Raw genomic sequence first — 462294 nt, forward strand, 5'->3', positions numbered from 1 at the left:
GGAACGAAGACGCAGGTGACGGCGGAAGCATTATGGCGACGACCCCCCGTGCGGGAGAGATGAAGGAAACAGGCATGACAAAGGCAGATACATTGGCCACAGGGCCCAGCTACCGGGAAGTAGTTTTGAGGGAGGGAGGGAGCAAACCAGCAGCCGTGACTCACGCTAGTCACCTAGTCAGCAGCCAGGTGCAGGTTTCAGAAGGAATGTCTGAACAGGTCATCATCGCCGGTGACTCAAATTTAGTCCGATGCGCAGCGGCAATCAAAGAAAGGGTGAAAGGCGACAAGAGAGTTGCGATAGGGACGTTCCCAGGACAAACGCTGGGGACAGTAATGAGTCAAGCGGGTGAACAACTCGCAGCTAAAGCTAACAATCGTAACCTTGTTGTAATTGCGGGAGGGTTAAATGACGTCCTGAAAAAAGAATCGTCAGGACTAGCGACGACCTTGGCGAAAGGGGTGGATGACATGCGCACCGTGTCCCCCCCCCAGGTGCAAATTGTAGTATGCACAGTACCGGAAGTACCAGTACGCAACGTCAACCTGCAAAGAGCGGTTGTCGACGCAAACAAAGAGATATGGCGAATTAGTCGAGAGAAGGGTTTCGAGGTAGTGGATTTAAACAGGGAAGTGCACAGGTGGGGTGGATTCCAAAGAGACAAGATTCATTTCGATAAGAAGCTTGGACACGAGGTGGGCTGGCGACTGGCAGGACGCGCAGTAGCTTTTTTGGGGGGCTCACGGGCCCTTCGGAGTCCGGGGTAGCTCGTAACAGGGAAAACAACCAGGAGGACGCCTTGACAGGTAGAATTGCGAAAAACCAGAAAAAAGGTAAAAGAAAAAGGAAAAAGGCGCGTGTTGCAATTAGTTACATAAACATGCAGGGTGGCAGAAAGAAGGCAAAATGGTTAGAGATTGAGGAGCAGTTAAACAAAGAACAGATAGGCGTGTATGCGGTTACAGAAACACACCTTAGAGACTTGGAAGAGCCACCACATATTAAAAATTATGTTTGGGAAGGGTGTAACAGGACCATATCGGAAAGGAAAGGTGGGGGTGTAGGAATGCTAATTCACCGCGGAGCCAAATGGGTTAGAGTGAAACAGACGTGTTCAGAGCACCTCTGGGTTCTGGGCACAGTAGGTGGAAAGGAAACGTGGCTAGGGGTAGCCTACTTGTGGACGGGGAATAACTGCAGAGAAAAGAATCAGGAGATAGTGGATTGCATGAGTGCGGATATTAAGGAATTTGGTAATGGGGCCGAAATCATCCTTCTAGGGGACATGAATGCCCACATACATGACCTTGACGGATATTCAGACACCAATGGGAAGTTATTACTAGATCTTTGCGAGCAACATAGTCTGGAGATAGTTAACACGGGGCCTAAATGTGACGGCCAGATCACATGGGAAGTCGGAAACAAGCAATCAAGTATTGATTATTGTCTCATGACTGAAGGAATTTACCACAAACTGACAGAAATGAGGATAGACGAGGAAGGCATTAACAGCTTGGGTAGTGGTCATAAACGAATAACATTACAAATGGGATACGAAACTGAAAATATGAGCATGGAATCAAAGTCTGGCAGCTCGTATTTAAATGACAAACAAATAATAAATATAGCCGCAAGAGTCGAGGAAGAAGTAGGCGAAATACCAGGCAAGGACTGGGAGTATAGTGAGCTGTTACATCTAATGACGAAGGAGATAGGGAAAGAGAAGAAAACTGTTTGCTGGAAAGGAAAAAGGAAGCCAAAAAGTTGGTGGAACAAGGAAATCCGGGAGGCGATCGAGAAGCGACGCGAAGCATCACGGGAGCATAGAAAGGCAAAAAAGGAGAAGCGGCCGCAGGACGAAGTCAAAAAAATATGGGAAATATATTTAGAGAAAAAATCCCTTGTACAGAAATTGGTAGAGGCAAAAATTAAAGGTGAAAGTGAACGCTGGATGACAGAGATACACGAAAAAAAGGAGGCCGCGCCTAGGATTTTTTGGAGCCACATAAAGGCGCTAGGTAGGAAGTCTGTCACAACGCAACAACATATTCTAGATGAAGGAGGAAATCAATTGGAAGGGTACGAAGCGCTAGGTTACATCCAAAAGGTAACAGCCGATTCGTTTCAAAAGAGCGTCCAGGGGATCTCCCCGGTGAGTAAAAGTGTGGCGGAGAAAGCAACAGAGGAAGAGCTAGTACTTGATAATTTCAACTGGAAAAAGGCCGAAGGAAAAATTCCAAAGCGCACTGCCGCGGGTTTAGATGGGATTCCCGTTAGCCTCATTAACGAACTAGGACATAACACTAAAGAAGCATTGTTAAAAGCAGTAGAAAAAAGCTTAAAGGACGGACAAATACCGGACAGTTGGCGACAAAGTAGAATGAACTTAATCTATAAAGGCAAGGGAGAAAAGGACAAGATTCGCTCGTATACACCACTAACCATTACATCGGTACTATACAGGATGGCGATGCAAGCAGTAAAAATGAAAATAGAAACATGGGCCGAACATAACGATATTTTGGGAGAACTTCAGAACGGATTTCGAGTCGACAGGCGGTTAGACGATAACCTGTTTGTTCTCACTCAGTGTATAGAAATATCTAAAATAGAGAATAGGCCCTTGTACGTGGCTTTTCTAGACATCACTGGGGCATACGACAACGTTAATCAGGAAATTTTGTGGGATATATTGAAAGGAATGGGCATGGGCGACGACTGTATACAGCTTTTGAGGGAGATATACCGAGAAAATACAGTTTGCATAGAGTGGGAAGGAATGCGTAGCAAAGAGAACGTTGAGGTTAGCAGGGGTCTGAGACAGGGATGTCCTTTGTCCCCGCTGTTATTCATGCTGTACATGGTGAGTATGGAAAAAGCGCTAGAAGGTAGCAACATTGGTTTTAATCTGTCACACAAACAGGGCGGCATGATGATTGAGCAGAAGCTTCCAGGTTTATTTTATGCGGACGATATCGTCTTATTTGCGGACAGTCGAGATGATATACAGCAGCTGGCGAATATATGCGGAAGGGAAGGTGAAGCTCTTGGACTAGGATTCATTGTAACGAAGTGTGGATTGATGGTATTCAATGATCCCTGTGATCAGACGGTGTCCATACAAGGCCAAGAAATACCGAGGGTAAGTGAATACAAGTACCTGGGAGTATGGGTAAATGAGAGTGATAGATACATGGAGGTACAGGAAAAAGCCTCGGCAGCAAAAGGAAAGAGGAATGCGGCAATAATGAAGCACAGAGCGTTGTGGGGATACAATAGGTATGAGGTGCTTCGAGGTCTGTGGAAGGGTGTAATGGTTCCAGGGCTTACTTTTGGGAACTCAGTGGTGTGCATGAGGGCAGAGGTGCAATCGGGAATGGATGTAAATCAAAGGACTGTGGGATGCCTCGCGTTGGGTGCTCACGGGAAGACGACAAACGAGGCTGTAAAGGGCGATATGGGGTGGGCAGGTTTTGAGGCGAGGGAAGCGCAGAGCAAAATAAGGTTCGAAGAAAGGCTAAGAAATATGAAGGAGAGTAGATGGGCAGAGAAGGTGTTCCGTTATTTGTATAGGAAGAGCGTGGACACACAGTGGAGAAAAAGAACTAGAAGACTCACTAGTAAGTATACGGCTGGTATTGTAAGCCATATGTCAACAAAGAGCGTTAAGGGAAAAGTCAGGGAGGCGGAGAGGATTTACTGGATGGCAGCTATGGAGAAAAAACCGGCTTTGAGTAACTACCGAAAGGGCAAAAATGAAATAAGGAGGGAGGCATTTTACGATAATTCAAGGGGAAGCGCTTTACTGTTTGAAGCGAGATCGGGTTGCCTTAGAATGCGTAGTTATAAAGCAAGATTCAGTAAAGAAGAAGAACAATGCACATGCTGCGGGAAAGATAAGGAAACGGCGGAGCATGTTCTGATTGAATGTGGAGATATCCACCCAGGTGTACGTTTGGGCACGAGCCTACAGGAAGCCTTGGGTTTTAGGGACAACAATGGAAAGCTGAACACACCCGCGATTGAAATAAGTAAGAGACGGTTAGAGTATTGGTGGCAGAAAATTAGAGAGAAAGGACAAAAATAAATATTGGAAAAATAAAATATGGACAGTGTGCCGTAAATGGCAGAGAACTTAAGCTGAAAATTTACCTTTTTTTCCATTAAGATAGAATTTATCGAAGTAGAGGCATTAGGCCAACATAAAAAAAAAAGTTTTTTTTTTTTTTTTTTTTTTTTTTTGTTGAGCTTGGTGGCATACTTGTCACCACCCCGTTATAAAGGGAACGCTCATAGCATCCATCCATCCATGTAGCGAGCGTTGGCACTGGGGCAGTTGCTGCCTGTTTAGAGTGGCGGTTGGTGTGCGCGAGTTTTGTTACTTTGAGAACTCGTAGCGCTTTGCATCCTCAATCCCCTAGGTTCTTCGGCGAACAGTGATGTGGCCTGACAAGCAGTGACCCTCAGACGAGGTTAAAATGCTTCCGCGGCGGCAAAACCACTGTTTTGCGCCAGGCTGTCGTACAGGTTACGTCCACGTGAAGGGCAGCAAGAAGCCGTCTTTGTTCGGCGTTCCGAAGGATACAGCCCCGAAGAAGCAATGGGAAAGAAATTTGCATCGAACGTACAAATCCCTGGACGGCACATCTGCCGTGTGTGACCTTCATTTTCAACCGAAGTATGTGCTATGGGACTACGTGCATATAATCTACGTGACTGGACTGCGTGTGACTATAACCATTGTGCTAGAAATGCTTTCTTATTTGACAGGGAAAGTAGCATTTAAATACATATCGACATCAAAGACCAGTCAAGACCCATTAGAAAATATATTTGGTATTATACGTCAGTCATCCAGCAGCAACGACCACCCCACGCCAACTCAGTTTTTGCTAATCATTACTTGTCTGTCATTGTATGGTCTCGTGAAAACAGTTAGCCAGGGGATTTGTGACCAAGGCGAGCTAGCTTCATTGCTGGAGATCAATGCTGTTACTGGCACACTGCTACAAGACGATTCCGTTGGCAGTGCAAGCACTGTGAATGAGCCTATAGTGCCAGCACCTATTGACCACAACAAGCATATTGCTAGTAGGTGTTCCAGGCTGACCTTTTATGTTGCTGGCTATATTGCGCGAAAGTGTGTCATTAAAACAAACTGCGAAGTTTGCATAACACTACTCACGATGCCAGCTCAAGGAGAAGATTTTCAGCTCACTCGTCTAACCACCTTTCGTGACAAGGGTGGACTGTTGTATCCATCTAGCCACCTGTACAGTTTTGTGAGCAAGCTATAAAACATGTTTACGGAGTGCTTTTCTTGACACAAGTTGCACTCGGACAGCATTTCGGATGTATTGACAATCGTGAAAAAAAAGTTTTCCCAAGAAGTTGGGTGCGCACAACATGCTCCTGGCCTCTCAAAAGACGTAATCAGCTTTTATATTGTTACACGGTTTTGTGAAAGGCATTAATTCTGATAGAACCGAGAAGCGGAAAAAGGCAAAGCATCTAAAGTTGAGCCGCTGCTCCTGAAGAAGAAATATCCAGTAAGCAACTGTGCCCAATATATATCTGATGAATAAATTTTCATGTACTTGTGTCCAGTACTTGGGGAGAGTGGCTTCCTGTTTTTCTTATCTGTGGATTTTTACAGTCTTTGCATAGGAATATTCAGTGCAGAAATAGCCAAATTACAGAGCCAAGATTATGAAGATCTGCAGAAAAAATGAGCAACTGAAAATTATTAAATGCTGTGAAATGTATAACATTAAGAGCTCGTGGTCAACTCCCGAGTGTGTGCCAAGGTCAGCATCGCTAATAATTTCACACGCTTGTAAAAGACGTGCGTGACGAAAGTAGGGCCCGAGAAATGCAAAGAATCCAGTTTACAATTGATAGCCGCGCAACGTAAGCTTTGAAAAGTTCACCATCGCTGCGTATCACTTGTAAGAGAATTTAAATGCATCTCATGTTTGCACAGCATCCCTTGCATGCAGTTTAATCGCGCGAGTTACGCCGACAGAGTTCATGAAAAGAATGTTTTCTACAGCTTTTTTCGCACGAGTACTGACGGTATTCGGTGTGTTTCATTTAACATCAAATAAAGAGCTAACAGTTTAGCTGCATACACCATGCTACAGTGTTCTAGATGGTTACCTACGCGCACATGTATGCCAACGGCATACGCACCTAGCTCTACGCTAGTTTTCTTTCTTTATTTTTATTGTCTTAGCGACATCAGCATTACCATTTACACTGCCTAAATTCGCGCGCATTTTTGTCCAGTGCATGGGATAACAGCGCACAAAAAGCATGATTTCAGTTGCGCACCAACGCCTCCGTTAAGTCGCTGGTAGCGCCACCACACGTGTGACATACTCTGCGTCAAGCAGGGGAACCCAGCAAGCCCACTACCCTATTTTAGCTCACTTTACCGAAGCTGTCGCGTGAATGAGGTTTGCCTGCGCTAGCGACTGATCGCGCGAAGACGATCTACGTCGCGTCGCTGTCGCGTGCATTTTCGCGCTTATGTGGTTTGGCCTTTAAACCTTTTTGTGCACAGCCGAGCGAAGTTGGCAGCGCATGACAGGGCGTCTGGCCACATTGATCTTACGTGCTCGCTCTGCTATGGTGGCTAGAATTGGGAGGTGACGCCAGCGCCCGCATATTCGCCGAGCGCGCGCAATCCTCGTTTTCAAGCGCCGCCGCGACGGCCACCACGGCGCTCCTGTCGGCATAGTGATGCGGGCGAAGCGCGCGCTCCGCGCTCTCTCGTCGACTCGCCGCTGGGTTCGCTGGTTCGCCTCTGGAAGCGTGTCTGGGTGTGTGCAGTTTTCCGCGTTGATGTCTCGCTTATGGCAAAATGTATTTAGTTGCTGACATGACAGTGTGAGTGCCGACCTTAGGATGAACTCCAGCACTACGAAAGCGAGGCAACGCCACTGCTTTGCTCCTGGCTACACGAGCGGCTATGTGTCATCGAGGGAGCAAGGTCAGCGTGCTTCTCTTTTCTCTGTTCCCAAAGACCCTGCCCTCTTCGAAGCCTGGCAACGAGCCGTACCCCGTGCCGACAAGTCGTTGGACGTGAAGTCGGCGCTATGTGAGCTTCATTTCGACGAGCAGTTTATTGAGCGTTTTTACACGCATGTGATAAACGGCGAAACTGTTCAGATTCCCCGAGGGAAACCGGTGCTGAAATCTGACGCGGTGCCAACCATATTCCCAAATGTTCCTGCGTATCTTTCAAAGAAAGTGCCGAAGAAAAGGACGTCAAGAACATCCACTTGCGGCCTACCATCGAAAATTCGGCGTCAGGAACCAAGCACGTCTGCTTGCGAGGAGACAGCTGGCTCGTACAGCACAGAAAGCGACAGTAACCAAATACCTGTTCCGAATGTGCCCGCAATTCCCGACGTCCGCAAGTGTGGTCTTCCCAGCGCTTACTGGGCTCGACATCTAATTGCTGGAGCCGACAACGCCACGGTGTTTACAGTTTGCGCACTAGATGGTGACAAGTTGACTATTGACAAGTATGTGCTAATGACATCAGATGAAAACAAACTTCAAGCGACAGCTTTTGTGCAAGCCACAAAAATAAAGACCCTTGACATTACCGACATCGAAATGGCAGAAGAGTTGCTTCGCGACGTCGACTCCATGATACCATGCAGAGGGTTTGGTAAAACTGGTGAATTTGGAGTGAATTTAAAGTACAAGGAGAAGACTTTTGATGGCAGAACCTTCAGCCCATCTTGCCATGGGGTTGCTCCAACGCCAGAAAAATCCTGCCCACAATGCAAGCACCTCAGAAGACTACTCCTGAATCGTGAGTCCTACAGGCGAAGAAAAGGCAAAAATGTGGCCCAGTCCCAAAAGCTTTCATACAGGCTTAAGCTGCGAACAGCGCAAGCGAAAAGGAGTCGCCTGAGTGTCCTGCAGGCTAAATCACTCATCAAACAAATGAAAGAAAAGAATGCACGGAATGATTCTACAGCATTTGAAGAAGCGGTGAAGGCCCTACCCATTAAGCAGCAGCAACAAGTCAAGGCGTGCTTTGCTGCGGCTAAAAGAAAATCCACGAAAGGGATGAAGTATGAAAGTGAATGGGCTCTAGAGTGCCTTATTATGTCCATGAAAAGCCCACGCCTCTATGAGCATATACGCAAAAACAACATCATGGCGTTGCCTTCTCGAACATCACTACGTCTATATCTCAAGCGTTACAGGAGTGGATTCGGCCTGAGCGAAAAAGTGTTTGCTGCTGTGGCGGAAAAAACAAAATCTATGGACTTTTTCCAGCGCCATGGTGGGCTGTTAATTGATGAGATTAAGCTATCTGAACACTTGAGCTTGGGAACCGATGGCACCATCGAAGGTTTTGTGGACCTTGGGAAGTTCACACCAGAGAGTGAGTGCTCCGTAGCATGTGACCATGGCCTTGTAGTATTGTTCGTGCCTTTTACACGCACGTGGCACCAGATTATTGGTGTGTTCGCATCACGCAGCAATGTGAAGTCCGAGACGTTAGGCAAAATAATCCTCGAAGCAGTAGTCATGAGCGAAAACGCCGGTCTGCACGTAGACTTTATCACCACTGATGGAGCTGCGTGGAACAGAAGCATGTGGCACTCATTCGGCATACACGGCAGGAAAGAAAACACAGTATGTAGAAGGCAGCACCCTACAGACCCAGAACGTTTTCTGCACTTCATCTCGGACTTCCCACACCTTCTTAAATGTGTGAGGAACACCTTTGTTCGAACGGGCGTGAAACTGCCAGAAGGCCATGCCAGTGTTGACCCTATTGACTGTGCCCGGAAGCTTGATGAACAGCATGACACGACTCTCAAAGCCATGCCACATATTAGCAAATCGGTTGTGCATCCCAATGGCTTTGAGAAAATGAGGGTAAATTATGCAGTGCGGCTTTACAGTGATGAAGTCCTCAGAGGCCTTTTCTTGTACAATGCAACCATCGAAGAAAAGCATGGGAGCACAGCGGCGACAGTCAGCTTTGTGGAAAGAATGAGAAGGCTCATTGAGGCCATGACTTCAAGGTGCAGTTCGGGTGCACTTAAGCCTGGAGGGATGCACGAGAAGTGCATTCAAAACTTCTTGACTTACCTGGACGATTGGGAAACAGCTGCTGGCTCCGGAGGTTTCCTAAGCCGCAGTACAGCCGAGGGGCTTCGTGTTACCTTATCAAGCACGCTACACCTTCTCCGCTACCTGACGATGAAGTTGAACTTCAGCTATATGATGACATGCCGCTTGAGTCAGGACCCCCTGGAGAGGCTGTTTGGAATCGTCCGACAAATGTCTGGATGCAATGATCATCCGACTGCCTCCCAGTTCCTAATCTCGGTCAACACTTTGAGCTTCCAGAATTTGGCAAAACCACCGAAAGGAAGCAATGTGTCCTCAGGACTGCTGAGAAGTCTGCTGGGAGCTGACAACGGAAAGGACCTCACTCCTCGGAGGAAATTAGACGAGCTTCTTGACGTAGGAAACCTTGCCGAAGCACATGAAGTGCTCAATGAATACGGCCACGGCACCGAGCATGCAGACATGGTCGTGCAAAGCAGCGATGCCAGACGCATATTCTACATGGCTGGATATGTGGCAAGAAAAAGCGTTGCAAGCACCAAATGTGCAGAGTGCAGCCAGCAGCTCCTACAAGGCGAGAACGATCCATCTCCAGCTGCAGCATCCCTCACGGCTGCTGTTGACCGAGGAGGCCTGCTGTACCCATCAGTCAAGCTCAATGAACTCGTGACCACTCTCGAGAACACTTTTACCCACTGCTTCAGTGTTACAGAAGTCAAACCTGACAGCATCATGGACTTGGTTTCCTTCTTGCAGTTAAGAAAGCTTACACTTGTTGGCTGCCCTGACCACAGTATGTCCCTCACAAACAAAATTATCAAGTTTTATGTTCTTACTAGGCTCCACTTTCATGTGAAAGCCCAGAACAGCAAACGAAACGCTAAGCAGGAAAGAATGAAATTGCTGAAGCTTAGACGCGTGCTCTGAGTTTGATATTGTAACTTTAAGCTCTATTGATTTTTTTTTTGCCGAGTGGAAAGTGATTGTATGCCTCTTATTACTTAGTGCCAAGCGATGCGCTGTCTGTGTGCAATGTTTCAATGTTTTTAACTACTCCCGAGCGTATGTAAATGTGCGTATTTTTTCATTTTATTTTATTTTACCCTGTATTCCATGATGTGCAATAGATCTTCCTAATAATATGATGTGCAATAAATATTTGTTTTATTTTCCTCGCCCAGAACTTTGGTAATATTTTTTTTTAAAAAAACGCCGTCGCCTTGCACTCCAAAACACTGCAGGGATATGCGAACGAAAGCTTTAATTTGCGCAGATTCAACGTCACAGAAGTCTTGCAGCGGCAGCCAATTTCTTTTAATGCTTGAAATGGCGTTCTATCAGCCATCGTCACAGTGAGTTATCTGAATCGCCAATTTATCTGAATCATGCTTCAGCAACAGCATCTTTGAAAGGTCCGCGCGCTCAAGGCGCGCGCGCGTAACTAGCATCACCATTCCGCCGACAGCGCCACCGCTGCGCTGCTCGAAACGAAGGAGCGGCTCCGAGCTCCCGTTGGCGTCACCTCCCAATTCTAGCCACCATAGCTCTGCTGGCTCTTGTGGCTGTAGGCTAGTTGCATTTTGTTACCGCTCACGCTGTTTTTTCTTTCTCTTGTGCTGTGCGAGCATGGTTGGGTAAACTACGCAATATGCCTGGATGCTGCTGTGCACCGGAGTGCAACTCTAACTATGCTCATGGACCTAAAACGCGCGTCTATCGGTTTCCGATGGACGCCGACCAAAGAACCGCATGGACGAAAGCGATCCCTCGCAAGGATTTTGCGCCCACAAAGTACACTGTGGTAAGTGCGTTCTTTCACTTGTCGCAGGTGCCTACGCATGTGTAAACTCACTCAGCTATGCAACTAAAAACCTTTCAATTTTCATTATTTGTGAGCTATGCCTTCGGGGCACTTGCAGCATATTTTACGAAGGACATGAGACACGCAGTATTAGTAATCGTGCTGTTTGCCTAATTTTTGTTTTCGCGCGACCAGTCTTGACAAACAGGCACTTTCCTCGCAATCTCACGCCTAGCTGATGGTCTGAGTCGCTCTAAACGGACTGCAGCGCCTGATCAAATCCTATGAGAGTTAGATTTAATAAACAGCGCTCGCATGTTGGGCCGCCTAACAAGGCATTGCTACTATGATAATGCCCAATAATACAGCCACATTTTCTGATATGTAGTTGATGAATGTCCACTAACTTTTTCTTGCTTGATTTTTGTGCTATAAGCTCTGTTTCGTCTTTCTTTTTTTTTCCAGGTGTGTGAGAGCACTTTCATACAAGTGATTTTGTAACCACGTCGACCTATCAAGATGAGAAAGCCGGACGAGTACTTGAAGTTCCTCTCCAGCTGAGACGACTCAAGTCTGGTGCTATCCCAAGCCTATTTCCAAACTGCCCTTCGTATCTTTCTCGTCCCGCTACTGTTGTCCGGGAAGGCCCTGAAGAGAAGCGGCTTCGTCTAGAAGGAGAATCGCTACAGAAGGCAATAAGGCAGTCCGCTGAAGCTCACGAAGAAGAGAAGAAAAAGAATAACATCAGTACTTTTGAAGACTTGCTCACCGCTCTGACAAGTTTCCAGACAAACACCTTCTGGACAAAACTTGTTACTCACGACAAAGTCCTCTTCCTAAACTTCCATTCTCAAGAAGCTCCAACTGTGCGTTTTTCTGTGACAGTGTCAGCTGATTTGATTGTGAAAGTGTTCATTGGTGACGTGCAGCTTAACAAGCTTGGGACCCTCGTGCTTCCTGTTTATTTGTGTGATCTGCGGGAAATCGACAAGGTCCTTATTGCTGTGCAAAGTTTGGCAGGAAACTTCTCCGACAGTGAAGAACGCTTGCAGATTGTCATGAAGAAGACAGTGGAAACACTGGATGAACTAGCGTCACAAAGTTTCCCACATGAGTGGCAAGTGGAAGTTGTCAAGTTCGTAAAACAGCAAGTCGGCATTTTACTGAGCAGAGAGAGAGAGAGAGATAAAGATGCAAGGAAAGGCAGGGAGAGCAGAACTTCGAGATACCCTGTGGACTTGCTAGTATTTGCTAGCCTTGTGTTCACAATATCTCCACATGCGTACAGATTTATTAGGTCCACATCAAAGTTGAAACTTCCACATCCCGACACAATTAGACGTGTTTGTGGGTCATACCATGTGAACCCATGCTCTGAGCAACAAGATGCTTTATTTCTGTCGTATGCAAAGAGGCTGGCCGTAGGAATGGATGACCATAAAAAAACTGTGACGCTTGTCATGGACGAAATTCATCTGCAGCCCTACATTGACTACAAAGGTGGTGGTCTAGTAGGAATGGCTAGAAACAGTCAAAACGCAGCAAAAACTGCATATGTGTTTATGATTCAAAGCCTCCTGTCGTCAAGCGAAGACGTAGTGCACATCCTTCTAGTGGCGAAAATAGATGCAATACAGCCGCATCAATTTCTGCGTGAGCTCATTAATGGGCTGGAGGCAACAGGCTTTCGAGTAATTGCGGTTGTTTCAGACAACAACTCCATCAATGGGAAGGCAATGTCATTTTTTTCAGAGCCACGATAGGTTGATACGGTCTACAAGCATCCATCAGACCAATCAAGACCACTGTTTTTTATTTTAGATTCTGTTCATGTTTTAAAATGCATGCGAAACAATTGGCTTAACCACCGTAACAGTGGTAAATGTATGTTTTTTCCAGACATCGATGGACTACCTGACAAGCCGTGCGTGCTAACAGCTTCATTCAACACGCTGCTAGAGCTCCATGAGAGAGAAAGAAATGAGCTTGTACAACTTGCTCCAACATTGTCTTTGAAGGCACTGAAACCTTCGAACTTAGAGTGACAAAACATGAAACTTGTTCTCAAGGTGTTCAACAGTTTCACAATCGCAGCTCTCAACAGCGCACAAGCAGCAGAACTGCAGCATGGTGGGCTGGGACCCAGCATGCCAAAAGCACGGCCGATTTCATCAGCACTGTCGTAATGTGGTAGCGCATAGTGAATTTTAAGACGCCGGATAAAGGGAGGCACCTTCGAGATGACTTACAAGAGCCTATAAAGGTAGTTTGTTGCCCCCAAGTCGAGTTTTTGAACAAAATAGTCAGTTGGCTCGGCTACTGGAAAAGCCTCAAGCATGACACTGGTCATTTCAGTCATGAAACGCACAATGCATTGTGTCACACGTCTCTTGCTCTTGTTCAGGTGACAAGCTACTGCCTTGAAAAGCTTGAATTCAGGTACGTCTTACTGAGAAAATTCCAGTCGGACTGCCTTGAAGACAGGTTTGGCAGGTACCGACAGTTAAATGGCGCACAGTACCATATCTTCATACGGCAGATGTATGAAGCGGAGCACAAATTGAGGCTGCAGAAGGTCCTCGAGCTGCCAGAGAGTGATGAGATTCCTCTATGTGCCTCCACTGATGAATTTCGTGATACTTTAAAGCAATTCCAGATTGTAGTTGGAGAAGAGGACATTGCTGCAAAGCAGCACACACTTCCAGCTACAACTTATGTCGCTGGTTATTGCACACATGCTGCACTCAAGAAGCTTAAATGTGCATTCTGTAAAGAGAATCTAGTTGTTGAGAGTAGGACTCTTACAATTGAGGCAGACGAGCTCATAACGAGTATCACAAAAGGTGGACTTAAGTTTCCCCAAGCCATCGTTGTGAACGCCGTACTGATGATGAATATTGTTCTCGAGAAACTGACAAGTGAAAAACACGCAGTCAAATTTTATGCCTGTGAAAAGCAGAAAGAACTGCTTGTTTCAATGACAACACTCTTCCTTGAGTGGATGAAGACTGATGTTTGTGACAATGGCCAAACGCCACATGTAGTGATGGGGTACATACTTAGTGCAGCTGCCAACACTTTGTTAAACAACCTTTGCAAACAACAAAACAACAAGCTGTCTGAGGCCAAAGCAGCTAAACGGAAACTGAAGCCACTCCAGGCGTAATCTCTCGCACATGACTGATGATGTGTCCTTTGTGTTTATAAAGCCAAACCGTTTCAGCTCCCAGTTTCAACACCATCTACAAGGACATTTTGAAAATGTTAAAAGCTTTATCTCCACAATTTTTTAAAGTATTGTCACATTTTTCCTTTTGCTCTGAACATTGCCTTTCTTTTGGCTCTTGAGCTGTTATGTGGAAGAATCATTTGAAGATTCAAATAGATCATATCTAACCCATTTCGTGTGTGTTCAATTACATCTGAAAATAAGTCAACTAAGTGTTGAAAAGATTTTACAGGTAATGTCATGTTTGCTTTATTTTACTTTTTATAAAAATATCGTGTGTGAAAAACTTCGCATAAATCCTCGTTCAATAGTTATATTTCATTGTTGGTTTGTTTTTAAAAGCATTTTATATAATAAAACATGCAGTCTTGTTTTGACACAAATCTTCTAGTCCATTGAAATGCAAAATAGACCCTCCAATGCTTTCAAAAACTTTACATAAACCAACGAGTCTGATAACGCGCCTTACTTCAGTATAATCATAACTCACACAGGCACACTTCCTTACGTGTGGTATCAGGGTGTCTACCAACCTGGAAAACCTGGAAAAGTCGGGGAATTTGAACACGCCTGGAAAAGTCAGGGAATTTCTGAAAAATCCGGCCAGGTCATGGAAACTGACTGTAGTCTTTCAGATCGTCACGAAAATATTCATTAGCATTAATCAAAGCTTTAAATATCGCTCCTTAAACCACACAGAACAGCTAAGCAGAAGCATAGTTAAAAAAAAGCAGTGCATAGCTGGCGCTTCTACTTTCCGAGTACAACGTTACTCACGCGCATAAAATTGTGCATGTTTGTCTTGGCCGCGATCTCGGCTCGGCTTGAGGTTTTTCTGGTTAGGCTGGAAGTGCCATCAGCAGAGGGCAAGGTGCACAGAATATGCGAGTTGTAATTATTTTTTTACTGAAATGTGTAGTTTACAGGTGCGTAAATTGGACTGGGATACAAAAACAGTAGTAGAGCAAATATGGTAATCCAGATCGGATCCAATCCAATCCACATATCAAGATGCCTGGGCTGCAGCTATATTGGGGAGCGTCTATTTGCACCTCAACAGCTCGGGGTCACGTGACCCTAGTTGCAACGTCACGTATGACGTCATTGGTTAAAGCGATCGGCTTCAACTGGCTATGTCTTATTGTGACTACGTCTTGTTAAGCGACTCTAAGGTTGCTAAGGTTACGTGATAAAAAAAAAAAAAGAGGAAAGGCTTGTTTTGTTGTCATGGTTCGCGAATCCTCCAGCGTGGTTGTGTGCCTATAGTTTCTAGGATCTACTCTACTCTACTACGCGTGGTCGTCATCCACGCTGCGTAGTTCGTTGGCGGCTTGATTATGGCAGATGAAGCAATCGTACGATCGCATCTCCTGGACTTTGAGAGTGGCGAACACAACTGGCGTGGATACGTGAAGACCGATCAAGAACTGGAGCACCTAGAAAGAGCCCTTCTCGGCCTAGGAGTGTCATTCAAGGTGACATCCTCCAGGAAACATGCCGAAGAAAACCTACATAAGGCAGGAAAGCGTAAGTATATAAGCGTTGATTATTAAAATCTAAGGGCATTTCTGCTTTTTTTGTGATTGTTTAGCCATTTTCACGAGTATTACTAAGCGCGGTGATATGTACATGTACCTTACACAGTTCTGTTAGGATAAGAAGTCTGAGTTTTCTTCAATAAAACTAGTTGTTAGAAAGCGCTTGTCCGGTGTGTATCTCTTCTTTGTCCCTGTGTTTTCTTGCGCGCTTCTCAAGGATAAAATCTGCGTTCCTTTGCGAACCCCATAGTTCACTATACCTCTGGGATTGACGCGCGTGCACCATTAGACAAAAGGGAGTGTCTAGCGTCACAGGTTCAACGCAGGCAGCGTCTGCTAGAGGTGCACGCCTCACGAATCAACTGCCACAAAAGCGTTTAGAATCTGTTGAGTACGAGTGGAGTTAGGTTTGTCACACTCTGTAGGCACTTCCTCTCTTATTACGTCTCCACAAGCACGCTGGAAGCTAAGCAGGGGAATTTCGCACAGGAAAAAGAAGTTATGTCATGCGCATGTGAGCGCTTTCTTTTCTTCGAGCACATGGTTACCTTCAGTATGATAGTGAGCAAGCGCACGGGCATATCGCGTTGCCTGTGGCAGCTTCTGTGACTGCTCGATGCTCAAACCAGCCAGTAGCTGTGGACTTGGGTTTATTGTATGGTCATATGGGCTTGTGGCATCATTTGTCGAGAGAAGAACGAGCGGTTTCTAGCCGACTTTGAGAACGAATTGTAAATTCCATGCCGTGTGCTGCACTATAATGCTTGGTTTACATGTTCTCGGGAGCACCGACTACCAGTTGGCAGCGTTTTCTGACTATGCCCGAAATGCGTTGCAGGGCCCAACTTTAGGGTTGGATGAAGCCAATTTTCGCTGTAATACATAATCTTGAAGGCCACGTTTTGGAGCAGTTTCTCTACTTGTAGCATAGCTGTAGCAATTACTGCAGTGTTCCCAGTACTATGTAGTAATGAGCTAAATTCACTGTTCACTGAGAAATGGCATTTTTGTGATATTAGTCTGTCTGAATGTTCCACTATTAGTGCTCTTGTACATAGTGCACTCAACAGTTAATGACGTTCCTTGGTGGTACAACCTACGAGTTCGTAGGGCATTCGTCTTTATTGCCAGAGCTAAAATAGAAGCAGACTGCATTCAAAGCACTATGTCTGTGCTGATCAAGCATGTTAACAACACCTTGCATTATATTATAATGAATGCTACACAGTAAAATTTGTAAAGCAATAAAAAAAATTGTGTTCAATGTTTCTGCAGTGAAGCTTATGTTCTCCATCAACCGGGGAGCTGTGCCTCTGAACTTGCAGCTGCCCTTCAGAATACTATCATTGACTGACAAAGGGTGCCTGTATGGAAAAGACAAGCACTCACACAAAGGTCAATCAGAGGACTCTGTAAGTAAATGAATTAAGATTGTTGTGTACAAATGAGACTACTGTTGAATGCTTATAAAAGTGATTTCAGCCAGCATTATAAGTTTCTTTCGACCACAGTGATTTCGCTGAAAGATATTTTTATGTACATCATTTTATCACTATTGAATGTGTGGGATCTTTGGCACTTGCCACCAGCCTGTTCCTGACCAGCTGTCCCCTGGTCCTCCCTGCTGTGGTCTCGTTCCTGCCTTCGGCCCTGCAGCCACCTCCACCCTGCCTAATCCACCTGACAGCCTCTAAAGTCGCCTCGGCGGCTGGTTCGCCCACTCAAGCTTTGGCCCAGGCCCGAGCGTGGTCGCTCCGGCTTCCGTTCCTGGCTGTCTGCTGTTCCGGCCTGCCGTTCCTGTGAGGCCCCCATCCCAGCGACTTTCGGCAGTTGGCTGCCACACGCAACTTGCAGCCACGCCTCGTACGTTCCCGGCTGCCAACCTCTCCAGACCGGCGAACTTCAAGCAGGCTAGCTGCCCGCCCTTGTTGTGCAGTCTTCCCCGTTACTCCTGGGCTGTGGACCTTCTCCCGGCAGTGGGCTCTCCCTGGTGGTGGAACTTTTGGTGGGACGTTAAGTGTGACCATGGCCGACCTATGGACTCGTATCTTCGGGAAGACGACATCCCCCTTTTGGACTTTGCCCCGTTTGCCAGTCCCCTTGCGGCTGAGCTGACCTTGCCACTTGGCCTCGGACAGCCTCTTTCACAGGCTGGCCTCGGTCTTTAGGAGGGGGGAATGTGAGAATCGAGCGCGCCGTCCCCTTTGGCGCCTCGTTCCCCAGCTAGCGTGTGTGTTGGCCCCGCGCGGCCCGAGCGCCGGGAACCGCTGCTAATCGGCAGTATGGCGACCACGGTGGTGGCGCCAGGCCTCTTTGTCTGGTGCGAGCCATGTGTCGGCTTCCCGGCGCGCGGCACACGTCCGGGCATGTCTGGACAAGCCACCGCGCTAGCTTACGTCACTGTGCAACGCCTGTCCTCATTGGCCGCCAGTGACAACCCCCTTCCCCCTGAGCTCGCTTCTGTCTGGCGCGGGCTTGCCCGCGTCAGATGCTCTCAGGCCCGCACGAGAGGTTGACGCGCTGCTCTGGCAGGCGGCTTCTCGTTCGTGCACTCGACTGCTGCCCCTTTGTGTAATAGTCGTAGCGACACTGGCAAGCGTACATGATCGGTCTTGGGAGTTACCCTGACGGCCCGCAAACCCATGATTGTCGCACTGTGCTGCATCTTGGGTTAATAAACCCGTGTTTGTTGACAACCTGCCTCGAGTGCCTTTTCTGCGCCGTGTTGGAGAGTCGACGAACCCAGCTGCAGCGTCTTTGTTCGCTGCGGCAGTGGAGAACGTCGCGTCTCTGCCCGGTCGCCTCCTAGGTTAAGCGTCGTGCAAACCTATCTCCACACACTTAAGGAACAAAGGACACAGTACATCACAGTGCAAACCAAGAAATAGGCATTTATTTGCACCTTTTACACAGCAAGCCCGCTAGCGGAGTTATACAAATAATAGCATGTCAGTGTAACACGCTGTAGAATCGACAATGTTTGACTCACCATGCCCAGTTAAGCAGCGAGTAAAGTTTAACCCTGCAAGAAAGCCAAGCATATGCAGTTTGGGGTCATGTATCACAAATAGAGGTGTATTCGGGTCAATGGAAAGGAGCCTGTGGAGCTCCTTATGACATGCAATGCGCTCCAAAGAACAAAAAAGAGGCATTCATTCCTTTGGGCCCTACGTGTCCTCACTATCAGGTAGCACCACTGTGGGGGAGCTGGCTGACAAGGCATGTAAACGCTATCAGGGAACGAGAGCATCCCTACATCCCCCAGCAAAGCACACACTGTGTATGTGCTCTGTGAACAGGAGGCAGTTCATGTGGCGTAAATGTCATTATAGCATGTCCGTGCACTGGCGACACCACCCCTTGTTGATATCACTGGCATTTGGTGCTTGTCAAGCCCTGTATCCACACCTAGACAGGTGGCTTGTCTGCAGACTCAATGACAAAACACCAGGTCAAGACTGCTCAAAGGCAATGCAGTAGTGCTGTCTGCATCAACGTGCCTTGCCGCCAAGACGGCCAGAACAGCTGGCTCCTGTTGCAGCTGCCAAGGGTTGCGTGCTTTCATGTGGGCACTTTTATTGTGTTACCGTACATGCACACAATAGCACATATATTAAAAAAAGTGTCTTCCTGGTACGATGTGCAGGTGATATTCCCAGCACCCCAAAAATTGGTAGTGTTGTGTATTGAAAAGGTAACATGCAGAGCAGTAATGAAGGGCACTAGAGGTGCAACATGTAACATCAAACATGTCAAGAAATTTTTTTAGTGCAAGTTAGAAGTTTGTAGAATCCCTCTGTCCTGCCGGGCACCCTACATTGGACAGAAGAGCAGGTGCCTCAACAAAAGGCTTCAGGAACACAAGAATTTATGCAGTAGAATTTAAATCGACGGAAATCTTGCTCAGCACTGCTCTGCCTGTAAGTGTAACCCGAATTTCAGAGACAACTATTTTGGTATACAGCAAGGACAAAATTAAAAGAACAATTGTAGAAACATCTTGTATGCTGCTGGAGAGGCTAACCGCATGCATGAGCTTTCCGTCCACAGCACTTACAGACAGGCAAGTGGCATTTCTAGGAAAACAAAGATAATTTTAAATGCTGCACATGTTTCACCTTGATTTTGATAAGGCATTTTTTAAATGTTAATTTCCAAGAGATAAATGCAATTTTTTTTTTTCTCTTAGCATTCATGTTTGCTTATTCGCAGTTTGCCCACAGCGCCCTCTTTTGAATTTCAAGTCTTTGCCCTCCCCTTTTTGGTGTTTTTGTTTCATTAAATCAATTGTTAGAGATACACTTTTTGTGTCTCATTCCTGTCGGCACTCTAACTTTGCGGCACTGCCTTTATCTTCCACTATGTTGCAACTAGCCCCTACACAAGCTCTTCTGAATCCGAATCTTGATTTTCGTGCTCCAAAAGCAACATTTTGCTGCTACAAAAACTGCTTCAAATTCTATTTTGGCTATTGCACCCCTGCACATGTTCAGATTATGAGAAACTAGTAAAAACTAGTTTGGTATTTCAAGAAAGCCAATGTATGCAAAAAAGCTGGCAAACAATTTCTTCAGTTAATTGAACAGTGGAACATTTTATACTGCATTATATCATGTTTACCCTCAAGCATAAAAAACAAGTTGCTCCCTACTGCCATCTAATAAAACGCTACAATGAATAGCTTTTGTATTTTTTTAATGCTCATTGCATGGCTTCCACTCAGATGGCAGACAATGGAGGCCAACCTGATGTGGACTGGACAGCAGAGACGTTCAAGAAAAAAAGAGTGAAACTCCAAAGCACAAAGAAGAAGGGATGCACAGCAACTATGCACATTAAGAAGGTTGAGGTGTTCCCAGACTTTGAGGTATGAATATCCATTAAATGGCGGCCATTCCATCTACATTATCTAGTTTTCTGTTCAATGCATTCAATGTGCATGCTGTTCAACTAAAGAGCTTCATAAATATTCTAACCCAAGATGTAGTATAATAAGCCTCTGTTTCAAGTGTTTCACCATACTTGTCACACCTTCGTATTGCATCTTGCGGTAAATGGTGCAAAAGCAGGACTCGGAATAGCACAAAAGCACTGCCCTCATGTTTTGTTATATTCTCAGCTCTCATATATAGCACTCTTTGCCAACACAAGACCTATTCATGGTGGGTTACGGCCGACATATATCTACCTCGTGGAGATCATTCAGGCTTGTGCACAATGTCCTAGCGACTATATTAACGCGACAGCGTTAGAGAGCTCGTTTCGCATAAATCCCGTCGCCGACGTCGGTAACAGCGTCGCCTGTGAGCGAGAAATCGAGAAAGGTGCAAATAAAATAAACAATAAAAATCTTCGGTCCCATTGAAGATCGAACCCGGGGCCATTTGCGTAGCAAGCAGGCGTCCTACCACAAAGCCACGATGTTACTTGTAACTGCTTTGGAAAAAAACACTACATAAATGTCATGTAGTGGAAGGAGTCTCCTTAACGCATTTTGTTTGGCAGGTGTCGCGACGAAAATGAGCCCATTCGGCAATTTGTAGGCGCATTGGCGAGGCCATCAAACTACGTTTTTTGCGCGACGCCATGCTTCGAAAAAAGCCGGGATAGTGTAGCCATCGCCGCTAAAAACACAGACGAACTTCCAAAGAGCTCCAAAAATGGACAACTATGTCCATCTAGCGGAAAACATATCAAGCCAACGCCTCCTTTCTAGAGGAGGCATTGATCAAGCAAACAGTAAAAATTAGATAATGTGCTGCCATCTGCGAGGCATTGTGAGAAATATGTCTTGACTAGCACAGGGAAGTGCTTTAGATCGAAAACTTGTACCATTACTATAGATACATCGCGCGCGCGTCTATGTGCGTGTGTGTGTAACAACACACATTAATAAGTATGCACTTAGTGGTTGAAGTGCGCACTAGGGGCCAGATTTCGCTGTTGCGTTCAACTCTTAAAGGCGAAGCTTAAAGGTCCCCCAATTTTTTCGGCATGCTTGTGATCACTAGTGAATTAGGTGCAGCAATAACACTTCACAATGCTAGCTGTATTTCACTATGTTAACAGCGGTGACATTACTGTAAAGTCTGCATACCTTATGGTAGTGCTACATATTTGCCAAGAAAAGTGCCTTTGAAAAAATTCTTAACATGTTTGCGTAACTTGTTCTCTTGATCGCCCTCAGATTGCAGTGCAAGGATGTACGAAGAACCGGATCACCATGCTGAAGTCTGCTGCATTGACTAACTTGTCACAACAACTTAATGGAGACAATCCACCAAGGTCAGAAATGCGACTTTACGTCACAATAACAAAGATGTCATGCCACACAGAACATGACTTTGGCAACTTCATGAAGTATGGACAGACGGTGGACCACAGTATTATTGAAAGAATTAATGACCTCGTTCAGGAAGGCATTACGTCTGTGCATGAAGTGAAGACATGCCTTCGCTACTATGTACAGGACGTGCTCTTCAATGGCAAGGAAAAACCTGATCTAGATTGCAGAGCATTTTACCCGACATCCAAAGACATCCGCAACCATATTCAGGAATCTTTGAGGCAAGGGCGCTGTAGCAATCTGGATCAGGAGAATGTTGCAATGCTGGTATCTGCACTGGAGAGAGAAGAACCAACATCAAAGGTGCTCTTCCGGCCATATTGCTACACAAGTGAAGCAAAAACGACAATCCCCGAGGCCGACGATGACCAGATTAATGTAGAGGAGACCTTGGCAAAACAATGCGACAGGACCTTGCTGTTCTGCTATCAGTCTCGCTTCATGGCAGAACTACTAAAGCAGTATGGCAACAATGTGACATGCCTTGATGCCACAAACAAGACAACAGGTTACAGCTTGCCACTGTTTTTCCTTGTTGTAAAAACACCCACGAATTACATGGTGGCAGGTGTTTTTGTGGTGCAGTACGAAACAAGTGCGTGCATCAGTGAGGCACTCAGTGTGTTTAAAAGCTGGGATCCTGAGTACTTGCCTAAGTATTTCATGGTGGACTTTTGCCAGGCTGAAATAAGTGCGATTTCTGAAGTCTTCCCACAGAGTGAAGTCATGTTGTGCAACTTTCACCGTGAACAGGCTTGGGAGAGGTGGGTGAAAAAGAAGGAAAATGATGTCCCTCCAGACCAAAAAGATGCCCTGCTTGGTCTCTTTCGCAAAATAGCCAATTCAAGCAGCAGGGAGGAATTTGACGAGGCCTACAAATGTCTGAAGAACTCAGTTTTTTTTGAGGAACGACAAAGTAGCTAGCTACTTTGAAACGCAGTGGATGCCAGCAGCCAAGATGTGGGTTCAATACCACAGAATGAAGTTTGGTGTCGTCGTTACAACAAACAACGGAACAGAGACACAGAACCGCATCCTCAAGGAGCATTACCTGAGGTGGAGTCACGGGAGAAGGAGCCTTTCGAGCCTTATTACAGTAGTGGTGAAAAAGTTTCTTCCAGAGAGACAAAGCGTCTTTATTCAGCAGAATGTAGAAAGATCGGCAATGTACCGCAAGTACCATGAATATGTGCCAAAGTACCTGCATAACAGACCTCCAAAAGTAATAAGGCATATCATGGCTCGTATCAACACAGCCTTAGACGATGAGCCTGAAGATGTTGCTGTATTTACTGAACCTGGCGTTTTTTCTGTGAAGTCAAGCAATCCAGGCTTGCTACACACGGTAAACTTCCATACACCACAGTGTACCTGCCAGGATTTTCTTCGACATAAATTGCCATGCAAGCACTTCTGTGCAATTTTTCGGTTTTTCAAAGAATGGTCATTTGAACAGCTCCCAAGAGAATACATTGAAGGCCCAATGCTAAGTTTGCACAGCAACATTCTCAGCACACCAGAAAGTGGGTGCATTTTACCGGCACTCTCTACTGAAGGCACAGATGACAACATTTTGCAGGTGCCCTCAGAAGAGGAATGTGTTGCTGAACTGCCAAAGAAAATCCGGGAAACTAGCAAGTTATCCAGGAGAATGATCACAGACACAGCCCACAAAATTACAAGTGTTGTCATCTACTGCAAAGATGAAAGAAAGAGAAAGGAGGCACATGAGCTGATGCTTCAAGCATACAACATTCTGAGAAGTGGGTGTGAGAGTTCCAAGTAGTGGCTTAGTCATTCGTGGATCTCCGACAAAGGGTTGCTCTGGCCAGGCAAGCACTACACAACAAGCAAAATGAATCCGCCTAAAAGCACTCCAGCATGCAAGACGCCATGCGGAGAGCTGGAAAACAAGAGGCAGAGTAGGCAAGCAAGCCAGCGAACTTAGAGCAACATTTAACGTTGCACCATAAACGTCTGATGCTCGCGCGTGCGCCCCTTCATCGAGGGATAATAATATCTGAGGTTTTACATCCCAAAACCATGATATGATTAGGAGAGGCGTCGTAGAGGAGGGCTGCGGAAATTTCAACCATCTGGTATTCTTTAACATGCAATGACATCACACAGCACTGTCCTCTACCATTTAGCCTCCATCAAAATGCGACCGCTGCAGTCGGGATCGAACCCGCGACCTTCGGGTCAACAGCCGAGCACCATAACCACTGCTTCACCGCGATGGACCCTTCGTCGAGGGAAGGACGACTTGTTGGAAAAGAAACTTCCCATGGCTGGCTTTGGGTAATCGGCACCTCCGGGACTTTCTCACAGCTGCAACAAATGGAATGTGTTGGGGGAGTGCACCTACGGTAGAGATGCACAAGCCAGGGAAGAATTTTTGGCTGCTTTGGCAGTTGTCTTTGAACCAGTGAAGAGTGTGGTCATCGGTGTCACAAGTAGGCAGCGAGTGTGGAGTGTCCTGTGCAACGAATAGAGTTGACTGTCCCGTCGGGAATCCTCGTCTACAGAAGCTGGCAAGAGAGTCGAGCGGCGGGCACCACGTCGATTCGTCTACGAGTACTGTAAGCTGGCATGGTTAAAAACAGCGCGAAGTAGACACGGACAAGAATTCACACAGGCAGCGCGGTCCTGTGTCAATTCTTGTCCGCGTCTACTTCGCGCTATTTTTAACTATAGATACGTACCAACTGGCTCGTATTCACACTCTTTTAAGCTGGCATGGTCTGTGAGGAACCTTTTATTGAAATTTTAACAGCAGAGCTGTTCGAGCTATCCACAAAACAGTGCTTGTCGATCAAAAACATTGCCTCGCTATGATGTCAACTAGCATAGCCATGGCAACCAGGCCATCTGCACATCGCCCACAACCTTCACGAAGCTGTGCGCACCTGCCTTGATACTAAGCATGACCGTTCCTGCGCACTGACTTGTCACCACATTGTACCAGCAGGAGCCATGTCGTCATCATGTGCTGAATCTTTGCTTTCGCCATGGGTAGACGTAAATAAATCAACTTCGGAAGAAGAAGCCACATATAAAGAATGACAACGTGCCGCGAAGTGGGAATATGTTCAGACATCAAGCCGAAGAGGCTGCTACCAAGTTTCGCCATTAAGCGGAAGAGCCAAGGTGTGCTGCTTGGCAAAGGGAATACATACAGAAACCCTTGCGAGTACGTGCCCGGCCTGCATGTGGATGAGAGCTTCTATGGCAGGGTCCAGCAGAGTACTGATTCAGCGGATAACTGGTTTCGTCAAGAGTTTCTGAGCACGGAATTTGGGCACGCCTGTCACATCTGCAAAAACCTAGCAAAAACCTTCTAAAAACTTGAGAATCGACCAGCTTCACTGTCTTTTAAGTGTTTTATTTTTTGTTGCTATTTTATTTAGCCAACTTTGCATTTGAGTTGCACGAGAAGCTCTGCAGTATAAGCACAGTGTTTCTTTCTCTGCATTTATTTTCAAGTCAATCCTCTATTTTATTAACCTACCCCGTTGTCTGTATTTTGTATCTGTAGTTATTCAGTGTGGTTTCTGGTGCCATTCTTTCTTTCATTGCACATATTTTTGTTTCCTCTTAGTTAACTGTGTGTCTCTTGCCATTGCCCTCTTTCTAATTAAACAGTTGCTTGTTCCTTATATCACATATCTCTGTATTCTCAATGAATCTGTCAGTCATCCTGAACATCACAACACACCCCACACAGGTCGACTGGTCAACGAAAATTTGAAATGTACCACTTCAAGACCTTTCAAGCATTGCAGGGCCAAGCCTGAAGTTGAAGCGTGTGAGTCTGCCAAGACGCTGTTGCTTGAGCAGCGGGGTCTGACCGAAGTGTGTTAAAGTGTACAGTGCATAAGTGTCATGTCAGAACTCATTATAAACTATGGTATTGTATAATAGGTGGCAGAGTGTTACGAGACTTGAACATAATGCATTACATTAGATATCTGGCAGTTCTTATTTTAGTACTTTTCTTCACTTGGAAACAATCAACATAGTTCAGTTGAGGGGCTAGTTGGTACTGAAATAAAGCCATGCAGGGGATAGAACACAAGAAGGAGTAGACAGGATTGCACTTGTCATGTCTACTTCTACTTGTGTTCTGTCCTCTATGCACCTTTATTTCAGTTTAAAGTTTGCTAATATTTAATTACATATAAGTTAGTTTATAGATGAAAATGTAAAACACACGTCTGCTTTGAGCATTTCAATTGAGCGGGAACTACAGTAAGTGCCCAGTCATGCCATACCGAACTCAAGCTTCAAGATACAGGTTGAGAAACAATGTGACAAACTGCAAGTAAAAACATACCCCTAAAGTCGCCTTGAATTCCAAGGTAATGCCTGCCAAGTATTTACTGGTAAGCACTATACCTCCTCGTGCATGTTGTCATTAAAGAAGCTATAGCTTTGCAGCCTCATGCCAATATTGTGGCTCAGGAACTACATATGGTACGATACGAGCACTGACGTACAAGAAAGTAGTGCTTCCTGAACTGACACTGTGTACTGCAACTATTCATGTGCGTTGGCAAGTTCATAGAATATTGCAGTTGTTCAAGTGCGGCAAGTAGTACAAGATTGTGCACATCAATCAGTGAACTATGATGCAATGTACGTAGACTACACTATAAAGAAAAAAAAAAGACGCTAGGATGCGGGCCAAATTCACTTACGGTCTCCTGCTTCTTCCCTTAGTTTGCTACATTGCGCCACGGTACCCTGTTCTCTTTTGCACCTCTTCATACCGCCTGGCCACTCCACCAAAGAGTAATATTTGTTTGGGTTTAAAGCCCCAAGAGCAGATAAGATTACGAGGGACGTCGTAGTGGAGGGCTGCGGTAATTTCGACCACCTGGGGGTTCTTTACCATGCACCTAAATCTCGGCACACGGGTCTCAAACAAATATTTGCTTCCATCGAAAATGCTACCGCCGCGGATTCCGTCCCGCGACCTTCGGATCGCCAGCCGAGCGCCATAACCACTAGATCACCTAAGCAGGGACCAGAGCGAGTGCTCGTCTCACTGGCGAGTCAGGTGTGTTGCCGTGCGGATACGTAACGTAGTACAGTACAGGTCACTAGTGAGCACATTTGTCTAAAACACCGAAAAGGCACGCTCCGGACTGCGCTGACGGCATTTTCTGATTACAACTGGTTAGAAAGAGCCCAAATTCTTGCATGCAAAGCCGCTAAGGTTTAATGCTTGAGTGAGGGCTGTCAACTAGTTATCGGTATACATGGCGCCAGAGAGTGTTGGTGCGTGCCATTCCGGCATTCTAGACAAGTTTCAGTTCACGACCAGTTCACAGTACGCGACCAGCTCTCGTTAATATTGTGTCTAACAAAGAAAAACGAGCCCTTATAATTTCCACTTGACCTCTGTAGGTTGCACATGAAATTTAACAGTCGACTGCTCACTGGTTCTTCAGAAAATGAGAATCAGCTATCTGTGTAACGACGCGAAGCTCAACCGAATGGTCATCGGGAGGACTTCGGGCTGTACACCTGTAGACTTCAGTAAATTCCTTCGATGTAGAGCATATGGCGCTAACAGCGGTAGCAGCAAATGCCGGCAAACATACCTGTTCCTATCGCGTGCCCTAGCCTTCGTAGCGCCACACAACTAGGGAGCCTACATGACCGGCAGTTCATGTAGGCTCCCTACACGCAACCTGTGACACAACACACTTGGCACTCTCCCCGACAGCACTAAGTTCATGAGCGGCACAGTGGAGTGACTTCGATAACGCGGGCTTCCTTGGTCGAGCTCTTTAATCCAGGGCACGCAGCGTGGAAGTGTGGATGACGGTCACATGATAACTGGAACTCGTGCACACGAACCGTGATGACAACAAAACGCGCCTTCCTTATTTTTTTTTATCAAGTGACCTCGGAGTCGCTTGACAAGACGTAGTCACAATAAGACGTAGCCAGTTGAAGCCGATCGTTTTAACCAATGACGTCATATGTGACGTTGCAACTTGGGTCACGTGACCCCGAGCTGCTGAGGTGCAAATAGACTCTCCCGCTATATTGCCATTCTTCTTGTGATGCCGTGAGCATGACCTACTACACTCCTGACCTGTTCAGATAGCGGGGTTCCTATGGGAGCGCGTGTCCCCGCTCTCGTTCAATCGCTCGCCGTAGGTGGCGCTACCTATAACCTGTTCGTCTGCTACTGTGCGGCCGGCAGGAGGGCGACGGACTGATACCATGCGTCTGCTTCTGTGACAAACTGCCTATACGTGTGATTGTTTTTTGCTGAAAAGGCTAACGTGTGCTATGTGTTACATTTTAGTAGTTAGGCTATACTGGTTGATTGACTTCTAAAGCTGTATATTTGCGTAGAAATGTCTTGCTGCATGGTTGTTTTTGCCATTCCAGCCTAAAAAAACTTCAATTTAGTATTCATAAAGCTTTTGACTAATAATGTACTCATTGGTAATAGAATATCAAACTGATTTTAGGTTGTTTAGGACGCGTCAGGTGAAACGCAGTGCCCCTGTTGAGCACTTACCTTGGACACTCGCCCTGGACAGGTGTTACACTTGTAGTCAATTGATAGAAGAGAATAATGCACATACGCCCACGGACGCATATCAAGGAGAGACACAGGAATTGAAGCTTTAACTCTTACTGTGACCTACACAACAAAAATTGTGCGTCAAATTTCGCTACGGGAGTTTGTCTGCTGGAACGGGGAGCGCTGGCCGATGCGCGTTTCTATGATTTTATATGTCCGTGCGATGAGACGATATGGTAAAGGCAGTGATGTGCCTATCGAGGGCAACACATTGCGACCCCAATAAAGTTTTTATCGTCATCATTATCATCATCTTGTCGAGCATAGTTAATAATAATAATAATAATAATAATAATAATAATAATAATAATAATAATAATAATAATAATAATAATAATAATGTTTTATTTTTCATCAATAGTTTGATGAAGGACAGCGGCAGGTAAAAGCTGCTCTTCGAAAGAGGCAGCTTGACATAGGCCCACAGACGCCTTTAGCACGACAGCACTGGCAAACAGTTAGCAATGTTATCTAAGCAACAATTACAAAAATATCAAGTTCAAATTCTAAAAATAAAAATAGCAACCATGATAACAATGTAGCAACTGCAAAGAAATCTTGAAAACTATACATGTGTATATCGTGCAATTGAGTTCGGGTACAGAGTAAGAAATCTATGCCAGCTTTCACATATTTATCAATTAACGTAGAAACTGTGTAGAACAACCTATCTGTGGAGTAGTTTGTTCTCGAAGTTTTTATTTTCCATGTTTCTTTATGTCATGTTTCGAACAAATTATTTGGCTGCAGTTTCGAGAGGTCGTACAAATAATGTCGACTTTCTTGAAATTGACGCCTGACCACCAATGCTAACTTAAAATCGTAGAGACGATGTAGGGGTGGTATTCCAGCCTGTTGAAACAATTCACTTCTGCGAGCATCATACGACCAGTAAAAAATTATTCTAATATACGTCTTTTGCATCAGGTACAGTTTTTGTAAGCGCGTGTTAGTCGTAGTCCTTCATACCAAGAAACAATAAGCAAGATGCCAACAGAACAGTCATTTATAAAGTAAGAATTTTACCTTGTATAGTAGAACAGTTTTGCCACTGTACACCGTGCCCTCTACGCGAGATAACTGACCCAGCACACTGTAAATGCGATCGTTTCAAAGCATATTGCTCGAAAATGTAACTCCAAGAATTTTTATACAATTTACTAACTCAATAATAGTATCGCCATACTTGAAATGTATGTTTTCATTAACAGACTTATTTTTAGGGCGGAATAGTACCGCCTTTGTTGTACTAGTGGTTATGTTTGATTGATAGCGCCCAAGGGCGACACCCGCAGTTGGGGCGCGTACACATGCTGAAAATGTGCCATTATACTCGTTTGTCAATGAAAAGCAGATCCCTCAAAGTGATATCAAGGTTTCTGCTAAAAGAATTTGGCGAGTGTATGCGTGTGATTCGAGCAATGTTACAGCACTTCAAAATGAAACAAAACACATTTGTCGCTTTACTTATGCGTGCCACAATATGCCAGTTAAAGCTGATGTTTCAAACAAAGTTTCTGCACTTTCGAAGAATATCCTACTTGCTGGCACACAGTGACGGCTTGTGTCTGCAATAAAGAAAAACATATGTACGCGTACAGAGCTGCGTGCATTTGGGTCATAGTTCAATAAAATGTGCTAGCAAGGTTCTGGGCGCGTACATGATACAATGGAGGCATGCAACTAAACTTTTAAAATCTTGCGAGATTTTGGCTTTTCGGCTATTCTCTTTCTCTTTCCTTCTTTGGCTGTTTTGTCCCGCACGTAGTTTGAGAAGAAAGGACGGCTAAATTTTTGCAACACTAGCCGCGCCATGGCTTCTCGGTGCTCGCTAGTAGCGCCTTTATGGCTGAAAAGAGGGTTCAAGGCCACTGCAGGTAGCACAGTTTGCACAAAAAGTGCCATCGGCCTCTTTTTGGAAATGGCCAATGGCGCAAATGCTTCCGCGGCCCTTTCTAGAGTGCTCACAAAGGAAAGAAATGAGATCGTTGGGTATGAAAGCCCTCCCCTGTCTAAATTAAATATCACAGCAGTAGCTGGTCCAGATGAGCTGGGAGCCTTGATTTTGCCGATGCAGTCGTCGCAAGTAATGCAATCCTCAGCTGCTTTCACCAGGAAGCCCGCTATAAGGCCAAGCGTGCTGGCCCTTATGCCTGGCTGTGGGGCACCTGTGGGAAGGTAGAAATGAAAAGTGTGCAAGAATTTTATCAGTATATAGATAAGCATGCATGATTAAACCGACACGTGTCCGTATACAAAATATGAGAAATATATATATATATATATATATATATATATATATATATATATATATATATATATATATATGGATGTTAATGCGCTTTCAGATAACAACTGTTGCCCCACCGCGGTGGTCTAGTGGCTAAGGTACTCGGCTGCTGACCCGCAGGTCGCGGGACCGAATCCCGGCTTCGGCGGCTGCACTTTCGATGGAGGTGAAAATGCCGTAGGCCCGCGTTCTCAGATTTGGGCGCACGTTAAAGAACCCCAGGTGGTCGAAATTTCTGGAGCCCTTCACTACGGTGTCTCTCATAATAATATGGTGGTTTTGGAACGTTAAACCCCACATATCATCAAGATAACTGTTCATTCAGCCGACGTTTGCGTCGGGAGAGCCCCGTCTTTTTCAAGGTATAATAATATTTACACATTTTCCGCGTCGATTTATAGCTTGTCACGACAGGAGGGAAGAAGTCCGGAGAATAGTATAAACAACAACATAAAAAAAACTGAGGGAGAAACGTTTAAAAATAAAAAAAAATCTAGGAGAAGAAGCAAGAGAAAGACGACGGGATTAGGAAGGGACAGCATCTCAAGAGAGTAAGGCGAACGCAAACGAGCCATGCCATCATCTGTGTGCCAGTTATGACAGCGATTCAAAACCGCCGAAAATTTCTTCCCCGATTGCGGGAAAGGGACGTCGGTTAGTCGAGTTGTGTGGGCGCCTGGTGAAAGCATGTTATATTTTTAAATGTAAGCCATAGTACCTGCTTGTACCATGGACTTATCGTTACATACATACACAGTATAACTGATTGAGAAGCATGTTTTCATCTACATCGTGCACTGACGCAAACGCTGCCTCACGCGGCTTGCATGTAACACAGTAAGCAGCGCAGAGTTTATAATATATGCATAATATCGTATAGTGGGGAATTGTTGGACGGTGTGTAATAATTTTTAAATAATGTAAATCATTCCATTACACGGAATCAACGAGATATGAAAAGCGCACCACGGCAAGTCTGCAGGGCTTCTAGATGTGGCCGCATCGTCTGGGTTATAGTAGCAGATGTCGATGCCGCGCACTCGCCTGACGACCCTTGATTCTGGTTTACTAGCGAGTGCATTTCCAGAGGTTGTCCGGCTTGCTTTACTGCTGTGGAGCACGACGCCTGCCTTGCACTGGGCGATCCAAGAGGAGACGTTGTTTGCTCTGTACTGCCGCTTGGTGATGAGTGCATCATTCCCATCACGAGGACTTTCTGCAGTGATGAAAGCGCAGCACGGGCGTCTGTCTGATCGTTGCTTCCTTGAAGCTGTCTGATGGTGGAAAAAAGTGCTTCGACAGGGTCACTGGAGAATTTGGCAGTCAACACGTATAGGAAACCTGAACGGATGAGAAATTGTGTGCACTGTACTGTGGACATTGTGGTCAGTTGGAGAGCTTCGTATGTTTCAAGAGATATGAATGCCCTCTTATGTGGTGCCGCGGCTTTCCATGCTGCGAAAAAGGGCAGAAATTCCTGCTCCAGCCATATCAACCTGAAAATAAAGCAGTTTATTGTAGAAAATATGAAACCTAGCGGGATAAATGGAATGTACCTGTCATCATCTGGGGAACTGAACGGCATCCTGTTTTGGTCCCGGCTTACTACGTGGAAGGTTGTATTTCTTATGTTGTGTATGGTGAACCATTTAAATATCATTTCCATCAGCTCGATGGTTGGCAGGCAGTCTTCAAACCCGAAAATGCCAAATCTGCGGCCGTATTGTAAGAGGTATCGTAAGGCCGATGTCACCTAGAAACCAAGGAGACGCGACATATTAAAAATGATCGGAATTATTTAGAGAGAGGTTTCTAAGCTTGGACGTTCGTATACAGCAAGTGAGACGAGTTACAAGTGGCACTGCAGTCATCAATAACGTGCACTTTTAAGTGAGTTTGTGTTAGTGAACATATATTTATAGAAGCTCTAATGATACGTAATTATTGTGTGGTAAGCAATACGCGCAGGTACATTCGTTAAGAAAGGGAAATTGTATGTTCAGATAACCATGCGCTGTTAGCAGCAGCAGTAGCAGCAGCTCATGTGCATGTTTTTATGTGACCATACTGATAAATATGTTAGCAGTTATATACGTATTGAATTACATTTTCACCATTTGCTTCCGTTTGGGTTCTACAAACAAATAAACCAGAAACTAACATGAATATTCACGTATCGTTTGCGGTGAATTACTATTAAAAGGCAGTTTTTGTACTGCTTCATTTGAACGAAAAGCTGCAAAATTTTTTCTGCTTCTGCATGAACATTCACTTGACGTAATATGATGTAAAATGAGTTGTGGCGTAATATTAGCGCATAAAAGTTTGCCCGAGCGCGCCAAAGAATTTGAGAAGTATAAACGTCACTACTGATAGAAAACTGCGAGCATGATTCTAGCTCAATTAGATGTATTTTTTTGTGTAATACAGGTTGCAGGAAGCATACATAATTTACAGCTAACGAAAAGGCATTTCCTGCATGACCTGTGTGCGTCACGCATTGTGATGTCTACAAGGAATACAGAGAATCTGGGAGTGTGTGACACTAACGCTAAATGGGTTTACACCTTTTCTTATACATGCCTGTGGAGAGAACACTTCAACGGCCCTCTTCACGCTTAATTTCTCGAAGTTCGTCGGGTAAACGTGCTTCTGCGTAAGGTTCCGAACAAGCTTGAACGACGACTGTTTTTCTGTTATGTCCAGCAACTTTCTCAAATACGTGGGGCTGTAGTAATGCCCATTGTTGAACAGAACGCGTTTGGTGGACAACATCTGGTTGCGGAGATTTTTCAGGATGTGGCAGTGGTCAAAAGAAAGGAAGAGCCTCCGATTCATATCCATTGGATGTCTGCAACAACAACAAAAAAAAATGAATAAATAAATTGGAGAAAGGCGGCGTTTGCGGTGTGAATAATTAGTTGCATATACGGTTTTCTGTTTTTTACCAAAGTAATGTAAATGTTAGCCATTCGAAGGACGTGTGCGTTGTTAATTATTACCTTATTATAAAATTTCTCCACTCATGCCATGATCCTGCAGGTCTGTGTGTGTGTTTTATTGAGATTACCTACACCTTAAATCTTCCGAAACTTTAAGTATACTCACCCATTCATACAGTCGCATGCAGGTGCGCATACATTACGCAAACGCGTAACGTCAATTGATTTGTAAAGACGGGCTATTTACAGCGATTGTACTGTTGATAGCAATCTTGTTATGGACACGGCTTTCTTATATGGCAGCGCTGATTAAAAAAAAAGAAGGGGGGGGGGGCTCTGATGCTGATACAGGCTTTTTTTTTTGTGCGACCAAGTCTTTTGTTTTTTTTTTCACTCAAACACGGCATGCATGCGCGTGCATACATTGATTGATAGATATGTGGGGTTTAACGTCCCAAAACCACCATATGATTTTGAGAGACGCCGTAGTGGAGGGCTCCGGAAATTTCGACCACCTGGGGTTCTTTAACGTGCACCCAAATCTGAGAACGCGGGCCTACAACATTTCCGCCTCCATCGGAAAAGCAGCAGCCGCAGCTGGGATTCGATCCATGCATACATTGAGGGCACACTGCGAATACATATAAAAAAATATTTACACTAGGCATTGCGCACAGCTTAATGCGAGCTGAGAGCAAAAATATATACTTAGCAACTTACGGCACAACTGGCATCATACGACCATTCCCTAACATGGTGAACATCTTTTTGTTCGAAGCGTGGTTGTCAGCTACAAGTCGGACCACTTGGAATCCTGCTTCTTCGATGGACTTAATTACTTCAAGTGTTAGTTGATGCAGGTGGTCTCCTTTTACTGACTGCGTGAAATAATATCCCACGGGTAGCCTGAAAAAGATAAAAATTAGCAGTATTCTGTAGCGTCGGTGTCAGCTGGGCTTAAAATCTCACTCCGTTGGAGAGAGGAGGAGAGCCAATTGCTCATCTCGAGTGCTTGTCAAATAAGTGCACAATGCTAAAGTTGACTTGCCGGGGGAAAGGGGGGGGGGAGCCCTCCTTAAAAAATAGAAGACGACTCCCCCTGCCCCTCCCCAGACTTTCAGCCCTGGTCGCGGAATAGCACATCATTGGTTAATTAAAGACAACGTTTTCTTTTTATATCTATAGGTGGGGTTAGTCTTTCAGTCACAGCGAAACGTATAGTGATAGACAAAGTGATGATTCACTTACGTGTAGTGCGTTGATAAGCCTACAAATACAAAGGCGAGAAGGTGTGTGGCCAGCTCGTTCTGAATGCCCACTTCTTTTTCTAGGCCTCCCATTTCGACTAGGCCATGGACTTTGTCTCCTTTTTTTTCGTACGTCAGTGCTTGCTTTAAAGACATTTCATCCACAATCAAAGAGCCCATTTTTTCCTAACAAAAAAAATGGGGGGGGGGGAATTCACTGTTAACAGACATGCGTTATATATCGGCGGAGACAGTTAATTATATAAATAACCTTCTTTGTTGTTCCGTACATGACCCATAATTTAACAGAAATGATTAGGGTTTAGAGCAAACATAGCGCACTGCCGTATACTCTTAAACAATACATCTTACGTTCGAGTAATCCTTGCCACAGGTCTGGTCCCTGTTTATTCACTTTAAATCACTTTTCATTCGGCTATACTAGCATGTATTTTGATCAGTCAAACACTGCCGCGTGCGCTGCTTCCTTCGTTATTCGCGTGCATATTGTAAATAATTCTGATCGAAGTAACGTACCCGTTCGGACAAGTGTGTGCTTTCCGTGTGCAGCCTTTGCTTCATTAGCGACGAAACAACTGCTCCAGTACAGTAGCCAATGTAACGCTTCAGTGTCATGCGACTTGGAAGGGTGAGGCACCCAGACCTCCGCAACATTTCGTACCCGCAGGGTGATTTAGCTTGCCACATTATGGCCTGCCTGATGGTCACCTCTTTCCAACGGTGATTTTTCTCACGCAGGCATTGCAATTGCTCCTTCAAAAATTCAGCCTTCTTGTCGTTCTCGTCCAGCATTTCCTGATGATGAAAGGGCAGTTGAAATGCGTAAATCACGCGCAAGATAACATACTGGAAGAAAGCGGAAGTGCAGGGGAGAATGGAAGCTTGACCCGCTGAAACATCGTAGAGCAGGGAATGCCGGCGCATCCAACAATTCGACATTTACGTACTGGACTTGCCCTTGTCAAGACAAGTTTAGATGTTGTGGGAGAGTGAGCAAACGTTCACACACACGCTACTAAAGGAGGCTGTTGCTGTCCTGACAAAGAATAGTGCACCTGATTGTCGAAACCTTGCATTTGGCATCATTCCTTATTCAATAATTCATAATCGCGAGAAAAGATATGCGTTTACTCTTAAGACAATAATAGATGTTTCATGTCACCACGTGGACATTCAATTGCAGCTATGCTACATTAATGAATTGCGCAACTTCAGACTTGCGTCATGTTCAGTAACCGGCCACCGACTCACACATACGGACTAGCGGAAACTGTTCACTTACACTTTCCAAACCATTCCTTCCTTTTTGAATGCAATGCTGCTCGCTCAAGTTTATAAGGCAGACATCACATGTGCGTCAAGCGTGGCTTCCTGTACGAGCATAAACCGATCGGCCCATAGCACCAACACAACACAGCTTGCAAATTACTGTCTTTCCAGTTGTCAGTCCAATGTCCCTAATTGTTTGCGACGACAGAAATTTGAACTCGTTGTTCGCAGGATAAAGGAATAAACTCGGGGTGCGCCAATCACGCAAGGGGGTACACACCGACCTTCGTATCTTAAACACTTGCTCATGTGCGCGCTTACCCACCAACCTTCTTTTATTCCGTGTCCTTATGTCAGGCCTACACCTTCGTATGACCAGAAAGATTGCCAGCATCGGCGTACACTAAAATGTCACGTAAATTTATATGAAGAAGAAAATCTATAAACAGAGTTTCTCTCGAGCAGACATCATGACAGCGGACTTGTCATCCTTAAGGCTATAATTGTATTTCAGTCTTTCAGAAAACAAGCCTGCTTGTCGAAACGCCGCCTCGAAACAACTTTGCTAAAACTACTGATTAAGCGAGTTGGTTCATGATTATTTTCAGTGTTTGTGTGTGTGTAAACAGCGATTAAAGAATGGGAACAACCCCTGTTCACAGGTTTTTTACTGCAAGCTTCCATCCTCCCCTTTCTGACGTTTCTTACAAAAAAGTATAGGGACACTAAGTTAATAGACTGATAAATGAGTACCTGATAATTCTCTATCGTTCCTGTTCCGATCATACGACTATTAGAACAGAAAAAATTAAGACTAGGTTTAATGTTCTGAGTTTGGCGAACAATCTTCGACACGTGCACGTCGCTTTATGTTGCGTCGCTCCTTGTGTACTTGGCCGCATTGGCTGAGAACATTTCTTTGAAACTTGCTACTTCAGACCTTGCATCTACTAACACAGCAGTCTTAGACATTACCTGAGGCCGTCAAAGTATGACGTCACTGCTAGCCGATGCGCGAGAACTTAAGGGTAGCATCGCCACCTTTACAATCTCTTATAGTTTCGAGAATTCCTTCGCTCACCGGACGTCCTCTCGTAGTACGGGTGATGTTGATAGAATTGACTTACTCCTAAATTGTTATTATGTTCAGAGTCATTTAAAATTAAGTGCGAATATAAAAGGATTAATATAACATTCGTCCACTGACGTAACTGCGTACCTGCAGCGTTAGAGCGCCATTCGCCTCGGCGAGGGCTTTCATCTCGAAAAAATCTTTCTTTAGCTTCTCTAGCTGTGAATGCAAATTACTGTTCATTTCTTTCAGCCTGCTGCACTTCCGCCGCAACGTCTTAGTTGCCGCGACCAGGGAGCGCATCTTCTTCAAACCGATCGACGTTTGCGACGTCATGGAGCGCCGCACTGGCCTCTTCTGGTGTTCCCCTTGTATAACTGAACTACAGTCCTCCATGTTGTCCTGACTTGATGGAAAATGCAACCACTCGGCCTCTTGTGCAGTTTCAATTGGGTTTTCAGAACTATATACTTCCCCAGGCTCCGCTGATGCTCGCTCTTCTTGAGAAGAATCTGCGTTGGACGTTCCCCTGTTAAGCCGAAAAAATAGCGAAGCATGACAGATATATTGTCCCGCTAAACGCATAAGGGAATACTGCTAACATTATTCTTATCCGTTGTTGTGTTAGACTTCAAGTTTTACTTACAGTATTTTTACTTGTATGGGTGCCAGCGTTGTTTCCCCCTGCGTTCGTTTTAGCCGCTTTTTCCGCGGCATTGGATCTTGCCCACGTGGATCAGGAGAAGCGGGAAATAAGGAAGGCACGGCTGTGGGCTTCAACATCTTCCTTTTCGTCACTGTTCTGTAATCTTCAGCGGTAAAATGCAGGCTGCATACCTTCGACCGGTCGCTGGGCTCCCAGCGATGCTTTCCTGAACCTTCATCAAAGGTAAAGGCGTATACGCATGGCTAGCAAGATTGCAAAATAACAGTCCATAACACCTTTTTTGTAATTAATTTTTCCAAAATGTAACAAGCCAAATGGGGAGGTTAAGAAAAAGCATAGCCACGATTTTATTCTGGGGAAGTACCTGTATACCCATTTAGTGCATTTTCATATTTTCTCGCAGCCTTTGTAAATGTCTTTTTAGATGACTACATTCGTCGATTGATGTTTAGTGATGGTACGTGGTCGAGTCCAGTGGCATACTTGAAGCCCTTTATTCGAAGAGCTCATTGGCTATACAAGGTTTCATAACAAAGCTGAATTTCCTAATGGCTGCTCAGTAACGAAGCGCGACCCAATACGACAGAGCCGAAACCGAGGCGCACTTGAGCGCCTTGGTCTTGGTTTAGAGCGCAAACCTCTAACCTGTACAATGACTCCGCCGTTGACGACGATGACTTCAGTGGTTTTTGTTCTTTTGCATTCTCCAAAACGAATCTTTGTCATGCATGATGTAATCTCAGATGCAGCACGCACATAAATAGAGTATCTGTCGCTGATTATTCCAGGTTCCTCATTTCGGTTTCACCGGCTGGGTCTCTTAACCCTCACAGAGCCGATGGGCTCATTGCACGAAGGACTTCAATTATGTCATTATACCCGACCGCCTGCCAGCCCTATATAGAGTGAACAGTTAATCGCCACATTTCGTTACCGGCGTAACGTTTCTAATTACCTTAAGTAAGCTTATACAGAAACGAACAAAGCTGTATGGGAAGATAGAGGTTTGAGATGAGAAATACATTTGACCAAATTCGGTCGCTAACTTCAGTGACACCCAGTGTTCAAGAGTTGTCCATCGCTAAACACACACACACACACACACACACACACACACACACACACACACACACACACACACAGAGAGACAAACTGTGGAGGCAGCACGTAAATATTTCATATCATTAATTTTTTTATGGATTTCGGCGGCATTTGTTGAGGCAGCCTTCGGGAAGGGTGCTCGAACCCCTCGCAACCCACCGCTACGCATTTTTACATAATTTACAGATTTCGTATATTTACTTTTTTCTTGTGTGCTATATTTAAATTTCTTGGCACTATTTGTGGAGCCTGCCATATTAGCCGCGGTACTTTAAAAAAGCTTTCATGTTTTTTAGCTCAGTGAATTAGCATAACACACGGAAATAAAGTTTACTAAAGCACCCTGGTGCTTCTTGCTAGCTTGCAACTCGTTCTGAATTGAAACGACTCTCAAAAACACAAGACTCACCTTTTCTTCCAATTGCCTCGATCCATTCTTCCCGTATGTCTGTGGCAGGAAACTCGTGAAAACTTACTTTACTTTGTTTGCCTTGTTCCGATTTGCAATATGGCACGCAGCAATACACCATACTTACATTTGAGGTGTCAGCTCATCTAAAAAAAAAAAACTGCACGCGGCCACTATTAGAGCTGACTACTGCAGCTATCTGCCGTCTGCAAGTTTCTGCACACGACCTACTGTGTTTCTGCGTATCTTCTGCAATTTGTGTATGCGTATCGTCTGGAACCATCGTGATTCAGTGTGAACAATGAATGCCTAACAATAGTTTTTTTATCTCGTTGGACTACGTTTTCATTCAAGAAATATTTTCATAATAAATTTTCCTTCATTTGTAGAAAAGTTCCCGTCTGCTTGCCACTGTGACCCTTTGTGTGCTTTTTTTACGGTTCTATTTCTGCTTCAAACGTCCACACGAATGCAGCCAACTCTGACGAGGAATCATATCGCTTTATTTGCCATATTTTACACATTCATACACAATTCATGCACAATAAGAACGATTTGCACTGCCACAGCGATGGCTGAAGCAGACGACAGCGAACAGGTGCTGCCTAGCGCCACGCCGCTCGTAGGTGACGGCCCTAGCGGCAGAAGGTATGAACTAGAACGTGGGCGCTGGAAGAGGTGCTCTCTGGGCAGGTCAGGAGTGTAGTAGGTCATGGCCGTGAGCATGCAGTGAGTTGCTATGCCTCTTGCGAAGAAGTGTTCGTTTAACCCTGATTGGGTGAACGCGGAAATATCCGAGCACGCCTCATGGATTAGAGCAGTGCCGAACGATACAAGTAAGGCTCACTGTGCAGCATGCCAGAAGACTTTCTCGCTTAGCAATATGGGCATCGTTGCTGTCTCCAGTCACGCTGTGAGCAAGAAACACCTAACTGCTGTGAGCATTGTGCAAAGTGCTTCCCAGACAAACATCCGCGCGTTTTTCGGTGCTGGACCCAACTTGCCGTGTTCCATGACTGCTACGACTACGAGTGAATGTGTATCGACTGTGCCAAGCACGAGTGCTGAAAGCGTGCCTGCTAAACCGGTGGCCGTCGCGCCTGACGGGAAGGCATCCTTAAATGGGTTTCTGGTCAAAAAATGTGTCACGAAAGCAGAAGTTGTTTGGTGTCTGAACACTATAGCGACCCATGGATCGTTTCGTTCAGCAGCAGCGTCAGTGGCGCTTTTTCCCATCATGTTCCCCACGTGCGACGTCGCGAAGAAGTTGCAACTTGGTAAGGACAAAGTTGGCTATACAATTTGTTACGGTATAGCCCCGTACTTCCGAAACAGGCTGCTATCAAAGCTGCATAGTGTCCCACACGTGGTCGTGGCTTTTGACGAGTCCCTGAACAAAATTGCTCAGAAAGAGCAAATGGACGTTTTGATCAGGTTTTGGGACCCAGCTGACGACGTTGTCAAAACCCGCTACCTGACGTCCTGTTTTTTAGGACACACTCGCGCAGAAGATTTAGCTGCCGCTTTCAAAAAGGCCACTGAGAACATTGAGCCGGCAAAAATACTTCAACTTTCGATGGATGGTCCAAACGTCAATTTGAAGTTGTTGAAGTCGTTGAAGCAAGAGTTTTCTGCGTCTGATGGAAATCAAAATATTGTGGACATTGGAAGCTGCTGACTGCACGTTGTGAGTGGTGCATTTAAAACAGGCCACAATGTGACAAAGTGGAACACAGTAGTGTTTCTTATAAGCTTGTACAATTTGTTCAAAAACGTCCCTGCACGCCGAGCCGACTATGTCAATTTCACAGGGAGCATACTGTTTCCGCTAAAGTTTTGCTCAGTGCGCTGGCTGGAAAATGGCAAGGCTCTTGCTAGGGCACTGCAAGTCCTCCCAAATGTGGTCAAATATGTTGAGCATGTCAAGAAAGAAAAGAAACTTCCAGCGTGTGGCAGCTATGCTCATGTCGAGACGGCTGTGAAAGACGAGATGCTGCCAGTAAAGCTGGCCTTTATGCTTTCAGTTTCAGAAGAATTGGAGCCATTTTTGGCTGAGTTTCAGACAGAAAAGCCGATGCTACCTTTTCTTGCAACAGCACTGGACGGCCTGTTGCGGTCACTGCTGGGACGAATCATGCTAAAGGAAAAGCTGGATGCTGCAGGCACATTTTCAAAACTGATAAAAATTGATCTGGAGAACCCAAACAACATCGTATAGCTGCCTTTGACATAGGCCTTGCCGCCAAAAGTGAGTTGCAAAAGATCACTAAACCATCTCACACTGCGGTGGTAAGTGTCAAAAAAGAATGCATCTTATTTATTAAGGCCTGTTCAGCAAAGATAATCGAAAGATCACCTCTGAAATACAAGCTGACAAGGGGGGCCAGTTGCTTAAACCCAGCAGTTTGTGCCGCTTCTGTGGAAGCTGGCCAGAAGCAGCAAAACATTGCACTTGAAGTACTTAATAGAGCATGGGTGCCTTACAGGCCTACAAGGAGAGAGAGCAAGTAGATCATATGTACAAGTGTGCTCGAACAGCACTGCACAAGTGCGTTTGCGAAAATTTGATCGTGCAAGAGAGCGCTTGGAGAAGCTGTGGGTGGAACTCTGTGCAAGTTCTCATGAAGAGCTACTGCCGTTTGTGAAGATTGTGCTGTGCCTTTCACATGGAAATTCTTCCGTGGAGCGGGGATTTTCAGTGAACAAGGAATGTCTTGTGGAAAATATGAAAGAGGAGTCACTTGTAGCACAAAGGTTAGTGTACGATGAGGTGTCTGCAGCAGGTGGTGTTGCAGAAGTTGACGTAACAGACAAGATGATAGACATGGTTCGAAGTTCCAACATCAAATGGAAGGAAGACCTGGAGAGGAAAAAGAAGGAACGGTTGGACGTATTAGATGCTGAAAGGAAAAAGAAGAGGACTGCGGCTCTTGTGAAAGAACTTGAATCAAAGAAGCAAAAACTGATGGAAGACGCACAGCTTCAGGTCTCCATGCTGCAGCAAGAGATTGAATCCTTGAAACAGTGAAGGCATTGCCGATGCAAGTAAACAAGCTTTTCTGTTTGTCGAGGGACAATTATTGTGTCTTTGAATATTTTATTTATTGTAAAAAATGCTTTCAGACAAGGGAATGCAATAAAGCAGCATGGTTTCCATTTTATATGAGCGCCTCATAATTTCTTTTTACCGCTCAGGAGTTTGTTTTCCAGTGCGCAGTTTCTTCCAAGCAGACGTACTGGTCATGGAATTTGCTTGAAATCGTCATGGAAAACCTGGAAAAGTCAGGGAATTTGGAAAAATGTAATTGGTAGACACTCTGGGTATTATAGCCAATAGACTTATTTTCGTTTCCCGTTACCACTGCTCTGCTGCTAGGTGTGAACTTCTCCATTGCACGATGAGCTCATCACAAGGTTCTGCTACAATTGTAAATATAGGTGTAAATATCAAAAACATTTCGGGGTCTATACCATTTACACCTGTTGCTAACAAAAATTCCTTCTAGGCAGGCCCGTAGCCAAAAATTAATTTCCGCGTGGTGGGGCACCTGTTGAAGTCCCTGACAAACCCCTATTTTCACTATTTATTCTCAGTAAAACAGCCCCCTCCATCCGGATTTCGTGGGGGGGGGGGGGGGGGAAGGGGTCCTCCTAACCCCTGCCCACGGGCCTGCTTCTAGGTGTAAATCTCTGAGAAAAAAAAAATGCTACAAGTGCAACTGGGCCGCGAAACGACAAAACGCGAACGTGTGCCGGTCATTTGAGTGAAGCCCGCTTCCAGGCAGATCTCACACTGATGACGTCATGTAGGCTTGCGGAGGCCTGAAAAAAGTCTAGGTGGTGTTGGCCCCGCTCGCTGACTAACTGGTTGGACCGTTGCAACACCGCCACTCGACAAATGTCCAGCCGGAGTACCTGGCGCTTCTTTCGCGCCTTGATTGATCCGACCCAAACTCGAACAGAGACACAAAGCATCTGCAACGAGCATTTCACAGCTTCGACGGAGACACAGCCAAATTGGCATGTAAACTCCGAGACCAATATGTATGCACACAGCAGGACTCCCGAGGGCCGGCGTACTCGTATGCAGGTACCGAGAACGCGGAGCTGGATCAACTGTTCCAGTTACACAACCTGAAGGCAGCCCTAGCAAAATTGAGGCGAGGAACGACGCCGGGAAGGGATAAAATTACCGTGAAATTACTTGCCAATATCTTCCTGACTCGGCCTACACCATACTCCTTGCCTACATCAATTCCATTTGGATCGGGAGAACAAGCCTATCAATTGAGTGGAAGACCGCCCTGGTCACCTTCATACCCAAAGCAGGCAAAGCCATTAACACGGACAACCTCCGCCCCATCTCCCTTACTTCTTGTGTGGAAAGATTAATGGAGACGATGGTGCGGGACAGGTTGTCCGCGTTCCTGGAGACCAAAAATGCATTTGCAGACACCATGTTCGGGTCCCGCCCACACCGGTCCGCACAGGATGTCTTCCTTCAGCTCGACCATGAGATCCTCGATCCAGTCAAATATCCCCTGAATGACAAAGTTGTGCTCGCTTTGGATCTGAAGGGGGCCTCTGATAACGTGACCCACGAAATTGTTCTAACACATCTCTCACAGGTGGATTGCGGCCAAAACACTTTCAACTATAATAAACAATTTCTCACTGACCAACAATCATACATTCGGATTCAGGACATTGAACACGGCCCTTACCGATTAGGCACGAGAGGGACTCCGCAGGGAGTGGTCCTCTTGCCCCTCCTATTCAACGTGGCAATAATGAGACTCCCCGCTCAGCTGGCAAAAGTCGAAGGCATACAGCATGCGCTGTATGCCAACAACATCACCATATGGGCGTCACACGGCTCGGCAGGAGACATGGAGGCAAGCCTGCAGCAAGCGGCGGACATCGTGGATGACTATGCCCGTCGCTGCGGCCTTCAGTGCTCCCCGTCCAAATCGCAATTCCATCACCAATGTGCACCACAAAAATCGACCTCTTTCTTCACAGCAAACCCATACCCGAACGCGATGAGATTAGAGTACTAGGGCTTTTTATACACAAAAATCGCAGAGCAGACACAACATTGGTCAAATTGCATAAGGTGGGGGACCGGGTGGGCCGGATGGTCCGCCAGGTTTCCAACAAGCATGAGGGGTTACGATGCAGATGCCTTGCGGCTGGCGCATGCATTCGTAACCGGTCGAGTCCTGTACTCGGCTCCATACCTCCACCTACGCAAATCCGACAAGAATGCACTCGAAGTCATTCTCCGCAAAATCTGCAAGCGCGCCCTCGACCTTCCTGTCAGCACCTCTAACCAGCGGCTTTTGGGCTTGGGAATGGTGAACACCTTCAAGGAGCTGAGAGAGGCATACTTGACAAACCAATATACTAGACTCTCTAAAACACCGTCGGGTCGCCGCCTCCTTGCCCGGCTACACATCAATCATTCAATACACACGGAAGAGCGCGTACGGATTTTAGAAGTTTGGCGATACTCCTTGCATGTGCGCCCTCTTCCGGCTAACATGACCCGAGACGACTACAGTGGCCGACGCCTCGCGCGGGCGGAAGCCTTGGCTCGACACTACGGCCATAAATTCGGAGTATTCTATGTGGACGCCTCCGGCCCGCAGCACTGTGGTAGGTACACGGCTGTGGTCGTCCACGAAAACACGTTGTAAACGGACTCATATTCCGTGCACATAACATTACGCACGCGGAGGAGATCGCCATCGCACTAGCCGCCGCAGATCAGGACTTGAGGGTCATCATCACCGACTCAAGGGGTGCCTGTCGCAATATTGAACAGGGATACATTCTGTACCTTGCTTATAAAATTTTGCAGAACAGCAGCTACCTAGGTGCCCCCGCGCACCGAACGATCATATGGGCTCCGGCTCACACGGGCCTCGATGGTAATGAGACGGCCGACGCCGCCGCCAGCGCGCTCACTCTCCGGACATCATCCTCGTCCCCTACCGATCCGGAACTCGAGCCCAATCCCGCCTACACCTTTAAGGAGGTCACACAATTTTATCAATCCGGCCATAACGTCTATCCGAAACCCTGTAAGGGCCTCACGAAGGCGGACGAGCGAATCCTCCTGCGCCTTTATACCAAAACTCTATTGTGCCCGGCAATCACAAAACACTTTGACCCCGCTTGCACGGGTAAGTGCCCGCACTGTGAGGAAAATTCCTGACATTTTCCACATTGTGTGGGCATGCCAAAAAACCCCAAACCTTACCCCACTACCCAAACCTTCGTGGGAGGACTGGGACGCAGCCCTGCTCGGCTGCTCTGACCTGACGACCCAACGGGCCTTGGTCGAGCGTGCCCGGGCCGCGGCCAACGCCAATGGGCTTCCGTAAGAGGGAGCCCACCTTGGGTTTGTACGGGGCGGCCCCTTAAGGACCGTTCCCACCCTCCCGGTAAATAACATCTGTAAATAAATGTTTTTCAACAGCAGCAGCCTTGTACTTATCTTCAGACGCGGAAAACAAGTTCTCGTGAAGATGTTTTGCCCAAGACTGTGCATATCTTTTTGGTGGTTATGAAAAACAGCTGGCACATCATTTTCTTGTATCATTCGACATGTGGTCACTAAACTGCTTGCTGCCATACTCGCAAGGAAGTTCATTAGGAGGACATAGTGAAGGCAAGGGCGCTGGAAACACCTTGTTAAAATGGGTGGAGCCTCGATGATGTTTTCAACTGTTTTCATTAGGACAGACACAAAAATTACAAAGCATTTTCGGGGATTCGTTGCCACACCACATTTAACGTAAAGTAAACGGAAGCGCTTACTGTAGCTACGAACTATCGCGCTCAGAATTTTCAAGGTCGCAAGCGATCAGTAATCTAGTCGTCTGAAATGTGTCAGATTATGAGGAGTCTGCCCTGCTCTGGCTACCTCTAGCCACGCAACTAGACGCAGTGTGAGAGCAACGCAGCAAAAGATATTGGAAAATATCAGCACAAAAGCCAGCGCGAAAGCTCATTCGCCCGCCCTCCGCGCTCAGGTGCGACACCGGAGCGGCCACAGCGCTGAGGGGCACAGTTCGGAGCGCCACTGGCGGCGCGTTTTAAAAGCAGAGCATTGCTGTGGCAGGGCTGGCGGCGTTGTTCGCTCACCTAAGTATTCTTCCATCGTGCTTCTGAGCAATGCAAAGACATTTGGATTTCTTCCCTTTTGGACTTTATCTCAAGCCGGATGCCTGCTGCAGTTTCCAAGACACTTCGCCGTCAAGCACAACAATTGGCTATTCGAGATAACATGCTTTACTGCCGAAACTACAGCTCGATCAGTTGTAAGTGGTTGCTCGTCATTCCCCGACATCTCCGCTCTGACATCTGCACTACGTTCCCCGTTGATCCGCACTGTGGCCACGCCGGTGTGTTAAAAACATACACTCGCTTGCAGCTGCGATATTACTTGCACGGCATGTACCATTTCGTTCACTGTTACGTAACGTCTTGCCTTACGTGCCAGCGACGCAAGATGCCCGCTCAACATACCACGGGTGCCTTGCAGCTGTGCAGCTGTTGCCATGTGCAACACGAGCTTTCGATCGTGCCGGAATCGACCTTTACAGTCCGCTTCCCTACACTCCGAGTAGCGACCGCTGGGTCATTGTCGCTATGGACCACTTAACGCGGTACGCTGAAACTGCTACGTTACTTTCAGCTACTGCAAAAGACGTTGCATTTTTTATACTGCAAAACCTGGTTTTAAAGCATAGAGCACCTCGGGAGTTACTAAGCGACATCTGCCATGTTTTTCTCTTTGATGCCATCAAAGCGTTGTTGAGCGAGTGTCGCATCACACAGCGTACTACGACAGCCTATCACCTGCACACTAATGGGACGATAGAGTGTTTTAATCATACACTTGAAGATATGCTGGCCATGTACGCTTTATCGGACCCGTCGAATAGGGATAGCATACTGCCTTTTGTGACATATGCCTACAACAGTGCAACGCAAAGCACCACTAGATTTTTGCCTTTATTCCTTTTTTATGGACGCGAGCCATCATCAACAATGGCTACTATTCTTCTTTATTGACCGGACCCTTTAGAGTTGACAACTGTTTCACGAGCAGCAGCACAGGCTGAAGAATGCCGGAAGCTTGCTTGTGCGTTCATGTCACATGACCAGAGGCGCAAAAAACATCGCCAAGACACGTCAGCCACGCCTATGAGCTTTGCTCCTAACTCACTAGTGTGGCTATGGACTCCTTCTACTCCTCCGAGACTCTCCCACAAGCTTTCCTCCTAGTACCATGGTCCCTATCAAGTTGTACGCCAAACATCCCCTGTCAACTACTTTGTCGAGCCGCTGGACGCATCTCTGGACAAGCGTCGTCGGGGACACAAAATCGTACACGTCTCTCGGCTCAAGCCGTACCACGATTCTTCTGTGTACACTTGTCCTTAGGTCGCCAGGCTGGCTCCCTCTTCGCCCCGGGGGTGATGGTAACGAGTGCAAGGGACAGGAAGCTCGTGTAGAGAAAGAAAAAGAAGACTCTCTATGATCGCAGGCTTGCATTCAGTTAGCCCTTGCGCTAAATAAATCTCTCGTTCGCCAAGTGAACTCCTGCTTGTTCAACACCCCGTTACAGTCCCAAAAGTGTGCACTTTCCAAGGAGCCGATTCTCGGGAAACAAGAATCCTGGCATAAGGACACCTGTTCCAGTAAGAGAAATGAGGTGTGGCGATAAACCCCATCCCCCCTCACAGTTTCTCGTGACCATTCAGGGGGGGGGGGAAAGGCCGGGGTCTGCTTTCGCTTTTAACGACCAGTGAGGTGGCCTACGGCCAGCGGGTGCCAGCATGTGGCGTGAAGACGTCCGGTGTTTGATACCCATACATCTTGAGCAGAGTACGCGAGGCGGTTGCCGCGAAGGACAGCATATACCATCTGGCATTAATGACATGGGCCCACTAATGAACCAGCTGCACCCAGGTAGCATGAGCAGAGCAACCGAGTGGCGCCACCATCGTGTGCGTTCGCACAGTTTGTGGAACGTCTTTTGTGGGCCGTTCCTTTCGGCTCTCTTTCTCGGGCCGGGAGCTCAAATGCTTGAATAAGAGAGCTAGAGGAGAGGACAGCAATAAATATGTTTAGGCCGTCCAATAAACGAACTGAATTGTTTTGGTTGGCCGTGAGAAGAACTGGGAGGGGAAACCTAGGGGCGCCTGACTCCTCACGGGCGTCCTGGTCACAACAAACAGTGCTCTGCACTATCGGCTCTGCTGAGGCAAGATGCGACGGGGCCAACGATGAAGAGTCTTGTAAATTTGTACATAAGGTCCTGTACATAAGGTCGAGTTGTTGCAACGTATCGAAAGGCGCTGGTCTCCATCCCTGACAAGCAGCAGCAGCCACGACAAGACAAGACGGACACCACGCAACCAACCTTCCACTCCCTTCGGTAGCAACAGTAGCTACACAGCTGAGAAAACTCTGCTCTAGACACAGAGAGAGTGGGCAGAAAGTTGAGCTTTACTGGCGCAGTCAGACAAGATCAAGATGACGACAAGGAATGCTCTGCGTACCAAGGAGTTCGTCGTGTTGCGGACGACACGCAAGATGAAAGCCAAGACATCAGTTAGTGCAATGAAGAAGCAAGCCACGGTCCAGTAGTGATGCAGCTGCGCCATTTGCGCCAATTTGCTACAATTATATCTACCTGTGCCTTGCTGCGGCAGTGTTGTTTCGTTTGCACCAAACTGCACGAAAGAACGTGACTTTAGCGGATGTTCATTATCCAGATGGCAACAAGTGAATTATTTTCCAGGTTTGCAACCGTGTACCATGTGCTTTGCTTGGATTGCTTGGCCCGTAAGTGTTCTCTGTGGTCCACGTCGTTTGGGCGTTTTCTGTAGGTTCTCATGCTCACAGCCTGTCATTGCGTGAGTGCCATGTGCTTGTGAAGAATCAGTCAGCGAATGTTTGTCATCCCCCACTGTTAAGATGGACAAAAGTAAGTCGTTTTCTTTTTAAATTTCCTGCCATTTCTTAAAAGCGCCCATGAAGTATTTTAGTTGAAGGCTTAGGCGATCGCATAGTGCTGCTGGCACATATTACTGGCTGCACTTTGCTATTGAATCAGCACAGAAGTTGCAACTTGCCTATAGTTCTTTCAAATTCTTGCTACTGATGGTTTTCGTGTTCGGAGTGTCCAAAAGCTGTACGTAGGCTTAGGAAGGTGCGCTGTGCTTTGTTTCGTGGTGCAGAATATCCGCATTTGGAATGCACGATCACTCGTACGGTGTGTAGCAGTCCCACCTGCTGCATGCTACCATTTGGAACACATAATAGTGCAAAACGAACGAGTGAGTGACGCGGAAGACACTACTAATTTCTGCAGGCGGGGCGCTTTTGTTGACGTTAGCGGATCACTAGATGGGCCGTATGCGCTTCCGGCCCGTCACAGATCGGGCGCCCCACCGTGCAAGCTGCTTGTGACATAGTTGAAAAAGAGTAATTGAGCGTCGGCCATGTCAACAAAAAGCAGGCCAATAAGCGCCGTAATATTACACCATTGGCGGCCGCCGATCAATGGGACGCCGATATTCGTGAGAAGCCGTTCCCATTCAGCTTTTTTTTTTCAACATTTGATTTGAAAAAAATGATTGGTCGTTCTGTGCTCTGATCTTCGTGCGCCACGGCAGAGGAAAGCAAACCTCCAACATACATTAGTGCTTTATGCTGCCATGCCAGGGCGATGCGATTGTCTGAGGCCATCAGATCCACGCGGCATCCGCACGGCAACTTCCCGTAAATTGGTCGCGAGTTTTAGGTGTGAATAGTCAACAAACTGGCATCCCAACTCACGCCATATGTGGAGGCTGTACGCAAAATGCTTGCGCAAATATTTGGTTTTAGCGTCTTAAAGTTGGTATTATGATCTGCCAATGAACTAAAATTGGCACTGTGTCAGGGGCTACCCGAAAAAAATATATCTAGTAATTGTGTGTTCTTGCCATTAGGGTGCCTTTGTCATACGAAAATTTAATGTCATACAGTCCATTTCTCTCACGTTTTCAGATCGCAAGACCAAGTTCAACGCCTCTGTACTCCACGGGGTGGACTCCAATAATGATCCGATCAGTCGGTGGTGCAAGAGTGGAACCCGAAGTATAGATGCATTTTGTATTCTCTGCAACTGCACCATTTCTTGCGCGCTGCATGGAGCAGTAGCAGTGAAGCGTCATGCAGGAATGAAGAAACATATTGATGCACCTGCTAGACACAGGGACGGGAATCTTCTTCCACCCAAATAGCTGCAAGGCACACTGGACTTCTCTAATGGATCTGCTAATACATCACTTGAGCACCACGTCAGCAAGGCAGAAACTAGTTTTGCTTTGTCTGTTGTGGCCAAGGGAATTCCTTTTTCTTGGGGAGACACAGAAACTTTGATTTAACGCTGCATGTTCCCCGACAGTGACATTGGCAAAAAGTTTAGTTGCGGCAGAATAAAGTTGGCCCGCACTGTATCAGATGGACTGGGTCCCTACTTCAAAGGACAAGTGGTGACTGAGGTGTGCCAGCCAAATGTCTATTTTTTCATTATGATTAATGAAACGCCAAGGCCAGAGCTAAGGGTACAGCAACTAGATGTGCTGGTACGTTATTTTTCCAGCAGCCAACAGGAAGTTGTTGTTGAACATGTTCAGTCGTTTGATCTCAGGCATGCAACCGCTTAAATAATTGTTGGCTGTATAGAAGAAGCAATAGCAGATCTGCCAAAGCAAGGACTTGTTTGCTTTTTCAGGGATAGCCCTAATGTTATGAAGAGTATAAGAAACAAACTTCAGAAACATGTGGCACCAAGTTTGATCGACATTGGCAACTGCAATCTTACAGGGTTCATAATGCATTTGTCAGAGGCCTGGATGCATTTGGCTTAGATGTAGAAAAAGTAGTGAGAAATATCTGCTACTACTTCAAAGGTGCTGTCCGTGCTGAAGCACTCAAAGAATGCCAGGAGACTTTGGAAATCTCTTGTCATGTATTTATACGCCACGTTTCTAATCGCTGGCTGATGCTACAACATTCACTTTGCTGAGTTGAGGGACAGTTTCAAGTGCTTTGCACCTATTTTCTTAAAGAGCAATTAATTTCGTCAATGACCTGACACCCAAAGCCTACACACCAAGCTAGTGTCAGCATTTTCTGAGAAACAACGTTTGGCCAAAGTGTTGTTCCTAAAGATCTGTGTGCAGCTTTTCAGTGAATTTCAGCTGCTCTTCCAAAAGCAAGAGCCCCTCTTGCACATACTTCACGTCGAACTTATTGGTCTTGTCCAACGAGTCCTCAGTCGGTTTTTTTCGTCATGAAGCCTTTGAAGACAAGAGCGCTGAACAACTGAAAATGCTAGAAGTGATGTATGCATCCCTTTGGAAATTGAGGCCGTGAGTTGGTACAGATACCGAGAAATTAATACTTGAAGGGGACCACGGTGTAAGATACAAACACTTTAGATGGGGCACTCGCGAGATGTGATCGACTAGATAGAGTAACAGCGAGGCGCGCTCGTCGGACAACTTCCGGCAGCGTGCCTGTCGGCGAGTAGACACAACTTGAAGACAGAAAGAAGCACAGCTATAACAACTGGACCATTGCGGGAAATTCCAATTACATGGCACAGGAGTGTTGTTCGTGCCAAAGAGTGAAAATCGATTGCTGTTGTCTGCAAGCATGACGGGGGCTTCGTTCACGTGGAAAGCTCGACCAACATGCCTATCTACGAAACGCATGCCAATATTTGAAGTGGTTCTCGCACGTCCTATGAACTTAATACTGTTGGGTGTTATGGATTCGGACACAACTGACATGCCTTTCGAAAATTTTTATCAAGTAGTTCTTTATTTAAAGGCAAAGTTTTCATGCATTCGCTGATGGTAGGTGGGGACCTCATATTGGCAAGCTGCATCTGCGAAGCGCGCAAATGGCATGGGGGGGCACACATTCTTTTGATAACGAGCAAAGCAGAACTTAAATAAAACCACATGACTGCTCGTAAAAAGGGAAGCAACTACTAGACACCTTGACCGATTTGTTGACGTACATTACATAAATACCGTTCGGTGTTGCGCCCAATTCTATTTTCGCGGCTCTAATGACAACTATATGGCGAAAAGTTCACGACCATGTGATTACCCGCTGGGAAACAACTTTACGGGAGACTCAGCACATATCTTCTCGCTGATTTTACCATCCCTTCTTACAGTGCATGGAAAGAGCATTACAGTACTTTTTTTTTTTTTGCATCAAAAAATCTGCGGACCTTTTTACGAATGCCACTGGAAACTTGCTCTCAAAAAGCAGTGAATTTACAGCGTAATGCGGTAAAAAAAAAGCTCACTACACTTGTAACAGAAAAACACTATTTATTGCACGTATCATTGTGTTGCATATACATAAAACAAATGTTCGTGCAGCAAAAACTATTCATTCACATTCACGATGAATCATCTCATATGTGAGGTGTTTGCTGCAGACTGAATCCTTTGTGCTTGAGTACATGCTTTGAGGCTTTCGGGATGAGAAGGAACATTGGATAATATTACATATTCTTGCAACGTTGGGTAACTTGACCTGGAACCCCTAACGAAGCACTTTCTTCCCATATTCACTCACTATGTGAACGGAACAAGTTAAGTTCGCAAACTAGAATGATAAAACGCCACTTATTACTTCATAAAACGTGCCAAAGGCACGCTAGCGACTAAAGCAGCCAAATGACTTGTTCTTTGCGAGTTAAAAACGAGACGTTTTTAGAACACCGGCATTGCCACCAGCCTCACCAGTTGCTATAGCACCGGAGTGCGAAAATTTTTTTCTATCTTTAAGTTACGCTGGCATGCCGATAGGTGCGCTGCCAGCAGCGGTCCGACGGACGCGAGTCTCTGTTACTTTATCTGGTCGGTCACGTTCCATAAGAAAGCCCTGAAGTATCCCCACCTAAAATGTTTGTATCTTACAGCATGAGTGGGACTCTGGGAGAAGAAGTGGTTTCATCTTGGAGCACGTGCTTCTTACTTGGCCTGTGCCAAAGATCTTCTTTAGAAGCTTCCACTCGACAATAGAGTTCGTCAATGTGCTAGCCTCCTCAATTTTCAGTCAACAAATGTTGAATCGGAAGTGCGAGCACTGAAGTACCTTGTGTCTCAGCTTCCACAAGTAATCAAGCATGAAGAAGTTTTGTCACAACTTGCAGTCAACAAATGTTGAATCGGAAGTGCGAACTCTGAATCACCTTGTGTCTCAGCTTTGAATCGGAAGTGCGAGCACTGAAGCACCTTGTGTCTCAGCTTCCACAGGTAATCAAACATGAAGTTTTGTCAGCAATTGTTGAGTGGCATATGTTGAAATGCAACTCCAACAGTTGAAGGTGAAAGAATTGATGCTCGTTGGGCCGAAATATTTGAACTGAAGTCTGCTTCAGTGTTTGCTGAAGTCTGCTTCTTGTCAAGTGTCTGCTGTGCCTACCACATGGCAATGCAGACTGCAAGCGAGGATTTAGCGAAAATAAACGCTTGTATGAAAACCACTACTCATTATGCATTGCAAGCATTAACACGCTGCGCGAGACAAAGACATACCTTCGCAGGCATGATGGAGATGCCACTAAAAGTGCCCTTGTCTACAGAGCTTCTGCAAAGTGTAAGGAAATCTAGAGCCCGATACACAGAGAGAACTGCAAGTGCACAGCAGTCAGAAAGCAGGAAAGGGCCTGGGGACCAAGACACTAGTGCCGATGTCGACGAAAAGCGACTCCGTAAGAACTTGGAAGAAAAGGTCACCTCATGTAGGGCATTGCTGAAACGAGCAGAAGACATCATTTCTTCTGGTCTGCATTCTAACAGCCTGGAACACGTTCAAGCTGGGCAAACTTTATTAGCTGAAGGCAACTCCACTTTAAGCCAAATACTCTCACAGCTGGAAGAACTGAGCAAGAAGGTGAGCAAGAGGAGGTAAATGCTGCAACATGTACATTTTTCTTCTGTAAATAAAAGAAAGTTCAAAACTCGCCTTGCAGTTTGGTTTTTGGGAATTTTCGTCGTAACTTTTTGTCTACTTTAATAAACTAATGCTACACTTGCACTACCTTCATTTTCAGTAGTGCATTAAATCTGATAAACTGTTCCATTTCTTGGTGGTTTTTATCATTTGCTTGTATGTGACACCTTAATTAATAGTAGAGAATTATGACAAATACGGCTTTATAGAACTGTGGTTGCCATCACAGCGTTGTGATGAGAGACATGTTTTTGTGTAATTAGTTGCTGCTCCAAAAGAGCATTTTCTCTGCTCCAAACATCTCTCCAAAAGTTGAAGTGGCTGGATTACCACTCCACCGAGCTGAGGAGGCTGTGGTGCGGCAGCCATTGACCCGATGAAGTCAGCTGTCAGACCAATTCATCGGTCCGGCGACAACCAAGGGGGCATCGGGCGATGTCGAGCGTCTGACGGCGGGCAAGACAAGAGAGCAGCGAGCAGCAGCTTCACAAGTGGTGAGTCCTCTGGTGTTCTTACATCTCAGGGGTGCCGCTGCCTTTCTAGAGTTTTAAGGGGTCCTATAGACACGAGGTTTGCGCACTTAAACCCGGACAGGTGAGCGCAGGCCATGAGTCGTGAGTCGAGAGCGACATGGCAAACTCAGAAGAGGGTAGTGCACCGGAGGGCCAGAGAGATGCCCAAACTAGAGTTCCTCTCAAAGGAAACCTTTGAGGCCTTCAGGATCACGACATCGTCGACTGTACTTTGCTCTAAACACCTTTTTGGGCTTGGGTTGAAGTTTGTTTTTTAGTGACGATGTTGAACCTTTATTTTCAACTATACGGCAGGTCAACGGGTCCAATGACCAAACGGATGCCTATTCAGCTCTGTCATCTCTCCAAAATCTTTTAGTCACAAGCTGCATCTATTCATCCCCAAGCGGCAACGTGGGCAGTGTCATAGGCTCCATCGGGGAGAGGCTACAATTGACCCTCGGCCTCTATAGGCAGTAACAGCTGAGAAAGACATCAAGAAGCTTGTGCTTCCTCACATGGCTGCACAGTAGCGCTGCATGAGTATGTTTGCATCATTTTACTATTGATCTATCTTCACCACTCATGCAGGTTTCACTACTAAAACTTGCATGTCATGAAGATAATACAGAAGTGAATTCAGTAGTTGCAGGAAGGGAACTTACATGCAGCTGCACGACATTGAGAACATAACTGTGGCAACACATATGAGGTGAAAAGTTGGAGAATAATAGGACATGATTACTAGTGAAAAAAAAGAGACGTAGATGAGAAGAAGGAACACGGGACAACGCTATACTTGAGCTTCTTCTCATCTACGTCTTCTTTTTTCACTAGTTAAGTGATAAGTACGGCATATCAAGTCTTTTGACCTTGCAGTTTTTAAGTCAACTCAGGGGGCACTGCTCAACACATTGACAAATTAGTGAAGTTTGTATGCTGCAATTTCTGAACGTTTTACAACTTGCTATTGAATCGATCACTTCAATAGTGCCGTTATTTACTATCCTTTTTTAATGCTTTCAGGCCCCCTACACAAAGTTTGCGAACCAGCACTTTGGCACTTATTGCTGAATTCCTTGTGAGGGCTGTCCAGGACAACATCTGCTGGGAAGGCTGCCTGCGCAGGATACAGTCACTTAAGACCAGCTCTACCACTGCTGCACTGATTGCAGGAGTGGACAGAGGGAGACTTTCCTATCCCACTTTGCCATTTGTTGGGTTTCTGAGCCTACGTGAGAGTACAGCAGCTAGAGTGGCTCCTGTCCTTGTGAAAGGTCCAAAACCATTGCAGGCAGAAGTTTGCCGAAATAGTGATTCCTGCAGCAGTAAAGAACCCTTGTGAGAACCTTGTGTTTGACTGCGATATCAATGACAGCATGTTACACAAAGCAGCCGTCATGAATTCAATTATTCTGAAATTTATGAGGCCTTTCCTGGCTAATTTTGCAAATAATTGAATCGAGGCACATGCCAAAAGGAAGCTCTTGAACAAGAAACCATTGTCAAAGAAGGTTTTGAAAGTTTAAGGAAATAATTCGATTGTGCACACAGAATGAAACAGCAATTTCGGGCTAAATAATGCACATGCTTTCATTCACACAGTTTTTCGTTGGAGTCGTGTCGGCCTTATTCGGACTCAAACGTGTAGGTCACAGCCAACATTGTCTTAACAGGCCATATTCATCAAAACATGACAAGTTATCTTGTTATCTTATTTATTGCTGAATCAACTTTGGCCTAACTTATGTCTCAAGAACTGGCATCTCAAATGCTTAACCGTAAGCTAGCTTGTAATTGCTTTTATTTTAATTTTCAGTGCAATTAATTTCGGTGAAATATGAGAATAACAGGTTGCTTTGACCTTGTATTGCTTATAAAGTGTTTGCTTGGTGACTTTTATATTATGATTGTGCTTACTTTTATAATTTATTCAGATTTATTAGCTTCATCTAATTTTTCACATAAGTACTAGTAATTATCCATGTAGCTCATCTTGACTTTTGTTGAATGACCATTCATTTGCTTAATTATGTTTCTGGTAGTAAGTGATTATTGCATGTGCAATACATTTAATAATAAATATTATTTATCAAATGCTCAAAGGTGTAGTGCCACCAAATTTGTGGCTTGCAGGTTCTTTGCTGCAAGCTTTCCTTATAGATCCAGGGAGCATGATATGCATACCAAGATTAATGTATTCTCGTTAAATATTTTATTATCACCTTATTTATGTGGACAACTTCGGTTTCTGGGCGCCAAGTTGGGCAGTGCCGTTGTTATATAGAAGGCTTGGTCACATGACCACAATGTTAACTTGAATGTGCCTGCCAAATACAGGAGTTTCAGTGTATGCTGAATGAAATAAACTGATTTAACTTCCTGATACACTTCCTGACAAGCGCCTTGATGTTCTTGGTCTTGGTCCCAAGTTTCGTTTCGAGCCGTCACTCAAGCGGGTGGACAAGTTGGTGTTAGCACGGTCCATTTCCAGGCAAGTGGCGGAAGAGGAGCGACCCAGGTACATTTCGGAGTGTGTGGATGCCATTGTTAAGACTGAAACGAATGCACAGAGTAGGGACAGAGTTCGCCCAATTTGTAAGTTTTTGGCAGATAACAAACTACAACTTCTTGTAGCTGACAAGGAAGGTTTCTTTGTTGTTATGGATAGGGAACCTTTTCGGAGAGGACCGTGAAAGCACTCGACAAGAACTTTGTGCCTGCACATTGCAAGAGTTCAAAAGTAAAGAAAAATGCTTGTTCTTTGCTCTTGGACATGAATTTTGAGCGGTTAGCTTCCGAGGTCAAATCTGCTAAGCGATCTGAACTTGATATATTTTTTTCGGTCAAAACACACAAGCCAGAAATGCCTCTCAGAGCGATTGTGTCCGAAAGAGACACGTGGCAAAGTGTTGTTTCGAGATACCTGCAAAGCTGTTTAGAAACTCCTGCTATCCCGGATCCTTATCGCGTCAGTAATTCTGAAGAGGTGGTACAGTTTCTGAGCTCCGATAGTTCTAGCAAATGTAGGGCTTTCAGTATAGACATTGAGGACTTGTACTATTCGATACCTCAAGATGAGCTGATGGCAAGTGTTCAAAGCTGCATCGTGCAAGATAATGATGAATTGTCTTTCAGCCTGAAGTGTGGAACTTCTATATCCAGTTTTCTAGAGTTACTTAGCTTCTACCTGAAGTCAACTTTTGTGGCTTGGAGTGGCAATCTTTTAGTCCAAAGATCAGGGATATGCATAGGCTCTTCAGTAGCTCCGATTTTAAGCGAAATTTTTCTCGGAAAAATTGATGTAGCACTTCAAAATTATTTTTCAGGACTCCCGGTTCGCGTATTCAGATACGTCGACGATTTTCTTGTGTTCACTACGTCCTCAGATTTTATGCGAGATGTTGTGAATATTTCCAAGATTTTTAAAGAAACAGGCAAGACACTAAACTTTTCTTTTGAATTGCCGCGTCTAAATCAACTGCAATTTCTAGATCTTAACTTGGTCTTCGAACCCCAGCATGTTTGCTGGTATTATTGTCCCAGATCTGTAAAGCCTATACTCAATTACAGGTCGAGCCACTCTAAGCTGGTGAAGAGAGGTATCGTTACTACGAGTTTGGGTTTTGCTCTAAAAAAGTCCTGTCAACACAGAATGAAAATGAGTTTTCATAGTTAAGTAAAGAAACTAGTACAAGCAGGGTATCCTAATGATGTCATCACGCCCGTTTGTAATAAAATGATTAAGAAACTTAAATTTGAAGGGAACCACTCGGGGTGTCATGAAGAGAGTAGAAAAGGTAGGAGGATATCAGTGATTCCTTATCTTCATAAGACTTCACATGAACTTAAGCAACTAGCTAATAGATATAAAGTCGATGTGCTTTTCTCAGCCAAAGGCAAACTCCAGTCTATTTGTTCACGCATGTGCAGAGAGTTTCCGCAATGTCGCATGAAACACAGCAAAAAGTTTGTGGACTGCGCAATGGGCGTTGTTTACATGACTCCTTTTAGCTGTGGTAAAGTGTATATCGGTCAGTCGGGAAGATGTGTCAATGTTCGTCTCAGAGAGCACGATTTCTCTTTGAAATCTTTGGGTGCATCGCATCTCGCGGCTCATTGCAGAGAGTGCGGTTGTTATCCTCTCTTTCAGGAAACTGAAGTGGTTTTTCTGTCTAAAAATAAATTAGCTCGTGAGTTGACAGAAAAAACTTTTCACATAAGAAAAAGAGGGGAACAATGCAACAGCCAGCCTTCGGTTTTGCTGCACGATAAAGAGTTTGTTTTTCTAGATTATGTTCCGAGATAATCTGTCTTCTTTTACCATGTGTTCTCGATGTGCCACGAATGTACTTTTTGCCTGCACACGCATGCGTCGTGTTTTTCAATTGTCTGTATATATTGTTACGCCACGTATGTGCCGGACGAAGAAGGAAAAAGAAGCAAGGGGTGTGGAAGAAGAAGATCATCATCATCATCTGCCTGCGCCGATACGGCTCGTCCCTCGAACCGTGTATCAATAAACCCCCAGACGCCTACTGAGGTCGTAACAGAGTGGTGGAAGGTGCTGGGTATAGGAACCAACGACGGGACCGCTACCCCTCGGATTTCGCCGGAGTCGTCGCCTCGCCGGCCTGCCTCCTTCTTTGGCCATCATGCCTGACGAAACAGAAGCTCGGGAACCAGTCCCCAGCAGTTCTTGGCCGTATCACAGAGAGCCACGAACCTTCTCCGGGAGGGCCAATGACGACGTGGACTCATGGCTCAAACATTTCAAGCGAGTAAGCAACTGCAACAAATGGGATGCTGCCTCCCAACTGTCACGCGTTGTTTTCTACCTCACTGATGTTGCCCTCGTTTGGTATGAGAACCATGAAGATATTCTGACAACATGGGAACGCTTTGTTGAAGAAATCAAGAAGTGTTTCGGCAACTCAGCTGCAAAAAAGAAGCTTGCCGAGCAGAGTCTTGCACAGAGGGCCCAGCTATCCGGTGAGACCTGCACCGTGTATACTGAAGAGATTTTGAGGCTGTGTAGGGAAGTCGATTCCAGCATGTCGGAAGAGGACAAGGTGGGGCATTTGCTGAAGGGAATTGCAGAAGATGTTTACAACTTCCTTATTAGCAGGGAAAGCCTGACTTCAGTGTCTGACGTTGTACGGCACTGCCGCACGTTTGAAACCCTGAAGCAGCGCAGAATAGCGCCTAAGTTTGGTCGTCTGGCAAATGTCACCTCAGTAGCCAGCATAGAAGCGGCCTCAACTGGTGACCTTTCGGCAACCATCCGCCAAATTGTTCGGGAAGAGTTACTCAGACATGGCGAAATGACACGTGAACGGGCAGCTGCCACGTCTCCATCCTATTTCCCGCAGGACACCACTGCCCCACAGCTTACAGTTTATGAACATCCATCCGTCAACGCAACGGAGGTTGCAGGGCCTCGGCGTATTCAGCAGTCAAGTCCGGTTTTTTACGAGCGATCACAGTACCCTCAACGTTTCCGTTCCGTACGCCCATACCACCCACCGACAACTGATTTCATTGAATCTCGGGCTTACGCGAACGCTCGCAGACGTGAACACTTCGAAGAACGGCGACGACCTCGTCCTGCGCCTGTGTGCTACAACTGTGGTCTGACTGGTCACATATCGAGGTATTGCGATCGTTCGCGCATACCACGCTATGATCAGTGGACAAGCTTGACCGATAAACCTGCTGTCCCACCTTTTCAAGGACACTGGCCCACCGACTCAAGACCCGGCAGCAGCTTCTGGCACGGACACTGGCGCAACAACTCCCCTGCCTCTGATCGAAGTGTGACGCCACCTCCTGCGCCTCGATCCCACCGGTCTCCATCGCCACGGCGCCGCCCATCGTCACCACATCAGGAAAACTAAACAGTGCGGCCGATGGGGGTGAGGTCGCTGGTGACTTGCTGCAAAACGAAATACCCCCGTCTGTGTTGATGTTCAAGAACAAGGTAGAAGTTTTTGTTGATGGTGTGTGTACGATGGCTTTGGTGGATACTGGTGCTACAGTTTCGATTATGAGTGCTGCTTTTAAACACCGTTTAGGACAAAAGGTGATGTTTTTGTGGGAGAAGGCAACAACATTCTGTGGCGTTGGTGGTAACTCGCTGTGTCCCATTGGTGTCTGTACCGCAGAAGTGTGCTTGGGTGATCAAGTGTTTGTCACAGAGTTTACGATTCTTCCAAGGAGCACACACGACATAATCCTGGGGATTGACTTCCTTCGAATGTGTGGCGCCACTGTTGATTGTAGAAATGGAGAGGTGTACATATGTGATGCTGCCCCTGGAGAACTATTAGAGAATTCAGACAGGGAGCACGGTGCGCTCCGGGTCAGTGAAGATAGCATTGTGCCGGCATTCTCTGCAGTCTGTGTTCCTGTATACTCTTCACGCATTGAAAACAGTGACAGTGCGTTCGACGCATTAGTGGAGCCCTTTCATCTCAGTTGCATTAAGAAGAACACATTGGTGCCGCATTGCATAGTGTCACTCGTTCAAGGACGCACAGGACTATGGGCGGTAAACTGTTCAGCTGAGTCGGTGGTTCTACCAGGAGGACTGAAGCTTGCCAAGTTCAAAACATACTCACCGATGGCAGTGGCTGCCCTCAGTGATGCTCCAGGTGGGGCCTCAGCCAATACTTCTACGGCCGATTCAAAACTTTTACCTATGATCGACAAGTCACTTACTACTGACAAACGCCGCATGCTTCTGGACGTTTTGTCGAAATACGTGGCGATTTTCGATTTTTCCCATGACCATGCGCCCTCGATTCCCGCGTCTCGGATTCTCCACAGGATAAACACGGGAACAGCACAGCCCATCCGCCAGAAACCCTACCGAGTGTCGCCGTCTGAGCGCAAGATAATTGATGAACAAGTGCGTGATATGCTGCAGAAGGGTGTCATTCGAGAATCATCGAGTCCTTGGGCGGCTCCCGTGATTCTAGTCAAAAAGAAGGATGGTACCTGGAGATTCTGTGTGGACTATCGCCGTCTAAACTCCGTCACAAAGAGAGATGTCTACCCTCTCCCACGCATTGATGACGCTCTAGACTGCCTCCATTCAGCATCCTACTTTTCGTCCATAGACTTACGCTCAGGCTATTGGCAAATACCTGTGCATTCAATGGACAAAGAAAAGACGGCTTTCGTTACTCCGGATGGACTATATGAATTTAACGTGATGCCTTTTGGTCTATGTAACGCGCCCGCTACATTTGAAAGATTCATGGACACCATTCTGCGCGGCCTGAAGTGGAACATCTGTATGTGTTATCTTGACGACGTTGTTATCTTCGGGCGTACATTCAGTGAACATAACGAAAGGGTAGAGCTGGTTTTGAAATGTATTCGAAATGCTGGCTTGGTTCTTAATGCAAAGAAGTGTCATTTCGGAGCTCGACAAACACTGGTGCTGGGACATCTCGTCAACAAGGATGGCATCAGGCCCGACCCGAATAAGACGGCGGCTGTTAGAGCTTTTAAACCACCTGGCTCAGTGAAGGAGCTTCGGAGCTTCTTGGGCCTCTGCTCTTACTTTCGCCGATTTATTCCCGCCTTTGCAGAAGTTGCCTTTCCACTGACCTGTCTTCTCCGCCAAGGTGCTAGTTTTGAATGGACTCCTGATTGTGAAACTTCTTTCAACCAACTGAAGTTCTTGCTCACGTCGCAGCCTATCCTGCGGCACTTCGATCCTTCTGCGGCGACTGAAGTTCACACCGACGCAAGCGGCATTGGCATAGGTGCAGTCCTCATACAGCGATGTAATCAAGTGGAACACGTAATCGCATATGCCAGTCGTACTTTAAGTAAGCCGGAACGCAATTACACTGTGACCGAACAAGAATGCCTTGCACTCGTCTTCGCTGTGCAGCGATTCCGCTCATACCTATACGGTCGTCCTTTCCAAGTAGTTACGGATCATCATTCTTTGTGCTGGCTTATCAACCTTCGGGATCCGTCAGGCCGTCTAGCACGCTGGGCCCTCCGGCTGCAAGAGTACAACTTCACGGTATCGTACAAGAGCGGCAGGAAACACGCGGACGCAGACTGCCTTTCAAGGATGCCAGTTGATGCTACAGTTTGCGACGCTGACGATTTCGATCATCTGATTGCGTCCGTAGCACCAGCGTTCCCGGATAAGGCCACCTTTGAAACTGAGCAGCGGAAGGACGTGAGTTTGAATCCGTTATTCGTGATCGCACAAGCATCCACTCCGGAAAGCCGCTTTTGCGTCCGTGATGGTCTACTGTACAAGAAATCCATCTCCGGCACCGGTTCCCGCTTCCTGCTGGTGGTTCCAGAGGCACTACGGTCATCTGTTTTGTACGCCATGCATGATGACGCCACTTCAGGTCACCTCGGAACGACGCGCACTCTTCATCGTACCCAGGAACGCTTCTACTGGCCACGTATGCGCCAGTCAGTTGAGTTGTACGTGGCCAGTTGTGCGCAATGCCAGGCGCACAAATCTCTCTCAGCAGCTCCGGCCGGACATCTACAACCTGTGACGCCTCCCAGTTCTCCGTTCGAACAAATTGGCATTGACCTGGTGGGCCCTTTTCCGCGTTCATCGAAAGGCAACAGATGGATTGTGGTATGTGCTGACCATCTTACTCGGTACTGCGAGACTGCTGCCCTGCCATCCGCGACTGCTGGTCAAGTGTCGTCCTTCCTTCTCCATTCTATCATACTGCGTCATGGGCCCCCTCGCGTCATCATAAGTGACCGTGGACGTCAATTCACGGCAGACGTTATCGAACAACTTCTCCGTATGTGTGGCTCAGAGCTCAGACACTCGACGCCTTATCACCCGCAGACGAATGGTCTCGTCGAGCGAACAATTCGAACACTGGTGAATATGCTTTCTATGTACGTTGCTTCGAACCACAAGAACTGGGACGATGTCTTGCCGTTCGTCACATACGCGTTTAATACTTCCCAACATGAGACCACCGGCTACAGCCCGTTCTTCCTCCTCTATGTTCGACCCCCCCGTTATACTCTGGATACAATATTTTCCTTCTCTGATCGGGACCAATCAGAAATCTCCCTAGCAGAAACTCTTTGTCTCGCCGAAGAAGCTCGTCGTCTTGCTCGTTTACGTACAATAGCCTCGCAAGACAGATCGAAAGTTCGTTATGACAGCAAGCACCGGCAGGCCACATATATTCCGGGAGATCTCGTGTTGGTGTGGAAGCCTTTACGCAAACGTGGCTTGTGCCAAAAACTGCTCGCGCACTACATCGGACCTTTTGTTATCCTTGACCGCCTGAGCGCAGTCGACTACCGCATCGCACGTCTTACAGCTAGCGGGAGACGTTCCAGAAAGACAGAGGTCACGCATGTCGCTCGCCTGAAGCCTTTCAGTCAACGCGACACTGCATGAAACGCGCGGCGCGCTTTGTCTGCGAGGGGGGAAATGTTACGCCACGTATGTGCCGGACGAAGAAGGAAAAAGAAGCAAGGGGTGTGGAAGAAGAAGATCATCATCATCATCTGCCTGCGCCGATACGGCTCGTCCCTCGAACCGTGTATCAATAAACCCCCAGACGCCTACTGAGGTCGTAACAATATATTCTGCCCTTTCCAATAAACAGTTTAGTTGCGAGAAAGCGCTTGTCCTGTCTTCCTGTCTGTTTTTCATGCGCTTTAACCGATAGTTATACCATGCATATCCAACTAGCCCAACTTTCGATTCTGTTGTAACTGATTTAAATTGTGAAATTGCTTCTTGATTCTGCTTCTTGCAGTGGGAAAGCTCACACAGCTACCGCCAATATATTCTGAGCAATCCACTTTTGTATCTTCAGCACCAAGCATGGAATTTATGAACTTGTGTAGTAGTGAAATATATATGAGACTTGTATAGTGAATTGCCAGGGTGAATGTGTAAACAGCATTTAAATTTCGTTCTTCCGAATCATTGCCCAACAGGCCTTCAGTATGAATTATGTGCATGTCAACCAAAAAATTTGGAAACACAGCCTTTGATCCGAAACAGTGCATGCATAGTAGGTATTGCTGTGTAGGTTAACATAGTATTGTAAACTGTAACATGTTGGCAGATATAAAATTTCGAGAAACAAGAAAGTGATATTGGAAAGTGGATAGTCGTACTACATAAAGTGATAAGAAGAGCATAACTGAAAATTTTGTTGAAGCGCACTAAAAAACGAACGGACAGAAGAGGCTGACAAGGACAGCGCTTGCGCAAGCGCTGTCCTTGTCCGCCTCTTCTGTCCGTTCGGTATTGCTGTGTAGGTTAACATAGTATTGTAAACTGTAACATGTTGGCAGATATAAAATTTCGAGAAACAAGAAAGTGATATTGGAAAGTGGATAGTCGTACTACATAAAGTGATAAGAAGAGCATAACTGAAAATTTTGTTGAAGCGCACTAAAAAACGAACGGACAGAAGAGGCTGACAAGGACAGCGCTTGCGCAAGCGCTGTCCTTGTCAGCCTTTGTTCGCCGATTTTCTAGTGTGCTTCAACAAAATTTTCAATCATGAACATAATCCAACTGGCCCAACTTGCCGTCTTGCTGATAAGAAGAGCAGCTGATTAAGTTGGGTTTGTCTCGTAATGCCTTCACATGAAGCATATATTCAAGACGGTGTACCAGCAGTCATGAGAAAGCGTGGTGGCCCCGCCGATCCTAGATATGTGGTAATTCCATTGAAGGTGCATCGACGTTTCAACTGACTGTAACCGCGATGACTAACTTTAGATGGTGGACGTTTTAAAAATACTATTGGCCCTACGTTGCTAAAACTATGACATGTGCAAGGGCAGCACGTTTACTTCGCCTGAAGTTCGCTTGACCCTGATGGTTACAATTACCGCTCCTGACACTTCCTTCACATCTGGACAATGTGGAAATGGTGTGTCTGGAAACTGAAGTTCATTTATTTATTTATTTATTCCAGCAGCAATGAATTGAAGTTCTTGCAGCAGCAATGAATTGGTCCTGAAGACATAGGCGACAGCGTGGGTGCAGCAGGGAAGAGTGCCCTGCGGAAACTCCTGTTTCAAGATGTGCTACCAACCCCTGAATTACTTTTCCACAGCTGATGGGAGGCTCCGCGAAGCGAAGTTAGAAATGTAACGGCTGCATTCCTCACTTCATTTTTAGTATAATATTTGTTTTTGTGGCCAATGTATTCACGACCGTCTGTTGGCCGTCTGACAGAAAGTCGGATGGTCAACATCGATTCCACTCGACTCCTGTGTTCATTATGACCAGCGTATTGCCTCGAGATATTAAACACCGTGAATCAGTCAGCGCAGGCAATAAAAGCAGAAAAACACACACACACACATGAACGCGCGCACCAGTGCGTGGGGACTGCGCCGTGCACTGGTGCGCTCAGTGTAAAGGACGGCGCATCGTCTGCTATGGGGGTAAGTTCTGGTGGCACCTGGTAGCACTTTCGATCCCTACATATCAATTTTCAGGCCCATGCACCACCGTAGAGAAGCACGCCGGCGAGCAGGTCGGACGCCGGTGAGCAGGTCGGAAGTTTATAAAGAAGGTTGTGCAGCCGGCCGCTCGCAAAAGCGAACTGCCGGTCAAGCCACTACTGGTTTGTAGTAGTCACATGATGTTTCCAAAGCCGGTTATGGCGTGATAAACTCAAAATATGCCGACAAATAAATGTCCCCGCGGAAACTGCGGCCAGCCGCTCACAGAAGCAAACAGCCGGTATGATCAACTTGTGTCGTCAGTGTTGCGCTTTCGGTGGCGGTTACAGTGTACTAGTTATGCCGCAAATAAATCAAAACTACTGGCAAATAGCTACACCTCTGTAAACTACTGACACCCTTCACTTGACGACCACTCGCGAAAAGAAACTCCAACAGATGCCCGTGCCGTGCGGCAAAGCGCGTTTTGCTACACGAAGTGGGCATTAGCCATGTGACTGCAGCCGGCTGATGACGAAACACTCCCGACCAAGTTCCCCACACACAGTTCTGCCGGCTGCTGGGCAATTATCTACTCCCGGAAAGGATACACAATGATAATATTTTCCCCTAAAGTGTGAGGAACACATGCGTCTTATGCTCACAATGCTTCCACTAATACGACTGAAGTGCACGTCTAACGTTGGTTCGATACTCGCCCGAATTTCTCACTTGCACAGAACGCTCTCCCACTAAAAACTACAGAGAACCAAACAACAACATCTCTGCAAGTCTCCTTTATTGCGTGATCTCACAGCAAAAGGTCACGTGTTGGGCCGACTTTGATGGCTTAAAAACGGGTTGGCTTGCCAAGGCTGGGTGCGTGACGTCATGCTCCTTCCCATGTTTTTCCTTACTCCATGGGCAAAACCAATTCAACATAGCCATTTGAGCGTGTGCTCGTACCAAAGAGAAAACTTCCTCTTGTTTTTTGAGTGCCTTCATGATAATATCAATGCAGAAAAAACGGCATACAACATGGTCAACTGTAGCATACTGACCATGCTCTCAGGCAAAGTATGAGAAAACGAAGAGTAAGGCTCATTATGAGAGATCGGCACAAACAACGCTTGATTACAAGCTCACTACTAAGATAACAAAAGAAAATTATTTCAAGGGACTTAATGAAAGGTTGAAAACCAATCCTAAGGCTTTTTGGAAGTATTTAAAGGGGTGTGGACCAAGTGATCTGGGCATTCCAGAAATCATTTGCAATAGCCAAATCGTAACGAACGACGAAGAAGGCAACATATCTAAATGACTTCTTTCATTCAGCATTTCTTCCAGCGAAACCCGACTATAACGACAGTTGCTAGCAATGTGTTGCCTATAACGCAGGTGGAACTCAGCGTGCCTGGTGTAAAAAAAGTTCTTGGAGCAATTGGATGAAACCAAGGCAGTTGGCCCTGACGGTATTTCCGCATGTTAGAGCACTGCGCTGCGACCATTTGCCTTTATCTTTTTTCGTTATCTTTACACAGTCGCTTCGTGCTAGTGAATCGCCTTACGACTGGAAGATAGCCCATGTTGTGCCAATTCATAAAGGGGGTTCGAAAAAAGATGTGTAGAGTTATAGGCCCGTGTCCCTGACATGTATTGTATGCAAATTAATGGAGCATATAATTTACTCAGCCATCATGAGTCACCTCACCAAAAACAATATTCTAATTAAAGTACAGCATGGTTTCCGCAAGGGCTTGTCCTGCACTACACAACTTGTAGACTTCTATCATGATTTAGGGAGTGAAATTGATGCTGAGGGCCAGATAGACTGTTTGTTTTTATATTTTGAAAAGCTTTCGACACGGTTACGCATTCGATTCTTGTTTACAAACTATGGCAAATAGGTATACATAGAGGTGTTGTCAAATAATTAGATTGAAAATTTCTTATCGGAGCACAGGCATTGTGTTCCTGTTAATGGCGAAAAATCGAGTTACGTAAACGTCACTTCAGGAGTCCGTCAGGGCTCTGTATTGGGACTTATATTATTTTTGATATACATAAATGATATAAATTTGGGTATTACGTCCTCCTCCTTGCGACTGTTCGCAGATGACTGCGTGGTGTACCGAAGTATATCTTACGACGAAGATGCGACAGCGTTACAGGGAGACTTCAACAGAATATATGATTGGTGTAAACAGTGGAACATGTGTTTAAGGGAACTGCGGGTCGAAAAACAGCGATTTTTTTCGAAAAAGTCAATTTTCTGTTTTGTTTTGTTTTGTATTCCTCCAAGCCTTCTGCTTAATATATTGAAAAATAAAAGCTGAGAATCAACTAGAAGTTATCGAAAAATACAATTAAAGCACTCGCGGTAGCTCACTAAAGTCTGAAGTTACCCGATTTTCGCGCGCGAGGAACTTCGCTCTGTTGCATCGCCGGCTCTTGAAATTTCGCGGGCATGTACGCCTAAACCTCCCTTCCAAAAGCCCACTTCGGCAGCGTAGCATTCTGCTGAAGATACAACGAAAAAAATCATTTCCCCACTGCATTCCAGCGTGGCGTGTGGGCCCTTCAAATCACGTGGCATGATTCGAGCGCTGCCATTGATTGCGAGTATTCCGGCACACATCCGAGCGCGAGGGCTCTTTCTTTGTTCTCCTGCTTTCGCCGAGACGAGACGGCGGAAACTACCACACGAGTTACTTTTTCTCTGCCATGGTGCCCATGGATTCCGGCGAAAAACGTAACTTCTGTTCACGTAAGTTTATGACGAGGCACCAGTTCAAAGGAAGGCGCGCCAAACGCAAGCGTAAAGTTCCGGCGACAGGTAGTTCGCCTGCTGCTAGGCCTAGCCCTGGCAACGACGAAGCACCCAATTTGGATTCTCCGACCTTTATCTATAGCGTTGATGACTTCATCAGTGCTCCAGAGAGAAAAATGAAGATGTTCAACGACGAAAGCAAGCATCAAGGTGAGAGCGGCAGTGCATTTATTTGCGAGGTGGACTTGGTGCAGAACCCCGTCAGCGGCGCAGTATGCCCCAACTGCGGACGGTGCGAGTTGTCTGTTCGAGAATTGGCAGATAAACGAAAAAGACTGGCATTGCTTTTAGAACTTTACTGCCGAAATGGCGCATGTGCCACAACTGTAGTTTCATCAGTGTACACGTCAAGCCGCGTGTCTGCGTCATGCATTGAAAGGGAGGATACATTCGCCAGCGGCAGCGCACGAGACAGCTTCGCCGTGAATGTAAAGTCAGTGGGCCCACCGCGTGCGATCGGCGTCGGACACGATCAGCTTGCACGGTTTTGCATGATCCTTGGCGTTACAAAACCAATGCATCTTAAGACATTCACGGCCATTGCCAAAAAAGTGCACGCAGCCGCCATGAAAGCTGTCGCTGAAAACCTCGCACGAGCAAGACAGCTGACTGCCGTCGATGGCGGATCGTCAGATGTAGCTGTTATGTTTGACGAAACAAGGCAAAAAAGAGGCCACAAAAGCCATAATGGTGTGGGTATGGCCACTTCCCTTGCCACAGGGCTGTGTTTAGACATTGAGGTGCTGTCGAACTATTGCCTCAGCTGCAGCAGGCACAAGGCACTGGAGGATAGAGAAGAACTTTGGCAAGCATTTCACACACCCGGGTGTGAAAAAAACACAACTTGTTTAGCACACGCAATGGAAACCGAGGCTGCAGTACGTATATGGAAAAGAACAGACTCCTACAGCACACCTTTGCAGTTCACACCGTTCGTTCCTGATGGGGACAGCAAAGCATATACTGCCGTGTCAGAACTGAATCTGTATGAAGGTGTTCCTGTGTTAAAGAAGGACTGCACTAATCATGTAGCCAAAAGACTTGGTACAGCTCTCCCAAAATTGAAGATGCCAAGAGGGCAGAAGCTGAAGGACACAACAATTCACAAGCTGCAGGGCTATTCTCAAGTCGCAATCACAAGTGATCGAGGCAGTGTTTGCAACACGTATTGTGCTATCTGGGCATCCCACTTCCATTCTTGCTCGAAAGATGGTGCCAACAGTCAAAAGTTTTGCCCAGACGGAGACGTGTCTTGGTGCAAGCACAAGTGAGCACAAGCACTGGGTGAGCCAGCACCACCCCACACTCCCATCCTGACTCCTTCCCAAGGCAAGGCAATGCTGCCAATCTACAAAAGGCTGACAGAAGAAAAGCTGCTTCAATGTTACGCGAAAGGGCAGACACAGAATGCAGCTGAATCGCTCAACAGCAAAATATGGCTGTTGTGCCCAAAAGCAAAATTTGCGACAAGAACCGTGGTTGAAACAGCGACAGCAATCGCCGTCCTTTGGTTCAACCAAGGGCACTCTGGGTTTCAAGAGGTGCTTCAGGAACTTGGAATTCTCCCGTCTAAGGAATTGCTTTCTTTAAGCAAGGATGCCAACAAGAGGTGCGTTTTCAGCATGACGGCAAAGGTCAGAGCTGAAGCAAGGGCCCATCGCCCCAGTGCCGCCTGGACGCGGCAGCTCGCAGGGACTGTGAGGGCCCAACATATGGTGCTGGATCCTTCTAAAACAGTGAACTCTTTCCAGAGAGCCTTGGTGGCATTCTATGTGAATTACGTGCAGATCGGTTGAAGAGTACAGAATTAAACATGTTTTTCAACTTTCAAACCTATTTTTTCAGTTCCTTGTTTTTTTGGCATTTTTATAGTTTGTGCACTAAAACTTGTACGCTTTATGAAGTCAGATTGCAATGAAACTTGGCATGCTTAATGTTTAACATGTCCTGAATTCAAATAAACAATTTTAAGAGATCTCCAAAGCTTGGTCGGCTAGATATTTTTAAAAGCTTGTTCTTTGAGCATGGTAAAACTAAAACTCGGCATTAGAATTTTTTTTCTAGGCCTGCACACATATGTTACACAATGTTTCCTTGCTTTATTGAATACCTCAAACCATTAAGAGGAACATTTGCAATTTTTCAGAGCTTTCTTGTGTTTACTCTTATTGCCTAAGCTTGAACAAAAATGCATTGTTTTCACAAATGCATTGTCTATGATAAATTAACTAAATGGGCTATCAAGAAAATGAAAGCATATTTGAAAAAAGGAGCTCAAACTGTATAAACAGTGAAAGTTTCATTAAGCTGTCACAAATATTTGTAGAAAAATTTTTTCGAGGAGCATCTCCCCTTAAACACGAAAAAGTTCATCCATATGTGTTTTACTAGAAAGAAAAAACCAATGACAAATAACTATTTTATAAATAAGGAGGTTCTTACCACAGTTAATGTCTCTCAGTAGCTAGGTGTTATGTTTTCTGCTGACTGCTCATGGAATAAGCACATCAGTGAGACAGTTGGTAAGGCTGGACAAGCGCTGAACTTTGTTCAACGAGACCTAAGATGTTGCGAAGTTGAATCAAAACGGAATGCATTTACTATATGTGTTAGACCTATATTAGAGTACGCCTACGAACTATGGGAACGATCGGAAGCCAGTCTCATTTCTCAAATAGGAGGTATCCAAACAGAGGAGCTCGGTACATACTGGGCAGGTATTGTATAATGGACAGTGTCACAATGATGAAAAAAGAATTGAATTTGGCATTGTTGTCTTCACGAAGACAACAAGATAGGCATAAACAAAGATAATTATTTAAATACACCTTTTTATGTTTCTATGCGTAATGATCACAAACACAAAATCCATGAATACCGGCCGAGGACGTGCATGTTTGCGAATTCTTTTTTTCCGAAGTGTATAGCCGAAGGGAACAAGCTCTCTGAAGAACAAGTATGCTGTGTAAATGAAGACCTATTTGTATCTCTGTTGTAAACCCCTCTGCTGTAACTCCCAAGGGCGATGCGAGGTAACTCTTGAATAAAGAAAAAAAAAAAGTGAAGTCTTTTTTCTCTTGTTCTTCGAATACCTTGATGATTATTTCAACACAGGCTAAACCACATATAGTATAATAGCCAACTGTAATGCAACATTGCACATGTAGTCATGTCCACCTTTCGTGCCATGCTGATCTCACACTCTCTGGAGTGTGCGTGAGGAATAGGTACTGGTGTCATAATTTGGTGTGTACAGGTATTTTACATAATGTGGAAATAGTCATTATAGCACTTTACAAGTGCTTTTTCATTCAGTGCTCTGTGCCTGGTCCAATACGTATAGAGCTACAGCACAGCAAATGTTAAAGAAAAAGCAAAGGTGTGGGATGCATAAGAAAACAAAAGCTTTTTTGTAAAGTACATATGTGGCACATTCACGCAGCTGCAGTACCAGAAATATTGCATTCCAAACAATTTGCACCTGACTATATTTATTCAATCTCTGCTACCATATGCGAACTGAGCAGCAAATACAATTGCTACATAAGAGTAAAGAAGTTGATTTACTTGTTTGCAGCCTGCTTTCACGGGATAGATTTTGAAATATGAAGCGCTCATATGGTGCTGCACTATCCGATTACATCAGGAGGAAGCTGTGAAGTTACTAGTAAAAGTGTGCATTAAAGATAAGATCGCAATCAAAATAGTTGGAGAATGCTTCGCTTTGTTACAGGAACATCTGGAAAGTATTGCATCAACAGAAGATGAGCAGAGTGTCGAGAAGCACACAAAATCTATGCTGCAAGAAATGAAAAGTGCGACACCATCTGTGGATAAAATCATTGACTCAATGACCCGGACATTTAATGCTCAGCAATACTGGGTCACAGATTCAGGTCCATCGATGTAGGAAACACAGCAACAGTATTAGGCGCTTGAAAAACCTGAGCTGGCAAGTTTCAGATGCTGTGTGCATATCGCAGTATCAAAACTACTATACTTTCCTGCATCTGTTATTTCAGATCTTTCACGAGTTCAAATTGCTCGGTGGGACGCCATCAATGGAAACTCCTGTGGATGCAGCACAGTAGCATATTGACACAATATTAAACTTGATGAAGAAGATGGAGTCAATAACTTCCCAGCTCGTTGGAATGGCCGAAGGAACCAGTGAGGATGCCAAAAAATGTACCAACACAAGGGCCTTTCCAGCACTTTAGAGAGTATTTCAGGTGTATGTAACACATATTTATATTGCAGTGCTGACAACGTTTGCCTTCCTCAAGGTTCTTCCCCCCATCGTGAAAGATAAGTCATCATCATTCCTCAAACACACAATCTCTCATTGTCAAAGCTCTATAATAATTTCTACAGTTCTCTAGTTTGTAATGCCATAACGTGATGTGGTCTCATTAAAATTGTTTACGGAGGCCTATGTTTCCCATAAGGGCTGCAGCTGCCACATGGGAAGATTGAAGTGTACTAGTTCTGCAGCTTTTTTTTTTTTTCCCCTTTCAAGAATCTTTTAAGGGTGAAAGAGCATCTTTGCACTTTCTGGAGTCATAACAAAGCTAAAGTATTGTATGCACAATACTTTTTTATTACCTTGGTTATTTCGTAATTCTATAAAATACTGCTTACTTGTTTTTGAATTGTGCATGTGATTTGAACGTGCCGCCCATCTCTAGAGCACGAAGCTTAACTATATACAGAAAATCGTCTAAAAGACATGACAGCAGGTTCACACAGCCATGTGCATTTTATAAAGCATCTAACTTGAGCTTCTTGTTTCCCATGCTTCGAATGAACTGTATATTCTGGCTGTGGGTAGTGAATTATCTCACTGTGCTAATATTCATGAAGTCTTTGTTTGTATTTAGTCCACTTTGAATACATTTTTTTTTACAATACTGCCGGACTATCGCCCTTAAGCAACAGTCCAGCTCCATTACCTTGGTTATTGTATAGTTCTAAAAAATACTGCTGACTTGTTCTTGAATTGTGCCTGAAATTGCGCCTTGAATTATGCCTTGAATTGTGCCTATATTAACTAAACGAGAGGTGGCGACCTACTAGTACTATATACATCAGAAACGCACGACCCACGGGTCAGGAGCTTCGCCCCTAAAACATTTTGCTGGACATATTATTTGTGACTATGTACACGTTATCGGCAGTAACAAGGTGTGAATCCCCTATAGGAAAGGCCTGCTCTCGCTGCAGATGCGGTGCCAACGCTGTTACCAGACGTGCCGGCGTATATTTCTAAAGTGCTTGTAAGACAAGACCGAAGAGAAAGTGCCACAGTGTTCCTTCATCCGAATCAGTGAAAAAAGTGAGATTGTCTTGCCCCAATGAGCATGAAGAGAGCTTGGTCGAAGACCAAAATTCTGACCCGAAGGCGAAGCCTGTCGAAAATGACGAAGCAAATTACGTGTATCAGGTGACGTGCAGACCCTAGCCGACTGCCTTAGTGTTTGTTTCTTCTATGTCTTTATAGCATTTTTGAATTTGCATATTCACTCCTGTTGTCCTGACATTATGCGAGAATTCAGTGATTATGTAAAATTTGCTTGAAATATATGTTTTCCACTACCTTTTAAATGTTCATGGTTTTTAAAATGCAATAAGTGGGAAGTAAACTGCCTTTTGACATATTTTACTAGTGACAATTACTTGTGCTTCCTTGAAAGCTATCTCTATTTGATATTTTTGATATTTTCTTTGGTTTGTTCACATCCACAGGAGAAAAGCTCTGATATTTAGTTTGGCAAACTAAATGAATTTTTAATGAAGTGTTGTTAAGATGAATAAGTGGTGTAGCAAAGAGTTTTAAGCGTTAAATGCGGTAGCGGCGTTGGAACGCGTGTGCGCGTGCATGCACACACTCACACACACACTATTGTCTCTCCAATCACTAGCCAGCCTTCGCTTCTCAGTGTTGACCTAAGTTGGGCCACAAGAAAAGCCACAGCACAAATGCCCTCTGGTTCTTAGCTTCAGTTTCATCTATCTCAAACTTTTGCTTACGGCCAAAAACACCGCCACCGACGCCGGAGTTTCCGCGAAAGGAATTCTTCAGCACTACCGAATTAAAATTATTTTATTTGTCATATCATTACACACTTTTTGATCATTTGGAACAGCATGTCCTTTCATAAGTACTATAATATTTATTAATATTAATATTAATAATATTATTACTATTATACTATAATACTATTAATATTATTATTATTCCAAAATCGGGCGGACAAATGAAATATACGCAGTACTTTTTAGGACAGCAGGGAAGGATCTCAGATTTCGTTGAATGAAATTTAGGGCTCTGGCAGCTTTTGCAACTACATGCAACTACATGGCAGCTTTTGCAATTCCATGAACAGTCGCTTGTAAGTGTTACACCCAAGTATTTATACATTGATTTATGATCAATGACGTCATTGTTCAAAAAGTAACGCGCTTCATCCTTTTTCTTTTTTTTAGTAAAAGACATGTGCACACATTTTTCACATTAAGTTGCATTTTCCACTTATCACACCATTGCACAATTTGGGTAAGGTCAGCCTGCAATTCGATGCGATCCTGTTCATTTTTTATTTTTCTGTACAGAACTGAGTCGTCAGCGAGTAAACGTATTCGAGAAGTAATGCCATCAGGAATATCATTAATGTAAACTAAAAACAGTAGCGGCCCTAAAATGGACCCTTGAGGGACACCCAATGTTACTTCCACCGTAGAAGAAGTAGTACCATTGAGAATGACACACTGTCGACGCTGTGATAGATAACAGGCTATCCAATTCAGTACTTTCTTATTAATATTTGCCCTTTCGAGATTGCGAAGAAGCAAGGGATGGCACACGGTGTCAAACGCCTTTCTGAAATCTAAGAAAACACAGTCTGTTTGACCGTTGTCATCAACCTCGGACACTAAATCATGGTAGAACTCAATCAGCTGTGTTGTGCAAGACAGGCCCCTGCGGAAACCATGTTAATCATCAACTAATAATTTATGTTGAACTAAGTGTTTCATTATGTCTTTATAGAAAATGTGCTCTAGTATTTTGCAGGGAATACATGTTAATGAAATAGGTCTATAATTGTTGGCCTCTTTTTTGGAACCACCCTTGTGAATGGGAACCACGAAAGCCATTTTCCAGTCCTCAGGTAGAACCCCAGTGGAGAGAGATTTTTTGTATATTAGGTAAAGACAAGATGCTATTGGCCAGGCACAACGCTTCAACACGCGTGGAGAAATACCATCTGGACCAGGGGCCTTGGTTTCGTCTATATTTTTTAAAAGAGATTCGATACCACTCACACAGAGTTCAACCGGTGGCATTAATGGCTGAGTTCCCAGAGGTGGCTCTGCCAGCGTAGATAATTTCGCAAAATCCGTTTGAGGTAAAAATACAGAGTGAAAGAAATCATTAAGACACGACGCTTTATCAATGTCGCTGGACAAGATCTGACCATCATGGAAAATTTAGTTTACTGCGGTTGAATCAGCTCCACAGTTTCTTACGTATCTCCAAAAATGCTTTGGGTTCGTTTTTATACTTTCGTTTAGTCGATTGAAGTATTGATCCTTTGCGCTACGTACTTTAGATTTATATTCATTAGTTATCTCGACCAACTTGGTGTACTGATAACTACTATGGGTTCTTTTATATGCCTTGTATACTCGTCGTCTTTTCCTTATTAATCTAAAAATCGCTGGTGTCACCCATAGCTTCTTGCACTTTTTGAGTTTAACCGCGTTTGTACTTGGCCCATACTTTTCCGTTAGCTCTACGACTTTTGCTTTAAATAGAGACTACAGTTGTAAAACATCGGCGCTCTCGCAATGACAATCGAAAACAGGCAAATGAGCAAATAATTCCTGAGAAATAGCAGAGTACATTGCTGAAAATTACAAGATGAAAAGCCTTTGGCAGTGCTGAAACGACCACCAGGCAGCTATATGGTGTTCACGCACGGCACATCAGGAGAAAAAAAAAAACATTTTTGCATTGCACTGCGTTGTACCGGTTTCACCGCACCACCACCTTGTGGTATATCATGGTAGCCACTGCCGGGCCTCCAGCAGTGTCACCTTTTTTAACCTCGCAAGAAGCACCCCGCTCTTGCCACTACAAAACCTTCTATAACACTGTAGTAGAGTGCCTCAGAGAGTTTCCTAAAATTAAGTAGAGGGGGTCTGGCACTGCGATTGTTGAGCAACCATGGCCCTTATGGTGGGGTGGCTAGAATTAGGAGAAGTGAAAACCGGCCGCTCCAAGCTGACCCGCATTCGCGATCCTGCAGCGGTGGTGCTGTAGACGGAGGCGCTGCTAGCTCTCTCGGTGCACCGCTCGGGCATCAGCAGGATTCTTTCCTTCCTTGGGGGGAGGGGGGTAAAGCTGCACTGCATCGCGACTGGGGGAGGGGGGAAGCGCTCGTGTAGCACCCTGTTGATGTGTGTGGCCTGGTGGGTTTGAGGGGGGGGGGGGCAAGAGCTCTTGATACATGCACCTCCCCCTCTGCCAAACCCCTTGCACTGGCGCCTGTCATTGCTATATTTTCACCGCTAAAAGAGCTTCTAGGTCATAAACAACTTTATGAATTCACAATGCACTTATGCTACACTGGATAACATTTAACGGCATCAGTGCGAACCTTTAGGGCATTTAACAAGCCAGACACAAATAGAGCGTCAATTTATGCGTGCTTGTTGGTGCGTACCGAGCAGTCGGAAAAACAGAGCTGATCTTGTCGCTTCTATATGTCCAACGCTACCTCTATTTATTTTTTTTTTTTTTTCAGAAAAATAAGACATAACTCAACCGTCCACAATAAAACCATTCTTCGGTGAAGCGTTATTTCGAATGAGCCACTGTTACCATGTTTGGTGAAGGCAATATCGTCTTCAATTTCATAATAATTATTCACACCATTACGGAGCAAAAAGAAAGCTTCTTCAAGTGGGACATAACATGATTTCAAAAGTTTTCTAGCATTCTAGCATTATCACGCGATAAGCTTTGGTAAACTGTATGGCCTCTCATACTATTAAATGTACAGGAGGGATATCACATTTGGACGTGTCATTTACCTTCGTCGTCCAATCACGTCACATACTACCAAATTTGGTACATGTGAAGCTATCGAAACGGCCGCGAGCACACTAAAGGCACCCCGCAATGGTTACTGGCGCAGCGATTGGCCCAGCCATCAGCACCACGGTGTCGGTTCCGCGTAGTGGCGAGGCGGCCAACGAGCCATTTCTACCGTGCATGGCGTGAGTTTGTCGTGCTGTTAGAAGCATGTTGCTGGCTTTGTATTGCGCATTTAGGGGGATTAAAAACATCGTTGCCCGTTTTCAACCACCAGCGCTTGAAAAGGGACGCGCGCAGTACGACAACGACCATGTGTATGGTGTTAAAAAAGTGAACACCGACATCGCAGCGAAGTGCTTGTCACAGCAAAGCAGGCATGCTTACGACGTTGACCTATAAGTAAGCTGAAAAATAATTATCTTATTCCACTTAAGCGCAGAAATACAACCATATACATTTCTCGATCAGCTGTTACTTGTTTTATTACTAAAAGCTTGCCTAATATTTGCTGTGTTGGAAAAGATAAGCGAGAACTGAATAAAGCAATGACACATGCCTTCGTTGAATCTCTTTGGGGCTATTTTCCTACGTAAAACCAGTGACATGTGTCTCTGCCCGTCAATTTATATCTACTGTCCTACTTATAAGCGAACTTGCACCTCGGGTTAGACGGGCATTGCCACGCTCATGTTGGTAGCCCGCTCACGATGCATCCGCGTGTTGCTGTACCAGCAAACGTCCTGCCTGAAGATCACCTCACTTTTTTTGTTTTTGCGTTGTTACTTTTTTTTTTTTTCTTGCAAAGGTGTCAAGCACGCCCCTAGAAATTCTCAGGAACAATTGTACGTGCCGTTACGGCGCCCTGAGCAACTCTAAACACTGCGCAGCGGTGGCACTCTACATAAACATACACGAGGACGCTTCGTGTATGACCGGCTCGCAGACGTAGGGAAAGCTATTGAGGAAGCCCCAGCACGACGACTAAGTGCCACGGCGAGAGCTTCTTGGAGGTAGGGTACTTACACTTGCTGTTATAAGAAATTTATTTATAATGTTTGGTCATTTTAAGGTAGTTTGTTTCGTACGTGCTCAGAGTTTTTATATGTCTACAGTCTACACATGAGGAGAAATATCTAAATCTTTCACTAGTGCATAACTGCACGCCATGTTGATCACTACTTACACACAGTATATAGGCCTTTTTCGTCTAGAAAATTGCAATTAAACCATGCCTTAAATTTTTTTTTCACTTACAAAAGGCTGGTCACTTATGAAGCAAGCTCTCATCATTTTTACTATGCGATCGAGATGAAAAACAAAGCAGCCTTTTTCCTTCTGCTTCTCTCTAAATCTACTCCTGCACAAATTCAAAAACAGTCTTCCTGTGATTATTGTCATGCCCTGTGCGGTTTCCTGACCCCATGTTTACAGACAACAACAATCCCTTTCTGGGAAGTAAGCAGCCTACAGAACAACCACCATCATACATCATCAAGCACTTTGAGGGCATTGAATCTCCTTTGACTGCGGATATTAAGGAGATGGCGAGGAGTGAGGAGAAAATTAGGCATGATAAAATTATTTGTGGCCTTTCTGAAGAGACCAGGAGATCACTGCTGCGTGAAAAGCTCAGCGCCCTTATTCCGCTGTCTCACAAACCCCTTCACATGTTGCAACTGTCGGGTACTTTCCCCAAGCTAACCATGGCCCCACGAGACCACCTGAATGACCGTACTCCAGAGGGAAGAGCTTTTTACAAAACTTCTGTGGCATGCGAGTCGGTTCACGACTTTTGCATTCTCAATGCTGGCCAGTCGAGTTGTCCGAGGTAACAACGGTTCTGAAACCATGGCATAGGAATACTGCTGACGTCGTTGTTTTTATTATGTTTATATTGTTTATGTATCTATGCATATGGTACAAGGAACGAAAAGTGCGAATCAGCACTGGAGCACATACCATCTTACGCACACGCAGAGGCCCCAAAGATGTACTGCACAGCATTCTGAAGTCCAGTTTTTTTTCGTCTGAGGCTACGATGTATGATAAGTCTCAAGATTCGTGGATCCAGGCAGTATGAATTACTTATGTGTTTTATAGAAATATGTATGGAGCCGGTGGCTAGGAAGAACTTTGAGCAGCAGCATGGTGTGACAGTGACAGGGGTAAGCAGTTCCCTTATGTTTCATTTTGAGTGCTCTGTAAAGCCTACCTTGCAATACAAAAAAAATCTTAACAGAAAAGTTGAGTCATTCTGTGACAAGTGTCCCAGCCTTGGTGCATGCACATCACACATTTTCCTGTTAACATTTGTCCCTTTTTGTTTTGCCACACTGAGTATTATGGCAAAATATATCTGTTCCAAAAATATTTTCATGACTGTGTCACCCTCTCAAAGTTCACTTTATTTTACTAACCTGTTCACAATGAGAAAATGTAGAAATTAATTTTTTGTATTGAGCTTTGAAACTGTGCTTGTTCTGCTACAGAGGTTCTATTTAGTTGTCCAATTGAATAATTCCAATTTTTTTTTGTGCCTAAGTGCCAGTTCTGCATTTTCTAAAACAATGGAAATCTTTAAGTTCATGATTGAGTGAAATTTAACATTTAAGGTAGGCCTGTTTCTTGATCCCAGCTATCATGGCTTTGTGGATGCCCCAACGGGATCTTTTCCCTCTTTGGCGAGACGTGTTTGCTGGAGATCAAGCGCCCCTACCAATGCAAGGACAAGGGGATTTTTGATGATTCGGGGAACAGCATTGTGGAATATGTGCATCATATTCATGGAAATGCCACACTAAAGAAGTCACACAGGTATTACACGCAGGTCCAGATTTTGATGTACCTGATAAATGCAAAGCTCTGCTATTTTTTTTTATATTTGGGCAAACAAAACGTGAGCATCCCTGTTATTAGGAATGATGCCTTTTTGCAAAAAGCTATACAACACTTGAGCAATTGTACTTTGAATGGATTTTGCCTCAACTTTTGAAGCGGCAAAGCTTGTAATAAACCTCTACCGGGGTACGTCACAGCGTGATGTCGCCGGTGCACGTGCAAGGCGGCGGTTGGCAAAACACTCCCACCGGTGGCTGAGTGGGGTGCAGTCGCTCGGTGCTTGAGGCGGGAGTAAAAACTGATGCACATATAATTATTGTTCACAGCATGAGAATTCAGCAACTACCTGTTGAACCTCAAAAGCTGTTGAGCAGGAGCTGTTGGCCGCCTCTTGTAGAAAAGAGGAAATATTGTAGGAAGGTAACCAGGATGATGCTCGATGGAGCTTTTTTCGCTGTTGACGAAATGCCTGGCATATCCTGGTATTCTCGTTCGATTGCCAAGATGAGAGGTCATCGGCACTAAAACATTGAATTGAGAGCAATCAGCTGGCACTCAATAACGCGAAAACAAAACGTGTGCAAGTGTGCGCGAGCGAAACGCAAACATCCGAATACACGACAAGTGCTATAACAATCAGCTGACAATAACAGGAAAACAAAAAACGTGTGCCCCAGAGAAGCGGAAATTTGTTAATACGCCACGTATTATGCGGTGCACTCCAGACTTATTTCTGTCGTACTAAGCGTGAGAAAGCGTCGGCATTAATGAGCCCGTTCCAGCAGTCTAGTCATCAGCCTTGTGCACAAAGGAGCGGCAAGGCACGTTGACAAATTGATGTGTGAAAAAGTGCGCCGTGCGTCCAAGCTCTTACGACGTTAGGTTTCACGAGTGACAACCACTGTGTGTGTTTTAACACACACTTGTGAGAAGTTGTAACTTTGTCATGCATTGCACAAATGCTTCCCGTTATTGTTTTTGCTCTGATGTTGTGCAACGAAAATTCACAAGGGCGACACTTACTTGACGCGCCGAACAACGACGATCCACTTCTGCCGCCGGGCTGCTTCCCACGGTCTCGATGGGAAGCGATACATTATGACGCCGACATCCCCTTCTTTATTGTGGCAATCTTTAACACAGCAGTATCTGCGTTTGTTCTTATTTTTTTCCACCTATGACGACGAAGTTGTCAGGTTGCAGTATATCCATTCCGCTTGTTCTCAATAGACACAACAATGGAATGGCGTGAAGGGCTGCCTCGTGGTTTCTTATCACCGCTGCTAGGCGGAGCGACGTGTATGAGCAAACTGCATTGCCGGGTGCCTATGAGAATAGCATTTATAGTGTTTTACATTACATGCATGTCATGATTATCATGTTTGGATGTGTCATTTATCTTCGTCGTCCGTTCACGTCACTCAATACCGAATATGGTATATGTGAAGATAGCGAAAGGATTGTGAGTGCACCATGAGCACATGGCGTGTAATCATGTGTTACATGACATGCATGTGATGATTTCCACATTAGGGTCTGTCAGTTATGTTCGTGTCATACCATAACACTTTTGCAATATGTCATGTGAACAAAACCAACGCAAGAGCACCAAGACCATGACATGTGAATCATGATATTCATGACATACATTTCCTGATTTTCATATTGTCACGAGCAAAACAAGACCTGCAGCCAGGAGTTCACTTGAACCCGAGCAACGAAGATGTTCTCTTCTTCTTCGCAGCCCAAAAACGCGTATGAGCCACAGTGGCTCCTTCACCAATGGTGGCATTACCCCCTCTCCCAAGAAGCATCGTCTCGATGCTGTACATGAAGGCAAAAAAGAAAAGAAAATTAGATGAAAATTAGCATGCGAGCAAAACGAATGGCGTCAGGCGGAATGAAGTAGTTGGTTGTGGGGACAAAAGTTAAATGAAAAATAAGAAAAATGTAAGAAAAAGACGAAACAAAAAGAAAGACGCGAAGTTACCAATAAAGTCAGTCACTCACTGGCGATTCACAGCACGAAAAGTATGGTTTGAGACGTGAAACGTGAATGACTTCAGTTTGCGGGGTGAAACGGGAACGTCTCAAATTGCATTGTGGGAGAACCTCGTAAGTGACGTCGCTGAGACGTCGTACAACCTCGTAAGGGCGGAAGTAGCGGCGAAGAAGCTTTTCTGAACGTCCATGCTGTCGGATAGGGGTCCACACCGAGACTTCATCACCTGGCTTAAAGTTAACTTTACGGTGGCGAAGATTGTAGCGGCGCGCGTCTGCGGTTTGGTGACGTTGAATACGATGACGAGCAAGTTGACGGGCCTCTTCTGCGCACTGCGCGAATTTGGCGGCATCCGTGTGGTATATTCCTAAGTTATCGGGCAGGAGCATGATGTCGAGCATTGTCGTGACGTCGCGACCGTGGACTAAGCGAAAAGGTGTGAAACAGATACTTTCTTGAACAGCAGTGTTATATGCAAAAGTTACGTAAGGAAGTATGGCGTCCCAGTTCTTGTGATCGATGTCCACATAAATTGACAGCATGTCTGCAATTGTCTTATTGAGTCGTTCAGTCAGCCCATTTGCTTGCGGGTGGTAAGCCGTTGTTTTACGATGTTCCGTGCCACCTAATCGCAAGACTTCCTGCAGCATCTCTGCGGTGAAAGCTGTCCCACGATCAGTTATTACGACAGCTGGAGCACCGTGACGTAAGACGATGTTGTTAACGAAAAATTGGGCGACATCTGCTGCGGTGGCTTTTGGAAGTGCCTTGGTTTCACAGTAGCATGTTAAGCAGTCTGTAGCGACCACAATCCACCGGTTTCCAGACGAAAACGTGGGGAATGACCCCAGCAAGTCCATGCCAATCTGATGAAAGGGCGCCTTTGGTGGGCCAATCGGGTGCAGTAGTCCCGCTGGTCGTAAAGGTGGAATCTTACGTCGCTGACAGTCGCGACATGTGCGAACGTAGTGCTTCACAGTCTTTGCGAGACGTGGCCAGTAGTAAGAACATTGAATCCGTAGCAGCGTGCGCATATAGCCGAGGTGTCCGGATAATGGCTCATCATGACACGCACGTAAACTGTCACCACGAAGCGTAGTTGGCACAACAAGCAGATACATAGCTTGAGTAGGATGAAAGTTCTTTTTATAAAGCACTCTATCACGGAAACAAAAGAAGGATAGTGAGCATGCAAAGCTTCGAGGAAGTTGGGAATTGCGTCCTTCCAGGTAGTCGATGAGCGGGATGAGCTCCGAGTCGTGACGCTGTTGCTCAGCTAAGCGGGTTGCTGATATGGAAAAAAGAAAAGTGTCGTCTTCAAGGTCAATGTTGGCATTTTCGACCGGTGCACGTGAGAGACAGCCAGCGTCGGTATGTTTCCGCCCAGATTTGTGGACGATGGTGACATCGAAATCTTGTAGCCGGAGGCTCCATCGTGCTAGACAACCTGAGGGACCTTTCAGATTCGCGAGCCAACAAAGGGAATGGTGGTCGCTAACTACACTGAATGGGCGGAACTTTGTTATGGCCCAGACAACAGCGAGGCATTCTTTTTCGGTTGCAGAATAGTTTTTCTCCGCTGGGAATAACGTTCTGCTCGCATAAGCGATCACGTGCTCTACGCCATTATGCCACTGAACTAATACCGCTCTTAGTACAACCTTGCTGGCGTCAGTGTGTAATTCTGTGTCAGCGCTTTCGTCAAAATGACCTAGTACAGGCGGAGCCTGGAGGAGGTTTCGGAGGGTATCGAACGCATGGCACTGATCGGGACCCCAAACAAACGAGACACCGTCGTTTGTAAGCTTGTTGAAGGGTTCAGCAATCTTCGAGAAGTTTTTGACAAAGCGCCTGTAATACCCACAGAGCCCCAGAAATCGGCGTAGGTCGTGCTTATTTGTGGGCACGGGAAAGGCGGCAACGGCGCGCGTTTTCTCAGGATCTGGGCGGATGCCGGCATGGCTCACAACGTGACCAAGGAACTTCAGTTCTTCATATCCAAAATGACATTTGTTGGGTTTGAGAGACAACCCCGCTGTTCTGATTGCCTGAAGAACTGCATGAAGGCGTTGGACGTGTTGTTCAAACGTGTCTGCAAAGACCACGACGTCATCAAGGTAAACAAGACATGATTGCCATTTGAGCCCCGTGAGAACCGTATCCATCATTCATTGAAAAGTAACTGGCGCTGAGCATAGACCGAAAGGCAACACTTTAAACTCGTACAGGCCGTCGGGAGTGATAAATGCCGTCTTTTCGCGGTCGCGCTCGTCCACTGCGATTTGCCAGTAGCCGCTACGCAAATCCATGGAGGAAAAATATTCAGCGTTGCGTACACAGTTCAATAAATCATCTATCCGGGGTAGAGGATGAACGTCTTTTTTGGTGACCTTGTTCAGTTTACGGTAATCAACGCAAAAATGCAACGTACCGTCCTTCTTCTTTACTAGCACAACTGACGAAGCCCAGGGACTGGTCGATGGCTGAATGACGTCGTCCTGAAGCATCTGCTGGACTTGGTCACGTATAGCATCTTGCTCTTTTTGCGACACCCTATAGGCATGTTGTTGGATGGGTCTCTCAGTAGGTTCCATGATGATACGATGTTGAGCAAGTGGTGTCTGTTTAACCTTTGACGTAGTGGCAGAGCAGTCTTGAAATGAGCTGAGTATACGCAAAAGGCTTTCTCGTTGAGCCGAAGGTAGTCTCTCGTTTACGTCGAGAGTGCTCACGAAGGCCTCGTCAGGGTGGCCATTCGATGAAAATAAAGCTAACGTAGACGGACCATCGACATCGGCAAGTTCTTCACAATATGCAATGGCAGTGTGTCTCGTTAGGTGGCGATATTCCTCGCTGAAGTTCGTGACCAGCAGATGAGCATGCCTATTGATAGGCTGAGTGATACCTCGGGCAACACAGATTTGTCGTGAAATAAGGAGAGACAAATTGGCCTCTGCAATTACCGCGTCAGACACGCCCGGTCCCAATTCTACTTTGTCAAAGAGGCTGCTTCGAGGTGGGAGAGTCAGAGAATCGTCGGTAACACGGAGTGCTCTTTTCCGGAATTGCGTACTGTCAGTTGCAGCACAAAAAGGATCCTTGAACAACACAAGTAATTCACGGAGGTCGATGACGGCGCCGTATTCACGAAGGAAGTCCACTCCTAGAATGACTGGCCGAGAGCACACGCGCAATACAAGGAAAGACCCCGCAAATGTCGACGTACGTATTCGAATGCGTGCCGTGCACATACCGGTAGGCGTCACCAGATGGCCACCTGCCATGCGCAACTGGTGTCCTTGCCATGGCGTGGTAACCTTCCTCAGTTCAGATGTCAGTGTGGCGCTCGTTACGAAATAGTCTGCACCGGTGTCGACGAGGGCGTTAACAGCATGCTTGTCGACGAAGACGGCAATTTCGGCAGAAACAACAATCTTTTTGCTGTCAGAGAACACTGCAAAACCGGAATCGTCCTCGTCCGGTCATTGCGTCGAAGGAGGGTCTTTTACAGTTCGCCAGGCCGCGACTTCACTCCCAGAAGTTGCCGTTCCTAGTTTTCCCTGCGGGGACTTGGTGACCAGCTCCTGAAAGAAGCAGAAGACGATGAGGGCAAACTGGGTGACGTAGACCGGCGAGGCGATGGTGGTCTCGACTGATGGGGCTGAACAGTCGAAGGAGTACGTTGGCCCGTGAGATAGGCTTCAATTTCCCGGGGGCGCTCACCGTAGCACGGGCATCGAGCATCAGGGTGGAAGCCGCGGAGACCTAGTTGCCGGTATTTACAGTTCCGATATATGTGACCCGCTTCGCCATAGTGATAGTAGAGCGGACGGTTATCCGAGGGGCGCCACGTGCTCGCCTTGCTACCACTTTGTCTTGAGATAGACGGCAGATAGGTGGGTGGGCTCGAAAACCTTGAGCCGATAGGCGGGCTCGAAGCAGTGTCGTGGAATGGCTGCATAGCCTGGTACCTTGGCCGCATAGTGGTATCTGTAGCCGGTGGCGCAAGGGATCGCAATGCCGCTGCCTATGTCAGGACTGGGGCCTCGGGAATCGGCGGTGCGATTGGGGCCAGGGGTGTGACGGCCTGCCGGACTTCTTGTCTGATTACATCCGCGAGGACTGACACAGGTGGATGGGATCCCACTGCCTGAAGCTGTCGCAATTCGTCCCAAACGATACTTCGAATGAAGTCTGCGAGGGCCTGTCTCTCGCTGTCAGAGCCGATAGAGCATGTGGTGGCCGGGATCTGGTGTTCGTATTGTGACGACCGCTGCTGCAGCATACGTTCCATCGTGGCTGCCTCACTGATGAACTGAGCGACTGTCGTCGGTGGATTGCGCACGAGCCCAGTGAAAAGCTGTTCTTTTACTCCGCGCATCAAATGCCGCACCTTCTTTTCCTCGGGCATAGCAGGGTCCGCGCGCTTGAAGAGCCGAAGCATGTCCTGGACAAACATGCATACACGTTCGTTCGCCCGTTGGTTTCTGCAGAATATGGCTTGTTCGGCCCTCTCCTTCCTCTCGGTGTTGCAATAGGCGTCACGGAGCTGTCAGCTAAACTCTTGCCATGTTGCAAAGGAGCCCTCGTGGTTCTTGTACCACATCTTCGCAGAATCCTCCACGTAGAAGTAAACTCGCTGTAGCTTGCGAACATCATCCTATTCGTTGATACTGGCAACCCGATCAAAGTGGTCGAGCCAGTCATCAACATCCTCGAAGATGTCTCCATGGAATGGCTTTGGTGTCTGTTGCACGTGAAAAACGTGGGCGAGAAGAGAACCATGGGCATCGCTGGTTTGGACCGCCTGGCTTGTCATCGCAGTTGCCATCTTTCTGGGTGTCGAATCCAAGGGACCAAATTCAGGAGGTAACCCACGCAGGCGGCGGCTGATTCTTGCTTTGGGAGATGTAGCTGTCTCCACGATGGCCGCCACAGCCGAAGTACACGTACCCAGCGTCTCCACCAGTAATGTCACGAGCAAAACAAGACCTGCAGCCAGGAGTTCACTTGAACCAGAGCAACGAAGATGTTCTCTTCTTCTTCGCAGTCCAAAAACGCGTATGAGCCACAGTGGCTCGTTCATCAATGGTGGCAATATTATGACTAGTCACTTTTTCTCGCTATACAGTCATGTTATGCCATACCAATTTTGCTATAGATCCTATTATGGAAATGGCCAGATCTAAACCTCGTAGACGGCTAGACAGACAGACACAGAAAGACACATACACACGGACAGACAGACGAATATAGATAGATAAGCCAAAGTCGCCGAAGTTCACTCAGAAATGCTTTGCATTTAAAAAGGTGAGCCAAAGGGCTTTTACGTAAGTTGAGTGATTATTTGCTCTCCGGAAACACAAAGTTGTCCATTGCGCCACATTCGTTGGCATCTAGCTGTCGTGACAGGAATTCGCTATTGTTGATTTTCGCCTATTCAGTCCTCTGTATTGTTTCAAAATGTGCAAACAATGCTATTCGGGAGCCTGCTTTTGTTGAAATAATTATTATTTTGCAAGCTTACTTTTTTTGTGAAATTCTGAATTTTCAGTACCATTGAGATTATCAAGACGAATTGTCTTACAAACGTTGTTGTAGCAAGTTACAAGAGTATGTACCACACCTCTGTGCTGCATTAAGTGAAGATTTAGGCATTTGGAGATTGAACGACCAATTGATCAGTTGATACTGAAAGGCTACATTTCATAAGGATAGCACTGATGTACAGATCAAGTTTTATGCTGTGTACCAACTGTTCGTTAGTACGAGGCCCACCTGGTTGCTGCGCTAATAAATTGTCTCCGACAATTCTGATGTATGCCACACCAAGTCAGTACCTGATTGAATTACGGTGCCTTATGCACAGCTGAGGTGTTTTGATACTTGTCACCCGTTTATAGACGCTTTTTCCTTTTTGTTTCCTTTCCTCTCCATTCCTCTTTGTCTCTATTTTTGCTCTATCTCTTTCCTCCTCCCCAAAAAGTAAGCTGGCATTCTGCCCCTCCAGCTGGTAATTGCTAGCTTGCTCTCTGCCTCTTTTGTTCATGCATTTGTGTATCTGTACATGCAAATCAAACGAATAAGTAAATAGGCTTAGCAAACTTACATCACAAACGAGTGTGTGTGCTGAGTGAAACAAATACTACATTCGTGTAAGCTGAGTTTCTTGCGCTTCAAGCATGTTGTGGTAGTATGAAGCGCCTGGCAGCTTTCTGTTCAAGTACAGTTCTGCAATCAAATAGGACTCGGTAGAGATTTAAGCACTTCACTGTGTAAGTTGGTAATTTGAATAATGCTTATAGCAGTGATTCATTTTGTCCTAACACGTGAGGATGCCTAGTATGTTAGCGTTTTTATCAATGAAATATACATTTTGTATTTAAGAAATCGTAGCACATTTGCCCAGATACCTTGCGAGAAAATGTACTATCTGGAACAGCATGAGAAGACGGGAATTCAGCTGACAAAGATTAAGCACAACAAGCCCCCGACAACGAAACAGTCCTTTTTGACAACACCCTTCAAAGATGACAGCATGAATGCTTTCAACGCTGACTTGTGTGAGGCTCTAGTGGCTGCAAATGTTTCTTGAACCAAAATTGAAAATCCTGTGCCGAAACAATTCTTACATAAATATTGCGAGCAAAACGTCTTATCGGAGTCAACGCTGCGGAAGAACCACCTCCGGCTTTTGTATGAAGAAACAATAGATAGATTCAGAGAGGAGATCGGCAACTCCTGCATTTGGACTTCCGTAGACGAAACAACAGACGTCAAGGGCGCTTTGTCGCTCATTTTCTAGCTGAGAAGCTCGCAGCTGATGAAAATTGTGTGTTTGAATGTTTGGAGAGAACAAATGGGGAGTCAATAGCATACTCTAAAAACAAATCCCTGAAGGTTCTGTATCCTGTATGGGTCGATGACGCCAAGAATCTGCTGCTGTCCACAGATGCCGCAGCCTACATGCACAAGGCTGCTAATCTCCTGAAGACCTTCTGCCCCCAGATGGTGCATGTCACATGCCTAGTAAATGCACTACATGTGTTTGTGAAGAACTACGAAGCACTTCCTTGACATCAACGAGCTTAGTGCTTCAGTCAAGATTGTGTTCCTATTGGTAAGACATTGTCTGAAATTTTACATGTAGTTGACGCAGCCACAGACTCCACAGTGTCACTGAAAAACCGTCACTGGGTCCAAAAAACATGGCTGCACTGCCGGAAGAAATTGTCACCCAGCTGAAGTCTATCAAGCAGCTGCCGTGGGTTCAACAGCTTCTAAGCTCCAAACTGATGCCTCGATTCGCTTTAGATTCATGTGCTTAAGCTTCAACAGCACTGTATTCGGATCGATTCAGTACCGTTTTTGAAAGCCACACTCAAATAATCGTTGTTATAAGCTTAGCGTGTGGGGGTGGTCACTTTGCCAATCTCAGAGGGCATATATCGCACATTTGTAAGTTTTTTCTAATGCTCTATAGGTGGAACCACCTGTGCAAGCGCCAGCTTGAGGACACGCTATTTGGTCCGATGTTTTTTTTTTTTTTCGAATACAGGGGCCGAAATCAAGAAAAACTGCTGCATGACTTCTGAATGCGCTGCAGACTTGTGCACACTTTCTGTTAACGAATGCAAATTCTTACGCTGCGCAAGCTCACCGCTAGCAGCGCTTGTCAGTAATTGTCACCCCCCGCAAATCTATGGTGCGGCTGCCCTGGGCTCTACAGCTTGTAAGCTCCAAACTGATGCCTCGATTTGCATTAGATTCATGTGCTTAAGCTTCGACGCACTGTATTTGGATCGATTCAGTGCTGTTTTTGAAAGACACACTCAAATAATCGTTGTTATAGGCTTAGCATGTGGGGATGGGCACTTCGCCGATCTCGAAGGGCATATACTGCACATCTGTAAGTTTGTTTTTTTTTAATCCTCAATAGGCGGCACCACCTGTCAAAGCGCCAGCTTGAGGACACACTATTTGGTTTGATGCTTTTTTTTTTTTTCGAATACAGGGGCCACAATCAAGAAAATCTGCTGCATGACTTCTGACCTCAATGTGCTGCAGACTCGTTCACAACTTCTGTTAATGAATGCAAATTCTTACGCTGCGCAAGCTCACCACTAGCAGTTCTTGCTGCTTGCAGATGACAGGATGCGGAATGATACGCTTAAGATGTGCTCGCCCTCTTAATTGGTCGAGAAGGACCGCAGCTTCCACAGTGCTGCACGGAACTACTGAAAACAGAGTATAGGCGTCATGATTCAGGATACCAGCTTTGGTAAGCAAACGGTTTTGGGGCCCAGCAAGACTGGTGTCTGCTGGCCCTTTGAGGTAGATAAAGCAGCAGCCGCTGCTTCCATCAAGGGGGCAGAGACAGTCACACCCAGACCACTCTGAGTGGAACTGGAAGACATCTGAGGCCTCTGTGATGCTTCCCCGACTGCATAACATCGGCATACCTTCGTCTGAACAAGCAAAGGAGTCGCTTTCGTGCTTCAAAGAATGCAATTTTTTTTCTACAGTCAAGAAAATGACTTCCTCTTCTTTTTTCCAGCATGGGCAGGAGCGCACGTCGGCCGGATGTTCTCCTTTGAAGTTTACACAGCGTGGTATAAGCGCACAGTTTTGAGAGGAATGGTTGTGGGCGCTGCATTTGGCACATGTTTCCTTGCCTTTGCATGAGTCTGAAACGTGTTCTATCTTTGGCACTTGAAACATAGTCTGTGGTTACGTATGTTTGATCATCCTTGGATACCACACCCCTACTTGTGTTTAGTGACCTATGGACTGAAGTTTGTAACATGTGTATCACAGATAATCGTGAGTGCTTGCAACTTTTACACGTTTTTTTTTTTTTTTAGTTCTAGGAGTAGATCCTCACTACACAGTTTGGAGGCTTTGTAGCTCGGGCCGATTTTTCCTTGAGGCCCCTCGCCACTAGGGATGGAGACAGTTTTCTAGTGCCTGTCGTTTCAAATACATCATGTAAGGTTTGGCGAAACTTGGTGTACTATTATGCAACGAGAAATGAGATGTCAATTCAAAACGGTTCCTCTTGGAGGCCGATAAAAAAACAAAGGAAGCTTGAGATGCTACAAAAGTGTAACTTCGGCGACAGTGCCAACCACTCACCACGGAGCCCAACAAGGAGGCATGACAAGACAGTGAAGAAAGTTCGTACGATGCCAGTCGTATGCCACCACTATAACTTAATATGGTTCACCTAAGGTTGGATTACCACGCAAAGTTAACCCTTTTTGCTGACAAAGAATAAAATTGAGAGAACATGACAAAGATTTCTGAGAAAGAAGAGACATAAAAAGGCAACTGCCAATTTTTAGGGTTAACGTCTACGGGAAGCTGGGGCTAAAGGGGTGTGTTACTGCTGCTGCAGGGGGCCTTAACGGTCCAATCACCTGGCGATGGGTCAACCCCATAGGATCCCCTTTTCTTTGACGCAACTAAGCCACTCACGGCTAGGCATGGGATGGAATCGAAACCCCCACCGTTAGCTCGTGTCCCTGGTGTCGCTACAGACCTAACAACTGCATGCACAGACACTCCTGGGAGCAGAAAATTTTGGTGAACTTCAATTTAAGCATGAAGCAAGTATTAGTGGTGCAAGAGCACTTCACGATCTGCCGCATGTATGGCTCATTTGCACGTTCAGTGAGTTCAATGAATCCACACTTCTGAAAAACAAAGCTATGTTTATAAATTTTTCATTGTGCTCACTTTTAGCCCCTTGTATTCCCGAGGTAACAAATGATGCCATAGGAATAATGGCACAATGAGTCTCATGTGTGTCACTAAGCCTCCAAATATTTTTGCATAGTATGACACATTGAAGTTTCAAATAGTACATAACAGATAGTACTACCTATACTAGGGACAGTGCAGCAAAGGAAAGAAAATGGACTTCGTTCACAATGACCTTCATGTGCTCTGTACTTTCAGATTTCTTCTATTTTCACTCAGTATATGTGTCAATTATTTTACTTTGATAGCTCTCACATGACAAAGGAATGCATAGGGAGTATTGCTATGCAACTTTTTAGAAAAGCAGCGAGCAGAAGTGAATATTTTCCTTTTCATACACACACGTCGCCATCAAGAATGTGAGGTTCTAAATTTTCCGTTATGATATTGTGTGTGCAGTAAAAAGTTCTGAAATGCAGCTTGCAGAATTCAAGTTATATATTCAAGTGTATATGTGGTAGTTTATCGTCCACCTGACGGAAAAACAGAAGCGTTTTTTCAATTTCTCAAAAATTTGCTTACGTATGCGTGCACAAACAAGTTGCACATCATCGTAGGGGGCGACTGCAACATAAACCTTTTACAGCAAACTGAAACCTCTGGTAACTTCCAACTACTACTTGATTCCTTTGCGTGTGCTAATATTATTACTGAACCTACACGTGTCACTTCAGATACTGAAAGTCCTATCGACTTACTTATTACAAATGACATAAGTGATTCAACCGTATCTGGAACTGTTATTGCCGATATTAGTGATCACTACCCTATATACATGTTTCAAAATCGCAACGAGTATCTAAATCGTGCAAAAGTATAAACTCCAGAATCATACAAAATACAGGAAATTAGTAACAAAACATTAGACACTTTTAGGCGTGAAATTGCGCAGATTTGTTGGGATCCTGTGTATAAATCAGTTAACGCTAATGAGGCGTACGAAATATTCATGTGCCTGTTAAGAAAAGCTTACCATAAGTGTTTTAAATATGAAACTGTCGAAACCCTAAAGAAAGGTCGGAAACAATGGATGACGCGAGAATGTCTGGAAATGATTGAAGAAGAAAAATCTACTGTACGCGAAATTCGTGAAAACAAGACACCATAACGATCTTTCGGAATTCAAGCGGTATAGAAATTTTGTAACAAAGCACCTGAGAAAACTAAGGATGCGTACTATGAAGCTCTCTTTCAGAGGGTTAGCACTCGTGGGGACGTGCTTTGGCGAGAAATAAATAAGTTAGAAGTTGCTCTCGAGACAACGCACCTGAGTTAAACATAGATAACAAGATAGTAAAAGGTCAAGAACTTGCTAATAAATTTAACGTGTACTTCGCTACGCTGGTGTCCTCTGATTTATCAAACCCTTCTCGTGCCTGTAATAATGATTACAGGGACTTTCTAGGTGTGCCAAACATGAGCACTGCATATTTTTTACACAACTCCTGAAGAAGTATTGTCTGTATTTACGTCACTAAAAAACACTACTGCTCGGGACATAGATGACCTACAAATTAAGCCTCTTAAAGCAGCACTTGATCTTTTGTTACCTGTTCTTACCCATCTGTTTAATATCTGCTTATCTACGGGAGTTTTCCCAGAAAGAATGAAGCATGCGAGAGTTAGTGTCTTATACAAATCTGGTGACCGAAATATCTTTTCTAATTATCGTCCGATCTCCATACTTCCTGTTATATCTAAAGGGCTAGAGAAAATCATATATCAACGTGTCATGCCGTTTTGTGAAAAGTACTCTATATTATCACCGCATCAATTTGGCTTCCGACGGGGCATGTCCACGGAACTGGCTCTCCTCACACAAAAAGAACTCATACTTAACTCATTTGAAAAGAAACTGTTAACACTGGGTGTTTTTATTGACTATTCCAATAGCGTTCGATAGAATCGACCACGAAGTACTCTATGCAAAATTGCGTCATTATGGTATTCGGGGAACCCCACTTGACTTTCTGAAATCTTATTTATCACAAGATATCACAAGATTTATTTATCACAGGAGACGACGACGAAGTGATTCTGGCGTAGAACACTGCTGTCACTATCTGTAATTTTTCAAAGTTTTTCTGCGACTCTGTGGAAGACACCGTTCCAGTGACTGCGGCGATGGACGTGGATTCGCCTGGGCTTCCACCGCAACCATCGACGTCGTCCGCAGCTACCACGAGAAAGCGTATGGGCCACCCGAGTGATGCCGACAGCGAAGACACGCTGATCTACTCTACGGCCAGCGACGAAAGCTCCGATGAAGGCCACTTCGTGCCTGTGACAAGGCGGCAGCGAAAAAGAAGACTAGTGATGCCGTCTCCAACAACAAGTAAGAATGTGACGACGACGCGAGAACCCACGATATACACAATTCTGTTTGTGCCAGTCGATGCGGCTCATAGTCTCAACCGGCTCAATCGTCAAATCACGTCTAGGTTTCTTGAGGAACTCGCCCAGGGAGAGATCGCGGACGTAAGGATCAACGGCCGTAAGAACATCCTCGTCGTAGACGTCACTCACCGAAGCACATTGGAAGTGCTGAGCAACATCAAGATGTTGGATAACATCAAAGTTCACTCATATATACCTGACGGCCGCGACTCTACGGCAGGCGTCATTTACGACGTCGACATTTTTATCAGCGAAAGTGACTTTGCTGCGCTCATCAAATCGGTGTCTGCAGAACTTACAATACTGCAAGCTCGTCGCCTTGGCAAATCACGCTGCGTGAAGCTCGTGTTCAAGGGTGACAGCCTTCCGTCGCAAGTCAAGGTCGGCCATTTTCGACACACAGTGCGACCCTTTGTACCGAAGCCCCTTCAATGCCGAAAATGTTATAGATTGGGACATGTCAGTGCTGTTAGTACAAACCTGGCTGTGTGCTCGCTATGCTCAGAATCACATAGCGCAGACGCTTGCCAGACAGAACTTCGAAAATGTCGAAACTGTCGTGGCCCTCACGAAGCATCGTCAAAAGATTGCCCAATCATGAAAAAGGAAATGCAAGTGTTGAGGCAAATGGTCCGGGATGGCTCAACTCACAGGGAGGCCGCTGCCCAAGTACGACGCCGGCGGTCTCGTCGCGGGAGGCCCCTGAGGAGACCCAGTGCTGAAGCAAGGACTGAACCTCACCAAACGACCGCCGGCATACCACCTCAAGCGTCCAGACACGCCGACAACAAATCCTCCAAGCAAGACAAGAGCATCACTGGCTCGCCTGAAGCATGGCCAGCGCTGCCAACGATAGACCCACCGTTTGAGCCACTGCATCGCTCGTCTACAATCACTTCGGAACGAGAATGCGGCCATAGTCGCGACAAAGAAATCGTAGCCATGGTAAAGACCCTTATGAATACCATTCGTATGCTCCTCACTAGCATTGACAGTCCGGCTGCAAAGAGTGCACTTCAGTTAGTAGATGCGCTGAAGCCGGTGCTATCAAGTCTGGAAAAGCACCGTGGCTCCGCCCCTGCAAGCCTTTCGTAAAGAGGTCAACGGAGCTTCAATAGTTCAGTGGAATACGCGAGGCCTCAAGCCCCGCACTTCTGATATCCGACAATATGTGTTTAAAAACCAGTTTCCAATTATTGTTATCTGTGAGCCAAGCCTGCACAATACAGTACGACTATCCAGGTACGAAGCCTTCAAGTCCGCTACCTGCAACGAACAGAGTAAAGTCATTGTATATATCAGATGCGACCTTACCTATATCGAGCACCGAGTAGCACCTCACGATGACAACCAGTATGTCTGCTTGGCAGTTAAACGTAGAGACCTCAATTTCACGCTTGTAGGCGCATATATATCACCTTCAAACCGTTTTAAACCTGAAAGACTACGTGCACTGTTAACAGCCACACCTGGACCATAGATCATCACCGGAGATTTCAACGCTCACCACCCACTATGGGGAAGTCAGAAGACAGACAGTCGTGGAAGACAAGTATTCTCCTTTGCTCTGGAGCAGCAGCTGCTTTGTGTAAACAACGGAAGCCCAACTTTTCTACGGGGAACGACATACATCAGCTGCCTTGACTTGACATTTGTGTCACGAAGCCTAAATGGAAAGGTCAAGTGGTTCGCAGACTATGAAACTCATGGAAGCGACCACATACCAACTTATTTGAAGATCAAGGGCCTGGAAAAATCGCCAAACTACGACACTTCGACTCGCATCGACTGGACAAAGTTCAGGTCACTGACGGAAAAAGGTGTCAAGAAAATAAAGCGCCTCCTCTTAACACCCTCGAGGATATGATTAGAGGTGCTACTCAAGAAGCGACCTATCATATTCAACATACTTCCGAATATTGTCAACATCAAGCGGAATTGGAACGGCTCAGAGCGATCCGTCGTCGCGCAGAAAGAAGATATAGGCGCACTAAGTCCATTCACGACTTGAGGGAGGCAAGGCGCCTACAGAAAAAAATTCAGCGTCGAATCATTTCACTTCAATCCTTTCGCTGGAAATATCTGTGCGAATCTTTGGATCCACACAAGCCTTTGACGCAGACATGGAGGATTGTCCGTGGCCTACGAACATCGCCACATCAACATCGCCCTTTCAAGTGTCTTTCTCTCCACCAAGGCCGCACCGAAAATGAGGTAGCATAAGATTTCTGCATAAAAGTTGCCGGTCATGCATCCGCATGTATCACGCGCCACCTAGACAACGCTCCAGTTTCCAGATATTCAAGAATGGACGCCTTTTTCTCTCTAGAGGAACTACAAGCGGCCTTGACGGCATGCAAACTATCTTCATCGCCTGGTCCGGATGGGATCACGTACATGGCTCTTTGCAACCTCGGAGAAGCAGCTCGACGGGCCCTTCTATTCGTGTACAACGACTCGTGGAGCAGTGGATTTATCCCTCATTCATGAAAATCCAGCCGCCTTGTCCCTGTGCTTAAACCAAGTAAATCTCCTCTGCACTTGACCTCTTATCGCCCCATCGCGCTTACCAGCTGTTTCGGGAAAGTGATGGAGAGGATGATTTTGACTTGCCTAGAGTGGTACCTGGAGCGGCATGAAGTATACCCTCATGCCATGACAGACTTTCGGCGTTGGCGGTCTGCAATTGATAACGTTATAGACCTGGTCTCATCTGTTCAGCATCAAAAAAGACTGAAACGTTTATCTGCGGCGTTGTTCTTGTATGTGAAAGGTGCATACGATAACGTATCACATGAAACCATTCTGGATGTTATGGAAAATGTTGGATTAGGGGGTCGGGTTTACCAATGGATCCACAGCTATCTGAAAGGCAGAACTTTCTTTGTACAGACGGAGAATGGCACAACAACGCACCATTGCAACCGTCGAGGTGTGCCTCAAGGCGGTGTTCTTAGCCCCACACTTTTCAATCTAGCGCTACTCGGCCTGGTTGACGCACTTCCAGAATCTGTCCATCTATCAATATATGCAGACGACATCTGCATCTGGGCGTCAGGCGTAACATGCCTTCATTTACGTGCCCGGCTTCAGAAAGCGGCTACAATAGCGACAAAGTACCTGGAAGAACGGGGACTAGAGCTGTCATCAGAGAAATGCTCGCTTATAGCATTCACGCATAAGGCTATGAGCCCATATGTTATTAAAATCAACGGACACACGATCAACTACGTGAAAACCCACCGATTCCTCGGAGTCATAGTTGATCGCGACCTCTCCTAGAGCCCTCACATCGCCCACATGAAAACTAAACTCACCATGATCACCCACGTACTGAGCTTTCTTGGTGAAAAAACGTGGGGTGCATCGGTACGAGCAATGCTCCAACTCTACACTGTTATGTTCCTCGGTTATATGCGATACAGCTTACCCGTGCTTTGCGGGATCCGAAGAACAAACTTGCGCGTCCTCCAGTCGATCCAAGCCCAAGCCCTGAGAATATGCCTTGGTCTCCCGAGATGCGCGTTTACAGCAGCGACAGTCATCATTGCGCGTGATTATCCAGTCAACGCATACATCTGCGTAGACGCTTTGAGAATGCACATAAGACATTTCGCTCGGCTTCCGTCTCATCACCTCGCCTCACTTCGAACTTCCAGGCCCCACTCAACGTTCAGCGCAACTGTAGCTCAGCATTGCGCAGTGCTTCCATTGCACTTCACGCATGCAGCACAGCCGCCGATACCATTATGGTGCCTACACCCACTCAAAGCCCTTCTTATAATTCCTGGCATCCAAAATAAGAAAATGTCGTCGCATCTAGCCCTGAAACAGGCTACATTACTTTTCCTGCAAGAGAAGCACAACGGACGCCTTCACATTTACACGGACGGCTCGGTGTCTTCAGTTAGCTCTGCAGGGGCGGTGGTTATTCCCGCAAGGCACATCACAATTAAATTCCTGACATCGCATTTGACGTCGTCGACAGCTGCAGAACTCGCAGCCATACGTGCAGCTCTGGAGTTTATAGCGAAAGAACCTTCAGGAATTCGGTCTATCTTCTCGGACTCGAAGGCATCTCTTCAATGTCTCATGTCACCCTTTCGCCATGGACCTAATGAACAGTTAGAAGCTGAAATAAGGCTTCTTCATCACCAAGCAATCGAAAAACAGCACAGCATAGTGTATCAGTGGATACCAGGTCATTGCGGTATATATGGCAATGACCGCACAGATGAGGCCGCTAGATCTGCACACGATGGTACCCAATACACAGTCAACCCGTTCTCAAGAACCGACGCAGCTACGAGACTTCGTTCGCTTGCACGTGACCTCACACTGGTACAGTGGAACTCAACAGACTTCACAAACGCGCTGCTGCATAACTTGGATCCCGATCTGCAGCTTCGTCTTCCCCCCAAGGATATCTCGAGCTGAGGAGACTTTTCTATGCTGCCTGTGGCTTGGAGTGGCCTTCACGAACGCATACTTTTATCTCATTGGGATGGCCAGCTCTCCTACATGCACTTACTGCAGTTGCGAAGAAACCATCGCGCACCTTCTGTGTGAGTGCACCCATTTCAACGTGCAAAGACAAGAACTCACTGCAGCTCTCGATAGACTAGACGATCGGCCTTTGTCGGAACAAAGGATTCTGGGTCATTGGCCGAGCCCATCCTCAGCCCAGAAGGCTTTGAAAGCTTTGCTGCGCTTTTTGCGGACAACTGGCCTCAGAGACAGACTTTAGTGTCTTATACTCTTTGATGTTGCCTTTCCTCTGTCGCAATTTTTTTTGTAATTTTCCCTCTCTTTGCAACATTTCTTTTTAACATCTTTCATTCTCCTCACCCCTTTCCCCACCACAGGATAACCAGCCGGTCTAAGAACAGGCTAACCTCCCTGTCTTTTCGCTTAAACTTTCTTCCTCCTCTTTATTTATCACAAAGAAAGCAATCTGTAGTTATAAATGACAGCCAATCCTCCCTACTAACCATAACGTCAGGTGTACCTCAGGGCAGCATATCAGGGCCCCTGCTGTTTAATATTTATATAAACGACATAACAAGTGTCAGCAAATATGTGGACTTCATAATTTATGCAGATGACACTAGTATATTTTTTCATGGTAATGATTGAGATAAGCTTGCAGACTCAGCCAACAACATTCTTAACGACAGCTTCATATGGAGTACTGCAAATCATTTATTGATGAACACAAAAAAATCCAAAGCTGTGGTATTCGCACCGGTTCAGAAGGCTGTCTGTCGTGGTTTGGATATATATCTCGGGCCCAAAAAAATTGAGGTTGTCAAAGAAGTTTCATCATTAGGAGTAATTTTTAATGAAAATCTTAATTGGGACGAACACATTAATAAAGTAACTAGAAATATAGCTAGGGCGTGTGGTGCTCTCTCTAAATTTCGACAGATACTTCCAGCAAACATTAAACTTTTACTCTATAATACGTTGTTTTCATCTCACATAAACTATTGTACTCTAGTGTGGGCAGATACATCTAAAGCAAATCAGAACAAAATATTTTTACTGCAGAAAAAAGCAATTCCTCATATTGCAAACGTACCATACGACGCACATACAAGTCATTTATTCAGAGCATATAAGATTTTACCTATCGATCACATACACAGCTTCAACCTTATTATGAAATACAAACAAAGCTTGCTATCAAACAACGCTTGTTTTCTTAAACTGTGTAACCTCAGAAAAATACACAATCCTATTATGACATTCCGAAAAGGCCTTCCTGGTTCATTCCTTATTCGCGAACTAATCACGGTTTGAGAAGACTTGAACACTGTATTCCAGCTTGTTTTAACGTGTTTGAAAATAAAAACATCGACATCTTTAATATACATAAAAAACAACTTAAGAACCTTCTCATCCAAAATGGCGGTGTGTAGTTTAGCTTCTTCTAGTTGTCCGCCTACAATACTATATGTAAAAGAAACACCCTATATTAGTGCTCGTGTGTAACATGGCATCCAATGATGTTTGCTTTCTTTGACACTTTTTTTTCGTTGCTTTTTTTACGAGTAAAACATGCAACATTTCACTCGTCAGTGTTTCCCTTGTGCATTAAAACTTGTGCTTTCCACATACCCAGTGTTACAAACGTTGTATAATCATTTTTTAATACTTTGGTAGCCGTTTAATAACGTGTGCATTGTTTCATGATTGACCGCACGCTGTTTTCTTTTGTTTTTTTGTTGTTTTTCTCTCTTTGTGGTTTGCTTATTTTATGTAAACCTGAAACTGATGTAATTTTGATGCATTTTCTAATTTCTTGAAGTTTTGAAAATCGACGTCAGATTGTTTTTTCATGTTTTGTGCTCTGCGGATTTTTGTAATGCCAAGTAAAAAGGGGTAGGGCCTCGTCAAGCTGCTAACATAGCAGCTTTTTGCTCTTATCCTTGCGTTGTTTTTTTTTTTTCGCAACTCTGTGAAGAAAATGCTCAGTAAAAAACTGAAACTGAAACTGAAAGTTAGAGATCAGCTTTGGCATTACGGAGACTGAAAAGTTGAGAAAATCCCTCCTCCAAGATAGGTATATTCTTCTGTTCTATATTTAGCACTTTCACATAAAAAGTTGTGATTAAATATTTGCTGCTTCACCTGGGTGCATCACTGGATAAAAATGGTTAAAGTAACCGACAACCAAGTTTTGTCCTACCCATTTTCTGTAGCGCAATAGATAGCTTACCAGTGAGAGTCTAATTTTGGAATGTTAACATGAAAAACAATGCGAACATTTATAATAAAAAATTTTCAATCAAAACACGCTGCAAAAAGTTGGAGGTATGCGCGAGAGCACAGTGGTCTTCTGCACATGGCTGAACCTTGTTACACTATCGACATGAAGACAGCGCTGCTTTGCAGTGTGCAATTTCTTTTACCTCATGATGAGCACAGAGTATAACGGCGATGGATAATATACATACTCTAATATTTAAAGCCTCCATAATCCAGCTGCACGGCTGCTCCGCTAGGCTGCATGGTATAGTGATTTTTCGTGGCTTTTACCCACAATTTAAAAAAAAAAGTCTGATTCAGATTGAGATAAAGATGCATGAATCTGCCACTATAGTTTCCACAAAGACTAAATAAAATGTCGTGGTAGCGATTGTGTGTTCATATAAAGCGGAGAGATATTTTAGCAGAATGTGTGTTGATTTGTGGGGTTTAACGTCCCCAAACCACCATATGGTTATGAGAGACGCCGTAGTGGAGGGCTCCGGAAATTTCGACCACCTGGGGTTCTTTAACGTGCACCCAAATCTGAGCACACGGGCCTACAACATTTCCGCCTTCATCGGAAATGCAGCCGCCGCAGCCGGGATTCGATCCCGCGACCTGCGTGTCAGCAGCCGAGTACCTTAGCCACTAGACCACCGCGGCGGGGCGCAGAATGTGTGTAGTTTGTGGGGTCTCGGCGCGGCGAACGTGCGCATCGCCACGCCACGCTCTTGGAGTGAACGGACACAACAGACGCGGTAGGTACAAAGCACACAACATACATACATTTATTAACTAATTTAGACGACGATATCATCCGCCGAATGATACACCAATTTCATTAACACGCTACCATACAAACAACATAACGCAGTGACACCCTAAACACACAATAACATGATGAACACACTAACACACCCAACACACTAACACATACCCAAGGCGGCGTCGCCAACGCCTGACTTTCCACGTGGGACCCCGGCGCGAAGCCCGCGGTGCCGAGCACCGGGGGACCCACGCTACAGACAACCGTTCGCGGCAGCCGCCACGCGCAGAAGAGGCTCGCTCAACGCTCGCCCACCGCCAAGGCCTCCCTTCCGCCAGGGGCCACCGCCGGCGCTACCACTCTACCAACAGTGGTACTCAAAGCGAACACAACGCCATCTATCGCCCGGTGGTGGTCACCCCCGAAATAAAGCCTTGGGGCAAGACACGTGCGCCACGCGGCGCAGACAACTTTACAGGGGGGGGGGGGGGGTGTCAGCACTCCCACATTCCCCCAAACTTAAATCAAACCATATCCCGAAATCAAAAATTAGCTACACAAGCTTTAACAAAAAAATGATATCGCACGACCATAATGTCCTTGCACCACTACACCGCCGCTGGTCGACACTGCTGCACTGTCCGGCTAGACTTCACCTCAGTACCGGCCCTGCAACAGCAACGTAGTCGTCGGCGCGACGATCCGTCGCTAGCGCCGACACGTCTTCCAGTTCCGACCAGCACTCGCGAGGGCGCCGGACTGCAGGCAGTTGCGCAGGTCCCAGGCATCTCCATCGCCCGACCTCACGACCGCATTCCTGGCCAGCGAAGCTGACGATGTGCGGGGCAGCCAGCTGTGGATGACATTCCTCCCACTGAATGCATCAATAACAACAAAAAAACTTGAAAGAAAACAATCGAGCAGGTCCTCGGGAAGGGAGCTTCGAGCTTTTCGTCCACGTGGTACGTTGGTCAGTACTGCTAGCTAATACATTGGTGGCGGCCGAGACGCCCATCAAAATAAAACAAAAATCACTTTTCCTAACTCGTGCTCACAAGAAAAAAAGTGAGGGAAGCAGAGCGCAACACCTGAACGCCAGGATCCACCTAGTTGTGCCACGTGCGACAGGCGGCTGCGCAGAGTTTTAGGCCTAATGAGTCGCTCGGCAACAACCGGCATCCAGCCAGCACCCAGCCTAGGTGAAGAAGAGGCAGCCGCGAGGAGACGTCCACTCTGTGAGGTGGCCCTATCGCTCGCCGCACACAGCAGCTTACCGAGCGATCGGCGTCCACCGCCCCGGGCGGTGTCACGACGCCTCGGCGTCGAGCCGCAATACCAGACAGCAACGACGCCCGGCTCCCTGAGCCCAAAGTTATAGAAGAAGCTATTTACAGAAAATCGGACCACCCACGAGGCTTTCGTACTCACTCGCTTCGGGCCTGGCCTACAAACCACGTGCTCTAGGCCTTGCTCACCCCAGGATGCGGACCGCATGGCTCTCGTCCTAATTAAACGTACTCACTCGCTTCGGGCCTGGCCTACAAACCACGTGCTCTAGGCCTTGCTCACCCCAGGATGCGGACCGCATGGCTCTCGTCCTAACTAAACAACGTTTTTGAAAACTAACAACAACAAAAAATAACACTTGCGAGCAAAAAATAAATAAATAGAAAGTCAACCTGCCGACAAATTTAAACACGTTACAAAACCAATCTCCTCGCTTCTCAACAAAGCACACCACCGACGCTAGCAAAGAAGTCCCCCATAGGCCTACTCTACTCCGGCTCTAACAAAATCCCTGTATTGAACCGCAAAAACTGTCGTCCGATACTCCAAGAGCTCCACGTTGGGCAGCCAGCGTGGGGTCTCACCTCAACACCACGCTCTTGGTGCGAACAGACACAGTGGACACGGTCGGTACACCCGAATGATACACCAATTTCATTAACACGCTACCATACAAACAACACAACGCAGTGACACCCTAAACACACAATAACATGATAAACACACACTAACACACCCAACACACTAACACATACCCAAAGCGGCGTCGCCAACGCCTGACTTTCCACGTGGGACCCCGGCACGAAGCCCGCGGTGCCGAGCACCGGGGGACCCACGCTACAGACAATCGTTCGTGGCAGCCGCCATGCGCTGAAGAGGCTCGCTCAACGCTCCCCCACCGCCATGGCCTCCCTTCCGCCAGGGGCCACTGCCGGCGGTACCACTCTACCAACAGTGGTACTCAAAGCGAACACAACGCCATCTATCGCCCGGTGGTGGTCACCACCGAAATAAAACCTTGGGGCGAGACACGTGCGCCACGCGGCGCAGACAAATTTACAGGGGAGGGGGGGGGGGTCAGCACACCCACAAGTTATAGAGTATTGGCTTTTTTATGCTGTGCAGTAGCTTGACACAAGCTACTGGCCTCGTTTCTCGAACGTAAGACGTCAAATCATGAATCGCCACCACCCTTGATCACGAATACTTGCAGCAGAAGCCACATGCCTCTGCCGAAAGCGCATTTTGCTGCTGAGCCGCTTTGCACAACATGAAGCTGCGATGACACAGTGCATGGTGTTGTGGCTTAATGGGGACGCATGCTCGAGCAATATTCCGTCAGCGAATAATCCCTGGTGCGTGGTTTTGCCTTTGGTGGCCCCAAGATCAAGCTGCCCATGATTTGACGAGCCGGCAGTGCAAAAGGTTGCGATATACACCATCAAACATCAGTCTATGGTGCAGTTTCGCACAGTTTATATAACCTTTATCTAGATGGTGCAGCAAATCCAACTTGCTGCACTTTGCTGCAGCCGTGGAATCCCTGTGTCCGGAATTTCACCACACTGCACTGACACACGAATGCCAGGACAAGCGTGCTCACTTCACCACAGGAACAGTGCACATGAAGCAAGAGGAGTTTTTCCGCATGACCAAGCCTTCCGTGTCTATGAGTGAGAGGAATCCACTTTCTTGGAAGATGTCGGCTCGCGCCTCTTCGGTTTCATTTATTTTGTTACAATCTGTATCATTTATTTATTATAATATTATGCTATGACTCAGTTTTCCTTTCACTGCATCTCACAAGTTTTTTTGCAAAAGCTTCTTTCAAACATCGGGCTGGTTTTTGCCTGCCCTCTTAATAATTTTCTTCATGTTTATAAGGCCTACAAACCAAGGAACACAAACTAGTCTGAAACATTGCCCTTCTAAATTAACTGCAACAATTTTATTTCACATGCTGATTATTGGTTGCGCTCAGAGCGCTGTATGCTTGAATATGAGAGAAAACATGCGGATACTAGCTTCTGTTGCGTAAATAAGAACAAATTTACATAAAAAAAGAAAGAGTAGGTACAATACCTGCGGTGGCCGACCTCATTCGTAATCCATACACCACATACCTATGAAATAAGTACAAGCGCAAGGCGATGTCTGCCATGCAGAAAAGCTATTTATTCCGTGTACCAGGTGATGGATGGATGGATTAATATGTCTGTACCCTTTAGATTCGGTGGTGGCTAACGCCACCTAGCCATAATAATTAGTGAAAAAAAACTACATTTACCTTTTTCTTTCCTTTAAATAGTTAAGTTAAGGATTCGCACCTTGCAGTGAAGGATTTAATTTTCACTTGTGCCTTGACTTTAGCCACCAATCAGATAACCTCCTTCTAGTTAATTCTACCCACTTAAAGTCTATTTTGCCCTCCCTGTCCCTAAACCCCAGTGCTTTGAAAAACTCTGCGCCATCATTCTGAACCATAGGGTGAAGCCCTTTACAGAACATTGTCAAGTGTTCGGTAGTTTCCTCCTCCTCTCTACACGCACTGCATACCGTGTCTACCCCTTCGTATTTGACCTGATAAGTTTTGATTCGCAATACTTTCGTCCTGGAGTCAAACAGTAGGGAACTAGCTCGAGTATTATCATAGATTTTTGCCTTGGCGATTTCCTGCTTAAAGGAGCACTGACATCAAACTTCAAGATCGAGACGTGCCCATCATTCGATCGCTTGGTATGCACAGATCTTCTTCACCAAATTTGAACGGCATTTGTCGCGTGGAAGTTATTTTAATTCGATGTCAAACAGTGTAAAAAAGCTAAGGAGAAAAAACAAAAAATAGTCTGCCCTGCGACATTGACACTAGTGCTACGTGTTCGGTGTGATACATTCCACAAATACCATCCTGAGTGACCATGCCCTTGTAACGATGACTTGTACGATCCGAGTTTTCTTATCGTGGCACCGAAGCACAGAAACCCACTCGCTCGTCGCGTCTGATTTTCGTCGCACTGGTTTGAATGATTCCGTGAAATTATCAAGATAAAAACCATTTTTAAAGGAACGGCAAAAGAAAAGAGCATGATTAAACGGGTGCTTGTCAGTCAGCATGTCGGGGAATCGTTGCGAGTAGCAGGTGAGTTGCAGTCGCCTAGTTCGAATCATGGAAAAAGTGCAATGGGGGTGTCTTTTTATATCATGTATGTGTTACACATCAACACGACCACAAGCTATCAAAAGTGGAAGAGCGTATAGTCAGATACCATTGCTAACAAGTAACACGCAGGTATCGTTGAATTTCAGTTCATTTGTAGACTTTGCGTCCACCTAAAAGTGGCAATACCGTGTTAACCGTGAGAGGCTGGATAGATGGGGCCACCTGGAGGCGCAAAAAAGAGCCTGGCAAGCAGGAAACGTATTTTATTTCTCCGCTGATGCTCATTCGCAATAGCTATATTGCAGTGACCCCTCTGCGTATACCTGAATGCTTTGCATGCCAAAACACGCCAATATAGCTTACCGAGACACACGAGAGGACATGACTAAAGCGTGCATCCTCGAACACCTCTGCAGTGCTACTTGGAACAGCGCCCATTTCGGAATCACTGTTCTGCAAAAGATTGATCGAAACAAAAATACTTCCGGACATCGCGAATCGCGGGGATTCCAAGCTAGAGACTACCGTGTTGAACCTGAGTCGACACTTTGTACGGCGACAACAACAATGCAGGTGACAAGCCATGACTGAACGTGTCCGCCTAGCAGACGAAATGTTTGCGGATCAGCTGAGCCTGACGTCACTCTTTTCTGTGGAGAAGTGGTCAGCTGTGGTGTGAACTGGAGGTGACCGCGAGGTAGCGCCACTGCTGGTGCTCCCAGCGCTGAAAATGGCAGGACAGCCGGCCGATTTGAATAGTGCTGGATACCAGTGATACAAATCAATAAAAGTGATAGTTATTCATCTCTCAGTTGCGTTTTAGGTCGTGAATCGCTGCTATGGGGTCTATAGGTACTCGCTGACTCAAAAATCTTGGCATGAGTAAATTTGATATCAGTGCTTTTTTCAAAGTTCGATAAATCTCCAGTGCCAACTTCTTAATCATGCCTATTCTCCACATGTCGGTCTTCGTTTCCTTCACCTTGTTCTTAACCAATAGTTCTTTTTGGTTTGGCCCCCTGCTGTTTTCGAAGCATTTACCTGTCAATTTTCAGGTTCCATCTCTCGATTTTTTATTGACATCCCTAGTGTACAAATAGCTGAAAGCCTTCCTAGCCCAACACTTCTCCCCCATTTCTCTCAATCGCTCCTAAAATTTTATCTTGCTGCTAGCTTCTTTGCCTTAGAATGATGTCAATCCCATATCACCTTGTACTCCCTAATTTGGTGTATTCCCGTGAGCTCCTAAAACGAGCCTACCTATTCCACATTACCTAATTTCCAATCTTGCTTGAGCTTGAACAGGGTGTCTAACGATTGGCTTCTTCACAATTCCCTGACTTTTCCGGGTTTTCCATAACGATTTCAAGCAAATTCAATGACCGTTACGTCTGCTTCCTCGGGACCCTGGGCCTTGAGTGGTAAAAAAAAATCAGGCGCTCCAAAAAAATAAGTAAATAAATGTACCACAAATGCTCAGAATGTTATGAACACATGCAGTAAATATGAAAAATATGTATATCTGGCCAAAATGCAACCTCTGAGTCAGTAAGCAAGTTGGCTGTTAATTGTTTAAAAGAACCAGAAAGCAAATACATGAATTAAAATTAACCGCAGCTAAACAATCGAAGGAGCCAACGACTGCCTTGCAATGTAGCCAAAGCTGCTAAAGAACGTAGAAGTCGCACCATTTCACGACATCTGTGTAAAAGTAGGACGCCGAAGCCCGACCAGTTTCACCACTGGAATATATTTTAGTTCACTATAATGGTTACAGCCTGGGCCCCTTAGGATGTGGATTGGATTACATCGACCTGTATTTACTGACTTTACTGTTTCAAATGTGGATTCGATTGGATCTGATGTAACATGGATTGCTGTATTTACAAGTGATTTCAATCCCCATTTAAATTCACGCCTCCAATATATACTTTTCAGCAAGAAAAAGACAAAAGAAAAAAAACTACTACTCGCGTATTCTGTGTACCTTGCCTTGACGAGTATGGTGCATTCAGACGATGGACCAGATCCGGATTTGTCGTGAATACGGATGGCTAATCCACGGATGATCTGCCTGCAGGCACAACCACACGACAGATGGTGTTCTAGGAGAAAACAGCCAGATTATCCTCGACTGCGGATTCGGCGCTCACCTGTGCCCGCTGGCAGCAGACCGGTTCGAGAGTATTCGACAACACGGATGCCGACAGGAACCGACGCTTGGCTGCGATGGCTGTCTCGTTTTGCGAAATGGACGAGGAGTGTTATTCTTTTAGGAGAAAATGGAGTTGCTGGCAGAATGTTCTTACAACTACATTATTCCCCCATGTGTGGCACTTCTGAACGCGTCCCCCGTCCTTTTTTTTTTTTACAAGTGGCACGTCGCCGGTTGCAGAAGTTAAAATGTTTCACCCCCATGGCAGCTAAGAACCTCGCGTGTGAAACGACGGCGGCGACATTTCCGGAACCACCGAAAGTGATTTCTCTCGTATTTGATCACCTAAGAACAAAGCCCCCGGAAACCAAGTAAACCATGCTAAAGTGTAGGTGATGCCGACTGGTCATGCAGCTACCCGCGAGCCATGGAGGAAATGCTGCGAGCAGAGAAAAAGTGTATTGGTTGCCAGAAACCCCGAGCTAATTCGCTGAAGTATCGCCTTTCTCACGCCAGAATCCCTATGTGAGAGACAGGTTGGGGGTCATCCGTCCGCGAGCCGCGCAGAAGAGGGGAATCGCTGATGTGAGGTCACGTGATGCGCCGTCCGTCCCGCCACATACGGATTCGGTCCGTTGTCTAAATGCACCAGTAACGACAACGTTGCAAAAACAGAGCCATACTGCAAAATTTGTTCTTTTTTTTTTCCCAACGAGCACACATATGCTTGTATTTTATGCTTGTGGGCTCTGATACTTGAAGTGCAAGGAAAGCCCTCGGACGGCTGCAATGAAAGCTGGGAACAGCGTTTAATGTGCCACAGTTTGAATATGTGGTGGCAAGAAAGAATCTGTCAAGGTGCAACAGCTTCCTTAATTCTATAGATTAATCCCGAATGTTGGCACATTACCTTGATTTGTGTACTCTACAGTGGACATGACGCTGAAAAATAATTGCAGGTTTATTTACACAATCACACAAAACTGAAATGAAAAATTTTATTTGAAAGTTACCCAAGTGCTACCCTTGAAACATGAGCTATTAGCAATAAGTGTGTAGCTGAGGACGTTTGCTGTTATAATTGATTGATATGATTGATATGTGGGGTTTAACGTCCCAAAACCACCATATGATTATGAAAGACGCCGTAGTGGAGGGCTCCGGAAATTTCGACCACCTGGGGTTCTTTAACAAGCACCCAAATCTGAGCACACGGGCCTACACCATTTCCGCCTCCTTCGGAAATGTAGCCGCCGCAGCCGGGATTCGAACCCGCGACCTGCGGATGAGCAGCCGAGTACCTTAGCCACTAGAGACGTTTGCTGTTGTATTACCAATAATAATAAGAATAATAAGAATATCATTATTCTTATTAAAAGACATGAGTAGCCCGGGAAGCTTTTGCTGATGGCAGTTCTTGCCTAAACAAAGAAGATGGCCTTCAAGCAGAGCCAAAATCGTGGCATAGACAAACATGGTTAAATAAACAGACGTGGGTAAAGTTGTGGTTCACATGCCAGATATGCCATGTGATATATAGAAGCAACAGACATCAAAATAGTGGATGTACCAACATGAAAGCTAAGGAATGCTTCAATGTGAAGGACAAGCTACCGAGCAGAAATTTCCTTGGTCTTTTTACGCTGCCACAATTTGACAACCAGTACACCGGTGAAACTGGTACTTCAAGAAAAGAGTCATTGCCAACCAATACTTTCATGTATAAATGCCCCAATTCCACCCCCCTTATTGCTGCCTTCTGTTCTATCGCAATATTCCCACACATAGTCTGGATTGCAAGATGGTTGCTCCATGTCTCGAAGATGTGTTTGAACAACTACATATACCATCAGCTCCTCCTGCCTTAACTGCTCTTCTGTCTGTTCTCACAATAAAGGGCCACTCACAAGACTCCAAAAATACAAAAAAAAGAGTGCAATATTCTTTCCTAATATTTCTAGTCCTTGGCGCACTACTGTGACATTGACAGTAGTTCCCGTGACATCTACAGCGTACACGATCTCAATTCATTGATATTGTGAGGAACCGGTTTATTCGGCCAGGCTCCAGCTAAATCACGCGGATGATGATATTTTCAGATGAAGAAGATGTACAGGTGATGATGATTACAAAGAGAATAAAGAGTCATTCGCTTGTCGCGCTCACACTAATTCCCCCGCGCGGTGAAAGCGGCCGCCTGGTCGCTTGACAGTATTATGAAATGCGTCGCGCATAAGGCTTTAAACGAGATACGTGCACTATCTCTGTTCCTCGGCAACGATGATCAGGACTAGCGCTAAGAGGAGAAACGTAATTGACAGGAGATGTCCGTTCGACCACCGTGTATGGCCCAATGAAGCTATTGATGAATTTGTCGCATAGGCCAGGGACGCGTAGTGGAGTCCATAGAAGAACTTCGTCACCAGGGGAAAAACTCGCAACACGGCGAGACGAGTCGTAGCGAGATTTCCGAGTGTCTTGAGAGAGGCCGGTGTTAACACGGGCCTGGTGACGGCAGTGTGCGAGACGAGATAGGAATTCTTCAGAGAAAGGAGCCGTCGAGGGTGCAGGGGCCGAAAGGAAAGAGACATCCAGAGAAAAACTCGTCGAGCGACCATAGACGAGAAAAAATGGAGAAAAGCCGGTAGTGCGTTGAGCAGCCGTATTATAGGCGAATGTCACGAAGGGTAGAATTGCATCCAAGTTCGTGTGGTTGGGGTGAATGTACATGACGATCATGTCCGATAGGGTACGATGAAACCGTTCAGTCAATCCGTTGGTCTGCGGGTGGTAGCTAGAAGTGGTCTTGTGAACAGTGTTCAAGGCACGCAAAACTTGCTCGACAATGGAAGATAGGAAGACTTTGCCACGATAACTGAGGAGAATGCGTGGAGCTCCACGACGCAAAAAGATGTGGCGAAGAAAGAAATCGGCGATCTCAGGGGCAGTACCAGATGGTATAGAAGTTCATCGTGAACTTTCTTACAGCGCAACACCAGAAAAAATACAGGACAGGGAAGGAGTAGAACAGAAAGAAAAGACGGCGCCGTCTTTTCTTTCTGTTCTACTCCTTCCCTGTCCTGTATTTTTTCTGGTGTTGCGCTGTAAGAAAGTTTACGATGGATCCTAACCAACTGGCCCGACTTACCGTCTTACTACGGTATAGAAGTTGTTTCTGCGTAGCGGGTAAGGTGGTCGACTGCCGTGACAATCCAGCGATTCCCATTGGATAATATAGGAAGAGGGCCATACAAGTCGATTCCAACGACTTCGAAAGGTGAAGCGAGACAAGGAAGAGGTTGCATTAGGCCAGCCGGAGCAGTTGTCGGTCGTTTTCGCCGTTGGCAACGGACACAGGAGGCGACGTACTTAGCGACGGCTGAAGAGAGGCCAGGCCAAAAACGACGACTTCGTATTTTGTCGTAAGTCTTGTGGTAGCCTAGATGAGCAGCGGTTGGATCATCATGAAAGGCTTCCAGAACTTCACGTTGCAGAGAACGTGGGATGACGGGTACCCACTTGTTGCCATCGATGTGGTAAATGTAGCGACATAAAGCATCACCGACAAGCTTAAATTGTTTAAGTTGTCGACGGAGTCTGGCGTTTGGAGGAGTAGTAGAGCCGGTCAAGCGGTCAACAATGGTGCGGCAGTATGGGTCGACACGTTGTTGTGAAACAAGGACGGATAGGGTGGCAGGTGATGAACTTAGCGCTGCGATTGGAGAGGTGCTGTCGTTTCGAAGTATCGATGGTGAATTGCTTCCGCTGGGCAAAGGACAGCGCGATAGAGCATCAGCATCTTGATGTTTCTTCCCAGATCTGTAGGCGACATCGAAATCATACTCCTGCAAGCGAAGCGCCCAGCGACCAAGGCGACCCGATAAGTTTTTCAGCGATGAAAGCCAGCATAGGGCGTTATGGTCGGTCACGACGGTAAAATGACGGCCGTGAAGATATGGTCGGAATCTTTGCACTGCCCAAACAACAGCAAGGCACTCCTGCTCGGTGATAGTGTAGTTCTTTTCTGGAGCGGTAAGAGCACGACTTGCGTAAGCAACGAGGCGTTCGCGTGAGTTTTTGTCACGCTGCAAGAGCACCGCACCAAGACCATGACTACTCGCGTCGGTGTGAAGGATGGTGGGTGCGGTGGAATCGAAGTGGCACAGTACAGGATCCGACGTGAGGGCTTGCTTCAATGCCGTGAAAGCGCTTTCGCAGTCTTCGGACCAAATGAAGGGGACGTTCTTTGCCAGGAGTTGATGGAGTGGAGACGCAAGTTCCGCGAAACCACGTATGAAGCGCCGGAAGTAAGAAGATAACCCAAGAAAGCTGCGCAGGTCCCTTTGACGTAGTGGACGAGGAAAATCGAGGACAGCGGCAGGCTTCTCGGGGTCGGGCCGAATTCCTTCTTTGCCGACAAGGTGGCCGAGAACCTTGATTGTCTTGCTAGCAAAGGTACATTTCTTGGTGTTAAGCTGTAGACCGGCTTTTGCAAGGCATGTGAGGACTTCGTCAAGACGTAGATGCTGCGAGAACATGGATGAAAACACTACTATGTCATCGAGATAGCACAGACATGTTTTCCATTGCAAACCACGCAATACGCCGTCTATCATGCATTCGAAGGTGGCGGGCGCATTACAGAGTCCAAAAGGCATCACATTAAACTCGTACAACCCATCTGGCGTTGAAAAGGCGGTCTTCTCTTTATCAGACTCCGACATTGGTATCTGCCAGTAGCCTGACCTAAGGACGAGGCTGGAAAAATACTCTGCGCCCTGTAATGAATCCTGTGCATCGTCGATCCGAGGGAGGGGATAAACATCCTTGCGCATTACTTTGTTTAGCGCACGGTAATCGACGCAGAAACGCACTGTCCCATCTTTCTTTTGAACAAGAACAACTGGGGATGACCAGGAACTCGAGAAAGGACGTATGATGTTGCGTCGTAGCATGTCTGAGGCGTTTTCCTCGATGATCTTGCGTTCTGCCTGAGACACGCGATATGGACGCAGATGTACAATATAAGAGCCGTCAGTCTGGATGCTGTGAGTAGCGGTGGTAGTCATGCTGAGGGCGGGCGAGTTCACGTCAAATAGAGAACGGTGTCTATTTAACAGGGCGAGCAAATCTTCAGTTTGATCAGGTGTCAAGTCATTGCTTATTGTTGCCGACACAGGTGTGGCAGAGGCATTGAATGGCAATGATTGCGACTTCGGAACATTGTTGTGGTTGTTGTTCGGAAGAGTAACAATCACAACAGGCTCACTGTGGACCGCGCAAGATACTGTTGAGCCACAGGGGAGCAGTACACACTCGGGCGTTTGATTTATGGCGGTTAGGTACGTACACCCATCGAAGAAGCGAATAAGCCCCGGTGTGATCACAATGCCCCAACGTAGGGTATGACCTTAAGGGAGAATTAGTACGTCGTCATCCACAATGTCGGTGCAATTAACACTTATAATTTCTTCGATGTATGGCCGAAGTACATAATCTGACTTGGTGACAAGGCGGATGCGTCCATCTTGTTCATGCGGAGAAGAGTCAGTGGCATTTAGATGCAGGAGGCACTGATGACATGATATGAAAGCGGACGCAGAAGACAAGAAATCCCACCCAAGAATGAAAGCGTGGGTGCACTCACGAAATACCGCGAAAACAATGTGATGACGAATGCCTTCTATGCAGACACGAACGGTACACTGTGCAAGTGGACGAATGAGAGCGTTGGTCGCCGCACGTAGAGGTGGGCCGCCATAAGGTGTGGTGACTTTTCGAAGGCGGGAACAAAAATCAGCACGAATAATCGAAACGACAGCGCCAGTGTCTACAAGAGCTTCAACACGTACACCTTCTACAAACACTACTATCAAATTCGATGGCCGCTCTGGAGGAATTGTTAGCTGTCGAAGAGATGCAGTTTCCCCTCCTGAAACTGCATTGGGGAGTTTTCCGCGTGGGCATTCGTGGAATGGGAGGCGGGCCGTAGAGGCCACACTGAACGGCGACGTGGCGAAGGCGACCTGCGGCGAGACGTACGGGAATTCCCAGGCATGTCCGTATGGTAAGTAGGTGACGGTGAACGGTAATAGGACGATCGGGAGGGTGGCCGTAAGTAGTTCATGGTCGGACGGAAGCTTCGATGTTCTTCGGGAGCGTAGCCGCGTTGCTCGTCTTGTTGGCGCCTTTGACAAAACCGAGCGATATGTCCTCGATAGCCACAGTAGTAACAGATTGGTCGAGGTGGGCGCTGAGGTGCGTAGTAAGGTGGTGCACGCGCTGGCGGTAATAACGAAGCCACAGGCGTATGGTCTGCTGTTGTAGGCACAGAAGCGGTGGATGCGGCAGAGAGCGCGGCAACTTCGGCGTACGTGCGCGTCTAGCGCACGCAGGGACTGTTGAAACACGTCGCACGCGATGCGGAGGCGATCTCTTGTTTAATCAGGTCTCGCAAGCTATCTTTTTCAGGAGGTGAAGTAACTCCCGCAGCACAGGAAGAGCAGCACCCGTGCAGCTCTTCACGAACGATGTCGCGAATAAGCGCACGCAAGTCGAGGGTTGCAGGCAAAGGAACGTCGGTGGCATCGTAGCAAAGGCGAAGAGACTGAAGCTCGTCAAGTCGCTGACAGATGGTTATCACGTCCTGGGTGGTGACAGGATTTTGCGTGGCGAGGGCGTTAAAGGCGACGGTGTTAATGCCTTTAATAATGTGGCGTATTTGGTCGTTTTGAGACATGCCGGTGTTAACGCGCTTGCACAGTGCAAGGACATCCTAAATATAAGAGGTGTAAGATTCACCCGGCAGCTGCGTGCGTTGAGCGAGTTTCTTCTTTGCTGCCTCAGTGCGAACTGCAGGGGCACCAAATATCTGACGAATTTGCTACTCGAAAGTGTCCCAGTCGGGAAGATCCGGGTGGTGGTTCCAGAACCAAGTTTTTGCAACATCGGACAAGTAAAATGGTACGCTGCGCAACTTCTGTGGATTGTCCCACCTGTTCAAATCGCAGACGAGGTCGTAGTTCTTGATCCAGTCTTCGACACCATCGCCTCGGAGACCGTAAAACACAGGTGGATCACGCAGGCGAGTGTTGTTGGGCGGAACGGGTGGCGGTGGCTGCAGTAAGACGGCGACGTTGGATGGGCCAGAGTTTTCTTGGGCCACCATGGGAGGGGGTTGTATGCGACGACCCGAGCGGAGCTCCAGCGAGAACGGGCGAGAGGTACTGGGATCGATACCCAGCATCTCCACCACTTGTAAGGAACCGGTTTATTCGGCCAGGCTCGAGCTAAATCACGCGGATGATGATATTTTCAGATGAAGAAGATGTACAGGTGATGATGATTACAAAGAGAATAAAGAGTCATTCGCTTGTCGCGCTCACAATATACGTGAAATATCACATTTGCTTTGCCATGCAGCTGCCCATACGTTCTTCCTTCTTTCACATGAATATCGTGCACAATCAATCAATCAAACTTTATTCTTTGTGTTTACAACTGCACAAGCGGCGATAACAGCTTGCAGCCGAGAAGCGCGAAATTCCGATAGGCCCTAGAGCTTAGTGCTAATGTTGTTCACATACATTCAAGAACTAAGGGGTGAGGAGAATGCATCATGTGTATGAACCGTCTACCACTTAAAAGAATAGCCTTGAGGGGCAAACCTCATATACATAGAAATGCACGCGACGCGATGTAGATCACCTTCGCGCAAGCGCTCGCTTGCATGCGCAAATTGCAAACCCGGCGAGTCATCACTGTTGCTGGCATGAGAGCGTCTTCCCGTAACAAAAGTGGCGCGTTGTTAGACCGTTAAACTGGCTCATTCAAGAGCTGCTATTGGAATTTCACCCTTGTAATGCATATGCTATTTCTATTTTCTTTCCCCCATTCTTTTTAGGACATTCAAACGAGACTGCAGCTTCAATATCTACGTTGCTGCAGAGAACGAAGGAAAATTCCTGGAAGGGAAGTCACTCGACTTGACACACAATCATCCCGTTGACCAGGAACTCTTTCGGCATTTACCACGACAGATAAGGTTGGCACCAGAGCTTCAAAGCAAGGCTCGTGAGTTGATGAAAATGAAGGCCAACAAGATGATGGTGAGAGAACAAATGAGGAAGGAGAGTGGTAGGGCTGTTCTTTTCAAGGACTTGTCGAATATTGCAGCCAAAGATAAACTGTTGCAACCAAGGAATGATTTGCTCGAAGTTCTATGCGTGCTCCCAGAGAAGCACAACGCAACAGTTCATTTGCTTACAGATGAAAACGGTGAGCTCCAGGCTGTCTACTTTCAGGATGACGTAATGAAGAAATCATTTCTGTGCTGGCCTGAAGTCATCTTCATCGACGCTACATACAAGTTGTTAGAGACAAGAATGTCATGTTTTCTTGTCATCATTGAAAATGGTAATGAAAAGAGTGAAATTGTTGCTGTTGGATTGTTTTCGATTGAGGATGCTGACAAGCTTCACTGGTTTTTTGGAGAGTTTAAAGATTTGAATCTCAGTTGGAACTGAATGAGGGTTACCATGGTGGACAAAGATGTGAAGGAACGACCTGTGATAAGAGGACTATTTCCATCCTCGGCACTCCGTATATGTGCTTTTCATGCTCTGCAAGCATTCCACAGAAGTAAGCGTGCAGAAATCGGGAATTACAAAAAGTGAACAAGAGACTGCTCTGGACATATTGCAGCACATGATCTATGCAAAAATGACGATTATGATAAGCTTTTTGCCTTGCTGCAGCAATCAGCAGCAAAGGGAGTAGTAGAATATTTCACTACAAACTGGAATGCCATTCATGCAGAATGGACAATCTGATCAAAGTGGTCGTGCGGAAACTTCTTCAACTCCACTAACAACTGGGCAGAGTGCTTGAACTCTAAGCTATAGGAGATTGTAAAGCGCCTTAGTTCTCTGGAATTGTTTGTTGAGCGATTCTTTGCCTTGATCAACACTCAGTGAAATGAGAAAGCTGACAAAGCAGCTGTTATGCTGCAAAAGAAGATAGTAATACCGAATGGCAATGAAGCAGCCAAATTGTACGCCACCCTGCTGACTCCCTATGCATTTCGTAATTTAAATGAAAAGCTACAAGCTTCCATGACTGCGACGGAAAAAATCAACTCTGCTATTACTGATGGCAAGATTTGTAAAACAGAAGATTGTTCATGTGCCTTAAGAAAATCAATGCTGTTGCCCTGCCGACACAATTTTGTTATAGGAACGGCATTCAACATACCCAAGTACGATAAAGGGCTATGTGCTGAACGCTGGTTTTTAGATACTTACGTAGCCAATATCCAGCTAAGAAAGAGTGATATGTGCAATGACGTAGAGCATGTGCAAGTAAGCACTCGCAGCAATGAAAAAAAAAATTGTCAGCACATCAAAAGTTCAAAAAAGCAGCTGGCGTTGCATCGAAGCTTGCAAGTATGGCATCGGAATGCTCCACGGAAATGTTCAAAGAGAGGCTGTCTTTCTAGAGACAATTCTCGACCATTGGAGAAATGGCTAAGTTCATGTTGCTGCACATGATCCTGCACATCACTTGACAGCTGCAGTTGCAGCTGAAAGTGCAAACTCGCAAGGTTTTCAGGGGTCTGTAATGAATGTACAGAGCAATGCTGATCAGAATTTACTGTGCAGAGCCTCGGAAGAGGCGAAACATCACCAGGAGCTCTCGAAAGCAAGCACTAAAGTCAGCGAGCATTCAAGCAGCCAACACTGCAATAGACAAGATGAAGCCAGCACAGATAAGAATTCTTTGTCGCAGCCCTCTGACCTTCAAAATATCAAAGTGCCAGTTGCTATGAGAAAATGTGGTGATCCTAAAGGTCATGTGCTAACAATTATTGGCCTTCCAAAAAAACGCAAGAGAACAGCAAGTCTGGGACCATCCTCTGAGCTTACAATGAGAGAAAAAAAAGCTAGCCGTGCTCAGTTGGCTGGTGGGGAAGCGGCGAGCATCAGATGCTATCAAAGGCAAACTACTTGATGAAGAATCTGTGGAAGCAAGGCCTGAAGACATACACAATCGCATTCGAGATGAAATGGTCGACATTAACCTAGTGCGGCGTTTTTTCACTGATGGTGCTTGGAAAGCTGTGCTAATGGTCATTAGCGTAAAAAAATGAGGAGTGGAAGTGAACAAAATGCAAAACAAAACTAGATTACCATGATGCAGTATCGTGTGACTGGTGCTTATTATGGTACCACCTTCTATGTGTTGGTGTAAAACAGAAGCCCAAGACAAATCTGTGAAAATGTGGCTCGTGTACGGCCACTGCTACAGCGCAGTAGCACGTTGCCTTTGTGAAAAAAGCAGCAGCTCCATATACAGGGTGTCCCACATAACTTGAGCCAAGAATTCAAAAGTGAAAGACACTTAGGAGGCGAATTGAACCAAACGCATACTACTTGCACTAGCCTGTAGGCACTCAGGCTATTTTTTATTTCTCCCCATACAAATAAATTATTAATTCTTAATTACCTATTTTTAATTATAGGCTGGAAACTCAAAACACGAACACTGAAATGTAGAGCACTTTCAGAAATTACCGACTAAATTGTTTCATGTAGGTTACGTTTCACGCTGTTATTGTTTCCACGTCGTAAAGAAAGCCCGTGAAATGTGAAAAGGAGCCGCGTGACGGACTGCGAGCACACTGCTATAGTGCTGCTATAGGCTTTCTTTACAACACAGAAAAAATAACAGCGCTAGATGTATCATATTGGAAGCAATTTAGTCTGTGGTTTCTGAAAGTGCTCTACATCTCAGTGTTCATATTTTGTGATTCCAGCCCATAAATATTAAAATAATTCAGAATTGTTATTTAATCAGAATGGGGAGAAAAAAACTAGCCTGAGTACCTACAGGCTAGTGCGAGTAGTACGCGTTTGGTGCAATTCGCCACTGAAATGTCTTTCATTTTCAAATTCTTGGCTTAAGTTATGTGGGACACCCTGTATAGTTTAATAGAATTTGGGGATTGTGCAATAAAATATTTTTCTACGCTTTTCTATTTTCTAATCTCGCGCTGGTACCGGGCAACGATTCTGGGCCAACGGGATTGCGGAAAACAGGGACGTGCCTGCCACGTACAACGAAATAACAAAACAATTTTATCTCGCGTAAAGACTGTATCCACTCCCTCATCCAAAACTTAATAGGCCACAGGCCCTTACGCTCAGGCTACTGCAGACCGACTCGTACCATAACCTGTGATCCCTTTACGCTATTTATCCTGGAGTGTTCCCCAACGACGCCTGCCCCGCATGTGGGGATGTATCCACGCTGGCGCACAGGCTCTGGAAGTGCAAGGCTATGTACACTAACCCCGACACTACATCGGTCAGGCGGGAGGGGGCCCTACGCAGCTCCCTCCTAGCCGACCAACTTTGGGCCGTCCAGCAGGCCCGCGGAGCGACCAATAGGCTTGGCCTAACGGTCCCGACGTGAGAGTCTCCCACTGCGCACTGACGCGTGCCTTGCAGGACCACAATAAAGTTTTGCAACCAACCAACCAACCTACAATATTGGCTGGCCGTTACGGGCAAAGTTGGAATTACATATAAGCTGGCTTACGTGCTCCTGTAGAAATTAAATTAACAGTGCTCTAAACTGTAAAAAAAAAAGGTAGTAGTACTTGCTAACTTTGGGGTAGTAATGGTTTGCCACATATGTTGCAATTCAGGTAGTACGTGCAGTTAGCAATGTTAGGGGTTGCTACCTTTGCTTTTATTAATGGCATTTAGTAACTGTTCCTACCCTAGCCATTACTAATTACTACCACAGGTAGCATCTTCTAGAGGTCTATGAAAAATAAAAGTAGTAACCGATATTAACCTGTTCATTTTGCCACATCATTTCACCATTGATAACACTGGTCAATTTATGTCTCATTACTGTGCAACTTCGGGTAATTTTGCGTGGTGTCACCATGAACGCGAAGATTGCATGACCGTAAGAAGTACACTAATGCTACAGTACTAAGTAAACGACTCGTGCGGTCTATATAGCCCCTACTTTAGGATGCATGTCTGGCACAGGTCAGCACTTGTGTTTCAGGATGAATTATAAAAAATGCCAGCCTAGAGCACTATACCATGTGTTTGGGTCAGCCGTGCTTATAAAAAATTATGTCGTATCTATTTAATATAAAAGTGCCACAAGAAAGTTATATCTACAGCATTCGAAACTAGGTATCGACTCATTAACACAGTCTCAGTGCAATTTAATGGTTCACTGTGCTAATATATCGGCTGTTAGAAAGTAATAGTTTCTGGGATTTTATGTGCCAAAATCACAATATTATTATGAGAAACGCTGTAGTGAGGAATTCTGCATTAATTTTGACCATCTGGTTAATTTCTATCGGCCTGTCATACTAGTTTATTATAATTGTGTATTACAATGCGTGCAGCACTTGCTTATGATTCCTTAACTTGAACCTCTTCATTGTGATAATAGCTGAATGATGCTTAGATATCTCTGTTGTGCAACTTTTTTTTTTATCCAGGGATATCTAATGCATCCTTTTTCCGTTTAAAGATGAGCCCCGCCATGGTGGTCTAGTGAAGGTACTCGGCTGCTGACCCGCAGGTCGCGGGTTGGAATCCCGGCTGCGGCGGCTGCATTTCCAATGGAGGCGGAAATGTAGGCCCGTGTACTCAGATTTGGTTGCACGGTAAAGAATCCCAGGTGGTCGAAATTTCCGGAGCCCTCCACTACGGCGTCTCTCATAATCATATGGTGGTTTGGGGACGTTAAACCCCACATATCAGTCCGTTTAAAGATGAAACATTGAGACGATTTGTCTCATAAATTAATACAATATGTGTTACTTATTATTTTAATTTGCATACTTCATGGCCAAGTTGCAAAAATTTATAAGCAGCTTCAGTTACTACCCATTTCATTCCAATTACTGGGTACTAATACCCGTGCCACACGGGCAGAGAAAATGACATTTGGTGGCGAAGGCCTTCAGTTTCCGAATGACATTCGTTTCGCCGGCGCTGCTACACGTCCAAAGCGAATGACATTTGACTTGATGATGTCGATCACAGCACCTTCCAAGTGAGCATTGAGTGAATAGCAATAAAAAAAATTAAGAAGCATTTACAAGCTTCATACACATCAGATAATCATCAAATAAAGAAATAAGCGTATTACGCGGTCCTAAGTTTTAGTTTCTTGCTTTGTTTTACAACGTTGCAGCCGACCGTAGCAACCTAAGCCAACACTAGTCAGATCCACAGCGTAGATAGACAAGCGTTTCATTATCAATGCTCTATTTTCTTCGTATAACGTTCAAAGCATCTTTTTAAGACTTTAGTGCAAATAAAAGACGGGAAATTTCATTTTTAGCTCAATATAATTTGTTTTATATACTTTCAGGTAAATCGCACTTCGCGAGCTGTGTCGTCGAGAGTAGGCATTTCTCAGTCAACTGAGTTCTGGCGAAGGCAGTTGGCGGCGAATGGCATTCGAATGGCATTCGGATGAATGCCATTTTGTTCGCCCGTGTGGCACCGCGCGAATGGCAATAAATCTGAAGGCATTCGGGGGTAAATGCCATTTTTTCTGCCCGTGTGGCACGGGTATAATGCAGGTAGTAAGCAAGTAGTAAAAAGTTGGTAACGGTTGCAGCTAGCAACTGTTTACTAGCGTAGGTAGTAAAAAGGTTGCAAAAGGTTAGTAATGCTTCAAGAAAAGCAGTAAACTCTGCAGTTACTACTTATTTGCTTGCAGTCTCTACCTTTTTACTAACCTTTTTAACAGTGTATGGGGAGTTCATGTTCGGCTGCCGTTAGAATGCTGACAAATTTTCCGCTGCCGGGAGAACTTTCGGAAATTCTCCTGGTTTAGAATAATACAAAAGGATTTGTCCCGGCAGTCACTCACCTGACATATGAGAGCCAACGGTAAGCAACTGCCGGGGGAAATTTCTTTGAATAATTCTCCCAGCAACCGCAATAATTGTTCAAAAAAATTTCACCCGGCAGTCGCCTCCCATTGGCTTTTATAAGTCAGGTTACTAACTGCCAGAAGAAATTTTTTTCAATATTTCTTCCGGTTGCCGGGAGAATAATACAAAAAAATTCTCCCGGCAGTTAGTCATGTGACATATGAGAGCCAATGGCAGGCGACTGCCGGGAGAAATTTTTTTGAACAATTATCCCGGTTGCCGGGAGAATCGACACACCCCAAAATATAGCTAGCACCTACCCTAGAAGCCACAACAGTCCTTCCGATGGCAATTTAGCCCCGAGAATGATCAAATTTCTCAACAACGATTAGCTAAACTTTGCACCTTCCACAAGTGGGCCAAATGAAATCAATAATCCCGATCCCAATCAGGCTCAATTGCGATCGAAAATAGGCCGCGCTACAACGACGTTTAGAACAGTATCAAATATGTAGTGCACGAAAAAGTTAAGCATACAAGTCAATGTTCTAATGCCGTTGTTCTCACCGCACGTTCTTCTCGTCCAGGCGCTGTGTGCTGCAGTTCGACGAAATGGTCGAAAGACGCCAGCACGTAGGCTCACCAAGTTCAAGCCGAGCTGTTCACCGCAAACACAGACACAGACCACTGGCAAAAAGTGCGCTGATCACACAATTTAGAGGCACCGTCTTTGAGAACTGTCAAGGCGTTGCTGTCAAATACGAGACGTGCAAACATTGCCGCGCGCGAAAACAAACGTGCACAGCCGGCAGCCCAACATGCACGTGCAGCTGCAGCAACCAGGTGCAACAAACAAAACCTGCTACAGACCAGGGTTGCCAGATCAAACAATGGATCGATGGATGGTTGAATCAACGCCTCCTCTAGGAAGATGCCTGCCGCATGAGAAAAAAAACTGCGCCCACACCATTTTCCTCCTTCATTTTGAAAACGAATGGATGGGTGGATAGATATGGCTGTACCCTTTAGATCGGGCGGTGGCTAGCGCCACCAAGCTGTAATACCTAATGAATCAAAAACTATATTTATTTTTTTTTCTTAAAAAGTGAGTTTGAGGATTCGTACTTTGCAGTGAAGAGTTTAATTTTCACTCGTGCCTTGACTTTAGCCACCAATCAGATAACCTCATTCTAGTTAAGTCTACCCGCTTAAAGTTTATTTTGCCCTCCCGGTCCCTAAACCACAGTGCTTTGAAAAACTCTGCGCCATCATCCTGAACTATAGGGTGAAGCCCTTTACAGAACATTATCAAGTGTTCGGCAGTTTCTTCTTCCTCTCCACACGCACTGCATACTGTGTCTACCCCTTCGTATTTGGCCCGATATGTCTTGGTTCGCAGTACTCCCGTCCTGGCCTCAAACAGTAGAGAACTACCCCGAGTATTATCATAGATCCTTTCCTTGGCACTTTCCTGCTTAAAAGTTCGATAAATCTCTAGTGCGGACTTCTTAATCATGCCCATTCTCCACATGTCAGTCTCCGTTTCCTTCAATTTCTTCTTAACCGATAGTTCTTTTTGGTTTGGCCACCTGCTGTTTTCTAAGTATTTACCAGTCAACTTCCTGGTTCGCTTCCTCCATTTTGTATCGACATTCTTCATGTACAAGTAGCTGAAAACCTTCCTATCCCAACGCTCTTCCCCCATTTCTCTCAATCGCTTCTCAAATTTTATCTTGCTGCTAGCTTCCCTGCCCTCAAATTATGTCCATCCCATATCACCTTGTACTCCCTGATTTGGTGTATTCCCGTGAGCTCCTAAAGCAAGCCTACCTATTCCACGTTGCTTAATTTCTAATCTTGCTTGAACTTCTGAGCTCATGCACAAGACCGCACTGCCGAACGTCAGCCCAGGAACCATGACCCCTTTCCATATTCCTCTCACAACATCATACCTATTGTAATTCCACAGTGCCCTATTTTTCATGACTGCTGCATTCCTGTTACCTTTAGTCGTGACGTATATTTCGTGTTCCGTCAGATACTCGGTCCCATTGCTTATCCATACGCCCTGATATTTGTATTTATCTGTTATCTCTAGCGTGACCTCCTGTATTCTAAGCTCACTACCTTCGTTGTCATTGAAAATCATGACTGCTGATTTTTCCTTACTGAATCTAAAATCTAACCTATCTCCCTCATTATCGCAGATGTCCATCAATCTCTGCAAATCTTGCTTGTTGTTGGCCATTAGCACTATATCATCTGCGTACATTAATGCTGGTAGTGCCTGATCAATAAGTTTTCCTTGTTTGACTAAAGAGAGGTTGAAGCCCAGTCCACTTCCCTCTAATTTTGCCTCTAATCCTTGTAGGTACATCATGAATAATAAGGGTGACAAGGGGCACCCCTGCCTAAGCCCCCGTTTTACCTCTGCAGGCTTGGATACCTGTTTTTCCCACTTTATAACTACCTTGTTACCTTTATAGATACCCTTTAAAAGATTAGTGACTACATGTTCCACGCCTAGTGTGTCCAGCATTTCCCACAATTCCTCTTGAACCACGCTATTGTACGCTCCCTTGATATCCAAAAATGCTAGCCACAGGGGCCTGTGTTCCTTTTCTGCTATTTCGATGCACTGCGTCAGTGAGAACAGATTGTCTTCCAACCTCCTGTGTTTCCGAAACCCATTCTGCAGTTCCCCAAGCACCCCCTCATCCTCTATCCACGCCTGCAGTCTTTCCTTTATAATCTGCATCGCCAGCCTGTAGACCACTGATGTCACTGTTATAGGACGGTAGTTGTTTATGTCAGCTTTGTCCCCCTTTCCTTTATAGATCATGCTCATCCTGCTAAGTTTCCATCCATCAGGAACTTCACCATCGATTATTATTGTACTCACTGCCTCTCTCAAAGCCTGCTTAGACTTCGGACCTAATGTCTTTATCAGCCTAATTGGAATGCCATCTGGGCCTGTTGATGTACTACTAGGAACCCTTTTCTCAGCCCTTTCCCACTCTTGTTGTGAAATGGAGCCATTGCACCACTTGATTCGTCCTTGTCTATTGTGGTGCATAAAGTACTTCTTTGTTGAAAATTTTCTGTCACCCTTGTTCTTATATATTCAATAGCTTCGTCCCCTTCTAGCCTAGCACCTTGGGCTGTAGTTATAAAACTCTGCTCTAGGCTCGTCTCATTTCTTAGGGAGTTTAGATGGTTCCAAAATTTCGCAGCTGCCTTTCTATCTTTTTTATGTACTTCTGCCAGCCACTGAGCTCCCTTCCTTCTAATCTTTTCATTGATCAGAAGGGATGCATCCCTTCTACAGCTTAGAAAGGTTGCCCATTTTCTTTCAACATCATCTGTCGGCTCACCCCGCTGCTCAGCATGTCGGTGTTCCCTAGAGGCTTCCTAACGTTTTGCTACGGCTCTCTTAACTTCCTCATCCCACCAACTTTTGGGTTTGTGTCTTCTTTTCCGAGGTGACTTGTCACGCGTCTTAGCAAGCTCTAGCTCAAAGAGTCTAATTAGATTCGTGTATGTCCACACTGTCTTATTATCCTCCGTAATTACTTTCTCAATTTGTTTAGTGTCTATTTCAATTTGCCTTTCTGAATAAAAAATTTCCTGTAGTTGCTCATCTTGTCTCTTTGCCACTTTCACTGCTCTTCCAAAACTTAGCTTGATACGTTTGTGATCGCTACCCAGACTTCTGGAGCCACCTTCATCTATGTGCATTTCCCTGAGCTTATCATACATCCTATGTGACATCAGTGCATAATCTATCGTCGACTGAAGTCTTCCTACCTCCCATGTTATTTGTCCTTCACACTTCTCGGGACTGTTGCAAATGATCAAATCAAGCCTTTCACACATATCCATGATCATTTTGCCTGTCGGGTCGGTATACCCATCTATATCTTCTATGTGCGCATTCATGTCTCCTAGTATAATTATCTCGCACTCTCTTCCTAACTCCTGAATGTCCTTTGATATACACTCTGCTATTGCCTGGTTTTCCTCTCTGGCCTTTGCTCCCGTCCACAAGTACACGAAACCAAGGAGTGCCATTTGACCTGCTACTTTCCCTTTTAGCCATAAATGTTCCTTGCACTCCTGCTTGACCCTTTGCCAGTCTGTACATTTATGAATTAATGCCCCAATACCAGCCCCCTTTCTGCTGCCTTCTGTTCTATTACAATATTCCCACGCGTAGTCCGGATTGTTCGGAGGTTGTTCCATGTCCCTGAGATGTATTTCTACAAAACCGTATACCATCGGCCTCTCTTCCCCTAGCTGTCCTTCTATCTCTTCCCACTTCAACCTGTTCCTACCACCCTGCATGTTAATATACCCTATGTCTGAATTGGCTCGGCGCTCGTGGTCTATTTATACCCCGGACTCTACCTATCTTAGATATTGGTGCCACTTTGGAATCGTATCTGTCCATACCACCTGTCGAAGAGTCTCCCTGGTTGTTTTCCTCGTTACTAGCTATCCTGCACCCCGAAGGGCTCACTTGCCCCCCAAAAAAGCTACTGCGCGTCCTGCAAGTCGCCAACCCACCTCATGACCTAGCCGCCCATCGAAGTGAATTCTGTCTCGTTGAAACCCCCCCCCCCCACCTTCACCTCTCTGTTTATTTCCACCACCTCAAAGCCTTTCTTTCGACTCATCCGCCAGATCTCTTGGTTTGCGTTGACCACCGCTCTTTGCAGGTTGCTATCACGCACCGGTTCCTCCGGTATCGTGCATATCACTACCTGTACCTTAGGAGAAGTGGCGCGCATGTCATCGATGCCTTTCGCCAGTGTGGCTGCTAGTCCTGCTGCATCTTCATTTAGGACATCGTTTAAACCGCCTGAAATTATCACGAGGTTTCGTCTATCAGCTGTCGTTTTGAGCTTTGCGCTCACTTGCTTCATAACTGCTTCCAGCTTGCGTCCTGGGAACGCCCCTACTGCAACCCTCTTGTCACCTCTTACCCTCTCTTCGATGGCTTCTGTGCATCGATTTAAATTTGAGTCCCCGGCGATTATCACATGCTGTGACTTTTCCGCTGGAGCGTTCTGCACCCGGGGGCTACTTGCACCTGTGACGCCGGCTGCTTTGTTCCCTCCCTGCGCCACCACTACCTCGGTGAAGCTGGGCCTTGGGACAGTTGAACCGGCTAAACCTGTTTTTTCCAAACTTGCTTGCTTTTCCTTCTCCACCATTCTTGTTGCCGGTTCCCTACTGTTCTCTCGGTAGGTCGCTTCTTTGTTCAGCTTTGCTAGCACTTCCTCGGCGGACTTCAGTCTTTCTCCCATTGCCCTCGTTTTCTCTTACTCTGTCGCCAACGCAGTCTCGAGCTCTGCGATTCTCATCAGCAGTTCACTCTGGACAACCATCATTTTCTCCATTTTTTTCTCGACCTTAAATTGCCTACACTTCGCGTCAGCCTCTTCTCCATCCGCTTCTACGCATGGGTCCACTTTCAAACCCACTCCACATCCTGAACACTTTACAGTCTTTTTAACCATGCCTTTCTGACACCAATTGTCCCTATACTCGATAATTACTAAACTCGAGCCCTGCACTTCGAAAAAAAAAAGAAAGTCCAAGCTCTACTACAAAAATTTGCGTGTTCAATGTACGTGCACCTCCCCCACGGGGTGGCAAAAGAAAAAACAACAACAACAAAAACTTCAAACACACACACCCGCACTAACTAATAAATACCTGGTGACTGGCCCCCGAAAAAGCCATACCATAAAATAAGTGCTACGAAGATTTCAACCGCTGCCTTATAATTATAAAGACAAGCTCAAAACATGCAAACACTTATCTGCGCAGTTGATCCGGAGCGCTCAAAAAACACGTCCATCCACCTTGACAGCCTGAACTGAAAATGTTTTCGGTCGCTAACGTCACCTGTGGCGGACGGTGCAACAATGCAACACTTTGCATAGCCTCCGAAACAGTAGTGCACAACTGCAGGTCTCGAACAATTCTCGACTGACGCGCCCCTATGGGCCGCAGATGAAAAACGCTTAGTTGGTACCGCCCGTCGCCGTGATGATGGATGAATGGATGGATAGATATGGCTGTACCCTTTAAACTGGGCGGTGGCTAGCGCCACCAAGCCGTAATACTTATTGAACCAAACACTAGATTTTTTTTCCTTTAAATATTCAGGTTGAGGATTCGTACTTTGCAGTGAAGGCTTCAATTTTCACTCGTGCTTTGGCTTTAGCCACCAATCAGATAACCTCCTTCTAGTTAATTCTACCCACTTAAAGTCTATTTTGCCCTCCCTGTCCGTAAATAACAGTGCTTTGAAAAACTCTGGCCCCGCCGCGGTGGTCTAGTGGCTAAGGAACTCGGCTGCTGACCCGCAGGTCAGCCGTTGTTACTAACACAGTGGAACTGCAGAGGTCTCAAGAACCACAAGAAGCGGGCTCATTTCCGCCTCTATCTTGAGACCTTTGAGTTCCCCGTTGCCGTGGTTGCCCTTCAGGAACCCGGCACGGACGTCAAACTCACAAATTACACTACATTTCAACACAAACCGGGGACATGTATGCTTGTTCACAAGCAATATACCGCTCAGGAAGTCACACTCCCCACAACACCGCCTTTCCCATACACAATGGTGTCGGTGCGGCCTATAAGGCTATCTGACCCACCTGTTCATTTTTTAAACATTTACTGTCCCCCAAAGCTTAAGAACGTCACGTTCAGCGCAACTTTCACACAAGCTATGCAGGTGGCAGGAAGGGACCCCCTCCTGATCGTCGGCGACTTCAATGCCCCAAGCAGGCTATGGGGTTACCCACGAGAGGACACGCGTGGAAGGAAGCTTGCGGAACTTCTTTCTACTCTTGGACTCACCCTCCACACTGATCCCGCCAGCCCAACACGTATAGGCAACTCTGCTCAACGAGATACTTGCCCGGACCTCACAATTACACGCAACATACGCCATGCCGAATGGCTGAACACACAGGACACTCTCGGTAGTGATCATTGTGTATTGAACACAACCGTGTACATGCGTCCCTTAAAACGCCCACTTACACAAGCTCATATCCCAGACTGGACAACTTTCCGCACCACTCTACCTATTGTAGACCCTCTCCAGTCGGGATACGACACCTGGTCTAAATCAGTGACGTCTACACTGAAACAACACGAACGGCTGATACAGCTCACGGAAACTCAAACGGACGTGGACAACCACCTCCTCCATCTTTGGCAGGCCCGCCGCAGCCTCACCAAACGATGGAAGAAACAGACACATAACAGACGCCTCAAGAAACGCAACCTAGAACTCACGGAGCAAGCTGCGGAATATGCTGCTCAGCTAGCCGACACTAACTGGGTGGACAGGTGCAACACGGCTGCACGCCTGATGTCTGGTCGCAACGCGTGGCGCCTGTTTCGCGCTCTCATCGATCCAACACAAACACGCACGGAAACTCAACGTCACTTACATAAAGTCATGCAAAACTTTACAGGAACGACAACACAGCTGGCAAACACGCTCAGGGACCGATACCTGTGCACCACCAAGGACCCCCGGACGGCCGCATACTCTTACGCAGGCAAAAAGAACACGCAGTTGGACACCCCGTTCCAGCTCCACGACCTCCAGGCGGCCTTACGCAAGATGAAGCGTGGCACTGCACCAGGGCGTGACCAGGTTACGGTCAAACTGTTGGACAATCTTCCCGACGCAGCCTACGCCACGCTCCTCAAATACATCAACAGCATTTGGGACGGAGAAACTCCTCTCCCTCTTGAATGGAAATCAGCTCTCGTGACCTTCATCCCGAAGGCAGGTAAACCTATTGACGTGGAGAACCTTCGCCCAATCTCCCTCACGTCTTGTGTCGGCAAGCTGATGGAAACGATGGTGCGCGACAGACTATCCAAGTTTCTAGAAACACAGCACGCTTTTGCGGACACCATGTTTGGATTCTGCCCTCAGAAGTCAGCCCAGAATATACTTCTACAGCTCCACCATGACATATTAGATCCTGTTGAATGCCCCCACAATGACAAGGTAGTCCTGGCCTTGGATCTTAAAGGGGCATTCGACAACGTGAAGCGTGAGGTAATCCTTGACCACCTCAGTCAGACCAACTGTGGTTATAAAACATTCAATTATGTTAGACAGTTTCTTACAGACCGTCAAGCCTACATACACATACAAGATGAGGAACATGGGCCTTACGTCATCGGCTCGAGGGGAACTCCTCAAGGCGCGGTCCTCTCCCCCCTCCTATTTAATATAGCCATGCTTCATCTTCCCCCCAAATTGGCTTCTCTACCAGGGATACATCACGCTCTTTACGCGGATGATATCACGATCTGGGCCACGCAAGGTAACCTGGGTCACATGGAGTCATGCCTGCAAGCAGCAGCGACTGTAGTCGACGACTACGCAACCTACTGCGGACTCCAGTGTGCCCCGGCTAAGTCAGAATTTGTGCACGTACGTCCCTCCCCTCAGGACACAACTCAGCTCCATATCAGTCTTCCCTCGGGACCGATCCGTGAGGCCAAGGAGATCCGCGTCCTTGGCCTCTTCATACACCACCAACGCAAGGCCGACACCACAATAGCCAAACTTCGCACGGTGGGAGACCAGGTGTGCCGTATGGTCCGCCGGGTCTCCAACAAGCGGGGCGGATTACGAAGCAGGGATGCAATGCGGCTTGCCCATGCTTTCGTAACGAGTAGAATACTCTACTCGACTCCCTACTTGCACCTACGCAAACACGAGGATGATCAACTCGAGGTCATCCACCGTAAAGTTATCAAGCGGGCTCTCGACCTCCCTATCACCACGTCCAACCAGAAACTTTTGGCCCTAGGCGTGGTGAATACCTACCGGGAACTTCGAGAAGCCCACCTCGTTAACCAATACACGCGCCTTGCACAGACCCATTCTGGTCGCCGACTCTTGGACCGAATACACATCAAACATGATTACTATACTGAGGAAAGGGCGAGAGTGCCAGAACCTTGGAGACGCGCCCTCCGGGTCCAACCCCTTCCCCGCAACATGTCCAAAGAAAACCACAGTGGTCGCCGCTAGGCGCGCGCGGAAGCGTTGCAGCGACACTTTGGTCAAGAGGAACACGTGTGCTACGTGTACGTTGCCGGCCCGCACCATGGGGGGTGGTATACGGCCGCAGTCATACACAACGCAAACACCGTAAACGGGCTCACTTTCAAAGCCTACAGCGCAACACACGCGGCGGAGATTGCCATCGCTCTGGCTCTCACCTATCCCTCTTCTAAACATATCATCACTGACTCACGAGGGGCCTGTCGGAACTATCAGCTAGGGTGGGCTTCACCGCTTGCTCAGCGCATACTGGAACCTAGCTGCCGACACGTTAATTCAACTCTGCGAAATCTGGTTTGGGCACCTGGTCACCAAGGACTCAGGGGTAACGAACAAGCCGATCAGGCCGCCCGCGCACTCTCTTCCCGGGCTATCTCCCTGTCTTTGGAAGCCTACTCGCAATCAGACAATTCGACCCTTTCATTCAAAGATATTACCAATTACTACAAGGAGGAGCACCGGAGCTATCCAGACCCTTGTAAGGGACTTCATCGCGCTGACGAGCGCCTCATTTTAAAACTGTTTACCAATACTCTACTGGGCCCGGCGGTGCTAAAACATTTCAATTCATCCTTTGATGGCACGTGCCAGTTCTGTGGTGAGGTGGCTGACGCCTTCCACATCGTCTGGGCGTGGATGGCACGTGCCAGTTCTGTGGTGAGGTGGCTGACACCTTCCACATCGTCTGGGCGTGCCAGTCTAATCCATCTATCCCCCCCAACCCCAATCCCACGAGGGAGGACTGGGAGGCGGCCCTGCTCGGCTGTCAAGACCTGAAGGCCCAAGAGGCTCTGGTTCAACGGGCGTGGGCGGCGTTGCTTGCCAATGGAGCCCCGGAATGGGGGTTCCACCTAGTGCTGTGAGGGTAGGAGGCCAATAAGGCCCCAACCCAATCACCTCTCTGTAACCATTTACTGGTTATTAAATGTTTTCACCACCACCACCACCACCGACCCGCAGGTCGCGGGATCAAATCTCGGCGGCTGCGTTTCCGATGGAGGCGGAAACATTGTAGGCCCGTGTGCTCAGATTTCGGCGCACGTTAAAGAACCCCAGGTGGTCAAAATTTCCGGAGCCCTCCACTTCGGCGTCTCTCATAATCATGTGGTGGTTTTGGGACGTTAAACACCACATATCAATCATCAATCAATCATTTGAAAAACTCTGCGCCATCATCCTGAACTATAGGGTGAAGCCCTTTACAGAACATTATCAAGTGTTCGGCAGTTTCTTCTTCCTCTCCACACGCACTGCATACTGTGTCTACCCCTTCGTATTTGGCCCGATATGTCTTGGTTCGCAGTACTCCCGTCCTGGCCTCAAACAGTAGAGAACTACCCCGAGTATTATCATAGATCATTTCTTTGGCAATTTCCTGCTTAAAAGTTCGATAGATCTCTAGTGCGGACTTCTTAATCATGCCGATTCTCCGCCTATCGGTCTCAGCTTCCTTCACCTTCTTCTTAACCGACAATTCTTTTTAGTTTGGCCCCCTGCTGTTTTCTAAGTACTTACCAGTCAGTTTTCTGGTTCGCTTTCTCGCGGAAATGTTGTAGGCCCGTGTGCTCAGATTTGGGTGCACGTTAAAGAACCCCAGGTGGTCGAAATTTCCGGAGCCCTCCACTACGGCATCTCTCATAATCAAATGGTGGTTTTGGGACGTTAAACCCCACAAATCAAATTGGTTCGCTTCCTCCATGTTGTATCGAAATTCTTCATGCACATGTAGCTGAATAACTTCCTAGCCCAACGCTCCCCCCCCCCCCCACTTCTCTGAATCGCCTCTCAAATTTTATCTTCCTGCTAGCTTCCCTGCCCTCAAATGATGTCTATCCCATCTCACCTTCTACTGCCTGATTTGGTGTATTCCCGTGAGCTCCTAAGGCAAGCCTACCTATTCCATGTTGCTTAATTTCTAATCTTGCTTGAACTTATGATCTCGTGCACAAGACCGCATTGCCGAACGTCAGACCAGGAACCATGACCCCTTTCCATATTTCTCTCACAACATCATACCTATTGTAATTCCGCAGTTTTTCATTACCGCTGCATTCCTGTTACCTTTAGTCGTCACGTATATTTCGTGTTCCCTTAGGTACTCGGCCCCATTGCTTATCAGTACACCCATATATTTGTATTTATTGTATTTATATGTTATCTCTCATTCCTTAATAATGAAAAGAACCAAATTCTAGGTTGCATTTATCGCTCACCATCGTTGTCCCTTTGTGAATTATGCGCTGTCTCAGTGAAGTTTTATCTAACCTAACTTTTGAAGATAAGAACGTAGTAATTGTAGGTGATGTGAATATTAAGTTGCTTGACACGGACAGTACTTTTTATGCAAATAACCCTGATTGTTTCACTGGATTTGGCTTTGAATCGCTGTTGAGTGTCAAACTAGAGTAGCATCTCACGGTACCGGTACAATCATGGATCACGCGTTTTCCAACTTGGCCTCACCACCCTGCGGGGGGGTTGTTGACACCGATATCACCGATCATTTTCCTATCTTCCTCACATTCGAGAACATAACCCACACACGCAATATTAGCTATTCTACATCTGTATATAGTTCAGATTCCTTTGTTGAGGCTATCAGTACAACTTACTGGGTGCCTGTTATGTCTATTTCAGACCGAGATGCAGCCTTGCGAGCATTTTGCTCGTCATTTCTATCGGCATTTCGACCAACACGCGTACTGTCCAATGTAGAAAAAAAATACAAGTATCCACACAACCCATGGATGACCAATGATCTTCTAAAAAGTTTAAGGAAGAAAGAAAACATGTATAAAAAAAGAAGCGTCCGCCCTTTCATTTTTTTCATTTATTGAATACTGCAGACCAAGAACTGGTCCAAGCAGGACAGGTACAAGAGGCAAGATATAAAAAAAACACATGTGAAAAAATAAGAATATACCACGAGAAATGGAATCGAAACACCAACTAATAGAACACGTAAAAGATAACACGGCAAAAATGTTACATTTTATGGATACATAACATAAAATTAACATTGCGTAGATTAACTCTAAGCAACAGAAAATTGGCTAAGATCAGTTAGACAGTTCCACTCTGATACAGTACGCGGAAAAAAGGAAAATCGGAACGCGTTGGTTTTAGCAAAAAACGGGGTTAAAGAATGGGCGTGATGATGACGTGTATGCCTAGTGGACAGAGGAGATACATATGCACGCGGGTCAAGGGCTAACTTATAATTAACAAGAAGATACAAAAGGTTAAGGCGGTTCCTTTTTCGCCGTAATTCAAGTGTTTCAATGTTGTTAGCAGTCATAAGTTCAGTCGGTGTGTCCGTAGTTTTAAACTTTGAATAAACAAACCTAACAGCCTTTCTTTGCACTGCTTCTAGATTTTGATGTTAGATTTAGTAAAGGGGTCCCAACAACACAAAAATATTCTAGTTTTGGTCTTATGTACGTAAAGTAGCTAAGTAGTTTTATGTTAGAAGGAGAATTTCTAAGCTTATGTTTTAGAAAACACAGCTTACGGAAGGCAGCAGAACATACGTTGTCTATGTGGAAGTTCCAAGAGAGTTCATTAGTTATTGTTACGCCTAGATATTTGAAGTTGTTAACCTGTTGTAGTGATGATGAGCCAAGGTTATAAGTAAAATGTAGAGGTGTTTTTGAACGAGTTCTAGAATGATAAACAGTTGTTTGTGCGTTGAGTGCCATACCATTGTCATTACACCAGTTTAGTATGTTATTAAGACTCAAGTTCAAGTTCTGCTGACCACTAGAACAGGTAACTTGACGAAATAGCACACAATCATCCGTGAACAGTCTGATTTGAGTTTCTGGTAGTACTGTGTTTACAATGTGTTTACATAAATTAAAAATAATAGCGGCCCCAGAACGCTGCCCTGTGGCACGCCGGATGTTACAGGAAGAGAGCTCGAATTGTTCCCATCTACTGAAACAAACTGTGAACGTTCTGTTAAATAGTGTTGTATCCAGGCAATGAAAATGTCGGGTAGATTGATGTCCTTTAGTTTTGTAAGTAGTTTGTGATGAATAACTTTATCAAATGCCTCACTAAAATCAAGGAATATGACGTCCATTTGTCCATTTTTATCCAGAGTTTCTGCAAATGAATGAACCACTGAGACTAACTGAGTTATGGTTGAATAGCCTTTTCTAAAGCCATGCTGAAAACTATTTAGTATAGAGTATTGTTCGGGGAATTCCACAATGCGCTTAGATATTACATGTTCAAGCATTTTACATATTGGTGATGTTAATGAGATGGGACGGTAGTTTTCTACAAGTAAATGGTTTCCTTTCATAAACACAGGAACAATACGAGCCTTCTTCCAATCACTGGGTAGTTTTGCACTCAACAGCGAACATCGAAAGATCACAGTGACAAAATGAGCAATACTCTCTGCATAACGGCGAAGAAAAACATTAGGAATATTGTCTGGACCACAAGATGATTTAGTGTTCAACTTCAATATCATTGCAACAACACCAGAATATGATACAAAGTCCACTTCATTAGGCTGAAACACTCTTTGCTGAGGCGTATTAAGACTCGTCTCAGCAAACACGTACGCTGTGGAAAAATTTGTTGAAATGTTCCGCAATGAGCTTCAGATCTGTAACTGTATTACCATCGACTAATATATGTGATACCTGCTTCTTACTATCGCTCAGGAAGTTCCAAAACTTCGTAGGATAGTTTTTTGAAAAGTTTGGCAGTGTTGTTTTAAAGTAAAAATCCTTTGATTCATGCAAAGCACGTGCCAATTTTATTTTAAGTTCTTGAATAATAGCTGATTGGGGATTACTCTTTTTGAGCCGTTTTAGTTTGCGTTTTAGATGGATGATTTTGCGCGTAATCCATGGGGTGCTTTTAGCAATCTTTTTAGATTTGGTTGGTACGAATTGGCTTATACAGTGATTGCACATTCCAGTGGATTGGTTCCATAGCGCATCAACATCACCCTCATTTTCAATAAAGTCATCATAACAACTTCTCATGTACTGCACAATAGACGCATCATCAGATCTTGCATAATCCTGGAAGCTTCGTGTAGTTGTACGTTTGTGACCGACTGAGTTGATTAAGGGAATGGTAACACTTACAAGATGATGGTCAGACACGCCACTTTCAATTAGAACTGTATATTCATAAATATCGCGGCTTAGGAACGCTAAGTCCAATATTGCACTGGACGAACCTTGTTCTCGAGTAGGCTGCCTAACCACTTGAACGAGGTCGTGAGTAAGCATGATGTCAAAGACTATGCTGGCATTCTTGTTCGATTTGCGGCTTGTCTGAAGGAGTTCCCAATCAACATTCGGTAAGTTGAAATCCCCGATAAGTGAGTGAGTGAAACAACTTTATTCGGTCCACAATAGACGCGAGTAAACTCAGCGTCACCTGGCTAGGCCCACTCGGGGACCATCAGGTTAAACCTGACGGCCCTCGCGCGGGCCCTCTGGACGGCCAGGATTTGAGAGGCCTGGTCCTGGGCCTTAATGAGTCGCTTCATTTCCTCTTGGGTGAAAGGGGGACCGGCAGAGGCGCAGCCCCACAGTACATGCTCGAAGTCCGCATAACCACCACACAGGGGGCAGTCCGGGCTTGGAAACCGTTCAGGGTACATTGTGTGCAGGGCCGCAGGGCTTGGGTAAGTGTTTGTTTGTAGCAGTCGGAGAGTAACAGCTTGGGCCCTGCATAGCGAGGAGTGTGGTAGAGGCAGCAGTCTTCTTGACAGATAGTGGTGCTTGCATATCTCGTTGTACGAGCAGAGAGGCTCAGGTCGCCCAGGAGATGACGCGTTACCCGGCACACGGTACGTCAAACCTCGTGCAGCCGAGTGCGCCTCCTCGTTGGGATTGAGCGAGGCACCCTCAATGGTTCCAAGGTGCGCAGGAAACCAGACCAATGAGTGATTTTTGAGGTCTTTGACTTTTTGAATAATCTGTAGGACCTGGGGAGCCACCATGCCCATCTGGAAGGCCTTGATAGCGGCCTTGGAGTCTGAATAAATTGTGTCATGTACACCGTCCGTCAATGCAAGAGCAATGGCAACCTGCTCTGCAACGCTGGAACTAGAAGTGCGGATGGTAGCGCAGCTGATGACTCTGCAATGACAGTCGACGACCACTGAGGAGAAGGCTTCTTCTTGAATGTACGAAGCAGCATCGACGAAGCAGGCTCGATCCTTGTCCAAGCGGGCACTGGCGAGCAGAGATTTACCCCTGGCTCGTCTTCGTGCTTCGTTGTAGGTTGGATGCATATTGCGCGGCATCCGCGCAATCTGGATCTTGGATCTTACGTCGTTGGGCAGCTTCACAGCGTCAGGACCGACAACCGTGGGGTTTCGTCCCAGCATGCCGAGTATGGCTCTACCCGCTGGGGTGCCAGACAGTCTGACAAACTGTGCAAACTCTTGGGCTTCGACAATTTCTTCGAACGTGTTGTGGATTCCCAACTTCAGGAGGTCTTCCGTGTGCGTTCGAACGGGAATGCCAAGGGCCAGCTTGAAGACTCTTCTGATTAGGGCATTGATTTTGTTGCGCTCCGACACGAGCCAGTTGTGCATAGCCGCCGAATAAGCGAGGTGGCATAGCACGAATGCGTGGATAATCCGAAATCCCCGATAAAAAATTTTTTTTACTCTGATATTGTGTCATATGTTCTTGCAATTTCAGCAAATATTCAGGAGCAGCGTCTGGTGGTCTGTAACACGCGTATAGAACAAAGCATTGATCCCAACAACTTATTTTGATCCACAAACACTCGAGGTCAATGACATCCGCTAAAACAATGGCTTGTATTGAAGGCTTGACAAGGATTATTCGTCCGGTCCTTACGAAAGACACTGTAACTCGTGGGAAAAACTAAATCATCACTTATTTCATTTCGTAACCAGGTTTCGGTGAATACAGTAATGTGCGGGTCGTATTCGAGTAGTGTGGCCTCAATAGAATCTTTTTTGTTTACAATACTTCGTGCGTTTATATTTAGGATTCGCAAGTTCTTTGCCTTCGGTTTCTTAGGTTTGCGGGTATTCTGATCTACTTGACGAGATAAATGAATGCGTTTAACGGATGTGGAAGGGCCCTCGTTATCACCCCTCAATCTCAATTCTTGCTTTGCTTCTGCGTGTAGCCTCCGGTATTCGGGCGGTTCATGCCCGCATTGCCGTTTTTTCGCAACGGAACTTTATCATTCAAATGATAATTCCAGACGTAAGGCACGTTGTTTATGTATAGTTTATCGAGCGCTAGTGAAACCTTTACTCTTTTGTCACGGTTCTGCTTCGCACTAGCCCACAATTTCCTTCGGCCGTCGTGAATTCTTTGGGAAAAATCTTCACCAATGGAATAGTCCGTGTCCTTGAGTTTAAAGCCTCTTTTTAGTATTCCATATTTACTTCTTGAATCTAACAGTTTAAGAATGACAGGTCTCGTCGAGTCATGTCGTTTCTTGCCTAGTCGTTGTATACGCTCGATTTGTACGCGCTCAATTTCAAGGATATCCTGAAAAATACCTTTATTTACTGCAGTTTCAAGTGCGGTGTTAGTTTCATCTTCTTTTTCTGGAAGTCCATAAACGATCAAGTTGGAGCGTGTGCTACGGTTTTCCATGTCGTCTATTTTTGATTCAAGTACTTTAATAGTGTTTTCCATGTAGTTAATTTGCTCTTGAAACAATGCTACTCTTTGTTCGAGAGCGGAAATCGAATCTAATTTCCTTTCAATGTCTGGAAGACGCGTTTTCTTGATTTTTTTAATCTCTGATGCAATTTCCTTAATGTGTTCAGCAATTTGCGCTGTGTCTGGGCCCGGATTTTCTTCTATATCACCTCCAAGCAACATCAATTTCCACGCCGAGTAAGTGAGTGCATTTAACATATCACACAGCTGAGGGCACGGCAGCATCAAAAGAAAACGGTTATCGGAACGAAAGCATTTACCGTAATGCCCTCTTACCTGCGCAATCAAGACAAGCGGGTTTTGAGTGATCCGCATGTTTTCGATACCGCCGTGCCCTGTGGCCGTAAAGTAAGCTGGCAGCCCTTTTATAGCCGGCCAGCACGGTGTCGCTGCCTGTGGTGGTGCTGCGCAGCGCTCCATGCGCGGTGACGTAGAGCGATGATCCAGTCGTTCCCATGGCGGCCAGTTGATTGATTGATTGATTGATTGATTTGTGGGGTTTAACGTCCCAAAACCACCATATGATTATGAGAGACGCCGTAGTGGAGGGCTCCGGAAATTTTGACCACCTAGGGTTCTTTAACGTGCACCCAAATCTGAGTACACGGGCCTACAACATTTCCGCCTCCATCGGAAATGCAGCCGCCACAGCCTGGATTTGATCCCGCGAACGGCGGCCAGTTCAGATCGTGAAGCACGCACCGAGGCTGTCCATCAAGGTGAAGCACGCTGGTAGCAGCCATGAGCGGTTCCGAGCACCATGACACTGGATCCTGCTGAAGGCTAAGGATCTGCGCAATCAAGACAAGCGGGTTTTGAGTGATCCGCATGTTTTCGATGCCGCCGTGCCCTGTCAATATATGCGTCTTGCGTCTTGCTAAGCGATACAAGTCTTATTGCAGTCTATTAAATACTTTGCTCAAGCAAGCGAAAAAAGGTACTACGAAAATGAATTCGACAAGAATAGGACTAACCCCAAAAGGCAATGGCAGCTGCTCAACTCCTTCCTTAACAAGTCCTCTGCTAATGTCCCTCTAACCAATATCGACTACAATGGATCCACCTTCTCTGAACCCAAAGAAATTGCCAATGCCTTCTCAGAATACTTTTCTTCCGTCTATACTAACCACCGCCCCCACGCGCAGTCGTTTACTTCTCTGGGACGTACCACGCAGTCATTCTTTCTTTTCCCAACAACACCACAGGAAGTCTTTTCCACTATTGCTAATTTTAAGAATACAGGGCCTGAGTTAGATTGCATTTGTCGAAGGCATTTGAAACTGGTTGCACCTTTAGTTTCCGATAAGCTGTGTCATATTAACAACCTTATGTTTAAACAGGGTATATTTCCTTCATTCTTAAAAAAAGCTAAAGTAATTTCAGTTTTTTAAAAAAGGCGATAAGCAAGCAGTTTCTAACTACCGTCCAGTTTCAATTCTTTCCTGCCTCAGCAAACTAGTCGAAAAATTGTTTGTTAAACATCTGAATGGATATTTAATTAAATTTAAGTTGCTTAAATACAGCCAATGTGGTTTCCGTCCAGTACACTCTAACAGCAGCCAGCTCCACACAGAAGTGGCTTTTGCGCCTCACAGAAGTGACGTCACTTGAAAAATTATTACCTAAAGCTAGTGAAATGTGTAAATTATTCGTGTGTAATGCGTTACACCTACAAAAATGTTACTAAGCAGGTGGTTAACGAGTCAATTAGCCTAGATTTGCTATTACAAGTATTTTAAATACAGGGGGCGCTGCACCTGCGAAAGGTAAACACTGCGAGATGGTAGCCGCCTGCGATGTGTTAGGTGGTGAAAACTCCGATGAAATCGTGGCCATGGCCTAGGCCACTCCCAAGGAGGACTGGACTGTCGTCGCTGCTTCATGTGATTGCTGGATGCTTAGTTGAACCTGGTGGTTGGAGCTAGCGCGGCCGTCCACCACGCCGCAGCTTCATCTGAGTGTGTGCGCCATAAAGTTTCTCAGTATGATGTGCGGATTACAGTTGTTGGACGTACTTCATTTTCTAGATTACAATGCCAAGCGTGGTGCTGCCAAAGGTGAAAGTGTTCTTGCTGCCGAGTTTTGCTTGTCGCGAAGGACAAGGTCGACAATTAAATAAATGCTTTCGCACAGTTCACGTGCGACTGACCGGACGCACATGCATGAAACCCCGGTATGTCGGCGAAGTGTCATACGGTGGATGGAAACAACTTTATTGTAATGTTCTTACGAAGCCTGTGATCTACGAAGGCCAGAGCTACTGCATTGCCGTCTGTTTTGTCAAGTGCGAACACGTACGGCCGTTCTCGTCCGTTGGGACGTGAATGCTCCCGTGCTGTCACAGGCCGCGCGTGTTATTGAGCAGGGCAGACAAGCTGTTTTGTAGTTAGATGGGCTAACGCCGTCGGCACTTGCCCTTGGGAATTGTTTATCAGGTGCTGATCGCCTAGAACATTGCGGTGACACGTCAGTATTTTCAAAGAAAGCGTCCTGCTGGTTACCTCGTCATGTGATGGTACACTGAGCGACATAAGAAAAGTTGCCCGAGACTACGTGGCAGTGCACCTTTCTGTCATCAAAACTTTTATAAACCATGGAAATCAACATTCTTGACACTTGTGCCGAAGAAACCAATGCATCCAGCTGCATCCGAGTTTTTTGTGTCTTTTTGCGTCTCGCCGATTAAGAGCACTAATTCGCAAAACACTTTATCATAATAAATGTAGTCAATTCTGCAAGAGTCATCGAAGATCCAATAGTAAAGGGCCTGTGGACGGGAACACCACCAGCAGCAAGTCGGGCTGATGAGGAGGCGCAGATGTTAAAACAATACATGCGTGAACAAAAAAAAAAAGAGAAAGTATCGATAACTGCAACGGGACTTCAACCACCCACCTCACCAGTTGATATGTTGCTTTAACCAACTACGCCACAGCTGCCGATCAGTTTGACATTGCAAACAAGCCGGTTTTGTATTGTTGTCACGCTAAACCTAACTAACATTTTAGTTCACTTTTTCGTTTGGACGTAATTTTAACTGCTTTTATCGTTATGTCTAGACACACCGCTAGACACTCCAGACTATTCAAACAAAGCGCCTGACCATAAAATGCATGACGTCACTTCTGTGCAGCGCAGCAGTCGTTTCTGTGGGGGGGGGGGGGGGGGGGGGGCTCGTGCGCCGCGCGGCGCAGCAGTCTCTGCTATTCACAAAATACTTTATCACAATTAATATAGCCAATTCTGCGAGAGTCATCAAACATCTAATATTAAAGGGCCTATGGATAGGGCCACCACCAGCAGCAAGTCAGGCTGACGGGAGATTGATGAGGGGGCAGAAATGTTGAAACAATACATGCGTGAACAAAAAAAAAAAGAGAGAAAGTAACAAAGACTGCAACGGGGCTTGAACCACCGCACCACCCTCACCAGTTCTTTATGTGCTGCTCTAACCATCTACGCCACAGCTGCCTTTTTTTCTTTATTTCCAGTTAAACTTCACAAACGGGTTGCTAAGATAACAATATTACTATACACAATGAACAATACAAAAAAATTAAAAATAACTAAGACCGTCCAGAATTACTATAACAAATTACGTCCTAGAATTCTTTAATGGTCAGTAGGGCTTCTGCCCTTTCTACTCATAAGAGTACACATTCATTTGTTCTTACTACCTCGAGAAATCTTGAGATACTTTCTTTAAAATACTTTCTTGCTGGCCTCGTGTCAAGGTCACAGTGAAATCCAGCCATTCTAGAGCGGCATATACTCTGTGCAAGGCCGCGTCATCATGATAAAATCGAAAGGTAATCCATCCTCATTCTCTATTGCCAAATACCTGATCCCATGAGGGTCTAACGGGAACTCTTTTTTTAATAGTCCTTTGTAATGCGTCCCAAAAGTAAACTCGTTCCCAACAGTGCAGGAAAACGTGGTCAATAGTTAACGGTTTCTTACAGATCAGACAGTGAGATCCCAAAGCATATAAAACCCATGCTCCTCTAGGAAGGTTCTTACAGGAAGTGTTAGTGTGTAATTTAAAAAAAAAAGAACGTTTTTGCACTTGCAGCTGCCGGCTTTTTTTAACTCGTTTAAGTACATTCTGACCCTTGCGAGCTGTATATAGTGCTTTGTACAGTGGGATGGGGAGCATAGTGTCACATAAATTACTGTACAGTTTTTTTTTCTTTCCTATAGACCACAGGTAGTCAGTTGAAAAACCAACACACAAAAACCGCACGCTGGCCACAACTTCCTTCATGTATGCTTGCACAGCCCCTGTGGTAACCTGAGTGCTCACAACAAACTCAGGCAAGAGTCTACTTTCTCTTGTTTGACACACTGTTAGTAGGAAAGGATCTCTTGTCTCGCGAAAAAAAAAAGCCTATTTACTAACTGCTTGATAAACAGATGTACAAGCCCGAGGCCTCCACAATTCACCCACCTAAACAAATTCGTGCGACTGCGCCTTTCCCAGTGAGACCACCACACAAATATTGCAAATACCAGATGTAATTTTTGCACATTGACTCGGGAACTGAACAGCACTTGCATCAAATACCATAGCTTAGGCGCAAAAAAACCAGTTGCAAGTAGCCCTAGCGAACATGAACAGATAAGTTGCATTCCACCTATTCGCTTTTTCTTTAATTTGTTTCGTTCGCTGTGTCCAATATTCAACAGTACTTTTGTATGACTCGAGCTGTACTGCGAAATATTTAACTGGCGTTCTTGTCCATTTAATGGCTGCAAAAAATTCTGGCTTTGAAGGCCAACATTCATGCCAAAAGCCGAGGCATTTACCCCAGTTTATGTGGCTTCCAGTAACTTCAGCGAAATATTTTGAGACTCTGATTGATTCTTGAATACCTTCTTAGGAAGTGCAACAAATCGCAACATCATCAGCGTATGCGAGTAGTTTGACCTCTAAGGATTGTACTCCTAATTCATTAATGATGTCATTCTGCAATATCGACTGACACAATGTTTCAATATAGATGCAAAACAACAGTGGCCTATCAGGGCAACCTTGACGCACTGAGCGCTCGATTCTAATGGGGGGACCTAATGTCTTGTTGATAATTAGTCTCGTACTACCATTTCGATATGCTATGTCTACACCGTCAATGATTATCTTACCAACATTAATGTGCTTCGATACTGCAAAAAAAGAGCGTAGAGAACGCAATCAAACGTTTTCTCCTGATGCAGCTGGAGTATGGCCACATGAGCTTGACTGATGTCAACACATTCGAGCAAGAACCGCATTTATGAACATTTGTTACTATGAATCGATCTTCGATTCCACACGTTTCGTGTGGACCGACGATATCTTTTATTACTGACTGAAGTCTAGCTGACAAAATTTTCATTAATATTTTGTAGTCTACGTTTGTCAGTGCGATTGGCGTGTACGCTGTGATGTGCCTGAGCTTTTCAACCTCGTCTGTCTTCGGAATCAGAACAGTACGTGGTTCACCAAAGGACAGTGGTAATTTCTTTTCCTTGTATGCCTTGTTAAAAATGCCTCCAAGTATTGGAGACAATTCACTTTTAAAACATTTGTACCACTTGGCACAAAGGCCATCTGATCCTGCAGATTTCCCGGCATTTAACTTATCAATCGCCCGTTCAACTTCAGCTGCAGATGTAGATAATTCCAAAGCGCTTTTAACTTCCTGACTGACTTGTGACATGCGTCCTAAATATTTTTTTATGGGCGAAGCTCCTTATAGCGCCACTTGTTCGTCACTCGTAGTCGTAGTAGTGTGTAACCAGTCTTGCATTTTGACCTTCAAGGTGGTGCTGGTGGGAGATTTCTTCTGTGCGTTGTTGAACAATAAAAAAATTCGCAGCGCGCGCGTTAACTAAAAGCCGAATTCTTCTGTCTTTCACTCCCGCTCTCACTCCCCAAGAAAGGGTTGCTACATTATAATCGCTGGGCGTAACCTCCTAGGTTCTAGAAAAGTTTAGCGAGCGTTGGGCCGCAGTACCATGAATACAGTGAACTACTATATACCATGAACTCGAGGTGGTTAAAGGTGGGAAGTAGACACGAAGCGCAAGCCGTAAGAAAGTGTGCGTGTGCCTCCTCTCGTTCAGTCCTTGGTATGTCCGCTGGATGGCGGTGCTTCTATATGAGGAATATATGATGAAAAGATGCGAGATGGTGGTACTTGGAGTGTTGAATAGGTGGACGAACAGACACACAGAGAATAGGTGGACGCACGGACGCCTGCACAGATGGATGGACGCATGAACGGACGCAGGAGCGGATGTATGGACGAACGCAGGGACGGACGCACAGATGGATGTGCGGAAGCACGAACAGATGCACGCACGGACTGGCAGATGGACGCACGAGTGGCCACGCAGACGCACGCATGGACGGACGGATGCTTCGCCCCACTCTCCATCATTCACTCCGTGGATATACTGCCATTTCTTTTAATATTTCTGGCTTTAGCTGTCTACACGCAGAAAATTTTTTCAAAATGACTTGAAAATACGGTTAAAATGCTGTCGGTATCGGTTACTTCGTCACCATGTTTCTCTATTTTTTCGATATGATTCCGTCGAGCGTTCGCTTTTTCCACCCCTAAGGCTTTTTTGATTGGCGTCTCTCCAGCCGCTAAAGCCTCAGCTCTAGCACGGACGAGTGCACCGCGGTAGCGTTCCTCGTCATGCAGTGTAAGTTTCTGCCTAATATTGCGTATGTCAATTTTATATTCTCCCGGTTGTTTGCACTCCAAGTCAATTAGTCTTTACAAGGTCACTCGGAGTTCTCTTTCTTTCTTTTTCTTTTTGTAACTCAATGCGCAAAAACGATCAATAGCTTTAATTTTTATTCGATGCTTGTACTCTTCCCATTGTTCTGCAAGTTTTGCTTCATCATCCATTTTTATTTCATTGATGCAAATTATTACCTGATCTAAAAAATATTTGTCAGCGATCAAAGTGGAACTCATCTTCCACAGCTCCCACGAAAAAGTTCCACCTTTCGTTTTCTCTCCCATATCACATTTAACTAAACAATGATCACTGAAGTGTATTCGGTAGACAGCATATGTCTTGCAGAGGGCTATTAATTCAAGCGACATGTAAATGCGATCAAGACGTGCATGGCTATTCCCCTGAAAATGTGTGAAACGCGCTTCCTGCGTTCTCTCCATACAGCTGCCCACGTCTTCGAACTCGAATACACTAACTATACCGGTCAGAGTATTGCTTGAATCCTCCCGGAATTAAACGACGAAGCGCGTTTAGAATCATAGGACAAGGGAAGGGACAGAAGGGAGCGCTTACTTCCAACAAAATTTTATTTTGAGGAGCGTACATATATATGCTCACGAAATTCGATTACAACAGACAAACAGATGAAAAATACTCTATTGCCATGCGCTAAACACTTATGATCTCAAAAACGACAATTCTTTTTCACAAAGACCGAGAGAAGGATTGCTGACGCAGTTCAGCCCTAATCTACTAATCCCGGAATTGTACACCCTAAGACCGATGTCATCGAGAGGATTCTACCGAGCCCCTTTTGACTTGGTAGGCCCATTTTTCACCCTTTTTAAAGAATTTTCTTCGACCGGGCATCCGCCCGTGCCGACGGAACGGCATCTCGCCGGAGGTGACGGTGGTGGACGGGGAAGTTATTTCCCAAGAAGACGCTAACGCGCCTGGGTGGCAGACTGCTTTAGGCAAGAATAAGCGTTCTCCCCGACAACGGGCGTCTGCTTCTTCTCAAAGTGAAGGAACGGCTGGCCATCACACGGCCACCGCGCATGGCATCGTTCAGCGTCTTGTAGCCGCATCGAGGCTTCCCCGATTGCCGAGGAGCCATATTCTAGTCATAGTCCGACCGAAAGGAGGCCTGGATCTCAAGAAGGTTAGCCTGATTCGTCTAGCCCAAGCCCAGGAGACGGCAGCAAAACTGTCCCCGGAAGAAACACTGGAGAATATCGTCTGCCCGAACATAACCCAGAATATCGTTGTGGTCTCTACGCCAGCGTGCCGCAACGCGGGTGCCTACGCGGCGCTGCGACTCATCCGCCTTGGCTCGATTGAGTATCACGTTTCGGCCTACACGGCCGCTTCTGACGATACCTGCGAAGATACCATCCGAGGCGTCGACGTGGACATCGATGAGCGACAGTTGGCGGCAATGATCGTCAACAAGCGCAACCCTAAAGCTATGGAGGTGCATCGCATCAAGGAAATGACTACCGTCATCGTTCTCTTCAGTGGTCTCAAGGTACCCAACTATGTTAAGTGTGGTTCGAGAATGCTACGGTGTACTTTGTACAGGAGACAGACTAATGTTTGTTATGGATGTGGAGCTCTCGGACATCGTGCCGACGGAAAAGTTTACCGTGGCTGTGCTGTCAACGATCCCGCGAACGATCACCAATGCCAACCGACATGTGCCATGTGCGAGGGGGGGGGGGCACATCTAACGGCCTACAAGTCCTGCCAGCATCGATTCCAAGTCCCCTACTTGGTAAGGCGACGAAGACGGCGTAGAAAGGCCGCCAAGAAACGCAGGCAGCACCAAGAGGGTCTGACGTCACGGGATTCGAGCGTGGCACCAACCTCGAGGATGCGCTCTCCCTCGCCAGCTGTTAAGAAGAGTCGCAGCCGCTCAAGAGTACGCTCTCGCTCAAAGAGGCGCGCCCACTCCAAGAGACGCTTCGAAGAAGCTCCCAAGACCTGGGCGGATCGTGACAAGCCAAGCCAGGCGCAGCAGCCAGCACAGGTAACGCACGCGGCACTGCCTGAGCAAAAAGAAGACCCTAAGATTGCATTCTTACTTCAAGAAAATGCTAGCTTAAAAGCGCAGCTTCAGCAGATGAGGGTTGAGCTTGAAGCTCTCAAAAATACAGCACAGGCCCCGGTGCGGTCTTCATCAGTAGAGCCGCGGCCGGCTAAGAGAAAGATAGGTGCGGAAGGAGAGGTAGTGGCGGCTTCCGACTTGGACGTCTTGGGAGCAATAAAATATTTACAGAATGCGGTAGCACGGCAGGCGGAATTCTTTGACCTCGTAGCATGTAAAGTTGCCATGATCGAAAGCAGACTCGCTCCAGGCGGGAACTCTTGACACCTGTTTCACTTGTTCCCTCTGCGCGCCCCGGTACGCCAATGGATCAGGCCCTGTCGATATGGACGTGGCGTTAAGTCGGCAAACCCGTAGCAGCAGCCATGGCTCCCAACGCAACTGAGTTCGTCATTTGACAGTGGAACTGCGCGGGGTTGAGGAAGCGTAAGGCCTCCCTCCAGCAGTATATTGCTTCATTGGCAGTTCAGTCGCATGTGGTTGCTTTACAAGAAACCATTGACGCGGTGGTTGCCTTTCCCGGCTATCGATCTATATCGTTTAGGGGGGGAGTGTCAACGTGGTCTGGCTGTCTTGGTTTCGAACAAATGTGTGTTTTTAGAGCACACGCTTGCGCTTGGCAACTGTACTTTGGAGGCCCAGCTGGTTGAAATTATTCCGAATAATTGCCTTAAGTGCAGCATATTCGTACTGAATGTTTACAGCATCCCTCGAAATCACAAGCAGGTGTTCTCCTCGGTGGTCGCAAAGGCGGCTGCCCTTGCAGGCAAGTCACCACTCGTAGCTATCGGTGACTTTAACGCACCTCACCCAGCCTGGGGATATCCAAAGACCACTGTTAAACGGAAAAACCTTGTTAAAGCTATGACGGACTGTTCCTTGGAGCTGGTCACGTACCCTCAGTTCCCAACTCGGTTGGGCAATTCCATTTCATGAGACACCACTCCGGATCTAGCATTCATTAGAAATGTGGGGAAAGTTCAGTGGGTTAACTTGCAGAAAAGCCTGAGAAGTGATCATTTCATTCTCGCAGTCACGCAGGAAACCCGGGTGGCTCCACCTAAACAGTACAGGGTGACGGACTGGGACGAGTTCAGGAAGTGCCGGAAAGCTGATGAGACCGAATATGCCCCGTTAGAGGAACCCTTTGCTCGACTCACGGAGGATTAGCTCCTCACCACCAAGACTGTCCAAACCGACTTACAGGTGGATACAATGGACTCGCGTCTTGCACATTTATTGGAGGCTAAAAAAACCACTGGTTGAGAGATGGCGCACACAAAAGCTAAATAGGAGGCTGCGCAAATGCATAGCTCCTCTCTATAAAAATATTAAAGAATATTGTCAGGAACTTTCTAGGCAGCAGTGGAACGAGGTTTGCTCAAAAGTAGAGGGGAAGATGCGCACCGGAGGTAAATAGAACCTGTTGAAGGTACCACTTGATCAGACAAACTCCAAAAGCAATCAGAGGTTGGCAATGGAGCGCTTAGTTCAAACAGAGCGGAGCAGTGGAGTCACTGACACCACTTTACTCAACGATTTGGCAGAGCAATACTTTCCGCTTGGCCCTTCCGGGGACTGGGATTACCCGGTTTACCAGGGAAGGCCGCTAGAGGAAATCGACTCGCCCTTTACGAACCTTATATCGAAGAGGTGCTTCATGCGCTTAATAGCCGCTCAGCCCCTGGTCCAGACGACATTACAAACAGATTGCTGCGCAATCTCGACGGAAAGTCAATCGCTAAGTTAACCAAGGAGGTCAATATCCTCTGGGCAGAAGGTCACGTACCTAAGGCCTGGCGTACCGCCTCGGTAATACTCATTCCCAAGCCGGGCAAGGTACTCGCCATGGAGAACCTTCGTCCCATTTCCCTCACATCTTGCATGGGGAAGGTGATGGAGCATGCGGTACACAACAAAGTATCTCGGTATATTGAGGATAAAGAGCTCTTTCCGTAGAACATGGCAGGTTTCCGGCCGGGTCTCTACCCAGGATGTGATGCTGCTGATTAAGAGGCAAATTATCGATCGACAAACCCGAGATGTTCGAGGAATATTGGCCCTTGATCTCGCCAAGGCCTTCGATACGATTTCACATCAGTTTATACTGGAGCAGGTAGAGCACATGGGATTAGGTCCCAAGTTCCACGCCTATGTTCGCGCCTTCCTCAGGGACCGCAAAGCCACCATAAAGATTGGCGAATTAAAATCGGAGGCCTTCACCCTGGGTGCGAGGGGCACACCGCAGGGAGCGGTAATTTCACCCCTTTTGTTCAACATAGCCATGAAAGGCCTCTCGGAACGCCTCTCCACTGTAGCCAATACCAACCATGCCTAATATGCCGACGACATTACAGTCTGGTGCATCGGTGGTTCGGATGCTGAAGTGGAGCAGGCGCTCCAATCTACTTTGTCAATCACTGAACGTTTTCTGCAGGGTACAGGGCTCCAGCTATCCACCTCTGAATCGGAGTTGCTTCTATATCGACCAGTTCGACCCGGAAGAAGGAACGAGTCACCGCTTGATCAGGTGCAGATTACTATAACCACACGGGATGGACAGTCGATTACAAGAATCAATTGTATGCGGGTGCTAGGCTTCTTTCTTGAATCTAACGGCAGAAATTCACAGATTTGGGCTTGCATCACCTCCAAAACGGAGAATATGCTCAGACTAACATTGAGGGTTTCAAGCCGCAGGGGGGGGGGGCTGTGGGAGAGCAATCTCCTTCGGCTCTTCCATTCATTCCTGATGAACCACATTAATTACACGGCATCCTCGCTAAATTTGTCTAAACGCAGAGAGGATAAACTCGACACTTTATTGCGTAAAATCATCAAAAGGGTACCAGTCCTACACATGAGCACCAGCACGGACCGGCTCATGAGTTTGGGCATGCACAACACCCTCACGGAGGTGACCGAGGCACAAACACTAGCCTAGGTCGCGCGACTCTTCTCCACGAAAGCTGGGCAGCGTCTCCTACAGTCGCTGGGATATCATACGGCAGGGAAGGAACAGAAGATCTTCTTATCACAAACAATGAAGGGCACGTACGAGGTGGCACCCTTCCCGCGTAACATTCATCCACAGTACAATGTTGGCCGGTGAAAGGCACGGGCCAAGTCTCTCCTTGATTTCGTGGCTAAGTCCACGGGCAGTGTAGCTTTCGTCCATGTGGTGCAGTACGGCCTCTCCGATTGTTTTGCAGCGGTGGTCGTTGATCATCGCGGTCGCGTACTCAACTCAGCTTCCGTGAGGAAAGCGTCTGCCTCCGTAGCAGAGCAGGTAGCGATAGCCTTGGCGATGATGGACCCTTCGCGTCCAGAGATATTTACTGATTCTAGGGCTGCCGCCTGGGCCTTTGCCTCGGGGGTAATCTCTAGGAAGGCTGCCGCTATTCTAAATTCCAGGGGTGTGGTAGGCCACCACACAATTACTTGGTTTCCGGCCAACATGGGCCCAGAGGTGCATTGCACTCTTCCCAACGCCAATGAACTTGCCCATAACCGTGTGCGAGAAATCACGTGCCGCGGCGGTCCGGGTGAGTACGGAGGTGGGTTCGCGGATAACTTTAAAGATCCACTTGGCACCTTTAACGAAGTGACGCCCCATTATCAGTTGTCTAGGTGGAGGTACTCGCTTCCGCATTCCAAGCTCACTCGGCCACAGTCGTCGGTTCTTCGGATGCTACAGGCAGGTTCATTCCCATCTCGTAGCACATTCAGCCACTTTGCTGATGGCATAACTCCAGGATGCCCTAGTTGTGAGGCACATAACTGCACACTCGCTCACATGCTCTCGCAGTGCCCGGCGTTACATGGCGCAAAGTTCAGTACAGAAGAAGACTGAGAGAGGGCTCTTGAAAGCCTCGAACTCTCAGTCCAATACTCGGCAGTCCAGGAGGCCTGCGAATGGGTGGAGAGCCAGGGTCTTCCAGTCCCGGCGTGGACGCGGCCAGGAACTGCGGCGGACACCTCTTAGGGGGGTGTCTGACCAGTTCTTCAGGACCAAATAAAGTTGATTTCACTCACTCACTAACTATGCCCGCTGGCGTCGCACTACTTTTATCGTAAATGGCGCGTCCGTTTGAGTGATCTCGCCCGTTCAGGACGCAGTTAAAATCACCAAGTAATAAAGATTTACTTACCAAAGTGAAGTACTGTTTTAGACTTAAAAAAAAGAGTGATCGCTCCTCGCAAAGTGTTGGTGCATGAATACACACAATACGCCACTGACATTCATTTATTTTTATTTTTTTATTTATGAATACTGCAACCCTAACATAGGGTTTTGGCAGGGTGGATATACTTTTGATAAATTTACAAATCGGCAAACAAATAAACAGGTAAGGCATTTACACACTTTCAGAACAAAAAAAAGAACAGTGGTTTGTAATAAACCGTCATAAGAACATATAGAGAAATGAGTGCTACATTCAAGATGATCACGAGTGGAGAATGGTTACAGTGATTGAAATAAACAACAGGAGCACATGTTATAGAATTTAGACACTCACTGCTAGAGCTGCGCAGCAAAAAAGGTTCAAAGATGGCTGGGAAACAACTTCGTTACTAAGGTTATTCCATTCGGTAATTGTCCTAGGGAAGAATGAATACTTGAATGTGTTATTACGGGTGGAAAATGGGGTTATTTTAAAGGCATGCCTCTGCCTTGTGATATATCCTGTGGACAAATGAAGTATATGTGATAAGTCTAACTTAAAATAACCTTTAACCAACTGAAAGAAAAATTTCAATCTCAATACTTTATTTCTTTGTGTAGGTGTTTGGAGGTTAGCTTTTGCTAATAAACAAGTGATTGAAGTACGACCAAAATTGTTATAAATAAATCTAACAGATCTCTTTTGAATTTTTTCCATTTCGCTGATATTTTTTTCTGGTGTAAGGGTACCAAATTATGGATGCATAATCTAAAGTAGGCTGAACAATTGCATTAAATGCAACAAGGTGAACGGCGGGAGTGGAGTGCTTAGCTCGCCTAAGATAAAATAATTTGTAATTGCACGAGCTTATTACAGTGTTAACATGTCTCGTCCAGTTAAGGTCATTCGAAATTAAAAGACCAAGGTACTTGTAGTGTTGTACCTCCTGCAAAAAAACATTATTGGCTGAATATGCAAAATGAAGAGTGTTACGTTTGTGAGAAATTTTCATGAAAACGGTCTTTTTAAAATTAACTGACATCTGTCATTTATCGCACCAACGAATGACCTTTTGAAATGCATCGTTTAAATGAATTTTTGATCAGTATGGTTTTCTATTTCCGAGTACAGGATGCAATCATCCGCATATAACTTAACTTTTACAGGTATATCATGTGCTATATCATTTATAAACAATAAAAAGAGGAGGGGTCCGGGCACAGAGCCTTGGGGAACACCCGAGTCAACCAGTACTGTACGATAACCATGGTCATTGAAAAAGACGTACTGTTTTCGATTCGAAAGATAACCGGAAATCCAATTCAGAAGCTGAGTATTCTTGAGAATTAACTCTAATTTGAAGAGTAATTTATTGTGAGAGACCGTATCGAAAGCTTTAGCAAAATCTATAAAAATTGCATCTACCTGCTTTCCAGAATTTATAGATAGTGTGAAATCATGAACTGTAATTACCAGCTGAGTACAAGTAGAAACTTCTTTCCTGAATCCGTGTTGTGAACCTTACAAAATATTGTGCTTATCTAGGAATTATGAAATATGCTTATGTATTATATGCTCAAGTAGTTTACAGGAAGTTGAAATTAATGAGATAGGCCGATAGTTAATAACAGAATGGGGATTTCCACTCTTATGTAGGGGCTTGACTTTAGCAGTTACCCAGTCATCCGGAACTTGACCATCTTTCAGAGATTTAGAAAAAAAGAATTGTTAGGTACATTGAAACCCATTGTGCATAGCGTTTTAAGAACTCATTCGGTACTCCTTCAGGACCTGAAGATTTTTTAACATCAAGTTTCAAAAGTAAATTAAAAACTCCCTCTTCACTTATGACAATATCCGATAGGGGTGGGCCTGTCACATCAAATGTTTCCAGGACTCCATTATCCTTCGTAAAAACAGACTTAAAATGATCATTGAAAGCATTAGAAATAACAGAGGAATCACTAGTTTCCGCACCGTCAATTTCAAAAGCATCAGTAGTCACAGGATTAGGTGAAATTAAGCTCCAGAACCTCTCGGGAGACGAAGACATGAGACTCGGGAGTTGTTGGCCATAATAGCGTTCCTTGTCAGACAATACATTTGCGTTTAGTTGAGGAGCCAGTTCAGAAATTCTTTGTTGGAGGATACCTACGTCTCTAGAGTACCGCCTCGGATTTTTTATACGTTTGAGCCGTCTTCGCAACTGCAACGTTTCCCGAGAAATCCAGGGGTTCTTTCCTTTTGATTTTTTTACAATGCGTGGAACAAATCTTTCAATACACACATTTATAAGGTCCTTGAAACGCTTCCACAAATAATGAATATCAGCAGTGCAAGTCGAAAAAGAATCAAATTCAAATGATAGTAAGTCCAATATTGAAGTATCATCTGCACGTGAAACGTTTGGGAACGAGACCCTCTTGCAATTTTTCTTTAAAACAACATCAGAAAGCGTAAGTATCACAGCCTGATGATCAGATATTCCTGGGAGAACAGAGCAGCTAGCTTGAGCAGAGATTGAGCCACTAATGAAAAAGAGATCTAGAATTGAACAAGAGTTTGCCTGTATTCGAGTGAATTCATCAACGACTTGCATCAAGTCAAAAGAAAACGCTATATCGAACATTCTTTTACCAATTTTATAGTTATGTTGTAGCAAAGAGAAAGATGGCCAGTTAAAATGCGGCAAATAAAAATCTCCAGCTAGAATTATCCGATCCTCAGGCTTCACGTGCGCGACAAGGTAATTGTGTAATTCATCCAGAACATCCATGGAGGAATCGGGTAGACGATAAATAGCCCCAGTAACATACCTGGTCTTTCCGTAATACGCTTTGAAAAATATGCCCTCGACAATATGTATGTCACGCATTTTTGTAATTTGCAATGACTGTCTGAACAGGATCGCCACCCCACCGCCTCTACTCCCACGGTCATTCCGGTACACACGGTAGCCCCGAGGAACAAATTCACTATCAAGTATGTTAACGTGCAACCATGTTTCGGTTAGGATAGCAATATGGGGACTATAGGCCAGGAGGGTTCCTTCTAAATCTGTGGTTTTGCTAATAACACTTCTACAGTTTAGATTTAGTATTTTCAGCGACTGAAAACTGCACATGCTCCGTCATTTTCCATTCTTCCTTAGCTTAACAGTGCATTTTTCGCTTCATCCCAACTAAACAAGTTCCCATCCACACTCAGTCGATTGTAGAGAAGCTTTACTTTAGCACTGTTCTCTCTCTATTTTTCCGAACTTTTCCACAGATTTCTGCGTACTTCACGAACCCTGTATGAAAAATCCTCAGAAAAGGACAATACCAAGCCCTTTAACTTGTGCGTAACTTTCAAAACAGACATCTTCTCACGATAATCAATAAACTTTAGAATAACTGGTCTGTCTTTGTTTTCAATTATGCGGCCAAGCCTGCGGCATCTTTCAACAGTAATTGCCCTTTTACCTAGTTTATTCTCGAGGATTTCATTGACGCTATCCTGGAGTATCTGAGGTGTTTCCCTAGGGGGTTCTTTTAGGCCATAAATGATTAAGTTTTTTCTACGGCTCCAATTTTCAAAATCATCAACTTTGTCTTCAAGGGATGTTAGTATTTGTTGCATTTGAGTCATAGAATCTTCAATTTCTTTCACTTGTTTAGGCAATGAAGAAAATTTATTCATGTGACGCTCAATGGCATCAACTCGTTCTGCTAGCGTGCCAAAATTTTCTCCTAAATCTTTCTGATTGGCCTGTGCTTAGTCAATAGCTGTTTTCATTGTTTTTTGGCCAGCGATTAGCTCAGATAGCATTTCCTTTTCCGTAAGAGGACCAGGATTAGCCTCAACATCACCGCAAACCAACGAATCAAGAGGTATAGGTGCAACAAAAGCAAAAAGAAGCTTTAGACACAGTGGGCAAGGCAGCAGTAGCAGGAAACGGTTATCATTACGATAACATGGAGCAGGAAAGTAGCTACTAATCTGTATCGCAAGGCAAAGCGGATTACTGAGCATGCTGCCTTCTCTGCTGCTGACAAGCCCACTGCCGTGGAATGAGCCTGCCCGTAGATTTAAAGGCTCCGAAGTGATCACGGGAACCGACGTCACTCGGCGATCATTCCACGTGGACGCTATGATGAAAGGGGGCGTTGTTTCCTCGATCCAGCAGCGGTCGTCCCCGGGTGATGAAAACCTTGCCAGCCAGACGAGGTGACGTCATCGTCCCAAGCCAGCCCCGGGAAGACGGTGCACACCGTAGGACATTCACGTAGAAGAAGCGCCAAGACCTGTATCGCAAGGCAAAGCGGATTACTGAGCGTGCTGCCTTCTCTGCTGCTGACAAGCCCACTAAATACAATAAATACAAAATAAAATTAAATATTAAATACAAAATCACAGGAAACCAATCTACCAGACGGCAAGAGAAGGTATCTTGCACTACCGGACCCGGTAACTTATTAATGAACAAAACAGCCTGCAGACGTGCCTATTGCTTGACTTACGATTGCATAGTAACGCGCCGTACACCTCAGCACCATGCCCCGGGTCTCTTCCTCACCGTCCACTTTGGTTTTTTGTACAGATAGCACATACAGATCATGATCCACGAGCAGCCTGTAGACTTGGCTTTGTTTCCGCTTGGCGGCAAGACCTCGAACATTTAACATTGCCACTCTTAGTTTCGTTGCAAAAGCCATGCCTACACAGTGAAGAGTTTAGCCCGGGGCATGATGCTTACCTTCAGCGTCTAGCATAGAGCTAGACATCCTCGGAGCCTCCAGGTGGACCCGTGCCACTGGAGGACAAAGGTGGCCAGTGTTTGTTCAAAATCAGGATGGGACGCAGCCTTGAGCTGCTGTGTCGGAACAATGTCGCCTTCGCAGCTGGCCCCTCTTCATGCTTTTGACTGGACACCTCACGCCGTCCTGCTGACTGTTCGTGGAGTCTTTTGCTTGGCGCCCCACCACTGGTACTCTCGGTCGACACTGGAAGTTCGGTTAATTCCACCGGCTCAGGCTCCTTCGATGGGGTGCTTGTGTAGCCTTCCTCGGTTTGGCCGGCTGGTTCTTGAGTAACCTCCCCAGATGCTATGTGTGCTTGTACTGTTGTTCCATCACCATCAGTCGTTGTGGCTGTGCCTGTTGAAGCATCTGGGTCACCTGCCCCTTTCGCCGGGTCTTCAGCCTCGGTCGCGTCCATCACTAAGGGCCAAACCTCATAAGTGCGAAAATGCACGCGACAGCGACGAGCGATGCGACGTAGATCGTCTTCGCGCGATCAGTCGCTAGCGCAGGCAAACCTCATTCACGCGACGGCTTCTGCGAGCGAACTCCACTGTTGCTGGCATGAGGCCGTCTACTCGCACCAAAAAAACCGCATAGTGAGCGGTATGCAATTTAAAAATAAGATATATTGTTGTGTAATGGAACGGCAAGTGTTTATGAGTGCCCTGCAGCACTTTTTATATGCACACGCGTAATAAACATTGCGTTATTTCTTGTTGCGCATACGTCACTCGGGCAGGGTCACGTGCACCTATGTAGTCTGTCTTTTCCGGTTTTTTTGCTATTGGCTGCTTGAGCCCAGCACTTCCGGGCGATGAGCGACGGTTTCCAAATCTGGAGAACCAAGCGATCGCGCGAAAACGAGCACGCGACACGTCGCGCGAACGCCCTGTTTCGTCGCTCATAGCATCGCTCGTCGCTGTCGCGTGCATTTTCGCGCTTAAGAGGTTTGCTCTTAACTCCGCTGTGTCTTCACCTTCAGCAGATCCGATAGCCGATGCGTATACGCGTACGCATGCACTCATCTTCGCTGTGGCCAAACCACCGACAACGCGAGCATTGGGGTACTTACACTCTCTTCTGGCGTGGCCGGTACCTAGGCAGCGCAGACACTGCATTGACCGACCAGGCGCAACCACAAGTGCCAGTTCGCCAGCCACCCTGATTTGATGCGGGAGATCTTCAACCTTCACGCCACTCTTGATCTTAAGAAGCACAGACCATGTGGTTGACCCCTTGTCGCTGACTCCTCGAACGCACCAATGCTCCCGGTTGACTTGTACGACCTTCCCAAAAGCCGCCAATGCCGTTCGCACGTCTTTATCGTTGACGCCATACAGCAGCCAATGAAGACGCAGTCGCAGCTGCTGATCCTGGGGGTCTACGATGATGCAGCGTCGCCCGTTGACTTTCAGCTTCTTAACGTGCAGCAAGCGTTTCGTAGCGTCCGCGTTGTTCATGGTGACTGCCCAGGCACGATTTATTTGGTAGGCCTCCAGTGCCAACACCTCCGGCAGCAGTCCCGTAGGGCCAAGCGCGTCTCGGAAATCTTCTACTCTATATGGTCTGCCACGCACATCACCGTGCAAAAACGCAGTGTTTCGCGTGACTTGTCCCTTGGGCAGTGGTGGCAAAATAATCTCGTATCCTGCGTCTTGGTCTTCGGTCATCCTGTTACCGCGGCTAGTATGTGCCGCAAACACCGCGCCTAGGGAGCACATGATCTTTGCGTCCGACGCGCGTGAGTGCCGACGAAAGAATGACACCACAGATGCCAATCGGTTTTGAATGGCACACAAGTCGGTTTTGTATCGTTGTCACGCTGGACCAAACTAACATTTTTAAGTGCGAATTCTTTTTATAAGCGACCCTGAATCCGCCGTCCGCGGTGCGCCTCCTCCTCTCCCCTAGCAACGCCGCAAGGAGCGGAGAGGAGTGTCTGTAGCAACGGCGCAGCGACGTCACACACCACGTGATTGCGCGCGCTCCGCCCTCCGCTCCATGGGTGCGCACGGCCACGCAGCCACGACTTGCTCGAGATCGGCAAGTCATCATAGGTATGGATCCATAGCAGGCTACAACCTTGACTGCGATACCTCCAACAACGAGTACAACGCAATCGAATGCGAGCATTGCGGGCGTCGTTGAAGATGTTGCGCCGGTTGAAGACAAGGCAGCGCGGCGAAGGGCCCGTGATGCCGAGCGCAAGCAGGCGAAGTGGGCTGAACACATCATTAGAGTGTGAATTTACTCTCACATATACGCGTAAACCCACCAAAATTTCCCGAGAGGGTCTAATGGTTCCTGGGAATCGCAATGCGATCACACGGGGTAGTTTACGTTAACTCACTGGTGAATGCCATCGGATTTTAACTTTACTCCCCCTCATAGCATCACCCCGTGCATACGCACTTAACCATGTTCACCCTCGGAGAAATGCTTGGTAGTTTTCGTTTACTTTTACGTTTGGACGTAACTTGAACGGCTTTTATCGTTACGTCTAGACGTACCGCTAGACAGTCCCGACTATTCAAATGAAGCGCTTAACCGGGAAATGTGCATAACGTCACTTCCGTGAGGCGCAGCAGCCGTTTATGTGAGGGGGTGGCTCGTGCGCCGCGCGGTGGAGCAGTCTCTGCCGGGTGATTCCACAAGAGATCGACACGGGTCCAAAAGTTGATATTTTAGATTTCATTGAGTATTTGATATTTCGTGCACCTCTCACCAGGTAGCCCGAAAGTCAACTTCGTTTTATGATTAACGGTATAACTTACGAGAAAAAAATATCAAACTTCACTAACAGGGAGGCACTACTTTCGTCACCTGTCATTTTCGAAAATTGCAGATGCTATTAAAAGACAAATATTTTTGTTTCAAGGAAGATATTTTTTACCTAAAATGCATGTCTAATGTAGAATGAATTAATACGGTTTCAAGGTTGCAGACATTAAGAAAATAGTTTTAAAAAATGCCTAATGTTGCGACAGTTTAAAATAAGTTTGGTATTCCCCATTTTTTGCTCCGAAAGTAATGCAAGCAGCGCTTTCAAACTTGACACGTTTGAAGGATATAGTGTGTTCATTAGGTACATAAATTATTGCTGCCGTAGGGCAAATGAGAATTTTTATATATTGCCTCAAAATTCTCATACTGGCAAAGGTGTACTCCACTGGAATTTAAGTATTAGAAAAACCCATCTTCGATTTTTCTTAAAATCTCGGAAATAGACAACCAAAGGCCATCATACAGTAATATAGAAAAACATGTTGCATTTTGTTTTTAGCGACAATATTTGTGGTACAAATCAGAGCTTTTCGAGAATGCGCTGATAAGTAGAGAAATCTAGAAATCGGAACGGAAAAGCGGCAATGAGCTTCAAACGTGAGTAAACGTGACCGCATTTGGTGAAGAAAGGCTGCTTTAGCAGATAGGAGTAACTATTTTGAACACGATATTCTACAGTATCTGAATTCACTCTTATACGTAGAGCACTGAGACTTCTAATATGTGGTGCTTCTCCATTACTGACACACAGATAGAGCTGCTGTGAGGGTCATGTGTTTGCAACACGTTGGGTAAGAGAATTGAATGTTGAATGAGTTCATAATGATTCATAACAAATTTTTATCATTTGGGGCACGAAGACTGCCGCATTAGACTAAAGAACACGCTTTAGGGCAAGTTGTCATCCATCGTCTGCTCTACAGATGAATTGCTGTCCGCCGCCTCTCGGAGGCAATGCTTCAGATTATATGACTCAAAGTAGGGACAAAGATTACGCCTCCTGTAATTTTATCGACAAAAACATTGTGAAATTCACTTTAACGTACTATACTTCAGTTTTGCACTCGCACTGCGGATACTTGCGCACGCTGTTTTACGTCTGCTCTCAATAAAGGTGAGAGACACAGGAACAGACGACAGATCACTTTCATTCTGCTGGTTTCACGCATAGTTGCATTGCCAGTAATTTGAGCCTCAAGGAGCGTGGCGATGGCTGACCACTTCAGCCGGGATAGAATGTTTTGTTCAGATTACCTCATGTTGCATAAAAAGTAAATACCTTATCAAAGAAACTTCCGCAAGGTTGAAGACATCGGCCTGTTTGCCCTCCAGAAGCTTTTTCCGAAAGCTGCCCGCAATGGACATAACAACGACCACGTCTGCCAGAACTGCTTCAGACGCCTCAGTGATATGCTGTCTTCTTCTAATGGCTTCTCAGCTCAAACAGCTGATGAGTTTTTGCCGGAAGAAGAAAAAGGCAGAAGTCAAGAGCGGTGCGTAAACACGCCTGAAGCATTGTCACATATGCGACTGGAGCAGCTGCATGCACAAAATAGCAAAGTTCATGCAGAGCCAAGACAACTTAGCAGCAATTATACAGTAACCGTGAAATGCCACCGTAACGTGTGTAACCGCCACTTTAAACCATCAGATCTAAATCAGTGTGTGTGCCCAGTGGTTCAAGAACTTCAAGCAAGCCTATGAAGCGTGTTCTTCGTATTAAGAGCGAATGCGTTCGTTGACATTGTTGCCGAGTGATATAGAGCGCCGAAAACTCCAAGCGCTTATACCAAACTTGTCAGCTTACATGATATACAGATCCCGACGCTGGTGCGCAAAACACGGGATATGGTTAGCACCAAATGCAGTAAAAAGGACACGGCTGAACCCAATGGACGTCCAGGCAGCTGTGGCTTACTACTCCAAAGATGAGTATAGCTGCTCTCGGCAGAGTCCCAACAAAAAAGATGTAGTATCTGTTATCATTGGCGGAAAAAAAGGAGCTTGTTTCGAAAAGGTTTATGACCCGTTCGGTGCGAGAGACTTACCGTCTCTTTAGAGAAGCTAATTAGAACACGTCTATTGGGCTCTCAAAGTTTTATTCACTGATGCCGAAGTGGGTTCTTCTTGCACCACACCAAGAAGTGTGCCTTTGTATATACTGTGCTAATGCCACGGAGTGTGTTTCTGCCCTACAAGACGTCACCGATGGTGCTACACGGTGGACTTCTTGAAAGGACTATGTCTTTGCAGCTCCCCTACAAGTGATTGTTTTTTAGGCCATTGTGATTGTTGTGCTAAAGAGGACGCTCTGACAGCCACATGTTTAGGAATCCCTGAAGATATTCAGGTAGCCTATGCAGTAGGGGAAAATGGCGATCTAGTAAAAAAAAAACAGCCCAGGCAAGTGCTTTTCTGCGAGAGGTAAGTCTATGGTTCGTGAAGTGGATTACCAATGATTACATAGGATACATTCAAGAATCAGCAATACGCCAGGCGAAAGAGAACCAAGAAAAAGAATCTTGCATTTTCCCTTTGATTTCGCCGAAAATTGGACAGCCATTTTACCAAATGAGGTACAGTAGTATCACTCGCACAAAAGACAGTTGTCTATATTCACGTGTGTAGTCACAAGAAAGCAATCAATTCAAAGTTTTGCCGTCATCAGTGATGACACATGATAGAATGCTGCACATGCCTGTTTTGCTCCACAAATAATTCACTACTATATGAATGAACAACTTAAGCTTGACACGCATGTTACGTATGTTTCAGATGGTGAATGCAGTCACTTCAAAAACAAGTACCAGTTGTTCGAGTTATGTCAGAAAGATCATATATCAACAAAGTGGATTTTTTCGGCCACAGGACATGACAAGAACTCTTGTGATGGCATTGGTGGCCTACTAAAGCATCAGGCTACGCTCTACAACCTCAGAGCGGCAAGCTCCGCTGTGATTATGTCAGCATCCAAAATGGTGGTGCAAATGAGCGCGAAGCTCAAGAATGTCAAGCTGCTGTGTGCAAATGCAGACGAGCTAGAAACATTCCGTTAGTTTAAGAAGAGCCAGTGGAAATTGTTGCCACGTGTTCCAGGCATTCGTTCTTGGCATGTTTGGCTAAACACATCTGAGGGCACTCATCGTGGTCGTGTTTTGTTAGCGTCACGTACTGCTAAATGTGATCTGCAAAAGATGCAGCCATTTTGAGCGCATCTCTTGTTTCTCGCAGTCACCACCGAAATACCAGTGAGGGTACTTCAAGCGCATATGCTTTTTCTAGCGAAACCCAACACTTGCGTTGGAACATTTTCATGTTTGAGTTTATCTGCAAATATAGACAGATGTTTTGCAACTGAGTTACAGTGTCGAAGATTTCCTCCATTATAGCTGTGTCATCAGGAGCATAATTGCGCCTTCATGGGTACGTATTTGTCACAGTGCTAAAACAGCCTTTCTTCACCAAATTCGGTCACGTTTACTCGCGTTTGAAGCTCATTGCCGCTTTTCCATTCTGATTTCCAGATTTCTCAACTTATCAGCGCATTCTCGAAAAGCTCTGATTTGTACCACGAATATTGTCGCTAAAAACAAAATAATGCAGCATGTTTTTCTATATTACTGTATGATGGCCTTCGTTTGTCTATTTACGAGATTTTAAGAAAAATCGAAGATGGGGTTTTTTATTATACAAATTTCAGTGGAGTACACTTTTGCCAATATGAAAATTTTGAGGCAATATATAAAAATTCACATTTGCCCTACGGCAGCAATAATTTATGTACCTAATGAACACACTTTATCCTTAAAACATGTCCAGTTTGAAAACGAACCTTCCATTATTTTCAGAGAAAAAAAGGGGAATACGTCATTTATTTTCAACTGTCGCAAAATTAGACATTTTTAAAAGCTATTTTCTTAAGGTCTACAAATTCAAACCGTATGAATTCATTCTTCATTAGAGATACATTTTTGCCTAACATTGTTTGTGTATTGTTCACCTGTTCACCTCCCACCCCTGTTACAGCCCGCAAGGGCTAGCAGTATTGTAAATAAATAAAATAAATAATGAAAATATCTTTCTTGAAACAGAAATATTCCTCTTTTTATAGCATCTGCAATTTTCGAGTGACGAATTGGCGCCTCCGTGTTGGTAAAGTTTGATTTTTTTTCTCGTAAGTTAGGCCGTTAATCATAAAACGAAGTTGACTTTCGGGCTACCTGGTGAGAGGTACATGAACTATAAAATACTAAATGAAATCTAAAATATCAACTTTTGCACCCTTGTCGATCTCTCGTGGAATCGCCCTGCCTTAAAGTACACACGCGCATAGTGTGCAGTATGTCGTCGTGATCGACGATACACGTGGCAGCGCTACGAACCTCCGGCGCTCAACCAATTCCAAGAAACAGTCCCTTTTTCTTTACGGGCCTTTCGGGCCTTTGCGTGACGTGGCGTACCAATGTCTCTGACGCACCGTTCAAATATGCCCGCTAGCCACAAGTATGCTGTGATTGGTCTACGACTTCCGGTTAGTCTGCAAGCAGCTGTCCGCGCTGCTTGTTGTTGTTCGTCGTGTTGCCCGCTTGCGTGCGTGCGAGTCCATCGTGTGGGCGACGTTTTGAAGGTATGCGCGAAACGCAGGGTACATACTGCTACGATTAGCATATAGGCACGAGCCGGCGCGGCAGCCGCGGTTCACCAACACACACGCAGCTGGCGGAGTGATGAGTGACCTAACGGAGTCGACGGAGGGACGGAGTCGCGGCAACTGGAAGTAGAAGGTGTTTCAAGCAACACGTCAGCGATGACGTATGCCATGCGAAATTGGAGGGGACGTTGGAGGGGCTCAGAGAGAGGACAAAGCGGCTTTGGGAGAGGATATATGAAGTGCAGTGTAGGAGAGAGCGAAAGGAGGGATATTAGTCGCGGTTTAGATAATCAAGCGCATCTAACTGCGCTATTACGGCAGCGTTTCGAAAAATTCTCAAGGGTCCTTGTTCGTCGTGCACTCGCGCACCATCACCCCCCCTCCCCCCCAACACACACGCAAATGAATTTCGACCTCTGGTTTGTTTACGGGTCCTTTGAAGATCACGTTTTAGATAGATGAGTTGGGTTTTTAGGACGTCTTCTCTCGTGCCGTAATGTTATTCTTGCTTCGACTCAGCAGAGTTCCCGGTACCACTTATGATAACGTAATATGGGCGATTTTTTTTTCACCGGATCGCTTGTTGGGCTTTTTTTTCCTTGGCTTATTTCTATTTTTTTCAGCAAACATGATTATTTTATTGACCGTCACCTACACGAATCGGCGCTTGCCGTTCAGTGATAGACTGTCAATGACTTTGATAACGTGTGCCGGGTTCCCCATAAAGGGGCGCGAAGGTTCGTTGCAACGCCCCTTTGTGTGCTACTGTAAAGGGTAATGTATCCGATACATCTCGCGCCTTCTTGACCTCCCTCCCCCTTGCGCAGACATGTGGTTGAGTGTTGTGTAGTAAAACGTACGTTGGAGGAATGAGAGTGTAACTTTAATGATGCACTGGCTATCATGCCTTCTGCAGAATGGAGACCACCTTGAAGAAAGAATGTTAGCAAGCTATGTGCATTCTGTTATAGTTGCGCATATTTTTGCTGCACAAAACAATTAGGTGGTTTTAAAAAAAAACTCTCCTTCATATTTGAGTGACCTTTGTCATCACAATAAAAATATTTTAAATATCAAGACAAATTACTGTTTCCGCTTCTTTTGAGCTTCTTCTGAGAAGAGTATTTGCTTGTTTGTTCGGTAGCATCTGCCAACCCTGCTCGACTGTTCCAGGCTCCTGAACGTTGTTGCAATAAGATATGACAATTCTCTCACACTTGCCTGGTTAATAAAATCGTCATCATCATCATCATAAACCTGACTAAGCCCACTGCCGGACAAAGGCCTCACCCATGTTCTACCACTGAACTCGGTCCTGTGCTTGCGGCTGCCACTTTATACCTGCAAACTTTCTAATTTCATCTGGCCACCTAACTTTGTTTCCCCGTCACCCGCTTGCGTTCTCTTGGAATCCAGCCTGCGATTCATAATGACCAGTGTTTATCGTGCCTTCGCGCTACTTGTCCTGCTCATGATCATTTCTTCTTGATTTAGACTGTGATGTCCTTAACATTCGTTTGTTTCCACATACACTCTGCTCTCTTCTTGTTCCTGAGGGTTACAGCCATCATTTTTCTTTCCATGCATTGCTCGTTGCGTCGTCCTCAACTTCAGTTGAACTCTCTTTGTAATCCTGCAGGTTTCTGCTCCACGTGTAAGTACCGTTAAGACACAGCTGTTAATACCTTCTTCTTGAGGGGTAGTGGCAGTCTACCATTCACGATTTCAGAATGCTTGTCTAATGAGCTCCACTCTGTTCTCATTCTTCTAGCTAATTCGATCTAGTGGTTTGGCTTCATGGTTACTGCCTGTCCTAATTAGACTGCCACCTATCTTTCTGCTTCCTTGTCTAATTAAGTAATCATCAATTGCAATTCCTTCACTGAGTTACTCAGCAATTCAGTGTCATCGATGAAGCGCAGGTACGATGCAGTGGCCATAGAATGGTAAGGTCTCGAATACACGTTCACTTGAAGAAGGAACGACAGAAACGGATCCACAAGAAGTCAATCAATGAGCTAACGCTGAGAGGGAAAGTACAGGAATTCAGTCTGGCTTCAGAACAGATACTCAGCTCTTATAAAGAAAATTGGACTTAAAATTGACACAATGAATGATAATCTGACGAGTATTATTACAGGGTGAGCAGTGGATGTTAAAAGTACGGTAGTTCGACAGGACACTTGCAAGCTGTCCCAGGAGACGGAGAACCTCATTAAAAAGCGCCAAAGCATGAAATATTCAAACACAACAGACAAAATAGAACTGACAGAGCTTTCGCAGTTGAATAGCAAACGTAAGGTGTCCGATGTAAGAATATATAACATAGAGATAATTGAACATGCTCTAAAGAACGGAGGAAGCCTCAAAGCGGTGAAAAGGGAACTTGGGATAGGCGAAAACCAGATGAATGCATTAAGGGAAAAGGAAGGGAAAGGTATTACTCCCAATATAGCTAGAATATATAGTTAAATTAATGAAGGGGTTTTACAGTGATCTGTACAGTAGCCGGGACAACCACCACCATAATGTAAGAAGTAGCGGTAACCCATATGACATTGTACCAGTAATGACAGAAGTAAAAAATAAAGTCTTGGAGGGAATGCAAAGAGCCTAAGCAGCTGACGAGGATCAGGTAACATCAGATCTGCTGAAAGACGGAATACAGATTGAATTAGAAAAGTGGCCACCCTGCTTACGAAGTGTCTCCTGACGGGGAGGGTACCATAATCTTGGAAGAATGCAAACATCATCTTAATCCATAAGGAGAATTCTAAGTCAATCCCCCAGAGTGGATACGTGCCATAGATTGAAGAAAAAACAAACAAACGAAGGCGAGAGTCCTAAGCACGCTCATATACAAGCACGCTGGTAGAGCCAAGCATTGAAAGAAATCCAGGCCTGCGCGGAAAGTGCAGCGTAGTCACAGCGAAAGCTACAGGAGTGGCATTTCAGAGCCTTTTCTACACGCTCATTGCGTAACTGCTGCAAGCACACTTACTGGGTACCCACTACGGCATCATTAATTAGTTTCTCGGTAGTAGACTGGCACTCGCCATGCTGTCCTTCGTCATTCTTTTCAGAAGCGTGGTATGCACTAAACACTTGCAAGGAATTTCGTGCCATTTCTTCATGCAGTGGCTGGCGACGATAAGGAATTACGCCTCAAGTGGGTATGCGCCAAAATTAATAGGTATCAAAAACAAGCTTTTGTGATGGGATGGAGCATTGGACGATCCGCTTGTTAAGCTATTCTCATTGTGTGATGCCTGGTTGGTTCTTTGCTGTTATAAAATGCTTTATTAGTCATATTAACGCGATCCCTCGCTCGACATCAACCCTGCCCAAGGCAAGTTTCCGAACAAGCCCCCAAGCACCGGCGTGGCTCAGTGGTAGAATACTTGGCTGGCACGCAGCGGACCCAAGTTCTAGGCCCATTGTGTTTTAATTTTTTTTCTTCTTTTGTGTGATAGTGGTTACGGACACCGGAAGCGGCGGCGGCGGACATCTACGGCGACGCGCGTGACCCGAGTTGCGATCTGATAACAGCTTTCGCTGTGAAAGGAGAAAGACGATGAGGAACACAGCAGGGTAAAAAACAGTAAAATATTGATGGCGACAGACAAAGAGAGACGGAAATAAATAAGAATGGCAAGAATCAGAGAAAACGTTCAAAGACAAGGACCCACTACCCACAGACCCAGAGAAACAGACACCGAAAAAAAGAGAAATTGACAAAAATCAGAAGAAAGGAATAAAACAGAGAAACAGAGGGAGAAGTTGACACAGACCGACTTTGCAAGCAACGCAGAAAAAAAAATTGCGACAGAGCAAAGATTGTGAGAAAAAAAGAGAAGTAACGAATGAGAGAAACAGATAAGAAGATGGAAGGCGAGAGATAGAAACTACAAATAAAAAGGAAGGAAACGAGAAGAGAGAGAGAGAGAGAGAAAACTTTATTAGAACTTGGCCGGCAGCTTGGTCTTGGTGGCCTCAGATGGCGGCGCTGAGTCCCTGAACTCGGGCGGCATCTTCGGCCTGCCGGACAGCCCAGAGCTGGTCGTTGAGCTCCGAGCTTCTGAGCGCCGCCTCCCAGCGGCGGCGTCGCCGACGGAGAAGGTCCCCCGCGGCACCCGCAGACGGGACGGCGGCGGGAACGAGTGAGCTCGAGGCTTCCTGTTGCCTGGTATTGGCAGCCGCCATAGGCGCATCGCGAACGGCGGCCGTTTCTCGACCATTGTTATCGGCGCATTCCCAGAGCATGTGGCGCAGCGTTGCTCTGTGCCCGCATGCTTTACATAGATCGGTAATGTGTAAGTGCGGGTAGCAGTGGCGTAAGACGACCGGGCTGGGGTAAGAGTGGGTTTGTAGTAAGCGATAGCTTACGGCAAGATAGCTTACGGCGAGAAAGAAACAAAAAATACAAGAATCGGAGAATGAGTAGAAGGTGAGAGATTGCCTACGCAGCAACAGTGCTAAACAAAAACATAGAAAAAAAGAGAGAGCGATAAACCAGAAATTAAGCGTAGAAAGACATCGAAAAAAGATACTGAATTAACTGAAATAGACAGAGAAGAGAGTCTAAAAGCAACGCGAAAACACAGAAAAGAGGTAACAAAATTATAGAAAAAGACTAGGAAAAAGATGGCAAGCGGAAGACACACTGCAGAGAGACATAAGAAAGAAGAATAAAAAGGAAAGAAGACTAGGAAAAAAATAAATACAGAAAGATGGAGAAAGGAGTATACAGAGTAAAAAAAAGACGTCAGAAGCAATATAGACAAAAAACAATTTACTTAAAAAGTATTGGCGGGCTAATTGGTAAGGCATTACGGCACATGGCAGCGCGTTCACACCAGCGCTCGTGCCATCCCTTTGTGTGCGTGTTTTTTGCGAAACCTGGTGTGCGCTGCCGTATGCTGTAACGAAAAAGAAGGTAGAAAATGACAAGACAGAAAACGTACCCTTTTATAGTACAGTAAAGCAAGTTTAGTTTGTCGTGTGGCGTAGAAACAGCGTCATCTTCATGAACTGCCACGCACTCTCTTCGCAGTCTTCTACAAATTATTGATCTTCTTACTTTTCTGCTTCCCTCCCACAACACGTGCGCTCGTTTCTCCACCAAGAAATGCAATAACGACGACAGGTGAGAGATCCGCGTTTAAGACATCAGCGATCCCACAAATCCCGGTGCGTCAGCGTTGTGGATCAGTGTGGCCAACAATGAGGTTCGCCCAATTTCTTTCGGACATATGTGCTGTCGGAGCTTTGCAGCAAGGTGGTTATTGCTAAGCTTTGCCCGGTTTTATTGATTGAACATTATCACCAAGAAACGTGCCCTCTAGCTCTGCTGCCCCCGAGCTTTACACGACTTGGTGCAGGCTGTGCAGTTTTTGTCTTTAATTTTATTGCCTATCAGTCAGGTTCGTCCTGCCCTCATACTGCACTATGCCAATCTTGGTTTGGGTGGTACCAGATCAACAGTCGCCGAGGTGTAGCCAGATAGATAGATAGATGGATAGATAGATAGATAGATAGATAAATGAATAGATAGATAGATAGATAGATAATAGATAGATAGATAGATGATAGATAAATAGGCAAATTATAGATAGATAGATAGAAGGATAGATAGATAGATAGATATATAGATAGATAGATAGATAGATAGATAGATAGATAGACTCCTAGCAATTGGACTACAGAGCACCAATGTGTGAAAGCAACCTTTATTGTAATTGACGACACTATTTTATAACCGAAGCAGTGATCGTCACACGAGTATTATATCAACTCGGCGCAAATAATTTGACGTATAAAAATTTTCTCAGTTTTTTCACTTTGTCCGTGGTCTAAATGTAGCAAAACTGAAAATTAGGGGGGGGGGGAATCTACTAGCCTTGCGCGAAACAAACAGCACACAACAAAACAGAAGTAATATAATATGTGCTTCAAGTAAATGAATTATTTGCATCTAAATATGAAAAAGCAATTTACGACTACTACAAGTCAGGCGATCTAAGCTGTGGAATGACGGCAATGAAGCGAACATCAATATTGTTCCTTCCACGTTGGAGATGAGTCCAACCAGGAAACAAGGACGTTCTGACGACTTCTCACTTTGGGTCGGCCAGCAGACGAGGGTTATTCCTCCTTGGCAGTGGTCGGAGGAGCCATCTCGGGCTTCTTGTCGCGCTGCTCCCCTGCCTGCGATCCTGCAGATGAAGCTCTGTGTGCGGAAGCCAGCCCTGTGTTTCCGTCGGCGCCGGCTATTTCTCTGAAAATAAATAATAGCAAATACGGACTGAGAGCATGTCTTCTGACTTGTACCTCAAAGGCACCAACAGTTTAAACTTGTATTTATATGCAGAAGTATATATATATATATATATATATATATATATATATATATATATATATATGAGAAAGAAGTGTATACCTAAGGGCTCGTTTTTCCGTGTTTTAACACAATAATAATGAGATCTAACAGACAGTAAAGCCAAGGAATGTACAGGGGAAGTTATTACAACCAATGGAATGTAAATAAGAAGAAAGAAGAAAGAAAAGTGGATGAAAAAATAACCAGCCATGAGCAGGAATCGAACCTACGACCTTCGAATAACGCGTTCGATGCTCTAACCACTGAGCACACCACAGCGGCCTTCCCTCTATCCACGTTTTTTTGGGTTTATATGTGAATTTAGAAGTAGGAGTGACAGTCAGCGTCATCTATAGGCCAAACGACGAGTGTGAAAACACTCTTATGCGCATGTTTGGCGTCACGTAGCACGTGAACTTATTATGAGCGGGCAGCTGATTAATTTTCCCTCTTATACAACCTAAAAACACCAAGTCTGCCAGTACGAGACCCTCGTTCAATGAAATAAGGGAAAGAAATGTATACCTAAGGGCTCGTTTTTCCGTGTTTTAACACAATAATAATGAGATCTAACAGAGAGTAATGCCAAGGAATGTACAGGGAAAGTAATTACAACCAATGGAATGTAAATAAGAAGAAAGAAAAAAGAAAAGTGGATGAAAAAATTACCAGCTGTGAGCAGGAATCGAACCTACGACCTTCGAATAACGCATTCGATGCTCTAACCACAGAGCAATCACACCGGCCGTCCCTCCATCCACTGTTTGGGGTTTATATGTGAATTTAGAAGTAGGAGTGACAGTCAGCGCCATCTATAAGCCAAACGACGAGTGTGAAAACACTCTTATGCGCATGTCTGGCGTCACGTAGCACGTGAACTTATTATGAGCGGGCAGCTGATTAATCGTCCCTGTTATACAACCTAAACACACCAAGTCTGCCATTACTAGACCCTCGTTCAATGAAATAAGGGAAAGAAGTGTATACCTAAGGGCTCGTTTTTCTGCGTTTTAACACAATATAATTGAGATCTAACAGACAGTAATGCCAAGGAAAGTATTGGGGAAGATATTAGACCAAATTTTAATATAAATACGAAGAAAAGTGGGTGAAAATATAAGTTGCCGTGGGATCCTGCCCACGGCAAGTTATCTTTTCACCCACTTTTCTTCGTATTTACAATAAAATTTGGTCTAATATCTTCCCCTATACTTTCTTTGGCATAAGGGTCTGTTCGATCTCATTAATATTGTGTAAGAAATCGGAAAAACGAGCCCTTAGGTATAGACTTCCTCCCCTATATATATATATATATATATATATATATATATATATATATGTAAGGGAGAGAAGTGTATACCTAAAGTCTCGTATTTCCGTGTTTTAACAAAATAATAATGAGATATAACAAACAGACAGCAATGCCAAGGAATGTACAAGGGAAGGTATTAGAACCAATGGAATGTAATTAAGAAGAAAGAAGAAAGAAAAGTGGATGAAAAACTTACCAGCTGTGAGTAGGAATCGAACCTACGACCTTCGAATAACGCGTTCGATGCTCTAACCACTGAGCTATCACAGCAACCGTCCCTCAATCCACTGTTTGGGGTTTATATGTGAACTTAGAAGTAGGAGTGACAGTCAGCGCCATTTATAAGCCAAACAACGAGTGTGAAAACACTCTTATTCGCATGTTTGGCGTCACGTAGCACGTGAACTTATTAGGAGCGGGTGCTGATGAATTGTCCCTCTTATACAACCTAAACACACCAAGTCTGCCAGTACGAGACCATCGTTCAGTGAAATAAGAAAGAGAAGTGTATACCTGAGGGCTCGTATTTCCGTGTTTTAACACAATATTAATGAGATATAACAGACAGTAATGCCAAGGAATGTACAGAGGAAATTATTAGAACCAATGAAATGTAAATAAAAAGATAGAAAAGTGGATGAAAAAATAACCAGCCGTGAGCAAGAATCGACCTTACGACCTTCTTATATCGCGTTCGATGCTATAACCACTGAGCTACCACGGTGGCCTTCCCTCCATCCACTTTTTTTTTGTTTATATGTGAATTTTAGAAGTAGGAGTGTCAGTCAGCGCTATCTATAAGCCAAACGACAAGTGTGAATACATTCTTATGCGCATGTTTGGCGTCACGTAGCACGTGAACCTATTATGAGCGGGCAGCTGATTAATTTTCCTTCTTATACAACCTAAACACACCAAGTCTGCGAGTACGAGACCGTCGTTCAATGAAATAAGGCAAAGAAGTGCATACCTATGGGCTCGTTTTTCCGTGTTTTAACACAATAATAATGAGATCTAACAGAGAGTAATGCCAAGGAATGTACAGGGGAAGTCATTACAACCAATGGAATGTAAATAAGAAGAAAGAAAAAAGAAAAGTGGATGAAAAAATAACCAGCCGTGAGAGGGAATCGAACCTACGACCTTCGAATATTGCTTTCGGTGCTCTAACCACTGAGCTACCACAGCGGCCTACCCTCTATCCACTTTTGTTTGGGTTTATATGTGAATTTTGAAGTAGGAGTGACAGTCAGCGCCATCTATAAGCCAGACGACGAGTGGGAAAACACTCTTATTCGCATGTTTGGCGTCACGTAGCACGTGAACTTATTATGAGCGGGCAGCTGATTAATTGTCCTTCTTATACAACCTAAACACACCAAATCTGCCAGTACGAGACCCTCGTTCAGTGAAATAAGGGAAAGAGGTGTATACCTAAGGGCTCGTATTTCCATGTTTTAACACAATAATAATGAGATATAACAGACAGTAATGCCAAGGAATGTACAGGGGAAGTTATTAGAACCAATGGAATGTAAATACGAAGAAAGAAGAAAGAAAAGTGGATGAAAAAATTACCAGCTGTGAGCAGGAATCGAACCTACGACCTTCGAATAACGCATTCGATGTTCTAACCACTGAGCTACCACAGCGGCCTTCCCTCCATCCACTTTTTTTGTTTATATGTGAATTTTGAAGTAGGAGTGACAGTCAGTGCCATCTATAAGCCAAACGACGAGTGGGAAAACACTCTTATTTGCATGTTTGGCGTCACGTAGCACGTGAACCTATTATCAGCGGGCAGCTGATTAATTGTCCCTCTTATACAACCTAAACACACCAAGTCTGCCAGTACGAGACCCTCGTTCAGTGAAATAAGGGAGAGAAGTGTATACCTAAGGGCTCGTATTTCCGTGTTTTAACACAATATTAATGAGATATAACAGACAGTAATGCCAAGGAATATACAGGGGAAGTTATTAGAACCAATAGAATGTAAATAAGAAGAAAGAAGAAAAAAAAGTGGATGAAAAACTTACCAGCCGTGAGCAGTAATCGAACCTACGACCTTCGAATATTGCGTTCGATGCTCTAACCACTGAGCTACCACGGCGGCCTTCCCTCCATCCACTGTTTGGAATTTATATGTGAATTTAGAAGTAGGAGTGAGAGTCAGCGCCATCTATAAGCCAAATGACGAGTGTGAAAACACTCTTATGCGCATGTTTGGCGTCACGTAGCACGTGAACTTATTATGAGCGGGCAGCTGATTGATCGTCCCTGTTATACAACCTAAACACACCAAGTCTGCCATTACGAGACCCTCGTTCAATGAAATAAGGGAGAGAAGTGTATACCTAAGGGCTCGTATATCCGTGTTTTAACACAATAATAATGAGATATAACAGACAGTAATGCCAAGGAATGTACAGGGGAAGTTATTGTAACCAATGGAATGTAAATACGAAGAAAGAAGAAAGAAAAGTGGATGAAAAAATTACCAGCTGTGAGCAGGAATCGAACCTACGACCTTCGAATAACGTATTCGATGCTCTAACCACTGAGCTATCACAGCGGCCGTCCCTCCATCCACTGTTTGGGGTTTATATGTGAATTTAGAAGTAGGAGTGACAGTCAGCGCCATCTATAAGCCAAACAACGAGTGTGAAAACACTCTTATGCCCATGTTTGGCGTCACGTAGCACGTGAACTTATTATGAGCGGGCAGCTGATTAATTGTCCCTCTTATACAACCTAAACACACCAAGTCTGCCATTACGAGACCCTCGTTCAATGAAATAAGGGAAAGAAGTGTATACCTAAGGGCTCGGTTTTCCGTGTTTTAACACAATATAATTGAGATCTAACAGACAGTAATGCCAAGGAAAGTATAGGGGAAGATATTAGATCAAATTTTAATGTAAATACGAAGAAAAGTGGGTGAAAATATAAGTTGCCTTGGGATCCTGCCCACGGCAAGTTATCTTTTCACCCACTTTTCTTTGTATTTACATTAAAATTTGGTCTAATATCTTCCCCTATACTTCCCTTGGCATTAGGGCCTGTTCGATCTCATTAATATTGTGTAAGAAATTGGAAAAACGAGCCCTTAGGTATACACTTCTTTCCTTATATATATATATATATATATATATATATATATATATATATATATATATATATAAGGGAAAGAAGTGTATATCTTAGGGCTCGTATTTCTGTGTTTTAACACAATAATAATGAGATATAACAGACAGTAAGGCCAAGGAATGTACAGGGGAAGTCATTACAACCAATGGAATGTAAATAAGAAGAAAGAAAAAAGAAAAGTGGATGAAAAAATAACCAGCCGTGAGAGGGAATCGAACCTACGACCTTCGAATATTGCTTTCGATGCTCTAACCACTGAGCTACCACAGCGGCCTACCCTCTATCCACTTTTGTTTGGGTTTATATGTGAATTTTGAAGTAGGAGTGACAGTCAGCGCCATCTATAAGCCAAACGACGAGTGGGAAAACACTCTTATTCGCATGTTTGGCGTCACGTAGCACGTGAACCTATTATTAGCGGGCAGCTGATTAATTGTCCCTCTTATACAACCTAAACACACCAAGTCTGCCAGTACGAGACCCTCGTTCAGTGAAATAAGAAAGAGAAGTGTATACCTAAGGGCTCGTATTTCCGTGTTTTAACACAATATTATTGAGATATAACAGACAGTAATGCCAAAGAATGTACAGAGATAATTATTAGAACCAATGGAATGTAAATAAAAAGATAGAAAAGTGGATGAAAAAATAACCAGCCGTGAGAGGGAATCGAACCTACGACCTTCGGATATCACGTTCGATGCTCTAACCACTGAGCTACCACAGCGGCCTACCCTCTATCTACTTTTGTTTGGGTTTATATGTGAATTTTGAAGTAGGAGTGACAGTCAGTGCCATCTATAAGCCAAACGACGAGTGGGAAAACAATCTTATTCGCATGTTTGGCGTCACGTAGCACGTGAACCTATTATTAGCGGGCAGCTGATTAATTGTCCCTCTTATACAACCTAAACACACCAAGTCTGCCAGTACGAGACCCTCGTTCAGTGAAATAAGGGAGAGAAGTGTATACCCAAGGGCTCGTATTTCCGTGTTTTAACACAATATTAATGAGATATAACAGACAGTAATGCCAAGGAATGTACAGGGGAAGTTATTAGAACCAATGGAATGTAAATAAGAAGAAAGAAGAAAGAAAAGTAGATGAAAAAGTTACCAGCTGTGAGCAGGAATCGAACTTACGACCTTCGAATAACGCGTTCGATGCTCTAACCACTGAGCTATCACAGCGGCCGTCCCTCCATCCACTTTTTGGGCTTTATATGTGAATTTAGAAGTAGGAGTGACAGTCAGCGCCATCTATAAGCCAAACAACGAGTGTGAAAACACTCTAATTCGCATGTTTGGCGTCACGTAGCACGTGAAATTATTATGAGCGGGCAGCTGATTAATTGTCCCTTTTATACAACCTAAACACACCAAGTCTGCCAGTACGAGACCATCGTTCAGTGAAATAAGAAAGAGAAGTGTATACCTAAGGGCTCGTATTTCCGTGTTTTAACACAATATTAATGAGATATAACAGACAGTAATGCCAAGGAATGTACAGAGGAAATTATTAGAACCAATGGAATGTAAATAAAAAGATAGAAAAGTGGATGAAAAAATAACCAGCCGTGAGCAAGAATCGAACTTACGACCTTCGAATATCACGTTCGATGCTATAACCACTGAGCTACCACGGCGGCCTTCCCTCCATCCACTTTTTTTGGTTTATATGTGAATTTTAGAAGTAGGAGTGTCAGTCAGCGCCATCTATAAGCCCAACGACAAGTGTGAATACATTCTTATGCGTATGTTTGGCGTCACGTAGCACGTGAACTTATTATGAGCGGGCAGCTGATTAATCGTCCCTGTTATACAACCTAAACACACCAAGTCTGCCATTACGAGACCCTCGTTCAATGAAATAGGGGAGAGAAGTGTATACCTAAGGGCTCGTATATCCGTGTTTTAACACAAATATAATGAGATATAGCAGACAGTAATGCCAAGGAATGTACAGGGGAAGTTATTGTAACCAATGGAATGTAAATACGAAGAAAGAAGAAAGAAAAGTGGATGAAAAAATTACCAGCTGTGAGCAGGAATCGAACCTACGACCTTCGAATAACGCATTCGATGCTCTAACCACTGAGCTATCACAGCGGCCGTCCCTCCATCCACTGTTTGGGGTTTATATGTGAATTTAGAAGTAGGAGTGACAGTCAGCGCCATCTATAAGCCAAACAACGAGTGTGAAAACACTCTTATGCCCATGTTTGGCGTCACGTAGCACGTGAACTTATTATGAGCGGGCAGCTGATTAATTGTCCCTCTTATACAACCTAAACACACCAAGTCTGCCATTACGAGACCCTCGTTCAATGAAATAAGGGAAATAAGTGTATACCTAAGGGCTCGGTTTTCCGTGTTTTAACACAATATAATTGAGATCTAACAGACAGTAATGCCAAGGAAAGTATAGGGGAAGATATTAGATCAAATTTTAATGTATATACGAAGAAAAGTGGGTGAAAATATAAGTTGCCTTGGGATCCTGCCCACGGCAAGTTATCTTTTCACCCACTTTTCTTCGTATTTACATTAAAATTTGGTCTAATATCTTCCCCTATACTTCCCTTGGCATTAGGGTCTGTTCGATCTCATTAATATTTTGTAAGAAATTGGAAAAACGAGCCCTTAGGTATACACTTCTTTCCTTATATATATATATATATATATATATATATATATATATATATATATATATATAAGGGGAAGAACTGTATACCTTAGGGCTCGTATTTCCGTGTTTTAACACAATATTAATGAGATATAACAGACAGTAATGCCAAGGAATGTACAGGGGAAGTTATTAGAACCAATAGAATGTAAATAAGAAGAAAGAAGAAAGAAAAGTGGATGAAAAAATTACCAGCTGTGAGCAGGAATCGAACCTACGACCTTCGAATAACGCGTTCGATGCTCTAACCACTGAGCTATCACAGCGGCCGTCCCTCCATCCACTTTTTGGGCTTTATATGTGAATTTAGAAGTAGGAGTGACAGTCAGCGCCATCTATAAGCCAAACAACGAGTGTGAAAACACTCTTATTCGCATGTTTGGCGTCACGTAGCACGTGAACTTATTATGAGCGGGCAGCTGATTAATTGTCCCTCTTATACAACCTAAACACACCAAGTCTGCCAGTACGAGACCCTCGTTCAATGAAATAAGGGAGAGAAGTGTATACCTAAGGGCTCGTATTTCCGTGTTTTAACACAATAATAATGAGATATAACAGACAGTAATGCCAAAGAATGTACAGGGGAAGTTATTAGAACCAATGGAATGTAAATAAGAAGAAAGAAGAAAGAAAAGTGGATGAAAACATTACCAGCTGTGAGCAGGAATCGAACCCACGACCTTGGAATAACGCGTTCGATGCTCTAACCACTGAGCTATCACAGCGGCCGTCCCTCCATCCACTTTTTGAGCTTTATATGTGAATTTAGAAGTAGGAGTGACAGTCAGCGCCATCTATAAGCCAAACAACGAGTGTGAAAACACTCTTATTCGCATGTTTGGCGTCACGTAGCACGTGAACTTATTATGAGCGGGCAGCTGATTAATTGTCCCTCTTATACAACCTAAACACACCAAGTCTGCCAGTACGAGACCCTCGTTCAATGAAATAAGGGAGAGAAGTGTATACCTAAGGGCTCGTATTTCCGTGTTTTAACACAATAATAATGAGATATAACAGACAGTAATGCCAAAGAATGTACAGGGGAAGTTATTAGAACCAATGGAATGTAAATAAGAAGAAAGAAGAAAAAAAAGTGGATGAAAAACTTACCAGCCGTGAGCAGTAATCTAACCTACGACCTTCGAATATTGTGCTCGATGCTCTAACCACTGAGCTACCACGGCGGCCTTCCCTCCATCCACTGTTTGGAATTTATATGTGAATTTAGAAGTAGGAGTGACAGTCAGCGCCATCTATAAGCCAAACGACGAGTGTGAAAAAACTCTTATGCGCATGTTTGGCGTCACGTAGCACGTGAACTTATTATGAGCGGGCAGCTGATTAATCGTCCCTGTTATACAACCTAAACACACCAAGTCTGCCATTACGAGACCCTCGTTCAATGAAATAAGGGAGAGAAGTGTATACCTAAGGGCTCGTATATCCGTGTTTTAACACAATACTAATGAGATATAACAGACAGTAATGCCAAGGAATGTACAGGGGAAGTTATTGTAACCAATGGAATGTAAATACGAAGAAAGAAGAAAGAAAAGTGGATGAAAAAATTACCAGCTGTGAGCAGGAATCGAACCTACGACCTTCGAATAACGCATTCGATGCTCTAACCACTGAGCTATCACAGCGGCCGTCCCTCCATCCACTGTTTGGGGTTTATATGTGAATTTAGAAGTAGGAGTGACAGTCAGCGCCATCTATAAGCCAAACAACGAGTGTGAAAACACTCTAATTCGCATGTTTGGCGTCACGTAGCACGTGAACTTATTATGAGCGGGCAGCTGATTAATTGTCCCTCTTATACAACCTAAACACACCAAGTCTGCCATTACGAGACCCTCGTTCAATGAAATAAGGGAAAGAAGTGTATACCTAAGGGCTCGGTTTTCCGTGTTTTAACACAATATAATTGAGATCTAACAGACAGTAATGCCAAGGAAAGTATAGGGGAAGATATTAGATCAAATTTTAATGTAAATACGAAGAAAAGTGGGTGAAAATATAAGTTGCCTTGGGATCCTGTCCAGGGCAAGTTATCTTTTCACCCACTTTTCTTCGTATTTACATTAAAATTTGGTCTAATATCTTCCCCTATACTTCCCTTGGCATTAGGGTCTGTTCGATCTCATTAATATTGTGTAAGAAATTGGAAAAACGAGCCCTTAGGTATACACTTCTTTCCTTATATATATATATATATATATATATATATATATATATATATATATATATATATATATATATATATATATATATATAAGGGAAAGAAGTGTATACCTTAGGGCTCGTATTTCCGTGTTTTAACACAATATTAATGAGATATAACAGACAGTAATGCCAAGGAATCTACAGGGGAAGTTATTAGAACCAATGGAATGTAAATAAGAAGAAAGAAGAAAAAAAAGTGGATGAAAAACTTACCAGCCGTGAGCAGTATTCGAACCTACGACCTTCGAATATTGCGTTCGATGCTCTAACCACTGAGCTACCACGGCGGCCTTCCCTCCATCCACTGTTTGGAATTTATATGTGAATTTAGAAGTAGGAGTGACAGTCAGCGCCATCTATAAGCCAAACAACGAGTGTTAAAACACTCTTATTCGCATGTTTGGCGTCACGTAGTACGTGAACTTATTATGAGTGGGCAGCTGAATTATTGTCCTTCTTATACAACCTAAACACACCAAGTCTGCCAGTACGAGACCCTCGTTCAGTGAAATAAGGGAGAGAAGTGTATACCTAAGGGCTCGTATTTCCGTGTTTTAACACAATATTAATGAGATATAACAGACAGTAATGCCAAGGAATGTACAGGGGAAGTTATTAGAACCAATGGAATGTAAATAAGAAAAAAGAAGAAAGAAAATTGGATGAAAAAGTTACCAGCTGCTAGCAGGAATCGAACCTACGACCTTCGAATAACGCGTTCGATGCTCTAATCACTGAGCTATCACAGCGGCCGTCCCTCAATCCAATGTTTGGGGTTTATATGTGAACTTAGAAGTAGGAGTGACAGTCAGCGCCATTTAAAAGCCAAACAACGAGTGTGAAAACACTCTTTTTCGCATGTTTGGCGTCACGTAGCACGTGAACTTATTATAAGCGGGTGCTGATGAATTGTCCCTCTTATACAACCTAAACACACCAAGTCTGCCAGTACGAGACCATCGTTCAGTGAAATAAGAAAGAGAAACGTATACCTAAGGGCTCGTATTTCCGTGTTTTAACACAATAATAATGAGATATAACAGACAGTAATGCCAAGGAATGTACAGAGGAAATTATTAGAACCAAGGGAATGTAAATAAAAAGATAGAAAAGTGGATGAAAAAATAACCAGCCGTGAGAGGGAATCGAACCTACGACCTTCGGATATCGCGTTCGATGCTCTAACCACTGAGCTACCACAGCGGCCTACCCTCTATCCACTTTTGTTTGGGTTTATATGTGAATTTAGAAGTAGGAGTGACAGTCAGCGCCATCTATAAGCCAAACAACGAGTGTTAAAACACTCTTATTCGCATGTTTGGCGTCACGTAGTACGTGAACTTATTATGAGTGGGCAGCTGAATTATTGTCCTTCTTATACAACCTAAACACACCAAGTCTGCCAGTACGAGACCCTCGTTCAGTGAAATAAGGGAGAGAAGTGTATACCTAAGGGCTCGTATTTCCGTGTTTTAACACAATATTAATGAGATATAACAGACAGTAATGCCAAGGAATGTACAGGGGAAGTTATTAGAACCAATGGAATGTAAATAAGAAAAAAGAAGAAAGAAAATTGGATGAAAAAGTTACCAGCTGCTAGCAGGAATCGAACCTACGACCTTCGAATAACGCGTTCGATGCTCTAATCACTGAGCTATCACAGCGGCCGTCCCTCAATCCACTCTTTGGGGTTTATATGTGAATTTAGAAGTAGGAGTGACAGTCAGCGCCATCTATAAGCCAAACAACGAGTGTGAAAACACTCTAATTCGCATGTTTGGCGTCACGTAGCACGTGAAATTATTATGAGCGGGCAGCTGATTAATTGTCCCTCTTATACAACCTAAACACACCAAGTCTGCCATTACGAGACCCTCGTTCAATGAAATAAGGGAAAGAAGTGTATACCTAAGGGCTCGTTTTTCCGTGTTTTAACACAATATAATTGAGATCTAACAGACAGTAATGCCAAGGAAAGTATAGGGGAAGATATTAGATCAAATTTTAATGTAAATACGAAGAAAAGTGGGTGAAAATATAAGTTGCCTTGGGATCCTGCCCACGGCAAGTTATCTTTTCACCCACTTTTCTTCGTATTTACATTAAATTTTGGTCAAATATCTTCCCCTATACTTCCCTTGGCATTAGGGTCTGTTCGATCTCATTAATATTGTGTAAGAAATTGGAAAAACGAGCCCTTAGGTATACACTTCTTTCCTTATATATATATATATAGTTATATATATATATATATATATATATATATATATATATAAGGGAGAGAAGTGTATACCTTAGGGCTCATATTTCCGTGTTTTAACACAATAATAATGAGATATAACAGACAGTAATGCCAAGGAATCTACAGGGGAAGTTATTAGAACCAATGGAATGTAAATAAGAACAAAGAAGAAAAAAGTGGATGAAAAACTTACCAGCCGTGAGCAGTAATCGAACCTACGACCTTCGAATATTGCGTTCGATGCTCTAACCACTGAGCTACCACGGCGGCCTTCCCTCCATCCACTGTTTGGAATTTATATGGGAATTTAGAAGTAGGAGTGACAGTCATCGCCATCTATAAGCCAAACAACGAGTGTGAAAACACTCTAATTCGCATGTTTGGCGTCACGTAGCACGTGAAATTATTATGAGCGGGCAGCTGATTAATTGTCCCTCTTATACAACCTAAACACACCAAGTCTGCCAGTACGAGACCCTCGTTCAGTGAAATAAATAAGGGAGAGAAGTGTATACCTAAGGGCTCGTATTTCCGTGTTTTAACACAATATAATGAGATATAACAGACAGTAATGCCAAGTAATGTACAGAGGAAGTTACTAAACCAATGGAATGTAAATAAGAAGAAAGAAGAAAGAAAAGTGGATGAAAAATTTACCAGATGTGAGCAAGAATCGAACTTACGACCTTCGAATAACGCGTTCGATGCTCTAACCACTGAGCTACCACAGCGGCCTTCCCTCCATCCACTTTTTTTTTGGTTTATATGTGAATTTTGAAGTAGGAGTGACAGTCAGTGCCATCTATAAGCCAAACGACGAGTGGGAAAACACTCTTATTCGCATGTTTGGCGTCACGTAGCACGTGAACCTATTATCAGTGGGCAGCTGATTAATTGTCCCTCTTATACAACCTAAACACTCCAAGTCTGCCAGTACGAGACCCTCGTTCAGTGAAATAAGGGAGAGAAGTGTATACCTAAGGGCTCGTATTTCCGTGTTTTAACACAATATTAATGAGATATAACAGACAGTAATGCCAAGGAATGTACAGGGGAAGTTATTAGAACCAATGGAATGTAAATAAGAAGAAAGAAGAAAGAAAAGTGGATGAAAAAATTACCAGCTGTGAGCAGGAATCGAACCTACGACCTTCGAATAACGCGTTCGATGCTCTAACCACTGAGCTATCACAGCGGCCGTCCCTCCATCAACTTTTTGAGCTTTATATGTGAATTTAGAAGTAGGAGTGATAGTCAGCTCCATCTATAAGCCAAACAACGAGTGTGAAAACACTCTTATTCGCATGTTTGGCGTCACGTAGCACGTGAACCTATTATGAGCGGGCAGCTGATTAATTGTCCCTCTTATACAACCTAAACACACCAAGTCTGCCAGTACGAGACCCTCGTTCAGTGAAATAAGGGAGAGAAGTGTATACCTAAGGGCTCGTATTTCCGTGTTTTAACATAATATTAATGAGATATAACAGACAGTAATGCCGAGGAATGTACAGAAGAAAATATTAGAACCAATGGAATGTAAATAAGAAGAAAGAAGAAAGAAAATTGGATGAAAAAGTTACCAGCTGCTAGCAGGAATCGAACCTACGACCTTCGAATAACGCGTTCGATGCTCTAATCACTGAGCTATCACAGCGGCCGTCCCTCAATCCACTGTTTGGGGTTTATATGTGAACTTAGAAGTAGGAGTGACAGTCAGCGCCATTTATAAGCCAAACAACGAGTGTGAAAACACTCTTATTCGCATGTTTGACGTCACGCAGCACGTGAACTTATTATGAGCGGGTGCTAATGAATTGTCCCTCTTATACAACCTAAACACACCAAGTCTGCCAGTACGAGACCATCGTTCAGTGAAATAAGAAAGAGAAGTGTATACCTAAGGGCTCGTATTTCCGTGTTTTAACACAATATTAATGAGATATAACAGACAGTAATGCCAAGGAATATACAGAGGAAATTATTAGAACCAATGGAATGTAAATAAAAAGATTGAAAAGTGGATGAAAAAATAACCAGCCGTGAGCAAGAATCGAACTTACGACCTTCGAATATCACGTTCGATGCTATAACCACTGAGCTACCACGGCGGCCTTCCCTCCATCCACTTTTTTTTGGTTTATATGTGAATTTTAGAAGTAGGAGTGTCAGTCAGCGCCATCTATAAGCCCAACGACAAGTGTGAATACATTCTTATGCGCATGTTTGGTGTCACGTAGCACGTGAACCTATTATCAGCGGGCAGCTGATTAATTGTCCCTCTTATACAACCTAAACACACCAAGTCTGCCAGTACGAGACCCTCGTTCAGTGAAATAAGGGAGAGAAGTGTATACCTAAGGGCTCGTATTTCCGTGTTTTAACACAATATTAATGAGATATAAAAAATTCGACCTCCCAACTAACATATCATCGGATATCAGAATCTTCGCTGATGACTGCATGCTCTACAGACCTATAAACTGTCCTAACGATCACTCCATCCTTCAAGATGATCTGAACACTATTTCTAACTGGTGCAGCACTTGGCTTATGAGGTTGAATACTAATAAGTGTAAAGTTGTTTCTTTTGGACGTAAACAGGTCATATCTAACTTCACTTACCATATGCAATGTGACAGGCTCTCCACGGCGACTTCTTACAAGTATCTTGGCATCCACCTTACACCAGGGCTTTCCTGGTTTGATCACATCACTAACGTTTGTGCAAAAGCCTCCAAAACATTGGGGTATTTACGCCGAAACCTTCGTCGTTGTCCCACTAACATTCGCAAAATGTCTTACCTAACTTTCGTCCGCCCGCAACTTGAATATGCCTCATCTCTTTGGTCCCCTTCCGCTCAGTATCAAATTAACAAGCTGGAAACAATCCAGAACAGAGCCACCCGTTACATTTCTAGAAACTATGACATCAATTCCAGTGTGACTCAGCTTAAACTCCATCATTCCCTCCAAGCATTAAATGTTCGTCGTCACGTGTCCTTGTTATGCCTATTTCATGAGTACGTCTACAGTAACAAAACATCGTCGTTGCACCTTCAACGCCCGCTCTACACGTCACGCAGATTACATAACCATCTCAGCTTCACTCGCATTTTTGGAAACACGAACGCGTTCAACACATCCGCACTACCACAAGCCATCCGCCTGTGGAATGATCTTCCCGACGATATCGCCTCTGATAGCAACCCCAACACGTTTCGGCAAAAAGTTCAGACGCATTTCCTTAATATTTCATCTTGACGTTCTTTTACTTCTTTTCCGAGGGTTTTTATGTCACGGAGTGTTCTTATATACTTCATCGCCATGTTTTACGTATTGCTGACTTATTGCTTTGTTAATTTTTTTTTGTTATTACTAACCGACATTGTACCGTTTTTATTTTGAAATTTACATGCGATTTTCACTGTAACCCCCCTTACTCAATGCCTTCTGGCCTGTAAGGTATTTTCAATAAATAAATAAATAAATAAATAAATAAATATAACAGACAGTAATGCAAAGGAATCTACAGGGGAAGTTATTAGAACCAATGGAATGTAAATAAGAAGAAAGAAGAAAAAAAAGTGGATGAAAAACTTACCAGCCGTGAGCAGTAATCGAACCTACGACCTTCGAATATTGCGTTCGATGCTCTAACCACTGAGCTACCACGGCGGCCTTCCCTCCATCCACTGTTTGGAATTTATATGTGAATTTAGAAGTAGGAGTGACAGTCAGCGCCATCTATAAGCCAAACGACGAGTGTGAAAACACTCTTATGCGCATGTTTGGCGTCACGTAGCACGTGAACTTATTATGAGCGGGCAGCTGATTAATCGTCCCTGTTATACAACCTAAACACACCAAGTCTGCCATTACGAGACCCTCGTTCAATGAAATAAGGGAGAGAAGTGTATACTTAAGGGCTCGTATATCCGTGTTTTAACACAATAATAATGAGATATAACAGACAGTAATGCCAAGGAATGTACAGGGGAAGTTATTGTAACCAATGGAATGTAAATACGAAGAAAGAAGAAAGAAAAGTGGATGAAAAAATTACCAGCTGTGAGCAGAAATCGAACCTACGACCTTCGAATAACGCATTCGATGCTCTAACCACTGAGCTAACACAGCGGCCGTCCCTCCATCCACTGTTTGGGGTTTATATGTGAATTTTGAAGTAGGAGTGACAGTCAGCGCCATCTATAAGCCAAACAACGAGTGTGAAAACTCTTATGCCCATGTTTGGCGTCACGTAGCACGTGAACTTATTATGAGCGGGCAGCTGATTAATTGTCCCTCTTATACAACCTAAACACACCAAGTCTGCCATTACGAGACCCTCGTTCAATGAAATAAGGGAAAGAAGTGTATACCTAAGGGCTCGGTTTTCCGTGTTTTAACACAATATAATTGAGATCTAACAGACAGTAATGCCAAGGAAAGTATAGGGGAAGATATTAGATCAAATTTTAATGTAAATACGAAGAAAAGTGGGTGAAAATATAAGTTGCCTTGGGATCCTGTCCACGGCAAGTTATCTTTTCACTCACTTTTCTTCGTATTTACATTAAAATTTGGTCTAATATTTTCCCCTATACTTCCCTTGGCATTAGGGTCTGTTCGATCTCATTAATATTGTGTAAGAAATTGGAAAAACGAGCCCTTAGGTATACACTTCTTTCCTTATATATATATATATATATATATATATATATATATATATATATATATATATATATATATATATATATATATATATATATAAGGGAAAGAAGTGTATACCTTAGGGCTCGTATTTCCATGTTTTAACACAATATTAATGAGATATAACAGACAGTAATGCCAAGGAATGTACAGAGGAAATTATTAGAACCAAAGGAATGTAAATAAAAAGATAGAAAAGTGGATGAAAAAATAACCAGCCGTGAGAGGGAATCGAACCTACGACCTTCGGATATCGCGTTTGATGCTCTAACCACTGAGCTACCACAGCGGCCTACCCTCTATCCACTTTTGTTTGGGTTTATATGTGAATTTTGAAGTAGGAGTGACAGTCAGTGCCATCTATAAGCCAAACGACGAGTGGGAAAACACTCTTATTCGCATGTTTGGCGTCACGTAGCACGTGAACCTATTATCAGTGGGCAGCTGATTAATTGTCCCTCTTATACAACCTAAACACACCAAGTCTGCCAGTACGAGACCCTCGTTCAGTGAAATAAGGGAGAGAAGTGTATACCTAAGGGCTCGTATTTCCGTGTTTTAACACAATAATAATGAGATATAACAGACAGTAATGCCAAGGAATCTACAGGGGAAGTTATTAGAACCAATGGAATGTAAATAAGAAGAAAGAAGAAAAAAGTGGATGAAAAACTTACCAGCCGTGAGCAGTAATCGAACCTACGACCTTCGAATATTGCGTTCGATGCTCTAACCACTGAGCTACCACGGCGGCCTTCCCTCCATCCACTGTTTGGAATTTATATGTGAATTTAGAAGTAGGAGTGACAGTCATCGCCATCTATAAGCCAAACAACGAGTGTTAAAACACTCCTGTTCGCATGTTTGCCGTCACGTAGCACGTGAACTTATTATGAGTGGGCAGCTGAATTATTGTCCTTCTTATACAACCTAAACACACCAAGTCTGCCAGTACGAGACCCTCGTTCAGTGAAATAAGGGAGAGAAGTGTATACCTAAGGGCTCGTATTTCCGTGTTTTAACACAATATAATGAGATATAACAGACAGTAATGCCAAGTAATGTACAGAGGAAGTTACTAAACCAATGGAATGTAAATAAGAAGAAAGAAGAAAGAAAAGTGCATGAAAAATTTACCAGATGTGAGCAAGAATCGAACTTACGACCTTCGAATAACGCGTTCGATGCTCTAACCACTGAGCTACCACAGCGGCCTTCCCTCCATCCACTTTTTTTTTGGTTTATATGTGAATTTTGAAGTAGGAGTGACAGTCAGTGCCATCTATAAGCCAAACGACGAGTGGGAAAACACTCTTATTCGCATGTTTGGCGTCACGTAGCACGTGAACCTATTATCAGCGGGCAGCTGATTAATTGTCCCTCTTATACAACCTAAACACTCCAAGTCTGCCAGTACGAGACCCTCGTTCAGTGAAATAAGGGAGAGAAGTGTATACCTAAGGGCTCGTATTTCCGTGTTTTAACACAATATTAATGAGATATAAAAAATTCGACCTCCCAACTAACATATCATCGGATATCAGAATCTTCGCTGATGACTGCATGCTCTACAGACCTATAAACTGTCCTAACGATCACTCCATCCTTCAAGATGATCTGAACACTATTTCTAACTGGTGCAGCACTTGGCTTATGAGGTTGAATACTAATAAGTGTAAAGTTGTTTCTTTTGGACGTAAACAGGTCATATCTAACTTCACTTACCATATGCAATGTGACAGGCTCTCCACGGCGACTTCTTACAAGTATCTTGGCATCCACCTTACACCAGGGCTTTCCTGGTTTGATCACATCACTAACGTTTGTGCAAAAGCCTCCAAAACATTGGGGTATTTACGCCGAAACCTTCGTCGTTGTCCCACTAACATTCGCAAAATGTCTTACCTAACTTTCGTCCGCCCGCAACTTGAATATGCCTCATCTCTTTGGTCCCCTTCCGCTCAGTATCAAATTAACATGCTGGAAACAATCCAGAACAGAGCCACCCGTTACATTTCTAGAAACTATGACATCAATTCCAGTGTGACTCAGCTTAAACTCCATCATTCCCTCCAAGCATTAAATGTTCGTCGTCACGTGTCCTTGTTATGCCTATTTCATGAGTACGTCTACAGTAACAAAACATCGTCGTTGCACCTTCAACGCCCGCTCTACACGTCACGCAGATTACATAACCATCTCAGCTTCACTCGCATTTTTGGAAACACGAACGCGTTCAACACATCCGCACTACCACAAGCCATCCGCATGTGGAATGATCTTCCCGACGATATCGCCTCTGATAGCAACCCCAACACGTTTCGGCAAAAAGTTCAGACGCATTTCCTTAATATTTCATCTTGACGTTCTTTTACTTCTTTTCCGAGGGTTTTTATGTCACGGAGTGTTCTTATATACTTCATCGCCATGTTTTACGTATTGCTGACTTATTGCTTTGTTAATTTTTTTTGTTATTACTAACCGACATTGTACCGTTTTTATTTTGAAATTTACATGCGATTTTTCACTGTAACCCCCCTTACTCAATGCCTTCTGGCCTGTAAGGTATTTTCAATAAATAAATAAATAAATAAATAAATATAACAGACAGTAATGCAAAGGAATCTACAGGGGAAGTTATTAGAACCAATGGAATGTAAATAAGAAGAAAGAAGAAAAAAAAGTGGATGAAAAACTTACCAGCCGTGAGCAGTAATCGAACCTACGACCTTCGAATATTGCGTTCGATGCTCTAACCACTGAGCTACCACGGCGGCCTTCCCTCCATCCACTGTTTGGAATTTATATGTGAATTTAGAAGTAGGAGTGACAGTCAGCGCCATCTATAAGCCAAACGACGAGTGTGAAAACACTCTTATGCGCATGTTTGGCGTCACGTAGCACGTGAACTTATTATGAGCGGGCAGCTGTATAATCGTCCCTGTTATACAACCTAAACACACCAAGTCTGCCATTACGAGACCCTCGTTCAATGAAATAAGGGAGAGAAGTGTATACTTAAGGGCTCGTATATCCGTGTTTTAACACAATAATAATGAGATATAACAGACAGTAATGCCAAGGAATGTACAGGGGAAGTTATTGTAACCAATGGAATGTAAATACGAAGAAAGAAGAAAGAAAAGTGGATGAAAAAATTACCAGCTGTGAGCAGGAATCGAACCTACGACCTTCGAATAACGCATTCGATGCTCTAACCACTGAGCTATCACAGCGGCCGTCCCTCCATCCACTGTTTGGGGTTTATATGTGAATTTTGAAGTAGGAGTGACAGTCAGCGCCATCTATAAGCCAAACAACGAGTGTGAAAACTCTTATGCCCATGTTTGGCGTCACGTAGCACGTGAACTTATTATGAGCGGGCAGCTGATTAATTGTCCCTCTTATACAACCTAAACACACCAAGTCTGCCATTACGAGACCCTCGTTCAATGAAATAAGGGAAAGAAGTGTATACCTAAGGGCTCGGTTTTCCGTGTTTTAACACAATATAATTGAGATCTAACAGACAGTAATGCCAAGGAAAGTATAGGGGAAGATATTAGATCAAATTTTAATGTAAATACGAAGAAAAGTGGGTGAAAATATAAGTTGCCTTGGGATCCTGTCCACGGCAAGTTATCTTTTCACTCACTTTTCTTCGTATTTACATTAAAATTTGGTCTAATATTTTCCCCTATACTTCCCTTGGCATTAGGGTCTGTTCGATCTCATTAATATTGTGTAAGAAATTGGAAAAACGAGCCCTTAGGTATACACTTCTTTCCTTATATATATATATATATATATATATATATATATATATATATATATATATATATATATATATATATAAGGGAAAGAAGTGTATACCTTAGGGCTCGTATTTCCATGTTTTAACACAATATTAATGAGATATAACAGACAGTAATGCCAAGGAATCTACAGGGGAAGTTATTAGAACCAATGGAATGTAAATAAGAAGAAAGAAGAAAAAAAAGTGGATGAAAAACTTACCAGCCGTGAGCAGTATTCGAACCTACGACCTTCGAATATTGCGTTCGATGCTCTAACCACTGAGCTACCACGGCGGCCTTCCCTCCATCCACTGTTTGGAATTTATATGTGAATTTAGAAGTAGGAGTGACAGTCAGCGCCATCTATAAGCCAAACAACGAGTGTAAAACACTCTTATTCGCATATTTGGCGTCACGTAGCTCGTGAACTTATTATGAGTGGGCAGCTGAATTATTGTCCTTCTTATACAACCTAAACACACCAAGTCTGCCAGTACGAGACCCTCGTTCAGTGAAATAAGGGAGAGAAGTGTATACCTAAGGGCTCGTATTTCCGTGTTTTAACACAATATTAATGAGATATAACAGACAGTAATGCCAAGGAATGTACAGGGGAAGTTATTAGAACCAATGGAATGTAAATAAGAAGAAAGAAGAAAGAAAATTGGATGAAAAAGTTACCAGCTGCTAGCAGGAATCGAACCTACGACCTTCGAATAACGCGTTCGATGCTCTAATCACTGAGCTATCACAGCGGCCGTCCCTCAATCCACTGTTTGGGGTTTATATGTGAACTTAGAAGTAGGAGTGACAGTCAGCGCCAATTATAAGCCAAACAACGAGTGTGAAAACACTCTTATTCACATGTTTGGCGTCACGTAGCACGTGAACTTATTATAAGCGGGTGCTGATGAATTGTCCCTCTTATACAACCTAAACACACCAAGTCTGCCAGTACGAGACCATCGTTCTGTGAAATAAGAAAGAGAAATGTATACCTAAGGGCTCGTATTTCCGTGTTTTAACACAATATTAATGAGATATAACAGACAGTAATGCCAAGGAATGTACAGAGGAAATTATTAGAACCAAAGGAATGTAAATAAAAAGATAGAAAAGTGGATGAAAAAATAACCAGCCGTGAGAGGGAATCGAACCTACGACCTTCGGATATCGCGTTCGATGCTCTAACCACTGAGCTACCTTAGCGGCCTACCCTCTATCCACTTTTGTTTGGGTTTATATGTGAATTTTGAAGTAGGAGTGACAGTCAGTGCCATCTATAAGCCAAACGACGAGTGGGAAAACACTCTTATTCGCATGTTTGGCGTCACGTAGCACGTGAACCTATTATCAGTGGGCAGCTGATTAATTGTCCCTCTTATACAACCTAAACACACCAAGTCTGCCAGTACGAGACCCTCGTTCAGTGAAATAAGGGAGAGAAGTGTATACCTAAGGGCTCGTATTTCCGTGTTTTAACACAATAATAATGAGATATAACAGACAGTAATGCCAAGGAATCTACAGGGGAAGTTATTAGAACCAATGGAATGTAAATAAGAAGAAAGAAGAAAAAAGTGGATGAAAAACTTACCAGCCGTGAGCAGTAATCGAACCTACGACCTTCGAATGTTGCGTTCGATGCTCTAACCACTGAGCTACCACGGCGGCCTTCCCTCCATCCACTGTTTGGAATTTATATGTGAATTTAGAAGTAGGAGTGACAGTCATCGCCATCTATAAGCCAAACAACGAGTGTTAAAACACTCCTGTTCGCATGTTTGCCGTCACGTAGCACGTGAACTTATTATGAGTGGGCAGCTGAATTATTGTCCTTCTTATACAACCTAAACACACCAAGTCTGCCAGTACGAGACCCTCGTTCAGTGAAATAAGGGAGAGAAGTGTATACCTAAGGGCTCGTATTTCCGTGTTTTAACACAATAATAATGAGATATAACAGACAGTAATTCCGAGGAATGTACAGGGGAAGTTATTAGAACCAATGGAATGTAAATAAGAAGAAAGAAGAAAGAAAATTGGATGAAAAAGTTACCAGCTGCTAGCAGGAATCGAACCTACGACCTTCGAATAGCGCGTTCGATGCTATAACCACTGAGCTACCACGGCGGCCTTCCCTCCATCCACTTTTTTGTGGTTTATATGTGAATTTGAGAAGTAGGAGTGACAGTCAGTGCCATCTATAAGCCAAACAACGAGTGTGAAAACACTCTTATTCGCATGTTTGGCGTCACGTAGCACGTGAACCTATTATCAGCGGGCAGCTGATTAATTGTCCCTCTTATACAACCTAAACACACCAAGTCTGCCAGTACGAGACCCTCGTTCAGTGAAATAAGGGAGAGAAGTGTATACCTAAGGGCTAGTTTTTCCGCGTTTTAACACAATATAATTGAGATCTAACAGACAGTAATGCCAAGGAAAGTATAGGGGAAGATATTAGACCAAATTTTAATGTAAATACGAAGAAAAGTGGGTGAAAATATAAGTTGCCGTGGGATCCTGCCCACGGCAAGTTATCTTTTCACCCACTTTTCTTCGTATTTACATTAAAATTTGGTCTAATATCTTCCCTTATACTTTCCTTGGCATAAGGGTCTGTTCGATCTCATTAATATTGTGTAAGAAATCGGAAAAACGAACCCTTAGGTATACACTTCTTTCCTTATAAAAATATATATAAATATATATATATATATATATATATATATATATGTATATATATATATATATATTGTAATGATAATAAATAGTGGGGCTCAGGCAAGGGCGCAGGCAGGGTGAAGGAAGCCGAGGAAGACGAAGCAGAAGAAGAACAGCCGGCCTGCAGCAAAGGCGTTGTCTCTTATTTCTCGTCGCTTACAATGGCGCAGTCGACGAAGAAAACGGCTTACGTCTCGGTTTCGTCATCCAGAACGCCCGCCGACGTGCAGCCGCGGTAAGCGTCGCTTGAGGACGGCGTCAAGCCCTCCTCGGCAGCTGTTTACTGACACCACCGTTCGGGGACGGCGTCAAGGCCTCCTCGGCGGCTCCAGCACCCGTTACCGGTACCAGTTCACGATAAGGAACGCCGTCACGCTTCTTCGCTGATGGAACCCGCAAGGCGTCCGTCGCGGCCAGCATCGATCCCAGCACCGACGGATGGCGTCCAGGCCTCCGTTGTGGTTCCGGGAAACTTGTCCTGGGACGCGACACGTCGCGGCAACCATGCGCACGGGCCTCTCTCACCTAGGGATGGCGTACATGCCTCCTCCATACCTGGCAACCTGTCGGCGCTTCAAGCACCCACCGTGTACGGCGTCGAGGCCTACCCGGCGGCGCAAGACCGCTTCATCTACGCCACAGTACCAGGTCACAACTCATCACACGGGTTCCGCTTGCCTGGGAACGTCGTTGACGCTTCCAGCGCCCTGGAACCCATGTCCACGATTCCTACCACAGCTGGATTTCCAAGGGACGCCGTCCACGCGTCCTTGGTCAGCAATTGTACCACCTCGAGTACCGCAGTCACTGTATCCTCCGCAGAGGCGGGCCTTGGCTCTTCGTGCGGATCACACGACAGCGCAGCGGAGCTGCAGCATACCATCGCGCAACTCCGCGTCACGACCAACGCCCTCATAGCGTCGAGCTCCCAGCTATGTCCTGCCATCTTGCCAACATTGTGCGCACTCAATGCCATGTTGGCTGCGGCCGCCTCACAAAACTTCGAGGTAAGCTCGCCCGAGAACCGTCGCAATCTCGGGCGTTCTCTCACGGAGGTATCAGAGCAAGTGAACTGCTTGGCGTGGGCACATTTCGGAGTTTTGCCCGCAGTCCCGCCATCGCCGATTTCCTTCGAGCTACCGGAGTTTCGCGGCTTCCAGGACGATGCCAAGGAATGGGTGGCAACCGTCAACGCTGTCGGAGATCACGCAGCGTGGACGGACCAAAAGAAGTGGGGCATGGCCATAGACCGCCTTCGGAATGCTGCCGCGGCTTGGCATCGATACGAAGGCGTGCGGCAGACATCCTGGGTGGACTGGAGTGACAAGCTCATAGCTGCTTTTGGACGGAGTCACCATCACCTCTCCACGACCACCCAGTCTTACGCGACCGCTACCGAGAATAGATCCCAGAAGGAGACCACCCTCGCGGCTTCAGCTGTATTTTGCAGCTTCCCGACAGCCAATTTAACCACCTACCCTGGGACGAACAACCCTACAGTGTTGACCCTCACTTCGAAGCGACATCTCCTGATATCACGTCAGTCTGTGGCCGAGTGTGCGGACGTCTGCCACACGCTAAGCGCCGCCTCCTTCAAAGTCACTGTCAGCAAAGACCTACCAGAGAAGGTAATACTTCCGGTTAGTGACAGGTCATCTGACAATGAAGGCTCTACTGCACGTGAAACTATAGGAATAAGCAGCTTGAGCATGAGTCCGACAAAGGCAGTGCTGCAAGAGCACGCGTTGCCTCTCAAGCTGCAACCTGAACTCGGCTCTCAGATGACTACAAAGACACCCCGACGCCCCTTGCCACACCGCAAGCAACGCAGGCGTCGACGCTCAGTGCAGCAGGTGACGGTGCAGCGTGGACTATTTCCAGCATTTGTAACACGACTGCGACAGGATGCTCAAACCGACGAGATTAAACCAACGCGGCCACTTTGCAGGAGTCTGTATCTCCTGCTAGCGGCATCTTGTCCAAGTCAACAGCGTTGGCCCCATCGTGGACGACGCCTGCACCGACCATCACGTCACAGCCAGTGTCGTCCTCCGGAATCTCCTTCAACAAACTTCCATGTGAAATATCAGCTTGGCCGAGCCCGGCCACCCCGGAATAGTCAATGCCGCCCACCGGAGACATTGTCGGTAGCCCACGAGGCTCGCAGTCGGGGCCGAGTGTAATGATAATAAATAGTGGGGCTCAGGCAAGGGCGCAGGCAGGGTGAAGGAAGCCGAGGAAGACGAAGCAGAAGAAGAACAGCCGGCCTGCAGCAAAGGCGTTGTCTCTTATTTCTCGTCGCTTACAATATATATATAAGGGAAAGAAGTGTATACCTTAGGGCTCGTATTTCCGTGTTTTAACACAAAATTAATGAGATATAACAGACAGTAATGCCAAGGAATCTACAGGGGAAGTTATTAGAACCAATGGAATGTAAATAAGAAGAAAGAAGAAAAAAAAGTGGATGAAAAACTTACCAGCCGTGAGCAGTAATCGAACCTACGACCTTCGAATATTGCGTTCGATGCTCTAACCACTGAGCTACCACGGCGGCCTTCCCTCCATCCACTGTTTGGAATTTATATGTGAATTTAGAAGTAGGAGTGACAGTCAGCGCCATCTATAAGCCAAACGACGAGTGTGAAAACACTCTTATTCGCATGTTTGGCGTCACGTAGCACGTGAACTTATTATGAGCGGGCAGCTGATTAATCGTCCCTGTTATACAACCTAAACACACCAAGTCTGCCATTACGAGACCCTCGTTCAATGAAATAAGGGAGAGAAGTGTATACTGAAGTGCTCGTATATCCGTGTTTTAACACAATAATAATGAGATATAACAGACAGTAATGCCAAGGAATGTACAGGGGAAGTTATTGTAACCAATGGAATGTAAATACAAAGAAAGAAGAAAGAAAAGTGGATGAAAAAATTACCAGCTGTGAGCAGGAATCGAACCTACGACCTTCGAATAACGCATTCGATGCTCTAACCACTGAGCTATCACAGCGGCCGTCCCTCCATCCACTGTTTGGGGTTTATATGTGAATTTTGAAGTAGGAGTGACAGTCAGCGCCATCTATAAGCCAAACAACGAGTGTAAAACACTCTTATTCGCATATTTGGCGTCACGTAGCTCGTGAACTTATTATGAGTGGGCAGCTGAATTATTGTCCTTCTTATACAACCTAAACACACCAAGTCTGCCAGTACGAGACCCTCGTTCAGTGAAATAAGGGAGAGAAGTGTATACCTAAGGGCTCGTATTTCCGTGTTTTAACACAATATTAATGAGATATAACAGACAGTAATGCCAAGGAATGTACAGGGGAAGTTATTAGAACCAATGGAATGTAAATAAGAAGAAAGAAGAAAGAAAATTGGATGAAAAAGTTACCAGCTGCTAGCAGGAATCGAACCTACGACCTTCGAATAACGCGTTCGATGCTCTAATCACTGAGCTATCACAGCGGCCGTCCCTCAATCCACTGTTTGGGGTTTATATGTGAACTTAGAAGTAGGAGTGACAGTCAGCGCAATCTATAAGCCAAACAACGAGTGTGAAAAAACTCTTATTCGCATGTTTGGCGTCACGTAGCACGTGAACCTATTATCAGCGGGCAGCTGATTAATTGTCCCTCTTATACAACCTAAACACACCAAGTCTGGCAGTACGAGACCCTCGTTCAGTGAAATAAGGGAGAGAAGTGAATACCTAAGGGCTAGTTTTTCCGCGTTTTAACACAATATAATTGAGATCTAACAGACAGTAATGCCAAGGAAAGTATAGGGGAAGATATTAGACCAAATTTTAATGTATATACGAAGAAAAGTGGGTGAAAATATAAGTTGCCGTGGGATCCTGCCCACGGCAAGTTATCTTTTCACCCACTTTTCTTCGTATTTACATTAAAATTTGGTCTAATATCTTCCCTTATACTTTCCTTGGCATAAGGGTCTGTTCGATATCATTAATATTGTGTAAGAAATCGGAAAAACGAACCCTTAGGTATACACTTCTTTCCTTATATATATATATATATATATATATATATATATATATATATATATATATATATATATATATATATATATATATAAGGGAAAGAAGTGTATACCTTAGGGCTCGTATTTCCGTGTTTTAACACAATATTAATGAGATATAACAGACAGTAATGCCAAGGAATCTACAGGGGAAGTTATTAGAACCAATGGAATGTAAATAAGAAGAAAGAAGAAAGAAAAGTGGATGAAAAAATTACCAGCCGTGAGCAGTAATCGAACCTACGACCTTCGAATATTGCGTTCGATGCTCTAACCACTGAGCTACCACGGCGGCCTTCCCTCCATCCACTGTTTGGAATTTATATGTGAATTTAGAAGTAGGAGTGACAGTCAGCGCCATCTATAAGCCAAACGACGAGTGTGAAAACACTCTTATGCGCATGTTTGGCGTCACGTAGCACGTGAACTTATTATGAGCGGGCAGCTGATTAATCGTCCCTGTTATACAACCTAAACACACCAAGTCTGCCATTACGAGACCCTCGTTCAATGAAATAAGGGAGAGAAGTGTATACTTAAGGGCTCGTATATCCGTGTTTTAACACAATAATAATGAGATATAACAGACAGTAATGCCAAGGAATGTACAGGGGAAGTTATTGTAACCAATGGAATGTAAATACGAAGAAAGAAGAAAGAAAAGTGGATGAAAAAATTACCAGCTGTGAGCAGAAATCGAACCTACGACCTTCGAATAACGCATTCGATGCTCTAACCACTGAGCTAACACAGCGGCCGTCCCTCCATCCACTGTTTGGGGTTTATATGTGAATTTTGAAGTAGGAGTGACAGTCAGCGCCATCTATAAGCCAAACAACGAGTGTGAAAACTCTTATGCCCATGTTTGGCGTCACGTAGCACGTGAACTTATTATGAGCGGGCAGCTGATTAATTGTCCCTCTTATACAACCTAAACACACCAAGTCTGCCATTACGAGACCCTCGTTCAATGAAATAAGGGAAAGAAGTGTATACCTAAGGGCTCGGTTTTCCGTGTTTTAACACAATATAATTGAGATCTAACAGACAGTAATGCCAAGGAAAGTATAGGGGAAGATATTAGATCAAATTTTAATGTAAATACGAAGAAAAGTGGGTGAAAATATAAGTTGCCTTGGGATCCTGTCCACGGCAAGTTATCTTTTCACTCACTTTTCTTCGTATTTACATTAAAATTTGGTCTAATATTTTCCCCTATACTTCCCTTGGCATTAGGGTCTGTTCGATCTCATTAATATTGTGTAAGAAATTGGAAAAACGAGCCCTTAGGTATACACTTCTTTCCTTATATATATATATATATATATATATATATATATATATATATATATATATATATATATATATATATATATATATATATATATATAAGGGAAAGAAGTGTATACCTTAGGGCTCGTATTTCCATGTTTTAACACAATATTAATGAGATATAACAGACAGTAATGCCAAGGAATGTACAGAGGAAATTATTAGAACCAAAGGAATGTAAATAAAAAGATAGAAAAGTGGATGAAAAAATAACCAGCCGTGAGAGGGAATCGAACCTACGACCTTCGGATATCGCGTTTGATGCTCTAACCACTGAGCTACCACAGCGGCCTACCCTCTATCCACTTTTGTTTGGGTTTATATGTGAATTTTGAAGTAGGAGTGACAGTCAGTGCCATCTATAAGCCAAACGACGAGTGGGAAAACACTCTTATTCGCATGTTTGGCGTCACGTAGCACGTGAACCTATTATCAGTGGGCAGCTGATTAATTGTCCCTCTTATACAACCTAAACACACCAAGTCTGCCAGTACGAGACCCTCGTTCAGTGAAATAAGGGAGAGAAGTGTATACCTAAGGGCTCGTATTTCCGTGTTTTAACACAATAATAATGAGATATAACAGACAGTAATGCCAAGGAATCTACAGGGGAAGTTATTAGAACCAATGGAATGTAAATAAGAAGAAAGAAGAAAAAAGTGGATGAAAAACTTACCAGCCGTGAGCAGTAATCGAACCTACGACCTTCGAATATTGCGTTCGATGCTCTAACCACTGAGCTACCACGGCGGCCTTCCCTCCATCCACTGTTTGGAATTTATATGTGAATTTAGAAGTAGGAGTGACAGTCATCGCCATCTATAAGCCAAACAACGAGTGTTAAAACACTCCTGTTCGCATGTTTGCCGTCACGTAGCACGTGAACTTATTATGAGTGGGCAGCTGAATTATTGTCCTTCTTATACAACCTAAACACACCAAGTCTGCCAGTACGAGACCCTCGTTCAGTGAAATAAGGGAGAGAAGTGTATACCTAAGGGCTCGTATTTCCGTGTTTTAACACAATATAATGAGATATAACAGACAGTAATGCCAAGTAATGTACAGAGGAAGTTACTAAACCAATGGAATGTAAATAAGAAGAAAGAAGAAAGAAAAGTGCATGAAAAATTTACCAGATGTGAGCAAGAATCGAACTTACGACCTTCGAATAACGCGTTCGATGCTCTAACCACTGAGCTACCACAGCGGCCTTCCCTCCATCCACTTTTTTTTTGGTTTATATGTGAATTTTGAAGTAGGAGTGACAGTCAGTGCCATCTATAAGCCAAACGACGAGTGGGAAAACACTCTTATTCGCATGTTTGGCGTCACGTAGCACGTGAACCTATTATCAGCGGGCAGCTGATTAATTGTCCCTCTTATACAACCTAAACACTCCAAGTCTGCCAGTACGAGACCCTCGTTCAGTGAAATAAGGGAGAGAAGTGTATACCTAAGGGCTCGTATTTCCGTGTTTTAACACAATATTAATGAGATATAAAAAATTCGACCTCCCAACTAACATATCATCGGATATCAGAATCTTCGCTGATGACTGCATGCTCTACAGACCTATAAACTGTCCTAACGATCACTCCATCCTTCAAGATGATCTGAACACTATTTCTAACTGGTGCAGCACTTGGCTTATGAGGTTGAATACTAATAAGTGTAAAGTTGTTTCTTTTGGACGTAAACAGGTCATATCTAACTTCACTTACCATATGCAATGTGACAGGCTCTCCACGGCGACTTCTTACAAGTATCTTGGCATCCACCTTACACCAGGGCTTTCCTGGTTTGATCACATCACTAACGTTTGTGCAAAAGCCTCCAAAACATTGGGGTATTTACGCCGAAACCTTCGTCGTTGTCCCACTAACATTCGCAAAATGTCTTACCTAACTTTCGTCCGCCCGCAACTTGAATATGCCTCATCTCTTTGGTCCCCTTCCGCTCAGTATCAAATTAACATGCTGGAAACAATCCAGAACAGAGCCACCCGTTACATTTCTAGAAACTATGACATCAATTCCAGTGTGACTCAGCTTAAACTCCATCATTCCCTCCAAGCATTAAATGTTCGTCGTCACGTGTCCTTGTTATGCCTATTTCATGAGTACGTCTACAGTAACAAAACATCGTCGTTGCACCTTCAACGCCCGCTCTACACGTCACGCAGATTACATAACCATCTCAGCTTCACTCGCATTTTTGGAAACACGAACGCGTTCAACACATCCGCACTACCACAAGCCATCCGCATGTGGAATGATCTTCCCGACGATATCGCCTCTGATAGCAACCCCAACACGTTTCGGCAAAAAGTTCAGACGCATTTCCTTAATATTTCATCTTGACGTTCTTTTACTTCTTTTCCGAGGGTTTTTATGTCACGGAGTGTTCTTATATACTTCATCGCCATGTTTTACGTATTGCTGACTTATTGCTTTGTTAATTTTTTTTGTTATTACTAACCGACATTGTACCGTTTTTATTTTGAAATTTACATGCGATTTTTCACTGTAACCCCCCTTACTCAATGCCTTCTGGCCTGTAAGGTATTTTCAATAAATAAATAAATAAATAAATAAATATAACAGACAGTAATGCAAAGGAATCTACAGGGGAAGTTATTAGAACCAATGGAATGTAAATAAGAAGAAAGAAGAAAAAAAAGTGGATGAAAAACTTACCAGCCGTGAGCAGTAATCGAACCTACGACCTTCGAATATTGCGTTCGATGCTCTAACCACTGAGCTACCACGGCGGCCTTCCCTCCATCCACTGTTTGGAATTTATATGTGAATTTAGAAGTAGGAGTGACAGTCAGCGCCATCTATAAGCCAAACGACGAGTGTGAAAACACTCTTATGCGCATGTTTGGCGTCACGTAGCACGTGAACTTATTATGAGCGGGCAGCTGATTAATCGTCCCTGTTATACAACCTAAACACACCAAGTCTGCCATTACGAGACCCTCGTTCAATGAAATAAGGGAGAGAAGTGTATACTTAAGGGCTCGTATATCCGTGTTTTAACACAATAATAATGAGATATAACAGACAGTAATGCCAAGGAATGTACAGGGGAAGTTATTGTAACCAATGGAATGTAAATACGAAGAAAGAAGAAAGAAAAGTGGATGAAAAAATTACCAGCTGTGAGCAGGAATCGAACCTACGACCTTCGAATAACGCATTCGATGCTCTAACCACTGAGCTATCACAGCGGCCGTCCCTCCATCCACTGTTTGGGGTTTATATGTGAATTTTGAAGTAGGAGTGACAGTCAGCGCCATCTATAAGCCAAACAACGAGTGTGAAAACTCTTATGCCCATGTTTGGCGTCACGTAGCACGTGAACTTATTATGAGCGGGCAGCTGATTAATTGTCCCTCTTATACAACCTAAACACACCAAGTCTGCCATTACGAGACCCTCGTTCAATGAAATAAGGGAAAGAAGTGTATACCTAAGGGCTCGGTTTTCCGTGTTTTAACACAATATAATTGAGATCTAACAGACAGTAATGCCAAGGAAAGTATAGGGGAAGATATTAGATCAAATTTTAATGTAAATACGAAGAAAAGTGGGTGAAAATATAAGTTGCCTTGGGATCCTGTCCACGGCAAGTTATCTTTTCACTCACTTTTCTTCGTATTTACATTAAAATTTGGTCTAATATTTTCCCCTATACTTCCCTTGGCATTAGGGTCTGTTCGATCTCATTAATATTGTGTAAGAAATTGGAAAAACGAGCCCTTAGGTATACACTTCTTTCCTTATATATATATATATATATATATATATATATATATATATATATATATATATATATAAGGGAAAGAAGTGTATACCTTAGGGCTCGTATTTCCATGTTTTAACACAATATTAATGAGATATAACAGACAGTAATGCCAAGGAATCTACAGGGGAAGTTATTAGAACCAATGGAATGTAAATAAGAAGAAAGAAGAAAAAAAAGTGGATGAAAAACTTACCAGCCGTGAGCAGTATTCGAACCTACGACCTTCGAATATTGCGTTCGATGCTCTAACCACTGAGCTACCACGGCGGCCTTCCCTCCATCCACTGTTTGGAATTTATATGTGAATTTAGAAGTAGGAGTGACAGTCAGCGCCATCTATAAGCCAAACAACGAGTGTAAAACACTCTTATTCGCATATTTGGCGTCACGTAGCTCGTGAACTTATTATGAGTGGGCAGCTGAATTATTGTCCTTCTTATACAACCTAAACACACCAAGTCTGCCAGTACGAGACCCTCGTTCAGTGAAATAAGGGAGAGAAGTGTATACCTAAGGGCTCGTATTTCCGTGTTTTAACACAATATTAATGAGATATAACAGACAGTAATGCCAAGGAATGTACAGGGGAAGTTATTAGAACCAATGGAATGTAAATAAGAAGAAAGAAGAAAGAAAATTGGATGAAAAAGTTACCAGCTGCTAGCAGGAATCGAACCTACGACCTTCGAATAACGCGTTCGATGCTCTAATCACTGAGCTATCACAGCGGCCGTCCCTCAATCCACTGTTTGGGGTTTATATGTGAACTTAGAAGTAGGAGTGACAGTCAGCGCCAATTATAAGCCAAACAACGAGTGTGAAAACACTCTTATTCACATGTTTGGCGTCACGTAGCACGTGAACTTATTATAAGCGGGTGCTGATGAATTGTCCCTCTTATACAACCTAAACACACCAAGTCTGCCAGTACGAGACCATCGTTCTGTGAAATAAGAAAGAGAAATGTATACCTAAGGGCTCGTATTTCCGTGTTTTAACACAATATTAATGAGATATAACAGACAGTAATGCCAAGGAATGTACAGAGGAAATTATTAGAACCAAAGGAATGTAAATAAAAAGATAGAAAAGTGGATGAAAAAATAACCAGCCGTGAGAGGGAATCGAACCTACGACCTTCGGATATCGCGTTCGATGCTCTAACCACTGAGCTACCACAGCGGCCTACCCTCTATCCACTTTTGTTTGGGTTTATATGTGAATTTTGAAGTAGGAGTGACAGTCAGTGCCATCTATAAGCCAAACGACGAGTGGGAAAACACTCTTATTCGCATGTTTGGCGTCACGTAGCACGTGAACCTATTATCAGTGGGCAGCTGATTAATTGTCCCTCTTATACAACCTAAACACACCAAGTCTGCCAGTACGAGACCCTCGTTCAGTGAAATAAGGGAGAGAAGTGTATACCTAAGGGCTCGTATTTCCGTGTTTTAACACAATAATAATGAGATATAACAGACAGTAATGCCAAGGAATCTACAGGGGAAGTTATTAGAACCAATGGAATGTAAATAAGAAGAAAGAAGAAAAAAGTGGATGAAAAACTTACCAGCCGTGAGCAGTAATCGAACCTACGACCTTCGAATGTTGCGTTCGATGCTCTAACCACTGAGCTACCACGGCGGCCTTCCCTCCATCCACTGTTTGGAATTTATATGTGAATTTAGAAGTAGGAGTGACAGTCATCGCCATCTATAAGCCAAACAACGAGTGTTAAAACACTCCTGTTCGCATGTTTGCCGTCACGTAGCACGTGAACTTATTATGAGTGGGCAGCTGAATTATTGTCCTTCTTATACAACCTAAACACACCAAGTCTGCCAGTACGAGACCCTCGTTCAGTGAAATAAGGGAGAGAAGTGTATACCTAAGGGCTCGTATTTCCGTGTTTTAACACAATAATAATGAGATATAACAGACAGTAATTCCGAGGAATGTACAGGGGAAGTTATTAGAACCAATGGAATGTAAATAAGAAGAAAGAAGAAAGAAAATTGGATGAAAAAGTTACCAGCTGCTAGCAGGAATCGAACCTACGACCTTCGAATAGCGCGTTCGATGCTATAACCACTGAGCTACCACGGCGGCCTTCCCTCCATCCACTTTTTTGTGGTTTATATGTGAATTTGAGAAGTAGGAGTGACAGTCAGTGCCATCTATAAGCCAAACAACGAGTGTGAAAACACTCTTATTCGCATGTTTGGCGTCACGTAGCACGTGAACCTATTATCAGCGGGCAGCTGATTAATTGTCCCTCTTATACAACCTAAACACACCAAGTCTGCCAGTACGAGACCCTCGTTCAGTGAAATAAGGGAGAGAAGTGTATACCTAAGGGCTAGTTTTTCCGCGTTTTAACACAATATAATTGAGATCTAACAGACAGTAATGCCAAGGAAAGTATAGGGGAAGATATTAGACCAAATTTTAATGTAAATACGAAGAAAAGTGGGTGAAAATATAAGTTGCCGTGGGATCCTGCCCACGGCAAGTTATCTTTTCACCCACTTTTCTTCGTATTTACATTAAAATTTGGTCTAATATCTTCCCTTATACTTTCCTTGGCATAAGGGTCTGTTCGATCTCATTAATATTGTGTAAGAAATCGGAAAAACGAACCCTTAGGTATACACTTCTTTCCTTATAAAAATATATATAAATATATATATATATATATATATATATATATATATATATATATATATATATATATATATATATATATATATATATATATATAAGGGAAAGAAGTGTATACCTTAGGGCTCGTATTTCCGTGTTTTAACACAATATTAATGAGATATAACAGAAAGTAATGCCAAGGAATCTACAGGGGAAGTTATTAGAACCAATGGAATGTAAATAAGAAGAAAGAAGAAAAAAAAGTGGATGAAAAACTTACCAGCCGTGAGCAGTAATCGAACCTACGACCTTCGAATATTGCGTTCGATGCTCTAACCACTGAGCTACCACGGCGGCCTTCCCTCCATCCACTGTTTGGAATTTATATGTGAATTTAGAAGTAGGAGTGACAGTCAGCGCCATCTATAAGCCAAACGACGAGTGTGAAAACACTCTTATTCGCATGTTTGGCGTCACGTAGCACGTGAACTTATTATGAGCGGGCAGCTGATTAATCGTCCCTGTTATACAACCTAAACACACCAAGTCTGCCATTACGAGACCCTCGTTCAATGAAATAAGGGAGAGAAGTGTATACTGAAGTGCTCGTATATCCGTGTTTTAACACAATAATAATGAGATATAACAGACAGTAATGCCAAGGAATGTACAGGGGAAGTTATTGTAACCAATGGAATGTAAATACAAAGAAAGAAGAAAGAAAAGTGGATGAAAAAATTACCAGCTGTGAGCAGGAATCGAACCTACGACCTTCGAATAACGCATTCGATGCTCTAACCACTGAGCTATCACAGCGGCCGTCCCTCCATCCACTGTTTGGGGTTTATATGTGAATTTTGAAGTAGGAGTGACAGTCAGCGCCATCTATAAGCCAAACAACGAGTGTAAAACACTCTTATTCGCATATTTGGCGTCACGTAGCTCGTGAACTTATTATGAGTGGGCAGCTGAATTATTGTCCTTCTTATACAACCTAAACACACCAAGTCTGCCAGTACGAGACCCTCGTTCAGTGAAATAAGGGAGAGAAGTGTATACCTAAGGGCTCGTATTTCCGTGTTTTAACACAATATTAATGAGATATAACAGACAGTAATGCCAAGGAATGTACAGGGGAAGTTATTAGAACCAATGGAATGTAAATAAGAAGAAAGAAGAAAGAAAATTGGATGAAAAAGTTACCAGCTGCTAGCAGGAATCGAACCTACGACCTTCGAATAACGCGTTCGATGCTCTAATCACTGAGCTATCACAGCGGCCGTCCCTCAATCCACTGTTTGGGGTTTATATGTGAACTTAGAAGTAGGAGTGACAGTCAGCGCAATCTATAAGCCAAACAACGAGTGTGAAAAAACTCTTATTCGCATGTTTGGCGTCACGTAGCACGTGAACCTATTATCAGCGGGCAGCTGATTAATTGTCCCTCTTATACAACCTAAACACACCAAGTCTGGCAGTACGAGACCCTCGTTCAGTGAAATAAGGGAGAGAAGTGAATACCTAAGGGCTAGTTTTTCCGCGTTTTAACACAATATAATTGAGATCTAACAGACAGTAATGCCAAGGAAAGTATAGGGGAAGATATTAGACCAAATTTTAATGTATATACGAAGAAAAGTGGGTGAAAATATAAGTTGCCGTGGGATCCTGCCCACGGCAAGTTATCTTTTCACCCACTTTTCTTCGTATTTACATTAAAATTTGGTCTAATATCTTCCCTTATACTTTCCTTGGCATAAGGGTCTGTTCGATATCATTAATATTGTGTAAGAAATCGGAAAAACGAACCCTTAGGTATACACTTCTTTCCTTATATATATATATATATATATATATATATATATATATATATATATATATATATATATAAGGGAAAGAAGTGTATACCTTAGGGCTCGTATTTCCGTGTTTTAACACAATATTAATGAGATATAACAGACAGTAATGCCAAGGAATCTACAGGGGAAGTTATTAGAACCAATGGAATGTAAATAAGAAGAAAGAAGAAAAAAAAGTGGATGAAAAACTTACCAGCCGTGAGCAGTAATCGAACCTACGACCTTCGAATATTGCGTTCGATGCTCTAACCACTGAGCTACCACGGCGGCCTTCCCTCCATCCAGTGTTTGGATTTTATATGTGAATTTAGAAGTAGGAGTGACAGTCAGCGCCATCTATAAGCCAAACAACGAGTGTGAAAACACTCTTATTCGCATGTTTGGCGTCACGTAGCACGTGAACTTATTATGAGCGGGCAGCTGATTAATTGTCCCTCTTATACAACCTAAACACACCAAGTCTGCCAGTACGAGACCCTCGTTCAATGAAATAAGAGAGAGAAGTGTAAACCTAAGGGGTCGTATTTCCGTGTTTTAACACAATATTAATGAGATATAACAGACAGTAATGCCAAGGAATGTACAGGGGAAGTTATTAGAACCAATAGAATGTAAATAAGAAGAAAGAAGAAAGAAAAGTGGATGAAAAACTTACCAGCCGTGAGCAGTAATCGAACCTACGACCTTCGAATATTGCGTTCGATGCTCTAACCACTGAGCTACCACGGCGGTCTTCCCTCCATCCCGTGTTTGGAATTTATATGTGAATTTAGAAGTAGGAGTGACAGTCAGCGCCATCTATAAGCCAAACAACGAGTGTGAAAACACTCTTATTCGCATGTTTGGCGTCACGTAGCACGTGAACTTTTAATGAGCGGGCAGCTGATTAATTGTCCCTCTTATACAACCTAAACACACCAAGTCTGCCAGTACGAGACCCTCGTTCAATGAAATAAGAGAGAGAAGTGTATACCTAAGGGCTCGTATTTCCGTGTTTTAACATAATAATAATGAGATATAACAGACAGTAATGCCGAGGAATGTACAGAAGAAAATATTAGAACCAAAGGAATGTAAATAAGAAGAAAGAAGAAAGAAAATTGGATGAAAAAGTTACCAGCTGCTAGCAGGAATCGAACCTACGACCTTCGAATAACGCGTTCGATGCTCTAATCACTGAGCTATCACAGCGGCCGTCCCTCAATCCACTGATTGGGGTTTATATGTGAACTTAGAAGTAGGAGTGACAGTCAGCGCCATTTATAAGCCAAACAACGAGTGTGAAAACACTCTTATTCGCATGTTTGGCGTCACGCAGCACGTGAACTTATTATGAGCGGGTGCTGATAAATTGTCCCTCTTATACAACCTAAACACACCAAGTCTGCCAGTACGAGACCATCGTTCAGTGAAATAAGAAAGAGAAGTGTATACCTAAGGGCTCGTATTTCCGTGTTTTAACACAATATTAATGAGATATAACAGACAGTAATGCCAAGGAATGTACAGAGGAAATTATTAGAACCAATGGAATGTAAATAATAAGATAGAAAAGTGGATGAAAAAATAACCAGCCGTGAGCAAGAATCGAACTTACGACCTTCGAATATCACGTTCGATGCTATAACCACTGAGCTACCACGGCGGCCTTCCCTCCATCCACTTTTTTTTGTTTATATGTGAATTTTGAAGTAGGAGTGTCAGTCAGCGCCATCTATAAGCCCAACGACAAGTGTGAATACATTCTTATGCGCATGTTTGGCGTCACGTAGCACGTGAACCTATTATCAGCGGGCAGCTGATTAATTGTCCCTCTTATATAACCTAAACACACAAAGTCTGCCAGTACGAGACCCTCGTTCAGTGAAATAAGGGAGAGAAGTGTATACCTAAGGGCTCGTATTTCCGTGTTTTAACACAATATTAATGAGATATAACAGACAGTAATGTCAAGGAATCTACAGGGGAAGTTATTAGAACCAATGGAATGTAAATAAGAAGAAATAGAAAAAAAAGTGGATGAAAAACTTACCAGCCGTGAGCAGTAATCAAACCTACGACCTTCGAATATTGCGTTCGATGCTCTAACCACTGAGCTACCACGGCGGCCTTCCCTCCATCCAATGTTTGGAATTTATATGTGAATTTAGAAGTAGGAGTGACAGTCAGCGCCATCTATAAGCCAAACGACGAGTGTGAAAACACTCTTATGCGCATGTTTGGCGTCACGTAGCACGTGAACTTATTATGAGCGGGCAGCTGATTAATCGTCCCTGTTATACAACCTAAACACACCAAGTCTGCCATTACGAGACCCTCGTTCAATGAAATAAGGGAGAGAAGTGTATACCTAAGGGCTCGTATATCCGTGTTTTAACACAATAATAATGAGATATAACAGACAGTAATGCCAAGGAATGTACAGGGGAAGTTATTGTAACCAATGGAATGTAAATACGAAGAAAGAAGAAAGAAAAGTGGATGAAAAAATTACCAGCTGTGAGCAGGAATCGAACCTACGACCTTCGAATAACGCATTCGATGCTCTAACCACTGAGCTATCACAGCGGCCGTCCTTCCATCCACTGTTTGGGGTTTATATGTGAATTTAGAAGTAGGAGTGACAGTCAGCGCCATCTATAAGCCAAACAACGAATGTGAAAACACTCTTATGCCCATGTTTGGCGTCACGTAGCACGTGAACTTATTATGAGCGGGCCGCTGATTAATTGTCCCTCTTATACAACCTAAACACACCAAGTCTGCCATTACGAGACCCTCGTTCAATGAAATAAGGGAAAGAAGTGTATACCTAAGGGCTCGGATTTCCGTGTTTTAACACAATATAATTGAGATCTAACAGACAGTAATGCCAAGGAAAGTATAGGGGAAGATATTAGATCAAATTTTAATGTAAATACGAAGAAAAGTGGGTGAAAATATAAGTTGCCTTGGGATCCTGCCCACGGCAAGTTATCTTTTCACCCACTTTTCTTCGTATTTACATTAAAATTTGGTCTAATATCTTCCCCTATACTTCCCTTGGCATTAGGGTCTGTTCGATCTCATTATTATTGTGTAAGAAATTGGAAAAACGAGCCCTTAGGTATACACTTCTTTCCTTAAATATATATATATATATATAAGGGAAAGAAGCGTATACCTTAGGGCTCGTATTTCCGTGTTTTAACACAATATTAATGAGATATAACAGACAGTAATGCCAAGGAATCTACAGGGGAAGTTATTAGAACCAATGGAATGTAAATAAGAAGAAAGAAGAAAAAAAAGTGGATGAAAAACTTACCAGCCGTGAGCAGTAATCGAACCTACGACCTTCGAATATTGCGTTCGATGCTCTAACCACTGAGCTACCACGGCGGCCTTCCCTCCATCCACTGTTTGGAATTTATATGTGAATTTAGAAGTAGGAGTGACAGTCAGCGCCATCTATAAGCCAAACAACGAGTGTTAAAACACTCTTATTCGCATGTTTGGCGTCACGTAGCACGTGAACTTATTATGAGTGGGCAGCTGAATTATTGTCCTTCTTATACAACCTAAACACACCAAGTCTGCCAGTACGAGACACTCGTTCAGTGAAATAAGGGAGAGAAGTGTATACCTAAGGGCTCGTATTTCCGTGTTTTAACACAATATTATAGAGATATAACAGACAGTAATGCCAAGGAATGTACAGGGGAAGTTATTAGAACCAATGGAATGTAAATAAGAAGAAAGAAGAAAGAAAAGTAGATGAAAAAGTTACCAGCTGTGAGCAGGAATCGAACCTACGACCTTCGAATAACGCGTTCGATGCTCTAACCACTGAGCTATCACAGCGGCCGTCCCTCCATCCACTTTTTGGGCTTTATATGTGAATTTAGAAGTAGGAGTGACAGTCAGCGCCATCTATAAGCCAAACAACGAGTGTGAAAACACTCTAATTCGCATGTTTGGCGTCACGTAGCACGTGAAATTATTATGAGCGGGCAGCTGATTAATTTTCCCTCTTATACAACCTAAACACACCATGTCTGCCAGTACGAGACCCTCGTTCAGTGAAATAAATAAGGGAGAGAAGTGTATACCTAAGGGCTCGTATTTCCGTGTTTTAACACAATATATGGAGATATAACAGACAGTAATGCCAAGTAATGTACAGAGGAAGTTCTTAAAACCAATGGAATGTAAATAAGAAGAAAGAAGAAAGAAAAGTGGATGAAAAATTTACCAGATGTGAGCAAGAATCGAACTTACGACCTTCGAATAACGCGTTCGATGCTCTAACCACTGAGCTACCACAGCGGCCTTCCCTCCATCCACTTTTTTTTTGGTTTATATGTGAATTTTGAAGTAGGAGTGACAGTCAGTGCCATCTATAAGCCAAACGACGAGTGGGAAAACACTCTTATTCGCATGTTTGGCGTCACGTAGCACGTGAACCTATTATCAGCGGGCAGCTGATTAATTGTCCCTCTTATACAACCTAAACACACCAAGTCTGCCAGTACGAGACCCTCGTTCAGTGAAATAAGGGAGAGAAGTGTATACCTAAGGGCTCGTATTTCCGTGTTTTAACACAATATTAATGAGATATAACAGACAGTAATGCCAAGGAATCTACAGGGGAAGTTATTAGAACCAATGGAATGTAAAAAAGAAGAAAGAAGAAAAAAAGTGGATGAAAAACTTACAAGCCGTGAGCAGTAATCGAACCTACGACCTTCGAATATTGCATTCGATGCTCTAACCACTGAGCTATCACAGCGGCCGTCCCTACATCCACTGTTCGGGGTTTATATGTGAATTTAGAAGTAGGAGTGACAGTCAGCGCCATCTATAAGCCAAACAACGAGTGTGAAAACACTCTTATGCGCATGTTTGGCGTCACGTAGCACGTGAACTTATTATGAGCGGGCAGCTGATTAATTGTCCCTCTTATACAACCTAAACATACCAAGTCTGCCATTACGAGACCCTCGTTCAATGAAATAAGGGAAAGAAGTGTATACCTAAGGGCTCGTTTTTCCGTGTTTTAACACAATATAATTGAGCTCTAACAGACAGTAATGCCAAGGAAAGTATAGGGGAAGATATTAGATCAAATTTTAATGTAAATACGAAGAAAAGTGGGTGAAAATATAAGTTGCCTTGGGATCCTGCCCACGGCAAGTTATCTTTTCACCCACTTTTCTTCGTATTTACATTAAAATTTGGTCTAATATCTTCCCCTATACTTCCCTTGGCATTAGGGTCTGTTCGATCTCATTAATATTGTGTAAGAAATTGGAAAAACGAGCCCTTAGGTATACACTTCTTTCCCTAAATATATATATATATATAAGGGAAAGAAGCGTATACCTTAGGGCTCGTATTTCCGTGTTTTAACACAATATTAATGAGATATAACAGACAGTAATGCCAAGGAATCTACAGGGGAAGTTATTAGAACCAATGGAATGTAAATAAGAAGAAAGAAGAAAAAAAAGTGGATGAAAAACTTACCAGCCGTGAGCAGTAATCGAACCTACGACCTTCGAATATTGCGTTCGATGCTCTAACCACTGAGCTACCACGGCGGCCTTCCCTCCATCCACTGTTTGGAATTTATATGTGAAGTTAGAAGTAGGAGTGACAGTCAGCGCCATCTATAAGCCAAACAACGAGTGTTAAAACACTCTTATTCGCATGTTTGGCGTCACGTAGCACGTGAACTTATTATGAGTGGGCAGCTGAATTATTGTCCTTCTTATACAACCTAAACACACCAAGTCTGCCAGTACGAGACCCTCGTTCAGTGAAATAAGGGAGAGAAGTGTATACCTAAGGGCTCGTATTTCCGTGTTTTAACACAATATTATAGAGATATAACAGACAGTAATGCCAAGGAATGTACAGGGGAAGTTATTAGAACCAATGGAATGTAAATAAGAAGAAAGAAGAAAGAAAAGTAGATGAAAAAGTTACCAGCTGTGAGCAGGAATCGAACCTACGACCTTCGAATAACGCGTTCGATGCTCTAACCACTGAGCTATCACAGCGGCCGTCCCTCCATCCACTTTTTGGGCTTTATATGTGAATTTAGAAGTAGGAGTGACAGTCAGCGCCATCTATAAGCCAAACAACGAGTGTGAAAACACTCTAATTCGCATGTTTTGCGTCACGTAGCACGTGAAATTATTATGAGCGGGCAGCTGATTTATTGTCCCTCTTATACAACCGTAACACACCAAGTCTGCCAGTACGAGACCCTCGTTCAGTGAAATAAATAAGGGAGAGAAGTGTATACCTAAGGGCTCGTATTTCCGTGTTTTAACACAATATATGGAGATATAACAGACAGTAATGCCAAGGAATGTACAGGGGAAGTTATTAGAACCAATGGAATGTAAATAAGAAGAAAGAAGAAAGAAAATTGGATGAAAAAGTTACCAGCTGCTAGCAGGAATCGAACCTACGACCTTCGAATAACGCGTTCGATGCTCTAATCACTGAGCTATCACAGCGGCCGTCCCTCAATCCACTGTTTGGGGTTTATATGTGAACTTAGAAGTAGGAGTGACAGTCAGCGCCAATTATAAGCCAAACAACGAGTGTGAAAACACTCTTATTCACATGTTTGGCGTCACGTAGCACGTGAACTTATTATAAGCGGGTGCTGATGAATTGTCCCTCTTATACAACCTAAACACACCAAGTCTGCCAGTACGAGACCATCGTTCAGTGAAATAAGAAAGAGAAATGTATACCTAAGGGCTCGTATTTCCGTGTTTTAACACAATATTAATGAGATATAACAGACAGTAATGCCAAGGAATGTACAGAGGAAATTATTAGAACCAAAGGAATGTAAATAAAAAGATAGAAAAGTGGATGAAAAAATAACCAGCCGTGAGAGGGAATCGAACCTACGACCTTCGGATATCGCGTTCGATGCTCTAACCACTGAGCTACCACAGCGGCCTACCCTCTATCCACTTTTGTTTGGGTTTATATGTGAATTTTGAAGTAGGAGTGACAGTCAGTGCCATCTATAAGCCAAACGACGAGTGGGAAAACACTCTTATTCGCATGTTTGGCGTCACGTAGCACGTGAACCTATTATCAGTGGGCAGCTGATTAATTGTCCCTCTTATACAACCTAAACACACCAAGTCTGCCAGTACGAGACCCTCGTTCAGTGAAATAAGGGAGAGAAGTGTATACCTAAGGGCTCGTATTTCCGTGTTTTAACACAATAATAATGAGATATAACAGACAGTAATGCCAAGGAATCTACAGGGGAAGTTATTAGAACCAATGGAATGTAAATAAGAAGAAAGAAGAAAAAAGTGGATGAAAAACTTACCAGCCGTGAGCAGTAATCGAACCTACGACCTTCGAATATTGCGTTCGATGCTCTAACCACTGAGCTACCACGGCGGCCTTCCCTCCATCCACTGTTTGGAATTTATATGTGAATTTAGAAGTAGGAGTGACAGTCATCGCCATCTATAAGCCAAACAACGAGTGTTAAAACACTCCTGTTCGCATGTTTGCCGTCACGTAGCACGTGAACTTATTATGAGTGGGCAGCTGAATTATTGTCCTTCTTATACAACCTAAACACACCAAGTCTGCCAGTACGAGACCCTCGTTCAGTGAAATAAGGGAGAGAAGTGTATACCTAAGGGCTCGTATTTCCGTGTTTTAACACAATAATAATGAGATATAACAGACAGTAATTCCGAGGAATGTACAGGGGAAGTTATTAGAACCAATGGAATGTAAATAAGAAGAAAGAAGAAAGAAAATTGGATGAAAAAGTTACCAGCTGCTAGCAGGAATCGAACCTACGACCTTCGAATAGCGCGTTCGATGCTATAACCACTGAGCTACCACGGCGGCCTTCCCTCCATCCACTTTTTTGTGGTTTATATGTGAATTTGAGAAGTAGGAGTGACAGTCAGTGCCATCTATAAGCCATACAACGAGTGTGAAAACACTCTTATTCGCATGTTTGGCGTCACGTAGCACGTGAACCTATTATCAGCGGGCAGCTGATTAATTGTCCCTCTTATACAACCTAAACACACCAAGTCTGCCAGTACGAGACCCTCGTTCAGTGAAATAAGGGAGAGAAGTGTATACCTAAGGGCTAGTTTTTCCGCGTTTTAACACAATATAATTGAGATCTAACAGACAGTAATGCCAAGGAAAGTATAGGGGAAGATATTAGACCAAATTTTAATGTAAATACGAAGAAAAGTGGGTGAAAATATAAGTTGCCGTGGGATCCTGCCCACGGCAAGTTATCTTTTCACCCACTTTTCTTCGTATTTACATTAAAATTTGGTCTAATATCTTCCCCTATACTTCCCTTGGCATTAGGGTCTGTTCGATCTCATTAATATTGTGTAAGAAATTGGAAAAACGAGCCCTTAGGTATACACTTCTTTCCCTAAATATATATATATATATAAGGGAAAGAAGCGTATACCTTAGGGCTCGTATTTCCGTGTTTTAACACAATATTAATGAGATATAACAGACAGTAATGCCAAGGAATCTACAGGGGAAGTTATTAGAACCAATGGAATGTAAATAAGAAGAAAGAAGAAAAAAAAGTGGATGAAAAACTTACCAGCCGTGAGCAGTAATCGAACCTACGACCTTCGAATATTGCGTTCGATGCTCTAACCACTGAGCTACCACGGCGGCCTTCCCTCCATCCACTGTTTGGAATTTATATGTGAAGTTAGAAGTAGGAGTGACAGTCAGCGCCATCTATAAGCCAAACAACGAGTGTTAAAACACTCTTATTCGCATGTTTGGCGTCACGTAGCACGTGAACTTATTATGAGTGGGCAGCTGAATTATTGTCCTTCTTATACAACCTAAACACACCAAGTCTGCCAGTACGAGACCCTCGTTCAGTGAAATAAGGGAGAGAAGTGTATACCTAAGGGCTCGTATTTCCGTGTTTTAACACAATATTATAGAGATATAACAGACAGTAATGCCAAGGAATGTACAGGGGAAGTTATTAGAACCAATGGAATGTAAATAAGAAGAAAGAAGAAAGAAAAGTAGATGAAAAAGTTACCAGCTGTGAGCAGGAATCGAACCTACGACCTTCGAATAACGCGTTCGATGCTCTAACCACTGAGCTATCACAGCGGCCGTCCCTCCATCCACTTTTTGGGCTTTATATGTGAATTTAGAAGTAGGAGTGACAGTCAGCGCCATCTATAAGCCAAACAACGAGTGTGAAAACACTCTAATTCGCATGTTTTGCGTCACGTAGCACGTGAAATTATTATGAGCGGGCAGCTGATTTATTGTCCCTCTTATACAACCGTAACACACCAAGTCTGCCAGTACGAGACCCTCGTTCAGTGAAATAAATAAGGGAGAGAAGTGTATACCTAAGGGCTCGTATTTCCGTGTTTTAACACAATATATGGAGATATAACAGACAGTAATGCCAAGGAATGTACAGGGGAAGTTATTAGAACCAATGGAATGTAAATAAGAAGAAAGAAGAAAGAAAATTGGATGAAAAAGTTACCAGCTGCTAGCAGGAATCGAACCTACGACCTTCGAATAACGCGTTCGATGCTCTAATCACTGAGCTATCACAGCGGCCGTCCCTCAATCCACTGTTTGGGGTTTATATGTGAACTTAGAAGTAGGAGTGACAGTCAGCGCCAATTATAAGCCAAACAACGAGTGTGAAAACACTCTTATTCACATGTTTGGCGTCACGTAGCACGTGAACTTATTATAAGCGGGTGCTGATGAATTGTCCCTCTTATACAACCTAAACACACCAAGTCTGCCAGTACGAGACCATCGTTCAGTGAAATAAGAAAGAGAAATGTATACCTAAGGGCTCGTATTTCCGTGTTTTAACACAATATTAATGAGATATAACAGACAGTAATGCCAAGGAATGTACAGAGGAAATTATTAGAACCAAAGGAATGTAAATAAAAAGATAGAAAAGTGGATGAAAAAATAACCAGCCGTGAGAGGGAATCGAACCTACGACCTTCGGATATCGCGTTCGATGCTCTAACCACTGAGCTACCACAGCGGCCTACCCTCTATCCACTTTTGTTTGGGTTTATATGTGAATTTTGAAGTAGGAGTGACAGTCAGTGCCATCTATAAGCCAAACGACGAGTGGGAAAACACTCTTATTCGCATGTTTGGCGTCACGTAGCACGTGAACCTATTATCAGTGGGCAGCTGATTAATTGTCCCTCTTATACAACCTAAACACACCAAGTCTGCCAGTACGAGACCCTCGTTCAGTGAAATAAGGGAGAGAAGTGTATACCTAAGGGCTCGTATTTCCGTGTTTTAACACAATAATAATGAGATATAACAGACAGTAATGCCAAGGAATCTACAGGGGAAGTTATTAGAACCAATGGAATGTAAATAAGAAGAAAGAAGAAAAAAGTGGATGAAAAACTTACCAGCCGTGAGCAGTAATCGAACCTACGACCTTCGAATATTGCGTTCGATGCTCTAACCACTGAGCTACCACGGCGGCCTTCCCTCCATCCACTGTTTGGAATTTATATGTGAATTTAGAAGTAGGAGTGACAGTCATCGCCATCTATAAGCCAAACAACGAGTGTTAAAACACTCCTGTTCGCATGTTTGCCGTCACGTAGCACGTGAACTTATTATGAGTGGGCAGCTGAATTATTGTCCTTCTTATACAACCTAAACACACCAAGTCTGCCAGTACGAGACCCTCGTTCAGTGAAATAAGGGAGAGAAGTGTATACCTAAGGGCTCGTATTTCCGTGTTTTAACACAATAATAATGAGATATAACAGACAGTAATTCCGAGGAATGTACAGGGGAAGTTATTAGAACCAATGGAATGTAAATAAGAAGAAAGAAGAAAGAAAATTGGATGAAAAAGTTACCAGCTGCTAGCAGGAATCGAACCTACGACCTTCGAATAGCGCGTTCGATGCTATAACCACTGAGCTACCACGGCGGCCTTCCCTCCATCCACTTTTTTGTGGTTTATATGTGAATTTGAGAAGTAGGAGTGACAGTCAGTGCCATCTATAAGCCATACAACGAGTGTGAAAACACTCTTATTCGCATGTTTGGCGTCACGTAGCACGTGAACCTATTATCAGCGGGCAGCTGATTAATTGTCCCTCTTATACAACCTAAACACACCAAGTCTGCCAGTACGAGACCCTCGTTCAGTGAAATAAGGGAGAGAAGTGTATACCTAAGGGCTAGTTTTTCCGCGTTTTAACACAATATAATTGAGATCTAACAGACAGTAATGCCAAGGAAAGTATAGGGGAAGATATTAGACCAAATTTTAATGTAAATACGAAGAAAAGTGGGTGAAAATATAAGTTGCCGTGGGATCCTGCCCACGGCAAGTTATCTTTTCACCCACTTTTCTTCGTATTTACATTAAAATTTGGTCTAATATCTTCCCTTATACTTTCCTTGGCATAAGGGTCTGTTCGATCTCATTAATATTGTGTAAGAAATCGGAAAAACGAACCCTTAGGTATACACTTCTTTCCTTATAAAAATATATATATATATATATATATATATATACATATATATATATATATATATATATATATATATATATATATATATATATATATATATATATAAGGGAAAGAAGTGTATACCTTAGGGCTCGTATTTCCGTGTTTTAACACAATATTAATGAGATATAACAGACAGTAATGCCAAGGAATCTACAGGGGAAGTTATTAGAACCAATGGAATGTAAATAAGAAGAAAGAAGAAAAAAAAGTGGATGAAAAACTTACCAGCCGTGAGCAGTAATCGAACCTACGACCTTCGAATATTGCGTTCGATGCTCTAACCACTGAGCTACCACGGCGGCCTTCCCTCCATCCACTGTTTGGAATTTATATGTGAATTTAGAAGTAGGAGTGACAGTCAGCGCCATCTATAAGCCAAACGACGAGTGTGAAAACACTCTTATTCGCATGTTTGGCGTCACGTAGCACGTGAACTTATTATGAGCGGGCAGCTGATTAATCGTCCCTGTTATACAACCTAAACACACCAAGTCTGCCATTACGAGACCCTCGTTCAATGAAATAAGGGAGAGAAGTGTATACTGAAGTGCTCGTATATCCGTGTTTTAACACAATAATAATGAGATATAACAGACAGTAATGCCAAGGAATGTACAGGGGAAGTTATTGTAACCAATGGAATGTAAATACAAAGAAAGAAGAAAGAAAAGTGGATGAAAAAATTACCAGCTGTGAGCAGGAATCGAACCTACGACCTTCGAATAACGCATTCGATGCTCTAACCACTGAGCTATCACAGCGGCCGTCCCTCCATCCACTGTTTGGGGTTTATATGTGAATTTTGAAGTAGGAGTGACAGTCAGCGCCATCTATAAGCCAAACAACGAGTGTGAAAACTCTTATGCCCATGTTTGGCGTCACGTAGCACGTGAACTTATTATGAGCGGGCAGCTGATTAATTGTCCCTCTTATACAACCTAAACACACCAAGTCTGCCATTACGAGACCCTCGTTCAATGAAATAAGGGAAAGAAGTGTATACCTAAGGGCTCGGTTTTCCGTGTTTTAACACAATATAATTGAGATCTAACAGACAGTAATGCCAAGGAAAGTATAGGGGAAGATATTAGATCAAATTTTAATGTAAATACGAAGAAAAGTGGGTGAAAATATAAGTTGCCTTGGGATCCTGTCCACGGCAAGTTATCTTTTCACTCACTTTTCTTCGTATTTACATTAAAATTTGGTCTAATATTTTCCCCTATACTTCCCTTGGCATTAGGGTCTGTTCGATCTCATTAATATTGTGTAAGAAATTGGAAAAACGAGCCCTTAGGTATACACTTCTTTCCTTATATATATATATATATATATATATATATATATATATATATATATATAAGGGAAAGAAGTGTATACCTTAGGGCTCGTATTTCCATGTTTTAACACAATATTAATGAGATATAACAGACAGTAATGCCAAGGAATCTACAGGGGAAGTTATTAGAACCAATGGAATGTAAATAAGAAGAAAGAAGAAAAAAAAGTGGATGAAAAACTTACCAGCCGTGAGCAGTATTCGAACCTACGACCTTCGAATATTGCGTTCGATGCTCTAACCACTGAGCTACCACGGCGGCCTTCCCTCCATCCACTGTTTGTAATTTATATGTGAATTTAGAAGTAGGAGTGACAGTCAGCGCCATCTATAAGCCAAACAACGAGTGTAAAACACTCTTATTCGCATATTTGGCGTCACGTAGCTCGTGAACTTATTATGAGTGGGCAGCTGAATTATTGTCCTTCTTATACAACCTAAACACACCAAGTCTGCCAGTACGAGACCCTCGTTCAGTGAAATAAGGGAGAGAAGTGTATACCTAAGGGCTCGTATTTCCGTGTTTTAACACAATATTAATGAGATATAACAGACAGTAATGCCAAGGAATGTACAGGGGAAGTTATTAGAACCAATGGAATGTAAATAAGAAGAAAGAAGAAAGAAAATTGGATGAAAAAGTTACCAGCTGCTAGCAGGAATCGAACCTACGACCTTCGAATAACGCGTTCGATGCTCTAATCACTGAGCTATCACAGCGGCCGTCCCTCAATCCACTGTTTGGGGTTTATATGTGAACTTAGAAGTAGGAGTGACAGTCAGCGCAATCTATAAGCCAAACAACGAGTGTGAAAAAACTCTTATTCGCATGTTTGGCGTCACGTAGCACGTGAACTTATTATGAGCGGGCAGCTGATTAATTGTCCCTCTTATACAATCTAAACACACCAAGTCTGCCAGTACGAGACCCTCGTTCAATGAAATAAGGGAGAGAAGTGTATACCTAAGGGCTCGTATTTCCGTGTTTTAACACAATAGTAATGAGATATAACAGACAGTAATGCCAAGGAATGTACAGGGGAAGTTATTAGAACCCATGGAATGTAAATAAGAAGAAAGAAGAAAGAAAAGTGGATGAAAAAATTACCAGCTGTGAGCAGGAATCGAACCTACGACCTTCGAATAACGCGTTCGATGCTCTAACCACTGAGCTATCACAGCGGCCGTCCCTCCATCCACTTTTTGAGCTTTATATGTGAATTTAGAAGTAGGAGTGACAGTCAGTGCCATCTATAAGCCAAACAACGAGTGTGAAAACACTCTTATTCGCATGTTTGGCGTCACGTAGCACGTGAACCTATTATCAGCGGGCAGCTGATTAATTGTCCCTCTTATACAACCTAAACACACCAAGTCTGGCAGTACGAGACCCTCGTTCAGTGAAATAAGGGAGAGAAGTGAATACCTAAGGGCTAGTTTTTCCGCGTTTTAACACAATATAATTGAGATCTAACAGACAGTAATGCCAAGGAAAGTATAGGGGAAGATATTAGACCAAATTTTAATGTATATACGAAGAAAAGTGGGTGAAAATATAAGTTGCCGTGGGATCCTGCCCACGGCAAGTTATCTTTTCACCCACTTTTCTTCGTATTTACATTAAAATTTGGTCTAATATCTTCCCTTATACTTTCCTTGGCATAAGGGTCTGTTCGATATCATTAATATTGTGTAAGAAATCGGAAAAACGAACCCTTAGGTATACACTTCTTTCCTTATATATATATATATATATATATATATATATATATATATATATATATATATATATATATATATATATATATAAGGGAAAGAAGTGTATACCTTAGGGCTCGTATTTCCGTGTTTTAACACAATATTAATGAGATATAACAGACAGTAATGCCAAGGAATCTACAGGGGAAGTTATTAGAACCAATGGAATGTAAATAAGAAGAAAGAAGAAAAAAAAGTGGATGAAAAACTTACCAGCCGTGAGCAGTAATCGAACCTACGACCTTCGAATATTGCGTTCGATGCTCTAACCACTGAGCTACCACGGCGGCCTTCCCTCCATCCAGTGTTTGGATTTTATATGTGAATTTAGAAGTAGGAGTGACAGTCAGCGCCATCTATAAGCCAAACAACGAGTGTGAAAACACTCTTATTCGCATGTTTGGCGTCACGTAGCACGTGAACTTATTATGAGCGGGCAGCTGATTAATTGTCCCTCTTATACAACCTAAACACACCAAGTCTGCCAGTACGAGACCCTCGTTCAATGAAATAAGAGAGAGAAGTGTAAACCTAAGGGGTCGTATTTCCGTGTTTTAACACAATATTAATGAGATATAACAGACAGTAATGCCAAGGAATGTACAGGGGAAGTTATTAGAACCAATAGAATGTAAATAAGAAGAAAGAAGAAAGAAAAGTGGATGAAAAACTTACCAGCCGTGAGCAGTAATCGAACCTACGACCTTCGAATATTGCGTTCGATGCTGTAACCACTGAGCTACCACGGCGGCCTTCCCTCCATCCCGTGTTTGGAATTTATATGTGAATTTAGAAGTAGGAGTGACAGTCAGCGCCATCTATAAGCCAAACAACGAGTGTGAAAACACTCTTATTCGCATGTTTGGCGTCACGTAGCACGTGAACTTTTAATGAGCGGGCAGCTGATTAATTGTCCCTCTTATAGAACCTAAACACACCAAGTCTGCCAGTACGAGACCCTCGTTCAATGAAATAAGAGAGAGAAGTGTATACCTAAGGGCTCGTATTTCCGTGTTTTAACATAATAATAATGAGATATAACAGACAGTAATGCCGAGGAATGTACAGAAGAAAATATTAGAACCAATGGAATGTAAATAAGAAGAAAGAAGAAAGAAAATTGGATGAAAAAGTTACCAGCTGCTAGCAGGAATCGAACCTACGACGTTCGAATAACGCGTTCGATGCTCTAATCACTGAGCTATCACAGCGGCCGTCCCTCAATCCACTGATTGGGGTTTATATGTGAACTTAGAAGTAGGAGTGACAGTCAGCGCCATTTATAAGCCAAACAACGAGTGTGAAAACACTCTTATTCGCATGTTTGGCGTCACGCAGCACGTGAACTTATTATGAGCGGGTGCTGATAAATTGTCCCTCTTATACAACCTAAACACACCAAGTCTGCCAGTACGAGACCATCGTTCAGTGAAATAAGAAAGAGAAGTGTATACCTAAGGGCTCGTATTTCCGTGTTTTAACACAATATTAATGAGATATAACAGACAGTAATGCCAAGGAATGTACAGAGGAAATTATTAGAACCAATGGAATGTAAATAATAAGATAGAAAAGTGGATGAAAAAATAACCAGCCGTGAGCAAGAATCGAACTTACGACCTTCGAATATCACGTTCGATGCTATAACCACTGAGCTACCACGGCGGCCTTCCCTCCATCCACTTTTTTTTGTTTATATGTGAATTTTGAAGTAGGAGTGTCAGTCAGCGCCATCTATAAGCCCAACGACAAGTGTGAATACATTCTTATGCGCATGTTTGGCGTCACGTAGCACGTGAACCTATTATCAGCGGGCAGCTGATTAATTGTCCCTCTTATACAACCTAAACACACAAAGTCTGCCAGTACGAGACCCTCGTTCAGTGAAATAAGGGAGAGAAGTGTATACCAAAGGGCTCGTATTTCCGTGTTTTAACACAATATTAATGAGATATAACAGACAGTAATGTCAAGGAATCTACAGGGGAAGTTATTAGAACCAATGGAATGTAAATAAGAAGAAATAGAAAAAAAAGTGGATGAAAAACTTACCAGCCGTGAGCAGTAATCAAACCTACGACCTTCGAATATTGCGTTCGATGCTCTAACCACTGAGCTACCACGGCGGCCTTCCCTCCATCCAATGTTTGGAATTTATATGTGAATTTAGAAGTAGGAGTGACAGTCAGCGCCATCTATAAGCCAAACGACGAGTGTGAAAACACTCTAATGCGCATGTTTGGCGTCACGTAGCACGTGAACTTATTATGAGCGGGCAGCTGATTAATCGTCCCTGTTATACAACCTAAACACACCAAGTCTGCCATTACGAGACCCTCGTTCAATGAAATAAGGGAGAGAAGTGTATACCTAAGGGCTCGTATATCCGTGTTTTAACACAATAATAATGAGATATAACAGACAGTAATGCCAAGGAATGTACAGGGGAAGTTATTGTAACCAATGGAATGTAAATACGAAGAAAGAAGAAAGAAAAGTGGATGAAAAAATTACCAGCTGTGAGCAGGAATCGAACCTACGACCTTCGAATAACGCATTCGATGCTCTAACCACTGAGCTATCACAGCGGCCGTCCTTCCATCCACTGTTTGGGGTTTATATGTGAATTTAGAAGTAGGAGTGACAGTCAGCGCCATCTATAAGCCAAACAACGAATGTGAAAACACTCTTATGCCCATGTTTGGCGTCACGTAGCACGTGAACTTATTATGAGCGGGCCGCTGATTAATTGTCCCTCTTATACAACCTAAACACACCAAGTCTGCCATTACGAGACCCTCGTTCAATGAAATAAGGGAAAGAAGTGTATACCTAAGGGCTCGGATTTCCGTGTTTTAACACAATATAATTGAGATCTAACAGACAGTAATGCCAAGGAAAGTATAGGGGAAGATATTAGATCAAATTTTAATGTAAATACGAAGAAAAGTGGGTGAAAATATAAGTTGCCTTGGGATCCTGCCCACGGCAAGTTATCTTTTCACCCACTTTTCTTCGTATTTACATTAAAATTTGGTCTAATATCTTCCCCTATACTTCCCTTGGCATTAGGGTCTGTTCGATCTCATTATTATTGTGTAAGAAATTGGAAAAACGAGCCCTTAGGTATACACTTCTTTCCTTAAATATATATATATATATATAAGGGAAAGAAGCGTATACCTTAGGGCTCGTATTTCCGTGTTTTAACACAACATTAATGAGATATAACAGACAGTAATGCCAAGGAATCTACAGGGGAAGTTATTAGAACCAATGGAATGTAAATAAGAAGAAAGAAGAAAAAAAAGTGGATGAAAAACTTACCAGCCGTGAGCAGTAATCGAACCTACGACCTTCGAATATTGCGTTCGATGCTCTAACCACTGAGCTACCACGGCGGCCTTCCCTCCATCCACTGTTTGGAATTTATATGTGAATTTAGAAGTAGGAGTGACAGTCAGCGCCATCTATAAGCCAAACAACGAGTGTTAAAACACTCTTATTCGCATGTTTGGCGTCACGTAGCACGTGAACTTATTATGAGTGGGCAGCTGAATTATTGTCCTTCTTATACAACCTAAACACACCAAGTCTGCCAGTACGAGACCCTCGTTCAGTGAAATAAGGGAGAGAAGTGTATACCTAAGGGCTCGTATTTCCGTGTTTTAACACAATATTATAGAGATATAACAGACAGTAATGCCAAGGAATGTACAGGGGAAGTTATTAGAACCAATGGAATGTAAATAAGAAGAAAGAAGAAAGAAAAGTAGATGAAAAAGTTACCAGCTGTGAGCAGGAATCGAACCTACGACCTTCGAATAACGCGTTCGATGCTCTAACCACTGAGCTATCACAGCGGCCGTCCCTCCATCCACTTTTTGGGCTTTATATGTGAATTTAGAAGTAGGAGTGACAGTCAGCGCCATCTATAAGCCAAACAACGAGTGTGAAAACACTCTAATTCGCATGTTTGGCGTCACGTAGCACGTGAAATTATTATGAGCGGGCAGCTGATTAATTTTCCCTCTTATACAACCTAAACACACCATGTCTGCCAGTACGAGACCCTCGTTCAGTGAAATAAATAAGGGAGAGAAGTGTATACCTAAGGGCTCGTATTTCCGTGTTTTAACACAATATATGGAGATATAACAGACAGTAATGCCAAGTAATGTACAGAGGAAGTTATTAAAACCAATGGAATGTAAATAAGAAGAAAGAAGAAAGAAAAGTGGATGAAAAATTTACCAGATGTGAGCAAGAATCGAACTTACGACCTTCGAATAACGCGTTCGATGCTCTAACCACTGAGCTACCACAGCGGCCTTCCCTCCATCCACTTTTTTTTTGGTTTATATGTGAATTTTGAAGTAGGAGTGACAGTCAGTGCCATCTATAAGCCAAACGACGAGTGGGAAAACACTCTTATTCGCATGTTTGGCGTCACGTAGCACGTGAACCTATTATCAGCGGGCAGCTGATTAATTGTACCTCTTATACAACCTAAACACACCAAGTCTGCCAGTACGAGACCCTCGTTCAGTGAAATAAGGGAGAGAAGTGTATACCTAAGGGCTCGTATTTCCGTGTTTTAACACAATATTAATGAGATATAACAGACAGTAATGCCAAGGAATCTACAGGGGAAGTTATTAGAACCAATGGAATGTAAAAAAGAAGAAAGAAGAAAAAAAGTGGATGAAAAACTTACCAGCCGTGAGCAGTAATCGAACCTACGACCTTCGAATATTGCATTCGATGCTCTAACCACTGAGCTATCACAGCGGCCGTCCCTACATCCACTGTTCGGGGTTTATATGTGAATTTAGAAGTAGGAGTGACAGTCAGCGCCATCTATAAGCCAAACAACGAGTGTGAAAACACTCTTATGCGCATGTTTGGCGTCACGTAGCACGTGAACTTATTATGAGCGGGCAGCTGATTAATTGTCCCTCTTATACAACCTAAACATACCAAGTCTGCCATTACGAGACCCTCGTTCAATGAAATAAGGGAAAGAAGTGTATACCTAAGGGCTCGTTTTTCCGTGTTTTAACACAATATAATTGAGCTCTAACAGACAGTAATGCCAAGGAAAGTATAGGGGAAGATATTAGATCAAATTTTAATGTAAATACGAAGAAAAGTGGGTGAAAATATAAGTTGCCTTGGGATCCTGCCCACGGCAAGTTATCTTTTCACCCACTTTTCTTCGTATTTACATTAAAATTTGGTCTAATATCTTCCCCTATACTTCCCTTGGCATTAGGGTCTGTTCGATCTCATTAATATTGTGTAAGAAATTGGAAAAACGAGCCCTTAGGTATACACTTCTTTCCCTAAATATATATATATATAAGGGAAAGAAGCGTATACCTTAGGGCTCGTATTTCCGTGTTTTAACACAATATTAATGAGATATAACAGACAGTAATGCCAAGGAATCTACAGGGGAAGTTATTAGAACCAATGGAATGTAAATAAGAAGAAAGAAGAAAAAAAAGTGGATGAAAAACTTACCAGCCGTGAGCAGTAATCGAACCTACGACCTTCGAATATTGCGTTCGATGCTCTAACCACTGAGCTACCACGGCGGCCTTCCCTCCATCCACTGTTTGTAATTTATATGTGAATTTAGAAGTAGGAGTGACAGTCAGCGCCATCTATAAGCCAAACAACGAGTGTAAAACACTCTTATTCGCATATTTGGCGTCACGTAGCTCGTGAACTTATTATGAGTGGGCAGCTGAATTATTGTCCTTCTTATACAACCTAAACACACCAAGTCTGCCAGTACGAGACCCTCGTTCAGTGAAATAAGGGAGAGAAGTGTATACCTAAGGGCTCGTATTTCCGTGTTTTAACACAATATTAATGAGATATAACAGACAGTAATGCCAAGGAATGTACAGGGGAAGTTATTAGAACCAATGGAATGTAAATAAGAAGAAAGAAGAAAAAAAAGTGGATGAAAAACTTACCAGCCGTGAGCAGTAATCGAACCTACGACCTTCGAATATTGCGTTCGATGCTCTAACCACTGAGCTACCACGGCGGCCTTCCCTCCATCCACTGTTTGGAATTTATATGTGAATTTAGAAGTAGGAGTGACAGTCAGCGCCATCTATAAGCCAAACGACGAGTGTGAAAACACTCTTATTCGCATGTTTGGCGTCACGTAGCACGTGAACTTATTATGAGCGGGCAGCTGATTAATCGTCCCTGTTATACAACCTAAACACACCAAGTCTGCCATTACGAGACCCTCGTTCAATGAAATAAGGGAGAGAAGTGTATACTGAAGTGCTCGTATATCCGTGTTTTAACACAATAATAATGAGATATAACAGACAGTAATGCCAAGGAATGTACAGGGGAAGTTATTGTAACCAATGGAATGTAAATACAAAGAAAGAAGAAAGAAAAGTGGATGAAAAAATTACCAGCTGTGAGCAGGAATCGAACCTACGACCTTCGAATAACGCATTCGATGCTCTAACCACTGAGCTATCACAGCGGCCGTCCCTCCATCCACTGTTTGGGGTTTATATGTGAATTTTGAAGTAGGAGTGACAGTCAGCGCCATCTATAAGCCAAACAACGAGTGTGAAAACTCTTATGCCCATGTTTGGCGTCACGTAGCACGTGAACTTATTATGAGCGGGCAGCTGATTAATTGTCCCTCTTATACAACCTAAACACACCAAGTCTGCCATTACGAGACCCTCGTTCAATGAAATAAGGGAAAGAAGTGTATACCTAAGGGCTCGGTTTTCCGTGTTTTAACACAATATAATTGAGATCTAACAGACAGTAATGCCAAGGAAAGTATAGGGGAAGATATTAGATCAAATTTTAATGTAAATACGAAGAAAAGTGGGTGAAAATATAAGTTGCCTTGGGATCCTGTCCACGGCAAGTTATCTTTTCACTCACTTTTCTTCGTATTTACATTAAAATTTGGTCTAATATTTTCCCCTATACTTCCCTTGGCATTAGGGTCTGTTCGATCTCATTAATATTGTGTAAGAAATTGGAAAAACGAGCCCTTAGGTATACACTTCTTTCCTTATATATATATATATATATATATATATATATATATATATATATATATAAGGGAAAGAAGTGTATACCTTAGGGCTCGTATTTCCATGTTTTAACACAATATTAATGAGATATAACAGACAGTAATGCCAAGGAATCTACAGGGGAAGTTATTAGAACCAATGGAATGTAAATAAGAAGAAAGAAGAAAAAAAAGTGGATGAAAAACTTACCAGCCGTGAGCAGTATTCGAACCTACGACCTTCGAATATTGCGTTCGATGCTCTAACCACTGAGCTACCACGGCGGCCTTCCCTCCATCCACTGTTTGTAATTTATATGTGAATTTAGAAGTAGGAGTGACAGTCAGCGCCATCTATAAGCCAAACAACGAGTGTAAAACACTCTTATTCGCATATTTGGCGTCACGTAGCTCGTGAACTTATTATGAGTGGGCAGCTGAATTATTGTCCTTCTTATACAACCTAAACACACCAAGTCTGCCAGTACGAGACCCTCGTTCAGTGAAATAAGGGAGAGAAGTGTATACCTAAGGGCTCGTATTTCCGTGTTTTAACACAATATTAATGAGATATAACAGACAGTAATGCCAAGGAATGTACAGGGGAAGTTATTAGAACCAATGGAATGTAAATAAGAAGAAAGAAGAAAGAAAATTGGATGAAAAAGTTACCAGCTGCTAGCAGGAATCGAACCTACGACCTTCGAATAACGCGTTCGATGCTCTAATCACTGAGCTATCACAGCGGCCGTCCCTCAATCCACTGTTTGGGGTTTATATGTGAACTTAGAAGTAGGAGTGACAGTCAGCGCAATCTATAAGCCAAACAACGAGTGTGAAAAAACTCTTATTCGCATGTTTGGCGTCACGTAGCACGTGAACTTATTATGAGCGGGCAGCTGATTAATTGTCCCTCTTATACAATCTAAACACACCAAGTCTGCCAGTACGAGACCCTCGTTCAATGAAATAAGGGAGAGAAGTGTATACCTAAGGGCTCGTATTTCCGTGTTTTAACACAATAGTAATGAGATATAACAGACAGTAATGCCAAGGAATGTACAGGGGAAGTTATTAGAACCCATGGAATGTAAATAAGAAGAAAGAAGAAAGAAAAGTGGATGAAAAAATTACCAGCTGTGAGCAGGAATCGAACCTACGACCTTCGAATAACGCGTTCGATGCTCTAACCACTGAGCTATCACAGCGGCCGTCCCTCCATCCACTTTTTGAGCTTTATATGTGAATTTAGAAGTAGGAGTGACAGTCAGTGCCATCTATAAGCCAAACAACGAGTGTGAAAACACTCTTATTCGCATGTTTGGCGTCACGTAGCACGTGAACCTATTATCAGCGGGCAGCTGATTAATTGTCCCTCTTATACAACCTAAACACACCAAGTCTGGCAGTACGAGACCCTCGTTCAGTGAAATAAGGGAGAGAAGTGAATACCTAAGGGCTAGTTTTTCCGCGTTTTAACACAATATAATTGAGATCTAACAGACAGTAATGCCAAGGAAAGTATAGGGGAAGATATTAGACCAAATTTTAATGTATATACGAAGAAAAGTGGGTGAAAATATAAGTTGCCGTGGGATCCTGCCCACGGCAAGTTATCTTTTCACCCACTTTTCTTCGTATTTACATTAAAATTTGGTCTAATATCTTCCCTTATACTTTCCTTGGCATAAGGGTCTGTTCGATATCATTAATATTGTGTAAGAAATCGGAAAAACGAACCCTTAGGTATACACTTCTTTCCTTATATATATATATATATATATATATATATATATATATATATATATATATATATATATATATATATATATATATATATATATAAGGGAAAGAAGTGTATACCTTAGGGCTCGTATTTCCGTGTTTTAACACAATATTAATGAGATATAACTGACAGTAATGCCAAGGAATCTACAGGGGAAGTTATTAGAACCAATGGAATGTAAATAAGAAGAAAGAAGAAAAAAAAGTGGATGAAAAACTTACCAGCCGTGAGCAGTAATCGAACCTACGACCTTCGAATATTGCGTTCGATGCTCTAACCACTGAGCTACCACGGCGGCCTTCCCTCCATCCAGTGTTTGGATTTTATATGTGAATTTAGAAGTAGGAGTGACAGTCAGCGCCATCTATAAGCCAAACAACGAGTGTGAAAACACTCTTATTCGCATGTTTGGCGTCACGTAGCACGTGAACTTATTATGAGCGGGCAGCTGATTAATTGTCCCTCTTATACAACCTAAACACACCAAGTCTGCCAGTACGAGACCCTCGTTCAATGAAATAAGAGAGAGAAGTGTAAACCTAAGGGGTCGTATTTCCGTGTTTTAACACAATATTAATGAGATATAACAGACAGTAATGCCAAGGAATGTACAGGGGAAGTTATTAGAACCAATAGAATGTAAATAAGAAGAAAGAAGAAAGAAAAGTGGATGAAAAACTTACCAGCCGTGAGCAGTAATCGAACCTACGACCTTCGAATATTGCGTTCGATGCTGTAACCACTGAGCTACCACGGCGGCCTTCCCTCCATCCCGTGTTTGGAATTTATATGTGAATTTAGAAGTAGGAGTGACAGTCAGCGCCATCTATAAGCCAAACAACGAGTGTGAAAACACTCTTATTCGCATGTTTGGCGTCACGTAGCACGTGAACTTTTAATGAGCGGGCAGCTGATTAATTGTCCCTCTTATAGAACCTAAACACACCAAGTCTGCCAGTACGAGACCCTCGTTCAATGAAATAAGAGAGAGAAGTGTATACCTAAGGGCTCGTATTTCCGTGTTTTAACATAATAATAATGAGATATAACAGACAGTAATGCCGAGGAATGTACAGAAGAAAATATTAGAACCAATGGAATGTAAATAAGAAGAAAGAAGAAAGAAAATTGGATGAAAAAGTTACCAGCTGCTAGCAGGAATCGAACCTACGACGTTCGAATAACGCGTTCGATGCTCTAATCACTGAGCTATCACAGCGGCCGTCCCTCAATCCACTGATTGGGGTTTATATGTGAACTTAGAAGTAGGAGTGACAGTCAGCGCCATTTATAAGCCAAACAACGAGTGTGAAAACACTCTTATTCGCATGTTTGGCGTCACGCAGCACGTGAACTTATTATGAGCGGGTGCTGATAAATTGTCCCTCTTATACAACCTAAACACACCAAGTCTGCCAGTACGAGACCATCGTTCAGTGAAATAAGAAAGAGAAGTGTATACCTAAGGGCTCGTATTTCCGTGTTTTAACACAATATTAATGAGATATAACAGACAGTAATGCCAAGGAATGTACAGAGGAAATTATTAGAACCAATGGAATGTAAATAATAAGATAGAAAAGTGGATGAAAAAATAACCAGCCGTGAGCAAGAATCGAACTTACGACCTTCGAATATCACGTTCGATGCTATAACCACTGAGCTACCACGGCGGCCTTCCCTCCATCCACTTTTTTTTGTTTATATGTGAATTTTGAAGTAGGAGTGTCAGTCAGCGCCATCTATAAGCCCAACGACAAGTGTGAATACATTCTTATGCGCATGTTTGGCGTCACGTAGCACGTGAACCTATTATCAGCGGGCAGCTGATTAATTGTCCCTCTTATACAACCTAAACACACAAAGTCTGCCAGTACGAGACCCTCGTTCAGTGAAATAAGGGAGAGAAGTGTATACCAAAGGGCTCGTATTTCCGTGTTTTAACACAATATTAATGAGATATAACAGACAGTAATGTCAAGGAATCTACAGGGGAAGTTATTAGAACCAATGGAATGTAAATAAGAAGAAATAGAAAAAAAAGTGGATGAAAAACTTACCAGCCGTGAGCAGTAATCAAACCTACGACCTTCGAATATTGCGTTCGATGCTCTAACCACTGAGCTACCACGGCGGCCTTCCCTCCATCCAATGTTTGGAATTTATATGTGAATTTAGAAGTAGGAGTGACAGTCAGCGCCATCTATAAGCCAAACGACGAGTGTGAAAACACTCTAATGCGCATGTTTGGCGTCACGTAGCACGTGAACTTATTATGAGCGGGCAGCTGATTAATCGTCCCTGTTATACAACCTAAACACACCAAGTCTGCCATTACGAGACCCTCGTTCAATGAAATAAGGGAGAGAAGTGTATACCTAAGGGCTCGTATATCCGTGTTTTAACACAATAATAATGAGATATAACAGACAGTAATGCCAAGGAATGTACAGGGGAAGTTATTGTAACCAATGGAATGTAAATACGAAGAAAGAAGAAAGAAAAGTGGATGAAAAAATTACCAGCTGTGAGCAGGAATCGAACCTACGACCTTCGAATAACGCATTCGATGCTCTAACCACTGAGCTATCACAGCGGCCGTCCTTCCATCCACTGTTTGGGGTTTATATGTGAATTTAGAAGTAGGAGTGACAGTCAGCGCCATCTATAAGCCAAACAACGAATGTGAAAACACTCTTATGCCCATGTTTGGCGTCACGTAGCACGTGAACTTATTATGAGCGGGCCGCTGATTAATTGTCCCTCTTATACAACCTAAACACACCAAGTCTGCCATTACGAGACCCTCGTTCAATGAAATAAGGGAAAGAAGTGTATACCTAAGGGCTCGGATTTCCGTGTTTTAACACAATATAATTGAGATCTAACAGACAGTAATGCCAAGGAAAGTATAGGGGAAGATATTAGATCAAATTTTAATGTAAATACGAAGAAAAGTGGGTGAAAATATAAGTTGCCTTGGGATCCTGCCCACGGCAAGTTATCTTTTCACCCACTTTTCTTCGTATTTACATTAAAATTTGGTCTAATATCTTCCCCTATACTTCCCTTGGCATTAGGGTCTGTTCGATCTCATTATTATTGTGTAAGAAATTGGAAAAACGAGCCCTTAGGTATACACTTCTTTCCTTAAATATATATATATATATATAAGGGAAAGAAGCGTATACCTTAGGGCTCGTATTTCCGTGTTTTAACACAACATTAATGAGATATAACAGACAGTAATGCCAAGGAATCTACAGGGGAAGTTATTAGAACCAATGGAATGTAAATAAGAAGAAAGAAGAAAAAAAAGTGGATGAAAAACTTACCAGCCGTGAGCAGTAATCGAACCTACGACCTTCGAATATTGCGTTCGATGCTCTAACCACTGAGCTACCACGGCGGCCTTCCCTCCATCCACTGTTTGGAATTTATATGTGAATTTAGAAGTAGGAGTGACAGTCAGCGCCATCTATAAGCCAAACAACGAGTGTTAAAACACTCTTATTCGCATGTTTGGCGTCACGTAGCACGTGAACTTATTATGAGTGGGCAGCTGAATTATTGTCCTTCTTATACAACCTAAACACACCAAGTCTGCCAGTACGAGACCCTCGTTCAGTGAAATAAGGGAGAGAAGTGTATACCTAAGGGCTCGTATTTCCGTGTTTTAACACAATATTATAGAGATATAACAGACAGTAATGCCAAGGAATGTACAGGGGAAGTTATTAGAACCAATGGAATGTAAATAAGAAGAAAGAAGAAAGAAAAGTAGATGAAAAAGTTACCAGCTGTGAGCAGGAATCGAACCTACGACCTTCGAATAACGCGTTCGATGCTCTAACCACTGAGCTATCACAGCGGCCGTCCCTCCATCCACTTTTTGGGCTTTATATGTGAATTTAGAAGTAGGAGTGACAGTCAGCGCCATCTATAAGCCAAACAACGAGTGTGAAAACACTCTAATTCGCATGTTTGGCGTCACGTAGCACGTGAAATTATTATGAGCGGGCAGCTGATTAATTTTCCCTCTTATACAACCTAAACACACCATGTCTGCCAGTACGAGACCCTCGTTCAGTGAAATAAATAAGGGAGAGAAGTGTATACCTAAGGGCTCGTATTTCCGTGTTTTAACACAATATATGGAGATATAACAGACAGTAATGCCAAGTAATGTACAGAGGAAGTTATTAAAACCAATGGAATGTAAATAAGAAGAAAGAAGAAAGAAAAGTGGATGAAAAATTTACCAGATGTGAGCAAGAATCGAACTTACGACCTTCGAATAACGCGTTCGATGCTCTAACCACTGAGCTACCACAGCGGCCTTCCCTCCATCCACTTTTTTTTTGGTTTATATGTGAATTTTGAAGTAGGAGTGACAGTCAGTGCCATCTATAAGCCAAACGACGAGTGGGAAAACACTCTTATTCGCATGTTTGGCGTCACGTAGCACGTGAACCTATTATCAGCGGGCAGCTGATTAATTGTACCTCTTATACAACCTAAACACACCAAGTCTGCCAGTACGAGACCCTCGTTCAGTGAAATAAGGGAGAGAAGTGTATACCTAAGGGCTCGTATTTCCGTGTTTTAACACAATATTAATGAGATATAACAGACAGTAATGCCAAGGAATCTACAGGGGAAGTTATTAGAACCAATGGAATGTAAAAAAGAAGAAAGAAGAAAAAAAGTGGATGAAAAACTTACCAGCCGTGAGCAGTAATCGAACCTACGACCTTCGAATATTGCATTCGATGCTCTAACCACTGAGCTATCACAGCGGCCGTCCCTACATCCACTGTTCGGGGTTTATATGTGAATTTAGAAGTAGGAGTGACAGTCAGCGCCATCTATAAGCCAAACAACGAGTGTGAAAACACTCTTATGCGCATGTTTGGCGTCACGTAGCACGTGAACTTATTATGAGCGGGCAGCTGATTAATTGTCCCTCTTATACAACCTAAACATACCAAGTCTGCCATTACGAGACCCTCGTTCAATGAAATAAGGGAAAGAAGTGTATACCTAAGGGCTCGTTTTTCCGTGTTTTAACACAATATAATTGAGCTCTAACAGACAGTAATGCCAAGGAAAGTATAGGGGAAGATATTAGATCAAATTTTAATGTAAATACGAAGAAAAGTGGGTGAAAATATAAGTTGCCTTGGGATCCTGCCCACGGCAAGTTATCTTTTCACCCACTTTTCTTCGTATTTACATTAAAATTTGGTCTAATATCTTCCCCTATACTTCCCTTGGCATTAGGGTCTGTTCGATCTCATTAATATTGTGTAAGAAATTGGAAAAACGAGCCCTTAGGTATACACTTCTTTCCCTAAATATATATATATATAAGGGAAAGAAGCGTATACCTTAGGGCTCGTATTTCCGTGTTTTAACACAATATTAATGAGATATAACAGACAGTAATGCCAAGGAATCTACAGGGGAAGTTATTAGAACCAATGGAATGTAAATAAGAAGAAAGAAGAAAAAAAAGTGGATGAAAAACTTACCAGCCGTGAGCAGTAATCGAACCTACGACCTTCGAATATTGCGTTCGATGCTCTAACCACTGAGCTACCACGGCGGCCTTCCCTCCATCCACTGTTTGGAATTTATATGTGAAGTTAGAAGTAGGAGTGACAGTCAGCGCCATCTATAAGCCAAACAACGAGTGTTAAAACACTCTTATTCGCATGTTTGGCGTCACGTAGCACGTGAACTTATTATGAGTGGGCAGCTGAATTATTGTCCTTCTTATACAACCTAAACACACCAAGTCTGCCAGTACGAGACCCTCGTTCAGTGAAATAAGGGAGAGAAGTGTATACCTAAGGGCTCGTATTTCCGTGTTTTAACACAATATTATAGAGATATAACAGACAGTAATGCCAAGGAATGTACAGGGGAAGTTATTAGAACCAATGGAATGTAAATAAGAAGAAAGAAGAAAGAAAAGTAGATGAAAAAGTTACCAGCTGTGAGCAGGAATCGAACCTACGACCTTCGAATAACGCGTTCGATGCTCTAACCACTGAGCTATCACAGCGGCCGTCCCTCCATCCACTTTTTGGGCTTTATATGTGAATTTAGAAGTAGGAGTGACAGTCAGCGCCATCTATAAGCCAAACAACGAGTGTGAAAACACTCTAATTCGCATGTTTTGCGTCACGTAGCACGTGAAATTATTATGAGCGGGCAGCTGATTTATTGTCCCTCTTATACAACCGTAACACACCAAGTCTGCCAGTACGAGACCCTCGTTCAGTGAAATAAATAAGGGAGAGAAGTGTATACCTAAGGGCTCGTATTTCCGTGTTTTAACACAATATATGGAGATATAACAGACAGTAATGCCAAGGAATGTACAGGGGAAGTTATTAGAACCAATGGAATGTAAATAAGAAGAAAGAAGAAAGAAAATTGGATGAAAAAGTTACCAGCTGCTAGCAGGAATCGAACCTACGACCTTCGAATAACGCGTTCGATGCTCTAATCACTGAGCTATCACAGCGGCCGTCCCTCAATCCACTGTTTGGGGTTTATATGTGAACTTAGAAGTAGGAGTGACAGTCAGCGCCAATTATAAGCCAAACAACGAGTGTGAAAACACTCTTATTCACATGTTTGGCGTCACGTAGCACGTGAACTTATTATAAGCTGGTGCTGATGAATTGTCCCTCTTATACAACCTAAACACACCAAGTCTGCCAGTACGAGACCATCGTTCAGTGAAATAAGAAAGAGAAATGTATACCTAAGGGCTCGTATTTCCGTGTTTTAACACAATATTAATGAGATATAACAGACAGTAATGCCAAGGAATCTACAGGGGAAGTTATTAGAACCAATGGAATGTAAAAAAGAAGAAAGAAGAAAAAAAGTGGATGAAAAACTTACAAGCCGTGAGCAGTAATCGAACCTACGACCTTCGAATATTGCATTCGATGCTCTAACCACTGAGCTATCACAGCGGCCGTCCCTACATCCACTGTTCGGGGTTTATATGTGAATTTAGAAGTAGGAGTGACAGTCAGCGCCATCTATAAGCCAAACAACGAGTGTGAAAACACTCTTATGCGCATGTTTGGCGTCACGTAGCACGTGAACTTATTATGAGCGGGCAGCTGATTAATTGTCCCTCTTATACAACCTAAACATACCAAGTCTGCCATTACGAGACCCTCGTTCAATGAAATAAGGGAAAGAAGTGTATACCTAAGGGCTCGTTTTTCCGTGTTTTAACACAATATAATTGAGCTCTAACAGACAGTAATGCCAAGGAAAGTATAGGGGAAGATATTAGATCAAATTTTAATGTAAATACGAAGAAAAGTGGGTGAAAATATAAGTTGCCTTGGGATCCTGCCCACGGCAAGTTATCTTTTCACCCACTTTTCTTCGTATTTACATTAAAATTTGGTCTAATATCTTCCCCTATACTTCCCTTGGCATTAGGGTCTGTTCGATCTCATTAATATTGTGTAAGAAATTGGAAAAACGAGCCCTTAGGTATACACTTCTTTCCCTAAATATATATATATATATAAGGGAAAGAAGCGTATACCTTAGGGCTCGTATTTCCGTGTTTTAACACAATATTAATGAGATATAACAGACAGTAATGCCAAGGAATCTACAGGGGAAGTTATTAGAACCAATGGAATGTAAATAAGAAGAAAGAAGAAAAAAAAGTGGATGAAAAACTTACCAGCCGTGAGCAGTAATCGAACCTACGACCTTCGAATATTGCGTTCGATGCTCTAACCACTGAGCTACCACGGCGGCCTTCCCTCCATCCACTGTTTGGAATTTATATGTGAAGTTAGAAGTAGGAGTGACAGTCAGCGCCATCTATAAGCCAAACAACGAGTGTTAAAACACTCTTATTCGCATGTTTGGCGTCACGTAGCACGTGAACTTATTATGAGTGGGCAGCTGAATTATTGTCCTTCTTATACAACCTAAACACACCAAGTCTGCCAGTACGAGACCCTCGTTCAGTGAAATAAGGGAGAGAAGTGTATACCTAAGGGCTCGTATTTCCGTGTTTTAACACAATATTATAGAGATATAACAGACAGTAATGCCAAGGAATGTACAGGGGAAGTTATTAGAACCAATGGAATGTAAATAAGAAGAAAGAAGAAAGAAAAGTAGATGAAAAAGTTACCAGCTGTGAGCAGGAATCGAACCTACGACCTTCGAATAACGCGTTCGATGCTCTAACCACTGAGCTATCACAGCGGCCGTCCCTCCATCCACTTTTTGGGCTTTATATGTGAATTTAGAAGTAGGAGTGACAGTCAGCGCCATCTATAAGCCAAACAACGAGTGTGAAAACACTCTAATTCGCATGTTTTGCGTCACGTAGCACGTGAAATTATTATGAGCGGGCAGCTGATTTATTGTCCCTCTTATACAACCGTAACACACCAAGTCTGCCAGTACGAGACCCTCGTTCAGTGAAATAAATAAGGGAGAGAAGTGTATACCTAAGGGCTCGTATTTCCGTGTTTTAACACAATATATGGAGATATAACAGACAGTAATGCCAAGTAATGTACAGAGGAAGTTATTAAAACCAATGGAATGTAAATAAGAAGAAAGAAGAAAGAAAAGTGGATGAAAAATTTACCAGATGTGAGCAAGAATCGAACTTACGACCTTCGAATAACGCGTTCGATGCTCTAACCACCGAGCTACCACAGCGGCCTTCCCTCCATCCACTTTTTTTGGTTTATATGTGAATTTTGAAGTAGGAGTGACAGTCAGTGCCATCTATAAGCCAAACGACGAGTGGGAAAACACTCTTATTCGCATGTTTGGCGTCACGTAGCACGTGAACCTATTATCAGCGGGCAGCTGATTAATTGTCCCTCTTATACAACCTAAACACACCAAGTCTGCCAGTACGAGACCCTCGTTCAGTGAAATAAGGGAGAGAAGTGTATACCTAAGGGCTCGTATTTCCGTGTTTTAACACAATATTAATGAGATATAACAGACAGTAATGCCAAGGAATCTACAGGGGAAGTTATTAGAACCAATGGAATGTAAATAAGAAGAAAGAAGAAAAAAAGTGGATGAAAAACTTACCAGCCGTGAGCAGTAATCGAACCTACGACCTTCGAATATTGCATTCGATGCTCTAACCACTGAGCTATCACAGCGGCCGTCCCTCCATCCACTGTTCGGGGTTTATATGTGAATTTAGAAGTAGGAGTGACAGTCAGCGCCATCTATAAGCCAAACAACGAGTGTGAAAACACTCTTATGCGCATGTTTGGCGTCAAGTAGCACGTGAACTTATTATGAGCGGGCAGCTGATTAATTGTCCCTCTTATACAACCTAAACATACCAAGTCTGCCATTACGAGACCCTCGTTCAATGAAATAAGGGAAAGAAGTGTATACCTAAGGGCTCGTTTTTCCGTGTTTTAACACAATAATATTGAGATCTAACAGAAAGTAATGCCAAGGAATGTACAGGGGAAGTCATTACAACCAATGGAATGTAAATAAGAAGAAAGAAAAAAGAAAAGTGGATGAAAAAATAACCAGCCGTGAGAGGGAATCGAACCTACGACCTTCGAATATCGCGTTCGATGCTCTAACCACTGAGCTACCACAGCGGCCTACCCTCTATCCACTTTTGTTTGGGTTTATATGTGAATTTTGAAGTAGGAGTGACAGTCAGCGCCATCTATAAGCCAAAGGACGAGTGGGAAAACACTCTTATTCGCATGGTTGGCGTCACGTAGCACGTGAACCTATTATCAGCGGGCTGCTGATTAATTGTCCCTCTTATACAACCTAAACACACCAAGTCTGCCAGTACGAGACCCTCGTTCAGTGAAATAAGGAAGAGAAGTGTATACCTAAGGGCTCGTATTTCCGTGTTCTAACACAATATAATGAGATCTAACAGACAGTAATGCCAAGGAATGTACAAATGAAGTTATTAGAACCAATGGAATGTAAATAGGAACAAAGAAAAGTGGATGAAAAAAGAACCAGCCGTGAGCAGGAATCGAACCTACGACCTTCGAATATCGCGTTCGATGCTCTAACCACTGAGCTACCACGGCGGCCTTCCCTCCATCCACTGTTTGGGGTTTATATGTGAATTTAGAAGTAGGAGTGACAGTCAGGGCCATCTATAAGCCAAACAAAGAGTGTGAAAAAACTCTTATTCGCATGTTTGGCGTCACGTAGCACGTGAACTTATTATGCGCGGGCAGCTGAATAATCGTCCCTCTTATACAACCTAAACACACCAAGTCTGCCATTACGAGACCCTCGTTCAATGAAATAAGGGAAAGAAGTGTATACCTAAGGGCTCGTTTTTCCGCGTTTTAACACAATATAATTGAGATCTAACAGACAGTAATGCCAAGGAAAGTATAGGGGAAGATATTAGACCAAATTTTAATGTAAATACGAAGAAAAGTGGGTGAAAATATAAGTTGCCTTGGGATCCTGCCCACGGCAAGTTATCTTTTCACCCACTTTTCATCGTATTTACATTAAAATTTGGTCTAATATCTTCCCCTATACTTCCCTTGGCATTAGGGTCTGTTCGATCTCATTAATATTGTGTAAGAAATTGGAAAAACGAGCCCTTAGGTATACACTTCTTTCCCTAAATATATATATATATATATAAGGGAAAGAAGCGTATACCTTAGGGCTCGTATTTCCGTGTTTTAACACAATATTAATGAGATATAACAGACAGTAATGCCAAGGAATCTACAGGGGAAGTTATTAGAACCAATGGAATGTAAATAAGAAGAAAGAAGAAAAAAAAGTGGATGAAAAACTTACCAGCCGTGAGCAGTAATCGAACCTACGACCTTCGAATATTGCGTTCGATGCTCTAACCACTGAGCTACCACGGCGGCCTTCCCTCCATCCACTGTTTGGAATTTATATGTGAAGTTAGAAGTAGGAGTGACAGTCAGCGCCATCTATAAGCCAAACAACGAGTGTTAAAACACTCTTATTCGCATGTTTGGCGTCACGTAGCACGTGAACTTATTATGAGTGGGCAGCTGAATTATTGTCCTTCTTATACAACCTAAACACACCAAGTCTGCCAGTACGAGACCCTCGTTCAGTGAAATAAGGGAGAGAAGTGTATACCTAAGGGCTCGTATTTCCGTGTTTTAACACATTAATTATGAGATATAACAGACAGTAATGCCAAGGAATGTACAGGGGAAGTTAGTAGAACCAATGGAATGTAAATAAGAAGAAAGAAGAAAGAAAAGTAGATGAAAAAGTTACCAGCTGTGAGCAGGAATCGAACCTACGACCTTCGAATAACGCGTTCGATGCTCTAACCACTGAGCTATCACAGCGGCCGTCCCTCCATCCACTTTTTGGGCTTTATATGTGAATTTAGAAGTAGGAGTGACAGTCAGCGCCATCTATAAGCCAAACAACGAGTGTGAAAACACTCTAATTCGCATGTTTTGCGTCACGTAGCACGTGAAATTATTATGAGCGGGCAGCTGATTAATTGTCCCTCTTATACAACCTAAACACACCAAGTCTGCCAGTACGAGACCCTCGTTCAATGAAATAAGAGAGAGAAGTGTAAACCTAAGGGCTCGTATTTCCGTGTTTTAACACAATATATGGAGATATAACAGACAGTAATGCCAAGTAATGTACAGAGGAAGTTATTAAAACCAATGGAATGTAAATAAGAAGAAAGAAGAAAGAAAAGTGGATGAAAAATTTACCAGATGTGAGCAAGAATCGAACTTACGACCTTCGAATAACGCGTTCGATGCTCTAACCACCGAGCTACCACAGCGGCCTTCCCTCCATCCACTTTTTTTTGGTTTATATGTGAATTTTGAAGTAGGAGTGACAGTCAGTGCCATCTATAAGCCAAACGACGAGTGGGAAAACACTCTTATTCGCATGTTTGGCGTCACGTAGCACGTGAACCTATTATCAGCGGGCAGCTGATTAATTGTCCCTCTTATACAACCTAAACACACCAAGTCTGCCAGTACGAGACCCTCGTTCAGTGAAATAAGGGAGAGAAGTGTATACCTAAGGGCTCGTATTTCCGTGTTTTAACACAATATTAATGAGATATAACAGACAGTAATGCCAAGGAATCTACAGGGGAAGTTATTAGAACCAATGGAATGTAAATAAGAAGAAAGAAGAAAAAAAGTGGATGAAAAACTTACCAGCCGTGAGCAGTAATCGAACCTACGACCTTCGAATATTGCATTCGATGCTCTAACCACTGAGCTATCACAGCGGCCGTCCCTCCATCCACTGTTCGGGGTTTATATGTGAATTTAGAAGTAGGAGTGACAGTCAGCGCCATCTATAAGCCAAACAACGAGTGTGAAAACACTCTTATGCGCATGTTTGGCGTCACGTAGCACGTGAACTTATTATGAGCGGGCAGCTGATTAATTGTCCCTCTTATACAACCTAAACATACCAAGTCTGCCATTACGAGACCCTCGTTCAATGAAATAAGGGAAAGAAGTGTATACCTAAGGGCTCGTTTTTCCGTGTTTTAACACAATAATATTGAGATCTAACAGAGAGTAAAGCCAAGGAATGTACAGGGGAAGTCATTACAACCAATGGAATGTAAATAAGAAGAAAGAAAAAAGAAAAGTGGATGAAAAAATAACCAGCCGTGAGAGGGAATCGAACCTACGACCTTCGAATATCGCGTTCGATGCTCTAACCACTGAGCTACCACAGCGGCCTACCCTCTATCCACTTTTGTTTGGGTTTATATGTGAATTTTGAAGTAGGAGTGACAGTCAGCGCCATCTATAAGCCAAAGGACGAGTGGGAAAACACTCTTATTCGCATGGTTGGCGTCACGTAGCACGTGAACCTATTATCAGCGGGCTGCTGATTAATTGTCCCTCTTATACAACCTAAACACACCAAGTCTGCCAGTACGAGACCCTCGTTCAGTGAAATAAGGAAGAGAAGTGTATACCTAAGGGCTCGTATTTCCGTGTTCTAACACAATATAATGAGATCTAACAGACAGTAATGCCAAGGAATGTACAGATGAAGTTATTAGAACCAATGGAATCTAAATAGGAACAACGAAAAGTGGATGAAAAAAGAACCAGCCGTGAGCAGGAATCGAACCTACGACCTTCGAATATCGCGTTCAATGCTCTAACCACTGAGCTACCACGGCGGCCTTCCCTCCATCCACTGTTTGGGGTTTATATGTGAATTTAGAAGTAGGAGTGACAGTCAGGGCCATCTATAAGCCAAACAAAGAGTGTGAAAAAACTCTTATTCGCATGTTTGGCGTCACGTAGCACGTGAACTTATTATGCGCGGGCAGCTGATTAATCGTCCCTCTTATACAACCTAAACACACCAAGTCTGCCATTACGAGACCCTCGTTCAATGAAATAAGGGAAAGAAGTGTATACCTAAGGGCTCGTTTTTCCGCGTTTTAACACAATATAATTGAGATCTAACAGACAGTAATGCCAAGGAAAGTATAGGCGAAGATATTAGACCAAATTTTAATGTAAATACGAAGAAAAGTGGGTGAAAATATAAGTTGCCGTGGGATCCTGCCCACGGCAAGTTATCTTTTCACCCACTTTTCTTCGTATTTACATTAAAATTTGGTCTAATATCTTCCCTTATACTTTCCTTGACATAAGGGTCTGTTCGATCTCATTAATATTGTGTAAGAAATCGGAAAAACGAGCCCTTAGGTATACACTTCTTTCCTTATATATATATATATATATATATATATATATATATATATATATATATATATATATTTAAGGGAGAGAAGTGTATACCTAAGGGCTCGTATTTCCGTGTTTTAACACAATATTAATGAGATATAATAGACAGTAATGCCAAGGAGTGTACAGGGGAAGTTATTAGAACCAATGGAATGTAAATAAGAAGAAAGAAGACAGAAAAGTGGATGAAAAAATTACCAGCTGTGAGCAGGAATCGAACCTAAGACCTTAGAATAACGCGTTCGATGCTCTAACCACTGAGCTATCACGGCGGCCGTCCCTCCATCCACTTTTTGGGCTTTATATGTGAATTTAGAAGTAGGAGTGACAGTCAGCGCCATCTATAAGCCAAACAACGAGTGTGAAAACACTCTTATTCGCATGTTTGGCGTCACGTAGCACGTGAACATATTATGAGCGGGCAGCTGAATAAATGTCCCTCTTATACAACCTAAACACACCATGTCTGCCAGTACGAGACCCTCATTCAATGAAAATAAGGGAGAGAAGTGTATACCTAAGGGCTCGTATTTCCGTGTTTTAACACAATATTAATGAGATATAACAGACAGTAATGCCAAGGAATGTACAGAGGAAGTTATTAGAACCAATGGAATGTAAATAAGAAGAAAGAAGAAAGAAAGGTGGATGAAAAAATTATCAGCTGTGAGCAGGAATCGAACCTACGACCTTCGAATAACGCGTTCGATGCTCTAACCACTGAGCTATCACAGCGGCCGTCCCTCCATCCACTTTTTGGGCTTTATATGTGAATTTAGAAGTAGGAGTGACAGTCAGCGCCATCTATAAGCCAAACAACGAGTGTGAAAACACTCTAATTCGCATGTTTGGCGTCACGTAGCACGTGAAATTATTATGAGCGGGCAGCTGATTATTTGTCCCTCTTATACAACCTAAACACACCAAGTCTGCCAGTACGAGACCCTCGTTAAGTGAAATAAATAAGGGAGAGAAGTGTATACCTAAGGGCTCGTATTTCCGTGTTTTAACACAATATATGGAGATATAACAGACAGTAATGCCAAGTAATGTACAGAGGAAGTTATTAAAACCAATGGAATGTAAATAAGAAGAAAGAAGAAAGAAAAGTGGATGAAAAATTTACCAGATGTGAGCAAGAATCGAACTTACGACCTTCGAATAACGCGTTCGATGCTCTAACCACTGAGCTACCACAGCGGCCTTCCCTCCATCCAGTTTTTTTTGGTTTATATGTGAATTTTGAAGTAGGAGTGACAGTCAGTGCCATCTATAAGCCAACGACGAGTGGGAAAACACTCTTATTCGCATGTTTGGCGTCACGTAGCACGTGAACCTATTATCAGCGGGCAGCTGATTAATTGTCCCTCTTATACAACCTAAACACACCAAGTCTGCCAGTACGAGACCCTCGTTCAGTGAAATAAGGGAGAGAAGTGTTTACCTAAGGGCTCGTATTTCCGTGTTTTAACACAATATTAATGAGATATACCAGACAGTAATGCCAAGGAATCTACAGGGGAAGTTATTAGAACCAATGGAATGTAAATAAGAAGAAAGAAGAAAAAAAGTGGATGAAAAACTTACCAGCCGTGAGCAGTAATCGAACCTACGACCTTCGAATATTGCATTCGATGCTCTAACCACTGAGCTATCACAGCGGCCATCCCTCCATCCACTGTTCGTGGTTTATATGTGAATTTAGAAGTAGGAGTGACAGTCAGCGCCATCTATAAGCCAAACAACGAGTGCGAAAACACTCTTATGCGCATGTTTGGCGTCACGTAGCACGTGAACTTATTATGAGCGGGCAGCTGATTAATTGTCCCTCTTATACAACCTAAACATACCAAGTCTGCCATTACGAGACCCTCGTTCAATGAAATAAGGGAAAGAAGTGTATACCTAAGGGCTCGTATTTCCGTGTTTTAACACAATATAATGAGATATAACAGACAGTAATGCCGAGGAATGTACAGGGGAAGTTATCAGAACCAATGGAATGTAAATAAGAAGAAAGAAGAAAGAAAAGTGGATGAAAAAGTTACCAGCTGCTAGCAGGAATCGAACCTACGACCTTCGAATAACGCGTTCGATGCTCTAATCACTCAGCTATCACAGCGGCCGTCCCTCAATCCACTGTTTGGGGTTTATATGTGAACTTAGAAGTAGGAGTGACAGTCAGCACCATTTATAAGCCAAACAACGAGTGTGAAAACACTCTTATTCGCATGTTTGGCGTCACGCAGCACGTGAACTTATTATGAGCGGGTGCTGATGAATTGTCCCTCTTATACAACCTAAACACACCAAGTCTGCCATTACGAGACCCTCGTTCAATGAAATAAGGGAAAGAAGTGTATACCTAAGGGCTCGTTTTTCCGCGTTTTAACACAATATAATTGAGATCTAACAGACAGTAATGCCAAGGAAAGTATAGGCGAAGATATTAGACCAAATTTTAATGTAAATACGAAGAAAAGTGGGTGAAAATATAAGTTGCCGTGGGATCCTGCCCACGGCAAGTTATCTTTTCACCCACTTTTCTTCGTATTTACATTAAAATTTGGTCTAATATCTTCCCTTATACTTTCCTTGACATAAGGGTCTGTTCGATCTCATTAATATTGTGTAAGAAATCGGAAAAACGAGCCCTTAGGTATACACTTCTTTCCTTATATATATATATATATATATATATATATATATATATTTAAGGGAGAGAAGTGTATACCTAAGGGCTCGTATTTCCGTGTTTTAACACAATATTAATGAGATATAATAGACAGTAATGCCAAGGAGTGTACAGGGGAAGTTATTAGAACCAATGGAATGTAAATAAGAAGAAAGAAGACAGAAAAGTGGATGAAAAAATTACCAGCTGTGAGCAGGAATCGAACCTAAGACCTTAGAATAACGCGTTCGATGCTCTAACCACTGAGCTATCACGGCGGCCGTCCCTCCATCCACTTTTTGGGCTTTATATGTGAATTTAGAAGTAGGAGTGACAGTCAGCGCCATCTATAAGCCAAACAACGAGTGTGAAAACACTCTTATTCGCATGTTTGGCGTCACGTAGCACGTGAACATATTATGAGCGGGCAGCTGAATAAATGTCCCTCTTATACAACCTAAACACACCATGTCTGCCAGTACGAGACCCTCATTCAATGAAAATAAGGGAGAGAAGTGTATACCTAAGGGCTCGTATTTCCGTGTTTTAACACAATATTAATGAGATATAACAGACAGTAATGCCAAGGAATGTACAGAGGAAGTTATTAGAACCAATGGAATGTAAATAAGAAGAAAGAAGAAAGAAAGGTGGATGAAAAAATTATCAGCTGTGAGCAGGAATCGAACCTACGACCTTCGAATAACGCGTTCGATGCTCTAACCACTGAGCTATCACAGCGGCCGTCCCTCCATCCACTTTTTGGGCTTTATATGTGAATTTAGAAGTAGGAGTGACAGTCAGCGCCATCTATAAGCCAAACAACGAGTGTGAAAACACTCTAATTCGCATGTTTGGCGTCACGTAGCACGTGAAATTATTATGAGCGGGCAGCTGATTATTTGTCCCTCTTATACAACCTAAACACACCAAGTCTGCCAGTACGAGACCCTCGTTAAGTGAAATAAATAAGGGAGAGAAGTGTATACCTAAGGGCTCGTATTTCCGTGTTTTAACACAATATATGGAGATATAACAGACAGTAATGCCAAGTAATGTACAGAGGAAGTTATTAAAACCAATGGAATGTAAATAAGAAGAAAGAAGAAAGAAAAGTGGATGAAAAATTTACCAGATGTGAGCAAGAATCGAACTTACGACCTTCGAATAACGCGTTCGATGCTCTAACCACTGAGCTACCACAGCGGCCTTCCCTCCATCCAGTTTTTTTTGGTTTATATGTGAATTTTGAAGTAGGAGTGACAGTCAGTGCCATCTATAAGCCAACGACGAGTGGGAAAACACTCTTATTCGCATGTTTGGCGTCACGTAGCACGTGAACCTATTATCAGCGGGCAGCTGATTAATTGTCCCTCTTATACAACCTAAACACACCAAGTCTGCCAGTACGAGACCCTCGTTCAGTGAAATAAGGGAGAGAAGTGTTTACCTAAGGGCTCGTATTTCCGTGTTTTAACACAATATTAATGAGATATACCAGACAGTAATGCCAAGGAATCTACAGGGGAAGTTATTAGAACCAATGGAATGTAAATAAGAAGAAAGAAGAAAAAAAGTGGATGAAAAACTTACCAGCCGTGAGCAGTAATCGAACCTACGACCTTCGAATATTGCATTCGATGCTCTAACCACTGAGCTATCACAGCGGCCATCCCTCCATCCACTGTTCGTGGTTTATATGTGAATTTAGAAGTAGGAGTGACAGTCAGCGCCATCTATAAGCCAAACAACGAGTGCGAAAACACTCTTATGCGCATGTTTGGCGTCACGTAGCACGTGAACTTATTATGAGCGGGCAGCTGATTAATTGTCCCTCTTATACAACCTAAACATACCAAGTCTGCCATTACGAGACCCTCGTTCAATGAAATAAGGGAAAGAAGTGTATACCTAAGGGCTCGTATTTCCGTGTTTTAACACAATATAATGAGATATAACAGACAGTAATGCCGAGGAATGTACAGGGGAAGTTATCAGAACCAATGGAATGTAAATAAGAAGAAAGAAGAAAGAAAAGTGGATGAAAAAGTTACCAGCTGCTAGCAGGAATCGAACCTACGACCTTCGAATAACGCGTTCGATGCTCTAATCACTCAGCTATCACAGCGGCCGTCCCTCAATCCACTGTTTGGGGTTTATATGTGAACTTAGAAGTAGGAGTGACAGTCAGCACCATTTATAAGCCAAACAACGAGTGTGAAAACACTCTTATTCGCATGTTTGGCGTCACGCAGCACGTGAACTTATTATGAGCGGGTGCTGATGAATTGTCCCTCTTATACAACCTAAACACACCAAGTCTGCCAGTACGAGACCATCGTTCAGTGAAATAAGAAAGAGAAGTGTATACCTAAGGGCTCGTATTTCCGTGTTTTAACACAATATTAATGAGATATAACAGACAGTAATGCCAAGGAATGTACAGAGGAAATTATTAGAACCAATGGAATGTAAATAAAAAGATAGAAAAGTGGATGAAAAAATAACCAGCCGTGAGCAAGAATCGAACTTACGACCTTCGAATATCACGTTCGATGCTATAACCACTGAGCTACCACGGCGGCCTTCCCTCCATCCACTTTTTTTTGTTTATATGTGAATTTTAGAAGTAGGAGTGTCAGTCAGCGCCATCTATAAGCCCAACGACAAGTGTGAATACATTCTTATGCGCATGTTTGGCGTCACATAGCACGTGATCCTATTATGAGCGAGCAGCTGATTAATTTTCCCTCGTATACAACCTAAACACACCAAGTCTGCGAGTACGAGACCGTCGTTCAATGAAATAAGGGAAAGAAGTGTATACCTAAGGGCTCGTTTTTCCGTGTTTTAACACAATAATAATGAGATCTAACAGAGAGTAATGCCAAGGAATGTACAGGGGAAGTCATTACAACCAATGGAATGTAAATAAGAAGAAAGAAAAAAGAAAAGTGGACGAAAAAATAACCAGCCGTGAGAGGGAATCGAACCTACGACCTTCGAATATCGCGTTCGATGCTCTAACCACTGAGCTACCACAGCGGCCTACCCTCTATCCACTTTTGTTTGGGTTTATATGTGAATTTTAAAGTAGGAGTGACAGTCAGCGCCATCTATAAGCCAAAGGACGAGTGGGAAAACACTCTTATTCGCATGTTTGGCGTCACGTAGCACGTGAACCTATTATCAGCGGGCAGCTGATTAATTGTCCCTCTTATACAACCTAAACACACCAAGTCTGCCAGTACGAGACCCTCGTTCAGTGAAATAAGGAAGAGAAGTGTATACCTAAGGGCTCGTATTTCCGTGTTCTAACACAATATAATGAGATCTAACAGACAGTAATGCCAAGGAATGTACAGATGAAGTTATTAGAACCAATGGAATGTAAATAGGAACAAAGAAAAGTGGATGAAAAAAGAACCAGCCGTGAGCAGGAATCGAACCTACGACCTTCGAATATCGCGTTCGATGCTCTAACCACTGAGCTACCACGGCGGCCTTCCCTCCATCCACTGTTTGGGGTTTATATGTGAATTTAGATGTAGGAGTGACAGTCAGGGCCATCTATAAGCCAAACAAAGAGTGTGAAAAAACTCTTATTCGCATGTTTGGCGTCACGTAGCACGTGAACTTATTATGCGCGGGCAGCTGATTAATCGTCCCTCTTATACAACCTAAACACACCAAGTCTGCCATTACGAGACCCTCGTTCAATGAAATAAGGGAAAGAAGTGTATACCTAAGGGCTCGTTTTTCCGCGTTTTAACACAATATAATTGAGATCTAACAGACAGTAATGCCAAGGAAAGTATAGGGGAAGATATTAGACCAAATTTTAATGTAAATACGAAGAAAAGTGGGTGAAAAGATAACTTGCCGTGGGCAGGATCCCACGGCAAGTTATCTTTTCACCCACTTTTCTTCGTATTTACATTAAAATTTGGTCTAATATCTTCCCTTATGCTTTCCTTGACATAAGGGTCTGTTCGATCTCATTAATATTGTGTAAGAAATCGGAAAAACGAGCCCTTAGGTATACACTTCTTTCCTTATATATATATATATATATATATATATATATATATGTATATATTTAAGGGAGAGAAGTGTATACCTAAGGGCTCGTATTTCCGTGTTTTAACACAATATTAATGAGATATAACAGACAGTAATGCCAAGGAATGTACAGGGGAAGTTATTAGAACCAATGGAATGTAAATAAGAAGAAAGAAGAAAGAAAAGTGGATGAAAAAATTACCAGCTGTGAGCAGGAATCGAACCTAAGACCTTAGAATAACGCGTTCGATGCTCTAACCACTGAGCTATCACGGCGGCCGTCCGTCCATCCCCTTTTTGGGCTTTATATGTGAATTTAGAAGTAGGAGTGACAGTCAGCGCCATCTATAAGCCAAACAACGAGTGTGAAAACACTCTTATTCGCATGTTTGGCGTCACGTAGCACGTGAACTTATTATGAGCGGGCAGCTGATTAATTGTCCCTCTTATACAACCTAAACATACCAAGTCTGCCATTACGAGACCCTCGTTCAATGAAATAAGGGAAAGAAGTGTATACCTAAGGGCTCGTTTTTCCGTGTTTTAACACTCTATAATTGAGATCTAACAGACAGTAATGCGAAGGAATGTATAGAGGAAATTATTAGAACCAATGGAATGTAAATAAAAAGATAGAAAAGTGGATGAAAAAATAACCAGCCGTGAGCAAGAATCGAACTTACGACCTTCGAATATCACGTTCGATGCTATAACCACTGAGCTACCACGGCGGCCTTCCCTCCATCCACTTTTTTTTGTTTATATGTGAATTTTAGAAGTAGGAGTGTCAGTCAGCGCCATCTATAAGCCCAACGACAAGTGTGAATACATTCTTATGCGCATGTTTGGCGTCACATAGCACGTGATCCTATTATGAGCGAGCAGCTGATTAATTTTCCCTCGTATACAACCTAAACACACCAAGTCTGCCATTACGAGACCGTCGTTCAATGAAATAAGGGAAAGAAGTGTATACCTAAGGGCTCGTTTTTCCGTGTTTAACACAATACTATTGAGATCTAACAGAGAGTAATGCCAAGGAATCTACAGGGGAAGTTATTAGAACCAATGGAATGTAAATAAGAAGAAAGAAGAAAAAAAAGTGGATGAAAAACTTACCAGCCGTGAGCAGTAATCGAACCTACGACCTTCGAATATTGCGTTCGATGCTCTAATCACTGAGCTATCACAGCGGCCGTCCCTCAATCCACTGTTTGGGGTTTATATGTGAACTTAGAAGTAGGAGTGACAGTCAGCGCCATTTATAAGCCAAACAACGAGTGTGAAAACACTCTTATTCGCATGTTTGGCGTCACGTAGCACGTGAACTTATTATAAGCGGGTGCTGATGAATTGTCCCTCTTATACAACCTAAACACACCAAGTCTGCCAGTACGAGACCATCGTTCAGTGAAATAAGAAAGAGAAATGTATACCTAAGGGCTCGTATTTCCGTGTTTTAACACAATAATAATGAGATATAACAGACAGTAATGCCAAGGAATGTACAGAGGAAATTATTAGAACCAATGGAATGTATATAAAAAGATAGAAAAGTGGATGAAAAAATAACCAGCCGTGAGAGGGAATTGAACCTACGACCTTCGGATATCGCGTTCGATGCTCTAACCACTGAGCTACCACAGCGGCCTACCCTCTATCCACTTTTGTTTGGGTTTATATGTGAATTTTGAAGTAGGAGTGACAGTCAGCGCCATCTATAAGCCAAAGGACGAGTGGGAAAACACTCTTATTCGCATGTTTGGCGTCACGTAGCACGTGAACCTATTATCAGCGGGCAGCTGATTAATTGTCCCTCTTATACAACCTAAACACACCAAGTCTGCCAGTACGAGACCCTCGTTCAGTGAAATAAGGGAGAGAAGTGTATACCTAAGGGCTCGTATTTCCGTGTTTTAACATAATAATAATGAGATATAACAGACAGTAATGCCGAGGAATGTACAGAAGAAAATATTAGAACCAATGGAATGTAAATAAGAAGAAAGAAGAAAGAAAATTGGATGAAAAAGTTACCAGCTGCTAGCAGGAATCGAACCTACGACCTTCGAATAACGCGTTCGATGCTCTAATCACTGAGCTATCACAGCGGCCGTCCCTCAATCCACTGTTTGGGGTTTATATGTGAACTTAGAAGTAGGAGTGACAGTCAGCGCCATCTATAAGCCAAACGACGAGTGTGAAAACACTCTTATGCGCATGTTTGGCGTCACGTAGCACGTGAACTTATTATGAGCGGGCAGCTGATTAATCGTCCCTGTTATACAACCTAAACACACCAAGTCTGCCATTACGAGACCCTCGTTCAATGAAATAAGGGAGAGAAGTGTATACCTAAGGGCTCGTATATCCGTGTTTTAACACAATAATAATGAGATATAACAGACAGTAATGCCAAGGAATGTACAGGGGAAGTTATTGTAACCAATGGAATGTAATTACGAAGAAAGAAGAAAGAAAAGTGGATGAAAAAATTACCAGCTGTGAGCAGGAATTGAACCTACGACCTTCGAATAACGCATTCGATGCTCTAACCACTGAGCTATCACAGCGGCCGTCCCTCCATCCACTGTTTGGGGTTTATATGTGAATTTAGAAGTAGGAGTGACAGTCAGCGCCATCTATAAGCCAAACAACGAGTGTGAAAACTCTTATGCCCATGTTTGGCGTCACGTAGCACGTGAACTTATTATGAGCGGGCAGCTGATTAATTGTCCCTCTTATACAACCTAAACACACCAAGTCTGCCATTACGAGACCCTCGTTCAATGAAATAAGGGAAAAAAGTGTATACCTAAGGGCTCGGTTTTCCGTGTTTTAACACAATATAATTGAGATCTAACAGACAGTAATGCCAAGGAAAGTATAGGGGAAGATATTAGATCAAATTTTAATGTAAATACGAAGAAAAGTGGGTGAAAATATAAGTTGCCTTGGGATCCTGTCCAGGGCAAGTTATCTTTTCACCCACTTTTCTTCGTATTTACATTAAAATTTGGTCTAATATCTTCCCCTATACTTCCCTTGGCATTAGGGTCTGTTCGATCTCATTAATATTGTGTAAGAAATTGGAAAAACGAGCCCTTAGGTATACACTTCTTTCCTTATATATATATATATATATATATATATATATATATATATATATATATATAAGGGAAAGAAGTGTATACCTTAGGGCTCGTATTTCCGTGTTTTAACACAATATTAATGAGATATAACAGACAGTAATGCCAAGGAATCTTCAGGGGAAGTTATTAGAACCAATGGAATGTAAATAAGAAGAAAGAAGAAAAAAAAGTGGATGAAAAACTTACCAGCCGTGAGCAGTATTCGAACCTACGACCTTCGAATATTGCGTTTTATGCTCTAACCACTGAGCTACCACGGCGGCCTTCCCTCCATCCACTGTTTGGAGTTTATATGTGAATTTAAAAGTAGGAGTGACAGTCAGCGCCATCTATAAGCCAAACAACGAGTGTTAAAACACTCTTATTCGCATGTTTGGCGTCACGTAGTACGTGAACTTATTATGAGTGGGCAGCTGAATTATTGTCCTTCTTATACAACCTAAACACACCAAGTCTGCCAGTACGAGACCCTCGTTCAGTGAAATAAGGGAGAGAAGTGTATACCTAAGGGCTCGTATTTCCGTGTTTTAACACAATATTAATGAGATATAACAGACAGTAATGCCAAGGAATGTACAGGGGAAGTTATTAGAACCAATGGAATGTAAATAAGAAAAAAGAAGAAAGAAAATTGGATGAAAAAGTTACCAGCTGCTAGCAGGAATCGAACCTACGACATTCGAATAACGCGTTCGATGCTCTAATCACTGAGCTATCACAGCGGCCGTCCCTCAATCCACTGTTTGGGGTTTATATGTGAACTTAGAAGTAGGAGTGACAGTCAGCGCCATTTATAAGCCAAACAACGAGTGTGAAAACACTCTTATTCGCATGTTTGGCGTCACGTAGCACGTGAACTTATTATAAGCGGGTGCTGATGAATTGTCCCTCTTCTACAACCTAAACACACCAAGTCTGCCAGTACGAGACCATCGTTCAGTGAAATAAGAAAGAGAAATGTATACCTAAGGGCTCGTATTTCCGTGTTTTAACACAATAATAATGAGATATAACAGACAGTAATGCCAAGGAATGTACAGAGGAAATTATTAGAACCAATGGAATGTATATAAAAAGATAGAAAAGTGGATGAAAAAATAACCAGCCGTGAGAGGGAATTGAACCTACGACCTTCGGATATCGCGTTCGATGCTCTAACCACTGAGCTACCACAGCGGCCTACCCTCTATCCACTTTTGTTTGGGTTTATATGTGAATTTTGAAGTAGGAGTGACAGTCAGTGCCATCTATAAGCCAAACGACGAGTGGGAAAACACTCTTATTCGCATGTTTGGCGTCACGTAGCACGTGAACCTATGATCAGCGGGCAGCTGATTAATTGTCCCTCTTATACAACCTAAACACGCCAAGTCTGCCAGTACGAGACCCTCGTTCAGTGAAATAAGGGAGAGAAGTGTATACCTAAGGGCTCGTATTTCCGTGTTTTAACACAATATTAATGAGATATAACAGACAGTAATGCCAAGGAATGTACAGGGGAAGTTATTAGAACCAATGGAATGTAAATAAGAAGAAAGAAGAAAGAAAAGTAGATGAAAAAGTTACCAGCTTTGAGCAGGAATCGAACCTACGACCTTCGAATAACGCGTTCGATGCTCTAACCACTGAGCTATCACAGCGGCCGTCCCCCCATCCACTTTTTGGGCTTTATATGTGAATTTAGAAGTAGGAGTGACAGTCAGCGCCATCTATAAGCCAAACAACGAGTGTGAAAACACTCTAATTCGCATGGTTTGCGTCACGTAGCACATGAAATTATTATGAGCGGGCAGCTGATTAATTGTCCCTCTTATACAACCTAAACACACCAAGTCTGCCATTACGAGACCCTCGTTCAATGAAATAAGGGAAAGAAGTGTATACCTAAGGGCTAGTTTTCCGTGTTTTAACACAATGTAATTGAGATCTAACAGACAGTAATGCCAAGGAAAGTATAGGGGAAGATATTAGATCAAATTTTAATGTAAATACGAAGAAAAGTGGGTGAAAATATAAGTTGCCTTGGGATCCTGCCCACGGCAAGTTATCTTTTCACCCACTTTTCTTCGTATTTACAATAAAATTTGGTCAAATATCTTCCCCTATACTTCCCTTGGCATTAGGGTCTGTTCGATCTCATTAATATTGTGTAAGAAATTGGAAAAACGAGCCCTTAGGTATACACTTCTTTCCTTATATATATATATATATATATATATTTATATATATATATATATATATATATATATATATATATATATATATATATATATATATATATATATATATATATATATATATATATATATATATATATATATATATAAGGGAGAGAAGTGTATACCTTAGGGCTCATATTTCCGTGTTTTAACACAATAATAATGAGATATAACAGACAGTAATGCCAAGGAATCTACAGGGGAAGTTATTAGAACCAATGGAATGTAAATAAGAAGAAAGAAGAAAAAAGTGGATGAAAAACTTACAAGCCGTGAGCAGTAATCGAACCTACGACCTTCGAATATTGCGTTCGATGCTCTAACCACTGAGCTACCACGGCGGCCTTCCCTCCATCCACTGTTTGGAATTTATATGTGAATTTAGAAGTAGGAGTGACAGTCATCGCCATCTATAAGCCCAACGACAAGTGTGAATACATTCTTATGCGCATGTTTGGCGTCACATAGCACGTGATCCTATTATGAGCGAGCAGCTGATTAATTTTCCCTCGTATACAACCTAAACACACCAAGTCTGCGAGTACGAGACCGTCGTTCAATGAAATAAGGGAAAGAAGTGTATACCTAAGGGCTCGTTTTTCCGTGTTTTAACACAATAATAATGAGATATAACAGACAGTAATGCCAAGTAATGTACAGAGGAAGTTACTAAACCAATGGAATGTAAATAAGAAGAAAGAAGAAAGAAAAGTGGATGAAAAATTTACCAGATGTGAGCAAGAATCGAACTTACGACCTTCGAATAACGCGTTCGATGCTCTAACCACTGAGCTACCACAGCGGCCTTTCCTCCATCCACTTTTTTTTGGTTTATATGTGAATTTTGAAGTAGGAGTGACAGTCAGTGCCATCTATAGGCCAAACGACGAGTGGGAAAACACTCTTACTCGCATGTTTGGCGTCACGTAGCACGTGAACCTATTATTAGCGGGCAGCTGATTAATTGTCCCTCTTATACAACCTAAACACTCAAAGTCTGCCAGTACGAGACCCTCGTTCAGTGAAATAAGGGAGAGAAGTGTATACCTAAGGGCTCGTATTTCCGTGTTTTAACACAATAATAATGAGATATAACAGACAGTAATGCCAAGGAATGTACAGGGGAAGTTATTAGAACCAATGGAATGTAAATAAGAAGAAAGAAGAAAGAAAAGTGGATGAAAAAATTACCAGCTGTGAGCAGGAATCGAACCTACGACCTTCGAATAACGCGTTCGATGCTCTAACCACTGAGCTATTACAGCGGCCGTCCCTCCATCCACTTTTTGAGCTTTATATGTGAATTTAGAAGTAGGAGTGATAGTCAGCGCCATCTATAAGCCAAACAACGAGTGTGAAAACACTCTTATTCGCATGTTTGGCGTCACGTAGCACGTGAACTTATTATGAGCGGGCAGCTGATTAATTGTCCCTCTTATACAACCTAAACACACCAAGTCTGCCAGTACGAGACCCTCGTTCAGTGAAATAAGGGAGAGAAGTGTATACCTAAGGGCTCGTATTTCCGTGTTTTAACATAATATTAATGAGATATAACAGACAGTAATGCCGAGGAATGTACAGAAGAAAATATTAGAACCAATGGAATGTAAATAAGAAGAAAGAAGAAAAAAGTGGATGAAAAACTTACCAGCCGTGAGCAGTAATCGAACCTACGACCTTCGAATATTGCGTTCGATGCTCTAACCACTGAGCTACCACGGCGGCCTTCCCTCCATCCACTGTTTGGAATTTATATGTGAATTTAGAAGTAGGAGTGACAGTCATCGCCATCTATAAGCCAAACAACGAGTGTTAAAACACTCCTGTTCGCATGTTTGCCGTCACGTAGCACGTGAACTTATTATGAGTGGGCAGCTGAATTATTGTCCTTCTTATACAACCTAAACACACCAAGTCTGCCAGTACGAGACCCTCGTTCAGTGATATAAGGGAGAGAAGTGTATACCTAAGGGCTCGTATTTCCGTGTTTTAACACAATATTAATGAGATATAACAGACAGTAATGCCGAGGAATGTACAGGGGAAGTTATTAGAACCAATGGAATGTAAATAAGAAGAAAGAAGAAAGAAAATTGGATGAAAAAGTTACCAGCTGCTAGCAGGAATCGAACCTACGACCTTCGAATAGCGCGTTCGATGCTATAACCACTGAGCTACCACGGCGGCCTTCCCTCCATCCACTTTTTTGTGGTTTATATGTGAATTTGAGAAGTAGGAGTGACAGTCAGTGCCATCTATAAGCCAAACAACGAGTGTGAAAACACTCTTATTCGCATGTTTGGCGTCACGTAGCACGTGAACCTATTATCAGCGGGCAGCTGATTAATTGTCCCTCTTATACAACCTAAACACACCAAGTCTGCCAGTACGAGACCCTCGTTCAGTGAAATAAGGGAGAGAAGTGTATACCTAAGGGCTAGTTTTTCCGCGTTTTAACACAATATAATTGAGATCTAACAGACAGTAATGCCAAGGAAAGTATAGGGGAAGATATTAGACCAAATTTTAATGTAAATACGAAGAAAAGTGGGTGAAAATATAAGTTGCCGTGGGATCCTGCCCACGGCAAGTTATCTTTTCACCCACTTTTCTTCGTATTTACATTAAAATTTGGTCAAATATCTTCCCTTATACTTTCCTTGGCATAAGGGTCTGTTCGATCTCATTAATATTGTGTAAGAAATCGGAAAAACGAACCCTTAGGTATACACTTCTTTCCTTATATATATATATATATATATATATATATATATATATATATATATATATATATATATATATATATATATATATATATATATAAGGGAAAGAAGTGTATACCTTAGGGCTCGTATTTCCGTGTTTTAACACAATATTAATGAGATATAACAGACAGTAATGCCAAGGAATCTACAGGGGAAGTTATTAGAACCAATGGAATGTAAATAAGAAGAAAGAAGAAAAAAAAGTGGATGAAAAACTTACCAGCCGTGAGCAGTAATCGAACCTACGACCTTCGAATATTGCGTTCGATGCTCTAACCACTGAGCTACCACGGCGGCCTTCCCTCCATCAAGTGTTTGGAATTTATATGTGAATTTAGAAGTAGGAGTGACAGTCAGCGCCATCTATAAGCCAAACAACGAGTGTGAAAACACTCTTATTGGCATGTTTGGCGTCACGTAGCACGTGAACTTATTATGAGCGGGCAGCTGATTAATTGTCCCTCTTATACAACCTAAACACACCAAGTCTGCCAGTACGAGACCCTCGTTCAATGAAATAAGAGAGAGAAGTGTAAACCTAAGGGGTCGTATTTCCGTGTTTTAACACAATATTAATGAGATATAACAGACAGTAATGCCAAGGAATGTACAGGGGAAGTTATTAGAACCAATAGAATGTAAATAAGAAGAAAGAAGAAAGAAAAGTGGATGAAAAAATTACCAGCTGTGAGCAGGAATCGAACCTACGACCTTCGAATAACGCGTTCGATGCTCTAACCACTGAGCTATCACAGCGGCCGTCCCTTCATCCACTTTTTGGGCTTTATATGTGAATTTAGAAGTAGGAGTGACAGTCAGTGCCATCTATAAGCCAAACAACGAGTGTGAAAAAACTCTTATTCGCATGTTTGGCGTCACGTAGCACGTGAACTTATTATGAGCGGGCAGCTGATTAATTGTCCCTCTTATACAATCTAAACACACCAAGTCTGCCAGTACGAGACCCTCGTTCAATGAAATAAGGGAGAGAAGTGTATACCTAAGGGCTCGTATTTCCGTGTTTTAACACAATATTAATGAGATATAACAGACAGTAATGCCAAGGAATGTACAGGGGAAGTTATTAGAACCCATGGAATGTAAATAAGAAGAAAGAAGAAAGAAAAGTGGATGAAAAAATTACCAGCTGTGAGCAGGAATCGAACCTACGACCTTCGAATAACGCGTTCGATGCTCTAACCACTGAGCTATCACAGCGGCCGTCCCTCCATCCACTTTTTGAGCTTTATATGTGAATTTAGAAGTAGGAGTGACAGTCAGCGCCATCTATAAGCCAAACAACGAGTGTGAAAACACTCTTATTCGCATGGTTGGCGTCACGTAGCACGTGAACTTATTATGAGCGGGCAGCTGATTAATTGTCCCTCTTATACAACCTAAACTCACCAAGTCTGCCAGTACGAGACCCTCGTTCAGTGAAATAAGAAAGAGAAGTGTATACCTAAGGGCTCGTATTTCCGTGTTTTAACATAATAATAATGAGATATAACAGACAGTAATGCCAAGGAATGTACAGAGGAAATCATTAGAACCAATGGAATGTAAATAAAAAGATAGAAAAGTGGATGAAAAAATAACCAGCCGTGAGCAAGAATCGAACTTACGACCTTCAAATATCACGTTCGATGCTATAACCACTGAGCTACCACGGCGGCCTTCCCTCCATCCACTTTTTTTGGTTTATATGTGAATTTTAGAAGTAGGAGTGTCAGTCAGCGCCATCTATAAGCCCAACGACAAGTGTTAATACATTCTTATGCGCATGTTTGGCGTCACGTAGCACGTGAACCTATTATCAGCGGGCAGCTGATTAATTGTCCCTCTTATACAACCTAAACACACCAAGTCTGCCAGTACGAGACCCTCGTTCAGTGAAATAAGGGAGAGAAGTGTATACCTAAGGGCTCGTATTTCCGTGTTTTAACACAATATTAATGAGATATAACAGACAGTAATGCAAAGGAATCTACAGGGGAAGTTATTAGAACCAATGGAATGTAAATAAGAAGAAAGAAGAAAAAAAAGTGGATGAAAAACTTACCAGCCGTGAGCAGTAATCTAACCTACGACCTTCGAATATTGTGCTCGATGCTCTAACCACGGAGCTACCACGGCGGCCTTCCCTCCATCCACTGTTTGGAATTTATATGTGAATTTAGAAGTAGGAGTGACAGTCAGCGCCATCTATAAGCCAAACGACGAGTGTGAAAACACTCTTATGCGCATGTTTGGCGTCACGTAGCACGTGAACTTATTATGAGCGGGCAGCTGATTAATCGTCCCTGTTATACAACCTAAACACACCAAGTCTGCCATTACGAGACCCTCGTTCAATGAAATAAGGGAGAGAAGTGTATACCTAAGGGCTCGTATATCCGTGTTTTAACACAATAATAATGAGATATAACAGACAGTAATGCCAAGGAATGTACAGGGGAAGTTATTGTAACCAATGGAATGTAATTACGAAGAAAGAAGAAAGAAAAGTGGATGAAAAAATTACCAGCTGTGAGCAGGAATTGAACCTACGACCTTCGAATAACGCATTCGATGCTCTAACCACTGAGCTATCACAGCGGCCGTCCCTCCATCCACTGTTTGGGGTTTATATGTGAATTTAGAAGTAGGAGTGACAGTCAGCGCCATCTATAAGCCAAACAACGAGTGTGAAAACTCTTATGCCCATGTTTGGCGTCACGTAGCACGTGAACTTATTATGAGCGGGCAGCTGATTAATTGTCCCTCTTATACAACCTAAACACACCAAGTCTGCCATTACGAGACCCTCGTTCAATGAAATAAGGGAAAAAAGTGTATACCTAAGGGCTCGGTTTTCCGTGTTTTAACACAATATAATTGAGATCTAACAGACAGTAATGCCAAGGAAAGTATAGGGGAAGATATTAGATCAAATTTTAATGTAAATACGAAGAAAAGTGGGTGAAAATATAAGTTGCCTTGGGATCCTGTCCAGGGCAAGTTATCTTTTCACCCACTTTTCTTCGTATTTACATTAAAATTTGGTCTAATATCTTCCCCTATACTTCCCTTGGCATTAGGGTCTGTTCGATCTCATTAATATTGTGTAAGAAATTGGAAAAACGAGCCCTTAGGTATACACTTCTTTCCTTATATATATATATATATATATATATATATATATATATATATATATATATATATATAAGGGAAAGAAGTGTATACCTTAGGGCTCGTATTTCCGTGTTTTAACACAATATTAATGAGATATAACAGACAGTAATGCCAAGGAATCTTCAGGGGAAGTTATTAGAACCAATGGAATGTAAATAAGAAGAAAGAAGAAAAAAAAGTGGATGAAAAACTTACCAGCCGTGAGCAGTATTCGAACCTACGACCTTCGAATATTGCGTTTTATGCTCTAACCACTGAGCTACCACGGCGGCCTTCCCTCCATCCACTGTTTGGAGTTTATATGTGAATTTAAAAGTAGGAGTGACAGTCAGCGCCATCTATAAGCCAAACAACGAGTGTTAAAACACTCTTATTCGCATGTTTGGCGTCACGTAGTACGTGAACTTATTATGAGTGGGCAGCTGAATTATTGTCCTTCTTATACAACCTAAACACACCAAGTCTGCCAGTACGAGACCCTCGTTCAGTGAAATAAGGGAGAAAAGTGTATACCTAAGGGCTCGTATTTCCGTGTTTTAACACAATATTAATGAGATATAACAGACAGTAATGCCAAGGAATGTACAGGGGAAGTTCTTAGAACCAATGGAATGTAAATAAGAAAAAAGAAGAAAGAAAATTGGATGAAAAAGTTACCAGCTGCTAGCAGGAATCGAACCTACGACATTCGAATAACGCGTTCGATGCTCTAATCACTGAGCTATCACAGCGGCCGTCCCTCAATCCACTGTTTGGGGTTTATATGTGAACTTAGAAGTAGGAGTGACAGTCAGCGCCATTTATAAGCCAAACAACGAGTGTGAAAACACTCTTATTCGCATGTTTGGCGTCACGTAGCACGTGAACTTATTATAAGCGGGTGCTGATGAATTGTCCCTCTTATACAACCTAAACACACCAAGTCTGCCAGTACGAGACCATCGTTCAGTGAAATAAGAAAGAGAAATGTATACCTAAGGGCTCGTATTTCCGTGTTTTAACACAATAATAATGAGATATAACAGACAGTAATGCCAAGGAATGTACAGAGGAAATTATTAGAACCAATGGAATGTAAATAAAAAGATAGAAAAGTGGATGAAAAAATAACCAGCCGTGAGAGGGAATTGAACCTACGACCTTCGGATATCGCGTTCGATGCTCTAACCACTGAGCTACCACAGCGGCCTACCCTCTATCCACTTTTGTTTGGGTTTATATGTGAATTTTGAAGTAGGAGTGACAGTCAGTGCCATCTATAAGCCAAACGACGAGTGGGAAAACACTCTTATTCGCATGTTTGGCGTCACGTAGCACGTGAACCTATTATCAGCGGGCAGCTGATTAATTGTCCCTCTTATACAACCTAAACACGCCAAGTCTGCCAGTACGAGACCCTCGTTCAGTGAAATAAGGGAGAGAAGTGTATACCTAAGGGCTCGTATTTCCGTGTTTTAACACAATATTAATGAGATATAACAGACAGTAATGCCAAGGAATGTACAGGGGAAGTTAATAGAACCAATGGAATGTAAATAAGAAGAAAGAAGAAAGAAAAGTAGATGAAAAAGTTACCAGCTTTGAGCAGGAATCGAACCTACGACCTTCGAATAACGCGTTCGATGCTCTAACCACTGAGCTATCACAGCGGCCGTCCCTCCATCCACTTTTTGGGCTTTATATGTGAATTTAGAAGTAGGAGTGACAGTCAGCGCCATCTATAAGCCAAACAACGAGTGTGAAAACACTCTAATTCGCATGGTTTGCGTCACGTAGCACATGAAATTATTATGAGCGGGCAGCTGATTAATTGTCCCTCTTATACAACCTAAACACACCAAGTCTGCCATTACGAGACCCTCGTTCAATGAAATAAGGGAAAGAAGTGTATACCTAAGGGCTAGTTTTCCGTGTTTTAACACAATATAATTGAGATCTAACAGACAGTAATGCCAAGGAAAGTATAGGGGAAGATATTAGATCAAATTTTAATGTAAATACGAAGAAAAGTGGGTGAAAATATAAGTTGCCTTGGGATCCTGCCCACGGCAAGTTATCTTTTCACCCACTTTTCTTCGTATTTACATTAAAATTTGGTCAAATATCTTCCCCTATACTTCCCTTGGCATTAGGGTCTGTTCGATCTCATTAATATTGTGTAAGAAATTGGAAAAACGAGCCCTTAGGTATACACTTCTTTCCTTATATATATATATATATATATATATATATATATATATATATTTATATATATATATATATATATATATATAAATATATATATATATATATATATATATATATATATATATATATATATATATATATATATATATATATATATATATATATATATATATATATATATAAGGGAGAGAAGTGTATACCTTAGGGCTCATATTTCCGTGTTTTAACACAATAATAATGAGATATAACAGACAGTAATGCCAAGGAATCTACAGGGGAAGTTATTAGAACCAATGGAATGTAAATAAGAAGAAAGAAGAAAAAAGTGGATGAAAAACTTACAAGCCGTGAGCAGTAATCGAACCTACGACCTTCGAATATTGCGTTCGATGCTCTAACCACTGAGCTACCACGGCGGCCTTCCCTCCATCCACTGTTTGGAATTTATATGTGAATTTAGAAGTAGGAGTGACAGTCATCGCCATCTATAAGCCCAACGACAAGTGTGAATACATTCTTATGCGCATGTTTGGCGTCACATAGCACGTGATCCTATTATGAGCGAGCAGCTGATTAATTTTCCCTCGTATACAACCTAAGCACACCAAGTCTGCGAGTACGAGACCGTCGTTCAATGAAATAAGGGAAAGAAGTGTATACCTAAGGGCTCGTTTTTCCGTGTTTTAACACAATAATAATGAGATATAACAGACAGTAATGCCAAGTAATGTACAGAGGAAGTTACTAAACCAATGGAATGTAAATAAGAAGAAAGAAGAAAGAAAAGTGGATGAAAAATTTACCAGATGTGAGCAAGAATCGAACTTACGACCTTCGAATAACGCGTTCGATGCTCTAACCACTGAGCTACCACAGCGGCCTTTCCTCCATCCACTTTTTTTTGGTTTATATGTGAATTTTGAAGTAGGAGTGACAGTCAGTGCCATCTATAAGCCAAACGACGAGTGGGAAAACACTCTTACTCGCATGTTTGGCGTCACGTAGCACGTGAACTTATTATCAGCGGGCAGCTGATTAATTGTCCCTCTTATACAACCTAAACACTCAAAGTCTGCCAGTACGAGACCCTCGTTCAGTGAAATAAGGGAGAGAAGTGTATACCTAAGGGCTCGTATTTCCGTGTTTTAACACAATAATAATGAGATATAACAGACAGTAATGCCAAGGAATGTACAGGGGAAGTTATTAGAACCAATGGAGTGTAAATAAGAAGAAAGAAGAAAGAAAAGTGGATGAAAAAATTACCAGCTGTGAGCAGGAATCGAACCTACGACCTTCGAATAACGCGTTCGATGCTCTAACCACTGAGCTATTACAGCGGCCGTCCCTCCATCCACTTTTTGAGCTTTATATGTGAATTTAGAAGTAGGAGTGATAGTCAGCGCCATCTATAAGCCAAACAACGAGTGTGAAAACACTCTTATTCGCATGTTTGGCGTCACGTAGCACGTGAACTTATTATGAGCGGGCAGCTGATTAATTGTCCCTCTTATACAACCTAAACACACCAAGTCTGCCAGTACGAGACCCTCGTTCAGTGAAATAAGGGAGAGAAGTGTATACCTAAGGGCTCGTATTTCCGTGTTTTAACATAATATTAATGAGATATAACAGACAGTAATGCCGAGGAATGTACAGAAGAAAATATTAGAACCAATGGAATGTAAATAAGAAGAAAGAAGAAAAAAGTGGATGAAAAACTTACCAGCCGTGAGCAGTAATCGAACCTACGACCTTCGAATATTGCGTTCGATGCTCTAACCACTGAGCTACCACGGCGGCCTTCCCTCCATCCACTGTTTGGAATTTATATGTGAATTTAGAAGTAGGAGTGACAGTCATCGCCATCTATAAGCCAAACAACGAGTGTTAAAACACTCCTGTTCGCATGTTTGCCGTCACGTAGCACGTGAACTTATTATGAGTGGGCAGCTGAATTATTGTCCTTCTTATACAACCTAAACACACCAAGTCTGCCAGTACGAGACCCTCGTTCAGTGATATAAGGGAGAGAAGTGTATACCTAAGGGCTCGTATTTCCGTGTTTTAACACAATATTAATGAGATATAACAGACAGTAATGCCGAGGAATGTACAGGGGAAGTTATTAGAACCAATGGAATGTAAATAAGAAGAAAGAAGAAAGAAAATTGGATGAAAAAGTTACCAGCTGCTAGCAGGAATCGAACCTACGACCTTCGAATAGCGCGTTCGATGCTATAACCACTGAGCTACCACGGCGGCCTTCCCTCCATCCACTTTTTTGTGGTTTATATGTGAATTTGAGAAGTAGGAGTGACAGTCAGTGCCATCTATAAGCCAAACAACGAGTGTGAAAACACTCTTATTCGCATGTTTGGCGTCACGTAGCACGTGAACCTATTATCAGCGGGCAGCTGATTAATTGTCCCTCTTATACAACCTAAACACACCAAGTCTGCCAGTACGAGACCCTCGTTCAGTGAAATAAGGGAGAGAAGTGTATACCTAAGGGCTAGTTTTTCCGCGTTTTAACACAATATAATTGAGATCTAACAGACAGTAATGCCAAGGAAAGTATAGGGGAAGATATTAGACCAAATTTTAATGTAAATACGAAGAAAAGTGGGTGAAAATATAAGTTGCCGTGGGATCCTGCCCACGGCAAGTTATCTTTTCACCCACTTTTCTTCGTATTTACATTAAAATTTGGTCAAATATCTTCCCTTATACTTTCCTTGGCATAAGGGTCTGTTCGATCTCATTAATATTGTGTAAGAAATCGGAAAAACGAACCCTTATGTATACACTTCTTTCCTTATATATATATATATATATATATATATATATATATATATATATATATATATATATATATATATATATATATATAAGGGAAAGAAGTGTATACCTTAGGGCTCGTATTTCCGTGTTTTAACACAATATTAATGAGATATAACAGACAGTAATGCCAAGGAATCTACAGGGGAAGTTATTAGAACCAATGGAATGTAAATAAGAAGAAAGAAGAAAAAAAAGTGGATGAAAAACTTACCAGCCGTGAGCAGTAATCGAACCTACGACCTTCGAATATTGCGTTCGATGCTCTAACCACTGAGCTACCACGGCGGCCTTCCCTCCATCAAGTGTTTGGAATTTATATGTGAATTTAGAAGTAGGAGTGACAGTCAGCGCCATCTATAAGCCAAACAACGAGTGTGAAAACACTCTTATTGGCATGTTTGGCGTCACGTAGCACGTGAACTTATTATGAGCGGGCAGCTGATTAATTGTCCCTCTTATACAACCTAAACACACCAAGTCTGCCAGTACGAGACCCTCGTTCAATGAAATAAGAGAGAGAAGTGTAAACCTAAGGGGTCGTATTTCCGTGTTTTAACACAATATTAATGAGATATAACAGACAGTAATGCCAAGGAATGTACAGGGGAAGTTATTAGAACCAATAGAATGTAAATAAGAAGAAAGAAGAAAGAAAAGTGGATGAAAAAATTACCAGCTGTGAGCAGGAATCGAACCTACGACCTTCGAATAACGCGTTCGATGCTCTAACCACTGAGCTATCACAGCGGCCGTCCCTTCATTCACTTTTTGGGCTTTATATGTGAATTTAGAAGTAGGAGTGACAGTCAGTGCCATCTATAAGCCAAACAACGAGTGTGAAAAAACTCTTATTCGCATGTTTGGCGTCACGTAGCACGTGAACTTATTATGAGCGGGCAGCTGATTAATTGTCCCTCTTATACAATCTAAACACACCAAGTCTGCCAGTACGAGACCCTCGTTCAATGAAATAAGGGAGAGAAGTGTATACCTAAGGGCTCGTATTTCCGTGTTTTAACACAATATTAATGAGATATAACAGACAGTAATGCCAAGGAATGTACAGGGGAAGTTATTAGAACCCATGGAATGTAAATAAGAAGAAAGAAGAAAGAAAAGTGGATGAAAAAATTACCAGCTGTGAGCAGGAATCGAACCTACGACCTTCGAATAACGCGTTCGATGCTCTAACCACTGAGCTATCACAGCGGCCGTCCCTCCATCCACTTTTTGAGCTTTATATGTGAATTTAGAAGTAGGAGTGACAGTCAGCGCCGACTATAAGCCAAACAACGAGTGTGAAAACACTCTTATTCGCATGGTTGGCGTCACGTAGCACGTGAACTTATTATGAGCGGGCAGCTGATTAATTGTCCCTCTTATACAACCTAAACTCACCAAGTCTGCCAGTACGAGACCCTCGTTCAGTGAAATAAGGGAGAGAAGTGTATACCTAAGGGCTCGTATTTCCGTGTTTTAACATAATATTAATGAGATATAACAGACAGTAATGCCGAGGAATGTACAGAAGAAAATATTAGAACCAATGGAATGTAAATAAGAAGATAGAAGAAAGAAAATTTGATGAAAAAGTTACCAGCTGCTAGCAGGAATCGAACCTACGACCTTCGAATAACGCGTTCGATGCTCTAATCACTGAGCTATCACAGCGGCCGTCCCTCAATCCACTGATTGGGGTTTATATGTGAACTTAGAAGTAGGAGTGACAGTCAGCGCCATTTATAAGCCAAACAACGAGTGTGAAAACACTCTTATTCGCATGTTTGGCGTCACGCAGCACGTGAACTTATTATGAGCGGGTGCTGATGAATTGTCCCTCTTATACAACCTAAACACACCAAGTCTGCCAGTACGAGACCATCGTTCAGTGAAATAAGAAAGAGAAGTGTATACCTAAGGGCTCGTATTTCCGTGTTTTAACACAATATTAATGAGATATAACAGACAGTAATGCCAAGGAATGTACAGAGGAAATTATTAGAACCAATGGAATGTAAATAAAAAGATAGAAAAGTGGATGAAAAAATAACCAGCCGTGAGCAAGAATCGAACTTACGACCTTCGAATATCACGTTCGATGCTATAACCACTGAGCTACCACGGCGGCCTTCCCTCCATCCACTTTTTTTGTTTATATGTGAATTTTGAAGTAGGAGTGTCAGTCAGCGCCATCTATAAGCCCAACGACAAGTGTGAATACATTCTTATGCGCATGTTTGGCGTCACGTAGCACGTGAACCTATTATCAGCGGGCAGCTGATTAATTGTCCCTCTTATACAACCTAAACACACAAAGTCTGCCCGTACGAGACCCTCGTTCAGTGAAATAAGGGAGAGAAGTGTATACCTAAGGGCTCGTATTTCCGTGTTTTAACACAATATAATGAGATATAACAGACAGTAATGTCAAGGAATCTACAGGGGAAGTTATTAGAACCAATGGAATGTAAATAAGAAGAAAGAAGAAAAAAAAGTGGATGAAAAACTTACCAGCCGTGAGCAGTAATCGAACCTACGACCTTCGAATATTGCGTTCGATGCTCTAGCCACTGAGCTACCACGGCGGCCTTCCCTCCATCCAATGTTTGGAATTTATATGTGAATTTAGAAGTAGGAGTGACAGTCAGCGCCATCTATAAGCCAAACGACGAGTGTGAAAACACTCTTATGCGCATGTTTGGCGTCACGTAGCACGTGAACTTATTATGAGCGGGCAGCTGATTAATCGTCCCTGTTATACAACCTAAACACACCAAGTCTGCCATTACGAGACCCTCGTTCAATGAAATAAGGGAGAGAAGTGTATACCTAAGGGCTCGTATATCCGTGTTTTAACACAATAATAATGAGATATAACAGACAGTAATGCCAAGGAATGTACAGGGGAAGTTATTGTAACCAATGGAATGTAAATACGAAGAAAGAAGAAAGAAAAGTGGATGAAAAAATTACCAGCTGTGAGCAGCAATCGAACCTACGACCTTCGAATAACGCGTTCGATGCTATAACCACTGAGCTACCACGGCGGCCTTCCCTCCATCCACTTTTTTGTGGTTTATATGTGAATTTGAGAAGTAGGAGTGACAGTCAGTGCCATCTATAAGCCAAACAACGAGTGTGAAAACACTCTTATTCGCATGTTTGGCGTCACGTAGCACGTGAACCTATTATCAGCGGGCAGCTGATTAATTGTCCCTCTTATACAACCTAAACACGCCAAGTCTGCCAGTACGAGACCCTCGTTCAGTGAAATAAGGGAGAGAAGTGTATACCTAAGGGCTAGTTTTTCCGCGTTTTAACACAATATAATTGAGATCTAACAGACAGTAATGCCAAGGAAAGTATAGGGGAAGATATTAGACCAAATTTTAATGTAAATACGAAGAAAAGTGGGTGAAAATATAAGTTGCCGTGGGATCCTGCCCACGGCAAGTTATCTTTTCACCCACTTTTCTTCGTATTTACAATAAAATTTGGTCTAATATCTTCTCTTATACTTTCCTTGGCATAAGGGTCTGTTCGATCTCATTAATATTGTGTAAGAAATCGGAAAAACGAACCCTTAGGTATACACTTCTTTCCTTATATATATATATATATATATATATATATATATATATATATATATATATATATATATATATATATATATATATATATATATATATATATATATATATATATATATAAGGGAAAGAAGTGTAAACCTTAGGGCTCGTATTTCCGTGTTTTAACACAATATTAATGAGATATAACAGACAGTAATGCCAAAGAATCTACAGGGGAAGTTATTAGAACCAATGGAATGTAAATAAGAAGAAAGAAGAAAAAAAAGTGGATGAAAAACTTACCAGCCGTGAGCAGTAATCGAACCTACGACCTTCGAATATTGCGTTCGATGCTCTAACCACTGAGCTACCACGGCGGCCTTCCCTCCATCCAGTGTTTGGAATTTATATGTGAATTTAGAAGTAGGAGTGACAGTCAGCGCCATCTATAAGCCAAACAACGAGTGTGAAAACACTCTTATTCGCATGTTTGGCGTCACGTAGCACGTGAACTTATTATGAGCGGGCAGCTGATTAATTGTCCCTCTTATACAACCTAAACACACCAAGTCTGCCAGTCGAGACCCTCGTTCAATGAAATAAGAGAGAGAAGTGTAAACCGAAGGGGTCGTATTTCCGTGTTTTAACACAATATTAATGAGATATAACAGACAGTAATGCCAAGGAATGTACAGGGGAAGTTATTAAAACATATAGAATGTAAATAAGAAGAAAGAAGAAAGAAAAGTGGATGAAAAACTTACCAGCCGTGAGCAGTAATCGAACCTACGACCTTCGAATATTGCGTTCGATGCTCTAACCACTGAGCTACCACGGCGGCCTTCCCTCCATCCAGTGTTTGGAATTTATATGTGAATTTAGAAGTAGGAGTGACAGTCAGCGCCATCTATAAGCCAAACAACGAGTGTGAAAACACTCTTATTCGCATGTTTGGCGTCACGTAGCACGTGAACTTATAATGAGCGGGCAGCTGATTAATTGTCCCTCTTATACAACCTAAACACACCAAGTCTGCCAGTACGAGACCCTCGTTCAATGAAATAAGAGAGAGAAGTGTATACCTAAGGGCTCGTATTTCCGTGTTTTAACATAATAATAATGAGATATAACAGACAGTAATGCCGAGGAATGTACAGAAGAAAATATTAGAACCAATGGAATGTAAATAAGAAGAAAGAAGAAAGAAAATTGGATGAAAAAGTTACCAGCTGCTAGCAGGAATCGAACCTACGACCTTCGAATAACGCGTTCGATGTTCTAATCACTGAGCTATCACAGCGGCCGTCCCTCAATCCACTGATTGGGGTTTATATGTGAACTTAGAAGTAGGAGTGACAGTCAGCGCCATTTATAAGCCAAACAACGAGTGTGAAAACACTCTTATTCGCATGTTTAGCGTCACGCAGCACGTGAACTTATTATGAGCGGGTGCTGATGAATTGTCCCTGTTATACAACCTAAACACACCAAGTCTGCCATTACGAGACCCTCGTTCAATGAAATAAGGGAGAGAAGTGTATACCTAAGGGCTCGTATATCCGTGTTTTAACACAATAATAATGAGATATAACAGACAGTAATGCCAAGGAATGTACAGGGGAAGTTATTGTAACCAATGGAATGTAAATACGAAGAAAGAAGAAAGAAAAGTGGATGAAAAAATTACCAGCTGTGAGCAGGAATCGAACCTACGACCTTCGAATAACGCATTCGATGCTCTAACCACTGAGCTATCACAGCGGCCGTCCCTCCATCCACTGTTTGGGGTTTATATGTGAATTTAGAAGTAGGAGTGACAGTCAGCGCCATCTATAAGCCAAACAACTAATGTGAAAACACTCTTATGCCCATGTTTGGCGTCACGTAGCACGTGAACTTATTATGAGCGGGCCGCTGATTAATTGTCCCTCTTATACAACCTAAACACACCAAGTCTGCCATTACGAGACCCTCGTTCAATGAAATAAGGGAAAGAAGTGTATACCTAAGGGCTCGGATTTCCGTGTTTTAACACAATATAATTGAGATCTAACAGACAGTAATGCCAAGGAAAGTATAGGGGAAGATATTAGATCAAATTTTAATGTAAATACGAAGAAAAGTGGGTGAAAATATAAGTTGCCTTGGGATCCTGCCCACGGCAAGTTATCTTTTCACCCACTTTTCTTCGTATTTACATTAAAATTTGGTCTAATATCTTCCCCTATACTTCCCTTGGCATTAGGGTCTGTTCGATCTCATTAATATTGTGTAAGAAATTGGAAAAACGAGCCCTTAGGTATACACTTCTTTCCTTAAATATATATATATATATATAAGGGAAAGAAGCGTATACCTTAGGGCTCGTATTTCCGTGTTTTAACACAATAGTAATGAGATATAACAGACAGTAATGCCAAGGAATCTACAGGGGAAGTTATTAGAACCAATGGAATGTAAATAAGAAGAAAGAAGAAAAAAAAGTGGATGAAAAACTTACCAGCCGTGAGCAGTAATCGAACCTACGACCTTCGATTATTGCGTTCGATGCTCTAACCACTGAGCTACCACGGCGGCCTTCCCTCCATCCACTGTTTGGAATTTATATGTGAATTTAGAAGTAGGAGTGACAGTCAGCGCCATCTATAAGCCAAACAACGAGTGTTAAAACACTCTTATTCGCATGTTTGGCGTCACGTAGCACGTGAACTTATTATGAGTGGACAGCTGAATTATTGTCCTTCTTATACAACCTAAACACACCAAGTCTGCCAGTACGAGACCCTCGTTCAGTGAAATAAGGGAGAGAAGTGTATACCTAAGGGCTCGTATTTCCGTGTTTTAACACAATATTAATGAGATATAACAGACAGTAATGCCAAGGAATGTACAGGGGAAGTTATTAGAACCAATGGAATGTAAATAAGAAGAAAGAAGAAAGAAAAGTAGATGAAAAAGTTACCAGCTGTGAGCAGGAATCGAACCTACGACCTTCGAATAACGCGTTCGATGCTCTAACCACTGAGCTATCACAGCGGCCGTCCCTCCATCCACTTTTTGGGCTTTATATGTGAATTTAGAAGTAGGAGTGACAGTCAGCGCCATCTATAAGCCAAACAACGAGTGTGAAAACACTCTAATTCGCATGTTTGGCGTCACGTAGCACGTGAAATTATTATGAGCGGGCAGCTGATTAATTTTCCCTCTTATACAACCTAAACACACCAAGTCTGCCAGTACAAGACCCTCGTTCAGTGAAATAAATAAGGGAGAGAAGTGTATAGCTAAGGGCTCGTATTTCCGTGTTTTAACACAATATATGGAGATATAACAGACAGTAATGCCAAGGAATCTACAGGGGAAGTTATTAGAACCAATGGAATGTAAATAAGAAGAAAGAAGAAAAAAGTGGATGAAAAACTTACCAGCCGTGAGCAGTAATCGAACCTACGACCTTCGAATATTGCATTCGATGCTCTAACCACTGAGCTATCACAGCGGCCGTCCCTCCATCCACTGTTCGGGGTTTATATGTGAATTTAGAAGTAGGAGTGACAGTCAGCGCCATCTATAAGCCAAACAACGAGTGTGAAAACACTCTTATGCGCATGTTTGGCGTCACGTAGCACGTGAACTTATTATGAGCGGGCAGCTGATTAATTGTCCCTCTTATACAACCTAAACATACCAAGTCTGCCATTACGAGACCCTCGTTTAATGAAATAAGGGAAAGAAGTGTATACCTAAGGGCTCGTTTTTCCGTGTTTTAACACAATATAATTGAGATCTAACAGACAGTAATGCCAAGGAATGTATAGAGGAAATTATTAGAACCAATGGAATGTAAATAAAAAGATAGAAAAGTGGATGAAAAAATAACCAGCCGTGAGCAAGAATCGAACTTACGACCTTCGAATATCACGTTCGATGCTATAACCACTGAGCTACCACGGCGGCCTTCCCTCCATCCACTTTTTTTGTTTATATGTGAATTTTAGAAGTAGGAGTGTCAGTCAGCGCCATCTATAAGCCCAACGACAAGTGTGAATACATTCTTATGCGCATGTTTGGCGTCACATAGCACGTGATCCTATTATGAGCGAGCAGCTGATTAATTTTCCCTCGTATACAACATAAACACACCAAGTCTGCGAGTACGAGACCGTCGTTCAATGAAATAAGGGAAAGAAGTGTATACCTAAGGGCTCGTTTTTCCGTGTTTTAACACAATAATATTGAGATCTAACAGAGAGTAATGCCAAGGAATGTACAGGGGAAGTCATTACAACCAATGGAATGTAAATAAGAAGAAAGAAAAAAGAAAAGTGGATGAAAAAATAACCAGCCGTGAGAGGGAATCGAACCTACGACCTTCGAATATCGCGTTCGATGCTCTAACCACTGAGCTACCACAGCGGCCTACCCTCTATCCACTTTTGTTTGGGTTTATATGTGAATTTTGAAGTAGGAGTGACAGTCAGCGCCATCTATAAGCCAAAGGACGAGTGGGAAAACACTCTTATTCGCATGTTTGGCGTCACGTAGCACGTGAACCTATTATCAGCGGGCTGCTGATTAATTGTCCCTCTTATACAACCTAAACACACCAAGTCTGCCAGTACGAGACCCTCGTTCAGTGAAATAAGGAAGAGAAGTGTATACCTAAGGGCTCGTATTTCCGTGTTCTAACACAATATAATGAGATCTAACAGACAGTAATGCCAAGGAATGTACAGATGAAGTTATTAGAACCAATTGAATGTAAATAGGAACAAAGAAAAGTGGATGAAAAAAGAACCAGCCGTGAGCAGGAATCGAACCTACGACCTTCGAATATCGCGTTCGATGCTCTAACCACTGAGCTACCACGGCGGCCTTCCCTCCATCCACTGTTTGGGGTTTATATGTGAATTTAGAAGTAGGAGTGACAGTCAGGGCCATCTATAAGCCAAACAAAGAGTGTGAAAAAACTCTTATTCGCATGTTTGGCGTCACGTAGCACGTGAACTTATTATGCGCGGGCAGCTGATTAATCGTCCCTCTTATACAACCTAAACACACCAAGTCTGCCATTACGAGACCCTCGTTCAATGAAATAAGGGAAAGAAGTGTATACCTAAGGGCTCGTTTTTCCGCGTTTTAACACAATATAATTGAGATCTAACAGACAGTAATGCCAAGGAAAGTATAGGGGAAGATATTAGACCAAATTTTATAGTAAATACGAAGAAAAGTGGGTGAAAATATAAGTTGCCGTGGGATCCTGCCCACGGCAAGTTATCTTTTCACCCCCTTTTCTTCGTATTTACATTAAAATTTGGTCTAATATCTTCCCTTATACTTTCCTTGACATAACGGTCTGTTCGATCTCATTAATATTGTGTAAGAAATCGGAAAAACGAGCCCTTAGGTATACACTTCTTTCCTTATATATATATATATATATATATATATATATATATATATATATATATATATATATATATATATATATTTAAGGGAGAGAAGTGTATACCTAAGGGCTCGTATTTCCGTGTTTCAACACAATATTAATGAGATATAACAGACAGTAATGCCAAGGAGTGTACAGGGGAAGTTATTAGAACCAATGGAATGTAAATAAGAAGAAAGAAGAAAGAAAAGTGGATGAAAAAATTACCAGCTGTGAGCAGGAATCGAACCTAAGACCTTAGAATAACGCGTTCGATGCTCTAACCACTGAGCTATCACGGCGGCCGTCCCTCCATCCACTTTTTGGGCTTTATATGTGAATTTAGAAGTAGGAGTGACAGTCAGCGCCATCTATAAGCCAAACAACGAGTGTGAAAACACTCTTATTCGCATGTTTGGCGTCACGTAGCACGTGAACATATTATGAGCGGGCAGCTGAATAATTGTCCCTCTTATACAACCTAAACACACCAAGTCTGCCAGTACGAGACCCTCATTCAATGAAAATAAGGGAGAGAAGTGTATACCTAAGGGCTCGTATTTCCGTGTTTTAACACAATATTAATGAGATATAACAGACAGTAATGCCAAGGAATGTACAGAGGAAGTTATTAGAACCAATGGAATGTAAATAAGAAGAAAGAAGAAAGAAAGATGGATGAAAAAATTATCAGCTGTGAGCAGGAATCGAACCTACGACCTTCGAATAACGCGTTCGATGCTCTAATCACTGAGCTATCACAGCGGCCGTCCCTCCATCCACTTTTTGGGCTTTATATGTGAATTTAGAAGTAGGAGTGACAGTCAGCGCCATCTATAAGCCAAACAACGAGTGTGAAAACACTCTAATTCGCATGTCTGGCGTCACGTAGCACGTGAAATTATTATGAGCGGGCAGCTGATTAATTGTCCCTCTTATACAACCTAAACACACCAAGTCTGCCAGTACGAGACCCTCGTTAAGTGAAATAAATAAGGGAGAGAAGTGTATACCTAAGGGCTCGTAGTTCCGTGTTTTAACACAATATATGGAGATATAACAGACAGTAATGCCAAGTAATGTACAGAGGAAGTTATTAAAACCAATGGAATGTAAATAAGAAGAAAGAAGAAAGAAAAGTGGATGAAAAATTTACCAGATGTGAGCAAGAATCGAACTTACGACCTTCGAATAACGCGTTCGATGCTCTAACCACTGAGCTACCACAGCGGCCTTCCCTCCATCCACTTTTTTTTGGTTTATATGTGAATTTTGAAGTAGGAGTGACAGTCAGTGCCATCTATAAGCCAAACGACGAGTGGGAAAACACTCTTATTCGCATGTTTGGCGTCACGTAGCACGTGAACCTATTATCAGCGGGCAGCTGATTAATTGTCCCTCTTATACAACCTAAACACACCAAGTCTGCCAGTACGAGACCCTCGTTCAGTGAAATAAGGGAGAGAAGTGTATACCTAAGGGCTCGTATTTCCGTGTTTTAACACAATATTAATGAGATATAACAGACAGTAATGCCAAGGAATCTACAGGGGAAGTTATTAGAACCAATGGAATGTAAATAAGAAGAAAGAAGAAAGAAAAGTAGATAAAAAAGTTACCAGCTGTGAGCAGGAATCGAACCTACGACCTTCGAATAACGCGTTCGATGCTCTAACCACTGAGCTATCACAGCGGCCGTCCCTCCATCCACTTTTTGGGCTTTATATGTGAATTTAGAAGTAGGAGTGACAGTCAGCGCCATCTATAAGCCAAACAACGAGTGTGAAAACACTCTAATTCGCATGTTTGGCGTCACGTAGCACGTGAAATTATTATGAGCGGGCAGCTGATTAATTGTCCCTCTTATACAACCTAAACACACCAAGTCTGCCAGTACGAGACCGTCGTTCAGTGAAATAAATAAGGGAGAGAAGTGTATACCTAAGGGCTCGTATTTCCGTGTTTTAACACAATATATGGAGATATAACAGACAGTAATGCCAAGTAATGTACAGAGGAAGTTATTAAAACCAATGGAATGTAAATAAGAAGAAAGAAGAAAGAAAAGTGGATGAAAAATTTACCAGATGTGAGCAAGAATCGAACTTACGACCTTCGAATAACGCTTTCGAGGCTCTAACCACCGAGCTACCACAGCGGCCTTCCCTCCATCCACTTTTTTTTGGTTTATATGTGAATTTTGAAGTAGGAGTGACAATCAGTGCCATCTATAAGCCAAACGACGAGTGGGAAAACACTCTTATTCGCATGTTTGGCGTCACGTAGCACGTGAACCTATTATCAGCGGGCAGCTGATTAATTGTCCCTCTTATACAACCTAAACACACCAAGTCTGCCAGTACGAGACCCTCGTTCAGTGAAATAAGGGAGAGAAGTGTATACCTAAGGGCTCGTATTTCCGTGTTTTAACACAATATCAATGAGATATAACAGACAGTAATGCCAAGGAATCTACAGGGGAAGTTATTAGAACCAATGGAATGAAAATAAGAAGAAAGAAGAAAAAAAGTGGATGAAAAACTTACCAGCCGTGAGCAGTAATCGAACCTACGACCTTCGAATATTGCATTCGATGCTCTAACCACTGAGCTATCACAGCGGCCGTCCCTCCATCCACTGTTCGGGGTTTATATGTGAATTTAGAAGTAGGAGTGACAGTCAGCGCCATCTATAAGCCAAACAACGAGTGTGAAAACACTCTTATGCGCATGTTTGGCGTCACGTAGCACGTGAACTTATTATGAGCGGGCAGCTGATTAATTGTCCCTCTTATACAACCTAAACATACCAAGTCTGCCATTACGAGACCCTCGTTCAATGAAATAAGGGAAAGAAGTGTATACCTAAGGGCTCGTTTTTCCGTGTTTTAACACAATATAATTGAGATCTAACAGACAGTAATGCCAAGGAATGTATAGAGGAAATTATTAGAACCAATGGAATGTAAATAAAAAGATAGAAAAGTGGATGAAAAAATAACCAGCCGTGAGCAAGAATCGAACTTACGACCTTCGAATATCACGTTCGATGCTATAACCACTGAGCTACCACGGCGGCCTTCCCTCCATCCACTTTTTTTTGTTTATATGTGAATTTTAGAAGTAGGAGTGTCAGTCAGCGCCATCTATAAGCCCAACGACAAGTGTGAATACATTCTTATGCGCATGTTTGGCGTCACATAGCACGTGATCCTATTATGAGCGAGCAGCTGATTAATTTTCCCTCGTATACAACCTAAACACACCAAGTCTGCGAGTACGAGACCGTCGTTCAATGAAATAAGGGAAAGAAGTGTATACCTAAGGGCTCGTTTTTCCGTGTTTTAACACAATAATATTGAGATCTAACAGAGAGTAATGCCAAGGAATGTACAGGGGAAGTCATTACAACAAATGGAATGTAAATAAGAAGAAAGAAAAAAGAAAAGTGGATGAAAAAATAACCAGCCGTGAGAGGGAATCGAACCTACGACCTTCGAATATCGCGTTCGATGCTCTAACCACTGAGCTACCACAGCGGCCTACCCTCTATCCACTTTTGTTTGGGTTTATATGTGAATTTTGAAGTAGGAGTGACAGTCAGCGCCATCTATAAGCCAAAGGACGAGTGGGAAAACACTCTTATTCGCATGTTTGGCGTCACGTAGCACGTGAACCTATTATCAGCGGGCTGCTGATTAATTGTCCCTCTTATACAACCTAAACACACCAAGTCTGCCAGTACGAGACCCTCGTTCAGTGAAATAAGGGAGAGAAGTGTATACCTAAGGGCTCGTATTTCCGTGTTTTAACACAATATCAATGAGATATAACAGACAGTAATGCCAAGGAATCTACAGGGGAAGTTATTAGAACCAATGGAATGAAAATAAGAAGAAAGAAGAAAAAAAGTGGATGAAAAACTTACCAGCCGTGAGCAGTAATCGAACCTACGACCTTCGAATATTGCATTCGATGCTCTAACCACTGAGCTATCACAGCGGCCGTCCCTCCATCCACTGTTCGGGGTTTATATGTGAATTTAGAAGTAGGAGTGACAGTCAGCGCCATCTATAAGCCAAACAACGAGTGTGAAAACACTCTTATGCGCATGTTTGGCGTCACGTAGCACGTGAACTTATTATGAGCGGGCAGCTGATTAATTGTCCCTCTTATACAACCTAAACATACCAAGTCTGCCATTACGAGACCCTCGTTCAATGAAATAAGGGAAAGAAGTGTATACCTAAGGGCTCGTTTTTCCGTGTTTTAACACAATATAATTGAGATCTAACAGACAATAATGCCAAGGAATGTATAGAGGAAATTATTAGAACCAATGGAATGTAAATAAAAAGATAGAAAAGTGGATGAAAAAATAACCAGCCGTGAGCAAGAATCGAACTTACGACCTTCGAATATCACGTTCGATGCTATAACCACTGAGCTACCACGGCGGCCTTCCCTCCATCCACTTTTTTTTGTTTATATGTGAATTTTAGAAGTAGGAGTGTCAGTCAGCGCCATCTATAAGCCCAACGACAAGTGTGAATACATTCTTATGCGCATGTTTGGCGTCACATAGCACGTGATCCTATTATGAGCGAGCAGCTGATTAATTTTCCCTCGTATACAACCTAAACACACCAAGTCTGCGAGTACGAGACCGTCGTTCAATGAAATAAGGGAAAGAAGTGTATACCTAAGGGCTCGTTTTTCCGTGTTTTAACACAATAATATTGAGATCTAACAGAGAGTAATGCCAAGGAATGTACAGGGGAAGTCATTACAACAAATGGAATGTAAATAAGAAGAAAGAAAAAAGAAAAGTGGATGAAAAAATAACCAGCCGTGAGAGGGAATCGAACCTACGACCTTCGAATATCGCGTTCGATGCTCTAACCACTGAGCTACCACAGCGGCCTACCCTCTATCCACTTTTGTTTGGGTTTATATGTGAATTTTGAAGTAGGAGTGACAGTCAGCGCCATCTATAAGCCAAAGGACGAGTGGGAAAACACTCTTATTCGCATGTTTGGCGTCACGTAGCACGTGAACCTATTATCAGCGGGCTGCTGATTAATTGTCCCTCTTATACAACCTAAACACACCAAGTCTGCCAGTACGAGACCCTCGTTCAGTGAAATAAGGAAGAGAAGTGTATACCTAAGGGCTCGTATTTCCGTGTTCTAACACAATATAATGAGATCTAACAGACAGTAATGCCAAGGAATGTACAGATGAAGTTATTAGAACCAATTGAATGTAAATAGGAACAAAGAAAAGTGGATGAAAAAGAACCAGCCGTGAGCAGGAATCGAACCTACGACCTTCGAATATCGCGTTCGATGCTCTAACCACTGAGCTACCACGGCGGCCTTCCCTCCATCCACTTTTTTTTGGTTTATATGTGAATTTTGAAGTAGGAGTGACAGTCAGTGCCATCTATAAGCCAAACGACGAGTGGGAAAACACTCTTATTCGCATGTTTGGCGTCACGTAGCACGTGAACCTATTATCAGCGGGCAGCTGATTAATTGTCCCTCTTATACAACCTAAACACACCAAGTCTGCCAGTACGAGACCCTCGTTCAGTGAAATAAGGGAGAGAAGTGTATACCTAAGGGCTCGTATTTCCGTGTTTTAACACAATATTAATGAGATATAACAGACAGTAATGCCAAGGAATCTACAGGGGAAGTTATTAGAACCAATGGAATGTAAATAAGAAGAAAGAAGAAAGAAAAGTAGATAAAAAAGTTACCAGCTGTGAGCAGGAATCGAACCTACGACCTTCGAATAACGCGTTCGATGCTCTAACCACTGAGCTATCACAGCGGCCGTCCCTCCATCCACTTTTTGGGCTTTATATGTGAATTTAGAAGTAGGAGTGACAGTCAGCGCCATCTATAAGCCAAACAACGAGTGTGAAAACACTCTAATTCGCATGTTTGGCGTCACGTAGCACGTGAAATTATTATGAGCGGGCAGCTGATTAATTGTCCCTCTTATACAACCTAAACACACCAAGTCTGCCAGTACGAGACCCTCGTTCAGTGAAATAAATAAGGGAGAGAAGTGTATACCTAAGGGCTCGTATTTCCGTGTTTTAACACAATATATGGAGATATAACAGACAGTAATGCCAAGTAATGTACAGAGGAAGTTATTAAAACCAATGGAATGTAAATAAGAAGAAAGAAGAAAGAAAAGTGGATGAAAAATTTACCAGATGTGAGCAAGAATCGAACTTACGACCTTCGAATAACGCTTTCGATGCTCTAACCACCGAGCTACCACAGCGGCCTTCCCTCCATCCACTTTTTTTTGTTTATATGTGAATTTTGAAGTAGGAGTGACAGTCAGTGCCATCTATAAGCCAAACGACGAGTGGGAAAACACTCTTATTCGCATGTTTGGCGTCACGTAGCACGTGAACCTATTATCAGCGGGCAGCTGATTAATTGTCCCTCTTATACAACCTAAACACACCAAGTCTGCCAGTACGAGACCCTCGTTCAGTGAAATAAGGGAGAGAAGTGTATACCTAAGGGCTCGTATTTCCGTGTTTTAACACAATATTAATGAGATATAACAGACAGTAATGCCAAGGAAAATACAGGGGAAGTTATTAGAACCAATGGAATGTAAATAAGAAGAAAGAAGAAAAAAGTGGATGAAAAACTTACCAGCCGTGAGCAGTAATCGAACCTACGACCTTCGAATATTGCATTCGATGCTCTAACCACTGAGCTATCACAGCGGCCGTCCCTCCATCCACTGTTCGGGGTTTATATGTGAATTTAGAAGTAGGAGTGACAGTCAGCGCCATCTATAAGCCAAACAACGAGTGTGAAAACACTCTTATGCGCATGTTTGGCGTCACGTAGCACGTGAACTTATTATGAGCGGGCAGCTGATTAATTGTCCCTCTTATACAACCTAAACATACCAAGTCTGCCATTACGAGACCCTCGTTCAATGAAATAAGGGAAAGAAGTGTATACCTAAGGGCTCGTTTTTCCGTGTTTTAACACAATATAATTGAGATCTAACAGACAGTAATGCCAAGGAATGTATAGAGAAAATTATTAGAACCAATGGAATGTAAATAAAAAGATAGAAAAGTGGATGAAAAAATAACCAGCCGTGAGCAAGAATCGAACTTACGACCTTCGAATATCACGTTCGATGCTATAACCACTGAGCTACCACGGCGGCCTTCCCTCCATCCACTTTTTTTTGTTTATATGTGAATTTTAGAAGTAGGAGTGTCAGTCAGCGCCATCTATAAGCCCAACGACAAGTGTGAATACATTCTTATGCGCATGTTTGGCGTCACATAGCACGTGATCCTATTATGAGCGAGCAGCTGATTAATTTTCCCTCGTATACAACCTAAACACACCAAGTCTGCGAGTACGAGACCGTCGTTCAATGAAATAAGGGAAAGAAGTGTATACCTGAGGGCTCGTTTTTCCGTGTTTTAACACAATAATATTGAGATCTAACAGAGAGTAATGCCAAGGAATGTACAGGGGAAGTCATTACAACAAATGGAATGTAAATAAGAAGAAAGAAAAAAGAAAAGTGGATGAAAAAATAACCAGCCGTGAGAGGGAATCGAACCTACGACCTTCGAATATCGCGTTCGATGCTCTAACCACTGAGCTACCACAGCGGCCTACCCTCTATCCACTTTTGTTTGGGTTTATATGTGAATTTTGAAGTAGGAGTGACAGTCAGCGCCATCTATAAGCCAACGGACGAGTGGGAAAACACTCTTATTCGCATGTTTGGCGTCACGTAGCACGTGAACCTATTATCAGCGGGCTGCTGATTAATTGTCCCTCTTATACAACCTAAACACACCAAGTCTGCCAGTACGAGACCCTCGTTCAGTGAAATAAGGAAGAGAAGTGTATACCTAAGGGCTCGTATTTCCGTGTTCTAACACAATATAATGAGATCTAACAGACAGTAATGCCAAGGAATGTACAGATGAAGTTATTAGAACCAATTGAATGTAAATAGGAACAAAGAAAAGTGGATGAAAAAGAACCAGCCGTGAGCAGGAATCGAACCTACGACCTTCGAATATCGCGTTCGATGCTCTAACCACTGAGCTACCACGGCGGCCTTCCCTCCATCCACTGTTTGGGGTTTATATGTGAATTTAGAAGTAGGAGTGACAGTCAGGGCCATCTATAAGCCAAACAAAGAGTGTGAAAAAACTCTTATTCGCATGTTTGGCGTCACGTAGCACGTGAACTTATTATGCGCGGGCAGCTGATTAATCGTCCCTCTTATACAACCTAAACACACCAAGTCTGCCATTACGAGACCCTCGTTCAATGAAATAAGGGAAAGAAGTGTATACCTAAGGGCTCGTTTTTCCGCGTTTTAACACAATATAATTGAGATCTAACAGACAGTAATGCCAAGGAAAGTATAGGGGAAGATATTAGACCAAATTTTATAGTAAATACGAAGAAAAGTGGGTGAAAATATAAGTTGCCGTGGGATCCTGCCCACGGCAAGTTATCTTTTCACCCACTTTTCTTCGTATTTACATTAAAATTTGGTCTAATATCTTCCCTTATACTTTCCTTGACATAACGGTCTGTTCGATCTCATTAATATTGTGTAAGAAATCGGAAAAACGAGCCCTTAGGTATACACTTCTTTCCTTATATATATATATATATATATATATATTTAAGGGAGAGAAGTGTATACCTAAGGGCTCGTATTTCCGTGTTTCAACACAATATTAATGAGATATAACAGACAGTAATGCCAAGGAGTGTACAGGGGAAGTTATTAGAACCAATGGAATGTAAATAAGAAGAAAGAAGAAAGAAAAGTGGATGAAAAAATTACCAGCTGTGAGCAGGAATGGAACCTAAGACCTTAGAATAACGCGTTCGATGCTCTAACCACTGAGCTATCACGGCGGCCGTCCCTCCATCCACTTTTTGGGCTTTATATGTGAATTTAGAAGTAGGAGTGACAGTCAGCGCCATCTATAAGCCAAACAACGAGTGTGAAAACACTCTTATTCGCATGTTTGGCGTCACGTAGCACGTGAACATATTATGAGCGGGCAGCTGAATAATTGTCCCTCTTATACAACCTAAACACACCAAGTCTGCCAGTACGAGACCCTCATTCAATGAAAATAAGGGAGAGAAGTGTATACCTAAGGGCTCGTATTTCCGTGTTTTAACACAATATTAATGAGATATAACAGACAGTAATGCCAAGGAATGTACAGAGGAAGTTATTAGAACCAATGGAATGTAAATAAGAAGAAAGAAGAAAGAAAGGTGGATGAAAAAATTATCAGCTGTGAGCAGGAATCGAACCTACGACCTTCGAATAACGCGTTCGATGCTCTAATCACTGAGCTTTCACAGCGGCCGTCCCTCCATCCACTTTTTGGGCTTTATATGTGAATTTAGAAGTAGGAGTGACAGTCAGCGCCATCTATAAGCCAAACAACGAGTGTGAAAACACTCTAATTCGCATGTCTGGCGTCACGTAGCACGTGAAATTATTATGAGCGGGCAGCTGAATAATTGTCCCTCTTATACAACCTAAACACACCAAGTCTGCCAGTACGAGACCCTCGTTAAGTGAAATAAATAAGGGAGAGAAGTGTATACCTAAGGGCTCGTATTTCCGTGTTTTAACACAATATATGGAGATATAACAGACAGTAATGCCAAGTAATGTACAGAGGAAGTTATTAAAACCAATGGAATGTAAATAAGAAGAAAGAAGAAAGAAAAGTGGATGAAAAATTTACCAGATGTGAGCAAGAATCGAACTTACGACCTTCGAATAACGCGTTCGATGCTCTAACCACTGAGCTACCACAGCGGCCTTCCCTCCATCCACTTTTTTTTGGTTTATATGTGAATTTTGAAGTAGGAGTGACAGTCAGTGCCATCTATAAGCCAAATGACGAGTGGGAAAACACTCTTATTCGCATGTTTGGCGTCACGTAGCACGTGAACCTATTATCAGCGGGCAGCTGAATAATTGTCCCTCTTATACAACCTAAACACACCAAGTCTGCCAGTACGAGACCCTCGTTCAGTGAAATAAGGGAGAGAAGTGTATACCTAAGGGCTCGTATTTCCGTGTTTTAACACAATATTAATGAGATATAACAGACAGTAATGCCAAGGAATCTACAGGGGAAGTTATTAGAACCAATGGAATGTAAATAAGAAGAAAGAAGAAAAAAAGTGGATGAAAAACTTACCAGCCGTGAGCAGTAATCGAACCTACGACCTTCGAATAGTGCATTCGATGCTCTAACCACTGAGCTATCACAGCGGCCATCCCTCCATCCACTGTTCGGGGTTTATATGTGAATTTAGAAGTAGGAGTGACAGTCAGCGCCATCTATAAGCCAAACAACGAGTGTGAAAACACTCTTATGCGCATGTTTGGCGTCACGTAGCACGTGAACTTATTATGAGCGGGCAGCTGATTAATTGTCCCTCTTATACAACCTAAACATACCAAGTCTGCCATTACGAGACCCTCGTTCAATGAAATAAGGGAAAGAAGTGTATACCTAAGGGCTCGTTTTTCCGTGTTTTAACACAATATAATTGAGATCTAACAGACAGTAATGCCAAGGAAAGTATAGGGGAAGATATTAGATCAAATTTTAATGTAAATACGAAGAAAAGTGGGTGAAAATATAAGTTGCCTTGGGATCCTGCCCACGGCAAGTTATCTTTTCACCCACTTTTCTTCGTATTTACATTAAAGTTTGGTCTAATATCTTCCCCTATACTTCCCTTGGCATTAGGGTCTGTTCGATCTCATTAATATTGTGTAAGAAATTGGAAAAACGAGCCCTTAGGTATACACTTCTTTCCTTATATATATATATATATATATATATATATATATATATATATATATATATATATATATATATATATATATATATATAAGGGAGAGAAGTGTATACCTTAGGGCTCATATTTTTGTGTTTTAACACAATATTAATGAGATATAACAGACAGTAATGCCAAGGAATCTACAGGGGAAGTTATTAGAACCAATGGAATGTAAATAAGAAGAAAGAAGAAAAAAAAGTGGATGAAAAACTTACCAGCCGTGAGCAGTAATCGAACCTACGACCTTCGAATATTGCGTTCGATGCTCTAACCACTGAGCTACCATGGCGGCCTTCCCTCCATCCACTGTTTGGAATTTATATGTGAATTTAGAAGTAGGAGTGACAGTCTGCGCCATCTATAAGCCAAACAACGAGTGTGAAAACACTCTTATTCGCATGTTTGGCGTCACGTAGCACGTGAACTTATTATGAGCGGGCAGCTGATTATTTGTCCCTCTTATACAACCTAAACACTCCAAGTCTGCCAGTACGAGACCCTCGTTCAGTGAAATAAGGGAGAGAAGTGTATACCTAAGGGCTCGTATTTCCGTGTTTTAACACAATATTAATGAGATATAACAGACAGTAATGCCGAGGAATGTACAGAAGAAGTTTTTAGAACCAATGGAATGTAAATAAGAAGAAAGAAGAAAGAAAAGTGGATGAAAAAGTTACCAGCTGCTAGCAGGAATCGAACCTACGACCTTCGAATAACGCGTTCGATGCTCTAATCACTGAGCTATCACAGCGGCCGTCCCTCAATCCACTGTTTGGGGTTTATATGTGAACTTAGAAGTAGGAGTGACAGTCAGCACCATTTATAAGCCAAACAACGAGTGTGAAAACACTCTTATTCGCATGTTTGGCGTCACGCAGCACGTGAACTTATTATGAGCGGGTGCTGATGAATTGTCCCTCTTATACAACCTAAACACACCAAGTCTGCCAGTACGAGACCATCGTTCAGTGAAATAAGAAAGAGAAGTGTATACCTAAGGGCTCGTATTTCCGTGTTTTAACACAATATTAATGAGATATAACAGACAGTAATGCCAAGGAATGTACAGAGGAAATTATTAGAACCAATGGAATGTAAATAAAAAGATAGAAAAGTGGATGAAAAAATAACCAGCCGTGAGCAAGAATCGAACTTACGACCTTCGAATATCACGTTCGATGCTATAACCACTGAGCTACCACGGCGGCCTTCCCTCCATCCACTTTTTTTGTTTATATGTGAATTTTAGAAGTAGGAGTGTCAGTCAGCGCCATCTATAAGCCCAACGACAACTGTGAATACATTCTTATGCGCATGTTTGGCGTCACATAGCACGTGATCCTATTGTGAGCGAGCAGCTGATTAATTTTCCCTCGTATACAACCTAAACACACCAAGTCTGCGAGTACGAGACCGTCGTTCAATGAAATAAGGGAAAGAAGTGTATACCTAAGGGCTCGTTTTTCCGTGTTTTAACACAATAATAATGAGATCTAACAGAGAGTAATGCCAAGGAATGTACAGGGGAAGTCATTACAACCAATGGAATGTAAATAAGAAGAAAGAAAAAAGAAAAGTGGATGAAAAAATAACCAGCCGTGAGAGGGAATCGAACCTACGACCTTCAAATATCGCGTTCGCTGCTCTAACCACTGAGCTACCACGGCGGCCTACCCTCTATCCACTTTTGTTTGGGTTTATATGTGAATTTTGAAGTAGGAGTGACAGTCAGCGCCATCTATAAGCCAAAGGACGAGTGGGAAAACACTCCTATTCGCATGTTTGGCGTCACGTAGCACGTGAACCTATTATCAGCGGGCAGCTGATTGTCCCTCTTATACAACCTAAACACACCAAGTCTGCCAGTACGAGACCCTCGTTCAGTGAAATAAGGAAGAGAAGTGTATACCTAAGGGCTCGTATTTCCGTGTTCTAACACAATATAATGAGATCTAACAGACAGTAATGCCAAGGAATGTACAGATGGAGTTATTAGAACCAATGGAATGTAAATAGGAACAAAGAAAAGTGGATGAAAAAAGAACCAGCCGTGAGCAGGAATCGAACCTACGACCTTCGAATATCGCGTTCGATGCTCTAACCACTGAGCTACCACGGCGGCCTTCCCTCCATCCACTGTTTGGGGTTTATATGTGAATTTAGAAGTAGGAGTGACAGTCAGGGCCATCTATAAGCCAAACAAAGAGTGTGAAAAAACTCTAATTCGCATGTTTGGCGTCACGTAGCACGTGAACTTATTATGAGCGGGCCGCTGATTAATTGTCCCTCTTATACAACCTAAACACACCAAGTCTGCCAGTACGAGACCCTCGTTCAGTGAAATAAATAAGGGAGAGAAGTGTATACCTAAGGGCTCGTATTTCCGTGTTTTAACACAATATATGGAGATATAACAGACAGTAATGCCAAGGAAAGTATAGGGGAAGATATTAGACCAAATTTTAATGTAAATACGAAGAAAAGTGGGTGAAAATATAAGTTGCCGTGGGATCCTGCCCACGGCAAGTTATCTTTTCACCCACTTTTCTTCGTATTTACATTAAAATTTGGTCTAATATCTTCCCTTATACTTTCCTTGACATAAGGGTCTGTTCGATCTCATTAATATTGTGTAAGAAATCGGAAAAACGAGCCCTTAGGTATACACTTCTTTCCTTATATATATATATATATATATATATTTAAGGGAGAGAATTGTATACCTAAGGGCTCGTATTTCCGTGTTTTAACACAATATTAATGAGATATAACAGACAGTAATGCCAAGGAATGTACAGGGGAAGTTATTAGAACCAATGGAATGTAAATACGAAGAAAGAAGAAAGAAAAGAAGATGAAAAAATTACCAGCTGTGAGCAGGAATCGAACCTATGACCTTCGAATAACGCATTCGATGCTCTAATCACTGAGCTATCACAGCGGCCGTCCCTCCATCCACTGTTTGGGGTTTATATGTAAATTTGGAAGTAGGAGTGACAGTCAGCGCCATCTATAAGCGAAACAACGAGTGTGAAAACACTCTTATTCGCATGTTTGGCGTCACGTAGCACGTGAACTTATTATGAGCGGGCAGCTGATTAATTGTCCCTCTTATACAACCTAAACACACCAAGTCAGCCAGTACGAGACCCTCGTTCAGTGAAATAAGGGAGAGAAGTGTATACCTAAGGGCTCGTATTTCCGTGTTTTAACACAATATTAATGAGATCTAACAGACAGGAATGCCAAGGAATGTACAGATGAAGTTATTAGAACCAATAGAATGTAAATAAGAAGAAAGAAAAGTGGATGAAAAAAGAACCAGCCGTGAGCAGGAATCGAACCTACGACCTTCGAATAACGCGTTCGATGCTCTAACCACTGAGCTATCACCGCGGCCTTCCCTCCATCCACTTTTTTGGGTTTATATGTGAATTTAAAAGTAGGAGTGACAGTCAGCGCCATCTATAAGCCAAACAACGAGTGTGAAAACACTCTTATTCGCATGTTTGGCGTCACCTAGGACGTGAACTTATTATGAGCGGGCAGCTGATTAATTGTCCCTCTTATACAACCTAAACACACCAAGTCTGCAGTACGAGACCCTCGTTCAGTGAAATAAATAAGGGAGAGAAGTGTATACCTAAGGGCTCGTATTTCCGTGTTTTAACACAATATATGGAGATATAACAGACAGTAATGCCAAGGAAAGTATAGGGGAAGATATTAGACCAAATTTTAATGTAAATACGAAGAAAAGTGGGTGAAAATATAAGTTGCCGTGGGATCCTGCCCACGGCAAGTTATCTTTTCACCCACTTTTCTTCGTATTTACATTAAAATTTGGTCTAATATCTTCCCTTATACTTTCCTTGACATAAGGGTCTGTTCGATCTCATTATTATTGTGTAAGAAATCGGAAAAACGAGCCCTTAGGCATACACTTCTTTCCTTATATATATATATATATATATATATATATATTTAAGGGAGAGAAGTGTATACCTAAGGGCTCGTATTTCCGTGTTTTAACACAATATTAATGAGATATAACAGACAGTAATGCCAAGGAATGTACAGGGGAAGTTATTAGAACCAATGGAATGTAAATAAGAAGAAAGAAGAAAGAAAAGTGGATGAAAAAATTACCAGCTGTGAGCAGGAATCGAACCTAAGACCTTAGAATAACGCGTTCGATGCTCTAACCACTGAGCTATCACGGCGGCCGTCCGTCCATCCCCTTTTTGGGCTTTATATGTGAATTTAGAAGTAGGAGTGACAGTCAGCGCCATCTATAAGCCAAACAACGAGTGTGAAAACACTCTTATTCGCATGTTTGGCGTCACGTAGCACGTGAACATATTATGAGCGGGCAGCTGAATAATTGTCCCTCTTATACAACCTAAACACACCAAGTCTGCCAGTACGAGACCCTCATTCAATGAAAATAAGGGAGAGAAGTGTATACCTAAGGGCTCGTATTTCCGTGTTTTAACACAATATTAATGAGATATAACAGACAGTAATGCCAAGGAATGTACAGAGGAAGTTATTAGAACCAATGGAATGTAAATAAGAAGAAAGAAGAAAGAAAGGTGGATGAAAAAATTATCAGCTGTGAGCAGGAATCGAACCTACGACCTTCGAATAACGCGTTCGATGCTCTAACCACTGAGCTACCACAGCGGCCTTCCCTTCATCCTCTTTTTTTTGTTTATGTGTGAATTTTAGAAGTAGGAGTGACAGTGCGCGCCATCTATAAGCCAAACGACGAGTGGGAAAACACTCTTATTCGCATGTTTGGCGTCACGTAGCACGTGAACTTATTATGAGCGGGCCGCTGATTAATTGTCCCTCTTATACAACCTAAACACACCAAGTCTGCCAGTACGAGACCCTCGTTCAGTGAAATAAGGCAGAGAAGTGTATACCTAATGGTTCGTATTTCCGTGTTTTAACACAATATTAATGAGATATAACAGACAGTAATGCCAAGGAATGTACAGGGGAAGTTATTAAAACCAATGGAATGTAAATAAGAAGAAAGAAGAAAGAAAAGTGGATGAAAAAATTACCAGCTGTGAGCAGGAATCGAACCTACGACCTTCGAATAACGCGTTCGATGCTCTAACCACTGAGCTGTTACAGCGGCCATTCTATCCACCGTTTGGGGTTTATATGTGAATTTAGAAGTAGGAGTGACAGTCAGCGCCATCTATAAGCCAAAGGACGAGTGGGAAAACACTCTTATTCGCATGTTTGGCGTCACGTAGCACGTGAACCTATTATCAGCGGGCAGCTGATTAATTGTCCCTCTTATACAACCTAAACACACCAAGTCTGCCAGTACGAGACCCTCGTTCAGTGAAATAAGGAAGAGAAGTGTATACCTAAGGGCTCGTATTTCCGTGTTCTAACACAATATAATGAGATCTAACAGACAGTAATGCCAAGGAATGTACAGATGAAGTTATTAGAACCAATGGAATGTAAATAGGAACAAAGAAAAGTGGATGAAAAAAAAACCAGCCGTGAGCAGGAATCGAACCTACGACCTTCGAATATCGCGTTCGATGCTCTAACCACTGAGCTACCACGGCGGCCTTCCCTCCATCCACTGTTTGGGGTTTATATGTGAATTTAGAAGTAGGAGTGACAGTCAGGGCCATCTATAAGCCAAACAAAGAGTGTGAAAAAACTCTTATTCGCATGTTTGGCGTCACGTAGCACGTGAACTTATTATGCGCGGGCAGCTGATTAATCGTCCCTCTTATACAACCTAAACACACCAAGTCTGCCATTACGAGACCCTCGTTCAATGAAATAAGGGAAAGAAGTGTATACCTAAGGGCTCGTTTTTCCGCGTTTTAACACAATATAATTGAGATCTAACAGACAGTAATGCCAAGGAAAGTATAGGGGAAGATATTAGACCAAATTTTAATGTAAATACGAAGAAAAGTGGGTGAAAATATAAGTTGCCGTGGGATCCTGCCCACGGCAAGTTATCTTTTCACCCACTTTTCTTCGTATGTACATTAAAATTTGGTCTAATATCTTCCCTTATACTTTCCTTGACATAAGGGTCTGTTCGATCTCATTAATATTGTGTAAGAAATCGGAAAAACGAGCCCTTAGGTATACACTTCTTTCCTTATATATATATATATATATATATATATATTTAAGGGAGAGAAGTGTATACCTAAGGGCTCGTATTTCCGTGTTTTAACACAATATTAATGAGATATAACAGACAGTAATGCCAAGGAATGTACAGAGGAAGTTATTAGAACCAATGGAATGTAAATAAGAAGAAAGAAGAAAGAAAGGTGGATGAAAAAATTATCAGCTGTGAGCAGGAATCGAACCTACGACCTTCGAATAACGCGTTCGATGCTCTAACCACTGAGCTACCACAGCGGCCTTCCCTTCATCCTCTTTTTTTGTTTATGTGTGAATTTTAGAAGTAGGAGTGACAGTGCGCGCCATCTATAAGCCAAACGACGAGTGGGAAAACACTCTTATTCGCATGTTTGGCGTCACGTAGCATGTGAACTTTTTATGAGCGGGCAGCTGATTATTTGTCCTTCTTATACAACCTAAACACACCAAGTCTGCCAGTACGAGACCCTCGTTAAGGTGAAATAAGGGAGAGAAGTGTTTACCTAAGGGCTCGTATTTCCGTGTATCAACACAATAATTATGAGATATAACAGACAGTAATGCCAAGGAATGCACAGATGAAGTTATTAGAACCCATGGAATGTAAATAAGAAGAAAGAAAAGTGCATGAAAAAAGAACCAGCCGTGAGCAGGAATCGAACCTACGACCTTCGAATATCGCGTCCGATGCTCTATCCACTGAGCTACCACGGCGGCCTTCCCTCCATCCACTGTTCGGGGTTTATATGTGAATTTAGAAGTAGGAGTGACAGTCAGCGCCATCTATAAGCCAAACAACGAGTGTGAAAACACTCTAATTCGCATGTTTGGCGTCACGTAGCACGTGAACTTATTATGAGCGGGCCGCTGATTAATTGTCCCTCTTATACAACCTAAACACACCAAGTCTGCCAGTACGAGACCCTCGTTCAGTGAAATAAGGAAGAGAAGTGTATACCTAATGGTTCGTATTTCCGTGTTTTAACACAATATTAATGAGATATAACAGACAGTAATGCCAAGGAATGTACAGGGGAAGTTATTAAAACCAATGGAATGTAAATACGAAGAAAAAAGAAAGAAAAGAAGATGACAAAATTACCAGCTGTGAGCAGGAATCGAACCTACGACCTTCGAATAACGCGTTCGATGCTCTAACCACTGAGCTGTCACAGCGGCCTTTCTATCAACTGTTTGGGGTTTATATGTGAATTTAGAAGTAGGAGTGACAGTCAGCGCCATCTATAAGCCAAACAACGAGTGTGAAAACACTCTTATTCGCATGTTTGGCGTCACCTAGGACGTGAACTTATTATGAGCGGGCAGCTGATTAATTGTCCCTCTTATACAACCTAAACACACCAAGTCTGCCAGTACGAGACCCTCGTTCAGTGAAATAAGGGAGAGAAGTGTATACCTAAGGGCTAGTTTTTCCGCGTTTTAACACAATATAATTGAAATCTATCAGACAGTAATGCCAAGGAAAGTATAGGGGAAGATATTAGACCAAATTTTAATGTAAATACGAAGAAAAGTGGGTGAAAATATAAGTTGCCGTGGGATCCTGCCCACGGCAAGTTATCTTTTCACCCACTTTTCTTCGTATTTACATTAAAATTTGGTCTAATATCTTTCCTTATACTTTCCTTGGCATAAGGGTCTGTTCGATCTCATTATTATTGTGTAAGAAATCGGAAAAACGAACCCTTAGGTATACACTTCTTTCCTTATATATATATATATATATATATATATATATATATATATATATAAGGGAAAGAAGTTTATACCTTAGGGCTCGTATTTCCGTGTTTTAACACAATATTAATGAGATATAACAGACAGTAATGCCAAGGAATCTACAGGGGAATTTATTAGAACCAATGGAATGTAAATAAGAAGAAAGAAGAAAAAAAAGTGGTTGAAAAACTTACCAGCCGTGAGCAGTAATCGAACCTACGACCTTCGAATATTGCGTTCGATGCTCTAACCACTGAGCTACCACGGCGGCCTTCCCTCCATCCACTTTTTGGGCTTTATATGTGAATTTAGAAGTAGGAGTGACAGTCAGCGCCATCTATAAGCCAAACAACGAGTGTGAAAACACTCTTATTCGCATGTTTGGCGTCACGTAGCACGTGAACTTATTTTGAGCGGGCAGCTGAATAATTGTCCCTCTTATACAACCTAAACACACCAAGTCTGCCGGTACGAGACCCTCGTTCAGTGAAATAAGGGAGAGAAGTGTATACCTAAGGGCTCGTATTTCCGTGTTTTAACATAATATTAATGAGATATAACAGACAGTAATGCCGAGGAATGTACAGAAGAAAATATTAGAACCAATGGAATGTAAATAAGAAGAAAGAAGAAAGAAAATTGGTTGAAAAAGTTACCAGCTGCTAGCAGGAATCGAACCTACGACCTTCGAATAACGCGTTCGATGCTCTAATCACTGAGCTATCACAGCGGCCGTCCCTCAATCCACTGATTGGGGTTTATATGTGAACTTAGAAGTAGGAGTGACAGTCAGCGCCATTTATAAGCCAAACAACGAGTGTGAAAACACTCTTATTCGCATGTTTGGCGTCACGCAGCACGTGAACTTATTATGAGCGGGTGCTGATGAATTGTCCCTCTTATACAACCTAAACACACCAAGTCTGCCAGTACGAGACCATCGTTCAGTGAAATAAGAAAGAGAAGTGTATACCTAAGGGCTCGTATTTCCGTGTTTTAACACAATATTAATGAGATATAACAGACAGTAATGCCAAGGAATGTACAGAGGAAATTATTAGAACCAATGGAATGTAAATAAAAAGATAGAAAAGTGGATGAAAAAATAACCAGCCGTGAGCAAGAATCGAACTTACGACCTTCGAATATCACGTTCGATGCTATAACCACTGAGCTACCACGGCGGCCTTCCCTCCATCCACTTTTTTTGTTTATATGTGAATTTTAGAAGTAGGAGTGTCAGTCAGCGCCATCTATAAGCCCAACGACAAGTGTGAATACATTCTTATGCGCATGTTTGGCGTCACATAGCACGTGATCCTATGATGAGCGAGCAGCTGATTAATTTTCCCTCGTATACAACCTAAACACACCAAGTCTGCGAGTACGAGACCGTCGTTCAATGAAATAAGGGAAAGAAGTGTATACCTAAGGGCTCGTTTTTCCGTGTTTTAACACAATAATAATGAGATCTAACAGAGAGTAATGCCAAGGAATGTACAGAGGAAATTATTAGAACCAATGGAATGTAAATAAAAAGATAGAAAAGTGGATGAAAAAATAACCAGCCGTGAGCAAGAATCGAACTTACGACCTTCGAATATCACGTTCGATGCTATAACCACTGAGCTACCACGGCGGCCTTCCCTCCATCCACTTTTTTGTTTATATGTGAATTTTAGAAGTAGGAGTGTCAGTCAGCGCCATCTATAAGCCCAACGACAAGTGTGAATACATTCTTATGCGCATGTTTGGCGTCACATAGCACGTGATCCTATTATGAGCGAGCAGCTGATTAATTTTCCCTCGTATACAACCTAAACACACCAAGTCTGCGAGTACAAGACCGTCGTTCAATGAAATAAGGGAAAGAAGTGTATACCTAAGGGCTCGTTTTTCCGTGTTTTAACACAATAATAATGAGATCTAACAGAGAGTAATGCCAAGGAATGTACAGGGGAAGTCATTACAACCAATGGAATGTAAATAAGAAGAAAGAAAAAAGAAAAGTGGATGAAAAAATAACCAGCCGAGAGAGGGAATCGAACCTACGACCTTCGAATATCGCGTTCGATGCTCTAACCACTGAGCTACCACAGCGGCCTACCCTCTATCCACTTTTGTTTGGGTTTATATGTGAATTTTGAAGTAGGAGTGACAGTCAGCGCCATCTATAAGCCAAAGGACGAGTGGGAAAACACTCTTATTCGCATGTTTGGCGTCACGTAGCACGTGAACCTATTATCAGCGGGCAGCTGATTAATTGTCCCTCTTATACAACCTAAACACACCAAGTCTGCCAGTACGAGACCCTCGTTCAGTGAAATAAGGAAGAGAAGTGTATACCTAAGGGCTCGTATTTCCGTGTTCTAACACAATATAATGAGATCTAACAGACAGTAATGCCAAGGAATGTACAGATGAAGTTATTAGAACCAATGGAATGTAAATAGGAACAAAGAAAAGTGGATGAAAAAAGAACCAGCCGTGAGCAGGAATCGAACCTACGACCTTCGAATATCGCGTTCGATGCTCTAACCACTGAGCTACCACGGCGGCCTTCCCTCCATCCACTGTTTGGGGTTTATATGTGAATTTAGAAGTAGGAGTGACAGTCTGGGCCATCTATAAGCCAAACAAAGAGTGTGAAAAAACTCTTATTCGCATGTTTAGCGTCACGTAGCACGTGAACTTATTATGCGCGGGCAGCTGATTAATCGTCCCTCTTATACAACCTAAACACACCAAGTCTGCCATTACGAGACCCTCGTTCAATGAAATAAGAGAAAGAAGTGTATACCTAAGGGCTCGTTTTTCCGCGTTTTAACACAATATAATTGAGATCTAACAGACAGTAATGCCAAGGAAAGTATAGGGGAAGATATTAGACCAAATTTTAATGTAAATACGAAGAAAAGTGGGTGAAAATATAAGTTGCCGTGGGATGCTGCCCACGGCAATTTATCTTTTCACCCACTTTTCTTCGTAATTACATTAAAATTTGGTCTAATATCTTCCCTTATACTTTCCTTGACATAAGGGTCTGTTCGATCTCATTAATATTGTGTAAGAAGTCGGAAAAACGAGCCCTTAGGTATACACTTCTTTCCGTATATATATATATATATATATATATATATATATTTAAGGGAGAGAAGTGTATACCTAAGGGCTCGTATTTCCGTGTTTTAACACAATATTAATGAGATATAACAGACAGTAATGCCAAGGAATGTACAGGGGAAGTTATTAGAACCAATGGAATGTAAATAAGAAGAAAGAAGAAAGAAAAGTGGATGAAAAAATTACCAGCCGTGAGCAGGAATCGAACCTAAGACCTTAGAATAACGCGTTCGATGCTCTAACCACTGAGCTATCACGGCGGCCGTCCCTCCATCCACTTTTTGGGCTTTATATGTGAATTTAGAAGTAGGAGTGACAGTCAGCGCCATCTATAAGCCAAACAACGAGTGTGAAAACACTCTTATTCGCATGTTTGGCGTCACGTAGCACGTGAACTTATTATGAGCGGGCAGCTGAATAATTGTCCCTCTTATACAACCTAAACACACCAAGTCTGCCAGTACGAGACCCTCATTCAATGAAAATAAGGGAGAGAAGTGTATACCCAAGGGCTCGTATTTCCGTGTTTTAACACAATATTAATGAGATATAACAGACAGTAATGCCAAGGAATGTACAGAGGAAGTTATTAGAACCAATGGAATGTAAATAAGAAGAAAGAAGAAAGAAAGGTGGATGAAAAAATTATCAGCTGTGAGCAGGAATCGAACCTACGACCTTCGAATAACGCGTTCGATGCTCTAACCACTGAGCTACCACAGCGGCCTTCCCTTCATCCTCTTTTTTTGTTTATATGTGAATTTTAGAAGTAGGAGTGACAGTGAGCGCCATCTATAAGCCAAACGACGAGTGGGAAAACACTCTTATTCGCATGTTTGGCCTCACGTAGCACGTGAACTTATTATGAGCGGGCAGCTGATTATTTGTCCTTCTTATACAACCTAAACACACCAAGTCTGCCAGTACGAGACCCTCGTTAAGGTGAAATAAGGGAGAGAAGTGTTTACCTAAGGGCTCGTATTTCCGTGTTTCAACACAATATTAATGAGATATAACAGACAGTAATGCCAAGGAATGCACAGATGAAGTTATTAGAACCCATGGAATGTAAATAAGAAGAAAGAAAAGTGGATGAAAAAAGAACCAGCCGTGAGCAGGAATCGAACCTACGACCTTCGAATATCGCGTCCGATGCTCTATCCACTGAGCTACCACGGCGGCCTTCCCTCCATCCACTGTTCGGGGTTTATATGTGAATTTAGAAGTAGTAGTGACAGTCAGCGCCATCTATAAGCCAAACAAAGAGTGTGAAAACACTCTTATTCGCATGTTTGGCGTCACTTAGCACGTGAACTTATTATGAGTGGGCAGCTGATTAATTGTCACTCTTATACAACCTAAACACACCAAGTCTGCCAGTACGAGACCCTCGTTCAGTGAAATAAGGGAGAGAAGCGTATACCTAAGGGCTCGTATTTCCGTGTTTTAACACAAATAATGAGATATAACAGACAGTAATGCCAAGGAATGTACAGGGGAAGTTATTAGAACCAATGGAATGTAAATACGAAGAAAGAAGAAAGAAAAGTGGATGAAAAAATTACCAGCTGTGAGCAGGAATCGAACCTACGACCTTCGAATAACGCGTTCGATGCTCTAACCACTGAGCTGTCACAGCGGCCTTTCTATCAACTGTTTGGGGTTTATATGTGAATTTAGAAGTAGGAGTGACAGTCAGCGCCATCTATAAGCCAAACAACGAGTGTGAAAACACTCTTATTCGCATGTTTGGCGTCACCTAGGACGTGAACTTATTATGAGCGGGCAGCTGATTAATTGTCCCTCTTATACAACCTAAACACACCAAGTCTGCCAGTACGAGACCCTCGTTCAGTGAAATAAGGGAGAGAAGTGTATACCTAAGGGCTAGTTTTTCCGCGTTTTAACACAATATAATTGAAATCTATCAGACAGTAATGCCAAGGAAAGTATAGGGGAAGATATTAGACCAAATTTTAATGTAAATACGAAGAAAAGTGGGTGAAAATATAAGTTGCCGTGGGATCCTGCCCACGGCAAGTTATCTTTTCACCCACTTTTCTTCGTATTTACATTAAAATTTGGTCTAATATCTTTCCTTATACTTTCCTTGGCATAAGGGTCTGTTCGATCTCATTATTATTGTGTAAGAAATCGGAAAAACGAACCCTTAGGTATACACTTCTTTCCTTATATATATATATATATATATATATATATATATATATATATATATATATATATATATATATATATATATATATAAGGGAAAGAAGTTTATACCTTAGGGCTCGTATTTCCGTGTTTTAACACAATATTAATGAGATATAACAGACAGTAATGCCAAGGAATCTACAGGGGAATTTATTAGAACCAATGGAATGTAAATAAGAAGAAAGAAGAAAAAAAAGTGGATGAAAAACTTACCAGCCGTGAGCAGTAATCGAACCTACGACCTTCGAATATTGCGTTCGATGCTCTAACCACTGAGCTACCACGGCGGCCTTCCCTCCATCCACTTTTTGGGCTTTATATGTGAATTTAGAAGTAGGAGTGACAGTCAGCGCCATCTATAAGCCAAACAACGAGTGTGAAAACACTCTTATTCGCATGTTTGGCGTCACGTAGCACGTGAACTTATTTTGAGCGGGCAGCTGAATAATTGTCCCTCTTATACAACCTAAACACACCAAGTCTGCCGGTACGAGACCCTCGTTCAGTGAAATAAGGGAGAGAAGTGTATACCTAAGGGCTCGTATTTCCGTGTTTTAACATAATATTAATGAGATATAACAGACAGTAATGCCGAGGAATGTACAGAAGAAAATATTAGAACCAATGGAATGTAAATAAGAAGAAAGAAGAAAGAAAATTGGTTGAAAAAGTTACCAGCTGCTAGCAGGAATCGAACCTACGACCTTCGAATAACGCGTTCGATGCTCTAATCACTGAGCTATCACAGCGGCCGTCCCTCAATCCACTGATTGGGGTTTATATGTGAACTTAGAAGTAGGAGTGACAGTCAGCGCCATTTATAAGCCAAACAACGAGTGTGAAAACACTCTTATTCGCATGTTTGGCGTCACGCAGCACGTGAACTTATTATGAGCGGGTGCTGATGAATTGTCCCTCTTATACAACCTAAACACACCAAGTCTGCCAGTACGAGACCATCGTTCAGTGAAATAAGAAAGAGAAGTGTATACCTAAGGGCTCGTATTTCCGTGTTTTAACACAATATTAATGAGATATAACAGACAGTAATGCCAAGGAATGTACAGAGGAAATTATTAGAACCAATGGAATGTAAATAAAAAGATAGAAAAGTGGATGAAAAAATAACCAGCCGTGAGCAAGAATCGAACTTACGACCTTCGAATATCACGTTCGATGCTATAACCACTGAGCTACCACGGCGGCCTTCCCTCCATCCACTTTTTTTGTTTATATGTGAATTTTAGAAGTAGGAGTGTCAGTCAGCGCCATCTATAAGCCCAACGACAAGTGTGAATACATTCTTATGCGCATGTTTGGCGTCACATAGCACGTGATCCTATGATGAGCGAGCAGCTGATTAATTTTCCCTCGTATACAACCTAAACACACCAAGTCTGCGAGTACGAGACCGTCGTTCAATGAAATAAGGGAAAGAAGTGTATACCTAAGGGCTCGTTTTTCCGTGTTTTAACACAATAATAATGAGATCTAACAGAGAGTAATGCCAAGGAATGTACAGAGGAAATTATTAGAACCAATGGAATGTAAATAAAAAGATAGAAAAGTGGATGAAAAAATAACCAGCCGTGAGCAAGAATCGAACTTACGACCTTCGAATATCACGTTCGATGCTATAACCACTGAGCTACCACGGCGGCCTTCCCTCCATCCACTTTTTTTGTTTATATGTGAATTTTAGAAGTAGGAGTGTCAGTCAGCGCCATCTATAAGCCCAACGACAAGTGTGAATACATTCTTATGCGCATGTTTGGCGTCACATAGCACGTGATCCTATTATGAGCGAGCAGCTGATTAATTTTCCCTCGTATACAACCTAAACACACCAAGTCTGCGAGTACGAGACCGTCGTTCAATGAAATAAGGGAAAGAAGTGTATACCTAAGGGCTCGTTTTTCCGTGTTTTAACACAATAATAATGAGATCTAACAGAGAGTAATGCCAAGGAATGTACAGGGGAAGTCATTACAACCAATGGAATGTAAATAAGAAGAAAGAAAAAAGAAAAGTGGATGAAAAAATAACCAGCCGAGAGAGGGAATCGAACCTACGACCTTCGAATATCGCGTTCGATGCTCTAACCACTGAGCTACCACAGCGGCCTACCCTCTATCCACTTTTGTTTGGGTTTATATGTGAATTTTGAAGTAGGAGTGACAGTCAGCGCCATCTATAAGCCAAAGGACGAGTGGGAAAACACTCTTATTCGCATGTTTGGCGTCACGTAGCACGTGAACCTATTATCAGCGGGCAGCTGATTAATTGTCCCTCTTATACAACCTAAACACACCAAGTCTGCCAGTACGAGACCCTCGTTCAGTGAAATAAGGAAGAGAAGTGTATACCTAAGGGCTCGTATTTCCGTGTTCTAACACAATATAATGAGATCTAACAGACAGTAATGCCAAGGAATGTACAGATGAAGTTATTAGAACCAATGGAATGTAAATAGGAACAAAGAAAAGTGGATGAAAAAAGAACCAGCCGTGAGCAGGAATCGAACCTACGACCTTCGAATATCGCGTTCGATGCTCTAACCACTGAGCTACCACGGCGGCCTTCCCTCCATCCACTGTTTGGGGTTTATATGTGAATTTAGAAGTAGGAGTGACAGTCTGGGCCATCTATAAGCCAAACAAAGAGTGTGAAAAAACTCTTATTCGCATGTTTAGCGTCACGTAGCACGTGAACTTATTATGCGCGGGCAGCTGATTAATCGTCCCTCTTATACAACCTAAACACACCAAGTCTGCCATTACGAGACCCTCGTTCAATGAAATAAGAGAAAGAAGTGTATACCTAAGGGCTCGTTTTTCCGCGTTTTAACACAATATAATTGAGATCTAACAGACAGTAATGCCAAGGAAAGTATAGGGGAAGATATTAGACCAAATTTTAATGTAAATACGAAGAAAAGTGGGTGAAAATATAAGTTGCCGTGGGATGCTGCCCACGGCAATTTATCTTTTCACCCACTTTTCTTCGTATTTACATTAAAATTTGGTCTAATATCTTCCCTTATACTTTCCTTGACATAAGGGTCTGTTCGATCTCATTAATATTGTGTAAGAAGTCGGAAAAACGAGCCCTTAGGTATACACTTCTTTCCGTATATATATATATATATATATATATATATATATATATATATATTAAGGGAGAGAAGTGTATACCTAAGGGCTCGTATTTCCGTGTTTTAACACAATATTAATGAGATATAACAGACAGTAATGCCAAGGAATGTACAGGGGAAGTTATTAGAACCAATGGAATGTAAATAAGAAGAAAGAAGAAAGAAAAGTGGATGAAAAAATTACCAGCCGTGAGCAGGAATCGAACCTAAGACCTTAGAATAACGCGTTCGATGCTCTAACCACTGAGCTATCACGGCGGCCGTCCCTCCATCCACTTTTTGGGCTTTATATGTGAATTTAGAAGTAGGAGTGACAGTCAGCGCCATCTATAAGCCAAACAACGAGTGTGAAAACACTCTTATTCGCATGTTTGGCGTCACGTAGCACGTGAACTTATTATGAGCGGGCAGCTGAATAATTGTCCCTCTTATACAACCTAAACACACCAAGTCTGCCAGTACGAGACCCTCATTCAATGAAAATAAGGGAGAGAAGTGTATACCCAAGGGCTCGTATTTCCGTGTTTTAACACAATATTAATGAGATATAACAGACAGTAATGCCAAGGAATGTACAGAGGAAGTTATTAGAACCAATGGAATGTAAATAAGAAGAAAGAAGAAAGAAAGGTGGATGAAAAAATTATCAGCTGTGAGCAGGAATCGAACCTACGACCTTCGAATAACGCGTTCGATGCTCTAACCACTGAGCTACCACAGCGGCCTTCCCTTCATCCTCTTTTTTTGTTTATATGTGAATTTTAGAAGTAGGAGTGACAGTGAGCGCCATCTATAAGCCAAACGACGAGTGGGAAAACACTCTTATTCGCATGTTTGGCCTCACGTAGCACGTGAACTTATTATGAGCGGGCAGCTGATTATTTGTCCTTCTTATACAACCTAAACACACCAAGTCTGCCAGTACGAGACCCTCGTTAAGGTGAAATAAGGGAGAGAAGTGTTTACCTAAGGGCTCGTATTTCCGTGTTTCAACACAATATTAATGAGATATAACAGACAGTAATGCCAAGGAATGCACAGATGAAGTTATTAGAACCCATGGAATGTAAATAAGAAGAAAGAAAAGTGGATGAAAAAAGAACCAGCCGTGAGCAGGAATCGAACCTACGACCTTCGAATATCGCGTCCGATGCTCTATCCACTGAGCTACCACGGCGGCCTTCCCTCCATCCACTGTTCGGGGTTTATATGTGAATTTAGAAGTAGTAGTGACAGTCAGCGCCATCTATAAGCCAAACAAAGAGTGTGAAAACACTCTTATTCGCATGTTTGGCGTCACTTAGCACGTGAACTTATTATGAGTGGGCAGCTGATTAATTGTCACTCTTATACAACCTAAACACACCAAGTCTGCCAGTACGAGACCCTCGTTCAGTGAAATAAGGGAGAGAAGCGTATACCTAAGGGCTCGTATTTCCGTGTTTTAACACAAATAATGAGATATAACAGACAGTAATGCCAAGGAATGTACAGGGGAAGTTATTAGAACCAATGGAATGTAAATACGAAGAAAGAAGAAAGAAAAGTGGATGAAAAAATTACCAGCTGCGAGCAGGAATCGAACCTACGACCTTCGAATAACGCATTCGATGCTCTAATCACTGAGCTATCACAGCGGCCGTCCCTCCATCCACTTTTTTTGGTTTATATGTGAATTTTAGAAGTAGAGTGACAGTCAGCGCCATCAATAAGACAAACGACGAGTGTGAAAACACTCTTATGCGCATGTTTGGCGTCACGTAGCACGTGAACTTATTATGAGCGGGCCGCTGATTAATTGTCCCTCTTATACAACCTAAACACACCAAGTCTGCCAGTACGAGACCCTCGTTCAGTGAAATAAGGAAGAGAAGTGTATACCTAATGGTTCGTATTTCCGTGTTTTAACACGATATTAATGAGAAATAACAGACAGTAATGCCAAGGAATGTACAGGGGAAGTTATTAAAACCAATGGAATGTAAATAAGAAGAAAGAAGAAAGAAAAGTGGATGAAAAAATTACCAGCTGTGAGCAGGAATCGAACCTGCGACCTTCGAATAACGCGTTCGATGCTCTAACCACTGAGCTGTCACAGCGGCCTACCCTCTATCCACTTTTGTTTGGGTTTATATGTGAATTTAGAAGTAGGAGTGACAGTCAGCGTCATCTATAAGCCAAACGACGAGTGTGAAAACACTCTTATGCGCATGTTTGGCGTCACGTAGCACGTGAACTTATTATGAGCGGGCAGCTGATAAATTGTCCCTCTTATACAACCTAAACACACCAAGTCAGCCAGTACGAGACCCTCGTTCAGTGAAATAAGGGAGAGAAGTGTATACTCAAGGGCTCGTATTTCCGTGTTTTAACACAATATTAATGAGGTATAACAGACAGTAATGCCAAGGAATGTACAGGGGAAGTTATTAGAACCAATGGAATGTAAATACGAAGAAAGAATAAAGAAAAGTGGACGAAAAAATTACCAGCTGTGAGCAGGAATCGAACCTACCACCTTCGAATAACGCATTCGATGCCCTAATCACTGAGCTATCACAGCGGCCGTCCCTCCATCCACTGTTTGGGGTTTATATGTAAATTTAGAAGTAGGAGTGACAGTCAGCGCCATCTATAAGCGAAACAACGAGTGTGAAAACACTCTTATTCGCATGTGTGGCGTCACGTAGCACGTGAACTTATTATGAGCGGGCAGCTGATTAATTGTCCCTCTTATACAACCTAAACACACCAAGTCAGCCAGTACGAGACCCTCGTTCAGTGAAATAAGGGAGAGAAGTGTATACCTAAGGGCTCGTATTTCCGTGTTTTAACACAATATTAATGAGATCTAACAGACAGTAATGCCAAGGAATGTACAGGATAGTTATTAGAACCAATGCAATGTAAATAGGAAGAAAGAAAAGTGGATGAAAAAATAACCAGCCGTGAGCAGGAATCGAACCTACGACCTTCGAATAACGCGTTCGATGCTCTAACCACTTAGGTACCACGGCGCCCTTCCCCCTATCCACTTTTTTTGGTTTATATGTGAATTTTAGAAGTAGGAGTGACAGTCAGCGCCATCTATAAGCCAAACGACGAGTGTGAAAACACTCTCATGCGCATGTTTGGCGTCACGTAGCACGTGAACTTATTATGAGCGGGCCGCTGAATAATTGTCCCTCTTATACAACCTAAACACACCAAGTCTGCCAGTACGAGACCCTCGTTCAGTGAAATAAGGAAGAGAAGTGTATACCTAATGGTTTGTATTTCCGTGTTTTAACACAATATTAATGAGATATAACAGACAGTAATGCCAAGGAATGTACAGGGGAAGTTAATAAAACCAATGGAATGTAAATAAGAAGAAAGAAGAAAGAAAAGTGGATGAAAAAATTACCAGCTGTGAGCAGGAATCGAACCTACAACCTTCGAACAACGCGTTCGATGCTCTAACCACTGAGCTATCACAGCAGCCGTCCCTCCATCCACTGTTTGGGGTTTATATGTAAATTTAGAAGTAGGAGTGACAGTCAGCGCCATCTATAAGCCAAACAACGAGTGTGAAAACACTCTTATTCGCATGTTTGGCGTCACCTAGGACGTGAACTTATTATGAGCGGGCAGCTGATTAATTGTCCCTCTTATACAACCTAAACACACCAAGTCTGCCAGTACGAGACCCTCGTTCAGTGAAATAAGGGAGAGAAGTGTATACCTAAGGGCTCGTATTTCCGTATTTTAACACAATAATAATGAGATATAACAGACAGTAATGCCAAGGAATGTACAGGGGAAGTTATTAGAACCAATGGAATGTAAATACGAAGAAAGAAGACAGAAAAGTGGATGAAAAAATTACCAGCTGTGAGCAGGAATCGAACCTACGACCTTCGAATAACGCATTCGATGCTCTAATCACTGAGCTATCACAGCGGCCGTCCCTCCATCCACTGTTTGGGGTTTATATGTAAATTTAGAAGTAGGAGTGACAGTCAGCGCCATCTATAAGCCAAACAACGAGTGTGAAAACACTCTTATTCGCATGTTTGGCGTCACCACGACGTGAACTTATTATGAGCGGGCAGCTGATTAATTGTCCCTCTTATACAACCTAAACACACCAAGTCTGCCAGTACGAGACCCTCGTTCAGTGAAATAAGGGAGAGAAGTGTATACCTAAGGGCTCGTATTTCCGTGTTTTAACACAATAATAATGAGATATAACAGACAGTAATGACAAGGAATGTACAGGGGAAGTGATTAGAACCAATGGAATGTAAATAAACAGATAGAAAAGTGGATGAAAAAATAACCAGCCGTGAGCAGGAATCGAACTTACGACCTTCGAATATCGCGTTCGATGCTCTAACCACTGAGCTACCACGGTGGCCTACCCTCTATCCACTTTTGTTTGGGTTTATATGTGAATTTAGAAGTAGGAGTGACAGTCAGCGTCATCTATAAGCCAAACGACGAGTGTGAAAACACTCTTATGCGCATGTTTGGCGTCACGTAGCACGTGAAATGGTTATGAGCGGGCAGCTGATAAATTGGCCCTTTTATACAACCTAAACACACCAAGTCAGCCAGTACGAGACCCTCGTTCAATGAAATAAGGGAGAGAAGTGTATACCTAAGGGCTCGTATTTCCGTGTTTTAACACAATATTAATGAGGTATAACAGACAGTAATGCCAAGGAATGTACAGGGGAAGTTATTAGAACCAATGGAATGTAAATACGAAGAAAGAAGAAAGAAAAGTGGATGAAAAAATTACCAGCTGTGAGCAGGAATCGAACCTACGACCTTCGAATAACGCATTCGATGCTCTAACCACTGAGCTATCACAGCGGCCGTCCCTACATCCACTGTTTGGGGTTTATATGTGAATTTAGAAGTAGGAGTGACAGTCAGCGCCATCTATAAGCCAAACAACGAGTGTGAAAACACTTTTATGCGCATGTTTGGCGTCACGTAGCACGTGAACTTATTATGAGCGGGCAGCTGATTAATTGTCCCTCTTATACAACCTAAACACACCAAGTCAGCCAGTACGAGACCATCGTTCAGTGAAATAAGGGAGAGAAGTGTATACCTAAGGGCTCGTATTTCCGTGTTTTAACACAATAATAATGAGATATAACAGACAGTAATGACAATGAATGTACAGGGGAAGTTATTAGAACCAATTGAATGTAAATAAGAAGAAAGAAAAGTGGATAAAAAATAACCAGCCGTGAGCAGGAATCGAACCTACGACCTTCGAATAACGCGTTCGATGCTCTAACCACTGAGCTACCACGGCTTTTTTTTTTTTTTTTTCTTTATTGCCGGCTTCGCACAAAAGAAATACAATTTACGATCACTTTTAAACAAGTTTAAAAAAAAACACCAGCCTGGCTGTGACTGGTTTCATTTAAAACTGCTTCATTGTAGCCAACACATTCAACAACGACACCCATTCAGGTCTTTCTTCTCTGGAAGATAACACGTCTCTTATGTATACAATACTTTCCGTGAAGTATTCATGCGCACATCGGGCATCTTTATCTACGTGTCTTACTGCCATTCTAGTTCGCCACACGCTGTGAAGCACAAGCAACATAAACATATCATAAGGCACACCATCCTCATTTTCTACAGCCAAGAATCTAATACCGTGTGGTGTGATAGGCAAGTCCTTTTTCAAGGTACGCTGCAGAATGTCCCACAGAAAAACAGCATCCCAGCAATCAAGAAAAATGTGGTTGACAGTCTCGGGTTTCTTACAGATAAGGCAGTCCATCGACCACGGAACAAAGAAACCCTTTTCTTGCAACCATGGTTTTACGGGCAATGTTCCGCTGTGCAGCTGAAAAAAAAATGTCTTTGCACTTGCGCGTACGGTCATCATTTTCACTCTCTTCAATACGTCACGTTCAGCACCAACCTGGTATACTGATCTGTAGATAGGCTGAGGCAGCATTACGTCACGTAAATCTCTGTAAAGACGTTTTCTCTTTACAACAGATAAATATTCCATTGAAAATCTCACTTTCAGTATTTCATATGCCATTATAACTTCTCTTAAATATCCACGTAGGTTACATTTCACAGACATACTTGATACCACATAATCAGGAATCTTATTAGAAAGTACAATTTGTAGAAATGTTCTCACAAACGGGTTACATTGGTCGCGTAAAAAAATATATCTAGACACAATTTGCTTGAGGAAGAGGTGAGCCAATCCTAAACCACCATTTCTTAGTGAATGAAATAAGTTTGTTCGACTCGTACGCTCCCAAACCGACCCCCAAACAAACACAGCTAAGACTCGATGCAATTTCTGCACATTTGCTCTTGACATAAATAGGAACTGCAGAACATACCATACTTTGCAAACAATGAACCAATTGCATGCAGTCGCTCTAGAAAACATAGAAAGTTCCCTACCACCCCAGTTTCTTGTCTTCTCACGAGTGCTCTCACATATCTCTTTCCAGTAATCATCCGTGTTTTTGTAATGCTGGAGGGGTACTCCGAGATACTTCGTCGGTACAAGTGACCAGTTCATATTTGCAAAGTTTTGTGGGGTGGTCTCCCAAGAACCATGCCACAAGCCTAGGCATTTGTCCCAGTTTACTGCACTGCCTGTCATCTTGCAAAAATAGGCCACATGACGTATCACTTCACTGACACTTTCCTTATCGCTACAAAACACGGCAATATCGTCGGCATATGTTAGCATTTTAACTTCACTGTTCATTAGCTGATACCCTTTTATTGTTTCATTGCTAATAACCTTCATGCAGAAAGGTTCCATATATATTGCAAATAATAAAGCCGAAATGGGATCACCTTGCCGCACACCGTTTGTCACTTGAAAGCTTTCAGTAAGTCGCCCATTAATTACAAGACTCGTAAAGCACTCTCTGTAGGCCATTTTTACCCCTTCCAAAATGACAGACCCTACATTAACATATTCTAGTATCAAAAAAAGGATATCATGATTTACACGGTCAAAGGCTTTTTCCAGATCTAATTGCAACATTGCAACCTTGCTACCAAACACATCGCAACTCTCAAGCACGCTTCTCGCTACATGAACATTTGTATTTATTGTGCGTCCTTTTATACCACAAGTCTGGTGTGGTCCAACTAGTATTTTCATCATCCTTTGCAACCTGCCTGCAAGAACCTTCATAAACACTTTATAGTCTGTGTTGGCTAAACTGATTGGTCGGTACGACTTGACGGACAATAATTTTTTGGGGTCGTCAGTTTTCGGTATGAGTATTACGTGCGTCTTTTTAAATGAGCCGGGCAGAACCTTTAATCTTATAGCCTCCGTGAAGACACGATGTAAGGCAACTGAGCTACCACGGCGGCCTTCCCCCTATCCACTTTTTTTGGTTTATATGTGAATTTTAGAAGTAGGAGTGACAGTCAGCGCCATCTATAAGCCAAACGACGAGTGTGAAAACACTCTTATGCGCATGTTTGGCGTCACGTAGCACATGAACTTATTATGAGCGGGCCGCTGATTAATTGCCCCTCTTATACAACCTAAACACACCAAGTCTGCCAGTACGAGACCCTCGTTCAGTGAAATAAGGAAGAGAAGTGTATACCTAATGGTTCGTATTTCCGTGTTTTAACACAATATTAATGAGATATAACAGACAGTAATGCCAAGGAATGTACAGGGGAAGTTATTAAAACCAATGGAATGTAAATAAGAAGAAAGAAGAAAGAAAAGTGGATGAAAAACTTACCAGCTGTGAGCAGGAATCGAACCTACGACCTTCGAATAACGCGTTCGATGCTCTAACCACTGAGCTGTCACAGCGGCCTTTCTATCCACTGTTTGGGGTTTATATGTGAATTTAGAAGTAGGAGTGGCAGTCAGCGCCATCTATGAGCCAAACGACGAGTGTGAAAACACTCTTATGCGCATGTTTGGCGTCACGTAGCACGTGAACTTATTATGAGCGGGCTGCTGATAAATTGTCCCTCTTATACAACCTAAACACACCAAGTCTGCCAGTACGAGACCCTCTTTCAATAAAATAAGGAAAAGAAGTGTATACCTAAGGGCTCGTTTTTCCTTGTTTTAACACAATAATAATGAGATCTAACAGACAGTAATGCCAAGGAATGTACAGGAGAGTTATTAGAACCAATGCAATGTAAATAAGAAGAAAGAAAAGTGGATGAAAAAATAACCAGCCGTGAGCAGGAATCGAACCTACGACCTTCGAATAACGCGTTCGATGCTCTAACCACAGAGCTACCACGGCGGCCTTCCCCCTATCCACTTTTTTTGGTTTATATGTGAATTTTAGAAGTAGGAGTGACAGTCAGCGCCATCTATAAGCCAAACGACGAGTGTGAAAACACCCTTATGCGCATGTTTGGCGTCACGTAGCACGTGAACTTATTATGAGCGGGCCGCTGATTAATTGTCCCTCTTATACAACCTAAACACACCAAGTCTGCCAGTACGAGACCCTCGTTCAGTGAAATAAGGGAGAGAAGCGTATACCTAAGGGCTCGTATTTCCGTGTTTTAACACAAATAATGAGATATAACAGACAGTAATGCCAAGGAATGTACAGGGGAAGTTATTAGAACCAATGGAATGTAAATACGAAGAAAGAAGAAAGAAAAGTGGATGAAAAAATTACCAGCTGTGAGCAGGAATCGAACCTACGACCTTCGAATAACGCATTCGATGCTCTAATCACTGAGCTATCACAGCGGCCGTCCCTCCATCCACTGTTTGGGGTTTATATGTAAATTTAGAAGTAGGAGTGACAGTCAGCGCCATCTATAAGCGAAACAACGAGTGTGAAAACACTCTTATTCGCATGTTTGGGGTCACGTAGCACGTGAACTTATTATGAGCGGACAGCTGAATTATTGTCCCTCTTATACAACCTAAACACACCAAGTCTGCCAGTACGAGACCCTCGTTCAGTGAAATAAGGAAGAGAAGTGTATACCTAATGGTTCGTATTTCCGTGTTTTAACACGATATTAATGAGAAATAACAGACAGTAATGCCAAGGAATGTACAGGGGAAGTTATTAAAACCAATGGAATGTAAATAAGAAGAAAGAAGAAAGAAAAGTGGATGAAAAAATTACCAGCTGTGAGCAGGAATCGAACCTGCGACCTTCGAATAACGCGTTCGATGCTCTAACCACTGAGCTGTCACAGCGGCCTACCCTCTATCCACTTTTGTTTGGGTTTATATGTGAATTTAGAAGTAGGAGTGACAGTCAGCGTCATCTATAAGCCAAACGACGAGTGTGAAAACACTCTTATGCGCATGTTTGGCGTCACGTAGCACGTGAACTTATTATGAGCGGGCAGCTGATAAATTGTCCCTCTTATACAACCTAAACACACCAAGTCAGCCAGTACGAGACCCTCGTTCAGTGAAATAAGGGAGAGAAGTGTATACTCAAGGGCTCGTATTTCCGTGTTTTAACACAATATTAATGAGGTATAACAGACAGTAATGCCAAGGAATGTACAGGGGAAGTTATTAGAACCAATGGAATGTAAATACGAAGAAAGAATAAAGAAAAGTGGACGAAAAAATTACCAGCTGTGAGCAGGAATCGAACCTACCACCTTCGAATAACGCATTCGATGCCCTAATCACTGAGCTATCACAGCGGCCGTCCCTCCATCCACTGTTTGGGGTTTATATGTAAATTTAGAAGTAGGAGTGACAGTCAGCGCCATCTATAAGCGAAACAACGAGTGTGAAAACACTCTTATTCGCATGTTTGGCGTCACGTAGCACGTGAACTTATTATGAGCGGGCAGCTGATTAATTGTCCCTCTTATACAACCTAAACACACCAAGTCAGCCAGTACGAGACCCTCGTTCAGTGAAATAAGGGAGAGAAGTGTATACCTAAGGGCTCGTATTTCCGTGTTTTAACACAATATTAATGAGATCTAACAGACAGTAATGCCAAGGAATGTACAGGATAGTTATTAGAACCAATGCATTGTAAATAGGAAGAAAGAAAAGTGGATGAAAAAATAACCAGCCGTGAGCAGGAATCGAACCTACGACCTTCGAATAACGCGTTCGATGCTCTAACCACTTAGGTACCACGGCGGCCTTCCCCCTATCCACTTTTTTTGGTTTATATGTGAATTTTAGAAGTAGGAGTGACAGTCAGCGTCATCTATAAGCCAAACGACGAGTGTGAAAACACTCTTATGCGCATGTTTGGCGTCACGTAGCACGTGAACTTATTATGAGCGGGCAGCTGATAAATTGTCCCTCTTATACAACCTAAACACACCAAGTCAGCCAGTACGAGACCCTCGTTCAGTGAAATAAGGGAGAGAAGTGTATACTCAAGGGCTCGTATTTCCGTGTTTTAACACAATATTAATGAGGTATAACAGACAGTAATGCCAAGGAATGTACAGGGGAAGTTATTAGAACCAATGGAATGTAAATACGAAGAAAGAATAAAGAAAAGTGGACGAAAAAATTACTAGCTGTGAGCAGGAATCGAACCTACCACCTTCGAATAACGCATTCGATGCCCTAATCACTGAGCTATCACAGCGGCCGTCCCTCCATCCACTGTTTGGGGTTTATATGTAAATTTAGAAGTAGGAGTGACAGTCAGCGCCATCTATAAGCGAAACAACGAGTGTGAAAACACTCTTATTCGCATGTTTGGCGTCACGTAGCACGTGAACTTATTATGAGCGGGCAGCTGATTAATTGTCCCTCTTATACAACCTAAACACACCAAGTCAGCCAGTACGAGACCCTCGTTCAGTGAAATAAGGGAGAGAAGTGTATACCTAAGGGCTCGTATTTCCGTGTTTTAACACAATATTAATGAGATCTAACAGACAGTAATGCCAAGGAATGTACAGGATAGTTATTAGAACCAATGCATTGTAAATAGGAAGAAAGAAAAGTGGATGAAAAAATAACCAGCCGTGAGCAGGAATCGAACCTACGACCTTCGAATAACGCGTTCGATGCTCTAACCACTTAGGTACCACGGCGGCCTTCCCCCTATCCACTTTTTTTGGTTTATATGTGAATTTTAGAAGTAGGAGTGACAGTCAGCGCCATCTATAAGCCAAACGACGAGTGTGAAAACACTCTCATGCGCATGTTTGGCGTCACGTAGCACGTGAACTTATTATGAGCGGGCCGCTGAATAATTGTCCCTCTTATACAACCTAAACACACCAAGTCTGCCATTACGAGACCCTCGTTCAGTGAAATAAGGAAGAGAAGTGTATACCTAATGGTTCGTATTTCCGTGTTTTAACACAATAATTATGAGATATAACAGACAGTAATGCCAAGGAATGTACAGGGGAAGTTATTAAAACCAATGGAATGTAAATAAGAAGAAAGAAGAAAGAAAAGTGGATGAAAAAATTACCAGCTGTGAGCAGGAATCGAACCTACGACCTTCGAATAACGCGTTCGATGCTCTAACCACTGAGCTATCACAGCAGCCGTCCCTCCATCCACTGTTTGGGGTTTATATGTAAATTTAGAAGTAGGAGTGACAGTCAGCGCCATCTATAAGCCAAACAACGAGTGTGAAAACACTCTTATTCGCATGTTTGGCGTCACCTAGGACGTGAACTTATTATGAGCGGGCAGCTGATTAATTGTCCCTCTTATACAACCTAAACACACCAAGTCTGCCAGTACGAGACCCTCGTTCAGTGAAATAAGGGAGAGAAGTGTATACCTAAGGGCTCGTATTTCCGTATTTTAACACAATAATAATGAGATATAACAGACAGTAATGCCAAGGAATGTACAGGGGAAGTTATTAGAACCAATGGAATGTAAATACGAAGAAAGAAGACAGAAAAGTGGATGAAAAAATTACCAGCTGTGAGCAGGAATCGAACCTACGACCTTCGAATAACGCATTCGATGCTCTAATCACTGAGCTATCACAGCGGCCGTCCCTCCATCCACTGTTTGGGGTTTATATGTAAATTTAGAAGTAGGAGTGACAGTCAGCGCCATCTATAAGCCAAACAACGAGTGTGAAAACACTCTTATTCGCATGTTTGGCGTCACCACGACGTGAACTTATTATGAGCGGGCAGCTGATTAATTGTCCCTCTTATACAACCTAAACACACCAAGTCTGCCAGTACGAGACCCTCGTTCAGTGAAATAAGGGAGAGAAGTGTATACCTAAGGGCTCGTATTTCCGTGTTTTAACACAATAATAATGAGATATAACAGACAGTAATGACAAGGAATGTACAGGGGAAGTGATTAGAACCAATGGAATGTAAATAAAAAGATAGAAAAGTGGATGAAAAAATAACCAGCCGTGAGCAGGAATCGAACTTACGACCTTCGAATATCGCGTTCGATGCTCTAACCACTGAGCTACCACGGCGGCCTACCCTCTATCCACTTTTGTTTGGGTTTATATGTGAATTTAGAAGTAGGAGTGACAGTCAGCGTCATCTATAAGCCAAACGACGAGTGTGAAAACACTCTTATGCGCATGTTTGGCGTCACGTAGCACGTGAAATGGTTATGAGCGGGCAGCTGATAAATTGTCCCTTTTATACAACCTAAACACACCAAGTCAGCCAGTACGAGACCCTCGTTCAATGAAATAAGGGAGAGAAGTGTATACCTAAGGGCTCGTATTTCCGTGTTTTAACACAATATTAATGAGGTATAACAGACAGTAATGCCAAGGAATGTGCAGGGGAAGTTATTAGAACCAATGGAATGTAAATACGAAGAAGGAAGAAAGAAAAGTGGATGAAAAAATTACCAGCTGTGAGCAGGAATCGAACCTACGACCTTCGAATAACGCATTCGATGCTCTAACCACTGAGCTATCACAGCGGCCGTCCCTCCATCCACTGTTTGGGGTTTATATGTGAATTTAGAAGTAGGAATGACAGTCAGCGCCATCTATAAGCCAAACAACGAGTGTGAAAACACTTTTATGCGCATGTTTGGCGTCACGTAGCACGTGAACTTATTATGAGCGGGCAGCTGATTAATTGTCCCTCTTATACAACCTAAACACACCAAGTCAGCCAGTACGAGACCATCGTTCAGTGAAATAAGGGAGAGAAGTGTATACCTAAGGGCTCGTATTTCCGTGCTTTAACACAATAATAATGAGATATAACAGACAGTAATGACAATGAATGTACAGGGGAAGTTATTAGAACCAATTGAATGTAAATAAGAAGAAAGAAAAGTGGATAAAAAATAACCAGCCGTGAGCAGGAATCGAACCTACGACCTTCGAATAACGCGTTCGATGCTCTAACCACTGAGCTACCACGGCGGCCTTCCCCCTATCCACTTTTTTTGGTTTATATGTGAATTTTAGAAGTAGGAGTGACAGTCAGCGCCATCTATAAGCCAAACGACGAGTGTGAAAACACTCTTATGCGCATGTTTGGCGTCACGTAGCACATGAACTTATTATGAGCGGGCCGCTGATTAATTGCCCCTCTTATACAACCTAAACACACCAAGTCTGCCAGTACGAGACCCTCGTTCAGTGAAATAAGGAAGAGAAGTGTATACCTAATGGTTCGTATTTCCGTGTTTTAACACAATATTAATGAGATATAACAGACAGTAATGCCAAGGAATGTACAGGGGAAGTTATTAAAACCAATGGAATGTAAATAAGAAGAAAGAAGAAAGAAAAGTGGATGAAAAAATTACCAGCTGTGAGCAGGAATCGAACCTACGACCTTCGAATAACGCGTTCGATGCTCTAACCACTGAGCTGTCACAGCGGCCTTTCTATCCACTGTTTGGGGTTTATATGTGAATTTAGAAGTAGGAGTGGCAGTCAGCGCCATCTATAAGCCAAACAACGAGTGTGAAAACACTCTTATTCGCATGTTTGGCGTCACCTAGGACGTGAACTTATTATGAGCGGGCAGCTGATTAATTGTCCCTCTTATACAAACTAAACACACCAAGTCTGCCAGTACGAGACCCTCGTTCAGTGAAATAAGGGAGAGAAGTGTATACCTAAGGGCTCGTATTTCCGTGTTTTAACACAATAATAATGAGATATAACAGACAGTAATGCCAAGGAATGTACAGGGGAAGTTATTAGAACCAATGGAATGTAAATACGAAGAAAGAAGAAAGAAAAGTGGATGAAAAATTACCAGCTGTGAACAGGAATCAAACCTACGACCTTCGAATAACGCATTCGATGCTCTAATCACTGAGCTATCACAGCGGCCGTCCCTCCATCCACTGTTTGGGGTTTATATGTGAATTTTAGAAGTAGGAGTGACAGTCAGCGCCATCTATAAGCCAAACGACGAGTGTGAAAACACCCTTATGCGCATGTTTGGCGTCACGTAGCACGTGAACTTATTATGAGCGGGCCGCTGATTAATTGTCCCTCTTATACAACCTAAACACACCAAGTCTGCCAGTACGAGACCCTCGTTCAGTGAAATAAGGGAGAGAAGCGTATACCTAAGGGCTCGTATTTCCGTGTTTTAACACAAATAATGAGATATAACAGACAGTAATGCCAAGGAATGTACAGGGGAATTTATTAGAACCAATGGAATGTAAATAAGAAGAAAGAAAAAAGAAAAGTGGATGAAAAAATAACCAGCCGTGAGCAGGAATCGAACCTACGACCTTCGAATATCGCGTTCGATGCTCGAACCACTGAGCTACCACAGCGGCCTACCCTCTATCCACTTTTGTTTGGGTTTATATGTGAATTTAGAAGTAGGAGTGACAGTCAGCGTCATCTATAAGCCAAACGACGAGTGTGAAAACACTCTTATGCGCATGTTTGGCGTCACGTAGCACGTGAACTTATTATGAGCGGGCTGCTGATAAATTGTCCCTCTTATACAACCTAAACACACCAAGTCTGCCAGTACGAGACCCTCGTTCAATAAAATAAGGAAAAGAAGTGTATACCTAAGGGCTCGTTTTTCCTTGTTTTAACACAATAATAATGAGATCTAACAGATAGTAATGCCAAGGAATGTACAGGAGAGTTATTAGAACCAATGCAATGTAAATAAGAAGAAAGAAAAGTGGATGAAAAAATAACCAGCCGTGAGCAGGAATCGAACCTACGACCTTCGAATAACGCGTTCGATGCTCTAACCACTGAGCTACCACGGCAGCCTTCCCCCTATCCACTTTTTTTGGTTTATATGTGAATTTTAGAAGTAGGAGTGACAGTCAGCGCCATCTATAAGCCAAACGACGAGTGTGAAAACACCCTTATGCGCATGTTTGGCATCACGTAGCATGTGAACTTATTATGAGCGGGCCGCTGATTAATTGTCCCTCTTATACAACCTAAACACACCAAGTCTGCCAGTACGAGACCCTCGTTCAGTGAAATAAGGGAGAGAAGCGTATACCTAAGGGCTCGTATTTCCGTGTTTTAACACAAATAATGAGATATAACAGACAGTAATGCCAAGGAATGTACAGGGGAATTTATTAGAACCAATGGAATGTAAATAAGAAGAAAGAAAAAAGAAAAGTGGATGAAAAAATAACCAGCCGTGAGCAGGAATCGAACCTACGACCTTCGAATATCGCGTTCGATGCTCGAACCACTGAGCTGTCACAGCGGCCGTTCTATCCACTGTTTGGGGTTTATATGTGAATTTAGAAGTAGGAGTGACAGTCAGCGCCATCTATAAGCCAAACAACGAGTGTGAAAACACTCTTATTCGCATGTTTGGCGTCACCTAGGACGTGAACTTATTATGAGCGGGCAGCTGATTAGTTGTCCCTCTTATACAACCTAAACACACCAAGTCTGCCAGTACGAGACCCTCATTCAGTGAAATAAGGGAGAGAAGTGTATACCTAAGGGCTCGTATTTCCGTGTTTTAACACAATAATAATGATATATAACAGACAGGAATGCCAAGGAATGTACAGGGGAAGTTATTAGAACCAATGGAATGTAAATACGAAGAAAGAAGAAAGAAAAGTGGATGAAAAAATTACCAGCTGTGAGCAGGAATCGAACCTACGACCTTCGAATAACGCATTCGATGCTCTAATCACTGAGCTATCACAGCGGCCGTCCCTCCATCCACTGTTTGGGGTTTATATGTAAATTTGGAAGTAGGAGTGACAGTCAGCGCCATCTATAAGCGAAACAACGAGTGTGAAAACACTCTTATTCGCATGTTTGGCGTCACGTAGCACGTGAACTTATTATGAGCGGGCAGCTGATTAATTGTCCCTCTTATACAACCTAAACACACCAAGTCAGCCAGTACGAGACCCTCGTTCAGTGAAATAAGGGAGAGAAGTGTATACCTAAGGGCTCGTATTTCCGTGTTTTAACACAATATTAATGAGATCTAACAGACAGGAATGCCAAGGAATGTACAGATGAAGTTATCAGAACCAATAGAATGTAAAAAAAAGAAAGAAAAGTGGATGAAAAAAGAACCAGCCGTGAGCAGGAATCGAACCTACGACCTTCGAATAACGCGTTCGATGCTCTAACCACTGAGCTATCACCGCGGCCTTCCCTCCATCCACTTTTTTGGGTTTATATGTGAATTTAGAAGTAGGAGTGACAGTCAGCGCCATCTATAAGCCAAACAACGAGTGTGAAAACACTCTTATTCGCATGTTTGGCGTCACCTAGGACGTGAACTTATTATGAGCGGGCAGCTGATTAATTGTCCCTCTTATACAACCTAAACACACCAAGTCTGCCAGTACGAGACCCTCGTTCAGTGAAATAAGGGAGAGAAGTGTATACCTAAGGGCTCGTATTTCCGTGTTTTAACACAATAATAATGAGATATAACAGACAGTAATGACAATGAATGTACAGGGGAAGTTATTAGAACCAATTGAATGTAAATAAGAAGAAAGAAAAGTGGATAAAAAATAACCAGCCGTGAGCAGGAATCGAACCTACGACCTTCGAATAACGCGTTCGATGCTCTAGCCACTGAGCTACCACGGCGGCCTTCCCCCTATCCACTTTTTTTGGTTTATATGTGAATTTTAGAAGTAGGAGTGACAGTCAGCGCCATCTATAAGCCAAACGACGAGTGTGAAAACACCCTTATGCGCATGTTTGGCGTCACGTAGCACGTGAACTTATTATGAGCGGGCCGCTGATTAATTGTCCCTCTTATACAACCTAAACACACCAAGTCTGCCAGTACGAGACCCTCGTTCAGTGAAATAAGGGAGAGAAGCGTATACCTAAGGGCTCGTATTTCCGTGTTTTAACACAAATAATGAGATATAACAGACAGTAATGCCAAGGAATGTACAGGGGAAGTTATTAGAACCAATGGAATGTAAATACGAAGAAAGAAGAAAGAAAAGTGGATGAAAAAATTACCAGCTGTGAGCAGGAATCGAACCTACGACCTTCGAATAACGCATTCGATGCTCTAATCACTGAGCTATCACAGCGGCCGTCCCTCCATCCACTGTTTGGGGTTTATATGTAAATTTAGAAGTAGGAGTGACAGTCAGCGCCATCTATAAGCGAAACAACGAGTGTGAAAACACTCTTATTCGCATGTTTGGGGTCACGTAGCACGTGAACTTATTATGAGCGGACAGCTGAATTATTGTCCCTCTTATACAACCTAAACACACCAAGTCAGCCAGTACGAGACCCTCGTTCAGTGAAATAAGGGAGAGAAGTGTATACCTAAGGGCTCGTATTTCCGTGTTTTAACACATTATTAATGAGATCTAACAGACAGTAATGCCAAGGAATGTACAGATGAAGTTATTAGAACCAATGAAATGTAAATAAGAAGAAAGAAAAGTGGATGAAAAAAGAACCAGCCGTGAGCAGGAATCGAACCTACGACCTTCGAATAACGCGTTCGATGCTCTAACCACTGAGCTATCACCGCGGCCTTCCCTCCATCCACTTTTTTGGGTTTATATGTGAATTTAGAAGTAGGAGTGACAGTCAGCGTCATCTATAAGCCAAACGACGAGTGTGAAAACACTCTTATGCGCATGTTTGGCGTCACGTAGCACGTGAACCTATTATGAGCGGGCAGCTGATAAATTGTTCCTCTTATACAACCTAAACACACCAAGTCTGCCAGTACGAGACCCTCGTTCAATAAAATAAGGGAAAGAAGTGTATACCTAAGGGCTCGTTTTTCCTTGTTTTAACACAATAATAATGAGATCTAACAGACAGTAATGCCAAGGAATGTACAGGAGAGTTATTAGAACCAATGCAATGTAAATAATAAGAAAGAAAAGTGGATGAAAAAATTACCAGCTGTGAGCAGGAATCGAACCTGCGACCTTCGAATAACGCGTTCGATGCTCTAACCACTGAGCTGTCACAGCGGCCTACCCTCTATCCACTTTTGTTTGGGTTTATATGTGAATTTAGAAGTAGGAGTGACAGTCAGCGTCATCTATAAGCCAAACGACGAGTGTGAAAACACTCTTATGCGCATGTTTGGCGTCACGTAGCACGTGAACTTATTATGAGCGGGCAGCTGATAAATTGTCCCTCTTATACAACCTAAACACACCAAGTCAGCCAGTACGAGACCCTCGTTCAGTGAAATAAGGGAGAGAAGTGTATACTCAAGGGCTCGTATTTCCGTGTTTTAACACAATATTAATGAGGTATAACAGACAGTAATGCCAAGGAATGTACAGGGGAAGTTATTAGAACCAATGGAATGTAAATACGAAGAAAGAATAAAGAAAAGTGGACGAAAAAATTACCAGCTGTGAGCAGGAATCGAACCTACCACCTTCGAATAACGCATTCGATGCCCTAATCACTGAGCTATCACAGCGGCCGTCCCTCCATCCACTGTTTGGGGTTTATATGTAAATTTAGAAGTAGGAGTGACAGTCAGCGCCATCTATAAGCGAAACAACGAGTGTGAAAACACTCTTATTCGCATGTTTGGCGTCACGTAGCACGTGAACTTATTAGGAGCGGGCAGCTGATTAATTGTCCCTCTTATACAACCTAAACACACCAAGTCAGCCAGTACGAGACCCTCGTTCAGTGAAATAAGGGAGAGAAGTGTATACCTAAGGGCTCGTATTTCCGTGTTTTAACACAATATTAATGAGATCTAACAGACAGTAATGCCAAGGAATGTACAGGATAGTTATTAGAACCAATGCATTGTAAATAGGAAGAAAGAAAAGTGGATGAAAAAATAACCAGCCGTGAGCAGGAATCGAACCTACGACCTTCGAATAACGCGTTCGATGCTCTAACCACTTAGGTACCACGGCGGCCTTCCCCCTATCCACTTTTTTTGGTTTATATGTGAATTTTAGAAGTAGGAGTGACAGTCAGCGCCATCTATAAGCCAAACGACGAGTGTGAAAACACTCTCATGCGCATGTTTGGCGTCACGTAGCACGTGAACTTATTATGAGCGGGCCGCTGAATAATTGTCCCTCTTATACAACCTAAACACACCAAGTCTGCCATTACGAGACCCTCGTTCAGTGAAATAAGGAAGAGAAGTGTATACCTAATGGTTCGTATTTCCGTGTTTTAACACAATAATTATGAGATATAACAGACAGTAATGCCAAGGAATGTACAGGGGAAGTTATTAAAACCAATGGAATGTAAATAAGAAGAAAGAAGAAAGAAAAGTGGATGAAAAAATTACCAGCTGTGAGCAGGAATCGAACCTACGACCTTCGAATAACGCGTTCGATGCTCTAACCACTGAGCTATCACAGCAGCCGTCCCTCCATCCACTGTTTGGGGTTTATATGTAAATTTAGAAGTAGGAGTGACAGTCAGCGCCATCTATAAGCCAAACAACGAGTGTGAAAACACTCTTATTCGCATGTTTGGCGTCACCTAGGACGTGAACTTATTATGAGCGGGCAGCTGATTAATTGTCCCTCTTATACAACCTAAACACACCAAGTCTGCCAGTACGAGACCCTCGTTCAGTGAAATAAGGGAGAGAAGTGTATACCTAAGGGCTCGTATTTCCGTATTTTAACACAATAATAATGAGATATAACAGACAGTAATGCCAAGGAATGTACAGGGGAAGTTATTAGAACCAATGGAATGTAAATACGAAGAAAGAAGACAGAAAAGTGGATGAAAAAATTACCAGCTGTGAGCAGGAATCGAACCTACGACCTTCGAATAACGCATTCGATGCTCTAATCACTGAGCTATCACAGCGGCCGTCCCTCCATCCACTGTTTGGGGTTTATATGTAAATTTAGAAGTAGGAGTGACAGTCAGCGCCATCTATAAGCCAAACAACGAGTGTGAAAACACTCTTATTCGCATGTTTGGCGTCACCACGACGTGAACTTATTATGAGCGGGCAGCTGATTAATTGTCCCTCTTATACAACCTAAACACACCAAGTCTGCCAGTACGAGACCCTCGTTCAGTGAAATAAGGGAGAGAAGTGTATACCTAAGGGCTCGTATTTCCGTGTTTTAACACAATAATAATGAGATATAACAGACAGTAATGACAAGGAATGTACAGGGGAAGTGATTAGAACCAATGGAATGTAAATAAAAAGATAGAAAAGTGGATGAAAAAATAACCAGCCGTGAGCAGGAATCGAACTTACGACCTTCGAATATCGCGTTCGATGCTCTAACCACTGAGCTACCACGGCGGCCTACCCTCTATCCACTTTTGTTTGGGTTTATATGTGAATTTAGAAGTAGGAGTGACAGTCAGCGTCATCTATAAGCCAAACGACGAGTGTGAAAACACTCTTATGCGCATGTTTGGCGTCACGTAGCACGTGAAATGGTTATGAGCGGGCAGCTGATAAATTGTCCCTTTTATACAACCTAAACACACCAAGTCAGCCAGTACGAGACCCTCGTTCAATGAAATAAGGGAGAGAAGTGTATACCTAAGGGCTCGTATTTCCGTGTTTTAACACAATAATAATGAGATATAACAGGCAGTAATGACAAGGAATGTACAGGGGAAGTTATTAGAACCAATTGAATGTAAATAAGAAGAAAGAAAAGTGGATAAAAAATAACCAGCCGTGAGCAGGAATCGAACCTACGACCTTCGAATAACGCGTTCGATGCTCTAACCACTGAGCTACCACGGCGGCCTTCCCCCTATCCACTTTTTTTGGTTTATATGTGAATTTTAGAAGTAGGAGTGACAGTCAGCGCCATCTATAAGCCAAACGACGAGTGTGAAAACACTCTTATGCGCATGTTTGGCGTCACGTAGCACATGAACTTATTATGAGCGGGCCGCTGATTAATTGCCCCTCTTATACAACCTAAACACACCAAGTCTGCCAGTACGAGACCCTCGTTCAGTGAAATAAGGAAGAGAAGTGTATACCTAATGGTTCGTATTTCCGTGTTTTAACACAATATTAATGAGATATAACAGACAGTAATGCCAAGGAATGTACAGGGGAAGTTATTAAAACCAATGGAATGTAAATAAGAAGAAAGAAGAAAGAAAAGTGGATGAAAAAATTACCAGCTGTGAGCAGGAATCGAACCTACGACCTTCGAATAACGCGTTCGATGCTCTAACCACTGAGCTGTCACAGCGGCCTTTCTATCCACTGTTTGGGGTTTATATGTGAATTTAGAAGTAGGAGTGGCAGTCAGCGCCATCTATAAGCCAAACAACGAGTGTGAAAACACTCTTATTCGCATGTTTGGCGTCACCTAGGACGTGAACTTATTATGAGCGGGCAGCTGATTAATTGTCCCTCTTATACAAACTAAACACACCAAGTCTGCCAGTACGAGACCCTCGTTCAGTGAAATAAGGGAGAGAAGTGTATACCTAAGGGCTCGTATTTCCGTGTTTTAACACAATAATAATGAGATATAACAGACAGTAATGCCAAGGAATGTACAGGGGAAGTTATTAGAACCAATGGAATGTAAATACGAAGAAAGAAGAAAGAAAAGTGGATGAAAAATTACCAGCTGTGAACAGGAATCAAACCTACGACCTTCGAATAACGCATTCGATGCTCTAATCACTGAGCTATCACAGCGGCCGTCCCTCCATCCACTGTTTGGGGTTTATATGTGAATTTTAGAAGTAGGAGTGACAGTCAGCGCCATCTATAAGCCAAACGACGAGTGTGAAAACACCCTTATGCGCATGTTTGGCGTCACGTAGCACGTGAACTTATTATGAGCGGGCCGCTGATTAATTGTCCCTCTTATACAACCTAAACACACCAAGTCTGCCAGTACGAGACCCTCGTTCAGTGAAATAAGGGAGAGAAGCGTATACCTAAGGGCTCGTATTTCCGTGTTTTAACACAAATAATGAGATATAACAGACAGTAATGCCAAGGAATGTACAGGGGAATTTATTAGAACCAATGGAATGTAAATAAGAAGAAAGAAAAAAGAAAAGTGGATGAAAAAATAACCAGCCGTGAGCAGGAATCGAACCTACGACCTTCGAATATCGCGTTCGATGCTCGAACCACTGAGCTACCACAGCGGCCTACCCTCTATCCACTTTTGTTTGGGTTTATATGTGAATTTAGAAGTAGGAGTGACAGTCAGCGTCATCTATAAGCCAAACGACGAGTGTGAAAACACTCTTATGCGCATGTTTGGCGTCACGTAGCACGTGAACTTATTATGAGCGGGCTGCTGATAAATTGTCCCTCTTATACAACCTAAACACACCAAGTCTGCCAGTACGAGACCCTCGTTCAATAAAATAAGGAAAAGAAGTGTATACCTAAGGGCTCGTTTTTCCTTGTTTTAACACAATAATAATGAGATCTAACAGACAGTAATGCCAAGGAATGTACAGGAGAGTTATTAGAACCAATGCAATGTAAATAGGAAGAAAGAAAAGTGGATGAAAAAATAACCAGCCGTGAGCAGGAATCGAACCTACGACCTTCGAATAACGCGTTCGATGCTCTAACCACTGAGCTACCACGGCAGCCTTCCCCCTATCCACTTTTTTTGGTTTATATGTGAATTTTAGAAGTAGGAGTGACAGTCAGCGCCATCTATAAGCCAAACGACGAGTGTGAAAACACCCTTATGCGCATGTTTGGCATCACGTAGCATGTGAACTTATTATGAGCGGGCCGCTGATTAATTGTCCCTCTTATACAACCTAAACACACCAAGTCTGCCAGTACGAGACCCTCGTTCAGTGAAATAAGGGAGAGAAGCGTATACCTAAGGGCTCGTATTTCCGTGTTTTAACACAAATAATGAGATATAACAGACAGTAATGCCAAGGAATGTACAGGGGAATTTATTAGAACCAATGGAATGTAAATAAGAAGAAAGAAAAAAGAAAAGTGGATGAAAAAATAACCAGCCGTGAGCAGGAATTGAACCTACGACCTTCGAATATCGCGTTCGATGCTCGAACCACTGAGCTGTCACAGCGGCCGTTCTATCCACTGTTTGGGGTTTATATGTGAATTTAGAAGTAGGAGTGACAGTCAGCAGCGCCATCTATAAGCCAAACAACGAGTGTGAAAACACTCTTATTCGCATGTTTGGCGTCACCTAGGACGTGAACTTATTATGAGCGGGCAGCTGATTAGTTGTCCCTCTTATACAACCTAAACACACCAAGTCTGCCAGTACGAGACCCTCATTCAGTGAAATAAGGGAGAGAAGTGTATACCTAAGGGCTCGTATTTCCGTGTTTTAACACAATAATAATGATATATAACAGACAGGAATGCCAAGGAATGTACAGGGGAAGTTATTAGAACCAATGGAATGTAAATACGAAGAAACAAGAAAGAAAAGTGGATGAAAAAATTACCAGCTGTGAGCAGGAATCGAACCTACGACCTTCGAATAACGCATTCGATGCTCTAATCACTGAGCTATCACAGCGGCCGTCCCTCCATCCACTGTTTGGGGTTTATATGTAAATTTGGAAGTAGGAGTGACAGTCAGCGCCATCTATAAGCGAAACAACGAGTGTGAAAACACTCTTATTCGCATGTTTGGCGTCACGTAGCACGTGAACTTATTATGAGCGGGCAGCTGATTAATTGTCCCTCTTATACAACCTAAACACACCAAGTCAGCCAGTACGAGACCCTCGTTCAGTGAAATAAGGGAGAGAAGTGTATACCTAAGGGCTCGTATTTCCGTGTTTTAACACAATATTAATGAGATCTAACAGACAGGAATGCCAAGGAATGTACAGATGAAGTTATTAGAACCAATAGAATGTAAAAAAAAGAAAGAAAAGTGGATGAAAAAAGAACCAGCCGTGAGCAGGAATCGAACCTACGACCTTCGAATAACGCGTTCGATGCTCTAACCACTGAGCTATCACCGCGGCCTTCCCTCCATCCACTTTTTTGGGTTTATATGTGAATTTAGAAGTAGGAGTGACAGTCAGCGCCATCTATAAGCCAAACAACGAGTGTGAAAACACTCTTATTCGCATGTTTGGCGTCACCTAGGACGTGAACTTATTATGAGCGGGCAGCTGATTAATTGTCCCTCTTATACAACCTAAACACACCAAGTCTGCCAGTACGAGACCCTCGTTCAGTGAAATAAGGGAGAGAAGTGTATACCTAAGGGCTCGTATTTCCGTGTTTTAACACAATAATAATGAGATATAACAGACAGTAATGACAATGAATGTACAGGGGAAGTTATTAGAACCAATTGAATGTAAATAAGAAGAAAGAAAAGTGGATAAAAAATAACCAGCCGTGAGCAGGAATCGAACCTACGACCTTCGAATAACGCGTTCGATGCTCTAACCACTGAGGTACCACGGCCGCCTTCCCCCTATCCACTTTTGTTTGGGTTTATATGTGAATTTAGAAGTAGGAGTGACAGTCAGCGTCATCTATAAGCCAAACGACGAGTGTGAAAACACTCTTATGCGCATGTTTGGCGTCACGTAGCACGTGAACTTATTATGAGCGGGCAGCTGATAAATTGTCCCTCTTATACAACCTAAACACACCAAGTCAGCCAGTACGAGACCCTCGTTCAGTGAAATAAGGGAGAGAAGTGTATACCTAAGGGCTCGTATTTCCTTGTTTTAACACAATATTAATGAGGTATAACAGACAGTAATGCCAAGGAATGTACAGGGGAAGTTATTAGAACCTATGGAATGTAAATACGAAGAAAGAATAAAGAAAAGTGGATGAAAAAATTACCAGCTGTGAGCAGGAATCGAACCTACCACCTTCGAATAACGCATTCGATGCCCTAATCACTGAGCTATCACAGCGGCCGTTCCTCCATCCACTGTTTGGGGTTTATATGTAAATTTAGAATTAGGAGTGACAGTCAGCGCCATCTATAAGCGAAACAACGAGTGTGAAAACACTCTTATTCGCATGTTTGGCGTCACGTAGCACGTGAACTTATTATGAGCGGGCAGCTGATTAATTGTCCCTCTTATACAACCTAAACACACCAAGTCAGCCAGTACGAGACCCTCGTTCAGTGAAATAAGGGAGAGAAGTGTATACCTAAGGGCTCGTATTTCCGTGTTTTAACACAATATTAATGAGATCTAACAGACAGTAATGCCAAGGAATGTACAGGAGAGTTATTAGAACCAATGCAATGTAAATAGGAAGAAAGAAAAGTGGATGAAAAAATAACCAGCCGTGAGCAGGAATCGAACCTACGACCTTCGAATAACGCGTTCGATGCTCTAACCACTGAGGTACCACGGCCGCCTTCCCCCTATCCACTTTTTTGGTTTATATGTGAATTTTAGAAGTAGGAGTGACAGTCAGCGCCATCTATAAGCCAAACGACGAGTGTGAAAACACTCTTATGCGAATGTTTGGCGTCACGTAGCACGTGAACTTATTATGAGCGGGCCGCTGAATAATTGTCCCTCTTATACAACCTAAACACACCAAGTCTGCCAGTACGAGACCCTCGTTCAGTGAAATAAGGAACAGAAGTGTATACCTAATGGTTCGTATTTCCGTGTTTTAACACAATATTAATGAGATATAACAGACAGTAATGCCAAGGAATGTACAGGGGAAGTTATTAAAACCAATGGAATGTAAATAAGAAGAAAGAAGAAAGAAAAGTGGATGAAAAAATTACCAGCTGTGAGCAGGAATCGAACCTACGACCTTCGAATAACGCGTTCGATGCTCTAACCACTGAGCTATCACAGCAGCCGTCCCTCCATCCACTGTTTGGGGTTTATATGTAAATTTAGAAGTAGGAGTGACAGTCAGCGCCATCTATAAGCCAAACAACGAGTGTGAAAACACTCTTATTCGCATGTTTGGCGTCACCTAGGACGTGAACTTATTATGAGCGGGCAGCTGATTAATTGTCCCTCTTATACAACCTAAACACACCAAGTCTGCCAGTACGAGACCCTCGTTCAGTGAAATAAGGGAGAGAAGTGTATACCTAAGGGCTCGTATTTCCGTATTTTAACACAATAATAATGAGATATAACCGACAGTAATGCCAAGGAATGTACAGGGGAAGTTATTAGAACCAATGGAATGTAAATACGAAGAAAGAAGACAGAAAAGTGGATGAAAAAATTACCAGCTGTGAGCAGGAATCGAACCTACGACCTTCGAATAACGCATTCGATGCTCTAATCACTGAGCTATCACAGCGGCCGTCCCTCCATCCACTGTTTGGGGTTTATATGTAAATTTAGAAGTAGGAGTGACAGTCAGCGCCATCTATAAGCCAAACAACGAGTGTGAAAACACTCTTATTCGCATGTTTGGCGTCACCTAGGACGTGAACTTATTATGAGCGGGCAGCTGATTAATTGTCCCTCTTATACAACCTAAACACACCAAGTCAGCCAGTACGAGACCCTCGTTCAGTGAAATAAGGGAGAGAAGTGTATACCTAAGGGCTCGTATTTCCGTGTTTTAACACAATATTAATGAGATCTAACAGACAGTAATGCCAAGGAATGTACAGATGAAGTTATTAGAACCAATGGAATGTAAATAAGAAGAAAGAAAAGTGGATGAAAAAAGAACCAGCCGTGAGCAGGAATCGAACCTACGACCTTCGAATAACGCGTTCGATGCTCTAACCACTGAGCTATCACCGCGGCCTTCCCTCCATCCACTTTTTTGGGTTTATATGTGAATTTAGAAGTAGGAGTGACAGTCAGCGCCATCTATAAGCCAAACAACGAGTGTGAAAACACTCCTATTCGCATGTTTGTTTCACCTAGGAGGTGAACTTATTATGAGCGGGCAGCTGAATAATTGTCCCTCTTATACAACCTAAACACACCAAGTCTGCCAGTACGAGACCCTCGTTCAATAAAATAAGGAAAAGAAGTGTATACCTAAGGGCTCGTTTTTCCTTGTTTTAACACAATAATAATGAGATCTAACAGACAGTAATGCCAAGGAATGTACAGGAGAGTTATTAGAACCAATGCAATGTAAAAAGGAAGAAAGAAAATTGGATGAAAAAATAACCAGCCGTGAGCGGGAATCGAACCTACGACCTTCGAATAACGCGTTCGATGCTCTAACCACTGAGCTACCACGGCGGCCTTCCCCCTATCCACTTTTTTTGGTTTATATGTGAATTTTAGAAGTAGGAGTGACAGTCAGCGCCATCTATAAGCCAAACGACGAGTGTGAAAACACTCTTATGCGCATGTTTGGCGTCACGTAGCACGTGAACTTATTATGAGCGGGCCGCTGATTAATTGTCCCTCTTATACAACTTAAACACACCAAGTCTGCCAGTACGAGACCCCCATTCAGTGAAATAAGGAAGAAAAGTGTATACCTAATGGTTCGTATTTCCGTGTTTTAACACATTATTAATGAGATATAACAGACAGTAATGCCAAGGAATGTACAGGGGAAGTTATTAAAACCAATGGAATGTAAATAAGAAAGAAGAAAGAAAAGTGGATGAAAAAATTACCAGCTGTGAGCAGGAATTGAACCTACGACCTTCGAATAACGCGTTCGATGCTCTAACCACTGAGCTTTCACAGCGGCCGTCCCTCCATCCACTGTTTGGGGTTTATATGTAAATTTAGAAGTAGGAGTGACAGTCAGCGCCATCTATAAGCCAAACAACGAGTGTGAAAACACTCTTATTCGCATGTTTGGCGTCACCTAGGACGTGAACTTATTATGAGCGGGCAGCTGATTAATTGTCCCTCTTATACAACCTAAACACACCAAGTCTGCCAGTACGAGACCCTCGTTCAGTGAAATAAGGGAGAGAAGTGTATACCTAAGGGCTCGTATTTCCGTGTTTTAACACAATAATAATGAGATATAACAGGCAGTAATGACAAGGAATGTACAGGGGAAGTGATTAAAACCAATGGAATGTAAATAAAAAGATAGAAAAGTGGATGAAAAAATAACCAGCCGTGAGCAGGAATCGAACTTACGACCTTCGAATATCGCGTTCGATGCTCTAACCACTGAGCTACCACGGCGGCCTACCCTCTATCCACTTTTGTTTGGGTTTATATGTGAATTTAGAAGTAGGAGTGACAGTCAGCGTCATCTATAAGCCAAACGACGAGTGTGAAAACACTCTTATGTGCATGTTTGGCGTCATGTAGCACGTGAACTCATTATGAGTGGGCAGCTGATTAATTGTCCCTCTTATACAACCTAAACACACCAAGTCAGCCAGTACGAGACCCTCGTTCAGTGAAATAAGGGAGAGAAGTGTATACCTAAGGGCTCGTATTTCCGTGTTTTAACACAATATTAATGAGATCTAACAGACAGTAATGCCAAGGAATGTACAGATGAAGTTATTAGAACCAATGGAATGTAAATAAGAAGAAAGAAAAGTGGATGAAAAAAGAACCAGCCGTGAGCAGGAATCGAACCTACGACCTTCGAATAACGCGTTCGATGCTCTAACCACTGAGCTATCACCGCGGCCTTCCCTCCATCCACTTTTTTGGGTTTATATGTGAATTTAGAAGTAGGAGTGACAGTCAGCGCCATCTATAAGCCAAACAACGAGTGTGAAAACACTCCTATTCGCATGTTTGTTTCACCTAGGAGGTGAACTTATTATGAGCGGGCAGCTGAATAATTGTCCCTCTTATACAACCTAAACACACCAAGTCTGCCAGTACGAGACCCTCGTTCAGTGAAATAAGGGAGAGAAGTGTATACCTAAGGGCTCGTATTTTCGTGTTTTAACACAATAATAATGAGATATAACAGACAGTAATGACAAGGAATGTACAGGGGAAGTTATTAGAACCAATGGAATGTAAATAAAAAGATAGAAAAGTGGATGAAAAAATAACCAGCCGTGAGCAGGAATCGAACTTACGACCTTCGAATATCGCGTTCGATGCTCTAACCACTGAGCTACCACGGCGGCCTTCCCTCCATCCACTTTTTTTGGTTTATATGTGAATTTTAGAAGTAGGAGTGACAGTCAGCGCCATCTATAAGCCAAACGACAAGTGTGAATACATTCTTATGCGCATGTTTGGCGTCACGTAGCACGTGAAATTATTATTAGCGGGCAGCTGATTAATTTTCCCTCTTATACAACCTAAACACACCAAGTCTGCGAGTACGAGTCCCTTGTTCAATGAAACAAGGGAAAGAAGTGTATACCTAAGGGCTCGTTTTTCCGTGGTTTAACACAATAATAATGAGATCTAACAGATAGTAATGCCAAGGAATGTACAGGGGAAGTCATTACAACCAATGGAAAATAAATAAGAAGAAAGAAAAAAGAAAAGTGGATGAAAAAATAACCAGCCGTGAGCAGGAATCGAACCTACGACCTTCGAATATCGCGTTCGATGCTCTAACCACTGAGCTACCACAGCGGCCTACCCTCTATCCACTTTTGTTTGGGTTTATATGTGAATTTAGAAGTAGGAGTGACAGTCAGCGTCATCTATAAGCCAAACGACGAGTGTGAAAACACTCTTATGCGTATGTTTGGCGTCACGTAGCACGTGAACTTATTATGAGCGGGCAGCTGATAAATTGTCCCTCTTATACAACCTAAACACACCAAGTCTGCCAGTACGAGACCCTCGTTCAATAAAATAAGGAAAAGAAGTGTATACCTAAGGGCTCGTTTTTCCTTGTTTTAACACAATAATAATGAGATCTAACAGACAGTAATGCCAAGGAATGTACAGGAGAGTTATTAGAACCAATGCAATGTAAAAAGGAAGAAAGAAAATTGGATGAAAAAATAACCAGCCGTGAGCGGGAATCGAACCTACGACCTTCGAATAACGCGTTCGATGCTCTAACCACTGAGCTACCACGGCGGCCTTCCCCCTATCCACTTTTTTTGGTTTATATGTGAATTTTAGATGTAGGAGTGACAGTCAGCGCCATCTATAAGCCAAACGACGAGTGTGAAAACACTCTTATGCGCATGTTTGGCGTCACGTAGCACGTGAACTTATTATGAGCGGGCCGCTGATTAATTGTCCCTCTTATACAACTTAAACACACCAAGTCTGCCAGTACGAGACCCCCATTCAGTGAAATAAGGAAGAAAAGTGTATACCTAATGGTTCGTATTTCCGTGTTTTAACACATTATTAATGAGATATAACAGACAGTAATGCCAAGGAATGTACAGGGGAAGTTATTAAAACCAATGGAATGTAAATAAGAAAGAAGAAAGAAAAGTGGATGAAAAAATTACCAGCTGTGAGCAGGAATCGAACCTACGACCTTCGAATAACGCGTTCGATGCTCTAACCACTGAGCTTTCACAGCGGCCGTCCCTCCATCCACTGTTTGGGGTTTATATGTAAATTTAGAAGTAGGAGTGACAGTCAGCGCCATCTATAAGCCAAACAACGAGTGTGAAAACACTCTTATTCGCATGTTTGGCGTCACCTAGGACGTGAACTTATTATGAGCGGGCAGCTGATTAATTGTCCCTCTTATACAACCTAAACACACCAAGTCTGCCAGTACGAGACCCTCGTTCAGTGAAATAAGGGAGAGAAGTGTATACCTAAGGGCTCGTATTTCCGTGTTTTAACACAATAATAATGAGATATAACAGGCAGTAATGACAAGGAATGTACAGGGGAAGTGATTAAAACCAATGGAATGTAAATAAAAAGATAGAAAAGTGGATGAAAAAATAACCAGCCGTGAGCAGGAATCGAACTTACGACCTTCGAATATCGCGTTCGATGCTCTAACCACTGAGCTACCACGGCGGCCTACCCTCTATCCACTTTTGTTTGGGTTTATATGTGAATTTAGAAGTAGGAGTGACAGTCAGCGTCATCTATAAGCCAAACGACGAGTGTGAAAACACTCTTATGTGCATGTTTGGCGTCATGTAGCACGTGAACTCATTATGAGTGGGCAGCTGATTAATTGTCCCTCTTATACAACCTAAACACACCAAGTCAGCCAGTACGAGACCCTCGTTCAGTGAAATAAGGGAGAGAAGTGTATACCTAAGGGCTCGTATTTCCGTGTTTTAACACAATATTAATGAGATCTAACAGACAGTAATGCCAAGGAATGTACAGGAGAGTTATTAGAACCAATGCAATGTAAATAAGAAGAAAGAAAAGTGGATGAAAAAATAACCAGCCGTGAGCAGGAATCGAACCAACGACCTTCGAATAACGCGTTCGATGCTCTAACCACTGAGGTACCACGGCGGCCTTCCCCCTATCCACTTTTTTTGGTTTATATGTGAATTTTAGAAGTAGGAGTGACAGTGAGCGCCATCTATAAGCACAACGACGAGTGTGAAAACACTGTTATGCGCATGTTTGGCGTCACGTAGCACGTGAACTTATTATGAGCGGGCCGCTGATTAATTGTCCCTCTTATACAACCTAAACACACCAAGTCTGCCAGTACGAGACCCTCGTTCAGTGAAATAAGGAAGAGAAGTGTATACCTAATGGTTCGTATTTCCGTGTTTTAACACAATATTAATGAGATATAACAGACAGTAATGCCAAGGAATGTACAGGGGAAGTTATTAAAACCAATGGAATGTAAATAAGAAGAAAGAAGAAAGAAAAGTGGATGAAAAAATTACCAGCTGTGAGCAGGAATCGAACCTACGACCTTCGAATAACGCGTTCGATGCTCTAACCACTGAGCTATCACAGCGGCCGTCCCTCCATCCACTGTTTGGGGTTTATATGTAAATTTAGAAGTAGGAGTGACAGTCAGCGCCATCTATAAGCCAAACAACGAGTGTGAAAACACTCTTATTCGCATGTTTGGCGTTACCTAGGACGTGAACTTATTATGAGCGGGCAGCTGATTAATTGTCCCTCTTATACAACCTAAACACACCAAGTCTGCCAGTACGAGACCCTCGTTCAGTGAAATAAGGGAGAGAAGTGTATACCTAAGGGCTCGTATTTCCGTGTTTTAACACAATATTAATGAGATATAACAGACAGTAATGCCAAGGAATGTACAGGGGAAGTTATTAAAACCAATGCAATGTAAATAAGAAGAAAGAAAAGTGGATGAAAAAATAACCAGCCGTGAGCAGGAATCGAACCTACGACCTTCGAATAACGTGTTCGATGCTCTAACCACTGAGGTACCACGGCGGCCTTCCCCCTATCCACTTTTTTTGGTTTATATGTGAATTTTAGAAGTAGGAGTGACAGTGAGCGCCATCTATAAGCCAAACAACGAGTGTGAAAACAATCTTATTCGCATGTTTGGCGTCACCTAGGACGTGAACTTATTATGAGCGGGCAGCTGATTAATTGTCCCTCTTATACAACCTAAACACACCAAGTCTGCCAGTACGAGACCCTCGTTCAGTGAAATAAGGGAGAGAAGTGTATACCTAAGGGCTCGTATTGCCGTGTTTTAACACAATAATAATGAGATATAACAGACAGTAATGACAAGGAATGTACAGGGGAAGTGAATAGAACCAATGGAATGTAAATAAAAAGATAGAAAAGTGGATGAAAAAACAACCAGCCGTGAGCAGGAATCGAACTTACGACCTTCGAATAACGCGTTCGATGCTCTAACCACTGAGCTGTCACAGCGGCCTACCCTCTATCCACTTTTGTTTGGGTTTATATGTGAATTTAGAAGTAGGAGTGACAGTCAGCGTCATCTATAAGCCAAACGACGAGTGTGAAAACACTCTTATGCGCATGTTTGGCGTCACGTAGCACGTGAACTTATTATGAGCGGGCAGCTGATAAATTGTCCCTCTTATACAACCTAAACACACCAAGTCAGCCAGTAAGAGACCCTCGTTCAGTGAAATAAGGGAGAGAAGTGTATACCTAAGGGCTCGTATTTCCGTGTTTTAACACAATATTAATGAGGTATAACAGACAGTAATGCCAAGGAATGTACAGGGGAAGTTATTAGAACCAATGGAATGTAAATACGAAGAAAGAATAAAGAAAAGTGGATGAAAAAATTACCAGCTGTGAGCAGGAATCGAACCTACCACCTTCGATTAACGCATTCGATGCCCTAATCACTGAGCTATCACAGCGGCCGTCCCTCCATCCACTGTTTGGGGTTTATATGTAAATTTAGAATTAGGAGTGACAGTCAGCGCCATCTATAAGCGAAACAACGAGTGTGAAAACACTCTTATTCGCATGTTTGGCGTCACGTAGCACGTGAACTTATTATGAGCGGGCAGCTGATTAATTGTCCCTCTTATACAACCTAAACACACCAAGTCAGCCAGTACGAGACCCTCGTTCAGTGAAATAAGGGAGAGAAGTGTATACCTAAGGGCTCGTATTTCCGTGTTTTAACACAATATTAATGAGATCTAACAGACAGTAATGCCAAGGAATGTACAGGAGAGTTATTAGAACCAATGCAATGTAAATAGGAAGAAAGAAAAGTGGATGAAAAAATAACCAGCCGTGAGCAGGAATCGAACCTACGACCTTCGAATAACGCGTTCGATGCTCTAACCACTGAGCTATCACAGCAGCCGTCCCTCCATCCACTGTTTGGGGTTTATATGTAAATTTAGAAGTAGGAGTGACAGTCAGCGCCATCTATAAGCCAAACAACGAGTGTGAAAACACTCTTATTCGCATGTTTGGCGTCACCTAGGACGTGAACTTATTATGAGCGGGCAGCTGAATTATTGTCCCTCTTATACAACCTAAACACACCAAGTCTGCCAGTACGAGACCCTCGTTCAGTGAAATAAGGGAGAGAAGTGTATACCTAAGGGCTCGTATTTCCGTATTTTAACACAATAATAATGAGATATAACAGACAGTAATGCCAAGGAATGTACAGGGGAAGTTATTAGAACCAATGGAATGTAAATACGAAGAAAGAAGACAGAAAAGTGGATGAAAAAATTACCAGCTTTGAGCAGGAATCGAACCTACGACCTTCGAATAACGCATTCGATGCTCTAATCACTGAGCTATCACAGCGGCCGTCCCTCCATCCACTGTTTGGGGTTTATATGTAAATTTAGAAGTAGGAGTGACAGTCAGCGCCATCTATAAGCCAAGCAACGAGTGTGAAAACACTCTTATTCGCATGTTTGGCGTCACCTAGGACGTGAACTTATTATGAGCGGGCAGCTGATTAATTGTCCCTCTTATACAACCTAAACACACCAAGTCTGCCAGTACGAGACCCTCGTTCAGTGAAATAAGGGAGAGAAGTGTTTACCTAAGGGCTCGTATTTCCGTGTTTTAACACAATAATAATGAGATATAAGAGACAGTAATGACAAGGAATGTACAGGGGAAGTGATTAGAACCAATGGAATGTAAATAAAAAGATAGAAAAGTGGATGAAAAAATAACCAGCCGTGAGCAGGAATCGAACTTACGACCTTCGAATATCGCGTTCGATGCTCTAACCACTGAGCTACCACGGCGGCCTACCCTCTATCCACTTTTGTTTGGGTTTATATGTGAATTTAGAAGTAGGAGTGACAGTCAGCGTCATCTATAAGCCAAACGACGAGTGTGAAAACACTCTTATGCGCATGTTTGGCGTCACGTAGCACGTGAACTTGTTATGAGCGGGCAGCTGATAAATTGTCCCTTTTATTCAACCTAAACACACCAAGTCAGCCAGTACGAGACCCTCGTTCAGTGAAATAAGGGAGAGAAGTGTATACCTAAGGGCTCGTATTTCCGTGTTTTAACACAATATTAATGAGGTATAACAGACAGTATTGCCAAGGAATGTACAGGGGAAGTTATTAGAACCAATGGAATATAAATACGAAGAAAGAAGAAAGAAAAGTGGATGAAAAAATTACCAGCTGTGAGCAGGAATCGAACCTACGACCTTCGAATAACGCATTCGATGCTCTAACCACTGAGCTATCACAGCGGCCGTCCCTCCATCCACTGTTTGGGGTTTATATGTGAATTTAGAAGTAGGAGTGACAGTCAGCGCCATCTATAAGCCAAACAACGAGTGTGAAAACACTTTTATGCGCATGTTTGGCGTCACGTAGCACGTGAACTTATTATGAGCGGGCAGCTGATTAATTGTCCCTCTTATACAACCTAAACACACCAAGTCAGCCAGTACGAGACCCTCGTTCAGTGAAATAAGGGAGAGAAGTGTATACCTAAGGGCTCGTATTTCCGTGTTTTAACACAATATTAATGAGATCTAACAGACAGTAATGCCAAGGAATGTACAGATGAAGTTATTAGAACCAATGGAATGTAAATAAGAAGAAAGAAAAGTGGATGGAAAAAGAACCAGCCGTGAGCAGGAATCGAACCTACGACCTTCGAATAACGCGTTCGATGCTCTAACCACTGAGCTATCACCGCGGCCTTCCCTCCATCCACTTTTTTGAGTTTATATGTGAATTTAGAAGTAGGAGTGACAGTCAGCGCCATCTATAAGCCAAACAACGAGTGTGAAAACACTCCTATTCGCATGTTTGTTTCACCTAGGAGGTGAACTTATTATGAGCGGGCAGCTGATTAATTGTCCCTCTTATACAACCTAAACACACCAAGTCTGCCAGTACGACACCCTCGTTCAGTGAAATAAGGGAGAGAAGTGTATACCTAAGGGCTCGTATTTTCGTGTTTTAACACAATAATAATGAGATATAACAGACAGTAATGACAAGGAATGTACAGGGGAAGTTATTAGAACCAATGGAATGTAAATAAAAAGATAGAAAAGTGGATGAAAAAATAACCAGCCGTGAGCAGGAATCGAGCTTACGACCTTCGAATATCGCGTTCGATGCTCTAACCACTGAGCTACCACGGCGGCCTTCCCTCCATCCACTTTTTTTTGGTTTATATGTGAATTTTAGAAGTAGGAGTGACAGTCAGCGCCATCTATAAGCCAAACGACAAGTGTGAATACATTCTTATGCGCATGTTTGGCGTCACGTAGCACGTGAAATTATTATTAGCGGGCAGCTGATTAATTTTCCCTCTTATACAACCTAAACACACCAAGTCTGCGAGTACGAGACCCTTGTTCAGTGAAACAAGGGAAAGAAGTGTATACCTAAGGGCTCGTTTTTCCGTGGTTTAACACAATAATAATGCGATCTAACAGATAGTAATGCCAAGGAATGTACAGGGGAAGTCATTACAACCAATGGAATGTAAATAGGAAGAAAGAAAAAAGAAAAGTGGATGAAAAAATAACCAGCCGTGAGCAGGAATCGAACCTACGACCTTCGAATATCGCGTTCGATGCTCTAACCACTGAGCTACCACAGCGGCCTACCCTCTATCCACTTTTGTTTGGGTTTATATGTGAATTTAGAAGTAGGAGTGACAGTCAGCGTCATCTATAAGCCAAACGACGAGTGTGAAAACACTCTTATGCGTATGTTTGGCGTCACGTAGCACGTGAACTTATTATGAGCGGGCAGCTGATAAATTGTCCCTCTTATACAACCTAAACACACCAAGTCTGCCAGTACGAGACCCTCGTTCAATAAAGTAAGGAAAAGAAGTGTATACCTAAGGGCTCGTTTTTCCTTGTTTTAACACAATAATAATGAGATCTAACAGACAGTAATGCCAAGCAATGTACAGGAAAGTTATTAGAACCAATGCAATGTAAAAAGGAAGAAAGAAAATTGGATGAAAAAATAACCAGCCGTGAGCGGGAATCGAACCTACGACCTTCGAATAACGCGTTCGATGCTCTAACCACTGAGCTACCACGGCGGCCTTCCCCCTATCCACTTTTTTTGGTTTATATGTGAATTTTAGAAGTAGGAGTGACAGTCAGCGCCATCTATAAGCCAAACGACGAGTGTGAAAACACTCTTATGCGCATGTTTGGCGTCACGTAGCACGTGAACTTATTATGAGCGGGCCGCTGATTAATTGTCCCTCTTATACAACTTAAACACACCAAGTCTGCCAGTACGAGACCCCCGTTCAGTGAAATAAGGAAGAAAAGTGTATACCTAATGGTTCGTATTTCCGTGTTTTAACACATTATTAATGAGATATAACAGACAGTAATGCCAAGGAATGTACAGGGGAAGTTATTAAAACCAATGGAATGTAAATAAGAAGAAAGAAGAAAGAAAAGTGGATGAAAAAATTACCAGCTGTGAGCAGGAATCGAACCTACGACCTTCGAATAACGCGTTCGATGCTCTAACCACTGAGCTGTCACAGCGGCCGTTCTATCCACTGTTTGGGGTTTATATGTGAATTTAGAAGTAGAAGTGACAGTCAGCGCCATCTATAAGCCAAACAACGAGTGTGAAAACAATCTTATTCGCATGTTTGGCGTCACCTAGGACGTGAACTTATTATGAGCGGGCAGCTGATTAATTGTCCCTCTTATACAACCTAAACACACCAAGTCTGCCAGTACGAGACCCTCGTTGAGTGAAATAAGGGAGAGAAGTGTATACCTAAGGGCTCGTATTTCCGTGTTTTAACACAATATTAATGAGATATAACAGACAGTAATGCCAAGGAATGTACAGATGAAGTTATTAGAACCAATGAAATGTAAATAAGAAGAAAGAAAAGTGGATGAAAAAAGAACCAGCCGTGAGCAGGAATCGAACCCACGACCTTCGAATAACGCGTTCGATTTTCTAACCACTGAGCTATCACCGCGGCCTTCCCTCCATCCACTTTTTTGGGTTTATATGTGAATTTAGAAGTAGGAGTGACAGTCAGCGCCATCTATAAGCCAAACAACGAGTGTGAAAACACTCTTATTCGCATGTTTGGCGTCACGTAGCACGTGAACTTATTATGGGTGGGCAGCTGATTAATTGTCCCTCTTATACAACCTAAACACACCAAGTCAGCCAGTACGAGACCCTCGTTCAGTGAAATAAGGGACAGAAGTGTATACCTAAGGGCTCGTATTTCCGTGTTTTAACACAATATTAATGAGGTATAACAGACAGTAATGCCAAAGAATGTACAGGGGAAGTTATTAGAACCAATGGAATGTAAATACGAAGAAAGAAGAAAGAAAAGTGGATGAAAAAATTACCAGCTGTGAGCAGGAATCGAACCTGCGACCTTCGAATAACGCATTCGATGCTCCAACCACTGAGCTATCCAGCGGCCGTCCTCCATCCACTGTTTGGGGTTTACATGTGAATTTAGAAGTAGGAGTGACAGTCAGCGCCATCTATAAGCCAAACAACGAGTGTGAAAACACTCTTATGCGCATGTTTGGCGTCACGTAGCACGTGAACTTATTATGAGCGGGCAGCTGATTAATTGTCCCTCTTATACAACCTAAACACACCAAGTCTGCCATTACGAGACCCTCGTTCAATGAAATAAGGGAAAGAAGTGTATACCCAAGGGCTCATTTTTCCGTGTTTTAACAAAATATAATTGAGATCTAACAGACAGTAATGCCAAGGAAAGTATAGGGGAAGATATTAGACCAAATTTTAATGTAAATACAAAGAAAAGTGGGTGAAAATATAAGTTGCCTTGAGATCCTGCCCACGGCAAGTTATCTTTTCACCCATATTTCTTCGTATTTACATTAAAATTTGGTCTAATATCTTCCCCTATACTTCACTTGGCATTAGGGTCTGTTCGATCCCATTATTATTGTGTAAGAAATTGGAAAAACGAGCCCTTAGGTATACACTTCTATCCTTAAATATATATATATATATATATATATATATATATATATATATATATATATATATATATATATATATATATATATATATATATATATATATATATATTTATATATATATATATAAGGGAGAGAAGTGTATACCTAAGGGCTCGTATTTCCGTGTTTTAACACAATATTATTGAGATATAACAGACAGTAATGCCAAGGAATGTACAAGGGAAGGTATTAGAACCAATGGAATGTAAATAAGAAGAAAGAAGGAAAAAAAGTGGATGAAAAAATTACCAGCTGTGAGCAGGAATCGAACCTATGACCTTCGAATAACGCGTTCGATGCTCTAACCACTGAGCTATTACAGCGGCCGTCCCTGCATCCACTGTTTGGGGTTTATATGTGAATTTAGAAGTAGGAGTGACAGTCAGCGCCATCTATAAGCCAAACAACGAGTGTGAAAACACTCTTATTCGCATGTTTGGCGTCACCTAGCACGTGAACTTATTATGAGCGGGCAGCTGATTAATTGTCCCTCTTATACAACCTAAACACACCAAGTCTGCCAGTACGAGACCCTCGTTCAGTGAAATAAGGGAGAGAAGTGTATACCTAAGGGCTCGTATTTCCGCGTTTAAACACAATAATACTGAGATATAACAGACAGTAATGCCAAGGAATGTACAGGGGAAGTTATTAGAACCAATGAAATGTAGATAAGGAGAAAGAAGAAAGAAAAGTGGATGAAAAAATTACCAGCTGTGAGCAGGAATCGAACCTACGGCCTTCGAATAACGCGTTCGATGCTCTAACCACTGAGCTATCATAGCGGCCGTCCCTCCATCCACTGCCACTGTTTGGGGTTTATATGTGAATTTAGAAGTAGGAGTGACAGTCAGCGCGATCTTTAAGCCAAACAACGAGTGTGAAAACACTCTATTATATCTCATATATATATATATATATATATATATATATATATATATATATATATATATATATATTTATATATATATATATATATATATATATATATATATATATATGGGAAACAAGTGTATACTTCAGGGCTCGTTTTTTCGTGTTTTACACAATAATAATGGGATCTAACAGACAATAATGCCAAGGAAGGTAAAAAGAAAGTTATTAGGCCAATTGTAATGTAAATGAGAAGAAAGAAAAGTGTGTGAAAAGATAACTTGCCATGGGCAGGATCCGAACCTTCGACCTTCGAATAACGCGTTCGATGCTCTACTACTGAGCTACCATGACAGCTATCCCCCCAGCCACTTTATTGGGTATCTATGTCAAGTTAAACGTGGAAGTGTCAGTCAGCGGCACTAGTAGCCATGGCGGCGAGTGTGGCATACTCTTCATGGGCTTGTTTTGGCGTCACGTAGCACGTGAACTTATTACTAACTGGCAGTTGACCAATAGTCCTCCGTATACAACCAAGAGGCACCAAGTCTGCCAGTACGAGACCCTCGTTAATGGATAAGAAAAAACAAGAGTATCCTTAAGGGCTCGTTTTTTCTTGTTTTACACAATAATAATGGGATTTAACAGAAAATAATGCCAAGGAAGGTATAGGGGAAGATATTAGGCCCACTGTAATGTAAATTAGAAAAAAGAAAAGTGGGTGAAAAGATAACTTGCCTTGGGCAGGATCCGAACCTGAAGCCTTCGAATTACGCGTTCGATGCTCTACCACTGAGCTACCATGACAGCTATCCCCCCAGCCCCTTTATTGGATATCAATGTCAAGTTAAACGTGGGAGTGTCAGTCAGCGCCACTAGTAGCCAAGGCGGCGAATGTGGCACACTCTTTATGAGCCTGTTTTGGCGTCACGTAGCACGTGAACTTATTACTAACTGGCAGCTGACCAATAGTCCCCCGTATACAACCAAGGGGCACCAAGTCTGCCAGTCTACCAAATCTGCCAGTACGAGACCCTCGTTAATGAATAAGGGACACAAGTGTATACTTAAGCGTCGCTTTTTCGTGTTTTACACAATATTAATGGGACCTAACAGACAATAATGCCAAGGAAGGTATAGGGGAAGTTATTAGGCCAATTGTAATGTAAATGAAAAGAAAGAAAAGTGGGTGAAAAGATAACTTGCCGTGGGCAGGATCCGAACCTGCGGCCTTCGAATAACGCGCTCGATGCTCTACCACTGAGCTACCACTACAGCTATCCCCCCAGCCACTTCATTGAGTATCTATGTCAAGTTAAACGTGCGAGTGTGAGTCAGCGCCACTAGTAGCCATGGCAGTGAGTGTGGCACACTCTTTATGAGCCTGTTTTGGCGTCACGTAGCACGTGAACTTATTACTAACCCTCACGGCAAGTTACCTTTTACCCGCTTTTCTTTTTTGTCATTTGCATTACGATTGGCCTAATAACTCCCCTCCCCTATACCTTCCTTGGCATTATTATCTGTTATATATATATATATATATATATATATATATATATATATATATATATATAAATATATATATATATATATATATATATATATATATACATATATAAATAAATAAATATATATATATATATATATATATATATATGGGTTATGGCACAACAGGAGCGTTGTCAACAAGGATAAATATATTTATTTCTCAACAGTTGTGCTCATCCCCTGATGAAGGGAGGACCCCTCCCGAAACTGTTGGGAAATAAATATATTTATCCTTGTTGACAACGCTCCCGTTGTGCCATATCCCATACCTTCGCGAAGACTAACTGGCCCATTGAATTATTACTTTGACTATATATATATATATATATATATATATATATATATATATATATATATATATATATATATATATATATATATATATATATATATATATATATATATATATATATATTTATATATATATTTATATATATATATATATATTGTGAGCACTATGTACTTCATCGTCATCTGTATGACAAAAACCATTCTAGTAATCATCATCGTATGTGACGTGGGCTGGATCTTTTTGGCTCGTGCATCTGGATTGAAAATATAACCTGGTTACTGCCGTAAAAACAAAGGACCCAGCCCGCGGGACATACGACGATGATCACTACAATGGTTTTTGTCATACAGATGAAGTACATGGTCAGCGCTCACAGTATATATATATATATATATACATATATATATATATATATATATATATATATATATATATATATATATATATATCTTATAATGTCTTGGTAGTCTTGGTTGCGACAGCGTTTAATTGAGGAAAGACCTCGAAAACGAACGGGCAGAGCCAGTACACAGACGATGACGATGATGATGACCCAGATTGGCAATGAGGACAAAGAGACAAGCGGATGATGGTGATTGTGATCATGCAGGGATGAGGACGATGTAAGTAACGAATGCCCACACTAATTCCCCTCACTTGGAAGCGGATACCCTGGTCGCCGTAAGTCAAAGTGACGGGGAACGTCGCGTGAAAGGTTTCATGCGACAAACGTGGACAATCTCTGTGCTGCGGTAGCGGCGGTCTATTGGGGTGACGAGTAGTGTCACACGATAATTAACCGGCGAAGTCTGTTCTAAAACAATGTATGGCTCGATGATGCGTGGTTGGATTTTGTCACAGAGACCAGGAGTGCGAATAGGTGTGAAAAGCAGCACCTCCTCACCAGGTTGGAAAGACACAACGCGGTGGGTTTCGTCATAGATGATCTTCCGCTCGTGCTGTCTCGCTTCAGTATTGATGCGAGCCTGATGGCGAGACTGGGCCAGTAATAACGACATCGAATGCGGTCAAGAGTTTTTATAAAACCAAGATGACCAGCAGTCAAGTCGTCATGGAAGGCTTCGAGCACCTGAAGTCGAAGAGAGCGTGGCAGTACAGGAACCCAGCGCTGACCGTCAGGGTGGTAGACGTGGCGGTAGAGAACCCCATTGTCCAGCTTAAAGTGCAGGAGTTGATGACGGAGTCGCGCGTTTGGTGGATGAAAAACTCCCGAAAGGTGGTCCATCATGCGTCTGCAGTATGAATTGGACCGCTGGCGGGAGATAAATGTTGGCTCGTCGTCCGAAAAGGGTTGCGTTATTGATGCGAGCGTATGAACTTTGGTAGATGTGGCGGTTGAGTTCTCACCAACGCTCACATGGGTAGTTGGAAGCGGGCAACGAGATAAAGCATCGGCGTCTTGTTGTTTTCTGCCTGACTTGTAAGTTATGTGAAAGTCGTACAAGCGTAGTATCCACCGACCCAAGCGTCCGGACAAGTTCTTCAGTGTAGAAAGCCAGCATAAGGCATGGTGGTCCGCAACTATTGTGAAGTGACGGTCGTGGAGATAGGGACGAAACTTCTGGACCAAGCAAACCGTAGCCAAACACTCTTGCTCAGTTATAGTGTAGTTCTTTTCAGCAGGGGTGAGTACGCGACTTGCACATGCAACAACTTTCTTAGGGAAGACTTGTCGCGTTGTAGAAGAACGGCTCCTATACCAAGGCCGCTAGCGTCGGTATGAAGGATAGTAGGTGCGGCTTCGTCAAAGTGGCAGAGCAGTGGTTCAGACGTGAGTGCCCGCTTCAACAGCTCGAATGCCGTTTGACATTCTTGAGACCACAGAAAGGGGACGTTCGAAGCGAGAAGTTGGTGTAACGGAGCAGCAATAGAAGCGAAGTTCAGGATAAACCGGCGAAATTAGGAGGCGAGGCCAAGGAAACTGCGAAACTCTTTTGGTTTTTCGGGACGCGGAAAGTGAAGGACTGCAGAAATCTTGTCAGGGTCGGGCCGGATGCCATCTTAGCTAACGACATGTCCTAAAACCTTGATAGATTTGCTGGCGAAAGAGCATTTCTTAGTGTTTATTTGAAGCCCGGTGCCGGCAAGGCATTTTAGAACTTGATCCAGTCGTTCTAGGTGCTCAGGAGACGTTGACAAAAAGATAATAATGTCGTCCAGGTAGCAAAGGCAACTTTTTTTATTTCAGGACACGCAGCACGGTATCTATCATGCGCTCAAAAGTCGCGGGTGCGTTGCAGAGCCCGAAAGGCATCATGTTGAATTCATATAGCCCGTCATATATATATATATATATATATATATATATATATATATATATATATATATATATATATATAGAAGGGATTATAGGAAGTATCACGCAGGCTCTGATAGTATAGAAAAAGGAGTGATTCACACACAACGAACGTTTCAGCACAGTTTAGTCCGACGTTTCGACCGTGGGACCGGTCTTCGTCTGGGAATACAGGGCATAAAATTCGCGCGCTTATATATGTCAATATTCGAGACCCCCCCAAAAACACATGCTCTTGTGTAACGAACAAGGCTCATCTGTATCAGCACAAAAACGGTTTTCAGTGATCAAAAATATATATCTATACAGCACTGTGTGATGTCACCATTTGTAAGTCATTGGCAGCTGATACGGCTTTGCGGGATACACGTGTGCATCGCGACATTACGGATGTCAAAGAAGCGCTTGGTACTCTTTTGAAACTTATCCTTGAATTAAACAATTTTGAGTTTAACAACATTCACTATGTACAAGCCAACGGCACCTCAATGGGTACGAAAGTAGGCCCTAACTACGCTAACATTTTTATGGGCATTCTGGAATGCGAATTTTTAGGTAAAAACATGCTTCAACCTCTCTACTATAGGCGCTTCATTGACGATATTTTTCTTGTCTGGACACACGATGAAGCAAGTCTGCTTGGTTTCATTCAAAAGTTTAATAATTTCCATCCGTCTATTAAGTTCTCGCACCAATTTTCGCGCACTTCTGTAAATTTTCTCGATGTCACAGTCACCATTTCCGAAGGACAACTTGCTACAAAGCTGTTCCGCAAGCCTACTGACCGACATCAACTCCTGCATTTTCAGAGTAGCCACCCCCGGCATTGCAAAACAGGAATTCCCTATAGCCAGGCTCACCGCTTTAAACGGTTGTGCTCTGACCGTACAGATTTCATTGAAAATTGTAATAGGCTCAAAAGTTCTCTAGTAAAAAGAAAATACCCGGAAAAACTAATAGACGATGCCATAACTCGAGCTGACCAACTCAACCGCACCGAGATTCTGAAAGGAAAGGACGGGAACGATAGCTCTGCTCAAACTAACCTTGTTCTGACATTTTCATCATCAGCTCCTAAGGTATCTGCTATATTGAAACGGCACCACAACATCTTAACCGAAAGTGATAATCTCAAAAAAATTTTTTCTGTTCCGCCTCGTGTTGTTTACCGACGGTCAAAAAACCTTCACGACATGTTAACGTCATCTAAAATTGGTACCCGTAAAGAGAGTGGCTGTGCACCTTGTAACAAACCACGGTGCAAAGTGTGTGTGCACATGCAAACCACGCAAAACGCCGCGAGCACGTCTTCGGACTTTAAATTAAAGATTCGTGGTAGCTTCGACTGCGACACTTATAATGCCGTATACATGTTGGAATGTAGTGCCTGTTTGAAACAATATATTGGTCATACTGAAACTCCATTCAGAATACGCTTTAATAACCACAAATCCCATGTAAATATATTCCCTCATCTACCGTTATCACGACACGTTCGCATGCCGGGCCACTCTTTCGATCAAATGAAAGCGACCATTCTTGAATCTGGTTTCCGCTCAAACCATGATCGTGAACTCCGGGAATCATACCTGATATTCAAGTTCAATACTGTAGCAGATGGTATCAATGAGGATGCAGGCACATTGACGTGTCTTCCTTCCACGTAAGCTTATTGGTCAACAATATAACAAGTGTACGCTAGTCTGCTTCTTTATCAGAGAGTGCGCTGTGCTGATAATGTATACTGAAACAGCGATTCTTATATATATATAATAGAATTATTTATCATCGGCAACGCGTATATTTTACACGCGAACCATTATTGTAAGAAAAGAGCTTTGACATCCGTAATGTCGCGATGCACACGTGTATCCCGCAAAGCCGTATCAGCTGCCAATGACTTACAAATGGTGACATCACACAGTGCTGTATAGATATATATTTTTGATCACTGAAAACCGTTTTTGTGCTGATACAGATGAGCCTTGTTCGTTACACAAGAGCATGTGTTTTTGGGGGGGTCTCGAATATTGACATATATAAGCGCGCGAATTTTATGCCCTGTATTCCCAGACGAAGACCGGTCCCACGGTCGAAACGTCGGACTAAACTGTGCTGAAACGTTCGTTGTGTGTGAATCACTCCTTTTTCTATATATATATATATATATATATATATATATATATATATATATACATATATATATATATATATATATATATATATATATATATATATATATATATGTATATATATGTATAGGGCGGAATAGTGATAATTGCAGGGGTTTTACGTTCTGTACTCACGATATAATTATGAGAGGGACAGGCCCGTAGCTACCAAATTTTTTTTGAAGGGAAGGGGGCACTTAAGAGATATTGTCGGAAAGAAATGAGAGACAAACGTAAGACGTAGCAAATAACAAGCAGTTTTTGTTTTAAATCATCTTCTCGTGCAATAGGAAACTGAAAATAACATACTATCTCTCTGCCGAGGAGCTATGCCACTTTGAATGAAAACAACTTGTTGAAGGGCCTTAAAAACACCTGCTTCATTCGAAATTCGACGGCGGCGGGGGCGCTAGGCCTTTTTTAGTTCTGGATATTTCGAGCAACTGGAGTTCTTCATCACGGAGAGAGAAAAAAAACCAATGAAAACAGATGATGATTGCAAGAAAAAATCTCGGCTAGTAAATGCGAATAATTGTCATCAACCTAGTGTCGAAGACGGTGACGGGGCTGGGGCGCACCGGCATGTTTTTCTACCACGTTTTCTGTTGGTGTCCGATACAGAGGGCAAAGATAATGCACGCAAGCATAGGCCCTGCCAAATGGGAGTTGACGTTCACGCATCGTAAGACCCGCTAAATCAGTCACCAACCGACAAATATAACGTCGAACAATCGCCTCGCACAGGCACAGTTTTCCTCTACTCTCCCTTTTTTCCCGGCTGCTGAAGAAAAGGCGACTGCCTCTACGATCACTCAGTCTTCAACACAAGTGTGACAACCCTGGTGCACGAGCCCTTTGTGTAGCCCAGCGCCCCAACTCGCCCACTCCTGGACTGCGCAGAGACGGCCGCAAACGCTCAGAGAGATACGCGCATCAACCGACCGGTTGAGAACAAGGCAAACATATTGGCTGTGGCGAGGGAAGCGGTTCCTGGTTTTGAAAGACGATAGTCTTTCTTGGGGACCTTCGACGCAAAAATTTTGGTCTGTCTGTCTGTCTGTCTGTCTGTCTGTCTGTCTGTCCTTGTGTCTGTCTGTCTGTCTGTCTGTCCTTGTGTCTGTCTGTCTGTCTGTCTGTACATTAGTCTGTTTGTCCACTCTTGCCGGCATCGGGTACTTGAAACGGCCGACCCCATCTGCAGCGACCACCAATGTTGCTCAATGTTGAGCGTTCATGCTTGTGCAATTGTGAATTAAAAAGCAATTATTGCGCATGTGTGGAGCACCATAACAGCACGCATTTATTCTACATATGCATCTCTTACTAGACAATGCATACATAAGTAATTTTAAGGACCGTAGCGCTTATCACGCTGCGCTTACCATGCAACGCTTGCACGGAATGGTGTTTCCAACGCTTTACTAAAACGAGATGGTGGTGGCACCTACCCGTCGCCTCGCGTTCTACACCTTATCACCTCTCAGACGGGCGCGCGCGGCCACGCGCTTTGTTTTCCAAAAGAAACTGCCAGATGGCACTCATGTCTCACGTATGACATGACTTAATTGTTCGCCTCCACTGCGCGCTCGAGGCACTCTAACGCAGCGCCTCCGGAATACCATTTACCGATTTCCTTGTGCGGAACATCAAATAAGTGTTTTGTTCACTCTCTGCACACGCAAGACTATCGTCTTTCGACCACATTTGCAGATTACATGCAAATGCGGGGCAAATTTTTCCTCTGGACTTCCAGCCACCTGAAGCGTTCCCGTTAACCATAGGCGCAATTTCGTTGCAATCGACCTCTACCCCACGTCAAACTCGTTTTGTTGGAATGATCTGCGAGGTGAGATACAAACGCTTCACCAGTGACACTTGTGTCAGCATGGTGTGTGGCGTCGACCCGTACATCGGGACATCGTGACGAACATCGATTCGGCAGTTTGTCGTGTCATGTATGCGTCGAGGCAAATTTCTCAGGCCGACTTTTGAGAGAACCGCAATTCCCTGTGAGATTTCGCTTTTTAATCAACGTCAAGTGCGCCCGCTCATGCCACGGGCTCTTCAATGCACCCGTTGTGGCCGCTGCGGGCACTTATGGCCACCTGCTCGCGCTACGAGCGCTGCCTATTTTGTGGCGCCAGCCACCGTAAGTGACCGTGCTCCACAGAGCGCCCACGTTGCCTCATCTGCAACAGCAACCACGCAGCGAAAACTTGGCAGATCCGACGTACAGTGGAAATCGATGACATGCGAGGCGCGAATGAGGAAGGTTTATAAGCCACTTTAAAATCAGCAAACGTTACGAGGCGGACATACATTGTGCCGTACATGACTTCCATGTCATGATTATCATGGTTGCACGTGGCATTTGTGCTCGTTATCCATTCACGTCACGTAACACCAAATTTAGTATATGTGAAGCTAACGAAACGGTCGACAGTTAACTAAAAGCGTAGCATTTCATCTTTTACGTGACATGCATGCCATGATTATCATGTTTTGACGTTTCATTGATCTTTGTCATCCATTCATGTCAAGTAATACTAAATTGGTATATGTGAAGCTAGCGGAACGGCTGCCAGAGCATCATGAGCGGGGTATGTGGTCACGTTCGTGCATGACGCGCATGTCATGATTACCCCGTTTGTACTAGTCATATGTCTTCGTCATCGATTCACGTCATGTAACCCCAAAATTCGTATATATGAAGCTAGCGAAACGGCCATCAGCATACTATGAGCCTGGCGTGCAGTCATGACATGCATGTGATGATTTATACTGTCATTTATGTTCGCCATGCAGCCATGTCATACCATACCAGTTTTGCACTATGTAATGTGAACGAAACCACCGAAAGAGCGGTAAGACCATGAAATGTAAATCACGACATTCATAACATGATTATCAAGATTTTCATGTTATGAGTGGCCAATCATGCTCGTCTACAGTCATGTTATGCCAAACCATTTTCGGTATCGATACCATCATCGAAATGGCCAGGAGAGCTAGATGTCGTAGGTGGCTAGATAGTTAGTTTAGATAGATAGATAAATAGATAGATAGCTAGATAGATAGATAGATAGATAAATAGATAGATAGATAGGTAGATAGATAGATAGATAGATAGATGGATAGATAGATAGATAGATAGATAGATAGATAGATAGATAGATAGATAGATAGATAGATAGATAGATAGATAGATAGATAGATAGATAGATACGGCCAAAGTTGCTGAAGTTCGCTAAGAAATGCTTCGCATTTAACAAACCACTCTGCCTTTCATGGCAGGTTCAACGCAAGGTCGCCGTCATACTCGCCTCTTCGGATTGCTTCGTGACGCGCCACCAAGCGCTGGAACTCAGCGACAACGCTGACAAGCGGGGCAGTGCGGTGGTCGAGAAGGGCCGCTTGTTTCGTGATGCCCTTGCCGGTGGCAGCCGAACGAACTTCGCAACCACCGCGCCCACTTCTACGAGGGCACCGGCTCCCGCTGACGATTCTAGGAATGTGGCGATGGCCGCACTAGCTGCGCCTATAGGTGCACTTCTTTTGCTCGCCTCAGCAGAATATGCAGCCACGGGTTGTGTGCCGTGGCTTTAGCCACCCACGATGCCAACGCGCTTCTGGATTAGCTCTCTGTATACAGCGTCAACTACAGGGTCAACCGGACTTACCACGTAAGTACGCAAGATCTCGTACTTCTTATTGCCCGTATTCGAGCTTTCGGCAAAACTTCATTGTTTTTCTGAGGACTTCTTGGCGACTTTTCCGGTGGGCTGCGCATCGTGCGCGGGAATTCACGCGTTCACGTGGCAGACAACAGCCGTTATCTATGTAATAATAATAACAATAGTGTTAATAATATTACTAAATATAAATAATAATTATCTTTCTTCTCTGTAGTTCTCCACTATCTTTCATTCCGCACACCTATTTGTGGTGAGGTTTTCTGTAGTAAAGATACCAATAAGGCCACGCTCCATCGAGGACAGCAACGCTTTTGAGAAATATGGCGAGGCTGCTTTCTGTTTTTTTCCCACTGTATGAAAGGAAAACACAAACGCGAAGCATACAACATCCACTAATGAGTACGAAACATCTTACAAGCTATGTACAGCGCTCTGAGCAGTCGCAAAAACAAGTGTAGTGCAATCGTAACCGAAGCAGTGTCACCGGTGAGTATACTAGTGCGGCGCCGGGGACATCTACGGAGAGTGGACACAAGCACGGGGAGGCCGTTGCCGGATGAACTCGGTGAAGAGGAGGACGACGGTCCGGTGTATGCACCGACGGAGCGGATATGTGCCGAAGACCAGGCCGGCGAACTTAGGCAGTCTACTCCTCGGACGCGTGGACCAGGGGTCATAGCCAAGCACTCGGGTTAACGCCCGACAGCAGACCTGATTGCTGCGGTAGCTTCCTGTTGGCACCGGGGACCGACGAAGTTTGAGGTCAAGTGAAGCTTGCCGCTCCGTCTCTTCCCCTCTTCCGGGCACTCGAGCCGAACCCCGATCGTGACGCTGGTGAACTGCCTCCACTCTGCTTCTCCGCGGACCGACCACCTAGCCCACTGCCCTGGAAGTCCTCGGGTAGACTCCTTGACTTTCCATTGAGACTCTCTGAGTTGCCGCAGAAACAAGTGATTGGCCCTTGAAACCTTCGTGGTACCTGCTGATTGGGCTACTTTCCTCTTAATTTGTTGACGTAGCACCGTCGTGCTGATGTCCCTCGTCGTCCTCTGTGCCGTGCTTCTGTGGTCGCGTGTACTGCTTGTCTTTTTTTTCCCTCCATTTTCGACACTCACCAAATTCGCGCTGTTTCGTAGCAGCACAACTGCCATCGTCGTCCCCTATCTCACCTCACGCCGGAGCACTGGTGATCTTTCATGCACGCATAATCTAACACCATCCCTGTGCCGACCTGTTGAGGTGTCATTAACAGCTACGTGTCGGCGATATATTCTTCTTTTTAGAACTCCTTAGCACAGCCGAAAAAAAGTGAAGCGGACTACTGACTCAAAGAATTCTCAGCGGAGAAAACGGAAGTAGACGCGCGATTTTATCAGGCATGGGTGTGTTTGGTTGCGCAACATATATATGGGTCTACACAATATAAGAGGGTCTACACGGAACAACACTTCGGGCGTGTTTTTCTGATAAATGTAGGTAAATAGAACAACTTTAAAGCGGTATGGACAATTAAGACGAATCGCATTAACTAGTGGGCTTGGCAGCACCTTCTTCGGATGGACGCTCATGCATTTCTGCTTTTTCGTCCAGATTGCCCTGTTGCGGGCAGATGCCGCCATGGGATTTGCAGATATTGCCTCACCGCAAGACAGTACCATCGCGCATGCGCAGGGACAAGGCCTCGATGGAATATCATCATGGGAAGCTACGCCTCAGGTGTTGTGTCGACGCCATGACGTTCGCAGTGTGACGTCAGCGGACACTGACCAGCTAGACTATAAAACCAAGGTCCATCTTCAGCGGCCTTTCAGTGGGCTTGGCAGCACCTTCTTCGGACTGACGCTCGTGCATTTCTGCTTTTTCGTCCAGATTGCCCCGTTGCGGGCGGATGCCGTCGTGGGATTTGCAGATATTGCCTCACCGCAAGACAGTACCATCGCGCATGCGCAGGGACAAGGCCTCGATGGAATATCATCATGGGAAGGTACGCCTCAGGTGTTGTGTCGACGCCATGACGTTCGCAGTGTGACGTCAGCGGACACTGAGCAGCTAGACTATAAAACCAAGGTCCATCTTCAGCGGCCTTTCAGTGGGCTTGGCAGCACCTTCTTCGGACGGACGCTCATGCATTTCTGCTTTTTCGTCCAGATTGGTGACAAATATCCAGTCTATCAGTCTATTCGTGACGATTCTCTTACTTTGATAGTGCTGCAAGGCCCACAGTGTTTGTTTGTTTCGCTGTGTGACTGTTTGATTGTCATTAGATTGCTCTTGTTAGCATCGGGGGACGTGGAGCGGAACCCGGGTCCGTCTTCGGAATCAGAATCCGAGGCTACTGTAAACAGTCAGCTTCTTAGAAAAATCTTAAAAGAGCAAACGAAAACCAATAAGACGCTCACCATGCTTTCTGCAACCTGAAACAAGTGGAAATAACTATAGGTGGTGTTCAAGAAAGGATAGCGTCGATTGAAAAAGAGCTTGGACGGCTACAAAAATGCGAGGAAAAGCTGGTTGAGCACGAAGCAGCGTGCAAGGGGACGAGGGAACTAGTGAACGAGCTTACGATTAAAGTTGATGACCTTGAAAACCGAAGTCGAAGAAACAACTTGATGATTTATGGTTTAAGTGAAGAATCAAAAGAAGATAACAAATCTCTGCAAGACAGGGTTCAACAACAAGTATTTAAGGACTTACTCGGTGTCGAAGTGAATTCGATAGAGCGCATCCACAGAGTAGGTTTTAAACGTGCTGGGAAACACCGACCAATTATGTTAAGGCTATTTGATTACTCTGAGAAAACTACAATTATGTCGGCTGGTTTCAAGCTAAAAGGAACACAGATTTCCATATCTGAAGATTTTTCCAAGAGAGTTCGCGACTTGCGCCGCAGGTTGTGGCATTCGGCAGCAGTGGAAAAAACCAATGGAGCAAAGGTTTTGCTCTTGTTTAATAACCTGAAAGTAGACGATATAGTTTATATCTGGGACGAGCTTTCAAATCAACGGCTGGAAGTTACACGACGTGATGCGCAGGCCCGGCGGAATCCTGGTCATTCTGCAACAACCCGAGTGAACAAAAAAAGCAGCAGTAAAAAATGACAGCCTGTGAGCAAAATTCTCAGAGTTGTTTCACTGAATGCGCGTAGTGTTGTTAACAAAGCCAGTTCCCTTGAAGACGTTATCTCCTGTTATCAGCCACACGTCTTAGTAATCACTGAGACATGGCTACATGCAGATGTGCAAGATTCGGAAGTCATACCGTCTTCTTACAAGCTTATTCGTAAAGATAGGGAGTCACGTGGGGGAGGAGTAGCAATCTCCATTAAAAACAACGTCGCATTTACTGTTTTGGACGGCATCAGCAACCACGAAAGCGTGTGGTGCAGAATTAAATTTCTTGGTAAGAGAATACTTTTAGGGGGCCTGTATCGACCACCGAGTTCTTCGCTCGAATACTTAGAAGCCATTCAAGACTACCTTGCAGATAATACAAATTCTCGATCCCGGATCATAATGACAGGAGATTTCAACCTACCGGGTATAAACTGGGCTGATTTTTCTTATGATGGCAAAGAATCTCGAAGTGCAGATATACTGATTTCGGCCGCATTCAACTTTTACTTACAACAACTAGTTTCTGAGGCTACCAGAGTTGACAGTTCATCATCATCCCTCCTTGATATGGCACTGGTTAGCAGCTCGTTCCAAGGTTGTTCAGCCAATGTAGAAGAAGGAATATCCGATCACAAGTTGCTTGTTGTGTCATGTCCTGTTTCAGGAACGCGTTCATTTACTAGACCGTCGGATACTTTCGTGAGAGATTACACTCATGCGGACGATAACGCTATTTTAGAATACTTGGAATCGCGCTTTGATTGTTTTAGCCAAGTTAATGATGTCAATGAAATGTGGTCAAATTTTAGAGAAATTGTTCTCTTTTGCGAGCAAAGATATGTGCCGTTAAAAAAGAAACGAGTTAATAGGGAATATCCGTGGTTCACGAGAGAAATGATTCATTTGAAACGCAAAATTAAGCGTCAGCGCAAGCGTCGGAACACGAGTGATTTTTCAAGCCTTACTTCTAAGTTGCGAGAACTAACGCGATCGGCAAAGGAAAGCTTTTTTTCAGATACTCTACCGTGATTCATGAAGAATGAACCCCAAAAATTTTGGCGCTATCTGTCAAAAGATAAACGAGGCATTTCAGAGATCAGGATCGCGGGAGAAAGTATTGTTGACGCGACTACCATTGCCAACAAATTCAATGTCTTTTTCCAGTCCGCTTTTACACGGGCAGCCACGCATGCTCAGTTGCGGTCATATGACTCTGATAGCTTTATGCCAGAAGTGGAAATCACTGAGAATGGAGTCCTTTGCCTTTTACACAAACTAGATGTAAAGAAATCACCTGGTCCGGACGAACTATCTAGTACTTTTTTGAGTAGATATGCTGTTTGGGTGGCAAAATATTTACATCGCATTTACACTGCATCGTTAGACGCTGCAGTTATTCCTGATGACTGGCGCTCGGCAAAAATAATTTCGGTACATAAATCGGGCTCCACTTTGGAAGTTAACAATTACAGGCCTGTTTCCTTAACTAGTACTTGCTGTAAATTATTTGAGCACATTATATTTAAGGCCATGATCACTTACTTAGAAAATAACAAACTACTGTATGCCCAGCAGCATGGATTTAGGTCTGGTTTGTCGACCGTCACCCAACTGGCTGAAATAACTGATGATTTAATTAGAACGCTTAATTTGAAAGGTCAAACCGATGCCATCTTTTTGGATTTTTCTAAGGCCTTTGACGTCGTACCCCATCAGAATTTAATAACAAAATTATTAGCTATAGGCATTGAGCAGAAGGTTGTAGCATGGATCGCGAGCTACTTGAGTAACAGAAGACAGTGTGTTACCATAAATGGCTGCCTCTCGAAAAAGTTGGCAGTGCATTCGGGAGTTCCGCAGGGCTCAGTCCTCGGACCTCTTCTTTTTTTGTTTATATTAATGATATTTATTTTTGTGTCGAGCCACCGATACAGATTAAACTATTTGCGGACGACTGCGTAGTGTACACATCCATAAATAACCAAGAAGACCAAATTAAACTTAATGATGCCTTGCGCTCAATTAACGAATGGTGTATAAGGTGGGGACTAAAAATAAATCGTTCAAAAACAAATTCCGTCACGTTTACCAACAAAACGTTACCCCGTCATTGCACATATTACATAGAAAATGCTGCAATCACGAGAGCTGATCGGGTTAAATACTGGGAGTTACACTTACCAGTAACCTCAGTTGGGAAACGCACGTTGAAAATGTGTGTTCGGGTGCACTGAAGAAATTATCCTTTTTGAAAAGAAAACTGCGTAACACTCCTCCCACGTTAAAACTAAAAGCGTATAAAGCACTCATGCGACCAAAATTGGAGTATGCCGACATTAATTGGAGCCCTTGGCAACAATATTTGATTAAGAAAATAGAAAGAGTCCAAAATTTAGCTCTGCGCTTTATATATTCCGCTTACTCCCGACAACATAGTGTAACTAATCTACGTAATAGGGCAAGCCTACAAATACTAGAACAGCTCAGGATAATATCCAGATTAAAATTCGTCTACCAACTTGATCACGGGGACTTTAAATTATCACGGGAACAATACCTTCTGCAGCCTTCTAAACTTTCAGCTAGGACAAATCACAACAAAACGTTTAGGCAGCCACCCAGCCACATTAATGCCCACAAGTTCGCTCTCTTTCCTTGCGCAATTTTTCATTGGAACGCATTACCTGCGGAAGTAGTGAATGCTGCCTCGACGGCTTCATTCACTCAACAGATAGAAAAGATTAATTTCATCATATAAGTGATGTATGCTGTAAATAGTGTCATTTGAGTTCAATTCATCCGGCTACAAATGTTGAAAATATTTTTAGTTGTGCGCAGTTCTGTTGAACAGCGAGAAAATATATTTGACTTTTCTGTACTTGATAGTTATGTATTCTTTCATTTATGCCCTGTACTCCAGTGTCTTACTAGTTATTGCTTGAATGTATTGTTTGTATCCCACTCCTGCATGGGCCCGGGTAGGGCCTGCAGTACCTGTAAATAAATAAATAAAAAAAACTATCACGGTCCTCCTCGTTTGTCAACTAAACGGTTGTTGGTGAAAGAAAGCTTCTTAGTTGGTAAAAAAGCACAAAAAATTTTTATTTTTACAAAAAAATGTTTCTGTTGCTCAATCGTGGTTAGTGCCCATCGGTAGAGCCCCATTGGCTTCGGCGGCTTCTAGGATCTGTGAGTGTTTCAGTCTTATTAAGACCGGTTTTTTTTTTTTGCGGTCGGCGCAATAGCGCACTATGTAAGCAAGTGTAGCTGTGTGTTCGTTAGATCAGGGACAAGTCCTCGCCTCGTATGCTTAGAAAGATAGCGTGTCAGCGGGATATATAAACGTACGTGTTCACCGACGATTACAGTAGCCGGAGTGCGAGATTGAAGTGCAACTCTTAAAGTCTCTACAATCCATCATGTATTAAGTTATATACTTAAGCTTTTGTGTGTATCAGCGGTGGTGATTTATTTCTGCTTTGACGGCGGGAACCTTTGCATTGTGGCGTCGGAGTCACTCAGTCTGTGCTCGGCTAGCTGGCTTAGCAGCAGCAGTAGACTCATGGCCAGTTTGTTCAGAAAGAAGCGGCGGATACTTTTTTTTGTATTGTGAGAGACATAACGATCTGAGTAGCGTAGGGGAACGGGGCTGGCACGAGCAATCTGCCGCACTGTACATTCCAGAAGTGCGTGCGGGCGTTTCACAGCAGCCGCCATACACAAAGCTTTATTTTCTTGAAACGACCGGATGTATGGATGGATGGATGGTTGTATGAATGGATGGATGGATGTATCCGGCGGCGCCCTTTAGATCGGACGGCGGCTCACGCCACCTAGCCGTAATGTTAAGTACTATCACTATGTGTTGAAGGATTTAATTTTACTCGCGCCTTTATTGTAGCCACATATCAGTTTGTCTCCACCTGGTTATTTTTACCCATTTAAAGTTTATTTTGCCTTCACTGTCCCTAAACCCTAATACTTTGAAAAATTTCCCGCCATTAACTAGCACAATATAGTGGAGCCCTTTACAGAGCATTATCAAATCTTTAGCCGTTTCCTCCTTCTCTCCACACGCACTACACAACGCGTCTGTGCCTTCGTATTTGACTCGGTACGTCTTGGTTCGCAATACTCCCGTTCTGGCCTCGAACAGCTGAAAACTACCTCGAAAATTATCGTACATGGATGGATGGATGGACAAGCTACATTCAGCGACCTCTTGTGTTGTCGAGTGGTTTCTCTCCCTAGGCAGCCACGCTCAATGGGGACAGCGTTCGATAGCAAGGTTTTAAGTGCACTTGACGACAGAGTTTTCCTGAATTCTTTCAAATACGTCGACAATTTTTCTACTCGTTTTAGAGACTAACATATTAACTTGGACCACTTTGTAGACTTTAATTTAATTACTTTTCATAAATACGAGCAAGGCTTGTCATTTGTCTAGGTAATTCCAGTGAATTAATTAAAGCAATGTTGAGTTTTAAGGTTAGATCATACAAAAAAGTCAGTCAATTTCGTCCTGTGCTTGCTGCTGCCATTTTATACCCGAAAACTTCCTGATCCCACGTGCCCAGCGAACTTTCTGTCAGCCCTTCACCGGCTTGCCTTCTCTTGCCATCCAGTCTGCGAATCATGACGAGCGGTTATCTTGCCTTCGCGTTACGAGCCCTGCCCAGCAAGTAGAGGACCACATGATTAAAGCAGCAAACACAGGATCGAATCGACTGGTGGTACATGGCCTTTTTCCTGCAGTGGGTGTAGTCGGGCTACTGCAGCTGTTCTTGATGATGATGATGATGATGATGATGATGATGCAAATAACATCTTCCCCATATCGAACCTGCACAGCGTGTGCATCTGTTCAATCTCCATTCTGCTCACCCTGCCAGGAATTCACTTCATCAGAAGCAACATGTAGTCATGAAGTTAGCCAACTTGGCAACGAACTCAATGAGTCACCACCACATCCGGTCTTCATCTCTCGTGCAGAATAGCAGAGACAGTTGAACAAGACTGTAGTTCTCTACCCCTCATAAACAGTTGTTGTTCACTTTCCTCAACCTTTTTTTTTAAATGCAAAAAACTTTAGGGGGCCAGGCTTTCGTATACGCTGTCGTGTGTTGTCGTCGCCTTTCGGCTTAACACTCCATGTGTAGCATATAGGTGAATAGCGAAATGACGCGTCATCTGCTACGGTATTTCCGGTTCGAGGCCTATCTCTTTGCTGCTTCAAGGTGCCTGCTCCGCAGTGTAATCGGAGAGAAAACACGTACGATTCTATGACGCGTCTGTTGCCGCCTGTTCAGTGATTGTGGTCTTGAATTCTTTCTGCAAACAGATTGATGATATTTCACGCATTTCAGAAAACGAAGCTGGAAGGCGAAATGGGCAAGCACGAGGAACGGTGATTTGATGATTGATTTGTGGGGTTTAACGTCCCAAAACAACCATATTGTTACGTGATTTCGTCTGACTGAAAGAGGGCATAGTGGGGCATACCCAAGGAAGGTGCCTCGGACTGAGAGTAAAGAAGTGGACGTTGTGAGTGAGCTGCGTTGTGTCTGCGGACCGACAACTGTTATTTTCCACGTAACATTTTGGTGGAGGTGCTGGGTACTCTTCTGACAACGGAGCTACGCAGTGGACGCCTCCTTAAGTCTGCTACCATGGCTCCGGGTGAGGATACGGCTTCGCCACCTACCCCAGCAACGACAGCAACCCGGTACGTCGCCCTAACGCAACCCCGTGATCCCGGTACCTTTACTGGAGAGGACAACGTGAATGTGGACAAGTGGCTTAGCATGTACGAGCGCATCAGCAAGCAATATGGCTGGGACCCAACCGTTATGCTTGCGAATGTCATTTTCTATCTTGACAAGACCCCTCGCACCTGGTTTGAGACCCACGAGCACGAAATCACAAGCTGGGAAATGTTTAAACAACAGCTCCGCGACCTTTTTGGCAACCCGTTTGGTCAACAACTTGATGCCCGAAAGCAATTGGCTGTCCGTACACAGACGTCCACTGAGCCCTACTTGACTTATATTCAAGACGTCTTAGCGTTGTGTCAAAAGGCCGATCCCAACATGACTGAGGCCGACAAGATTTCGCACGTGTTAAAAGGAATCGCCGACGATGCGTTCAGTCTACTTGTATTCACCAACGTAACGACCATGGACGCCGTGATCAAAGAGTGCCGCCGTCTCGAGCAGGCGAAGAGTCGACGCATTTTGCAGCAGTTTCAGCGCCTACCCAACACCGCGGCAACGTCGTCTTGCGAAGCCACTCCTTGTCATCCGTCTACAACCGACGACGTGACGCGCATCGTCCGACGTGAACTCGAGGCCGCTTACCCGGCTGCCAACAAACCGACGTTGCCCGACGCCTCAACGCCAGCTGTCGCCTTGATCCAAGCTGTTGTCCGCCAGGAATTTGCTAACCTTGGCATCCTGTCCACTGCATCCACACTGGATAATACTGGCCCCTCGATAGCTTCTGTGGACATGAGACGTCGCCGTCCGTACTCTATCCGAACCAGGAACCCGTCTGAATGGCGAACAGCTGATGATAAGCCAATTTGCTTCCGCTGTGGTCGCGCAGGACACATCGCTCGTTACTGCCGCAGCCAATGGCCATCTATGTCTTCTGGTTCGTACTCCGCTTACAGTAACTCATTCCGTCCACCAAACCACCGTTATCCGACCTGCTACGAGTCTACAGCATTTACTGCCCCTGAGGACTACGGCCACCGTGCCCCGTCGTCGCCACCGCCTCAAAGCCGCCCTTCTCGTTCAAACACGCGTCGCCGCTCTCCCTCGCCATCGTTCAACCGCCGCGCGTCCCCGGAAAACTAGGCTGCGCAGCTTCTGGAGGTGAAGCTGCCCTGTCGACCTTACCCAAAAATCCTCTGTTGCCCTTACGTTTGAACCGGAACACCCTAGAAGTATATGTTGATGGTACACCTGTTGAAGCTTTGATAGATACGGGCGCTCACGTCTGTATTATGAGTTCGCGTTTTCGTCGTCGCATGAAGAAGGTCCTCACGCCCCCCTTGACCAGTGTCGTCCAAGTTGCAGATGGTGCAAAAGTCCCTGTCGTCGGTATGTGCACAGCTCAACTTACCGTAGCCGGTCATCAAGTGGTCGTCCTTTTTACCGTGCTTGAAACATGTCCCCACGACCTCATACTAGGCCTCGATTTTCTTGCCGCCAGTTCTGCTCTGATTGATTGCTCCGCTGGTGTGCTCCGCCTTGAACTGCCACAAATCAGTGCCGCCCCGTACCAACCTACATGCCGATTACAATGCAGCGATTTTGTTCGCCTGCCCTCGAAAACTGTGACGTACGTCGATTTTCTGTGCTCACCAGCTGTGCCCGACGGTGACTATTACGCTACGCCTCTCACCGACGTACTCCTTGCGCACAATGTTGCAGTGCCCTATACGGTGCTCAGCATCACAGATAACAAAACTTGTCTACCTCTTGTCAATTTCGGCTACATGAATCATGTGCTTCCACAAGGCATTTCTGTGGCCCACCTGTGTCCGTTGCTCGATTCACAAATTGAAGTGCTTGCCTTAGACACACTTGCTTCACCGCAGCGCACATCACTCGCAACACAATCGGGCAGCCGTCAAATTGTAGACATGATCGCCACAGATCTTCCGCCTCCACAAGTTGAAGCCCTACAACATCTTCTCGAGGCCTACCAGGATATTTTCGATTTTGGTGACCGACCTCTTGGGCAGACGTCCTTTGTCCAGCATCGCATACACACAGGTGATGCCAACCCTGTTCACCGCCGTCCCTACAGAGTGTCTGCTTTTGAGCGGAGCATAATTCAGAAGGAGGTGAACAAGATGCTAGCGAAGGACATTATTGAACCATCCTCCAGTCCCTGGGCATCCCCGGTGGTATTAGTTAAAAAGAAGGACGGATCGTGGCGATTTTGTGTGGACTATCGCCACCTTAACAACATCACCAAGAAAGACGCATACCCTCTGCCCCGCATTGATGACGCCCTTGATTGCCTCCATGGTGCCGCCTACTTTTCTTCCATCGATCTTCGTTCTGGTTATTGGCAGATTGCCGTGGACCCCATGGACCGAGAGAAGACGGCTTTTGTAACACCCGATGGCCTCTATCAATTCAAAGTCACGCCTTTCGGCTTATGTAATGCCCCCGCCACCTTTGAACGAATGATGGACTCCCTGCTCCATGGATTCAAATGGTCTACGTGTCTTTGTTATCTGGATGACGTGATTGTGTTTGCTCCCACTTTTGAAGCGCACCTTGAGAGACTGTCGAAAATTCTTGATGTATTCCGTCTCGCCGGCCTTCAGCTGAATTCATCTAAGTGCCGGTTTGGTCGCCGTCGCATTACAATACTTGGACATATTGTTGACGCTTACGGTGTACAGCCTGACCCAGAAAAAGTTCGAGCTGTGAAGGACTTTCCTGTGCCGAAAACCGCCAAAGATGTCCGCAGCTTTGTGGGGCTCTGCTCCTATTTTCGGCGGTTCATCAAGAACTTCGCGGAAATCGCTCGGCCCCTAACAGATTTACTCAAACCGGATGAGACGTTTACCTGGGGTCCCTCGCAAGCAGCAGCATTTTCCGACCTGACCACTTGGCTCACTTCTTCTCCTGTGCTGGCTCACTTCGACCCTACGGCACCGACGGAAGTGCGCACCGATACCAGCGGTTACGGAATAGGCGCTGTGTTGGCTCAGCGACAACGTGGGCAGCATCGCGTGATAGCTTATGCCAGCAGGCTGCTGTCCACCTCGGAGCGTAATTATTCCATCACAGAGCGCGAATGTCTAGCGCTGGTGTGGGCAGTCGCGAAATTTCGCCCTTACTTATACGGCCGACCATTTATAGTTCTTACCGACCACCACGCTCTCTGCTGGCTCGCCTCCCTCAAAGATCCCACAGGTCGTCTCGCCCGCTGGGCACTCCGCCTCCAGGAGTATTCTTACACCGTAGTGTACAAATCAGGAAAACTGCACAAAGATGTGGATTGTCTGTCACGCTACCCTGTGGCCAACTGCGATCCTACGAGCACTGATTCTGTGGGCTGCGTCCTTTCCACCTCCCAGCTGCTTCATCTCGGGGACGAGCAGCGTCGCGATCCGGATATCAGCCGCCTAATACAACAGCTCGAATCTTCACCGCAAGACGCTTCCGTTCGCATGTTTACCTTAAAGGACGACACCTTATATCGGCGTAATTTATCGCCCCATGGTCACGACCTACTTCTGGTCATACCAAAGCACCTGCGTTCTACAGTCCTACGCGAGCTCCATGACGCGCCAACCGCGGGTCACCTTGGTGTCTCTCGCACATATGACCGCGTACGCCGCCGCTTCTACTGGCCTGGCCTTTCACGTTCTGTACGTCGCTATGTCAACGCTTGTGAAATTTGCCAGCGTCGCAAAAAGCCGTCGAGACTACCTTCCGGATATCTTCAGCCCATCGACATCCCATCGGAGCCATTCTTCCGTGTTGGTTTGGATCTTCTCGGTCCCTTCCCAACATCCGCCTCCGGAAACAAGTGGGTCGCGGTGGCTACGGATTACGCGACCCGTTATGCAGTTACGCGAGCCATGCCAACAAGCTGCGCTACAGACGTCGCTGATTTTCTACTACGCGATCTCATTTTAGTGTATGGAGCCCCTCGTCAACTGCTGACAGACCGACAGGGCATAGTGGGGCATACCCAAGGAAGGTGCCTCGGACTGAGAGTAAAGAAGTGGACGTTGTGAGTGAGCTGCGTTGTGTCTGCGGACCGACAACTGTTATTTTCCACGTAACAATATGATTATGAGAAACGCCGTAGTGGAGGGCTCCCGAAATTTTGACCACCTGGGGTTCTTTAACGTGCACCCAAATATGAGTACACGGGCCTACAACATTTCCGCCTCCATCGGAAATGCAGCCGCCACAGCCGGGATTTGATCCCGCGACCTGCGGGTCAGCAGCCGAGTACCTTAGCCACTAGACCACTGTGGCGGGGCCACGAGGAACGGTGAGAGCTGGGTTTTAAGCGTAGCATGCTATTATGCTTTGAAAAAACGCCGTAGTAAGATTTCGCAGAATCACCTCGCCTTAGTAATTTCGAGCACAAACGGCCACTTGGAAATCGCTCACACCTGTGGACACACACTACCATATGTTCAGCATACGTACGTTGACAAGACAGGTACACCTACTCTGCCCTATCAAATACGCCAGTGCAGTTTATTTGCATTGCATATTCTGCATCACGATATTTACATAATTAGGAGCATAAGCGAACACTTAATAGAGCACGTTTCGCCACACATTTGGTTGATTGATAGGTGGGGCTTAACGTCCCGCCACACTTTTGAACACGAGAGTTTGGTCTCGAGATAGTGTCACAGACCAGTTAACCTGGTCTGAGAAGCTACTAGTAAAGCTTGAGAAATTTCGATCGGTACATTGTTACATCTAAGTACTTCAAAACAGGAGATGACAGTAGCCCCTCCTTACCTTGTGGTCTTATTTCAGCGCTGATACTTTGCCAAAGTTCACAGCGCTATATAGGCTAGAGAGAACGCAGGTGCTCGTAATTTATCGTATTATTTTCACCAAGGACCTGACAATTCATGTCTCATATGTTGTCAAAACTGTGAATAAAATTCAAGGAAACGTGACTTCGAAACGTACGTGGGTGCCGTACTCAGTAAATTGGTACGCGGGTGAAGTCAATGGGACGAGGTATGCCCTTATGCTTTACTCACGTAGAATTTTTGCTAACCGAGACGAAAATGGGTAGTATCTAAGCGCCCGTTTGATGCATTTATTTTTGATCTGCTTTTGTTTTTCAATATGTCTTTTACCTGTGCAGTAGTCTTCGAGCTTTGCCGCCCACTAGCTATTTATATGTTCTGACAGCATAGTGTTCATGGTACCTTCCTAAAATTTCTAACTTGCTCAATGGCATTGCATATTTACGTTTATTCATCTAGCGTTGAGTGAAGCGTTGTTCTCAAAGCGAACATAATTTGTTCATGCGACTGCACGGATGCCATTCCTTACCGTGTCTCTGCTGTCTCAGATGGGGGATTTTGCAGAGGGCGGTAAGGCACCACAGGTTTCCATGGGAACGACCGACCACTGCCTTTCTCCACGTCAGCCACGCTGTCCTTAGGAAGAGGTGCCACGGAAGTGCTGTACGTGTCCTCCGTGATTATCTCCAGGGTGACCGCTTTCTTGCGCCAATTGCGAACGGGTTCATAGCACGTCCTGCACAAGTACAGCGCAAACACAGAGCGTCAGTTCTTGTCGGTCTTCTCAGAAACTTTCCTGTGACAGAAATATTGGCAGGATTTTATACGTAAATTTTACTCCCCAGCCGATGTTCATAGCCGCTTAGCAAAAAGTCGGTGCGTTTCACCCACGATCCATACAACAGTCTGTCTTTTAATTAATGGCGACGAAAACCTTCCCCATTAGGCCTTAGGTTACAACAAAGTCGTTCGCACGACTCAAATTATCTTGAAGACCTCGTCTACGACAGCTCTCGTAGCTTATTACTGGTCCTCTTATCTCAACTTCGAATACTGTATTTATCGTCGCGTCTGTTATAATGAAATGTTTCATGCCGGGGTCCGTTATGGCTCCACTGACAAATTTTTGTGACAAAAGTAACGTTGAAAAGTATATACTAATAGATTGCAAAAAAAAACAGTAGGCAAGCATCTGTCGCACGGACTCTAACCAGCAGCGTGGCGCTTAATACTAAGCCACCTAGCGAACATTGCCCGAGATGCTAACGGGAAGCCTTTTATATACACCTTTTCACAGGAGGAAAAAAAACACTGCCATGATGGGCTGCATGCGGGAGTACAAAGGCTAAGGGTGCAGGCGTGTCAGTGCATTTTTGAGGGGTCATGCCAATTTTCGCAGCCCAAAGAGGACTACGGCGGTGCCGAGATTGTATTTTTTTGAAAAGGTCTATACACCTTACACCGTTTGACAGTCCTCAGAGCTTCTAAACCTCAGCGTATTTTTGTTATCACTTACGAGATTGCGCGACAGGCTCGCGTTGGGTAAAGCCCCTAAATCTACCGCAGTAGCGACGTACTTGAAGAAACGCGCACCTCTTCTCCTTTCACCCTTACCCGACCTCTCCGAAGCTTGCGCCGAGTCGACATTGGCCAGATACCATCACGTGGGACCGCTCACAGCTTTCGTATGTTTACAGTCGCTCGCGACAACCATCATCTTCTTTGCACGTTTCTCCCATTCCCCATCCCTGCAGGCGCGGCGCCGTGCTCCCTACCGGACTGCAGAAATTAGGCGCCTTCCTCCTCTTCTAACCACTACCACCACCACAACCATCTTTGCTCTCGAAACGTGGACTCGCTTTGGTATGGCGCTTCTGTTTTGACCGATAAAAACTTGTCTTTCCGCGTGCGTATACAGTGCTTTGGAATTCTTTTAACCCAAGAAAAACGTCACTATTGGTTTCCGGGGTGGCCGTTGCACCTTCCGATGCTTGAGCAAGATGATGACTGATATGTGGGGTTTAACGTCCCAAAACCATCATATGATTATGAGAGACGGCGTAGTGGAGGGCTCCGGAAATTTCGAGCACCTGGGGTTCTTTAACGTGCACCCAAATCTGAGCACACGGGCCTACAACATTTCTGCCTCCATCGGAAATGCAGCCGCCGCAGCCGGGAGCCGTTTGAGCAAGTCTATAAACGGCCGAAAGTTCTTTATGATACCGCCCGTTAAGTGCAACGAGTTGCGACGAACGACATGGTTTTATAGAATCGGAATCGTGAAGTTCTGGCCGAAATTTTAGGCACGACTTCGTGAAGTAAGTTGAGAGTCTCTCACCATGAGTATGCGTCAACATTTGCTTGATTAGACACCCGTTCTAACGCCGTATATAGGCACGTCGCTGGGTAATTCCACAATACGTCACCATCTATCATTTTGATTTCACGAACGGTGCAGCAGTTTGTTTTTTTCTTGTCGTAATTACGTTTTCTATTTGATGTTCTTCGCCAACTGATTGGAGTTTGCGGTACTGGCTTGTGGGCTTAGCATGCACGCGGAGAAAAACGATCGAAAATGTGATTGGAAAACTTGAGAGATCCCGCGCTGCTGTTTTAAAAAAACGAACAAACCCGAGAGTGAAAATTCACATCAAGATTGGGACTCTCCGTTGGTTTCTTGCCGTGTGTTTGTATATTTCAGAGAAAATTGTCTGCTGTGGTTCTTTGACGTTGACCGATCAGCTGGGAACGTACAATCTATGCAAAGCGTACATGACCTACCGAGTCGTTGGACATGCGTTCATTGCTTAAGAACATCACATATACGTGCCATTTCACGGGATGGTGTACGTGCTATTTCATATGTGAAGGTTTATATCCACGACTGGAGCTTTTGCGAAAGCATCGCTTAAGGTGGCACGCTAGTTTACTAATTCGCTAGCTCTTTTTTTTCGCGTATAGTGGGTATGTCAGATACGTACACATGGCGTACTTGTGGAATATGGTATGTGCATGTAACCACTTAGCGAAATAATCAAAGATGTTCGATGTATAAATTAAAATGATGCACGCCTTCTGGAGCATTACTAAGGGGCAAGCCTTAGATACCTTCCCAAGTGCTCAATCGGCCATCGGCGATGTCACCGTCCTGCGTCCAATGTCAGCGCGAGGAGTTAAATTGCTTTCCTTAACAATATTTGAGAGACGGGAAGTCGTGCATATTGTCGCGACTTCCCGTCCCCATTGCATTAACGTGCCCATAACCACGCGCACAGGGCATACACATGCACACCGTATTGTTGTACCGTGCAGAGACCATGATGGCACGAGCACCGGGCCAGACCCGGCTCGTATGCGCCATTCACTCGCACTTCTCGTGAAGTGGAAGAAGAAAATTGCTGATCGACCCCTCTGGTGGCCAACTCACTCGCAGTTTTGCGACCATGGTTCTTTTAGTTGTGGGCACAGTTCACCTTTAATAAGTATACATTTGTTTGACTCGTCTGCTCTCTGGACCATCGCTACAATATTGTATACCCGATACGGCATTACGCAAGTATGTCTTGGGCCAACGTCAAACTTCTTTAAATAATTTTAGGATGAGTTAGACGGCTGGTGCGAATGCTCTTGGCGCGCTTCTTGACCAGCAAGCGCTCTCTCCACGAAAGGGCATCTGCTACGCAGGAGCAAGGCAGGTGGCGCCACGTTCGAGAAGAGAGTGCAAGGGAGAGAAAATAGGGGTGGTGGTGGTAGTGGTTACAATGAAGAGGAAAAAGGCACCTAATTTCTGTCTGCCTTCAGGCGACACGGCGCAGTGCCTTATAGGGGTGGGGGGAAGGAGGGATAAAAAGAATAGAAGGAAAGTAGAAGCAGAAGAAGACAGCCAACGAGAGGAAAAAAGAAGGAGATAGGAAAGTGGGGATCCGGTCGAAGCAGTCCAAGGGCGGGGTGCCACAATGCGAGAGCTACACGGCGTCAGGAGACCGCGGAGGGCGAACCAGTCGGCGGGAGCTACGCTGAAGTTGGAGATCGCGAGGGCACAACCGTCCAGCTTGAAATCCTGCGAGTGAAATCCGAAAATAGGGGAGAAGCGAGAGCGGAAGAGGAGAGTGTCGCTACTTTGCGAAGTTTCAGGGGTTTCGGGCGCGCCGTCGCGACTCGCCTCCACGAAGTGCCACCTACAGGTAGCGTGGTCTTTTCTAGGCGCGCGCTTTTCAGACTTGTGATTTGGGAGATGAAGGTCACTTCGCTCGCGGCCGCATTCAAGAAAGAAGTGCTCTACTGACATACGACGCAGGAAGAATTGTGGCAGTTGTTCGCGCTTGCCCTTTGCATACTTGTCCGCTCGTTTCGTCTGTACGTCTTGCTTTTGAACAGCGTGCTTTCATGTCAAGCTGTGACAGGTGTTTCTCCGTGCTCTTCCTGGGTATGCTAATTTCGTGTAAGCTCTCTGCTTGAGGTACGCGCTCCAAGTTTCGAGCTGCTTCCCGTTATTAGCGTGACTTTGCAATTAGTTGCTGTTGCTGAAACAATGCCCAATATACGCCCGACTACCTCTGTAAAAACACATGTCACTTTTGTGTTATACCTATTTCTGTATGTTTGGGGAGGATCAGCCACGTTCTTTTCTGTTATATATAGCCTGTTTGGAGTGCAATACCTCGCAGATTACCATCGCTTATATTAGTTTATGGCGACACACACCGTGCATATTCCCGCACAGCCACTGCCTCTACGACATCTAGTCCAGCGTAAGATGGTTTACATGCTGCACTGCATTCTGATAGTGACTCCGTACACGGTTTCAGTTAAAAATCAACCAGCCATCAAAAATAAACACGAGTGCTACGCATCTCCAATTAGCCCAGTATTATGTTGGGCCATATCGAGCACGTCAGAATATTTTTTTCTGATTCGCGAATCTAAACAATAAAAAGAAAATTACTCAATAAGCTTTTTAAATAGTGACTCTAGAGAGATATCTTCAGAACGAAACTTGTGGTGCTCGCCCAGATCAAATGAAATTTTCAATCTGCGCTAGGATAACTGCGCTGCCTAATTTTTTCCCCAACCTTTTTTAAGATTGCGCAAAATGAAAAAAAAATCACGGAATTGCAGCCTAACGCCTGGTGTTTTAGTGCCCTCAAATGTAATTTCATGGAACAATAAAAGAATGCTCACACACAAAAGCCGCTTGAACAAACTATAAGTGACTACGATGGACATAGGCAATGGTAGGATGGCAGTGTTAAAATATATATATATATATATATACATATTCTCAGATGGCGACCGCTTTCTCCTGATATATATATATATATATATATATATATATATATATATATATATGTATATATAAGGGAAAGAAGTGTATACCTAAGGGCTCGTTTTTCCGTGTTTTAACACAATAATAATGAGATCTAACAGACAGTAATGCCAAGGAATTTACAGGGGAAGTTATTAGAACCAATAGAATGTAAATAAGAAAGAAATGTGGATGAAAAAATAACCAGCCGTGCGCAGGAATCGAACCTACGACCTTCGAATAACGCGTTCGATGCTCTAACCACTGAGCTACCACAGCGGTCTTCCTTCCATCCACTTTTTTGGGTTTATATTTGAATTTAGAAGTAGGAGTGACAGTCAGCGCCATCTATAAGCCAAACGACGAGCGTGAAAACACTCTTATGCGCATGTTTGGCGTCACGTAGCACGTGAACTTATTATGAGCGGGCAGCTGATTAATTGTCCCTCTTATACAACCTAAACACACCAAGTCTGCCATTATGAGACCCTCGTTCAATGAAATAAGGGAAAGAAGTGTATACCTAAGGGCTCGTTTTTCCGTGTTTTAAAACAATATTAATGAGATCTAACAGACAGTAATGCCAAAGAGTGTACAGGGGAAGTTATTAGAACCAATGGAATGTAAATAAGAAAGAAAAGTGGATGAAAAAATAACCAGCCGTGAGCAGAAATCGAACCTACGACCTTCGAATAACGCGTTCGATGCTCTAACCACTGAGCTACCACAGCGGTCTTCCCTCCATCCACTTTTTTGGGTTTATATGTGAATTTAGAAGTAGGAGTGACAGTCAGTGCCATCTATAAGCCAAATGACGAGTGTGAAAACACTCCTATGCGCATGTTTGGCGTCACGTAGCACGTGAATTTATTTTGAGTGGGCAGCTGATTAATTGTCCCCCTTATACAACTTGGTGTGTGGCAGACTTGGTGTGTTTAGGTTGTATAAGAGGGACAATTAATCAGCTGCCCACTCATAATAAGTTCACGTGCTACGTGACGCCAAACATGCGCATAAGAGTGTTTTCACACTCGTCATTTGGCTTATAGATGGCGCTGACTGTCACTCCTACTTCTAAATTCACATATAAACCCAAAAAAGTGAACGGAGGGAAGACCGCTGTGGTATCTCAGTGGTTAGAGCATCGAACGCGTTATTCGAAGGTCGTAGGTTCGATTCCTGCTCACGGCTGGTTATTTTTTATCCACTTTTCTTTCTTCTTATTTACATTCCATTGGTTCTAATAACTTCCCCTGTACGTTCCTTGGCATTACTCTCTGTTAGATCTCATTATTATTGTGTTAAAACAGGGAAAAACGAGCTCTTAGGTATACACTTCTTTCCCTTATTTCATTGAACGAGGGTCTCGTAATGGCAAACTTGGTGTGTTTAGGTTGTATAAGAGAGCAATTAATCAGCTGCCCGCTCATAATAAGTTCACGTGCTACGTGACGCCAAACATGCGCATAACAGTGTTTTCACACTCGTCGTTCGGCTTATAGATGGCGCTGACTGTCACTCCTACTTCTAAATTCACATATAAACCCAAAAAAGTGGATGGATGGAAGACCGCTGTGGTAGCTCAGTAGTTAGAGCATCGAACGCGTTATTCGAAGGTCGTAGGTTCGATTCCTGCTGACGGCTAGTTATTTTTTCATCCACTTTTCTTTCTTATTTACATTCCATTCGTTCTAATTACTTCCCGTGTACATTCCTTGGCATTACTGTCTGTTAGTTCTCATATATATATATATATATATATATATATATGTATATATATATATATATATATATATATATATATATATATATATATATATATCACGGGAAAGTGGTCGCCATGTGAGAATGCGATACGAGACCAGAGAACGCATTGACTCTTTTTTCTACTCTTTTCAGACTTATGATAAAAATCACGGAGGGGGCGAGGAAAACATTGTGATGAGCATAAAGAAACATGATGGGAATATGTGGTACACATTTCTTTTTTGAGCCCGCTTCGACAAAGTAACAATAAAAAACGCCAGCGGCCTGCGCGGTAGGCGCACCACAGTCACAGCGAAACCTAGAAGCGCGGCCTTTCACAGCCTTTTCTAAACACTCATTGGATAACTGCTGCAAGCCCACTTGCCTGATGTCCACTACGGCCTTAATAATAAAAATTCGAAAGTAGCAGGCAGGCCTTCGCTATGCTATTTTTCGTCATTCTTCTGAGAAGTGTATCCGCTAAATTATATTGGGAGGAGTTTTGTGCCAATTGTTCATGCAGTGGCTGACGACGATGAGCAATTATGCCCGAAGTGGGTATGCGCCGCAGTTAATAGCTCAACAAAAAAAATTTTTGTAATAGGTTAGAGCATTGAATTACCCGCTCGTTAAACTATTCGCATTGTGCGGCGACTGCTTGTTCTTTTGTTGTTATGAAACGCTTTATGAGTCGTCTTAACGCGATTGTTTTCGCGACATAAAGTCGGCCTAAGGCAAGTTTACAGCAAGACCCAAGCATCGGTGAGGCTCAGTAGTAAAATACTGGGCTGGCACCCAGCGGTCCTGGGTTCAAACTACACTGTGTAATTGGTGCTATGTTTTTATTGTTTTTGCTAATTTCACACGATGTGGTTACGGACACCGGCGGTGGCGGCGGAAAACCTCAGCGCAGAACAAACTGCGCTCCGCTCTAACAGACAGGTACTTAATATGACATTCTTAGTGGTGACTTCACTATGCCCCAGTAATTAACTTTTGAACGCACAGCCAATCATGCGTATTGCTTGCAAGTATCCAGAAGACCAGCCATTGTACGTAATACGATGAAATTATGACTAAAAATTGTGCTTTTTGTATCCTTCTTTCTTCACAATGTCAACCGCTCCCCCTCCCTAATGTTTATCGCCAGCCCCCCGCCCCCCACAAAGGCCGCCGAAGCCTCGAATGCTTCGTCTGGTCGCGTATCGCATTCAGACGTGGCGGCTGCTTTTTCGTTGCATTTTCTTTAACGGCACCATCCAACCATCGCTTATCGTTCATCGTAGTCACAAATGGCCTCTTGAAATGACCTTCATGTGTGAGCAGTATTTGATAATTTTTAAAAATTATATTCGAGGGCACTAAAAACGCCGCCCGTATGGCGGCAATCACGTGGTATTTTTTGTTCAATTCCGTGCACAACCGCAGTTATCTTACCGCAGGTTGAAAAATTTATTATTTCTGGATCAGCGTCACAAGATTTGTACTGAAGATTTTTTTTAAAGTCACTAATAAAGAAGCTCATTAATAAACTTTTTTTAATTGCCGAGCTTGAGGGACGACGAAAAATATTATTATGTGCTCTACATGGCTCCGAACAATACTGCGCTAATTGAAGATGTGAAGCGCTCATGTTTAATTTTTATTACTTGGTGCTTTGTGGTTGAAACACCATGCATATGATACCGCAAATAATGGAGTTGCCCATAACTTTTTTTTTTGCGCCGCTCGCGCCGCTATTCAGTAAGCGCCATCACGGGATGCAAAATGACGTTAAACCTTCAATAACAACACAGCGAGGCCAACTTCACAGGCACAACGGTGTAGCTTCCGCGTCGACCAGGGCCATAGGCAGAAGTTTGTTCGGCCGGGAGGGGGGGGGCACCACTATGAATTGAAGAGGCGTCCGGGCACTCTGATGTGGTCGAGTGTCATTTTTGCTCAATATTCTTGGAGGGGGGGGGGAGGGGAAGGGGTGCACGGGTCAGGTGTGCCACCTCCATGGCTACGCCACTGGCATCGACTTGTTTTCATCCATTTAGTCGTCATTGCTTTTTCGAACGGAGCTGTGAATTACTTTGTTAGTGGTCACCAGCGCAATCGTACGCACAATGGTCATTTAGCCACGTGAACTAATCAGCTCATTTAGGCGGCCAGAATACACGCTCCTGATTGTTGACTATGCGTGCGGCCATAGATCACCGGCTACCGGCCAGGCAAAAAAAAAAAGGCCGTCCACTTGCTGAATATAACCACTCTATTTTTCGTTTCAAGGCACCCCGTGGGGGCAAGCGAACTTCTGAGCTCTTCGATTGTAGCATGCTGTTGCGACGACGCCACCGACGACGTTACGAAGGGCGCCTTGAAATCCCACCGCTACGAAGGGCGCTACGAATCTCACCGCTGCAACCACTGTTTCGAAAGACGGCGACGCCAACACGGTCCCGAAGGCGCCACTGCTTCGAACTCCGCCGGGAAGGTCACCAGCCGTTTGGTAGCGTAGGTTTCTCAGCTCGCGACTGCTTCTGCGCAGAGCTGATAGACGAGCGGACGAGACGACGGTGAGTTAAACAAGGTTTATGTACAGCATATATACAGAGGCGTTACAAATTCGGCACTGGGGCCGACAGAGACGCGAAGAGCCGAGCTCTTCTCTCTAACACATAGCTCTACTCTCAAATGGATCTGCTGTCAAAGGGGTCTCTCTCGACGCGCCGCAGGGCTTCTTTTATATGCCCCGGATCCAACCCAAATGTCCAACCCGAAGCGCCGCTGGTCGCGAGGTCAGAATCCTCCAATGAGGTCGCCGCTGGGCCGCGTCCTTCTTTCTCATCGAATCTGGAGAGGCTGCACTGCAGGTGGCTGCACCCAAGGACGAGTGACGTCGCCGCGCATTGCGTCAGCCGCCGGACAGGAAGACACCGGTTGTTTACTCGACGGGCTCGCTTGCTGAGGTGACTCACTGCACGTGCACGCCAGAAAGGCGCCGCGCGTGTTTACGCCGTTGAGTTGTTCGCGTCAGGCGGGCTGGCCTTGACACAGATTGCCTTTTTCAGAGGCCCGGACGTTCACTGTGGACTCGCAGGCATAACAATGCACATCAGAAAGCTGTGTTCGTTGGACCGGCATCCGCGGTAATATTCTCTGTGCACACGACCCTATAAAAGGGGTGGGGAAGGGGGAGGGGGTATGTGGAGCCGGAACTCCCCAAAACTTTCTACCGTTTTCTCTTGCCCCCCCCCCCATGGTGCAAGAGTAGTAAGAACGTGAGCAAAGTGAGGAATCGGGCTAGATCGGGCTAGTTGGTTCTTCGGGATTTAAAAAAAAAGTGACAGCTTTGCCTCAAAGTATTGAACGCAATGGCAACAAACTTGAAGGTTACGCATAGAATGGCAAGTAGATCGACACGCGCCCCGTGTTTCTCTCGCACAAATGACACCCGAAACGTACTAGCAGGAAGAGATGAACGCGAATAAGCGTCTCAGTTGTTACTTTGCAGTCTCTGAAAAGCACGCCCTTTTCGCAAACAGAGGCTGTGCAACGATTGCAGTGACCATTGTGCGCCCAGTATCTACCACAGAATCATTCCGGTGAAAGCCCAAGACCAGCCAAGGCACACTAATGTCCCCACAGCAAGATAAGCGCACGCGCGAGGTCCACCCTGCCTTCTTTCCATGAGGCAAAGTACGCGTGGGAGATAAGAGAGCACGCCACCACATCTTGACAATGTGTTGATACGCGCTCATTGCGCCATCTTGCTGGTAATGCTGAAAACATAATAGTTTTCTCCGAGATGCCCATCACCAACGGTAAGTGGTAGGTATAAATAGCTTGCCGTTTAAACGTCGACGGAGGTGCTCCTTCGTGGATCAGTGGCTAACGCCTCGCACTCACAGATCAGATGTCCCGCGTTAGGGAGACGCAGGGGGCGCCGACCAGTGTGGACGCGAGAAGATCGGCTCCCGTTTCTGTTAATGTTTTCGTTAGGATTTTTGTGGTGCCTGTGCTCGAGCTGCGTTTCATTCGACGCAGTTTCTTCTGAGGATCACGTCGATACCAGAGTTTTTTCGGTGAGTGGTCCTTTTGCCGAATTATTGAAACTTTTCTTGTGGAACGCGCCGCGGCTCGGCTAACCCTACCGGGCTCAGCCTAGCGTCGACGGCGAGGGGCGGGAGAAAAGGGGCAACATGCCCGAAGTAGAGATGGTAGAAGGAGAGGAAATCTCTCACGAAGAAGCCAATCGCCCGGGTTGGACGACAGCGCTGGGCAGGAACAAGAAAGCTCGTGTAGAAACGCCAGTTTCCGCGGGCAACGCATCACATGTGGGCTCGAAGGGAGGCCGCGGCACGGCAGCCCCGCAAGGTGCAATGAAGCGCCTCGCAGCAGTATCGAGGCTCCCCCGGCTGCCGAGGGACCACATACGAATTATCGTCAGGCCGAGGGACGGACTTGACGTCAGAAAAGTAAGCCAAATTAGGCTCGCACAGGCTATTGCCATGGCGGCTGCTCTTGCCCCGGCAGAGACGGAAGGGCAAATCGTTTGCCCAAACATCGCCCAGAACATTCTCGTAGTTCCCACACCGGAGCAGAAGAACGCAAACGCCTACGCCGCGATCCAACAGATTCGGATAAGCGAAGGAATGTACCATGTGGCGGCATATGTCGCGGCCCCCGATAACACCTGTAAAGGAGTCATACGAGGAGTGGACACTGACATCAGCGAGGCCCAGCTCCAAACGATGATCGTGAACCAGCGAAATCAGAAGGCCCTAGAAGCCAAAAGGATCAAGAATACCACCACTGTGGTAGTGCTTTTCGACGGCATGAAGGTACCAAACTATGTCATATGCGGCGTCAGCATGCTGCGCTGCACGCTCTACAAGCGCCAAACCGACGTGTGCTACGCGTGTGGAGGACTTGGCCACAGGGCCGATGTTTGCCCCAACCCCAACAAGAGGGTGTGCAGGGGTTGTGGGCTCGTGTCTCCACCCGACGATCACCAGTGCTCGCCGAAATGTGCCCTTTGCGGAGGTCCACATCCGCCGGCGGACAGAACGTGCAAAGAACGCATTCAAGTTCCTTACGTCGTGCGACGGAGAAGACGACGGCGCCGAAAGCGCGTCAAAAAGTCTCAGCAACAGCTGGCCGAAGAGGACCGGTCAAGGGATTTCAGCGTGGCAAGTGCTCCCAGGCAGGGGCGTTCCGTCACGCCGGCTGGCCGCCGGCGCGACCGCTCCAGGAGCCGCGCTCGCACCAAAGGGTGCTCTTGCTCCCGGGCACGAATCCAGGAAGTACCTACCTGGGCGGATCGAGCCAAGCCGAAGCCAGCGGCGCCGCCACCAGAGGTAACGCAGGTACCATTGCCAGAGCATAGGGAAGACCCCAGGATAGCTAAGTTGATCCAAGAGAATGCTTGCCTTAAGGCAGAGATTCAACAGCTAAATGCTGACCTTGAGTCGTTCCGCAAGCATTACTTCTCGCAGGGTGAGAGACAGCAGATTCCCCCACCAGGGGACGTGCAGGCGCGCTCGGGAAAACGTAGGGCCTCACCCCCCCCCCCCCCCCAGGGTAGTGGGATGCTATGGAGACAGAATCCAACAGCAAGGCTCTGGAAAGCATGCAGCAATTGATTAAACAACTGGCTGATAGCATGACTACCCTACCGGAAAGGGTGTCGTCTCTTGAAGGTACACAGGCAGCGCTAGCTACGGGTAGCTCGCCTCCCAAAGGCCCGAACAGGGCACAGTCGCCTGCAGGCGCGGTAACAGTCAACCCGACAGGAGATTGGCTGTCTCAGAACAGTAATTATGGCGGGCAACACTAATGAACTGGTCGTGTGGAAGTGGAACTGTGCCAGTTTCAAAAGGCGCAGGGCTTCACTGCTGCACTTTATTGCTTCTCAGGCGGTCAAACCGCACGTAATTATGTTACAGGAAACTCTCGGTGATGCGCTAACTTTCCCGGGTTATCGAGTCGTCTCGGTGCGCGAGCAAGGGAAGCGCGGTTTGGCAACCTTGGTCGCAAAAAAGTGCTCCTTTCATGAACACAAACTACAGCTTGGCAACAGCAAGGCTGAGGTCATTATGCTCGAAATAATCCCCAACAGCTGGCTCAAGAACAGCGTATTCCTCCTGAATGTGTACAGCTCGCCGTCGGACAAGCGGCCGGGGTTCGCTTCGATCATGGCAAAAGCGGTGGCTCTGGCCAGGGGGGCCCCCATCGTGGTAGCGGGAGACTTTAATGCTCCGCACGACGCTTGGGGATACGCCAGGCAGTCCCCCAAAGGCAACAACCTCCTAAAGACCGTATCTAGCTGTTCTCTTGAATTGATTACGGACGCGCAATACCCGACAAGAATTGGCACATCGGTGGTCCGAGACACAACTCCAGACTTGGCGTTCGTCAAGAACGTCGCCGGAACAGGGTGACAAAATTTGCAAGGGAATCTAGGTAGCGACCACTTCATAGTGGCTATTACCCTAGCAGTCAATGCAGCTCCCCCGAGGGAATTTAAAGTAATGGACCGGGATGCCTTTCGTAAATTGCGGAAGGAGAACCAGGATGAATACGACAGCTTAGACAGCCTCCTTGCAAGGCTCAAGGAGGATGCTAATGCTGCGACCAAGGTTGTCAAAACGAACCTGAGGGTTGATCGGATGGATGCACGCCTCGCGCATCTCTTAGAGGCTAAGAATTCCATCCTGTCTCGGTGGAGGACGCAAAGGCTCAATCGCCGACTTCGAAAGAAAATTGCGCAACTCAATCGCGAGATCGAAGCCTACTCTATTGAACTCTCCAAACAGCAGTGGAATGAAGTATGTTCTTCGGTTGACGGACAGATGAGAGTGGGGGCCAAATGTAACCTCCTCAAACAATTACTTGATGAGTCACAGTCGAAGGGAAATCAGTGATTGGCTATTGACAGAATCGTTCACAACCAAAAAGCGAAGGGAGTGTCCGAAAAGGCCCTCCTGAAGAGGTTAGCGGACAGCTATCTTCCGCTAGGCCGTTCCGGCGATGCGGACTATCCGCATTACAGGGGTGGAATGGTGGCGGAGCTGGACGCACCTTTCACTGAACCAGAAATCTGTAAGGTCCTCCTTGAGCTCAACGGACGCTCTGCACCGGGCCCGGATGGAATCTCAAATAAGCTCTTACGTAACTTGGATGGCAAATCCATCGAGAAGCTTACCGAGGAAGTCAACAAGATCTGGGAGACGGGGTACGTCCCCGAATCCTGGAAGACCGCTTCGGTAGCGCTCATCCCAAAGCCAGGCAAACCTCTGGCTTTGGAGAACATGCGACCCATCTCGCTTAGGTTCTGCGTAGGCAAGGTGGCCGAACATGCGATTCACCATCGGGTATCCGAGTACATAGAAAGCAGAGAGCTATTTCCACACAATATGGTAGGATTCAGACCTGCACTATCCACACAGGACGTGATGCTCCTTATCAAAAGACAAATCATTGACAACAACACCAGGGATACTAGAGGCATACTAGCTCTAGACCTAGCCAAAGCTTTTGATAATATCTCGCACAAGTTTGTGCTTGAGGCAATTTCGGTTATGGGTCTAGGACAACGGTTCCACGCATACGTTAGGTCTTTTCTCAGGGATCGCAGGGCTACCATTAGGATCGGTCAAATCCAATCCATGGAATTTACCTTGGGAGCGAGAGGCACCCCACAGGGGGCAGTTATCTCTCCTCTACTCTTCAATATTGCCATGAAGGGCCTCTCGGAGCGATTCGCTACGGTGCGCGGGGTTAACCATGCTCTCTACGCGGATGATATCACCGTGTGGTGCATGGGAGGGTCCGACGCCGGGGTAGAGCAGGCGCTTCAAGAGGCATTAGACATCACGGAGAACTTTCTAGTCGGTTCGGGCCTGAGCCTGTCATCGGCAAAGTCTGAGTTACTACTATACAGACCCACCCGACAAAGGCTGAGGAACCTCACTCCTTTAGAACAGATTCCCATAGCTTTATACACACGGGATGGGCAGAAAATACCCAGGGTGGACTCCATCAGGGTCGTCGGACTCCTGCTAGAGTCCAAAGGGTCAACTCACGAACTATAGCCCGTATCACCTCCAAGACGGAGAACATGCTTAGGCTCATACTCAGGGTCTCGAACCGCAGGGGCGGGCTGAGCGGGAGCCATCTCCTTCGGCTCTATCATGCATTTCTCATGAGCCACATTAATTATGTCACTTCGGTGTTGCGCTGGTCCAAAAGAGAAGAGGCAAGAATTGATACACTAATGCGCAAAAGCATAAAGCGAGTTCTAGGCTTGCCTATCCACACTAGCACCGAGAAGCTCCTACAATTGGGCATGCATAACTCTCTCTCGAAGGTGATCGAGGCCCAGCAGATGGCTCAGGTCGTGCGACTATCGTCCTCGAGGGCTGGTAGGCGCATCCTGGAATCCATAGACTGCGGTCCTACGGCGACTAACCAGCGTAATGTAACACTACCACCCTCGATCAGAGGCACGTTTTCGGTAGCTCCACTTCCAAGAAATGTCCACCCACAATACAATGTAGGGCGCCGCATAGCTCCGGCCCGTTCCTTATTAAAATCAGTTGCAAACAGACCGCATCTCGCGACCTTTGTCGATGCAGCCCAGTACGGGCGTTCGGATCGCTTCGCAGTGGTCTCGGTCGATCATAGTGGCACACTCCTATGCTCTGCCTCAGTTAGAGAGGTTTCGGCAATGGTGGCTGAGCAAATCGCCATCGCCATAGCAATGAAGGACCCATCGCGTCCTAATGTCTTTACAGATTCGCGTTCCGCAGCTAGGGCTTTCGCCTCGGGCTCGATGTCGCGTGAGGCAGCGGCCATCCTCGGCTGTGAGGGGGCTGCCGGGTTTCACACCATAACATGGTTCCCGGCCCACATGGGGGCCAACGTACATCCTGATGTCCCCAACACCAATGAGTTTGCCCATGACCGTGCGCGAGGTATCGCTCACCGCGGCGGTCCCGGCGGATTCGCAGGCGGGGACGCCGGAAGATACAGGGACTCGCTACTCACTTTCCACGAGATCATGACTCATTATCATCTATCTCGGTGGGCTTTTCCACTTCCTCATCCTAAACTTACGCGACCGCAATCATTGGCCTACAGGATGCTCCAAACGGGGTATTTCCCTTCGTTAGGCAGGTTCAGGCATTTTTCGCCCAACATCGAGCCGCATTGTCCGGACTGCGGAGAGGCGTTTTGCTCATTACCTCATATGCTCTGGCAATGTCCTGCGTTACGTGACGCAGAGTTCAACAAAGAAGAGGACTGGGAGGAAGCCCTTAACAGCGGCGACCTCTTGGTTCAACTCCGGGCTGTCCAGAGGGCCTCCGAGAGGGCGGAGGGCCATGGTCTTCCGGTCCCTACGTGGGAGCGGCCCGCGACTGCTACGGATTCCCCCTAAACGGGGCCGTTACAACGCAGTTCCTCAGGACCTGAATAAAGTTCTTTGTCTGTCTGTCTGTCTGTCTGTCTGTCCCGCGTTAGATTCTGTGCACTGGAGTGTACTTTTGGATTAATTTTCTATCTTGCATTTTCATATCTACAGATACATACATATACGGTGAGCGACGGCGAGGCTGACGTCGACGCTGGCATGAAATTCCAGCCAAGTGTGTCCATATAATTGGTATCGTAATGGACGGACGGAAAAAAATGTATCAAAAAAAGAAACCCTGCAGGGTTACCGGCCCGGGTATCATCGAGGTTTTGTGCGCTAAGGCGTAGCCTTTCGACTGCTGTCTGGGCCGCTATCGTAATAAAACTGCGCTAAAGTTACTGCGAAATACAAAGTTAAGGAGAAGACACAAAGTGGATAATACGCTTGTATTGTCCACTTCGTGTCGTGTTACTGCGAAATAGAAAGTTAGGGACAAGACACAATACGAAGTGGACAATACAAGTGTTTTGTCCACTTTGTGTCTTCTCCTTAACTTTGTATTTCGCAGTAACTGTAGCGTCGTAATCAAAACACAACTCACATGTCGCTAGGTGCCCTGCTCCCCTGAAAGAACTCGTTTGTCAAGAATGCCTCCCCCCTTCTCATTAAAATAAATCCCAGAACCATCTCTGCTTGATAAAAAGACGTACTTTTCGACAGAGCCCAGCCAAATGCAGTTTCACTAATCACCCTTGGTTCACTTAGGATACGTTTAAATAAGTTTACTGGATCGGTTGCATAATTTTCCGTTTAGTTAACTATCTATATTTTAGTCCACTTAGTAGAACTTCGATTCACGTTCTGAGTGTCATCAGTCCCTGCTCCACGCCCTGCACGATCCCTGGTATTAGGTGAATGCTATGAAATCATTGTTGTACACGTCATCTTTTTTCGCCGACTAGATGAGTTAAAACCTGAAGCCATATACAGCATTGCTTATAGCTGTAACAGTGCAAGCTTGCTCAGCGCCTGCTTATAATACGTCAAACGTATGTCACCCGTGTGGGAACACCGCACCGTGTTTGTCTTCTGCGCACGCGACGAGCGCCTTCATTGCGCATACACTCAACATAATGGCCCACCTATGTGCAGCTCTGCTCTCGTAGTGAGAATAGGCAGTAACAGTACATTACGATAGAACATGGCGTCACCACAGCGTCACGTCGTGTATACGTCATTGACGATAACTACAAAAACAAACAACCCTGCTTAGAAGAGTAGTATTGCTTTTTACCTATACGAAAGAGGCGTTGGTATGAAAGATTGTTGTGGTTTAACGTTGCGATTCGCCATTCGGTAGATAGGGCATCCCACACGTTCACTAAGTGCGTAAATATCTAAATATAAAGCAACTGCTTACCACACCCTCGCACATTCCACCATTATCCAAAATAATGTCTGGAAGACGAGCAGGGCCACGACAAGCAGGTATAGGAACCAGCCGAGGCTGCCGAGGAAACGACTGGCGTAACTCCACGCAAACACGAGCACCACCACGTCCCCGGCAGCCGAGATCAGGTTCACCACCATACGCAGCACGTCGCCCCGGTTGCTCGATTCCGCGAAGAACTTGTGAAGTGGCTGCAGGGTACAAGTAACGTCATTCTGAGACCCACTTCTTACAAATGTCAGAAAGCGGTGTTATAGATATGAGAAATCCTCGAATAATCAACGTCGCTGTAGCTTTTGAGTGTCGATAAGGGGAGATTTGCTCGTCCGGTCAGCACAGGCGTTTTTATGTACGTCGCATGCTCATGATTCTGCAATACTCCCAGTTTTCGAAGAAAAGAGAAACAAGCTTGTAAGGGAACGAAAAAACACACTAATAACTATGGACCATCTCCTCGAAGGGAACGCTGATGTGATGCGAAGCAGTAGCGGTGCACACGGCGTTGACCCGGTTTGAACAGGCGTCGACGTGGGTGCTGGAAGAACGGTTTGAAGCAAAGCTCGGTGTAGCGTTTACTCGAGTAAACATTTGTTTAAACGCTAAGACACAGAAGGCGGGACGTTGAGAACGCTTGCGCTCGGCTTCCTTGGTTCGCGTCTCGTCGGTGCTGTCTGCACCTCTGTATTCTCGAACGCCATCGGTGTTCTTGACTCGCACTTATTCGGTGTCGCTGGTCTTCCAGTGCCGACGGTTGTGTTCGGCTTTTCTGGCTGGCACCTCGTCGGTGTGGGCGTCGCCATTTGCGAACGTGATAGGCTTCGCTAGCCCTCGAAACGCCGGCGAGAGCCGGGAAAGGTACCCGCACACTAACGCGAAGCATGTCGCGATGGCGCCCCGCCTGTCGGCGAGATCGCGTCGCGAGATGCTCGAGGCGCGTGCTGCGCGCGCACCCGTTGGCTTGTGCCTTGTTCTCGCCGAAGATGGAAAGATGGCGCGGGTGAGATGATGCCCACATGAGAAGTGGGCTCGAGCGTTGGAGCGATGGTGAGGGTGAAGCGAGAGGGAGCTGACACGCGGTAAGCGCGTGGCACGCGAGGGAGAGAAGCGTCACCGCGCACTGCTAGGAGGGCGTCAGCTACTCGGCATAGGCACTGTGCCGTGCTCCCGACCGGGTTACAGAAATTAGGTGCCTTTTCTCATCTTCTAACTACTACCACCCCCACCCCCACTCGGCACCACTCCAACACCTGCGGCGAGGGAAGCGGTGTAGACGGAAGGATAGCGTTACACAAGCTAGTAGAGGAGCTTCTTCGCATCTAATAAATACGCAAAGAATACAAGAACATTGAAGCCAGAGTTCCACAGTAAGAGATGGTGATGATGATGATGATGATGATGATGATGATGGTGTTGGTGTTGGTGGTGGTTGTGGTTACGAAGCATCTTTCGCGATACGACGATGGCTTTACTGGTCCGATAGTCCTGACTCGCTCGCTAGATTTTGTGCCGACTGGTTGTACCCCGCGATCGCCGATGACAGCGCAGATCTGGCCGACTGGCTAGCCCAACGCGATTTCCTGACGCCGACAAGAGTTCTCGCTGAATGGTACCCCGTCCTAGGACTCTTGCAAGCGTGTCCATCTTTCCTATCTTCTCCTTACTTCCGTATGTGGCTGCCCCTGCCCCTCTGTCTATATCTATACCTTTAATTCCTCCCCATTTTTTAATCCCTTTTTACCCCCCTCCGTCGTGAGCTATTGTTGAGCTGCCCTCCCTCCTGAGAGACAGTCACAGGGCTCACTCTTATCTTTTTTTTCTTTTCATTTAGGAATCACTCCCAACCATCACACCCCCATACTCCTATGACGTCTTCAGCAGTGGCCCGTGCCTGCATATAAGGGCATGTGAATATTGGCAAGTTCGAAAAAACAAATCCAATAGTAAATTAGTAAGTATGCGAACTGTCGAATATGTTTACGATAGTTTTTGAAATGTTTTCAGATAATCAGCACTCATGGGAAGACCACAAAACGAGAGAGCTTTGTAAATAGGTACAAATATTTTTTTTCTGTTAATCCAATTCTCGGCACATGACCTATGAGGAATGGAGCACTGAGCTCAGGAGCTCAGAACTTGCACATCAACTCTGGGTTGTCCGGAGGGCCCACAACACGGCGGTGAGGCTCCGCCTACCCGTTCCGACCTGGGAGTGACCCTCCACTCTAGCTCATTGAGGTAGTGCTCGTCAGGACCTCAATAAAGTTCTCTGTCTGTCTGTCTGTCTGTCTGTCTGTCTGTCTGTCTGTCTGTCTGTCTGTCTGTCTGTCTGTCTGTCTGTCTGTCTGTCTGTCTGTCTGTTAATCCGAAAATTACCCATATGCACACAGCTCAATCTTTCCGAGAGTGTCCATGCAATTTTTATTAACGAATGAAGGCGCTTTTTCTGAAAACTGCAATATTAATGGGAGTTTAGCATGGCGTCGCTGCGTCACAATAACCAGCTGCTGTCATAATATTCTAACAACTGAAGTTGGCGAATACAATTGGACTCAGATTCATAAATAACACCAAAAGTAAGCGTTGTGTTTTCGTATGAAGCTCCTGCCGATAGAGGTTTGAACACTGATGTTTACGGAATTCTTTCAGTGCCGATCTGGGGTACATGTTGTACCGACATGTTTATCTGTTTGGTTATAGCTTTAGCTGTAGTGGTCCAGCTCAAATTTGTTTATTTAATGATAGCTTTAGCTTTATTCAGGGTTTCCCGGTTTAAAATTGCTTACTTTTTTCCTCAATTTAATTTAAATGCACGCGACAATTCACAACCGCAGTCACTGCAATGTACCTTACTTATCATATGATAATTAAGGTCTTTGTGTCGGTTAAAAGGAACCGTAATATTTGTTTGCTGAAACCTCGTGAATATTTTTTTTCAAGTGTTATGTTGTGGAGCTCTTTTACTATTTTAAAGATGGTTGTTTTACTATCAGAAATCAAATATTCGAATGGAATTCTATTCGTAGTACATCTAGCGTCATCTCTTTTTTGATTCGTGCTCGATTCGGTTTAAAAATTCACAATTCGCACACCGCTACTGTTTTGTGATTACCCGGCAGAACACCGAGGCGCCGTCCCGAACGATGCCTTCGACAGTAATGTAGGCCGGCTATGAGAGGGAACTTAGCAAATTTGTCGTTTGAACGCTTAAACAAGAAACTCCGAGAAAATTTCACCTTCATTTTCTGTTTATGTTTCCTTAGCACGCAGAGAACATGTTAGGTCGCACGAACTCGCCGAAGCCGGGCAGGGTAACAAACCGGACGCTCGTCTGTGTAACATCCCTGTCCTTCCTTGAGAGAGAGAAGTAAACTTTTATTTTTAAAACAGTGTTTCGAGCAATGCCCGGTGTCACCCTGAGGTGGGAGGGCTCCTTAGTTCATGAACCCTCTGGCTTCTACTGCCCTCTTGACCCTGGCGACGAGTTGTTGGTCTTTCAGGTCCTCCATGTCTTTCCTTGAATCTCTCTTTTTTGAACAGGTTTCTGCATACTGTGTAGGGTTAGAGTGTGCAAACAGCGACCACCTCTTTTTGTGGAAAGCAGTTTTCGCGTCAAAGACTGCGGACATTCGAAGCGCCCTGGGCGTCAATGGTGCCACCTAATTTTAGTTGCGCAAACTGGCTGTCGTGAACGTCTTATTCGCAATGCCCACGAGCTACAGGTAGCGTGCCATGCAATCTAAGATGGATGCGGGAGAAGGGTCAACCCGTGAACTCAGTATAGGACGCATGGATGTATACGCCCAGTGCCGCTGTCACCGGCTGAGCTCATGATTTTCAAAAAAAATATATCGAACCAAAGTACTTTCCTAAACGAAAGTCACTGCTAAATGTTCGCTACCTCACTGCCACAATGAGAAAAGTGGTGTCGTCAGCTCATCGACCGTGCGTCACCGAGGCCTTGCGTAAGCATTTGCGTGTTACAGAAAAATATGTGAACTAGAATTGACGTACGAGCTGAACGGCATTCCGAAATAGTTTTTGCCGAGCCTGCTTGACGAATTTGACGCAGTAGTAAATGTGGCGTTCATAAGTGGCATATGTTGAAATGTGATAAGGCAACCCTGTTAAGGCAACCAATTATTTTTGAAGCTTTTAATGCCTGCACTGAGTCTGTTTTAGAATAATCAGCATGGTAGCCTCTAAGATCACTACCGGCCGAGCGTCTTACAACATCGCAACCGCAGCTAAACCTGATAGAGAGATATGTGGGGTTTCACGTCCCAAAACCACCGTGATTATGAGAGACGCCGTGGTGGAGGGCTCTGGAAATTTAAACCACCTGGAGTTATTTAACGTGCACCCAAATCTGAGCACACGGGTCTACAGCATTTCCGCCTTCCTCGGAAATGCAACCGCCGCAGCAGGGATTCGATTCCGTGACCTGTGGGTCAGCAGTCGAGTACATTAGCCACTGGACCTCCGCGGCGGGGCAAGTTAGCAGAGAGGCATGTATTGAAGTTGTAACTGTAAGTTTCATTGCTCTAATCATTTCAATCGAGCTCGAGCGTTAACTTTGGCGACATGCAGCGCTCCACCATATCCACTGTATTTGGGCTACTTGCAATGCACAAAAAAACTATGCTTCTATTTTGACCTCTCTTAAGGGTAGTATACATTCAATAATATCAAGCTGACTTACGAGCATGGAAGAATTCCGCCGTACAGTGGGAATCGATCATATGCTAAGCAAGAAAGAGGAAGGTTGATATGTCACTTTAATCAGCACAACGTTACGAAGTGAACGTTAATTATCCCGTACATCACTACCATGTAATGATTATCATATTTAGACGTGTCATTTACCTTCGTAATCAATTCGCGTCACCGGATACCAAATTTGGTATATGAGGAGCTAGTTAAACGACTGTGGCCGTGCTGTTAAAGTAGCATGTAGTCAAGATTTATTTGAAACACATGCCATGATTATCATGTTTAAACGTGCCATTTACCTTCGTAGTCTGTTCACGTCACGTGATACCAAATTTGGTATATGAGGAGCTAGCCAAACGACTGCGAGCGTGCTATTAGCCTATCAGATAGTTATATTTTACATGAAACACATATCATGATTATCGTGTTTGAATCAGTAGTATATGTTTGTCATCCATTCACGACCCGGAATACCCAATTTGGTATATATGAAGCTAACAAAACGACCGCGGGGAGCGCATCATCAACGTGGCATATAGTCATGTTACATGTCGCGCATATCATGATTTTTATGTTAGGGTTGGTCGCTTGTGTTTGCCATGCAGTCATGTCATACCACACCACTTTTGTAATATGTCATGTGAACGAAACCACTACAAGAGCAGGAAGACCAAGAAATGTAAACCATGGCATTCATGACATACATGTCATCATTTTTATGTTATGAGTGGTCACTTAAACTCGTCCTACAGTCTAGGCTCGTGTGCTTAGATTTGGGTGCACGTTAAAGATCCCCAGGTGGTCGAAATTTCCGGAGCTCTTCACTACACCGTCCCTCACATTCATATGGTGGTTTTGAGACGTTAAACACCACATATAAATAAATTGTTCTACAGTCACGTTATGCCACACCAATTTCGGCATCGATACCATCATAGAAACGGCCAGGAGAGCTAAAAGCCGTAGGTAGCTAGATAGATAGATAGATAGATAGATAGATAGATAGATAGATAGATAGATAGATAGATAGATAGATAGATAGATAGATAGATACGCTCAAAGCCGCCAAAGTTCCCTACAAATGCTTCGCATATAAAAACACTAACTCATCAGGGCCGTAAAGTGCAACTCACTGATCGTTTGTCATCATTGTTACTCTCGGTCCGTTCTACGTCCAGTGAAAAATCGTCGACGTCCAGATGGTTTTGTTGAATATTACCGGTGAAAATAATCTGAGGAATTCACTCCGCTGAATGACTTCGATAACACCAATAAATCGTCAATCACCACGCGTGCAGAACACCAGCACGACGTCACTCACCACGTTTATCTCGGCGGCGGGTGTGCAGAATATTTTACTTTCAAATTCCGCAGCAAGCGAATCGCTTGCAGTGTACTGCCATCTACAAAGGAACGCAAAAAATTAGGTGGCAAGGCGTTGTCCAAGGATTAAAAGAGCAAATTGCAAGCCTGCGCTACTTTTTTGCGCATAATGAATATTGTTGGATTCATGACCGACAAAAGCACTGACGAATGCTACACGCACGTGAAAAAAAATGAGTTTCAACTGCAAAGGTGATTTAACTATCCAGAGTGGCTGTTTAAATACTTGCGAAGCTGGTACGGTTACTCTGCGGGGTGTAATCGAAAGCTTTAATTGCCACCTATTTTCGCGAAAACTTCGCGTCTCGCAATAGTAATATGATTTATCGTATCACGGACGGTACGGTGTATTGACTGCTGCACGAAACATACAAAGCGGTTTACGTTCTTTTCTTGCTAACGCGTTAACACTGAGGATAGCACAGCCGAACAAAAAAGCGTCTGCCTACGGAACTTCCTCGAGAGGACGCTCCTGAATTCCGCTTGGCGGCGCGATACTCTATGGACATATTGAATAGGGGCGTCATCACATTCCAGCTTCACATATACCAAGTTTGGTATTACGCGATGGGAATGGACAACGTCCAAAAATGATAACCATGTCATGCGTGTCATGTAAATTATGATTACATGCTATGCTTATAGTGTGTTCACTGCCGCTTCGCTAGCTCCACATTTATTAAATTCGTTATCACGTGATGTGAATAGACGACGAAAGCAAATGACACGTATAAACATGATAATAACGATATGCATGCCATGTAAAACATGACTCCATGCTATGCTCATAGCGCGCTAGTGGTCGTTTTGCTAGCTTATACCAAATTTGATTTTGCGTGATGTCACTGGATGACGAAGGTATCAAACTGGTGCAAAGATGATAACCAGGGCATGCGTCTCATTTAAGAACATGACAACATACCACGCTCAAGATGCGCTCGCGGCCGTTTCACTAGCTTCACACATACTAAATTTGATATTACGTGACGTGAATGGACGACGTCTGTGGAGAATAAAGCGAACTGCCATCCTCATGGCGAAGCCCACCGTCGACCTCTTCTTCATTTCTTGTCATGATCTTAACCTATTAATGATAGTGTCCCTCGTCATCTTTTGCACAATATTTAACATCCTCCGTGCCCCAACTGTGGTGAGTGACGACGAAGAAGATTAATACACACAGTTTCCAAGTATACACTTTTTGTTCATGAGTTCTTGTATCAGGTCCCAGTCAATCCATGTAGGTCAGTCAGACTCTTCACCGGTGCTCGGTCTTCCAGCGGTGCTTCCGACGTTTGTTCAACTCTCGTGCCTTTAAAGCTGTTCTCCTTAATGAACCTATGTAGTCGACGAGCAGTTTTCGTTCATGTGAAAACCGATGATGCTGATGAGGCTCTGCAGAAGCTATTTCGGAGAAGTTTTCTCGAGTTCTTAGTCTTATCTGCAGTCGCCTTGGAATTATCGGCTTGCTTCCTTTGCATTAGTCTGAGCTTTCCTGCTTTTGACTTTCACGCTATGTTGCTATTTTTCTGCTTATATAAAATGAGACGTATAATCTGCATTTCCTTCAACCCTGACGTATGCTGATTTCTCGAAGAGCATAAGCTACGATCTACGATAACGGGCTTCTTTCAGCGTCCTCGTAGTCTTCTTTCCATCTCTTTTCGAGTGACCAGGGGGCCTTCTTTCGATATCTGCTGGCTATTGTACACATCGCTGTGAATAAATATTAGGATGACGAGCTGTCGTCTTCGGCGGGCACTCATATTCAAGATCTGGTGGGTAGTATTTTAGAGTTCGAAATGCTTTCTGATTTTTTATACACGTGTCTCCCACGAGGTACACCTGAGTAGCTGGTGCTATCTTGTCGTTCACTCCACTGATGCAGCAGGTTGACGAGACTTCTAAAATCGTGGAAAGGTTGTCTAGTCTCTGAAGGTGTTCTTCAGTGCTGATCTTCGAGATTGTACTCTCTGCAGAGGGAAAGCTTGTCTGTTGCCTTTCAGGGTGTTTCTCTATTCGTCGTGAAGTCGACTCATCAAGCGTCTGTGCGACAAGGTTACCATTGAGGAAGCATTGGCTAGCGGTGTTAGTGCTATAGACGAGGAGACTATTTTTCTTTTCACTTCTGTTCTTATCCGCTCTTTTATTCATTCCAGGTCAGATCGACGAGCTTCTAAGGCATCTTCGATCTTGCTCTAGCTTTTGCTCGAACAATCTGGTGAACATAATCGTCTGTTTCCTCAATCTCCTCCTCTAAACGATCCATAGAAATGGCATCTTCTATCTCCTTGTCCATATATTTAAGATTTATATACTTGTTAGTCAAAATTTGGTGAAAATTCATTGGCTAATTTATTGGTGGGCGATTCATTATTACTATTCAGTTATTGGTGGGTGCCGTTGACCCACTACATGCGGGTGGCCATATGCACAAGGCGTTCGATGTTTTCGATGGCTTTCTTGACGGTCTTATGTACTTGACTGCGGCTTTCGATGAGGGCCTTCATGATCTGATCTAGTGTCGGCAACGGGGAAAATGGCTGGCCGGCCGCGTCACAAGGCGAAGTCGGAGCCAAAACGCGGGTCATCAGATACGGTCGGCCCAACGAAGATCTGTCAACTGCCGGGCAGTCATTCTTTACGATTTTCGTCTCGGCGATGTTCGGGCCTTGTATACAAGCTTCACGTAACGACGGCTTCGCAAGATCCTCCGGGCTACAGATACGATCGAGAAGTCATGAAATCCACGCTGTCTCACCTCAGATGGCCCTTTCTTCCGGGTCTCACAGCACCAAAATGATGTGGAGAAGAGGGCGAGCCGCCGTCCCCATAGCGAAGTCCACCGTCCACCTCTTTTTTATTTCTTTTTTCTGATCTTGACCTAATGCTGACGTTGTCACTCATCGCCTGCTGCATATTATTTATTTAACAACGTCCAAACATGATAATCATGATTTGCGTGTCATCTAAAACATGACTACCCACTACGCTCATAGCGTGCTGACGGCCGCTTCGCTAGCTCCACACATAACAAATTTGGTATCACGTGACATGAATAGACGACAAAGGTAACTGACACATCGAAACATGATAATGACATGCATGCCACGTAAAACATGACATGCTACGCTCATAGCGGGCTTGCGGCCATTCAGCTAGCTCCACATATACCAGGTTTGCTATCACGTGACGTAAATAGAAGACGAATGTAAATGACAAGTCCAAACTTAACAATAATGACATGAAAGTCATGCACGGCGTAATTCACGTCCGCCTCGTAGTGGTGTGCTGATTTTAATGTGACATAGCAACGTTCCTCACTCATGCTTCGCATATAATTGATTACCACTGTCCGTGGTATCTGCCAATTTTTGAAAGACCTCATGCAAAATTGCTGCCATCCGTCAGCCGTCATGTGCATAGCCACTATTTTGGTCTCGATAACTGCGGTAGCAAGAAAGGTGCCTAATATTCGGGCTTCTGGAGTCAGACGCGCTACCGTTGCGCCACCGGGTCACGACCTAATATTCGGGCTTGTTGCCTCACTACATCAGAGGGTGAAGAGAGTTGAAATACGAATACCCCAAAATCGGGGGAACTTGACGACGAAACGTCCTGCCGCGGTGGTCTAGTGGCTAAGGCACTCGGCTGCTGAACCGCAGGTCGTGGGATCGAATCTCGGCTGCGGCGGTTGCATTTTCGATGGAGGAGAAAATGCGGTAGGCCCGCGTGCTCAGATTTGGGTGGACGGTAAAGAACCCCAAGTGATTGAAATTGCCGGATCCCTCCACTACAGCGTCTCTCATAAACATATGGTGGCTTTGGGACATTAAACCCACCATGTCATCATGTCGATGAAACAGAGAGGGCAAAATATTTGTATTAGAACAGCGCATGCAGAGACGAATCCCGAAGGAAGACGACACGACATGAGCACTGGGTGACCACTGGTTGCTTAGACAAACAGATAAGTAAAGGGAAGAAAGTAGAACAAAACAATAGCATGGAACCTATATACATCTAACAAAACACTGCTTGTGTAGCATCGTTACGTCTTCTCCAACTACGTCAACTCGCAATGAAGTAGTGCATTGACGGCGCGCTAACACACACGTCACCATTTTTGCAGATAGCAAAGATTTCAGGTATCTGAGAAGAACGAACTGCTGGGCGAGTTGATAATTGATATTAACTGAGTTGCGCGGAAAATTTGAAGTACAAGAGAAAGACACCTGGACGCAGCGCACACTAAAAACTGAAGATTTATTGGAGAAAACAGACATATATGTGCGGTTACGTGAACACGTGTGGTGAAAGAAAATGATTAGATGAGCACACAGATTGTATTGATCATGTGCTTCCAGAAAAGCTATCTCAGCGGCAAGCAACATAACCGAGGGTTGCGCTACACATGAATCACCAGGTTTGTTGATGAGAAACGCTTCACTAATTTCCCGCGCTACCTTGTCCTTGAATCTAGCTTTAACTACCGTATCACCAAACAAGGGCACGCATCCGCACTCTCTACAATGCGATGATAGGCTAGAGCTTGGCGGCCCCTTTTGAGAAGCTTTGTGATCCATTGTTTTATTATTGATACGAGGACCGGTCTTTCCACACGACAGCGGAGTGCCGTACACCACAGCGATGGCGCAGTCGACTTCTGTGGCCCTGTGCCCGACCTGGCAAGTACCCTTGCCATGCCGCTCACCCTCCATCCTCCTCGCAACTGCCGTGAAAACGCTGCCCAAACGGTTGCTGACCAAAAAAAAAAACATTGCAACCGTACCCTGCTCCGACTTTCTTAAAACCGTGTGAGATACCATGTAGATACGGGATGCTTGCAACAGGCAGTTCCTTTGAGCGCCTACCATGCACAGAGCATCTTGCCTGGGCTTTGACATTCTGCAGAACTCTTTCATCCAGCCTAGTCTAATGGTCGTCAGGAAATTTAGACAGCTTGAGCTTGTCATTCTGCTTCCAAATGAAGGCTTTCCCCCATACTGTGCGGGCAAGACTTCTTCAGCGCCACCTTCAAAGATATCGTTCGAACAGCATTTTTAGAACTTTAGAGTGCTTGGACCAAAAATCAAGGACAGACTTTTCACATCCTGAAACGTAGATCTAACAAATATCATCACAGCCATTGAAAAACATCTTCAAATCTAAAATTTGAATCTACTTGTCCTGAGGAAGCTCAAAAGAGAACGGTAGCCCCGCTCCAACGTCCTCGAAAATCTTGAGCACATTCACGCGTGATTGCACTCACCCATTGGAATTCACCAAAACAATAAAATAGCCCACATATCTAAACAGTTTAAGAACACCTTCAAGGGCCAAATCCACGTCACGATCAACAGAACTTAAGAAAAATTCACTCAGAACGGGTGCAACGCTCGACCCAGTATAGACACCAGGCCTTTAAGTATATACGTCTCCTTTCCAACCAATAATAGTTAAGGAAAGGTACACAATCATAAGCTCCAAAAACGAGGTTACGGACACACCCCAATTGTCCTTAAAATCATCACTGTGAACCTGAATGCAGTCCTTCACGCACTTCAACAACCCATCACGTGGCAAAGAGTAGAAAAGGTCCTCTACGTCTACAATGAACCCTGACAGGGACTGCGGGGCAGCAACAACTTGAGCCTGTCAGTCTCCTTACCCCGTCTGGACCTCGGCAACACGCTCGGCAGAAACGTGTATGCTGCTCATTCTGGGTCTTTTTGTTAGCATGTGTGACTGCACTATTTTGAAGCCAGTTTTATTTCTCGCGTATGCTTAATGCTATTCTATCGACGAAGGTGAAATAAAATTTCTTAAAGGTTCTCGAAATGACTAGAACGTGTTTTGCATAGAGTTGCTGTTCTGGCTTCGCACTTGTGCGGAGCGTGTGTTTTTCTTCAAAGTGCCATCTGACAAGTGATTGTCTGAGGGGATCGTTGACATAAATATGGGAATTATCATCGCAACATCCAGCCATGAACAACCACATTGCTTTATTGTGCTGTGTATCAAATATTTGTGTGGTTCAAATGTTTATATATTTCGTGGAACAACTGCATTTCTCTTGTTCACTTGATACGGAATACTTGTGCGTTTCAAATACCTATTTATATCGTGTTCGCATCGAAGAAGTGCAACTATGCTTCAAAGATTTCTTGTGTAAATGAAAGCAGTGATACGCATGAACTACGTTTCTAGTGCAGTTATGATTCTATTTCCATAGAGGGGTAATAATTAATGAAGAGTGTTTACGGGTGAAAACCATTATTTTATTATGAGGGACGCCATAGGGGAGGGCTCCTGTCTAATTTTGACCAAACCAGGCTCTTAAACATACACCTAGATCTGTACAAACGGCTTTACACACTTGTGTCAAAGGGCAGCTTCGCATCTAAGAACCCTGATTCTGTGATCGTTTAAGTACTGTAATAACATTTAACACAGCCGTTCGTTTGAAGCACTTGTGAGCGTCGGTACTTGATCCCTACATCGTTTTTAAGCATCTGAAATACGTTGATATGTAAGGACAGACTTCTCAATTAAGTTAGTTCTGTGACTAACTCAATGGCTTGTTTGGTCTGTTAATTAAGCTAGTTGCTGAATGTTCTGTGATTCTACATATGTTAAGTTTCTTTCTGCTTGTGCGGATGCACTGCGCCGACATGGTCGCGAGCCGATGACGCCATGCTTTTGTTTTTGTTGTCCTTGTTGGTTAAAGGGCTTCACGGCATTACTACGCATAAAAGCGATATTTTCTATTATTAGGTCTCCTTGATTTGGCTGCAGATTTCGCACGTAGTTCTTGAAAGTGTCATGCAAATTCTGCGCCAGTTCCTCGAGTATTAGTGTAGCACGACACAAGCGGTTTCGGTGCAGTGGTCTAATTGAGGACAAAAGTGCAGCTGAATCATTTACCTAGCGCTACTTGTAACAAACGAGAACTCGCGGTAAAGCTAGTGTTGAAGTGCCGATAAACTTGTGCAGCACGGCGCCTATAATCGTGTAAAGAAGTGCGGGTGGCGTGAGCTCCACTCTCCAAATCGAGCACCAAAATGCAGCACTCTCAAGAGGGCTGCATTTTGGTCATCTAGGGCAGAACTAGGGCAGAAAGAGCGGTCAAATTGACGAGACCTATTATACTCCCACAAAAGTCTCTGCAGCAGAACGTTACAACAGCCATATTTAATTGCAAAATTCAAGGTACCAAAACACTTCCTCGTATTCTAGAGTAATACCATACATCCACTGGTAATCTATAGCTTAAAATGCCAGAGTAGGGGCTAGTTGGTTGTTCGTAGTTGACAGTTGCGACGCACTGTTTGAACACGAAGACGAAAGAAAAAGAAACTGTGGTATTCACAACACGAGTGCAAAATGTTGTGCTCGGGCTTGGGCGCGTCTTGTATACTACATGCATTTTTTTAGGGTATGCGAATACTGAAAAACTTCAAATAATATTGAACTATCGAATATTTGTCGAATATTTGTCCCACAGGCAGCAGCAACAAGCAAACCCCAAAGGCACAAAACGTTGGAAAAGCAAGTAATCATTTTTTTCTCATTTTTTTTGGTGAAATATGAGTTTTCATTCAGTTCATGTTTTCACAGGACTGCCGAAGCTTCGCTCATCCCTGGTTGAATGCCTTTTTGCTGCAAACCACCGTGTTGCTGAAGCGAATGTATCCTCAGTGCACTACCATTATAATGCCATTCATATTTTAGCACTCAAGTCTCAGGTGCTGAAAGCCTGGGGATATAGCACTACCTGTTCAGTAGGGTTGAGAGCTGGGCTAGTTGATGAGACATCTTTTAACCATATGGTGTAGTAGCGCAAATTCACGGGGACGAAGAGGACAAGAAAACACGAGTGTCGTGTTTTCTTGTCCTCTTCGTCCCCGTGAATTTGCGCTACTACACCATATGGTTAAAAGAAGCACTACCTGTATTCACCCAGTTTAAAAATTCCTGGAAGACGACAAGCGTACTTCAGTGAAATAGCGTCCAGTACACTCTAACGGATCTTTGGTATCTTTTTTCGACTAAATGAAATAGCAATGCTACTCTGTTAAAATTCTTGAATATTAGGCTGAAATGAAAAAAAAAGAGTTTTATAGTTCATGCTCTGTCGTGATAAATGGTTTTCTTGCTATTTGAAAGCTATTAAAATAATATACGATTTTTATTCAGCTTCGTTCTGAATTCCGCACACCCTTAGTGTTTTGTGTGACTTTCTTCGTGGTCAAACAGCCGCGTCACAAGTGTGAACTATCTTGAGCGCCTTATTGTGCCTCTTCAGTGCCCCTTGGGGAGGCACATTGCTTTCATTGCAAATGCTTTTCTTACCGGCTGGACGCGACGAACCCTGAAGCGAGCGAGGCAGACGTTGCATTGGTCGGTGTCCCGCTCGCGCAGCCATCGCTCGAGGCAGGCCTTGTGGGTCAGGGCCATGGTGCCACGGCACTCGCAAGGTGCGAACAAGTCGCCGGAACCACGGTAGCAGATGCGGCACACAAAGCCGCCTTCCACGCTGTTGCTCTGATCGAACTCCGCACACCGTTTGTCCATGGCTTCAGCGACTGCTTGCGGCAAAAGGCCCATGTTTTTCAACTCGGCACGCAGGCAGCAACGAGTCCGACATTAGCGCGCTTTCATTCCCCCCAAAACATAGCTGAGTGCTGCAGGGCCGACCCCATGGTCCAAAATTTGTGATGGAGCTGCGCACCTGCACGATGTGAACATGCTGCAAGAATTTTCCGAATAACGGTCTTTCCCTAGCGGTAAGGTCGCTAGACGCCTCAGTCTTGCAGGATTTCATTCTGGCGATGCCGCTTGTCTAGGCATAGGCTTGGATCTACTTAAACGGCGCATGACTGCACAGGAAAGTTAAAATGTGGAGTGTGGGGCCAGTTTTGTAGTAAAGCACCAATAGACTTGCCGACGGGCAAGATTACATCACTGCGTGGGGGAAAAAACTGGTAAGGCACACGAGAATGGTGCTGATTTGTTTCTCAAAATGGATCGTTTCCGTGACACGCAGGACTGCGATATTCACAAAATGTGATTGACACGGTCTTTTGCACAGTGAGCTTGTTGGGAAAGTGTACAAATGAAAATGTCAGAGCCTGTTTAACGTCAACTCAGGAGGCTTTTCGTCATAAGTGCTTCACAATAAAATTTGCTAGGCACATTTTGTTACACGCTTCGGCCTTTTATGCCAATTGAAAGACTTCAAAGATACGCAGAATGTTTACACATAATTATTTTCTAGAACCGGCCCGCTGGCTTCCTGCAGTGAATGGCCCCATTGGGTGTGTGACGTCGGTTATGGCAAGTGAGGAAACCGGGGTGCCTCTAAGAGGGAGCCTCAAACACCCGGCCCACAGCTTCACATGGAATAAACTTTCGTTGCATCGCTAAATGCTATTCGCATGGCTTTTTCACCAATTGGGAATAATATTGCTTTGTTCGGGAGCTACGAAATTGGGACTGGTGTAACATTTTGTTGTCACCCCAGGCGGTCAAGACGTAGTTGAGACACCATCTTCAAAGCGTGTGCAGGATTCCCCTCTAGGAGGAGGGGCGAAGATTCATTGAAGTGCCCTCCTCCTGTCAACGTATGAACGTATGAGGCAAACATTGCAGCCCCCCCCCCCCTCTTGGAATACTATATAGTGTGGGCTGCCACACACCAATGACGCCTATACCACCTAATTCCTGGCCAACACAGAAAGGTTAGCCTAATGAGTGAAACATTTAATATGATTTTGGCAACCAGCAACAATGTGAAAAGCCTGCTTTAGTCATGACATTAATCGCTTAATACCGAAGTTGCCCCCTGACAACGCTAGTTAATGCAATTGTCCCGAAGAACTGTCGCGATGCAATGTTCCCCTCAATTATGCGTGAATAATTAATTTCGAGTCACCAAGACTCGTTCACCACGGATCGGAATAGAAGCACCCGTTGCTTTATAGGCTTGTCCGTCAGCTCCATCGCAACAGTAATGCGCGCATTCTGCCATAAAAAAGGCTTCAACGAGTGGTGCGACAAGAGAAATGCGTAACTGTCTGATTATTTACGGATGCATTCTTTTCTAAGCACATATATTTCCCCGAAACAAGCAGGTGTGATGCTTTAGCACTAACCTTTTAGCTTGCGAAGTCACCGCTCGGTCACCCTGTAAGACCTCGGCAAGCGTTGTGCCTTCTTTCTCGTCTTGTTCTTGTTGCTTGCTTGCTTGATCCTTTCTTTTGTGGCTCTCACCCACTAAGGGGGATTGGTCAAGAAGCCGGTGGTTAATGCAAGTCAATACCTTTAGGTTTTCCAGGCTAGGGGAATAGGATTGCTTTGTTTTCACTGTGAAATTAATTTCTTGTTAACCTTCTCTTGTGGCTGATATTCACTGCGGAGAATTGGCCAATAATTGAGTATTTTTGTAAAGTATTATCCAATTTCAGAGTAAATAAAGTTATAAAGTGAAAACATTACAAATTTTAGAACAAAATTTTTGATGCTCACTGAAATCCACCTACTATAACGTTTTTCATTAGTAGGAGATAATAACCTAGATAATAAGCCTAACTTGAAAAAATTCTGCTTAGGATAGCTATAATGAACGAAACTATGATGATGATAACTTTATTTCGGTTGAGAAGGAAATAAAAGCTGGTATCGGAAAATTTTACGTACACGCCGCCAAAAATCTATGCTAAATTGGGTCAAGAAACAGGAACACAAACCTCCAAAAAGTAGCGGTATTGTTTAATAATTGAGAAAAGATTTCTAATGAATTGCCCCGGGTGCCCATCATGTGGGCGCTAGCTGCTCTTTCATATGAATGGCTCTTACCAGACATAGTGTAAATCGGCACAGCATCAACAGAGACGTCACGAGATGCCAAAGGATGCATGTGTAGAAAACGTAAGTTCCAACGCAAAGAAGCGTTTCATTGTTTGACATTTGTCTACTTTCCATCGTGACCATCACTGATTAACGCAAGATGCCTTATTCTGACCACTTTCGGCGAAGAAAATAAAAAAGTGGGACAAGATGAAGCTGTCCTGTAACATACTGTCTTCACTATACAACTCCCCTCCCCCCCCCCTTTTTTTTTCGTTGTAAGCAATAATGCAGTTATCGTCCATATGAGACTATATGTTCTCTTTGCCAATCTCCCAGAGTAGGTACGAGCCATGAATTAGAGAATACATACAAACAATACCAACAAAGAGGGGCACCAAGTCTGTCCCGTCCTCAGCTGTTTACGCTCATAGTCTTAGTGGCATGCTGCTCCATCGCACACTCCCAGTCCTACTCAGTCACACCTGTCCCGTTCCCGTTGCTATAGGCAGAGTTATAGTCAATCAGGTTTTCGAATATAGCATTGGTCGGGGATCCATGCAGCTAACAACTGTTTCTTCTACTTACCCACATCTCCGGAAACCAAAGGCAGCTGCCGTTGTAGTAAGCACTGATATTCGCTTCATTTTCATGTTAGCTTTCATTGCGAAGTTCGTTTTCTTTCCGACTCGACCACTTGGGAGGAAGTCAGGCGCTGCTGTGAATATCGGCATTTCAACAAAACTAAATAGAAGAATAGAAGCCTGGAATCTGTGGCACACACCAACGCGGGGGGATTGAACAAGAACCGGGTCGTTATAACAAAATACGAAGGTAAATCCTGCAGACCCTTATGGCTGTTGCCACTTTGTTGTCCAGACATTATCGACTTCATCACGACATGCCACGTTCTTTTTTATTTCTAGTCTTTGGGTGCTATGCAGGATGAGCGGAGCTCCTCGGGCAGACCGTTTGCTCCGAGCTCGCTCTACAATGGCCATGGCATAAAGATAGTGCGAAGCGCGTCATACCAGCGTTGATAAAAATGGCTAGAAAACCGAGCGTAGCGTTGGAATTGAAGGACATTAGCGGTGGTTATCAAAGAAACACCGCGTGCGAACACGTCAGCGCGAACACTCAGAGAACATTTTAACAGTCCAGTGACCTCTACGTGATTGTCGCGTTATTTTTTTTTTTCAACTCAACACGCGCCTTCCAAAAAAGTGCGCGTGGGCGTTTCTCGCTTTGGGACAGGTTCTTTGGTTCCATCTGCATCATGAACATTTCCACTCTTGACTTGTGGGGTTTAACGTCCCGAAACCACTATTTGATTATGAGAGACGCCGTAGTGGAGGGCTCCGCAAATTTGACCACCTGGGGTTCTTTAACGTGCACCCAAATCTGAGCACACGGGCCTACAACATTTCCGCCTCCATCGGAAATGCAGCCGCCACAGCCAGGATTTGATCCCGCGACCTGCGGGTCATGAACATTTCCACTCTCGAAGGCAGCAAAGGTGCGCACGCAGCAATCTCGTGCGGCTGATTTTCGCCGCGCCACGGGGGTCTAGTGGCTGCGGTACTCGCCTGCTGACCCGCACGTCGCGGGATCAAAACCCAGCTGCGGCGGCTACATTTTCGATGGAGGCAGAAATGCTATAGGCTCATGTGCTCACATTTGGGTGCACGTTAAATAACACCAGGTAATCGAAATTTTCAGAGCACTCCACTACGGCGTCTATCATAATCATATGTTGGTTTTGGGACTTAAACCCAACATGTGACGTGCTGCTGGTTTCGCTTCTATGAGATATTGCAGATAAAAAGGACACCAGGGGCACTCGCCTGATGGCAGCAACATAGCTGTACGCGGATAAATAGTGAGCGCAATGAAATTGAATGCGAGACATTGTAGCCACGTGATGATATCGCTTTTACTTCCATGGGTGAATGTGTATAGTGTGCGTCATAAAGCTCATAGATTAATCATGCCGCTCGGCGTGAGATCTGCTCCTCGGCTAAAGTAAACTGGTGTGTGTACCCGATGCTCACGGTGGCGTCTGCCAATCAAACTGATTGATGCGTCAACTCGGATACAAACTCGTTGAATCTGAGAAGGCCTCAGTTATACTAGTGACTGTCATGGTGCCGATATGACTACCAGGCGTTTCTGAATCAGAAAAATTTATTATTTCCATAAAGTCTGGTTCTTGCAATCGAATATACAGGAGAAAGTCTCTGAGTAAGAGGCCGAATTGGGACCTCCTATGCAGGCCGAACATGAAGAAAAATGCGAAATTTGCATAGACAGGAAGGCAAAAAGGTTTAAATGGGCATTTTTAGAACAGTGGTTACAAACAATTCTAATAATTTATATAACAGAGAAGAAAGCACGAGAAAAAAGGTTTGAAATATATACGAAAATTCAAAAAAGACACCAAAATATGTTTAGGAGCCGTGCAAACGAAAAGTGGTTTACTGTTATACTGACTGATAAGGAACTTCTTTATTCTTTGACAAACAAGCTCGGATAAATTGATTTTAATGCAGATGGCAATAAGTGCCATAAATAAAATGCACTGAGATGAGTGCTTTGTTTACCGTAGTTAGTTCACATCCTGGGCAAAATGAACTTTTTGTATAAAGCAAATCTAGTGTTGGTAGGATTAAGAAATCAAGAAGGGTTGATTAAAATATGGGAAATCTATTATTGGTATGCCAAAATAACCAGATGGCTAGATTGTATTTTACTGTATCGTGTACTGTAAGAACATTATACGCGTAGAACAAATGTTTGGAACGGCTGTTAGATAAGGTAGAAGTTATCATCCTGATTTCTTTGTTCTGAATTGTCTGTATCGGTGTAAGGTGAGTATTTTGTGTATTGCCGCATGGTGTTATGCAGTAGTTGATATGTTAGTGAATAAATGCATAATGTAGTGAAAGGAAAATGGAGGGTGAGAAAAAGTGACGAGATCGAATAAGGATACATATACCACAAAACAGCTTGTTTTTAACATCTAAAACGTGGCTATGAAATTTTCGATTTATATCGAGTCTGACACCTAAATAAACACAGTCATACTAGCATGGATCAAACGATGCGAAATAGCAATTGTAGAAGTGCTTACTAGAGAGCATTGATGTGATGAAAAGACAAATAATTGGGGTTTTTACGGATGGAACTTTATTTTACACCAGTATATTATGTTGCGAAAATAGGTTCACAATTTATCTGTTAGGCAGGAAATGCCATTGTTATAACTAAATATTGTTGTATCATCAGCGTATAGCAAACATTTACAGTGCGCGGTATAATTTAGAAAGGTCGTAGTCATAAATTGAAAACAATAGAAGGCAAAAAATGCAGCCTTGTGGTGCTCCTGTAATAACCGTTTCTTGTTTTGAATAAGTGCTGGAAATACTGACCATTTGCTTTCTATTAAAGAGGTAACTACGAATCTGTGACAAAGCAGGACCAGTTGTTTCAACTGCTTCTAGTTTTAGGAAGAGTATCTGATGATAAATAGTATCAAGGCTTCAGTTAGATTACAAAAATTGATCCAGGTAAAGCGCCTTCAAAAGCTTTTTTTACAAATACAGTAAAAAATAACAAAGCCAGATCAGCAGAATATTCAGCACGAAAACCAAACTGATCATCAGTTAGAATGTGAAACTCATCAGTGTACTTGGTGAAGCGCTGCTTAAGTATTTTTAAATTATTTTACTAAAAAACGGACGCTGACATACGGGTTGATAGTTCGTTACTAATGAATGGTTTCCTTTTTTTAAATACTGGTGGCGGAGGGGGGGGGGGGGGGCTTTAGCATACTTGAGTTCGCTGGGAAAGGTCCTTGTTTTAAATATTAGGTTAATGATAACTGCAATAATATCAGATATACAGAAGGCAATTAATTTACATGGGTTGGACTGATGTCGTCGAGGCCAGCGCTCACGGTTTTTAGATTTCAAATTACGGTGGTTGCTTCATCTGGAGAAGGGGGAATCAAATTGAAGGAAGGAGACAGGTGAGTAGTTTGGTAATCTAAAACTTGGTCTTATGCCAGATTACTTGGAAGAAAAAAAGAAATCACTAAATGCGTCAGCATTGTCGTGAGAATTCGAGTGTACATTGCCAATATGATGTATTTAATTGATGTTTTCTTGGTTGACAATTCTGCTTAGAAAAGAATTCAATGCTTTCCATTTTTATCAAGGTTACTCCCCAATTCAAATATTTTCTGTTCGAAGTATCTTCTTTTTGCTATTTTTAACTGCGAACACAGATGATTACAGTATTTATTATATCCTGCTCTAAGCTTAAAATTGAAGGGCTATTTCTTGTTTTTTATATAGATTCCCGCATCTGCGCACAGCTTTAAGTAACTTATCAGCTGGCCATGTGTTTGGCGGTGAGGCAAGGACCTTCTTTCATTTTTTTCCTATAGGAATGGGAGTGAAAGTAATGTAAAAGCAAATATAGAAAGCACGAGAATGCTTCTTGAGGGGCATTAGTTTCTTTTACAGCAAACCAGTCTGAATTAGTAACAGTTTCGATCAGTGCTTCCTTATCCAAAACGAGTTTGTAAAAAAATGCAGAACGCGACATGGGAGCAGAAGTAGTCTTGAAAATATAGGATAATGGTTGGTTATATCCCTCATGAGAATGTCTGCTTCTGGAGGGATCAGAAGGCTAAATAATGCATCATCAATCGGCAAGCTTCCCCCATCTTGAGAGGTGTGTAGCTTGAGTAATAAGGCATTCATACCGATAAATGTGGTAGCAGCAAGAATATGTCATGAAGGTAATGAAGGAGGCATCAAGTAGGTTGATAATTATATCACCAACAATAATTTCATTTTTATGTTCCAATGATAGCAATTCCAGCACATTATCAAAGGCACTGCTGAAATAACTAACGGACGTGGAAGGTGAACAATAAATACAACCTAAGATAAATTTTTGTTCTCAATGTTAAGCAACAAATAATCAAAATCTATCCACGAAGTTACACAGTTAGATATTTTTGTGCAAGATCGTGTCGTCGCTTGAATGCTTGGTTTGATAAAATGGAGATAGCTGCCCCGCCGTGACTGCTTGATTGTCTATGAGCGTATTCAGATGAGTAAGTGGGAAGCGGCAAAGATGCGGTGGAGGCTAAGCAGCAGCTTTATTGCATATAAAATAATTTGGTCAGCTTGCACTACTTCTGCAAGGCAAGGGTCATAGAAGAGCTTGCGAAGACCTAGCTTCTTCCAGCTTTTCAAGTCGATCACCTACTCATCTGCTTGGTCGGCCTCGAAATGAAAACCGCATCCGCTCTGTTTTAATTTTGATTATTCGAATTAAAGGTCACTGAAGTTAAACAAAAATTTAAAAATTTACATCAGAGTGAAAGCTAAATGTATGACAACATCTAAAACAACAATATTATCAACAGCAGTGCCCTATTTACTGAGAAGTTGTTGTTGTGTTTGTTCTCCTATTGTTAGTGGCGCATACCCACTGTGGGGGATTGGGCAAGAATCGAGTGGCTTTAAAATTTACTGTTCAGATTTAGAATGATGGAGGTATAACAGAAAGATTAACGATAGCCTATAGGCAAGTGTGGTGCTTAATGTAATGCATACAAATATTTAGATAAACACATTTATTCTTAGCATAGAGCAATAATCTGATTTTATACGTATATAATTATGTGGACATGTTAAGATAATGAAACTGGTTAATTAGTCAACCTATTAGTTTCATCAATATAGTCCCGGACGGCCGCGCATACTGTGCCATTACAGAAACCAGAAATGAAAGCTCCAAAAGACAAAATGACAGGCAGAGATAAGTCCATACCAATGCCACGCAAAGGTATTTCTAATAGGGTTTTTCGCATTGTGTTAAACCGCCTGCAGGTCAAAAAGAAATGTTCTATTGTTTCCAGTTCATCACAGAATGCGCACAGTGGCGAAGGTGCCTGAGCAGACCTGTGTTTATAGAAATTTAGATTTGGTACCCGGCAACGCAGCCTTGTGATAGCTACTTCTTGTTTTCGAGTGCTGCAAAAGTCTCTTCGCCAGGGATATAATAAATGGCGATATTCTGTAGAGTTTGTTAGTGCTGAACCTTTAAAGACTTGCATAAGCGTACGTCTGCGGAATCGAGCAGCAGTCACATAAGCGGATGATGGACAGAGCGGTAGAATTGGTTCGCTGATTGACGACTTAGCTAAGGAATCGGCTATTTCATTTAGTAACAAACCTTTATGTCCAGGCACCCAAACTAATCGCACTTTTCTCAAATGCACAGGTACTAGTGCACGGAACGCCCTTGTTACGTGATTATCAGCACCAACAGAAAGTGCTGCACAGAGAGATAGGGAATCTGTTATTATGACAGCTGATGTAATTGCTGTATCTAACTTGCGTAAGGCGAGTACTACTGCCAGAAACTCAGCCACAAAAACGGGAATGAAATCGGGTAGTCGAAGGCAATAAATCCAATTTAAAATCGGGCTGAAAATACCAACCCCTGACTTTTCGTCGTATTGCGATGTGTCTGTAGCAATAATAACGTTCGTTGTAATACGGCGCAGGTGATCTTGTAGTAAACCATCCAAAATATTATGGGGAAGTAATTTGGCATTATTAGGAAAAATGTCGTCGAATTGAATTTCCACCGGGGCTGAATTATAACGACTCGGCATGATATCGCATATACGTACGTTTAGAGGCTCCAGTAAATTTTGCACAAATATAATTTGTGGCGTGTGAAATCGCGGCCATCTAGCAGCAAAAAATGATTCCGGGGTGGAAATAAAAGCTGTTTCTGAATGTCGTAATGGTGATTCATAAATTCTTAAGAATGTCTGAACAGTCAGAAGGCGAATTCTACAAGAAAGCGGAGGGACCCTCGATTCGAGATATAACACATTGTTGGCGACTGTTTTGGGAAGGCCAAGGCATAAGCGCAAAGCTTCTCTTTCCAGAAGAATTAGAGGCCGCAACTTGTAAGCTGGAACTCCAGAGAAAAGCACACAACCAAATTCAAAAATGGGACGAACATACATGCGATATATCATTAATAATGTGTCTCTTCTCATACCTATGCGGTAGTTACTTAGCCTACGTAATATGCCAATGGCCCGCACACCTTTTTTGGCGATATATTCGATATGAGATCGCCAGTTAAGCGATGTGTGATAAATTACTCCAAGGTATTTAACAGATTCCACCTGTGGTATATCCTCATGATGGTAAGACAGAGAGATGTTCACAGGGTATTGCAGCGGGAAAACAAGGAGGGCACATTTACTCGGATTAAGTAAAAAGCTGTTGCCATCGAGCCAGCTCTCCAATATATTAAGGTAAGTCTGCAGCCGTTCATATAAGGTCTGAATGTTATCTGCCATTGCAAAAAATGCGATATCGTCTGCATAAACATAAGTTGTTATATCCTGTTTACGTGGGATGGTGCTCATTAGTAAATTAAATAGCACCGGGGAAAGCACCGAGCCTTGTGGTACTCCCCTCGTTTGGGTATGAGTAGATGATGAAAACCCATCTTTAAAACAATAAAATTTCCTGTCTGCGAGAAAATTGTGAACCCACGCTACTATGTATGATAGAAAATCAAGGTATTATAATCGATCTATCAAAATACAGTGCTCCATGGTATCATATGCTTTAGCGATGTCTAAGGTAACTAAAGCAGCATATTTTTTATGTAGCCGAGCTAATTGAAGCCTACTTTCTAAGTCAACGTGGGCATCCCAAATTGAACAACCTGCCCTGAACCCAATTTGACAGGGACCTAAAATAGACCTCATGGTAATAAAATCATTAATTCGTATATTGATGATTCTCTCAACCAATTTCACTAAGTTTGATGTCAGTGTGATCGGCCTTATGTTATCCAACGTGTATGCATCATTTTCTTTTTTTAGCAACAATACAATTTTGGCAAGTTTCCATTCTGGAGGTATCCATGCATTCCCGAAAGAGTAATTCACTAGTTCTAGCAAAAGATTAGGCGATTCCTGGAGTAAACATTTCAACATAGAGTTCGTAATCCCATCTGGTCCGGGAGCCGTCCTCGGTAAGCATAATAGTGTCTGATTCAATTCAGCTAAAGAAACTTCTGGAAATTCATGCAAGTTTACCAGAAAGGACTGAATAGCCGAAAAATTCGCAGTGAAGCGGCGTTCTAAACCTTACGCTATGTCTTCTCGAAAGGTGTTCATTTCTACCGGCGTCAAGACACATGACTGCAACGTTAAAGGTGCTGGTAGTGCTTTTCTTGTCCGAAGATGAGCGAACAAAGCACGCTCATTTTTTTATTTAGAAAGATAATCAAAATGTCTACTCTCGTATTCTTCTTTCGCGCGGTTCACTGTACGCTTAATACGCCAGCAAGGAATTGATAGTCTTTCCAGTTTGTTGTGCTCTGATTAAGAAGAAGTTTTTTCCAAGCGGCTTTTCGTCTTCTATAATCGCGCGTACACTCATCGTTCCACCAACGAGAGGAGGATCATTTAATGAATGGAATAGAAAATTCAGAATTTTTTCTAGATCCCTTTAGCATTGAACCAATCGTAGATGCAATCTCCTTAGTACTGGCATTTCCAAGCTTGGAAATGGCAGAACGGAGGCAGGCTTGAAATTTGCTATGGTTGATGTATGTGCGTTTTGGCTGATCTAAAGTTATTGTTGGACAAGTAATGTCAGAAACTACAGGAAGATGGTCACTGTTAGTTGCCGAATCCAGAACAGCCCATGAAAAAATCTTGATTGCATTGGAGCAAAACGTTAAATCCAATACTGAGCTAGTTTGACCTCGGACAAATGTTACATGACCTTTATTCAGACAGGAGAGGTTGTGATCAATAGTCCATTCGCACAGTCGCCTACCGCAAGAATCTGTCCTTATACCCCAAGACAAATGGTGTGAAATAAAGTCTCCTGTGAGTACAATTTCTCTTCTACATGCTACCAAAACGCTGTCAAGATAACGCGTGCTTTGCACACCGGAGGGGAAGTAACAATTTACGATTGAAAAAGGGTGGTATCCGGGAAGACACAAGTCTAATGCTAATAATTCACAATCCAAGTCTAACATTCTGAAAGAAATTTTCGCCCTATGGCATAATTTACTTGATACAAGGATCATTAAACCACCACCACGTGATGGGCGATCTAATCGAAAAGAACGAAAACCTGCAAGATGGAAATTTTTATCTGGTGTAAGCCAAGTTTCTTGGAGAATTATAATATCAAGATTAAAATTATTGCAAAAGTAATGTAAGTCGGTTGAGGCTGAGAATATAGAACGGCAGTTCCACTGTAGTACCCTCAACTGACCTATGGTGTTGAGCGCACCACAGAGGCGCATGTCGCGCCCTTGTTAGCATCTTCCCGCGAAATAGCTGATTCATTCCGTTTAGATTTGGACTTGAGATCGGTGAAGATAGGGGATCTGGTACGTTTATTAGTTCGTATATCGAGTTCGTATATCGTATATCGTATATTAGTTCGTAATCTGTATCAGTACTTGTACTCGGCCAAGGCGAATGTCGGTCCAAGTGCACCTGTGTTCCTGGCTGCTTAGCCTTGCCTGCATATGCAGAAAGTTCGTCCATCACTACACTGCGCAGCTGTGTGGCATCACTGGTAATGTGTAATACTGCAGGTTCTGTACTAGTCTGTACTGTTTGTGCAATCTGGCTTGAAAGAATTTGCACTAAACAGTCGGAAAGGTTAGATATTAGTTTATCCATTGCCTTACTCACCGCCTTTTCCACAGCAGTTTCAATAGCCTGCGATAGGGTTGAGTCCATACTGGAAGTGCAGCGCGCTGTAATACCAGAGTATCCAAAAACCCTGTCTCTAACTATGTCAATGGCTTCCCTTCGAGAACAGCGGCGGCGGTCAATAACTTCCAGGATTTGAACCTCCCGGGAACGAGCGGAACAGTCAGAGTTGTCGGCGCAGTGACGGCCCCCACAGAGACAACACTTTTCCACTGTTGCAGTACAATTGCTTGAAGGATGACTCTCTCCACAGGTGCTACAACGAACTTTAGATTTGCATCCTCCCGCACTGTGGCCGAATCTCCAGCAGTTCTTGCACTGAATCGGACGAGAAGCGAGGGGTTCTACTCGGAAGATCAGTGGCCATAATTTTATTTCTGACGGGCATTTTGTGCCCACAAATGTCGCGATAACAGATTCGGTTGGTACCCTCTGGTTGTCGACTAGGCGATTACACCGGTAAATTGAAATTACGCCTGCTCCAGAGAGCCTGTCTAGGGTCTCAGCTGGACTCAGCTTGGAGTCGACTCCCCGTACAAGGCCTTTGGTACATGCAAGGTGAGGCGGAATAAAAGCACTCACCGGGGTAGCAGCAAAGGAGGTGCATTTGAGAAGATCCTGCACGCAGGTCTGATCCGGCGACCTACACACGATACCTCCTCGCCCGAATGGGCGCACATCTGTGATGGTCTGGAAATGATTTGAAGTTGTCTTTAGTTCCTTTTGAACCACCTGAGGGTTTGAAAGTCTGATGAAGCCTCCATTTGTAGGTACTAGTGCTACGGGAATGCTGTCGATACCACTGTGGAAAAAGGAGTCTAGTGGTAATTCATTAGACGGCAGGGACGCTGACCAGGCGGATGGCGCCTGGCCAGGAGAAGTAGTCGACATGAGCACTAGAGATATGGTTAGACTCAGAAACAGATAAACTATAGAATCGGACCCTAAGACAGAAAGTTAAAACCACTCAATCCTCAGCCAAGAACACCCCAGTAGGTTGAGCGCGGCACTTCACTGACACCCGGTAGACGTTCCAGAAGCAGTCCAAGGTACTCGCGTCGAGCGCCAACGAAGACAACGGTTTCGGGCCGAGCCTGAGAAACTGAGGTTAATGCACAAGAATACATGCGCCACAGTAGGACTTTCTCAAAATGATACTGATTACGTCAGACCAACCATCTACAATTAATCGCTAGTAATCGATCTAGCTGCAATATTTATAAAACCTTCCGTGCATCAAGAGATGCAATAAAATGGTGCTTGATAGCTTCTGTTAGAATCATGGAAAAAAGAACTGCCAGACGTTACTATGCGGAATGGTGCGAGTGGTTCAAAAATTGAATTTTCGCATGCTTAAAGTGGACAGGTTGGGCCATCTAGCGGGGCGGAGTTGAACCGACACACGTCAGCCATCTTAGAGCCAATGACAGGAAATTGATCAATGGCCGTTCTAGCTGCTGTGGCTCCCGCTGCTTTCGTTTTGTCTCCGAGTGTCGGCGAGCGTGCAGCAAAGCCGGACAACGCTGTGCGCGGCAACAGTGACGTGAGTCGCTTCACTTTTTGAGGTGGGTAATTCGAAGTGCGCTCACCCAATGCGGGCCACTCACACGTGATTTTTTTTCTATTCAACCTTTTTTCAAACTGTATATAATATTATTTATTGAATATGGTAAAATAAACCAAATCTCAATATCTCAAATCTCAAAATAAGCCTTTCCTTGGCAGAAAGGTAACACTACGAGGTTTCTGGACCACCATTTCACCAATCAACGTCGACTTGATAGTCGCCTTTAGTGTACCTTTAACTAAGACTTCATAACCATTACACTCAACTGTTTTGCCTTCATTAATAAGGTTTCAATTAAAAGGCAATTATTTCGAGTGCAATTAGCAAGGTATTGATAAGTATGGCGCTGTACACATAATGCTGATTAGCACGGTTCTAATCATCCTCACATAAGTAAGGGCTATTTAGCTTAGTTTTACATAGCGTGTTCATAATTAACGTCGCCCTAATTAGCATGGTTTACTTAGCTCATAAGCTAGCATCCTTTAGTTAGCCAAGTCCTCACTCTGCATGGATTCATAAAGGTGGGCTTCTTGAGATGTGGAGTAATTACCTCGGCCTCACCACGAATTGGTGTAACTAGCTTGGTCATAGCATGTCCTAGCCTAACTAGCCAAGTATACTGCCCAGCCAAATAGCTAAATAGCCGGGCGCACGTACTCGGGCGCAAACAGACAATGAAGACAACGAAAGCGCGCACCGGCTGAACAGCGCACTGGAATTTGCACGCCGACCATGATGATTGACACGTGGCCTTGGTTCCAGCTTCGGTTGTGATGTCATACGCTTGGCCGGAACTAATCTCAGGGGCAACCATGCTGATTATTCTAAAACACACTTAGTGCAGACATTAAAAGCGTCAAAATAAATATAAACACCTTGCGCCTCTTGAAATATTATCATGAAAAATTTCTGACGCTTTTATTGCATGCGTGCACTTCTTCACTCAGTGAAACGACAAACAAATGAAAACACTGTACAACTTTGTCGACCGTCCTAGACGCGGTGCCGGCTTCCGTCGTAACCAATGAAACGCAAAGCGCTGAGGGGTGGGTTCGACTTTTTCGTATTGTTGGTTTATTCAAGATGGGGTGTTGTCAGAGCTTGGAAAGATCCCGAGCTGATCCCGAGTTTTACCAGAGCTCGGGCGATCCTGCAGAGTGCTTCTTGTGTCTGTTTGTGCTGAATATTGCCTAAGGTCTTACCAACAAAGCCACGTTTTTCCCCTGGTATGGTCACGCCATCGTGTTATACTCCTGTCGTTAATATATAATTAAAAAGTGTTATTAGATGCGCCCTTAAGAAAACGTATGAAATTGGTACGTTTTCATGAGTGAATTTCGCAGGTATGGTTCATTGGGCTGGTTGGTTACATATTTCTAAAACTGATAATAGCGCGAAGGAGAGACGTAACACGCGTGAAGGAATACGGAGGACGAGTACTACTAGTGAGTTGGGTTGTACAAAGAAAACAACATGTATTTGTTTTTATTAAACTCTCTCTTGAAATAGAGCACGTTCCGTAACGGTAGTAATGACGCAATATGTTTATGCGTCCTGTATCTTGTCCTCCGAACGTTGCGTTCCCGCTATTTTTCATAGCTCCTGGTAAACGTTGGAACAGTGAATGCGCCGCGGCTTTTTGCAAATTTGGCACATTATAAAGTACGTCTTCGAACACCCCTGACAGCGGCTCTGCAGCGTAGTGGATCCACATGACGAGAACTGCCTACCCTGCAGTGGAACGATAAAATACTAATCGGGCTGCAAACAAAAGTTGGGCCACCTTTTTTCAGCTATAAACACCAGCTTTTTTGCGCAGTGAAACTATTGGTATTTTCACATGAAAAAAATTGTCGACTTTGCGCGAGCCTTAGGTAGCTTTGATGGCTCTAAATTCTCGGGCGTGCCACACCTGAAGCTTAGTGGCATGCTTCGAAAAGAAACAAAAGGAAGAAAAAAAATTGGCCCTGTATCTGCATGTAATCTGCAAATGTCGTCAAAAGGCGATAGTCTTGCGTGTGGAGAGAGTGAACAAAACATTTATTTGATGTTCTGCGCAAGAAAATTGGTGAATGATATTCCGGAGGTGCTGCGTTAGAGTGCCTCGAGCGTGCAGCGGAGGCGAACGAGCGCACCAAGTCACGTCACACGTGAGACATGAGCGCCATCTGGCAGTTTCTTTAAAAAAATAGATAGTGGCCGTGCGCGCCCGTCTCAGAGGTGATAAGATGTAGAACGCGAGGCGACGGGTAGGTGCCACCACCATCTCGTCTTAGGAAAGCGTTGGAAACACTCCCCATTCTGTGCAAGCGTTGCATGGTAAGCGCCGCGTGATAAGCGCTACGTTCCTTAAAATTACCTATGTATGCGTTTTCAAGTAAGAGATGCATATGTAGAATATATGCGTGCTGTTATGGTGCCCCAGACTTGCGCAATAATAGCTTTTTAATTGACAATTGCACAAGCATGAACGCTCATTCTTGAGCAACATTGGTAGTCGCTGCGGATGGGGTCAGCCGTTTCAAGTACCCGACGCCGCTAAAGTGGACAAACAGGCAAATGTTCAGACAGACAAACCGACAGGCCAAAATTTTTGCGTCGAACGTCCCCAAGAAAGACTATCGTTTTTAAAACTTACACCATCTCCCGCTAAAGGGAACATTGTGTAGATGCAAGCAGCGGGCGCTAACGCTTACACTGGTGGCGGCGCTGACGCTGGCGCTCATTGTGGTGTTATACGCACGAAAGAAACATCAGGAGGTTTGAGCCACGCAGTGATGGACCGGTGTGTCCTACTGGAACATGCCAATCGCTGCTAATGGGCTATGAGATACACAATAATCTGTTGCTAATCACGAGTCCTGGCAAGACATGTCATCATCATTATCATCATCATCATTATTATCATCATCATCATCAGCCTGATTATGTCTACTGCAGGACAAAGGCCTCTCCCATGTGCCGCCAATTAACCCGGTCCTGTGCTTGCTGCTACCAATTTATACCCGCAAACTTCCTAATCTAATCTGCCCACTTAACCTTCTGTCTCCCCCTAACGTGTTTGCTTTCTCTGGGGATCCAGTTAATTCCCCTAATGACCAGCGGTTATCCTGTCTACGCGCTACATGCCCGGTCCATGTCTATGGGCCGGGCAAGTAGCATGTAGGCATGGGAAAACAAAGTCACGGAAAACTTCAATGACGAAGTCATGCACCGTAAAAACAGAGAAACCAGCCATCAATGGTAAACTTCAAAAATCATTTTATTCCTTGAAACAAAGATAGTAATGATAAAAGTTGCGATATGAGAACTAATTATATTTACTTAGGTATAAACATGGTACTTCATTTGGACTACCACGTGGTGTAAATTGCATCCCGATGTGGCAGAAAAAAATAAAAAAAACTTTCCAAATTCAGAATCTTGGTCAAGAATTTACAAACTTGGGTGGCTGACAAAAGTTTTAACGCGAAAATTACCTTTGTTTAGAGTAAGTATTGATTACAGGTATTTTCATACATAGCACAGTACTCGAGCGGGATATACGCAAAGAGAACATTTTGACAAAACTTGTGGAGGTATATATACCCGAACAATTGCAAAAGTAGAACAGATGTTGTGAAACCTAACGCAGAAGTGCAAATGGGGAAGCCAAATGTGGCATTCAAACAAGTAAGGATGCTTGCTCTCAGATTTAGTTTTAACGAGATAGAACTAAACAGCCTGTATTTCAGAATTTCCGGCGTTGGCGTCAGTGTCAGTGTTGTTGATTATGAGCAAAAACTGAAAAAGATGCAAATAAAGTAAATTATACAAAATTTCCGGTACCAGTACCGTCTGTACGGTAAGCAGGTGATCTACCAAGGAGCGATGCTGTTGCTTAAACTACATCGCAAAAAAAAATATTGACTGATCCCACGTACAGTGGCAGTCAATCATATGCGCAGCACGAATGAGGAAGGTTTATTTCCCACATTTAATTGACCTCAACATTACGAGGTGGATGTTAATTATGCTGTACATGACATCCAAGTCATGAGAATCATGTTGGCGCCTGGCATTTGTGTTCGTCATCCATTCACGTCACGTAATACCAAATTTTGTATATGAGAAGCTAGCGAAATGGCCGCGAGCGCGCTATTGGCGTAGCATGTAGTCATGTGTTACATGACACGCATGTCTTGATGATCATGTTTGGACCTGTAATTTATCTTCGTCGCCTATTCGCGTCACGTGATAGCAAATTCGGTATATTAGGAGCTAGCAAAACGGCTGTGCGCGCATCATTAGCGTGGCATGTTGCCATGTTCTTACATGGCATGCATGCCATAATTATCATGCAGAATGTTTCATTTACTTCGTCTTCCATGCACGTCAGGTAATATCAAATTTGGTACAATTGGAGGCACTGAAACGGCCGCGATCGCACAATGAGCGTAGCATGTTGTCATGTTCTCTCGCGATGACTACGCAGCGGTTTCCGGCAGCCGAGAAAGAGACAGATCCATACAAGTAAATGCCGATAAGGTCGGGCACGGAATCGGCTGGAGCGTACCGGAGACGGGCTGAGGAGGAGCTTTGCGTCATTGGCACTGTTGGCATGAAAGAATGCACTTGTGCACAGATGTGTACCAGCCTCTCCGAAAAAACCTCGAGGAAAGTTATGTTTTGAGGACACCCACGCAAAGGCACATTGCAGCTCAGTGTGGAAGGCTGCACATATTTTAGTGCGAAGATGTCTAGGTATCACGAGCAACCACTTGAGGCCGTCAGGCGTGTAGTTTCTGCGATATAGGAGGTCATCAAGAATCTGAAAGTGAGACGCAAAGCACAAAAACAGGATGGAAAGTCGACAGGTCGGAAAGAAACTGGAGGAGGGCGCTGGTCCAGGCATCCTTGCGTTGTCCGACACCATTTCGCAGTCAGCTGGAAACGAAAGCACTTCATCTACGGCGCAAGGCAAGCAGTGCTTTCGGTTGAGACCGACGAGTGTTATAGGGCGTCAGCTTTGGTGTGGTGACAGCCAGACCTGTAGACAATGCGCATGTGTAAAGCTTGCAGCCGCAAAGCCCAGCGAGGTGATCGGCCTGAGGGGTCCTGCAATGTGGGTAACCAGGAGAGCGTGTGGTGGTCTCTGACTACGTCGAAGGGGCGGTCATACAGGTAAGGTCGAAATTTACTAAGAGTCCAAATCATGACTAAACAATCCTTTTCCGTGACAAAATAATTCTTCTCCGCCTTAGTGAGAGTGCGGCTTGCGTAGGTGACGACGTCTTCCTAGAATGCCAGTTTGCGCTGCACAAGCACGGCGTGGAGTTCAACACGGCTGGTGTCGGTGTGTACCGCAGCCAGAGCTGTGGAGTCGAAGTGACGAAGGATCAGCGGCGAGGACACCACACGCCACAACTGTTCCAAGGCATCGTCACAAGCGGGTGGCCACGACGAAACTTTTCGAGTCTTTCAGTAAGAGCTTATGCATGGAAGTGTTGATGGTCGCAAAATTTCTAATAAAGTGGCAAAAAAATAGGAACAGAGGCTGAGGAAGCTACAAAGTTCTTTCAGAGACGTAGGTTTAGGAAAGTCGGCAACAGCCTGCAGCTTGGCAGTGTCGGGAAGAATACCGTCCTTGAATACAACGTGGTCAAGGACGGTGTCAGCTGGGATACTCCAAATCGACATTTATTCAGGTTCAGTTGAAGGCCTGCGTCAGTTAGGCACTGCAGTACTTCCTCCAGTCTACTAAGGTGCATAGGAAAATCTGAATACAAAACTACGTCATTCAAGTAATACAGGCACTTTCTCACTTTAGACCTCGCGATAGCTTGTCCGTTATGCTCTTGAAGTCCTGATGTCATGGTCTAGTGGCTAAGATACTCGACTGCTGACTCACAGGTCGCGGGATGGAATCCCGGCTGTGACAGCTGCATTTTCGAATCAAACGAAAATGCTGTAGGCCCGTGTGCTCACATTTGGGTGGACGTTTAAGAACCCCAAGTGGTCGAAATTTTTGAAGCCCTCCACGACGGCGTCTCTCATTTTTTGGGACGTTAAACCTCACATAGCAATCAATCATGCGCTCGAACATTATGGGTGCGTTGCAAAGGCCGAAAACCATGACGCGGAATTCATAAAGGCCATTGGGTGTTATGAAAGCCGTTTTAAATTTGTTCGTCAGGCGTGACGGGGACTTGCCAATACCCACTCCCTAAGTCAATAGAAGGGGAGAACTCCGCAACTTGAGGGCAGTCGAGGACATCGTACATTCTCGGTAAGGGGTAAATGTTCTTTCCGGTGGTCTTGTTAAGGCGGTGGTAATAAATGTAGAAGTGAATCAAGCCATCCTTCTTCTTAACGAGGACAACTGGAGACGCCCGTTGACTCTTCGAAGGCTGGATGACGCCACGCTTGAGTATGACACAGGTTATTGACGCTACACTTGGGCGTCAATAATCTGTCGCTCTATCGGATACACGCGATACGGTCTCTGTCGCGGTAGTGAATTGGTATCTGTGTTGACGCGATTACTCACAGCGAACGTACAGCCGAAAGAAGCATGCTGGGAGTCAAACGATGAACGGAATCTGTCTAGCAGGCGTAGAAGCTGGACGCGTTGAGGAACAGTCAACGTATTGGTGATGGAGCTGCTCAAGACATCAGGCGTTTTCGTCTGCTGCAAGGAATCACAGGTCACTCCAACTACTTCGAGTTCCGTGGTCGAAGCACTTAGCGTGCCAGGGATGATCAAAGCGTCGACACATAATTACGCCTAACGCGCTCTCCACGAGCAGTGCTAGAGCACATGACAGCAGATTGGAAACTGGCAGTCTGCTGACACCATCACGAACTTCCAAAGGGGCAAAAAGCAGCGGTGAACATGTGGGACAGACGAAGATGAGAGAGGGCGTAAAAAGTGCACTCTACTCGGCAATACTGTTGCAGGGCGCCGTGACAGGGGTAGAGTAGCGAGGTGGTATTATGAAGTCATCCTCAACAACTAACTTGTCAGCTGCTTCAGGATTGCCAAACTAAAGGGTGTCGAGAAGCGCTTCAAATGCCACCTCAGCTCGAGAACAGTCCATGACTGACTTAACAGTGGAGATAATGAAATTCCCATCCGAAAACGAGGTAACGGCAAGAAAAACGTAGCACCTCAAATTTGACAGCATAGATGCCTTTGTAAATCTCGACGTGAGTCGAACACGCAGCGGTTGGCGTAATGTGGTAGGCACTGGCCATATGAAGCAATATGTTTGACAGCAGTGTCGTAACTTTTTTTAGCAAGCGGAAGAGTTCAGCAATAATATATGAAGCTGCGGAACCAGTGATGACATGGGAGAGTGCAGCGACACCATCCACACGCACGTCAATAACATTCGTCGGAGAAGGCAGAAGCCTTCGTCTTTTATCGGGTGACGCAGTTCTTGCCACTGAAACTGCGTGAGCATGGGAATGATTACCATGCTCGCGCAGTTTCCCATGCTTCCCATGCTCGCGCATTATTCCCATGCTTGCTTCATTGAGCATGGGAATGATGGGTAGTACATGGGTTTGTCTAATCTTCAAATTTCTGCCTCTGTGTGTGTTCCTGCGGCTTGCAGCTGTTCTCTCAGGAAAAAAAAAATCAGGAAATGTTCAGCGGTTGCCCTTCACCACTTTATTCTTTGAAGGCTTACCACTCGAAATCGCGTCACGAAGTTCAAAAGGGTTCTTGTTTTCCTTCGAAAGAAAAGCGAAACTCAGCAATAAACGAAGCCACAAGTGCGATTCGCCGCCTGCAAATACGAAGACTAGGCCAATCTGTGTACTACCCATCATTCCCGTGGGCGCTCAACGATGACAGCGCCAGAGTCCCCGCTAGTTAACTTGAGAAAAGTCTATGAGGTAGCCCACCCGTAAAAGATGTTGGCTGGTTGTCGAATGTTCACCTTTGTCCGCTACCATAAAGGTACATTGCCTGATCGCCGCGAGGAGTTGGTCGAAGTGGCGCGGCTGGTGGTATCGGCCCAAAGGTCTCAGGCAGGGGCTATGCGGCAACTGTGGTGTATAACTGAGAGGAGCATTTACGTCGGCACAGGCAACGGGGATCAGTGCCGGTGGAGTGTCGGTGGTGGAATACCAAGCCGCACACACTTGCTCCTGTATCACCTGGCAAATATTCGCTGACAAACGGGATGGTGGATGGCCAGCTGTTCATAGCGGTGAAAGCTTACGAGCTACCCGGCACGGACAATGTCCTTGATTTGGGAAAGCGGTGTATCAAGGTGAGGAGCACTAGCTATCCCCGAGATGGGGTCGGGGGACACTTGTGGGTGACGCGTAAGAAGACGCTGTCGTCAGAGCTCATCAGAACTCTGGCAAAGCTGGATGAGCTCAGAAGCCGTACCAGGGTTCTAAGAGAGGTGCATCTGAAAGGGTAATCAGAAATGCTTGTCATAGTATGACGCATATTTTACGCTTTCGCCATCGCCGGGCTGACGCACAGGCAGAGGTCTAGAATGTTCTCGATGTAGCTAGTAAACGTAGCACCAGTTTGCTGGGACCGGCTTTGTAGGCGTTGTTCTGCCCGAAGGTTGCGCACAGTCCAAAAACTGCTGCTATATTGGTTTTGAAGTTTGCCAAAGTCGTTATACTGGCCTCGCGCTTTTTGTACCACAGCTTGGCGACATCCTTAAATAGAACATGACGGTGCCGAGCTTCATTAGATCATCTCATTTGTTAGCTGTCCCGTCAGATTCAAGCTAACCCTAAACATCTCTTTCATCGTTGCCCCTGGAAATGTCGGGTTCTGGCAGGAGTTGGGCACTGGGACATCTCCGGCGAGGTGAAGCCGGTGCGAGTGTTGGCGTCATCAGGCATGACGGGCGGCAACGTGTTACTACGTAATTCCAGGGCCAGAGAAAAACCACTGCATCCTCCACCAAAAACATAACGAAACCACTGGACTGAAAGCGGAGAAATCACCTGAGTAGCAGTAAGATGGACAGACACAGGCAGCGTTGCAGCAATCACCGGCTTCGGGAGCCTTCATCTGTGCGCCACCTTCATTTTTAAATGCGAAGCATTTCTTAGTGAACTTCAGCGACTTTGAGCGTGTCCATCCATCTAGCAGCTTATGTTTGGGAGCTCTCGTGATGACCCCCATAACATGGCATAAACCAGAATTAGCATGAGAGGGTAAGATCGTTTGACGAATATGACGCCCGGGTCAGGACATCAATATTGTCCCAATCCCACCGCGTACGCCGTCGTACACTTCTCACCAGACAGTGGCACATACCCATGGGCAGGTATGTGCCGCTGATATGCGGGTGTGTAACACAGGTGATGGACACTTAGTATATTCCCAGGAACGACGAGGACACTTATGGGCGGGTAGCCCTCAAGTTAGACGCTTTCCATGTTACGATTCGGCCGCCGCCATACAAATTACTCAATGGAACTGCCGGCGATTCTGTTCTTGCGCCAAGCGGGCTCACCTCCGATTTTTCCTACCAAATCTCGCTTCACTTCCCGCTGTGGTTGCCCTCCAGGAGCCAGGGAGCAGTGCTAGCCTTCCAAATTATTTCACGTTATTCCTCTTCCTGTATATTCGTGCGCAAAATTATGCAGCCAACTAAGTTTATTTGGAGCTTAATACTGAATATTCCTATGCGATGGTCACCCTACTTTCGCTTAAGAAACGAGATACATCATTACACATACTCAACATCTACTGTTCTCCAAAACTTAAAAATGTTTCTTTCACATGACTCATCAGTCGCGCCCTGACGACTGTGGGCAGGGATTCCCTTGTGATCGTGGGCAATTTCAACGCTCACAGCTCACTCTGGGGTTACGTGCGTGATGAGAAGCATGGGTGCAAGTTAGTGGATCTTGCGTCCGCACTGGGCCTCACTCTTCACACTGACCCTGCACATCTAACGCGAGTGGGTAAATCCGTGACTCGGGACGCGTATCCGGACCTTACCTTCACCAAAAACATTAGACACGCAGACTGAGCTAACACTAAGGAAACCTTCGGCCATGACCACTGCATAATCAAGACTACCGTCACAACCACACCCTTGGCATGACCCCACGCCCAAGCCCGCCTACCCGGCTGGACAAAATCCTGGAAAAACTACACCAATCTAGCCCCTATTCATGAAACAGGTTAGCACGCGTGGTCCCAAGAATTTATTACCCACCTTCGTTCGACGGAAACTCAGTTAAGCTCTCAAACGCTACGCCAGGGGTGGCCAACCAGCTCCTTCGACTCTGGGAGGCGCAGCACAGCTTCCTCCACAGATGGCACCACCAAAAACATGATCGGAAGCTGAAAATTTGCATATCTAAGCTCACCCAACGAGTGGTAGAGCACGTGGCCCTGCTAGCCGACTCGAATTGGGTGGACCGATGCAACACTTGCTATAAAAATGTCCAGCCGGAACATTTGGCATCTCTTTCGCACCTTGATTGATCCCACCCAAACCACAGCTGAGATACAAAACATCTCCAACGGGCTATCAATTTCTTCGGTGGAGACACTTCAAAATTAGCATGCAAACTCCACTATTAATATTTCTGTGCCCGACGTGACACCCAGGGCCCAGCGTTCTCGTATGCAGGTTGCGAAAATGATTGATATGTGGGGTTTCACGTCCCAAAACTACCATATGATTATGAGAGACGCCATAGTGGAGGGCTCCGGAAATTTCGATCACCTGGGGTTCTTTAACGTGCACCCAAATCTGAGTACACGGGCCTACAACATTTCCGCCTCCATCAAAAATGCAGCCGCCGCAGCCGGGATTTGAACCCGCGACCTGTGGGTCAGCAGCCGAATACCTTAGCCACTAGACCACCGCTGTGGGTGGTTGCGAAAATGCAGATCTGGATAACCGTTCTAGCTGCGTGACCTGAAGGTGGCCCTAACTGAAATGAACTGAGGAACAGCACTAGGGAGAAAGAAAGTAATAGTGAAATTACTTGCCAATCTTCCCGACCCAGCCTACGATGCACTCCTCACGTACACAAACACACCATGGCTTTGTGGGACACCCCTCCCAAATAATGGAAGACCGCCCTGGTCACTTTCATTTCAAAAGCTGGCAAAGCCATAAACACGGACAACCTTTGCCCCATTTCTCTCACGTCTTGTGCGGCAAAGCTGATGCAGACTGGTGCGATATCAGCTACCGGAGTTTTTAGAGAACTAACACGTATTTGCAGACAGCATGTCACTGTTCCACCCGCAGCGGCCCACACAGAATGTCTTCCTTGATGACAAGGCAGTACTCACCCACAACTTGAAAGGAGCTTTCAGCAGCGTCACACATTACATCATTCTCACGCACCTTTCCAAAATCAACAGTGGACACAACACGTATTGATACATTAGGCAATTCCTATCTAACCGATAGTCGTATATCCGAATAAAAAATGACGAACACGGCCTCTACCAATCAGGCACGAGAGGTACCCCAGAGGGCGCCGTCCTATCACCTCTAATGTTTATTCTGGCTATGATGAACCTACTGGCTCAGCTGGAGAAAGTTGGAGGCATATACAGCATGCGCTTTATGCCGATGACATTAGCATATGGACTAAATACGGATAGGTAGGAGACCTATCCAACCTGCAGCAAGTGACAGAGATTGTGGATGCCTATTCCCACCGCTACCGCCTTCAATACTCCCCGACCAAAACAGAATTAGTGCACATACACTCTTCGCCAAAGTGCACTATAAAAAAATCGGCAGAACCCATGTACGCGGGAACCCACGTTATGCGAAGCATGCGCAGGGAAGGTGACTTAGTTGCAGGTTTTTTTTTGAGCGACACATCATGAAATGACGCTAAAAATACGTACAAATGTTGCACGCACAGACATATGTTGAGAGTTGCATATGTTTATATAACCAGTTGTTTGCACATGCGCAACGATGTCAACTGGAACATGCGTATTAGCAACACCAGAAGCTGATGTGAAGCGCTGATGCTCGCGAAGATGCTGGCCCTGTGCACTCATACATAAATCAACTTCAGCGCACGGCACCTAACCAGAATTGACTTTAACCCGACGTGACGGCTGTATCAAAGGAGTGCATATATAATTTTTATAAAATTAGGTAAGCAGCACTGCAACCCCTATTGACGTTTCACGAAGATTAGCGTCTGTTTGAAAAATAGTTCCGAGACCTGGCGTAGCTATGCGGTGAAATGTTTGACTGCCACGCACAATGCTTCGGTTCGATCACCTGCTGGTACCCTTAAATTCATTATTTGCTTTCATCGGGGGGGGGGGGGGGGGCTGTCAACGCTGCCAATGTCAGGTTTTCTTAACATTGACATTTATTCTATACCTTCCTTGGGTCGACGATACCGATGTCGGGTATATCTTGAAACTTATACGCATTACAATTGCCCATGTGTGTTCTCTTCGTTCCTGGGTAGATAATAAGTGTCAATTACCTGTGGCACATACCCACGTACCAGCGACACATACCTACCCGTGGGTATGTGCCACTGTCTCACGGGAAGTATTTGACAACTTACGTGACTGGATTGTGAGACTATTCATCTCTTGACCAGCGCGTCATGTTCGTCAAACCATTTTACCATACCATGCTACTTTTGGTTCACGCCAAGTGAAGGGGTGACCACGAAAGCATCCAAACGTAAGCGGATAGATAGATAGATAGATAGATAGATAGATAAATAGATAGATAGATAGATAGATAGATAGATAGATAGATAGATAGATACGCTCAAAGTCATTAAAATTCGCTCAGAAATGATTAATTGATTGATTTGTGGGGTTTAACGTCACAAAACTACCATATGATTATGAGAGACACCGTAGTGGAGGGCTCCGGAAATTTCGACCACCTGGGGTTCTTTAACGTGCACCCAAATCTGAGTACATGGGCCTACAACATTTCCGCCTCCATCGGAAATGCAACCGCCGCAGCTGCGATTTGATCCCGCGACCTGCGAGTCAGCAGCCGAGTATCTTTGCCACTAGATCACCATGGCTGGGCATCGCTAAGAGATGCTTCGCATTTAAAATTGAACTGTCCTTGCAAAACAGACCCATTGCAGATCACGATGAGATCAGAGTACTGGGTCTGTTTATCCATAAACATCGCCGATTCGATACGATGTTGAGAAAACTGCGTAATGTGGGAGTCCATGTGAACCGTAAGGTGTGCTTAGTTTCCAACAAGCGTGGTGTGTCACTTTGCAGAGACGCCTTATGGCTGGCGCATGCATTCGTAAGTCCTCTTCTCGGCTCCTTACTTCCACCTCCTCAAGTTCGACGAGAATGCCTTTGAGTTGATTCTCAGAAAAATGTTCAAGCTTGCCCTAGATCTCCCAGAAACCACGCCCAACCAGCGCCTTATGGACTAGGGATGGTAAGCACTTTTGCAGGGCTCCGGGAGGCACAATTTACCAACCAATACACGAGACTTTCAAAGACTCGGTCGGGTCACCGCCTATTAGCCTGACTACACATCCAGCATCTAACAGAGACGGAGGTGTGCGTACGGATCCCAGAAGTCTGAAGGCACGCCCTGCATGTGCGCCCTTTTGCGGCCAACATGACACGTGACGACCGCAGTGGCAGGTGCTTTGCGCGTGCGGAGGCGTTGGCCCGCCACTGCGACAGGAAACACAGCCTCTTTTACGTGAATTCCTCCGGCCCTCATCATAAGGGATGATACATGGCTTCAGAAGTCCATCAAGACACCCCGGTTGATGGACCTAAATTCAGAGCACAAGGCATAACAAATGTGGAGGAAGGAGGGTTGCTACTAGTGACTACTTTTCACGAAATTGGTGATCTTAAGAAGCTCGTGGCGACATAAAATTGAGAATGGTGACATGGCGAGTTTTTGGCGATTTTGGGCTTGGGTCTCGACTGAGTCACGCATACTACAGCCGATGTTTTCAAAATGAATGGGTGACATTACACCATGTTATCTAGTTTTTTTGCAGCTTGATATAGAAGGCACACTTTACGCGAGATTGCGAACGTCTGCTCTGTTCCTGTTGTGCATCTTCCCAGTTAACCCAGATCTTGGAGGCACTGGAGCTCTGGTGCATCCGCCAGTAGCCTGTACACCAAATTCAGGTCAGTGCACTGCTTCATGTGCCGCGAGCCGGTGGTGTTATATTTGGCTTTTTAGGTGCTTTAAGAGCTTTCAGCTTCTCTAACGTTCACTTCTGAAGTGGTTAGGTGATGGCTCGGCTGCGTGTTCGGACCACAGCACCATCTTTCCTGAACAGCTTGTCATCTTCTTCACTGCTGTAGTACCTCCTAATTTGATTTGCAGAATTGAAGTTTGTTATGAAGACCCTTTTCGGGCTGATCAAGAAATCGAATTTATTTAGGCAGCCTTCAGAAACTTCAGAAACTGCACCCAGGCGAAAGTGAGCGTACGCATGACCGCACTGAAGCGTGGTGCGGGTATTGCGATGAATACGCAGTACTTTTGAATTTATTAACGCGATAACGTTAAAGAGGTCGTCTCAGAGAAATGCCGCTGTGAGCATCCGGCATCAGTGTCGGTGTCGATAATTTTGAGAAAAAAATCATCGTTTGCATGACTGATAAATCATGAACAATGCAAATTAAATAAAAAATAAAAAAATTGTGAGTGTCAGTGGGGATTTAACCGGGGTCGTTTCCGCGGGAACTGTGTGCTCTACCACACAGTCATGCCTCTATAATTGTGATTACAGTGGAAATAATTTCCTCTGCTTTGCACTGCTGTGAAAATAACTTTTCTGTTTTACAAACAAATGTGTCCTGCATACATGCTTCGCAATACAACATGCCGTATTGCTGTAATAATGAGTGGTACAAGTATACATTTCCATCGGGCGTCAGGACATGTGATTATAATAACAACTCCATAATTTAAAGCTACTGACCCACTATAAAAGACACACACACTACTGCACGTTTAAGGTCAGGTTGTGAGTGCGAAGACACTTCTAAATGATTTCATACACCAAGTGTTTGAAGTACGTACTAGGAACAGAATGTCGCTATCCCATTCAAGTCTAAAGGTGAAGTTTAAGGGCCTCTGACTTTTTTCGTTGTTTTCTAATTAGGTTGCTCGATTATCAGACACATGATTCTTGCAATTATCTAAGTCTACGGGAAATCGGCGCTCGCCCGTACTCTCTTGTTGTAGCGAGTGCTTTGCTCTGTATTCACTACATTTGAAGACACCACCAACATTTGTTATGAGGCACTAGCATTCAGGAGCGCTGTTGGAGCATGCAAGCCATTTTTCTGTGCTCCCGTGGTGAAGCGGCTGATGCCACCGGCATTGAAAACCATCAATATAAATAGGGGTTATGGGTGTGACTGTATTGCACGGGGCTACACGCAATTAGCAATTGTTATAACTGGACAAGCCACACATATATATAGCTACTGGCTACATTTTTAGCAAAATATGAAGAAAAATGGCGACTGTTGGCGACTTTTCGCTCGTCGTTTGGCGAATTTCACTCGAAGGTGAGTGGCAACCCTGGGAGGAAGTCACCATCGCCCTAGCTGCCACAGACCTGGACTCTCGCGTCATCATTACAGACTAGAGGGGGGCCTGCAGAAATATTCAACGCGGGTATGTCCCACACCTGGCATACCACATATTACAAAACAGCAATTACGTCGGGGCTCCTGCGTCACCAAGGATCATATGTGCTCACATGGGCCTTGAAGGCAATGAATCGGCCGACGCCACCACCTACTTGCTCACTCTTCGGTTAACGCCTTGAGACTCTTTCGAAATGGATCTCGAACCTAATCCGGCCTTAAACTTCTGAGAAATTATTGAATTCTACTTATTCGGCAACTCAATTTACTCTAAACCCTGTAAGGGCCCTACAAAGGCAGAGGAGCGTTTCCTCCTCCGCCTTTACACTAAAGCACTGCTGTTCCCGGCCGTTTTGATTATATCAATCCTGCCTGTACAGGAAAATGCCCGCACTGTGCGGAGAAGTGTTCGGACATCTTCCACATGGTGTGGGCATGCCATTCAGCCCCTCGCCTCACCCGAAAAATTACAGCATATTCACGCAGTGTATGATGATGAGTGGGGCGAAGCTTCGAAGAGTTTTATCGGGAAATTGTGAATCATCCGCTGGCCGCATCTGCCTGCCTGCCTGCCTGCCTGCCTGCCTGCCTGCCTGCCTGCCTGCCTGCCTGCCTGTCTGCCTGTCTGTCTGTCTGTCTGTCTGTCTGTCTGTGTCCTAAATGCTTCTGTCTGTATTGTTACGGGTGAGAGATGTTTATTGTATAGGCGGGATGATAGATGGCACTAGGGAAGCTGGTTCTTGGCTTATAACTTGTGGGGGTGCTGCGGGCGGGTGAGAGTTGAGTGAGCCTTGTCTGCGCGTGGCGGTTGCCGTGAACGGTAGTCTGTAGCGTGGGTCCCCGGTGCTCGGCACCGCTGGCTTCGCGCCGGGGTTCCACGGGGTAAGGCAAGCGTTGGTGATGCCGCCTTCGGTGTGTTATTGTGTTTGTCGTGTTGTGTGTTTGTCGTGTTGTGTAACGATGTCGTAGTAATTACGATTATAGTATCATTCGGCGGACGATATCGTCGTTATAAATTAGTCATTTAAATGTATGTTGTTGGTTTGTACCGACTGCGTCTTCTGTGTCCGTTCACTCTAAGAGCGTAGCATGGTGCTCGCTCGCCAATTTGAGACCCCACAAACTCAGAAATGCCCTGTGGGCGATTAATGCTGCGTTAGAATTTTGGTCATCATTTATTTTTATAACCGGCCCCAAAGACGATTTCATATCGTGAACTCAGTTTTTATTCAGTGCTTGTAGAGAAACTGCATATGAAGTGTGTATATGTTTTTGATGCCCAGTGTTGTATTCGTTACCGAAACAAAGTAACTTAATACGTTACCCGTAACTCCAACAAAAAAGTAACGCATTACCACCACATACGTTACCTGCAAAAAAGGCAACTCGTTACCATTACCAAAAAATTAACGGATGTAACTTACGCCTTTACTACAACAATGAATACATAAGTATTCAATATTGTTTTTTCATTGAAAGAACTCACACTATAGGAATTCCTTATATCTCAGATATCTGTTTCACACAAAACTTCTAACTTAAAATATGGGTATGTTCGATATTTTCATTCAACGAGTAATATTTGTGCAAATGTATCGGGCCTTAGCAATGTTATAGTGGCTTAAATTTGCTTGTTACATATGAGGGCTTGTGATTCTGTGGCAAACGCTGAAGCCAGTTTTCTCAATGCGACATAATACTGCCACGCGCGTTCTTTATTTTCAATCTTGTTTCATTCAGCTTTCGCCCATTGAGCCTGTCAGGAATACTAAGTGCAAACTGTGCTTCCTTGATCGAGAAGGTTCCCCATTATTGTAGATTGTTGTGTTAAGATGGCGTGGAAGACATGAACACTCGAGATTATTCCAGAGCTTACTCGCAGACCAGTGAAGTCTAGAGTGTTCGACGGCACATGTGATAATGGCGACACACTTTGCCGCTTGTCAGTTTGATGGCCGACGCTCGGTTAGCCGCTCTCAGTGCCAGTGTGCATCGATGTATGATGAATTTTCTTTGACAAGTCACAAGTTTGGCCGAATAAACGGTTTGATCTTTGACTTCAAACTACAGTATGCTTCGTTCGTCGACGTCATGACCCCATGACATTTGGTGGAGGTGCTGATTCTTTGATGTATAGAACTGTCCATCAAGCCACGAGCGCAGCGCCACTCGTGAAGTCATCGACGACAACCTCGAGCAGTGAACAAGCTACAGGCAACAAGGTCTACCACCAGAGTTCGGGCCTCTGCCTGAGAACACCGGACAAACCAGCACTGAGGCTTCAAACGCTGGCACGACGACCGCCACCATGCCACATGCGCCAATCGTGCCCCGACAGCCCAAATAGCCACTAACGTTCCGCGGATCATCAGTGGAAGACCCACAAAGCTGGCTGGAGACAGATGACTGAGTCTCCACCTTTAACAGCTGAGACCCTGAAAGAAGACTGCGCCGCGTTTACTTTTACCCAGAAGATACCGCGAAGACGTGACTCGAGAACCGGAAGTTCATGCTTTGAAGTTGGAATATCTTTTGGATGACGTTGTTCAGCACGTAAATGAACCTCATCTGCAAGGAACATACCGCTACTATCTTGGAACGCGTGTGCAACTTCCCCACCACAGCGCGACCACCTTTGTTGAAGAGATGGCCCGGCGTTTGCTTCACGCTGACCCCACCGAAGCTGAGGAGAAGAAGCTTTGATTCCTCATGTGAGGTTCAAGGAACAGTGGTTTGCAGGGCTTGTGCGCAGCCCGCCCAAGACTTTCGAAGAATACCTCACCGAGGCCACGACAATCGAAAAGGTGCGTACAAGGCAGCATAACCACCCCTCTTCAACCCTCAGTTACAGCGACGTCCATAAGCGCCGACAACCTGCGCGAGACTATCCTAGCGATCATGTGGGAGGAGTTCCGCAAGCTATTACCTTCGCCGCAGCCTCAAATTTATTTGATCGTCGACATTGTCCGCGAGATAGTTCCGCAATCTCTTGGAATCCCCGAAGCATCGCAACATGAAGCGGAAACTATGAGCTTCGCCGCTGCATCTTCGCAGTTTCCATTACTCGAAAAACTAAGGCCAGTGACCAATGGAGGTGTGGCTGCTGTACGACAAACTGCCAGATATCCTCCATCGCCGCTGATGACGTCACGACAAAAACTCAAGAACCCGCCGCAACCTAACGTAGCCCTAACGTCGAAACATCGCGTACCGGAGATGACCTAACAACACAACGTGGACCCGATGGACCAAACCGAGGTAAGCGTGATCCGACGCCACGACCCAACCACAATGCAATACGACGAACTAGCGACATCGACGTAATATTCGACGGCCACCACGTCACTGCGCTCGTTGACACAGGAACTGACTATTACATCGTCAGTGGACCATTCGCAGCAAAGTTGAAGAAAGCCTTGACAACTTGGAAAGGCCCTGAGATCTGAACCGCTGGAAGTCAAAACGCCAGCTGGAGTCTACGCGGCAAGCGTAGCCATCAATAACCGAAATTATGCTGCGAGCTTCGTAATCCTAAAACATTGCTTCAGGACGTCATACTTGGTATGCACTTCTTAAGTCAACACGGCGCTGTTATTGATCTGAGGTCTGCGTCAATAACATTAAGCCCAGAAAACATGCTGCCGAAGAGGCATCGCCGAGCTGACTCATGGGAAAGCGAAGGTAAAGGTGACAAACCTCAGCCATGAATATAGGCGCCTCAACACTGGTAGTACGGTTGCCTACATGGAAGAATTCCTTGACGCCAGCGATTCTTTCGCCCTCTCTGATACTTCCGAACCTGGCTCTAGGAGTCAACGTTCCCAAACTGACTTCAACGTCAGCCTTCCGAAGCCCAAGAGGAACCAACTCATAACTCTGCTCCTGCAATTCAAACACTGCTTCTTTTTTTTTATTGAAATAGAAAATACACGAAGGAATTGTTGTCACCGTTACTTGGCGACGGCTACCACTTTCCACTTCATTGTTACAAATAAAAAATTAGAAAAAAAAATAACAAAATAACATATATACCAATAAAGTCCTGCATAGGTGAGTAAAAAAGTAGTTCTCATATAGGCAGAACAAACATCTAGCCACTACGCTCACATTAAACCTAGTCAGCTCAGTAGTGGTCACGAATCGAAAAAAAAACGTTGCAGCATCTTCATTGATTTGCGATTCAGCTTAGATGGGCCAAGTATTTTATCCAACACAAACGTTTGCTCGGGATCTAGCGTATGGAGTTCCTGTTCGTGTCGCCGTCAGTGTGTGCCGTGTTTCGGACAGTCGAGCAAAAAGTGATAGATATCCTCGTGATCATGGCCGGATCAACATGCTGACAATGTTCTACACTGAAGCCGAAATAGGAAGTGCTTTGTGTAAGCAGTTCCAAGCCTTAGGCGATGTATGAGAGTGTTGATACGCCTTGGCAGAGGACGATCTAATAGTCATTCGAGATAAGGGTCAACAGCATACAGGATCGAGTCCTTAGTTTTGTCTGTGAACCAGGTAGACATGCATAAGTCACGTATTGTTATCTTGAAATTTTTTTACATCATAATAAAATAGAGGAATGAGGCGGGTTTGCGTGCAACGATGAGCGGTTTTCGCGAACTCATCTGCCATTTCACTTCCCTTGATTCCGCAGTGACTAGGAACCCACTGAAATTCCACAGGATGATTCGACTTTCTCGCTTCTGAAAGCTCTTGTAATACAGCGTACATTATACGCACACCAATAGACAGTTATAGTTTAGCGTTAGCGTGATAGCGTAGGTTAAGGAAATGGCGTTACCGTGGAGCAAACGTTCGTTGTGGACAGCATCTTATAGTTTAGCGGGTTAGCGTGTACGTGGTTTACGTGCCCCAGCTGGAATGGTGGCGCCACCTATTATATGGTTAATAAGTTAAACAGTGAAAATAAAAGAAACGAGAATGTTTGCCTATGCCACCGCGCGCAACATTGTTAGTAGTTTATTTTAGTGACAATAAAAATAAATAAATATGAACCACGCACCAAACGCGAAAACATCTATGTTGCCGATTCGCTTACATCAATCTTGTAGTTAGGCCTAGACGTGTTCGAAATGGAAAGCTATCTCAAAAACTACGCCAACTTATGCGTAATACCCGGTCATCGAAGCTAACTGAAGGCAAGCGAAGCCACTTTGAACAGTTGTTTGCTGCGAACAAGGTGAATCTTTAAACAACTACGCCAAAATCACTTTTAAGCTGGCGTCCGAGAGCGCTACGATGTTTACGTACACTACGTACACCCACGCTACCACGGTAACGTGAAATCTGAAAAATACCGTGCGTACTGGAAGCGGTACGGGTGACGTACGTATCTGTGCATGCGCACTTCGATTCCGGTATCCCGGTACACCCGGTAACCCGGTAAGCCCGATATACTATAACTCTCTGTTGTGTCTTGAAGTTACATTATCCCCACATGGAAGTGCCGCCAGAGAGCCTGTAATTACCAGTCATTTTCTCAGTGTCGTTGAGAGTTTAATGAAGCTTATAGCTATCAAAATCGCTAGAAGTTCCAACGTTGTTGAAGAGGAGAGATGGCCCAACCAACACGCATTTCTATCGAAAAAAAAGAAACAGCGTTTCCAATGTCTCCCAAAGCGTTTCAACGCGCTGGGTGACACTGGAAACGCTGTACGGTGTGTCCCAGAGTATTGCAGTGCGCCGGGAGCATGGCCAGCGACACTGTACAGCGTGGCGAGTGTCGCCCAGTGCGCTGAAACCCACTGGGCTACACTGTACAGCGTAGCCCAGTGCCTTGTAGCGTTCTGAGAAGCACTGATCACGCTCTACAGTCTCTACCGCACACTGAGAACATCAGCGGCATATTGGAATAAACTAGGCGCGATCAGCCCACTTTCTGTAAGACTTCATATTTAATCGCGAGATAACAAGCGTAAAAATTACCGAACATGATAATATTCTCACCACCTATGTGCTACACATATACAGCTTTAGTTTTAGTTAGGCAATGCATCAGCGAGTACGCTCAATCATCTTTCGAAGAGCGCGAGTCAGGGTGCCGCCAGGCTTTTGCGCGGGGGGGGGGGGGGGCGAGGACAATTTTGCTCCTGCAGGGGGGTAGGGAGGCACCAAGCTTAGGCGTCGTGTTATGGCTATGCTTGCTATTCGCGAGGGGGACAAAGGGGGAAGGCGAGAATTTTCAGAGGAAAGGCTCCAGCTCACCCAAGCCGCCCCCACCCGGCACGGGTGCGCTTTCACTGAAGTGTGATCGAGTTTCCTCAATGTATTTCCTAAACGGCATTGACAGAACTGATCATTCGCAACACAGTATGACAGTAATATTAGTCCGATAATCAAGACCAACCTACTCTTGCAGTGAGTCATTCCGGCTAGTACTGCAGAAAGCCACACGCCCTCGGCACCAGTTAGCCACTGCAATGCTAAATCTCGGTGTTTTTACCTTCTGATTTGTGTAGTCGAAGGTAAATATATGACCACTCATGGGTTCGTCATGATCGAATTTACATTTTAACAGTTATTAGACTCTTTCTAACTTAATATCTATGATCTTCACAGCGACCGTGGCACACGAATTACAGCCCTAAGCCTATAATATGGTTGTTTTGGCTAGAGTGAACTGCTGCGGCTGTCATAGGCGGAACGTAAACGAAAAAGACAGGAAATACTTCTAAACTGAAAGGAGATGACAAGGATTTGGAGAATTACAGGCCGATCAGCTTGCTCTCTGTAGTATACAAGCTATTTACAAAGGTAATTGCTAACAGAGTAAAGAAAACATTAGAATTCAATCAACCAAAGGAACAAGCAGAATTTCGAACAGGCTACTCAACAATTGACCACATTCATACTATCAATCAGGTAATAGAGAAATGCTCAGAGTATAACCAACCACTATACATAGCCTTCATAGATTACGAGAAGGCGTTTGATTCAGTAGAAATATCAGCCGTCATGCAGACACTGCGGAATCAGGGCGTAGATGAAGTATATATAAACATTCTGGAAGAAATCTACAGGGGATCAACTGCTACCATAGTGCTTCATAAAGAAAGCAACAGAATACCAATCAAGAAGGGTGTAAGGCAGGGGGACACAATCTCTCCAATGCTATTTACCGCGTGCTTACAGGAGGTTTTCAGAAGCCCAGAATGGGAACAGTTAGGGATAAGAGTTAATGGAGAATACCTTAGTAACCTGCGCTTCGCCGATGACATTGCATTGCTGAGTAACTCAGGGGACGAATTGCAACTCATGATTACGGAGTTAGACAAGGAGAGCAGAGAGGTGGGTCTTAAAATTAATCTGCAGAAAACGAAAGTAATGTACAACAACCTCGGAAAGGAGCAGCGCTTCGAGATAGGTAATAGTGCACTTGAAGTTGTAAAAGACTATGTCTACTTAGGGCAGGAAATACCCGCAGAGCTTAACCACGAGATTGAAGTAACTCGAAGAATAAGAATGGGGTGGAGTACATTCGGCAAGCACTCTCAAATTATGACAGGTAGATTGCCACTATCCCTCAAGAGGAAGGTGTATAACAGCTGTATCTTGCCGGTATTTAGCTACGGAGCAGAAACCTGGAGACTTACAAAGAGGGTTCAGCTTAAATTGAGGACGACGCAGCGAGCAATGGAAAGAAAAATGGTAGGTGTAACCTTAAGAGACAAGAAGAGAGCAGAGTGGATTAGGGGACAAACGGGGGTTAAGGATATCATAGTTGAAATAAAGAAGAGGAAATGGACATGGGCCGGGCACGTAGCGCGTAGACAGGATAACCGCTGGTCATTAAGGGTAACCTGCTGGATTCCCAGAGAAGTTAAGTGGGTTAGGGGGAGACAGAAGGTTAGGTGGGCAGATGAGATTAAGAAGTTTGCGGGTATAAATTGGCCGCAGCAAGCACAGAACCGGGTTAACTGGCGGAACATGGGAGAGGCCTTTGTCCTGCAGTGGACGTAGTCAGGCTGATGATGATGATGATCACTTCTAAACGAGTGACGAAATCTACAGTGTTCAGTGAGCAAATGAGATGCGCACTGTTTTCTACATAGGTATGACTAACCACATAGTGAGTCACTGCAATTGCCGTAACACCTCTGTGGTTACACCAACAAGTTTTGCAACAAAACGTGCCAGATAGATGTGATCCAAGGCAACCCGTAATGAATAAGCTAACAATCACCTGTTAGATTGACGCGAGCATGAAGAAACGAAACTCTGCGTTTCTTAGTGAAGAAATCAAAATATTGCATGCCTGAATCGGTCTCAAGATGAAGGAAAAATACATCCGTTCTCGTCTTTCAGTTGTGGTGTAGTGGGCCGCGTGTTAGACTCAGGATGCGTGATGCGTAAAGATATTGAGTTCGATTCTAGCTCGCTAACTTTCTTTTTCGATTACGTTTTTAGCTGCGCTCGTGTTTCAGCCCTAATTACAATGTGCGCATGACCAAATCTTTTAAAAACAATTTAGAATCTGGATTTTGGCCGATAATGGGTGTCCCAGTGTGCAGCGTGCCAGCGTACCTACTGCAGCGTGCCAGTGTCCCAGCGTGCAGCGCCACATTGGTCCAGTAATCATGCAGGTATAGCGCTGGGAGAGTGCCACTGGGTTTTGCGATAGGGATATATCACTGGATCAATTGCGACTGATCCAAAACCTCCGTTGACGATCCCCACTAATTTGAACTTGATTGAGGTGTATTTGGAGGGTATTTCTTCGCCAGCGTTAGTCAATACCGGAGCTCAAGTGTCCATAATGAGTGCTCATCTGTGTCACCCACTCAAAAAGGTCCTCACGCCAGCAGCGACTGAAGCCCTCCATTTCGCTCATGGTGGGACTGTGGCCATCGCTGGAATGTGTACAGCTCGAGATAGCACTGCCGGCCGCCGTGTCCCCGTTTTATTTACAGTGCTCGAAAACTGCCTTCACGACCTAATCTTCTGCATAGACTTCTTATTGACGCTTTCTGTCCTGATCGATTGTGCAACCGGTACTCTCTGCCTAGAACTTTCTCTTCTTCCGGATTCTCACACTGAACTCCCGAACAGCCTCTCTACCACTGACTTCTTCCGGCTACCACCTAAAGTTCTCGCATTCGTTGAATTGGCAACGCCCTCTCCAGTGCTCGACGGTGATTATATCGTGACGCTGATTCCGGATGTTCTTCTGGCACACGACATTACTGTCTCACACTCCACCGTAACCATGATCTCTAAGCGAACTTTTTTACCTGTTATCAATTTTGGTTTGATAAAGAACGTGCTACCTCAAGGAATTTCGGTCGCCACGCTAAGACCCTTAATCGACGACCACGTCACCAGCTTTGTGGCAGACGTATGTCCCGATCACCCATGTCACCGGCAGCTTTCCACGTTCCTAGATGCGACCTTACGCTCCATCATCACTCCGGACCTCAAACCTGAGAAGTCAGCCGTGCTATGCCGACTTCTGGCTTCATACCGCGACATATTCGACATCGACAGCCGTCCACTCGGCCAGACTTCACTCGTCAAGCACCGCATTAACAAAGAGGATTCTCATCCCATTCATAGGCGACCATACCGGTTGTCTGCCACCGAGCGTAAAGTAATTAAACAAGAAGTCACTGAGATACTAGCCAAAGAAATTATCGAACCCTTTTCGAGCCCTTTGGCGTCCCCCGTTGTGCTCGTCAAAAAGAAAGATGGCACGTGGCGCTTCTGCGTGGATTGGCGCCATCTAAATAGAATAACGAAAAAGGACGTTTACCCTTTACCCCGCATCGATGACGCTCTCGATTGTCTCCACGGCGCCCGATACTTTTCTTCAATAGACCTACGTTCCGTCTACTGGCAGAGTGCTGTGGACGAAAAAGATTAAGAGAAGACTGCATTTGTAACTCCAGATGGCCTATATCAGTTCAAGGTTATGCCATTTGGGCTATGCAACGCCCCAGCCACGTTCGAGCGCATGATGGACTCTCTGCTACAAGGGTTCAAATGGTCAACATGTCTTTGTTATATAGACAATGTCCTTGTATATTCTCCAACATTTGAGACCCCTTTTAGCGTTTGCAGCCGTCACCACCGTGCAACAGGCCTCAGACTTGGCCGACCACCCAACTTTGACCGCTGGCTTCGTGGGCCACACCACCGTTTTCTATTAGACTTCATACACAAAGAAAACTTGTATGTGTATTTTTGAGAAATTATTATGCCTAGGGGCAGACTTGCGAAATAAAAAAACTATTTTCGACATATTCCGCACAGCAGGCCTTCAATTAAACTTGTCGAAGTGCCACTTCGGACGCCGGCAAATGTTGGGTCACCAACAGTGTTGGGTCACCTTGCCGACGCATCAGGCGTGCAGCCGGACCCAGAGAAAATTCGTGCAGTCACCAGTTTTTTGTACCCAAGTCAGTCAAAGCTGTCCGCAGTTTTGTACGACTTTGTTCCTATTTCAGAAGGTTCGTGAAAGATTTCGCAACCATCACGCGACCCCTCAATGAGCTTCTGAAGAAAGACGTCACTTTTACGTGGGGTACCGACCAAGCGATGCGGCGTCTCACATTTTCCGTAACAATATTTTTCACGTAGGAATAATGAAGGCTGATGTTGCTGTCTCGTTGGCGACGCAGCCGTCAGTGTCCACGTGAGCGTAGGCTTTGTACACGTCAAACAGATGATGTGATGCCAACTGCAGTGCGGCAACAATGGGCATTTCATGTTTGCAGAGAAGTCCTCTTATTGACGTTTCAATAGTTGGTAGTTCAAGCAGACACGGCGGGTAGTTTAGATCCAGTGGCCAATGTATTGACACAAAAAGCCATGAAATGAACTGCTCGTACACACAGTGTATTTGCTCTCTGGCACGGTTCACGATGTTTGATATGAGTGGATGTGAAGGGTGTTGTGTGACTAGGCGAAAAAGGTTCAGACAAATCTCCATATTTTGAATTATTTTAACCCTTTATTGACGAACGTTGCCCACGGGCAACATAGCGGAAAAAATTTGTTTTGTTCACTTTCGGTTTTGCGAGCTTCTTTTTCCCTCCAAAGTCTCCCCGTGTTACTGCCATAAGATGTGTGGCGCCCTCTGATTTGTAACCAAGAAATCGACGAAGAGAAAGAAGAAGTTTGGGGCGCAAATCTCTGAACAACACTCTTAGTCCTTCCATTCGCTAGCCTGGGGCTGAATTTCACTATAGAAAACATACTTTCCTTCGGTGCTTACGATCTGGGCTTCAGCCACGAGAACGTTTTCTATGCAGTTTGCAAGTACCTTAATGAAAGTAAAAGAATTAAGCTTTTATTTGCGTGATAATTATTCGTACAAAAAAACAAATTCTAACCTACACAAGAGCATTGTTTAACCATGCTGATTTCTATTTGAGGTAATGAATAATTGTCTTATCTGAACGAGTGACAAACAACTATAGCACTCCTTTAGTTCTTCCTAGGGTGTTTTTTCTTTTTTCTTTCTTTTTCCCGGTAGGTGGTTTCGATATTGAAAAAAAATCTTACTGAATTAAGTCATAGATTCTTGGCCGATCCCCCTGAGTGGGTACGAGCCATGACTGTGAAATCATTCTCATCATCAAATCTCTGCAGAGCGCTCTACGACGCGACTTCAGCGTTCGAACATCTGTTTCCGGGTAAGCATTCGTTGTTCTCTCTCTGGCTTTTTGCAATTGCTTCGAAAAATGCCTCACTTTCCTCGTTGTCAAAGTATATAAACGGTGCTGCTAATTTGAGCCTGTACGGGCGTGTGAGGTGTTTGTTGTCTACAGGCAACACCAGGCACTACGTTGTGTTTCTCATCCCGCTGAGGTTGCGCTGTGCAATTTTGTCTGGTAGCGCGCTCTTCTGCCTGCATTGCCTCCATTGTCGCTGCACCACCTCACGCAGGACACGCAGACAAAGCAACAATTTCGAAGAATGCACCCGGGTGCATTTTATGGAAAATTTGCTGCGAAAGTGTCCCCTGACTACAGTGATGACTCTGACCTGGTTTCATCGAGCGACGAAGAGCCTGAAAACGATGTTTTAGCCCGGACAAGTAAGTATATTCTGTCGTGTCAGTCGGAACTACGCTATCATTCGATTGACGAATAAAGTACGGTCTCTTGGATAATAAAGCACAGCGGGATGGAGGTGAAGGAAGGGGTTGCTCGTATTACAAAAGGCTGTGTGGCCCGGCGCTTCCACTTGAGGCTGTCGGCATCTCTCATGGCAGACGCTTCTAGGTGTTCCCAAGTTCGGCAGCTCTGCGTGGGACGCTGATAGTCTGACATTCCGTTTACGCTTTGCAGCAGGCTGGCTCTGTGTGTTTCAAACAGTGTCATTGTTTAGGATAGCTAGCGAAACAGTATTTCCGCAACTTTTTTCTTTAGCATAAAATAGATTTTACTGAACACAGAGAGCACTGATTAAATTAACAAAAGTAATTATTATTTTAAATTTTGTTGGCTTTTTCTTGCACTTTGTTGACATCGCAACCATTTTCTGTGCAATTTTTACAGCACCGCCAGCTTACAGTGAGGATGAAGAGGTCTCAGGAGCTCCAAGCACGGCCAGTATCGACAATGCACTTGAAGAAATCCCCAAGCCTTCGAAGGATTCTCCCACATGGAAGGCTGTCCGAGGCTCCTCAAGTAATGCCATGCCTGAGTGGAAAGACGTACCACCCTACCCATCCCCGGTGGATTCTCAAATCACCTATGTCAGAAACTTCTTTGACGTGACATTCCTGTCTCACATCTGTGAGCAGTCCTCCCTGTATAGCGCTCAGAGGAATCCGAACAAAGTTGCTTCAATGACAGTCAATGATTTAGAGCAGTTCATCGGTACAGTGCTCACTATGTCGCTTATGAAGCTGCCTCAAACACGCATGTACTGGTCGCAGAGGTTTCGAGTCAGTCAAGTCGCCGACACCATGACGAGAGACAGGTGGGAAGAAATCAAGCAGTCGCTGCATTTTAGTGACAACCAGGAAGCATCAGACCAGAATGACCCCGAACGTGACAGGCTTTACAAAGTGCGGCCCCTGTTGGACCACCTGGTTGCCAAATGCCGCGAGATACCGAAATCTCAGAAGCTATGCGTTGATGAGCAGCTGGTGCCATTCAAAGGCGGCAGCTCATTGAAGCAGTATTTGCCCAACAAGCCCAAAAATGCGGTTATAAGCTTTTCCTTCGCTGCGATGAACGTGGCATAATGTACAACTTTGAAGTTTACACGGGCAAAATTTTTCCTCAGCAAGGTTTTCCCGACATCGGCGCAAGTGGCAACATCGTCATGCGAATGGCGAGTATCGTGCCCCGCGGTCTAGACTACATCTTGTATTTTGACAACTGGTTTTGCGGCTTTGACTTACAAGTAGTCCTCAAGAAGGTTGGAATCAGTTCAGTAGGGACAGTACGCGAGGCTCGCCTAAAAGGATGCAAACTTCCATCCGACAAAGATCTGAAAAAGAAAAGGGCGTGGCTCTTACGTGGAAATGGTGACCACATTTGAAGGGGTGAGCCTGAGGGCTGTCAACTGGTTTGACAACCGCCCCGTGACTTTACTGTCCACGTTTGCTTCAGCTTCACCCGAGCAGGCCGTGAAGCGCTTCGACAAGAAGACACGAATGACTGTGAGCATACCCCACCCTGCTATTGTCGGCTTCTACAATGAATGCATGGAATGTGTTGATCTTATGGACATGCTTGTGACACTTTACCACATCCATGTAAGGTCAAAAAGGTGGTACAGGAGGCTCTTTTTTCATTTATTAGATGTAGTAGTTGTCAACTGCTGGCTCCTCTACCGCCGAGATGCCACCGCGGCTAACGTGCCTTGCAAGCACCAAATGACCCTGCTAACATTCAAAGCAGACATTGCCTGCACGCTGAGGCAACAGGGAAAGATATCAACACCTTCGAGGAAGTGACCATTGGGCCCATCAAAAGTCGAGAATGAATTGCAGGTGAAGAAGCGGCGCGGGCCATCAGCTCCTGTTCCATGCGAGGAGATAAGGCTCGACACTATTGATCATCTCCCGATGTTTTCTGCAAAGAAAGGTCGTTCTAAATACCCAAACTGCACAGGAATCACGCGAGTCATGCGCAGGAAGTGCAACGTACACCTCTGTTTTACTCTAGGAAAGGAGCGCATGCACAAATTCCACACTAACCCGTAAGAAGCACGCAGTGAAGCCTACCTTATGGCTCGTGCCTAGTGTTGCCCACAGGCAACAAAGCTGTATTTTAGAAACTATACGCAGAATTTTTTTCTTTTTATGAAATATGCTTAGTCTTGTTGCAACAATTGTAAATATGTAGAAAATAAATGTTTTCTCTAAGTATTTTATTGTCTCGTCAATAAAGGGTTAAAGTTGCGTCTTCTTGCCTCTGTCAGTGTCAGAGAACTTGATGTTGCCTGTAGAACCTCCGGACATATGCGTAAGCTTCGTGCTTAGAAGAGCTTGATTTGATTGATATGTGGGGTTTACATACCAAAACCACCATATGATTATGAGAAACGCCATAGTGGAGGGCTCCGGAGATTTTGACCACCTGGAATTTTATAATGTGCCCCTAAATCTGAGCACACGGGTCTACAGCATTTTCGCCTCATTCAAAAATGCATCAGCCGCAGCCGGGATTCCATTCAGCGACCTTCGGGTCAGCAGCCGAGTACCTTAGCCAATAGACTACTGCGGCGGTGTCGTGCTTGTAACAGCTGAAGCCGGCGTAAATACGTCTGAGAGATGTGGAGAACTGGGGCTGAGTAGGCAATCTTCTTTCGGATAAGTGCACAATCGATGTGGAGTAAAGACGCTGATGTACCACCCCATTTTGTTCCTGCTATGCGACGTATAACATTTATCGTGCATTTCACTTGATCGTCTAGATCGGCAATATGCTGAATCCATCTGAGTTGGCTGTCTAAGTTAATACCAAAGAAGCGATGCTTTTATGCGATTCCTATTCGCTGGCCATTCACAAAAAGTTTCAAGTTTCTCACTGGATTTCTCGTGAATGGCAGGACTACCTATTTGGCGTGAGAAATCTGCATGCCTCGCTTTCGGAGGTAATTACTTATTGTGTTTAGTCCTTGCTGAAGCCGATGCTTGATCCCTTCCAGTGATTTTTGAGGCACTCATATGCTTATGTCGTCGGCATACATAAATGTATTCATTCAAGGCTTCGAGCAGTACTTCTGGAAGACCAGCCATTGCAGCATTGAAAAGAAGCGGACTTAAAATGCTTCCTGGGAGTACACCTCTGCTCACGTTGAGACGATCACTGTCTGCGTCATTGGTAGAAAAGCGTATTTGCCTGTCGTGCAGGAAGTTGGCGATCCATTGAAGGAAGCGACAGTGAACCCCTAGTGAGGTAAGCCCGTACAGCCCCGATAGGTGGCTGACAGAGTCGAACGCCTTTCTTACACTTATGAGCGTCACAACAGCAATGCTTCCACACCCCGTCTCATGTTCCACAAATGTAACGAGGTCACAGACGCAGTTCATAGTGCATCGCCATGGTCTGAAGCCAGTCATCTGTTCTGGAAGAGAGTTATTAGCTTCGATCCACAACTGTCAACGTCTGTGAACAATTTTTTCCATCACTTAAGATACACAGCTAGTGAGGTTCATTGGTCGAAATGAGTCAAGCGAAAGCGGTGATTTACTGGGTTTTAATAATGGGACGATTCACGACCTTCCAACACGGCGGAACGTACGCCTTAGTCCACATGTCGTTATATATACATAGAAGAACAAGCATGCCGTTGGGGCCTAGATTTTTTAGAACACCATACGACACGTTGTCTGGACCTGTTGTCATTTTCACGCGGATTAGTGATATAGCGGTAAGCAACTCTTGTACAGAATACGTGTTATCCAGTTGAGCATGTGATAAAGCAAATGCATCTTTTATTTGCTTTTGTGCAGAATTAGGCAGTGCAGAAGTGTTGTGAACCAAGTGCCTAGTTTCAGTCAGAATTGTGCAAAACTTAATAGCAACATCATGTTCGGATAGTCCAAGAGATATGGCCAGTGCTCTAAATGGGCTTCGCTGAGAAAATGAATGGCTTAAAGCAATGACTATTTGCCAGATTTTGGCAAGTGGAGTAAATTGGGTCGTGAAAGCATAGAAATTGTGCCATTTTTTCCGACCCAATTTTTCGATGTGTCGGTTAGATTGGACGTGTGTGGCCTGACTGTCCTTGTAATCTTCCGACCTCCCAGTGCGGCGATAGCAACGTTCTGCTCGTCTTCTAATTCCTCGTGGGCGCTCATAGTCTGTATCTACACTGGAGTGCTCTGCTGGGATGGCTGTAAATTTTGTCACGCAGAGTTACTGCTTCGAATGCAGGATATAAATACATCCAGCTCATTAACTTCCACCAAGTCACGCCCAGCATGTTCACTAAATAGTTTCCAGTTAGTCCTGAGGTTAATGTTTTTGTTGGCTCTTGGATCCGTGGCTGTTGCATGAGAACTGGATAATAGTGGTTCCATAGTGTTTCGACGTTTGTACATCAGTTGAATAAAACCTCTTGTTGAGGTAGTTGGTTATTCGTCATAGTGTAAGAATTTAGCGCAACCTTGACTCTCGCAAACACTCACACAAACACTCACACATCCACCCGCGTGTCATGTGTGTTACTCTGGTGGATGTGTGAGTGTTCATGTGAGTGCTTGCGAGAGACAAGGTTGCGCTTAGTTTTTACTATGTGATGTACATCAGTTCATATCTTGTGCAATGTCAGGAGAGGCTATAGCCAAATCTAGACATCTGGCATAATTATAACTTCTTCTAAAGGTTACTGATCGATCATTCAGTAAAAGACCACATCTATCAGCACTTTGACTTGGGCGAGTTGGAACATTATTCGATAGCCTTCAGCGCGATGTGGCCGAAGACTAAGGAGACACACAGAACACAGACGAGCTCTGACTTATAACCGAGTCTATTTGCACTTGAACAAGCTTTTTTGTGCGCCATATTCTGCCTGTATTGACCTCTAACAAAAGAGCAATATTGAGCGGAACCCAAGATCTATGAGCAAAAAGAAAAGAAAAGAAAATACAAATGCTTACAGCGGGACGAAATATCAACTATAGTGCACACCTACATCTCACAAGGCAAACTGATCTTCGAAACCAAGACAGCACATCATTTATACTCCAAAAACCACTCGCTTCAAAATAAAAGCCAACCAAGCACAGGGCGTGAAACGTTTCAATTGTCCTGGTGAAAAGTAAAGTAAAGGTCGGAAAGAACAAGTGATGAAAAAACGCGGAAAGCACGTGAGGATGAAACAACAATACATAGCAACCTTGAACAGAAATCGGCGTCGGTTACTAAGAACAACACCTTGTGGCGCTCTCGGCAGACCCGCTCTATACATAAGCAAAAGCATGTATCTTTTTATAGCTTCTGCATGCTTTTGGTTACGTATAGCGTGGGTCTGCCGAGAGCGCAAGAAGGCGTTTTTTTTTAGTAACTGACACCGATATCTGTTCTTAAGGTTGTTATGTATTGTTGTTTCATCCTCACGTGCTTCCCGCGTTTTTTTTGTTTTTTATACCTTCTTCTTTTTTAGACACTTACTTTACTTATTACCAGGACAAGTTAAACGTTTCACGCCCTCTGGTTGGTTGCTTTTATTTTGAAGTGGCTGGTTTTTGGAGTATAAGTGATGCGCTGTCTTGGTTGAGAAGATCAGCTTGCCTTGTGAGATGTAGGTGTGCACTATAGTTGATATTTCGTCCCGCTGTAAGCATTTGTATTTCCTTTTCTTTTCTTTTTGCTCATAGATCTTGGTTTCCGCTCAATCTAGCTCTTCTGTGTATAGGCTAATACAGGCGGGTTATGCCGCATAAAAAGGCCTGTTCGAGTACAAATAAACTCCTTTTTAAATCAGCGTTCGTCTGTATTCTGTGTGTCTCCTTGGTCCACGTCTAATACGCGCTGAACCCTATCCCCATCTATCAATAGCTTTTTCAAGTGTTTTACCACAGAAACAGGTATGAGAACTGCCGCACGTGGTATCGTGCGCTATAAAATATCCACAGATGATGACAAGTGCTTGAAATTTTCCTAATGAATCAACCAGGGATGACGCGGTAATGCGTGTTGATGGAGGCAAGTAAACACAAATTACTGCGAAGGTAAATTTTCTGAATGAAATTTCGCACCCTACAAAACCTGGCACATCCGAGTCCGACAAGTATAGAAGAAAGTACGTCGCACCGTACACGTAGCAGTGCCTTGCTCAAGCCTGAATTTCTCCTTTATGCCTATGTCACATACTTGGAAATCCTAAAGGCAGGGCCTATGTTGCTTTCATTTAGACACAAAACGGAGAAGCTATACTGAGCAAGCAGCTTCCTAAAGTCCGCGCTTTCGGAGCTAAGGCCATTATAATTCCACTGAAACACAGCAGTGTTGCGGAAACATTTGTCCAATTGTAGAGTCATTTTGCTATAGAACGCTTTTTTGTTGTACCACAGGAGGTTCTAATGAAAGAACGACGCTCGCCTCTGTAAGGCCATTGGCCTATGTAAATACTCGCAGAATTGCCTTCAAAGCAAGAAAGAGCATCGATATAACCATATCAAAAACAATTGTTTTTGGTGAACGTTGTTCCTGTGCCTTTGGCTTTGATGAGGTGAAAGGTGTAGGCTCATGGTGATCCTGGCTTGCTGATGGTTTCGATGTCCTGTTGTCACTGGTCTGTCTTTGAACACTTGGTGATCGTCCTCCTCGGTCCATTTTGGTTGTACTTTTGTTTTTCTAAGCTGAAGCATGTTTGGCTACCGTCGCGTATGATAGTGAAGATGTACCCTTCTTTGATTTTGGAGTCACAGGGAGTGGATGCATTGTTAAAGAGTTTGCACAAGGTAATCCCTCTTTTGGAGCTTTTTCAAGCAGAATTTCTTGTTGCTTAAGTCGAGTAGCCACCTGAAGACTGCTTATTACTGTCGTCAAGAATTAGAGAGACCCCAGTCACGAAACATTGCGTAACTAAAGAAAATGCCCGACCAATCCGCCAGAGCCGTTATCAAGTTTCGACGCGAGAACACAAAGCCGTAAAGAAACAAATCGACGAAATGCTACGCGACGACATAATCCAGCCGTCGGAGAGTCCCTTGGAGTCTCCCGTGATGTTGGTGAAAAAGAAGAATGGAACTTTACGCTTCTGCGTCGACTATCGTCGCCTAAACAAATTCACGACGAACGACGTGTATTCCCTTCCCCGGATAGATGATGCCCTGGACCGACTGCACAGCGCTGAGTATTTTTCGTCGATGGACCGTAAGACAGGCTACTGCTAAATCGAGGTTGTCGACAGACCCCGAGAAAAGACTGCCTTTATAAGAACAGATGACATGTTCTAGTTCAAGGCCATGCCTTTCGGTTTTCGCCAGGCCCCCGCTACCTTCGAAACGCGTTAGGAAAACAGTACTGACCGGCTTAAAGTGGCAGACTTGTGTTGTGTACATGGACGACGTCGTTGTGTTTTCCTCAAACTTCAACGAACAATTTCGGTCCCTCGGAGCTGTACTGCAAGCAATCAAGACCTCTGGACCTACCTTGAAGGCAAAGAATAACCACATCGCATACGAAGAGCCTGTGAGAAACGAAGAAGGGGACCCGGACCCGATCGTCTCACTGCGTTGAAGGTCAACGGGATCAACTGAGTGAGCCAGCGCCCAGGCTCGCGCTCAAGCCCGCCGCCCCATCTTTCTCTTTTATTTGCAACACACTCCCGTCATTCACAAACTCGCGGTGACGTTCGAGTGCACAGCGGCAGAAGTTGAGCCGCAAATCGAAGAGCAAGAAGCGAACAATACTGAGGATGGGATTGTTAGACGGCGACAATGGAAGGCTTTGGAAAGGCCATGGCTTGTTTTACGGGGGAAGTCGTCTTATCTCTCTATGATGTCCAGAACATTTCGTGGTCCCGTTGCTAGCCACTTTTGGGTCATAGTGGGCGCTTTCGCTCTTCTCGCGTCGCTTGTAGCATGAGGAGTCTGGTCTAGGCGTGCTTTCGTTAACTCGCGGGGTTTTCTGATGATTTGCGTGCTCCTTGGGAGTGATGTTCGTCGTCTGCTCCTGTTGTTGCATCTGAAGCGTCTGTAGGGGCTGCGTGGTTATTCGCTGCTTGTCCACTTGAGTGGTCATGTAGTCCTTCACGTTTTCCTGGCTCGGAGGTGCATCTGATCTGCTTGAAGACTCCGAGATCAACAATGATTTTTCTTTCTCGTTCATCGAAGACGATGATAACGCAGAATCATACTGCTTCTTTTGTGCAGATATTCCGCGAAACAGGAGCGTGTCAGCCGTTTTGGAAGGTGTCGGAGACTCGTCCACGCGCACTGGTGTCGGCAGTGGAGTACCGTCGTAGTCTGGGCGTTGTGAAAGATCAGGTTCACCGATCTGATGTCTTTGTTTGCAAGATTCTGAGCAATGGTAGTTTATTTGGAGCTATCGTGGCACTGGTGCATCCAACTGGAGCTCGCAGGAGCCTCTGATCTGCATAAAGACTTCGAGGTCGACTATGATCCTTCTTCTTCCTCGCTCAACGTGGATGACGACGACGCAGAAGCTTCGTGGTTCTGTCGACCAGTGGCCTCGCCGAGGACGGGAATCTCAGCTGCGTTCGCAAGCAGTGGAGATTTGTCCACGTCCTCTGTGGTCAGTAGGGGATTGTCGGTGTCCATCCCAGTGTCGCGAACGATGGCCACATCAACCTGACGTTTTCGGGTGTATAATTCTGACGCATTCCGGTGTTTCTGGAGACATCGCTGCAGGAGTATTCAGACAACTGGTCGATCACAGTGGATCCCGCTTTGCGAGAGTCCTCATTTCCGCCGGTTTCCTGCATGAGCTGCTCGGCGTAGTGCTGGAGCTGTGCGGTGTGGCGCTCATACATCCATCGCAGGTCTCTGGCGTCAGGCGCCATCTTATTGTGATGTTCGGTGGCGTCGTAGACGGTCATGGTATCGATGAACCTGGTTGAGTGTGGCTCGTAGCAGCGCTTCCACTCGCACTCCCGATCGTAGACTTCCTTGGTCTTCAGGGAAGACGAACTGGAGAACCCACCGCCAGGATCAGGTCTGAGGCGCATGTAGGACGAAAAGTAGGGCTCCGTGTGTTGTTGTTCACGAGCCATGTCCTAGACGTTCATGGTGCCACGTGACGGATAGTTTGTGCGTTCGCCCTTTTGATCTGGGTGAGAAACCGGGTCTTGGTAGTCGATGCACTTGGTGCGCCCGGGGGTCCCTTGGCCATCGATATCTCCACGGCGCATCCTCCGAACAAGTCCTTACACCCAAGCACCATGGATCACGTGGACAGTGACAGTTTTTCCAGCGTGTAACCAAAACTTTTCAACTGGTGGGGTAGGGTTCGAGGTAAGTTGTCCGTAGCCTTGTGCGCGACGACCTGCGTAGCCTGGATTAGTCTGATACGAGATACCGGCTTTGAAGGCGAAGAGCCTTGACAAGGTAATGTTGAGGTTGACGACGAGATGAGAGGAGTCGTGAGGCCGGTTGACGGCGAAGTCTCGGATTCCTGTGACGTAAAATAGGGAGGAGTCGACAGACTGGGCAAAGACGAATTCGCAGTTTGGTGCGACGTCGGGACGAGAGGGTTCATGAAGGCGGTTGACTGTGGAGTCTCCCCTTGCTGCAAAGTCGGAGCGAGAGGAGTCGACAGACCGGATGAAGACAAAGTAGCTGCCTGCTTCGATGTCGAGGTGAGGGAGGTCGAAAGGCTGATCGAATACGACGTTGCGGTGGGCGGCGTTGTGTTGGCGAGAGGCTTATTGAGTTGGGTAGATGTGACTGCGGCGGATACGGGTTGGTTTGGTGGCCGCGGCTTGGTTGCGCGGCGAAGTCTTCCTTGAGCACAGATGACTTTGTCCTCAAACCCACTGGTGGTGGTCCGGTCTGCGAACAAGTACTCGTAAAGGAGATAAGCTTAAATTTTTCTGTCGAGATTCATTAGGTGGGCGTGTTTTGTGACGATAATTGCGAGGAGCTCCTGGAGCCTGAGAGCGGGGGTCATTGAGTCGGCCAGGAGGACGTCGAGCATCGAAACCTTCATCGTGAACACACTTACAGCGCAACACCAGAAAAAATACAAGACAGGGAAGGAGCAAAAGAGAAAGAAAAGACGGCGCTGACTCACAACTGTTGTTTATTAAAAAAATGTGGTGAAAAGTATATATATATATATATATATATATATATATATATATATATATATATATATATATATATATATATATATATATATATATATATATATAGGTACTGGCAGCCTACATCCCAACATGCGCAGAATACGAGGTGCACCGAGGTAGTGTTGTCACACTCATGGCAACAGACAAGATTGGCCTAAATAACTTAATTCTTTTTCACGCAGTGTGACGGATGGTTCACTAACGCACTCGTTACCCCTAATGTTTATAAGATATGCCTCAGCGAATTCTCTTGTTAGCTGGTTAGGATGCTTAAAGATGATGGTGGTTCTCTCAAAAAATGGGACGACAACCGCATGACCAGCAATGTTCTGGCAGATGCGGTTGTCGTTCCATCCAGTGAATGCCTGCTGGCTGTCCGTTCCTCACTAAATCAAACATCGTTCAGACTACTGCAGCATGTTGGTACTCCTGTGCTTTGATCCATGATTATCTGTGCTTTGAATGAGTGAAAAGGCCCCCGTGGCGCGGCGCCGTCTGCCGGCGTTCGAGCGAAGTGCATGGATAGCCGAACAAGATCTGGCCGCGCAGCCGCGCGCAGTGTCAACACCTATGACTACGAGGTTGTCGCCGACGTAATTACGAACTCTCAACGGCGACGTGCGCAACCTGAAGTCGTTTTATGCGTGTGCAGGAAACTAAAAACTGTATTATTGTTTTTGTTTCTTTATTATAGTGCTTTATTATTCCTGTACTTTCTTGCTTTATTGCATGTATTTTTTTGGCTTTGTTTCGTTTTAAGCATGACGACAGGCTTTTTTTTTCAGAGATGGGGGGCATCCCACATGCGTTTCTTGCAGTTTTTTTTCACTGTTGTTTCACTCGGTTTTTGCTTATAAAGCTTGTAGAAATATTCAGCGCAAACTGTGCCTCATTGTTCGAGAAAGTTGCCCATTATTGTAGATCGTTCTGTTAAGATCGCGCGCAAGACCCTAACTACAGCCTGCTTCCTTCGTCAACGTCACGGCTCCGGGACAATACACAATATAAAATTCAATCATACACACTCGCAAAATCAAGCATCACTGAAACTTCCATGAATTTGCAGAAATCAGTTTTTTTCTAGTCAGAACAGCCCCTCCAGTCGAGATCATCGAAATCAAAACAAGTGGTCCTTAGCCTCTGAAATCGCCCACCGCGCATGAGCAGGCCATCGGGGGAGCCTGCAAGCTTTTATGTGAGAGTGTTCAAGATGAGCCTCGCTGGCTCAGGAGCTCAATAACCAAATACGTAGCGGTTGATGCGGAGAGATGGAATTGAAGCTTGCTTTAAAAACAAAGTTGATAAGCCTGATCAAATTTGTAGGAACTGTTTTCAAGCACGTATAATCAAATCACTCATATTTCGACATTTTTGAGAACAATTGTTTTCCTCGCTTTACAAGATTCAAACAATGCTCCTTCATTCTTCGTTGTGCATATGTTCCATACGCAACATGTCTTTTTTTTTGTAATGGCATTATTTGTGCGTTACATCAATGTGAACTTCCGGAAACGACTGGTGATAAATTCAGTCCCTTTGAGTCGAATGCGTTCGGTATTTTTCTCTGGCCAATTATATAGTCTAAAATAAAATTTAGTTTTTTTTTCGGGCTACTTAGTGCTGTATGCATGAATTATGAAATACTCACTCAAATCAAAAATATCATTTTTCGGATTTGTGTAGATCTCTCGTGGTATGGGCCTTTTCCTGGTCCGAACAGCACCCGAAGTGGAGATCGCCAAAATCAAAACAGGTCGCTCTTGCACTTCGAAATTGTCCGCCGCATGCCGATAAGCAATATCGGAATTCTGCATTCCAGCCTCTCTGTGGGGAAAACATTTGCATGTTCTGGCACCAGATGTCGCTTACTCCGCACGTGTCGTTGCGTTCTGGCCACCAAAAATGGTGGACTACGCAGCTTTCTTTTTTTGTGTTGCGATGGCTCGATACTCCCCACCAGGAGTTGGGACATTTCAAAAATTTCTATTCGCAATCTCTACAAAAAGAAAAAAAAAACACAATTCCCCCTCAATTTCTTTGTCAATACCTGCAAGCGGACAGCTGTTCGACGCTGTGACGAGTAACGTGACACCGGACGTTACCGAAAAATGGTAGCGTGAGTACGTTACACATTACAGTTTTGAAATGGCAATGAGTACGTTACAAAGTTACCCAAAAAAGTAACGCGTTACCGGTAACGGCATCACTTGTAACGTGTGACCGCCAACACTCTTAATGGTGCAATGTATGACTTTTCGCCTGAAGTGCCAACCATTGGCCCACTTATGCTCGTGCCTACGCGTCAAAAGCGTCAAACGCGCCTGTCGACGTCGGTTGGGCAAGGCGCGAAGCGTGAGGATCGAGGACAAGGGGCGAAAAATCAAGCGAAGCTGAATATTTTCGGCTACATCACCACGCTTACGGCAGCGCGAACCAATCAGAGGCAGTGATGCCTCTGAATGCTATGCCTCATGGCCGCCGCTTTGAAGACACCGCCGAGTGCTAGGCGCAAGCTTGGAAACTACTCTGAACGTTCCTGAGTTAGCGTTTCGTCATCCAGAACGTTAAGGCCATGGCGAATGACTGCGAGTGCTACCAGCGGCATGCGGTTTCGTGCCGAGTTCGAGCGACCCTGATAAATCCAGTGAATGCCTGCTGGCTGTCCGTTCCTCACTGAATCAAACATCGTTCAGACTACTGCAGCATGTCGGTACTCCTGTGCTTTGATCTGTGATTATCTGTGCTTTGAATGAGTGAAAACGCGCTTCGGGTGTTTCGAGTTTTGGACGCGAGCCCTCGCCTACCGCGAAGTCAACTTAGAGTGGTATTGTCTGCATTCAGCGTAGGCCTCTTCCATCGAGTTCATGGGAACTAAGGAGTAACATTGGTTGAAAAAAAAAATTGACGGTAGCTTCCGTCACAACGTACGCGCCATATACGACGCCCGAGACATTGCCTGATGCCTACTCACGAATTTTCGTCAGCAGTGTGCTTGTTTTGAGCATCGGTATTCATCATCACCGAAAGCGAATCTTGCACTTGTCAACGCATTTCGTTGATGTGAAAACGTACGTACAGACGGGTCCACTCTTAAAGGGAACACCTGCGTGAGCAGCATGTTTATATTTCGCTATCTTACGGAATTATAGCGGCTAAGATATGCATGTGACTTCTGCTGGTTAAAAGTTCCGACTCCTCTTGACAGGCTATTGACTTGCATGAGGATTGTTTATTAATCCACTTGCCATTAGAGGGCCAGTAATATTGATGGTGTGCATTTGAGTGTTTCCTTCAACAGTGGATCATACTGTACATGAGTGGATTTGCAGATTTTACGACGCTGAAACATTCGTTGAATTCAGTGTAAATTCTTTGCGTGCGTACAAGACAAACTTGAACGTGCGCGACTGCGGTGATCAAAAAAGAGAGTTGCATGATTCAGTGCAGCTCGTGTTGCATGCTTTTTCGCTTCTGGACTCTGTCCTGCTTTTTCGGCGCGCAACTAGACATTATCAGTAGATGTCAAATTGCACCCTTCTTGTTTTGTAGGTTGACAGCTCTGACGCACACATTTTTCCCAGTGTACTTGATAATCGTAAACTAGGGTGAATGCAAACAATGGTACCTTACCATTGTTTTACTGTCTGCTTAAAAGAAACAAACGTTTTGTTTAACGCTGGACAGCTAATTGGCTAAAAAGCTTGTAAGTGAGAAGCACCTTTGTTGATATCAAAGGCGCACAATGATACGATAGTAAGATAAAAACAGCATGCCACCACATGTGTCCAGAAAATGAAATAAGATGCAGTATAACTGTACTGCACATGGTTCACTAAGAATGTAAATGGTGTCTCGTCACAATAGGTGGGTATGTGTTTTTGACGAAGCACTTATTACGATATTACTGAATTTAAATTATCTCATTTTCTAATAATGTTCAGAACTCCTGCAGTAGCCTTGTATTAGGATGCATTACATGAAAATAAATAACTAATGTTATGAAACATATATATTGCATCATGATGTATTTGGTGTAGTTTTTTGCGTTAGAAGAAATGTCGACTATCAAGAACACGAAAAAGCCTTCCGCAGTTCTTGGTCCCAATTTTATGACCAATATCTGTGACATCATGAAGTATTTCGTGCGGCTTGTTCAGTTAGAGGAAACTTAGACTACCAAGAACGAGGGAAGGCCTTCTACACAGTGCTTGGTCCCAACATTATGACCGATATTTCTCACGTCATGAATTATTGGTGCTGTTTTTGTGTTTTTTCAGCTACAAACTTCTGAGAGCTTTTCTTACAGAGTTCCTTTGAAATCTTATGACCAAGATAAGTGAATTCATGTGTTGGGTGCGGCATGTTGCATTACAGGATATTTCGGCTACAGAAAACATCAAAAAGCACTTCATGCAGGGTTGAGTTGTAATGTAATCATCTGCATGTCCGACTTGATGAAGTTCTGGTGCGGTTTGTTGCATTGCAGGATATTTCGGCCACAGACAGCGTCCAAGAGCCTTCCATACAGGGTTCAGTTGCAATCTTACAACTAATATTTGTCACATCATCAAGTGCATAGTATGATTAGTTGCGTTGGAGGGTATTTTGATGACAACAAAGCCCAAAACCAAACAGAATGTTTGGTTCCAATCTTATGACCAATACAATTTCCATTATTAAGAATCAGGTGTGGGTTGTCGCATTAGAGGGTATTGCGACCACAGACATCCTCCTAAAGCCCTCTATACAAGGCTTAGCTGCATTCTTACGATCGAAATCAGTCACATCATCAAGTTTCAGGTGTGATTTATTAATTCAATGAGTGCTGTAGAATATGAAGTGTAAACATGTACTAGATGTACCAGCATGTTCACTGAAAGCATTATTGAATTTGGTAGTGTAAGTACAGGAATCTGGTGGTTTATAAAGTTTGACGCTACTTCGTTTTTTGCTTATTAGATTTTTTAGGAAGTTGTTTTTGCTTTGAAAAGCTTTTAGAACAGGATGAATCATAAGTACTGCTCTGAAATTTACTTTCTGAGCCATTCCTAGCAATAATACGTGCTTTGCAGACACTATTATACCACTCACTTTATTTCGAAGGATGAAATTTCTTGCAACCTCCCACAACATTAACGCAGTATAATAGGCCAAATATTGTTTGTTTTATAGACCTGAATTACTTTCTTAAATACCACAGTGCAAGAAAATAATAAGCAGGTTATGTACTGTGCACTGCATGGCAGTGCATAAAGTGTGAGAAAAGACTGTTTAATTGATGCGTAGTTTAATTGTGCTGAACAGGGTATGTTGAATTGTGCTGAATGGGGTAGATTGACGTCACTTCCTCCAGGAGAAAGCTACACAAACGCAGACGCCAGTGACTTGGGGCCATTGGAAAGCCATCTGTGCTACCGAAAGCATCTTGACGAGCACTAATGGTGTTCTTGCCACAGCTACTTCTGCCCGGCTGCTGACGACAAATCTTGGCATCGCGGCATCGATACCCTCCCCCAGCGCACGCCTGCTGTTTGATCGATGTGAACTGACCTGGCATGACTGACTTACTGACTCAACGGCCGCGTGAGCATCAGGTTGACGTCACTTCCTCCAGGAGAAAGCTACACAAATACGGACGCTAGCAACTTGGGACCATTGAAAAGCCATCCGTGCTACTGAAAGCATTTTGACGAGCACTAATGGTGTTCTTGCCACAGCTTCTCTGCCCGGCTGCTGACGACAAATCTTTGCATCGCTGCATCGATACCCTCTCCCAGCGCACGCCTGCTGTTCTACCGATGTTAACTGACCTGACATGACTGATTCACTGATTCAACAGCTGCGTGAGCATGGGGTTGACGTCACTTCCTCCAGGAGAAAGCTACATAAACGCGAACGCCAGCGGCTTGGGACCATTGGAAAGAAATTCGTGCTACTCAAAGCATCTTGAAGAACAATAATGTTGTTCTTGCTGCAGCTTTCTCTGCCTGGCCACTGGCAACAAATCTTTCCTTCGTTGCATCGATGACCTCCGCCGACGCACACTTGCCGTTTGACTGATTTGTACTGACATGGCAGGACTGACTCAGCGGCTGCGTGAACATCCAGTTCACGTAACTTAATCCAAGAGGAGGCTAAAGAAACGTGGGCGCCAGCGGCTTGGGACCATCAGAAAGCGATCCGTGCTTCTCTAAACATCTCTATGAGCACTAATATTGTTCTTCTTGCTACAGGTTCGTGACCGTATGTCACTTTAATTTCGGCACTTCGAGTAGTATACGGATCGCATTCCAAGTTATTTTTCTGTTTTTTTTTTTCTTGTGTGTATTGTTCCTGCCGTTTTTTGCTGAGGTGCAGTATGTCTTCTAACTTGGAGGTTATCAAGGAGATAAACGCACTGAAGGATGACATGACTAGACAGATAAAAGAATCAGGCGAGGAATTAAGGAAATTCTGTGTTCTGCGTGAGAGCGAGAGAGAGATAAATAGAGGAGAAAGGCAGGGAGGTTAACCAAGCTTCGCATGGTTGGCTACCCTACACTTGGGCTGGGAGAAAGGGAGAATAATAGAAAGTAAAGAGATAGAAGAGAAAAGGGGTAAGAAAAATAACGATAACAGTGTCTTCATCACCTCTGGACGTACCCCACCTGGTGACGGGGGTGGGGGAGGCCGCTGTAATGTGGCGGCGGCGGTGGTGGCAGTGGCGGCGTAAGTGAAGGCACGTTCGGCGCAAGACTGCTTTTTTTTTCTTCGAGCACCACCGTCGACGGGAACGCCGTCGTTGAACAACCGTTACCGCTTCCTTTCGTGAGGATCCATCTTTCACCATTTGTCTCCGAATGCTCCTCTCCTTCTTGAGTACTGGCCAGTCTTTGGATGAGGTCTGATTGTTCCCGTTGCAGTTGCTCCATTTTGGCAAGCCTCTTTGTGGGGTCTGGTTTAACGTTGGCATGCTTCCTTGTTGTTACACACAGTACTAACATGACCCAGTTTTAGACAGTTGTGGCACTGTAGTGACCTTGGGATGTATGGTCGGACTACCAACCTTTACATGTGATGGGATTCAGTCACCTCGGAAGGTCACCTTGATGCAACGGGATTTGCCAAGCCGGCATACTTGCAATATGTCTATTGCTTCAGTGGCTGGATTTATCAGCACAGCAAGGCCTGCGTTCGGTATGGAAATGAGACGTCCCCTGCTACACAACCGATTACCAAAGAGAGGGAAGACCACTCAACCCCTTGTCTATCCGCTTTCCTTTTGGCTATGTGTCTCCATCACTTCTCACATACAGGGATTCATGCTGGGGCCGGGAAGTAAGAGACGCTACGACCTGTTTCTGTTTACTGATTCATTTAATTTAATAGCAGGTGCAAATGGCGTAAACACATACTGTCCGTGAACAAAATTTCTGTTATACGAAATTGTAACACACCAGGAAATACTCGCGACACGCGAAACAGGATACATAAGCGAAGTATTGGTGACAATACAAGGGTGCATCAATACAGAGTAAGCACAGGATGACACAAATGATAAAGATATAAATGAATAAAAGCGCGAAATGTCTCAATATGCCGCATCCCTACCCGCAAAGCTCGTTTAGGTAAGGGAGGTGAAGTTCGTTTCACAGAATGTCCATGTAGTCGGGGCCTCGGAGTTGGCTGCTCGAATCGGGGCCGAAGGTTGGTTCTTGGCGTCGAGGTCTGATCGGTTCAATTCGTCAGCGTCTTCATCGTCTTCGTCATCGTCGCCTACGTCGTGCCTTTCAGTGATTTCCATCTTAGCTTCTCTACCATCTCGAGCTCATTGCATCATATCTCCGACTCTCTTCTGTATCTTCTCGTAGTCCCTTTTTGTAGGACCCGACTCCGCCCTACCGGGGCCCCAAACCAATCGCTACTATCGACGCGGCATATTTTCTTGTCAGTCGGAGTGTATCAACTTCGACGGCCGCCCTCGAGGCTCACACCAGAGAAAACCCTCTCCTAAACAAAGGCGAGCAAGTAACAATGTACAAACTCAAGCCTCAGAGAGAGAGATGGACGAGCTGTCCCAAGACACTTTACTTACGGGCGAGCAATGGTCCCGATGCTTCCGACAAAGTGCGTCGTCTGTAATGGCCAACCTCCGAAGTTTGCAGTGTTGTGCCGAAAAGTTTTCGGCCAAACCTATTGCCGCGGTTCCTGGTACTTGACGAGCCGATGTCCAGAACGAGTCTCGACGTCTCCATGCAGCTCGATGTCTCCCGTGCAATTCTCCGTAGCCGCCGCTTCTTCGTCATTCAACGCCGCGGGTGGTCATCCGCGCAGAACGCAGTAATGAGCCCTGGAGCCACGGAGGCTGACGAAAAGTCAGGTCGAACCCGGCACAGGCGCTGCGGCAGGGTCGCATTCCCCGAACCAACAAAAGGTGCTCTGCTGCTCCCCCATGCCACAAATCTGAAGGGTGCGCGCGTATTATCTCCAACGTACACTGTCACACGGTCTGTAGACGACAAGGTTCCGCCCGGTCCTCGTTTTTGCGCGGGGGAGCCCGTGAGAATAGTAGAAATAATCCTTCCAGGTACTCCACTCCGGAATGCCCATTTGTTACACCGGAGGTTTTCTTTTCCCCTTTGTTATGCGTGGGTTTGAGAAACGAGCGAAAACATCTTGAAAGGACAGGGGTTCAGTCCGTGTTTGCGGGGACGTCACAATCCCTTCATCTTGCCGAAGAATTTTCCCAGCGGGGAAATTCAAACACGAGAAATGCGGGCGCATAGCGCCTTCGGGTTGCGCAGCGAAATTGAGACACTGCGGCAGTCTTATGAATACGATATGCGAACACAGCACACTTGTGATTCAGCTCTGGCGGTAGCGCGTCGCTGAGAGGAACCATTCTGTGATTGTCGCTGAATCATCACCCACTACGAAGCGGTTTGATTCCGTATTTTTACCGCGCACAACACACTTGAAACCTTCAGAATCACTGCAGAAACTCGTGGATGACGCGTGGACAAAACGCACACTGGTCACAGCTGCTCGTCGGATGGTTTGGCATGCAGCGTTCAGTCATGAATGCGGAAGGTTCACTACCATGCGAGCACATCACACACTTCGCTTGCGCTGTCTACTCTCAGCACAACCGAACAGAGGATACACACATTTCAATTCGCTTTCATTCTACACATGCACAATGACCAAGTAGAAAATA

General features: G+C 44.0%; 2 protein-coding genes, 1 long non-coding RNA gene, 85 other non-coding genes and 1 pseudogene across 88 annotated transcripts; 1 reads left to right on the top strand and 88 right to left on the bottom strand.

Moving 5' to 3' along the window:
• The first annotated feature begins 10759 nt into the window (after positions 1-10759).
• Positions 10760-14143, top strand: LOC142803178 (uncharacterized; annotated as a pseudogene).
• An 87022-nt stretch (positions 14144-101165) lies between these two features.
• Positions 101166-124546, bottom strand: LOC142804187 (uncharacterized). The gene is made up of 2 exons (XR_012894499.1): positions 124200-124546; positions 101166-103980 (listed from the first exon to the last, which is right to left on the bottom strand). It is a non-coding gene; the product is annotated as an uncharacterized LOC142804187 (long non-coding RNA).
• Positions 124547-171384: 46838 nt separating this feature from the next.
• On the bottom strand, positions 171385-403292 carry LOC119162118 (uncharacterized). Its single transcript, XM_037414622.2, has 5 exons — positions 403202-403292; positions 401400-401632; positions 386922-387142; positions 369577-369783; positions 171385-171948 (listed from the first exon to the last, which is right to left on the bottom strand). The coding sequence occupies exons 2-5, from the start codon at positions 401619-401621 to the stop codon at positions 171816-171818; spliced, it is 783 nt and encodes a 260-aa protein (XP_037270519.2). The 5' UTR covers positions 401622-401632; positions 403202-403292; the 3' UTR covers positions 171385-171815.
• Positions 173560-173632, bottom strand: TRNAT-CGU (transfer RNA threonine (anticodon CGU)). The gene has a single exon. It is a non-coding gene; the product is annotated as a tRNA-Thr (tRNA).
• On the bottom strand, positions 175403-175475 carry TRNAL-CAA (transfer RNA leucine (anticodon CAA)). The gene has a single exon. It is a non-coding gene; the product is annotated as a tRNA-Leu (tRNA).
• On the bottom strand, positions 178086-178158 carry TRNAS-UGA (transfer RNA serine (anticodon UGA)). Its single transcript has one exon. It is a non-coding gene; the product is annotated as a tRNA-Ser (tRNA).
• TRNAL-CAA (transfer RNA leucine (anticodon CAA)) lies at positions 181645-181717 on the bottom strand. Its single transcript has one exon. It is a non-coding gene; the product is annotated as a tRNA-Leu (tRNA).
• Positions 183870-183942, bottom strand: TRNAL-CAA (transfer RNA leucine (anticodon CAA)). Its single transcript has one exon. It is a non-coding gene; the product is annotated as a tRNA-Leu (tRNA).
• Positions 185714-185786, bottom strand: TRNAS-UGA (transfer RNA serine (anticodon UGA)). Its single transcript has one exon. It is a non-coding gene; the product is annotated as a tRNA-Ser (tRNA).
• Positions 187281-187353, bottom strand: TRNAL-CAA (transfer RNA leucine (anticodon CAA)). Its single transcript has one exon. It is a non-coding gene; the product is annotated as a tRNA-Leu (tRNA).
• On the bottom strand, positions 189067-189139 carry TRNAL-CAA (transfer RNA leucine (anticodon CAA)). Its single transcript has one exon. It is a non-coding gene; the product is annotated as a tRNA-Leu (tRNA).
• On the bottom strand, positions 191090-191162 carry TRNAL-CAA (transfer RNA leucine (anticodon CAA)). The gene has a single exon. It is a non-coding gene; the product is annotated as a tRNA-Leu (tRNA).
• Positions 192407-192479, bottom strand: TRNAL-CAA (transfer RNA leucine (anticodon CAA)). Its single transcript has one exon. It is a non-coding gene; the product is annotated as a tRNA-Leu (tRNA).
• TRNAL-CAA (transfer RNA leucine (anticodon CAA)) lies at positions 193784-193856 on the bottom strand. The gene has a single exon. It is a non-coding gene; the product is annotated as a tRNA-Leu (tRNA).
• Positions 197394-197466, bottom strand: TRNAL-CAA (transfer RNA leucine (anticodon CAA)). The gene has a single exon. It is a non-coding gene; the product is annotated as a tRNA-Leu (tRNA).
• Positions 199182-199254, bottom strand: TRNAL-CAA (transfer RNA leucine (anticodon CAA)). The gene has a single exon. It is a non-coding gene; the product is annotated as a tRNA-Leu (tRNA).
• TRNAL-CAA (transfer RNA leucine (anticodon CAA)) lies at positions 200972-201044 on the bottom strand. Its single transcript has one exon. It is a non-coding gene; the product is annotated as a tRNA-Leu (tRNA).
• On the bottom strand, positions 202995-203067 carry TRNAL-CAA (transfer RNA leucine (anticodon CAA)). Its single transcript has one exon. It is a non-coding gene; the product is annotated as a tRNA-Leu (tRNA).
• On the bottom strand, positions 204302-204374 carry TRNAL-CAA (transfer RNA leucine (anticodon CAA)). The gene has a single exon. It is a non-coding gene; the product is annotated as a tRNA-Leu (tRNA).
• On the bottom strand, positions 205679-205751 carry TRNAL-CAA (transfer RNA leucine (anticodon CAA)). The gene has a single exon. It is a non-coding gene; the product is annotated as a tRNA-Leu (tRNA).
• TRNAL-CAA (transfer RNA leucine (anticodon CAA)) lies at positions 207032-207104 on the bottom strand. Its single transcript has one exon. It is a non-coding gene; the product is annotated as a tRNA-Leu (tRNA).
• Positions 208804-208876, bottom strand: TRNAL-CAA (transfer RNA leucine (anticodon CAA)). The gene has a single exon. It is a non-coding gene; the product is annotated as a tRNA-Leu (tRNA).
• On the bottom strand, positions 209266-209338 carry TRNAL-CAA (transfer RNA leucine (anticodon CAA)). The gene has a single exon. It is a non-coding gene; the product is annotated as a tRNA-Leu (tRNA).
• TRNAS-UGA (transfer RNA serine (anticodon UGA)) lies at positions 210182-210254 on the bottom strand. Its single transcript has one exon. It is a non-coding gene; the product is annotated as a tRNA-Ser (tRNA).
• Positions 211918-211990, bottom strand: TRNAL-CAA (transfer RNA leucine (anticodon CAA)). Its single transcript has one exon. It is a non-coding gene; the product is annotated as a tRNA-Leu (tRNA).
• TRNAL-CAA (transfer RNA leucine (anticodon CAA)) lies at positions 214119-214191 on the bottom strand. Its single transcript has one exon. It is a non-coding gene; the product is annotated as a tRNA-Leu (tRNA).
• TRNAL-CAA (transfer RNA leucine (anticodon CAA)) lies at positions 215962-216034 on the bottom strand. Its single transcript has one exon. It is a non-coding gene; the product is annotated as a tRNA-Leu (tRNA).
• Positions 217237-217309, bottom strand: TRNAL-CAA (transfer RNA leucine (anticodon CAA)). Its single transcript has one exon. It is a non-coding gene; the product is annotated as a tRNA-Leu (tRNA).
• TRNAL-CAA (transfer RNA leucine (anticodon CAA)) lies at positions 219080-219152 on the bottom strand. Its single transcript has one exon. It is a non-coding gene; the product is annotated as a tRNA-Leu (tRNA).
• On the bottom strand, positions 220433-220505 carry TRNAL-CAA (transfer RNA leucine (anticodon CAA)). The gene has a single exon. It is a non-coding gene; the product is annotated as a tRNA-Leu (tRNA).
• TRNAL-CAA (transfer RNA leucine (anticodon CAA)) lies at positions 221732-221804 on the bottom strand. The gene has a single exon. It is a non-coding gene; the product is annotated as a tRNA-Leu (tRNA).
• Positions 223518-223590, bottom strand: TRNAL-CAA (transfer RNA leucine (anticodon CAA)). Its single transcript has one exon. It is a non-coding gene; the product is annotated as a tRNA-Leu (tRNA).
• On the bottom strand, positions 224896-224968 carry TRNAS-UGA (transfer RNA serine (anticodon UGA)). The gene has a single exon. It is a non-coding gene; the product is annotated as a tRNA-Ser (tRNA).
• On the bottom strand, positions 226632-226704 carry TRNAL-CAA (transfer RNA leucine (anticodon CAA)). Its single transcript has one exon. It is a non-coding gene; the product is annotated as a tRNA-Leu (tRNA).
• Positions 228831-228903, bottom strand: TRNAL-CAA (transfer RNA leucine (anticodon CAA)). The gene has a single exon. It is a non-coding gene; the product is annotated as a tRNA-Leu (tRNA).
• Positions 229292-229364, bottom strand: TRNAL-CAA (transfer RNA leucine (anticodon CAA)). The gene has a single exon. It is a non-coding gene; the product is annotated as a tRNA-Leu (tRNA).
• Positions 230591-230663, bottom strand: TRNAL-CAA (transfer RNA leucine (anticodon CAA)). The gene has a single exon. It is a non-coding gene; the product is annotated as a tRNA-Leu (tRNA).
• TRNAL-CAA (transfer RNA leucine (anticodon CAA)) lies at positions 232387-232459 on the bottom strand. Its single transcript has one exon. It is a non-coding gene; the product is annotated as a tRNA-Leu (tRNA).
• TRNAS-UGA (transfer RNA serine (anticodon UGA)) lies at positions 233765-233837 on the bottom strand. Its single transcript has one exon. It is a non-coding gene; the product is annotated as a tRNA-Ser (tRNA).
• On the bottom strand, positions 235501-235573 carry TRNAL-CAA (transfer RNA leucine (anticodon CAA)). The gene has a single exon. It is a non-coding gene; the product is annotated as a tRNA-Leu (tRNA).
• TRNAL-CAA (transfer RNA leucine (anticodon CAA)) lies at positions 237700-237772 on the bottom strand. The gene has a single exon. It is a non-coding gene; the product is annotated as a tRNA-Leu (tRNA).
• Positions 239898-239970, bottom strand: TRNAL-CAA (transfer RNA leucine (anticodon CAA)). The gene has a single exon. It is a non-coding gene; the product is annotated as a tRNA-Leu (tRNA).
• TRNAS-CGA (transfer RNA serine (anticodon CGA)) lies at positions 242204-242276 on the bottom strand. Its single transcript has one exon. It is a non-coding gene; the product is annotated as a tRNA-Ser (tRNA).
• Positions 243017-243089, bottom strand: TRNAL-CAA (transfer RNA leucine (anticodon CAA)). Its single transcript has one exon. It is a non-coding gene; the product is annotated as a tRNA-Leu (tRNA).
• TRNAS-CGA (transfer RNA serine (anticodon CGA)) lies at positions 245320-245392 on the bottom strand. Its single transcript has one exon. It is a non-coding gene; the product is annotated as a tRNA-Ser (tRNA).
• Positions 251153-251225, bottom strand: TRNAS-UGA (transfer RNA serine (anticodon UGA)). Its single transcript has one exon. It is a non-coding gene; the product is annotated as a tRNA-Ser (tRNA).
• On the bottom strand, positions 252072-252144 carry TRNAS-CGA (transfer RNA serine (anticodon CGA)). The gene has a single exon. It is a non-coding gene; the product is annotated as a tRNA-Ser (tRNA).
• Positions 253364-253436, bottom strand: TRNAS-UGA (transfer RNA serine (anticodon UGA)). The gene has a single exon. It is a non-coding gene; the product is annotated as a tRNA-Ser (tRNA).
• On the bottom strand, positions 258345-258417 carry TRNAL-CAA (transfer RNA leucine (anticodon CAA)). Its single transcript has one exon. It is a non-coding gene; the product is annotated as a tRNA-Leu (tRNA).
• TRNAL-CAA (transfer RNA leucine (anticodon CAA)) lies at positions 259729-259801 on the bottom strand. The gene has a single exon. It is a non-coding gene; the product is annotated as a tRNA-Leu (tRNA).
• TRNAL-CAA (transfer RNA leucine (anticodon CAA)) lies at positions 261066-261138 on the bottom strand. The gene has a single exon. It is a non-coding gene; the product is annotated as a tRNA-Leu (tRNA).
• On the bottom strand, positions 266549-266621 carry TRNAL-CAA (transfer RNA leucine (anticodon CAA)). The gene has a single exon. It is a non-coding gene; the product is annotated as a tRNA-Leu (tRNA).
• On the bottom strand, positions 267933-268005 carry TRNAL-CAA (transfer RNA leucine (anticodon CAA)). The gene has a single exon. It is a non-coding gene; the product is annotated as a tRNA-Leu (tRNA).
• TRNAL-CAA (transfer RNA leucine (anticodon CAA)) lies at positions 269262-269334 on the bottom strand. The gene has a single exon. It is a non-coding gene; the product is annotated as a tRNA-Leu (tRNA).
• On the bottom strand, positions 271102-271174 carry TRNAS-UGA (transfer RNA serine (anticodon UGA)). Its single transcript has one exon. It is a non-coding gene; the product is annotated as a tRNA-Ser (tRNA).
• On the bottom strand, positions 272923-272995 carry TRNAL-CAA (transfer RNA leucine (anticodon CAA)). The gene has a single exon. It is a non-coding gene; the product is annotated as a tRNA-Leu (tRNA).
• Positions 273384-273456, bottom strand: TRNAL-CAA (transfer RNA leucine (anticodon CAA)). The gene has a single exon. It is a non-coding gene; the product is annotated as a tRNA-Leu (tRNA).
• On the bottom strand, positions 276500-276572 carry TRNAS-UGA (transfer RNA serine (anticodon UGA)). The gene has a single exon. It is a non-coding gene; the product is annotated as a tRNA-Ser (tRNA).
• TRNAS-CGA (transfer RNA serine (anticodon CGA)) lies at positions 277418-277490 on the bottom strand. Its single transcript has one exon. It is a non-coding gene; the product is annotated as a tRNA-Ser (tRNA).
• On the bottom strand, positions 281052-281124 carry TRNAS-UGA (transfer RNA serine (anticodon UGA)). Its single transcript has one exon. It is a non-coding gene; the product is annotated as a tRNA-Ser (tRNA).
• Positions 282433-282505, bottom strand: TRNAS-UGA (transfer RNA serine (anticodon UGA)). Its single transcript has one exon. It is a non-coding gene; the product is annotated as a tRNA-Ser (tRNA).
• On the bottom strand, positions 283351-283423 carry TRNAS-CGA (transfer RNA serine (anticodon CGA)). The gene has a single exon. It is a non-coding gene; the product is annotated as a tRNA-Ser (tRNA).
• Positions 285194-285266, bottom strand: TRNAS-UGA (transfer RNA serine (anticodon UGA)). Its single transcript has one exon. It is a non-coding gene; the product is annotated as a tRNA-Ser (tRNA).
• TRNAS-CGA (transfer RNA serine (anticodon CGA)) lies at positions 286112-286184 on the bottom strand. The gene has a single exon. It is a non-coding gene; the product is annotated as a tRNA-Ser (tRNA).
• TRNAS-UGA (transfer RNA serine (anticodon UGA)) lies at positions 290106-290178 on the bottom strand. The gene has a single exon. It is a non-coding gene; the product is annotated as a tRNA-Ser (tRNA).
• On the bottom strand, positions 291020-291092 carry TRNAS-CGA (transfer RNA serine (anticodon CGA)). Its single transcript has one exon. It is a non-coding gene; the product is annotated as a tRNA-Ser (tRNA).
• On the bottom strand, positions 294501-294573 carry TRNAS-CGA (transfer RNA serine (anticodon CGA)). The gene has a single exon. It is a non-coding gene; the product is annotated as a tRNA-Ser (tRNA).
• TRNAS-CGA (transfer RNA serine (anticodon CGA)) lies at positions 295780-295852 on the bottom strand. Its single transcript has one exon. It is a non-coding gene; the product is annotated as a tRNA-Ser (tRNA).
• TRNAL-CAA (transfer RNA leucine (anticodon CAA)) lies at positions 297074-297146 on the bottom strand. Its single transcript has one exon. It is a non-coding gene; the product is annotated as a tRNA-Leu (tRNA).
• TRNAS-UGA (transfer RNA serine (anticodon UGA)) lies at positions 297990-298062 on the bottom strand. The gene has a single exon. It is a non-coding gene; the product is annotated as a tRNA-Ser (tRNA).
• On the bottom strand, positions 298445-298517 carry TRNAS-UGA (transfer RNA serine (anticodon UGA)). The gene has a single exon. It is a non-coding gene; the product is annotated as a tRNA-Ser (tRNA).
• TRNAS-CGA (transfer RNA serine (anticodon CGA)) lies at positions 299362-299434 on the bottom strand. Its single transcript has one exon. It is a non-coding gene; the product is annotated as a tRNA-Ser (tRNA).
• On the bottom strand, positions 301108-301180 carry TRNAS-CGA (transfer RNA serine (anticodon CGA)). The gene has a single exon. It is a non-coding gene; the product is annotated as a tRNA-Ser (tRNA).
• TRNAL-CAA (transfer RNA leucine (anticodon CAA)) lies at positions 302430-302502 on the bottom strand. Its single transcript has one exon. It is a non-coding gene; the product is annotated as a tRNA-Leu (tRNA).
• TRNAS-UGA (transfer RNA serine (anticodon UGA)) lies at positions 303346-303418 on the bottom strand. The gene has a single exon. It is a non-coding gene; the product is annotated as a tRNA-Ser (tRNA).
• Positions 303801-303873, bottom strand: TRNAS-UGA (transfer RNA serine (anticodon UGA)). The gene has a single exon. It is a non-coding gene; the product is annotated as a tRNA-Ser (tRNA).
• On the bottom strand, positions 304719-304791 carry TRNAS-CGA (transfer RNA serine (anticodon CGA)). The gene has a single exon. It is a non-coding gene; the product is annotated as a tRNA-Ser (tRNA).
• On the bottom strand, positions 306474-306546 carry TRNAS-CGA (transfer RNA serine (anticodon CGA)). Its single transcript has one exon. It is a non-coding gene; the product is annotated as a tRNA-Ser (tRNA).
• Positions 310736-312135, bottom strand: LOC142803534 (uncharacterized). The gene has a single exon (XM_075888662.1). The coding sequence runs from the start codon at positions 312124-312126 to the stop codon at positions 310795-310797; it is 1332 nt and encodes a 443-aa protein (XP_075744777.1). The 5' UTR covers positions 312127-312135; the 3' UTR covers positions 310736-310794.
• TRNAS-CGA (transfer RNA serine (anticodon CGA)) lies at positions 317725-317797 on the bottom strand. Its single transcript has one exon. It is a non-coding gene; the product is annotated as a tRNA-Ser (tRNA).
• On the bottom strand, positions 320025-320097 carry TRNAS-CGA (transfer RNA serine (anticodon CGA)). Its single transcript has one exon. It is a non-coding gene; the product is annotated as a tRNA-Ser (tRNA).
• Positions 325976-326048, bottom strand: TRNAS-CGA (transfer RNA serine (anticodon CGA)). The gene has a single exon. It is a non-coding gene; the product is annotated as a tRNA-Ser (tRNA).
• TRNAS-CGA (transfer RNA serine (anticodon CGA)) lies at positions 327814-327886 on the bottom strand. The gene has a single exon. It is a non-coding gene; the product is annotated as a tRNA-Ser (tRNA).
• TRNAS-CGA (transfer RNA serine (anticodon CGA)) lies at positions 333766-333838 on the bottom strand. Its single transcript has one exon. It is a non-coding gene; the product is annotated as a tRNA-Ser (tRNA).
• TRNAS-CGA (transfer RNA serine (anticodon CGA)) lies at positions 334677-334749 on the bottom strand. The gene has a single exon. It is a non-coding gene; the product is annotated as a tRNA-Ser (tRNA).
• TRNAS-CGA (transfer RNA serine (anticodon CGA)) lies at positions 335140-335212 on the bottom strand. Its single transcript has one exon. It is a non-coding gene; the product is annotated as a tRNA-Ser (tRNA).
• TRNAS-CGA (transfer RNA serine (anticodon CGA)) lies at positions 336511-336583 on the bottom strand. The gene has a single exon. It is a non-coding gene; the product is annotated as a tRNA-Ser (tRNA).
• Positions 340176-340248, bottom strand: TRNAS-CGA (transfer RNA serine (anticodon CGA)). Its single transcript has one exon. It is a non-coding gene; the product is annotated as a tRNA-Ser (tRNA).
• Positions 342013-342085, bottom strand: TRNAS-CGA (transfer RNA serine (anticodon CGA)). Its single transcript has one exon. It is a non-coding gene; the product is annotated as a tRNA-Ser (tRNA).
• Positions 403293-462294: the final 59002 nt, after the last annotated feature.

Source organism: Rhipicephalus microplus, chromosome 3, assembly GCF_043290135.1.
Source record: "Rhipicephalus microplus isolate Deutch F79 chromosome 3, USDA_Rmic, whole genome shotgun sequence".
In the NCBI taxonomy this organism is placed as follows: Eukaryota; Metazoa; Arthropoda; class Arachnida; order Ixodida; family Ixodidae; genus Rhipicephalus; species Rhipicephalus microplus.

Bases quoted from the DNA above. Each gene is read 5' to 3' on its own strand.
- LOC142803534 (XM_075888662.1), bottom strand. From the start codon at position 312,126: ATGAACAGTGAAGTTAAAATGCTAACATATGCCGACGATATTGCCGTG.
- LOC119162118 (XM_037414622.2), bottom strand. From the start codon at position 401,621: ATGGACAAACGGTGTGCGGAGTTCGATCAGAGCAACAGCGTGGAAGGC. The intron at 369,784-386,921 runs GTAAGCAGTTGC...GTACTTGTGCAG, and splicing joins GTGGAATGTGCGAGGGTGTG to GACGTGCTATGAACCCGTTC. The intron at 171,949-369,576 runs GTAAGGAATGGC...ATTTATTTTCAG, and splicing joins TCTGAGACAGCAGAGACACG to AGAAATAGCCGGCGCCGACG.